General features: G+C 39.0%; 2 protein-coding genes and 1 non-coding gene across 4 annotated transcripts; 1 reads left to right on the top strand and 2 right to left on the bottom strand.

Annotated features, from left to right (window-relative positions):
• Positions 1–61,954: 61,954 nt before the first annotated feature.
• COL9A1 (collagen type IX alpha 1 chain) lies at positions 61,955–140,021 on the top strand. Of its 2 annotated transcripts, XM_010967574.3 has the most exons (34): positions 61,955–62,311; positions 77,851–77,934; positions 78,629–78,649; positions 80,078–80,152; positions 80,449–80,484; positions 80,608–80,670; positions 87,080–87,133; positions 87,398–87,433; positions 89,326–89,349; positions 89,738–89,791; positions 91,081–91,134; positions 91,774–91,806; positions 92,744–92,800; positions 94,269–94,322; positions 98,378–98,431; positions 101,715–101,768; positions 104,922–104,975; positions 106,309–106,362; positions 106,500–106,553; positions 106,683–106,736; positions 107,125–107,178; positions 108,200–108,244; positions 109,302–109,355; positions 109,455–109,508; positions 118,660–118,713; positions 119,322–119,393; positions 119,915–119,950; positions 120,640–120,684; positions 122,219–122,251; positions 125,876–126,022; positions 126,250–126,304; positions 128,118–128,306; positions 133,570–133,647; positions 139,097–140,021. In XM_010967574.3, exons 1-34 carry the CDS (start codon positions 61,970–61,972, stop codon positions 139,288–139,290), a joined length of 2,421 nt encoding a protein of 806 aa, XP_010965876.3. In that variant the 5' UTR covers positions 61,955–61,969; the 3' UTR covers positions 139,291–140,021. The 2 variants fall into 2 exon arrangements, with proteins under 2 accessions (XP_010965876.3, XP_074224851.1); XM_074368750.1 differs by lacking the exons at positions 61,955–62,311; positions 77,851–77,934; positions 78,629–78,649 and adding an exon at positions 78,371–78,582.
• A 1,086-nt stretch (positions 140,022–141,107) lies between these two features.
• On the bottom strand, positions 141,108–466,515 carry COL19A1 (collagen type XIX alpha 1 chain). Its single transcript, XM_010967573.3, has 51 exons — positions 464,822–466,515; positions 452,982–453,108; positions 439,279–439,353; positions 438,305–438,404; positions 414,228–414,351; positions 412,593–412,868; positions 408,379–408,459; positions 402,531–402,659; positions 401,218–401,280; positions 380,457–380,501; positions 378,147–378,191; positions 338,762–338,815; positions 330,089–330,142; positions 327,826–327,861; positions 301,934–301,987; positions 263,100–263,153; positions 240,218–240,271; positions 225,952–225,996; positions 222,878–222,940; positions 217,171–217,206; positions 216,210–216,245; positions 216,061–216,114; positions 215,335–215,388; positions 212,403–212,456; positions 211,621–211,710; positions 210,646–210,690; positions 210,462–210,539; positions 208,876–208,911; positions 208,717–208,770; positions 208,565–208,618; positions 207,145–207,186; positions 204,030–204,134; positions 203,898–203,951; positions 203,598–203,651; positions 198,716–198,769; positions 197,309–197,362; positions 194,954–194,998; positions 192,827–192,877; positions 192,698–192,742; positions 192,227–192,253; positions 189,046–189,099; positions 184,950–184,994; positions 181,895–181,939; positions 181,729–181,791; positions 177,187–177,222; positions 177,006–177,050; positions 176,116–176,286; positions 174,403–174,469; positions 163,131–163,259; positions 148,776–148,853; positions 141,108–148,598 (listed from the first exon to the last, which is right to left on the bottom strand). Exons 2-51 carry the CDS (start codon positions 453,070–453,072, stop codon positions 148,471–148,473), a joined length of 3,426 nt encoding a protein of 1,141 aa, XP_010965875.2. The 5' UTR covers positions 453,073–453,108; positions 464,822–466,515; the 3' UTR covers positions 141,108–148,470.
• TRNAG-ACC (transfer RNA glycine (anticodon ACC)) lies at positions 195,415–195,488 on the bottom strand. Its single transcript has one exon. It is a non-coding gene; the product is annotated as a tRNA-Gly (tRNA).
• Positions 466,516–518,381: the final 51,866 nt, after the last annotated feature.

The raw sequence follows: 518,381 nt of genomic DNA, 5'->3' as shown, positions 1-518,381 counted from the left end.
GCTTTTATTTTAAGTTTCTAAATATTCGGTAACATAACACATGCATGGGCACAGCACCCAAAGCAGCCTGATCTAAATGTCAAAATAGTGCTTGTCAATTCAAATAATGGAATGATAAACCCCAGCCATCGACTGTACCTTCATCCTCTCATGTCTTGGTTAAAGTTTTAGTTTAGTCTCTGGCTAATCACAGCTAAAACAAAACAAATGCAGGAATATTTTCTTTTCAGTGGCAAAATGACAGCCTTTGCCCTTGTAAAACTCAGAAAATTACATATCTTCCCCTCTCGGACACATATTATTTCTCCTTATTTGGTTGAGAATCATAGAAACTGTGGCTGAAAACATTGTTGAAACAAGCAAGCATGACTATTTTGAAGACAACGATGATTTTTTTCATATAATCAGCACTACACTTGTAAGTCATACGGAATTAGATTGGCTACAGATTTGGTGTTGACTGGATCCTGGCAACCTCTGATCGATTGCCTTCCAATCAAACATCACAACACCTCAGGGTGCGAGTCCTCTGCGCCAGTACACAGACAAATATTTCCATGAACCCATGGCACAGCTGGACCCTTTAATCTTAGAGATGACTCAAACATCTCTATTAGGAACATCCAGTACCTCCCTTGGGCTTTTGAAAAACCTTAAAAAAATTTTTTTTGTGAAATATAGCATACATAGAAATGCAGAAGACACAAAAAGAGGCTTTATTTTCAAAGGAGCGTCAGTGGAAATAGAACATGGCCAGCATCTCAAGCCCCCGTTTTCTTTTCCTCATGGCAATTCCTCCACCCAGTAACTTGTAGAGGGTCCGCTCTCTTGGTACTTTTGTTAATTCCTTGCTGTACCTTCTAGCTTTGCCTCCTAGTTAGGAGGAAAATGATGTATTTCCAAACGACATAGCTTAGTTTTGCCTGTTTTTGTTCAACATGACTTCTTCTATTAGACACTGGATTCCGTGAGCTCCATTTGTGTTACTATACGTGAGTGTTCTCCTAAAACTCCTAAATCTTTCTCAGATCCTCTGTCTGCCACGCTTTGCGTTTCTACAGCACTCTAGTAATGGAAGGCATCAATAATTCTCCTTCGGTATGTTTGTGATGGTAATCTCCCTGGTCCTCCCAGCATGCAGTACTATCTTTTTAAGTGATGACATTTATTGAGTATCTACCGTGTGCTAAGACTGCTGGAAATACCGTTCATAGAATATTGGTCTATTCAAGAGACTTCTGCATAGTACGTAGGTTTAGTATGCTGTTTTTACAGATAAGAAACTGAAATTCAGAAAATAAGTATGTTCAGGGCTTCCTGAGATTTCATTATCAGGAGCACAAATCTCGTTTTTATTTTTTTACAATTTCAGTCATGTTAAGTGAGTAAATGAGCAAACTCGCCACTTCCTAGCGTGTCTGTCAGCTCACCAAGCTCTCGGCACTTGGCCTGAATGTTCCGTTGCTGCCTGCATCATCTGTAACCCCTGAAGATGACAGCTTGGCTTCTGCTCTTCACATGGAGGTAACTTCCTCCTGGCCCACGGCACCTACAGACGTCACCTGCCACGTCTGTGGACATCCCTTCTTGGAAGGAGGAGGGGGTGACCACTGCTTCTGTAGGGATGCAGATGGGCAGGGCATTGGGGTGGACGAGCCCAGAGCTGAGAGTTAGGCTCCATCAGTGCTACTCGGTTGTCATTATGTACGCGTGTGACGTCAGGTAAGCCATTTAACCTCTTGGGGGCTCAATTTCATCATGTGTGAGTGAGAGGGTTGGCCAGTAATTTTCAAACTGGAGCTCAAGGCCCATCCTGAGTTCTTGCTTTAAATGAAGATTTGGGGACCTCGTGAAAACCTTCCAGTGTGGGAATCTGTCTGTTTAACAAGCTCCCCACGTGATTCTGCAGCTCACTGCGAGTGGGAGAGACAAGAAAGCTGGTGATGGCCCAAATCACCTCTGACCTGAAAATTCTAGGATGGAGTTGGAACGTTTGGTACCTTAGTATCTTTCTTCAGAGCCAAGTGCCTATCTATTGCAGAGCGTTCTGTTTGCTTCTGTTAATAAAAATAAACACCGAGCCATTAAAATTTAAGATGCTCAGGAAATACTGGCTGTCATAGCTATGAGGGGACAGCAGTCGCATGCTTGGGTATTAGCCATCAAAACAGCTTGGGACTGTTTGGTGTCCATAAACAGAATAAAAAGATGACTGCCCCAGTGGAGGAGTGTCCATATCATTAAGAACTATTAATACAGAGTAGCAGGAAAGGCAGCACTTCTGTCTAGAGCACACAGCGGCATCAACGTGACTGACAGGAAAATGCAGAGTGCCGTGCAGCCTGCTGAGGAACACTAAGGGGTTCAGACTCTCAAAACAACTTTAAAGTCAGCTTATTTAATTAGAAATATGCTAAAAATATCACCCAACAGATTGGAGACAGGCTGCTGGCTTATTTTTACTTGGTTATTGCATTTCTTACATGTTTTTCAATTTTTTCTGTGACTGTTTAGGACGAGAAAATTTCCTTGTACTATTTAATATTTTCCTGGGGTGGTTCTTGATATTCTGAGGACCTGGAGTTACCCGATTAACTGCTCTTATGTTTTGGTGTTCCCTTTTTCCTTGGGGATAACCGACCTGAAATTTTGTCAGAGATCTGCCTGTTCCCACCTCACGTGCTCTGCAGTGGTCCTCAAAGCCACACCCGAGGCCAGTGGCGAAGACTCACAAGCCAGGGATGCTCAGTCAGAAGGTGAAGCCCCTGAGGGAAGTGATAATGGGGGTCCGCAGAAGCCTGTTGTAATTTTGAAAAGCTCCCCAGGGATTTTTCTCTGGTGCTTGAATTTGCGAAGCTGGGACCAAAACCTATCACATAGCAATTGTTCACATCCTCAGCCAGAAGGCTGGAAACCTGGAATACAGGAGTTGCTACGCTACTGTAAAAACAAGACATTCCTATTTGAAGTAAGTCAGAAACTTCAATATCAAAAGTACGTAAGTACACGTTCAGGAATGAGAGTTTTCAAAAGCATATGGTTACTGATCACTCTATCCACAGAGACATTGTTACTGATTTCCTCAATCACTTCGCCGTTCTCTTCTCTCTAGCCCACACCGGTCAGGTAAAAGAGACAAAATTGTTTAGTAATTATTCTCACTTCCTCCTCCTTTTTCATAGAAGACTCGGAAACAACTTGACCTTGAAGGACAGGTGGGGTTGAGAAGTGGCAGATGGTGCACGGGTGAGCCTAATTGCTTAGACCGTAGAACAGAAAGAAGTCCATCTGGGCTGAAGCAGGCAGGGGGAGATGGTTATCGGATGGAATATATAAGGTCGACCTATCCTGGGCAAACGTCAAACGTCAGGCTGAAGAGGATATAAGAAAAAAACGAGGAAACATTGAAGGTTTTTTTGTGTGTGTATGTGCAGAGATGAATTTTTATTACTTATTTACTTTTTATTGAGATACAGTTGACATGTAACATTATATTAGTTTCCAGTGTACAGCATAATGATTGGATATATGTTTGTTGCAAAATGATGACCACAGTAAGTCTAGTTAACATCCATCACTTCACATAGTTACACATTTTTGTGTGTGTGTGATGAGAACTTTTAAGATCTACTCTCAAGTTGCAAGTTTACTAGCTTACTAGTTTATTAATGACTAACTTGCTTACCCAATCTTTTCTGATCAGTAGCTTATTCAAGTTCTCATGGCAATGAATTCTTAACTCCCAGAGTCTTAAAATCCTATTGGGACACTGATGACTTTTTGAAAGGACAGACTTTTAAAATTCACATAAATAAAACTTTAGGTTTAAAAAATACATTTAAAGGGGGGAGAGTATACCTCAAGCAGTAGAGCACGTGCTTAGCATGTATGAGGTCCTGGGTTCAACCCCCAGTACCTCCTCTAAAAATAAATAAACCTAATTACATCCCCTCGCCAAAAAAATAAAAATAAAGATATATAAATAATTTAAAAATACATTTATAATCATCTCATGAAAAGCTATCTGAGGTTTAAAAACAACCACCAAAAAAGTATTCCAGACATGATTTGAAAGCAAAATTTGATTTTATGCTCTGCTCTTTGCTATCTAAGTCTTCCATCATATACTTTTATTTTCTGAAATGCTGTTCATCTCATCATTCTTCTTGAGAACAGCTTTTATCTTAGCAGATGCTGGTTGATTATCAGCTCTTTTGATTATAGCCTTGAAGATGCCGGGCTCCTTGGTTCAGTTTTGATATGGTCCAGTTAGCTCACCTTATTCCGGAAGCTGCAGCGCCTCCTAGGGGCCTCTGCCATTGTGCATTTGCTTGGCTTGAGGACCATGGGGCACCGTCTAAAAGAATACAGGGGGAGAGGGTAGAGCTCAGTGGTAGAGTGTGTGGTCAGCATGCACGAGGTCCTGGGTTCAATCCCCAGTACCTCCATTAAAAAAATAAAAGAATACAGTATGCAAAGCTGTCGCTAATCATGGGGAATCAACTTGAAACCCATATTTACAGTAGTTCAGTGGTGTACACAGAAGCACATTGAAAAGAAAGAGTGCTTTTTAGCATTGATGTCTTCAATTATTTATTTGTGTTTTTCCCCCACAAAAACGGAAGACAAGAATTCCAAGGGAACCTTCCTTTTCTATTCCTTCTCCTAGAGGTTCTGAAGATTTTTCTAACATTTCATGTATTTTTTTCAGTGTGACCTTTTACTTACTCAGGAAAATCATCAACTCTCAGATTTTGCTTCTGAATAACTTCAGAAAGTTTGGCAAGATGTCTGTAGGGTACATGGGAGAAACATGACTTCATCTTGTGCTTCTAGATCATCCTGCAATTAGTCATGCTTTTAGAAAACTTTGAGATATTGGGCACCCAAGTAAGTAAATTTCTCGCTATTCTTTTTCCTTATCTTTTCTTTTTAAAACAATGTTTTGAAATTGTAATTAGTAGGCTGATAAATCGTTGGGGAAAGTTTTGGTTGAAGGGTAGAAATTTCAGTTCTATATTGGTTAACTTGAGACGGTTTGAAAGGGTGATTAAGAAATGACAAGATGGGTAATGATCTGATATTTCAACCACAGGTTATGCTTTTCACAGCGATTTTTAGAACAGATCACCGGTCTTTCATGTTTCCTCTTCGTCCACTGCTAACTTACTGCGGTAGACTTTCAGGGCTTCTTATCAGGACTACCACCACAGCTAATCTTGTACCAACTTTCTGACAGGGTCGTCGTTGCAGATTTTATCCAGATCAGTGAGAAAGAGCTCAGAATGGTCCATCTTTTGTTGAGAACTGGAACTCTAGTGGAATCCAGCACACTCAAACGGATGCAGCTTGTCCCTGTAGTGGTTGGGTGCAGATAGATCTCGTCCCTTCCCACTTAAATGAAGCAGCTGACCATGGGGACTTGGAAAAGTTTTGTGTCAGAATTTGGTAGCACAAATATGTTAGCTGTTAGCCACAATTTCCATAGATTCATAGCTTGGTGAACTGGGCAACGTCACACCTTTGTCTTTGGCAATCATTTTCACATTAGCACAGTTTCTTTCTTTCTTTTTTTTCAATTGAAGTACAGTCAGTTACAATGTGTCAATTTCTGGCCCACAGCACAATGTCCCAGTCATGCATATGCATACCCATAGCATGGTCTCTTAGGGTACAGGTTTTCCTTTTCAAGTCTTTCTTCGTATTTTCCTCAATTAATTAAAAGGTATGTTTAATTATATGAGGAATTCATGAATATACTGTTGTTGTGACAAACAAATCCAGCCATTGCAGCTAGAGCCCAAGTGCCCTCTGACTGCTCCTGTCCCCCGACGGCTGCTCCAGAGGTGGTCACTGCTGTCGTCACTGCCTGGTGTGTCTTCTTGCTGTCCTTTATTTACGAATTTGTATAAACATGCATGTAGGATATATATCCTTTAGAATATACTATGTGTGGGAATATACAGCTAAAAAATATATCCTGTGTGCATGCTTCTATTTTAGATCTTTTGGTGCCCAGAATATTTATTATTTGAGTTTTGCTACCCTCGGTGACTTTAATCTGTGGACCTTGTCACATGGCAGACTTCCTTTTCCTTATCAGGTTCCCACATGTTTCCAGTGATAGCCTTTCACATTTTCTTTTTTATTTTGGCCCCACGATCCAGCACAATGTGATAACGCACTTGTAACTCTCATAGACCGCACGTTATCGCCAAACGTCTTCTAATCTCAACTGGCAGATTAGGGCTGCCAGGAAAAATCCCTTTTCTTGTGGTTTTTCACTGTTAGTTGGGTGGCCATCACCGAAGTTTTACGTGGCATGGAGTATCACTTAGGGGCTTTTGGAAAAGGGAGTTGTAATTTTTAACCTTCTTCCCTTTGCTAGAGTCACAGAGGATTAGGATGTCGGTGGTCTGAAGCTATCTTGAAAGACTCAGACTGAGACAGAATTACTGTTTCACTGAAATGGAAAAGATAGGGCTGTTGCCAATAATGGCCACCCTACAGCCTGGCCTTGGAGTAGATTTGTTCTGAGTAAAAAAAGTTAAATAAAGCCTATTATTTGTAAATGGCATCATATTTTTAAAATTTAATTTAATTTTATTTATGTTTTTATTGAAGTATAGTTAGTTGACAATGTTGTGTCAGTTTCTGGGGTACAGCATAATGTTTCAGTCATACATATACATGCATGCATTCATTTTCCTACTCTTTTTAATTATAGGTTACTACAAGATATTGGGTATAGTTCCCTGTGCTAGGCAGTAGAAAATTGTTGTTTATCTATTTTATATATAGTAGTTAATATCTGCAAATCTCAAACTCCCAATTTATCCCTTCCCACCTCCTCTCCTCCCTGATAACCATAAGTTTCTAAACAAGTTTCTTTATAGCAGCAACTTTTATCAAGAGGCAAAACAAATAGATACAAATAAGAATTTAGTGAGTTTAACAATGTCATGTATTATAAAATCTGAGAATTTTATAATTTGTAAGTAAAATGTACAAAGTCAAAATGAAGGTAGAGATACAGAAATTAGTTTTTGAAAACAAAAATAACAAGCAGGTTTGTACGTGTATTCATTAATTTAATGAAAAAAATTTGAGTGTCTATTGAGGTTAGGCATAGTGCTATATTAAAATTACAAATTCAATTGAAATATATAAATGAATAAACTTTGTTTAAGCCTCAGCGAAGCATCTGGAGCAATGCCTCTTAATTTTGCTTTCAAACATACACAGATTACTTAAGATATAATATGTTGCTTGAACCAAGATAATTCAACAATTGGCAACAACAGTCTCTTCAACAAATGATGCCAAGACAACTGGATATTCACAGGCAAAAGAATGAAGTTGGACTCATACGTCACGCACACAAGAGTTCATTCAAAATAGATCATCTAACAAATGTAAGAGCTACAAGTACCAAACAGTAGAAAACATAAGAATAAATCTTTGTGACCTTGAGTTAGACAATGCCTTCTTACATATGACAAAAGCAAAAGTGACAAAAGCAAAAATGGAAGATCAAACTACGTTAAAAAACATTTTTTTTTTGTATTGCAAAGGATGCCATTGAAAAAGTGAAAAGACAACCCTCAGTATGGAAAAAAGTATTTGCAAATCATGTATCAGATAAGGGACTAATATCCCGAATATAAAAAGAATGCAGAACTCAATAATACAAAGATAAAACAATTACAAATAGGCAAAGAATTTCAATAGTGATTTTTCTAAAGAAAATATACAAATGCCTATTAGCACATGAAAAGACGCCTAACATCACTAGGCGTTAGGTGGCTGCAATGAAAGCCACTGCAAGGTGCCACTTTGCACACTCTCTGATAGCCACAAAAACCCAGCCAACAAATGAATGTGAACGAAAAATACTGCAAACCGTATCAGTAAGCAAAAGAAGGCTGAAGCCATCAAGTCGTCAGCGGCTGCCCCCACCCCCCAGTGAAGACCAGCCTGCAGCCCGGCCTCTGCAGCCCGGCCTCTGCAGCCACTCACAGTGGTGCATCCTGAGGGGACTCAGAATAAGAAGGACGGGATCCTGGCCCTAGAATAGCTAGGTGCTTGTCAAAGGAATGAATTCAATGAGCCCAAATGTTTGCTTCCTCCCATACATAGAAAAGCACTAAATCCTTTAACTTGAGATGCCTGGTTTTCTTCAGTTAACAAGAAATCTTTTGTTGTTCCGACTACCTGATCTTTGTTGTAAAGCTCCTGTATATCCTAGCTCCTCCCCTGCCTCTTCGGAGCAGTCCCTGAGAGCCATCTGAGAGGCTGTCATCCCGGACTGAGTCCTCAGACTTGTCCACTAAATAAAACATAACTCTCAACTTTTAGGTTGTGCATTTATTTCAGTTGACATAAGCAACCTTCAGAAACCAGCACTGGGAACATTTGTGTATTGCTAGTGGGCATATAAAATGGTGCAGCCACCGTGGAAAGTAGTTTGACCTCTCCTAAAAAGGTTAAACATAGAATTGTATGATCCAGGAGTTTCACTCTTAGGTATTAACCCCAAAATTTGAAACAGAGATTGAAACAGATACTTTTGTGCCAACGTTCATAGTAGTAGTATTCATAATAACCAAAAGCTGGAAACAACCCAAGTGTCTATCAACTGACGAATGGATAAAGAAAATGTGGTCTATATTATTGTCATGTAATATTGCCACTGTGGTGTATAAAATATTAATATATTTTCAGTAACAAAAAGGAATGAAGTTCTGAGACATGTTACACCATGAATGTACTTGGAAAACATTATGCTGAGTTGATGAAGCCAGTCACAAAAGACCACATATTGTCTGATTCCAGTTATCAGAAATATCTATCCAGAACAGGCAAATCCGTAGAAACACAAAGTAGATTAGTGACTGCTGCGTGGCGGGTGGTAGACAGGGACAGGCATTGACAGCTGGGGGTACAGGGTTTCTTTTAAGGTAGACAGAATGTTCTAACATTAGATTGTATAACTTTGTGACCATCCTGGAAAATATTGAATTGTGCACTTTAGTTGAATTGTATGGTATGTGAATTTTATCTCAATAAGCCGTTAAAAAGTATTGTTTGGAGTGAAAATTACCTTTGGGATTTACAAATAAGGAGATACATTGAAAGACATTTAAGCCGCTCAATATGCCAACCAGATGGTTTCGATTTAAATTCAACTGATTGATTAATCTGTAAGTGTATGTTCCTAATAGTTGCAGGTAGATATTCCAAAGAGAGTAGAGGGGAAAACCATGGGTTTTAACCGCTATGGTTCTCCCTTATTGCTCTTTCATTATAATAGTTGTCAATACTTAAACACAGATAAATTTTAGGGAAAATATTTTTCTGTCACCAGTTTTCTTCCCCTCTCCCTTGTGTGCCAAATTATAAAATTCTAGTATCCTAAATCTTCATATGGGGAAATTTAATCTGATATAAAGAAAGACTCTTTATTAATTCTTCTTTTCTTTGATGCAAAGTATAATATACATGTTTTTCTCTGTGCCTACCATTCCCGTAAGGGTTTTGTGTTTTGTTTTCTTTAAACCGATTTTAGACCAAGGCTGTCTCCCTGTCTGCCATCTAGTGGCAATGTTGGAGAAATCCTGGTTTCCTACACAGCTCTGAGCGCACAAATCTTGGTAGATGGCCAAGAAATGTTAAGAGCTATTAGCAAATTAATGGCTGATCTTTATGTTTACTCTTTAATTTCAAGTACCGAGCTACATGTATACATAAAATTTTTATGACTTTATCAATCTTTTATGTTTTGATGTTAACTGCCTGAAATACAAAACCTTGGACTTCAATGCATACTCATTTATTACCAGTTTCTAACCACTTATAATTGAGGCAGACTGGATTTTTACAAAGACATTTCTGTTTGCAGTGTAAACAGAAGATAATGGAAGAATTTGTTAGTTTTTGTCGGTAATATTACTTACAGTCAAGTTCTTAAGTTCTGATATATATACATATATGTTAAACATTGGTTGTGGTTACTGTTTTAAATTAAGCTTTAGGGAGATAGGGGTAAAGCTCAAAGATAAAGCACATGCTTAGCATGCACTAGGTCCTGGGTTCAATCCCCAGTGCCTCTGTTTGAAAAAAGTAAAAAATAAATTAAGTAATTGAGTGAATCTATTTCCCCACATGTGCATAATGATAGATCTCTATATTGTGGAATTTTTTTTTATAGGATTGATAACATTATGTTTGCCATGTTAAAAGTAAAAAATAGGTTATCTCATTCCTTGGGATATGTAAAATCCAGTGTTGGTAATATCTTCATCTTTTGGCAACATTATAATGAAGCTTTTTAAAAAGCCATTTCATAATAAGTATATTATATTACTCACAATAAATTATACTTACTTCAGAGTCATCTACTTTTATAAAATTGGCAGCTTAAGATTTGATTTAGATCAGCTAATTTTTTCAGGGACATAAAAATACTTCTTTATTAAAAGTAGAAAATATCCAAGATTAGTTTAAAAAGTAAAATAAAGTACAATTTTTGAAAATAGACTTGATGAGGTGATTTGTTTATACTGTGGACTCATTTTGGCTCACTTCTGAGTAAACGTTATAATTTTTTTGCTTTTCAAAAAAGCAAGTCAGACATGTAGGCAACACATTCAGTAATAATTTGGGTAAAGGTTTTAATAAATCCTGCTTGCAAATACTCAGCTGTAGCATTTATATTCAAGTGAACCAAAATCTCATTATTATGGATGAATTTAGAGAGGATAAGCTTGGAACCTAATCCTCAGTAGATCATCGGTTTGGAACTGACACTGGCCTGCTGTGAATATTTCCCTCTCTTTAGAAAAATAGAATAATTAGCATGTGCATGTGTTTATAAAGTATAAAGTTGTTCATTTTTAACGGGGTTGCACAGGGGAGGGGGAACACAGACCAGTGGAAACCATGGGACTAGTGCGTCCTCTTTCTGCCTAAATGCCTTTGAGTGGTTTGTCATATGCTCATGAACCAAAGCCCTATCGTCTTGGTTTGTTACGTATTTGCCTGTTCTTTGGGTGTGATTAACCATCATTTATTTCTCCAGTGTTGATGAATTTCCAGCAGAAGTTTGCTGGATATCCACATAGGAAGAAATATTTCAATTTCCTCAGAAAGATCTACATGATAAGTCTGAGTCTTACACTCTTGTCACTTGACGCCAGGGCCAGACAGACAGCTACGCTATTAACTCCTGCCCAGAAACCTGTATAAATAAGGATTGTGAAAAGAAAAAGTGATCAATGTTGGGGTGGAGAGAGAATGAAATGTTAGGTCTTGTGGTGGAAATCTTTAACTTCCACTGAGGCCGTTGTTTGAAAATTTGTAAGGGGATGATTTTCCTTAACAGTGAGTATATAAGAAAGGATGTCCTTGAGTGTCTCTGAAAATGTTCATTATCAGTAAGAAAGAAGAGGAAATTCAGGAAAGGGCTCATAAGTGTCAACATAGAAGTTAGTTAAGAATCCAGGAGAGAGAGATGTCTGTGAAGCCAAGTCAGAGTACAAAGTGGGAAGAGTTGTCAATTGTTCACAGAAACGTGCTGACATCAGAGGGGAAAGAACAAAATTTCTGGTGACCTCGGATTCTTGCCCAAAGGATGGGGCCACTAGAGTCATTACCACTTAGTGACAGAAGGGGGCAGCAGAGAGCTGCCAGGATAACCTGGTGGGATCAAAGTCAATTTAGGAGAAGAGAATGCAAGGGATAAGGTGGAAGAAGACCCAGAAAGCCCCCCACTGGTTGTTGCAGAAGAGCCAGCTGGGCTGGTTGAGTGGTGATGGCCTGCAGGGGACGTCGCCAGCACGATGGCCCAGCCCTAGAATGCTTTTCCTTAAAGGACCTTCGGAATACCCACTTAAGCATGGCTGCAAATGTGTGGCTCATGTCCTAAGAGACACCAGACTGTGTACTTTATCCAGAGCCTATAATTCACGTTAAGCAGGATACCAGCAGTGATGTGAATGATGTGGCAAGCCCCATGAAATGGATGGCAGGACCCCAGGCAGGGCCACTCCTCTCCTGCCAGCACCATTCGGTTCCCTGGCCCAGTGGCATTATCTCACTTTCAAACTCTTCTTCTAGGAAGCGGAACTTACCCCTAAGATTCTATTGGTTTCCTGAGCTAACTCCTGATTGGTCCATTTGTAATGACTCATTTGCATGGAGCTCACTCCTGAATTGTCCATTTCTATCACTCCTGATTGGTCCATTTCTACAAAGTTCGTTCCTAATTAGTCACCTTTGTTACAACTTATTTGTATATGATGTTGCAAAGTTTAGATTGGCAGCCTATAAAAGCCTGTGTAAACCTACAGACGGGGCCAGAGCTTGGAGTGTTAACTCCTCTGGGCCCACCAGCGTAATAAACCTGAGTTCTCCAAGTCTCCGAGGGCTGCTTGGTCTCTCGCCAGGATCCAGGTTGCTGCCACAACTGAGATGTAACATTGAGCTGTAACACACCTTGCTGCAACATTAACAGCGACCAAGGAGACTCTGCCTCTTTTTCTGATGAAAGTTCCTAGGCTCCCATTTGGGCCCCTCTCATTGCTCAGTACTGTCTGTAGGTGTCACACTTGACCTTGATTTCTGCAACTCCATCTCCCTGATCTCAGCTTAATTTCAGTACCATGAATTTCAGGACAATTGAAGGACTCCAGAAGTAGTGGAAACCCATAAGTTCCATTGAGGCCGTTGTTTGAAAATTTGGGAGGGGATGACTTTCCAACTCTATGCTGGCCAAGGTTTTTGTGACTCTTGTTCCTGGAGTGTGATGAGGGACACCACTGTGGGGACCAAGGTTGAGTTCAAGCTAGTGAGCCAGCGTAGGGAGGAGCAGGGTAGTGCTCTCGTGCTGGGAAGGCATGGAGAGTTTTTAAGTCTGGGAATGGCATGATGGAGAGGATGTTTAAGGAGGTGTTCAGGGTGGACTGGAAGGCTGCGAAACCTGAGGAGCTGGAGGATCTGGGTACAAGGTGATGAGGGGCTGAGACAGAATGAGAATGAAGAAAGGGGCAGATACAAGAGACACTGGAAAGGAAGAATAGAGGGGCTTGATTATCAATCATCTGGAGGAACCAACTAATAATTAGTCTGTGCTCTTGAAAGAAGGTCCTTGAAGAACTTAATGTCTCATCTATGGATGAAACAGCCGGCACAACAACCATCACTTGTTTTTAAAGTGATCCTGGCATGTGTTAAATAAATGAAAATTTCCAAATCTATTGACTCATCTGTTGGGAACAGCAAGTTTCTGTGCCCAATGGTCCATCCACTGACTTGGACATTATGGATTTAGGAACTTAGTGGAAGGGAATGGAAATAGGAGGGAGGGGTGTCAAACAACGTACCAAAATTTGTAGAACCGGCCACTTTCCCTTCCTCCCTCCATCCATCTCTCTCTTACTTTCTTCCTCTCTCTTTTATATAAGGCAGAACACACTTTTCTGTAAATTACGTTTTTCCAAACTTTTTTTTCCCGAAATGAAGTATATCTTTTTCTTACGTTTGGCATTCGATTCAAACACAGTGCTGTCCTGTAAGACCTGACCATAATGACCCTGTGCTTCCATTGGGTTCAGGCTGGTAAACTCTCTTGTACCTCTGCCATTCCCAGCCAGAAGCTAGGATCTCGCTAGTGTGCATAGATCATGGCTAAGCGCCCAGAAATGCATTAGAAGCTTATAAGCTTTAGAAGATACCAGGCTGAGATAAATTAAGGATAGGTATGAAGTGCCATCTGTGGGGATAAAGCTGAATAAATTTAAGTATGTGGGAGAAGATGAACACAAACTCAGCCATTGGAAAATTCCTTTGATTACATCTTTATCAGAAGAAGATGGTAAAAAGTGGTGCATTGTTCTACTCAGGTTTCCTGCACCTTTCTATCATTTTCCTTCCAATTTCTTTGCTTCTTCTCCCATTTTCACTTTCCTTTGGTCTTGTCTCTGAGCAAACATTCCTTCCGAGACTTATCTCTTCCTTGATGTCTTAGTCTGAGTCTTTCATTTCTCTTCGTGAAAACTGACCCATCTGTTTCCTCCTTTCTTCTTCACGTTGCCAGTTTCTCTCACTATTGGCTCCTTCTCACCTGTGTACCAACAAGCTCAAATGGGCTCACTGTCTTTTCATGTAGTCACCGTCTCTTCCTCCTTTTCTTGGTCAGATCTGGTGTAGCCTGCCCTTTTTGCCTTTCCTCTCGGTCCATCTTTGCATGAATCAGGATGTGGGACAGGTGATGCTATGATAACAAATAGGTGCTGAACTCTCTGTTGCTTAGCAACACAGAGATGGGCATCCCTCCACAACAAAGTCTGACACAGGCTGGGTGGGTGTGTCTCCCCCAGTCTCTCCCACGTCTTGCCCAGAGACCTAGTGTACATCCAGCTCCATGCTGCCAGGTTGGAGTTGGGTCCTTTGCTTTCAGCCACACAACCGAAGGAAAGAGCACATATGCAGAAGAGACACTGGATTGTAACTGCCCAGGCCAGAAAAAGACACCTCAAACCCCCTCATGTTCCACTGGTGAGAACTAGTCATGGTGACCTACCCTGGTGGACGAGGGCTGGGAAGTCTTGAAGCTCACATGGATGTTCAGTGAATCCTAACGGACTTGACCCTATTCCCAGTTCCTCAGTGCCATGTTTCTGTTCCCACTTTGACGGAGTGAGAAATGCAGGTCAAAACCTAGGTGCACACCATGCCTTCCAGGTCTCACTGGGCTGTGCTTTGGAATACCAAATAGAATATAAGATTTTAAATTTTCTAAGCATCATATGATATTACTTATATGGGTAATCTTAAAAAATGATACAAATCTTATTTACAAATAAAAAATAGACTCATGGACATAGGAAACATACTTATGGTTCCCAAAGGGGAAAGGAGAGGGGAAGGATAACTTAGGAGTTTGGGATTAGCAGATACTAACTACTGTACATAAGAGAGATAAACCACAAGTACCTACTGGATAGCACAGGGAACTATATTCAAGTTCTTGTAATAACATATAATGGAAAAGAAAGTAAAAAAATATGTACACATATGTATAACTGAATCACTTTGCTGTACACCTGAAACTAACATTGTAAATCAGTTACACTTCAATAAAAAACAAACAAAAAAAGATTTGAAATTTTCAGCTGGTCTCCACTGGACTTGGTGTTTTAATATTCAAACTGACCAGAAAGCTGTGGGACCTGCCCAAGATGTTATTAAGGGTTAGGAAAGAAAGACTTGATAAAGTATATTTGAAAGCAGTGACTGGGAAAAAATAAAACTGTGTAATGTTTATAGTTTATTGGGTTGAAAACTATCCTGTATATAGATATAAAACCTGTGTTTAGTGTAGAGAATAATATCATCAGATATAAATAAAACTATGCAATGTTTTATTGTTAAACATAAGCTACATGAATAAACCCAAAAGTAATAAAGGTATTCTTTTGTTTTTTTACATAAGCTTAAACCACAACTGTACATCAGGTTAGATAACAGAAAAGGGAACTCAGTCACATTTTAAATTAAATTCAAAAATAGGTCTTCTAAAAATAATTGAAGTTTGGTGAATGCCTTTCTGCTAAGAGTGCTGTGCAACTCTCATAATTAGATTAATGTGTTTAATTCCCCTGGAATATTTCAGTGGGTGTGAATCAGCCCCAATCATAAAGGACATCTCATTTGAACAAAGTAAATGCCCTTTAATGCCGTTGCAATGACCTTGCATGGAGTTTTCAAATTCTCATAAATTCCCACACATGTTCTCAACTTCTAGGGACTTTAGCACGGATTATGATTCAAAGATAGAGTTTGATTAATAATGCATGCCCATGGATAATTAAAAAGAGCTCTGCCTTTATAGAAAAAAATACTTGTAGTCTGAAGAAAATGTCTCAGATGATGTTCAGAGGGCTGAGACGTGCCTGCTGCGCCATCTTAATCTTCTTCCTTCCTAAGCCATCCCACTGCCACTGGTTTGTTTTTAAAGCCCTCCAGAGAAAAAGATTTTAACATCACAGAGTTCAACCATTCTTCTAGTCACAACTAAACATGTACATTACTGATTATGCTGAACATATTTCTTAAAGCCAGACCTATTACATTCTTACAACTTTTCTTTTTACATTTTTTTAATTGAAGTATAGCTGATTTACAATGTGTTAATTTCTGGGGTACAGCATAGTGATTCATTTATACATATATATATATATCTATTGCTTTTATTCATATTCTTTTTCATTATAGGCCATTAGAAGGTATTGAATATAGTTCCCTGTGCTGTACGGTAGGACCTTGTTTATGTATTTTATATATAGTAGTTAGTATCTGCAAATCCTGAACATGTAATTTATCCCTTCTCCCTCTCTTTCCTGACCCTGTAACCATAAGTTTGTTTTCTATGTCTGTGAGTCTGTTTCTCTTTTGTAAGTAAGTTCATTTGTGTGTTTTTCTCGATTCCACATGTAAGTTATATCACATGATACTTTTGTTTTTCTTTCTGGCTTACTTCACTTAGAATGACAATCTCCAGGTCTATCCAAGTTGCTGCAAATGGCATTACTTTATTCTTTTTTATCGCTGAGTAGTATTCTATTGTATAAGTATTCCACAACTTCTTTATCCAGTCATCTGTTGATGGACATTTAGGTTTCATCCACGTCTTGGCTATTGTGTACAGTGCTGCTATGAACATTGAGGTGCATGTGTCTCTTTGAATTAGAGTTCCCTCAGATATATGCCCAGGAGTGGGACTGCTGAATCATGGGGTAAAGTCTATTCTTACAACTTTTCTTATTACTTGTTTGTGTGAATTCTTTATACATGAATACTTTCAAATCCCTTTCCTTTCTGGAAGACATAGCCTTTATTTTTTATAAAACAGCTATGTAGGGATCTCAAATAATGTTGGGATTGGAAAGATATTCATCATGTGATTTTAAAATTAGAAGGATCCTATGGAGACGTCACCTAATTTTGCAGAGTCTGAAGAACTCTGCAAGTTCATTTGATTAGTGGTAGAGCTGGGGCTCAACTGATTTTCAGGCTGGTGTATGTGCTTATAAAATAATGCTCCATTGTGTGCATTTACATAGAGTGGGTGGAAAGGCTGATTCAGAGTCTAAGCAAGCAAGATTAATAGCAATAACTAAAAAGTCCTATGGACAATTTGTTTGAAGGATATAGACAATATAATATCCAAATTATTGTTTATAATTATACATTAATTTATTTTATTACTTAATAGAACCTGTTTGACCCACAAAATTGTAAGCACCATGACAGCAACAATTACATTTTAAATTATATTTTGTTAACAGGCACGTAATTGTCTTTTTTTAAAAATGGTATTTAATTTCATAACTTATAATTTCTCTTTCGGTATTTTCTCTAATATGTGAGCAGTTCTACAGATAATTTCCAAGGTCTGAATTCTGTGAATTTTATGAACGTTTCTTTTTCGTAAGGCCATCCTTTAAAGTAATTGCTGAACTTTATATGTATTTCTAAATGTCATCAGAAGAGCCTCTCTTAAATTTTTGATGTTGTTCTAAAGGATCTTTTTACTGCAATACTTGTTAATTCCATCACCTTAAAGTAGACAGCTGGATCAATGAGACCTCTTCCAAATTGAAAGTGAGTATTGATGAAACTGACAATTGATGATTTTCACTGATGGCTCATTCAACCTGCAGGTGGTCTACTTCTGGTGTTTAAGAAATAGCTGAAAGTATCACTTTTTTCCCCTTGATTTGGCTTTATTTATTTTAAATTAGAAAAGAAAGCATTGATACAGTTTCATACAAAAGTTAAATAAAACAGCAGATACAAAGCAAAAACTAAAATTCTTCCTTAATCATTGTGTATCAGTCTGCTCAGGCTGTTGTAGCAAAACTTCACAGCCTGGGTGGCTTAAACAACAGAAATTCATTTTCTCACAGTTCTGGAGGCTGTAGGTCTGAGATCAGGGTGCCAGCGCTGCCAGGTTCTAATGCAAGCTTTCTTCCCAGCTCGTAGAGGGGTGTCTTCCCGCTGTGTGGGCACCTAGTGGGCAAAGAGCCGGCTCCTTGGTACCTCTTCCTGTAAGGGCACTAATCCTATCAAAGAGGGCATCACTGCCATGACCTCATCTAAACCCCATTACCTCCAAAGGCCTTACCCCCAAATACCATCACAATGAGGGTTAGGGCCTCAACTTTTGAATTCCGGGGGGACCCAATTCAGTCCATAGCAATAATATTGGTGAACATCCGTGGAGTGCTTGCTAATTTCTATAATGCGTTTTATGTCTAATGTCTGTCCTAAGCTGTATTCGCACCCATATACACATTTTACAGACGAGGAAACTGTGGGATCCAGAGGAAACACACAGCTAATAAGTGGCAGAGCCAGGACTCGGTTGAGGAGGGTTGACTAAAAAGTCCATGCCCTTCAATGCTATAAGAGCCTCTCAGCCGTCACTCTTTCCAGACAGCCCTCCTCATAGGGAACACTGTCAGTAAGTGGAGTGAATTCTTCGAAGCCCATTTGTAGGCTGTCCTTTGATCTATAAGTTGTGTTTCTGGTCACTGAGTTCATCAGGAGTGTGGTGTGGTAGCACTTGGTGTGTAGATCATTGACGCCTACCGGGCCTGCAGATTCCAAATGAGCAGCTCTTCATCAAAGAAACCTCCCTGATTTCCTATCCTGCTTATTCCAGAGGAAGAAAATGAGGTTCAGGGGGAGGGCATAGCTCAGTGGTAGAGTTCCTGCTTAGCATGCACGAGGTCCTGGGTTCAATCCCCAGTACCTCCATTAAATAATTACATAAATAAACATAATTACTACCCCCCACCAAAACCCCCAAAATTCAGGAAAAAAGACAAAAAAGAAAAAGAAAAGAGAAAACTAGGTTCAGAGAGGCAAACTGATTTCCAAGAGTCTGCCTAGCTCTTTGGTATCAGAGCCGGGACTGGGACTCACGTCCCTGGCTCTAGCGCAGAGCTCCCCTCCGGCACGCCACTTCGATTTTCTGGGACTCAAACTCACCACTTAAGCCTCGGGGGAGAAATTCATGACAGTTCTACTGTCTCGTGATTTGACTAATTTTGGAGAAGCACATTTTAGATCTTGAATCTTTAAACTGATTCTTCTAAAAAGGAGCAGCAAAATAAGAGCAACCATTCCAGCTGTCTGCACAAGGCACAACATACATTTTCTGAGGTTCCTTCTGTGAAAGACAAGGACATTTAAGACGATTTTTTGGTTATAAGTTCCACGAAGTTATGGAGGCACTATTTCTATGCTATTAGAAAAGCAGAGAGGCTCATATTCTTCTAATAAGGTAAACCTAACTGTGGAAGTGAGTGTATATTAGTTGCCTATTGTTACTGCCATATTGTCACAAACTCAGCAGCTTCAAATAGCACAAATTTATTATTTTACAGTTACGGAGGTCAGAAGCCTGTAGGCTCAGCTGGTTCTCCTGCTAAGGGTGCCGCAGGCTGAAATCAAGGTGCTGGCCAGCCGAGGATCTCACCTAGAGCCTCCAGGGGAGGATCACTTCCGCTCATTCAGGTGGTGGGCAGAATTCAGTGCCTGGTGGCACAGCACCGAGCTCCTCATTTCCATGCTGCTTGTTGGCCAAGGGTTGTTCCCTGCTTCTGGAAGCTGCCTGCATCCCTGGCCTGTGGCCTCTCGCTTCATCTTTAAAGCAGCAATAGCAGGCCAGTGCTTCTCACACTTCTCTCTCTGACTTCTCTTTTGCCCCATCTTTCCTGCCTTCTTTTCTGCTGCATCTCTCTGACCAGCTCTTCCATTTTCCTCTCCTACTTCTAAGTGTCTTGCTTAATGGTATGTTGGGCTGGGCTGAATAATCCAGGAGAGTATGACTATTGTAATATTCATATCTGTAATCATATTGACAAAGTGATTATGTCTTCTATTTTGCCACATGAAGTCACATTGTTCTGGGAATTAGGGGAATCTTTGGGAGCTCATTGCTCTGCTCATCACAGCCTACTTTCTGGCACTCAGAGATTTATGTCCATCCCACATGAGAAAATATGTTCATTGCATACCAAGATTCCCAAAGATCTCTTCCCATCACCGCATCAACTGAAGTTCAAAATTTCATCACCTCTAAAGTCCTACATCTAATCACCAGATTCATCTAAATCAGGTCTGAGTGAAACTCTGGGCATAATCCTTTCTGGAGCACAACTCACCTCCATCCTTAAACCTGTGAAACTAAAGGCACACGTTATTTGCTCCAAATGTTCGGGGATGTGACAGGCAATGGATAATGGTTATAGACATTCTGGTTCTAAAGGGAGAAAAGAAGTCACTGGTGCCAAGTAATTTTCGAATCCAGTCATGAAAACTCCACTAAATTTCAAGGTTTGGGGAAAAAAATCCTCTGTGCTTCTTGGCTACACGTACCTTTGGGATCTTGCTTCCTTCCCCTGAATCAGGCTTCCTTTTTCATAAAAGGCAGCACATGTGTTCAACTGAGTTTTACCAGCCTGTTTCTGCAAGTAAAATTGTGTGGGTCTGACAGCCTCTTTTCGCTTGTACCCACTCTGTCTCTTTCAGTCCTAGGTGGCAGTGTTTCTGCTGTTATAACATTCGCAAGAACTTTGTGAGTCTCCCGTGTATACGATGGGGATTCACATTGTACACAGATCTTTCCTAGGTAATCTCTGCTCTGTTTCTGGCTTCTGCTGATATGGCTGAAGTCACACCTTTAGTCTTTAAGTAGCCCTTTGAGCAACTGAATAATCTGACTTTTTGAGCTTTCTAAAGTATTAGCAAAATGTTCTGTGATGCATCTGGACTTTTTCTCTCTAATGTATCTTCCTGACAAGAGGATCTCTTCAAAGCCAGCAATGGTGGGTAAGCCATCCTGAGGTTTTGAATCTCTGTTACTCCCCTTCTGTCTTATTTCTCCTTGGCCTCGTGTCTTCTGTCTCACCTCTCTGACTGAATCCGGCCAGAGAAATTTCTCTACTTTTAAGTGCTCAAGTGATTGGGATAGGCACAGATTCATAAGCCAAGATAATCACTCTATTTGGGGATCCATACCTTAATCACGTTTTCAAAGTCTCTTTTGCTATGTGATATAACATTCCCAGGTTCTGAGGATGAACATGTGGAAATCTTTGGAGGACCATTATTCTTCCACAGAATATAATCCCACCTACAAATCCATCTAGTCACAGGTAGGAACAAGACAGGAGGTGGGAACTAAGGGAAAACAGTTCCTGGGAGCCAAAGGGAATTGGAGAGCCTTCAGTATTGTGTGGACCACAGATTTCAGAGTGACTACATAGGCTGGAGGTTGGGGGTACCAAGCAACTGCCCAGCAGCCTGACAAACCTAGAAAGACTTTCTGGTTTGAACCAGGAAGTTAAACTTGGGCAGCAAGGAAGCCCAAGTAGAAAAGGATGCCTCTGTCTTGAGTCATCATGAACAGGTCTGATCAGGAGTCTGACAGACTGAGAGCAGAGAGCTAGATATGGTGGCTTCACCGACCAACACTGTACTCTGCTATTTCATGGTAACCGAAACTAATTTTCTTTTCTACGTTACCGGGGCTACAATATTAATGTCTCATATTTTCAATATTTGATCTTATTTTTAAAATTCTGGCACTAAGGTAAGAATAATTAGGGAAGTATCAGATTTTAATGAATGTGTAATTGGCATATCCTGGAAAATTAGGCAGAAAGTATCAGTTCTTAAAAATTGTGCCCAGAAATCATATAAATCAGGTGAGAACACTGGTTAGAAAATATTCAACGTGATATTGTATTAAACTGTTAAATTCTAAACCTGAATTTCAATAACTTTTTTTCAAGAAAGCAAAGCAAGGATTTATTAAGCACTGGTATGCTCTCAAGGAGGGAGAGGGCAGACTCAGGTGAGTAGCTGCTTAATAAAATGTTGAAGCTAAAAAAAAAATCTGAAAACTCCTCCTAATGGGCCTTTTGGGCTGCATAATTAGCATAATTCTTCCAGGTGTGTGATTTGTTTTAACTTAGTTCTGTGGTAAGAGTCCTAGTGTGCTTGTCTCCTCCTGAAGATATCTCATAAGTGTGAGAGTGTGGCTGGGTCATAAACCAATAACATCAAATTCCATGAAACAATTAACTTGGAGAACTCCTGTTAACAGTGATGGATCTTTACTTGGTAAGAATGCAGAGCTGTAACTGCTAGCATCACTTATGAGAGTAATGGTATGGGAGTTGTAGATTTTTTTTTTTTTCTGCAGTAGATCATTCATCTGGGCCACATGAGTCTCACCCGCTCTGACCTAACAGCTCAATAAGAAGAGCAGATATCCAAAAGTAACTCATATGAAGGTAAGCTCTGGTACTCGAACAAGAGACTTCTGAATCCTGGAAGCATGTGCAGGAATCTATTTAAGGATTCTGCTATTTCCATCTGCTCAATTTAAATTGCATTGCCAGTATGATGTCTAAAGTGTCTTGTACTAGAAAATTAATCAAGGAACCTCATTCATTTCAGTTTACTTTTCTATGGTGCTGGTACCATATTTAGCTTAGCACTTAAATCAAGGTTGTAAGGCTCTCTTAAGTATATATAGTAACTTTAATATGTTATTACTCCTTTCCCTGTCCTGACGGCTTGCTTTCTAAATGGGATTCTTTCCAAATCCCTTACATTGGGGAAAATAAAAGCAATTTCAAAGTTGAAATGAGCCAGAATCTTGTAGTTCACACAACAATGTTTCATCAGGAAACTAAATCTTAAATTAGTTTTTTCCAATTATCAAGAATTTGGCCTTTGGCCACAGTAATAACTGAAAGGTTTCTTTTCTTTTTTGTTCTTGGTGATGTGGTAATAAAGTTATGCATGTGTGTGGGTTATTGGCCATTTTTCTCATTTAGTCTTTCTTAAAGATGCAGTTCGTTTCTTTCTTTCTTTCTTTCTTTCTTTCTTTCTTTCTTTCTTTCTTTCTTTCTTTCTTTCCTTCCTTCCTTCCTTCCTTCCTTCCTTCCTTCTTTGTTTCCTTCTTTGTTTCCTTCTTTGTTTCCTTCTTTCCTTCTTTCTTTCTTTGACTGAGACAGAGCAGGACAGTTTCATTTAGAACTTGGAGAGGTGGGGAGACCCCAGTTACCATCTGTGCTATGCATGTTAACAGCATAAAGTGTTTCAGTGTCACTGTCAGAGTCGTTATGCTTGGATACTGGTGTTACTTGAAAGTTCAGATCAATAGATGCGTCATCCCCTATGAAAGGATATAGCACAGATGTGAGTTTTGCCCTCCTGACAGTCAGTTCCAGATATTAGAGTACAGTCTGGGAGAACTTGGAAAGTCAGATTCATATCATCTTCTTGTTGCCTCTGAATCTAATTCCAACCCTCACACTCTTTCTCCCCTTTGTACTCTTACTCCAATCTGTGCTTGAAAATTACACAAAATTGAATCACTTTGTCTGCTGGCGTGGATTCTGAATTACAGCTACCTGCTCATCAGGGGAGGTTGCTGGTTGGGCAGCCTTTGCTGAGTGTAACTACACTTTGCCATTGGTGATATAGAGTTGGCACTTTTGCAAACTGTGATCAGTACAGTCCAGAATATTCCAGGAAATTTGCAATTCCAACACTGAAGGCTCATTGTCTCTTAGGCTCTGGGAGCACACATCTGGGAGCAAGGAGTCTGCTACGTGTTTGCTTTTGGGCAACTGCAAGGTCAAAGTTGTTTTAAATATAAAGGAGGTTCTGAGTTTTTAACATCTCATTGAAAGAAAACCTTTTTGCTTCTTGCCCTGACCTACTTAGACTTTGCCAAGGAGCCGTTGCTGGACAGACAAGAACATTCCTTGTTCGATGTCGAGATGCCAAAAAAATGATGAGACGGGCACACCAGGTCCATTTATAAAATAAAGCTGTTTAAGCCACAACTCCCAGCATTCCTATTCGGATTTTCCAGACTTCATGAACTTCTGCAACATTTGAAGAAACATTTTTTTTAGCATGTTAAAAATTTCTCTAAATTCTTAAATTTTAGCTGTTCGATCATTTGCTATTGCATTTAAGATATAAATAGAGAGTTAACATGCGTGTGGGAGTTACTGGTTAATTGGAATATCACATTAAGAAATCTTTTGAGATGTGTAAAGTTGTAGCTATAAATATGTTGTTTTTAGAGCTAGGAACATCATTGATGGGTACTGCACATCCTGAAATAATTTAAAACAGGATTTCCTGCCGTGTTATATTTGTTCTACCTAACTTTCCTATGCTACCAGGTACTGAAAATAAGGGAAGACTAACACCATACTAGGAAAGACAAGGGGGATCACACAGACACACACACACACACATATATATGCATATATATACACATACATACACACATGCTTTTTCTTTGCTAATGAGGCTGCAGCTATGAAAAAGAAAAGTTAGCAGACTGTGTTGAGATGAGTCTCATGTGTCTTTTGAATCTTAATGAAATTATTCTCGCTTTCAAGTCTCAAATTTTGACGATGAACAAATTTGTCTTGGCTCCATATTATTGGCTCACCCAATAAAAATCATTATAACCTCGCCCTGTTTTCCTCCAGGATTTTCTACATGTTACAAAAATTTCTCTTATTAAAATATTGCTTTAAGAATAATTTAATAATAACATCTGACATGTGCTGCGTGCTTCCATGTGATGGGCACGTATTAAGCACTTCAGTGCATTATTTCATTTAATCCTCAGAACCACCTCATGCAGTTGTATTATTAACCCTATTTTGCAGATGAGATTATTCATGTATTATAAGATTAGGTAACTTGACTGTAAGGCTAGTAAACTGTGGAACTGGGATATAATAATAACAATTGCGAAGCTTTATACAGCATGTACTGTAACACACTGCATCTTCACATCAACCCAACCACGAGGGAGAGGAAAGTAACAGAGAATAAGCAGTGAAGCCAGAGTTTGAACCTTGTCAGTTTGACTCCAACTCTGAGTATTGAGTATTAACCACAGCTATTAAGATATAAAGGTGTGCTGTCCATTATGATTGCCACTAGCCATATGTCACAATTTAACTTTAAATTAACTTTTTTAAAGCTCTTTAGCTGCACTAGCTCCATTCCCGTGTCCAACAGCCGTATGTGGCCGTCGCTACCATGCAAGACAGCATGGCTTATGGGGCACTTCCATCACCGCAGAAACTTCTATTGAAGAGTGCTGCTCTGTAGAATCCACAGCAATGTTATCCTGATGAAATTTTAGTAAAATAACGTGAACTTCAGGAAGAGATTTGAGAAAAGCTTAAGTTTCATTGCCAACATATGAACTAGTCGTCATTTGCCGTGGACTAATTTAACTGATGGTCTAATTAATTTTATTTTTAATCTTCTTATCATAGATTCCATATGGGAAGAAATCCTAATATTGTCCCTAAAATCTGTAAATTTTGGATCCTTATTTTGGATCTGTGACTCCCTTCTCCTGGGCGACGTAACTCATAATAACTTTCCATCTGGGAGTTTTAAGTGGTTAAGATATTTTCAAGAAGACAAGAGGTGCAAGAGAGTATTAAAAATTCACTCTAAAAATTGGAGTTCTTCCAATAAATAAATTTACAGTTTTCTTTGCTAAGAAGAACAATGTTATTTAAATGAACCATTTTCCCCATGTTGCATTCTGTTTAGTCATTTGAAATATACCTTGTCTTTTCTGAGTGGTGTACACAGCTCTATTTTAATGCTGTTTCAAGAATAAAATAATCAAGAAGAGATGTTCTTACTTCGAATATCTTTGTATTTTTATGTATACCTAAGTTGGGTTTTTCTCTCTTCATTTTTTGACTTTAAAATGAGAAAATGCAGCTTGCTGCCTAAATACAGATATTCTGGGTATCTGTTGGATTTGTTCCAGTTTGTAACAGTGCTCCGAATGTTAATTTCAGAATTGATTGGATGTATTTCAGATGGAGACCTGTCTCTATGGCAACATATTGGATTTACAAATTGAAAGACTATTCCAAATAGCATTAACTAAAATTGCATATGCACAAGATGAGTCCCTTCCTTCCCTAGAAATCTCATTAAAAGAAAAAAGAAAAGCTAGAGCAGGCTGAACCCAATTATCCAGTCACCTATAGGTTGTCCTACCCAGCCCTAGGTGTCATCAATTTCGTAGCCAGTATGTGCTCTCTGAGGGGGGTTCCTTATCAGGGCAGTACTTGAGTGCCCACAATAATGAGGTAAGGAAGCTGTCACTGGTAGGTTCCTCGTGGGGCCGTCTTGCTGAGGCCATGAGCCAGGCACATAAGTCAGAGGCAAATCTGAGAGCCGGGTTTGGCAGTGAGTAGTTCAGGCAGCAGAGCAAACACAAGGCTGAAGAGAAGGACTGCATTCAGTATGGAGTGAACAAGGCAGAGCAAAAAAAAAAAGGGGGGGTGCATTTGAGGTTGAGGGGGTGAATTTTGTTTCTGAGGAGAATGGTACTGTGCTGAACAGCTCTGGAAGGTAGAGAGAGTGTCTATCTGGAGGAAGGTCAAGTTTGTTTCCTCTCTAGTATCATAGACATGTCTCCCTGCAGGGTAGCGTGTGATAGGCTTACTGCTCATTTAAAAGACTGAGGTTTCCTAAGCTGTCCTGCAACACGGCCCGGTCCACGTGGACTTCTTCACACCTACCTGTGGGGACTGGAGCTCAGGGAATGGACATAAATGTGGGTTCTCTGGCTACAGAGATGAATAGTAAATGGTCCTTTGTCTCTGACCCGGGAATCTCGTGTCTTCTCCCAGCACCCATGAATACATGGTAGCCCATCTTATTAGTGTGCAAGGAGGGTACAGTTTTAGACCCTTGACAGTTCTTAACAGTCAGTGTGGCTTGGAAATGCTCTTCATCTTCCTCAGCCTGAGCCCTGAAGTATAAGATACTATTGTCACCTAAGGTACCAGCAAACACGGCTTCAGTGTCCCCACACTCTCCTCACTGGAAAGGCGGTGCTGGAGTGAAAGGGCCCTTGGCCCTCTTGAGTGGGCTCCTGGCATCTCTTGCTGACCTGGTTCCCATGTCTCTAGTGTAAGGGTGGAGAGAGATAATCTGTAGTTGCACACATGTAACTGGACTTTATATTTAATAATAATGCCTAGTTTTAATCTTTTTTGTCATGTTTATACATTTATGCAGGAGCACTATATAATCATTTCGTTGTTTTGTGTAGATTGCTTAATTTTTGTCATCAGTGGCCACGACCATCTTTACACGGATACTAATACCTACTTTGAATGGGGTTTGAGTGTTTCCAGTCTTCCTTACATTTGGCTGCTGTGAGCTACCGTGTCATGCATATTCTATGACATGCCTGCATGTGACGCTGTGTTCAGGGAGCCCCTCCTGGGAGATGGTTATGACACAACTAATAGTCAGGATATGGAGAAGGTATTTATTTATTTATTTATTTATTTATTTATTTATTTATTTAAATATTGTTGATTTACAAGGTTATGTTAGTCTCTGGTGTACAGCATTGTCTTGTACATACATATATATATATATATATATATGTATATATCTTTTTCATTATAGGCTATTACAAGATATTGAATATAGTTCTCTGTGCTATACAGTAGGACCTTACTGTTTATCTATTTTATATATAGTAGTTTGTATTTCCTAATCCCAGACTCCTAATTTATCCCTCTCCCCTTTCCCCTTTGGTAACCATAAGTTTGTTTTCTATGTCTGTGAGTCTGTTCCTGTTTTGTAAATAAGTTCATTTGTGTCATGTTTTAGATCCCACAGTAAGTGATGCTGTATATTTGTCTTTCTCTGTCTGACTTACTGCACTTAGTATGATAATCTCTAGGTCCATTCATGTTGCTGCAATTGACATTATTTCATTCTTTTTATGACTGACTTCTTTACCCATTCATCTGTCAATGGACATTTAGGTTGCTTCCATAACTTGGCTATTGTAAATAGTGCTGCTATGAACACTAGGGTGAGTGTATCTTTTCAAATTAGAGTTTCTCCAGATATATGCCCAGGAGTGGGACTGCTGAATCATAGGGTAAATCTATTTTTAGTTTTTTAAGGAACCTCCATACTGTTTTCCATAATAGCTACACCAAACTGCATTCCCACCAGCAGTGTAGGATGGTTCCTTTTTCTCCACATCCTCTCCAGCATTTATTGTTTGTGGACTTTTAAATGATGGCCATTCTGACCAATGTGAAGTGATGCCTCATTTTTTTTTTCTTTTTTAAATTGAAGTTCTGTCAGCTACAATATATCTGGTGTACAGCACAATGTCCCAGTCATGCATATACATACATATATTCATTTTCAAAGGTGATACATTATTGTAGTGGGTTTATTTATTTATTTAGTGGCTTGAAACAACACAAATTTATTCTCTTACAGCTCTGAGTCAGAAGTCTGAAAACTTCATTATAGTTTTGATTTGCATTTAGAGAACATACTTATGCATCAGAAAGATTAAAGGTTGGAATTTTAATTATAGAGTCAAAACTCTCTAAGTAACAGGAAAGAAACATGATTAAATTCTAAAATTACCTCCTGTTTTGAACTCTTGAAGAGGATCAAAAAAAAAAAAAAAAAAAAAAAAAAAAAAAAAAAAAAGATGTGACTCCCAGTTTGCTGCTAGCAGATAGAAGATGCTTTTGAGAACCTTTCGACCTAGTTTTGGCTTGTTTTGCCACTGGTGAGAATTCCCGAACACTTGATCCAGGATTCTTCTGGGTCATCTCCTCCCCTACCTCACACATCACAGCTTCACACAGGGTCCAAGCTTCTGGGGAAAAAAACGATGTGTATAAAGATGTCTGCAGGAAGGAAACTGTAAAAGCCAACTTCCCTACTCAACAATTAGCTTGAGAGTTAGTTCTCTTCACATACAAGCTCCGTTATAACAGGTGAGCTTTTAAAAGAATACATGGATGAGGAGTTTAAATTTGCAATTTCATTCCCATGACAGAAATATAGGAATTCTAGTGGTCTTGGCAATTAACTTGTCTATTTGTGCTCAATCTTGTCTTTCTAGTGTATAATGATGGTGCAGAAAAGAGCAGAACATACATAAACAGGACACACGACCTATAATTTACAGTTACACACGTGTGCTGGCTTGCACTGAACTTGTGTTTGGAAACAGTGCTGAGCTTTTAACCTTTGAATTGAGTTTTTGTGCAAAAGTATTATTTAATTATTTTAGAGGTCTCTCTGTTTTCATGGCTCAATTTGTATCACTATTCAGAATGTCCATCTGTTTCTCATAAGTTTATAGAATAAAGTGAAGCTGGCGTATATAACTTTTTAACCACAGATAATGAAAAAGAATAACCCAAAAAAGGAAGTCATCTGTGTATTTATCAGCAAAATGAAAAAATCCAGTACAACGATTAAGATTTTCAAGAGCTTCAGGCATTACAGTGATAAAATTTGATTTGCTTTTCTTTCAAATTATTCTTTTCCATTTTTTTCCTCTGACAGGGCAGATGAAGCAGTTATAAAAAATTTTTAACAAAATCTGGCAACACTATTAGATTACGCTAAATCCATATAGAACCTAATTTAAAGTAAAAGGAACTAAATCTTTTCCCCTCACTCTTGGTTCTTTTATGTTTCTCATCAGCTGCTTGAAGAGTTCCCGGCCCTAGCTCTTCATGCTCACAATAGCAGTTGAAGTTGCTGGGAGAGCCTGTCTTAGTCAGTTCAAACTGCGGTAATAAGTTACCATAGATGAGGCGGCTTACAAACAACAGAAATGTATTCCTTACAGCTCTGGAGGCTGGGAAGTCCAAGATGCGGGTGCCGGGACACACGCTGTCTGCTGAGAACCTAATTCCTGGTTCACAAGCTACATCGTCTCCTTGCTGTGGCATGGTACACGAGGCAAGAGAGCTCTGTGGGCCTCTTGTGTTGGACACTGGTCCCACTCGTAAGAGCTCCATGACCACAAATTATCACCTCCCCGAAGCCCCACCACCTCATACCACCACATCGGGGATTAAAATTTCAACTTATGAATTAGTGGGGGGACAGAAAGATTCAGCCCATAGCAGAGTGGATTTAATTTACACATAAAGTTCAAAGGAAGCCACCCTTGCTACCTGCACATCTCTTAGGTTAGATGTGAGAGCATCTAACCCAGAAAGGCTAACTTACGCCCATTACCCTCTATCATAGCCAGTTGCTAAAAGCTGCCAAGTAATACTTGAGCCCATTTCTGACAGAGTGTAACGTTTCACGGGTCTCCCACTTCCATGCCAGCGGGAAGGCGCTACAGGTTTTCTTCAGCAAAAGATCTTTGTAGAAAGCGCTGAAATGTGCTGTGTTCCTCTGAAAGAAAGATATCCTACAGCTGGATGGAAATGATACACTAAAGACATTTTATCAACCTTTTCCAGATGTCCGCAGTGTCTGATAAGCCACAATATTGGAGACTCTGGAAATAACTGAGACCCTGACGACTTTAGGTCTGGTTGTTGATTCTGCCCCTGGTAAACCTGGTTGCCTGACCACATTTAAGACTGTTTTAATTTTTTTAAGTTGCTGAACAACCTTAAGATGGTGTAACCTAAGAGCACACATTAAAATCAGTTAATTAAATGTCAGCACCAAAAAGTCTGCCTCTCTGCCGTTCTGTTGAGAGTCACATGGGGACCCTGCCGTTGGCTGTCCTGCTTGTCAAGACTCAGTCTCATGAACACTGATGGAGGGATGTCAATTCCTTTTCTCTCTGTGTAGCTGCTAGAAGGAAATCTCTTCTGGTGTTTGCTTTTCTGAAGATCCACTCTAAGGAAGCAGATAATAGGACTGACACATAGGGATAAATCAGGCGTATACAGGAATGTCAGGGAAAAGGCAGCAGACGTGAATCGCTTTAGGAATATCCTTGTAATCGTGTTGTTCCAAAAATACATGCTGATTTAACTCAGATTTAAATATATGTGAGAACAAATGTACTCAGTTAAGATTTAAATGACAAATATTTTTTTTCCTTCCTTTTAGACAGTTCTCATATAATAGCTCTGGGATCCTATTTTTCTTTGTAAACATATAGGATAAAATCAAAATGCAAAAAATGTGAGTAACGAATCATATTTATATGAGACGTTATTATTCACTCTATGGAGAAATAATTAGGAACAAAATATTTCATACTTATGAATAGAAAATTCATTTTGCCCGAGGCCGTAAGTATTTTATTTGAATTCTTGGGAGGATTTTATAAAGAAGCTTATGAATTTGACTTTGGGCATTTACTAGTCCGTCAGTTATCTGCGGGTTGTCTTGTTTATGCCCTATATTTGATTGACTTCATATAGATTCTGACATTTTGTTTGTTACTTTCATCCTGTCTCCACACTTTATTGCTTAGTTTTGCTTTAGCTCTTATAAAATCTTCTCTGTGTAGTTCCTCAAATGTCTTACGTTTGATGGGCTTTAGGAGAAAAGAGGCAGGGAGTGCTGGAGATGGGAGTGCTGGAGAATTTGGGCAGAACTAGCCTGAGTCTCAGCCCTACCACTAACCACCAGTGCGGTCTTGGGCAATTCACTTAATTTACCAGAGCCTTGATTTATTTATATTATAGTATCGGGAGAAGGGAAATTATCTTCCACATTGTTGGGAGGATTCCAGATAATGCATACAAAGCATGGTGGCAGCTCTAATGCAGTGGCTGGTGGTACAATCACCCTCTTCGGCGTGTACTCTTGATTGTAATCAGGGAAGTCTGAAGGATGGTTATCAGGAAAGAGCACCTGGTTCAAACGATGGTTATCAGGAAGGAACAACTGGCCAGAAGGATGGTTATCAGGAAGGAACACCTGGTCAGAAGGATGGTTATCAGGAAGGAACACCTGGTCAGAAGGATGGTTATCAGGAAGGAACACCTGGTCAGAAGGATGGTTATCAGGAAGGAACACCTGGTCAGAAGGATGGCTCCAACAACCCAAATCCACTACATTCCAGATTGGATTCCGATTCTGGTTTTTTTTAGGGTAACCAGCCATCCCAGTTTGGTTAGGATGGTGGTTCTCAGGACACCAGACTTTCAGTGCTAAAACTGGGAAGATCCTGGGAAAATTAGGATGAGCTGGTCACTCTAGATTGTAGCTGATACATTGTTGAGGATGAACTGTGAATTCTTTGCAGAGACTGTGTGTGTGTGTGTGTGTGTGTGTGTGTGTGTGTGTGTGTGTATGATGTGAACCTGAACTTTGGAGTTTCATAAGACCAAGAGCCACTCAACCTGAGTGTCACAACAATTGTGTTTCACTGCCCTCTGTAAGTTTTGGGAAAAAAAGTTCTTGCCCCTTGAGTAAATGGTCTCAATCTAGTTGTCTAGCTTGAAACTGACCAGGAATGAAACATCACTTCAAACAAGGCAATTGTGGAGTGACCACTGCTGCAGCTGCTCATAGTTAAAACTTTGAAGCATGGTTTCTTATACTTCACACCCTCTGAATTGGGATGCACTTCTGCAGTTTTTACTAGTAATTGAAAGGTGAAATGTGTTGTTATTTTAAATATGAACAGACGGTATTTAGACCAGCTGAATTTTGTTCTATTCTATACTTGGAAACTAGGAATTGAAGCAAGGAATGGTTTTCCATATCCCAAAGCTCCTCATATATCCTGGTGTTCAAGGCCAGAGTTTTATCACCTCTTTGACAAGATGATTTTTTATTTTAAAGTGCCCTGTCTTGTCCTCATTACTTTCAGCAGAATATGCTTCTTTGTTTGCTTGGCTCAGAGTCTTATTAGAATGAAAAGATAACTCCCCCTCCTTCCCCGCCCCAACAACTTTGCATCTCGTTAGCAAGTTTAGCGATGTCGTATGCAGCTGGCATAAAGATAGCTAGGTCAGATTTCTTGGTTAGTCCCTTGAGCAGCCCCGAGGGTCCTGTTTTAGTTTAATATTGTATGTATTTATGTGTATGTTTGCAGGAAAAGAAGAGATAATTTGGTGAAGAGCTTTGACTCTAACCTCAAATATAATCTTTTTCTTAATTAAAAAGAGAGTTTGGGATTAGCAGATATACACTACCATATATAAAATAGATAAACAACCAGGTCGTACAGTGTAGCATAGGGCACTATATTCAATACCTTGTAATAGCCTGCAATGAAGAAGACTATATATATATATATATAAGTGAATCACGATACTGTACACCAGAAATTAACACAACATTGTAAATCAACTATACTTCAATAAAAAAAAAATCAAGCTCTAGAGTGTATTTCAAGATCTAATGAGGATACATAGATGTTCAACCATCCCCAAAGTTTTTAGCTTTTTGGACTGGCTCTACACCAGTGGTTCTCAACCTGGCTCTAGGTTAGAATCCCTGTGGATGGCAGTAGAGGATGGGAGGTGGTGGGAAGAGGGATTTAAGAAATACTGAAGCCCAGGCAGGCATCCGTCCCAAACAATTACATCTGAATCTCTGTGGGTAGATCTAAGCACTTGAATTTTTCAAGAGATCCCTAAGTAATTTTAATACACTGTTTCTAACAGCTATAATGTCTCTAATGGATCAAAAATTCAAAGGATAAATGTTCCAGAATGTCAGGCATTGTGTGGCAACTTTAATATAATCATATTGAGAGTAGAATCTGCATTCTACTTAAGGGGGTCTTTTCACTGTCCTCCTGGGACCCCTCTACCTGCACTTTTTTTTTTGTTATTTTGAAATTCCTTAATGCTTATTTGCTATCTTTGTGTCTTCTGTGTTTTATTTTAAATTGAAGTATAGTCAGTTTACAATGTTGCGTCAATTTCTGGTGTGCAGCATAATGTTTCAGTCATACATACATATACATATATTCCTTATTATATTCTTTTCATTATAGGTTATTACAAGATATTGAATATAGTTCCCTGTGTTATACAGTAGAAACTTATTTATTTATTTTATATATAGCAGTTAGTATCTGCAAATCTTGAACTCCCAATTTATCCCTTGCCATCCCCTTTCCCCACTATAACATAAGTTTGTTTTCTATGTCTGTGAGTCTGTCTCTGTTTTGTAAATAAGTTCATTTGTGTCTTTTTTAGATTCCACATATAAGTGATGTTATACGGTATTTCTCCTCTTTCTGGCTTACTTCACTTAGAATGACGATCTCCAGATCCAACCATGTTGCTGCAACTGGCATTATTTTATTCTTTTTTATGGCTGAGTAGTATTTCATTGTGTATACCACAATTTCTTTATCCAGTCATCTGTTGATGCACATTTAGGTCATTTCCATGTCCTGGCTATTGTAAGTAGTGCTGCTATTGCCTGCACATCTGGAAGAAGTGTGATGTGGGTCACACTCAAAATGTCTCCATTTTTTGTGAATGTGCTGAACATGGGTCCACACAGGCCAGTGCATGGAGACAAGAAGATACCTTTCTCCCTCCCCCATGACTGTCTTCTTCCCTGGACAAAGCCCTACAGGACCTGCAACAAATGTGGGAGGAAGTGCTTCTCATGCCTGGAACTGGGAGTTTAGGCTTCCTTCCTTGAGGTTTTAATGTTTAGTAGTGAGGAAACCAAGGGGAACTGTTCTCATAAGAAGAAAGAGGAACATGAACTTCAGGGATGTGTTTGCTAAGACGGAAAGAGTAAAAGGCTGGAATATCAAAATATAGGGGAAAAAGGCATTTTTGCTTTCCCCTCCCTAAATAAACAACAACAAACTTAGAAGATCAATAATTTGAAGGAAAGTTACATTAAGATCAAATGTAAAAGACTGCAATTTAATTTTTAATTCAGCTTATGAAAATAACAGCAAAACAAAAATGACAGTATGTTCACATTATTACTCAGATATCCAGGTGATACTGCAGAGGAGAGGTTGTGAATCCCCAACACAGGACAATTGAGAGCCAACAGCAGGACACACCTGCCATCTGGCTGGCCCCAGAAGAGTGTCCCTATTTTCTCAAGTCCTTAAGTAGTGGTGGTGGGAGGTAGGATAATGGAAAGGAGAAGGAAAAAGAATTAAAGCACATTCTAAAAGTGCTCAAGGACCATAACAGGGTAGTTATTGTGTGCAGAGCTAAATACGAGGCAATATTAACAAGAGTCTGGGTTTGGTTGGGTTTAACTTTGTTCCCTTTAAAAGATAAACAGACACACACACAGGTGTAGACGTAGACGGCGGGGGGAAAGGACAAACAAGGCGTCGTACCTACTCTCAGGATGCTGACTCTCTCATTGGAAAGCTTATTTTCACACAGAAGAAATAAAGAATGAAGACAATAGAAATCACTAAAGTGGTTGCTTATTTTTGTATTGTTTCATTTCTGATCACAAAGATGATACTGCCTGTGGTAGAGAAGTTAGGAGTTTAAAAAGATGGACAGGAGAATACCAATGAGCCCCAGTCCCTGAGCACTCCCTCTTTCAAGTTCTGATAGTATCTTCGCTCTTGTCTCCAGTCTCTCCCTCTCTGTTCCTTTATCTCAGCCCACAAACGTGGTCCAACGCTCCTCATCCCCACAGTGGGAGAACTGAGCCTGCCTCTCTCAGCTGCTCTGAGATTAAATGAGTTAATATCAGTAAAATGCTTAGAACAGTGCCTAGCAAGTTACAAACACCGTACACAGGCTATTTTAAAATTATTACTGAAACGAAGAAAACTGTTTGCAGATCCTGTCCTCCTGGACACCACCATCTCAGCTCTTCCTGTCCCTGGTTTCCGCCATCCTCTGCTCTCCCCACGGTGGTTAGGTTCTGCTGCTGGGATGCAAACCTGCCCTGACGCTTAACCAGTGCAGCTGGGTCTCCACGGTGACTCCACTCTCTCCCGGCATCCATCTGCCTCATTGTGCTGATCAATCCCATTCCAGTTGCCGGTCTTTGGAAACAGATGTTACGCTCCACCATCTCTCGTCAGACTTTACCCTTGGGCATCTAGGCATAAGCCTTTCAGTCTGTCTCTCTACCCAGATCTAATCCCTTTCCAGTAAGCACTTTATGGTGTTTATCACCCTCTGCTTGTACTGACACCAACATTGTGTGTCTGTCCTTCCTTCCTACAGTGTTTATTTTTGTATCTCAAGAGCCTGTTGCATGGATGTTTGCCAAATTAAGATGAAGTCTTAGGGTATTGCTTAGGGCACATACTATTTACTACTCTATAAGGTGTATGTCTTCACTTCTCTGCTACATTTTAAAGTCCTTGCGGGTTGGGAGTTTGTCTTCTACAGTTGTGATTTCTATGCAGTGTTCAAAACCATGTCCCGCATATAATAAGTGCTCCCTGAATACTTCTGAAACAGTGATTACCTTTGTGGAGTACTTTATTCTTTACGAGGCTCTCCCACATGGAGAGTTTGGGTCTCACAGTGAGCCTCCAAGAAGTTAGCCCCACTGGGCAGAAAGGGAAACCAGCTCAGCTGTGCTACAAGACCAGTAAAGGACACCACTTGTGGAACCAGGGCTCAAGTCCAAGTCTTCTGCTTTTAGATGCCTCTGACTCTACTATGCTCTCCTGCCTGTGGAACTGAATGTGGCATCATTCCGTGCAAATAGCTTATCCCACAAGCGATCAGAACGCAGAACACCTAGCAGGGGTTGGGGTGGGAGGAGCTTTGTGGAGGGGGCAGGGCTTGCTTGAGAAAGGCTCGGGGTTGCATCCCTAAAGAGCAGAGACAAGATGCAGCACATGAAGAGGAAGGTCTTTTATTAAAATTACTTTCACTCTTTCTCATTTGAGAAAACAGCAGTACTTAGGCTGTGCAGGAAGCATTTATTTTTAAAGAAAACACATGAATGGCAAGTATACAATTACAGTTGTATTTGTTGCCAGCGTAACACTGGATACAGAGCACTAGAAATGAATGTGGTGAGATGTGTAGGCAGCACAGCAAAACCCTGAGGCTTTTTATAATCTTTCAGTTTCTCTGGGAAGAAAAACCCTCTTTTAATGGCTTTTGTAGTCCAGTGAGGGTCACCTAACTTGGCGGATTTTCTTTTTCTTTTCAAATAACTGCTCACAATCACCCACCAAGGGTCTATCATTTAGCCTCTGGTTGTAACATCAAAGTGATTTATTTCTTGCCGTCTGTGTTCATAGTGTGTATTTATGGACAACTTTATTATGGTACAAATCTGCAGCCAAATGACATTTCCCAGTATTATACCAAGGGACGAATTTCTAGTGGCTACACTCCTGCAAATCTTGTAATCATGTTTTACCCATTCTTCTGGCTTTCAACAGAGTCTCGTCAGATAACAAAGCTTAAAAGAACATCTACTGTGCTGAAGGCCTTGTGGGGCTGCAATTCCTCCACATCTGCTTCCAAAACCAACCCTATGTAGCAAGTTCTGCTTGGAGAGGCCAATAATGCTAGGTCATTTTTTCTTTTATTGCTTCTTTACTATTTTGTTCTTCTTGGCTGAATGGGTTTTAGGAAATCTGCCACGAGCATGCTGATTTCCATTTGGGTTGCTCCAGGCACACTCTGCATTTCCCCTGTCTCCCTTTTGAGCTTCACTGGAGAGCTCATTTCACCGTTCAGAGCAACTTCAATTTCAAATCTTTTCCTCCGCACAGAACACATCTCCCGCTCTTGGCTGCATGCCTTCATTTGCAGCCTGAAGCCATCACTTAGCGTGTACCGTACCCAGGATTCTCTTGGACCGTTGTTTTTGAAAGTCATGTAGACATTTATTTACTGCTCAGCTTTTCCCCAAGGAAATAAAAGCACTGTAACTTCTTATCTCATTGACCTTCCCTAGTCCTGACTTTCGGCAGGCTTCATAGCCCAATACTAGTATAAATGGGGGAAAATGAATCATAATTTGAGCAAATAACTTGGATGTCCTAGTGAAGACCTTGTCCCACTTCTACCCATTCTCCTGGCATCAGGTACCTGGTGTTCCTGATGTCATGATGGAATTCTTAAACTGAGAGGCCTTTGTGGACAACAAAAAGTTTCTCTTGGAACTGAGCCACTGTACGATTGAGACGCTCACGTTTACTTGTTCCACAGCAGCAATTAGATCATTGATTTCCTTTCCAGCGACAAAACATGAATGGGACAGGCAGCCTCATATAAGGGAGTCATCAACAGCCCTTATTTATTTATTTATTTACCCAATGCGGTTTAATGACAGGAGTTTTCTCAACCCCTGGATTAATAATGATGGGCAAATAATATTTTCAAAGAGTAAAGTCATGCCTTTGACATAATTAAGCACATGACGCTATGCACCACCATGCCTCTGAGGTCTTGCTCTCATTTATTCCAACTGCCTTGTCACCCTTTCTGCCCTTCTCTGCCTGTAAAATATAATTCATTCCTCAAGGACACATTATAATGTCACTTTCTCTGTGAAATGCTCTTGAATCTTGCTGGACAGTATCAGTTACTTTTGCCTTTCTGTCTCTAGAACACTTTGTGGTTCCACTTACTTTCCTTCAGGGCTCCTTTTAGGACAAAGTGTGCTTCACAGGTTTGGGGTGTGTATGTGTGTGTCCTCCTTCCTTGAGGGTAGATAAAGTGTTATTTGCCCCTGAAAACTTCCATAGTACCCAGCTCTGTGCTTTAAATATGGTGTTGGCTGAAGTTTTTTTCTTAATTGTTTATTTTATTTATTCATTCATTTAATGGAGGCACTGGGGATTGAACCCATGACCTTGTGCATGCTAAGCATGTGCTCTCCCACGGAGCTATACCCTCCTCCCCTTGTTGGGCTGACATTTTGACTGCTGAGAAATATACAAATGATAGGTGTGATTGGTAACTAAAGAAGAGAGATGGCAAATAATTGAGGTCCCTAATCTGTGAGAGTTGAGTATCTGAGACAAATTTTTATATGCATAGAACCTCATGAATATGTAAAAAAGACCTTTACGGCTACTTTTTGTGGTTTTTAGCAACGCCCCGATGAGGTAGATCGTTGGACACAGCTCATTCAGTCAGGGCACTGAGCTGGTGACCTGTCCAAGGGGCAAGTTTTATCAGCACTGGAAGGAGTTCTTCAGCTCGGGGGTTTATGAAGAAAGAAAAATAATCATAAAGGATGAGATGTACAGTGAAATGGAAAATATTTTTAAGCACATTGTGCATGTGCATGTGTGTGTGTGTGGACTTGGAAACGACTTATAGGAAGAGCACTGGCTTTGGTATCAGATAAACTCAAGCTTAGTCTGGGCATGCCATCTGGAGTCTTCCTTAGCAAATTTTCTAACATCTTTGAGCCTCACTCAGGTTTCCTATAAAATGGTGACAATAATGGGTTGTGAGGATGGAAGAGGATAATTACATTTTTAAGGATGAAATGGTTCCTGGCACACTTGAAGGATCCCTTCCCCCAATTCCTCCTTACATTGCATTTCTAGAAAAAGCTTGGAAGCCCCAGAGAAGCCCTTGGTAAGACAGACTGGATGATACCAGCGGTCCAGATCCTGAGCCTCGGTCAGCATCCTGATCCTCCCTGTCCACCTTTCCAGTCCCATTAGTCCATCCTGGACTTACTGCTGCCTGGCATCACGGTCTGAGCTCATGCTAGAGCCCTTCTGGCTGGTGAGGGCTCTAAGGTCAGCCTTTGAGGACAAAGGCCCTTTATCACCTGCCCACATGTCAGCTGCTGTTGCTATTCCTGCCATCACTCGTGGCTCCAGGAATATTTGAAAAGCAGGAATGGCAGGAGGCAGGACTCCCCTGCGGTGGCCCTTGGTGCCTCTGGAATGTCTACCATGCCTCTGCTGCTTTGCGGTTAGCTGGCTGGTTGTGAGTTTAAGGTCCCACGTGGCTTTGGGTGAGAAAAGGAATGTCTTTCAAAAACCATGGGCTGCTGGAAGAATCTCTCCCAGGTTCTCAAATGTTTCTTTCTCTTCAGCTGTTTTCTCTTTTTAGGTCCCACCAGTTAGAACTGAAAGCTGTAATCTGGGCTTCAAGGCAAAGTTCTTACATCTGGGCCTGGCTTTCAGTTTTGTATGTGCTGTAGGATTGCATTTAAATTTTGTGAAAGAAAGTGCACAAGCTCTTTAAATGATGTGCATTTATGGAGGTTGTGAAACTATGGACAGTATGTTCACAACTTGTGCACGCAAAGGGAGCTGGAAGAAAATATTCTGATATGGTAACAGTGAGTTCTCTCACTCAGTAATTTTTTTTCCTTTTTCTTTTTCTATGCCTATATTTTCTACTTTTCTATAATGTTCACATATTATTTCTAAAATAAAGAAACCAATGATATATATTATACATTATATATATATTACATATACAGTAAGCAGCAACTTCACTGTTTTTCTCTGTATCTGTTCAAGGTTCAGTCAGTAGACTGGGGTACCTCTTTTGTCACCAAGTAACCATGAACTTAGCTTTCTTCCGTCTTCACCCGGAAAACAGGATGGTCACATCTGCCTTGTTGGATTGTTGTGAGATACAAAGAAGATTATGGTGATAAACATTCTTGAAAAACCACAGAGCATTGTGAAAAAGAAGGGTTTATTGATGCTAAAGTTAGCTTGAAGGGCTTATTAAAGGCAGTTTTGTTGGCAGAAGAATCATAAAAATGTAGCAAAAGATGTGAGTATGGAAGGGAGGCGGGGGCTCTGGATTGACTTACTTTGATATCTGTAGGTGGGTTTTCCAGTAGTTGTAGGTTGCCTAGGAGTTGTAGGTTGCCTAACCATATCTTTTTTTCTAAGGAGATCTCAATGAGTCACCACTTACCGCAGCAGAGGGGGACTGAATGGGAGAATTAAGTAGTGGAGAGGGAATTAAAATGAAAACACTTGTAGCTAAAATTTATTGAGTTCCATTTTAAGGTGTAATAGTCCTACAAGGTGGCTGCTTTCATTAGTCATACTTACACATGAGGAAACTGAGTCACAGGGAGATTGACTACCTCTTCAGGGTTTCCCGGCTAGAAGGTGGTGGTGCTGAGACTTGAGCCTAACTAGTTTGGCTCCAGAGCCCACAGTCTCAACCTTTGGGTTGGCCATGCTTAGTTCTGAGGCTCAACTTGGTGGTGGTGAAAGGGGACAGAGTGAATGGCTCCTCTCTTGGGGCAGAGTTAAATTCAGTTGTTCCTTTAGTATGTTTCTCCTCCAACAGACTTTCTGAATAGTCAGAGTCCACTGTATTTGCACATTTACTCTGACAGCAACCCTAAAATGGAATCAATTCTAATACTTCAATATATACATACGGAAACTAACCAAGAATGAAATATTTGCATAAAATCAAAGCTGTCTACTTAATGACTGGAAATCAAATTCTAGTCTGATGCCCTAGCTTAGGTTTCAAATTTCAGGATTACACTGCCACCTAGTGCAGACAAAACATGTTCCCAGAATGTGGAAGCTAATGAAAGCACATGAAATTTCATAGGATGCAACATTAAACAATGTTTACTTAAGGGTCCTTTCGTAAAAGAGAAAGAACAATTTCAGAATCAAGCCTCTTTCCATGTATATTGATAAAGGGTAACATGGAATCAGGAACACAAGTTCTATTTTTCATTGATAGATGACAATACTACAGAAGGTAAGGCTTGGGTTCCTGGACATCATTTAATTTCAAGGAAATGAGTACCATTGTTTTTTTTTTAATGAGCATGAAAGTTCTTGTAGATCTAATGGGTTCAACTGATAATTATTTTAAACATTTAGTTTGCAAATACTTATTAAACACTTACAGTCCATGTCGGCTGTAAAAAGGAGGAGTTCAAAACATTACTTTTATGAGCAGTGTTTTTTGACCAGTTGCACCAGCGGCACCCGGGAGCTTATTAGAAATGTGAATTCTCAGACCCACGTTAAATCTCCTGAATCCAAAACTCTGCAGGGGGCCGGGGCAGTGGGGGGAGCCCGTGATGTGCTTTTAAGGAGACATTCAGGTGGTTCTGACGTAGCTTTGGAAACGACTGTTAGAAAAGGAGACTGCGGTATGGAGGAAAACATGCCGATGGACCAGAGTGTGAAGTTCACGGGAAGACGCAAAAGGGGCTTCGGACATGAATCAGCTGTTACAGACTTAAGCTCCACAAGGTAGCGGAGGTAGCAACACCATGGAAGCAATTGGCGAGGTTCTCCAGGATCTCAGGTTTGATGTGGAATTTGCTGAGTTATGGGAGCTCCCCCGGGATGAGCCAAAGGAGATGGGAAATGGGACAGATGGTGTCCAGCCCAGCCCTGACCACCAGCTGGCTGGGGTCATGCCCCACCAGACTCCTGACCCCTCACAATAAATGACCTAAAGAACCAAAAAAAAAAAAAAAAAAAAACCCACTTTTTTTTGTCTGTGTTGGAAGCACATATACCATGGAGGGGAACTGATTTTTCTCTTTCTTGGGGGAGGGCAAATGCTTATATTTTAGAGGATATAAAAGTGATACGCTGAAACGCTTGAGGTGGGGACAGGTTTTATGTTAAATAACACATTCTTGTATTAATGGCCCACGGCAAGACACATTTATTGGTGAGTGATTTCAGAGAGAAATGCCTATCATCAAGAGGCTCTATTTGCTTGCTGTATATGGTTAGGCTACATTTACAGGTATGGAACCCAAATAAGCAGATTGAAAATAGAGCTTTGATTGTGGCGGAGTTTCTTTACGGTCGAAACTGAACCTAATGCAAAACCGTGGGAGTCCTACTTTTAGCAACTCTCTGATTGTTAATCAGCCTCTCAGCCAGATTTCTATGATAAATTTCAAGCTCTCACGGTGGCTAATTTGCAGCATCCTCACACAAGTGATATGTGCCTGGAGGCATCCTTGGTCTTTTATTTTTAAAGACAAGACGGACAGAAGAAAACTGAAAGCTAGATACTATTAGGAAGCTTGTTTTTAAAGTGCCTCTTCTTTGTCTTAATTATAAAGTGATTAAATATGGGTGTCATAGCATCTTTAATTAATACTATGAGTTTGTGGGACCATCACTTCAAAAGAATACTTTCTGAAAAAACAGTCACATTATGCTGTATACCAGAAGCTGACTGTACTTCAATTAAAAAATATATATATATATATATACAAAAAAAAAAAAAAAACCCCAACAAACAAAAAAACCCAGAGTCATATTAAAAGTCAGGAACTTGTCCTACCATTCTATGAGTTTTATGGGGCATCCCATCTGTTACGCCCCATACCAAGAAATAAGAGGAAGGCTATCTCTTGGCAATTCTAGTGCCTACTATATTCTTACCCAACGTTTTTTAAAACCATGGGTTGCAACACATTAGATGGTCCTGAAATCAATTTATTGAGTTGATCATCGTCACTAAAAAATGTAATAGATTGAAACAGAAAAAAGAGTGCGCCACCCTTACGTGGGTAAGCACTGTCTTCGGAAGCTTCTGTTTCAGTTGTGTGTATGCGTGCATATTTATTGAATCCATTCAATCCATCTTTCCAGAGATTCCAGAACCTTCTTTCTGAAGACACATCTACAAAAGTCGTTCCTGGCCTTGAACTCTTCACTCAGTTGTCATAACAGCCCGAGTAAAGTCCAAACTCTTTCAGAGACTCTCCAAGTCCCCTACTCATCTCCTCCCCCACGGTCCTCCTAATTGTCATTTCAGAAACTGACATCACCATCTACTCAGCTGCTCATGCTTGAAACCAGGTAGTTCTATTCCCCACCCGCTCCTTTTCTAACCCACCCTATGAGTCTTACCTCTTCATTCTCATCTAGTCTGAGTCAAAATTTACCATCTCAGAGAAGCCTTCTCTGACCCCTTGGTCTAGATCAGCCTCTAAATCTACCCTTTCCTTTCTCTAGCACACTTAGCCTTCTTTTGTATTTTTAAAATAGTAGTTCCAACTGAAATTATCTTCTCTATATCTTCTTTGTCTCTCCACCAGTATGCAAGCTCCGTGGGGTAGGGACCTGGCCTTACTCTGCCATGTTTATGTGCTGAGATCAGCTCAGGGCTCATGGTAGGAAATTCAGCAATAAATATCTACCAAGTGAAGGAGTTCCTAAACTAAACTTGTGGTTCCCAAAATGTTCTCTTCTACCGTCTTGTCATGGTATCTGTTGTTTCTTCTGCCCCAAATGCACTGTACCCATTTGTCCTCTTGGTGGGCTCCTATTCAGCCTTTAATACTGCACCACCTTGAGAGCTCCTGGTTCAAGATGTTGGTGCAGGAAGATCCTGAACTCACCTCCTCACACAGACTCAACAAGTCTACAGCTGCATATGGAATGGTTTCCTCTGAAAAAACCTTGGACAGTGGATGAACTGAGCCTCTGCAAGAAGGGCTAGAAGGGCAGCATTGAGATGGGTAGGAAAGGCAGAGACACAGTCAAACACACACACACACACACACACACACACACACACAAAACCCCACTCCAGGAGCAGTGAGCCACAATTGGGAAAACAAAAAACAGAACTTTTCCTACAGAGTGAGGGGTCTGTGTTCCACATCAGGGACCCCAATCCTTAGACCCTGCACGGGAGAGAAAAGGCCCCCAAACACTTGGATTTGAAAACCAGTGGGGATTCCGTCCAGGAAAACCATCGCAATGCAGGGAGAGAAGAACCCGCTCCTAAAAGGCTCCTGTGCAAACTCACCCAGGGCCCAGAACAAAAAGCGCCGAGACCATAAGTAAATGAGACCCAATTACTAATCTTAAAGCATCAGCCAAAGAGGCAGGGACCTGCTGAGACTCTCTCTGGGACAGAGACACTGGCAGGCACCATTCTGTGATCTGATTCTACTTATGATGCTGGTGCTGATGGGACCCAGTTTGGAACTCTCCTTCTAATGTTCCAGTGCTGGGGGTACACCCTGCTGAAAGCCCCACCCATCCCCATGCCATAGCTGCACATCACAGCCAGGCTGGGTGACAGCATCACCCACACCCACGTCCATACCATGGCAAGTCTACGTGCATATCCAGAGCACACAGGGGATGCCCCCTGTGCGCCCAGCTCCTGTGGCCAGGGGAGCTTGTGCTTCTGGGCCCCATGGGACACCTCCTATTCAAAGCCTTCATGACTGGGGGAAGTTGCTGGTTTGCCAAATACACAGAAACAAACAGAGAGTCAGGCAAAATGAGTAGACAGAGGAATAAGTTCTGAATGAAAAAACAAGACAAAACCTCAGAAAAAGATCTTAATAACATGGAGATAAGCAATCCACCTGATAAACAGTTAACAGTATTAATCATAGAGAGGCTCACTTGGCTTGAGAGAAGGCTGGATGATCACAGTGAGAACTTCAATAAAGAGAAAATATAAGAAAGTATCAAACAGAAGTTACAGAGCTGAAGAATACAATTACTGAACTGGAAAGTATGCTAGAGGGGCTCAGAAGACTGGTGAAGCAGAAGAATGAATCAGTAAGCTGGAAGACAAAGAAATGGAACTCACTAAAAGCACCAAAAAGAAAAAAGAGTTTTAAAAAGTAAAAATAACTTAAGGGGCATTTGGGACAACATTAAACAGAATAATATTCTCATTATAGTGTTTTCAAATATAAAAGAGAGAAAGGGCCAGAAAACTTATTTCAAGAAAAAATGGCCCCAAAATTCCCTAAACTTGGGGAGGAATCAGACATCCAGGTCCAGGAAGCCCAGAGGGTTCCAAGTAAGTTGAACCCAAAGAGATCCACACTGAGACACATTAGAATTCAAATGATGGAAATTAAAGAGAGAACCTTAAAAACAACAAAAGAAAAACAACTTGTTATGTACAAGGGAAACCCCATAAAACTATCAGCAGATTTTTCAGGAGAAACTCTGCAGGCCCAAAGGGAGTAGCATGACATATTCAAAGTGCCCAATGAAAAAATCCTTTAATCAAGAAATCTCTGAGGTGGAAAGGGATAAATTGGGAGTTCGAGATTTGCTGATACTCACTGATAAATACAAAATAGATAAACAAGTTTACACTGTATAGCACAGGGAGCTATATTCAATATCTTGTAGTAGCTTATGGTGAAAAAGAATATGAAAATGAATATATGTATATTCATGTATGACTGAAGCAATGTGCTGTATACTAGAAATTGGCACAACATTGTATACTGACTATACTTCAATTAAAAAAAAGAATTCTCTACTTAGCAGGTTATCATTCAGAATTAAAGGAGACATTTAGATTTTTCCAGATAAGCAAAACTAAAGAAATTCATCATCACCAACCCGGTCTTACAAGAGATATTAAAGGGACCTCTTTAAACTGAAAAGAAATGTCACTAATTAATAATGACAAAACATACCACAATAAAAGTCTCCCCAGAAGGGGTAACTATACAGCAAAGATAATGGATCAATCACTTATAAAGCAAGTATTAAGGTTAGAAGACAAAAGTAGTAAAATAAACTGAAACTACAATAATTAGTTAAGGGATGCATTAAATGAAAAGGTATGAAAGGTGACATTCAAAATATAAAAAGTGATGGAGGAAGTAAAAATGTAAAGTTACGGAATGTGTTCAAATTAAAACAGACTGTTATACACATAGGATATTATAGGTTAACCCCATGGTAACCACAAATCAAAAACATATAGTAAAAACATATAAAAATGAGAGAGGAACCTAAACATAACACTTAAGAAAGCCATCAAACCACAAGGGAAGAAAGAAAGAATAGAAAGGAGTAGAGAGGAACTACAAAAATGTCCAGAAACAAGTTAAAAAAATGGCGGTAATTACATACATATACAATAACTGCTCTAAATGTAAATGGACTAAATCCCCCAACCCAAAGTAATAAAGCGGCTGAAGGGATAAAAAAACCAAGACCTATCTATATGTTGCCTATGAAAGACTCATTTCAGAAGTAAGGACACACTCAACTGCAAGTGTAGGGTTGGAGAAAGATACTCCATGACAATGGAAAGGAAAAAAAAGGTGGCGTAGATATATTCATACAAGACAAAATAGACTTTAAAACAAAGACTATAATAAAAGACAAAGAAGGACACTACATAATAATAAAGGGATCAACCCAGCAAGAAAATATATTTATACTTATATGTGCACCCAACATAGGAGCCCCAACATACATAAAAAAATTAACTAACCTAAAAGAAGAAATTGACAGCGCTACAATAATAGTAGGGGACCTCAGCACCATACTTACATCAATGGATAGAGATCATCTAGATAGAAAATCAGTAAGGAAACTTTGGTCTTAAACAACACATTAATCAGATGAACTTGATACATATAGATAAGACATTCCATCCAAAAGCAGCAGAATATACATTCTTTTCAAGTGCACATGGATCATTCTCTAGGATAGATCACATATTAGGCCACAAAAAAGTCTCAATAAATTCAAGAAAATTGAAATGATATCAAGTATCTCTTCTGACCACTATGGTATGAAACTGTAAATTCAATTATAAGAAGCAAACAGAAAAAAAAAAATGGAGGTTAAACAACATGCTACTGAATGATGAATGGGTCATAGAAGAAATCAAAAGAGAAATATAAAAATACCTAGAGAAAAATGAAAACAGAAATGTGACATACCTAAATCTATGGGATGCAGCGTGAGTAGTTCTAAGGGAAGTTTTTTAGCAATGCAGGCCTACTTCAGGAAACAAGAAAAAAAAACCTCAGATAAACAATCTAACTTTACACTTAAATGATCTATAAAAAGAGGAACAAATGAAGGCCAAAGTTAGTAGAAGGGGAAAAAAAGATCATAGCAGAAATAAATGAAATAGAGACTAAAAAGACAGTAGAAAAGATCAATAATGCTAATAGCTGATTCTTTGAGATGGTAAAATTGGCAAACCTTTAGCTATACTAACTAATAAAAAAGAGAGGCTTCTCAAATAAAGTCAGAAATGAAAGAGAAGTTACAATTGATACCATAGAAATACAGAGAACCATAAAAGACTACTATAAACAATTATAAGCTGATAAACTGGACAACCTAGAAGAAACGGAGAAATTCCTAGGAACATACAATCTGCCAAGACTGCATCGTGGAGATAAAGGAATTGGAATGAACTGGGTACTAGTAAGGAGACTGAATCAGTAATAAAAAATCTTCCAATAAACAAAAGTCCAGGGCCAGGTGTCTTCACTGGTGAATTCTACCAAATGTTCAAAGAAGACTTTCCCTCTAAAATTCTTTCAAAAAATTGAAGAGGAGGGAATGGTTCCAAGGTCATTTTACAAGGCCAGCATTACTCTGATACCAAAATTAGACAAGGACACCGCAGAAAAGAAAATTACAGGCCAATATCCTTGATGAATACGGATGCACAAAGTGTCAACAAAATATTAGTAAATAAAATTCAACAGCACATTAAAAGGATCAGATATCATGAGATTCATTCCAGAGATTCAAGGATGGTTCAACATTTGCAAATCAATCAACATGATGCATCACATTAACAAAACAAAGGGTAAAATCATATGATCATCTCAATACATGCAAAAAAAGCATTTGTCAAAATTCCACATCCATTTGTGATTAAAACTCTCAACAAAGTGGGTATAGAGGGCATATACCTCAACATAATAAAGGCCATGTATTACAAACCCATTGCTAACATACTCAGTGATGAAAGCTGAAAGCTTCTCCAGTAAGATCAAGAACAAGACAAGGATGTCTACTCTTGTTACTTATATTCAGCATAGTATCAGAAGTCTTAGTCATGACAATTAAGCAGGAAAAAAGGCATCTAAACTGGAAAGGAAGAAGAGAAACTATCACTATTTGCAGATGACCTGATACTATATGTAGAAAATTCTAAACAATGCAGTGAAAACCTGTTAGAACTAATAAATGGATTCAGTAAAGTTGTAGGACACAAAATCAATATGCAGAAATCTGTGCTGTTTCTATACACTAATAACAAGTTATCAGAAAAAGAAATCAAGAAGGCAATCCCATTTACAGTTCTATAAAAAAAATCCAGGAATAAATTTAACTAAGGAGGTGGAAGACCTGTACACTGAGAACTATAAGACACTGTTGAAAAGAATTGAAGAAGACACAAATAAATGGAAATACATTTCATGCTCATGGGTTGGAAGAGTTAGTATTGTGAAAATATCCACACTATCCAAAGCAATCCACAGAGTCAATGCAATTCCCCATCAAGATTCCAATGCATTTTTCACAGGACTAGAACAAATAATTATAAAATCTGTATGGAGCCACAAAATATCTAAATAGCCAAACCAATCTTGAGAAAAAGAACCAAGCTGGAGTTACCATGCTCCTTGATTTTAAACATTAAAAAAAGGTATAGTAATCAAAACAGTTTAGTGTTGGCATTAAAAACAGACAGATCAGTGGAACAGAATAGAGAGCCCAGAAAGAAACCCATGTAGATATGGACAATTTAAGACAAAGGAGTCAAAAACATACAACAGAGAAAGGACAGTCTCTTTAATAAATGGCATTGAGAAAACTGGACAACTGCATGCAAAGAATGAAACTGGACCACTATCTTACACCACACACACAAATTAACTCAAAATGGATTAAAGACTTGACTGTAAGACCTGACACAATAAAATTCCTATAAGAAAACATAGGCAGTGAGTTCCTATCAGTCTTAGTGATGCTTTTGTGGATCTGACTCCAAAGGCAAAAGGAAACAAAAAGAAAAAATAAGCAAATGGAATTACATCAAACTAAAAAGCTTCTGCACAGTGAAGGAACCCATCATCAAAATGAAAAGGTAACTACTGAATGGGAGAAGATATTTGCAAATCAAATATCTGTTGAGAGGTTAATATGCAAAATATATAAATAATTTATACAACTCAACAACAAAAACCCCCCAAACAACCCAATTAAAAAATAGGCAGAGAATCTGAGTAGACATTTTCCAAAGAAGATATACAGATGGCCACAAGGCACATGAAAAAATGTTTAATATCACTAGCCATCAATATCACTAATCACTAATCAGGAAACTGCATCAGAACCACAATGAGATACCACCTCACACTTGTTAGAATGGCTATTATCAAAAAGACAATAGATAACAAGTGCTGAAGAGGCTGTGGAGAAAAGGGATTCCTCCTACACTGTTGGTGAGACTGTAAATTGGTGAAGCCACTAACTCAAAAAGATATATGTACCCTTATGTTTGTTACAGCATTATTTACAGTAGTCAAGATATGGAAAAAACCTGTGTCCATCAATGGATGAATGGATAAAGAAGATGTGTGTATACACACACACACACACACACACACACACACACACACACACACACACACACAGAGTAGAATACTACTCAGCCATAAAAAGAATGGAGTCTTGTCATGTGTGACAACATGGATGGATCTTGAGGGTATTATTCTAAGTGAAACAAGTCAGGTGGAGAAAGACAAACACTGTATGATTTTACTCATATGTGGAATCTAAAAAAAACCAAACAAATGAACAAACAAAACAAAACAAAACAAAACAAAACAAAACAAAACAAAAACCTTATAGATACAGAGAACAACTGGCGGTTACCAAAGGGGCAGGGAGTTGGTGGGGAGGTCAGGGAAATGGGTGGCGGTGTCTAATGTACAGTGACGCACGGTAACTAGACCTTTAGTGTTGATCATTTTCTAATGTAGACATATGTTGAATTATAACGCTGAATGCCTGAAATTTACATAATGTTGCATGACAATTTTACTTCACTAAAAATATTTTTTTTTACCTCTTCTATGAAAAATTTCCTGATGCTCCTGGACTGAGTTCATACTTGTTTTCAGTGATGCTGCTCCTCTTTTTTAATTTTATTTTTTAAATTAAAAAATGTTTATTGAAGTATAGCCATGCATAGATATACATATATTTATTTTCATATTCTTTTTCATTAAAGGTTATTATAAGATATTGAATATAGTTCCCTGTGTTATACAGAAGAAATTTTTGTTTATTTATTTTTACATATAATGTTTAACATAGCTGCAGCCTCTTTTCACTCACTGTTTTGCAATCTTTTTTTTTTTATTTAGTTACATACGTCTATTGCCTAATGGATCCTAAATTCTTTTTCTTTCTTTTTAATATATTTTTATTGAAGTACAGTCAGTTTACAATGTTGTGTCAATTTCTGGTGTACAGAACAATACTTTATTCACATAGGAACATACATATATTCTTTCTCATATTCTTCTTTACCATAGATTACAAGATATTGAATATGGTTCCCTGTGTTATACAGTATAAACTTATTGTTTATCTATTTTTATATATGGTAGTGTGTATCTGCAAATCTTGAACTCCCAGTTTATCCCTTCCCAACCTCTTCCCTCACTAGTAACCATAAGTTTGTTTTCTGTGTCTGTGACTCTGTTTCTGTTTTGTAAATAAGTTTGTTTGTCTTTTTTTTTTAGATTCCACATAAAAGTGATATCATGTGGTTTTTTTCTCTCTCTTTCCAGCTTACTTCAGTTAGAATGACGATCTCCAGGTCCATCCATGTTGCTGCAAATGTCATTATTTTATTCTTTTTTAAGGCTGAGTAGTATTCTATTGTATAAATATACCACAGCTTCTTTATCCAGTCATCTGTCGGAGGACATTTGGGTTGTTTCCATGTCTTGGCTATTGTATATAGTGCTGCGATGAATATTGGGGTGCATGTGTCTTTTTGAATTAAGGTTCCCTCTGGATATACACCCAAGAGTGGGATTGCTGGATCATGTGGTAAGTCTATTGTTAGTCTTTTGAGGAATCTCCATACTGTTTTCCGTAGTGGCTGCACCAAACTACATTCCCACCAACAGTGTAGAGGGTTCCCTTTTCTCCACACCCTCTCCAGAATTTATCATTTGTGGACTTCTGAATGATGGCCATTCTGACTGGTGTGGGGTGACACCTCATTGTAGTTTTGATTTGCATTTCTCTGATAAAAAGCGATATTGAGCATTTTTTCATGTGCATGTTGGCCATTCATATGTCTTCAGTGGAGAATTGCTTGTTAGGTCTTCTATTTTTCGATTGGGTTGTTTGTTTTTTTCTTATTAAGTTGTATGAGCTGTTTATATATTCTGGAGATTAAGCCCTTGTCAGTCTCATCTTTTGCAAATATTTTCTCCTATTCTGTGGGTTGTCTTTTTGTATTGCTTATGGTTTCCTTTGCTGTGCAAAAGCTTATAAGTTTAATTAGGTCCCATTTGTTTATTTTTGCTTTTATTTCTATTGCTTGGGTAGATCACCCTAGGAGAACATTACTGAGATCTATGTTTGGAATCATTTTTATATTGGAGTCCCCACTGGGCTGTGAGCTTCTTCAAGGCAAGACTATGTTTGTTCACGCTTTTGTCCCTTTGGCTCCTCGCACTTGGTAGGAGTGGTATCTACTTGGGGTATAGTGATTCAAGAAGTGTTTGTTGAATGACTGAGTAAACAAGTGAAAGAAAGTAGGTTATCAAGAAAGATGATTATTTGTGATGATTTCCCCCAATTTAAACTGTAAGTAAGTAGAATTCTGGGCTTCTAGAAGGGAAAAGGTTAGTATGTATGTATGTTGTGTAGAGCACTGCATGTTTAGGGGTGGGGATGGAGGGAGTAAAGAGGGGTGAAAACATACTGATTCTGTATAAAATACTTTTATGTATAAAGTGCGTCATTTAAAATATCAGGCTGTCTTGGTGCATCTACAGTCTGGTATGATTGACCAGATTTCATTTTTGCTTGATTTTTCAGGAACAGAACTATTAGGTACAGTGAGGGAAATAGCGTTGATTATGAAAAAGCTTGCGTGCCTATGATTTTAGTGTGCAGCCTGACCTGGATGAGCACAGCATGGGATTTGCACTTCTCCCTGTGAGACTCTAATGTCATATAAGGAAATATGATTAATAGAAAGTGGGAGTGGGCGGAGGAGAAAAAATTTCCTTAAATGTGTGTGTGTGATAAACATACTCTGTTTTCTCTGGATTTACATTCTTTCTTCATAGAGCTGTTGCTTGTTCCTCACCATTTTAAATAAAACTGCCAAGCTGGAAAGAAGCCAAACTGCATATAGACACACCCATTTTCTTCCCTCTTCTTTTACCTTTTATTAAAAGCTTCCCCCCACTTGTCTTCAGATCCTGGCTATAGAAGATTCTTTAAAATGAGACGGGGTAGGGGCAAACATGGAGGTGAAATCTCTAAAATACTTAACAAAAGGATTTTTCGAACACTTAATTCTGTAGAAAAATCTGCCTCTTCTATCCCAGAGTAATATTATTAGTGGATCTGTACTGCAAATAAAGAACCTCCAGGGAGAGGATCCCTTTGGGAAAATGGACTTTTTTTCTGCGAATCCAGGGCTGGCTTACAGTGTGTGATTTCAGGACATCGAGGAGGCCCCCAGCTGCACAATTTCTCCTCTGATGTCCTACCAGTAGAGGTTCAGTTCTTTGGGTTAATAAACCTTTTAAATACGAGAAGCCCTGGTCCACTTACAAGAAGAAGCTCGCCAGGGGCCATCTGTAATTCTGCAACTCAGCCACAATGGCTGCCCTGGAAAACTGTAACTTTGATGGATGGATGGAAAATGACAGAATCACGTGGAAAGCCCCAAACACCATGAGGAAACACATGTCCCAATGCTGGCAGTGGGGGAGACAGCACTCCAACAGGTAGGTCATGAGTAGAAAAACAGGGGTGGGTCAATGATTTGAACACTGAAGTTTGCCTCTTAGCTCATCAGGCCAAACTCCCAGTGAGCTGAGGGAGGCAGACGAGGAAAGGATGTTTTCTGGAAGAAAAACAAAGCAAAACAAAACAAAACAGAACAAAACAACCCCTAAATAGGGAGCAATACTGCTTATTTTGCAGTGAACGACAAAATTAAATTAATTTAAAGATTAAAGACATTTCAAGGAAGCAAAACTACTTCATGCTAGATAGCATGACTTATGAGGATCATTGGATTCTCTGCCCTGAAAGCCCTTAATTTTGGACCGTCCAGAGTGGGGGCGGGGAGGGGATCCCTCTCCAGGGGCTCAGGCCCTGGAGACAGGATGGGCGGGTGTGACGCGTGCTGATAAAAAATCTCTCTCTCCAGGTTTGTGCTCCTTGTAACTTACTCTCAACTTGTTTATGGAGAAAAACACGTTGCTTATTTCCAAGGATATTCTGCTCAGCTTTGGTACTGCAGGTAGAGTTTAAGAAAAAGTGAGATCTGAGGGCTTGATGTTACATTTTATCAAGATTTCCAGCCATCAGGTACAAAGAGATCCCGTGTATGGAGTGAATTAGCTGTGCCACTGAGAGGAGATTCCAAGCTACTTCATTTTCCGTGTCTTAGTGACCTCACCTCTAGACTAGGAATAACTGAAGTCTAACCTTATAGTTTTGTGAGAATTAAATGTTAGCAGGCTGCAAGAACTTTCAACGGGGGAAGCCCATGGTGAAGTGTTTGTTATAAGGACAGTGATGATGGAGAGTAATGACGGTTCTCCTGAGCCAGGCATGGGACTCTCTGCTTTGCTATCTCATTTAGTTCTCAAAACTAGTGTCTTGGGTAACTGTGTTCAACTTGCTTTGCAGTTCAGACAACCGAGTTACAGTCAGATTAATTCACCCAAGGACCTATAGCTACAGAGCTTCAGAACAAACAATGATTCAAACCTCGGTTGGCTGGGTACCAAGGCCCCCGTGAATCCCCACCTCTGCCTTCCAGTGAGCCCCTCTCACCCTCCATCCTCTAAAAGCTCCCAGTGTGTTCCTAGAGCTCAAAGCTTCCACTGTACTCCCAGAGCTGCTCGCCTGAGCTTTTCTGGTGGATTTCTCCACATCCTGATTTTTTTTTTCTTTTCAACAAACTTTCCCTTGCTAATCCCTCCTTCAGTGGAACCTTGTTTGCTTTGGAGACACACCTCTGGCTAGGCCCAGCCTTACGGGGTGACCTCTCCCCGCCCCTTCCCTCTGCTTTGGCTTAAAGTGTCACCAGGTGCCCCTGGTTCACTCCCTTTGCTTTTAGCCCTCACAGGGGCAGGAGGAACCAAGGCTGGGCCCAGAACTCAGTCCTGGGGTGGCAGTGAAGGGGTCTTAGGGGAGCCCTGACTCCCCTGCAACCCCTCCTTCTTTGGGACTGGTGGCAACAAAGGAAAACCTGTTGGGAGAATGAAGAACTTATGGTAAGAATCTGACGTGGAAAAGAGTGGTGGGGACACAGGGCTGGGGGCCCTGGGAACCAAGAGTCTGTATTTCTGCAGTGATGGCAGGAGAGGAGGTGAGGGGAGAGGGGAGAGAGAGAGAGACAGAAAAGAGCAATCATGAGAGACAGAAGAGAGAGACAAAGAGAGTGAGATAGCCCCCAAAATGGAGAGGCAGGAAGGGAAAAGAAAGCATGGACAAGTATAGAGGGGTAGAAGCAGAGAGACAGGAGAATTTGGAGAAAGTGAGACAGAGAACACAGCAATCTCATGATTGCTTTAGAGTAGGGGCTGGGCATGAGAGAATTCCTTAAATCTCTTGATCAGATTTGATAAAGGCAATGGAAAAAATATGCCATACTGAGGACTGATTGCCGCATTCATTAAGTGTGTCACCTACAAAATGTTGAAGTAGTCCCCATCTGGAGGGACTCCTGTTTGAGTCATTTTTCTTCTCTCCTCTTCAGGAAGATTCCAGTTTTCTTCTCTGTATGCAGTTTCCTGGGACCCTGGGCCTCTGCGACTGTCAAGCGTCGCCCAAGTAAGGGCCACAGTTTCTAGATTTTAAAAGATCCCTTGTTCCCAGAAAGGATCAGACAGGGTTGTGGATGAGTGAAGCATCCAGGGTCTTTCACACCCTCATTCTTCAACCCTGCCCTGGCCTTGTGTGTCCTCTGTATCCAGTTTTCTGAGGGCAGTGTTGCATATGGAAAAGTTCTGGCTGTGATCAGAGTTTTGCAGGAAACCTAACCTGTGCGCCACGGTGCCTTCGGCAGTGCCAGCCTGGTTTGGTTGGTGGTTGGTAATGTTGGCTGGCTGGATGGATAGATAGAAGCCGATAATCTGGGGTCAGAGGAGGTGTAAAATGTATGTTTGCCAAAGCTGTATAACTGGAAAATGCTTTTGGAGTCTAGGAAGTGTCTGTCATCAGGTGAGTTCCAGCAGGGCACCAGGGTTGGACAGTTACATGAAGCCTTCTGTGTTACTGAAAAAACTGCCCTTCCCTGTAATCTTTCCCATGTGTAAGGAGCACCCAGTTTCCTTCTAGGATTTCTCATCCTTCTCGTGACTGAGGGTTTAATTCTTCTCACAATTCTCTTCTTCTTGTTACTCTGCCCCATTGTTGGCTGTTGGCAATAGTCTAGTTGGAGCCCTAATATGATCTCTTAGAATGAGCTTATAAAATTAAATGCATCTTCTATATTTTATTTAAGAGTAGTGAATCCTAAGATGCCCTCAACTCCTTCCTCCACTTGACAAAGATTCTTTAAGAACTCCACTCTTCAGAAGTGCCACTGAACTGGCTCTCGATTCTCTTAGGATTTCTAAAATTTTTGGTGTTGAAAGGAATATTTTCTAGCCCAAACCACTAAAAGCTTTCCAGACAGGCTTCTGACACTGTGCCATTCAGAACACCACACAGCTCTGGTTCTAAAGGAGCAAATTCCAAACTTCCCCAATGGGAACATTTTCCCATCGCAAATGATTAAAGCAACTTTGTGCCTTACCTCCCTTTCAGGACGGGTTGAAGATAAATAAATTATAATCATAGAGTCACAGAGCTAACACCAAATATACTACTTGGAAGTAAGCTGTTTAGTGTAATATTGTGCTTCAAAGGTTGCTCAGCTCTTATCATCATTGGTATGTCCCCGCAGTCCCTGTGGGGGCTGAGGTGGGATGACATGCTATCTCTTTTGCAGGGTTCCCTGTCAATTCAAATTCAAATGGTGAAAATGAACTCTGTCCAAAAGTCAGGATTGGCCAAGATGATTTACCAGGCGAGTAGCAGTGTATCATACTGACAATGCATGCTTTCCGAAAAACTACCTGATACAGTCTTTTATTTGGGAGGGTTGTGGAAAGGAATGAAACCAATCTCATTTTAGCCTTTCCATTCTGTGTTTCCTTTCTGTAGGGTTTGACTTGATTTCTCAGTTCCAGATAGATAAAGCAGCTTCCAGAAGAGCTATCCAGAGGGTAGTGGGATCAACTTCATTACAAGTGGCTTACAAATTGGGGAACAATGTAGACTTCAGAATTCCAACCAGGTAGTGTAAAAAAATCCTTTATCTAATTACCTGCTACAAATGTCATTTAAAAAATGAAAATCTATCTGATGTGAGGGTGTCTTCTCAGGCTCCACTCCATGTTCCTTGGATCCTGATTTTATTTAAAGATGAAGGAATTTATTTACCTACCTATCTTTAGTGCCTGAGTATGTGAATGCTCTTCATGTTTTCAGTGTGTAATTTACTTTCCATTCCAGGAAAAAAAAATCACTGAGACTATTATACATTGATTCAGGACATGTTCTTATTACTTTGCTCTCTGTTTTTCTATAATTTGTCTGGCTTGACTGAAAGGACCCTCTGTGAAGAGTGCCAGAGGTTAAACATAAATTTAACTAGAAACCACCAGGTGGCTAGCAGACTCACAATGGTGCTGTTCAAGCGTCCTGGTGCTGAAATAGAACCATGCATCCAGTGCTTGGCTCCTGGGCAGGGACGAAACAAAAGCGAAACTAGAATGATGATAACAGATACAATGGTGGTGATAATACTTTTAAAAACCCTACATCTCCTTCTCTGGAACTAAGCCTTTTCTTCTTTAAATTATTTATAACTGAGATGATGTAGTGCATGTGCAATGACTGAGTCATGCCACTGTTATGAATGAGCTTCAGGGCTTTTGGTTTTATATCACCTAAATACCTTAAATGTGACGGTGATAATTATTACGGTATGTTTTAGGGCACTGTAAAAAATTGAATTAAGATTCCTTTGGTATATGGACAAGAAAATTAGGGCTTTGATAGAAATTAAGGTGTACAGGTAAATAATAATTAGAGCAGTAAAAGAATACCATAGAAACTCTAAATGTTTATAATAATAAAAATTTTGGTCAGATTAGAATATTCTGATATAGTGCCAGATTGAAGGTAGAAATTCGTGTTTTGAGCACATATTTTATAAAACAACAATAGTGCACTGTATAAGCTCTTTTTATAGATTTACTAATTTACATCAAATTGCATTCTCATTATAATTTTGTGGTGGGGACATTATTATTCATATTTTCTGGAAGAGGGAACTGAGGCTAGGAAGTTTAAGTTACTTGCATAAGGTCCCAGGGTTAGGAGGTGCTGGGAGGATTGAAATCCAGGCAGAATTATTTCAGAGGCTGTGTTTCTAACCACGATCCCACACCAACCCTGGAAACCAGTCATATTTGGGAAGACTAAAGGCATGATAACAGCCACTGACTTTTTTTTTGCTTGTATTTTCTTTCTGTGTAGAGAAATGTTATATGTATTCTTAAATAAGCTTTAGAATATTTGGCTTTTTTTTCTTTTTAATTTTTTTAAATTTAAAAAAATTTTTTATGATGTGTTATATTTAATGAAAATTGAAACAAAAATAAAAAATTTATTAAAACAAAACTAAAGAATGAAGGTTTAAGCATATCTTCCTTTCTTCTAATGGATCTCACAGGATTAGTTAAATCAGAGGTGTAAAAAGGCAATGTATTTTATTTTGAATCACACACATATGAATCCAAATTACTTAGATGCATAATTATTTTGTGTGTATATGATGTGTAACATATAATTAATATTGTATGTGGAACTGCTGCAATTTCCTATTCATTTTTTAAAAATTTAATTTTATTTTTATTATTATTATTATTATTATTATTATTTTACTGAAACATAGTCAATTATAATGTGTCAATTTCTGGTGTACGGAACAGTGTCCTAGTCATGAATGTACATACATACATTCATCATCATTTTTTTTCATTAATAAGAAATCGAACATAGTTCCCTGTGCTATACAGAAGAAACTTTTTAAAATCTATTTTTATATATAGTGACTAATATTTGTAAATCTCAAACTCCCAGATTTATCCCTTCCCATCCCCTTTCTCCAGTAACCATAATATTATGGCTTTTCTTTCTTTAATAAAATAATTAAACATGACATGAGACTCTCAGTGCTGACTTAATTTTCTCTTCTATAATTTAAGGTAAAGTCTGGACTGTCATTAACTCTAAGTTCAGTGATTGATAAACTCGAGGCCACACACGCACGCAGCCTTTCTGTTCATCTTTGTTGTTGCTCTTCTCTACATGCTTAGAGCTACCATGAAATATTTTTCACAGGCTACAACCAATGTCCCATATTGTCTGTCTCCTTGACTCCCTGCCTCCACAAAAACTAAAAGCTCTTGTTTTACTGGCAAGACTTCTTAAGATATGAAGGAAGAAGGAGGGAGGAAGTAGAAGAGAGAAGGAGAAATAAAAACTGGGGGAGGTAAGCCCAAGGGCTGAGATAGATAGAGTCCCATGGCAAGTTACTTAGACTCTTTGATTCAGTTAACTTCAGTTTAAAATTAGGAATAATAATGATGCCACTGGGTTGCCATGAAGAGTAAATATTAACAAATGGACAAGGCTTGAATGGAGCCTGGTACACAGTGGTGTTAGTGACGTGTTTACTGTACGTCGTGGAGAGGACTAGAGGAGAGACAAGATGCAGATGGGGGCCTTTGCTCCTCAGTAGATTCTTCCCTTTCAAGCTGCCTTTCAAATCTACTCATTCAAGAAAGGTAGGTACTGGAATTGCTCTCAAACAATGCATTTAGCAGGCTGTCTTGGTTTTTAAGGGAATTTCTGTGCTAGAGAATATAAGATGCAAGGGAGTAAAAAGAAACTATTAGCAGAATCTTCATGGGAGGGAGAGGACAGAGCTAATGTGACAGAGCCACAATTTATCCTCATTTATCTTTTCAATTTTTAAAAAATATTAGGTGCCACATAATTTTGATGCTTTTTATTCTACATTTTCAACTCATCCTTCAAACATGTTGTGCCTGTTTGCCTTAACAAATATAATCCTTAGCTTTTCTTTGGGTTAAGGTCATAAACAAATATTTCAAGGTCCAAAGACTTCTTATCTTTTATTCAAACCCTATGGTTCTTCTTTTAAGTTATTCTGTGCAGACTGTAACATAACGAAATAAATCATTTATACATTCAGCTTCTTTTAAATTATGTATGCTGTCAAGTTTACTTAGCGATATGCGGAGCATATTTGCAAGAACAGATTCTCAGGTGTTCAGAAAAGACAATGGGACTGACTGTTCTGTAAATTAGACTTGTGAGGGCTTTTAACTGGTCTTAGGTATATACAAATACATATATATATTTTTTACTAAGTTGAACACTGGAAGGAATTTTCTCTTCTCATCATGTTTCTCCTCTTACCTCTTACTGCGTTTGCCTAGTTTGAAAGCTTAACAGCATGGCGATCTTGATTATATTTGTATACACACACAAACATTTGCTTCCATATATATGGAGAAAGAGAGAGATGGATATTCTTGACGGAACAATGGGTCTATAAATGAATTGCTCTTCTAACAGCCCCAACCACTTCCTGTTTTTAAAAAGGTTTTAGCATTACATGGCCAAGTCAGAAGTAAATGAAGACATTTTGTCACATCCTACCTTCAGCATAATCTCTTTGCTCATTTAGCAGGGAAATTGGATGAAGCACACATTGGGAGAGGTCCTGCAGTTAACCTTACAATGTCTTGGAAAGGACTCATGAGAGGAAGTTACTGTGACTTTTAGAATCAAAACAAAGTAGACTTGTTTTTTCTAGGGAATGATGAAATTCTACAGCCTTGCTCAGCACATCTTTAAACAAATGTATAGGTGACACAGGTGTGTTTTTTTTAAAGCATAGAAAATTAATGCTTTAAGGAAGAGGAGACAAAACATTAGGATTTATCTTCCTTTTTGGAAACCCTCACACCTCAGCAATAACTATCTTGGACCCCCTCCCCAAAATTCTTTAAGTATGTGGTTAAATTCAGGTCAGTAATTAAAAAGAATACTCAAAAGAACATATCTGTAATTTAAATGGATACTTGCCAAATTTTGCCATTGAATAAAACTTTCAAAACTTATTTCCTAGCTCCCAATTAATTGAGATTGGTTAAATGAGATATATAAACTTCCATAAGGTTTTATAATTACACAGCAGGCAGTGTCTTATATTGTCATTAACAAACTTTAGCTTCTTTTCCAGAAGTTTTTTTGGAATAGGTTTATTCTGAAAAATCTAAAGTCAAAGGAAATATGACAAACAGAAGCTATAGTAAAAACAAATATCAAAATAGATATGTTAGCATAATTCTGGGAAAATAGGATAGTAAATAGCTCTTGTATGTTTCTTTTCTTCAGCTCCAAACTAAACCTTTTTAAATGTACATATTAAAACCTCCAGTGCAGTTGACAGACTTGGGGAGGGGGCAAATCCAAGCAATTATGGAAATAACAGATAATCCTAACATGTTATGTTAAAATAAAAATTTAAAAAGCCACTTTAATTAAAGGGTCTCAAAAACTAGTAGAGCTGATCTGAATTCCAAATGATCTCGTCTTTCAGTTGTGGAAGACTGTTGCCAAGAACTTTGCGAGAATGTGTCTGTTGGCGGAATACATTTTTCTTGGGTGGAATTGCTGAACAGTAGCCCTTTGGGTAGCATAAATAGTAATACTGTTGGGATTATGTGGCATTTGGGAACCCTTCTTACCCATGAGGGAGGTTTTTCTGCAATGTGTATTTTAAGATGGAGCGTTAACGTACATGAATGATTGAACTTCTGTGAAGGTTTATGAACAGTCATGAAAGAACAAATAGTACATGGTTTTCCACACTGTAGCCTTTCTGTAGATCCAGCATCTAAAATAGCATAATTAGGAAACATGGTAATACACCTGGGTACAGAAAACAAGATTTATATTTACTGTCTTAACGTTTTACTCAGGCATTTGTATCCCAGTGGGCTGCCCGAAGAATACTCCTTTCTCACTACTTTCCGGATGACCGGAAGCACGCTCAAAAAGCACTGGAGCATTTGGCAGATTCAGGATTCCTCGGGGAAGGAGCAAGTTGGTGTGAAGATTAATGGCCAGACCAAATCTGTCTCATTTTCATACAAGGGACTGGATGGCAGTCTCCAAACTGCAGCCTTTTCGAATTTGCCCTCCTTGTTCGACTCCCAGTGGCATAAGATCATGATTGGCGTGGAAAGGAGCAGTGCTACGCTCTTTGTTGACTGTAACAGAATCGAATCCTTACCGATAAAGCCAAGGGGCAAAATCGATGTCAATGGTTTTGCTGTGCTGGGAAAACTTGTGGATAATCCTCAAGTCTCTGTTCCGGTAAGTGTACAGTCATACACGATGGCAGATTAAAACAAAACCAGGCTGGTAAAAATGAGAACCTCAGACATCTTTGATCATCCTCTAAATGTCTTAATGAATAGTTACTCACTTTTAAAAAGTCATTCGATTCAAGCAGTTTTTCAAAATGCCTTTAGTACCTCCACTGAGCATACCGTGCACTGGATGGATTGGAGAATCAGAGCAAGTTGAGTAGATGATTCCTGGTATAGAGGTGCGTACAGTCTACTTGGAAGGTGCCACATGCCCAGAATCCTTCTGAGGCCACTGGAAAGAAACTCATACTGGTGTGGTACCTACTGTGTTTATATAACCTATGGGAATATTCAAAGTAAGGTTGAGATGAATGGTGGATTCAGTGAGTCAAGAATTCCATGCTTCTTGGTAGCAATGAACCTTGAAATGGAAGGATCTGAATTGGTAAAAGAAGTGGGGAAGTGTCTTCTAGATGAGAGAAAGAGCATGAAAGGAAAAAGAGGTAGAAAATAAGATCTGGAGACTGGCTGGTTTGGATGAAATGTGTATGTGAACATGTGAGTGAGCGTGTGTGTGACGGGGTGGTGCGGGGGTGAGGGCTGCTAACTGCACAGTGTGGGAGAGGAGTTAGGAAGTTGTATGGCATCTGACGAGCAAGAATGAAGGTTATGCAGACAGCACAATGTTTATTTATTTATAAGTAGGTCTTGCATGACATAGGAAAAGATTTTAGAGATCTGTTCATGACTTTGCTGTAGAGACCCATGGATATAAAGATAAGGAATTATACAACGGCACATTAATTGTGCCAACTACTACCATATAGTTCTATTATTCTGAACTGTTAAACTTTTGCTGAACTATCCCTTAAAAGGATATTTTATAATATTGTGACAGGAATTTAAAAAATATGTCTTAGAGAGCTAGTGATATTTTGGAAAAAAACTAAAGAATTTAGAGCTCAGTAAATAAACAATTTATGCCCTCCCACCCTTTTCTTTCTCTCTCTCCATTCTCTCTCGTATGGAGCTGTTAAATTCTAGTCACAAAACTCATATCCTGGAGTGCGGCAGGGGTGACGATTTCGAAAAGTTCCTGTGCAGTTGTCCAAAGAAAGAAAGGTTATCGGGCATCTCAGTAATGGAGTTGTTCAAATGACTCCTTTTCAAGGGAAGAATTGTGATTAGTGTGAAGGGTAGTGTGAAATTTCTATATTCTGTGATGGACAGGAGGCGATTTGTAATTGTCACATTACTGCTCTGGCGTGTAGACACTTGAGAAAGTATTTCTCCAACTAATGAGTTATTGCACCTCAAGTGGCTGGGTTAGAAAGCCAATGGGACCACTGTTGGGCCGTCTTGAAATTTTGTGCAGCAAGGTCTTTGCAATGGCACTGGAATGGTTTTCAGGTAACACTGGACTTCTGCCATATCTGTGTCATCTCTGGACCATGCATGAGGGGAAGTTACCTTAGGGAACCTCCTCACTGTGATGACTATCAATCAAGTATGTGTATAATTGAGTTATTAATTCATTGTTCCTGAGAAACATTTCGAGGCAGTATAATTCTGAATTCTGCATGCTAGGATGCTATTAAATTGTCTGATTGCCAGAGCGGTAAAGTCTCAATATGACTCCATTATATTATAGTCCATCCAATAATATTATGGAGGATTGTAGGTTTTCTGCCAAGTGAGTCTCACATCACAGTGGAGATCAGTTAAGACCCATTGTCTTCTATTTTATTCTGCCATGGGCAGGAAGGCAACAAGGAACCTGGCAGTTACCTTTTTGCTTTTGGTCCACCAAGGAGTTTTCCAAAGTCAACACACTGTTCATGTGGGAAGTATATGAAACAGGCATGACCAGTTTTTTCCTACACACTGAATTCTGATTCCACCACAAGGAAACATGAAAGGGAATTGAGTTTAAACGCTCATTAATGTTCCATATTTGATGATGTGGTGCTGGTCGTGGTAGTGATAATAACTATAACAGGTCAAGGTTTCAAGCTACAAAAATCCTACTTACATCCAAGGACAGTGATAATGTCAAACTCCAGCTTGTCACCAGATTGTGTTCTTCAATTTTTACCCTGTATAAGACAAAGAAGTAGAAAACTCTATGTAATAAATCCCATTTATGCTTTTTAGCACCTTAATAGCCTTAATACACCAATTTAAAGTTTTAAAAAATGCTTTTATTCCCATTAACTTATTTTATGCTTGCCACAATTTCATAAGACAGCAAGCACAGACAGGATTACCTCCGTTTTTCAGTTGAAGAAGTGACGTCATCTAGGTTTCTTGGCTCATAAAAACAGTGTCAGGCAAAAAAAAAAAAAAAAAGAAAAAATGAAAAAAAATCTAATCTACCTTCTTTTTTCTGTGCCAACTAACTTTCCTTTGAAAAAAAGAAAAATATGTGGAACCACATATCTTTTCATCTAAGGCATCTTGTGATTCTCATTTTGGAAAGTATTTGTGGTTTGCATAGATTTTCCAGAATTTACTTTGCAGGAGCAATAAAATAAATGTTTCGGCTTGTTTTTAAAGAAGGAAGATTGTACAGTATAAAACATGTCCTCAGACATTAGTCTTACTTGTTTATTCATTTAGTGAGCTTTCATTTGTGCCTAGACACTGGGCATAGGGAGTTAAACAAGTCACAGACCATGTCTTCCCCAGTTCAGGCTGGGAGGGGAAGCGCTGCAACAATGATGATATAACACGATCAGGACCAGGGGAGTGGACAGACGCACGGGAAAAGGCTCTTCACCCAGATCAGGGCAGGGAGGCATCGGGGTGGAGTTCAAGGATGTTTCCTAAGGGGCAGGGTGTCTGAGAGGAACCCGGGGTGGGGGGACAGTTACCCAGGAGAAGATAAAGTCCAGTGTTCTAGGACAACGGACCTTCATGTGGGAATTTCCATGTTTATGAATTTTTCCCTTTCTCAAGCTCTATTAGTTTTTCCAAACTGCTCCTCCTTTTTCCAGACTAAGAAGAGTCAAGTACTCATACAATTTCCTAGACAAACCCAACAGCCCGTGAGTGGTACCTAGGCCCTTGTTTGTATTTTATGGTCTATGATCTTCTCACTTTGGCTGAAGCTTGAAGTTGCTGCAGTTATGAAGTTGAGCAGTGACTACTTGTCCCTTGGAAGACTTACAGAGCGATGGAGAGTAGTATCTGTGTCTTCTGAGCAGGAGACGACATACACTGAGAGGGCAATTTTCTCTTCATTCAGAGTCAGCAAATATCCAGTATTCCTGGGGAGAAATTTTAAATGAAAATGAAATGTGCCAAGAGCAGGAAAGTAACAAGTCACAGTGTATTTTCCCATTTTTCTTCATGAAATTAGATGCATTCTAATCTTTGACACTCTACTTTAATTGAATACTTTTTTTGCAGGACTAATCCTTGCTTTGCTTCAGGAAAGCAAACATCCCTTCTAAAGGTATTAAAAGATGTTGAAAGGGAGCCCTAGGAGCCACATGATAAAAATGCAGTTGAAAATAGCGTTTGATGGAGCTCAGAGAGCTAGGAGACTCATTTATAGTGTGCTTGTTTCTGATTTGTCCTGATCTCGCCTATCTTTTGTCTCTTTCCCTTTTCTAAATTGGAAAAGGAAACCAATTTCAAGAGGTTTTCATGAGGCTTGCAGGATAGCTGCTCATGTGTCCTCCAGCTCAAACACCTTGGTGTCAGTCGTGGTTATTTAGTGGGCTCAGGGCATTTGCAATTTTCCCCAACGTACTGCCATAATACATTGTTAGTTTGATTTTAAAGCAATAAATCCCGTATTTCCCATTTGCCTTTGTGCTTGTATGTTAGGATGGTGTCATTTATTCTATGGCAAAGCTCAGTTTCCAGTCAGCATATCATAATATCATGTTATTTTATGACAGGTGCTTTATTGTTTGTTGTCAGCATGATTGCCCCGGAGAGTTATTTGGTTCGGCTCTATTAGAAAACAAAGTTAGCCTTTCTATCTTTTCAATGATCTACTCTAGGGGTTTGGGCTTGTTTGAGGGAGGATGAAAGTGTATGCGGCTTTACAAACACATGATTCAAACCCTTGATCTTTTTACCTGTGCATATTCCGAACAGACCAATCAGAACACGATTAATCAGACAGATACAGTGCTTTTGAAAGCACATTTGAAAGGAGTTGTTCTATGTGGGGAGGGGATAGCTCAGTGGCAGAGCACATGCTTCCCATGATAAGGTCCTGGGTTCAGTCCCCAGCAGTCAACAAATCAGTAAGCCTGGTTACTTCCCCCTCCTCCATTTTAAAAAAAATGTGCTGCTTTATGTTATTTTTGTTACATTCAGAGAAAATGTGAATGCAAATAGAAAGGACCAGCAAAATTGGTGATGGAGGTGCTATCTGTCCTTTTCTCTCCCCCACAGAATAACATCATACTAGCCTCCCAATGTGAAAACAATGAAAGTTTCATGAATGGCAACATGGGAAAAATAAATTATGAGGTCGTGATTAATATTATGCCTGGCATTTGAGAAATATTGTAGGAAAGTTATATTTTCAGTGACTTAAGAAATGCATAATTGCTACTGTGCAAAATATCTACAACTTAAGTTTGCTTATTAAGTTCTTTTTGACAAGTACTTTTGAAGTTTCTTTTTATTTAATTTTTTTATTTGCATTCTTTTTTATTGAAGTATAGTTGGTTTATGATGTGTCAATTTCTGGTGCACAGCATCATGTTTCAGTTATACATGTTCAGTTATACATACATATATTCCTTTTCCTATTCTTTTTCATTATAGGTCACTACAAGATATTGAATATAGTTCCCTGTGCTATACAGAAGAAATTTGTTGTTTATCTATTTTATATATAGTAGTTTGTATCTGCAAATCTCAAACTTCCAACTTAACCCTCCCTACCTGCTTTCAAACTTATGATTACCAGGTGGTAAAGGGGGTGGGAAGGGATAAATTGACAAGTACCTTTTACAAATACTCTTTCTCTTGGAAGTACTAAATAAATACAAAAGAATGATAATATTATCTGTGCACATCTATAGAAAATACTTTTTATAACACTTTGGTGCAATCTGGTCGGAATATTTTTGAACCCTGTCAGTGTTTTTGGAGATAAACTCTAGCCTGTTATATTGTAGACCGTATTAATAACATCAGCTGGATTTTCCACTAGGTGGCAATGAAACGAGAACGTGCAGAAAGAGCTGCGAATACAGGAGAAGCCAGGACTGGGAGGAAGAAGTAGAGTAAAAACTAAATGATGACAAATTTGCTTATCATGGAAAATTGACAGTATGAAAGCTTTTTATTAGCCTCAACTGTGCCCATACTGTTGCAATTTTTTTAAAAATCAGTGCTATTATTTTTTCTATGTTTCTTAAAATATATATGAGCTAAGATCGTAAAGAAATCTTTGTTACGTAGACGGGGGTGGAGCTAGAAGGCGAGAGATGAATTCAGTGGCATTTTCTTTCTCTTCATGTTGATCTCTGTCTGGTTAGTTTCTGTGGTTACAGCATGGTGTCAGTAGGCTTTCAAAGCTGGAGGCAACAAGTCTATACAGTTCAGACCTGGTCAGTTTACCCATGAAGACAGGGGGAAGGGCTCGCTCTAAGTTGTAATCAAAGAAGAAGGCACATTCTATCAATTCTTTCTTTACTGTATTTCTTTCTCTTTTCTTTTTTTAATAGAGGCACTGGGGATAGAACCTAGGATCTCATGCATGCTAAGCACATGCTCTACCACTGAGCTATACCTTCCCCCACTTCACTATATTTCTTATCCTTCTCTATGTATTTGTTCATTAAGTTCGACAACTATTTATTAAACATCTGCTAAGCTATAGACAGAGATAAAAGCTGCAGTGGAGCTTACATTCTTTCCAGGGAGAGGAGACAGACAAAAATGAGTGAATGAATAAATGAATAGTTTGCCAGGCGGTCACAAAAGCTAGGAGGAAAAAGAAGGAAATTGGAGTGCCTGGATAAAAGCCTCCTTGAGGGGGAAAAACAAAACAAAACAAAACAAAACAAAACAACACTTAGCAGAAACCTGAAGGAGCTGGGAGAATTAGCCTGTGAAGACTACCTGGGGAAGGAGGCTTCTAGGAAGAGGGAAGATGAGTTAAAAGGGACTGGTGTTCATGTTGTCTGCTGTGTTAGAGGAGAGCGTGGAGACTCGTGTGGCTGGGATGAAAAGACAAAATCAGGCCATGAGGCTGGACAGGTGACATGATAGTGAGGGTGGGGGAGCTGTGGTAGCACTTTGATTTTCCTGCCACGTGTGAGATGGAAAGCAATTAGACAATTTTGGATAGATAAGCAACACGATCTCTTTAAATATCTGTTTGGCTGCATTTTGACAATATACTGTAGGGAGAGAGTGGACAGAGCACTTAGGTATGTCTTAAGAGGAGATTTTTTTTTAAAATTGAAGTATAGTTGATTTACAACATTGCCTTAGTTTCAGGTGTACAGCGTTCAGGTTTTTTTTTTTTTTGTCAAATTATATTCCACTGTAAGTTATTACAAGATATAATGGGTATAATTCCTTGTGCAATAAGTAAATCTTTGTTGCTTATCTATTTGATGTTAGTAGTTTGTGTCTGTTAATCTCATACTCTTAATTTGTACCTCCCATCTTCCCTCTCCTCTCTGGTAGCCAAAACTTTGTTTTCTATGCTTGAGAGTCTGTTTCTGTTTTGTATATAGCTTCATTTTTGTATTATTTTTAGAGTCCACATGTGATATAATATAGTATTTGTCTTTGTCTGACTTACTTTACTTAGTATGATAATCTCTAGGTCCACCCATGAGCTGCAAATGGCAATAGTTTATTCTTTTTTATGGCCGAGTAATATTCCACCTCTTCTAAACCAGTTGTCTGTTGATGGGCACTTTGGTTGTTTCCATGTCTTTGTTGTTGTAAATAGTGCTGCAATGAATTTTGTGGTGGATGTATCTTTTGAAATAATAGTTTTCATTTCTTTCAAGATGTATACCCAGGAGTAGGATTGCTGGATCATATGATAGGTCTATTTTTAGTTTTTTAAGAAAACTTCATACTGTTTTCCATAGGGACTCTACCAATTTACATTCCCACCAACACTGTAGGAGGATTCCCTTTTCTTATGGCCTGTCCAGCATATAGACTCCAGCATTTGTAGACTTTTTGATGATAGCCATTGTGACTGGTGTGAAGTGATATCTCATTGTGATGTCTCATCACATTTCTCTAATACTTAGCAATATTGAACATCTTTTCTTGTTCCTGTTGGCCGTCTATATGCCTTCTTTGGAAAAATGTCTGTTTAGGTCTTCTACCCATTTTTTTGATTAGATTGCTTATGTTTTCAATATTGATTTGTATGAGCTGTTTGTATATTTTGGGTGTTAACCCCTTGTCAGTCACATTGTTTGCAAATATTTTCTCCCATTCCATAGGTTGTCTTTTATATTTGTTGATTTCCTTTTCTGAGCAAAGCTTTTAAGTTTGATTAAGTCCATTCGTTTATTTTTACTTTTATTTCTTTTGCCTTGGGAGACTGATCTAAGAAAATATTGCTATGATTTATGTCAAAGAATGTTTTGCCTATGTCCTCTTCTAGGAGTTTTATGGTGTCATGTCTTATATTTAGGTCTTTAAGCCATTTTGAATTTATTGTTGTGTATAGTGTGAAGGAGTGTTCTAATTTCATTGATTTACATGCTTCCCAACACCACTTGTTGAAGAGACTTTTTCTCCATTGTATATTTTTGCCTCCTTTGTTGTAGACTAATTGACCATAGGTGTGTGGGTTTATTTCTGGGCTCTCTCTTCTGTTCCATTCATCTATATGTCTATTTTTGTGCCAGTAAAATTTGTTCTGATTATCGTAGTTTTGTAGTATAGTCCGAAGTCTGGAAGGGTTATACCTTCAGCGTTGTTCTTTTTTCTCAGAATTGCTTTAGCAATTCTGGGCCCTTTGTAGTTCCATATAAATTTTAGCATTATTTGTTCTACTTCTATGAAAAATTTGTCATGGGTATATTGATACAGATTCCATTAAATCTATAGATTTCTTTGGGTAGCATGCTTACAATCAACAATGTTAATTCTCCCAATCCAAGAGCACAGACTATCTCTCCATTTCTTTGAATCATCTTCAATTTTCTTTATCAATGTTTTATAGCTTTCAGCATATAGGGCTTTCATGTCCTTGGTTAAGTTTATTTCTAGGGTTTTTTAAAATGGGAACTTTTAAAAAGCTTTCTCTTTCTAGTATTTCTTTATTTGTGTAAAGAAACAGAACATATTTCTGTATATTAATCTTGTATCCCACTACATTGCTAAATTCACTTATTAATTCTAGTAATTTGTGTGGAGACTTTAGGGTTCTCTACATAGAGTATCATGTCATCTGCAAATAGTGACAGTTTCACGTCTTCCCTTCCAACTTGGATACCTTTTATTTCTTTTTCTTATCTCATTGCTGTGGCTAGGACTTCCAATATATTAAGTAAAAGTGGTAAGAGTGGGCATTCTTGTCTTGATCCTGAATTTAGTGGGAAGGCTTTCAGCTTTTTATGGTTGAGTATCATGTTTGCTGTGGGTTTGTCATAAACGGTCTTTATTATGTTGAGATATATTCCCTCAATACCAACTTTGGTGAGAGTTTTTATCATGAATGGATGTTGAATTTTGTCAGATGCTTTTTCTGCATCCATTGAGATGATCATGTGATTCTAATCCTTTGTTTTGTTAATGTGATGTATTACATTGATTGATTTGTGTATGTTGGACCAGCTTTGTGATCCTGGAATGAATCCAACTTGATCATAGTGTATGATTTTTTTTTATGTATTGTTGGATTCAGTATGCTAATATTTTGTTAAGGATTTTTGCATGTATGTTCACCAAATACATTAGACTGTAATTTTCTTTCTTTTTTTTGGTAGTGTCTTTATCTGGTTTTGATATCAGGGTGATGGTGGCCTCACAGAATAGGAATTTGGGAGTGTTCCTTCTTCTTCAATTTTTTTGGAATAGTTTAAGAAGGATAGGTATAAATTTTTCTTTGTATGTTTGATAGAACTCCCCACTGAAGCCATCTGGTCCTGGACTTTTGTTTGCAGGGATTTTTTTTTTTAATTACAAATTCGACTTCACTTTTAGTGATCAATCTGTTCAGATTATCTGATTCTTCCTGACTCAGTCTTGGCAGACTGTACGTTTCTAAAAACTTGTCTATTTCTTCTAGGTTGTCCAATTTGTTGGCATATAACTATTCTTTGTATTATTTTAAGATTTTTTTTTTTGTATTTTTTGTGGTATCTGTTGTTATTTCTTCCTGTTCATTTCTTATTTTGTTTATTTGTGTCTTCTTTTTTCTTTTTGAGCCTAGTTAGAGGTTCATCAATTTCATTTATTAAGAGGAGATCTTGAGAGGTACTGCAATAATTCTGGCAGGGATGGTCTTGGTTAAGAAGAAAGTGGTAGTAGTGAAGGCAGTACAAAGTGGTCAGATCCTGATATATTTTGAGGGCAAAGTAAATGAAATTTTAATTGTAAGAGAAAGAAGAAGAAAGAAGAATGGATGAATTGATATTTTTGGTGTAAGTAATTGGAAGTGTAGTGTTTCCATTTGTTGAGATGGAAAGACTATGAAAAGAGCAAGTATCAGTGTGAATATCAGCTGTTGGTTTGGAATATCTAAATTTGATCAGGAGTTCGATACCTATTAGACATCTAAGTGAAGTTGCTGAGCGTGTAGTTAGATACGTCCTGGAGTTCAAGAGACAGGTCCAGCTGGGAGTAGAACTCTGAGAGCTGTCAACATATATGTGGTTTTTAAAGCCATGAACCAAGATGAAATAACTGAAAGTTGACTGTAATAGAGAAGCCCTAGAATGGAGCCCCAAACAGCCAACGTTTAGAGGTTACTGATGTGAGGAAGATTCTGCCAAAGAGACCAACAAGAGCAGGTGTAGGAGAGAGCCAGGAGATCGGGGTAATCTGAAAGTCAAGGGAAAATAGTATTCCAGGGAAGATGGAATGGTCAACTCACTCAAATGCCGATAGGGCAAATAAGATGACTATTGGGAGTTGATCATTGGATTTAGAAACCAATGGGGCTGATTTTGAGAAAAGACCCATTGGAGTATTGGGAGTGAGAGCCCGGTCAAAAAGGGTTCAAGAGAGAACAGAAGGGAGAGGATTTGGAGGCTTCTGAGTTTTGTACGATGGGGAGCAGGAAACAGGGTATGTTAGCTAAAGGAGCATATGGCATGAAGGGAGGATTTTTCTTTTTTTAAGTTGGCCAATAACCAGGACATCTCACTGTAGCTCAGAGTGTAACGCTTCTTGATGCTCTACTACAGATCCTCCCTCTGCCTCAACGGATCATCATTTATTTCCACATCCGTCTCCTTGGAAAGCCCTTCTGTATCAAGACCACATTTCCTCACCTCTATCTCAGTTGCCAAACACTATTTGATGACAATCCAATAATTATCTACTCGATAGTATTCAGATTTCTTAGCTTGACATTCAAGGGAGAAACTCTGATGCCTACTCTTTGCCACAGTGAATTTGCTCTCCCCTCTGTATGTCACGTTCCACCCTTGTGCCTTGTTATTGTCACCTCCTCTCTTCAGAACTCTATCCTTTACCCTCCCCATCTCTGCTTGTAAAAATCTTAGTGTTACATGTTTTATGATGCCCTTCTTGATGACCTTAGCCAGAAATGTATCTTTCTCATCTCAACTGCTGCCATATTTATTGTCAAAAGCATTTTCAGCTTAGGCACTGTCCTACATACTAAACATTTTTGTGTCTTCAGTAGTATCTATCTTGAAGCACACAAATGCATTATGTAAAGATATGTTGAATTAGAAATTAAGTAAATGACTTCTTGCCAGGTCTGTGCACTCCAAGTCTACTACGTTCCCTTTCACCATTCTACCTCTGCCATTGGTGTGATTCTGATGTGTTCACTCAGATTTAACCGCATTCCTGGCACTAGGCCTGGAACTACATGGCCTAAACTACCTAGAGTTGGAGAAATTTCTGGTTTTGTAGCAGCTCAAAGATTCCTGCTCAGCAAACAGGAAGCTTCACTTAGAGAAGATCCCTTATGATGGTGGAAACCAACATCTCATCATAAACTGAAAAGAAGCATGAGATCTGTGAGTTCAAGTATTTCTTTAAATCTTTGTTGCCACTGATGACAAAGATCTCAATGAAATATGTCTCCTGTTAAAGAATTTATCTGTGAAGAGCTGATTTTTAGGCATTATATATAAAACTTAATCATAATAATTCAGTCTGTAAAAAATTAAGCCTGTGCCATTCTCACTGAGTCAAGCTCCATAGTTTATCATTAGAATTCTCTTTCAGGAGGAAAATAGAGTTGTGTGCTATTAGTTTTTGTTTAGTTCTTAAGAAGGGCTTAAATACTTTATTAATATTTCTCAATAATCCAGCAAAATAAGTAGAAATCAGTAGCCCTATTAAAAGAGTAGAGTTGGGGCCAAAATTCCTTGTTTTAATGTATTGTCAGCTGGACTTTTTCTTAGGGGATGGAATTATACCTTAGGGTTCTATAGGAACGAATTAGATAATAATGAATCTGGGCACACGTAAGGTAACTTACACTCACACAACTCAGTTTTCCTTGAAACAATGGAGAAGTATCTTATGTTGCAAAAGAGGTATTTTTTAAAGGTCATTTTATGTTCTGTTTAATAGATTAAAAAAACTTTTTTACTTTTTATTTCTCTGCTTTTTTCTCAAGTGTCACATACTGTGATACCATTGCAGGGAGCAGAATATGTTTGGTTTTCCTAGCATGTTCCCTTAGTGCCAGATTATACTGGGACTTCAAAAATGTTCACTGAAGAACTAAATAGAAATATTTGCCATGTATATTTTGTCAGTGGGTATCCAAAGAGAAGAATGATTCCAGGTATGTAAATGGAAAACACAGAAATAAGCATTTTAAATGTATAATGAAAGTGACTTTATCAAGAAACTCTACCAATCTTCCTTCAAAATAATTAGCATAAATACCTTATGATATCACTTATATGTGGAATCTAAAAAAAAAGACACAAATGAACTTATTGACAAAACAGAAATAGACCCACAGATATAGAAAAAAACCTTATGGTTTTGGGGGAGGGGTGGGAAGAGATAAATTGGGAGTTCGAGATTTGCAGACACTAGCTACTACATATAAAATAGATAAACAAGTTTATGCTGTGTAGCACAAGGAACTATATCCAATGTCTTGTAGTAACCTGTAATGAAAAAGAATATGAAAAGGAAGGTATGTATGTAAATGTATGACTGAAACATTATGCTGTACACCAGAAATTGACACAATGTTGTAAACTGACTATACGTCAATAAAAAAAAAAAAACTAGCATGGAAATTGGAATACATATTGCATGCCCTCAAACAGTTTTTGTGTAGATGATTATTAGTGCATAGGTGGTGTTTACATGGAAGCACAGATGTGTTCAGAAACTTCTCATCTGAGTGGCACTCTGTCACAACCCTGCCTGCATCCACAGATGAATTCCATTCCATTCCTGCATTATTCTGTACTACAGTTGCACCTTGTATATTTAAACAGGGGTACTAATTTATTCAGAGAGAATTACATGTTTGGGAAAACAGTTTAATGAATTACTTTGCTTTTTGCAATAAGTAACTTTAATGAACTATCTAAACATAGATTTCTCAGTTAGCCATACAATTAAAGTTTCTCAAGGTGATTAGGGTATAAATTTTTTTTTTGAGGATCAAAATATCACACACATACAATGCATACCTAGTTTGTCCTCCATAATGTTTTTATATAGAAATATTTCACAAAGATTTTACAACATAGTAAATCATTATGTCATACTACAGAAAGAAGAAAAAGATTAAACCTTGAGGATCAAGAAAGTGCTCGTAGCAACGTATTGCAGTCTCCACGAAAGTGCATGACTGCTTAAGGCAAAGGACCTCTTTGGTACTGGCATGCTGCAAAATGTTTTGCAAAACAGTTTTTAAAAAATGTATGCCTAGTTTGATACCAACTCATGAAGGGCTTAATGAATACAATTGTCTGACGGGTTTCTCTTATTTTGAGAGTTAGGGAGGAGGAGACACATTTTCTTAGTCTGGTGAAACTTCTATCTGGTCATTGAGGAAAAAGAATTAGAACTTTTTTTCCTGTGTGATATTTTGTCATACACATGAGTATGTAACTGCACGTAGAAACAGCAGCCAATTTTGGCAGGAACACTAGAAATTTTGCTTCTGGATATGTTTCCATAACAAGCAAGCAAATAGGGAAGGGTTTGAATTCTTATGTAAGTTTCTTAGTCTATCTAGTTCTGAAGTTTTCTAGTACCTGATGGAAAAAGGTTTACGTGGCTTTAATATATAGATCTCTCTTCTTTTCTATTCATCTTAAATACAAATGTTCAATTACCAAATGCCCTGATTACCTGCTTAGAAAAATCATGATTCATCCTGGAGATAGGATGTATTTTTGGGGGAGGCTGACTGGGGTGGCACAGAAAGCCCTTATTTTACAGTCAGGCACATTTAGAATGCCAGCTCTGACATTTACTAGCTGTGTGACCTGTGGTGAAATCACTTGACCTCTCTGTGCCCCTTTACCCATGTGTGAGCGGCTTCAAAAGCTGTTGGAGGCAGTGACAGGTATTTAGTAGTCATTAAGGAAAAAAATCCCTCTTTCTTTTTTTTAAATCTTCCTTTGAAATTGTCCACTTCCTTTTAAAATTTCCAGTTTAGAGCAGAACCAAAAAAAGAATATCCCCCTGCCCCCAAGCCAACAAGACTATTCTGATTAAAAATAAAGTGTTTGGTAAAGTGATTTCCTTAGCTGCAAGATATCGTGCGGTTTGGAAAGCAGTTCTTTTGTAAAGGATGCCAGTAGGCTATGGTTAAATAACTCACACCAAGAATACACAGATCAGTATCGTTTTCATACAATTTGTAGATAACTTTTTTTTTTTAATGGAGGCACTAGGGATAGAACCCAGGACCTTGTGCATATTAAGCATGTGCTCTACTGCTAAGCTGTACTTCCCACCAGTAGATAAGTTTCCATTTTAAAATATGTCTTGATTGAGCTGCTCACTTCCTTTTCATCCCACTTAATTGTTTTTTTCAGAGGTCCACATTTTCTGGAGAAAAGTCATGGTAGGGTTGAGAGAAACAAGAAAAATGGAGAAAGAGGAGAACTCCAGGGCAGTTAGAATCATGTGAGAAGGGGTAACAATGCAGGAGCGTGAAAGCTTGATGTCTTAGTTTCATCCCTTTATAAAATGGAAAACCTCCTTTTGTTTAACTTTCCCTTCCTTTATGGGTAGAAGGGAAGGACTTCATCTTTCATCCTCTCCAAATCTGAACCTCAACTCTGGATGCTTCTGTACCAATGGCAAACATGTCTCTAACTTAACTTTAGATCCAGTAGATGGAGAGTCCCTTTGGCAGGAGAGAGAGTGCAGATTATCATTGGATGAAAGAAAAGAGACGTTATGTTATGTTACTTTATATTTAGATTACATTTAGATTCAGGACCTGGGTACTTAACTAGACATTTGCATAATGCCAAGAGAATCAGCTGACCAAAAAATGAGGATCTGATTAGAAATGTCTAGCAAGGAACTTCCTCAGTGAAGAGGGACCAGCGCGGCCAGTGGTGGCAAGCTCCTGTGGGGTACACCATTGTTTTTTCTTTTTTTAATCTTGTTACCTGAGGCTTTCAGATTCAGACCTGGCCATTCTTCCTTTGTTCTGTTTCTCTTCTGTTCTGTTCTTTCTACCTTAACTCCTAATAAAATGTAAGTAATGATCTAGACATTGTATAGCAATTCAATCAGTGCATAAGATTACATAACATTGAAATATTTTTTGATTATCTTGTTTTTTCTCCTGAGTCCTAAATTTCTCTCATTCCCTCCACTTCCAGACCTTCCTATTTCCACTTTAAGCTGGGACCACCCCTTGGCGAATGTCTTCTCCGGCATGTTTCCCAGAACCCGATTTTCTTTTCTCTACTTTATTCCTGGCTGCCGCCTCTTCTGCTGCCTCTAATCTTTTCCCATGTGCTGTCTTAGTGCACACACCCTCTGTGGTGTTCAGGAGGCTCGGGTTCCCATCCAAACTCTGATACTTACTGGCTTGTGCCTAGGGCAGCTCTCTGTTCTGTATCTCATTTTAATAGAATTTACCTCTTGAAGGTCATGGTGAGGACAGAAATAGAAAGTCAGTGCCAGCGGTCCTGTCCAGGACTAAGTGGAGCACTGCAGAACTAAAGACATCTACGTCCAAGGCCAGGAGAAATATGGGGCGGGCTCATTTCCACTGGAAAAATTGTATTCAAGGAACGAGAGTCCTGCTGGGTTGAGATCAAGTTGGTGACCAGACACTGAACAGTTGGGCCACACTCACAGACTCACCTCTCTATTAAATGACCCTCTTCTGTCCTCCAAAGGAACCTGAACTGACAGTCTGCTCTCTTTCTCCAGTTTGAACTTCAATGGATGCTCATCCACTGTGACCCACTGCGACCCAGGAGAGAAACTTGCCATGAGCTGCCCGCCAGGATAACAGTGAGTCCCTGGAACGCCAGCAAAGGCCATGTGCTCCAGTTTATCTCTCTCCGCCTGCCTAAACTTTCTCACTCTCTTTCTCCCAAGAGAAAGGCTTTGCCGGACCAACCAGATAGACATTAAGGAAGCACAGGCCCCACCCTCAGCCTGGCGGGTAGAAACACCTCGGGGGTTTCTGGTCCTCCCTTGGGTGGCTTATGAACCTCCCTTTCACCCTCCCAAACATCTCTCCAAGAACATTGTTGGTCTAGTGGCTCGCAGGTCCCCCGAGGAGGCGCTGAGGACAGAGAGGCTGCCCTGGGGCGGGCGGGGCGGAGGCAAAGGCGAGCCCGAGCGGGCCGTGGGGAAAGGGTTAAAGGGGACTGTTGTCATCCTATCCGGCCTCTGGCCCGCAAGCTCTCCTCCAATCCCCAGGACCCTCTCCCGGGCCATTCATAAACCGGAGGAACTGACGCCTCCCCGGCTGGGGCAGCTTTGCAACCACTACTCCCGGGGGCGCTCTTTGAGGGGATCAGTGCCTCCGCGGGCGCGTGGTGGGGCCGGGCCGGGCACTAGCCGCGGGCGGCCGGCATGGCCTGGAGCGCGCGGGGCCGCGGGGCCCTCGGGCTGCGCCTGCTGCTGTCGGGGCTCTGCTTGTGCGCGGCTCAAGTAAGTTGTGCGCCTTCTCACTGTCTCCCCATCTTTTCTCTTCCAGTCCAGTCAGATCACCGACCAGGTAAGCCGGGGAAGAGACGCACTGGCATTTTCCAAGCGCACACACGGAGAGGCTGGCGCGCAGCCGTCGGGGGGAGATTGCGGGGACGGAAAACGCCGAGCATCCCTGGGGCTGCGGGGTCCCCATGCTCCCTCCAGCCTAGAACACCTGCTGCGAGCACGGTTGGCGGCGGGGGCCCTAGATGACCCCTCCGCCCGGGAAAGGGCGCCCGGCCTCCTGCAGGCTCTTGCGGTGGAGGCCGGGGTTTATTGTTCAGCCTGGCAGTTCCTTCCCCTCCCCTCCCCCATCCTCTTCCCTTCCCCTCCCCTCTCCCATTCTCTTCCCTTCCCCTCCATCCTCTTCCCTCCCCCATCCTGACTCAGTCTACAGCAGGCCCGGCGGGAGGAGGCGGGATTCCAGAGACGCGGTTGCAGCCCCCCTTCCTGCTGCCCCGGCCTCGGATACAGCCCCAAACCTTGCGTCTCGCCCGCGGTGCCCGCCGCTTGCGTTGGAACCCGCAGCCCGGGCTCCCCTCCAAATTTCTGCAACTTCCCGAAGGCTTGGCGTCTCCCCCACCGCCCCCGAGAGGACCCGGGGGGAGCGGGGGAGCCAGCGCCGTTTTAGGTTTCACTTACAAAGACCCCATTGTAACCTGTCTGGTCGCCCGAGATTAGCAAAACAAAGTTTCCCTGATGAAATGGAAACTTAAAAATGTCCTTTTTTAAACTCTGAAGAGAGGAAAAAAAATTCCACATTCCTTAAGCAACGTGCCCATACTATTTCAGATGCCAGCATCCCCTTTGGCACCATCCAAGTCTAGCCGTTTGCAACCCATGAAAGGGATCACACCCTAGGGTCAGTCTGCGAGAGAGTGTCACAGTCACTGTCACTGTCACTGTCGCTGCAGGTAGAGCTAAAGGGGGCCAGGCGTTCCCTGGGTTCACGGCTTCTCTGCCCCATCCTCTCTTGTCTTTCCCTTAAGAGTATCCCCCTAGTTTTTGCTGAACACAGAAGGAATTACAAAGTGATGCTGTAATTGGTCTGGGGTGGAGCGCCTCCATTCTCAGCGGTTCCGTTTTGGCCAAAACTCTGACCTGCAATTAACCTGGATTAAATAGTGTTATTCAGCGACCACCATTTTCATGATTGAATCCCTTGACAAAGAGACTCTCCCTTCCTCACCCCCTCCCCCATCCCACCTTGGTTTAATGCTCGGTAGAGGTGAGGACCCCACTGTCAGCCTCATGCAGAACCTTGCGGAGACGGAGAAACCCGCGTTCCCTTGCACGTTTGAGACGCATATTTGGTTTAAAAAACCCAGCCTCCACAGGGCCGCGTCTTTTCTGGGTGGATGGGAGGGGGTGGGAGGAGGGAGGGTTGGGGAACCCGCGCCCAGTCTCACATGGTTGTCCTACGTGCTTCTCTAACCCCTGTGCGCTGTTTTGTCAGAGAGGCCCCCCGGGCGAGCAGGGTCCTCCCGGGCCGCCGGGCCCCCCTGGAGTCCCCGGCATCGATGGCATCGACGTAAGTTCCATCTCCAGCCCCCTTGGTTCCTCTGATCCTGCGCTTCCCTACCCTTCCTCCAGCAGCTGGGCTGGGTCCTTCGAGAGGGCCGGAAGCCCCCCCCCCCCCAAAGGCAGGGCTGGATGTGGGTGAGGGTTGGGAGTCCTGGCCTAGAAGCCTGGGGGTTTTCCGAGAGAGGAGGTCAACGAGTCCTGTTTGGTCCCCAACTTGCACTGTTTCGCCCTTCCCCGAGCGGGCTTCTCCCCGTGGGGTCCCCAAATCACGGACTATACTGCCTTTTCCTCCTACCCCTCCAGGGTGACCGAGGTCCGAAGGGTCCCCCAGGTCCCCCGGTAAGTTGATCAGCGCCTTGGCGCTCCGCTTCCTTCCTTTCACCTTAGTCTGCAGCCACGTGCGTCCCAAGAGTCTCAACTGTGCATCTTTTTCTCTCCCTGCCTCGCCTTCTCCCTGCCCAGGGTCCCCCTGGAGAACCGGGAAAGCCGGGAGCGCCAGGCAAGCCTGGCACGCCGGGCGCCGACGTGAGTAGACGGTGCTGGGGAGCGCGCATCGTGTGTGTGTATGTGTGTGTGTGTGTGTGTGTGTGTGTGTGTGTGTGTGTGTGTGTGTGTATCTGTGTGTGGGGTGGGGTGGGGGGAGAGAGAAAGACTGGGAGATACTGGAGGGATAGGTGCTTGTGGCGGTATATGGCCCTGGACTTGACCTTGCCTCCTGGCTGGGCACAGAGGCAGCATTTTCTGCACCGGGCTCTGAGAGGATGGAGGTCCCTCGCAGCCCCCTGGGGAGGGCAGGCAGGGCTGGCATTTCCTCCTCTCGGAAAACAGCAGTGGAAAACAGCAATGGTTACCCGGTGCCTGCCTCTTCCAGTCCACTCCCGGGTCACGCCTGTGAGCTCTCATGCCTGTTTTGGGCACAGGGGTGCCGAAGGAGGGGGAACCCGACTAGCCTCGGCCGGGGGGCTTGGGAGCAAGCTGTCTTTGCTCTTGCTCTATCCCTGGCACTCCCTAGAGAAATTTGGAAAAAGAACCCGTAGGCAGCGGAGGGGATAGAGTGCGCCTAAATCCCGAGGAAGCGGAAAAAAGAAAGATGCGCTTGAGGGGAGAAGGGTCTGAAGGGGATGGGGATGTGTGGCGGCGGGGCAAGGGCCCGGAAATGGTCAGTACACATGCGATAGGAAATTCGGAACTCGTTTCCTCTCTTTCCGCGGTGTTTCCTTGGCTGGCATCACCGACAGGAATCAGCTGACTAGCGTTGTTTGACGACTATTGGAACCAACAGCCTTTCCCCAATTACCCACCAGCTCACCCCCCTCCACCCTCGAGTGAGAAAAGCTCAGATGCAGAGCTGGATGGTAAACCCAACACTAAGGAGGATTTCTTTAGAGTAGAAAGGACTTCAGGCCGCCTGGTACATTGGTCATACTTATTGAGGTCGCTCAGTAAATACTGCCACTGGGATACAAAGTGAAGTAGAATATGACACCTGCTCTCAGAGAACGGGTGATGCTGGGCCCCTCAACTGTCCTTCAAGTCATCATTTTATGTGGTTTCCCCAAACCAAGAACTTGTCTACATCAACAAAATTACCTGAAAACCTATATTTATAAATTCCAAGAACTTTTGACTGGTGTTTAAGACAGAGCCTTCATTTTGAGGGGGAAAAAAAAAAGCTAGATTTTAGGGTTGCTAAGAGATACTTCATTAAGATTAGAACGATGAGGTGCTAGTCATTGCTTTAGGAGATAGACTTTGTTGTACATTTCAAAGCCCCTTGTTTGAACTTTCTATGTTTGCAAGGTGGCAGTGCTTGAGGCCCCCCGGGGACTAAAATTTGGGTAATACAAACAATATCAAACTAATAGTTGTCTAATACAAACTGAGATGATATAACTTGTTGGCTATCAAGCTCTTCTTTGTAACACTGTGAATTACTTAAAACTGTCAAATCAGAACAGAAAAGTCTGATAAATACAAGGCCGCTAAATAAACTAGTAGCCCAATAGAAGTTGGATTTATTTCTGCATTCTTTTGAAATTTAGACCTTGTTTTATGTGAAAAGGAAATAGATGATTCAATGACTATTATTATTATTATTAATTTTTGAGGCAGTCAAAGGATAAACCAATCACCTGAAGTCTTTTCTCACTGTTGAGTTGCCGTCATATAAGACAGAAGGCTAGATTTCTATGCATTTCAATTTAATGGTGCCTTTGTAGCAGTATCAAGAAATTCTTCTCTACCTATTACTGTAAGGTCATAAAGACAATGCCTTGTTTTACTTTGTAATTTCCACACTTAGAAATTTTGAATAAATGAATGAAACTTGTTCAGAATCTCTAGAAGTGCAATGTAAATAACATTTACAAATAGTTTTTTTTTTTCTTTGTCTATAGTTGCTGCACCATCATGCAGGACAAATCAGATTTCGAAAGTTAAAAAATATAACATAGTAAAGCTTCTTATAGCGTAGCACTTTGCCCCTGAAAGGTCCTCAGCGGGAGAAACTGATGAGGGCATTGAATCATCTGTTTCTTGGGATCACAAAGGGAAGCAAGAAGAAAAGGAAAAGAGAAAGGAAAGAGTGAAAAGGGAAGAAATGCATGCGTGTGCCAATATTTTAGACATGGCAGCAAAAAATTAACTGAACTACTTTGCATTTGTGTAGAACATTGTTTTTTCAAGTGCAGTCACAAACATTCTTTCCTTTAATCTTACAATTACCTGAAAAGCAGATTTGGCTAATGTTATTCTTCACAGATAAGGAAACAATAATTAAGAGGACAAGTAGTTTTTTCAGGGTCTCAGAGTTATTTCCTGGCTAAGATAGTGAAAGAAACCAGATTTCTTGATTGTTTAGACTCACTCTATTTCCAGAGAGTTTTGCCTCATGCAGATACCAATGAGGTTGTGAAACAGATGAATAACTGGAAAAAATAGGAAGAAATAGAATGATGGTGAATTTTTGGTATCTGAATTACTGACCAAGAAAAATGACACCAATGATTCAATGGCTAAGAAAAATATTTTAATTGATCTTTTATAATTCTTTGTAAATATTGATATGATTCATCTTCACCCAATTGTGAAATGGGGCCACAGGAGACTTAGGAGATTCTGAGCTGAAAAATTTTTTACTTCACTCTTTGGCTCCTTTGACATTTTAAACAAATCTTTTATCCTAAATTGAGAAGAGACATTGAGAATAATGAAATATTATTGGCTAGATCAGTTTGATGTTTGTTCCTGGACTTGGGACCTAAGTGAGTAAGAAAATGTCAGGAATCTTTCTTGATAGGCCAATCTGAGTGTAGTGTTGGGACCTTAAACCTCCAACCTCTTTTGTCTTCTGCTCTTTGGTTTCCAAAGCTGTATTTTTTTTTTTTTTTTTTTGGTCATGTTAACAAATGGTTAATCAGATGATGCTTGGAAGAATCTGAAAGGAACAGGGCTTCAAGGTAATTATCCTAAATTAAGTGAATATTTGACAGAAAGGGTAAAAGAGTCATGGTAGCTTTGCTTTAGAATTAGGCCTTGAGTCTCACCAGCCGAGTCACTGGAACGCTGGAAGAAAATTACTATTGAGGGCTGGTATGCTCTGCTGAGCGTCAGCGTGAAATTTCAGAACACAGTCAGCTTCAATATCATCCCATACAGCACTTTCTTTATCTTCATAAACATTCATATGCAAGCAATTCTTTCTGCCACTGGTGATATTTTCCTCTGTCACTTCTTGGATGAATAAGAATGATTGCAAGTTGGAGCTGTGTGCGTGTGCATGTAAATGTAAATACAGGTGATGGAATATGAACATATAAGATCTCTCCTTTCCTGCTGAGAATTTAAGCTGATTCTTTTCCCTTAGAGACATGTAAGGTTAGAGAAGTCAGAGCTTGCTTATGAGCTCTGCACCCAAAGGACAGCAGGACTGTTACCATCAATAATATCAATATCAATATCCTTAGAGGCACTATTCGCTGTGACATGCTCAGTGAGCTCCATAAAGCAGTACTTTTTTCATCCGTATAGCATCCATAAAAAAAACAAACAAGCATAGAAGAGGAATTAGAATTAAGTATAGGAATTATGGTTAAACCATGCTACTTTTTATAGGAAAGAGGTTAGAACAGCCTCCGAATATATACAACTATTATCCCTGATAGATGTTATTTGATTAGGATGGAGACTAATCAAGAAATTATTCTGAAGAGTCAATGTAAGTGGAAACTGTCAGGCGTCGAAGAAATGTAAAGGGGGCTCGTGATTAATACCTAGATTTTTTGCCTGTTTGTTTATTTCCAGAACCCCTTCTGAATGAGGTTTTAAGCTCCCAGAGGGCAAGAAACATACCATTTTATGTGACCTCTTGACAGCATCTAAGACATTCTGACCACAAAATAATGCTGAGAAGAACAGCTAACATTTATTCAGGGCCCTGTTGTAAACGCTTTGTGTGTAATAGACCCATTTAATCTTGAAAATTACCATATAAGGTAGATATTAATATTATACTTATTTTACAGATTAGGAACCAAGGTACTGTAGAGTTGATCAACTTGCCCTTGGTTGCCCAGGAATTAAGTGGCAGAGCTGGGATTTGAACCAAAAATAAAGATGATGTGGAGGGACAGTGTCAAATCCCTTCACCTAATAGGCACTAACCTATGTTAATTTTATTCAGTTTTCATTTATTGAGTGTGTGTTGGATGCCAGGGGCAGTGTGCCAGGATTGTCATGGACACGCAGTCTTGTCCTCTTGGAGTTTCTGCTTTCCTACATGGCTATCTCATAACAATGTTCACGGGATCCTTTGGCACCACACCGTATTTCCAGTTTATTTCAGAGAGCTTCCTAGGGATCACACACAATTTAACATGTCTTAAGGAAGACAGTCTAAATTAGAAGTGACTGGAAGCAGCATCCGGGTTACCCGGTCGTCCTGCTTCATTGTTGCGCAGCTGAGATGCTGCCATATGTGGTAGTTCCTGTCCTCCAATCTTGTCAGTTACTGCAGTCCCAGGTGGAAGATGGCTGGCTGGCCATGTGCGGGGGCATTGACCAGGATGGGTCTTGGAGGGTGTATGCGTGAAGTGGGAGTTAGAGGTCCTATTTGTCAAACACACCCTGAGGTTTATGAAATCCATGTGGTCTCCTGAAGGGATGGTTTGTGTGCTGAAATACATTCCCATAGGTGGCCAGCAACTCAGATGTTGGGGCTTGTTCCCAAATGACAGTGTTGTAGTCATACTGGGGAGATTGAAAATCAGATAGTCTGTCAAGAATTCTTCTGTGTGTGTTGAGTAACTAACTTCACTCTTTGCTAAGTTTCCAGTAATTAACATTTTCAACTCTTTTTTTTTCCTACTTCCTTTGATTCACTCTTTGGAGTTGTGAGGAAAATTAATTGATGTAGGGAAATGTAAAAATGGTGGCCAGTGATATAGTTTTCTGTACAAATTACATGAATGCACTTTATTGCTATTTATGAAGACTGTGACAGGTTAAATATGGATTTTGATCATTCATTTTTAAGTAGGGCTTTCATATTTTCAAGAAATCCCTCCCTCGAATAATATCATTTTGGTCCTTTTCAAAATCTTGATAACAGATAGGTTTTGTAAGATATTTACCTATGCATGCATATATGCATATGTACACATATATATGTATATGTCTACAGACACACACACACACACACATATTTATCTTTAGGAAGGCATAGTTTCCAGATTACGTTATAAATGACAACATCTAAAAGTACAGAAAAATTAAAAGATGAAAGTGCATTGTCACTGAATGGAAATTCGGATGCACATGTAGTGTTATCATGCTTTAATGTCTGTTTTATACTGAGGATGATGATAAAGTAAAAGCACTGTTAGGGAAAACGACCATGTTTGGAAGTTATGCTATAATAACTGCTTTAGCATTACCTGCGGTGGTTCTAAATGTGTTTTATAGTAATGGACTTGAATTCTACATACTGAGTGGCACACATGAAAATGTATACTTAATTATAGCGAGAGCCTGGAAACTTGCACGTTTTCAAGCAATTCAGCTTTAAAAGATAATATTCTTCAGTAAGTAGTTGTCATTGCTAGAAAATTTTAGGTGGCTATAAGGCAATAATGAGATTGATTAGTTTTAATTCCCACTGAAGAAACATTTTACCTCTCAAGGCATCATTAGAGAGTTATAGAGACATATAGTAATTTTATTTTAGAAGTTAAGTAAAAGAGGTACATAAATATGGACAAGGGCCAGAGCCAAGACCAGCCACTGTCCCATCAGATTTGGCTATTAGAATACTGTAATTATTGTATTGCAGAGGGGAGGGGATAGCTCAGAGGTAGAACGTGTGCTTAGCATGCACAAGGTCCTGGGTTCAATCCCCCGTACCTTTGTTTAAAAAATAGTAGATAAATAAATAAACCTAATTACCTTCCCCCTTAAAAAAAAAGTAAATAAAATAAAATAAAATAACAGTAACATATTGCATTTCAAAGCGGAGACAAAAGGTACTAAATTATTGAACCTTGTGAGAAACAATGCATTTAACAGGAAGTTAGGAATATAAAATTTATCAACAAAAAGTAACTCACAGGCAGATCTTATGTTAAACATTACTTTTGAGTAAACATATGGAGATGTATTTCATTTAAAAAAAATTTTTTTTTGGCCAGGGAGGGGATTAGGTTTGTTTGTTTATTTATTTATTCTTAGAGGAGGTGCCAAGGATTGAACCCAGGACCTCCTGCACGCTAAGCATGCGCTCTACCGCTTGAGCTATACCCTCCCCCGAGAGGTATTTCTTTATAAGTATTTGCATCATGCATAGGTAACCATCTTGTACATAATCAACAAATAAAAGGGAATTATCCACTTACTGATTTGCCTAAGGATGCTATGCTCTAACGTCATCTTGCTTTGTTAGGGGTTAACAGGACCTGACGGATCTCCTGGCTCTGTTGGACCAAGAGGACAAAAAGTAAGTTAGCCACCTGGCATTCATTGCTGGTATTAATTAAACGCTGAAGCGTAACTTTATGGTAGTGTTTCCAAATCAACGAACAGATTAGTTGTGAAGTAGCTGAAATACACTTGTTCAGCTCAAGTTGTGTTTTAGTTGAATTGAGTTACATTAAAACCATTCAGATGGAGTGTTGTAATGATGTCAATATTGATGCAGTTTTCATATCTGCATAGTCATGCTACAAAAAGCTAAGTACAATAAAGCTATTTTCATTGACAGGGAGAACCTGGAGTGCCGGGACCGCGTGGCTTTCCAGTAAGTAAATGTAAAGGGACATGATTGGTATCTCTAAACTTTAGGTAAAATTCTGCCACAGAGAATTTTTTCAATGCAGTTTTCTACATAGTACACGTCGCACAGGATTTTACGATTTATTTGGTGTAGTAAGCATTCCCACGATGAGTAGGAAAATTTTAGAGCAATTTGAATGCATGGGATATAATGCATATGTCTGTTTACAGGTGGCAGGCATTTCGAAATAGATAATCCTCTCCCCACCCCCAACTAGAAGACTTTTTTTTGCATAACAACAGCAAATCTAAGTATTCAGTGTTGAGACCTTGGCATCACACCACTGTCTTCACCACTGGTTTTATCTCTAATGAAATAGCAGTCATCACATATTATCAGCCACCTGATCTTTTTCTACATGGCACCATCCAGCAGACTTGTGTTATTTCCATCCATAGATGACTAGGCTCTCAGGCTGCTCTGCCTTTCTGTTTTGCTCTTCATTCCTCTTTGGTTTTATCCTTAATCTGTATTTTTCCTCCTTGTTTTCTATATGTGCTGTTTCTTTGCCGTATTTTGGCACCTGTCAACTTTTCCATTCTAAGCCTATTTTCAGAAGTTACTAGCTTGCTGGCTTTTCTTTCATATTTTCAACTCAGAGATCAACATCTTATAGAGATGCCATAAAAAAAAAACTTTAGTGAAATTTGTCAAACCTCTCGGCCTCTGCTAATGAAATAACTTATTGATTACTTTGGTCTTTTCAAGCATAACACTGATTTCCCAAATTGATCCGCATAATAAACGTTCAAATAGGAGGAATTTTCCAAAGAATGCCTTAAAAAAAACCCCACTTATTAAAACATACTGCTCATGAGCAATTCATACTTGTTTTGTCTGCCTAAATAATTAGAAATAATAATATCATCAGAGGGTGGACATTGATTCCATTGGGTGCTTCGTATATGGATAGTTTGGGAAAGGAAGTCAGAAAGGACAAGCTAACAAATATGGTATCAGAGACAGTTGCGAGTAAAAGCGATTCCAGCTAATGTAGGAGGGACGAGAGTGGGGAGGAATCCCAAGGCGAGGAGACTGAGCCTGGAAAGGAAAGGGAGAGAGAGGAGGGAGTTCTAGGCAGCTAGTGCTTAGTTTTATTAAGTTCAACATGCGTAGCATTAGAGCTTTTTATATACTCGTCCCTGTGCTTGGATTTGAGGCCAGGAGTGTGCGTAAGACACGGTTTCAATCCTTGCCTACACGCCATTGGGTATTGCTAAAGAGATGTAAAATGTACAGGAGAGGGAGATAGAATGACTGGGTTTAAAACAAAATTCAGCACATTAAATTAGAATCCCATCAGAGGTCATTTCAGAAGTGCCATCGTTTCATTTTCAGTTTCTACTGGCTTTGGTGTCTGGAAGTATCACCTACCTGTCAAGGGGTGTGTTTCTGACTCTTTTTTTTCTCCGCTGCTTTTCTGAGCTAAATGTTTGGGGAACTTCTAAATACCACACGATCAATTGTGAAGAGGCATTGTATTGCTTTTAAAGTAGGTTTCTGATAAAACACGACAAATGAAAAACTTCTTTAACTGTCAGGTTGTGATGTGCCTCTTTGTGAGTGATGGGGCGTTCTCCTGAGGGCAAGCATCGAAGACTTCTTTTAAAAAACAGTTTGGAAAATATATTACTGGTTAGCTTAGACATCAAAGGAATATTGAGGAGCTGAAGCAAGCTGCTGCTTCCTTTAGAAGTAAAGCCATGCTTGCTTTTCTTTATCCAGTCCTTTAGTTGGAATGAACATCATGTATTTATTTAGTGATAGACTTTATTTTTGAACTGGGTTATGTCTGTGTCTGTATTTATACTAAGTATAGGTCACATACCATAACAACTTTTATTTTAACCTTACAGGGCCGTGGTATTCCTGGACCCCCTGTAAGTATCATCTCTTTGTTTTTACATCATCTATAAAAATGGCCTATTTCTCAGATGCCAGCCTTACTCTCTAACACTCCACCCAGTGGTGTTGGCAGTGTCCTACCCAAAGGTCCTAGGTGGCCACTGTGACCGCACCCCTACTCTGCTAAACAAAATATTTTATTAACCTAAGAAATTTCTGTTAACTTAAGACATTTCTGTTAATTTAAGAGATTTCCATTTTAACTAATTAGGATTTGGTTAAATGAGTTATTGTCTCATTGGAAAGCAAAGCTAGCACAGATACATAATTCTAAGTCTGTGGTTTATCAAATTTGATATCAGTCATGACAGACTGTAGAAAATATTCATAAATCACCATGTCTCTTTAATTTGTTGACTTCAGGGTCCTCCTGGGGGAGTGGGGCTCCCTGGAGAGCTTGGCCGTGTTGGACCAATTGTGAGTACACAGTGCATTTGATAGACATTTGCTGATTTAATAAAAGGTGTTACTAGGGAAGGCAGATTGTCCTAACCCTATTTTTCCTCTGCAGATCCAAGAAATGGCAGGTGAATTTCATGTCAGTTTATGATATTGATGGGGGCCAAGGATAGTAATGTTACCACGTTTTTCTGTAGAGTGATTTTAATTCCTTTCTCCAAAGTTTTCAGCTAAATTTTTCTTCCCAGCTTTTAGAATTAGTGATCAAGTTAGGAAGTGTCACCTCCATTTTACAGACTCTTGGTTAGAAGAGTGTCTTTTGCATTAGTCTCTGCATGAAATGAAAAGTGAATGGTCTCACGTTATTTCCATGTACTTTTATGTTAGGATCACAAAATGATGATTGGACGAACAGAACTTAACTTTTGTCAATAAAGAGCTGAACTTCTTAGAAGAAATTGTTGGAATAAGTGCTTGATGTTACTATTTGATAAATATTCCAAAAAATGTTGAAGCAATGACGTTGTCTGATCATAGTGAACTCATTGAGAGTAGGAGCCACAGATTAGATACTTTTCTTGCTTCTCTATATGTGCTACTATTTGACAGATTTATTTATTGGACAAATGAATGAATATGGAATGATTGTAAAGCTGATTGTAAGATGCTTTTGACCTCTTATGGTAGGATATTAAGAAGGAAAAACCTATGCCAGGAGTAAACTCTGGGCATTAAGACTAACTGGAACCCATCTTTATCTGGATGACTTGTTTGAATTTAGCCATCTTTGATCTTCTGTCCCATTTGCAAGAGAGTGTAGTGACACCCCGAGTGATAGCTTCTGGGTGGACCACCCCAGGGATCAGGGATCATCTGGCCCTGCAGAGATTACCTTCCATTTCACAGCTTCAGGCTGGTGCCAGCCTTCCTTTGCTGCCTTAGCTGTATGACCTGAGCAGCATTGGCTGTTCTGCTTCCTCTGTAAATCAACTAGAAAGATGCGTAGTGTTTCTAGTTTGTTTTCAGAATCGATAAAGTGATCATTCTCTAGAAAGGAATTGGCTTCTTCCTCCACAAGTCTCCCTCTGCCCTTGTTTTATTACTTTGGTGAAACTGGAATGCCTTTGTTCTTCTGGTTTTGTGGAGCAAATTAGATTTATGGGTCACTCACTGATTTTGGTGGCAGGTCCATGCAGTCTGATCTCTGTAGGGTTTCTAGGAATGTCATTCTGTCATGCCTAACCAGTTTTATGCACTGTGTTTTGACATGTGAATAACCACTGTATCACAATTTTCCAATAACTTAGGGGGACCCTGGGAAGAGAGGACCACCTGGCCCCCCTGGCCCCCCGGGACCCAGCGTAAGTTATTTGCAGCTTGAATTTCTCTGCGTCTGAGAGTTGAGATCGAAGCAACCTAAGAACCAAAAATGGAAGTCTCTCTTTAAGTCAAGTCATTGTCCTAAAATTCCAAAATGGCTGCGATTTTTCCAGTCATTCAGAGCACGGTCTTTTTAGGCCAGAAAAGCAGAGACGTCACAAACACTTAAAAGGTGGTTTTCACAGGGAATGGTTTACTCATTACGTTTGAGGTGCTTGGATGCTTGCAATTTCTCAACTGCTCAAAACTTGGACGTGTAATAGAGACACTTTCAAATAAGCTCGTTTTACAAAGGATTTACACAGTGAGCAATTTAAAAACTGAGGTTAAGTAGGAGAGAATCCGTATTTTTAATTAATGATTCAGTGTTCCCCATGTTTCCTTTCTGTCTCTCGCATCATTTCCCTCCTATCCCCTGAGAGAAAGAACTTACTGTTTCTCCAAATGGAATAGGCCCAGGAGTCAAGTTTTTAGACTTAGCATATTAGATGCTGTGTGTTCCTTATATTTTATTGAGCAAAAATATCTGTTGCATTTCTGCCCAGTGAACTTTCTATTATTAGTAGGTCTGAATTCAATATTCAACTCTATTCTTAACTGTGATATTTTCTTTACTTTAGGGAGCAATTGGCTTTCACGATGGAGATCCACTGGTGAGATGTTTTCCTTTGAACAAAGTACAATTTGAAGTCAAAGACCATGAAGTCTCTTGAAAAGATGAATTCTCTCTAAAATGATCTTGCTGGAAGATGTTGCATTTCTGTGTTTTACTTTACTCAGACCCCAGGGCAGTCTGCAGGACTAGGGGGCTTGTAGACACTCAGACCAACCATTTTTCACTATAGAAAATGTTTTTTATTTCTTTATGAATTTTTTTTTTTTAATTTTTGGTTTCTTTTTTTGGGGGGGAGGTAATTAAATTTATTTACTTATTTATTTTTAGAGGAGTTGCGGGGGATTGAACCCAGGACCTTGTGCATGCTAAGCATGCCCTCTACCACTTGAGCTATACCCTCCCCCCTAGAAAATGTTTTTATTATATTTCTTTCTGCATAATCTTTTTACTTTATGACTAATACGTACTTTTCACCAGAACACCCCAATGTTAGAAGGTAGAAGTCAAATAATCTCCTCTAAGACTTGTTTTACTTGTAGACTGATACTCGAAAGATCTTGGAAATCTGCGCTAAATGCAGTTTTGGTCCATTTGTCGAGGGGATGGGGCCCTCGGGGTAGAGCCATTGGAGTGGAGGGGGAGGGGATAAGAATCAGATCCTGGCGCCATGGCCTCTCTGGAAACATCTCTTTAATAAATTAAATCTGAAATAAATATGGCAAACTATTAACATTCATTAAATCCGGATTGCAGATACATGGGGAAAGGGTTTGTTATGCTCTCTGTACTTTTCTGGAAGCTAGGAATATTTCTGAGTTTAAAAATAAGATAATTAAAAAAAGGAAAGGGACTAGTCAGAGTTATTTAATGAATATAATTGCACTGGGGTTCTGTTGCTGGAATCTCTGAAAAATGTATCATTTTGTCATAAAGTGGAGGCTCTAGTTAATTCTCTCTCTCTCTCTCCCTGGCAGTGTCCCAACTCCTGTCCACCAGGTCGCTCAGGATACCCAGGCCTGCCAGGCATGAGGGTAAGAGAATAATTTTAGTGCTGTATTCTATTTTCAAGAGTATTATCCGTAGATATAGACCCGTGTTCATCCTTTCCCTTAAACATGGGCTTTCCTGGTGCAGAGGTTCCACACTGATGGATTGGCAAGTCTGTGTTCACTTATTCTGCGGCTTGGTCTGTGGTCCTTACTCAGTCCTAGAAATTCCCGCTGGGGCCCCTGACAGGTACTCCTACTGAGACATAGATGTTTGATTATTCAGTGCTTCTGTTGTTCAGGGAAGAAATACCAAAAAGATGTATGGGGTTGGGAGACCCTGGGACACCCAATGACAGTTCAGAAGTTTGCTCCAGGGGTGAGAGAGAAGAGCCAGGGATTGTGTGCATGATGTATTTGAAACAGTTTTAGTTAGTTAAAGCAAAGATTGGAGAAACTGTGCCAAATAGATGAGAAAAGAGACTTTCCAAAAGAGTTTTTCTCTCCCTCTGGCCATCAAAATTCCTTCAAAATTTCCCATAAAAGGAAAGAAAGAAATACCAAATGCTGGGGTTTGATGGCTTTCTCTAGTCTCTGCATCTGGGGTGATGTTGAAAAAGTCCAGACCGGTGGAGTTCTGCCATGACCTGAAAGGTCTGAGATGAGTTTCCAATGATGGTTTTCCCTAAAGTTAGTTTTGGTGAGTTCCCACAGTTGCAGAAGATTTGGGCCTGGACTGGTGTCTGATTTTCTTTTATAGAGACGTGCACTCTTGGAACAAAAAAGGCTTTGAGGGTGAAAGCTCTGAGAAACTTAATTTGAGAATGTTTCCTTCACATTTGCCCCATGTTACTGCTCAAAGCACACATATGCTTAGAACAGGTGGCCCAACAGGGATCTCTGCTCACGCCACACAGCCTTCATGGACTGCGGTTTATAGCTTTCCATCTGCACTCAAATCGTGTACAAGAAGAGGCAGGAAGTGGTGCGTCTGGAGACGCCCTTCTTGTACCTTCAGGAAAGAGATGGGTGTGGGGGGAAGAGAAGGATTTCAGAGCAGTCTCCAGAAAGCAGGGGTAGGCAGCTGGGCTGGGTCAGCTGTCACCTCTGTAAAGCAAGTAACTGGTGTCGGAGAAGACGTCATGCTCTTAACCCAACAGTGAGAGGAAACTGGGAAATGAGGGATCCAGGAACCAGCAGGCAGTGGATTCATCCAGGCAGTGAATCATGACTTAGTTGCTGAAGTAGGTAACAGAACAGTGTTTTTCTAGTAACTAAAACTGATATTTATTATACAGAGTGGTCATGAAGTACACAGGGCATTATTAATATCTTGTAAGGCTGTGATGTCTTTGTGACATAACCTTTCTCTTAGCAGCACACTGACATAAATTTTAGGGGCACAAGATCACATTATGAGCCTTGTGACCACTTTCTGTGCCGAAACCAATGCATTTATTATTTATTTATTTATTTAGCTACTTACTTATTTACTTATTTTTGCATTTGTTAGGGTCATAAAGGGGCTAAAGGAGAAATTGGTGAGCCTGGAAGACAAGGTCACAAGGTAAGGAAAGTGAATATTTAGTGGGTCAATTGTGACTGGGAGGTTGTGGTCACTTTGATTATAAGGAACGAGGAGGAATAATAAAGGGAGATATTTTATCCTTCCTTTTCAAAGGATGGCTGACAAGTTCTCCATAGATGTGTCAGCCTTCTGACTGAGCATCATAGTCTAACATTGTTTAATTACAAGAAAAAGAAACACAAAAGAAAGCACCATACATGTTCATTCTTTCTTGTGTTGCTCCCCCTCACTTTACTTTTCAAATCAGTCCCCTTCAGTTCTTTTCCTTGATGTTCTGATAGTCAACTGTTATTCAAGCTAGTCGTTCTACTCTACTAAACAAAAAATTTCATGACAAGTGTAAAATTTTATGACAAGTGTTGCTAAGACTGGCAATTGGAGAAGTTGGTAATTGGTGTGTAGCTTCTTGTCTTAAGTTCTTGAAATAATTTGTTTGTTACTGACCTCATTTCAGTATAACTTAGATTTTGAGTAATCTAGAAGTTAGCAGTCAAACTTATACTATTATCTGGGTAGAAACTTAGAATCCACAGCATAACGTACATTGGGACTGGCATGTCCTGTAGAAAAACTAAGACTGAAAAAGGGGAAGGCAGAGCTCAGTGGCAGAGCACGTACTTAGCAGGCACAAGGTCCTGGGTTCTAGCCTCAGCACCTCCATTAAATACATAAATGAGCCTAATCACCACCTTCCTACCCCCACCCCAAATAACCAAGCCTGAAATTTAAAGCAAAGTGACCTATTTGCCCTTTTTTCACCTGCTAAGATGAAATTGCTTTTAAGTTAACTACGAATTTGACTTCTTGTATGGTAGACATTTTGTCCCTGTTAATTCCATAACATTTTACAAAGTCAAACTGTTCTTATTAATGAGGGTCCTTTAGACTTTGTTGACTATGTCCTTCTATACCTTTATTGGGTAGCAGAAGATTAGTCTTTTTCTTTTGAAGTTAAGACCTTAAGAGGCAATTTATTAAGACCTTCAGGCATTAATATTCTTGAACTCCTTAGGTAACTCTGTCGAACAATCTCAGATAAGGATGATAAATAAGCCAATTTCCTGTGCCTCATTACAGTGTGAACATTTATTTCAAAAGTCTTTCTTATTACTTAGGCTCTGAATAGTTAAGGCATTTTATTTATCTGGCGTATAACAGCTGGGTTTTCCATGTCAAATTGGAGAAAATGGAAAAACAATCAAGTATTTTGGAAATTTCTCTGTGTGCCCATTCTTCCACTGAATTTTAAAATTTGTAATTTTAAAAATTCAACAAGTATTTATTAAGTACTTGCTTTGTACCAGGGTTTATTCTAAGGGCTTGCAGTACAGAGGTGAAAAAATGTGTCCAATGTGGCTAAATTAAGTATGATGTATCCATGTAATAGAATATCATCTAATCACAAAAAAGGTGTGTAGGAATATTAAATTACACCAAACGATATTGATGAGGTAGTACGTATAGTGAAGCAGATACAGTAGACTTCTGTTGTTTTTGATGTCCTGCATCCTTTCCTCTTTCTTTGGGTGACCTCTTTTCTTTGGGGAACTTCTACCTGCCCATCCCATGGGATTTGGGAATGGAGCTGTCAATCAAAGTATCTCTCTGTTCTCCCCAAGAAACTATCATTTTTGAGACCTTTACAAGTTAGTTACCTGGATTCTCAAATTTGGTTCAGTGAGGAACCAGCAGTATTTTTGTGTGTATTAGGTTAATTGGCCAACATTTTCATTAAAGGCCGTTGAAAATTCCTTTAATTTATTTCACATGTTTATGTCACTTAAAACTTGCAGGGGTGCCTTTGAAAACTGGCATATGAAGATAAGATAGCTCTTTGCAGACTGAACCATGAAAGGGCTCATAGAGGCACTGAGAGCAGAAAGATGAAGAATTAAGAGACTAGGGGCCTGAAGTTTGCTTTCCATTTACAATTCTGTCTTGAATTCACTCTCCAAGTTAGTTAATGAAGAGTTTAAAATTTGTTTTTGAATAGAGGAATGAACAGTCGAACATTTCAGCAAAATGATAATAAATTGCTATTCCTAAATTTGTCATTTAATTTTGTGGTTATTGAGTTATTGTGTGCTAGTCATCTGCTGGTGTAATATTTAAATCAAATCCATTACTCCAAGATTTATCAAGACTCCATAGAAAAATACCCCAAACCTTGCTAATGAAGTCACTGTTGTTTCTGGACTTAGGCAGGGAAATCCAAGTAGCATTTAATTATATACCTGTGTTGATAATCCCACTCCATGAACTTGCTCAGTCACTGGCTTTCCCATTGCAACTGCTTTTCTGCATTGTCAATCATGCGTTCTTATGGAATGTAATTATGAGACTAAAACCACTATGTGGGAACTTTCAGGATTCACTTGAAAATCAAGAATAAATGATTTAGGTATAACCTAGTTGTTTGCATTATATGCCCAAATGTTCTATATTAATACTGCTACTATTTTTTTTGTATTTCTTTGTGTGTATGTGTGTGTGTGTGTGTGTGAAAACATCTAAATATAAACTATAGCCCATGAAGCAAGAAATGAGTGAATTGAAACATGGAAGAAACAATAGAATTGAATTTTAATCTAATATTATGTAGATAATACTAAAGAGTAAGAGTTTTCCTCATGATTAACTTCACAACATAAGTTATTCACTACGACAGAAGGTATAGAACAGTATATCTGCTGTGAAATAGATACGAACAGTGCATCTCTTATCAGAGAGAAAATAACTTTTTCTCAGAGTCCATAAAGTCATTGTTCTGTAAGAGACAGTAGTTGGATTTCTGTTTGGAATATCCTAACATTTTAAATCAGAGATTATAAAATTAATATCAAACAGTCAAAACAATAATTAGAAAACACTGTGGAAGGAGATTCCATTGGCAACAGCAACCAAGTTTTAGGAGAAACATAAGGAATATTCGACACAAAGAAAAGAACAAAACTTTATTGATGGAAGGAAAAAAGAAAAAGTTTTGACTAAATAAGAAGATAAACTGAGTTCCAAGATAGAAAGACTCAATATTGTAAAGATTTCAATTCTCTCTGTATTCATCTGTCAATTTAATAGAGTCCTAATTCAGGGCAAGTAGTTCTTTTGCGAGGATTGGCCCAATAATTCTGAAGTTCATCTGCAAAAGTAAGCATTTAGGAAAAATCTGAAAAATAAGAGTAACTATAAATGAAAAATAAAGGAATTCTTCCAACCTCAGATTAAAATGTATTATAAAGTTGCAGTCATTGAAATGCTGTGGTATTGACAACGTCATACAGCAGGCCAGTAGCACTGGTAAGGAAGTCCAGAAACAAGAATATTCATCAATTTAGTATATGTCAAAGATGAATTTTCCATCCTGTGTGGGGAGAATGTATTACTCAATAAATGATACTGGATAGAGTGGCCAGTTATCAGGAAAAATATAGATGAGAATTTATATAACTGGGGGGAGTGGACAGAGAAGGCTTTTCTGAGAGAGACATCAAAGGAATAAGCCATGGAAGAAAAGACTGGTTTAAAGACATTAAAAAAATTATACATGGGACAAAAATTATAATGCAAAAGTTAAAATGAAAATCCTAATCCAAAATATTATAGTTTATAATAATATTTTATTAAAATATATTTTATATTTTTTGGAATTAGTTTTTGATGGCAAAGGTTGCATAGTATGCTCACATTCTCCTAATAATATACCCTCTCACAACGCACACACTTAGAACATACTTCCTTTCTCTCTCTGTTCCTCTTTCTCTCCCCTCCTTTCTCTCTCTTTAGAAAAACTTTGAAAGAGTAGCATCCAAAATGTTATTGGTGTTTATAGTTGAAAGTGACTGTATATGCATCTCTGTATTTTCTGAATGTTCTACAATTAATGTGGATTACTCATATAAAATCATTTACGGAAGTGTAGCAGAATAACTCGGGGGCTGCCGGATGAATTTAACACGTGCCGAGTTAGACCGAGCCCATGCCGGTGTCCGTTTGCTGGCGTAGCACACGGTGCACTTCTCTCTGCTGTGTTTCAGGGTGAAGAAGGTGACCAGGGAGAACCAGGAGAGGCTGGAGCTCAAGGACCTCCGGTAAAGTATTTTTAAAAACATATCTAATTAGAATAGGCAGATATTCTCTTTCATGACTTTTGGAATATTTCTTGTTTAGCATTTGGATTAATTGTGGTACATCACTGTGATAGTCTCTGTTTTCCCACCATGCCAGCACGGGGAGGGCACCATTTCTTCAAAATAGGAAAGGCTCCCCATTGTATGTTCAAACACCGTTTTAACAGAAAAGTTCTACCTATAATTACGTACATTCATTTACTAGATTTCAGGGCTGGGCAGTCTGAGAGTGAATGTTGAGCACAAGAGGATGACATATGTCTTTTATGTTCCATATATCACATGCTATAATGAGAAAATTTTGTGTGCCCTGACTACGCATATCATCCCCTGGATTAATGTAGCTTCTGCCAGCGTGTAATCTTTATCATGAGAACATTCTTAATTGTTCATGATCATGTCTTTTAGGAAAAAGTTGGTCCTCTGTGCTTTGGTAGATGCCTGTAATAGTACGTCCACTGAGGTCATTTGGGGGCATATTTCAACTTAAAATGTTTGTCAAATCACAAACATCATATGATATTGCTTATATGTGGAATCTTAAAAAATGATACAAATGAACTCATTTATAAAACAGAAACAGACTCACAGACATAGAAAACAAACTATGGTTACCAAAGGGGAAGGAGGAGGATAAATTAGGAGTTTTGGGGATTAACAGATGCACACTACTATATATAAAATAGAAAAACAACAAGATTCTACTGTGTAGCACAGGGAACTATATGCAGTAACTTGTAATAACCCCTAATGGACAAGAATATGAGAAAGAATGTATATATATATGTATATACACACACACATAACTGAATCACTAGGCTGTACGCCAGGAACTAACCTGTGAATAACATTGACAGTTGTTATTGTAAACAATTACAATTGCTTACTAGCAATTGTCAGTGTTAATTACTGGTTGTAAATCAACTATAAAAATAAGTAAAAAATAAAGTAAAATAAAATGTTTGTCAAATCAGAATTTAATTTACTTATATATATGAAAATGGAATTCTTACACTTTTCTTTCTTGCCACAATGACTAGTAACAAGAATGGAAATAATAATTTCAGAAGATTCATGGAACACCGCAGCTGGCCAAGGTGTGACGTAGCAGTGGCAAATTCCTGTCCTGGTCTCAGAAACTGAAGAGTTAGGAAAGACAGACACAAAACCCAGGACCACCCTGCCTTCATCTGCTGGGCTGTTCCCACAGAGCTGCCTTTTACAAACGTTCAGGAAACCATGCAGATTAGTGTTCACACAGAACTTAAGTCAGAGAATCTGGAAAAAATGACCTCCTTCTGCTTTGTTTTTTTTTTTTTAGAACGAACACGTGGAATCTTTTATTTCATGTAACTCATTAATTGATGATACAAAAAGTAAGATGTTATGACCAATTCAGGGAGCATTTGAAAAATCAGATGCAGATAGATCATTTAACAAAGAAATATTAGGTTAAGATAATTGAGGTAAAATTTAAAAGATTCTCTTTAAGTGTCCAAAAGGACATATATTTTGGAATTATCTGTTTCAGAAAAAAAAGTTAATTATTTGCACCTCTCTCAGACAAAAATCATTAAGTTAAAACAAGTAACTTTGCTAAGTTTGAGACCTTTTTTTTTTCGACTTCTGCTTTTAAGCCACGTGAGAACTTTAAGGGCATTTGGCGGAATCAAGGGCTTTGTTTCAGGAGACAGTTTCCTGGGTGGGAGACACAGAATAGAATTAAGAGATATACAATTTTTTGATCTGATGAAAATTTGGTTAGGGACTTAAGGCTATTTTTTAAGCTGTTCCCAAAGATCCTCAGAACAGGATTTTGCAGGCAGTATTTTAAGAAGTGCTTTCATGGATGGAGGGTCTCTGCTGGGTTCTGAACAGCCTGCGTGGTCCATTGGAGGGTATTACTAACTGCTTGCTTGGCTTCATGGTGTTTGGGAGGGGATATGTTGAAATGTTTCTGTAAAATTCACAGATTTTCACTTTTTAAATATATAGCATCTGACTGGAACATTATGCTGTGCACCAGAAATTGACATGTTGTAACTGACTGTACTTCTAATAAATAAATAAATAGATGAATGAATAAATACATAGACAGCAGCTATCAATGCACAGATTTTCCAAAGCATGCTTTTTAACACACTTACATACAAGGTCTCCCAGAAAGACAGCCCCCATCATTCTCATGTCTCTGCTTTCGACCCAGATATTTCTGGAATTCCTTTTTGAATTACCTCCAGAATCAGTTAAGTGAGTCACAGAACAAGCAGCTTTGATCAGATTTGGCCACGTCTCACCTTGCGTCCTGAGCAGGACAACCCTGCGCCCATGTGTTTCACTCAGGCTAGTCCTATCTGATCTGTGGGGAGATGAGACTGACCCGGATGCAAAGTGAAGCACTGGCCATCCAGCTGCCCACTTTTCCCAGTGAGAACATAGGGAAATGACTGGCCTCGAGCTACTTTGTCTTAAGCTGGTGTGGACCGTTAGCCACCCAACTTCCCTGCCGGGGTGTCTGCCCCTGCTGCTCCCAAGGGAGCATCCCTACAGAATCCCTTCTGGAGCCCTGCTGCTGGGGGGCCAGACGGTCGAGAATGATAACATTCTGTATTGAAGGGGATCCTAGAAATAACACCTTGTACCCTCAGTTTGAGGATGACCCACTCCTGCACCTGAGAAGGGATGGGATGGGTTCCTACCACTCCTAGCCAGAATTCAGGATGCTTTTTATCATAGAAAAGGTGTGAAAAACAGCGACAGCATGTGGTTGATGGAGACCCCAGCTACATTTTTAGGTCACAGGCTTTTGTGGGCTGATGGCTTTGGATGGCATCCATTGGTGGGGAAAGATTATCCCAAGGTTTCAAATCACAATCATGTAACATGTACCCAAGTTACAAACCATGAAGGAGGCCAGAGTGGCCATGTATTCTGCATAGGGGTTAAAAGTCAAATACATTATTATAATTTTTTAATGCTAATGATATTTATGTTTTTGCCATCGGGGACTGTTCCAATTCCAGATTGATTTAAGTCCTTAGAATCTTTCAAAAGGGTTCCACCATCAGAAGAATTCTCTTTGCACTTTTCTTTTAAAAAGGGAAAGTTTGTCTACACAATGTCACTCTTTCTCAGTGTTACCTTTGATTACAACAGCATTCTTCTTCTGGATTTGCCTTTGCGATGACATCGAAGAATGTGTGCTTCAACTAAAAGAATTTCCCTTTCTGTTTCACATTTCCAGGGAGCTCAAGGCCTGAGAGGCATCACTGGGACAGCTGGGGCCAAAGGGGAAAAGGTAAGATGACGCGGGTGATGATACAACATCAAAATGCATAAATGTTTATGTTTGGGGCCATTAAGAAATATCTTCTTATCTTCAACACCATCACTTTGTATTTTACATTTGGTTCTTTGTAGATGTTTGGTTAGGTGCTTTTTTTTTTAATTTTGTTTAATTTTTAAACTTTTTTGGGGGGGTAATTAAATTTGTTTATTTTTATTTATTAATGGAGGTACCAGGGGTTGAACCCAGAACCTCGTGCATGCTAATCACACACTCTACCACTGAGCTCCACCCTCTCCCCTGTTTGGTTAGGTTCTTATCACTCTGTTATAAACGGATGATCTACATGAGTCGTACACGTGGTATTTGTCATGTATTAACATATTTTAAATTACTTTGGGTAAATAGGAGTAAGCGGGGCTGTTCTGTTTAATCTCGTTATCGTTATCAGTAGTTGAGACTGATAACACTGACACAGTACCTGGAGAGCAAGGCAGAGACTGAGGAAGATGGACAGGTCAAGGGAGGGAGGGCAGGATGCCCTCAAGGACACTGGGGCCATCTTGGTTCCCCTGCCAACCATCACTACTGAGCTCTGCCCTTAGCAGACATCCTACACTTGAGGTGCCTGGGAGACTCAAAGAGGAATAAGGCCCTCAGCAAGTGGGTTATTTATTGGGAGAAGCAAATAAGCAGAGTGTATTATTATGCAAATGAGCGAGGCATACATCTGAGGTCAAGTGGCATGAGGGACTGGAGGCTTGGGGATATAGCAGATCTTGAGAGGGGACTTGGGCGGGCTCACGAGGGAGGTGACATTGGAAGGATGCTTGGCCTCGAAGGATGAAGTGGAGAGTGGAAGACCGGGCCTGCTTGACTGAATGAGTATCAAAAGCAAAAACAACAGAAACTTGAAGGTTCATAATGAGCTCACAAGTATTTTCTTGCTCTGTGTGTGTCTGTGTGCGCGTGTGTGTGTACAAGTGTAGGGGGGTGTCCAGTGGACACTTTTTAGACAGTTTGTTTCCTAACTTTGTTAGGAAAGCTAATTTGTAGGCTCCAGAAAACATTTTTTAAAAAGGCCCCTTGCCCACGAGCCCTCTGGCCCTCGCCTCCTTCTCTGCAGAACGTCTGGGGCTAATTAGTGTTGCTCCACACAGAAGCACAGAACCTTTCATGAACCACCAAACAAGGGTCACTTGCACACTGGAGATGCTCAGCAAATGAAACTCAATCTTTTTTTTTTAAAAAGGGATACACATTTTTGTGGATTGCAGGAATTGCTTCATGAATTGCTCCGTGAAGAATTCCTTCAATTTCATTTTTTTTCCCGACCTCTTTCTTTGTCCCTCCTTGTGTGGGCCTTCCTCTTCCATTTCCCCTACAATATTTCTTTTTCTAAAATGCTGTCATTTTAAAAACATATTTTGTATTTCGATATTCATGTTATCTTCAGGAGCAGGCTGTGTGTCTCTCTTCTATGATCAAATGATAAATCCCTTGAAGTCACTGCTACCTCTTCCTTTGCTTTTTCTGGGTTTAAATTATCTCCTAAAATCTGTGACCCCCTCACACTGAAACCAATTACTGTTCTCGATAGGCTCTTTATTTCAGGTATTTTGCTATTTGATAGTTTTCAAAATTTCTCATTTCCTCTGATTTCTGTCAAATTGCTTTCCATAAAAAAAAAAAAAAGCTCTTCTCGTGAACTCAGACCAACAGAGTGGTTACCTAGTAACAGTAGTTTGGGTCTGAGCTCGTGCTGAACCGCGATATGAGAGAGAGATGGAACATCAAAGCCGTTTCTATAACGCGGAGGCTGCCTCCGTTCCCACCACGCCACGTGAGTGATGAATTCAAGGTCTTTTTCAGGCTGTCTAAACCTCTTCTTCCCTGGTGGATGGAGAATGCCTTCTGCTCTGTTCTAGTTTTTAGGGATCAAAGAATTTCAAGGCTCCGTGGGGCCTCTGCTTCTGTTGTGTTCTTTCTTTGATTCTGCCCATGTCTGAACCATCTATCAAAGGTTTTCTAATTATCAATTCTTATGGTGGATGCTGTCCAGCTGGTTTTCTTGGCCTGCCATCCATCTGATACTCTTTTAACTGTCCTCCATTTCTTTTATCATCGCCTCCTGCTTGCTCCGGTTGCCCTTCTGACTCCTCATTCACATGGTAGACAAGAAAAAGATGTAAAGAGGAGGTTGCATTTTGTCCTGTAGCGTATGTAGAGAACACTGTGGAAAAAAAAATCATTTGTTTTGAAATCACATTTTGATGCTTATAATAAAAAGAAGGAGGTGATGTGTACAGTATAGAACAAAGTCAGAGAATTTCATGCTAATCAGATTGATAAAGCCCTGCAGTTCTCAGGCCATTGGCACTTGGTGGCGTGAATCCATTGCTGAGAAAGCAGATCAGTTACTTTATACGAACTGAACCTCGTGTTTATCCAGGATGGAAGAGGACTTGCTCAAGTCCTTTGTACAGTTCGTTCTTCTGAGTCGTGGCTGGACTTCTGATTCCAGATCTTGGTGCAAGTCCGGAGTCCCAGAAATCCCTCCCACCGTCCAGCGCAGCTGCTACTAGGGTGACTCGTTGGTGTTCACCCTTAGTGAATTCCCATGGGGACCCTGAGAACCCTGGAACATGGCCGTCAGCCTTTTCCAACAGGTTTAGAGGCCAGGTTCTCTAAACAGGTGGTTCATATCAGCAGTCAAGAATGCTTGCAATGCGGGGAGGGTAACAGTGGTGGAGCACGTGCTTAGTGTGCACGGGGTCCTGGGTTTGATCCCCAGTCCCTCCATTGACAAAGAAACAAACAAATAAGTAAATAAAAGCCGAATTGCCTCCTCCAACCCCAAATAAATAAATAAATAATAAAATTGAATTAAAAAAAGAATGAATGCAGTGTTTGTTAACTTGAAACATCCAGAGCGGTACCAAAGGTTGGGTCTACGTGCTTTTGCTGGGATGAGAGAATGTAAACCAGCGTTTTCAGATCTGAGGTGTCTGATGAAGCACTCTTTGGGCTCACTGATGGACAGAGTATACACCACAGAACACAAGACCTCCTTTCCATCTGCCACTCAAGTTCTTTGGAAACACTCATGTGCCTTTTACATGCACGACTGTCTCGGTTTCATTGCTTTGTCTTGTTTATTTGCAGGGTGCTCGGGGCTTAGATGGAGACCCAGGGCCTCAAGGTCTTCCTGGTGCACCTGTAAGTGGTTTTCGTTCCAAGGATCCAACGATAGATTTTTCAATGATCAAGGATAGGTTTTTTGCTATATATATATATATGCAAAGTATATATATATGCAAGTATCTTTTACATGCAAATAAAGTGGAAAAGTGGGCAATTGTTCTTATATTTATTTAAGTTTTAAAATAAAGAGATGGGGTGCTGAGGAATATTCCTCAGACTTGATGTGGGTTTAGTTTTCCTCATAGGCAAAGTCAAATTGCTAAGTTTTTACGCTCGCTGTGTTTTCCTTTTGTTTGGTTGCTGGGGTGCTTAGAGTCACAGTGATGATCTCACTGTAGGCCGTCGGAGAGTTCTGTCCTTTTCCTTTACTGTCATTACTGTGGGCTGCCTCCCACCTCTCCTAGGAGTATATAAACAAAAAAGCCATTCGTTAGTAATCACCTGTACCACATTGAAAAGTAGACAAGGTGTAAGTAAAGTAGAATTTCCAACTCTCAAGGTCCAGTGGGGAAGACAGAACGTAACTGAACGCTGTATTATAAGAGCGTGTGCTAGAGCACGTGGGAGAGGTGATGTGCCCGAGCGGACCCGAGAGGAAGGCTGGTCTGGAAAGCCGTGCTGGGTGGGAAGGGCAGCGGGGTGCAGGCGAGCAGGAGCCCTGTTGGTACTGATGAGGGTGTGTGCTGCCAGAGGGGCTGCCACCACCCGGAGTGGAAGGCTCCTGTTGAGAAGATGAAATTGACTAGATGATGTAGAACCATATTATGGAGAATGTTTAATGCTGATCTGGGCACTTTGAAATGATCTGGTAGCAACAGGAAGCCATTTGAAGGTTTTAGAACAGATGAGCAATTGAACAAAAGCTTTATTTCAGAAAGAGACATCCTCTCATCTGTTACCATCTAAACCATGTATCAACATTAGCTGGATGATGCTGACAGAAATCATTATTACTGACTGAGGAATTAAGTAATATGGAGGAAAGGTTGCCCCGATCCAAGCCTCAGCCCACCACGGTATTCAATGAGGCTGGAGGATGTGTAGGCACGGTTACTGATGTCAAGGGTACCTGTTCTACGGACCTTAATGTTACTATCCCTGTACACCCAGCGAACACAGAAGCGTTATGCATTTACAGTGAAATCAATAGACATGTAAGTCTCAATTATCTTTATGGTAATATCCATTTTAAGACAAGACAATTTTTATAAAAAGATTTCTTGGGCTAGGCAAGATATTTCCAGGATAGAGCAGAGTTACTGGGATGAAGGAACAAAAGCAAGGTAACATGAGTGGTGTTTTATAATTTCAAAAGACTGCCCATGAACACAGTTTTGTTTTCCTACAGGGTGACCAAGGACAGCGAGGACCTCCAGGAGAAGCAGGTCCCAAGGGAGAGAGAGTGAGTTCGGATTCGTGTTCATCGCTGTGAGCTTGGAGCTCGTCAGTGTCACCTGCTGGTTACGCTGATCTCTGCCACATCCTAAGTACTGTGCTGATTGAGGGTGTCTTGTCTGCCTTCTCCCTTCTGCCCTGCAGGGGTCTCAAGGTTCTCGAGGAATTCCTGGTCCCCCTGGGCCCAAAGGAGATACGGTATGTCCTGAGCTGTAGGCATCAAGAACATTTTTCAAAGTGATTATTGACTTGTAATACAACTTTAGAAAACACTGAAGGGAAGAAGAATACGTTCCTAAGACAGTGTGTTTCTTTGTGTGTCTTTAGGGCTTGCCAGGTGTGGATGGCCGTGAGGGGATACCTGGAATGCCTGGAACAAAGGTAGCTGTGTGATTTAGTCTAAGAGTGATGGGCTGGTCTCTTCCGAGACCAGCCAAGCACAGGGTTTCCATTATTACGTTACTGAGGCATTGATTTAGCTGGGTTTTGGCTTTTTTCCTCCTTTTTACTTTTAAATTATGTCAATTCCAAATACTTATTAGAATAGAGTGTTTGCTTGGTTTCAGAAACTCAGTAAAATTATTCCACTGATGAACGTAGGCAGAAGGAAATCATGTATTTTGATTGAATTTTTGTCTGAAGCCCTCCCCCACCCTCCCGCCCTGAACTGCATGTAAGGCCAGCTGTACAGATAGTCCTTTTACTTAGAAGGTCTTTTTCTTTCCTTTTCTTAAAAGAAGGACAGCTGTTCATAACTTTTTTTTTCCAGGGTGAACCAGGGAAACCTGGACCTCCTGGTGATGCAGGATTGCAGGGGTTACCTGTAAGTATTTGATTATTCAAATGTTTATTGATTTATGTACAAATTTTGAAGATATAAATTTGGGGGAGAAACACACTAAGTAATTTAGTAAGTTCTGGAGAAGAGGTAATGCTATAATTTTATATTTTTACAGTTTTACACTTATATTTTTGTATTTTTTCTCTGAACGACTAGTTATTTCTCTGATAAGTACACTAAGCTTTAACTTTATATTTTTCATCTCTCTTCTCTGTTTAGTTCGCTCAATCTTCCATATATTTTTTTTCCCTAACCCTGAGCTGTGAGCCAGTGTCATCCACTTCCTCCTGCTTTTAACCAGTTCTGAAGTTCTTGTTGGCAGGATTGAGACGTAAGAGGGCTGAGAGTATGTTCAGGGAACAATGTGAGAGAGATGTCATTTTTTGATTATGCACTAGTTTGAATTGTTCAACTTGGTGTTTCCCTGCATTAACGTGGCTGGAAGTTCATGTGGATTCTGCCACGTGTATCCTTGGCTCTCTGCAGGTGAAGGTTTCAAGTCAAAAGAATTACCTGGTAACACTGAGGACTGCCCTCTGGTTTATGATGATATCTGACACCTTAAAAATAATCAGCTAGGGGATATTAGGACTCCGTTAGCACCATGTCTCAGTGAATCCCGGCTTGCTTCCTGCCACTGTGTTTTTCTACTTAAAGCCTGGCATTTTTGACACGTCCTTGTTTTGTCTTTTGTACATGAAATCATGCCAGTGAGAGCATCTGTTGACCTGAAAATGGTACTGGATTCTGATTTGGAGGTTCATCCTTGAAAAGTGACTTTAGAGCTAGGATTTGCTTTAAGGGTGTTCAGACATAACAAGCCAGTGACAGTAAAGTTGCCTCCTAGAACTGTTCAGAGCTGGGGTGCTAGGAACCTCTCCCTCACACGAAAGCTTGGAGGTTGTCGTGATCCCCTTGGCCCCTCAGCGCTGTGCGCTGGGCTGAACATCCAAGGATTCCCAGGTGAAGTGATTAAACCCACATTCTGTGTGCCCTCTTTTAGGGGATACCCGGAATTCCTGGTGCCAAGGGTATTGCTGGTGAAAAGGTAAAAGATGAAAACTTTGTAATTTGTATTTTTCTCTTACCAAAGATTTTAGTTTTCATTTTAAATATTCCCATCCCATCTTTTATTTTATATTTGCCTCTAAGGAAAAACCAAAAAGATCTTAAGACTTTAAAAGCGCATTTCTTTCCCAGCGGCAGAAAGAGAACTTTGACGGAGTGTTGCTGGTTAGACTTCCTTCTGGAAAGTGTTATCCTCGGCCAGTGTAAGACAGAGAAAGTCTTATTGCTCTGTACCACTTACAATGAGGACCATATTATTAAGCCATAAAAATTGTCAGGGACTATCATTAGGATGATTTAGCTCAAACTTAAAGGTATTAGGCATTTTGCTCACATAATGATCAACCTGTGCTTATAATCCAGCACTTCAAGACAATAGTTAAAAAGAAAAAAAAAGGATTAAAATATATCTTTACTTGAAATAAAATAGATGAAATGTGGATAATGTAGATATTGGTCACTGTTAGATTATAGGGCTCCAGCTGTCCAGTCGGAGTGGTCCACAGAGTCTTGAGAAGAAATGCTCCCTGATAAGTGGACCACGGGAGACTGATGGTGGAAATGGATTCCCGGACAGGTGCACTCCCTGGAGCCTGCTGGGAGGCAGCACGTCCTTTAGTTCCTCGCGTTGACATGATTCTGTACAATTTTGACAGTGTCAGTGTCGGGTAAAATGGCTCCAAGAAGTGTATTGGGGGTGGAAATGGTAAAGAAAGACATGTGTAATTAATATTGTGAAGAAAGAAAATTCCTCTCTTATTCTCTTAAAGCCCTTCATTTTTTTGACATTTGATCTTCACTTTGTAACATTTTCAATACCTTTATTAATAGACTTCTGGGAATAACAAAACGACATCTTAAATCTAAAGAACTTTGATGTATCCACCAAGAAAGAGAGTCTACATCCTTTCAAACTCTCAATGTAAAACCAGGAAATTAATGCTATTTAAGTAAGAAACACTCGGTGTGGGTAACACGGTGTATGATTATGCTCACTCACGGTCTGAGTTAATTTGAATATTGTCTTCTACCATCAGGGTAACACAGGCGCTCCAGGGAAGCCTGGTCAGTTGGGGAATTCAGGCAAATCGGTAAGATGCCATTACCTTTTCATACCTGGTAAGCTGTTGTAATCACCAAGCCAAGGATTAGGGAGTTTAACTTTTTCTCTGTCCCCTTTCTCATCACAGGGCCAACAGGGGCCGCCAGGAGAGATGGGACCCCGAGGACCCCGGGGGCTCCCTGTGAGTACTCCTTTCTGCAGACGCTCCCGAAGTGCCTTCTCAGGGCTTTGCTGCGACTTGCCCCCTTCCTTCCTTCCTTCCTTCCTCCTTCACTCCCTCCCTTCCTTCCTTCCTCCCTCCCTCCCTCCCTCCCTTCCTTCCTTTCCTTCCTTCCTCCTTTTCCATTCATTCATCCATGAATGCCTTCTGATGTTTCAGCCTGTGCTAATCCAGGTAGACAATGAGACATGAATGCTATTCAGATACACAATATACTTTTTCCTCCCTAGAAAGTGGAAACAAAAGTGAAGTATTTAAAAGAGCATGATGGCCTTTTCTGCTCTCATCCCATCTTGAAGGAAATATTTTGGTGTGATTAAAACTATTAAAATCCTTAAAACTGTATTAAAACTCAACTCTGTTGAGATATAATTCATATACTGTGTAATTTGCCCATTGAAAGTATACAGTCCATTGAATTTTCGTGTATTTGCAGACTTGTGCAACCATTGCCACTGTCGATTTTAAAACATTTTCATCACCCCTAAAAGAAACTCTGTCCACTTGCAGATTCAACATTTCCCCCCAGTCCCCTCAGCCCCAGACAACCACTCACCCACTTTCTATCTTTATAGATTTTCCTATTCTGGAAATTTCATATAAATGGAATCGTACAACAAAATGAGTGTTTTCATGACTGGCGTCTCAACATAATGTTTCATGGTTCTTCTGTGCTGTACCGTGGAGCAGTACTTGGTTCATTTTTATTGCCAAATCATATTCAGTTACATGGATAGACTGCATTTTGTTCATCCCTTCATCCAGTTGATGGCCATTTGGGTTGTTTCTGCTTTTTGGCCATTTTGAACAATGCTGTGAACATTTTTCTACAAGTTTTTGGGTAGGCTTGCTTTATTTCTCAGGTACCTTTAATTTCTAGGAGTAGAATGGCTGGGTCATGTGGTAACTGTTTTTTAATCTTTTGAGAACCTGCCTGACTTCTTTTACTGTGAGTTTGTAAATGTGTCTATTTTGCAGCAAATATAGTGGTGTGTATTTTCTCATTAGGTACAATTTAGCTCCTAGAGAGAAACTGATTTGGAAATTAAGATTATGCATTTAAATATAACTTCAAAAAAATTCTCTCTAGCCTTAAGTTTAGATTTTTATTTTCAAAGCCTGCTGGGTAACAAAAGGAACTCCAAGCGAGAACACAGAAATGTTTTAAAGTATCATTGTTAACGTTTTAAAAAGTATTTCTTCATTTGACTGTCTTTTATGAATGGATTACTGCATTCTGTTGATTCTTATTTTGTGGTTGGCTTTAATCGTTTGGTAATTATGTAAGTTTAAAACGCTAAAGCTCTAAACTGTTTTAGAAACAATGAAAATGCAAATATATATAGTTTAAAATGGTTTTCTCTCTCAGTGGGTTGCTCTTCCTAGAATAAACTTTGTTTACCAAGAACTTTGGGGTTAAAAAAAATAATTAAAATGATACATTTTATGGTATATATATTTTGTCAATAAAATTTAAAAAAAAATTTAAAAAGTATTTCTTGAGCATGTTGAATGAGGTTTTTCCTGCTTCAGAAAAGCGAAATACCACAGGTGTCTTGTGACCCAAGAGTGAGGCATTTCCGCTTCTCACAGATACCTGTCAGCTCACCTCTACCAGTCGGCTTCTAGAAGTTTCTCTGCAGCCAGAGAAACTAGCTCCTGCTCCTCATGCCTCACTTACCCTTTTCTTCTCTCTTGCTGCAGGCCTGTGGATTTCTAATTAAAATACTTTCCCTAAATTGACTGTCAAAGCAACGAGGTCACAGCGAGATGACGTGTCTAAAACAGCAGAAAGATTTCACAGGGTGGGAGGGGGTGCTGGAACTCTGAGAAAGTTGATTATTACATCTCGTGTTCACTTTTAGAGCAGAAAACTGAGTACAGTTGCTGGAGCGCCTGCTGGGTGGACCTTGCGCTGAGCACAGGTGACACGAGGAGCTCAGTGCTAGGGGATGTAGGAAGGAACGGACTAGAGGCGGGGCTGCAGCAGGAGGTGGGGCGCGGTGGGGGGTGTTTAATTCTCTCGTGTGATGGGAGGAAGTTAAACCCATGCAGGGGTTTGAGCCCGATTCAGGTTTTGATTTTTGAGTTTCTATAAGAGTCTACATTCTTCCCACTGTTGCCACCACTGAGGCTCAAAGCCTTGGCGGTCTCACATCACGCTCCTAACCTCAGGAGGACCTGTTCCTTCTGCCACCTCCCTTTATTTTAATTGCAGTGCAGTGTTGTGTTGGTTTCAGGTGCACAGCAAAGTGATTCAGTTATACATACATATATACTTTTTTAGAGTCTTTTCCATTATAGGTTATTGTAAGATATTGAATACAGTTCCGTGTGCTACATAGGAGGTCCTTGTCGTTTCTCTATTTTATATATAGTAGTGTGTATATGTTTATCCCTAACTCCTAATTTATTCCTCCCCTGCCCTTTCCCCTGTGGTAACCATTAGTTTGTTTTCTATGTCTGTGAATTTGTTTCTGGTTTGTAAATAAGTTCACTTGTATCTTTTTTTTTTTTTTTTTTAGATTCCACATATAAGTGATATCATATGATATTTGTCTTTTTTTTATTTACTTCACTTGTTATGATAATCTCCAGGTTCAGCCATGTTGCTGCAAATGACACTATTTCATTCTTTTTTATGACTGAGTAGTATTCCACCGTATACGTATATACCACATCTTCTTTATCCAGTCATCTGCCAATGGCCATTTAGATTCCTTCCTTGTCTTGGCTATTGTATACAGTGTTGCTGTGAACATTGGGGTGCACGTATCTTTTCAAATTAAAATTTCCTCCAGATATATACCCAAGAGTGGTTTTGGTAGATCATAGAGGAAGTCTATTTTCAGTTTTTTAGGAAATCTCTATACTGTTTTCCATAATGGCTTCACATTCTGCCAACAGTGTAGGAAGGTTCCCTTTTCTCCCCACCTTCCCTAGCATTTATCATTTGTAGACTTTTCAATGATGACCATTCTGACTGGTGTGAGATGATACCTCATTATAACTTTGATTTGCATTTCTCTATTAATTAGTGATGTTGAGCATCTTTTCTTGGGTCTATTAGTCATTTACCTCCTCCCTTTTCCAGCCTCAGATTTGACTCTTCCTTTCTCTGCCCACGTTCACCACCCTGGCTCCGATAGTTCACTGCTGCTTGATCATTGCCTTCCTAGCTCCCGTCTGCCCTCCTTGTCCCTGTGCCTCCCAGCAGGGCACTCTTGGCCTCTGGGCTGGGGTAGTTCTTTTTCCTCCAGAACTCTTGGAAATGGCAGGATGTCTGGCATCTGTGACCTCCGCCCTAGAAATGCAGCCATATTCCCACAGTCCTGGTGACAGACATGAACGTCTGGGGAATGGTCGTGCTCATACCTCTGTATTGGGCTTTGCCAAGTACAGCTTCCATCATCCCTTTGCTTCCTCATTTAAACATCTTCAGTGGATTTGCACTGACAATAAAGAAGACAGAACTGTCTGTTTATCCCCTGGTTTTACTTCCTGTCTCTGCCTTGCTCCGAGCTTGTGCTCAGTACTTTCTGCGCTTCTCAGCCCGCCTGTTTGCTCTTGCCACACCCTGCTCTTACATGGGTTTTGTCTCTTTCTCTGACTCAACTTCTCCAGTGCCCTCCTAGGTGTAACTAAAATGTCAATTATGCAGTGAAACCATCCCTGATTACCCCCTGTCCCCCAGATAGAAGGGATCTCTTCTTATTCTGAACCTCTAACCATTAGTCCTTTTTTGCTCTGTGGTATGGCAACTGAAGGAAGACAGGGACAGTCTGATCCACATTTATGGTCCCTGCATCTCTGTCCTTGGTCCTGCTGTAAGGTCATGCTCAATAAATACTCCTCGAAATAAACTGAATGGGAGGTCCAGTGAATCCTGCTGTGCTGCCTCTGTTCATGATAATTGACTTCTCACCTACTATAAAGTTTTCAGAGAAGTGTCATGACAGGTTATAAATATTGTAGTTCCAGAGCGGAGTTTTAATGCCAAATCTGCTCCTTTCTGAAAGATACATTTGTTCTTCCATTTTACATCATTAAATTCCTTTTCATAGGTAAGTTCACACATTTTCAACTCTTCATCACAAGTTTGATCTGTTTTTCCTGCAAATCTCAATTGGAGAAGTTGAGTAGAAGGAATGAAACCTATTTCTAAGGTGTCCTACTAAAGGGCCAAGGAAAACTGAAGCACGTCCTTGAAATTAAGTGTGACCCCCTGTCCCCACCCCACCCCACCATTATTCCAACAAATTTTGCGAACGACACAGCAAAACATATTGGCGTTTTGGGCATCTCTAGTGATTACCTGTGAGCACATATCGTTACCATTTGGGCTGTACTTCTGGTTTTCCTCCTCATGCTCCGTGGGGTTTACACCTGGGTCTAACTGACCCCTGGTTTAGAGCTGGCAGGTGGCTGGAGCCTCTGATTTGGTCCTACAGTGGAATGGCTCTGGTCCATTTTCCTCTTCCGGGCTTCTCAGAACTTGCCAGGGCTTTTGCTGTGTGGGTTGTGCGTGCTCTGCTCTTGTGATTTTGACTGAGATGAGTGCCATGCTGATCCACCCCCGGTTTTCTGAAGGTTACACACCCCTGGGGTCTGGATTATCCGAGAGTTCTCGTTTCTCTTGAAGCCCCCCATCCCAACCCCGTCACCAGCAGCTTCAACTCAGAGGCCCCACCTGGTGTGCCACTGCTGGCCTGAGCCGGCTCCCTGCCCCGCCGGGCCCTGGAGCGCGCCCCTGTCAGCGACCTGCGATGCAGCTGTGATGGTTACGGTGCGAACAGACTGCGGTCTGCCTCAGTGTGAGAGGGAATATGTAACCCTACAGCAGAGAGAAATACAAACGACACAATGCTGTAACATTGGATCGCTTTTTAAAACATCTTCGTGGCAAACTTGAAAAGCATCCTTGTAGTAGGACTAATATGATCTTCCAGTGTTAATTTGAAAATGGCTTTGTAGAAGCAACAGTCTATAGAAATCATAACTGACCTTCTGGGTTGAACATCCTTTTTGCCAGAAAGAGGCCTTCCGTGTATAATACAGACGAAGTACAACTTCTAAAGTTGGCAAGTTGCTAAGTAAGGATAATGCTTGTTCTTCAGCTGGGTAGCCTGTTTGGTAATCAGGCAAATGCAATGACAATCAGACGTCACAGTCTAGAGCCCAGTGAAATCAAACTCACTTCTCTTGGTGAAATAATCATGACAATGCAAGTATAATGAAGTTTATGCTTTCTGTGATATTTTAGAAGTTCCGTTTATTTATTTTTAATTTTATTTTTTATTGAAGTGCAGTTGATTTACCATGTTAGTTTCAGGTGTACAGCAAAGCTATTCAGGTATATATATATATGTGTGTGTGTGTGTGTGTTTGTGTATGTGTGTGTGTGTGTGTGTGTGTATGTGTGTGTGTGTGTGTGTGTGTGTATGTATATATATATATATATAGTAGTTCCATTTTAAAATGGAGACATCCACAATGAAGTATTTGTATTTACTGACATCGGTTTTACAAAGTAGCTCTCAGTATTTGTTTACAAGATGGTGCCTTGGTGGTCAGTGATCTTGACAGAAACTCAAGAATTGAGGACTAGAGACTTGTTTTTTACAAGCATGATTTGTACTTTTAAAGAGATTTGGGAGATTTGGAAGGCAAAAAATGTTTAGTTAAACATTTGATTAAAAAATACAATTTTGAGGGGGAGGGTATAGCTCAGTGGTAGATTGCATGCTTAGTATAGCATGCATGAGATCATGGGTTCGATCCCCAATATGTCTGTTAAATTTAAGTAAACAAACAAATAAATAAACCTAATTACTTCCTCCGAAAAAGAAAACAAATTTTTTTTTAAATCACATAATTTTGATTGATTTCTTTATTCCTTGAATAAAACCTTGGATAAACATAACAGCTAGCACATCTGCAGTGCTTACTATGAGCTGGACATTGCTTTAAGTGCTTCATGTGACAACTTAATCCTTGAAAAAGCCCATTTTACAGATGAAGAAGCTGAGGCCCAGAGAGGTTGAATTGTGAGCCTTGAGTTCCCTGCTGCACAGCAGAGCCAGACTTCAGACCTGGCCATGGGGCTCCAGGTCCATTCCTCCTCTCCACCCTCTGATGCCTCCACAAGTCAAGTCTCCCCTGTATGTTTTTTATTTGAAGTTAGCTTGGCAAATTCTAATGGCACAACACATCTTTCACAGACTTTAAATGTCAATATTTATGGAACTTTCACAGTAAGCATTTAACAAAAGTCTAGGTGGAGCTGGTGAAGACACACAAACAGAACATCAGTTCTAACAAATCCCTGGGTCTCACCCCAGACCTGCTGAATCAGGATCGGGGCAGAGAGATGGGGTGTGGAGGGAGAGAAGGGAGTAGAAGGGTGGAAGACACCAGCGAAATATATTTCTAAAAACTCCTCAGGGGATTTCAGTGCACAGCCAGAGTTGGGAATCACAGGCAGAGGATCTGCATCTTTTTTTTTTAAAAAGCCTTAATTGGCTTCTTAAATAGGGATGAATTTTGCAGCTGTGTCTGAACATGTTGGAGATATACATGGTTACACAGAGCATCCAAGAGAAAAACAGAGCATTTATTATGGTCTTCACATTTTTAATGGCACAATTTTGCCTTTTTTCCTGGTTCCTTCCACTTCTCTTTTAAAGATCAAAATTTTTGTCCTGGAATTTGTAAATATTAGCCACTGGGCAGGATCGCTGTCTCCACACCAGCCTCCCTTGCCCACGTCTGAGAATATTGTTTCACCACAGCTGTTGAAACATAAGGGCTTTATCATTTATTTTGCACATTTGTGGTTACAGTTTATGGTGAATTGCTCCTGGCAGGACGTATTTCATTGGATCTACGTTTTTAGAGATTACTATTTACCTCTTGATTCCTCATGCTCACCTTAGTTCCAGGTGAAATTCCAGAGCTTAGAGAAAGAATATGCATGGCTTTAGAACATACAGAAATCATAAGATGGCCATCAGAAAAATCTTGTCCTTTACTTTTCTTGTGGCTATTTGACTATTGTGAAAATAAACATTACCCTTTTTCACAGTGAGATGATTTCTATAGAAATACCCGAGTTTAGACTAGCCAAGGGTTATTGGATGGAAGTGAAATAAAAATGAAGACCCACATGCTGTCTGTGTGTGCAGTGACGGCAGAGTAAATGCCCATAATTTCATTGGTCTTTTCCCTGGTCCTGTGTGTGTGGCAGTGTTGTGGCTGAAGACGTTCAGCAGGGCAGGCTGTCTAAACTGGGTTCTGAGCCATTCATAGGTGTTACCAAGGGCCTGCCAGCGGTTGGGAAAGACTTCTGAACTGAATACTAAGCGCTCATGAAAGATAGAGAAAATGAGATTCCAGCAGAGTAAATCTATGCCTTTGACTGGGAAGAAAATTAATCTCTCCCAAAGCGAATGAAAGGTTATACAATCCTTTATTTTAATTTAGCCCTTTGGTTTGTGGAAGAGAAAAAAAACTATATTAATCATCTTTATTTTGGATACAATGGCATAACGGTTGATTTGTTTAGAAATGAATACTTGAGGTTGTGCAAAGATCTTTGCTTTCTTTTTCTGATTCGATTAATGACGTTTCCTGCCGAGGACTATTAATTGTTCTGTGGATTAAAGTCACGTTAGCACAGTGACATTTAGGATTTCAGTTGTGATGCAGTTCAGGAATTATTTGGAAATGCCAGCAGAGCAGATATATTGGAGAAACTCTGTCTTGAACTTTGAAGTGCTGGGTCAAATTAATGTGGTGGAACCCAATCTTTGCGGGTAGAGACAGATTGAAAAATTTATCACCGAGGTTGGTTTCCATGTGACTGACATCCTCCCAGCATCCATCCTCGTCAGGCATGGCTTCTGGCTTCTAAGCTGCTCACAAGGGTTAAGGACTGATGTTATCACCCAGGCTCATATATCAGGCAGAACGTGTATATAAAAGGTTTTGAAAAGCGTTCAAGAGCATCTTGTTTAAATCAGCTGTAAGTCATAAGATCGACTGCCACGAAATGACAGCTCATAGCGAGAGACTTATACCTTGGCAAACATTTCTTAATCCTTCAGAGCAGCTGAAACTTTGGAAGGCTTATGGGTCTTGACATTTCCTTCTATTTACAGACAAATGACTAGCATATGGGTCAGGTCAGGATAATCTTATCAGAAGCATTTACAAATATTAAGCATTAATATGAAATTGTTATGTCACTTGAAAGGAAAACAAACTCAAAAGACTACTTTTCGTAGTCTTTTGAAATGAAATGAGCTTTTATCAGCCTGCATTAAAGTGTATGAAGTTCTCAGGTTAAAAAATGGGAGAGTTCATGTGTCTCCTTTACTCAAAGGGCTAGGAGTTTCCAATAAAAAACGGAAACTGGCTCACAAAATGAAACAAAAGTGTTGCTTTTGGTGTATCTTCGTTATAAATTGTACTTTCCAAAATCTATTTAATCTTTTAAGACATATTTAGAACAAGAACGAGTAGAACAAGTCATTTTTTATTTCAGAAACTTTACGAATTTCTACTCTCTGTGTCTTTTTGAAGCAGTAATTTAAAGGCAAACATCTCTGTCCTGGGTCTCTTTCTTCACTCTTTTGAGGTTCAAGATCATTTGTCAGATATTGCTTTAAAATGCACTGTAGACCTGAAATTTACTCTGGGTTTTAGACATAAATGTGGAATTCAAATTTTTAATATGTCTACATATACCTCAGGAACACATAAGTCTAAATGAGAGTATAAAACATGTACACAAAGTAACCATGGTCTAAGTTAGATTGTGATTTGGATGCTGGAAATTCCTGATTGCCATTTCCTGTAGAGGTATGGGATGTGACTTCTGTCTAACGGTCACCGCGAACAGCCCTTGAACATTCACGGAAGGATGAACGCTGAGGAGGCTGTAGGCGTTTTGTATAGAGGTCTCTGCCTTCAGTCGCAGATGGGGAGAACACCTTGATGACTTTTATACTTAAGCAAAATCCTAGGTAGAATGCTATTTTACTGGTGTAGGGATTACACATGTGCATTTTGGTAGACTGTCTGGTTGACCACCGTGTTTGTGTTTTTCCAGGGCAGTCGAGGTGAAGTCGGGCCAGTCGGACCCCCAGGACCACCAGGTAAACTGGTAAGTCACATTTCTAGTCTCCAGCAGCTTACTTGCTTCCTATAAAATGCAATAAATTAAAAAAAAAATCCAGGAGAGAAGAACAAGTTACAGAGGGTGATTTAATCACTCTTACTTGATTCCTCTTCCTGAGTGAGTGCGTGAAAAGGTACGTGAGATTTCCCGTTAAGGCTAGGAGACCCTCGGAGGGTATTTCAATCTGCGTGGCTGGTAGCATTTATTTTAAAACTGGGGGAGTTGTGGAGGGCTCCGTGTGGCCTCTGGTTGTTCTTGGAATTGGAGAGGACTGTGCATGAATGCTGCCTTGTCCTCGAGCAGGCTTGTTTACACAGCGAGCGGGGCTGTCCCCGTCGCAGGGACTCAACTGAAAGAACCCACAGCTGGGAAGGCGCATAAAGCACGGAACTGAAGACCTCAGAGGTGGGGTGGAGGGAGAGGGGACGGGCTCTCTTCTCCTGAGAACGTGGCAGATGGGAGGAGCAGGGTTAAACCGAGCCCAGCACGTTTGTTTCAGACACAGGAGTCAACACACCCGAGGCCGTGTCTGGCTTGTGTGTTTTCTGTGTTGCAGTAACTGTGCTTCTGGGGACTCTGTGTTTGTCTTTCAGGGTTCTTTCGGTAGCCCTGGCCTCCCCGGCATGCCCGGCCCCCCTGGACTTCCAGGAATGAAAGGTGACAGGGTAAGCTCTCAAGCCGTCCAGAAAGTTCCTCGTTTTGGAAGGGTGATTTCTGCTGTGTTGAGAAACCAAGCTTGCTTTGGGCCCAGTGGAGAATTTCTAGACATTATCATAGAGAACTATCCAGAAAGATGTCTTAAAGTACTGAGAGTGGAGGTTAAGAAGCCAAAAATCTACTAATACAATAATTTCTTAGAAGGGAAAAAATAAAAGCCAAGTAAAGTAAAAATTTTAGCTGTAGTCACATCTCCTATTTAGTTGTAAATTTACATTCCTACTCGCCACATTTTTCATGGATGTGATCAGTGATCGCTTCAGGTGGCCAGTGACTTTTTGGACAGTCATCTGTTTCTCCAGGTCATTCCTGACACTTGCTAGGTGGTGAGAAGACGGGTTATTTCTCTTCTGACACATTATCCACACTTGTTCTTACCCATCAGCCCAAAAGGGGAGTTGGTTCACTTGAAATTAGATAGTTAAAAATCTCAAAATACTAAAGAAGTATTGTATCGTATTCCTTGCAGGGTGTTGTTGGTGAACCTGGCCCAAAGGGTGAACAGGTAGGCTCCATTGTCGAAGAGTGTGAAATGCAAGGTTTAATGTGCGGTAATGAGTTTCACCAGCAGGGGGCACTGGCCAATTTGTGGGTGTGAGTAAACCGGTGGAGGCTGGCAGATTCTCTGAACATGCTTTGTGAGTGACGCCCAGGGTTTAATCTGGTCTATAGCTTGATCTACTATTTTTACAAGCTGGACCTAATGAAGGCTTTGCCTTCAAGACTACACATTGTCTTCCTTTGAAAAGAGTGGTCCTCTCTCTCTTGTTCACTAAATTTGTTTACTCCAGGCTGATCATGCCCTCCTGAGCCATATCATAATTTATTTTTCTTTACCCAAGACCTTAGCAAATAAACTATGCAGATGAATTAGAGGTAGCCCTTCCTCTGTTTTTTTCTTTCTGCTGTCAGAGCCCTTTTTAAGCCTTCCCTAATTACAAAATTGCTAGATACAGTCAATAATCCTTAATGTTAGCAGAAACTCAGCCTCACCTCCTGCTTTTCTCTGGGCTGTTTTCTGGTTGGGACCAGCCCCTGACAGCTAGATTGGAAAGCCGCTGAGAGCACTGTGTATTTCTGCATGATCTAGGGGGCGCCGTGGGGACTTAGAAATGCTTAGCAATATCAGCTGGTTAAGATTGAGCCAAGGGACTAAGAATTGTAAACAGTGTGACATTTAATCTTACTTTTTAGGGTCCCTCTGGGGAAGAAGGCGAAGCAGGAGAAAGGGGTGAACTCGTAAGACCTTTTTTTCTGGTTATTGATGGAGACTTACTGGTTATTGATGGAGACTTCCTGATTTTGACTCTATTAGAAACATATACATTTTCTTTTTGCTGACACTGCTATCTTTGCTGGCTTCTTTAAAGGCTAAGGTGTTGCTTATATAGCTGACAAATGACCCCCTAGAATTGTAGTCAGGATCAAGTAAAGCAGAGGGAAACACCCTCAGATCAATAGAGCTAGCCTGAAGCGTTTGGAGGACAAAGTGTTCCATTTCAAGGGCAAATTTTCGGTGACTTTCCATCTAGACATTCAAGGTGATTCTTACATGACTGTAGAAAGTCTATGAACAGTGCTTATCATGGAAACAAAAGGAAATTTTTCTTATAGTTGGGAAGTTGTGGCTCACAAGTGTGACCGTGGTGGCCATTCTCTTGAGTCTAAAACTCTTCAAAGAAGAGACTTCCATCCCCAGAGGAGGCTGCAGCTGTATCTCCAGGAAGGCAGTGAGAATGAGAGCAAGTTACCGCTGCCGCCCGCACTGCTAGGTCTGTGGGCTCAGCTATCTGGTTTTGACACAATCTAACGTGACCTAGTGTGGAAACATGCTGGGTCCTTTGGGGTGGGGAGGTGACAGAGTTCTCATAAAGTCATTTCAGAGAGCTCTTAGTACAGGAGAAAACTCTGGTAATGTTGTTTGATTCAGATTTTTAGGATTTAGAGTTACTATAAATGTGACATCTGAATTAGGCTAAGCTTCCCAACTATTAAGTCAATGACAAAAGGATTATTCTAATTTTATTTTCTATTAAAACTGTTCATTTTATAAGCTAAGAGGATTTTTAAAAATTTTTTGAGGGGGAGGTAATTATGTTTATTTGTCTATTTATTTAATTAATTTTTTTAATGGAGGTACTGGGGATTGAACCCAGGACCTCGTGCATGCTAAGCATGTGCTCTACCACTGAGCTGTACCCTCCCCGCTAAGAGGATGTTTTACATCATTCTTTTTTGTAGTGCAGATGTGCTGATATGCTAAAACAAGCTAATTTATACCTAGAACCAGTGGTGGGAGATATTCAAGGTTGTTTTTTAGGCATAAAAGCATGCATATTTATTCGGATAGATTTTTGGGGACAAGTTTGAAAATATTGTTAGGGTTTCAAAAATGAAGTCACCTTGTTTAAATATCTATTGTGTTATTTATAGCAGCATGGTGGTTTAATATCGTTTGACTTAGACCTTTAATTCTCGACACCTGGCATTTTAGATCAGGATGGAGCCTTGGAGAGCGCCTGTTCAACCCTGTTATTTAACAGACAAGGTCACCCAAGGCTGGGAGGTTGCAAAGCTCACACACGGTCATAAAGTTAAGCAGCAGAGCTAGGACCAGAATCCAGATTTTGAATCTAATGTTTTTCTACGGGGCCAGGGTTCTTCTGTTTGTGGTGTTTTGTAGACTTCAGCAGCACAGTCCCTCTGAAATGTTTTTAGTGAACTGTCAGATGTGAATACAATGTTCTAATATAATTGTGTTTTATTGATTTAGGGAGATATAGGATTACCTGGCCCAAAGGGATCTGTAAGTATAATAGTCATGATATAAAAATAAAAATATCAATAAAGCTGTAGAAAATGCAATGTTCTGCTTTATGAAATCATTCTGTAAAATTCAGTTCTAAAAGGACTTACCTTTAAGGAAATTAATGTCTAAATTTATTCTTTAAGTAATGGATTAGTCCAAAGGGGGAAAAAAAAGACCTTACAACAGTGTACAACAGTGTAAATGGGACTGTATTTTGACCTAACCATGCTAAAGGAAGTTTTTTTTTTTCCTAAATAGCTCACTGAGTACGTCGTAATTTCTTCCATAATGTGTCACTTTTACAAGAACTGAACTGTGCTTAGTGAAGAGAGGGGAACTGAATTTCCTTGTCAGTGGTATCATTGCAAATATTTCAGTAATTTTCTTAATCTCCTCTGTATTTTAGTTGCCGAAGTCAGTCACAGGCACGATGCTTAAGAAAATACAGATAATTATTAGAGGTAGAAAATGATCATCTCATTCAATTGATCACTTTACAGAAACTCAGCTGATGTCTCTAGAGAGGAGATGAATTCAGAATTAGAGAATCAATCATTAGCAGACCTCAGATGATTTGCTAAAAGTTGTGCAAATTTATTAGTAAGAAATTTAGGATAATATAAGTAGGAAGGATGAAGCTGAGACTTCAGTCTTAAGTGTCACTACCACCAGGATCCATTAATTTCCAAGTCCTTACTATTTCCAGAATCCACTCCCCCCCCGCCCTCCCCAGCCAAAGCCTCTCTGTCCCTTCCCAACATGCTATCCTCACGGCAGCCAGTGTCATCTAGATAAAAAAAGGCAAAACCCACAGTCTGTCCCTCCTCTGCTTAAAACCCTTGAAGAATAACATTTCATAGAGTAAAATCAGACCCTTAGCAAAGTGTATACAAAGGCTTCAGCGAAGCGGTCCCCCTACCTCACCAGTCATCTCCGACCTCTCTGGAACTTTATCTGTTTGCAGCTCAACTAAATGCTTTTTCATGCCGTGTGCTGTTCTCCGAGCCTGGAGCACTCTTCCTCTTTCCTTAGAACAGTGCCTCCTACTTAAGCACTTAAAACCGTCCTCAGCCCAACTTTCTCCAGAAGGACCCACCCAGGCTGGGTCCCAGTGCCCTGCCCTGGGCTGATCACACAGCACTGAGACGGAAATGATCACATTGTGTCACTTCAGCTGTTTACATACTGCTTCTGAGCGCCCCGTGACAGTCTCAGGCTTCAAGTAACACCTCTGTGCCTAAGAATCTCTGACAACAATGGTTGAGGATTGAGAACAATGTAAAGAATAAACCTCGATAGAATTTGGGAATGGAAATTCTTCTTTACTGTCTAGAAATAGTCACTGATGTCCAATGGTGACAATTCAAGTTATAAGAGAAAAAAAGTGGGTGAACAGTGCAGATGTCAAATGAGTTCATTCCATTTAAATTTGGATATAATACTAGGAGTTAGCTCTTGATTTATCACCACCCTTCCTACCCCTGTCTTTTCTGACACTATCTGAGTAACACCGATGAAATTGAAGTACAGCCCCAGAATCAGGGGAAACAGCTACTAAGAGAAAGACTTCCCCTTTCCTCAGTGACTTCAGCACAGACAAACCCGGTAAGTGGGCGAGGTCTGGTCCCTGGTTTCTATTTCAGCAGCCCGCTCCTCAACTGAGAAATTCTTTCCCAAAGACCCGGGACGCTTATGATGTCCTGGCCATGTTGGCCATTGACATCTTCATCAAAACTGCCTGCCCCTTGTTCTAGCAATACTGCAGACATCGCCAGCTAGGTATCACCCTCTGATTTGGTCTCCTTTGTTTTCTCCTAGTTCTAGTTCTTCCTCTCCTCCTTCTCCTTCGCCATCATCATCGTCGTTGTCGCCTTCTCCTCCTTCTTCTCCTTTTCCTCCTTCTTCTCCTCCTCCTCCTTTTCCTCCTCCTTCCTCTCCTTCTTCTCCTCTTCCTCTGTTCTTCTCTCTTCTCCTCCTCCCCCTCCTCCTTCCTTTCCTCCTCCCTCTTCTTCTTTCTTTTTAGCAGCCTAGAGCAAAGCCATTAATTAAATCTCAATTCTGCAGGTAAAAGTTGGGATTGATTCAACTGGACTCTGCTTGGAGTTTTGAAAAGCCAAAAACAGGATATTGGATGGCTAAGCTCTTATCTGGAGGCTCTGGGGAAGAACCCACTTCTGAGCTCATTCAGGGTGTCTGCAGAATCCAGATCCTAGTGGTTGTAGGACTGAAGTCTCTGTTTTCTGAGGTCACTGGCTGTCAACTGAAAGTCCTCCTCTTCTCCTAAAGACCATTCACATTCCTTCTTACATGTGGGCCAGTTCTTAGTGCATTCTGAATTCATATGGTTTCTTCTCCAGGTTTTATTTTATTTTTTTAGAAGTTGCTATGGTTTTGCATCCTGGTCACATGACAGTTGCCCAGCCTTCATTCCATCCTCAGCTCTCTCTCCCCATTGACCCTGACTTTCAGGAAGTCTTTTAAGCCATAATTTATTCATAGAAGCAATTTTGACAGGTTGACTTGATGAATGTCAGGTTTTTTTTGTTTTTGTTTTTTTTTTTTTTGCATAAAGAGAGATTGGGAAAAAGCACACTCTGAGCTTTATTTCAATGTGTCTAGGGAAAGCATTGCTTCATCACCTTTCTTCCTTTAGTTTAAAACATTTGAATGTTGGAACGAGTTGGCTTTTTCTAGGCAAATGTTGCATATGAAAAAGAAGCAGGATTGAGTTGTTTTAGGAACATTTACGTCTTGGGCCCTAGCATTCCCTCGATGCCTCCTGCCTTTTTATCTTCTCATTCTTATTCTGTAAACAATTGTACACCAGAACTACTATACCACAAATTCCACTAGAGGTTGTTTGACAACAAGTGAATGAGTTTAGTCTCTTTTCAAAGGAATTATTGTAGATGCTTTTAGTGGTCTGCTTTCATAAGAAAAATCTAATTGGTGTATGCATTTGTGCTAAGGAAATCATTGATTTATTTTTTAACATCTTTAATATTTAGATTTTTAACTTCCTCAATACTTAAATTATGGACCCTCACTTTTTGTTCAGGTATTTTAAATGCATTAATTTTAAATACAGTATTTTAAATACACTGATTTAATTTATGCTAGTATTTTATAAGTCCCAGACACATGCGACTTCTCCAAATTCTCCAGAGACTGTGATAAAGGCTAAACGTTCTTGGAAATATATTTATTTGATGCTTTCTGTATTGGTGATCTACCACGTAATGTGTCTTGTGAACTCAGCAGCCTTTTGGTGGCCAGGAAAAGTTAACACGTTTCATTAAAAACTACCTTGCTGTTAGAAGTGGCTTAAAGTATGAAGAGTGTGGTTTAAAAATGGATTATTCCAATTAACATTTTGAAATAATACCTATACCAGAAAGACAGATCTTTAAAAAGTTTAGATGAACTGGAATTCTAAGAGATGGGAGTGTTGTTGCGTGGCCTTGTGTGTCTTTACCTGGAGGATTCGCAGCCTCTGAGCAAATACGTCTTAGGTAATGGGACGCAAGTCAACCCACAGCTTCATGTCAGTGCCTGTACTGGTATCAAGCAGACACATTCCCTGTGCGTGGCCCAGTTTTACAGTGTGCTGTTGTGTTCCAGTCAGGTAACCCTGGGGAGCCTGGCTTGAGGGGGCCTGAAGGAAGTCGGGGGCTTCCTGGAGAGGAAGGACCTCAAGGACCGCCTGGACCACGAGGCATGCAGGGAGAACAGGGTGCCACCGGCCTGCCTGGTATCCAGGGCCCTCCAGTGAGTGATGGGCAGTCCCTGGGGTTCCCTTTGGGGACTCCGTCCCACAGCACCTGTTGGGGGTAGAGGGGCGGTTGGGCAGGACCAGACCTCAGCTCCTCAGCAGCTGGGCCATTTCTCTTGTAAATCCAGACGATCTGGCTCCTTGCCAAGTCTGACACTTGATCATCTAACAATGTCCCCTTTATGGTTCTGTGTACAACTGTCTTTTTTCTTTTCCGCCCCAGGGTAGAGCACCCACAGATCAACACATTAAGCAGGTTTGCGTAAGAGTCATTCAAGGTAAATACATCAGAATGGCTTGACATTTTGTGTGTTTTAAAGGTGGGAGATTTTTTTTGTTTTGATTGAAATGTAGTTGATTTCCAATGTTGTGTTAGTTTCTGGTGTACAGCACAGTGATTCAGTTACACATATATATATATTCTTTTCCATTATAGGTCATTATAAGATAGTGAATATAGTTCCCTGTGCTGTACAGTAGGACTTTGGTGTTTATCTATTCTATATATAGTGATGTATTTGCTAATCCCAGACTCTCAATTTATCCCTCCCCAACCCTTCCCCTTTGGTAACCATAAGACTCACAGACATAAAGGTGGGAGATTTTGAATAACATTAATTTCAATTCTGTTTTATCCAATTTCTTGCCATTTGCAATAGCTTATAGCCTCAAAAGAAAAATATTGCCTTTTGGGTTAGCCTGAAATTTTTTTTTTCTGCCAGTGGGGTTGATTTATAAGAAAGTACACACACCCATCCACACACACACTTTTTTCCCCTTTGGAACACAAATTCACAGAACCTTTCTCCTGTTAACATCCTACTGCCTACTGTGCACCTGGCACTGACCTAGACTCTCTCCGTGGATTATATGAGAAATAATTGGCAAACTCCATGCCTCTAAGAAGCATAAGGACATTGCTTCTACTCAGGTACCATGTATGTAGAAAATCAATAACTAGAATTTTACCGAAGTAGTGACATATTTTTGCATTTGTTAGCCTTTTTTCTGAATTCATCTGTAACTATGGCGATGCTATTAATTATCTTGTTCTTGTTGGAATCAGTTCTATCATGAAAGAACATTCTTCTTTCGTACATTCGCGAGGTAGTAAGTTTATCTAGTGGATTCATCAGGTTTTGCAGAATGGAATTGTCACCTCTATATTTAAAAACCAATACTGTAGACATTTTATCTTGACACGATATTTCAATTTTAAATATTTCACATTGAGAAAATTACAATTTTATGTTAACTCTTACCTAAAGAAAGCCAACTTAGGACACTATTTGAACAACTTTAAAATCTAGGTTAAAATGGGTTTCCAATTTATATTGTCCTTCACACCCTAAAAGCTTTAAAAAAATATTACACTAGAATATTTCCCTGAGAGCATTTTAATGGGACTGTTTTCTTGTTCTCCATGGTTATTGTGGATGGTTCTTAGTCTCTAATGATTCCTGGAAAAGCCTACGCAGTTATTAATTTTTCAGACAGACTGTGACCATTCTTAGGGAGCGAGCTCTAATGTCTGGTATCTGTTCCAAGCATGAAAAAATTTCTGGGAAGGATTATTAATAGGAAGTCGTGAATTCTCTGGATATTTCATGTGACTTAAGTATCTTCAAGCTAAAAATGTAAGCCTGGGTCTCAAAGGGTGTCTCAGTATTAATTCTGGATGATGTCCTTGGCTTTCAGAAAGCTTCTGGACATCCACTGCCTACCCGTGTTGAGAAACTCACTTTCCTCCTGGCTTTCAGATAACCAGCAGGTTCAGGTGACACCCTCACCCCTGAGGAGCACTGCTTAGCCCAGAGCCCTGCAGTTTAAGGTCTTTTATTCCCTCCCCCCGTGTCTCAAAGCAGCAGGACCAGGTTTATCCAGGGAGGGCTGAATAGAAAAGCATCCCCAGTGAAGCCTCCTGGCAGAAAGCCTGTGGAAAAAATGACCCCACTTTATTTATTTCTCACCACTGGTTTTGAAGCTCTGGTGACACGCTGAGAAAAAAACGCACTTGAAATACCCCTCTTTTCATCTGACTCACTTCCATGTGTCTGACGATTCTGGGCTCTTTTGTTCATTATTTTCTAGAGCATTTTGCTGAGATGGCTGCTAGCCTCAAGCGTCCCGACTCGGGAGCCTCTGGGCTCCCAGGGCCACCTGGACCCCCCGGTCCCCCAGGACCCCCGGGAGAGAATGGTTTTCCCGGCCAGATGGGACATCGTGGCCTCCCAGGCATGAAGGGTCCCCCTGGGGCTCTCGGTTTGAGAGGACCTAAAGGTAAGGCATTTTGCCCACATGGAACCAGGGACGTGCACTGGCTTTTTCCCAGATGAATTCACGTGTCCTAGCAAGCGCCAGCTGTCTGCGCAGTACGATGGATTGCTCTCTTTTTAGGTGGTGATGGTCGAGACTGGAAAACTATTGTTTGATATTTTCTTGACCTTGGTGTATGACAACAGTAGACCAAACACCAGAATTAAGGTCCTCTGCCATTTGGTGTCGATCTTTTTCAGTTACACTCTGCCTTAACCATAGTTCAAAATAAACCTCATGGGATCTGGTAAAGGATCATTCAGGTTTTTCTTTTTCTTTTTCTTGAGACCCTTAAAATCATCACAGCGCTCTTCTGAGATGGCAACCAGCCCTTGAAGTTTTGTACGTGTTAGCTTAAACTAATGCAGCGTGTTAGCAGGACATCAGACAGGTCACATCAGGAGTTAACGCTGCCTCTCCTCCCCACCCCCTCCCCCTTCTTGCCTCCCTTTTCTTTTAAAGAGTGACACTGGCTGTCAGATTTGAAATTCAGCTCTGAAATTCAATCTAATTTTATTCCTTATTTAAAATATGAGAGACTGTGAGAGAGTCTGTTTCTTCTCCATTTGTTGAAAGCAAGCTAAGCCCCCGAGACCAGCTATTTTGCAGGAAAATAGGATTATGAGTGGGTTAGCTACTCCGCAGAACTTGCAGGAGGGCTGGCTGCCCCCGGTGGTGCTTGCTAGTTGAGCTGAGTAAGTCTGTCAGCTTGGGGTGGGGGTGTGCCCTGGATAATTTACGGAGAGGACTGAGAGCGAGGAGTTTATGTATCATGACGAGTGACTGACAGCTCTCCGGGGAACTTCAGAAAGACTAGGCATCAAAACCAAGAGAGGAATGTGTGTTTTTTAAACAGGGGTGCCCCAATTAGGGATAAATACTATGGTGCCAACGGTCAGAAGTCAAGCCAGCTGTCTTTTTGGATCTGTCAGTGAATTGCTGATGCTTTCAGCTCACTGCACCCTCAGCTGAAACAGTGTTGTTCATTATTTCCTATTTGGCATGCGCAGAGCTGCGTGTTAAAAAAAAAAAAATGAGCCCTAATGGGGGCCCCTGGTCAACCTGGCAGATTTCCATGTTTTCAGAGGCTGGACAGAATCAAATATGGAGAGAACTCAGAGGGCTTCTTAAAGAGAACCGGGTGTTTGAAAGAATCCCATGGCTGCTCATCTTGGTCCTGCTTTTAGTTTCGGTTCAGGAATTCCTACCGGAGGTGCTCTCCCCATGGTCGGGCCCTGTTCCCTGCGTCACCTCTTCGAGGAAAGTCCACCGCGCCGGCGGATTGCTGGCTTAGTTGTCTGTGCCGTGCCCGCGCCCACGCCTGAGCGCATGATGAGCAGTGGTTCCCAAAGAGTGGCCCCTCTGCGGCCGCATCATCAGAGACCTGTTGGGAAGGCAGGTTCTCCCACCGGCCCAGAGCCGCTGAATCAGAAACCCTGGAGCGGGGGCAGCAGGGTTGGTGCGCTGGTGGGGGGATGTCAGCCGTCTTCCCACCGAGAAGGAGCATCTTGCGGGGCGGTGGACATCACAGCCCCGTTTCCTCTGGCTAAAGCGAAGTCTCCGTATTTGGGACAGAGCTTAACTCTGACTTAGTAAGAGATCACCCCTGAAGTCCCATCTTATTCCCGGAGAAAGGAAAATGTCTGTCTGCCTGCTTCCCTGGGAGAGTCTGCCGAGGGCTGCCTACCCAGCCCGGGCTACACACTTGACTCACATGGGGACCTTGGAAAGCTACCCGCGCCTGGGTCCCATTCCCGGAGACTTTGATTTACATAGTGTGGGCACCAGGCTCTCACCGTGTTCCCCGGGTGACTTTAATGTGCAGCCATTGCTGAGAAGCACTGGAAATACAGGAGGCTGTTCTGGAAACGTCCTGGGATGCTTGGCCTCGCAGTGTGGAGTTGTGTCTGGGTTGGGCTGGGTTGGCCCTAGCAGGTGAACCTTATTTTGAAAGGAAGAAAAATCTATTTCTGTATTTGGAACCTGGAAAAGATCTCTAGCAGTAAGTTCATTCATCAGGCACAGTTTGATCGTATAAGGGACTGTTTTTTCCCGCAGTATTTGTGACATAGCCTAGAATCTGGATGCGATAGAGTTCTTTTTTTTTCTTCCTAAAGAACTTTCTCTCCCCCCCATACCTTTCTTGGCATTGGGTTCCTTTAAAACAGCGTCTTCTCTCAGTTTTACTTCTTAAAATTTGGGGTGTGTACAGAAAGGAGTAATCAGATGGACTGTATCAGTCAATACCGTCACAATTCGGAAATGTATGATTCTAGGTTAGTGGACTTAATCTTTCTTGTCCATCACATACACTAAATAAAAGTCCTATTTGGTAGAAAACACGTAGTGTTCTACTACCCAAAGGTTACAGATCAATTTTTTTTTCAGAATAAACACTCCACCATTTGAAACTTAATGTTCCTCTGATCAGAGATGTGTTTCATTGTGCCCTGTTGCTTTTTTTTTTTTTTTCACTTAATAAAGAAAGAATGGTGTAGGTCTTGGTTTGCCATGGAGACACTTTGAGCGTCTTTTTCCAGAGAAACTGCTACATAGACAAGTTTTACTAAAATAGGTTTTACTAAAGCATTTAATAGTGCAGGCTATGTCTTAATCAAATCACTGTTTTCTTTCTAAAAAATTACTCTGAAAAACACAGCAGAACATTTTTAATAGGAACTCATAGAAACAGGCTTCAAACCACACTCAAAGCTTAAGTCGTGTTGATGTGTGTTTTGGCTTTAGTCCCCATGCTTTATATGCTTTGACACAAATGTGTTGGAGCCACAGCCTTGTTGTGCGTCTGTTTCATGTGTGTTCATGTCATGTGACGCTCGAGCAGAAACACAAGAGACCCCCGGACGGCCTTGTGTTCACATTGCTTAGGATCAAGTAAGTCTTTCATGTCATAAGTACATTTTAAATGTTCAGGGATTTGGGGTAGTTTTCAGTCTCTTTGAGTGAGGCTGTGTGTATGTTTAGATTTTTTTTAGTGTGAGTCAAGTAGATATGTCACTATGCCTTGTCTCAAGGCTCTGTCAAATGTATTCTCCGTTCTGCAACTTCTTATCTCTGTATGAATGGAAAAGTGTTATATCCTTAAGGGTCAGAGCCTTGAGAATGGGCTGTCCTGTCTATTTCAGGCTCTAGGCAACATTCTTTTACAAAAGGTGCAGAACCAGCATGACTGAGCACAGGACACAGAGCACAGGGTTGGAGCTAACGGAACAGATCTCATATGGAGTCAAGTTTGTTCTTCCCTATCACACCATCCCTGTGGAAAGTTGCATTTTAATTTATCCTCTTCATATCATATCTTCAGAAAGTGAAGCACAGTCTCATGGCCAGCCTTGAGAATTGCAGCGATATGACATTTAAATTGCTGAGTTAACAAGAGAGCTTAAGCTGTTAGTTTTAAAAATACTGATTGTCCTAGCTTCCTAATGCAGTAGGGCCATATTGGTGATGGGCGTAAAAAAGAGCTAGTTTGTGTGGGCTCGAGCTGAGCTGTATATCCTTACACAATACTTATAAAACTTAAATTGTTTTGAAAAAACTATCGTAAAAAAATCTTCACACAAGGAAATTCACAGCTAAAATTGAAGTATGGTAACTATTTAAAGATTCATTTCATAATTCGAGATTTTTGACTGTTTGACAAGTGTGCAGATGGTTGTACAGATATTCTTCCTATTTTTGTTGTGTGTGTGACTTAGTTTTTTAAATTATAATGAACCTGACAATATTGGATGAGGTTGAGCTGATATGAATATTTGGAAAAAATGATTATGTATAGAATTTGTTGCAAAATGCCATTGCATCTTCTAACAATGTAGTAAAATAATAATGTAATACTATACTGGTGGGAAAACAGAATATGTCTCCTACTAGGAGCAGTAGAAGTCATTTAGGACCAGTTGACTAAGGTATTGAGACACTGTGTTAATGAGGCCAAGATTCCGGGTTTGGTCTCTGCAGGGGCCAGTTTAATGAACACAGCTTTGTTCTGTGGCTGCTGGATCCCCGAATTCAACTGTCTTGCAAAGACGCATGGTTGGTTGCAATCCAAAGCTCCTTTATTCCCTGTAAATAACGAGGCAGAAGTGAAATGTACCCCCTCATGACAGCACACTCTAAATTTCAAAAATTCATTAATTTATTTTTGGTAATACTAAATTTACATTGTTCAAGAATTTTAAAATGTATAAAAAGATATTCAGTGAAGCATGTTTTCTTTCCCAGCCCTGTCTCCCAGCTGCCTCGATTCCTTTATCCTTTCCATTAGGTAATCACTATTATTAGCTTCCTTCATATCCATACCCATGATGATCTGTGAATGTATATTTTTTCTTACAGCCTTTTAATAACAAATTGTATTGTCCTTTAGTAAGTGGTCTGGCCCTTGCTTTTTTCACTTAACAATGTCTTGGGGATCATTTCAAAGAGCTTCCTGGTTCTTCTTCACAGGTGCATACTATTCTACTCTATAAAAAATTGCCACCATGTATTTAACCCTTCAACGGATATTTAGATTGTTTTTAATCTTCTGTTAAATTTTTTTCCAGGTTGGATTTGCATATTTCTGATTAAACTTATTCCTGGTTATTTAATAATTTAGTTGCTATTACAAATGGGATCTTTTTTTCGCTACATCTTATTACTGATTGTATATGTGAAAATTATTGATTTCCATATATTAACTTTGTACCTTGCTCCTTTACTGAATTCTCTTATTGTTTGTAGAAGATTCTGAGTTGATTTTCTAGGGTGTAAGATAAACAGCCATATCACCTGAGAACAGGGGTGGCTTACACCAAATAATAAATAATTGTAAGAAGGTAGGCGTCTTTATAATGTCCTGACTGGAGTGGAGCTGCTTCTTGTGTTTCACGTCAAGCATCACACCAGCTTTGGGGTTAAGACAGATAGACTTTATCATGCTGAAGAAGTAGCTAGATTCTTATTTTATTGAATGTTGTATAAGGAATGCATGTTTAATTGTCAGATGACTTTTCAGCATCTAGGGATATAATCGTTTGACTTTTCCCCTTAGACCTCTTAAAATAATTAACTTGATTTTTGCCTTGCTACATACGAACTATGATCTAGTCTGTAGCAACATCATAACTTTTTGATTTCTGAATGTAGGCTTTGCTTTAAGTTTAAAAATATGAAACTTTATTTTTATAGATACATAGAAAAATAACATTTCTCTAATGAAATCCAGGTGACATGGGAGAGAGGGGTGATCGTGGCCCTCCAGGAAGAGGTCCCAAAGGTTTGCCTGGAGCGACAGGTCTCCCAGGTAAGTGTGAGGTGGGGGAATTGGCAGAAGTGGGTAGTCTGAATGGGATAATATTTCAAAGAATTGCTCTTTGATTACTTGAGTGTATCACATGATAATAATGGCTGGCATAGATTTCTCAAGACCAACTTCAATGAAGAGTTAGATGATCTGTAAATCATGTCTGAATTCTTTGAGCGAGAATACACATTAGGGCGTGAAATAGCACTTTAGTTTTTAGGGGATAATTAGGCTTATTTATTTATTTTTTAATTTTATTTTTAAATGGAGGTACTGGGGATTGAACCTAGGACCTCATGTATGCTAAGCACATGCTCTACCACTGAGCTATACCCTCCCCCCACCTGACGCATTACTTTCTCGAATAAATACTGAAAAACGTAGTGTCAAAGCGCAGCCACAAGGCACTTGTTATGAAATTCTGAGTAACTGGGGTTTTATCCATTTCTACCCTAGCTGATCATTTCCTCTTTGTTTAAAAAGTCAGAGTGACAGGAAAATGAAACCATGTTTTCAACTGTTTGTGTTGCCCAGGGAGTAACTGAAATGTTATTTTGAAAGCTTCTCCTTCAAACATGCAGACCCTCCAAAAGCCCATATCCAAAAATAAATAAACCTGAACATTCCTACCCCTGGCCACCAAAAGCCACACCCCAAAGCTATGCATCTGGGTCAACTGAGGTGACAAAGTAGCCTCTGTGTGAAGGGCCCAGATTCTCTGGGCCTACGTTCTCTTTACACACTGGTTACTCTGTAGCCGGAGTCTCGGCGGCCGCTTGCTTATCCACTGGGGGATGACTTCCAAGTCCAACCACAGAAGCAGCTGAAGAGTGTGAATGGCGCGCAGCCTCCCAGCAAACTCCCCAGTCGCTGTGGGGCCATGCCTCAGAAAGGTCCCTGAAGCCCTGGGGAGGCGAATCAGGGGAGGGGGTTTGTGCTGAAGGAGCAAGGAAGGTGGTACACGCTCCCACAGTGGATTTGAAAAACTTGGTCGAAGAAAATCTAGAGAAAGAAAAGATGGTTCTCTCATTCTGTCGGTGGCTTACATATTCAATCGTGGTTTTGCCGCCCCAAACATCGTTGCCTTCTAATTATCCATTTCATTGCACCTGGGGATTTTCTCATTTAAAAGATTTCTTAAAAACTACGAATACATTTGCAGAGAGCTCAAACACCGCCTTTCTAAGACTGTGATTCATGGGCCTGTCGAGACGTTTTCACAAATCGATGATTGTTTGTGATTGGAAAAGGAGGCTTTTATGATTGGAAAAGGAAAGAAAATCTGGTTGGAGTTAAATGAGGCCAAGAGAAGATTTTAATATAGAGTCTGGATTCATTGCTGGACATTTAGAAGAGAGAAGAAGAAAAGAGACTTTTCTGAGTGCTCCTCTCCTTTATCAATAGTAGGAATAGGAGGTTTTAAAGCTGATGCAATAACATCACTACGATTTACTTAATTATCTGTGGGTTATAAATCCTATAAGGAGAGCCTTAGAATTTCTCCTCCCATTTTGTTAACAAATCACTTACCAGTTCTTGGACCAGCAACGTGCACGGTTGGCAAGGTTTTCCTTTATCAAAAACATATGATCGTTTCTGGTGACTCTTAATTTCAAAAAAAATTCTATGGATGAGCCACATTTTAAGTTTAAGAATGGGGAGGTTAAGGAAGAGCCTCTCGCGTTTGCGCAGTGCCGCTGGCCGCCACAAGGGGCGCTATTTCCCACCTGCGGCAGCTCACCTGGGGTTTGCGCGGCGCCGGGAGGCGTCTTCGCTGCTGTTCGTCCGTGTGCGGGCAGACGGTAAGGTGGGACAAGCTCATCACTGGCAGCTCTCCCTGGCCCTGATCTTGTCTCCCTGATGAAAAAAATTTTGTTGCAGCCGCTCTTGAAGTTAATCCTTAAATCTGATTTATTAAAAAGTCCCGTGGGCTCCCCGTCTCAGGACTCAAGACCCCTTCCCTTCTGGGTTTCCTTTCTGCCTTTTGCCAGCCCGTGCTCCTCTCTTCCCGGTACCACTCGGAAATCTGGTCTTCCTTTTTTGGGGCTTTGGTTACTTTTTCATTCACAGGATATTTGACATCATTTAGTGAAAAATCAGAGTAACAGATTTTTTTTTTTTTTTTGGAAGGCACTGAGGATTGAACCCAGGAACTCGTGCCTACCAAGTGCGCACTCTGCCACTGAGTATACTGTCCCCTGCCCCAGATTATAGATTATTATTATTATTTTTTAATTAAGGCTAACTTTCCAAAGCATGCTACTTGCTCAGGGCTTTAGCACACAAGGCTCTCAAGGTCTGTATCTCTCCCCCCGCCCGGAGGCCCCAGCTGGGGCTTTGACTTTCCCTCAGCTCACATCCTCTTGTCTGCACGTAAACGTGCTCAGCTGTCAGTTTCCCAAATCCATCAAGTCCCTGAGCAAGAGCTTTGGGGGCCGTTTCTCCCCTAAAGCGAGTGCTCTGAAAGGGGACAGCTGGGCGCTTGGGCCCCACAGTTCAGACGCCTGGCTCACGTCTTGACGGTCACTAACTGGCTTCATGACACTGGACAAGGTCTTAGCTGCTCAGTGCCTCAGCTTCCCCACTTACAAAGGAGAGATAATATTCAACAGTCCCATCTCCCAGAGAGCATAATTCTGAGAATGAAAAGAAAAAAAAAAAACCTAGTCCATCTAAAGTGCTTAGGACAGTTTCTGGCTACCGTCCCTGCTCAATCCAGGTTCACGCGTGGTACTGCTAGTAATATAACAAACCCACTTCTGTGTGTGGAGGTGCATGGAGGGCAGAGCTGGACCCTGGTTCAGCCCTGGTGGCCTTTTCCTGGCTGTCGCTCAGCAAGAAGATGCTGCTACTCCCGACCCCTCAGACCTTCCCTCCGCGAAATCTTCAACTCCACATCATAAACGCAAAGTGCTGGGTCACAGCAAATCGTGTCGCCAGCTCACTGTCCTCAGAGAGGCTGGGCCGTTCTTAATTTCCTTGGTAGAGTTTGGAATGGGGTTAGAATGTGACTTCTGGTCTCTCCCAAACCTAACAAAGATGGGACGTTAGGACCTGGGGGAACCTTCAACAAGTCTCTGTTCAGGACCTTGTCCAGAACCTTCTATATCTCATGTAAAGGAAAGAGCCTGCAGAACAGAGTATTTTGCGACCTTCTTTGCTGTCCCTGTTGTTGGATTTGGGACTCAGCCTCCCGAGTGAGAACACCATTTGGTCCTTCTTCTTGGTGCTGACATAGCTGATGAATTTGAAAAAATGGCGCTGACACCTTTATTATCTATCCAGTGATCATAATTCCTTCATTCTCTCCAGACAGTTTTAGCTCTCTGTCTCTCCTCCTTACCTCTCAGTTGGTTCAGTGTTAAGGATTATGTGCCCTTTGGGGTTGTGATGGTCCACTGCCTAATACAGACCACAGGTCATTGTTATCACCATTACACGGACTGTCATTTTGGCCTTCGTGCTCTGCTGTGTTAAAGTCAACAGAAAGCATCAGTGAGTTTCTCGCAGACGGAGGCAGGCAGGGCAGGCAGGTGAGAAGTGCAGACTTGAGCCCGGCTGCCTGGGTGTACGCACTGCCCTTTTACGTATTTTCAGCTGCGCTCCCTCTGGTGCGCTAGCATCTTCTCTGCGCGGTGGAGAGAATAACCACGCCTACCGTCCGGCCTCATTCAGGAGGACCTGTGGACGTGTTCATACCTGTAAAGTACTTAGAATGGTGCCTGGCTTGTAGCAAACGTTCTGCAAATCTACCTCTTACTGCTATTGTCATTCCTCCTTTTATATTTGAAGAGATACAGACTTAACGCAGGTCACAGGCCCTGACAAAGGTCTTGGATGAGTGACAGAGGCGGATGTGCATGTGCCCAGGTTCATGTCGTGGACGAAAGGATGGGCAGCCTGGGCCGGTTTATGATGAGCTCGTCTTGCCGTCTGAGGCATCATGTCCCGTAACTACTCAGTGTCTTGATTTCTCTTATGCCTCTCACACAGCTGTGCAGATCACACAGAGCGGGATCCGCGGGACTTTAGACCCCTGATCCCTGCCCCCACCTTCCATCTCTCACCAGAACTCTTCGTGGCATCACTTGACCGGCTGTCCCATCAAGAGTTACTCTTTGCCCGCTGCCCCAGACTTGTCCACTGGGGACCAGTTCCTTGGCACTCTGGGGATTTTAGGAAAAAATATTTAAGGTTGGGTCTTGACTTCTTTTTGTGCATTGAAATGCACTGGGGAGAGGAGTCAGCTAAATGACAGTCATGTGTGGACCACCAGGAATGTGGTGTTTGCCGCACCAGGCCACGGGACCAGATTTCTTGTGCAAAATCTGCAGATAGGTGAGCTTTGCTTGTGAATGTTGAATGGGAAAAAAAATACCCCAATACAAAGGGCACCCATGTTTGAAGCTTAAGTCTAGCAATAGTCATTTCTCTTGTTTCCACGTCTGTCCAGTTTCCACTATTTTATTTGGTCCTGGGGATCTTAGCTAAACAAACCACTTCATACACCAGTTCCTTAAACATAACCTGCTTTGTCTAACACCACAAAAGTTAGCTCAGGACAAAGTGAGACGTGTAAGAAGTTTTCTAACTAATGCTGAAAGTTTATCCATGTTTTTTTAAGCCTGAGTGCACAATCCATGTGATTCCGCAGCAAGTGTCATTAGAGCTCTCATAAGGGGCCTGGCACGTTGAGCCTCCATCAGTGTAACGCGACTGCCCCCTAGTGTCAGCACAGAGAATGACATCGATGTTCATTTTTAAGAAATCACGAAATGTTTGGCAGTAACATTTTATAGGTCCTTGAAATTTCGGAAGACTGTATAATCGTTAGGTAGTTAGTGTAGCTGACACACCCGTGAGGCCAGCAAGGCAGAATTAGAACACTCTGGATCCGGGCTTTCTCTTTGTAAGAGTTGAAAAGTAGTTTTTAGATATTTGTTAATGGACTTCCTGAGTAACTTGAATGTGACTTGGTGTCACCCCGAAATTAGGTTCCCACAGAATAGTCTCCAAGCACCTTGGAGCCCAGGGTCAGGGCTCACCAGAAGCTGATAGGCTGTTATGGGAAGGCGAGTCTTTCCCTCTGGCCACTTTCATAGGGCAAAACCTGGGACAAATAGCTTTAAGGATCATTGTCTTCATCTTTCAACCTCATCTTTTGTCATCCTCTATCATTTACAAAAGCATTACATTTTTTTTTTTTTGGAGGGGAGGAGGTAATTAGGTTTACTTATTTATTTTTTGGAGGAGTTACCCGGGATTGAACCCAGGACCTTGTGCGTGCTAAGCATGTGCTCTATCACTTGAGCTATGCCCTGCCCGCTACAAAAGCATTTATTAAGGCCATTTGGACACGCTGCTGGACAGTGGGAGGTCAAGTGCCTCCTGCCAGTCTGCAGCCACGAGGGGTGCCCTGTTCATGTGTGCAACCTTTTGTGTGTTTCAGGTGACCCGGGTCCTGCCAGCTACGGGAGGAATGGCCGGGATGGTGAGCAAGGCCCCCCAGGGGTGGCAGGCATCCCTGGTGTGCCTGGCCCCCCAGGACCTCCTGGCCCTCCTGGTTTCTGCGAGCCAGCCTCCTGCACCATGCAGGCTGGTCAGCGGGCATTTAGCAAAGGTCCTGATCAGCGAAAGGCTTAGTGCTACACCGCTGTCGGCATAAACCATGCCTGGAGAAGAAGCTTGGGAGAGAAACACTGCCCAAAGCCAGGGCAAAGGGACAGTGCATCACCTTCAAGGTTATTCCAGAAGACCTACCTGACAATCAGATTTAGAACAATGGTGCTATTCAATAAATCCTCTTTCCTTTCCCATGGATGGGAGGCAGCAGAGCCGTCAGTGATACAAACAAAACCCCTCCCTTGAAGTAAATTACAATCCTGTCCCCAGGATCTTAAACCTTAGTGCGCTATACACATTGTGGGCCACTGCGCCAATAAACGAGAACAACGGTTTGGTTACCTCAACTGCGGTAGTTACTTTCATTTTTAGATTTAGATCTTGTTCTCAGATGTTGTTTCAGCTCTGCAGAGGATTACCAGAGTAGGTACCAAGAAACCCCACTATAGACGATAGAATTGGTGCTTAAACTCCCCATCAGTGTGCTCTCTCGGGAGTTGCAGGGAAGGCTGGACCACGTGGAGTGACTTCCTTACAGCCTTGGTGGTTTTCACAGTTGGCTTGGATTTTTTCGGACTGTATTGCATCTCCAACCTGTTGATATTTTGGGCTCTTCTATGTGAAAGCAAAGACGGAATTTTACTGTCCTGCCATTCGTAAGTTTTATTGATGAGGTTATTTATTTCTTTTAAGGTTTGAGGTAACATCTCTGGTTGTACCAAAGAAGCAATAAATACGACTTCTTAACTTTTTGCATGTTTTCTTACAGTCATGTTCAATGAAAAGAAGGCACTGAGCTGGTTTAGAGACATTAGAATTTTTTCACTTACTGGTATTTCTGTAGGCATGTTTATAATATTAATGCTTTTTCTCTATGAAGAAATTAAAAAGCCCTTACTGTTCCCGGGAGGGTGTTACCATGACAGAAGTTCTTTATATGTGTGTGCATGGTGGGGGTTGGAGGGTGGGTACTAGGGGGTGATGGGGAGGCCTTCATGGGCTTTTTTGAAATCTAACAAACATGTGGGATATGAACCCATATCCCAGAAAGATGCACAAATGCATATGCATAAATATGTTTGCATATGATGTCTGAGATTTCACGGACCCCCTAAGTCTAGCCTTGCTTGGTTTCTAGGTGAGAAACCACAGTCTTCATTTCAATGCTGTGTTAGTGCCCTCCTATTTAGAACTTCACTGCTGCGAAATGATTTATGTTCTGCCATTTTTCTTATAAAGGCAGCTCAGCTAGAGCACCGCATTCTTACCAATAAGATGGGTATTGCCTGGCCACTCAAAGCCCTTCATTACCGTTTACACAGTCACATCGGCTTGCTGTTTTATCAACATCTATGTTAACTGTCAATCGGACTTAACAGATTCGTTTTGTGTCGTGGTGCCTGTGACTGACTTGTTCCAGGCCGTAGCGCGTTGCTCAGAATAGTCAGCGTCTTCAGTGAGTTCATGGAACTCAATTCTCTCAAGTCAAGGTGGGGGGAGGGTTTTTGATATTTTTTTCTCATGTGTACTTTCTACACACTTAAAATTTTTAGTTCCATTTGTTTGGTCAAATCAATCATTACGTAATATGTATTTGGGTTTCTTTAAAACTGCTCCCAGCATCTGGGACTGTGCTTCTGGCATGGATTGTGCTTAAGGGGAATGAGTCCAGCCTGACTACACAGATCAGTGCCATTCACACTGTGTTCTTCCTTTGCATGGAAGAGATGATTCTTGAAATAGAGGTATCTCTTACAAATGCTTAACAGGGTCTTTAGAGGAGGCGGCAGACCCTTCCAGGTCCTGTGACAGATAAACAGATCCAAAGAAATGCCTCGTCATTTCACCAAGGTGTTTTTATTTTAACTGGAGTGACATAGTCAAATACGACAAAAGAGAAATTATTCGATAACCAAATACATATGTTTCTCGGCTCTGTAATATCCTATTTATAAGAGAATTAAAAAAAATAAAATTTCAAAGAAAAAGTTCCTTTGTTTTACAAACTTGAGAGACAAAAGGAAGTACAACGGCTCTTACAGACACAGCAATCCTGGAAACAACCACTTACAAATGGATTGTGCAAAACGAGCGGATTCCAGACGGTGGGAACGATCCATTATAAATCCAGTTAGCTGAAATCGTTTATAGAAGCAGTGAATTCTGGACTGAGGAACTCCAAAGACAAGCAGCCCGCAAATCCTCTCCAGGAAAGAGGGCTGGTGGATATTGGATGAGACCAAATAGCTCTCTCTAGCAAAGCAGAAATCTCCAAAACCTCTGAGCTACCTCTCAAAGCTGGAGGAAGGGCCACCTACAGAGGAGTGGGCGGGCAACCCCAGGTGGTGAGAAACACACATGTCACTTGCTCCAGGGCAGGGGAGTTCTGATTTATTTCTAATCAGTGCTTCTATGATATCGTGATATGATTTTCACCCCAAATATCTGACACGTTGGTTAGGAATTATGGAAATCACATCCCAGCGTGACTGAGCACATAAATTCTCCAGCATAGCTTGGCATAATGGACTCTGTCTAGCAGATGAGTATGAATGAGCTGTCGTATCAGTGACATGACTGATTTGATTATTTATGGACACTTTATATTTCAAGCTGACTAAATAAATACTGTTATTCTTTAACATCATACATAAAATCTGATTTATCTGCAACCTGAATTAAGCTTCATGTAAATCTCTGCTTTGGGAGATCACCTCTGATTGTATTATTATTATAATAATAATAATAATAATATGATGATGATGATGATGATGATGATGATGATGCTGCTATTAAAGCATCTCTGATGCCTGATACCTCTGAGTTTAAAAACAGACCAATATGGGGGAAGATCACTAGAAATATATAAAATCATACCAAATACCAAGAAAATTGCTTTTCAACGTTTTCTGGTAGCCCTGGCAAAAGGTATGAAAAAGGAACAATAAGGAAAAAAAATTCCCAAACTAGTCATCTTGCTGTTTACAAACAGGGGATTGACATACAGTATTGAAAATATCTTTTTAGAAGAAGAACATTTGCGTTTAATAAATATAGGCATCTCTTTTTTTTCATAGAGTAAACGAAATACTTCTCAGTTGCGTACTTGAGTCTTTTTTAGTGAGTGTGTGACCCAGGACATGCCAGTATTGATGTATATGGCTCAGTAAATTGTAAATCAAAATTGGTTAAGTGTAAGAATACATGACTATAAATACATGTGCTCAAATGCTCTTTAACTAGAGGGAGTGTAATGTACTTGTTAGACCTGGTTACCAGAAAGAGGATACTGACTGACCCTAGTTTTGATCTTGATGAACAGGCATCCAGGCTAACTTTCCCCTGCACGTGCCTTCACATCTTGCTTTTGATTCCAAGAAACTAACTCTCTTTTTAAGACTCTTCTGAATTTGTCTTTGGCCTCCAAGTTGAAGATTTCTGTGTGAAAAGACTTCAGAATATTCCCTAGAGAGCACACAGCTCATTCACTATGTCCTAAGGGGACCCGAGGATGAGAATAGTTAAGAACTACGTAAATCGTTTCCTGGTCTGAGCAGACATGGAAATCCACTGGCGTGTTTTGATGTGATTCATGGCAGTTAAGGAAATAAGCGATGTAGTTCATGTCTCATTGCCTGTTGCCTTATCGCTAATGATGGAAGAAGGGCTTATATGTACAAGTTCCTTGTGGTATTTATTGCTCAGGCCACGTGGTTTAGTGAGAAGATCACTTTGTGGGACACAAGTCACAAAGGACTGGCTGCTCTCTGACTTTTGTTTCTGCTTTTAATTCTCATGCAAAGTCAACAGAGCAAGCTTTTTATAAGGTACCAGAGAGATGGGTTATAAACTTAATTATTTTGAGCTAACCGTTGATTCACATGATAAACAAAAGTATAAATGGCCAGCATGGTATAAACATAAACTCTGCAACAGGCCAACCTGCATGTTCCTCAAACACGTGTGTGGCTCACGCGTGGTGTGCCTGGTGTGTGAGTGTGTTTGGAGCCTCCGTGTGGTTGGGACCCACCACAATGGACTGCAGTGTGGCGCTTCCAAAGAAGACAGGGTGTTAACAGCTGCACCTCAGAATTCCCTGATTTAGGGTCAAATCCTCTATTGCTGAGATGTGTGACAAGCTCATTACGCATCAAAAACATATTAGGAATCAAGGCCTCAGAGCATTAATTATATCCACGTGGGATTCTGAGTAAAACCAGTGCCACTCTTAGCATGAATATGCTGAATTCAATCTTAAATAGCTCGACGAGGTAAGACAAGAGAACAGAATGGCCCAAAAAAAAGTATCCTAAATGCTATTTTAAAAATAGTTACAAAATACGCCATAAAACAATCTGAATTTAAATGCATCTATACCCTGAAAAATATTTAACCCTAAAGTGTATTTTAAATAATGCAGCAAAATCAAACGTTGTAAGTAATTAGCATTTTTACACCCATATGCTTACCATGGTCAGACAACGCACACCCTTCTGAGAAACTTAAATCTTACTGAACTACCCCCTATATTTAGTGACTCCTACTTCATTTGTATTCACTTTTGACAAATTCAGGAGGCAAGTCGCTAACTCCTGGGGTTGTAACCCTCATCACTCACTGTTGGATCTGAACACGACAGTTTTTCCGTTCAGGTTTTCTTAGACCCGGCTCGGTTTTATGAGCCTGCCTGATCTTGCAGGTGAATTTTCGCTCTTCTGGGTCTGCTTCTCTGGTTGAGTTTCCTCTGGGTTCATCTGGTTCTCCACTCAATTTAACTAAATTGACCCATTCCTCTGGCATGATTTTGTTGACTGAAATGTCTGAATTACAGCTCCAGCTACATCACGTGATAAAACTGAAGTCATCCAGGTGTCTTGATTCCTGAGATTCCCAGCAGTTAAACAAATTTAATGGCATGGATGCTGCCCTTACCAGCCAACTAATAAGTGTGTACAGCTCAACAGGCTAAGTTGCTTTGAGCTAACAGGCATCCAAGACACAAGTTCAATTTCTGTCTGCATCTCCCTCCTAGACGGCTGTGCAATCTGTGTGAGAGAGAGGGGGATGAAAGGGGGTCCAATCGTCCACACCAGAGTATTAACAAAGAACACTGGGAAACACTGACAATAAACATTTGCATGTCTTAAGAAGGTGGACATGGACAAATGTGAAAAATAACTTAAAAACAAGAGCAATGAACAAATCTGCAAAACTATTCTGTGAATTCACAGGAAAAAACTTAAGCATAAAACTTAACCTAGAAATTCTCAGTATCAGGATATTATTACCAATGTTAAGAAAATTTAAATGGTATTTTGAAAAATAGTGTTCCTTATCTCACTTTTGTAAATATTGATACATTTCTAGAAAAATATAAATTGTACAAATCTAATCGTAAAATTTTAAGTACTTTGAACAACATGGAGATTCAGACATTGTCTAATTCTATAAATGATTTACTTCTTGTGATAAGCTAAATTCTTTTTATTTGTCAAAAGAGACTTTGCTATCCTGTTTAAAAGGTAGGAAGATTGCTCAAGTGTTTCCATGTTAGCCACTAAAATACGGGGGTAGGACAAAGTTACAAATAGTAAATCTGCAAGTTAACTAGGCATGTAAATCCACTGAAGAAATAAAATTGAAACAGCCAACAAATCAAAGATTATTATGCCGGCGTCATAAAGATACTTAAAATGAGGAAAAGTATAAATTAACAAAACAAAATAACAAAACATAAATTAACAAGAAGTTATTTATAAAAGTAAAAAAGAGTAAGTGCAGAAGCAGAGTCTGACTTAGTTGTCCACTCAGCCGTTTCAAGCCTTGTGTTTCTGCAAGTCTGTTCCGTTCTTCTGATACAAATTACTTTTAGACACCATCTTGTGGACAAAAGGAGGTATATCACAGGTTCTCAAGAGATGAGGAACACTGCAGAAAAGCTAAATCTTACTTCACTCCTAAAACATGTTCATAAAAAAATTATTTTATCATCCAATTATCAAATGACATCTTTTACAGACAACATATCTCAAGATAAATAGTGAAGCTCTATAATAAAAGTGACTAAAAATTTAAAGTTTCAACAATGTCATGAAATATAGAAATAAGCATATGGGATTGCTTTAAGATCATTAATTAAATTACTTTGATTACAAGGTGAAAAATTTCAAAGGTTAAGACTGGCTGTGTTTTTGTTATGGTTAGGAAAAACTGCTTAATGTCTTCAGTAGGAAAGAATCGTGAACAAACTCATGAATTAGTCTTCCTTTTTTCTTTAGATTCCAAAGGCCATAAATACTAGTTGAAGTCACATTTTGCTCTTTGCACAGAAAGATTTCTATCTGAAAGTGTTAACTGATCTTGGTATAAAATGTTACACTGGAATTCAAACATACTTATATAGGGCAAACACAGTTTTAATTGTTGTCATCATGGCCTGTAATTATTTTGTATTTAAACACACTTGTCTGAAGTCCAAACAAGGGATAATTCAGGAAATTTGATCATTCTTCTTCCCTGCTGGGGACATTACTGCCATCTGTGTGAAAGTAAACAAATGTTTTGGATTGGAATGGAACCGAATGATACAAGAGAATTGCCGGCCACCAAGTTAGGGGAAAATGTCACACCCTCCTTTGGGGCCTTAATTATCTACTTTCTTTTTGTTAAAAGAATTAGGCAACTGCCAGATCTCCACTTTATCTGGGGTGGTATCAGCTGGGCGAGGCTTTCCTGGTGCTCTTTGCTGCATGCCATGTGTCCAGAGGTGGGGCTGGTGAATATACAGGAGGCTGAGCAGAGATGCTCCAGGCGACACAGCTCCATTCCTCTGGTTACGCCCAAGGTAGATGGAGTCACACGTGTCAGTTGTAAGAAAAAGAGCTTGAATCACGGTGGCAGCTCTACTTTGAAACGCACCGTATAGCAGTCTATGTCCCCGCTCCTCAAATCACCAGAATAAATTCAAATTCTCGAAACTGGAATAAACCGGCCCAGCACAAGTGCAATTTAGAAAAAGAAAAGTTCCTAAATATGTAATTTGTAAGAAAGGATACATGCCTTATCCTCTGGAATTAAAATGAACAGAATTTTATAAAACAAGAAACTGAATTAAGCTTTCTTACATATGTGAAGGGATCGATTCAAAGAAAACAAAAATGCATCCATCACCATGAGCAAAGAATAGTTCATGAAAACATTAAAATGCTAAAATAAATACTTCTGGATTAGCAAAAAGGCCAAAGGATAAACAAACAATTAATATGAAAAAGTAACCTTTGAAAACATGAAATGTTTAGCTTTACGGCAAATTCAAGTAAATTAATGAGTGGCAGATGTGTTGTAAGCTTTCAGAAAATTCAACAAATTAAAGTTCAACAGATGAAAAGTTCAAGATATACACATAGCACCAGATTTTAGATCACTGTACATTTTTGGGGGGATAGATGATCATTTTACTAAGAAAATGCATATTTATATTCTGATTGTGTAAGTCTAAAACACAGCACCATTGAAGGTATTGCACAAGAAATAAAATTAAGAAGAAAATAAATTTAAAGTTAAAAACACTTGAAATAAATAAAATGACCTTGGAAAAGAGAATAAATAAACTTGGAATTGAAATATACAGCATCGTTCAACACGAAATGAAGAAAAGCTTGTATTATACGACACAGCCATGTAGAAAGTCACCGACCAGCAGTTCGTCCATCTACAATGAAAATCAGCTCAAACCAAGGGTGCATTTGAACAAATTTTCCCAATTTCAGGGCTTGCCTTTTAAACCCACGTTTCAGTTAAGAGATAAAAGCAACCATCCCGGCGGCTTTAGCCCCGTTGGCATCTGTGTTGCTCCCGGGAGAGGCGTGGCCCCGGGATGCGGCGGCAGGAGGGCTCTCAGCATCCGTGGGACCCACCACTTAGATTTCAGCAACATCCTCAGGCCCAGGGTTCTAGAAAATCAGTTGTTCTCAACAGTTTCTCAAAATAATGTCCAGCCAGGCAACATGGGTACCGTTTAGCTGTTTGGTTGGCGATCACCCATTTCTGGTCTCGGTCAGAGGATGTGGTCTGGCAGCGCCTGCTTCCCCTGCAGGGCACGAGGACCTTCTGGGCTCGGAGCAGGTTGCACATTCGGCCCCATGGCTCTCCTTCACTGCCCTGCACCTCCTGCTGCAGCTTGTGGATGCGCATCCACTGACACCACCCACTAGAACAAGGGCGTTTCTTTTCCAGTCGCTGCAAGTCCCATCCTTTGTTCCGATGGCTGGTTCTTAAATTCTGGGAGCGATTAGGTCAGAGTAATGGACACAGCGGCCCAAAGACTTGTTGGACACTTTAAGCTTCAAAAGGGCCAAAGACGGCTTGGTGCCCTCACCACAAAACACCTCTTAGGGAAGGCAGCTTTCTGTTTCCTGGGTGAGAAACTCGGTGAGGGGACCGCAGGGCTGGGCTTTGACTCTGTTCTCCCTTCTTATGCAGAATGTATTCATGCCAGTGGAATTGCTTCGAATCGACCTCCTTACACAGAATTAACAAAATCATTTCAGTAGTTGGCTATGGTAGGGTTTGGGGCTCCCTGATAAAACAGTCACTTGGGTTTTTTTCCCCAAAAATATAAGTTATGAAGTAAAGTTCTTATTGCCTATTTATTTCTCTGCATAAGTCGAGTGGATATAGGATGGTATAAGAATTCTTAAGCTATAAAAAAGTAGTCCAAAACATTCAGCAGGAGCAATGGACTATATCAAAAAAAAAAAGTTGATAAAATTTTTAGCAATGATAGTAAATTTAAATACCAAGAAAACCTTAAGATAAGTCTGAAACTTTAAAATTCAGAAATCAAAGGCCAAATACAAGTCGATGAGGCGACGAAACGTACATCACCATCCATCTCCTAAACCACAAGCTGTCATTTCCTCTTGAAGAAGACCCAAGGATCAAGATCTGCTTGCATATTTCATAGAAAACCCTGAATAAAAATCATAATGAAGGTGAAGCAAAACAGATGGAATGAATTTGGAAAAATTCTAAAAATGCTGATATCGCAATTACTATAGGAATAGGATTCCAATTTTTGCTTTTAATGTCTGGCTTACAAAAAAAAAAAAAGTCACCCCCACATCACGTGGGTTTGATAGTATTAAGAAAGCGCCAGCTGCAAGGAGAGACGAGCAGGAATCCAGTCGTCCGCAGGTGCGTTTACTTCCCACTTGTCCGCTGACGGGCATGAGAGACAGGATAGAGGCAGTCCTCGGGGTTACAACTTCCACTGGGGCCCGGGGGGCCCTGGGGCCCTGGAGCACCTGGTGAGCCAGGCAAGCCCGGAGCTAATGAAACAAAAGACCCCATCAGAATGCAGGTCAACATATGGGCCTTCCTCCCTCACTCCATCCAACACGGGTCACTCAGCATCACCCATAGCAATACATAAGGGCCACAGGGGAGAAGGCATGGCTCCTTATTTTTGGAGCCAGCTCGTGTTGTGAAGACAACATCACTATTACCTGAAGTCCCAGGAAGACCCGGACTCCCCGGAAGCCCAATTCCAGGCTCCCCTCTTTCTCCCTTCTGTCCTCGGTAGCCTAAGCAAGAGATACATAAAAAGAGAGACAGAAAAGTAAGTGTGCTCTACCCCAACACAGCCCACGCAAGAACCATGATCTTAGTCTGCAAAATTTTGGCAGGTCCTTCATTTAACATAATAGCATATTAGCTGTTTTGCATTAACCACATATTAACTAACATGTCAAACAGATTTTGTGCAATTGGCAATACAGACCTTGGAAATATACAATCACTATAAAATGTTCCAACTAGTCAAACTCTTGACAGTGAGACTTTGGGCACTGAAAATGATGCTTAAACACACCAATCAGGTGTATCTCCTTTCAAATAGCTAACGACAAGGTGTGCGAGCCCTCTTCAACGGGAGTTCTGCCTGGAGAGCAGATACAAGCTAAATATAAGTAGCTGGAAGAGTTCTGCTTAACAGGGAGGCAAGATAACGTGACAGCAAGAATCTGCAGCCTAGTACAACAATTAAAGAGAACGAAGGGAGCAAAAACTCATGATTTTAATGAGTGACACTAAAAGTCTAAATATATGCGAATCCACCCAACTCAGGAATTAGGTCTTTGTTCAGATTACTGACTACAACTGTTGTTATGGTCCTTTCCAATGCTTTATGTCCTTTCCAAGGAGAATTAAAACAGCAACCCCTTGTTTTAACATGATCCTGACAGACTAGGAGCTTCGATAATGATGGAAAGCAAGAGGAGATTGAAGGCTTCATCTAAATTCACTTCATCAACTTAAGTTGGTTTAACCAAAATGAATTAGATCTAAGATCTGTATACATTTTAAAACGAAATCATTCTTCTTCTTGAATATGCTTGTTGTCACCTGAACTAAAATAGCACTGAGTGATTTTTGCCTCTGGAGGCCCTTATCCCTGTTTTTAAAAAAGCATAAAACACCTTTTTCCTCTGTATTTTATATATTGGCATCCATGTAAGACTTGATTGAAGAAAATGTTCTTGGTTATGAGAGTTTCAGTGATGATAAATGGGGTTTTAACTCTTAACTCTTTCATACTTCAACAGCAGCTTAAAAATTGCTCCTACTCCCAAATGCACAGAGCAGGCATGTAGAGTCATGCAGACACACAGCAAGGATAATCACTGGGAGAGCATCTCAGTAGGAGCCAGCAGGCCGTGACTCAGCTGTGCCTTTCCATAAAGGTGTGTTATTATAGCACAATGTGATAGGAGGAGAAATGTTACTGTTCTCTGTGAATGTATGCAGGACAAATTATTTCCTATTATTGCTGGGAATTAGACATTTTGGGGGTTATCATTCTGTTTTGACCTGACCATATAGTATACACATTATTATTTAAATAATGTTAGCAATGTGATTACCACACCATTATTTTTTCAGCTTTGGAGGCTTGACCTGACCACAAATGTGAAAATAGTTGAAAAAAAAGTATACATTCGGGAAATATTTTGAGGTGCATATGGAAAATACACCCAGTGGAATATCTCCACCCATTTCTATCTGGAAACTGTTACAGATATTCAATATGATCCTAGATCCCAGAGAGAACAGTGGCTGAGCATGTGGGCAATATCCTAAATCGATACATACTAACATTTAAAATATTACCTGGATTTCTTTTATACAAGTGACTTTCATTTAACATACTTGAACAATAAGGAAAAAATGTCTGCACTCTGGGTCATGTGGAAGCATCCTTCCAAACCTCTATTATTTAAACATCTCTGCACTAAAATAACATTTACTACCTGAAGTATATTTAATAGTTCAACCCAGTTCACACTATTACAGAAACGTGGTTAAGTTGACCCTCAAGTCATCTCAGTGAGTGCTTGAGATCATAGGCTAAAAAATGAGGAGGAAATAAAAATAACTGAAGATATATGAATTTTGGATTAACAACACTGTGGCACAATTCCAAATGAAGGGCAATTCTGCTGAAAGTTGCATATTTAAATTCCGTTCTAGATTTTAATATCATGTAAAATATATTATTCATTCCATGTGGATTTCAGTGCATATGGTATCATAAAACAAGAAACAAAATTTGTGTATTTGTGTAATAAGGCAACATTTACACTTCTCGTATCAAATATAATAACTTATTTGTACAAATCTCTCAGCTTATTGGGTTAATAACGACCTACTATGATTAGAGAAAGATTTTCAATTCACAGAGCACACAAGAGCTTTCTACTCTTACGTTTCCTAATAAGGTCCCAAGCTCATTCCTTATGAAGGCTACCAAAAAGCCACATGGGCTCACTTTATAATTGCTTCACAACAAAACTTCAGATAGGAATGCTAATAAGGTGAATAACAGCTTTCCCATTTTCTAGAGTTAAGATTTTCATCCCTTTTAGCATAGGTCATCCTTAAAATTTGGAAAGGACTAAAAGGCTAGTCTATCTGCAAACAGACATGTATTTTCATGATGACAGTTTGGTATCAGTGTAGCTTACGTAGGAAAACGGAAATAAAACAAAGGCAGTGTCCTAATCCAGAACATTGGAAGAAATGTGGTGTTTGCTGGGGTTTTTCAGCTGCGAGGCTTTATTTCTGGTAGGGAGATTTTCCATTTCAACTACAGGGATTTACTTCTGAAGTTGCGAATCTGTGCATCTATATGCATACAGGAAAAATGAGGACAGAAAAGAGTGTTACTGGCATTTTGGGAGGGACAGTTCTTCATGGGGGGGGCCTTACTAGCTGTCTGCAAGGCTTATAAGTTGTTTGGCCTCCCTGATTCCAGACCATTAACTGACCACACTGTCCTTTATCATTTTGACACCCACATTGTGTTCCATTTCTTAAGGTCCCTGCTGCTGACAAATTTGAAAGGTCAGATCTTGATCTCTATCAGTCACGTGAACTACCCCGTGGGCCACTGGATCACAAATAAGAGAAAGGTTTCCTTCGTTATAAACCAAATAACAGCTCAACTCGGGAAGTTCAAAAGTAAGAATGATCGTTCCCAACACCGTCCCTCCGAAACTGAAGGAGGACAAGTGGCTGGCTCTGTTTTCTCCCGGTGACTCCGTATTCACTCAGTGTGCAGGGCTCTTTCTGAAATGCATGAGGCTTTCAGGTGTGGGGTCTGTGCTTGAGGGTCTTCAGAGAGGTGGAAAATCAGCTATGTTTGGAGAGAGTTTAAATCAAGTTCTTGCAGGGCACCTGATCACCCAAACCACAACTACATATAAAACAACCATCAGTTAGGATGACCTGAAGACTAGCAGAAGAGAGCTTCTACAGCCGAGGGGTCAAGATGAGGAGGAGGGACGGAGAAGCGGTCCAATCACAGCCCACAACCCTGGAATGGTGACCCACAAGCAGGACGGATATCACAACTGTGACAGCCCCCCCCACCCCCCGAGGAGTCGGGGGTCCAGGCCCCCTGTCAGGCTCTCTAGCCCAGGGAAACTGCATCAGGGAGACGAGCCCCCATAATGTCTGGCTTTGAAAACCAGCAGAGCTTATGTCCAGGAGAGCCTGCGGGCTGTACCAAGACTCCACTCTTAAGGGGCTCACACACAAATTCACTTGCTCCGAGTCCCAGCACAGAAGTAGCAGTTTGAAAAGCACCTGGGTCATATGAGAAAGAGATTCATTGACTAGTTTTAGGGAATGTGCCAGAAAGGCAGGGATCCAACAGAAGCTTCTCCAAGGATGGAAGTTCTGGCGAGTGCCATTTTTCTCTCTCATTCCACCTCCTGGGTCAGTGCTGGTGGCTCGGTGGCATTCTGTCACTCTCCATCTATGTAGCTAACACTGTGCCCCACCCCACCATCCTCCTAAGGAACCACCCTGCCCAACCTGCCTGGCCCAGCCAGCCCCTCCAAAGTAGCTCTTGCCCTAACAGTGGGCAGCCCTGGATGACACTGGTGCCCTTCCAAAGTGGCGACCACTCTGGGGAGGCTGCTCTGTGCACCAGTGTGTCTGCAATAGACATGGCTGGGTCCTGCAGCCAGCCAGCTGGGGGCCAGTTCTACCCACCAGCACCCCCACAGCAATCATGACCCAACCACAACAGAAGGGTGTTTGAGATCTACAATCTCCCAAGACTGAATCAGGAAGAAACAGACCAATCACTAGCAATGAAATTGAATCAGAAATCAAAAAACTCCCAACAAGGTCCAGGGCTTCACAGGTGAATTCTACCAAACATTTAAGAAAGCGGTAATACCTCTCCTTCTCAAACTATTCCAAAACATTGAAGAAGAAGGAACACTTCCAATCTCATTCTATGAGACATTACCCTGATACTGAAACAAGACAAGGGCACCACAGGAAGAGGAAATTACAGGCCAAGACCCCTGATGAATATAGATGCAAAAAATTCTCAACAAAATATTAACAAACTGAATATAACAAACATTAAAAGGATGATATATCATGATCAAAGCCACAAATCAATCAATGTGATGTATCACATTAACAAACTGGAGAATAAAAATCATATGGTCATTTCAATAGATGCGGAAAAAGCTTTTGACAAAATTTAACATCCATTTATAAGAAAAATGTTCCAGAAGGTGGGCATAGAGGGAACATATATCAGCATTATAAAGGCCATTATGATAAACCCACAGCTAACATACTCAACAGTGAAAAGCTAAATGCATTTCCTCTAAGATCAGTAACAAGGATGTCAACTCTCTCCACTTTTAATCAACGCAGTATTGGAAGTCCTAGCCACAGCAATCAGACAAGAAATAAAAATAAATAAAAGGAATTCAAATTGGAAAGGAAGAAGTAAAGTTGTCACTGTTTGCAGATGACTTGATGCTATATATAGAAAAGTCTAGAGATGACACCACAAAATACTAGAATATGAAAACACTAATTCAAAAAGATACATGCACTCCAATGTTCATTGCAGCATTATTTACAATAGCCAAATATGGAAGCAGACTAAATGTCCATGGATAGATGAACGGATGAAGAAGATGTGGTTAAATATATATACAATGGAATATTACTCAGCCATAAAAAGAAAGAAATCTGGCCATTTGCAACCACATGGATGGACCTAGAGTGAATTATGCTAAGTGAAATTATCAGATGGAGAAAGGCAAGTATTGTATGATTTCACTTATATGTAGAATCTGAAAAACAAAACAAATGAACAAACAAAATTGTATAGAATCAGACTCATAGTTACTAGGATAAATTAGTGGTTGCCAGAGGGGAGGAAAGTGATTGAGAGATTCAAATATCCAGTTTTAAAATAAACAACTTACAGGAATGTAATATACCACATAGGAAATATAGTCAATAATATTGTAATAACTATTTATGGTGACAGATGGTTACTAGACTTACCATTGTGATCAATTTGTAATGTATATAAATGTTGAATCAGTATGTTGTACACCTGAAACTAATATAATATTGTATGTCAACTACACTCAATAAAATTAACAAAAATTAGAACAAACAAATAAGTAAATAAAAATAAGTTCTTTCTCAAAAAACTCTCCCAAGAAGATAAGATCTCTTAGAAAAACTTGCCTTTCTTCTTTATATATGGGAACCCAGTGGGATCATGCTTCTCAGGGCTTCTTTGACCCTGATGTGGAACGTTCTTACTCACCCCCCAGCAGCACGAACATGCCAGGTCCCACAGTGAAGACCCCACATGGGAATGAAGGACACCAAGGAAAGCACTCCTCTCAGTGCACGGCAGGAAGGCAATAATCAGAGAACCACAGGATGGTTAAAATCTAAAACTGTCTGGAAATGCTTTTGAATTAAAAAGAGATGTCAACAGTGACCCCTCTTGGGAATTTAGGAAAAGTGCAAGTGGGGTGACCCAATTCAGAATCACGTTGCCTCTGTTCTCACTGCAGGAAGATCAGGGTTCTGAAAGAGGGTCCACAAGTTTTCATTATCAGAATCTTGGTAGAAGCAGGATCTCCTCTTTTCAAGTTGGACTGTGTACTTCTAATACAGGCACATCTGGTTTTATCGCAGTTTGCAGATACTGAGTTTTTTTTTTACAAATTGAAGGCCTGTAGCAACCCTGCATCAAACAAGTCTATCGGCACCATCTTTCAAAGGTTTTCATTATTATTATATTTGTTATGGTTCTATAAATGGAACAACAAAGCCTGCATGACAGCACATCTGTTGACAGCATGGTTTACTGAATCCTTTAAGCGCACTTGGGAGACTTACTGCTCAGAAAAAAAGAGATTCCTTTTAAAATATTACTGCTCATTGACAATGCACATGGTCACCCAAGAGACCTGACAGAGATGGACAAGATTTGTGTTGTTTTCATGCCTGCTAATACAACATCCTTTCTGCAGCCCATCAATTGAAGACTCATTTTGACTTTCAAGGCTTATTATTTAGGAAATACGTTTTGTAAAGCTGTAGCAGTCAGAGATAGCAATTCATCTGATGGAGCTGGGCAAAGTCAACTGAAAAGCTTCCAAAAAGGATTCACCATTCTAGATGCCAATAAGCACATTCATGATTCACGGGAAGAGGTAAAAAATATCAACATTAAAAGGAGTTTGGAAGAAGTTGGTGCCAACCCTCATGGATGACTTGGAGGGGTTTAGATCTTTAATGGAGGAAGTAATGGCAGATGTGGAAATAGCAAGAGAATTAGACTTAGAAGTGGAGCCTGAAGATGGGACTGGATCGCTGCAGTCTCATGATAAAACTTGAATGGAAGAAGAGCTGTTTCTTATGGATGAGCAAAGAAGGTGGTTTCTTGAGACAGAATGTACTCCTGGTGAAGATACTGTGGAGACTGTTGAAATGACAACAGAAGATTTAGAATGTGGTGTAAACTTAGTTGATAAAGCAGCCGCAGGGTTTGAGGGGACTGATTTCAGTTTTGAAAGACGTTCTACTGTCGGTCAAACACCACCAAAGAACACCTAAGGCTTTTGTGAAAGGAAGAGTCAATCGATGTAGCAAACTTCATCATTGTCTTCTTTTAAGAAATTGCCACAGCCACCCCAAAATTCAGCAACCACCACCCTGCTCAGTCAACAGACATCAACACGGAGGCAAGACCCTCCACCGGCAAAATGATTATGACTTGCTGAAGGCTCAGATCATGGTTAGCAGTTTTTAGCAATAAATTGAGTTTTTAAATTGAGGCGTAGTTGATTGACAATGTTGTGTTAGATTCTGGTGTACAGCACAGTGATGCAGTTACATATACATATGTACATACATTCTTTTTCATATTCTTTTTCATTATAGGTTATTACAAGCTATTGAATATAGTTCCTTGTGCTATACAGTAGGACATTGTTTACCTATTTTGTATACAATAGTTTGTATTTTCTAATCCTGAACTCCTAATTTATCCCTCTCCACCTTTTCCCTTTGGTAATCATAAATTTATTTTTTACATCTGTGAATCTATTTCTGGTTTGTAAATTAGTTCATTTGTGTCATTTTTTTAGATTCCACATATAAATGATATCATGTGATATTTATCTTTCTCTATCTGACTTACTTCAATAAAGTAATTTTTTGTAGTTTTTTTTGAACGGGGGTAGATAATTAGGTTTATTTATTTATTATTTATTTTTTATGAAGGTACTGGGGACTGAACCCAGGACCTTGTGCATGCTAAGCATACACTCTACCACTGAGCTGTACCCTCCCCCAATAAAGTAATTTTTAATTAAGGTATGGACATTGTTTTTTTAGACATAATGCTATTGCACACTTAATAGACCACAGTGTAGTGTAAACATAACTTTCATATGCACTGGGAAACAAAATCCACAAGATTAACTTTCTTTATGGTGGTGGTCTGGAACCAGCCCCACACTGTCTCCGAGGCATGTCGGTAGTCTCACAACAATGGTCTCACTGCTCCCTACATGTCTCCTGCTTCTCAGATAAGCACATGAAACTTTATGAGACCGCTTTGTTGAATGAAATAAATGCACAGATTAAAAGTTGAGAGTTATGTTTTATTTGGTGGACAATGCTGAGGACTCCCAGGATGACAGCCTCTCAGACCGCTCTGAGGGACAGCTCCGAAGAGGTAGGGGAGGAGCTAGGATATATAGGAGTTTTACAACAAAGACCAGGTAGTTGGAACACTAACAGATTACTTGTTTTTTTTTTTTTTAAGGTCTGAAGTATTTCTTATTTATTAACTTTTTAAAACTTTTTTTTTATTGAGTTATAGTCATTTTACAATGTTGTGTCAAATTCCAATGTAGAGCACAATTTTTCTGTTAAACATGAATATACATAGATTCATTGTCATATTCTCTTTTGCTGTGAGCCACCACAAGAGCCTGCATATATTTCCCTGTGCTACACAGTACAATCTTGTTTATCTGCTCTACATTTTGAAATCCCAGTCTGTCCCTTCCCACCCCCCAGGCAACCAAAAGTTTGTATTCTATGTCTATGAGTCTGTTTCTATTTTGCATTTATTTATTTATTATTATTATTTTTATTTTTAGATTCCACATATGAGCGATCTCATATGGTATTTTTCTTTCTCTTTCTGGCTTACTTCACTTAGAATGACATTCTCCAGGAACATCCATGTTGCTGCAAATGGTGTTATGTTGTCAGTTTTTATGGCTGAATAGTATTCCATTGTATAAATATACCACATCTTCTCTAACCAGTCATCTGTTGATGGACATTTAGGCTGTTTCCATGTCTTGGCTATTGTAAATAGTGCTGCTATGAACATTGGGGTGCAGGTGTCATTTTGAAGTAGGTTTCCTTCTGGATATATGCCCAGGAGCGGGATTCCTGGGTCATATGGTAAGTCTATTCCTAGTCTTTTGAGGAATCTCCATACTGTTTTCTACAGTGGCTGCACCAAACTGCATTCCCACCAGCAGTGTAGGAGGGTTCCCTTTTCTCCACAGCCTCTCCAGCATTTGTCATTTGTAGATTTTTGAATGATGGCCATTCTGACTGGTGTGAAGGGATACCTCATTGTAGTTTTGATTTGCATTTCTCTGATAATTAGTGAAATTGAGCATTTTTACATGTACCTATTGATCATTTGTATGTCTTCCTTGGAGAATTGCTTGTTTAGGTCTTCTGCCCATTTTTGGACTGGGTTGTTTGTTTTTTTCTTAAGTTGTATGAGTTGCTTATATATTCTGGAGATTAAGCCTTTGTCAGTTTCATTTGCAAAAATTTTCTCCCATTCCATAGGTTGTCTTTTTGTTTTACTTATGGTTTCCTTTGTTGTGCAGAAGCTTATAAGTTTAATTAGGTCCCATTTGTTTATTCTTGCTTTTATTTCTATTTCTTGGGTAGACTGCCCTAGGAGAACATTTTTCAGATGTATGTGAGATTATGTTTTGCCTATATTTTCTTCTAGGAGGTTTATTGTATTTTGTCTTATGTTTAAGTCTTTGATCCATTTTGAGTTTATTTTTGTGTCTGGTGTAAGGGAGTGCTCTAGCTTCATTGTTTTACATGCTGCTGTCCAGCTTTCCCAACACCATTTGCTGAAGAGATTGTCTTTATTCCATTGTATATTCTTGCCTCCTTTGTCAAAGATTAGTTGACCAAAAGTTTGTGGGTTCATTTCTGGGCTCTCTGTTCTGTTCCATTGGTCCACATGTCTGTTTTTGTACCAACACCATGCTGTCTTGATGACTGCAGCTCTGTAGTATTGTCTGAAGTCTGGGAGAGTTATTCCTCCAGCCTCTTTCTTTCTCTTCAGTAATGCTTTGGGAATTCTAGGTCTTTGATGGTTCCATATAAATTTTGTTATGACTTGTTCTAGTTCTGTGAAATATGTCCTGGGTAATTTGATAGGGATTGCATAAAATCTGTAGATTGCCTTTGGCAGTGTGACCATTTTAACAATATTGATTCTTCCAATCCAGGAGCATGGGATATCTTTCCATTTTTTTAAGTCTTCTTTAATTTCCTTCATTAATGGTTTATAGTTTTCCATGTATAAGTCTTTCACCTCCTTGGTAGATTTACTCCTAAGTATTTTATTACTTTGCATGCTATTTTAAAGGGGATTGTTTCTTTACTTTCTTTTTCTGTTGATTCATCATTAGTGTAAAGACATGCAACTGATTTTTGAATGTTAATCTTGTAACCGGCTACCTTGCTAAATTCTTCGATTAGTTCTAGCAGTTTTTGTGTGGACCTTTTAGGGTTTTCTATATATAGTATCATGTCATCTGCATATAGTGACACTTTCACCTCTTCTTTTCTAATTTGGATCCCTTTCATTTCTCTCTTTTGCTTGATTGCTGTGGCTAGGGCTTCCAAGACTATTTTGAATAGGACTGGTGATAGTGGGCATCCTTGTCTTGTCCCAGATTTTAGAGGGAAGCTTTTGAGTTTTTCACCGTTGAGTACTATGCTGGCTGTAGGTTTTAAAGGATTACTGGTTAACGAAGAAAACCAGGCATCTCAAGTTAAAGAATTTAGTGCTTTTCTATGTATGGGAGGAAGCAAACATTTGGGCTCACTGAATTCATTCCTTTGACAAGCACATAGCTATCTAGGGCCAGTATCCTGTCCTTTCTTATTCTGAGTCCCCTCAGGGTGCACCATTGTGAGAGGCTTTAGAGGCCGGGCTGCAGGCTTGTCTTCACTGTGGGGTGGCGGCAGCTGCTGATGACTTGATGGCTTCAGCGTTCTTTGTTTACCTATATGGTTTGCAGTATTTTTCCTTCACACCTTTAAATTTTTGTCCTTCCCCAAAGATAGTAAGATACTAAAGGACTCATTCTATAGTGCATATTTCAAACCAAACCACTTCATTTCAAATGAAAATGAATTTCTTTCTTGAAAAACACTGAAAAAAAAATCCCTTTTGGAAATTTCTGAATTTGTGAGTGGACAGAACACATGGCCTCACGCTCAAGGCTCACATTCCATTTCCCTTTCTTTGCGGGATTTTTCACTTCAGCCTTTCCTCAAACTCAGTCATGCTGTATCAGGAGGAGGACTAATTCTACCAACAGCCTCTGAGGTTTGCATGGTCACAAGGGTAACAGTTTTATATGAATTTTTTTTCCTTTTTGAGAAAACTTTTAGATTGAGCAGAGCAAAGCTTTGAAGTTATATGCATCACTTTATCTTCTGATCACTTCATATTCATTTATCTACCAGAGAAAAACCTTCCAGGTCCTGTCAACTGCTGGTGAGGCACCAAAAATCAAACAGTGGCCCTTTTTTTTTTTTCCTACAGTAAGATTTTCCAGAGTCCTTAGGCAGGATAATCAGTATAGCATGACTACAGGCAAATATTCCTTGAAAATGAATCCAGTCTTTCACAAGTTTTATTTTTCAGCCACATTTCTGGCATTTAACAAATACTGAAAAGGAAATATCACACAAAAGTTGAGAAGACACCTGAGTTATAATCAGGATATGTCTATTGTCAGAAACCCTCTGGTGGGACAAAAGTTTTGTCAATTTTACTAAACTGCTTTTTAAAAAGTTGGAAATCATATGTAGTGGAAATCACTACTGCAGAACAGAAAAAAGAAAAAAGAAAAAGAAATGATGATAGTTTAAGAGACCTCTGGGACAACATCAAGGTGTTAATTTATTCGCATTATAGGGGTCCCAGGAGGAGGAGAGAGAGAGAAAGGGCCTGAGAAAATATCTGAAGAGATGATAGCTAAAAACTTCCCTAACTCGGGAAAGGAAACAGTTACCCAAGTTCTGGAAACACAGAGATTCTTGTACAAGATCAACACTAAGAGTAACACACCTAGAAATATTACAATTAAAATGTCAAAAATCAAAGATAAGGAGAGAATATTAAAAGCAACAAGGGAAAAGCGACAAATAACATAGAAGGGAACTCCCATAAAACTGTCAGCTGATTTCTTAGCAGAAACTCGAGAGTCCAGAAGGGAGTGGCACAATCTATTCAAAGTGATGAAAGGGAAAAAAACCAACAACCAAGAATACTCATTCAAATTTGATGGAGAAATCAAAAGCTTTACAGACAGGCGAAGGCTAAAAGAATTTAGCACCACCAAACCTGTTTTACAACAACTGCTAAAGGAACTTCTCTAGGCAGAAAAGGCCACAACTAGAAACAAGAAAACTGCGAAATGGAAAAGCCCACCGGTAAAGGCAAACATACAGTAAACGTAGGACGGCATCCACACACAAGCTAGGAGGAAGGTCAAAAGACAGGAGTAGTGAAGTCATCTGTATCTACAACAAGCAACTAACGGATACACAAAACAATTAGATATAAAATATGATGTCAAATTCACGAAGGGAGGAGAGTCCAAATGCAGGATGTTTAAAATGCATTTGAAATTAAGAGCTCAGTCACTTAAAGCAATCATATATAATAATAATAATAATAATAATAATTATTATTATTATTATTATTATTATCTATCTAGAGTGCTATATCAAAACCTTTTGGTAACTGCAAACCAAAAGTCTATAATATACACACAAAAAAGAAAAAGGAATCCAAGCTTAATACTAAAGATAGTTACAAGATCACAAGAAGAGAACAAAAGAAGAAAAGGAAAAGGTTGGACATCATATGGGGAAGTCCTTCCAGTTCAAGAATTGCACTGATAGCCCCATCAGGAGGAGAAGGAGTCAATAAGATCTTGGCTGCACAGCAGATAAATCTAGAGGAATCTTTTGCAGAAGGGAAAGTCAGCTGAGTGGAGAACAGAGGCCTCGTTTCCAAAAGCTGCAGTAACACTCCTGATGTGGCATGCCTCTGCCCGAGAGCCTTCCAGACGGGCCTTCCCAGCACAGGAGGGAGCCTGAGACAGGTGTTTGTGTGGATGGGTGACTCCAGTTCAGAACGGTTTTCCTTGCTCTCCTGACTTTCCCCTGCTCTTGTTCTCTTAGCTCGCTGCTGTCCAAGATTCTTCTCCTGTAGAAGCATCTGTATAAGATTTTTCTCCTATTGATGTTAGTAGTGTTGGTCCTTCACATGGTTTGAGGTATCAAACATCTTCAGATGGCCTTTCAAGCTCTTCTTCCCCATCTCCTACACTCTGAATTCACAACCGACCCAACTAGCAAAAGAAAATAATTAACCACCCTCTGCCCAATGATCCACACAGAAGGCTACACCTGCTTCCCCACTTTTTCTTCCAGCTACCTGCCAAACCTCTCTATGACCTAAGGGAAAGGTAGAAAGGATGGTCAGTCAGGTCAACTGGAGTGACTGACTAAACCTGAACCCTGGTCCGTCTCGATTGTACAAAGGATCCTAACAAACCCTGTGACTGGGTCACCCTTCAGGGGGCATTCTCAGGTAAGGGAGGGCACCTTGGGGGCACTTCCTCCAGAAAACTGAGAAGTAGTCAAAGGAGAGTGAACTAGTGAAAGGAAAATAATTCTCTGCATACACAGTATTTTGAACTGTATCCCTGTGTGATATTGGCGTCAACTTTCTCTTCTCTCCTTTACACAAGTTTTTGTTTATTCCAAGGAGGAGTTTCTCTATGTAACCCACGGAAAGCAGTTTTCCTGGTCTTATCTTTCATGGTGCGCACTCACTGGATTCAACATTTCCTTGCCAGAGCTGTGACTCTTCCAAGCCAGGGTCTATTCGGCCCCTCTGCTGATTGCCAATCACATTTCTAGAAAATGGCCCTGCCAGCTTAACTGAGTCAAGCTACACCAAAGATCACATCTCTTGTCAAGCTGTCATCAGTGGAGCAAAATTTTTGGCCAATTTGAATAAAGCTTTGCTTTAAAAAAGTTTAGAAACTACACGAGAAATTTTTAAAAAATTCAAGTTACCATTCACCACTTTTACAGAAGAAGAAAAAGGATTCTAAAATTTCTCCAAGATGTATTTTGGACCCGAGTCACTAGTTACAGTAGCAGCTCTTAAGACCTTTCCCTCAGGTTCCTTAAGATGCTAAGATGACTAAGATGAGGATTCTTGTGGTCTGCTTGTATTAACAGCAAGGCATAAGCAACTCAGAGATTCCCAGATAATAATGATAAATAAGCATATATTATTGCTGTTATTGTCATGACAAATATTATTATTAAATGCATTTAGATTGGCAGATAATTATCAATTTTAAATTTGAAGGAGTAATAGTTCAAAACCTATTTCTAGAATGTCAACTATTAACAAGATCTTCTATATTAAATCAGTATATAGTTACATATATAATTTATAAAATACATACATTATATATATATTTTAAATATATATAAATTACATACAATTTATATATATATATAAATATATCTAAATTTACATATATCTAAATTTATGTCTTAACTGTGATTAGCATCTTATAAATACTGAGAGTTGAAGAGCTGGTAAACATATATCATCCTTGAAGACTTACCTTGAGGGCCAGGGTCTCCTGGTGGCCCAGGTAACCCATCCTTTCCTGGCGGACCAGGCCTCCCATGGGCCTGGGCAGCCAACATTGCTGCTGGTAGCTTGAGCTGGGACAGGAACACAGCCATCCTCTCTACATTGATGAAAGGGGAAAACAACACATCATGTTACAGAGACACTTTTTATGTCAAAAGTTTTCAAGTATTTTTTACAGGAAATTCAACCAAAGAAGTTATTTGGTTTTCAATTCAGTCATATCTAGTTTACCAACCAGTCGAGATTTTTTTTTTTGACTATTCAAATAAAACAGACTGTACAAAGTTGTTTGAATATGGATACAGACCAGTCCTTTTGAGAACTTCCAGGGCTCCAGAGATGTAGCCAATCTAAGGGACAACATCCTAGCACCTAATTAACTTCTGGTCATGACTTGTGAAGAGAATTTAGGTTCACATGAACAAATGGTTGTAATAATCAATTGAAGCCAGTTTCCAGCAATGTTGTGAATGTGTGTGTGGTGATTTAAAATAAGTTCACAAAGTCTTTAACACTCCCTTACAAATGGAATTAGGAAGAGCCTCCTTCCCCTATTCTTGAGTGTGGGCTGGACTTCCTTTTCACTTCTAACAAACAGAAGAAAGGCAGGATTGAGTGTGCCAGTATGGAGACTGAGTCATGAAAGGCTCATGGCTTCCTGGTGGTTTCTCTTTTACGTTCTTACTCTGGGGGAAGCCAGCTGCCATGTAGTGAGGACCCTCTGGCAGTCCCATGGAGAGACCCACATGGTGATGAACTGGAGCCACCTGCCAATAGCCAAGTGAGTGAAACTGGGAGTGGATCTTCTGGCCCCAGTTGAGCCCTCGGATGAGTTCAGCTCTGGCCGACATCCTGAATGAGACTTCATGACAGGCTCTGAGCCGGAACCACATCACTAAGCAACCCTTTCAGTCCCTGAGCAGCAGCAAATACATAATAACAAATGCTGCTGTTTTAAGCCACTAAAGTTTTGAGATACTGTCTTCTGCAGCAAGAAATAACTCACATAGTATGTGGCACTTTGTATCCTTGAACAAAATTGCATTATTGATAGAGAGGTTTATTTATTGAGAAGATGATCATTGGCTTCATATTCCCTATGATTTCACTGCACTGTTAAATTCTACACTGGACTAGTATTTTACTTTGTCAAAAATTAACTTATGCTTCTAAAGCAAATGTTTTGGGAACTATATTCAATACCTTATAATAGCCTACAATGAAAAAGAATATGAAAATCCATATGTGTGTATATATATATATATGTATATATATATATATATATGTATAACTGAATCACTTTGTGGTACACAAATTAAAAATTAAATACTATAAAAAATTAAATACTATAAAAATAAAATACCCTATTATAACCCTCAATATTATTCATTTTTTTTCTGGTTTGATTTTTAGTTCCAGTTAGTTCCATTATTCAGCCAAGGTTTTAGTAGGAAGGACGTCTCCTTTAGCCAAAGGAACGCATGCAGTATTGGTGTAGACTCATGGTCCCATGGAATTCCAATGGCAGAGTGAAGACAGCAAAAAAAAAAAAAAAGAACAAAACAAAACAAAAACGCTATACATTTCTGTGAACCTCAGGAAAACATTGAAACTAAGAAGATGCAAGTTACAGGAAGTTGACAAATTATCCAGAACATTTAAAACTCTTCTGTCAGTGTTGAGTGCTGTGAGCTTAAACAACTGAATATGCCCTAAATCTGCAATGCTGCCTTCTCAAGGTCACGTTACTGTCATCTGCCCTTGTTCGTCCGCCAGATTGCTTGGAGCCCAGCGCTGTTCATCTGGGTCCTATAGAAAGAGGCCAGGACGGGCATGGAGGGCTGTGCAAAGGTGCTTCCTCAGGGTGAGCCCGGTTGTTGGGCTGGGAGGGTATACTTACAGGAGACATACAAATGTCAATACTTAGAGACTTATTAAAAAGTCAACAAAAGTGTCAATACATCGTAGAAGACTGATACATTAATAACTCATAACATTTAAAGGATTTGGAAAATGAGGAACTTCATAAAATGTAAATGTGAAAATATAAAACAGAATTTTTCACTCTAAAATTCCTAAATAAGACATATTACTCACTAAATTAAACATTCTCTGTAAGCAGGGCCTTGTATTGGCCAATTAATGCTTTCTGCTTTAAGCGCTCTTGTCCAGAAATCATGGGGAGAGCCTGAGAGAGATGATGACTTCAGTAAGAACTATTATCCATATTTTTATAAGATTATCTGCTGATAAGCTTTATTTTAATAACTAGAAATTTGTTTTATAATTATTCTCAGGATTACATTTTTAAAATAATCAACTTCAGGGTTACAATTGTTATTATAGAATTCTTGGTTATTATTAATCCCACATAAGACCATTGTTCAGTTAAATTTCACCTCAAAAGCATATTCGATAATTTACCACTATGTGGAACTAATTTTGGTAAAATCATTAACACAATTTCATCCGGCATCCATGATAAATACAATCTATCATTGGATTCTGTATTTTTTAATTTTATTTTTTATTGAAGGGTAGTTGATTTACAATGTTAGTTTCAGGTGTACAGCAAAGTGATTCAGTTATACAAATACACACATACATATATATACATTTTCAGATTCTTTTCCATTATAGCTTATTAAAGAAATTGAATATGGTTCAATTTGCTTGGTTTGTTTATATTTTGTATAGCTCATTTTTAACTAATCTAATATATACATAACTAGATTTAAAATAGAAAACTGGAGGGAGGCATCTCCTTTTTGCTGTGACAGAAAAAAAGTAACGACACGTTTTTCTTTTCACATACTTTCTGTAAAAAGCAAATTCAAATGTTTTCATTTGCAAAACTAATTTTTCAAAGATACAGCTAGAGTTGATGTGAAAAAATCAGCATAGGTTTGGGGCAGATAAATCTTCCAGAAAAATGTTCTACTGATGAAATTGTGTTTATTTTGCAAATAAGGACTAAATGACAGTAACATTGTAGAGTCTGGCTGCCAGTTAGAAAATACGAAAGCCAAATCATGCAGACCCTGTAGGGTTATCTCAATCTTCTCCAGTTTTTTTTTTTTTTTTTCACTCAGTTTAGTTTATTTAGTTGAACTTCAAAGACACATTTCACTCAGATACGTATGTTTTACAAATTTTTGATAGAGAGTAAATTATTCCTGACTAAAACCTGTTTTGCAATGGGCTTTCAATAAAAATTTTGCTTAAAAATGTAGTCCCATATATTATTTAAGAAATAAAACAAAAATTCTTTTCAAATAAAATTATTAAGGGAAAAGCCCCAACAAATGTGGAGCAGTAGCTGGAATTGCCAAAAGAGCAATCACCCTATACTCACACCCTCAAATCACAAAGCAAGCAGAGCAGAAAAATTACTACACCTACAGGACCAGAATCTCTGGTGTGGGTTGATTGACAGCGATGATGGTGACCAATGAGGATCTGACGAGTCATCCCTAACAATGACATTAAGTCGCTGGCTTTCCTGCAAAACTTGCCATCTGACTATTCACCTGGGACAGGCTTGGCTGATGTTAATACATTTGTTTCCAGTAACAACAGATAAAACAAATTTGCAATTAATATATATACTTCTGCAAATCATCACATTGAATAGAAGTATATCTTTATTATATTACATTGTAAACTGGGTGTTTTATAAACAAATATGAAATCCAATGATCAGTTGAATCCAATTGAATCCAATGACAGTTTGAAACTGCATATTATTTGCTATTTTTCACTTAAAAGATAGATATATATTTCAGTACATTTTCCCTTAATTCGGGACCTATTCCTTTGAATACCTTCAACGTCTAAACATAAATATTCACAGTACTAATTTGTCCTCTCTAACACATGGGTTGAATTTATAAGTAATTTGCTTTGGGTGCTTTTAAATATTTTTAGTAAAACAGAAAATTCCTTTAAATAATGACTTCTGGCTGTAAATTATTTAGCTTTAAGATACACTCAGAAATAGTTATTTAGCATAAGGGTGATTACTTCCTCTGAATCCTACTCCATGGTCCATAATTTAAAATAGTAAGTTTCTGAGCCACTAAATAAATTGTAAAGACCTGTATTCTTAATTGCTTTTCCTCTGTTTTCAGGGATCTTTGGTCCATTAAACTGTTTTTTGGCTGTGCTTTCTAATGAGGCAGGAAATTGAAGAGTTCAGGCAGGAGCTTGCATAGACCAAACACACATATTCTGTCTGTCCAGGCAAACCCATAGCAGTCGTAACAAATGAGACCAATGGCTTGCCTTCCTTGGAGAAAGGGCTCATTAACATAATGCAGACATTAATATTAATGTGATGGGAAAGTACATGATACGGAGAAGGAAGGGGCATTCAGATGTCATCTGGCCTATGTCTACCTTCTTTTTCACAGGTAGAATGTGTAAATATTTTCAAAGAGAGAAATCTCTCTTTTTCTCCTATTGCCCATTCAAATGTTCGATCACCCATTTTCTTGGTACAGCTTCAACTTATTTTCTTTTGTTAGCCCATTGTGGAAACAGAGGGTAGTTAATGAGCATTTCTCTTGGGAAATCAGTCCTATACTTGATCGTATGGTTACCGCTTAGGCTTCAGGTTAAATAACTTTTCCTCATAGCCTTGGTAAATCTGTTTCGTAAATCACCTTTTGGTTCCACTCTTCCAGGGCTTCTCCATAATCTTTTTTTTCCCCTTTTAAAAAATTATTTTTTATTGAAGTGTAGTCAATTTACAATGTTAGTTTCAGGTGTACAGCAAAGAGACTGTTATACATATAGATACATACATAGGTTAGGCAGTCAGATAGAAATGAGCACTGGGCATGGGGAGAGGAGGAGGAAGGAGCAACCCAGAAAATAACAGTACATCTGCACTCAGGATAAGGGGCTCCAAAAACTTTCACTTTCTCTAAATGAGGGCCAGCAAAGAAGCCAGCCCCAATGCTGCTGTGGCTGTGTGGTAGAGAGGAGGAGCCGGCTTAACCTGACCCAATGCTCATTACAATGTAATTAACATTGCAGTTTGAGCCCCCTCCCACAGGTTTCTCTGTGTGCATCATGGGTAAGAACATGCGCAAAAGGGATGGGTGTGCCTGAGCACAAGGAACTGAGCTGCAAATCAATCAATCACAAAACCCTGCCTAAGCCAGGACAGAAGACAAAAGAAACAAAGGAGCTGCACCGTTTTTTCCTCTCTTGGGTTGGCCCGCCCCCAGTCCTCAGCAGTGTACCATATTTTACTACCTTTTTACTTTACTAATAAAATCTTCTGTTTATATTATGCTTTCTGTCTCTTACTAAAAATTCATTTTTTTTCGGGTGACTAAGAACCGAGGTAACTTTTGTTCCCCTCTTCCCGGTAGCAAACACACACACATATATTTTCAGTTTCTTTTCCATTATGGATCATTACAAGAAATTGAATATAGTTCCCTGTGCTATACAGCAGGTCCTTGTTGTTTATCTATTCTATATACAGTAATTTGTCTCTGTTAATCCCAAATCCTAATCCCTCTCCTTGCTTCCGCCCCCCGCCACCCAGTAACCACCGTTTATTTTCATTATTTGTGAGTCTATTTTTGGTTTCCATACAACTCTCAAATATGGAAACCAAGTTTAGATACAGTTACTTCCTAATGGGCAAAAATATCAGAAGAGTAATTTCCTTTCATATCTTAAAAATTATTTTCTAATTTCATTTTCACCATTAATTCCACAGCATCATTTGGTGGCTTCATATTCATTTTGTGGTTCATTGTGACTTAAGGGTTGTTGCTGCTATGTTTAACTCCAGCCCAATCCTTAGCCACCTTCATAAGCATGTTGCTTTGAAATGTTATCATGAGTAAAATAAAGATGGTAGATTGAACACATGTATCTGTTTTAACTCTTTCCTGAATCCCCACGAAATAACAGTAAGCTATTTTCAAGGGCATAGAACCCAATTTATCCCTTCGAGATGTACAAATACTAACTACTATATATAAAATAGATAAAAAACAAATGATAGCACAGGGAACTACATTCAATATACTGCAGTAACCTATAATGAAAAAGAATATGGAAACAAATATATGTATGTATATGTATGACTGAAACATTGTGCTGTACACCAGAAATGGACACATTGTAACTGACTATACTTCAATTAAAAAAAAAAAAACAAACAAAGGCATAAAACCCCAAGAATGGGAGCATATGAAAGGAGACACCATAAAACTTTGGAAGCTGAGAACCAGATGGTGGAGAGATGGATGACTTAGCAGGCTCAAGAAAACCAAATCTTTACATCAGAAGCTGAGAAGCCAAATCCTTAAAAGGTTCAGGAGGGAGCCACACAAGTTACACCTGGAAGTGAGGGTGACGGAGGAGAACTAGGATTAGGGAGGTTGGTTGAAGAAATGGTCTTAGAAATCTTTTTCTCTACTCTGTCAGCTGGGTGGTTGTCCCTCCCCAATCTCAGCAAAAGGTTGGGATTTTTTTTTTTTTATTATCATAAATAGGTAAACAGATCATCTCTGCACTGGAGACCCCAGACTGCATTAAGACTCAGACTTCCCGACTGAATCCCTGGGCAAGAAATAGCTGTGGCCACTCTTGGTCTGTGGTGCCAGCCCAGTCTTCCTTCTTCACTCCCCACATGCTGGAAGCCAGGCAGGAAACACAAGTGTTCCCTTTGGGGAGTCTGACTGAAATAAGAGGGAAGACTTAAAGACTGCGAAGTTGAGGGTTCCTAAGTTTAAAAAAAGAAAAGCTAGACTACCCTACAGTAAGGCTCATGGTTGACAAGTCCACTGTCCACTCCTAACTTTCCATCAGTGTTTTAGAACCCATGCTTTTGTATGAGCAGACAACCAAGGATTATTTATGGGCACTGAGGAAGCTCTATACGCTGAATGATAGACCCAAACAAAGACAGAGAAGCAGCCTGGAAGAAATAGAGATGATTTCTTGATTTCTATAATGTGGAAAATATTTTTTAAGACTATATCTCCAATTATATGTATCTATAAGATGATGTGTGTGCAAATATGTATATACAAATGCATATATAAATTAATATCTGCAGGAGATGTTGCAGTCTTGAAATAAGAGGACAGGATAAACAACAAGTTTCTACTGTATAGCACAAGGAACTATATTCACTATCTTGTATACCCATAATGAAAAAGAATATGGAAAGGGATATATGCATGTATATGTATGACTGAAATATGATGCTGGTGTACACCAGAAATTGACACAACACTGTAAACTGACTAGACTTCAGTAAAAACAAAGCATCATGCTGCATGAAATTCATCCTCGAAAGGTTACACTCCATCTGATTTCATGCAGGTGACATTCTCAAAAAGACAAAACGATGGTGACAGAGAACAGATCAGTGGCTGCCCAGGAGTGGGGATGGGGAGACGAGACTGTGAAATAGAGTCGGGGGAGTTTCCCTCAGTGATGCATAGGACTGTCCTATACCCTGATGTGGCCATTGTTGTACAAACATATGCATGTGTTAACATTCATAGAAACAGACATGAAAGGGAAAAAGTCAATTTTATAGTCTGGAAGTTTAAAAATAAAATGTAAACACAAAAAGAAAAAGTGAACAGGATAATACATATTCATACACATTCACATATTTGTGGATGAAATGATGAATGAAAAATGGAGGAAGCCTAGGGAAAGGGGCTTTCCTGGACACTGCAAATCTGGACGCAGAAACATTGTCCGGGGACACAGGTCTAACTTTCCTTTCTTTCCACAGTGGCAGGTGTGACTTTGTTGCTTTCAAGTTTGTCTTAAGAGCCAAGAGAGCCAGATGTTTGTCCACATACCTGCCTAGGTTGGTGAATTCTTCCTGCAGGGTGATGTAAATCCCCAAATACAATAGGGTGGCGTCAGAGCGAGAATTAAGCTTCTCAGATCTGGCAAGAGTCTCATTCGTATGGGCAACGTCCCTGACAGCTGCAAAGCCCTCATAAAATGAAAGGAAGCTAAGCTTGGACACATAACATCCGTCCCTTCTCTGTGTGGCCACCTTGTGTGCAAAAGGATCTGCCCTCCTGGCCAATCCAATCAGGAATTTAACCTAATTTTAAATTGAGGGTCTGTGCATTGTGATGAAACCGGAAACCTAGAGTTGGGATTGGTGGAGAGCCACCTGCTTCCACCATGGTTGGGTTTGGGATGGGGCATCAGAATGTTGAAAGAAGGCTTGATGGCCTGGGGGACAGTCCAAAATGTGAGATCTGTGGGGGTTGGAGTCACCTCAAAGGGAGCTGGGAAACTCCACGAGGAGAGCCTGAGGTTTAGGTCTTGGTCTAGGGTTTTACTACTGTCTGGATATCTGGAATGATGATGTGAGGGAGCAGGACCCCCCACCCCTGAGCCCCACTGACAGTCCCTGGCTTGCTGAACAGGGAGACACTCTGCCGAGGCTGTAGACGTGCGGGGCTGAGTGGAGCAGAGATGAGGACTGGCTGTGAAGCTCTCTCGTGAAATGGCTAAGCAAGAGAGGGGTAGAAGGATGCTGCTTAACTGTAGCATTTACTGGTAACTGTTTTAACATGTGAAAATTAATCTTTGCTTTTAAAGCTTTCTGAAAAGGCAGTCTGTGACCTTGGAGCGCTATGATTTGTGAAAATGGAGGATTTCTTTTTTCTCTTTTATAAATGGTGTTTAGAAGCCACGGAAAAGGTGACTTCGAAGTGGAAGATTAAATGGACTGAATTGAAATAATTTTGGGGCAAATTCAAGTGCTAAGGAACTAAGTTCTTGCGGGGACTGGTGGGTATAGCTCAGTGGTAGTGCGCCTGCTGGGCACACACGAGGTGCTGGGTTCAATCCCCAATACCTCTATTGAAAAAAAAAAGAACTAAATTCTTGGTTCTAGGTATAATTTTGTTGAAAAGAAGAGTTTTCTATACTTGTGGCAACAGAGATAAAAAGAGGGGGTATTACAGCTGGAGTCTCGGAGTCTGGAAGTCTCAGGGAAAAATTTCCTTTGGGGCCCCTTTAGAACCATGTCTTGAAGCCAAGACATCTGTTAGCTTCTGAAGATACTGACCACTCACAGATGGGGAGCAGCCCACCCCCCCTGCCCTCCCTCCTCAGGAGTCACCTCGGAGTGGCCTGGGCTGGGCGGCACGGAGCCTCCTCAGGCAGAGGTGGCCTGTCTCTTCCATCACAGGCCCTCAGGGTCCCCACCTTCATCCAGTGTCCACTGGACTTGGAACACAAATACCTCCCACATCTCCACACATCATATTTTTCTGAGAGTGTTTGAGTATATTTTCTGACCTTATTAACCAGCCTTTAAAAAGTTAGACTAATTAACTACTGAACTATTTACTATATGTTATCTAAATTCTTGTAAGAAATTGAAGTTCAACGTTAAATTTGTCTGAGGAGGTGGGTGTAGCTCGGTGGTAGAGTGCGTGCCCAGTACACATGAGGTCCTGGGTTCGATCTCCTGTACCTCCATTTTTTCAAAAAAAGAGCTGAAGAGTAAAGGAGAATTTTAGATTGCAATCCAGAAACATGAATTTGCTGGATTTCCCTTTTCACAGTTGTGGGCTACTAAAGACGCAGATGCTAATCCCAAACCCCAGTGTGGGGCTGGCAGATACAAAGTACTATGTATAGAACAGATAAACACCAAGGTCCTACTGTGTAGCACAGGGAACTCGGTTCAATACCTTATAATGGCCTATAATGAAAAAGAATATATATGTATAACTAAATCATGTGCTGTACACCCAAAACTAATACAACATTGTAAATCAACTAAACTTCAATTTAAAAAATGGGGAAAAAAGAGAAATGTCTGAATTTAACAAAAAATAAGGATGCAGATGCTCCCTGAGGTGTCCAGGCTCCTGTGCCTGGGGGCTGGCTTCACAGACACCCCGCCTGTGCAGTCATGGAGCCCCCAGGCTCAGAAGGGCCCAGTGCTCGGTCTGATGTTCTGTTGCGCCTGTCTTATAATTCCTAATAATTTTTGAACCAGGGCACTTCCATTTTCATTTTGCACTGAGTCCTGCAAATTAGCCAGTCCTGCCTCTGCATCTATATATTTCCGTGTTTCCCTGAGAGCTTACGATGCCTTTCTTTTTAAGACTGCTGATGCTCAAGGGATGCTTGTTGAGGGGAATGTTTGGATTGCAAACATTTAGAGCCAACTTCGTGATGCTTGATTCAAGAGTCAAAAAAAAAAAAATAGAAAGAAAAGGAGACTTAAATGTAAGGGCAACATTAAAATGACAAAGAGAAAACCGGTAGCTCAAAAAGAAAGACTGGATGACTGCATGAATACACTACCATGTCAGAGCAAGGTAAAGATACTTATTAGAGGTCAAGGTGAAGTGAAATGAACAGCATGAATTCATAACCATTGGAAAAACGTTTTTTTTCTATGTTGTCACTGAAGCAGTTAAAAGTCCCTGTGCTTCTCTATCTCCAGTGCTCATGTGAAGTAAGGTAATGGGCTCTTAAGCACTGAGATTTTGGTCTTTAATACTAATTATTGTTTAAAATAATCAGGGCTTCCTGGAGAGTAGCTAACTCCGTATTAGCAGTAGAAAGGCTTAAGATGAACTTGAGGAACTTGTAATCAAATTCCTTGCAAAATTCAACCATGTGTTTTTCGTTCAGCAAAGAAAGGATGCTTTGCCAAGGAAGCAGGAAGCATGAGTTGCTGTGGGTTTATTGTCTGAAGACAAATGATTCTCACTTTATTTGGCTCATGGTTGAAGGGCATGATCTTGATTTTAGCAAATCATTTGGCAAAATCACGTAATAGAGGAAGAAATGTAGAGTGGATTTTAAGACAAATATATTCTTTACCTGAAAAAGAATATATACATATAACTGAATCACTATGCTGTACACCTGAAACTAATACAACATTGTAAAGCAACTAAACTTCAATTTAAAAAAATGGGGAAAAAAGAGAAATGTCTGAATTTAAGAAAAAATAAAGATGCAGATGCTCCCTGAGGTCTCCAGGCTCCCGAATGAGGAGACGCAGTTACAGGGAGGCACGTTTAACTGAGTTTGAGGAAGCAGTTTTGACCAGAGCTGCTGCATCACAGCACCGGTCACCTCCTAAGATGACTGTTGTCCAACTACTTCTTGAGATGTTGCAGGAGGAATTCTATTCTCTACAGCGGGTGGGAGGGAGGAACCAGTGGAAAATTTAGAAATGTTTATTAAGCAAATCTAACCTTCAAAAATCCTCAGAACCTCTTGATTAATGTACTTCTTTATTTCTTCAAATGAAACCACATCAGCCTAAAGAAAAAGGAAAAAAAAAAAAGTCTGTTAATATAGTACCTAGCATGAGAATACAGAACAGAAATATTGGGTTGGTGTGTCTACTCAAAACCTGTTGAGATCCACTGATCAAGCAAAATACTTTTGGCAAATGGCTCTACGAGACAATAAATATCTCTTGTTTTGATCCAACGCTGGGAAGAAGCACATAATGACTTTGAAAGCTGTGGGCTGAGACCACAACCAGCGTATGACCGTGTTTCCTACTAAATGGACGGACATGATTTCATACAATTAGGAAAGACACTTTCCACTACTTCATTATCTGAAGTTACAGAATTTAAACCAGTGTTATGATGGTGTCACTCCCGACACATTTTAACTTCTGTCTAATCCCTGGACACTGGTGAAGTCAGTATCACTGACTTTACTGTGTATCTTTAAAGGAAGAAAACCTGGAAGAGGACTCCAGGTACGCTGAATTATTCTTTAAAATGTTTTATTCATGGGTAAAACGTGGTAAATTTCATCTCATAGTCAAGTTTATTTTGTAATTTACACATGGCAGGTATATTTGTATTAAGCATTTTTTTTTTTCACTTAATAGAAAATGTTATGGGATCTGGTAACGGGAAGTAGACAAATGATGTCAGTTGAATTTTTACTCCCTTGACAAGTAAATTGACATGAATTTGACAAAGGATCTAGCATTTACTATAGTAATGTTTTACTATAGTACCTGATATTTTAAAAAGGGAGCTATTATTTTTCACAATGGTTAGGATCTCAAAGTATTTTGTTCCTTTGTATTTGGTGATTACTATTTGAGAGTATATTGTGTGGCATTAAAGACAACCTGATGGGCTCTTGAAGTGATGACTTGTGTGGAACAGAATAGTTCCAAGAATGTCCTACTTTGGGGGGAGGATAGAGCTCAGTGGTAGAGTGCCATGCTTAGAATTCATGAGGTACTGGGTTCAATCCCCAGTCCCTCCATCAAAAAAAAAAAAAAAAAAAGATGCCCTATTTCAGTATTTTGTTTTCACTGTGTATGAGACAAGTGAATTAACGCATCTGATACCAGTTACTGACGCAGCACTGAGAGTTCAGTACACAGGCGTTATTCAAGGTGCGCGTAGAAGGGTGGGTAAAAATAAAGACTACTGTGAGAATGCCCAATTCGGCCCCATCTCTAGTCATAAACACATGGGCTTCCGTAACCACTCTCTGTCGACCCAGTTTCCACTTCAAAGCACCACTCAGGGCAGATGTGTTGTTCTGATATTCACCAGGATGGAGTTTGAACATGAAATAGAAACACGTGTTTTCTGTGTCTTGTAAGAAGACATTATAGAGAGTATTTAAGAGCATGGCTTTGGGGTCGGTCAGATCTGCATCAACCCCACTAAATAACAGTGACCATGGGCAGGACAACCCTCGTTTCTGCGTTTGTAAGCGTGGGATCGTCCCAGAGTCGTTGCGAGGGTCTAATGAGGGAACGTTTAGTGACACTTAGCAGAGGATGCTGGGTATAACTTGCTGCCCTTGTGGAGACCAGTTTAGGTTCATTTTATTTATTTTGAAAGGTTTACGACTGCTTTCATTGAAGAGGGACACATGGTCAATCCCAGCCAGGAGGTCCCGGAGCTCTCGGTACCACTTACCGGAGAGCCGGGCAGGCCTGGGTGGCCCGGAGGGCCTTGGTGCCCGGGGGGTCCCACGGAGCCCTTGTTTCCTGGGGGCCCCACAGGACCTATGGCCCCCTTCATGCCTTGAAGGCCTGGCTTCCCTCGTTCACCTTGTGGGCCTCTGTCTCCTGGAATTCCCTGATCACCCTGTTAAGGAAAAAAAAATAATAATAAAGAAGGATCTCTGCTGTGCAAAAGCTTGTAAGTTTAATTAGGTCCCATTTGTTTCTTTTTGCTTTTATTTCTATTGCCTGGGTAGACTGCCCCTGGAGAACACACAGCAGTACCGTTTACAATGACCCACAGATGGAAGCAAATGAAATGTCCATCAACAGACGACTGGATAAAGAAGTTGTGGTGCACATATATACTACTCAGCCACAAAAAAGAATGAACAAATGCCATGTGCAGCACCATGGATGGACCTGGAGATCACCATACTAAGTGAAATAAGTCAGAGAGAGAAAGGAAAATATCATGTGATATCACGTATATGTGGAATCTAAAAAAATGGCACAAATGAACTTATTTACAAAACAGAAACAGACTCACAGACACAGAAAACAAACTGATGGTTACTGGGGAGGGGAAGAGGGTGGGAAGGGATAAACTGGGAGTTCAAGATTTGCAGATACTAACTACTGTATATAAAACAGATAAACAACAAGTTTATACTGTAGAGCACAGGGAACTATATTCAATATCTTGTAGTAACCTATAATGAAAAAGAATATGAAAAGAAGTATATGTATGTATATGTATGACTGAAATATATATGAAATACACCAGAAATTGACACATTGTAAACCGACTGTATGTCAATAAAAAATCAAAAAATGTAACATGCACAATAGTAATATACATACCCGTTCTCCTTTGGGGCCTCTCTCTCCAGGTTTACCCATGATGCCCTGGAAAACACAGATCAGCACTAAAAATCACTGCTTACCAAGATTTCTCATCAATCTGCTTGATCAAGAATTCTGGCAGGTAATCTGGGGTGCAGTTTTGCATTAGGACACTAATGTTCAATGGTGTTTTCCATACCTGTGCACCTGGTAATCCATCTTTTCCATTTATTCCCTGTAAGACAAAACATGATCAATGTTTCAAATTCGGTGTTACCAGACATAGCTAAACACAGCACAAGGGTAAAGTTTCAAGGACTTTATCATATTCCCACTGAGATGTTGGTGAGGCAGAGCAGTGAAATGGAAAACAAAACAGACAGACTCAGCCCTGAGTTTAAATTCTGATTCTGTCACTGACAAGTTCCATTTCCTTCAGGCAATTGACTTAACCTTAATAGCGTCAGCTCCTTAACTTACAAAGTGAGGATAAAATAATGGCCTTAAAATGGAGGATTTGGTGAAATAATAGAAAATGCCCAGCTTACTATAAATAGTCAACAGGGTTATTTCCCCTGCTTATTCCATTAGGTACATTCTGAGCAACAGGGCGGCTCCCCCTGGTGCTGGGTGGCCCGTCTCTGGCATTTCCTTCTCCCTTCTAACAGTTTTTCTACCAAAGAGAGTCATTCTCAGTAAGTGGTCTCTGCTGCTTCTTGAGAAATTTCATAGCAAGGTCAGAACCTGACCCTACAATGAAATAAACCATCAGCCAGAGCACGATTGTTGTTTCGCAGTTGGCAAGCATGAAAGGACAGTGAGAAATCTGTAATCATGTTTTCTGAGAGTATTAGTGGTTTTTTAATGAGTAAACTGGAAGTTTCCAGAACTTTCTGAGGCAGTTCTGAAGGTGGGGATAAAGTCCAGCTCTGCTTGCAGATCTATAAGCCTGGGAAAGCCAGTGGCGGGGAGATGGGAGAAGGCTGGGGTCCAGTCAAATACCGAGAGCCCAACAGCAGGTGTGTTTCTGAGATAGGATCTGAAGAGGGAGCTCAAGGTGGGGACGATGGTTTCTTAGCCAGCAGGCAACTGGGAGGACCCGCTTCTCTGAGAAGCCCAGAAGACATTTACTGTGCTGGAGCGGAGTCAGCAAGGCTGGAACTGCGGACAAGTGCATGTGGTCACAGCTCCCAATGACACTGACACCTGTCGCAGCTGAGAGCCCAACCCCAGACCCCCACACTCCCGGGGACATCCTTGGAATTATCTACAGCACTCTAACTCAGATTGTGTTGCCTGAAGTGTCGGGTTCCAAGGGTCTATGACATCCATAAACACACGCAAAGAGATCAAGCTGGTTAAAGGGAGTGTGTGAAAGAAACAACTACGTCACTTGAATAAAAGAGGATAAATCCAGTGTAAAAATGTAATTCGTGTTTTTGGTAGTAGTATAAGAAAATAAATAAACCTACAATTTTTTTTTGTCCCTTGTCAATCGTCAAAGACTATCATGTGTGTTCTCTTTTCTCCATGAAGGTGTTACTAACTGGCTTTCCATGGCAGTGGGATGGGAAAGGGGCCCTGCTTTCAGAAATTTTTAGAAAAGCCTAAATGCATTTACCTTTCTCCCCCTCATCTCACTTATCTGGGAGAACCCTATGCTCCTTTCTAACCTAGCAGATGTAACCAATGTCCTGTCCACTGTCCACCTGCATCGGAGCAGCTGACTGGCTGAGGAACAGGTACCCTTGCTCACCTGTTCTCATCTACATGTATAAGAGCATCTCGCAGGCAGCCCTTCTGCATCACTGGGCCACCCTTCCACATTTCCTGATCTGACTCCTTCTTTTCAAAAGTACTCTTTCACATATTTTCCTGTCTTGTCAGACCTCCAGCATCACCACCCTGCTCCTCATGGTCAACAAATGACTTCACTTCTTTCACTGAGAAAATAACAGGAGATGACAAACTCCTCCACTAGGTCCACCCACCCGTGTGGGTTTGTACTCCGACGCCTGCCCCGCCCCTCCCTCCTGTGAAGAAGGATGCTCTGCCCTGTTCCTTGTTAGGGCCTTGTCGGTCTTCTCTCCTTACTCAACGTCCACTCTCGTATCTTCAGAACATCCCCTGTCCACTGGATCATTCCCATCAAGATGCTGGCATGCTGTGATCTCTCCCACTGATGACCTCCGCATTCCCAAAGCCAGCGGACAACTGTCAGCTCCCCTGCGACTTATCTGTATGTAGATCTCTCCTCTCTTAAAAACACACGTAGCTCCCTCGAGACCCAGGAAACCTCTTTTGCCAGATTTTCTTCACCTACACCGTCTCAGCCTGGCCGGATCCTCTCCTGACAGTTCAAGTGCACTTTTCTCTTCCCAGCTCGCGGTGACTCCATTTCGTCCGGGCGCAGGTTGAAACACCCAAATCGGTGTCTCCCGTCCTGGCCTCCCCATGGATTCCCAATGCATGTATCCGCTGCTTACTTAGCATTCCACTTGGATGCCTAGCAGTGCGTCAGGATGAACATTTTAATACAGAAAACTCTTGGTTTTTTCTCCCAAACCTCCCCATCTCACCCAACACACCGCCCTGACACAGTGGCTCTGACCCTACACCCCTGTTTTGATCTGTCTCCTCCTCCGACTCCACATCTGGGCCATCAGGAAGTCTGGTTGGCACTCCCTTCGATGCACATCCTAAATCCCCTCCTCCTCACATCTCCCCGCTCCCACTGTCAGGACGTCTCACGGGGATTAGGGCAGTGCTCCCCTCTGCTTGCTTCCAATCCACTCCCTACAGTCAGCTGTCCACACAGCAGTCAGAGGGGCCCTTTAAAATGCAGCCTAATTAGAGTTTGGGATTTGCAGATACACACTACTGTATACAAAACAGATGACAACAAAGTCCTACTGCATAGCACAGGGAATCATATTCAATATCTTGCAATAACCTGTAATGAAAAAGAATATGGAAAGGAATATATATATATATATATATTTTATATATATATATTATAATTATATATTATATATATATATAATATATATATATATATAATATATATGTATTTATTTATTTATATATACAACTGAATCACTATGTTGTGCCCCAGAAATTAACACAACATTGCAAACTGACCATACTCAAAAAAAAAAAAAAAATGCAGTTCAACCATTTCCTTCCCCGCTGCTCCAATGGGTCTCCATCATTCTTCAAATGCAACCCAAACTCTATTCCTGGCTTAGGAGTTCCTCGTGGTCTGGCCACTGCCCACCTCCCTCTCCTTATCTTCCCCGCCCTCCTTTAGCTTAGCTCACTCTGGACTTCATGGCTTCTGCTCTTCCTTGGACACCTTGGGCTCCCCTAGCCATTCCTTTTTCCTGAAACAGTGTCCCCCCAGCCCTGCCTCCCCCCATGGCTTGATCTCCCTGGTCATGCAGGTTTTGCCCAAATGGCAGGCCTTTCTGACTGTCCTGTTAAATGCCACGCTAGGGCTGCACTCTGCTTAGTTCGTCTTCCACCTGAAATTGTGTGTGTATTTATTTGTCCGCTACCTGTGTCCCAATACTAGAATGTAAATCCGATGAGTTGTAGGCACCCAGAGCAGCGCCTAGAATGGACTAGGTGCTCAAGAAATGTTTGTTGAATGAACAAGTTGCCTTTTGCATAATTCCCTGGGACCCTGATGGCAAGCATTTAGGAGTGGCTGACAGGGGTTGGGAATAGGGGGTTGGTAAAAGAGGGGAAAGGAGGAGGCAGGGGATGAAACTAACACTGATGGGCATCTTCTAGGACAGGCACCAGACATCTCACCATACGTCACGTTACTTAAGTGACTCACAAACCCTTTGAGTTATAGCTCAAACCCAGATCTTCCTGACTCGAAATGGCTTACGTTTCCTGTATTTTCATGTTGCCTTTTCTGGGAAGATGGTGGCCAGGGGCGGCACCGCCCTTGAGGTTTCACAGATAACTGAGCAGCTCCTGAACTCTGCACTGCTTCAGCACCCCCTTCTCCCAGAGGTACCCCCTTCCCACACACATCACCACAGAGAAACAAGCAAAGGGAGCAGCACCCACTATGAAGGGTACACCAGAGAGTGGGGTATGTCTTATTCCTCTTTATATGTCATCTCTCAGGGCCCAGCACATCCTTAGCAAACAGCAGGGAAGAGATGAATGAATATACATTGAATGGAACTGATTTAGTAGGAACCATTGCTGTATGTTGCATCAAGATTCCATCTCAGTAGCCAAGAGCGCTTCTAGGACAGGACGGGATGATGTATCTGGCAGCAGTGATTCATGAAAGTGTAAGAACGAGGCCCATAGATAAAGGAGGGAATCTGAGAAAATAGCTTCTACTTGAGTCCTTAGCTGAACACAGGTGTTTTATCTGTGAGTCTACATATTTCAGGACATGACAGGCCACTTTCTTTTCTAACTCCATTGAGAACATCAGACCAAGGAAATAATGAGTCCAATTTCCTGACACTTAAACGACCTCACTGTTCTCACTGTGGTTCCAGACACAGAGATGCTCACAGGGAGCTGAGACACTCGGTAGGAGCCACACCCTCCCCCCACCCCCTCCACCTCCACCAAGCCATTTGCAGAACCTGCCCTTACTTCATTGAAAACTCCGCACTCAAACCTCAGATTTTCAGAGATCGGTAAAGTGGCCAATGCTTAGAACTTTTCTTAAACTGGCAAATTTTAAGGACTGAAAAGGACTTACGGGCTTTCCTTCGGGTCCTTCGGGTCCAGGGAAACCTACGTCTCCAACAGGCCCTCTTTCCCCCTGCAGGTAGGTCCACAGACAAACATTAGCAGCCAAGAAAAGCTTTAAAATGGCAAGCAGTGCAACACAAGTACAATCGTTAAGTAAAGAAAGGACGACTCACCGGTTCCCCTGGAATTCCTGGAGGCCCTGGGGCTCCAGGTTTTCCCTGGGAAATCAAATCAAGGAGAAATATTAGGAACCAAATTACTGAACAATGCCCCGCGCTTCCCTCCCCCACCCGTGAGTTTCTTGTGCTGCAGGTGTGACCGTACACTAACATGGCATTCCTACCCGACGTGGTCTGGGGGTCCCACGCTCTGCTCTGCGGCCTCTGAGGTACAGGCCAATGTGCAGCCTCTCAATGCACATGTGGGTGTATGGCAGGGAGGGTGACACTAATTTGAAAACATTAAACTCACTTATCCTCGTGTCTGGAAATTTCCCTCGTGCCTGTTTGGTGGGTCTTCTTTACTTTAGGGGGAAGGAGGGCACGGAGGACCAAAGAGGTCTTTCCTAGACTTTGAGTTTCACAGGGAGGTTTTTAAGTTCATAGTAAGATTTAAAAAGAAAAGGCATGTTTGATTTGAAAAGCCATGTTTTGTTGAAAAGGAGAGGACAAGGTTGGTTTGTTCTAGCACACCATGGCCTGGAGGACCAGTGACAGAGGGCAGGTGGCATAGAGACCATGGAGGGGGACAAGAGAAGAAGATGGTCCAGCAGAGATGGGCAGTGGGGACCAGGCTCAAGGACAGCATCTTTGAGAAGGAGACACCTCCTGTCCTTTGAGCTTTGTGTGGTTGGGGATGTATGTGTGGGGCTGAGACCACAGAAATCCCAATAGGTTGGAAGGGGATCAAGAGGAAGGACCTTTTCCCCCACCTGCTGTTTAGAATGTTGGGAGCTGGCAGGTGGGCTCAGGCTTGGGGGGTGAAGGGAGGCAGGCACGAGGCCTGAGATGGCATCCCCGTCTCCTCAGGGATGCCTGTGTGTGCAGCAGGAGCTCCTGAAATCCCAGGGACCTGAGATGGGGGAGGGTTAAAGCTGACAAAGCCAGTGTCCCAGAGGGTCTGGGTGCAGACTCAGGGGTGCAGAGTGCTTGGGACCCCGAGATCTGAGACAAAGCGACTGTGGGGTTGTTAGCAGGCAGCAGTAATCCCAAAGGCTGGAAGTGCCAGCAGGGAACTCAGGGGACCTGGGGAGAGCACACTGCCCCGAGCCACACCCTCAACGGGCACGTGTAGCTGCCCCCCTTTGTGTCTGTGTGTTGTCCTGGGAGCTGGGGGATGGGAGGAAGGGCCCTGAAGTCCCTGGACGGGCCCGAGCAGACGAGGAAGGCCTGGTCTGTTCCAGGAAGAGCAAGACTGGGCCCCTTGGGTCTCAGCAGAGGCCTGCGATCTGCTGAATAGGTGAGCACATCTCTCCTTCAACCAGAGCATCCCCATAAAATTCTTCTTTTATTGTAGTAAAAGATACATGACACAAGACTACCATTTTAACCATTTCTAAGAGTACAATTCAGTGGCCTTAAGTACACTAACTGTTGTGTAACCATCAGTACTCCTTCCAGAATCTTTGAATTATTTCATTTTCTGAGCCACAGTAAGGTCCAGTTATAAAAAATAAAGTTGTAGTTTTAACTACCCAGTTGTATACTCGCAGTGTGCATTTTTTTTTTCACTGCTTCCCTACTTCTGTAATTGTCAGTTAATCTCCTTAATGAAGAGATATGAAAACTGCAGTTCGGGTAAATGTATTTGATCTCAGACGTCCAAACAAGTGGCAAGCTGGCCTTATTTCCATCATGCTGCCTCCTTCAAAAATATCCTTGGAATTCTTCCTGTAGATTGCCTTTTGAGCTGGTCACTTATCTTTTAAATACTTTCAACGGTGGCTAGTATTCTTTTTTTTTGAAGGTAGACTTAATTTAGGGTGACAGTTGGAAGTAATTGATAAGCACACCTGGGGGATACAGCGAGGGCATTTAGCTTCATTATACTGTGTGGAAACAAAAACAGGGTGTGACTCTAAGGGAGGCAGGTTGTAAGGGGACTCAGGGCAATTCTACAAATAGAGTTGCAAATAGGTTGGTAGGAATGGTAGTGACGGAGGGTGGGGTGGAAGGGTTTAAGTGTGAGCTGGATTTCAAGAAGAATCCTTTCTTGTGTAAAAGATTCTGCAGTGCTCCCTAAAGCAAATATTTTCATGTTACTTTTGCAGTCAAACTAATATTGAACTTGACCTAAAACAGCAAATGAAGGGGATGTTATCACCTAAACAGGATGATTTTCTGTAGAGTGTGGATGGATTTTTACTTTTTGCTATTAGATTTAGCAACTAAGTAGAAGGAAGCAGAGTGGCTACTGGCCCTTTGAGGGCTGAGGGTTTGGTGGGTGGTGGTCCCAGGCTCTGGGTGGTGTCAGTGGAGGTCAATGGCTGGTGGTCGGTGGAGATGGTGGGGCCCTTTCCTATCTTCCTCAGGTTCCTGTGATTCCAGCACCTGGTTTCCACTGACTTTCCTACCCTGGCCCACCCTGGGGGGGGGGGGGCACCTAGCACGAGAATAAAAATGGGCTCTTATTCATAAAGCATGACCACAAAATTTTAATTAGAGCATCGTGAATGAAGATTAGAGTAGTCTCCAGGGCTCAGAGAAATGATTTTAACCTTTCCTGGATCACTTCCTATTCCTCTGAAAAGACCTTGATGAGCTGAAAACATTTGACACCAGAGAGCAAAAAAAATGATGAAGAGGAAGGACGGGCTAGTTTACGAGGAAATATTAGCAGCGATAAAGCTCTGTTAATAACACCAGGCTGAGGGAAAATCAGGCAGGCTGCAGCTGAATACGAAGCACCGGCAGCACGCGCCTGAGGATGGGAACTTTGGAGGCTCGAGAAAACTTGAAATAGGACAAGAAGAGAGAAGTGAAACATGCTTCTCAGAGCTGTGCTATGTTCATGTATCGTCACAGGTGACGAGGCTCCCTGTACCCATAGGAAAGTGAGTTGGGAAGAAAAAAAGAAAGGTAGAACTTTAAAAAAGATGAAAATAAAGGAGCATTCTCAAGGTGGGAGGGGGACAGACGGTCGTTTTTAACTGGAGGCTCCAGGAGTCACCGTGTACGTCCAGCCCTGCTGATGGTACCTAGAAAACAGTACGAGATGATGTGGACTCACCGATATCCCGGCCATCCCTGGGGGACCTGCTGGGCCTCGGTCTCCCTGGAAGAGATGCACCACTTATAATGATATCTGTCAGATCTCCACCGATACAAAGTCATGCTCAAAGGACAATCTGGATTTGGTAAAGCTTTTGTTTGGAGCCTATAAGCGTGATCAATAGCAGGTGGTATGGGGCTCGAGCACAGGGGAGAAAATAACAAAATGAGTATCGCAGCCGGTGGAACCGACTGAAGCTCTCTCTCTCCTTTTTCATAAACCAAAGCAAATAACAGCCTTAATGTAAACAAGCATTCACGTCATCATTTCTGCGACTTATTTTTAAAAGATAGAACCCACACACCCCTACAGGTAAAAGTGAGTCAATATTTTTGAGTCAGTATTTTTATTCCATATATTCAAAAGCAATTCATTACCAATTCTTAAAAGAGGTAGCACACGGAATGTCTCCTAAACAGCGGTCCCTATACTTGCTTCATTGGATGGAGGGTTAGAATAAATGTATTTAGAATGAGAGAATTTGTGGTTTCTCCTCATTAGGCCAATAAGAAGATCCCTGGAACTGCTCTGACCAGGAGAGTGACTCACCTCTTTTTTTCCAAAGGCAATGTGGTATTTTAGATAAAGCTGACAAGGCGAAAAATACTTATGATTATATATGGGCTAATAAAATGGCAATTTTGGTTGAGCAGAACCTACATTAAAAAACTTCGTAAGTTCACTCAGGGACATAAAAGAAGACTTGATTAAATGGAGAGAGATGTTTTGTTCTTGGAGGGTAAGACCATGTCGTAAAGGTGTCACTGCTACCCAAACTAATTTATAAATTTAATGCGATTTTTACAAATTGCAGCTTGATCAAATGATATTAAAATTCACCCAGGATAATAAATATATTTGAAGGTAAAAGGAAAAAAATAAAAGAGGAATAATAGTTAGCAATACAGTATTTCAACATACAATAAAGTTACAATATTTGAAGAAATGGAATATTGGCCTAAAATTAAGCAGTATATCAATGCAATATAACAGAAACCTCCAACACAGGCCAACAATTATAACAGGATTTTAGTAAAGAAAGAGCTGTATTATTCAACAAATAGTGCTAATAATTGAATAATTTCTTTGAAAAGAGTTTGACTCCTCTTTACATTAAACTCTATATAAATTCCACATAGATTATATAAAAATAAAATAATATGAATTAATAAGAACTAGGAGGAAACACAAGTCAGATGATCTGATTTTGATTGAGCATGAAAATGAAAGTCATTTAGTGCATAAGAGCCAAACAAGAAATCAAAAAGGAAAATAGTTTTAGATTTGACTACATAAAAGTTGTATTTACATATGCAATAAGACTAAACACAAAAATGAAAGGCAAGGACCAACTAGGATAAAGTCCCCACCATATAGGATAGAAGTAGTATTTTTAATAAAGCAAAGCTGCCATCAAAAAGAAAAGAATAAAAAAGAACTAATAGAAAAACGGGTGAGAAACAGGTAATCCTTGCTGGTTTCGCTCTGCGCCTTTTAAATTACAGGAGTTTTGCCCTTGAAATGAATATACTGGAGCTTTTCATTCAATTTCATTCAGTATTTGCGTAACCAATAAAGATTAACCTTAAGGGGGCTCCTCTCTGATAAGATGGTCCTTCCAACAATCACGTCTCTCTCACAGCTCTTTGAACCACTCTCATCTAATGATCTGGCCTCTCGTTTCCATAGTGACAGCTGAGCTTGTCAATAACAATAAGTCCGTCCCCTCCATAACCTCCATTCATGCATTGCAACCTTGGACCACCATCTTCCATTATTCTCTGTCACTCCCTTGAATCCCATGGATCCCCCAAACTTTTGATGATACCAAGACTTCCATCCGTGGTACACATTTTTCATTGTCCTTCATTCCCTAGATGGCCCCTCCCCCTCGCTTATCTAGTTTAAATTCCATGTTATAATCACTCCCTTGTGTGTGCTGTTGGCTTACTGGCCTCATTCTTGCTTTTGGTACTCACACGTCAAAACTGGAACCTGTACTTCAATTAAAAGAAAAAGGGAGTCTTGTTAAAATTTAACTCCACTCCTGTCCTGTGCCTTTACCTGAGGGTCTGTAGCTGGGTGTGGAAGCACACATAATCTCACCGGCTGGTCTTATTTGGGTTCATGTCCATGCACCTCAAGGGGGTTCTGCTCAGCCATCACACTGCGTGGTCCCTGGACTCGCCTTCTCTCTTAGACCTTCTCCTTAAATTTCCAACCTCTCCTCCCTACTGCACTCTCAGATGATGACCTTGATCCCTCCATCTTTGAGAAAATTGAAGGAATCAGAAAAGAACTCCTAGAGACTCCAACCAGTTCATGTTTCCACATACCAGCATCTGTACCCTACGCTCTGTTTTCCCACCTGTCACCACAGATGAACTGTCCGGGCTTCTCTATGAAGCCAAACCCTGCATTTAAGCAATAGGTCCCCTTCCTTCTTAGCTATTTAAGGATATCTTTCCAGCAACTCTCCCTTCTCCCCTTTCTACTAGATCATTCCTTTAGCAGAGAACAGTCTGGTATTTCTATTTAAAATCCATTTTATCAAACCTTGTTCTACTTCCTCCAGCAGCTACTGGTCCATTTCTTTGCTTTCCTTTGCCCCCAAACTCCTTGAATTTTGTATAGACTGTATTTGCTGTCTCTGAATCTTCTTTTTCTCATTCTCTCCCAAGCCCATTCAAGTCCAGCCGTTGCTCCTACCAACAAATAGTAACAATTTCTCTGGTGATGCATGAATTCTAGATTGCTAACTCCAACAGTCAATACTCGACCACTCTACTTGACCCATCTACAATATTTGAGACGGATGATCTCTCTTTCTCCTTAATACTTGACCTTCACTTGATTTTCAGGACACTAACATTTCCTCTTCGTTCCCTGGTCACTTCACCTCCATCTTCCTTGCTCATTCCTCCTTTTCTTCCTGATCTCCTAATGTTGGAGGGCTCAGGGCTCAGTCCTTGATCCTCTCTCTCCCTCTCTTTTTTTGTTTGTTTGTTTTTTGTTTGGGGGAAGGTAATTAGGTTTATCTATTTATTTATTTAATGGAGGGACCGGAGATGGAATAGGGCTGCCCCTTACCTCCATCCCCCTCCAACGTCATCTCCTACCACAGCCCCTTCACTCACTCCCTAGGTCTCCTTGGATGTACCAGGAATACGCCTGTCTCAGGGCATTTACACCTGCTGTTTCTCCTTCTTCTTCTTTTATTTTCACTTTTTTAGTTGTATATATTTAAGGTGTGGCACTTGATGATTTGGGGTTTTTTTGAACATAATTTTTTTTATTAATTATCATTGGATACACATTAAATGTACACTTGATTATTTGATATACACAAACATTATGAAATGATCACCACAATCAGGCAAATTCACTTCCCCCTCACCTCACGCAGGGTACCATTTTGTGTGTGTGTGGTGAGGACACAGCAAATTTCAGGCACACAATATACTACAGTTACCTCTCATCACCTTGCTCTACATTAAAATCTCCAGAACCTGCTCATTCTGCCTGGAACATTCTTCCTTGTGGCTTGGGGGGGGGGGCGTTGGCTAACTGCCCTCCACCTTTTTCAAGTCTTTGCTCAGTTCTTGCTTTTTCAGAACCCCTGACTGAAAGCCACCACCCTCCCCTTTGACACTCCTGATCCCCTGAATCTGAACTACCGTTTGTTTCTTTTCACAGCACTTAGCAGCAATATTATGTAGTTATTTGTGCATTTAGTTTCTGTATTCCCTTCATGGAACGTAATTTCCATGAAGACAAAGATTTTTGTCTATTTCGTTCCCTCCTGTATCCCCAAACATAAATAATCCCTGATGCAGTTGTAGGCTCTTAATAAACATTTTCTTTTAAATTTTTGGGTTTCTTTTTGGAGGGGGGAGGTAATTAGGTTTATTTATTCATTTTTAATGGAGGTACTGGGGATTGAACCCAGGACTTCATGCATGCTAAGCGTGGGCTCTACCACTGAGCTCTACCCTTTCCCTTAATAAACAGTTTTGAATGTTTCATTACAACACATTTCTAACCTTGTACTTACCTTTATGCCTGGAAATCCTTCCAGTCCTGGCAACCCCATCGCACCAGGTTCTCCCTGTTAAATATGAACATAAGAATGCAAATGCAGTGATCAAAAGGGTTTTCAAGTGTTGACTCCAAAAGCAAAGATATTTTTTGCCTGTAACATACTCCCTGAAATATTGCTTGGTAATGTAGCAAGTAAATAGTGCACTCTATTTTCCGGCATCTGTGTTCTTGCATTTAGTATCTGAAAATAGTTTGAAAATAAAGCTATTCCCTGGAGAAGTACGAGTAGATTTTCTAATTAACTGTTTTAATTTTGATTAAGAACCTGCTCTGGATGAATCCCTCTAGTCAGTGATAATTCTAACTTCAATCAGAATTAGAAGGAAAGGCTGGACTTTCATGGAGTGTGCCAATTTCCGAGGTCCCTAAGGCTCCTAGATTACCAGAAAACAAGACTGAAGTCTTCCAGAGGGGCTGAAGATGGAGTGCTCAAAGCACATTTATCATTCCTCAGTATTCTGTGCAGCTGGACGTGAACTGTGAATGCTTCAGAGGATGGTCCCAGGAGCAGAGTCTCCAATGAATATAAAAGTTATTGCTCAAGCTGTTGGGTCACTGAGAAGAGCTAGGTAAGTATTTCCATTAAAAAAATACTTTTGCATATACTAGTGTGTGGTCCCAGGCTGACCGGAGCCTGCAGGCCATCAAGAAACACACTTAGAAAGGTCGGAGTGAAGGAAGTTGGTAGCTTCCAACAATACATGTTAGGGCTTTGAAATTAAGAAGGATAAAGAGGGTAGTTGTTTGATCCCTGCTTGTTAATGAATTAATGTTAACTGCAAATTTTTCTTTTTTTTTTTTAGGACACTGCATGCTTTCAACATAATCACAGAGGAAAGGTAGCTTCCAAAGCTCATTCTTTGTAATTGTATTTTTACACGCGTCATTCTAATTTGCTTCAGAAATATTACCAACACTCTAACTTCCATCGTGATGTACAATATTGTCCTGATCACAGGATACTTAAGGAGCCAGCAGATGACCTGATATTTTTATGCTTCAAAAATGTCTTTAAATGTCTACTAATATGTAACTTGTCCATCAGAAAAAAAAAAAAAAATGATGCTCAGTGTCTACTCTGCATAAAGCTCTGTAAAAGAGGCCCTGGGTTACTGACAAGGGAAATGAGCTCTTTGATTCTCTTTGTTTATATTCTCAGCTATCCTTAAGGCAGAGGAAGGTACTCAACCAATCGATCAATATTTGTTTGAAAGTAGCTAAAAAGAAGTATTTAATTGAAAATCACTTATACATTGAATACCAAGGGAATGAAATGGAACGCCTCAGAAGATTAACAATTCAATTAAGCTATATAAGGGTAATTTTCATCTCTAAAGTTTCACTGAGAAGATTAGAAATCGTGGTGCAGATCTGGTGTCCTGGGATTTAAAGGATACTGGAAGAGAGACTCTGCCTCCATCCAGTATCTCCAATGTGACTTTTTCGTTTTCTACTCTGTGACTGGTGACCCCACCATTCCTGGCTTCTCGCTCTGGTACAAGCTAGTATTTCTCTATTTTGGGCAACTGGTAAGAAATGAGTTGTCCGGTGGTGCTGACACGGACCCCAAAAGAATAATTTAGAGTTTCATCTAAGATAAAGCTGGAGGTTTTGATTTCACATTTCTGTTTTTGTGCTTCGCCCACTGATTCCCTTCTCTAAGAGCAAGCAGTAGATTTCCTTTAGCTTTGATTCCTTATTCCTTTGTGGCAGCTAAAAAAAAAAAAAAAAAAAAAAGAAAATTGGAAGCCTTGTGTCTTCCAATTCTCAAATCTCTCTCATTTTTGTCACCACCCACTTTCCAATCCCAGTGAATGATAACTTATCCTTTATTATAATACTTTTAAAGAAACTCTCTCACCTTAATGAACAGTTACTAATGAAAAAAATCTTGGATGGTCCAGAAAAGTCAGTGAGAAGCCCAGGTGCCCCTAAATGATTCAGAGGGAATGTTTGGTGTGTGTGACTATGAGAAGGAAGGACCAGGAGGAAATTTTTATCAATAAGATGAAGGAAGATGAAAATTAGGATGAAGGATATGGTTGGTGAACGCATGAAAAAAAGTTGCAGATAAAAAAAGCACGAGTAACAAAACAAAAGGAACTTCTCCGTGACATACTTGGGTTTCAGAAAATGCTGCTAACTGGTTGAAATCATGCTTTCAGGAGAAAACACATTGGCTTTTAATATATAATTGCCCAATAACAAAAAATAAGCACTTTAATGCATCTCCTTTGAAAATATATTTAGATGTGAAAAGGTGACTTTTTAGGGCTTTTTTTTTGCTTGTTTAAAATGTATTCATCTCGTTTTACCAAACTCTACTGTAAGGACAGGGCCTGACACTGCTTCCCAGGGCAATGGGCAGTGGTTTGAAAGTTCATTTCAGTAGCAAGTACATCTGAGTTTCAAGAATAGTTAAAGGTTCTAGGACATAGATGTGAAATATGAAGAACAGAACATACGCTTGAAAAGGACATGACGGAAAAATTGGCCAAGGGAAAAAGGGAATCTAACTGAATCGGGCAGAGTTTCTAGTGAAGTCCGGTGGTTGAGAAGGATGCCCAAGAATAGTTATCACCCTTTGGGCCTCTGGGGGACAGGGGCTGTTTCGAGCTGAGAGTTAACCTCCTGGTACAGGGCTCCTCTGTGCAGGATTATAACTGCGACCCACATCTCCTACAGAACGCTTGCCTGAGACACTCAAGCAAATAAACAGCCCTTGTCTTTTTCTTCTTGTTGTTGTTGGGGGGAGATGGCAGACATACTAAGGAATTTCTTTCCAGTCAATATTTTTCTTCCATTATCTACTAAGCATGGAATCAATCATCAAAATAGTCCTCTTAGAAGAAAGAGTCCTATTGATGAGGAGCTTTCAAAGCATCTGCCTCCAGCTCAGGGTGAGTCTGAAAATGTACTGATGGGAGACAGTCAGGGCAGTGACAACATCAGGACCAACGAATGCATCTTGAACTGAGGACCAGGTGGTGGTGTTTCCTGGGGGTCCTGCCTGCTGCCTCTGGCATGTTCACTGACCAGCGTCTCAGGAGGCAGGCAGTTCTCCTGATGCACCTCTTTCAAACGCTAATAAAGACTTACTTTCTAAAAGACACAAAACATGGGAATATACGTACCACTGGACCGGGATCGCCTTTTGGGCCCTGTAAGAAAAATATGGGAAGTCATTTAAAAAGTAATGATTGCAGCAAAATGACAGAACAGGAAGAATTTTGGTCCTATTTGCTTTCATATACATAAAAATATCTGAGAGTTTTGTTCCATTACAGTTTGGATTTGAAGTGTAAGGTGAAGAAAGATCACTTGATGGGACTCCCGTGACCGTGACTGCTTGGACATTGATTTCATTCTCAGATTTCCAATGCAGAAAGTGACCCCACCCTGCGGAAGGCTGTTTTTCTTTATTTTGACTGTGTACATTTCCTCAGTTTTATTACAATTGGTTTCACTGCTTTCCTCCTGTAGAAAATTTGGTTATATTTGTTATGTATTCTTCCGTGAACTTAGGAGATCTTTTGGTTTTGTTTTCTTTTTTTTATTGTGGCTGTTTAACTAAAGGATGCTTGGTGATAAATAATTGTACTCACAGGGGGTCCGGGGGGCCCTGGGTAACTGGGAACAGTCACACCTCCCTTCAAAAGGAAAAATAAAGGTAAGAAGAATTTATAGTCATCGGTAACTGGAAAATTATTTTACATAGTCAGAAAAATAAATACCTGGATTTTATATAAACTGCTCATTCCATTCCCTTCATTGAATGGTACACCCTTAGAAAAGAAACGAGATACAGAATTATTCTTTTAAGTGAACAGTTAGCATCTTCACCCTTTATTATACTGTATTTATTGTACTGTATTAGGAAAATAATATTTTTCCTACTCTAGTTTAGACATGGAGTTGAATACTATCAGTAAAAAAATTACAATGCTTCCATTTTTGGCTTTTCAAAAGCAAGCGTAGAGGAGAAAATGAGAAGGCACTCTAGCTACACTTGGAGCACGTACACATGTGCTTTCAGTGGAGGTGTGATGAAGGCACCAGCTTGACAGATGAGACACTAATGCATTCAAAGGAAAATATTATTTGCTCATTAAAATTCAGTTCCTGAATTGCCAATTTATACTAACGGTTTACAGCCCTGATGACCTGCAGGCTGTAACGCAGTCGTGCTGATAAAGATGTGAATAGGGAACAATTTGGCTACTGAAAGGTCATTTTTTTACCCCGCAGTCTCTTCACATTAAAGAGAAGATTAAGGGAAATGGGGGAGACCATGTTACTCACAACCCTGCCTGGATGTTTCTACAAAAACCTATTCTTTTAAAATAATAGGGAACAGCAACTTCCTGATAAAATTGACTGGGGAGTGGAAAGTCCCAGAGTAACTAACACTTAAAGAGAGACTAATTTGAGAGGCTTTAAAAATCATAGATTTTAACATTCGGGGAAAAAAAAAAATCTGTGTATGAAGATTTCAGTTAGGCTCTTTGATCCTTCTTTTTAACAATTCCCATAGAATCAATAATCTGCATTTTCCTTTTTGTGATGTCCACTTTTCAGCTGCAAAACTGGAGAGCCATCATAGCACTGGTTTTGGACAGTATTACCCAGTAGTGCTCAGGGCAGACAATTTGCATGCATCTTCCACAGGCTCATGAGGGAGGGAAAAGCACTCTGCTCATTTATTCATTTAGTATTTCACTCCTTCACTGGACAGTTACTGAATATCTGGTCTATTTAGTGCGCTTAGTCCTGGAGGGGGAAGGATACTTTTGTCTGAAATTTCCTGGGGAGGTTTCTCAGAAAAGACAACCTTTAATTTGTCTTGAAGAAGAAATAGTTTTGGAGAAGGGGGTGGGAGGGAAGAGGAAGAATTCTCAAGCCCATTGTAAACAATAGGTCCCTTTTGTGAGCTCGTGTTATATTTTGCTGTTCTGTCCACTGGGGAGGGAGTGAGTTTTAGTATTTGAGCCTCGAATGCTTTCTGTCCTGTCTCCTTGTTAAGGGGGAAGGTAAGACAAAAAAAAAAAAAAAAAAAAAAAAAAAAGAACAGGTTTAGAAAAACAGAGCGCCGACGTCTTCACGGATATGTGCAGGCTGTAACTGCGACAGACTCGTGACAAATCTTTGCTGTCTCCAGAAAGTCACAGGTGAATTCTGCCCCTTCTGGGTGAGTCTGGCTTCTTAAACTTTTGCCACATGTCAGGGTGGGAAAGAATGTTTGGTTGGACCTAAGCTGTGATGCTGTTCGACCGAGACCCCACATGAGGGCAGACTTGCTCCGGGGAGAGACATTGCTCCTCCACAGCCTCTCTGACCAAGTGCAAATCTTCTCAGTCCCAAGCAGGAAAACCTTGATGGCTCTTGTCTATTTTATTCACTAGCTGCTCTATAGAAACAGAATTTCCTTGCATCTTGGGCATCACGGATGGTAATGAACACATATAGCACAATACAATTTTTCTTCCAACTCCCACTGCCGGAAGGGATCTCTTTTTATAGCCCTTCTGTTTTCTGTGAATGAAGCTCATTGAAGTTAAATGACTTTCCCAGGGTCCCCCACGGCAGGAAGTGGAGAGTTGAGTCTGGGGGAGGGGGCACCCAGGTCTCCTGAGTCTACAACACGGAGGTCCACGGTATGCAAATCTGAGCACGGTGCCTTTGGGCAGAGCTAATGGGGGAAAAATCAGGGCTCCTCAAAGGTACACTGGCTATCATTCATATCTATACATAAAACTCAGATGACTTTTATCCTTGAGAATATCTAAATGTGGCCTGATCTCTGAGTTATAAAAGTCTTAAGTAGACACGTGAATTTAAGTTTTAAACTTGAAGCAACTCACAGGTGGTCCAGGTGGTCCGGGTCTCCCGGGGGGTCCCTCGCTGCCCTGCATGGAACATACAGCCCAAAATCAATGGTTTAGACATTTCTACCCCAGGTTTATGAACCAGATTGTGCTTTCTCAGAGAGTCACATCTGAAATCGATGTGACTTGTCATTTGGTTTCAGCCTTGCACAGTCTTATTCAGCTTGACTTTTCCCTTCACCTGGGGAACTACATTTCTAGACCACAGTAAAAGTAAATGTGTTTTCCTGCAGGCATTCAGATCCTCACTGTGTGAGCCCGCGGGTGCAGCTTATTTTCATTCATTTATTTATTTATTTCAAGATTTTAAAAACTAAGGTAAATTTCACACACCATAAAATTAACCCTTAATGTTAAAAAATTTTTTAAAAAAAATTTTGTCTTTTTTTGGGGGGTAGAGGTAATTACGTTTATTTTATTTATTTGTTTTACTTTAATGGAGGTACTGGGGATTGAACCCAGGACCTCATGCATGGTAAGCATGCGCTGTACCACTGAGCTGTATCCCTCCCCACCAGAAACTTATCTGTAGATGGAGCTGGACAGCCCAGGTGAGGGTGTCCTGGACTTCTGGTGCAGATGGGGGAATGCTCCTCATTTTGGGGTGCATGGCAGATCTCCTGCAAGCAGGGGCAGCTCAGGGATATGGTCCTCTGGGTCAACTCCTCACTTTTAGCCTCACCTCCACCACCTTCATCTTTTGGGAACCAGAGGGGCCACCCCAAGAATTTGAATAAAGTGGAAAATCACAACTTGCATGGTGTCTGCAGGAAAAGAAACTTCTTCACTTCTAAGTTAATATTAGGCATGTCCCACTGAACAGAAGTGAATGGGGTACAGCGTCAGACATTCTGTTTATATGCAAAGCAGACTGAAAACGAAACTTGTGAAAAAATGAATTCAAGATGAAACCTGAAAAATGGGATTTCCTTCAACACCAGGGGCAAACGACAAGAAACGTCTAATAATAATCATAAAAAAAAAGAATCCAGAGACAGTAGAATTCTTACCTACCATGCTCATGAATTTTGAGGGATTTTAGTCTATTTTCATAAATTTTGATGAAGGGTTTCATTTCAATCTCCCATTTTTTCAGCAACAAAAGAATTTTAAAAATCTTTTATTTGTACCTTTACAATAAAAATAAACTGTAATGTTTTTCTCGCGATGTTGTCTGCCTGAGGATGGGTGACAACGAGTATACTGCATCTTTTCCCTGACTGCTTTGATGGTGACCATCTAAGACTGCCGACATCTGTCCTTCAGAAAATTATGTCATGGTTCTCAACAACCATGAGAGGGCAACAAACAAGGAAAATATGTGCCCTTTGAAAGGACTCACCCCTCCCCTCGCCGGCAGAATCAAAAGTCACATTTTCATTCTCAACTGTGCCCCAAAGCTCATCTCAGTGTGGCATTCCCATTAACTTCAAAAGGCAAATCGCGGACTGAGTAATTTCCACAGAGAACAGAGAGACCAGGCTGTGGGGTTGGGCGGGCTCCCACGGATGCCATCAGAAAAAAATGTGCCGAGACCGTCTAGAATAAGCACACTGTTTCCTTTCAACCTGGGGGCGGGGGGGATTCCTTTCCTGTTTAACACCATTATGTCCCGTTTTGGTCACTTTGGGGTAGAAGCCACTTGAGTGGCTCGTCTGGACTCTTGGTTCTGAGACATCTCTGATCTGAGTAGTTAGTCTCTGTGACTCTTTTGTTGGCTCCATCACACCATGGGTTAGATTCAGATCCCAAATTGGGTAACCGTGTGATCTTTCTCCTGAGACTTCTCTTTTGCTGGTCCTCCCTGCTGACCGCAGCAGCCCATCTGTCTGGTCAACGGGACAGCCCAGGAAACAAGTTGTGCTATAGCTCTTTGGTGAATTTCCCCTCTGCCCTTCAAAGGACAGAACTTTCAGATTTTCTCAGTAAAAGCATCAGTTACTGGAATTTTGGTCCTGAGAGCTGGCGTGCTGTCCAGAGCCTTGGCACCTGTGGCCGAACTCCCCAATACAAACCACATTCCTGCATCTCATCAGGAGATGCTCACCCCGCCTTTCCACATAGCTGGATGCCTAGGACCCTGCCTCCAGCCTGGACTTTGGCTGTATGGCATCAATGTTCTGTGCATCCTTTCCCCTAGAAATGTATCTTCTGTATTCAGACCAGTTTTTGGACCTAGGTCCTTGCAAGCCCACTACCAGAATAGCGGTTCCCTGACGTCACACCTACTTTGAGGCTTTGTTTGAGTTTATGGGTCTCTCTGTAAATGGTCCCACCTTGCCCCTCCCCCCAGCCCCAATCTGGACCAGAGGGGAGGCTTTTCCTCTGTACCTTGTCACCCTTTGTTCCCATGGGACCAGGAAGCCCAGTTCTTCCCAATAAGCCCTGTAAAACACAAAACTAGGTTTGTTACAGAAACCACAACTAAATGGCCAAGGGTAGTGGAAGCTGGTTGCTAAAACGGATACATTTTGAAGGTCATTTGATCCTAATTAAATCAGTCCTGCAAGCTTATATTTTTTCAGGCCAATACAGCAGCTGTCTCCTGTTGATAAGCCCTTGGAAGGATAAAGTTTGTATTTGTGGTCACTTTTTTCACCTCGGCCAACCACATTTAATGACCTTAATTGGACCCTTTAATACATTTAAGAAGTTAGCCTTGCTGTTTAAATGGCAATTTCCATATCATTCTGCCTTCCTAAATGATCTATAATTTTGGTAGTGATCAACATTTTTAATACTTCACATAGAAGAATTAACAATGTGCCTATTGAGTTATGTGGTCTGCATTTTTACCAATGGAAAATATAATGTAATTTTAATTCTTCTTTGAGAATAGAGTTATCTATAACGTTCATGCTTCCTTTCGTAACTTTTTCTCTTCACTTCATTTTAGTGTAGTGGAGAGCTAGGTTTGTTCTGTCTAACTGGTGGAAGCACAAATGGTAGAATTTTAATTATGGGACATTCATGATTCAAAACAGTAAGGAACACATTTGCAAAGGAACTCTAAATAGGGAAGAGTTGGAGAAATTGAGGCTTGAGTGGAGTTGCTAGATTGAGAAAATCAAAATACAATATTTGGGATAAACATGCTAAAAAAGTATCTATTTACATGAAATTCCAAATTTAACTGGCAACCCTAGGTTTCAGCTCTGCTTCTTAAGAGATTGGGTTTAGCAGGTGGAAAAGGAAAAAAAGATTCTGTTTTGAGAAAACAGGGTAACTGAAGACACAAAAGCCATGATGCTGTGTTTGAGAGAGTGAAAAAAAAAAGTGCTGACTGAAATAGAGGGTATTTTAATTCAGAAAGAGGAATTAGTTGCCTTTTATCATCCTTGATCCATTTATTTGCTGTCTAGAGAATAAATTCTTAGTTCATGGAGCTTAAAAATGTAAGGCTGTAACCCTCTGAATATGTCTCCCCAAGGTTAATGCCCAAATATAACTAAAAAAGATAACGCGCTTTTACATCCAACTGCGATTCATAGAGACTTGCTTCAGCACAGGTTGCTTTCTGGTCTGCTAGAATTTTCATGACAAGTCTCCACAACCCTGAGCCGCCTTAAGTAATGCTAAACAAAAAAATCTGAGATGTTGGATGTTAATTTTCTAGCCAATAGCTGGATAACCTACACAGAGGAACAAACAGCAAAGAGCAACGAGGAACGTTAGTTCAGCTTGCATCCCCCCAGCAGGTATGAACTGTGAATGAAACAAGTTTCAGCAAATACTTACAGGGGGTCCAGTTGAGCCAGGGGCACCTGGGACGCCTGGAATTCCTTGAAGGCCCTAGAAGAGATAGTTCCTGCCATAAAATCGGTTACGTTGTTGGAAACAAAGCATTTTAGTTAAGCAAATATTTTGCCTATTGAAAGTGAAACACCTATGTTGGTTAATCAAGAAACACAATACTTGTCATAGGCAAATACCCATCTTCACAGTACAAGGATGTGAGCTAAAACGCCAAGATGTGGAATCTGCACAGACATAATGTCATGTGTTTGGTGATTCATACGGCATTTCTGATCTCACAGAGCCACTCCATCAGCAGCAGCATCTCTGAGAATCTGGCACTGCTAATGTATGGAAATACACATTTCAGACGAGCAGAATCCCACCAAAGAAGTACATGATTACACTAACACTTCATTCAGCTGGTGGAACAATGGAATATGTTTCATGCTACAATATTTAATTCAGCTGGCCAGTCATTATAAGAAATCTGGCTTATGGGTGAATTTAAATTTAGAACCCTTTAATGGCTTCAGCATAAAAGTGAGCAGACTCTCCCTCCCCTCCTTAGAGTTGTAGCAGGATGCTAATTGTACTGGATATATTTATATATTCGAGGAAGAACTGATAACTTGTGTAATTAATCTTCCTTTACCAAGTATGTCAGCAACAGAATATTAGTTAAATTACCTAAAACCCATATTATGAAATATTTTGCAACGATTAAAATCATCTTCCAAAAACTATTGGATAATGTAGAAGACAAGTTATAAAATGTTACATAGAGTAAGGTCCAAGTTATTAAAAAAATTATAAATGCACTTCATGAGAGATGAGACTCATAGAGGCTCATAGTGTCTTATCTGGAAACTTTAGTGTCGGATGTGTTTCCGAGTTCTGTATTTTCAGATCTGTTATAAAGGGAACACAGTACTCACACTGGATATTACATAACGCTCTCAGAGGTAACTGAGACAGCGCCCTCTAATACACACATGTTTCTATAGCGAAACATGCGATATTCTCACCAAGTAGGGTAAATAGACTAGCTCCATATGACTTCAGGTCAGATTCTGCCACCAAATAAATTTGCTGCAAATTTGGGGAAAATTTCCCGGGTTTTCAGAGGCTTTTGAGCTTTGAAATTGTGGGTATGGGGTTGTGGGCCATCCATCATCTTACTGTAACCAACAGTCCTCCTTGACAAGTACAAATAGGAATCACTTTTATCTTTTCAGGGCTTTTGTGTCTTTCCCAAATTTTCTATCGTAAAACAGATGACTTCTAGAATGAGAAAAATATACTTTTAAACACCCACTTTTTATTTCAGATAACCATATGATGTATCGAGTTCTATTCGGAAGAACAGTTCCATTTTTTCGGGATTTTGTTTTCTTTACCTAGTAAGCCTTTTATATTGCCAAACCATTCATTGTTATAATAAAATTCCTCTACCTTGGACTGTGATGAAATATGCATTTTATACACACTGTAACTTTCAGGTGATGTGACCATGGTAAAATGACCACAAACTTATTTATAAGAGCTCTAGAGGACCAAGGTTCTATTGGGTCAAGGTTCTTTGCATCAGCAGAATCAAGAACCACGCTCTGCAGGGTCTGTCCATCTAATGCCTAATGGGATCGTGTGTTCCTTCAGGGTTTTTCATGTGATGGGAGGTGAAGATGTGCTGGAAAGATTCTCCCTGAATGTGCTGAAATCCCTCATGTAGTAAGAGTGTTGGGGAGAATCTTACATATACTTGTGTTGAAGGATGTGGACATAGACTTTCTTCAAGTTGATATCATTCTCACTAGCAGTGCTCAGTTTGTGTGTGTTGTGTGTGCACGTGTGTGTGTTTCGACTGCACACATTAGCATGTTGGCTCAACACTTTGATTCCCCACCTAGTAACTTGCTTATGGGTTGATAAGTGGAAAAGAAACAAATTTCCTCTGGGAATGACATCTCTAAATGTCTGGAGATTATAAATGCTATAGCACACATTGCTTTATCTCAAAATACCCACACTTCCATAAAATTCTCTCTGTATGGACATGTATAAGATGTGCATGTTCATACGTATTCTTTTTTGGTGGGGGCTACTTTCAGTCGCAACATGGAGTCAGCCTAGAGATGCTGAGTGAGACTTTAGGTAGTCTAATTTCGAAGCTCGGGACTCATTAACCTTTGATGACCACATTAAACTTTAAAATAAACCTCAGTCCATAAATAAAAAAAAATCATTCTTGGCAGTCTTTCTCTACATAAGCTGAAATTTGGCAGTAAGGGTGGAAGTTACTGTGGGTGTAGAAAGGGCAAGAAGATAATTTTCGAAGACAAGAAGGTCATTAAAGAAGACAAATACATATTAAAGAGGAGGATAGTCCGTTTAGCCTAGAGTGCCAAACTAAAACACGAATTAAAATCTACTGCATACATATTCAAGGGTCATTAGAACTAAGTTCTTTCCCTGCTCTGATATTTTTATTTTTGCAAGTCCTAGCTCAGTTGCTACCAAGAATACTTATTTTCCCATTGCTATCATTTATGGCTGATAGCATTTTTTGAGTCTATTTATCAATTATTACTCTGAAATATTGTAGGAGGGCCTGCATTCCAAGTAAGAATTTCCTCTGACTATTAGAGGGGAGTCTGTGTTCTGTTAGCATCTTACACGTTGCTAACTTTTGTGAAACAAAATACCTGTAAAAACTGTAGAGGATGATGTCACTTTTGTAAAGAGCAACAGGCAGGCAGTTCCTCTCTTTAAATCCCCAAATGGATTAAACTGATAATCAGATCATTATTAAATAATAATTGGAAATCCTCAAAGAGAAAGGGTGTCCCTGTGTATCTTTTCCACTAAGCGTAGAACAGACATCTCAGATCCTGTGCGATTAGATATTATGCGCATGTTGAAATAGTATAGTATATTGACCAGTTGGAAATGCATATGTTCTTGGTCAAAGTTGCATTCACTTAAGCAAATCAACAGATTGAACTTTCAGGGAGAGGGGTGGGGTATAAGTCAGTGGTAGAGTACACGCTTAGCATGCACAAGATCCTGGGTTCAACCCCCAGTACCTCCGCTAAAAAAAAAAAAAAAAGTTCATGGAGATCAGAGTCCACGTAGAAGTCAAGGTAATTTCAGTATTTCCCATCTGCTCAAGAGGGAAAAGGTGCGTTGCCCTCTAGCCCCCCTTCCAAGAGGCCCAGCGGAGTTAGTATGTTACTTCAGGCTCATAAGATTCATGTGACGTGAAGAAACAATGGGAAGGAACCTCCTTTGGAGCCAGCAGCAATTCCCAGATAGCAAGTCCCTCGCCAGGTCTGCAGACACTGCCTCAAAGAACCCACAAGGGACACTCAAGGAAGAACACACTGAAACTGTGGAGGAACTAACGGGGGATTTCACTTCACCACGAGAGCTAAGGATCCTGAAGAATCAATAAAAGTTAACCTCTAATAAATTTAATTTAGAGTCACTTATAAAAAAACCTGAATCCAATTATTTCCTGATCTTTTTGTTATTACCTTCTCAACTGCCTTTAACACCTCCTTGAGTCTCGGCAGTTAAAAGCTGTTAGGCTGTGAAAACCAGACACTGTGCTTGTACTTTCTGCAGCGCAGGGAGATGCAAAAGCTCCGTGACCCTTCCTTATTTTGGAAATAAAATGCCTTCACTTTTATTTATGGATGAAAATAAATGGTATTTTTCATTACTCTTCAATTTCGAACTTAGGAGAAAAAAAAAAAAAAAACAACCCACAAGCAAATCATCATAGTTTCCTTGACGAGAATCAATATTAATTAAAAGCAATATAAATGATCATTTATAAGGGGAATCAGAACTCCAACTCAAAAAGTAGATCTACTTGGTAACATGCTTTTCTGCACTAACATCAAGGTTAATATATGCCAGATGGCGCACTTACCTTCATTAAGAATTATTAGTACCAAAACTGTTTAAACTAACAACAATTCATCATCCTAATTGGTTTTTCTAAGCGTTAATGTGAATTATGTAGGAAAGAATGCATCAGTGTGGCTGAGAGTCAGAAAATTATGCCGCCATCTCAAAGGCACATTTGACTTTGAACCTTAGTGGAAGGGTGAGCAGCTGATTTAAACCAGTCCAAGCAGACCCTTTTGATAGACTTTTTTTTTTTCCTCCAAGAGTTTGAAAGTTGAGCAGGGATACAGACAAACCAAGGTCATTGAAGCTGAGTCACGTTCCAGCAGCGAACCAGGGAAGTTCTGCTGGGTCCTGGGGCTGCCCTCACCCCTAAGCTGGTTGTTAACTGTTCTTTCAATTCTAGGAGCTACGCTGGGATTCTTTTCAGTAAATCTCCTTTTCCTCTTTCTCCTTGCTTTCATCTGGAGAGAGCTAGAATGGTTACCTGCTACAGGAAAACAGAAACATTGGTCCCTGGTAGGTTAACTTGGTGTCTTAACTTCCTTGTCTCACAGACTGGCCCACTGATAATAGACATCAACTTATTATTATTTACAATGGGTTAACATTTGAACAAATCCTACCTAAGTCTTTAAAAATTTTTTTTTATCTTTTTACTTTTTAAAAACGTGTTTAGCATTGAACATGAATTATAGAAAAATGGATGTCCCTCTGTTGAGTCACATGAAAAGAACCATAAGTACTATATATAAAATAGATAACAAGTTTCTACTGTAGAGCACTGGGAACTATATTCAACATCTTGTAATAACCTATAATGAAAAGGAATATACGTTGTGTATATGTATGACTGAAACATGATGCTGTACACCAGAAATTGACACAACACTGTAAACTGTACTTCAAGCAAAAAATTTATCAGAAAGAAACAATAGTAGGACTATATGATCGGATAAGAGCCTTTTACCTCATCACCTTTCTCCCCAGGGATCCCGGGGTAGCCGCGCTCTCCTTTGCTCCCCTAGAAAGACAACAAATTCAGCTAGTACACTCAACCATTTTGTCATTTTTTGGAAAAATGAAAACATCTCTTCTCAGGACACTCGGGGCATGTAACCCAGACAGGATCAGGGAACAAATAAATGACATCTGCAAATGGCTTTTCTACCACTTTTCCAAAATATTTTTAGAAAAAGCAGTGTATTTGAAAATGTTTCCTTTTTTTCCACCCCAAATTAAAGGCTGCACAGAGGAGAGACTTCCTTACCTTTGGTCCCTCTCTGCCTGGGATTCCTGGAGGACCCCGTGGCCCTGTATCACCCTGGAGGACAGACGAAGCACAGCTGAGAGGAGGCACCACGTGTAACCTACGGGGTCCACCCGCACTCAGCCTTCGTACCTTGTGGGCTACAGAATCGAACTTTCCAGGCTCACCAGTGCCTGCATCTTCTCCTTTGTTGCTTTTCAGCCCAGGGACACTGGCTTGGCAGTTGCCACAGAAGTTCTAATGAGGATAAAGATAAGGTCACTGAGAGATTCGTCCAAGTAATTGATCAAAGCGAGTTTTGATCAAATTTGACCTTCTGTTTGAACTTTCGTGAGAGCTGAGTAAAGGCCATTGTTATGTCACTCTACTTTCAGAAACTGTATTTATACAATTTGAAAGATAACTTGGGGGTGGGGAGGGTATAGCTCAGTGGTAGAGTGTGTGTTTAGCATGCACAAGGTCCTGGGTTCAATCCCCAATAACTTCCTTAAAATAAAACAAAATAAGTAAATAAAACTAATTACCCCCTACCCGCAAAAAAAATGGAAAAAAAAAAAAGAAAGATTACTTTTGGGGAAGTAAAAATGATTTTAAAAATTGAAAAAATAAAATAAATTTTAGTAAAATTGAAACAAATCCTGGGTCAAAACAGTTCTGTTGATGGTGGTCCCTCTTAGAGCTGGAATCTATGAAGACAGGCTGGAGGGTGCAATGTTTCCCACACTAGTTTTACCACCAGGATCATTTCACAGACCTAATGTGTTGGTAAGGGAGTTAAAAATACATATATAATTGTAGAACCACCCCTATTAAATCTGAAAAACTATGAAGGCAGAGAGATGCCTGAAGACTTAAGAGCACCAGAAAGGTTTCCATAGTTCAAAAAGTATAAAGAAGATGAATTATTGCACCTGTAGACATAGCATGGTGCATCAATATATATATAGTCACATTTTAGAATGGATTATTCAATTGATTTTTTAAATTGAATTATGGCTGATTTACAGTGTTGTGGTAGTTTCATGACTGTTTTAATAAAACATAAAAATGGTAATAATTACGAGTCAATAGAATTTTCTAGAGTCACTTCAAACTGACCTCATCTTCTTTACGTTGGGGTGACCAGAAGGGTAGATGAAGGAGAACTGGATTTCACTGAAGTTTTTGAAAAAGTATCTCAAGATTTTCTCATGGAGGTTATAAAGATGCATCAATATTTGTCTAATGCACAGTCTTATTCCAAGAGGGACTGATACACAAATTGACCCAGAGGAAGGTCTTTGAAGGTCTACATCGTTCAGGCCTGGGATTATAAGTCAGTTCCTTTCAACACTTTAATCAGACATAGTTTTTCAAAATGAAAAGCAGGATGATCAAGTTTGCTAAAGACTCAAGACAGAGAAGGAGAGTTCATGTGTTGGGTAATGATGTTAGGATTATAATTACACCATGAGGTTGGCGTAAAAGATCCAACCCCCAACCGAAATTCCCATATGCTTTGGGGAAACACACGCTTCCTCTTTTGATTGAATGCAGCTCGTTGGGACTATCAGTCCAGGTGTCCTGCCCACCTCTTGCCAATTGGCTCTCCTGGGACTCAGAACTTCCATGAGGTGATGCTGGGACAGGCAGATGGCAGAGGCATCTATTAGAGGGATGTGGCCTTGGGGAAACCACCCATCACTTGCATGTCCGAGGCCTTTGGAGCCCTGGTTCCTTTCCCTGTCAGAGCCTGTTCACAATCTTTCTGTCTGTGCTGTCCCACATTCTATCAGTGTACTCAGTATTTTTTTTTTTTTTTGATCCTGAGAGTGAAGGACCCTAACTGCTCCGTACTGAAATAGCTCCTACAGTCCCACCATTTATAACACTGCTGCCCTTGTGAAGAGCATGAGACTTACTGACTGAGGACCTGCGCTCCTGTGCTAATGTCACTGTGTTACTAGCTGTGTGACTCCATACAAGTTACTTGACCTCTCGGAATTTAGGTCTCCTGTGCACAGAGTAGGGAAACACCACGGCCTGAACTCACAGGATCCTTGTGACTATTAAATAAGTAAAGCAGCGCATTGCCTGGTGTAAAATTGTAACTCAATAAATACAAGAGCCTTCTGAAATCCCCATCAACATTCTTTTCTGACTTATGAGAAAATGTTGGCTTTGGAAGGTCTTAAAAATCCCTTTATTTTTATATTTATATTCATATTTACATTTACATGTACTACTCTCAAAATCTTAATCATCTGACATATATATATATATATATATATATATATATATATATATATATATACACTAAAGTTCTAGAGTCTTGTGAATTCAATCCATAAAATATTCTTGCCTGCCTACTTTTATGTAAGTCATTGTGTAAATTATTGGGCTCAATGTGAGGAATATAAAATAAATCACAGGTACACACATATAGCCCAAGTGTGTGTGTGTACAAATACCCACTGTCCATTCATATACAGACAGATAATTTGTATAAAGTTTGAGTGTAATTATATAAAGGGACAGATTTTCATTTGGGTTCCGTCTTAGCATACCACAAAGAAACATGCAAATACATAACTTCCAGGGGCCCTGTAATCATCCACCCCCAACCATTTTATAAATAAAAGAGAGGGGAGTAGTAGAGACAAAAAAATGGTAGCAAGATGAATTCCCTATGAGGTGGCTAACAGGTAGAGATCATTTTGATTTAACAGAGTAACAGGTGTTTGTTAGGGCAATCATCAGCTTTGGAATTTTGTAGCTCACTTTTTAAAATCCCATGACATAAAAACTCAGCCTTGCAAGCTCACTGGTTACTGAGCAGCACGGTTTTTCACCTTGGACTGGCTTGAGCGGATATACAGTGATTGGGTTTCCCGGTGGTGAGCTGGGTGGGTAAACACCATTAAGGGAAATCTATTTCTCCAGTGGAGAGAAGGGCCTCCTTAAGGGTGTTCATGACAGTGTTCCTCTCCTGCAGCTCATCCCAGAACTGCCCTCTCCTCCCCTGCTCCCTGCTCTTCCCCTCCTCCCTGCTCTTCCCCTCCACAGCCCCAAAGAGAGGCTGGTAAGGAAGAGACTGGAGGGGTTAGTAAAAATGGCACAAGGCACATAAAGATCCATGCTCCCTTTTGTATCTGAAAGATGTTCTGCTGCTAAAAAAACAGTTTGATTTCAGACTAAGCAATTTACTCAAATTCTGGTAAAGATCTGCTTTCTGATTTATCCTGGAAATTAACACATCATTTCTTACCTTGAACAAGGCCCCGATGTCTCCCAAGAGAGGAAGTGCAATCTGTGTTTAAGGAGAAAAAAAACAAATACACGTATTCATACACATGTGGGCACATGGTACAACAAATGTATAATAAAGGGAGATATTTTCTCACAAAAGACAAAGCCAGTTGGGATTTAACATCATGGGGCTTCTAAGAGGCTCACCATCAGAATGATTGGCTTCACATTATGTGTCAAATCCAGAAACAGACACATGGCACTAGCAGAATTCAAAACTATTTTTGAAAGATAGCTTTGATTTCTCTACCAGGAACACGCAAACACCCGTATTTCATTGTTTCCACTCTGAATCTCTGTTTTATATTTTCATGACATGGTAACCTTCATGCCAACCCTAGAATATTACTAGTTTTAAATCATACATAAAGATAAGTCATTTATAACTAGGAAAGCATTCCTCTGCAGAGCAAATCATCAGGCTGTTGAAAAATACGCGAAGTATAGGATGAGTCTTCCTTAAAGCTATTTCTCATTGAAATTCAAAACAGCCTCTAGGTGGCTTAGGTGATGGGCAGGACTGATACTGAGGGATATTGGGCATGTTTTGGCCCATGTCTTAAGGCATCCTTTCAGAGAGACACTATAAACCCAGGTAACACTTTATAAGATCCCAAGATGATACACACATGATTCACTCAGCGGTGAAGTGAAAGGCCAAAATATGCCTCTGCACATAGCTTATAAAGGCCCATGAGGCCCGAACAGTGTGGGAGGAAGAAGGATTTGAGAGGCTTAGAACTGAGAGGCCAGATTTGGAATTTATTATACAAAAACTCTTAATACAATGTCATGTACCATATGGCTTCTCAAATTATAACTGCCGGTTCTTAGGCTATATAAAGGGATTTCACTGTCACTCAAAGCAAAGTTTAACCTAAAATAAAACTTTGGAACACACGTTTAGTGCTTAAACCCATCTTTAGAGATCCAACTCAAGCCAGTTTTTGTAATTTAATCATCTCAGCATTTTAAAGCCACAGAATCAATAAATATGCACAATATTGTATGAAACTTACTTGCAAACTTTCACTTAGAAAAATGAAATTCATTTAGTCCTTAGCATTAGAAAGAATAGAATCTGTGGCAATGTATTTTAATTCAGTTTTCCATGGGATTGAGACATTCTTTGCCAAGGCTCAGCCTGGGGCAAAACTGTACAACTGAATTATACCCTTAGGAAATAAGTATTCATCACACACACAAAAATGCTGATGTAGCTTGAATTTTTTCCCTTCTACAAAATAACGGGGATAAACAAAACCACCAAGCAGTCACTGAACACTCTAATTAGTTTGGACAGCAAAACCTGCTTGGTAGGCTGTTTGGTTTCTGGGTGCATTAAAGACACATAAATCACGCAGAGTCTGTCAACATACCGGGTCACCTGGGGGGCCTGGTGGACCTGGCTTTCCATCTCTTCCTGGAGCTCCCTGAAAACAGAAGCATCATGTTCAAATCTGTACGTTGACACAGGTGTAGATTAAAATGGGTTGGGGGAAGAGGAAAAGTAGGTAAAAACCATCCTTACATCATTCCCTGGGGTCCCTGGAGTTCCTGGCAACCCAGGGAGACCTCGAGGACCCTGGAAATGGGGCAAGTAGTTAATTATAAGGACAGTCTTTTGGAAATCCTCCTGTCCCCCAGGTCAAGACGGATTTGTCGTGCCAAATAACATTAATGAGCTTACCTGAATGCCTGGCTTTCCAGCCGGTCCTTGGGAGCCCTGAGTGGAAGGAGGTTCAAAGATCAGAATCCTGCCTGGAATGTCCATAAATTATCCAAGTGGGATAAAGGGCTAAGTATTGTGATTTATTTAGTGGAGCAGCAGGAATTGCCACCATACACAATCTGACAACTCTCTGCAAAGTTGGCCAAGACGTCTGAGCAGCAGGTGAACACCTGACTGATGACAGTCTGGCAGTAGCGCCACGGCTGTGCTTGGATGCCTGGGACGTCCCCCTCAGCACCACGATCACCCGTGCCGCTCTCGAGTGCACCAACAGCACCCTCAACGTCTAGCTGGCTGCCCGCCGGGTAATCAGCTTCCCTTCCTTTCTGCTTTTGGCTGCAATTCGTTGCTCTGAAGAAATTGTCAGAATGGGACTTGGCAGTAAAACCACTCAGTCATTCTTTTCTATGTTAGAAAACTGGAATCTGGGGTAACTAAAACGAGGCTGGGAGATCATCAGCGCACCTAATGATGACAGGGTCCCCCCAACACGTGACCGTGGGCCACTGGATGAGGAAGTGACCGACCACTTAGGTAAGTAAAGAGCTGGGTTCTCAGCACCTGACTTCAGTACCTGCTCACTGCCTTTTCCCTTCTTACTTTTCAAAATAAATATTCATATCACTGCCACTGTCAAAGCTACTTTCTTGCTTTCTTTCTATTTACATCGTGTCCCTAAGTTATTTTTTGTTTGTTTGTTTACTTTTTGCTCCGACCTCCTTCACTCCCCTCATCATTTCCTGATTTACTTTTTTACTTTGTTTAATCTCCCATCTCCAGTGGTCTTTATGTTCTTGCCCTGGAAAATCAAACACCAGTCGCACAAAATATAAACATTCATTATGACGCCTTATTTACTTCTCATGGTAATTCCATTTCAAGGCCAATTCCCAAATTAATGTCATCAGAATAACCATTTATTTCTACTTTTCTTGTCCCAAAATCTTCTATGTTTTCTCATAGTAAATAAAAAGTTTTATCTCTTGTTGCTATTTAGTCCACAAGAATGCATATAATGGCCATTATTACCATTATTATCCTTATAGCTAAAACACATTTTAAAAACTGCCCATTATTTGTCTTAACTATCAAAAACAGATTCCACTCTCTCTTCTCTAAGATATCACATAGAGATTTTTGATATCATCTCATTTATACATCCTCCATTCACTTTAAAATTAATTTTTCATTTTACTCTATTTACAAACAGTAATATATAATCACCTAAAACTAGGCATTCTCATAATCTTACAAACATGCATTTGTACTTTTTAACATAGAGAATGGAGGAATAGAGGGTTAAATCACTTCTAATTCAAAATCAGTGTCTGTGTGATTAGCATCTGTAAGTCAACGAACAGTGGGTACCCTCTGTGCCTAGGATGTAACCACAATGCTCATTAATTCTTGCCCTTTGACTGGTGTTCATTTTGTATTTCCTCCTCCGACTATTTCACTCTTTTTTCCTTGTTGAACTTTATCACTGGATTTTATTTCACAATCGGGTCAACAGGGTTTCAAAAGCTTGATTGAGTTTCACTTACCGTCCGGCCAGGAATTCCTATCCCTGGGGGGCCTTTGTCACCTGGGGAACCGTGGACACCTGGCAGTCCTCTTTCCCCCTGTGCAATGAGATGCTTCTGTCAGTGCGAGGCTCCGGGGACGTGAATTTTCCAGTTACATTTTGTTAATTATTAATTCTTTAAAAATTATCTATGATATTTTTACCTTTGGCCCTCGTGGACCAGGTGCTCCAGGATTTCCATCTAATCCCTAGAAGAAAAAGAAGAAAAAAAAAAAATGAGGTGAATACACTTTTTTTTTTCAAAAAAGTTTAATTACGTCTCAGAAGTCATAACTCAAAAATGTTTCATTGCTTTTCATTTTTGAATAAAACTTTTTCTGTGAAAGAATAAGGAACAGGGAATACAAATTTCACTAGGTTATAGATTTTTGTACGGTCACTTAAAAATACAGGAAGTTTTCATCTTTAAAATGAAGCATCTGATGTTGAGAACTATTTATTATTATTAATATAAAGGTCAAAGGGGATGAAAAAAAAAGGCATATGAAACAGGCATATGAGTTATGGGTTAGGTTTTCCATAGGTTTTCTATGTCCTGGGATTAGCTCAGGCCACAAGGATGTTTTCTACAGATGATCACCTGTGGCCATATGGGCAGAGCCTCTGGAAGGGAAATTTCAGGCAGTTCTTCTGTTTTACGCTATTGTCCAAAGAAAGTTTATGGTTTAAACTAGCATACCTTATTAAGCATCATAGATTCTTAAAGAATCCATGTAGAAGATTCAGGGAGGCCTATGAATCTTCCAAAATTGTACGTAAAATGGTGCATGTTAGTGCATTTTCTTCAGAAGAGAGCCCTTTGCTTGCATCAAATTTCCAAAGAGATTAGCTTTCTGATCTAAAGAATAAGATGGGGGGGGGATGCATATAGCTCAGTGGTAGTGTGTGCTTAGCATGCACAAGGTCCTGGGTTCAATCCCCAATACCTCCATTAAAAATTAATAAATAAACCTAATTACCCCCCCCACAAAAAGCCATCAAAAACTAAAGAATAAGAGGAATACTTATTTTTCTGCGACCTCCACTTATTCCTATACCTGTGATCTGAAACTGGGAACACACAAATGGTAATTAATCAACTTTCTAAGGAAATATTTAGCAAAAAGGCTGGTACTTACTGGTTCCCCAGGCAGGCTTTTTCCTGAAGGACCAGCATCACCTTTTGGACCTGGAAGTCCAGGAGGGCCTATGATCCCACCTGGATCTCCCTGAGGAAACAAGGTAAGATTCTCACTTCATTACAAGGTTCACAGTGGGAGGTGTGGAGGCAGTGGGTTCTATTGTTTTAAGTTGTCGTCATAGCGATACTTCATTCTCTCATTCATGCATTCACTCATTCCACAATACATACTAAGTGTCCAATCCATGCTGGATACTATTCTAATTATTATAAGTGCACCTAGATCTTGGCTGAGCTATGTTACAGTAAGTTTATAGTATCGTGAAACATATGTGTATAAATACTTGCACAAAAGGACAAATTCAGAGTTCTTTAGATAACCTTTATATTTTCTTTAAGTTATTTCCAAGTAATGGCTCAATATTAATATACTATTTCCACGTAGACATAAAGAAATAGGTCCTGAGAGATTGAGACTCCTTTCGTCTATACCTGAGTTGTTAGCTGAGCATGAAACAGACTTTTTGAGTCCTGAGATCTTCATCTCTAAGGTAGTTTATTTTGTCACACTGTGTTTCAGTGCGGGAACTGGCCTCCCATAATGTAAAACTCCAGAGACGCCATTCATGCCAAAGTTTATTTGAATATCTATCCCTGCACTGGCAGGGATATCCTGTAGCCTTATCCTATCTTCTTACTTCCCCAATGTCCTTATGACCCTCTGTCTCTTCCTCCTACTCAGTGATATAATATATAAAGTGAGTGAAATGGGAGCTATACCTTTTCTCCTTTAGTGCCTTGTTTTCCTGGGATACCGTGTTCTCCTGGCAATCCCTAGAAAATTCAGAATTAATGAGAGAGAGCAATTAGAACATTGCTTAATGTAATAACATTTTTATCTGTGAATCTTTGTCTGTAGAACAGAATTTTAATTTAAATTCTGTTAAATTTAAATTTAAATTTAAAATTTCTAGAAACATACAACTTTCCAAGTCTGAATCAGGACAAAACAGAAAATCTGAACAGAGCAATCACTAGTAGTAAAATTAAATTTGTGATTAAAAAAATACAGCAAACACAAGTCCAGGACTGGATGAATTCACAGGGGAACTTAACCAGACATATAAAGAAGAGCTTATACTAATCGTTCTCAAACTATTCCAAAAAATTGAAGTGGAGGGAATGCTCCTAAATTCATTCTATGAGGTCGCCATTACTGTGATACAAAAACCAGACAAAGACACTACAAAAAAAAAAAAAAAATTACTGGCCAATATCTCTGATGAATCTGGATGTAAAAATCCTCAAAAAATATTAGCAAACTGAATTCAACAGTACATAAAAGGGATCATACATCATGATCAAGTGAGATTTATTCTAGCAATGTAAGGATGGTTTAATATCTGCAAATCAATCAATGTGATACATATTTACAAATGGAAAGATAAAAATCACATGATCATCTCAACAGACACAGAAAAAGCATTTGACAAAATTCAACATCCATTCATGATAAATGCTTATCTAAGAGTATAAAAGGAATCTCAACATAATAAACATCGTTTATGACAAACCCAAAGCTAACATCATACTCAATGGTGAAAAGCTGAAAGCATTTCCTTTAAGATCAGGAAGAAGACAAGGATGTCCACTCTTGCCACTTCTATTCAACATAGCATTGGAAGCTATAGCCAAAACAATCAGACAAGAAAAAGAAAAAGAGAAAAAAATCCAAATTGGAAGGGAAGAAGCAAAACTGTCACTATTTGCAGATGACATAATACTATACATAGAAAACTCTATAAAGTTTCCACCAAAAAACTGTAAGAACTAACACGTGAATTCAGTAAAGCTGCAGGATATGAGATTCATATACAGAAATTTGTTGCTTTTCCATACACTAATAACAAACTATCAGAAAGAGAAAGCAAAAAAAAAAAAAAAAAAAGAAAGAAAAACAATCCTATTTAAAATCAAATCAAAAAGAATAAAATACCTAGGAATAAATGTAACCAAGGAGGGGAAAGACCTGTACTCTAAAAACTATAAAACACTGATGAAGGAAACTGAAGAAAATATAAAGAAAGGGAAAGATAACCTATGGAATGGTAGAAAATATTTGCAAATGATATGACCAATAAGGGGTTAATATAAAAATATATAAACAGTTTGTACAACTCAATATTGAAAAAAAAAACCCAATTTCAAAAAATGAGCAGAAGACCTGAATAGACATTTTTCCAAAGAAGACAGACAGATGTCCAACAGTCACATGAAAAATGCTCAGTATGGCTAATCATCAGGGAAATGCAAATCAAAACTCCAATGAGATATCACCTCATACCTGTCAGAATGGCTACCATCAACAATTCCACAAATAACAAATGTTGGTGAGGGTGTGAAGAAAAGGGAACCCCAGTACACTATTGATGGGAATGTAAATTGGTGTAGCCACTGTGGAAAACATTATGGAGGTTCCTCAAAAAACTAAAATTAGAACTACCATATGATCCAGCAATTCCACTCCTGGGTATATATCCAAAGTGTTCCTAACAGCATTATTTATAATTACAAAGATATGGACGCAACCTAAGTGTCCACCAACAGAGTGAATAGATAAAGAAGTGGTATGTATATACAAGGGAATACTACTCAGCCATAAAAAGAATGAAATCTGCCATTTGCAACAATGTGGATGGGACCTAGAGGATATTGTGCTTTATGAAATAAGTCAGACAGAAAAAGACAAATATACTGTATGTTATCACTTATATATAGAATCTAAAAAACAAAACAAATGAATAAATATACAAATACAGAAACAGACTTACAGATCTAGAGAACAAACTAGTGTTTACGGGTGGGTAGAGGGAAGGGGAGAGAGACAAGATGGGGTAGAGGATTAAGAGTTACAAACTACTGTGTATAAAATTATGAAGCATGAAGGATACATGGTACAACACAGGGAATATAGCCATTATTTTGTAATAACTTTAAATGGTATATACTCTATAAAAATATTGAATCACTATTTTTGTACAACTGAAACTGATATAGTATTATAAATCAACTATACTTCAATACCTCAATATAAAAAGGAAAAAGTGCATTTAAAGGGTGTGAGGGTGTGTGTGTCTGTTTCTCTGTGTGTGTGTGAGAGAGGCAGAACTGTGAGCCTACTAAAGATAGGTTATAATGCAACCCGAGGACCTTTTTACAACAGCATTATATAAGTATTTTCAGCTAAAAGACTTGCCCTTTTTGGTAAATGTTGCAAGAAAACAACTGAAGCTCTGGAATTGTTTTTCTTGGATGCAGAATTGAACCACAAGCCATGTGTAATGATGTGTCATAGAAATGCTTGCTTTCTGCTGTTGTTTTCTTTGTTCCTTTGGAGGTTTACCAATCTCCTCTACTGTTGATACACCACTGACTAGTGTGTCCAAAATGATAATTTAGTTAACTTGAGTTCTAAAGATTGATTTGTTGGGATAATAATATTCAAAAGGACCTCACATGAATATATGAAGACACTAGACTTCTCAATATCCCCTGACCTTAGGTGTGATCAGTTTTAGTGATGGAGATGACCCATGACTTTGGAAAATGTAGGAAAACTCAGTCACATGAAGAGATATTGACATTCTTTAAAACATGCTTAGTCTCAGTTTAGTTTCCAAGTATCAAAGACTCATGCATCTACTATACATACAATATTTCCTGGTGGTCCTCTGGGTCCCATAGGGCCTGCAGATCCTTGCTGACCCTATAACAGAAGACGATATGGACTTTAACTTTGCTGAAAAGTGGATTGCATCTGAATATATGTAAAACATGATGTGACCTTTATCTAGAGAAAGATCAAGTTTTCCCCCATCCAGCTTCCTCTGTCTAACACCGAAATGTGCTTTGGGCTTACAAAGATAGTTTCAAGATGTTGTCATTTAAATGGGTCTGTTCTCCCCAGCAGGTGAGGCCTGGACAACTTGCTTTACCCACTGGGGAGGACACAACACATTACTCTCTTGCATGCCTCCTGGTCTTCTGTGGGACACTCCTGTGGAATCCCACATGGGCAATTCAAACATTTCTGGGCTGCATAATTTTGGCTTAGAAATAGAATCCTGAATCCTGTTCTCTTGAGGAATTCAGTGCAGATGTAGGGCACACTGTTTTCTCTTAAAGCTTTGTGAGTTACTGTCATGAATATGCTCTGAAAAAGAATGTAAAAATCTCATTGTGGTCCAAAAGGCATAATTACCATGTGTGTAATCAATGCAGCCAACGGGGAGGGAGGGCATCACCATTGAAAAATGATAAGGTCTCTGAGAACATTTGTGATGAAAACAAGTGGTCCATCAGAGCTCCTTGTTTTACATAAGAGATGGCAGTAACTTCAAGATAATTTCCTCATTTGTCTCACTTATTTCTTATATACCTTTAGTCCTGGGCTTCCTATTGTACCGGGAGGACCGGGATCTCCAGGCTCGCCCTACACACATGGGTGGGAAGCAAAGTGAAATGGTGACTTTAATTTTCACAATCTCATCAGGTTGGAGACGCGAGTGAAGGATGTCAGGAGATTACCTTTATTCCCTGTGATCCTGTTATACCAGGTTCTCCCTGTAAATGAAATAAACAATCACCTTATACGTAATGCTTAAGTTCAGATGAGAAGAGCATCTCTAATACCAGAATTCATCTACATTTCCACTGACTGACATACAATAAAGGAGGAAATTATGGAAGACACGATGAAGTCAAGGATGGTTCATTCTAAAACATGGTTTAAAATACTTATTGCTAATAAATAAACGACTTCTTATTTTTCTTTCTTCTTTCTAACAGTTTCTTCCCAATGTCACTTTTGACACATATCATCATGGTCCATTAGTAATCACTGCATTCTCTGCTGATATTGTGATGACTTGCCACCAGCTAATCTTGTATCTCAGAGAATTAAAACTTCAGAGGCAGGTTGAAAAGAAAGAGTAGAATTCAAGCTGATGTGTCATGGAGATTCTACTATCAGGTAGAACATTGAATATTTAATGAAACAAAACATATAAAATGTTAAAGTTATGCAAAAGAGGACACTATTGGCTACAGTGAGCTGGCTTTTCTTATTTTCCATGACTTACCACTGATTCTTTTGATAAAGTCATCCTGTTTGATACATCCAAATATTGTATCATTAACAGAATCTTTAGAAAAAAATCTGTATCTTATATGTTAATTTTGTATTTTAAATATCCTAAGTGTATATCTTTCATCACATTCATGCCCAATCACAAATAGTAACGGGTTAAAGAACATATCCACTGCCCAGAACAAATGTTAAAGTGTCATCACATGATAAAATGTAACAAGGCTTACAATTTCTCATTTATCCAAATAAAAGAGTCAAAATTCACCAAAGAAAAAGTAAAAATGCTCAGGGAGCTTATTTGATCAAATTTATTAGACTGTAAAGTAAACATACTAGAAATCAGAAAGAAAGAAATCAATCAAGTAGAAAACCCAAGATAGTGATAACACTTCCACTTACTCTGTCTCCCTTTTCACCTTTGGTAAAGGGTTCCCCCTGGGAAAATGGGTAGAAAACAGAATCAATTATAAACTCTTTTAGAAATAATCTCTCCAAAACTGGAGGAGGATCAATCCTGCAGGCCAAACTCAGGCCTCCATTGCAAATGTGCCTCGAACATGATCTAGAATGTCACACAGTCTGCCTGTGCAGCTTAGAAGGAGTGTATGAAAATTAATTTAAAAACTCTTTCATTTTCCCATATGAACGGTAAGTTAATCACCCTAATGTTATTTTGAGGATCCAGAGTGGTTGACAAATTGGAATGCTGTCCAAGGCCAAAGCTTCCTCTTGCACAGTTTGCAAAGAAGACAGTCTCTCACACACACACACGTTCAATCAGAGGCAGAATGAATGGGAAGATGCTGGAGTGATCAATGGAAAAGCATGCATTAAATTCTTCCAGTTACTTAAGCTGATGCTTAAACATACAGTTAGAGTTTAAATTAGTGTTTCCAAATACAAAATCATCATTTTTGAAATACTTTACTAATTTTTATTTTTACTTTAATGAAAATGACTTGAAGGGGTTAATTACTGGGTGAATAACCGTACAAGTCTGTGGAACTGATAATATTCATGTTGGGTTTGGGTATGAAGGTTCTGGGGAGACAGAAGGCATTGAAGGTATGCAATTTATTAAACAACGTTCTCCCCACTGTCACTGTGTTACCAACACCACAACGCAGACATTACAGAGAGAGGGGGAGAGAGAGAGAGAGAGAGAGGGAGACAGAGACAGAGAGAGACAGAGAAAGAGAGAGACAGAGAGAGAGAAGTTTCCCTGAATAGCTTCTGTTCTTGAAGTTACATGATGTGATGTCATTTCACTTTCACATCACTGCTATGAGGGAGAATTTGTCCCATTAAGAGGGAGGTGGAAAGAGAAATTGGGAGTTTGGGATTTGCAGGTACACACTACTATACATAAAATAGGTAAACCACAAGGTCTTACTGTAGAGCACGGGGAACTATATTCAATACTTTTTAATGACCTATAATGAAAAATAATATAAAAAGGAATATATGCTTATGTATAACTGAATCACTATGCAGTACACCAGAAGTTAACAAAATGTTGTAAATCAACTATACTTCAATAAAGAAAAAAAGAATGAGCAAAGAGACTCAGAAAGGTTCTGACCGACTCTGAGTTATTTCCCCTAAAAGAGCATTCACCCGCTGTATTTTCCCTTGTTCATCTTGTCTACAAATCTGTGAATGTGAAGATATAAATCATCTTGACTATCATAGCACCTCTGGTGTACATTGTTGATGCCCAATAAAATTTTTATTAGATTAGGGAATTTAAAGTTACACCGATGTAACAATAATAGCTGACATCCATTGAATGCTTACAACGTGTGAAGTGCTATTCTAATCTCTTTACACACATTAACACAGTTAACCTCTTGGGTCATTGGGGTAGGGACTAGCAGTATACCCATTTACAGAGGAGGAAACTGAGGCCCGGAGAAGTTAAGTCATTTCCCCAAGGTCACATAACCAGTAAGAGGTTGTTGAGGGTTTAAACGCAGGCAGCCTGACTTCAGTCCCAGGCTTTGCTTGCTCAGTCTGTTTGATTTTATTTGTAATTTAATTGATTTCTTATTTGACTGGAGTGAATTGACAGTAAGATGGAAGTCATAAATTTTTAAAAATTTTCTTTTGCATATGAAAGTCAAGGGAAATTGTGAGAACCATTATATTGTATAGTTCTACTCTCAAAGGTCCTCTTAGAGGGAGAGGGTATAGCTCAGTGGTAGAGCACGTGCATGTAGAGGTCCTGGGTTCAATCCCCAGTCCCTCCGTTAAGATAAGTAAATAAACAATAAACCTAATTACCTCCCTCTGTAGCTCTCCCCACAAACGGAACTTGACCATCAGGTCACCATCGGGAGATAAGTGGTTACTGAACAAGCCTTGGTGCTCTTCCTCGTGCCCTGTGACCTAGGGGCTCTGGGGCTCCCTGTCTTCTCCCCAAGGTTCCCCAGCTCCCCGCAGGTACCTGGGACCATGCAGCTAGTTCTGACAATGAAATGTACGCAGAAGTGACACGTGGCACTTGGAGGCTGAGGCAGTGAGGACCCCATTCGTGGTTCTCCAGTCCCACTCTCCTCCCAGTAGTGGCTGAGAAGGTGGCGTATATCAGTCGATGCAGCTATGCGGTGGTGATCAGCCCGGTGACCACTTACTGAGGGTCGCATGGAGCAGAACACCCACTCCTCCCATCCGTGCTGGGTGTGCAGCATGAGCAGGAGAAAGCCTCTCTTGGGTTGAGCCATAGAGGTTTCAGGGTGAGTATGTTACACAGCATAGCCCACTTACTGTCACTAATACGGCCAAACATGATCAAATCTCTTATTAATGGAGAATTTCTATATATTAGCTTAGCGCTTTACTTATATTCTTGCTTTCCAGTCTTAAGTGTAAAAATCAATCTGATTTTTAGCATAGGAGTTGACATTAATGAGGTATGAGCAATGGGCCACGCTGTTTTTGTAATTGCTTCGTTTCTGATTATATTCACATTGTTAGCTCAACATCACATATTATCTCAATATGTCATTACTTATTGAGAGCCTCTGTCAAGCCACATTGACTAAAATAACTGCATGTAAAAGAAAAATAAACCCAAAATGGTAACCTCATATTTTGACCTCATTCCAATGGCTACTATCTGGGGCGAGTCATTTACATTTGAGAGCCTTTTCTCCCCTTATCTGTAAAATCTGGGGGTTCAACCAGATGATCTCTAAAGTACATTCTAGCTCTGATATCTTATTATCTGGTCGTGTTCTAAATGTCCTGTAACGGGGGACAGGCTGCCATTTTATTTTTTTATTTTTATCTAGAGACACTGGGGATTGAACCCAGGACCTCATGCATGCTAAGCACACACTCTACCACTGAGCTATACCTACCCCATCCCTGGCTGTTCTTTTAAAGTACTCTTTAGGCTCAGAATTCAGATTTGGAGGAAGACTATTCTGATGGGGCCTTTCACTTATTATGCAAAGTGAAGTCCAGATCCTGTTCTGGAACTGAAAGTTTGAAATCACAAAGAGCTACAAATGCTTTGCCCATAATGTAAAATTTGTGTTTTTTATGTGCGGGTGGGGAGAAAGGCAGGCAAAGATGTATAAAGGAGGCAGGATATTAAAGGATTAAGAGGGAACTGACAAATAGGAGAGTTAAGAGGAAAAGAAGTTTGTTTCTCTGGGAAAGACAGATGGAGGTGAAGGTGGTCTCAGTGGAGTAGGTGTTGTGGCAGGACAGAGAGCCAGAGACAGTCCCTCAGGGACTGTGAAATCCTCCAGCCCTTGCTGCTCAAAGCCTGGTCCAGAGACTCACCGCAGAAGGATGACCCGGGAGCATTGAAAAATACAGCCACTCAGACTCCAGCTGGACCTGCTGATCTAAAACTTGAATTTCTAAAGCATCTCCAGGCGATCCAAGTACACACTCCCTATGAGAAGTGCTGCTCTAACCCATGGAAAGCTTCTCTCTTCTGCTCTCCACGTCCCTGCTATTCCAGGGGAATTTTAGTTACATCCTGCTGCCTGGTCATGAGAAAATTAAGAGAAGGCGAGTGTCAGTGTTCCAGCTTGGAGGGGAGACAGTGGGGACCTTGAGGGGCAGGTAAGGGGCGTGAAGAGGTGCCCGTAGGTGTGGAGTATCGGGGGTGAGCTGGCAGATGGACTGGGCAGGAGCCAGCAGGCTGGATTTGTGGGACAGATGACATTGCCCAGACACACTTGGCAATCCTCAGTTGCAGAACCCCAGTAAGGACTGTGACTGGCTTGGACTGAATCCGGACGGCAAGCATCACTCCTGGCATGGCAGAGCTTTGGAGCACTTGGGTGATGCACTGATTCTAAAGCTGCCTGAAAAATTACTGTCATGGCCAAAGATGCTTAACATTTAAAGCTGAAGCATGGAACCTTCGGCTCTGTAATATTAAATTCTTTTCATATGGTTCCCGTTTGGCATGCGGGCATCTGAGTGACCGCTTCCTCCATTATCCCTGGTCAACCAATAACCTTTGTGCACCCCGGCAAGGAAAGAGGTAAAAGTAAATTTTAAAAAAGTATTACATTTTTAAAAACAAAGTATGTCTGATAATTGTGGTTTCTTGAGGGCTACTGTGGGGTTTTCTGTGTTTTTTAATAATTTTTTTTTTAAAGCAACATGACAAAAAGTGATTTTTCTAACTAGGATTCATGTAATTGCTTTAGGTAGTCCTAGTTGAATATAAATGATACTATCTTCTTGTGCTTTTATTTTTTCCCCACCAAAAGGACTAAATTTTGAAAGGAACTGGTCTCAGTAATACTGAAAAGTGGTTTGAGAAGTCACTTTGATCTTATAAAAACTAAGAATAACTTCAGAGAGTATGCTGAGAGCAGTTGTTTGAGCAAATAGATAAACATTTCTAATTTTCTGGATAAATTAGCTCCAGTCCTTTTTTCCAGATTATTTTCCATTTATGGGTTATTATAAAATATTGAATATTATTCCTTGTGTTATATAGTAAGTCCTTGTTGCTTATCTATTTTATGCATAGTAGTTTGTATCTGTTAATCCCATACTCCTGATTCCTCTCCCTCCTTTTTTCCCCTTTGGCAGCCATAAGTTTGTTTTCCACGTCTGTGAGTCAATTTCTGTTTTGTAAATAGATTCATTTCCATCATTTTTTTAGATTCCGCATATAAGTGATATATAATATTTGTCTCTTTCTGTTGACTTACTTCACTTACTATGATAATCTCTAGGTCTGTCCATTCAGCCTCAGTCTTTTCTTCTTCCTATTTTATTTTATTTTTTTAATTTTATTTTTTACTGAAGTGTAGTTGATTTACAATGTTAGTTTCAGGTGTACAGCGAAGCGATTCAGTTATACATATATATTTTTTCAGATGCTTTTCCATTATAGAAATTGAATATAGTTCCCTTTCCTGTACAGTAGGTCCTTGTTGTTTATCTATTTTGTATACAGTAAGGTATATCTGTTAATCTCAAACTCCCAATTTATCCCTCTCCATTTTACTCAGCCACAGAAAAGAATGAAATAATGCCATTTGCAGCAACATGGATGGAACTAGAGATTATCATGCTAAGTGATGTAAGTTACACAAAGACAAATATCATATGATATCACTTATTTGTGGAATCTAAAAAAAAGATACAAATTTTATTTACAAACCAGAAAAAGACTCATGGACATAGAAAGCACACTATGGTTCCCAAAGGGAAAAGGGGGGGAAGCTCTAGTCTTTTGATATATTTATTTTATTATTCACTTTAGCTATAATGTTTAGTTATAGCAGGGCAGCTTAGTGATTTTAAATCCTGGGTTCTAGAATCAGTCTATCTAGATGGATTCATGGTTTCAATACTCATTAGCTGTGTGACCTTGGGGAAGTTACTTAACCTCTCTGTGCCTCAATTTCCTCATCTGAAGAATGAGAGTGGCAATTTCTTAAAAATGAGCGAAGTGAATTAATACATGTAAAAAAACATAGTACATGCTCGAATACCTGATCTATTTATTGCTTTCTATGGTAGGGGCAACCAAGGGTGCATGGAATTGGGGCTGATTAAGAAAAACATTTAAAATTTTGTCTTTTGGATAGTCTTCCTTTGCCCCCAAAGCTAAAATACTTACAGATTCTCCTTTTTCACCTTTAGGGCCAATGGATCCTGGAAATCCTGGTGGTCCAGTTTCACCCTTTCAAGAAAAAGCAGAAAAAAGATTTTGCATGAGGCCAGATGGGTTCCTCTGTGACTGCCAAGGCCACAGCGACTGCTTGTGCCCCTTCTCACTGTGGGATTTTTCTCTTATCCTTCAAGAGGCAATGGAAAGTTCTGAATCCAGTTAGACTCTGTATCATGATGCATTTGCCAACACTCCACAACGCCTTTAGGTCTTTTAGAAATCCACAAGATTCATTATGACATTTAAATTTATATGAAACCAAAGTTAATTATTTTTCAAGGAAAGAACATTTAGAGGAACAAAAATGATCATTTTGTTTCTGCGGCAGCAATTTTCTTTGGTCATCTTAAAGACATAGATGGTTGAACTGACACAATAATCCAGACTCATTTCATTTCTGACAGTTCTTTCTTTTTTTAGGTGGGGAGAAGTGGAGGAATGGGGAGTCACAAGAAGGAAAACAAGTCTCTCTGCTGTTCCCAGGATTTAGGCAGCACTTAAATGATTGGCTGTGGACAAAGAAGGCATTCTTGTCAATGTGGTGACAGCAGCGCCTTGGAAACATCTAAGAGATTCTGGTCAAAATCACACATTAAAAGCCAGCAGTGTTCCTTGGTGTTCCTTCTTGTATCTTAGTGTTCTTGATTCAGGATGTGGTGGCTAATCTCAGAGGGGTTGGTGTGTAGATTCTACTGCTGTCTGTGTCTGTTCTGGGGATTCGTAGGAAGGCTGGGTTCCCAACGGTAGGCTGGTTCTGTGATTCTGTTCTGCCAGCCAGTGATGTATGACATGGCAGTAAGTCGTGCATGTGTTGAAATTGGACTTCTGGTTAAATCTTTTAATCTACAGAATAAATTGAGTCCCTTCTTTGGCAAAATTATGGTGGGAGATGCAAAGATGATCAAGACTGGGTGCTAAGGATGGTCACAACTATGAAAACTGAAAAGAGATAAATGGGACCTCTTGAGAAGAAAGTTTGGAGTGGACGAACAAATCATTAGTGAAGGCTTAGTATGTGTCAGTCTTGTGCTTTGGGGAAGTTCACCTCGTCTCATTTGATTTTAAGCCCACCATCAACTCTTTGTGCGAATATGACTACACTCATCTTACAAATGAGGAAACTGAAGCTCAGAGAAGTGAAGTGTCTTTCACAAGGACACACAGCTGTAAATGGCATGATCAACTTTTGGCCGCAAAGCCAGGGCTCTTTCCACCACTCGATTATTCTCAACCCTGGTGGCCTGCTGGAATCATCTAAAGCCCTTTTAAAATAATAGCAATGTAGACCCCACCCCGGATCAATCAGAAACATGAGCTCTGCCCCACATCAGAGTCCCTTGAGATGGGGCTTGAGCACTGGCACTTTCTAAAAGCCCTCGGGTGGTGCTAATATATAGCTAGGGTTCAGAGACACCAGGTCTACCCTGGTGGAAGCGGAGATCTGTGAGAGCAGCTTGAAGGAGCTTTAAAATAGAGGTGATCTTACTCTCCTTTGTACATTTATATCAGGCAGTGCATCAAGTTCCCTGTAAACTATTCTAGCTTATTTCTTTGGCTGGGAAGAGGAAACAGTTAGGCCATTGGCTTTTTCTAATTCCACTTAAGATTCTGAAGCCATTAAAAAAAGATTTTGAGTAATCGAAAAGGTCCTTCGAGTTTGAAATACACCTGTCTAACAGAATCAAATTTCTCATCGTTGAGGTCTTAAGAATTCCTGAGTAACATATGTTTCCTAATGAACATAGCAGAACAGAAGCCAGCTGTTTTGTTTCAAGAAATGAATCATCATTTAAATACTTTAAAAGTGCCACAACTCTCTGTGCTCAGCTGTCTGAAGTGACAAGCATTGTGGCTTTTTTTCCCCCTCCTTGGTCTGCATGAGTCCAGCAGTAATTGCTTAAAATGTAGTGGGTTCGTTACGGTGGTGTAGGAATTCTGGAAGCTATCTGGTTACAGGAAATAATGCTAATGTTCTAGCAGTACAACCCGAGACACATAAATGACATTATTGCTGTGTAATCAATTCGGGGGGATGTCCTTTTAAGAATGTCAAGGTTTTGTTTATTTCACTTTTTTTTTCTTGCAGCAAATTTCATTTTCAATGGTCAGTCTATAAGAAGCCCCTACTTTCTGTTGAGACTATCTTTGAGCTTTCTTTCTTTTTTTTTTTTCCTGGTGACGGATGTATGATCTTGTGAACAGATCAGCTGCACTGATTTACGATGCACAGAAGTCATATTTTCTTGGACTCATGTCAAAATACTCTGCCCTCAATCAAAAGGGTTTTTACAGGGCGAATGAAAGAGGGTAGCACTCCCAGGCCACGTTCCCTCAGAGTATTTTCAAATCTACTCATCTCTGTCCGTGGGTTTAAGGTGCATTGTGTTTTTCTCGAGAGTGGCGCATGCGCGCTGAAGCCAAGGGCATCACAATTTCAGGATCGAACAGGAGTGAAACATCTTTCTGAGTGGGCAAGTGAGCCTGTCATCTTCACAGCTAATATAATTAAACCTGTGAATGATGACCATGATAAGGCCATGGAAGTTCATGGAAGTTCACCAACATTTTAATTTTAAGCTGTTTGGAAACAATTATTTGGTTAAACCACAACTGTTCCATTCTAAAACCCCACCCGCAAATGCTCCGGAGGCAGCTTAAGTTTGCACACTTAAGAAGACACAAAAATAGAGCCCGAGGCATTTTGTCGAAAAGGCCTTCAGATTGTATTTGCCACCTGGAAGGATTCATGCAACATCTAACTGGAAACTGAAATGTGTGATCTAGTTTCCTTGATCTGCTACAGCACCTTCCCCTTGATGTGTTCCCTTCCTTGTAGTCAGCTACTCAGGGGTCTTCACTTGGAAGCTGATTTCCGTCCTGCCTGTGGTCGGGAGGCAGGGAGGCCGGTGCCCACCGCAGGCTGGACGTGGAGACCCACGTGGCGGCGGGACCGCCCTGACGCGTGAGTGTGTGAGTTGGTGTGAAACCCCAGATGGTTTCCCTCACTTTGAAAATTTCATTACCTTCTCTCCTTTTGGGCCACCAGCTCCATGCTCACCAAGGTTTCCCTAACATAAAACAAATAAAAAAAAAGAGAGAATCCATTTTTAAAAATGCTTTCCATTCCTACTTTAAATGTACAAAGAGTCGGGTAATTGCACTGTCACAGCTTTTTTTAGAAACCCTTTCAATCACTTTTGCCCCTCTCATGTTCTGTTAAATGTTCCTGAAAAACACTAACTTTAGAGACCCTACCTTTCCTCCCAGGAGATGACTCTGGAGAAATATCACAAAATTAGCAATACTCCAAATTAATGCCTGGCAGCCTCACCTGGCCCCCAGTCACTCACAGATACGACTTTCTAGTGTTAGTAAGGACATCTCTGTTGGTCAGTATAATGGACACGCATTGATTGACCTCGTGGCTGCACCTGCCACACTCCTGACTTGTATTATATGGCCCTCTCCTTGTTGCCTCCTGTCTCTCTGACCTCTCCTCCTTGTCCATCACCTAACCGGCCAAGGTCGGGCTTCCTCAGGACTCTCTCCAGGCTCCCTCTCTGTGACTCAACATTTCCTCCCACGCACTCTTATCTCCTCTCGGGCTCAGGCGTCACCTACACAGAGACAGACACATCTGTAAACCCTGCCCACATCTTCTTTCTGGGTTTTGACCCACATATTTATTTTTCCACTTGATGTATTCACTTGTAAACTCTAGAAGAGATTTATATTCAATACATTCAAAGCTGAATTAAAAAGTACAACAAATACAAGCATATATGAGTGAGAAATATAAGAGAATTACATCACGTTGTTAACACTTGTTAGTTCAGAAGTCGGAGAATGATCAGTGACATCTTTCTAATGTAAACCTGCAGTTAAATCTGGCTTATTAAAATGAGTGGTCATTTCACTTTCCAATTAAAAAAAAAATCTGAATTCATCCTCTCCTGTCCATAGAACTCTTTCTTCTTCAGTCTGGGTGTCACTGTTAACCCAGCCCTCCTCTATTCCTCAAGTATGATGTCACCAGTCTAGTCACCTCTGTCCCCCCAAATCTCTTCTCTTCACTCTACCTGCCTTCAGTGGGAAAGCCACCATCATGTCTTACCAGGATTATTGCAATGGCTCCCCAAATGATCCCCTATAATCCACCCCCACTGTCCCCACATACCCGTTCTCTGTATAATGTCAGACAGTGATCTTTAAAAGATGTTCTGACCTCCTTCCTTCAAAGCCTTAACAAAGTCATATAAAGGTCTTCTCGCAGTCCACGATGACCTGGAATTGAATGGCCACCCATACCCAGTCCCGCTCCTAACATCTAGGAAGGACTCAATAAATACTTGTTGGATAAACAAGCCAATAATTCGAATTTATGTGTTTTTTCCTACTGAAGTTCTTTTTTAATTAAAAATACATGTGTAGTTCGAAAAAATTAAAAGCACAGAAATATTTAAACAACCAACATACACAGAAGCTCCCATTCAGATCACGGTGGCTATGGTTTAACCTTTTAAATGTACTTTTCATGGTACTCATGCAGCTCCAGTGAAAAATAAGTAGTTGATAACTGCATTTTTATTGGTCTTGTGACAGATATTCTCTCATTTTTCCTACTTACCTTTGATCCACAATGCCTAAATTGAAACTAAAAATCATAGTCTCAAGATCCTGGGCTATAAATTATTACAAGGACATATCTGAAAATGAAGTTTGACACTCCAAGACGCATACGCGAAGAATCGGCAGTTACATAATGGTAAGTTGTTTGAATGCCAGCTGCAGATAGACGTAACAATTTTAGGAATTTCCTGAAATTACTAACCATTTGGGCCTGGTGCCAATCACTGTGCACAGCCTGTCAGAGCCTCTCTCTCCCTGGTTGTGCTTACGCACACGCGGTGGTCTGGGATACAATTTGTCCGGAGGTGGTCGTTGGGTTGGGAGGCCCCATGCTCTTGGCTTGCAGAGCAGAAAAGCACTCAGAGTACATTTGGTGAGAGAGCATCTCACAGTGTAGACCTTGGTTCGGGTCCTCCTCCCCATCTGACCCCGCAGCAATCAAAAGGGCATCAGAGATGCTGTAGTTGGGATGAAGAAATGCCTCTGTAGCACCAACTCATGTTATTCCATCCATATACTCTATCGTTCTAAAATTATGATTTTTCTGGAGGCTTTCATATCCAGAGAAACAATGGGTCACTTACTGCCTAGCAGAGCACCATGTGTTTGCTTCACTCAGTTGCTAAGTCAGGAAATCCATCTAATCAAGGACCCTCAGTGGCCTCTGCAGGTGTTCTCCATTCTTGGGCTAACAATACTCAAGGCAGAGGCAAACTTGAACTTCAGTAGCATTTATTTGTTGACATGTGAGATTTTCCTCCCTTGCTTTCTCCCAGCTAATTGTACAAGACGATTACTTGGCTCTACAGAAATAATAAGAGACACACACCTCGTGTTTCTGGTGCCTGCGGTTCTGCCTTAGATGCAATTCTAATTTTACTGGGTCACTTTGTACCTTGCTGTCATGTTATTTGAATGGATTCTCACAACCTTTTGAATAACTATAATAGCTGTGCAGTTTTGAACGTGCTTGTTTAAAAGTTTCTGTGGTGAACTGGTGAGGGTTGTTGTGTGGGGGGTGCTACTCAGCCTGCGCATTTCAGGAGTTCTGGGGAGATGAAGACGGCAGAGTAGGAGGATTCTGAGCTCACCTCAACCCCACGGGCACATCAATACTACACCTGCCTGTGAAGCAATTCTCATGGAAAATCAAGTAGAGACTGACAGAAAGACTTACATAATCAAGACTGTAAGAAAGATCTACACAAAATCAGGTAGGGAAGGAAGAGAAGTGATCAGGTGTGGACCTGTGTCCATACAGAAGGGGACCAGAAGAGGAGGGGGATTGCACAGCCTCAGAGATCCTCCCTGAGGAGTGGGTGGGTTTGAACCACATTTTGGGCACCCCAGCCTTGGCTTCTCATATCAGGAGGATGATTCCCCTTAGCTGGTTTGAGGCTGGTTTGTCAGTGGCACTGACAGTGTGGCTATAAGAAACCTAGTGTCTGCTTGTAAAGAGCACACACATGCTTCCTTACTCCTGAAACAATGTGGAGAAAGCAGATGAAAACTACCCAGGACTCTGACTTGTCTCCTGAGGCCATGCCAGCATGTGCCCCAGCTCATGCTGTGCACCTGGTCCAGCTCTGCTTGTTCCACTTGCTCCATAGTGCAGTTGCACACCAGTACAAGGACTGCCACGCCCAAGGTGGGTGCACAGTTGTAGGGGGTGGAATGGGCTTACACATGGCACAGCATCTGAATGGGGGATAGTGGTTATTGCTGGCACTTAAGGAGGCAGCAGGATGGGAGCTGTCCAGAGCTCTGATGGTGCCGAGACCACTGTAGCCTATGCCCTGACCCACTGAACACCCACTGTAGCCCCTCTTGCTCCAGCACTGCTCCCATCTTGGGCAAGGGTACTGGTACTGGGAGGAGGGAGAGTACACACTTAGATGGAATGGAGCCAGCTCTGACTTGACCCCCAGGGCTTCTGCTCCAGCAACTTGGAATCTGCCCCAGTCCCCAGTGGGGCACTAATGACCACTGAGCAGAGGACAAGCCTCAGCTCACACCTCGCTCTGGCTCTAGCCTTTACATCTCCAGCTCCCTTCCTACCAAGGTGGCAGCTGCCAGCACACCCAGGAGGAAGATGTGACCTGTGCTTACTTCAGATTCAGCTCTCCCATCAAAGCCACAGCACACACAGACTGTATAGGGATGATCCCACACAAATACACCCCTTCAAGACTGGGACAGGTAACTGTTTCACCCAATTTCATACAGGTAGAGACAGTTAGCAAAATGAGAAGACAGAGGAATTTGATTCAAATGAAACAAAAGAAACCCCCTGAAGAAAAATAATGAAACAGAAATAATTTATCAGCTAAAGAGTTCAAAGCACTAGTAATAAGAATGATAGCTGAATTAGAGAAAAAAATGGATAAACACACTGAGAATTTTAATAATAAACTAGAAAATATAAAAAAAGAACCAGTCAGAACTGAAGAATACAATAACTAAAATGAGAAACACTAGAAGGATAAACAGCAGACTAGGTTTTCATTGACACATAAAAGATACAGAAGATAGAATAATGAAAATCACCCAATCAGAACAAAAAGAAAAACAAATTTTAAAAAGTTAGAGCAGTTTAAGTAACTTCAGAGACAACATCAAGTGTATGAACATTCACATTATGGGGTCCCAGAAGAAGAACAGAGAGAGGGGTTGAAAATGTATTTAATTTCATCAAATTGTATTTGATGAAACTGTGGCAGAAAACTTCCAAAATCTGAAGAAGTAAAAGATTTCCAGGTACAGGAAGCACAGAGGGTCCCAAACAGGATGTACACAAACAGACCCACGTCAAGACATATAATTAAAATGGCAAAAGTTGAAGATAAAGAGAGAATTCTAAAGGCAGCAAGAGGAAAACAAAGAGTCATATACAAGGGAACCCCCATAAGTCTGTCAACTGATTTTTCTACAGAAACTTTGTAGGCCAAAAGGGAATGGCATGAGGTATTTAAAGTGCTGAAAGGGAAAAAACCTACAACCTAGAGTAATCTACCCAGGGGTTATAATTTAGAATTCAAGGAGAGATAAAGAACTTGTCTGACAAGAAAAAACTAAAAGAGTTCATTAATATTAAACTTATCCTAGAAGAATAGGATAAAGGGTTAAAGGGTCTTCTTCAAGTAGAAAAGAAAAGGTTATGATAAGAAGTAAGAATCTATAGGAAAGGAAAAATCCAACTAGTAAAGGGAAATATAGAGCAATGGCTGTGACTCAATTACTTAAATAAGCTAGTACAAGATTAAAAGAAAAAAGTTGTAAAGTTGACTATAGTAATGAAGAGATAAATATAAAGATGTAGACTATGATATCAAAAACACAAAATGTGGGGGAGGGGAATAAAAATGTAGATTTTTTTAGCATGTGTTTGAACTTAAATGATTACCAGTTTAAACCAAGCAGAAATAGTTATAGGTCAATGTATATGAACCCCACAGTAATCAGAAATGAAAAACCTACAGTAGGTACACAAAAACTAGACAGAAAGGAACACATGCATATCACTAAAGAAAATCATCAAAATACAAGGGAAGAAACTAAAAGAAGAAAACAAAAGAGAAGAATTTCAAAAACAACCAGAACAAGTTACAAAATGACAGTAAGTACACACATGCCAATAATCACTTTAAATGTCAATGAACTGAATGATCTAATTAGAAGAAATATGGTGGCTGATCGGAAAAAAAGAAAAAACAAAAACCAAGACCCATGTATACAATGCTTACAAAAGACTCACTTCAGAGCTAAGGACAGATACAGGCTGAAAAAAAAGGGGACGGAAAAAGATATGTCATGCAAACAAAAAAATGGAGATAGCAATAAATACAAAGGAAAGCAGTCATAGCAATACTCATATCAAACAAAATCGACTTTAAAACAATGTCTATAGTGAAAAACAAAGAAGGGCATTATATAATGATAAAGAGATAATTGCAAGAAGAGGATACTGTACTTGATAACATACATGCATCAAATACAGAAGCATCTAAGTATGTAAGGCAAATATTTGCAGATATAAAGGGAGAAATTGATAATAATACAATAAACTAGAGGAATTTAACATCTCACTTACAGCAATAGATAGATCATCCAGACAAAAAAATCAATAAGTAAACAGTAGTCTTAAGTGACATGTTAAACTAGTTGTACTTAATAGATATCCACAAGACATTCCATCCAAAACCAGCAAAATACACGTTCTTTTCAAGCGTCCTTCAGGATAGATAACATAATCGACCACAAAACAAGTCTCAACAAATTTAAGGGGATAGAAATTACACCAATTATTATTTCCAACTACAATCATATGAAACTAGAAATTAATTACAGGAAGAAAACTGGAAAAACACAAACATGTGGAGACTAAATATGCTACTGTAAAACCAATGGGTCAATGCAGAAATGAGAGAGGAAATCAGAAAATTCTTCAAGATAAATGAAAATAAAAATACAACTTCCCAAATTCCATGGGATGTAGCAGAAGTTCTATCAGGAAAGTTTACAGCAGTTCAGCCCCACCTCAAGAAACAAGAAAAACCTTAAATAAACAACCTAACCTATCATCTAAAGGAATTAGAAAAAAAGGACAGTTCGAAGGAAATGATAAAGATCAGAGAGGAAATAGAGACCAAAAAACAATAGAAAAGATCAATAAATGCAAGAGTTGGTTTTTTGAAACTATAAACAAAATTGGTAATCTTCTTTGAGGCTCATCAGGAAAAAAAAAAAAAAAAAGAGAGGACCCAAGTAAATGAAATAAGAAATAAAAGAGGAGAAATAACAACCAATCCCAGAGATAGAAAAATCATAAGATAATATTACAAAGAGTTAAAGGCCAATAAACCAGACAACCTAGAAGAAATGGATAAATTTCTAGAAACACAATCTTCCAGGACTGAATCAGGAAGAAATAAATAATCTGAATAGATCAATCACTAGTAGTGAAATTGAATTTATAATAAAAACACAGCAAACAAAGGTCCAGGACCAGATGAATTCATAGGGAAATTTTACCAAACATATAAAGAAAAGCTAATATGTATCCTTCTCAAACTATTCCAGAAAACTGAAGTGGAGGGAATACTCCCAAATTAATTCTACAACACCACCATTACTCTGATGCCAAAACCAGATAAAGACACTACAAAAAAAGAAAATATCTCTGCAAAATATGGATTCAAAAATTCTCAACAAAATATTAGCAAATTAAATTCAACAATTTATAAAAGGGATGCAGGGATGGTGCAGTATCCACAAATCAATCAATACGATACACCACATTAACAAAAGGAAGGGTAAAAATCACATGAGCATCTCAATAGACATGGAAAATGCATTTGACAAAATCCAACATACATTCATGACAAGAAATCTCATCAAAGTTGGGGTAGAGGGAACATATCTCAACATAATAAACACCATTTATGACATACCCACAGCTAACATTATACTCAATAGTGAAAAGCTGAAAGTCTTTTCTCCAAAATCAGGAAGGAGACAAGGATGCCCACTCTTGCCACTTCTATTTAACATTGTATAGGAAGTCCTAGACACAGCAATCAGACAAGGGAAAAATAAAAACAAAAATAAAAGGCATCCAAATTGGAAGAAAAGCAGAACTGCCACTATTTGCAAATGACTTGATACTATATATAGAAAACCTTAAAATCTCCACCAAAAAACTATTAGAACTAATAAATGAATTCAGTACAGTTGCAGGATACAAGATTAACATATAAAAATCTGTTGCTTTTCTATATACTAACAATGAACTATGAGAAAGAGAAAGCAAGAAAAAAATCTCATTTAAAATCAAATCAAAAAGAATAAAATACCTAGGAATAAACTTAACCAAAGAGGTGAAAGGTCTATATTCTGAAGTATAAGATGATAATTAAGGAAATTGAAGAAGATACAAAAAAAAAAAAAGGAAAGATATCTCATGTATTCGTGTATTGGAAGACTTAACATTATTAAAATGTCCATGATACCCAAAGCAATCTGCAGATTTAATGAAATCTCTATCAAAATATCCATGACATTTTTCACAGAACTAGAACAGATAGTCCTAGAATTTATATGGAACCATGAAAGACTCTTAAGAGCCAAAGTCATTTTGAGAAAGAAAGAATAAAGTTGGAGTTATTACACTTTCTGACTCTAGACTATATTAAAAAGCTACAGAAACAAAAAACCATATGGTACGGCACAAAAACAGACACATAGATCAATGGAACAGGACAGAAAGCCCAGAGATAAACCCACGCACCTATGGCCAATTAATCTACGACTAGGGAGGCAAGAATATACAAAGGAGAAAAGACAATCTCTTCAATAAGTGTTGCTGGAAAAAAAGGATGGTTGCATGTAAAAAAAATGGAATTAGAGCATTTTCTCACACCATATACGAAAATAAACTAACAGTGGATTAAAGACCTAAATGTAAGACCTGAACTCATAAAACTCCTAGAAGAAAACATAGGCAGAACACTCTTTGACATAAGTCAAGGCAGTATTTTTTTGGATCTGTCTCCTAAGGCAAAGGAAACAACAGCAAAAATAAACAAAAGGACCTAACTAAATGTAAAAGCTTTGGCACAGCAAAAGAAACCATGGCCAAAATGAAAAGATAACCTATGGAATGGGAGAAAATATTTGCAAATGATTTGACTAATAAGAGATTAATATCTAAAATATCTAAACAGCTCATACAACTCAGTATCAACAAAACAAACAACCCAATTGAAGTTGGGCAGAAGACCTGAACAGATATTTTCCCAAAGAAGACATACAGATAGCCAACAGTTGCATGAAAAGATTATCAACATTGTAAGCACAAGAGAAATGGAAATTGAAATCGTAAGATATCACTTTCCAGTTGTCAGAATGGCATGGTCAAAAAGTCTACGAATAACAAATGTTGGCAAGGTTATAGAGTAAGAGAAAAGGGAACACTTGCACCCTGTTGGTGGGAATGTAAATTGGTGCAGCCATGGTGAAAAATCCTTAAAAACTAAAAAATAAAACTACTGTTGATCTAACAATTCTACTCCTTGGTATAGATCTGAAAAAACAAACAAACAAACACACTTATTCAAAAAGATACCTGCACTTCAATATTCCTAACAGCATTATTTACAATAGCCAAGATACAGACACAACCTAAGTGTCCATCAACAGAAGATTGGATAAAGAAGGTGTAGTATATATATACAGAGGAATATAACTCAGCCATAAAAATTATGAAATTCTGGCATTTGCAACAACATGGATGGACTTAGAGGATATTATGCTTAGTGAAGTAAGTTGGACAGAGAAAGACACATACTGTATGTTATCATTTATATGTGGAATCTAAAAAATAAGATGAATAAATATAACAAAACAGAAACAGACTCACAGATACAAGGAACAAAGTAGTGTTTACCAGTGGGGAGAGGGTTTGCGGGAGAGGCAAGATAGGGGTAGGGGATCAAGTACAAACTATTGTGTATAAAATAAATAAGCAACAAAGATTTATTGTACAGCACAGGGAATATAGCTAATATATTATCATAATTTCCAATGGAGTAAAATTTATAAAAATATTGAATCACTATGTTGTACACCTGAAACTAATATAATAATGTAAATCACCTGTTCTTCAATTAAAACTTTTTTAAAAATTAAAAAATAAGTCTTGGATATGAGAACACGTCCTCTGTCTCTTGTGGGCAATAGTTGATGGAACTTTGGAATCTGTAGCTAGGCAAGTGGGAAGATACAAGCTATTTCAGGCTCCCTGAAAAGGGTATTCTTTGGAAAAAAGGGAACATCCACACATGTACAGGCTGAACCATAAGAGATGGCCATTTCTGTGGGCTCCTAAGGGCCACATATCAGGAATTCCTTATGACTCAATCTAATAAACAGACCACCTCACAGGACAAAGGGTCATTAAAAATCCCCCAGCTTAGTCCTTGGGGGACTTATTCAATGCTAAGCATGAGGGAGGGACATAAAGTTAAAATAAAAACATGTTATCTATTATTCACTGTATCGTGTCCACTACCCCCATTCATATGTTGAAGTCCTAACCCGTAGGACTTCCGCATGTGACCTCTTTTAGAAATAAGTCCTTGCAGAAGTAATTCTTTAAGATGAGATCATACTGGAGTAGACTGGACCCCTAATTCCATATGACTGTGTCCTCATTAAAAGGAACTTTGGACACAGAGACATGTATGTGCACAGGGATGACACCATGTGAAGATGGGAGTCTTGCTGTCACAAGCCACGGAGCTACCAGAACCTGGGCAAGCCCTGGAACCAAACACTCTTGCACCTACAGAGACAGTGTGACCCTGCCAACACCTTCATCTTGAACGTGCAGCCTCTGCAAGTGTGAGATGGCACATTTCCAACACGTAAGCCAATGTGCTTGTGATGCTTTGTCAGAGTAGCCCTAGTGAGTCAAAATATGACATGTGGCCTCGGAGAGCTGTGCCCACATGGAGAGAAACCCTAAGGGCGTCTCTAAGCCCACCTTCTCAGTTACTCGCAGGAACACCACCGTTCACCAGCTCCGGTGGTGGCCCACAAGGGGAGGGGCGGACCCAGGGGAGTTTCAGCGTTCTCTGTAATCATGCTAAAATCCGAAAATCCATATGACTGTGCCTAAATCCATGATGTCTGCCAAACTAGTGGATCCTGGGGCACTGGCAGGGAGAGACAGGAAGCCGGGGCTTAAATTTTATTTCTAAACCTTCCAGACCCAGAAGGGCTGCCTCTAGCGTGTCCACGGAAGTCTTCAATTTCTGTGCCGTGTTTTGGGTTTAACTCACTGCTCAGGAAGACCTTGAATATTTGATTTTGGAGAAGTGTTTTCTGTCCTTTCTAGCCTGCATCTATGGAAATGAAGTTGTGATTTGATACTTGAAAGGAAAAACAGATTATGTTGCTAGCAAATTGGTTATTTGGATCAACAATTTGGAGACGTGAACACTGGAATTGGTTGCTGGGAGGCACAGCATCAATCTCCAACAGATGAGACTCATTCTCTGCAAATTGCCCCGAGTGTGCTGTTGTAAGATAACCAACTACACATTTTCAACGTGGATCTTTAAGAACGGTATCAAATGTTAAATCTGCCGGTACTTGGCCTCCACCGATAATGCCATTTTTTTTTTTTTCCTTTCCCATCTAGAGTGTTGTAGGGAGCTCTGGATCTGATGGCTTTAGCAGTTGACAGAGCCTATCAAATTTTTATTAAAATTCCCAGAGCTGGAGACAAGGCAGAGCAGTTTGCTGGACGGTGAGCAGATTTTCCTTAAAGGAAACAATATGCTCAGTGTTTTTGCTTCTTTGCAAACAACCCTGCAGGATGGGAGCAGCCGATTTGCAAATTATTTTTGTGATGGAGAGGAAAAGCTACCTTTTATTCTTTGCATCTTCAAGTGGATATGCAAAAATACATATGAACATATAATCGTCCAATCTTCCTCCTAAGCCTCTCTCTATTCCTCACTTCCCTCTTTTCTTCTCCAATTGACTTTTGGATTTGTGCTGTAAGAAAAAAGGGCTTCTTATACCTAAGCTGCTCCCTCTGATGATGTAAGTAAAACTGAAGGGGAAAAAATGAACTCTTGTATAAGGGCCAAAGGATTTGCCTTTGAGGATTTTCCTCGAACAAGGGAAAGAGCCGGTGAGCTATTTCGGGTTAAAATGGGGAGAAGAGTATGAACGGTCTGCTTCTCATCCTCCTGTGGGCAGCTGGTTCAGCAGGATCCAGGCTGCAGGACGGCTGGAGCTGCTGCAAACTGGTGCACTGAGGGCTAGGATACAAGTGCAGACATTACACACATCAACGCCAATTTAACAGGGAAGAGTATTTTAACCTTGGGATGACATGTTGTATGTTTCCATGCATGGCCCCTCACTGAATCTCCAGGAAAGTTTCACTCAGGGCTGCCTTTCTCTCTATGCTTATTTGCTACAGCCAGACCATCAAGCCCGCAGTGAACTGCAAATGGAAATGACCTCCTCATCCAAAACAGATGAGGGCGAGGTGGGGCGGGGAGGGACCCTGCCAAGTGAAAATGTGCATCTCACTCATCATGGCAAATCTGGGCCTGTCTTTTGAGATGCTGTGGGTGAGGAGCTGGAGGCGACAATCCAGGAAGGATGCTCACTGGGAAGGCGGACCCCACCTCGTCCGTCCATCCTGGTGGGATCTCAACGTAACAGCTCTATTCCTAGAAGGAAACAGTCAAGTATTTGGAAAGCCACCTTCCATTAATTCCCAGATGGGTCTAAAGCCTTCTGATGTTAAATGGTAATAATGTTTCACTTGGGGAAGAGAAGCTATAGTCTCTCCTCTCTCTCCAGTTAAGCTCCAGCTCTAAGGTGACTACATTTGAGCAGACGTGGACTAAATACCTTTGAGCCTCAGTCCCGTAATGGTTAGTAACAATAGCTGGAGTTCTCTGAGGTGAGTTAATAGCTAAATTCAAAGAACTAGTTTACTGTTAGCAGGACTTTCCATTTGCCTGCTCTGGTCAGCCCTATTTTGGGGGAAACATAACCTTAAAGTTAAAAAACAATGTACATTCTCAACTTTAGACTCTAAAATATAAATGCACTATATATCTTCATTTAAGGGAAAAGTGACTCCTCAGCAAGAAAAAATATAGATAGAAGTAGCGTTGGGAGATCTGTAAAGATATGAGCTTTAAAAGTTTTGCAAGGGACAGCAAATATTTAAGTGGTTAAGTAGCAACTTGGTAAGTTTTATACCGAAGGTGGTAGTAATATAATGTGTTCTTTAAATTTTTCTAGCTGACCGTGTGACATCAGAGCCAACTCATTCTCATTATTTTGAAGCATTTATGATAAATCCTATTTTGTACCAGTAGACGTCATTACAGAAAAGCACTGTGTTTCAATTGATTAGATTTAGATATGCTTCTACGTTTTTTCAATGTGGGCCAAGCCTTCATGTTTTGAAAAAGCTAGTAAAGGTCTATTCAGGATATGTTTAATAAAGAATCATAAAATATACCTCAGACATTCTTACTAATATAATATTCCCTGGAAAGTCTAAGTAAATGAGAAAATTTAAGATAGGATTATTCAGGAAGTGTAAGAGACTGTCCATACTTTTTTTTTTTTTTTTTTTTTGGCTTGTTTGCTTGTTTTTGCATTTCTTGGTTGAAATGTAGTTGATCTACAGTCTACAATGTTGTGTTAGTTTCCGGTGTTTGGCAAAGTGACAGTTCTATATACGTATATATACGCTTCTTTAGATTCTTTCCTATTATAGGTTCTTACAAGGTATTGAATGTAGTTCCCTGTACTATACAGTGGGGCCCCGTTGTTTATCTATTTTATATACAGTAGTGTGTATCTGCTAATCCCAAACTCCTAATTTATCCCTCCCCAACCCGCCCCCTTTGGTAACCACAGTTTCTTTTCTATGTCTGTGATTTCTGTTTTGAAATAAGTTCATTTGTATCATTTTTTAGATTCCACATATAAGTGATATCATATGATATTTGTCTTTCTCTGTCTGACTTATTTCACTTAGCATATGCCATGTAAGTCGCTCCATGTTGCTGGAAATGGCAGGACTTCGTTTCTTCTTAGTGCTGAGTAATTCCACGCTTTTGATTTTAAATTTATCGACCGCAAATGATCGAAGTCTTTATGTTAGACTTAATCTGATTAAAGAAGAATTGGGGTTTTTGAATTAGCTAGCTTGTCATTTCACAAACTCTTTTCTGAGCATTTGCTCTCTGCAAGGCCTCTGCTGGCATGGGCACAGAGAGCTTCTTTGGGATTTTAAAGCAGAGTAACAACAGTCATCAAAGGAATTTACAGAAAGGGAGACACAGGAGAGACATAAAAGGGGGGCTGTCTTCAAATTTGCCTCCTTGGGTTTGGTGCCAGTACTCACCAGCAGCTTATCAAGAATAAGCTGGGATATGATAAAAGATCCTAATCAGCGGACAGAATGCCCCACAAAAAGTGATCAGACCCCAAATATGTGCTGAACGATGAGCCAGTCAATGGTTTCACTTAGGTCTCTGAGTCTCAGTTACCAGCACCCTTTCTCTATCTGTTGTGCTTCCTTGAAGAATTGGGAGAAAACGCCACGCCACTCCCCTATGTGATATTGGATCCAAACTAACTGTAATTTAAAACTCTTGGGGAAGTTAAAGTGGCTTCTTCCTGAAAAGTGGGGGGTTTCCAGTCTTGACCTGTAGTGTGTAAATACTGGTTTGAGATTGTAGTTGGTTTGATTAAAAAAAAAAAATCCATCACCAGTAGCACTACACAGAGCTTTAAGATAGCAAATCACCTCTCTCTGCCCTCAGGGAGGCTAGAAATACTACACCATCAGTGGTGAAACATGATTTTTGTGTTAATTTTTGGCATGAAGTTTTTCAAACTTTGAAATAAACTTTAAAATAACGATAAAATCTTGATTTTATAAAAAGACGCTGAGCAAAATAGTTTTTTTTTAAAAACATTTTCATTATGGAAAGATGCTAAGTATGTATGGTTACGTTTTGAAGTCTGAACATTTGGGAATTAAGATTTTTTCCCCCAAAAAATACCATCGCATAAAATCTCTATATAAGATGTGAATGAAAGAAGCTATACCTTGAGATAATATTCGCCAAGAGTCTGTTGTAATCCTTGTATTCCAGGAGGTCCCTGTATCAGAAACAAATCAAAGATGTACGTAAACATTTACCGAAACAATGTGTGTTTAAATAACGTTGCTAAGAACCCTTGAAATTTTACAGTTAAGAGAAAGAGTCTATTTAGTCAAGTATTCTAATTAATAGAGAATTACATAGATATACACTTATCATCAGCTTCCTAAAGGCATTTCTAGGCTAAATCCTGCATGAATCCAAAGACAGTTCCTAAGTGAGAACGTCTAACATTTTACTAGGAGGTGAGCCATCGGCATATTATTTATTAAAAGGAATCATACCCATAAAACTCCTCAAGGAAGAGGCTTAAGAGCTTCAGTTTATTTTTGACACGTCTTATAGGGCTTTGATCAACGTATTATAGAAATACATGCCCACGGGTCATTAACTTAAAAAAAATAAAGGCACAATGTATTTTTTTATTGCTTTACTTTTTTGAATTAGCTGGGTGACAATGATCTGCATACGGACTTTCAGGCCAGAAAATGATATCTACTACATAACCTCAGGCTTCATACATTTAAATACGTGGAGTTTTCAGTTGACGTGGAACTATCCACGAAGTACTATGGTGAGCTTTGGGTGGATAGGAAAGAAGACATTTGTCTGTCTCTAAAACTTCCAGGAAGAGAGGAAGAGAAGAGTTTGTCAGCAGCGTTTGGCAGGAAGGAGCTCTCTGCAGGAGGCCCCTTTTGTCTGATCACTAACCTGAGACCCGGCACCCTCACACTACACCCATCTCCAGTCCTAGCACACCTTTCAAATCCTTTGATTACACAATACCTTGCCTGACCTGTTGGCTTTCTCCATACATCAAAGAAGTAGAAATGGAGAGTAAGTCATTAACAGACGACCAGATCTCTTCCCCAGCTCCTCTTTAGTCACCTCACGAACAGACTGTGTGAACAAGGTAACATCTAAAGAAAGATCATAAGAAGTCGACGAGCCTGCGTGCAGGGGGGTGGCAATGACTCTGAGCCTTATGCAATGATTAACTGAGATTTTGTCCTTATTTTCCCTTTAAAACTTTCATAGCTGAACAGAATCTTTGGAGATGGCCTTTGGGGGACACGAGTCCACCATCTCCCCAGATTGCTGGCACTCTGATGAAAAGCAGCTTTTCTTTCTATCAACACTGCCCCTCTCAAGTGTTGATTTTTGAGAGCTGAGCAGTTGATCCCAAGTTTGGTAACAAGTTTTCTAAGTTTTTCTGAGTTTTACATTTTGGGGAGAGGGATGTAAGAAAATGCAAAGATTAGCATGATTTTAAATTAAGTTGTTCAAACCAAGAGAGATTCAGCTGTCTCAGAAAAGAGACTGCATATTTCATCAAGATCTTGAAAGTTCCTAGAAAGAAAGAAAATGTTATAAAAGCAAAGTTCTCTACATTTTATCTCAGAAAATAAGACACCAAAAGATTATGACCGAGCCAGTCAAAGTCACTGTTATACAAAGATTATTATTTCAAAAAGGTGAGGAAAACTTTGAAAAGTGAAGAAACATTTGAAGGAAGCTGGCTGCTCCCACTGATATAGGTAACACCTTAGGTATATTGAAAAGATTAATGTTGGTTAACATTTATGACGGGTACTTCTCATAAACAGCTTGTGACTGAAGATCTCTTCTAACATGAAGCCTTTGCATTGTGCCATTAAATGTTGAGGACACCAAGCTGTAGTGATGGATGGCCAGAAGCAGGTTGGTGTAACTCGTGAAAAAATAATGGGGCCTCGTGAGTCACAGTGCCGACTATGATTGGAAAGACAAATGGTGCTGCTACCTGGCTGAAATCAAAACTGAGCTAACATTAGAAAAGAATTCTCATGGCATTTTATATTTTTCATGTTCTTTTTCCATCAGTCAGCGTTGTGTGCAGCATTCCAGGTCAGTTCGTGGATGTGATGAGGAAAGACATCCTTGGGTTGGCAGATGTTTCACAAGGTTTCCAGCCAAGAAGATGCAAGTTAAGAACTCACTCTATTTTTCTTTCTTCATTTTATATTTTATATTTTTTTGGGAGGGAAATTATTTATTTATTTATGTATGTATTTATTGAGGAGGTACTGGGGATTGAACCCAGGACCCTGTGCATGCTACACACATACTCTACCACTTGAGCTATGCCCTCCCCCTAAGAACTCACTCCTGAAAGTCAGGAGACAGGAGATTCTGTACACACTGATGCTCCTGCCACGACCTAATGAGGTAAGGAGGCATTTTAGACATTGTATGTAGTAGCATCAATGGGTAACTTACGGGTCGATGTACAGTAGGCATTTGGTGGATGGTGAATGTGTGTTGACAACAAGGCCAATTAGATCAAAGAATAGTGATGTGATGGGTACATTTAGCTTCAGACACATTTATCTTGGCTAAAAGTGAAAGGCTTAACAATTGGGGCTCCCAAATAGAGCAAAACAATAACGTCTCAACCAGAGCAGAAGAATCAATCAAATCATAATAGCAAACATTTATATAGTATGTATTGTGTGCCAGGCATCATACCAAGGGTTTCAAATAGATTAACTCCTTTAATCTCTACAAGGACACCATGAGGTATGTACGCTCTTTATTTGTAATTTGAAGATATGGAAAATGAGGGTTTGAAATTGCAAACTGACTGAAGACTCCCCCCTGCTCTCCTACCGTAAGTGGAGGGCTAATATTTAATGTAGGTAGCCGGGGCCGAAACTTGAGTTCTTATTTACTCTCCTCTTTTAACTTAAAATCGGACTTGGAGCCTAAAATAATTTTTGCAGTAATTTTTAAAAATCATGCAGATCATGCCCTGAAGAATACTGGGTGATCACCCTTCCACGTACTACTTACCATACCGAAATGGAATAAAAGGTCAGTAAAACTGTGTTTAGCCCTTCCTGTGAGTCAGCACTGTGCCTGGAGCCAGAGGGGAGGAAACGAGCATCTTGCCTTTAGATGTAGTCCTTTCATAGAGCTGAGAGAGGCCCCCCCTCTCTCTTTCTTGGATCTATCTTCATACAGTCTCTCCACCAGTGATAGAGAGGTTATGCCTGAATATTCCTCCCAATTGCAACTATACTCAAGTACACCTTCTCTTTGTTTGCAGAGCTCGGGAGAGTAGGTGCTTAAAGGCTATAAGAAGCGGGGGTGCTTCCAAGGGGCTCTGTAAGGCAGTTAGGAGAAAGCAGAGGAGAACGAACAGCCTGGTGGGGTTGCCTGGCACAGAACAGGTTGTGGTGTGAATGAGAATAGTAAAAACAATGGGATGATGCTAATTTTGAAAAAAAAAATGGGTAAGAATTGGGTCTGGTCTTTTGCAAATTGTTTATCTGTCTGTAGCCTACAGCTGTATTCCAGAAACAGAATATGTTCCTCACCCAGAATCCTGCTCTTGCTATAGCGAAAACCACTGGGGGCAGAGGAGACAGGACAGCTGGGAGCCACTCTTCCCTCTAAAAACAACAGCAAGGGCACAGCTCGCTGAACAGAGCCACTGGCCGATAGAAAAGTCTGACAACAGTGTTGTTCAGATACCTGCAAGATTAACAAACTTGCAGAAGTTCCTTCCACATTTTCATGTGTTCTGTTCTGGCCCTAAAATGCCACACCCACAAAGAAGTGCTCCACATGAGCTGCAGATGAGGTCAGTCTGAAGGTTGAGGTCCTAGCAGTTTATCTGCTGATGAGCATTTATGATGACATTTTCTTTCTTGTTCTTTTAGTCCCTGGGATACTGCGGGCACCACAAATTCCAAACTGAATGCAACAGAGGTTTACAGCTAACAGTCTGTGAATCTGCGGGCAACACTTTAGACAAACTCTCCCGAAGGGCGGAGAAACCCGGCAGCGACTGGAAGATGCCGCGGGTGTGCAGTGCTCCACCCCTGCCTGACTGCGGTCAGAGCAGCAGTGACTCCCTGGGTTGTCTTGAAACCGCCAGAAAGGACAACCTCAATCAACGAGGGGATAGTGACCACAGAGAAACACCCTGCATGCACAGGCAAGAGCAATCTCTGTTGACTGTCAGAAAAACAACGCAGACTTGAAAGTAGTAGGATTGGTGCCTGTCTTATAGCCACAGCCGCAAGAGACGTGCTACTATCTGTTTTATAATTTGATACACAGCACGGCTGGAGGAGACCGTCATTCATCTCCAAGTTTAGCAAGAGCTGTCAGTCCTGTAGACTATCCACCAAGTGGGAGGGGGGGAGAAGTCAAAGGCTTGTGATAAGTGACAGGTCTGTAGGCATCACCTGATGTTAGGAGATGTCCCAGGGTACCTGAGTGGTCACCTTCTCTGAGGTTGATATTTGTAAGGACTTTTCAAGCAGATCCTCAGATGACCCAGTGGAGAAGAGAGGCGAGCCTTGGCGCATACATCAGCCTTGGCTAACCCTCTCCAGAGCTCTATTAGGAAAATCAGCTGAAGGTTTAAGAAAAGGAAAAATGTCCCAATATCCTGCTCATGATTGTGACCTGCAACACAGCTGTACAGGTATCATGGCTACACAATGCCTATCTTTTATGCAGGTCTGCTTTGCTCTATTTGTATTGGTTTGGGAGACGTAGCACATCTAGTTAATGTGATAAGCACACAGTTACAGATAAAGTTATCAGCTTTAAAATGCTCATGAACTCCAGGGAGACACACCTGTTCAGAACCCACCTGTGCCCATGTGTGATCGTCTGAGACGTCTGTAAACCTGGTGTGGGGAGACGGCCTGATGTTATTTCCTGGTGTGGTGAAGTGAATTAAAGCTACATTCAGCTCGGGAACACATACTCTTAGTGGCAGTTGAAGTTATTTAAAAAAGGTTTTTTATTTGTTTGGCTGTTTTGTTTGTTTGTATTTTTAGCTAAAATCTTGCTAGAGGTGAACAACAGAGAAACATTATAATGTCTGCCACCAGCGTCATCAGATGCATAGTGTAAAAATGATGAGCTGTTTGCACGATCATCTCCTTAGATTTCAGCTTTGGCTACAGATTCCCGAAGTTTAAAAGATGGGAAAAGTTTTATGTTAAAGCTCCTTCAGTCCTGGTCTTGGCTGCACTTTTACTTTTCAGCCAGTTCAAGCAGTGCCTTGATTTCAAAGAATCCACTTTTGCCTTTTTTCCCTTCCCTGGTGTTTGCTGTGAGCTCCCTATGCAAGTCTGGCCTAGGGCCTTTGGGTTAGCTTTAACACAGCCCGATGTCCTGCATCAAGACCTGCATGGCTCCTCCGTCACTCTGCTCCCTCTCTGATCCTCCGTCCTGAACTGCCTTCCTTCCTCCCTTTTCTCTGAAAGCATCCGTTGGTTCTTCAGAACTGCTGACTGAGCCTCCACGCACCATCTGGGTACCACTCATCTCCCCACACCAGAGCTCTCCAGTCTCTCATTAGTCGCCCCTTTCAAGATTCACAAAACCATATTTTCAGGATGTACACAGCTGCTTTCTGGCCCTGTGGGGTTCTAATGAACTTCAGCAACAACCTTCAAAATATCAAAAACCTCTGTGAAGAAAGTTGTTCTCATCAATATTCTTCAAAACATGCTAAAAAGGAGCTTTGCCATAAGAGCAGACAGAACATTTGTGATTCAAAAGTCATTTGTGCTAATTGTCAAGAAAAATTTCCAGTTTGCCAATGGCTGGTAGAAAAGGCGGAAATCAGTAATGAATTTTCTCTTGGTATTAAAAATACTTTTTGGGAACTCTAACTTCATTCATAGAAATGGTGAGATGAAGCATATTTCAATATACAGTTAATGTCATTTTCTCTCTATTATCTATTTCCACCTGTAACATCACATGTAACGTGGTGAAGCACACTTACGCTGACTATGGTGGTTTATCTGTCTTTCCAGTTGGAATGAAAAGCCCTTGAAGACAAGGAGTTTCAATCTTTTTTATCTTATTGTAACATAGGAAGTGTATACAGTACCTCCTTCGCACCCCCCAATATTTACAAAATTCAGTAGAATCTCTTGCAAGAAGAATTTTGAGGGGAAAGCCAATTTCTTGCCTGTTGGTTTTAATTTCAGTTAGAAATGGTAGGAAACTGAGCAGGGGTCTTGCTCCTTCCAAACTCACAGAAGACAGGGCCAACAGATCCAGATTAATCTAGGAATCTGGCTACGTCACTGAGAACAAAGCTGCAGTGAGCTCCAGTGAAGTAGAGAAGAGCTTGTGGTTGGATTTCTGGCCAGAATTACAACATGGAAAGTTGTCTCCTCACTCTGAGAGAAAAATAAACAATACTCTTTTAAAAATGTTTAGGAAATCAATTTCTTTTTCTTTTAAACACAGATCCTTTTATTTATCTTAACTGTTTGTTCTAAATGAATGTTTTTCATTGTCTCTTGGGATTTGATTAAGTTAAACAGTTGTCATTATAAGAATAAATTATTTTTCTGAGAATGCCTCTGCTACAAAATTTTAGTGGCTGAGGCAATACCAACACTCCAAACCTCCTACCCCCCCAAATTGCTGAAGACTCTCAAACTGTGAAATATGATTTCTGAAGCCAGGGGAGGATGGATTGAGTGTTTATACTATCGTTATATTTCAACAGAGAGACCTCAAGTTCTCCTTAATGGAATTACAATGGGAAATGTGGGCCAGGAAGTACGTATTAGGTGAAATTTAAGGCTCCTAGGAAAGAGCTCTGATTTCTGAAAAGATCTCGCCCACTTTCTGGTTTATGCCTGAAACTTCATAAGGAAAGACTGGTTCATTTGATGTTGGGTTTTATCACCAGCTCAGATGCAAATGTTCTCGGGAGTTGTAATGCTAATGTTCTGCATTTACAGCTCAGGGTAACTCTATCCATGCTTTCACTTAGATTTTCTTAGATGGCAGCGTAGTGTGACTGCAAAACACATCATCTTATTGGATTTTCATAAAAACTAAGTGAGATGGCATTATTATATTTTCCATGTGATATGGAAAAACTGAGAGACTGCCCCTCAAATCACACAATAAATAAATGGTAGAACCAAGTCTAAGAGCTGTTCTGCTCTAATGTATTCTTCTTTTTTTTTAAATTTTTTTTGTAATTTTTTTGGGGGGTTAGGTAATGAGGTTTATTTATTTATTTATTATTTTAATGGAGGTGCTGGGGATAGAACCCAGGACCTTGCGCATGCTAAGCATGTGCTCTACCACTGAGCTACGCCCTCCCCCCCAACTCTAGTGTATTCTTATTGATAATGATGTGCTCTCATCACATGACCGTTATCACAGTGATCACTGAGTACTTCCTGGGAGTAAGTTGGATGGTACAAAAAAGGGGAGGAGTAAAGGGATGGAACCTGGGGAGGGGGATAGGAGAAGACAGCACAAAGGGAGGAAGGGGGACGGGAAAGGAGGGTGCAGATCCTGAAGATGGCTGCTTTGCTTAAACCACCCATGGCGCTCACGTCCTGGCACGAGGCTCTGAGAAATGGAGTTAAGTCTTAAGATGAACTTTGAGCCTAAGAGGTGGGGACTCAGTGAGATGAGCTCAGGGAAAACTCGGGTTTCAAGCCAACCAGAGGACATGCTTCATTCACGTGACCCAGCTGTGAGACTGGACGTGCCCTTGTCCCTCCGTAGGTGTTCTCAAGTGTTTTCACTCACGCTGAAAAGTGAGCCTAGTGAGTTTCTCTGGTTCATGATGAGTCGGTCAATGAACACAGGTTGTCAGCATTCTTAGATGGAGGAAGTATAAAGACCCGAGCAGAGGGAAATAGGAGGGAAGGGGGCAAAGCAAGTAGAAGAATCGATGTGAGAACGAGAATGAAAGAACTGGGGAAAGTATCAACACTTCTGCTTTAGAAACAGGAGGCCCTGGACAGAATCCTGGGAAAGAAAGTGAAAAATTATGAGCAGATGGCAGAGAATGATAAAATGGGATAATGATAATGATATTAATAAGTAACAACAATTACCCTTTGAAAGTAATAACTACAGCAGATACAAATACTGCATTCTACTCTTCCAGCAATGCAGTGAGGTGGGGATGACTCTTACACCAAAGGTTAACTCTTACCCAAGGTCGTACAACCAGTAACACACAAGAGTTCCACCCAAGTTGACCTGACCCCACAGCTTTATTGTCACTCTTTCCTTTATCTGCGTCACAGTGAGAGGGATGACAGATAGCAGAAAAAAAAAAAATCCATCATTTTAATGCTGGTTAAAACAATCAAGTAGGGAAGAGACCACACATCGACTGATGAGGGACAGAATGCATAAGGGCCAAGCCAAGAGAGCTCTGGGACACAGTGTAGACACACATTTTCAAAGATTTGGATGACAAGAAGAGGTCAAGAGGAAAGTGACCGGAATGGGAAGAGGTAAGGAGAAGAGAGAGAGGAACCACATGCAGAAACAAGAAAAGCTAAAATCATCCAGGGCTTAGATTACAGGGCGAGAAGGTGGGGGAGATTTCTGAAAGGGAAACGCGAAGAAGTTGGCAATCCGATCCAGCATCTGAAGTCACTTTTGAAGTTCGAATGATACCAATGAAGGGTAAAGTCTTAGCAATTATGAGATGGTAGAAGAAAAGCAAAAACAAACCTGGTTATAGCTGGTTGGGAAAAAGACTGGCTAACTGAGAGAGTAATATTGCGTAGGGCCGATTTTGACAGGCTGAGACTACTGTGAGCGTGAAATTGCAGTGAACAGTCATGGGACAGTAGTCACACTTAGCAAGAAAATGAAATGGCCTTCAAGTAAGACTACAGTCGGGCCATTGTGTTCATTGGGGAAGGGAGATCTGTGCATTAGCTCGCTGGGACTCTGAAGGGTTTAGGTGGTACGGCAATAGGCTAGTTTAAGCACGTGCCAAGGGCATCTTCCGGGGACATCGCCTTAAAAGATAAGAGCCTTTTTACTAGAAGCCAGCAGCCACATGCTCGTTCTTGGTGAATCTCTGGAAATTCTGAGCAGCGGTGATCCATGATCTTCTCTTGTTTCATCCAGGTTCTCCCCCCACCCCTAGGGGCGTATACCTGCACCATACTTTGAAGGATCAATAGCTCCTAAGTGTCTCCGTCTAAGACCCCGCCAGCCTTCCTGGTTCAGAAGTTCAGAAGCAGCGCGATGAACAGGTGAGGGGTGGTGGCAGAGGCAGCTTATGGCTCTTGAATAAGAATTTTTCACATCTGCCACTTTGGACGTTTTTCAAACCCATTCCTCTGTGTATTCCGGGAAGTGCTCACTTGAGCCGGGTTTGTCTCTTCTGGCCTGAACACTGAGCTGTGTAATCAAGGGAACTCAAGCAGAGGCAGTTTACGGTTGTTATGAATAAGCAAAATACTCCGTATGTGACCCGACTGTTTTCCAAAATTGCACAGTCCCTGGTTTCACTTGTCATTTTGGAACAGGAGTGGGAGGATGGGGGCTGTGACAGTGAATGCATTCAATGAGTATTATTAACCCGTTTCATAAAAGCAGCTTTTCTCCATTAGGCCATGAAGCTCATACTTTTTTTTTTTTTTAACACTTTATTTCCCAAGGGAGAAGAAAAATCACGTTTAAAGGAGCTGATTTTCCCTGATACCATGAAACAAGTCAGTCTCATTGGTATAAAGCTCACTGCAGTATTGATCGAGTGGGACATTCCTGGCTGATTGCCATGGCATGGTAGAAAAACATGATTCCTCCCCTAATGTGGCTCTTCTGCTTATCCACCCATAAAATGTCTTATACTCGTCTCTCCCTGGTATGTCCTGCAACAGCAAACATATTATTTGTCAGCTTCCTGAAATATTAGGAGCAGCAGGAGTCTCAAGAGTGGGTCTCCTCCCCCAGGAAGTAACACTGTTGACCCCCTACAAGGTAACACAAGCCACAGGGGCATGAGAACTGGAAGAGTGGAAATGTGTGAAATAAATTATTTGTATCCCCAAAGTTCACCATCAACAACAAAACATACCTGGGGAGTAGCTGTGCCTCCACCCCCTCGTCTAACCCCAGGGATCTCTCAATAACCCACCCAAATCCAGGTGGAAGTTGGTTTGCACAGCCTGCCCCTACCAATTTTTTGAGTTTCCATTTACTGCAACTGATAATATTCACTCTCTTTAAAAGTGTTAGTAGAATGACAGTGCTTCCTGTGCAGAGAAAATGTGATTTCCAAGTCAAACTCCTGGGACTTAAGATAGCCAGGCTGATGGCAGTGGTTTGCACGCTGCCAAGTTCCGAAGAGGCCAAGGGCACGTGCAAAATCTGAATGGTTGGGGGCATTCTGGATAGCTCTGGAAAAAAGCAAAATGAGGCTGTATTTTGGGGTGATGATAGCCTCCACTTTCAACATGAATATATGACATTATGGTTTCTTTCTGTACAAGATGCACTAATGATAAATCTGCAAAGGACATTTCTTGGCTCAAGTTGAGGTGGGAAGCCCCATGAAAAGACAGGCAGGACCCACAGTCACGGCTACTACTTTCCTGCCAGTGCCATCTGGTTCCCTGGCCCAGCGGCATTATCTCGCTTTTTGCTTCTGTAAAACGGCTTGCTTCTAGGAAAGCTGAACTTACCCCTAAGAATCTATTGGTTCCCTGAGCTCACTCATGATTGGTCCATTTGTAACACCTCATTTGCATACAGCTCACTCCTGATTGGTCCATTTCTAAAAAGCTCATTCCTGATTGGTCCACTTTGTTACACCTTATTTGCAAATGATGTTGCAAAGTCTAGACTGATAGCCTATAAAATCCTGTGTAAACCTACAGACGGGGTCCAGAGCTTGGAGTGTTAACACCTCTGGGTCTGATGGCATAATCAAGTTGAGTTCTCCAACCCTCTGAGTGCTGCTTGGTCTCTCGCCAGGATCCAGGTTGCTGTCACAACTGAGCTGTAATACACTTTGCTGTAACAAAGTGAACCCCATGGTTACAGAGGGTGCACTCAGGGAAATTCTAGGAAAAAAGACTTACTGACTTCATTTTTAAAACACTTAGCCCCATTCTACAGAGTATTTCAGGCAAAAGAGAAGATGCTGACACTCTAGGCCAGTGAAGAAGTAATTAGTGATGTTAACCTTGGCCTGCCCCCACAAACATGCTTTTCCTGCTTCATCAAATAAATCTCGACTATTTCAAACATGCTGAAAAGTGTAGAAAATAATATGACAAATCCCCATGAATCCACAACCCAATGTTGGCAAATCAGAGCCATTTTCCAGATTTGCTTTAGATTGTTTTACTTTATAATAAAATTACAGATGTAACTGAAGCCCCTTCAAGTCTTATTTTCTGCAGAATTTCCTTCCGTGTTTCAAGTCTTCCAAAATAGGAGCAGTCTGACTGAATGGATCAGCCAAGTGCCCTACTTTTCAAGGCCAGATGTATCTGACTGTTAAAACGGAGATAATCTTTTCTTGCTATTGCAGAGAGCCATACAGTGGCAAAATTAAAAACTGTATAAAGATACTTCTGGAAATGATGTCATCAAAAACAAATGATAAGAGTACACCAGAAACTGACACAACATTGTAAACCGACTAGACTTCAATTTAAAAAAAAACAAAAAAACCCCAAAGATTACTGAGGAAACAAGTCTCCCTTTCTGAATATTTCTCAAAGGCCATATTTATCAAAACCTTAGTGCTTACCTACCACAAAGAAATGGTACTTAATCCATGTCCAATAACAAGTTTGGTGACCATATATCCAGGATTTCAAATATTCTGGCCTGTCATTACTATAAATAATGTATGTCATTCAGAGGTCTTTTTTTTAATACTTTATTTTTATTTATTATCATACTATTTTATTATTTTTTTGGCAAGGGGAGAAGTAATTAGGTTTATTTATTTTTAATGGAGGTACTGGGGACTGAACCTGACCTCGCGTGTGCTAAGCATGTGCTCTACCACTGAGCTGTACGTTCCCCCACAAGAAGTCTCACTAGCTGGTTTCAATAATATGACTCAAAATGAAAAAAGGTAGTCAGCGTCTAGAAGAACATAAAATCTTTTTCTTCCTGAGTGTATTCATAATTAGTTAAAAAAACCCAAAAACTTAGGCAGTCAGAAAGTGGCTCATAATGTCTCGCTGCTGCTGGTCAGAGGGATAGAAAATGAGAAATAATTAGGGAATTGAACCCAAGTGCTACTTTTCACATTCCCAGTCTGATACCCCAGCTGCCTCACATGCATGTCTACGTATTGTGTGACCACACAAGGTGACGCTAGCATTTCAGTAATGTTGGCAACAGCTGTTTTGTCTGGCACCATGACCCCAGTGGGGGACAAGTGGCAATAAAAATGATTAACAGGCCATGTCTTCATTTTCTAGGTCCAATGTGTCTTCATTTTTAAATCTGAGGAAGTCACCGTATTTTCATTAAGAACTAAAATGACTCTTTCCATGGACTCAGATAAATGGTTAGGTTCACTTTCTCTGAAGATATGATCATTCATGGCCTTTAGTCATTTTGAGACCAAAAAGACTAAGGTTCTTTGCTGAAAGGAAAACAGACAAACAAAAAACCTTCGAAGCTTCTGGAAGGGATGTTAAGAATATGAACTGGATTCCCATTGAGATACGATATGCATAGAGTCTCATGCAGAGTGTTCTAACAAGGAATCAAATGTTTTAATCAGACATTTTTGTTGTCCACTTTATCCAGCAATCCAAAACGTGTTTGGGGTCCTAACTTCTTTCAGAGGTGGTCCTGGCTAGAGGTTGAAATATTGGCTTTGCACCTTGAGTGCTCAGTGCATAGTAAGTCAAGTTGGAGAGTAAGGACATAAAAGACAGGGGGTAGTGATGGATAATGGGGTACAGGTGCAGGAAGGCATTAGTCCCATTGTGCTTCAAGAGCATATACTTTCACCGTTAAAACTGCTCATCTGATCCCACCTGTAGCCCATCAGAAAGGAAGCATCAGGGTGAGCTGTAGGGAGACGGAATGACTTACATGTGATGAGAGTCTGTCTTAAGGAGAAACATGGTGTCCGCTGGATTCAGGCAGGATTGAAATGAAATGGGCTACTGCGAAAGCTCTATCAGTTCCCCCGTTTTCTCTTGGCAAAGGGTCTATTCTTTGTCTACGCAAAGATTAAAAAGGATTGACTATACTTCGGTAAAACATTTTTAAAAAGGAGTGCTAAAATGATGTTACCTTTAGAATTATCCCCAGGAATAATAATTTCATCACATCAAAATAATCTAACCACTGAGACAAAAGACAGACATGCCTAAGACCTACAAAAGGGAGATGTGACCAGCTGATTATTTTCCTTCTGTGCATCTACGCTCATAAAAGCCATGCATCTCCAAAGCCTGTTCTGGCACGATTCTTCTCCCAGCTCCTTTCTGTTTATTGACTACAGCCAGCTCTTCCCTACCTCAGGCCCTTTGCACATGCTGCCCCTTCTGGTTGGAAAGTTCTTACTCTGGTTGGCTCCTTCTCAAGGAGGTGGTCCTTGAGAAGGTCATCTAGATGCTCGGAGATGCCGCCTGGGCCAGCTTTACTAGAGCAACAACTCTTCCTTCCAGATCACTCCCACATTATAGTTCATTCTCCTGTAGCACCTCCTGCGAGGCTGAGACTTTTGTCCATCAATGGACTTGCCTCTTAACCATCACTGCTCCCTCGACATGATAGAGTGTAAGTTACTGATGGTAGAGACCTTACTTTTAATTGGTTTGTTTGTCACTACGTTTTTTTAAACCACTGGGTGTTTAATGTTTGTAATAGTGATTAACACATGGTAGATGATCAATAAGTATTTGTTGAATAAATGAACTCAATATCACTCCCAAAAAGTATGTACTCTTTTAACCGTCTACACTGCTGTGTAACCACAACCTTCAGGACTGAGCAATGACTCATGCTTTAAAGGTCAAAGAAGTTCCAAACTGAAGTCAAAATGAAAATAGAGACAGCATAGTTGTACATGTTTTAAATCATACTGTTTTAGAAAAGAAGCTTAAATACCACTGGAGTCAGCTCCCCCAAATTCATGCTGTAGCGTCCTGCCCACATGTTACAATAGGTCGCTGTTCTAGGGATCCAGGAGTTGAGGGTTCTCCCTTCAAGAGGGCATCATGTTGACATTGAAAATGACTGCTGATGAAATAATATTTAAAATTTACGATACAAGATTAGCATAAAATACAGGATACAGGATTTAAGATGCAGGATAAGCATAAAAGGCAACAAAATCGTGAAAATCACAGAGACAATGAAACCTCAACGCTGAACCTTTTCCAGTCCTCAGGCATCCTTCCCAGGGCTGTTTTTTCGGAGCTTTCCCATTGGAAACGGTAGAGGGCGCTGCTGCCCCACATTACAAATTATGTGCATTTCTGTTTTCTAATGAACTGCTGTGCAGAAATGTGACACATTTGAGCTCTGCCCGATTCTCATCCTACAATAATGAAACAATGCACAAAAACAACACCAGAGGGACAAAAATGAAAGGAAATCAAGAGCCTTGCCTGCAACAGAAACGAATAATAACACATTTTCAAATTAATGCGGTTTTTAATAAACATTTTTACGGGGATGATGAATGCGAAATAAAGTGAATGTCAAACGGCTGGGCTAAGACGTGCCGCCTTTCATGGCTCGTGGGTTAAACTCTCCTGCTGCGCCTCATTGCCAGGGGCTCTGCTCTCTCTTCTAAAGGCACCAAAACCCAGAATACTTTGAAACAAACGAAGGCATTTCAAGTCTCCAGACTTTCCAAGCCTCATTATCCTAACACAAGGCTGCTATTTTCCATTGCTTATGCTACTCAGGTAACTGCAAAGCTTTGGAGACAAAGACATTTTTATTAGAGAGCAAGCGATAGAAGCTGGGACTTACAGAACATCACAACTAATAAAACGGGACGGCTCCTCATGGACGAACAAGCCCCACCAGCTGGTCAGTCCCACAAAGTCAAGCAGAGGAGAAGGAACGTCCCGGATACTTAGACATGGGGGTTCGTGTCGCCTGATGGGAGTGACTTTCGTGTCTCCTCTCGAGAAGATTTATACACCTAGAAGACATATTCCGCCTACAGAGCGCACCATCTCCCATTTTATCAAATCACTGAAGGATATTCAAATTTTGATTAACTGGATTTTGAAGGGGAAAGAAATGTGTTGGTTCAATGACAGACTCAAGACAATCGTTACAGTGAAGCTACCATTGTTAATCAACAATACTGCAATGAAAAATAAAGACAGCTCTTCCGTTTACAATAGTCTACATGTGAAGGAAGGTTCGAAATAACAGTAATGAGGCGGGGCGTATAGCTCAGCGGGTAGAGTGTGTGCCTAGCATGCACAAGGTCCTGGGTTCAATCCCCAGTACCTCCATTAGAGATAAATAAATAAATAAATAAAAACCTAATTAACCCCCCAAAACAGCAATGAATTTAAGTTAATTTAGAGGTTTACATTTACAAGGAACTTCTTCCCCTTTGGTGGCATCTGATTCTCCCAGAAACTGCGGGAAGGACATGAGGTGGGTCCCCTCATTTGCAATTGACAGAAGAGGAAACTGATCTGCGTGGAGACCACAGGTGAACGGTCAGAGGACACGTAGTGAGGAGAAGGTGTCCTGCTGTCCTGAGACACTGCAGCGCTGGGCTTTTTATAAACCGTGGGAACATCAAGCCACATTCTGGGTGTGATGTTTAAGTAAAGCGGGTCCTAGTCACACTAAACCTGGAAGCTTGCCTTTCACACGTGGGATCTAGCAGAGTAAAGGTGGGGTTAGGGATCAGTTCCTGGGTTTCAAGTCTGACTCCCCCACCTGTGTGAACTTGGGCACGTTCCTTGATGTTTCATAGCACCCTTTACTCCATTACAAAAGGAGGACAGTTTCTACTTCTCAGGATGGTTGTGAGGACGACACAAGGCACTGGCAGGGGGACCTAATGCAGAGTTGCTCGTGCTGTAATCAGCTCGCCCGACCTGCCGCCCCCTCCCTCTGGAGGCTGTTTCTTAGTGCTACTCCCTTCCCCAGGGAGATGCTCCGTGCTCTCCTGCTTCCTTTCTGAAAACCTGCTCTCAGTCATACTCTTAGTGCGTGTGCAGGCAGCGTCAATCCAAGACACCTCTACTTGATGGTTTTTCTCTGATGCTGAATATTCACTCAAAACAGGACGACAGAAGTTATTTGGCAGGGGCGGGGGGGGGGACTTGGGAGCTTTTCCTTCTTATAGGGAAGGAAAAAGCTCTGCTTGTTAACAGGAAATTGGACCGATACTTTATTTAAAAAAAGTTCATCGTAAACGTGATTCTTAAAGCACATGTTGGAATGTCTTATGACAATGTGAAATATAAAAAATATTAATTTTCTCTCTTATCAAACAATAATCAAAAAAATTTGTAACAGCCCTCAATGAGGGTGAATCCTCTGTGAACCAGTTCAGTTGCCCCTCAATTATCAGCATCCCAATTAAGAATAACGTTGCTATAGGCAGATTACACGTGTCTAAATTTCAACTAATGCCTCGTCAGAGAGAGGAAATATTGCTGTTAAGTTTGGAGAGCTAAATTGGCATACTACATATGACTTTGACGCAACACTAATTCATAAAGACAATTTAATAATATTAGTTCAAAAGATCTACTTTTAGCAATTATTCTTTTATTAGAATATTTTGCCTAGGAAATAGGCTCCTTCAGGGGGAAAAAACTGTCCTTCCACACACACAGATACAAGTATCTGCTAAAAGGAAACTTGTGGTAAATTATTCTTTGTAAGCAATTTATCTTTTTGGTACAAATATTTCTGAAGAAAGGGAGAAAATATAAATTTGGTTTTAGAACAAAGAATTGCATGTAGGAGGACTGGTGAAAATGATTTAATTATTTCAGTTGCTTCAGGCCGTTAGACATTTCCTTCTCCTAGTTTTTAAAGTCTTCATTGACTCTCCCGTAAATAACAACACTACCTTTGATTTTTCATTTCTGGGGGGAGGTGGGGCGGAGGTAATTGGGTTTATTTATTTATTTTAATGGAGGGACTGGGGGTTGAACCCAGGACCTCGTGCGTGCTAAGCACCTGCTCTGCCACTGAGCTACACGCTCCCCAACAACACTACCATTGGTTTAAGAAACATCGCTAAAGCCCTAGAAGGAAGAACATTTTCTTAAAGAAACTGAGCAAAGTATGCTGTCACCAAAGGGACTCATGCCTCCTGATAACTCCTGTTCCTTGGTTCTTTTCAGACAGTCACCCTGATCAGAATAAACGAATAGAAAAATTTCCCCTAACTTTTTCGAAGGCTAGTCGTGCAGACACATATGCTAAAATTATATGCTGTGCTAGTCACTTATTTAAGGGACATTACATATTGTTTGATTATTATTTGATAAGAGAAAAAAATACTTTTTAAAAAATATTTCACATTGTCATAAGGCATTCCAGCGCGTGGCCAAGGACTCTCACGTGCACACCAGCAGGGTGAGTCAGATGCCATCTCCCCGTCTCGGTCAGAAGGGTCTTAGCTCCCACCTTTCCTTCTTTCTCTGGTTACCTTCCTCCCTGCTGTGAAGTAGAGCTCATCTCACATAAGGTCCGATGGGGGAAAAGACAAATAAATGAAACACAACATCTTGATCTAACAGAGACTACAAGGAAAGGGGGATGGCTCTTAAGCTATAGGTAAACTGTGATGATAAATTACAAATGACGATGTGGGACATCCTGACAGAGATAAAAAGGCTCTCTGCTGATACTTTTAAAAGAGCCAATACTATAATAGCTGCAATGAACCTGGCTCACTCCCTCAGTGATCCAACTGTTCTACCACTACAGGGACCTATCAGTGCAGTCTGGCCTTGGGACGCTCCACTCAGGTGCTTGCAGCCTCTCAAGACGTGTGGTGCTCACAGCAGGTCTGCCCGGAGGCTGCCTGGCTGCCCGCCTGCCCTGCCAGCAGCACATAGCCTGCTCTCTCCTTCCCTTCTACACGCTTTTCCCGGACAAAACTTTTTAATAAACAGCTTTATCGAGGTGTCATTGATACACAAAGAACTGCCTTATTTAATGTGCACAGTTTGATGAGTATATACACATGCAAACACCTGTGATGTCACCACCACCAAGGTAACTGACGTAGCCACCCCTCCCAGAGTGTCCTTGTGTCCCTTGCTCTGTGTGTGTGTGTGTGTGTGTGTGTGTGTGTGAAGCACATATAACATCAAATCTCATCTTGTAACAAATTCTGAAATGCACAATACTGCATTGTCAGCTGTAGGCACTGTGTCATACAGCAGATCTCCAGGCCATAATCATGTCACATAACTGAAATTTACACCCCTTGAGTAATGACTCCTCAGCACCCCCATCCCTCCGCCCCTGGAAACCACTCTTGTGTCCTCTGCTTCTGTGCCTTTGACCACGTCAGAAGCCATCCATAAGTGGAGTCACTGGGTCTCTGTCCTTCAGTGACTGGCTGATTTCACTTAGCACAACGCCCTCTGGGTTCACCCATGTTGTCCTTAACAGGTGGGAACTCCTCCATTTTGTTAAGATTCAGCCTTTATGCTTCAATTGTCAATTCCTGAAGGAAATTGCCCCACTCCTTCGGCTTAGGAAGCATTTCTAAAGCCCCAGACCGGAAGAACATTTTCTTAAAGAAATTGAGCAAAGTTTAAGGAAACGATAGACTTTTCTAAATTTACTTCCTCTGTTCACATCTTCTGTGAATTAAACTGGAATCTTTGAAGAGTCTGTGTATTGTATTCATTTTTGCAAGTCCAGCTCCTAACAGAGTGTTAGGCACATAGTAGGTCTTAAATAAATGTTTACTGATTGGTGAAACTATCAAACAGTGTGAATTAGGAGCAGGTTGATTTTTTTCCTATAAGGTCACTTTCTTAAAATGTTAGTTCATACGATCTTGAAAGGACTGATTTGGAAGAACTCTGTTCATTTCTGACCATTTGGGAAATAGCAGTCCTCTTGCTAAAATACATTATGTTGAGACAAATTAAACATGAAAGTGGCATAGAAAACAAGGGGGGAACCGGTTATATAACCTTTCTTTTCAATGCTGCCCTTAACTAATTCCTGCAAGCATGACTAAGTGCATAGGGCTTTCTGCAGTATGTTGATTTGCACATCATATAGTCTACGTATTATGTAGAACTTTTTTGTCAACAAAATTCAAAAGCTGATGAAAACCGTACCTCAAGATAAAGTTTTGATAATACTTGTATTAGAGAAAAAAATATTTAAGTCAGCTAGAGGAGTTATCTCAGAATCAAAAAGACAATTGGGAGTTCAAGATTTGCAGATACTAACTACTATAAATAAGAGATAAACAACAAGTGTCTACTGTAGAGCACAGAGAACCATATTCAATATCTTGTAGTAACCTATAATGAAAAGGAATATGACAAGAAATATATGTATGTACACGTATGACTGAAGCATGATGCTGTACACCAGGAATTGACACAACATTGCAAACTGACTACACTTCAACAAAAAGCTTAAACCCCCCCCAAAAAAGTTTCCATAAAGCACAATTCTTAGACAAAAAATGAGCTGATGATAGAGTTTAATAGTTTTTAAACAAAAGCTAACCTGTGAATAAAAGCTTTTTCTTTTTTGCATAGATTTTTCCCTTTATTTTTGCAGTCTAACAAACAAAAATAATACACCACTTTTCTTTTTTTAAATTCTTTTTTTGGGGGAAGGCATTAGGTTTATTTTTATTTATTTATTTATGTAATGGAGGCACTGGGGATTGAACCCAGGATCTCATGCATGCTAAGCCCACGCTCTACCACTGAGCTATACCATCCCCCCCCCCCACTTTTCTTTTAAATACCGTGTACTCAGGGTATAACAAGCACTGTGTATCAGACCCATAGCTGAGTTTAAATTCCAAATCCTTACCTGAAATACAGTAAATATCTCTCTCTCCCAAACACTCTGGCAACAAAGTAAAACCTATGGAATTGAATACTCTGAATTCCTTCATTTGGTCGCATGTTTCTTAATCTTCTAAATTCTTCAGTACACTCATTTGATCTATAGTTGAGAACTCATTCCAGGATTTGGTATAATCCTCTTCTCTCCTAGACTTTTGGCAAGCTCGTCATAAAGGCCTTCATCATTCAAATTCCTCCTTGAGGCAACAATTATCTCGTCTTGAAAGCAGCGTCGGACATTTAGAAAACTACGTGAAGGTCTAATCTTGCCTGTTAGCCTGTACCAGGTTTTCTTCTTTCTAGCACAAGACAATTATTGAAAATCCTACAGAGTGTTCTCTCTTTTGGCAGGAAATCTGGGATGGAAATCAACAAAGCTGATTCCTTTAAAGACTGGGTTCCAGGATGCCCAATTTATGTCTCTTGCCCCCCCACCCACTTGCTTTTTTCTAACCACTATCAGTTGATACCAGGATGTTGCTAATGGGACAATTTACTTGAATCGCTAAATGGATGAAATGAAATCAGTGACAGGACAGCGATCTTGTTCATTTTTTTTTTTAATGAGTCTTTTTTTTTTTTTTTTTGGTGCGGGGAAGTAATTAGGTTTTTATTTAACTTATTTTAACGGAAGTACTGGGGATTGAACCCAGGACCTCATGCACGCTAAGTACATGCTCTACCACTGAGCTACACCCTCCCCCTCATCATGTTCATTTTTGACACCGGACTCCACCCTTAGTGATTCCTAAGGGGTGAGATCTGGAGCCCTCTAGTGGTGGTGCAGGGGGTTCTGGTCTTTAAAAAGTCACTTAATCTCTGGTCTTCATTTTCTTTCTCTCTTTCTTCTTTCTTTCATGTTTGTTTCTTTTTTTAAATTGAAGTACAGTTAGTTTACAATGTTGTGTCAATTTCTGGTGTTTAGCATAATGTTTCAGTCACCCATATACATACATATATTCATTTTCATATTCTTTTTCATTATAGGTTGCCACAAGATACTGAATATAGTTCCCTGTGCTATATGGTAGAACCTTGTTGTTTATTTATTTTATATATAGTAGTTAGCATATGCAAATCTTGAACTCCCAATTTATCCCTCCCCCCCTCTTCCCCCTCTGGTAGCCATAAGTTTGTTTTCTATGTCTGTGAGTCTGTTTCTGTTTTGTAAATAAGTTCATTTGTCTCTCTCTCTCGCTTTTTTTTTTTTTTAAGATTCCACATGTAAGTGATATCATATGACATATGTCTTTTTATTTCTGGTTTACTTCACTTAGTATGACGATCTCCAGGTCCACCCATGTTGCAGCAGATGACATTATTTATTCTTTTTTATGTCTAAGTAGTACTCTGGTCTTCATTTTCTCATTCACAGAATATATTCATTTGTTTACTCATTCATTAAATAATGAATAATCACATGCTACATGCCAGAAACTGTGCTGGGCAATGATGATATAAAAGAGGTTCAAAAAAAAAAAAAAAATTCACAGGGCAGTGGCCAGAAAGTTAAGGAAAACAAGAGTTACAAAACAACATGCTCTCTCCATTGGAGGTAAGAGCGCATAGGATCTCGGAGGATGGTAGCTCACGTAGTGAGAACACTGGCCAAGGCCACGTGGGAGACCTGGGGTCTGAGCTGAGTTACGCGGGTGGGGGAACTGACCTGGGCCTCCGGGAGGGCATTCACAAAGCTGGGCATTTTTGAGACAGTAAAGGAAGATTACACTACGGGTTGCAAAAGAAGGAAAAACAGGCCAAGGGCAAACTCTGAAGGGACTAGAGTGGCAGGTGGAAGATGTAAGATCCATCCAAAAGGAAAAGTAGTTATTAGAATTTTCCACCAAAGAGATTCATGATCAGAGTTATAATCTAGAAATAGTTTTTCACTTGGGGAAGGCAGAGGTCATGAGACCAGCTCTGAGAAGGCCACAAAAATACAGAAACAAACTGACACGAGCATGAGGAATGAGAGAGGGAGATGGGTTCACGAGCTATTAGGAAGTGAACGGACCTGATTTAGGAAGCATTGGGATGTGGAGGATGAGGGAGAGAAAATCAACCTAGGGGCATTTTTAGAGTTTAGTTTTGGAGATGCTACTTTTGTAGCACGTTGGAGACCTCCAAATGGGGCTACTGGGCAGGTGGCGAGACGCACGACCTTGAAACTCAGGAGGAATGTCAAGGTTGAAATAAAAGATGAAGATTCTTTAAATCATGCAATATAACATAAGGGAAGGGGGAACACTGTTAATGAAGGAGACAAAAAGGATGACCCCAAAGGTAGGAGAGAAAAATCAGTGTCAGTGAACCAAGAGAGCAGAGAACTTCAAGGAAAGAACAGTCAACGACGTAAACTCCTATATGGCAGCAAAATAAAGTGAAGCCAGAAAAGAGTCAGGGCATCTTGTGACTCAGAGATGGTTGCTGGCCGAAGAGAGTGCAGAGTCAGTGGGGTAACTTGGACACAAACGAGACTCTGCCAGGTTGAAGACTTAGCAGAACCACAAGAAATGGGAGACTTTTTCTAGAAGCTTGGGGTAATGGAAGAGATCAGCTAATTGGCTACAAGATCTTTCTGGCTCTCTTTAGCAATGACATTCTATGGAATTCTACTAACAAGAGAGTTGTATTGAGAACAGTGGGCATGCCTCCCCATATGTCCAACTTCCTACCAGCCTGGATGTTAAGAAATTGAGGCAATGGAGCTCAGGTAGGTTCAGAATGGGATTCATGGGTTTGGGACTTGGCTGGGGCACCCATGTGGGCAGCACACCTGTGCCTGTCCAGGTGATGAAGTGGGCAAGGGGGCAGCCGGCCAGCAGCCTCCCTGACCTCCTGGCTTGTGGTGGTGGGAGTACAATCATTTCATACAGTGAAAAGATGGAAAATAGTATCTCCAGGGGATTAAAATAACCTGTAGGCAAACGTACAGAAATAGAGAGGGACCCTGGTGGGATGTCCTGTTTGTTTACTCACAGGTGGTCCTGGAGGTCCCGGTTTTCCTGGAGGACCTGTTTTCCCCCGTCTTCCCTAGAAACAAAAGAGAAAGAGACAATAAAAGCTGTGCTTCCATTTTATTTTCAGATGAAGCAATGTTCAGCGGCAATTTTAAAGACAGTAAAATTCAACTAAAAGTTACAAAACAATTCCGAGTCCACATGACCTTTAAAGATTGATGAAGTCTAAAAGCTTTGGGACAACTCTTAATGACCAAGATGAGAAAAATAGTGCCTGGAACAAATAACTCGTAACTGTTATTATCAGCTCTTTAAAAGTTGTCTACCTTGATACTCAAGCAAAGTAATACAAATTATCTGGAAGATGGGCCAAGGTTGGCATTTTATCTGATAATTCAGTGGCTTCACATACAACAACAGATGTAGTTGTCATCTTAAATTGGTATTTCTTAAAGAGTGGTCTGAATTCTGACTTTAGATCAGCATGAGAAGGTATTAAAAATATCTACTTCTGGGCTCCACCCTGGACTTACTGGTTTAGAACGGATCTATGACTTAGTGTTGAAAAAAACCAGTTCAGGTAATCCTTACTCTCACTAAAGTTTGAAAAGCACTTCCTTAAGCCACCTTGTGATTACCTATGTTGTGTGAAGCACATTGACTTGCTCTTTTCTTCCCTTTGGATGGCTTGGCTGTTTTGTAAGTAAACTAAAATGTTCACTCCTTGCTTATCAATCTTCATTTTTGTGAGTGAGTGTTAACTTCTCAAGTTCACAAGTAGCTAAATTCCAACTGCGAGAGTCAGAATAACATTTTTAAGTACCCGTGTATCTATTATCATTTAAAGACCATTTTCTTATTACAAATTTATTTTCTTCTTTATTTTTTTCCCCTTTCTAATAGAAGGAAGCAAGTTTTGGTACTGAAAGTACACATTTTGAATGAGAAGCATTTCTGAGCATGTTTTCTAAATATGGACACTCTATTTCATTGTTACTAGTAATTTTATTTTATTGACATATTGGTGGTACACTAATATGTATTCAGGCTTGTTGCTACTTAAAAAGTAACAGTATTAGGTTGATCTTTCAACTCTTTTGGGGGAGAATTGTAAGCAAAAACATGGAAAGGGCCATTTCATTTATGAATTTTCTTGCTCTGAAAGTGTCAGCCAAAGTTGCTTGATTTGTCTGGTTTTCATCCAGGCCTGGAGTCGGGTAGGAAGTTCAATGCCAGGTAGAGCAGCGGGGCAAGCTTTGGAAGGTTAGTAAGCAAACACAGCACTGCGATCGGGTGGGAAATGCTTCCATCACTGCTGAAGGCAAGTGGATTACACACTATCAAAGAATCCTTCTAAGAACGCAGCTGTTTGCATAAAAAAAAAAAAAAAAAACCCTAGCTAACATCTACAGGACAGATTTTTAAAAGTTTTATTAAAACCAGAAATACAACTAGTAGTATTTTCATGCGCCTTCTGTTTTAGAGATCTGAACCTTAGAGTTCCTCTGGTGGAGGGGTGTTGTCAGATTGGAATGAGTATAAAACGTAATATTCTGTATACCGAATAAAAGTTATACACAGGTGCAAATTCTTCTCGTCTTGCAGTTCTGCAAATCAATATATTGGGTCTTTTAGTAAATGTAAGTCTATTAGCCCCTGAGGATGAGTCAATGATTAAAAAGTTTGCTTAGAAAGTGGGAGTATTGTCCTGTATTAATTTGCAAGAGCACACAGGAAAAAAATCAATGGCCTCCGAGAAGGCGATCAGTTCTTTCTTTTAGGTCAAGTTGAGTTAAAACCATGGGATCAACTTTTGTGTGTGTTCTCCTGTCTTGATGGGAGACATATATATTGATCTGGGCAGGAAGTGAGGGAAATGAGGCTGACTGTTGATCAGCTTTTATCACAGAGTTAATGTTTAAAAGATAAACGACGTATCAGAAATTGTAACATCACACTGGCATGTCTTACGATGAGGAGGACAAAGCAGTCATAATTTGGTATGGTACGGGCAAACATCCTGATTCCTGCCTCTCAGTGCTGACTTACATCATCGTTCAAGCCAGCCTGGCAACTGCCAGAGTGTTGTACTGGAACAGTGTCTCTGGAACAGTGCCGGGGGAACGCTGATTTCCTTTATGCACCCTTGCTAAGAGTACACATACAGGTAAGATATTTTTGAGGATTTGTTAAATTATTGGTGCATATTGTGCATGGAGAACTTCAGCCAGCACATCCTTTCGAAAAGTTTACACGTACGTGCTTTCTAGGCTTGAACTCTCTAAAGCAGATTTGAATAATCTTTTAAGACGTGTTTTACAAAGCAAGAGTGTCACCATTTTTTTAACCATACTGTCTAATAAATTTGAGGTGTCTTTGGACTTAGGACTTTACCTCAAGTCCTAGGTCTCAGTGACCTGTAGAGAGTGCTCCGACAGGACAGGGCAGAAGGGTGAATGGATGAGAAACACATGTGGATGCTCCAAAATATAAGGGAACCATTGGGGGCCACCATTTCGATCAACCGCCTAGTTGAAGCCCACTCTCAGACAACGTCTTCCTTCTCTCCAAGGTGCCCCAGGAATTCCTTCCTTCGTCTCCCTCCGCCCATTCGAGGCTGCACTGAACAGTCTCGTGGTCTCCTGTTACCCCAGAAGATCTTTCTCGTCTCACTTAGAAGCATTAGGGAAAGGCTAAAGCCGACCTAAGCAGTTAACAGTCGATTTTTGGTAGGGAACGGGGAATTTTATTATTTAATCCAGGATAACTCGCAGAGTATTTTATTATTCATAATGATGCCAAGACAACAGGCATAACCACAACTCCCATCCTAGAACTGGAATCAGATTCCTCCATTTTTTCTGAAGTAAGTGTAACCTGTGGATCTCTGTTTCCTCACGGGCTCTGGGGAATTGCATGAGGACACTGCAGGGAGGGCTAGAGGCTGGGGCTGGGGCTGTTCATGGTGGGGCCAGGGAGTATGATGTAGGTGCAGGGATGGTTATTTTGTGTTTGTTGGAGATTTACCATACCAGGTTGCCCTGGAAACCTCAGTGCTCAGCGTGTACGTTTCCTGTTTGGAAACAGTGTAAAGGTTATTAGACAGCAGTTTAGATATTTGTCTGATGATTTAAGCCTAGTGGTGCTCTAACCTGATCATGTATGAGCATCCTCGGGAGGGCTAGCTGAAGCAGATTGCTGTCCCACTTCCAGAGTTTCTGATTCAGCAGGTCCAGGGTGGGACCTGAGAACTTGCATTTATAAAAAATTCCCAGTAATGCTGATGCTTCCAGCCTGGAGACCGCACTTTGAGTACCCCTGTTCTAAACCTCAACCTCTTACTTCATATTTAAAGTCAGGCACTCTTGTATATCCCCTAATCTTGTAAACCATGCAGCTCAGAACAAAAGAGCTGAATTGGTTTTGTGATCATACGGAACTTTAAGAATAAAAACCCTGTTGTCAACTTCAAGAGCACATGGATTGGAGTCCCAGCCTTTTCTCTTATGGAAGCTTATTGTATCAAGATGTCGCTGCTGGAAAATTGGTACTTACACTTTGCAGCAGGTTTTTTAAGAATTTAAAAAAAGAGATCATATATAAAATTCCTACTACACACCCACCCATTAGGATGGCTACTTTCAAAAAACAAAAAATAAGCATTGGCAGGGATCTGGAGAAATCGGAATGCTTTGTGCACTGTTGGTGAGGTTGTAAAATGGTGCAACTGCTATGGAAAACACCATGCAGGTTCTTAATATAATGAAAAGTAGGACTACCATGTGATCCAGAAATCCCACTTCTGGGTATATTTCCAAAAGGACTGAAAGCATGGCCTTGAAGAGATATTTGCACACTCATGTTCATAAGCAGCACTACTCAGAATAGCCAAGAGGTGGAACCAAACCAAATGTCTACTAACAGATGAGAAGAAGAAGAACAACAACAATAAAACAGATGAGTGGATAAGCAAAATGTGGTACATGCATACAGTGGAATACTACTCAGCTCTGAAAAGGAAGGGAATTCTGTTATAAGCTTGATGACATTAAGCTAATTAAAATAAACTTAGTAAAATAAGTCACTAAAAGACAAATACTGTATGATTTCACTTATATGAGTTACTTAGAGTAGTCCAATTTATAGAAACAGAAAATATATTGGTGGTTACCAGGGGTTAGAGAGCAGGAAATAGGGAGTTGTTGTTTAATGAGGAGATTTTAAGTTTTACATGATGAAAAAGTTCTGAAGATCTGTTTCACAATAATGTGAGTGTACTTAACATCACTGAACTGTATACTTGAAAATGGCTAAGATAGTAAATATTATGCTATGTGCTGTCTCCACAATTCAAAAAATACAACATTCTTACTGTAATATCTGACAAATGATGGTAATAATAAGAGCTAGTTCCTTTTCTCCCTGCCCTTCTGCCATCCTTAATGCATTTTTTAATTAAAAATTTTTTGATAACATATAAAGAAAACGCTCTAAATATGTATTGTGCATCTGTTAAATGTAACCAATTTTCAACCTTGCATATGGATTTTTTTCATCTAAAATAACAATCAAGATGCCCATTAAGAGTAGAAACAGAAAAAGTAAATTGTAGGTTATTCATACAATGGCATACTCTTTAGCAATGAAAATGGGTGGAACACAGCTATACGCAACAATATGGCTGAATCTTGTAAACATAATGTTGATCAATTTATATAAGAAGTAAAGGTCAAGGGTATAGTTCAGTGGTTAGGAGGTCCATGCTTAGCATGCCCAGGGTCCTGGGTTCTATCCCCAGTAGCTCCATTAAAAAAACCCCAAAAAACTAATTACTTCCTCTCCCCACCAAAACAGAAATAAAAACAGACATAACTAATCTAAGCCTCTAGAAGTTACAACAGGTCACTGAAGTGGGAGTGACTGAGAGCATCAGAGGGTTTATGGGGTTGGTGATGTTTCTTTGTTTCTTGAATTGTGTGCCGGTTACACAGATATGCTCAATTTGTGAAAAATCAACAAGCTGCATCTTTAGGGTACATACATTTTTCAGAATGTATGTTATACTTCAATACAAATTAAAAAAAATGAAACAAGGTTTCCACAATGGAATGATTTTATTTGAATTATTGAATGACTTCCTCCATGTGCATTTACTGTGTGTAAGACCACAGAGGGTCCACATTGTCAGGAAGGAAAAAAAAAAACCCCTCAAGTCTATTTAAATAAATGACATCTACTAATTTTCAACGGTAAAAATAACCTGATGCTTCCAGGATGACTTGCAGTACGAGAGCACATGCATCTTAAATTAGCCACTTCATTTATAAACACTTGGCTCTCCAGGAGCATTAAGAAGGGAAGAATGCAAATCATGGACCACGGGTACTTATCTGACAGATGGTTTTTGTTGATGGTGAGGAAGATGATGATGAAGACAAGTTACAGCCATAATCGGACCGAAATAAAGGATGGTATGCAGACCTCAAGCCCACGGAGGAGACGTGTGTAAGTAATCTCTCTAAATTGCCAGGTCTTGTGAACACAGCTGGCTCCTCTCCAGAATTCCCCTGTCCCCTTGTGTGTATTTATCACACTCTCAGGCGTCAGCTCAGCTTGAACAAGGTATCAAGGAAATGTCAAGGAAGACGGGGCAGGGCCTTGAGTGGCACCCACAACTGTGAAGGAGGTGTTAATTACACAGGAAAACATTACAGGCTATCTGGGAAGATGAGTTCTCTTTTTTTACATGGTGAGCGGAAATAAGATTTATGACTGATGTGAAAAGTTACCACGTTTTGAAATCAATGATATGCAGGGGGAAATGGGAATGAGATACTTCTACGAGCAATGCATAATATCCTAAGTGAATTGTATTTCCTAACATATTTAAAAATACATGTAAACTGGCAACAAGGCTAGTCATAGAGGTCTCATTATTTCAGGAGTCAGCCAAGTGGCCCTTGTAAGGACACGGGAAGAGGATGTAACTCAGCATGAACAAAGAATCTGAAATAAGTTTAACGCTAAGAAAGGATGGTCCACTGAGATGCCATTCTCCATATTGCCCTCCTCGTTGAGGCTGGGATCTGAACATTTCTAAATCATTCCACGATTTCCCCATCTTTCTGTTCCTTTCCTTTTTTTCCCCCTTGGATGGACTCTATCAGTAACTAATGTGGCTTTTCAAAACAAGTTGGAAATCTGACAATATAAACTAACTCCCCTCAGCTACAATTGAATAAATGATAATCTGAATAAATGATAACATTTCATCAAAACACTGGGCTGGGCCTGACGGTCTGGTCTGTGGTCAGTAGCAGCTACAGTCGCTGTTTAGTATTCCTCCTAAGCTACCGCACTGGTACTAATTTGGCCATGAAGACAAGTTAAGTCATGGTCTGACCTCTTAACTCCCTTCTGACTGGACCTACCAACAATCACCTTTTCCTTCTGTGCCCACATAGGAACCATAAGAAAAGTCTATGCCAAGTGGTTATTAAAAAGGTCACCATTTATCAACTGCTTGCCATGGTCCAGGCACTGAGTGCCAAGCATGAACTTACGTTATTTCATTTAATCTTTTTAAAATTATGGTGGGCGAGGGACACTGTTCCCATCTTACAGAGAAAGGTTAAAGATCTAGCTCCAAATCACTCTCCTCTTAACTGATGGAGCTAAACTTGAAACCCAAGTGGATCTGATCTTAAAACCCATAATCCTCAGGATAAAGGTTTCTTTGGTGGGGGGTATCCTGGTTATTCACAATTCAGGTTACTTTGCTGCTATAATTTTTGGCGTTCTCTTGCATTCTCACCACCAAGCCAAATTTTTTAATGTCTTGCTTGCATATCACTTTGCCCTTTGTAACTTAGATCTTCCTTGTTCTCACCTGCTCACCTGACTTCTGCTTGCCTTGGCCTCAGGATCTACCCTGACCTCTACCCTGGTGTGTGGCCAGCATGCCAGCCACAACCTTCCACTTAGACTTGTCTGGACTCCTGATCATTTTGCCAAACTACCAACTTTCAGTCCCGATTGCAGGCTCTGTTTCGAGGCCTGCGTTGCCAATCTCTGCTGAGGCATTTGGCTCATCTTGGTGTCACTGGTGGGATAGCGTAGGGTGAGGCTAAGCAACTTCCTGAACATGCTGGGACATATTTTAACATCTCTGCATTGCAGTGAGAGGGCGGATGCTGGGAGTACACTGTGAGATGTTCCTTCCTCCATATTTGGAAGTCCACAACAGGAGTGGTCACGGGCTGGAGAAGGAGGATAGGACCTTGGACACTGCCTTCCTTGTCCAAGAACTATGTCCCTGGGTTCCCCATCTCCACGTGCTCTCATAATGCCCATTGAATGGCTCAAGCATCTTTCCTCTTATTAAGGGAGCTGTTACATTTTTAGACTTAAAGTATATAAAATCAACATGTAGAGAGACAAATAGTGCACATAAAATAGTGTTTTACTGAATAGAAATGTTAAGATGAGACAATGTGATGAAGTTCCTCAACAAAATCCAGACAGGGCAGGGTCTGGGCCAGTGAAACAAAAAACCAACTCAGCCCTACCAGCCAGCCCTGGAACAAAGAAGTCACTAATGATTAATTTTGTATTTTGATATCAATGAAGGTGAAATTATAGAGGGGGCACTTCCACCATTTTTGAGTTGCATACTTTAACATATGAAATATATCCTCAAGGCATGGAATTCCAGAACTACAGTTTCAGTGAGAAGGACTGAATTGAACAGCACCAAATACATGCATAGGCATACATTTTGCAGTGATTTAATAACTGCCTGGTAGACGAGAATTTGGGGATCCATAAGATGAAAGTATAAAGGTCATGCAATTTTGAAACAGAAGAATTTTCAGCACCTAATTATCAATTCATTAATTTGAATTTAATGCATTAAATTGCAATTGGATATTTAAATGTTGACTTCAGAATCAGACACTATCAAAAAGGTAAGTAAATTTATTTGGCAGAAATGTGCTCTCTGTGTTTTACATACCATCTTAGGGGAAGATCCTAATAACTAAGACCTGGGTGGTACCTTCAAGGTAGGACAGAAGGGACGTTATTCACAACAGCTATCTGGAGAGTGTTGTTCATTCGGTCGTAGGGAAACTCAGGAGTTCCAGGGAGGGCGAGTGAGAACTAAGTTCCTTCTCAAACCTTTCAGTAACTCTCTCCAGCCTTCCTTTGGGAGGGTGGGGGGCGGGGAGTAGGGGGTCACTGGGATGGGAGGAAATGTGGCTGGAGGCACCATCTCACACTCTCAGCAACAAGATGGGGCACTAAACCCCAAAGGGTCCCCTCACACAGGGACAACTTCCCTGGACACTCGTGCACTGACACAGACGTGTGTCCTCTTTGGTCCTTTTCTTCTCTGATATTTTCACCAACCTTTCAAGGAACTGTGTTCAGAAGGCATTTCCCAGCCTGCCCACTATGTCTTGTTCTTTCATGATCGATTTAGGTATTGAGAGAACGTATTTGATGACCTTCATAAACTGAACACTTGGGGACACATCATTACATGAATACTGGGTATATATTTTTCTTGATTTGGATACTATGTTTCATTGCCTTAAACCTAACATCCATCGTCACTTGCAGTTGTGACCGGGTGAAAGGAATCCAGAGTCTGTCCTTCTCAGTCTGCCTTCCCACGTCTCTTCCTCCTGCAGATCCAGACTTCTCCCAGAATGAGGTTAAGGTGTCCTGGGAATGCTGGTATCTCAGTTGGCTCTGCCAGCCCTGGCTTGGGTCATTTGCTGGATTTTTTTTATGTTCTCTTTTGACTTTTCTGTCCCCTCTAGGGAAGTATCCTTCAGGCAGAAACCCCAACTACATCTTATTCTAAGCATCCTGCTACAAGTAGTACACACATACATACATACATATAAATACATACATAAAACCTAACCAGCTCAGCTTTCTCAACTACACAAAATTTCTATTACAATTTAAACTCATCATTTGCTCACCTGCTACCTCTTCACTGTGTTTTTTTTTTAAAGTTTTGCTCAGAAATGTTTTTTATTGAAGTTTAGTTGATTTATAATGTTATGTTAGTATCTGCTGTACAGCTTTGTGATTCAGTTATACATTTATATACATTCTTTTTCATTATAGGTTATTACAAGTTATTAAATATAGTTCCCTGTGCTCTACAGTAGGACATTGTTGTTTATAGATTTTATATATAGTAATGTGTAATCCCAAACTCCTAATTTATCCCTTTACTCCATCCCCTTTGGTACCCATAAGTTTGTTTTCTATGTCTGTGAGTCTCTTTCTGTTTGTAAATAAGTTCATTTGTACCATATTTTAGATTCCACAGTAAGTGATATTAAATGACATTTGTCTTTCTCTGACTTACTTCACTTAGTATGATAATCTGTAGATCCATCCATGTTGCTGCAAATGGCACTATTTTATTCTTTTTTATGGTTGAGTAGTATTCCATTGTATATATACACCACTTTTTTTTTATGCAATCATTTGTCAATGGACATTAAGGTTGCTTCCGTGTCTTGACTATTGTAAACTCACTGTGTTTTTGTGGACATTTTTCCCATTCTCAGCTGGCATGTACCCAGATTCATCCATTAATTCATTCAACAAACATTTAATGAGTCCCTAATATGGTCCAGATCCTTTTCTATGCTTTGGAAACACCCTGATTCCATTCTGTCCTCATAGAGCTTATACTCCAGTAGGTACAGTAACACTAATAGATAAATACAGTCCTTACTCTTTGCCCAACACCATTAAAAGCAATTTACATCCATTTGTTTATTGAATCTTCAAAATGTCTTTGAGGTGTCTCTGTTTTACAGATGAAGCAGCTGGGCGATGGAGCCACTTGCCTAAGGTCCCCTGATGAGTAAGCAGCAGAGTTGGGACTCAAATCCAGGCAACTTGGATGTATTGTCTCTGATCATTACCCCTCTGCCAGACTTACTGTGTGTATCTCATAACTATACAAGTAAAGATATAAATTCTGGAGAGCAATAAGAATCCTAAAAAGTAAAGCAGGGTAGAGGGATACAGAGTTAGATAGGGAGGTGTGCAGTTTCAGACAAATCAGGAGAGGTCTCAGCACACACCTGAACCAAGAGTCCACGGACCACACAAGGGCTGAGAAAGGACATCCAGTGGAGGGGACAGTGAGAACAAAGCCCTGAGTATGTCTTGTTCAGGAATCAGCAAGAAACTCAGGTGGTTAGAGAGGAGGTAGGCAGGCCAGATTATCTCCAGAAAAGTGTTTGTAGGCCATTTTTCTGTTTTGCAGGTGACTCCTCGACCTGCCTTGAGGATTGTGGTGAGAGCTCTGAGTTTCATGACACTATGATGGGAAGTCATGGGGAGCTGTGTCTGAAGAGGGCCATATACTGAGGTTGACCTAAGTACCTGCCCACATTGGTAACAGCTGAGAAGGTAAAACTGCTGCAGACTTACCATTGAATACAGACGCTCAACAGGACTGATCGTAGGTTATCTGACTTATTATTGTTAAAGTGTAGTTGATTTCCCATGTTAGTTTCAAGTGTACAGCAAAGTGATTCAGTTATACATATATATTTTCTTCTCAGATTCTTTTCCATTACATGCTGTTACAAGTAATTGGATACAGTTCCCTGTGCTATACAGTAGGTCCTTGTTGTTTATCTGTTTTATATATAGTAATGTGTGCCTGTTAATCCCCAACCCCTAATTTATCCCTCCCTGACCTTTACCCTTTGGTAACCATAGTTTGATTTCTGTCTGTGAGTCTGTTGTAAACAGAATTTGTATCATTTGGTTTGTAAATAGAATTTGTATCTCTTTTTTAGATTCCACATGTTAAGTGCTATCATGTGTTATTTATCTTTTCTGTCTGCGGTACAAGTAGGTTATCTGATTTGATCACCAATGGCAACAGTTCATCCCATCGTGCAGCAAATCAGGAGTGGATTATCTGTGTAGCACTTTGTGATGGTAAAGTCTATATGTCAGATTGGCTGCGCCATGGTGCCCTGATATTGGCCAAACACTTTTCGGGATGTTTCTCTGAAGGTGGTTTTTGGATGAGATGAACATTAAAATGGTGGACTTTGAGTAAAGCAGACTGCCCTCCATAATGTGGGTGGGTCTTGCCAATCAGTTGAAGGCTGGAATGGAGCAAAGATTGACCTCCCCCCAGCAAGAAAGACTTCTGCCAGCAGACAGCCTTTGGACTCGACCTGCAACCCTTCACTTAGTCTCCAGCCTGCCAGCCTAACTCTAAAGATTTTGGATTTACCAAACCTCTACAACTGTGTGAGTCAATTCCTTAAAATAACTCGATCTCTCTCTCTGTCTCTCTCTGTCTCTTTCTGTATATACATCCTGCTGGTTTTGTTTCATTTTCCTGGAGAAGCTTGACTAATACACATTTTCATTTACATGCACAAAATATTTTTCACCTCCCTTTAACATTCTATGTTACTAAATATAACATTTATTATTCTCTGATATTTACCCAGTCTGTTGTTTTTAACTGAAAAAAAAAATGATATAAGGAAGTGAGGTCTATTTCATCCTTCACTGTGAACTATGGCTTTAAAATAGAGAAAGCTGCATTGTTTAAGTAATCCTACAAGACTTATATAAGGATATTAATAATTTAATGAACTCGTACTCAAGGGGGAAAAATGTTCTTGAAAATGTCAGGATGAATTTTCAAGGGAAAGACCTAATTAGCAGTGTCTGAGGCAGATATCATCACGTTTAGAAAACAAGAACTAGTCCCCGTGGACAGAATTGTAAGTTGGATTTTAAAGCTTTAACTACTCCAGTTAATATGTATGATTAATGAGCAATATGTCAGTTGGTTGGCCTCTCTCAAGTGTTAAGACCTTTCAAGGGATAAAAAAGGATGTTTAAATTAATACATGCAGAAATATGCAAATGCAGTTTATAAAACCTTTTATGTTACCACCAACCAATAACTTAAGAGTCTTTGCTGGAGAAAAAAATGCCATAGTTTGGACATCTTTTAAAATATCAAATCAAAGCTACAAAGATGCCCTATAGTAACGGATGACCAAAGGTCCCAATGACTTTACAAATAAGAACTCTGGGACCCTAATGAAAGCAAAAAACAAAAACAAAAACAAAAACAAAGTCAAAAAACAAAAAAGAAAAAAAACAAACAAAAAAAAGCTCTCAATGTTAGATCATGGCTGAGAAACCAAAAAATGGGGGAAAAGTATAAATTGAAGTAGTTATGTCATTATCCTTTCCTTACATATCATAAAATATTTTTACCTGATGATTATTTGGAGAAAATCATATTGAAGAAATAAGAGTTAATTAAGCCCATTCAAAGGACAGAACACATGAGGTGGGGTCTATTTGATGTCAAGATCTCCAGAGGCAAAGAGAAAAATCTGATGACATGTGTATGTGATTCTAAACATAAAATTTTTTGCTAATATTTGCATGTTAATTTGGATGTTTGGGCTTCTGAAGACAGAACCTTACTGTAAATCCTTCAGAAACACCAGTCACTAAAACTACAAGAGCTAATGTTGAAAGCCATCAAACTTAGAGAGATTTGTTTGGTACTGTACTGAGAAATCAATGAAAGGAACACAAAAGAGTGGAAAAGTGAAGTAAACAGATACTCTTGTATCAATGACAAGCATTGGTGCATTTGTTGAGTGCTTAGTATATGGTGAATATTGGAGATTCAAGAGAAACTTAGACACACATCTTATCTCTGAGGGTTTGAGGGGATTTTAGTCTAATCTTAAAATATTTCTCTTCTTTCCCCTGTACCAGATTCTATCCACACAAAAAGTTAAGACTGCCTAAAGAGATCCAAGAAAAGAGAATAGTAGCTCATAACTATTTTCTAGAGTTGGAGGTTGCATTAAATTTGGCCATAAGTGGCGTTGCATGATGAGTAGTGATATTTCTCTTTTGATATACTTTAATTACACTGTGTACTTGTCCATGGTTATATTTTTTCCACACAAAGGTATATATCCAGTGGAGGTGAATATAGACTTAAACTCATACGTTTATAACAAAATAATTGATCATTGATTAACAATAAAAACAGGATGGAAAAGTCTGCATTGTATTGAGAAGTGAAAGACCCAGCCATTAGTACTTTCCCTTGTATTTATTAACCAAGGAAACCTGACCAAGTCACATCGCCTCTCAGCCTTAGCCATTTCTACATTTTTTAAAAAAAGGAATAAAGACTAATTTGCCTAGTGGAGAAAAGAGAACAGTCATACACTGTTGGTGGGAGTGTAGTTTGGTGCAACCATTGTGGAAAATGGTATGGAGATTCCTTAAAAAGCTAAAAATAGATTTACCATATGATCCAGCAACCCCACTCCTGGGCATATATCCAGAGGGAACTCTAATTCAAAAAGATACATGCACTCCAATGTTCACAGCAGCACTGTTTACAACAGCCAAGACAAGGAAACAACCTAAATGTCCATTGACAGATGACTGCATAAAGAAGTTGTGGTCTGTGTATACACTGTGGAATACTATTCAGCCATAAAAAGAATAAAATAATGCCATTTGCAGCAACATAGGTGGGCCTGGAGATCATCATTCTAAGTGAAGTAAGCCAGAAAGAGAAAGAAAAATACCATGATATCACTTCTATGTGGAATCTAAAAAAAAGACACAATGAACTCATCTACAAAAAAGAAATAGACTTACAAACATAGAAAACAAACTTATGGTTATCAAAGGGGAAGGTGGGTAGGGATAAATTAGGAGTTTGGGATTAGCAGTACACATTACTATATATAAAATAGGTAAACAACAGGCCCTACTGTACAGCACAGGACACTGTCCTGTAATAAACTATAATGGGAAAGAATCTGACAAAGAATATGTATATATGTATATACATGTATATATAACTAAATCACTTTGCTGTACACCTGAGACTAACATAACATTGTAAATGAACTACACTTCAATAAAAAAGAACAGCCCAAGGCCTTGCAACGGCCCGCAGAGCTCTGTGCCACCCGCCCCATAGGCCCCCTCTCCCCTCTCTCTTCTCACACCAGTCCAGCCACACTGGCTTCCTGAGTTCCCTGAAATTCCCACCTCAGACCTTGGTACCTGCTGCTTCACCCTGATCTCCACAGAGCCGGTTCCTCACCTCATCCAGATCTTTGCTCCCAGGTCACCTTGGCAACACGGCTTTCTCTGACCTCCTGACAGCACTCCCTAAACCCTTCCCCGGCTTTCTTCTCCTTGGTTGCCTGTATCACCACCAACCATACTAAAACTTATTTATTTTGTTACTGTCTGTCTCTATAATAGATTGTAAGCTCCATGAGGGCAGAGGTTTTTGTCTATTGCAGAGGTTGGCAAAGTTTTCCTGTAAAGGGTAAAATATACCTATTTCAGTCTGGCACAATACTTGGTTGTAGAGCAAACACAGACATATATGTCAGCAAATGAGCATGGATGTGTCCCAGCAAAACTTTATTCACAAAAACCAATGGGCCCAGATATGGCCTGAGGGCCACAGTTTGCTGAGTCCCAGTCTATTGCTCTCATTGGCTACCTTCAATGGCTGCAATAATGCCGGGCAAATAGTAGGTGCTCAGTAAATATTTGTTCTGATTTTTGGCCTGAGCTAACAATTAAAATGGAATTAAGTATAATTTTTTGTAAAGGTACTAGACAAATGAGGAGCTTGCACTAGTGAGAAAACCAGTGTGATCTCTTTCATTTCTGTACTTTTAGACAAGGTTCAACACCAAACCTGTGGGACTCATTATGCTTCAAAAATTCTTCAGGAGCTGGTGATGTTTTTATCATTATTTTTGTTAATGTTGTTAATGTAGAGAACATACAATAAAAACTTCATTAGTGCTTTGAAATTATTTTGCTGAGAAATTTTTAACAATGCAGCTATATAAAAAGAGTAACATAAAAAATGATTGTTTTCTTGCAGCACAGAATTAACAATGGGTAGTATTTTTGTAATATTTCCTTCATGTCTTTTAAAATAAATAAAATGCTACTGACTAAATAGAAGTCCCTTTTTTCTAGTCCTGTTTCCCTCACCTCTCCTGAGGTGTAACTACTCTCATGAATTTGACGTTACTTTTCTGGTCCATGCATTTGATCAAAAAACACACACGCACACAAACACACATACACACAAACATATATATTTATAGACATGAGTAAATAGGTAGTATCGAGAATTCTGAAATTTGTAAAAGTTATTTTTGTACATATCCTTTAACAAATTTTTTTTTGTAGCCAATATTATATTTTTAAGATCCATCCTTGTGGAGAATGTGTGTGTGTGTGTGTGTGTGTGTGTGTGTGTGTGTGTGTGTGTGTGTAGATGACATTTCCAAAATAAAAATATTTCCAAAGTAGCAAAACACAGTACCAAATATGCAAGGCTAATTATTATATTATAAGGCAATCTCTATTGTTTTTTCACTTTCTGTATTGGAGACTTTCACCCAAGAAAAGAGCCAATGACCCAAGGAATCTAGGAATTTAGCACCATTTTATTTTTCTCTGGTAGAAAAACTTTATCCTGTAAAATATCAATTCAAGTATTAACAAATGGTCAGTGTTGCAACAGCATAACTCACTTTCAGTATTTCAATTTATGCAGCTAAATTGGAAAACACCTACCTGGGGATAAAGGACTCCCACTTACACAAAACATTAGTGGTCTCTGGTAACAGCACAATAATGGCAAATATTTTTAAATGGAGTTTAAAATGTAAACGGAGCAAGCTGAAATTAAACCTGGGTCTACTGACCCAAAGTATCAGTTTCCTAGGGTTTTGAAACAGAGTATCTGTTTTCAAGAAGCCAGATATATGGCGACCTTAACAAAGCTTTCTGTCATATTTCCTAACATCAAGGAATGAAAGGAGAAAGAAAGAAGGATCTTTATGAAACATCTGCAGTCCATAAAACATTTCAAAAAATACCCTGTCGACCTATGTTATAAATAGTCCAGCCAGACGTGCTGCTCGACATCATGGCGTCTGCAGGATGGCAGAGAGAACCGCTCACAACTGCTCTAGAATACCATCAGAAGTATAAATATTTGTGTGTGGGGGGAATCAATTACAGTGAAAGTTTATTCATCTAGCACTTTATTAAATGGAAAAGTCCACCAAATGGCACTCCCGGCTCCCACAGAATAGTGCTAAGTGATTTGATAACCCAGAAGATGGGCCACCAGTTAGCTGACACAGTGCTTTTATGCAAATGAGAAAAAGGTACCCTTCCTCCTGGTGGCTGCAGCCCTACACTGGGCACAGAGTTGGTCAGCGAGTCACAGGCTGATTTCAGCCCCTAAGCACCTGTTGATTGGTTGCCCTTCTTCAGCGCAAACACGCTGGTGATAAATCCACAAAAATCTCCAGGATTCTAAGAGAACTACTAAATCTTTTCCATGGTCTTAGCACTAGTGGATTTTCTTGCACCCAAATACTTGGAATTTAACATTATAAGTATGATGTCATAAATAGTGGCAGCAGTTTGAAGTATCTGCTACGTGATAGGCCCTGTACTGGCTACTTTACATGCAAATTGTTCTGATCATCACCTCGGCATAGGTGTCATGAGTGTCATTTCTGTTGTCTAACTGAAGACACCGAGGCTCAGAGAGTCTGGGTAGCATTCCCTGGGTCACAGAGCTTGGACTTGCCCAGGAATCTGCATAACTCTAGAACCTGTGACCTCTGCGGGTTTTCAGTGATAAAGTGAGGCAGAGGTTAACATTTTACTAATGAAAAGTCCAAGGAACCAGGTCCCCATATGAGGCATGAATCAATCAAATGGTGAATGGCTCTCCTTCCATTGGCAGGGATTGGGCATGACCTTGGCTGCCACCACCAAGGTCATGCTACAGCAGGAGGAGCATCTCCACCCACCAGCTAGCATTCACATCCAACAAGCTATTGTTAGGGAGAGAAGGGACAGGAGAGAGGGAGGGGGGAGGGAATCAAGGCAGCCCCAGACCAAGGGGGCCGGGCAGAGAAAACAGGCTAAGAAGCTTCTGACATCAGGTGTGGTTCCTGACATCACCCATTCTCCTCAATTGGTTAAACTATTTTGTATATTCTATTGTATCTGTCTAATTCTCTTAAAACAGACAAACAAACAAACAAAAACTGTAATCTTCTAACCTGCTAACGGATCATGACACACAGTTTGAAAAACAACTACTGTGGGACCAGAGTTTGGCAAAAGATTTTGGTTAGAACCCAACTCTAAAAATGTCTTGCTCTGTGACCCCAAACAAACCACATTCACTACTTTAAGCCACAGTGTCCTTGTCTGAAAAGTAGAGAGAATAATGCTTAATGTGGAAGGATGCTGTGAGCAACCAGGATAATGCAGAATTACCACATAGTATTTTGATTGCTATAATAGTGCATATATTATTGTCATCACGATAATATAATACAATTTAGGAGATGGTCCAAAAGATTTGACAGTTTTGTGAACAAGTCAGCTTTAACCATGCCCATATGAGGCATGCTCATCTTACCCACAGAGTCAGCACAAGCCTAAGTTGGGCATTAAAGGTAGTTCTCTTCCAGATCCTCACCTGGAGTCTTTCAACTGTGCCTTCTCATTTGCCCATCTACACACCTATATCCATCACCTTGTGTAAAACGGACGCTCAGATCTTAGAAAGGTAAGTCAGACTATGGGTCACACATTACCCATTAATTTCCCATTAATTTCCCTTTATCTTTTTCCCAGGGAGAAAACCAAGCATGAGAGAGGAAAGCATTTCCTCTTAGGATGCTTTTTAAGAGACTCCATTTACAGAATCACTTTAAGCCGCACTAGTTGCCTTGATCTGCATGGAGATTCCAGGGGAACTAGTTTAGGCTGCAGGAATAGAGAAGAGCAGACAGTTAAACATGTTACTCTTCCTGACTTTATACAGAATGTGGCTCCCTATTTTCTATGTCCTGGCTGAGAACTCACTAAATATTTTAATTAATTTAGTTAATTCTTAGAGCTGACCTGGCTCAGTGCACAATGCTCTTCATTATTACAAGGTTAAACTATTTTAAAAAGCTTAATTAGTAATATTTAAATAAAAGAAATTCTTTCTGCTGACGATATAGTGTTTGTTGTTATAGTTTTAGCCTATAGTCAATGTAACTCACTAAGTCAGTGTTTCTCTAATTCCACGGTGGAGGATTGGCTTTTAAAATTTCCAATTTATTGTGGACTGGTACTTTTATAAAATATAATAAAACTGAATTGCTAGAGAAAAGAAATAAGGACACACAGAGCGTAAGTCCCAATGTTTACTATTGGATTCAATAGACTTAAAATTACACTTTCATAAATATAATCAAACTAACAATGGAGGGAAAAAGGAAAAAGTACCAAGACTGTACACATTGTTGAAAGTGTGTGCATATGCTGATAAAAAAGATTCACTGTTACACTTGGAACTTTTTGTTGTTCTGCAATTATAATAAAACACATATATATGTTTATACACACATACACATATCTCACCTCTTGCTTATCCATTCATCTGTTGAAAGACACTTAGAGTGTTTCCATATCTTGGCTAATGTGAATAATGTTGCAGTGAACATGTGAGGGCAGATATTCCTTTGAGACCATGTTTTCATGTCCTTTGGATATCCACCCAGATGTGGGATTGCTGGATCATATGGTAGTTCTATTTTTAGTTTTTTGAAGAACCTCTGTTCTGCTTTCTATAGTGCCTGCACAAATTTACATTCCCACCACCAGTGAGTCAGGCTTCCCTTTTCTCCACATCCTCTCCAGCACTTATTATTGCCCATCTTTTGATAATAGCCATTCTAACAGGTGTGAAGTGATTTCTCATTTTGGTTGTGGTTTGAATTTACATTTCCCTGGGAATTAGGGATTGGTTTCTCAAATTGCAGAAACAGTGAGTTGTTTCTCTAATTTTAAAATTCCTAATTTTGTCTCCTTGATAATCACCAAGTACCCTAGTATGCAATAATAGTTGTTTTGACCATTTTCTATATTATCTCCACTTCTAAAAATCTCAGATTTTACAGATTATTCTTTACATGTTCACAATTTTTACCATGTCATTAAGCCTATTGTCCAGTTCAGCTGACAATTTCTTTGTTAGCAAGACTTTCTTGATGAAGGCAGCAGCATGTTGGTTTACATTCTGGTGCAATTTTCTTAATCTGGGACACTGATTCAGAATGTTTCTCTACCCCTGCAGCTGTACCATCAGAACATATTCTTGTACAAAAATTGAACCCTAAACCATATTTGTTGAAAATGCCATTCTTCATTGTTTCTTTATAGCTCAGAGCTAGTTATATTTATTGGCAAAGAAGCAGAAGAAAAAAAATTCTTCATTATATTACCATCATTTATAATTGTACATTTATCAAAAGACTTGTCACTTGGGCATTACCTGTGCCCTTGTCAAGATGCAGGAAAAATATTTTGCTCATTTTGTTTATTCTTTGAGTTGGTATTAGCTTTTTTTTTTTTCCTAAAATAGATCAAGCAACGGAATCTTTGTCACATATTCACCCAATATTTCTGAGCAAATATCTTTGACTTGTCATCTTTCACTAATGCCTCCACAACTGCATGCTTATTTTCCAGTCTCAGCAATCTAAACTGCTACTTGAAAAGACACCCACAAAGCACCATTAAATACGAGGTACTGAACTTTGCTTCAATTGGCTTTGAAGTCAGTGTTCATCCTTCCAAAATTGTTTTGGTTTTGCATTTACTTATGTTTCCATGTGTACATGTTGCTTAATGTTGTGATGATTTCATTGCTTCATTAGCCAGTCCATTACTGCAAATAACATGCTATGATTTAATACTTCACCTTCAATTAACTGAACTCAATATATGAGTAATCATACTTCCAAGTAAAACCAGTATCAATTCTTTTGCTTTTCATTTATTTGGAATCACTTCCACAGCCATCTGTTATTTTGTTTCTACTGAAAACAGATGTCCAAAAAAAAAAAAAAATCCCATGAAGCTTCTTTTGCCATTAGTTAGTCAGGGTTAAAAGCTAATAACAGAAATTTTACTTCCCTAAGTTAATTAAAAATCCAAAATAATTAAAAATTACAATTTATAAAAAGAAATGATTACATTTCTCAGATTTTTGTGGACTGCAATTGACAAGCTAACCTTAAAGAGGCACGTGCTGTAGCATGGCCCTACTGCTCGTCGAGCTAGAGCCCTTATGACTCTCCAAGTTTGTTCAACAACATGCCAGTTCACCTACAGCCTGCATTACTGGACGGGTCCAAGAATCACATGCTTGTTAAATTGTTATAAAAGTTTCTAAATACAGATTTTCAGTTTCTGAGATTACGATGGCCCAGTAGCATTTTGTCCGAGCACCACACTTGCGTAGCACAGTACTGCACAGCGCCCGTGGTTTACCTCCTACCTCTTTCCTAAGGACAACCCTTTCACCTCTTCTCCTTCCTTTTACATCCTTTTAACTAGGTGGACAGTAGTCTATGCTTTAAATGAAAACAAACACAGGGCTAGTTATGAGGAAAATGCAGATCAGGTGGGGTCTATTTTCTCTAACCTTGTCTCCTTCCCTTCTTTCTGCATCACATAGTCCTCCCCGGGATGTTGTAGGCACGTGGTCCACGACAGACTCGTTTTATTGGCAGACTCGTTTTATTGGCTGACTCCTCCCCCACCTAATTAATCATCTGGCTTAGGGTTGGTTTAGCACATTTCTATGTCTCTAGAAAGTTATGATGCTGACATGTTTGTAACAGAAGCAAATTGAGGTTGATTAAGTAAAACAATTCTAAGTTATAGGATATTTTCCAAGAGTGTTCTAATTTGATGTTTCAAGGGAAGTCTTTCAAAATCTGAACATGAACAGTAATGAGATCTGAGAAAGTTTCATAGATTTGTTCAACTTTCTAATTATGTTATTGCTAGAAAATGTTTTTAATTGTTGGAAATGATGTGGCGGAAGAGGAAACCAAATACATTGTTTGCTTCTGAGAAAACCCATTATACGTAATTAGATTTAAAATTGAATAGCAAGATATAAAGAAGGAGTATGGAGGTGGAGCATGAGGGAGATACTTAGGAAAGTCGTAAGTCTTAAGAATAAAAGATTTAAAATAAAAGGTTCATCCTACTAAACGCTGTGGGAAATTCACCTATTTCATTTTTTCGTTTCAGTTTTCTTATGCTAGAAATTATCTAATAAATGCATATTAGACACACTTAAGCCACACAATTTTGATGAAATAAAAAAGAGAAGGGGTGGGGCACCATTTTCAATATGAAATTAGAAGCATAACTTCTTTTGAGTTAGTAATTTTATGCCATCCTTGTTCCGCTGTGAAAAGGTTTTCTCTCTATGGCAACAACTGTAAAGAAGTATCTCATATTCATTTCCATCAGCTTTCAATGAAAAAGATTTTAAGCCCATAGTAAGCTAGCAGTGTAGTGCACAAAAATTCATAACTATGACCACAAGGATTTATTGATAAAGAGACACAGGCAGAGAACTACTCTCATGAGAAACCTGTCCTTTGATATTTCCTAGCTTGGGAATTATACTTAATTAGCATGCTTCAGAAATTGTATATCATTTGAGGGAAAAAAAATGAATAGCAGCTTAACAGAATGTGTACAGAGATAACTAAAAAGTGAAAACTGCCAAAAGCAATAAAGATAAGAGTAACTTAATTTTGGCAATATTTTACTCTGACATTGTTTACATTATATCAATAAATCAAAGTTTTCCAAGAAGTCAGAATTGCATTCTAGCAAAATGGATTTATAAAACAAAATAAGTGAATTCAGACAAATGGCTGATAACAGAAATGCTCTGGTCATTTGCAAAGGAAAAGAAGCATGGTTAGGAGTAATACGAGGTGCCTGCATTTCATCAGCTGCTTGAAGAATTCAGGAAAACTCTGAAATTACAATAGATCTTTTCTTTGCCCAATACTCTGTTCCCCCCACCCTTTTTTTTTTTTTTTTTTTTTTTAGTTTGGCTTCCTCTGACTTCTGTATTTCTCTCTGCTTTTACTGGACTGAATTGGACTTGCTGTTCATAGGGGAAGAAAGTAGTGGCTCTGAACTTCACTAGCCTGAAAAGGATGAACAATCTGGAGACTGGTGCCTTTTATATACAGCACAAGTCTTATGAAATTATATCTACACTGAAAATCCTTTCTGCAAAAGACACATCATGCCTTGATTCCAACTTTGATGAGAAATTAAGCATCTATGCCCCTCCTCTCTTCCTATATGTCCTTATCTTATACCTTATCTTTCAACCTCCTCTGGTGCTGCTGGACTATTTATTATTATAAATAATAATCTATGTTGCTTGCAACTTCAGTTTCTCTTTATTCATTGACTTCTTTGCCTTAATTTGTGAAGATATTCAATTAAAAAAATATATTTTCCTCGACCTCTACAAATGCCACCTTAGGCAATCTCTCTTTATACTTCAGCTTGTGAAAAGAGTAGTCCATAATCCTGAGGACAAAGAATGCCACCTGCTAGTCCAATAAACAACACATGTTGCCCGCCATCAAGCCATCAACCACTGTAGCCACCCCCCACCCTCAACAGTGCACAGTGAGGGGTAAGGGGAATTCAGAATGGAGAATGACAGGAAGCATTCTGTGTTGGATGCTGGCCCTAGATAGTTAAAATGTATATCTAAGGAATAATTTCAATAAGCCCAGATTTTACATCTTCTAGTACATAGAAAAATGCTAAAATCACTAACTTGAGATGTCTGTTTTTGTGGTTAGCAGTAATCGTTTCATGTTCAACTACGTGGTTTCTTTCTTTTTTCTTTCTTTTCCATCAGATTCCTGTATATCCTGGCTCTCCCCTTACCTCTTTGGAACAGTCTCTTAGAGCTATCTGAGAGGCTGTCTCCCAGCCTATAGTCCTCAGTAGGATCCCTGAAAAAGGCGGAATGCACAACTTTTATGTTGTGCTTTCTTCTTTCAGACAACAGCCCCCTGATTTTCTCAATACCTGCTATACCCCAAGCCCCATGAAATGCACGTCCACCTCTGCACAGCACAGACACTCTTAGAGACCAGCCTCATCCAAGACCATCAGTGGCTTTTCCCTCCTCTCTGATGCCTCTGAAGCAAAGAGCTGACCATCTCCCCCCACTTCAAAACTAGCCTCTAATTCTACTTCTCTGCACTTCTAACTCTCTCATTTTTCACCTCATCTCTCATATTTACCTCCTCACCCACTCTTACATATAGGCTGACCTGAATTTCAAGGTCTACCCTCAGTTCTTTTCTTTCTACAGTTTCTCCCTTGGTCATCCTACCCACTCTGGTGGCTTCAAATGTCACCCATAAATTAATGACTTCCTAACAGGAAGTTCTGTTCTTTTTCTTATGACCTTGTCCCAGGTTTTAAGGGACTAGTACATTTCCATTTTCAAAACCTTTCAACAGCTCTCTTGTTTTATGCTTCAAACTGACTCATTTCCAAAAGGTTTTCCTCCAGTGTTTTCTACTTTGGTCTACCACCATCTCAGATTTGATACTTCAGTAATCACTTTTGATGCTTAAATTCACTGCCTTGTTTTTCTGCTTGTTCTGTCTCCTTGAGGTCTGTCCCATCTATCTGGTCATTTCACTTTGTTTTTATAAGCATGACCTGAGGTTAGCCTTTTACTACTATTGATTAGACTAAAAGAATAGTTCTATCATCTGCTTCCATATAAAACACACACACACACACACGCTGTGTCTTATCTCTGTCTCTCTCTTTTGTGGTAAGGTCACTATTATCAAAATTTTCATCACCTTTTCACTTCTGCTTGAAAGCCATTGAGGATTCTGCATTGGTGATGTGAAGGTGTTTTATTCTATCTCTGGTACAGATGCTGTTAGTGCCAGGCTGGGTGCTCAGCTGCCATGGGTTTTGGCTGCTGATAGCTTCTGCCTGCACCTTCCCAGACGTTTGCTTCAGTCCGCAGGACCTGACCTGCCTGGCGACACGTGAGAAGTTACTGCTCCTCCCCCATCCAGTGTGGTAGGCAGGTACCAGAGCACAGCCCCCAACCCCAGCATAGGATAAATTCTGTGGTGCTCCAGAGAGCCTTGTGGGATAAGGCTGAGTCTAGACTGCTGAAGCCAAGCCTTTGTCTGCATCCTTCCTCTTCCTTTTCCTGCCTCCCTCACTCTCTTGTAGGTTTCTTCTGAGAATCACATGCACAGGAATCCCATCTTAGATTCTGCTTTTAGGGACACCTGACCTAAGCCAACGTCCACGGTACCTCACACAACAGGCACTCAAGTGTTCCTTGAATAATAAATAGGCTCTGGGCAGCGGGGGAGGGTTAGCTCAGCTGTAGAGCGCATGCTTAGCAAGCAGGAGGCCTTAGGTTCAATGCCCAGTACCTCTATTAAATTTTTTTTAATTAAAAAGAACTATTTAAAAAATAGGCTCTCAGATCTCTCAGAGAGAAGATTTTGGTTCAAATGTAGTTGTTTCCCTCCATATAGGTGTCTTCACTTATTTTCATCTTTTCCCTACTTTCCCTACTTTTTAATTATCTCTTGTCATTTTATCTCAGTGCACAGATTTTGGCTGGATTGAATTTATAAGACCCTCAAATTCTTCTGAAGATAAACATGAACTACGAACTCAATCAAATAAGAGCACAATGGAAATACTTAATTTAAATCTAAACACAGTTTGAATGCATGCTATTGAAATGTTTCTGTAAAAGGTTTGGGATGTTGTGGAAATACACGGCCAATGGAGAGCTGAAGCAACAGCCTTCAGTATGGCACAAAAGCATAGATGTTTTGGTTTCCTTCAATGGTATTTAACTCTTTTCATTTCTTTTTTTAAGGTTAATTTTCTTAAGACATTATTATTAATTATTATTAAATAAAATATGTTATTGAATGTGTATAAATTATATGTGTTTATATCATCAAATTTTACATTCACTCAAGGCATTAAATATATTTTTAGATATTCTTTTTTGTTGTCCCATAAACACACTGTTACCATCTCTGACAATCAAATACAAATAACAGTCCTTGCTATGTGCATGGTGTGCACTGTTTAGTGGTTTTAGAGCCACAAATACAAAGAACACAATATGGTGGACACAGCATATGCTGTATACAGTTATGAGTTTGAGAAGTACAGTGATAACACCCACATATACACACACATACATCTATGTATGTATTTTTGCTGAAGATATTGCACGTGTCAAATGTATTGATAACAATTCATGAAAAAATCCAATGAAAAATTTACTGGTTTTTAAGGAAAAGGAGGAAAAGCAGGTTCTAAGCAATTTCTGCAGAATTCAAGAACTGAATACAATTATTCCAAGAGACTCAGAAGTGAGTACTGTATAGTGTACTTACATCCCGTAAAAGAAAAAATTTTAACTTAGAACTGTATTATATTTATTTTAGCATAGCGCTGCTCTCCCCTGAGAATTGAAATAACAACATTCTGGAAAAAAACAAAAGAACTAAAGTGCTTGAAAGTTAAACTTGCTTTGAGCATTCTGCACTATCATCTAAGGTCACTCAAAATATTATGGAATTTTTCAAAGTCAAGGCCTTGTATTATTTATTAGAAACATGATTTTCTGGCTTTCAAGTCATTAGGCCATAAAAATGTTTCATGTTCCAATGTTTTGCATTTCTAAAAATGTATAAGTTTATATTTCCCAAATTGATTAATAACTTGTGATTAATCTTGGTTTTGGCATCGCTCACATATATGTTCACCGTGTCTCAAACGGATAAATGACTTTGTACTTGACATTTCCAATGGTAAATGTACCAAGTAGCTACAGATGCAGTCAGTGTGATGTTCTGAATACAGATACTGATGCAGGGATATGAGATGTCAGCATCCTGGCAGAAAGTGCCTTCTCCTTTCCTTGCTCTTTGAATGTTTCTGTGGCTAAGCAAATAATATTTACAAGACTTTTCCAGTCACCAGAGTGCATCTGAAGTGCTCCTGGCTTAATCCCTTAATACACCTGAGGACTAAATTGTGTTGAGACAGATAAATCGAGATTAGGTTAGAATCTTGAGTGATTTGCCTGAAGTCACAAATTAATCTGATCCTACAGCTGGAAAAAGAGCAGCTCTGACCCCCATCCCAGGTCCCCACAGACCAGGCAGTGCTGGTTTCTAACTCTTGATGCAGGATGAGCAGGGTGTGGGGACAGCGCGTGCACTCCTCACAATGCATGGAGACCTCAAAAGGACCACCTGCAGCTGTCTACATTTGTCCCTCATAATGTGTGGCTTTAGTTAGAAAAATAAAGTGGCTTGGCTTAAATTCTCAATATGCAAATCTAGATTTGGGCATGGGACCACAAAACAGACAGTGGGTGCTTCCTAGTGTACAGAATAGCTAAGGAGATTAAAAGTCCTGAGGCTTTGGAGAACTGTGAAATATTTCTGAACCTGATTTCCCTTATTTGGTGTACTGGAATGACACTACAGCTTCCTTTCAGCTCTAAAATGTGACAGTTGATGTCCCTGAGATGGGCCCACCCCCCAGGCCCATTCATCTGAAGAGGCTCCCAGCCTCTCTGGGCCTCCAGCTCTGAGGGCCTCCAGTTTGAAGGAGTCCCTGTGAGATGGTGACTCTTCCAAGCAGAGATCAGCTCGTGGGTCTATTCACATAACTAAATAAGCCATTCAGAGTCAGGATCCTATTTGGGAAATATGAAACCTTCCCTCTTTACTAACCCAATGACAGAGATAGCTTGTAAATCTACGTTGCTACACTGCAAATAGGGTCATTTGACCCTTCATTTAAACGAAGAAGAACCTCAACTTGTAGTAGGAAGAACAAATCTGACTCCATATTCGATCTACTCCTTTGGCCCTAACCCTGGGCTCTGTTTCCTGGGCTTAGTCATTCTGGTTCTGATCTTTTGTAAAAGCATGTTGCCTAGAGCCTGAAATAGACAGGACAGCCCATTCTCAGGGCCCTCACCTTTAAAGGTATAAAACTTTTCCATTCCTATAGAGAGAATAAGTTACAGAACAGAAAATAACATTTGTCTTGTTGGGGGTTTACAGGGGCACCATGACCTGACCTACGTGGACAGCTGTAAGAACAAAGGATTCCGACACCAAGAAGTTTGAACAACCAACCACACCCCCTGCCCTTTTTAGTATAGAAGGAGCCTGAATTCAGACTTGGGGAAGATGGTTCTCCAGGACATTAGCTCCCTCATCTCAGTCTTCTGGCTTTCACATAAAGTCATTACTCCTTGCCCCAACACCTTGTCTCCTGATTTATTGGCAAGCAGAATGAGTTTGGACTTGGTAACAAGCTCGTTGTGGTTTAATGATCTATATAATATTATCAGACAAAACTGCTGGTTACAATCTCCTTTTCTTTTTACAGCCTTCCCAGGGTGCTTTGTGTCTTTTCCTTCAAGTGCACTGCACAGACTCGCTAATTAGAGTGACATTCACCGCAGTGGACCAACGGCACACTGCCATTAACTAGCTGTGATATTTAATGTTATCTAAGGGGTGGCCTGCTCTCACAGACAGGGTTGCATCCTTACTGGGACTCCTTTTCCCCTGATTCGGATTAGACTGAACTAACAGTTGTCTCCCCACATCTTGTTCCTTTGTTCTATCTTCCTTACCCATCAGAGTGTGGGGCAAAGTGGAAGACTTTTATCCCAGCTACACAACTAATCCCTTGGGGACATTTGTCATTGACATTAACATATGTTAGCCTCTTTTTTTCCTTCCTGTTTTACTCCATTGCTTGAGCAACTACATTTGAGGCAGTGTAGGGGGACACCAAGCTAGAGTGAGCAGAAGCACGCAGGTGGCAAGCTACTAGGAGAAAATTGTGAAGTACAAATTTTCAGAGAAAGCAGATCAACATCATTCTTTAAAATTTTTTTGAAAATTCTCTGAAATTCTGATTCTCTATTTTGAGGAACGTATAACTGGCAAGAACTCCAAAATTCTATTAAGAAATGTCACAAATATTAAATCACATTTATTATGTGAAACAGTTGATGGTAAAGCCACATGCTTAATAGTCAATCACATGCTGACTGGGACCTCATCAGTTAGAACAAGCACAGGAAGTCAATATGCAGATTACTGAGTGCTATGTTTTTGCTTCAAGAAATGTATCATATGCCAAAGAGAAGACTGCAATTCGTATTTCTGTACTGATTTCTCATTTAATCTTGGAAATAGGGAATAAAATGAGGGAAGCAAATTGATGTTGGGATCTGTGCACCTGGGAAGGGACTCAGAGGAAAAGGGAGACTACATGGTAGAGACCCTCCCCGGGGAGGGGGTGGATTGAGTCACAGGTTGGATGCCTCTGGGTTCTGACACAGGGAAGAGGAGCCCACTTGTCTGGTTGGAGGCCCCTGTTCCTAATAGGAGGGCTGTGGGAGGCCTAGACTGTGCTCAGGAGCAATGTGCACATGCTTGCTTGCACCCAAAGTGGGGAGGGGACAGTGGATTGAAAACTGCACTGGTGGCTGGCCAGTTGCCATGACTGCTTAGCATGCACACCCAACCTGAGAGTGCATGCTCTAGCCCCACTGGCTTCATGAGCTGACCCACGCTGGGGCAAGGATCAGCAATGTGACACAGAAGCAGCTCAGAGCCAGGCTGGTGTCTGAAAGGTGGAGGCAGCCATTCCCTGTGCTTAAATGGGCAGCACATCTGAAGCAGTCCTGATTTCTGACCTCAGAAGGTCCACCACAGCCCATGCCTGACCGATGCCAAGTGCTCACTCTAGCCCCTCTTGCCCCAGCACTGCTCCCCTCTGGGGTGAGGGTGCTGGTGCTGGGAGTGGGGAGAGCACACACTTGAAGAGAATGTAGCCAGCTCAGACCTGGCCCTCAGGGCTACTACTCTAGCAGTGTGGGATCTGATCACACCCCTGAAAAGACAGTGATGACCACGGAACAGAGGGGAAGCTCAGCTCACAGCTGGATCCAGCTCTAGCACCTCCATCTAGAGCCCCACCTCCAATCAAGATGATAGCTGCCAGCACATCCTGAAGAAAGCCATAATATGTGTCCACATCAAATCCAGCTCTCCTACCAAAGCCACTGGGCACACACAGACTGTACAGGGATGTTCCCACATAAGGACACCACTTCAAGACCAGGATAGGTAATTGTTCACCTAATTTCATAGAGACAGTGAAAGTTAAGCAAAGTAAGACACAGAACAATTCATCTCAATTGAAACAGTAAGAGAAAACCCCTAAAAAATAAATAATGAAACAGAAATAATTTACCAGATAAAGAATTCAAAGCATTAGTAATAAAAATGCTAACAGAATTTGAGAAAATAATAGAAAATAATAATAACACGGTGAGAATTTTAACAAGAAACTATAAAATATAAAAAATAACTAGTTGAACTGAAAAATACAATACCTAAAATGAAAAACACTCCAGAAGCAATGAACAGCAGACTTAGTGATACAGAAGAAGGCATGAGTGATCTAGAAGATAGAATAATGGAAATCACCCAATCAGAACAGCAAAAAGAAAAATAACAACAACAAAATGGTAACAGAGAGATTTATGGGACAACAGCAGCTTACCAGCATTTGCATTACAGGGGTCCCAGGAGGAGAAGACAGAAAAAGTGGTCAAAAAGATATTTAATGAAATTATGGCTGAAAAATTCCCAAACATGAAGAAGGGAACAGATATCCAGGTACAGGAAACACAGAACATCACAGACAGGATGAACCCAAACAGACTCACACCAAGACATATCATAATTAAAATTCCAAAGGCAGCAAGAGGAAAACAAAGAGTCACATACAAGGGAACCTCCATACACCTATCAAGTGATTTTTCTGCAGAAACTTTGCAGGCCAGAAAGGAGTGTCATGATATATTCAAAGTGCTGAAAGGGGGAAACCTGCAACCTAGGATACTTTACCCAGCAAGATTATCATTTAGAATTGAAGGAGAGATAAAAAACCTCAGATAAAAGAGTTCATCAATATTAAACCAACCCTAAAAGAAATGTTAAAGGGTCTTCTCTAAGTGGAAAAACAAGGCTATAACAAGAAGTAAGAATTTCTAGAAAAAGAAAAATCCTATTAGTAAAGGCAAATATTTAATAAAGGCTAAGGATCAACTACTTAAATAAGCTAGTATGAAGATTAAAAGAAAAAACCTGTTAAATATAACCACAATAATTAGTAAAAGAATAAAGTTGAAGATGTAAAATATGACATCCAAAACACAAAATATGGGGGATGGGAATAAAAAATGTAGATCTTTTAGAATGTGACCAAACTTAAAGGACTCCCTGTTTGAAACAAATAGATATAATTATAGGTCAACATATATGAACCCTATGGTAATCACAAATCAGAAACTTGCAATAGATGCTCCTTTTCAGAAAGGAATGGAAGAATACCACTAAAGAAGGTCATCAAACCATAGGGAAGAAACTAAAAGAAGAAGCAAAGAGCAGAGAAGAACTACAAAAACAACCAGAAAACAAATGTAAAACAGCAATAAGTACATACCTATCATTAATCACTTTAAATGTCAATGGACTAAATGTTCTAGTCAAAAGACATAGGGTGACTGGATTTAAAAACAAGACCCATCTATAGCTACTTTACTTCAGAGCTGGAGACACAGACAGACAGAAAGTGAGGGGATGGAAAAAGATATTTCATGTAAATGGAACCAACAAGAATGGGGATAGCAATACTCAAATCAGACAAAATAGACTTGAAAACAAAATCTATAGCAAAAGACAAAGAAGAGCATTATATAATGATAAAGGGATCGATAAAAGAAGAGGATATAACACTTGTTAACAAATATGCACCCAATACAGGAGCACCTAAATATTTAAAGTAAATATTAACAGACATAAAGGGAGAAATTGACAATAATACAATACTAACTAGTAGGGGATTTTAAAATCCCACTTACATCAATGGACAGGTCATCCAGACAGAAAATCAATAAGGCAACAGTGGTTTTCAACTGACCAATTGGATTCAATAGATATGTACAGGACATTCCATCCAAAAACAACAGAATACACATTCTTTTCAAGTGTACATGGATGTTCTCCAGGATAGATAATACACTAGGTCACAAATGTTAGCAAATTTAAGAGGATAGAAACTATATTAAGCATTTTTTTTCTAACCTCAATGGTGTGAAACTGGAAATCAATTAAAGGAAGGAAAATGGGAAAAGCACAAATACTTAGAGACTAAAGAACATGGTACTAAAAAACCAATGGGTCAAGGGAGAAATCAAATAAGAAATCAGAAACTACAAGACCAATGAAAATAAAAGCACTGTTTTCCAAAATCCCTGGGATACAGCAAAAGCAGTTATAAGAAGGAAGTTTATAGTGATAAAGGCCTACTTCAAGACACAAGAAAAAATTTCAAATAAACAAACAAATCTACCATATAAGGAATTAGAAAAAGAACAAACAAAATTAAAAGTCAGCAGACAGAAGGAAATAATAAAGATCAGAGAAGAAATAAATAAAATAGAGGCCAACAAAACAATAGAAAAGATCAGTGAAGCCAAGAGGTTGCTTTTTACAAGAAAAAAAAAATTGATAAACCTTTAGCCAGGTTCATCAAGGAGACAGACGGCCCAAATAAACAAAATAAAAAATGAAAAAGGTGAAATAATAACCATTACCCCGGAGATACAAAAAAATCATAAGAGAATACTACAGTTACATGACAACTAATTGGACAACCTAAAAGATATGAGCCAATTTCTAGAAACATACAAACTGCCAAGCCTGAATCAGGAAGAAATACACAATCTGAACAGACTGATCAATAGTAGTAAAAATAAACTTGTAATAAAAAAAAAAAAACTCCCAGCAAACAAAAATCCAGGAGTGGGGGCTTCATAGCCAAACACATGAAGAAGAGCTAATACCTATTATTTTAAACCTATTCCAAACATAGGAGGATGAAGCACTTCCAAGTTCATTCTACGAAACCACCATTACCCTGTTACCAAAACCAGTTAAATACACTATAAAGGAAGAAAATTACGAGCCAATATCATGGATTAATATAGATGCCAAGATCCTCAACAAAATATTAGCAAACCAAATTCAGCAACATATAAAAAAGATCATACACGGCAATCAAGTGGGATTTGTTTTAGCTATGCAAGGATGGTTCAACATCCACAAATCAATTGATGTGATACACCACAATAACAAAAGGAAAAATAAAAGTCACATGATAATCTCAATAGATACAAAAAAACATTTTACAAAATTCAACATCATTCATGATAAAAATGCTCCTCATTAAAGTTGGTATACAGGAAACATATCTCAACATAGTAAAGGCCATTTATGACAAACCCACAGCTAACATCATACTCAATGGTGAAAAGCTGAAAGCTTTTTTTTTCTCTAAAATCAGGAACAAGACAAGGATTTCCACCCTCACCACTTCTATTTACCATAATATAGGAAGTCCTAGCCACAGCAATCAAAAAGAAAAAGAAATAAAAGGCATCCAAATTGGAAGGAAAGAAGTATAGCAGCTACTATTTGCAGATGACATGATACTACACATACAAAACCATAAAAGTCTCTTCCAAAAATATTAGAACTAATAAATGAATTCATTAAAGCTGTAGGACACAAGATTCTGTTGCTTTTCTATACACTAATAATGAGCTATCAGAAAGAGAAAGCAAGAAAACAATCCTGTTTAAAATCACATCAAAATGAATAAAACTTCTAGGAATAAACTTAACCAAGGAAGTGAAAGACCTATACACTAAAACCTATAAAATATTAACAAAGGAAATTAAAGATAATACAAAAAAAGGAAATATATCTCATGTTCTTGAATTGGAAGAATTAATAGTGCTAAAATGTCCATGCTACTCACAATCTACAGATGTGATGTAATTCCTATCAAAACACCTCTGACAGTTTTCACGGAACCAGACTAAATAATTCTAAAATTTATATGGAACCACGAAAGACCTGAATTGCCAAAGTAACCTCGAGGGAAAAGAACAAAGCTGGAGGTGTCACACTCCCTGACTTCAGACCACACTACAATGTTGGAAGTAGGCAGTTAAGGGGGTGGCCACCTGGAAGGAATAAAAATGAAATGAAAAAGAGGCCAGACACAGGCAGAGAAGCATATCTGAGAGCAAGACAGAGGGCAACTTGCAAGGCATTTACAACATAGAATTTCTATATGGGATCAACTAGGGTCCAGCAGCAAAGAATGCAAGAGTGTGGGACCATCCTGATCCAACCAAACAAACTTCTGTTTGGGGCAATGACTAGCTCATTCACCAATAAATGTTCTTTCAGAGATCTAGAGTAACTTTAAAAAAAGGCCCTGGGAGTTTCATCTGCATCTTAAGATTGTTCAGACATGCACTTAATGTGACTATAAAGGAGAAATCTAAGATTACATTAAACTAATAATTATTTGTTTGTGTTTGGGGAGATATTATTAGGAATATTAGGAAATCCTATATGGAATCTACATCTTAGAGGGGATTTTTATAAACGCCAGTTCTTTTGAGATGTTTCGTGTGAACTTCTATGAACATGCTCAGTTGCCTGAAATATTCTACTTTTCACCAAGATGGCAGGTTCTGGGCTTCCACCCAGTTCCTGTGCTCATTTCTCCACCAGATTCCCCATTGCTGCCTCTCCTTTCTCACACTTCACCCCTTAATTCCCTCACATCTTTTCTTGTAGGTTTTGTTTCCAGTGCTTTCCCATGTGTTCAACTACAACTTCTTTCGCAGCTGGCCACAATTCCAGTCACCTCTTCTTTCATCCAGTATCTCTCCCCCTACTTTGTTCCAAATTTTCATGCTGTTGCACCCTCCATGCATCTGGAAACTCTATTCTGTTGTCTACTGAATATAGTTCTCTGTGCTATACAGTAGGTCCTTGCTGTTTATCTATTCTGTACATAGTAGTTTGTGTCTGCTAATCCCAAACTCCCAATGAGACTGCTCACTTCTTAAATTTGCTTCTCTTTCAAGTAACTTAAAAAGCAGAATAAATCACTGAGTATATTTGGAAATACTCACTTGTAAATGTGGGTAACATTAGTAATACCTGAGCTAAATACTTCCCTCTCTAAATATAGCATTTGTGAAAGAGTAGTAGTAATCATGACAACCCTTGCCTAACATCGTCTACAAAATGTTATAAGGTTCTTTAGTTTCTGGTGCTGTGTCACTCTTTACAGAAGATTAAATAAAAGCAATATAAAATTATCTGGACTATACATATTTATAAATGGAGCAAATTTACATAATACAGTGGTTGCACTTTACAATTTGAATGCATTCCTCCATAATTGTCATGAGGAATACATAAGGTTAATTTATTCTTTAATCCACTGTCTTCTGAAATGTAGGCTTCACTAGACTACAATTTCAATTTGAAACATTATTAGCTTTAAGGAGCCTCATTTGAGTATTTTTCACGTTAGCTGCTCTGACAAAGACTCTCATAATTATCTTACAAGCCAAATTAAGAAATGTGGGTGGCAAGGAGGTAGCGTTCAGATGTATTTGTCCACGACTTGACTATCACGCCACATCAATATCAATGGTAGACAAGATGGGAGCTTTGCTGTGCAGAAGCTTGTAAGTTTCATTAGGTCCCATTTGTTTATTCTTGCTTTTATTTCTTCTAGGAGAAAATTTTTGAGATGTAACATGGATGCTCCTGGAGAATGTCATTCTAAGTGAAGTAAGCCAGAAAGAGAAAGAAAAATACCATATGAGATCGCTCATATGTGGAATCTAAAAAACAAAAACAAAAACAAACAAACAAAAACAAAGCATAAATAAAGGACAGAAATAGACTCACAGACAGAGAATACAGACTTGTGGTTACCAGGGGGGTGGAGGGTGGGAAGGGATAGACTGGGATTTCAAAATTGTAGAATAGACTACACTGTATAGCACAGGGAAATATACACAAAATGTTATGATAACTCACAGAGAAAAAAATGTGACAATGAGTGTGTATATGTCCATGAATAACTGAAAAATTGTGCTGAACACTGGAATTTGACACAACATTGTAAAATGATTATAAATCAATAAAAAATGTTTAAAAAAAAAAGATAGGAGCTTTGCTGCTGTTTACATAGAGCTGTCAGGCCCTGTTCTGTTCAGGATTTATTAATGATTTGAATGAAGCCTCAGAGGGTAGGCTTATCAAAATTTAAGGTGATATAAAGTTAGGAGCTATTTCACTGGGGAAAAAAACCCCAATAGAATGGTATTAGAAACAAATCCAGAAGATGTTTAACAATGACAAGGATCAGTTCCTCCTCTGTGATTCAAAAAGGCACCTGTACAATTGCAGAGTGGGTGATGATCTGGCTTGGAAGATGTTTTAATTAAAATAAAGGAGGAGGAACATTGAATTGACCACATGTCAGTACAAGCCAAAAGTACAGTTTCATCCTATACTTAAAAATATATTAAGAGAGTAGATCTCATGTTAAATGGTCTTAATACATAATTGAAAAGAAAATGCTCTGTCACGGGAAGAATTTAGACACACTGCCTAACTTCACCCAGCTTCATAATTTCCATCTCAAACCACATACAGAGTGGGGAGGTTATAGCTCAGTGGTAGAGTACATTCCACTAAAAAAAAATGATGAAACCATCTAGGGAGTTTAAGGGTATTTCTGGAATTGAAATTAAAAACTTGTTTACTATGATCATTATAATTATTATTTTTCTACTTTACTGAGTTAAAATTGTATATGTTTAAGGTATACAACTTGATCTTATATACATTGTGAAATAGTCACCAAAATCAAGCTAATTAACACATCTATCACCTCACACATGTGGTGAAAATACTTAAGATCTACCCTTGTAGCCAGTTTCGAGTTTGCAACACAATGTTAATTATAGTCTCATTGTTTTACATTAGATCCTCAGAACTTACTCATCTTGTATAACTAAAACTTTGTACCCTTTGGCCAACATTTCCCTTACTTCTCTCTCCCCCCAGCCTCTGGTAACCACCACTCCACTCTCTGTTTCTATGAATTTTACATTTTTAGATTCCACATATAACTGAGAATATGCAGCATTTGTCTTTCTGTGTCTGGCTTACTTCATTTAGCATAATGTCTTCCAGATTCATCCATATTATCACAAATGGTAAGATTTCCTTCTTTACTAAGGGTGAATAATGTTCCATTAGTGTGTGTGTGTGTGTGTGTGTGAGTGCATGTGTGTGTAATCACATTTTCTTTATCCATTCATCTGTCAATAGATGTTTAAGTTGTTTCTATATCATGGGAGTATGCATTATCTCTTTGAAATACTAATTTCACTCCTTTAGATAAATCCCCAGAAGTGAGATTGCTGGGTCATAAGGTAGTTCTATTGCTACTTTTCTTGGAGGAACTTCCAGTCTTTCTCCATAGTGGTTGCACCAACTTGCATTCCCACCAACAGTGCACACAGGTTCCCTTTTTCCCACATCCTTGCCTTGTAATCTCTTGTCTTTCTCATAAAATGTAGCCATTTTAGCAGGTGTGAGGTTATATATCACTATGGTTTTGATTTTCATTTCCTTGAGGATTAGCTACACTGAGCATCTTTTCATATACCTGTTGACCATTTTTATGTCTTTTGAGAAATGTCTATTCAAGTCCTTTGCTCATTTTAAAATTAAATTATTGTATTTTTGTTGTTGTTGTTGTTGTTGTTATTGAGTTGCATGTTTATATATTTTGGATATTAACTAGGGAGTATAATTTACCACTCAGTTTCCAGTAAGGGGTAGTTACTAGAAGGAAAATGCTCCCTGGATGCTAAAGTCAGAAATTAATTCAGAAACATGGTCCTGGATACAAGGGACATCTTGGCCGCTACTATGAGAAAAAAGGAAAAGAAGCTTGGAAATTAACAAGATCATTTCATCTGGTCCTCTGCCCTCAATGGGTTAAATGCTTAAGGTAGCCTCAAAGCACAAAGTAATTTTCTATTTCTTTCCTGAGACTATTTGGTCAGGTGGATTAACGAACTCTTTGATAGAGTGGGGCTAGAGACATAGAGGGGAAACTACAATCATATACGTTGGTGTTGAGAGTAGAACCCAAATACGATTTTGTAAATAATTTTAAAATACCAGCACAGTTCCACTTACTAGCAATGTGTTCTATCCAAGTTGCTGAACAACCTCAGTTTCTCTGTGAGGAATAGAGTAGAACCAAACTCACAGAGCCATTGTGGGAAATAAATGAAATAACAAATATGAACCATTTAGCACATTGTAAGTAGCCCATAGATATTAGCCATTATTCACCAAATTTTTCCTTTTATTTTCTTAGCCATCAAAATGTATTAAACCCTTTTGGGTTCACTGAAAAAGACCTTGGGAATTAAAACTGGGCATAGAATTTTTTTAACTGAGCAAACTTAGACTTTTTTTATTCAGTCCATTTTTTCCCAAATCGAATGTTAATTGTAACACCAAAAAATTAAAAACAGAGCTGTCCTAGTGGAAGGAGTTAGGAAAAACAAAGTGTGACACCATTCACAGAAGCATTGATTCAGTCTTAGACTTCAATAGAAGCATGTGGTCTATGGTACAGGGCATACGTGGCACATTCAACTCTGCCCTAAATACCACCGCACACATTCTATTCCACTCCTGACACCTCCAGAAGGCCCATAGTGTTTTCTGAGAAAGACTATCAGCCTATTAGGCAGTCAGGAATCCAGATATGAGAAAGAGCTAAGAAAATTAGGATTTTACTAACCTGATACAAGATTTCTTGGTAAAATATCCCATTGATCCTCAAATATTAGAACTCTAATATATTTGAGGCAACAGCCTTATTTACCAGAGAGTAGAACTGGGAAGAATAAGTAAAAATGACTAACAAAGAGGTACAGGGTTAATATCCTGGGACAGTAAAAGAGAACACGAGATCAGAAGCCCCAATTTCCAGTCTTGGCTTGACTTTTTATTAGTTCTATGACTTTAGGCAAGTCACCAACACTCTGTGAGTCACACTATTCTCATTTATAAGGTAACAAATGTTAATACTACTACTCATGTGAGATAGCACATGTGAAATGTTTCAAGAGTTTAACATGATTTGAGATGATTAATAATGATTAGCCACAAAAATGGGGGGGAGGCCACTGCAGAAAGTGATCATGCAGAGCTGACCAACTGTCACCTCAAGGGTTCCTTCTACTGGAAGTCAGTAAGACTAATCTCACTAGAAGGTGATGGCTACACTCCCACGGTAAGTACAATTGATTCATGTCCTCCATGTTTTATCTCAAAGGTGGTAAAAGTGACTAAAAAGTCACTACCGTCAATAATTTAATTTGGCTAAAGAATGTAGCTGTTATCCACAGTCTTCACAGGATTCATCAACAAGCTAGAACTCCATAAAGATGCTCATCAAACTTAACTCTGCAAAGATCAGCTTAACTCAAAAGCTCCAAAATCCACAACCACTGTGCTCCAGATCAAATTACGGTTAATTCATTTCACCCAAATTATATCTCTACATTTGTGCTGCCAATCTGGAAAACACATAGAGTCTTTTGGACTCTAAAAAGCCCTGTCAAAATCTCAAATCTCAAATTTCAGACTTCAGATAGTTGATACTCTCCTTACACCCATCTGCTTGCTGTATTTTGGTCTTATTTTTCTAAGTGTTCAGAAATAAGTAACCCCTGAGCTAGCAACACTTGCCAGTTGCTCTGAGTTTACTTACCCTCTGACCCTCTTTTCCAGGTGGACCTTGGGGGCCTTGTATCCCCAGGGAACCCTATGAGAGAAAAAAGACAACTATTAATAGATTGTTTCAAGTACAGCTGCCTCTCAAAGAGTGCTGTGAAAATGAATGCCTACTTTAGTGATTATACGAAACTTTTAAAGTCTTTTGAGCTCTTCTGAGGTTAGACTATGTAATATATTAATGATGATGAATTATTGCTCTTTGACTGGTTTATCTTTGTAGTTAATACCAAAAGAGAGAAGAAAAAATAAAGCAATTCCAAACCAGGTGTGAGGCCCAGTGTTTATTCCCAGTGAAGACTTCCATATGATTGGAACCACATTTTATCAAACTGCCTTCAATGAATGGTAATCAAATTTATAAGCAGAAAAAAAATGCCTCTCATAAACTCTATACACGCAACAACATTTTTGGTTGGGAGTAGGTTTGCAAATTTACTCTAAGAAAACACATGGTCATGACATTGGCTTCAACATGTGTCTACTCATAACATTTCATTTTTCTTTTTTCTTTCTTTTTTTGTTGATTTAATTTTTTACTGACATATAGTCAGTTTACAGTGTTGTGTTAATATCTGGTGTACAGCACAATGTTTCAGTCATATATATACACATATATTCTTTTTCATATTCTTTTACATTGTAGGTTACTATAAGATACTGAATATGGTTCCCTGTGCTAGACAGTATAAACTTGTTTATCTATTTTATATATAGTAGTTAGTATCTGCAAATCTCGAACTCCCATTTTATCCCTTCCCATTCCCCTTCACCCTGGTAACCCTAAGTTTGTTTTCTATGTCTGTGAGTCTGTTTCTGTTTTGTAAATAAGTTCATTTGTGGTTTTTTTTAAGATTCCACATATAAGTGATATTATATGGTATTTTTCTTTCTTTCTGGTTTACTTCACTTAGAATGATGATCTCCCGGTCCACCCATGTTGCTGCAAATAGCATTATTTTATTCTTTTTTTATGTCTGAGTAGTGTTCCATTGTATATATAGACCATAACTTCTTTATCCATTCTTCTGTTGCTGGACATTTAGGTTGTTTCTATGCATATTTAATTTTTAGTATCATAGACATTATTTAACACTTTCCCATAACACTATCAAGTGGTAGGAAAAAAAATAAGTACTTTTTTTACCAATTATGCAAAAGGCCCAGGAAATCCCAGGTGCTGTTAACATGGAAGTCAAGTCTACTAATTCTCACAGATAGTTACGACTACACAGGAATTCTCACTCAGCATGAAAATCAAAATGATGATACTTCTGGGTTTATTTTTCCTTTTGTTCCTTATTTTTTTTTAAGGAGTGGTCATTTATTGAATTTATTTAATCATTTGATGGGAAAGACCTTAGGTAAAAAATTGGAGACCCTACATTTACCTATTAAAAGAATCTGTTGCTAAGCATCAGACACTGCTGGTTTTTAAAGTCTTCACCATTTGTTGTTCATCATTACTTCTCTGAAAGCTTCTTCTTAGTCTCTCCTCCTGCTTCCTCCTTCTCTAGTCAACTTTCAATGGGGGGGGGGTGGGTGTTGGCTAGATCCGTTTTCTTCCCAGTCCTCATTCCCCCACCATCATCTCATAGACTGTGGGCTTTGGATTCTCTAGGCCAATGATTCCAAGATTCGCAGCCCAGTTGATTCTTTGAGCTGTGGATCCACACATCCAACTGCCTTGCTGATACACCCACTTCATCTCCCACCGGCATTTGAATTTAGCACACCAGACACCACCTTTAGAACCCTCCCACTACTACTGGGTCCTCTTCCAGCACTCCCCAACTCAGTAAACCACACAGCATTCGGCTAGTGCTCTTGCTGGAAACCTAGAACTCATCCTCCATACTGTCTCACTTCTCCTTCACATCTAGTCACCACGTCCAGTGGACGTATCTCCAAAATAGATTTCCCTCCATTCCTTCTGCTCCATCATCCCTTCTTGTTTGTCCATCTCTGAGAACTTCCTAGTTGACACTGGACACGGACCCCTCCATCCTCCACATCACAGCCAAATTGATCTCAAGAAAACCTACCCTGACCTTCCCTGATTTTCCACGTGAAGAGGTGAATGCCTTGTTTCATCAGTCTCAGGGTGCCGTGGACTCGTCCTTTAAAGGACTTACCATAAGTCTGTTCAAATAATTACTCAGGCAATGATTCACCAGGCTCTAAGTACAACAGGTAGAATCTGAGTCTTATTCAACATCAGGTGCCTATTAGTGTCTGAGTGAAAAAAAAAATCATAATGGGAAATCAATCCACAGTAACAAAAGCATTTGGGTAAAGCCAGTATTTTTCAAAGGGTTTTATAAATATGTGTGAGTAACTTATCATATATTAAATGTTTTAAATACTTTGGAATAAAGTGAGAAATCTAGTAATACAGATTCAAACACCTCCATTCCAGGAGAAACATTCTTTTGTTACCTAACTTAAAAAACTAGGATTCATTTATATAAAGTGACCTTTTCTTTAAAGGTTATGGCTGCCTTTAAAGTAAAACATTAGATGTGCTTGTGATGACCGATAATTATTATGTATATATTCATTTTTTGTTTTTCATAGAAACTAAATTTTCACAAATATCGTAACACGTATTTTCACCATTGAATTTTATTTTGAATAGAAAAAAGCTATAGACACATTTTAATTTTTCATTCAGATTGCTTTCCTTTGATTAAAATTATCATAATTTAGTATAAATTATTGTAACTAACTTTGAAAAAGCATTAGTACAAAAAAATTCTACATGTATCATCAACCCTCAGTGTTCCCCAAATTTTTCTGAGTTTTCTCCACAGAATGCTCATAAAATGTATGTATTTATTACTTTCATTTCTTTTATCTATTTTTGGAACAATTTAATGCTCTAGGGCCATGTAGAACCTATGTTTTATTGATTTAGGAAGAAGTAGAAGCCAGGGACTGAAAAAAGTGACCATTTATGTTTGATTTTACAAAATACACCTGTCAAATGATATAAAACCAAGGAGAGTTGGCTAATTAGGTCAACTTCAGGGTGGTAAGTTCCTAACATGTATAAGAAAAATGAATTTTGAAATCCAAATGTACTAAGTATTAGCTACAGCATAATTTCAGGGAGTTGTAGTTTTAAGATTGACACAATCTTGGCTCTAGATTAAAATCTTCCCCTTTACCCTCAGGAAACTATAATCATTTCATGAATAGTCAAACTTATATATAACATTTTTGATTTTCATCCAGTGTTGAAGGTTCTTTCAGTGTTTTTAAACTTGAGTTACTAAAATACACCCCCCCCCCACCAAATATCCATCTAGGGAGTACAATAAATTCTGAGGCACATATAATCAAAATTCTATTCCCTTTACTAGTTGGAGAAATTATTTAGCAAAAGCCAACATAAGACAAAAATATTAAACTTGATTTGGAATAGATTCAATGGATTCAAAAATATTTATAAGAACCTTTTGTGTGGAAAGTCCACATGGTAACATATAGTACATTCACACACATTAAGCCCACATTAAACCCATCCAGTGCCTCCTGGATGGTCATGATTCAAAGTCTGAGACTCAGTGCAGAATTTGATGAAAAAGTGGGATTATTCTTCATCTTGAATGGATTATTCACTATTTGAATTATCCATGAGCAAGTTTTAATCCTAGCTACGCTGCATTAATATTCAGAATATTTTTGAGCTGTCTTTACTGAATATTATTAGCTGACATTTACAAGGAAAAATAATACTGATATTGTCATTAGTAAAACGCAGGTCAACCAACTGTAGAAAAATCATATTTTTTCCCAAAATAAAAAAATTTAAATTTGAGGATGGTTTATTATTTACAACTATCCAGCTCATTACTCCTCCCATTTAGTAAAGTCAAACAATGGATTTACTTAACACTTACCATGAAAGTTATAGATGTACCTAAGATCATGCTTACTTAAACTTGGGTCAAGAGCTCAGCATTTGTCTCAGAACCCTTCCCAAAATTCTTTCTCAATTTGATCTTGTAAATGCCATTATGTGTGTACTTTTCTTATCCTTTGAGTTGACTATGAGTTCTAGAGGACACAGCATCATTTTTTCCTATCATTTACCATACTTATAGAAGAGATTCAATAAATACTTATAAAATTGGATCACAAGGAAGAAAACACTGGCGTAGACTAATACTGAGAAGTGGGGGTAGGAAACAGGTTTCTGGTCTACATATAATCATATTTATTTTCAAAACTTGGACTTGGACTTAAGTACCACATTGGAGGGCTTTTAGTCTTGTCTGTATTTCTCATCTAAAGTGATCATTCCATTCTCTGACAACTAAAACTGCCTTACAGTTCTTTTAAGAATTAAACATTTACCACTTCTCACATCATCTCTATTATGGATCTTATTTAAATCTTTGATCCCTATTTGGAGTTTTACAGGTTTATACCATTTTTTCTCATTAGAGAATCTTATCTTAAATCTTTGTGCGGGTGGCATATTTGTATAATTGGTGTGGTTTTTTCTTCTTTGATTTAATTTGGTAAAGAATAATGCCTATCCATTTTTTCTATGTTTAACATCTACTCACTCTGCTATGAAAATAACTTTAAATTGGATTATTCCTAAAACTTCACAAACATAATGGTTTATTGCTTTCCTAAGAGAGAAACTTAAGAATGTATTTAAAAGACTTATGATGTATATATCTGCAAACGTCTATATAGGCATTCATTCTTTTTTTGTTTTAGCAGAATTCTAACATTAAAAATGTTAACAACAACCAAAAAGGAATTAATAAGTCTGTTACCTCTTTTAGCTAAGATAAAACTATGCAAAAAATAGTCCCAGCCAGCAAAACCATTTTAAGTCCCAGTGGATAGCTATTATAGTGTGTCACATTTCACAAAGCTCTCTCTGGATGTTCTGCTGATTATTTAAGACAGGCAAGAGCTTATCATCATGGAAGCCCATGCAAATATTTAACTGAGAAATTACTTACAATTAACTGGATCAGAGCAGAATTCTGAAGTGTTTAACAAATACAGCAGATGTTTGGTAGAGTTAATAGGGGAGATTAATTGTATTTGAACACATTTTTGTTTGTGAAATGAAGGCAAGATATATTCATAAACTTCTCAATCAAAGAAAAGAACTGAAGTAAGAAATGGAAGTTTCATTTTAAAGTATTCTTTATAATCCGTTGCCAGGAATGTTGCAGAACATATGATACCTAAAACACACTTCAACAAAAATGTTATGCAAGTAAGTGTATTTTAAGTGTTATTATTATTGCTTTAGAATATGCTTTATAGACTTGAAACATAAGATTAAGCAGAATCTGCATAAATTCTTAGAATACCACTATGCATTTTCTGGCTTTCAAATATAGGGGATAAAATTTAGATGGAAAACCAAGTTTATATGTCTTTATAGAAAATTCAATGTTTTTAATATGAGAACAATGGGAACACATTTTTAAAGTTGGAAACATTAGAACAAAACACAAAAAGCAAATAAGGAAAAATATAACAGACATGTAGTCCAGTCATGGGAAGTGATTTTCTTATTAGTTCTGAGAAGTGGCATTTAAGAAGGTTTGTGATGATAAATGAAAGGAGTGACCAGTTTTATGTTATTTCACAGAATTATCAGGGCACAAGAAAGAATTTCCATAGGGTGGGTAACTATTTGCAAAAGAATTCTATGTTATATATAAAAAGACTATTATTTTATCACAAACAGTTATCAGTAAATAAAAATAAGTAGACATTTTTGAAATAAAGAACAATAGCTTCTCTTTCATACACTAAAAAACAAACAGAAAAACCCTTAAAACCTTTCTAGTAACACTGACAAGGGAAGAAGGGTTGTTACCAGAAAGAAAACTCTGAAATATTTGTATGGACAGAAATATTTCAATAATTCTCTGTTACAGTAAACAGATTCCATAATTGGATGGACAATTTTTTAAATTTTCTATTTTTTATTGAAGTGTAGTCGATTTGTAATGTTAGTTTCATGTGTACAGCAAAGAGATTCAGTTATACATATACATACATATATATTCAGATTCTTTTCCATTATAGCTCATTACAAGAAATTGAATATAGCTCCCTGTGCGCTACAATAGGTCTTTGTTTATCTATTTTATATATAGTAGTGTGTGCCTGTTAATCCCAGACTCCTAATCTGTTCCTTCCCTCTTTCCTCCCAGGTAACCACAGGTTGTTTTCTATGTCCATGAGTCTATTTCCGGTTTGTAAATAAAATTTGTATCATCTTTTTTTTAGATTCTACCTGTAAGTGACATCACATGATATTTGTCTTTGTCTGGCTTACTTCACTTAATATGACAATCTCTATGTCCTAGATGGACAATTGTATCTTACTTTCAACAATTTAAAAATAGAGGTCATTCATAGTGCTTTCAAAACTTAACAATTTCATTCAAAATCTCTGGCAGCATTTTAGATGTGGGACATAATGAATCAGGATCATTCCTTGTGGTTGCAGGGATACTTTTTAATAATAATCTTTTTCTATGTTTTTCTGAACTCAGAAATCACATTCCTTTTTTCTTACATGTGCTCTGAAATAGCATATCTCCAGTCACTCTTTTTTTTGGGGGGGGGGGTGGATTAGGTTGGTTGGTTTGTTTGTTTATTTAATGGAGGTACTGGGGATTGAACCCAGGACCTCGTGCATGTTAAGCACGTACTCTACCACTGAGCTACATCCTGCCCCTTAAGTCACTATTGATTTAACCAATAAAACTAGAAATATTATACATTAAATAATAGAACATATAGTCTGTGAATCTGGAACACTATATGGGACATCTGGACTCCCCATAAACTTTCCTCCAACTATGACTTCTGCCCCTATTAGGAGGCATTCCACTTCAAAATTTATACATAGTCTCAGTCTCTCTCCCCTTTGCTATTATCTAGCAAAATGGATTGCATTTAGAAGGTGCTGAATGGATGAATGACTGCTAAGTTTTTCATTCTTTAGACTTCTCTTGGTATTTCTGCTGTACTGAGAATATTAATTGCGAAAGCTACAGAAATTCCAATTTAGAAACTTATATTCTTCATCCATGAATCCCACTTGATACCAGAATAATCCAAGTTATTTCAAATTCTTATGTGGTAAGACTGCAAAATAAATGCTATACTTCTATTTGGAGGAGTTTGCCTTTCGTTAGAAGAAGAAATATGAGCTTCTTTCTTCAATTTACCTCACACTGATGGGGTTTGAGGACTGACTTTTTGAGAAAACAACATGAATTGAGGAGATTAAAGTATCTATGCAAACCACTAATTAGTAAAAAACAGACCTCATCAAGTTATTTTAAAAGCTTATATCACCTAAAATAATGTAGTTTCCTATTTGGCAAATATTCTTGATTCACTTTCATTTATCTGTCATAAGTAATTTCATATTTAGGTAATTTCATATTTGTAATTATTCTTGACTATGAATAATTAACTTAATAATAACCTAACTTAATAAATGAAATAGTTTAATAAGGCTACCCTGATAAGTAAAAACCTGGTAGGCCATGGTCTGTCAAATCTATTTGTATCACCTGTCTCAATAATTTATGTGAGGAAGAATGTGATTGATTCATTTTTAATGATTAGTCTGATCATAACTACAATCTATATTTTTGGGTTGGCTTTGTCATAGGTCAGTGGCCATGTGAAGATACGGTTCCACTGCAGAAAGAGGGGTAATCTATATATAGGTTGCTTTTATACATCTTCCAATTTCTTCTGAAGAATGGACAACATGATCAAAACCTAATTCCAAACTGAGGATCATCAATAATGTTTGCATTTGGGCTAGACTGAAGGAAACAATCTAGTATATTAGGGTTAAAATAGAAATTGGTACAGAGATATTCATACACCACATGAAAGACCTAGGTATTTAATCAGATAACTGTGAAGATGGTTTGTACAATATCAGGCTAAGTAACTTGGAATTAAGTAACTTTCAGTAAAAACCAACTTTCAAGGGGAAAATGTTCCATACTGTATTCAAAACTTTTTTTAAATATTACAAATACATATTGAAGACATTTCACTTCTTAACTTCTTTCTACTGGCCTTCCCCTTTCTGTTAGAGGCATCCATTTTCCTCGGGAAGATTAAGATAGTAACAGCATGAGTGTAAAAACAATGGAAGGGTCGATTTTCAACTTCTGATATCCAAGGAAGGATTGTTGAGTTCAGACAGACAGTGGGCTGGAAGTTTGGCTCTATTAACAGAAGAGTGTTTCTAAACATCAAGTACCTCATCACCATGTATCAAGAGATATCCCCATAGATCAGAAAGTTTAACCATGAATCACTTGGCACAGAGAAGGGAGCAGGTGCAAGAGAAGTTCTACCTAACCAGAAAGGAAATGGAAAGATGTCCTTCCTTCCCTTCTATTTCCTTGAATGAAGAGTTTCAGGAGAAGAATGATGAATTAATCAGATGTGAGTATCCTTGCTTTCCCTCTTCTTAGGAAACCAGGAAGGAAAAAGAATTCATAGTTAGATTTCTCAGCAGTGATGCTGATGCTAAAAGACAATGCAGCAAAACCTTAATAATTCTGACGAAAGTAATTTTCAATCTTGAATTCTATACCAAGAGAAACTACCAATCAAATGTGAGAGTAGAATAAAAGCATTTTAGACATGTAAGCCCTTAGGAAATTTACCTCCTTTTCACATTTTCTTAATGATTTGCTTGAAGATGTGATCACACAGATGAAAAAACGAAACCAAGAAAGGAGATGACAAAAAAAAAAAAAAAAAAAAAAAGAAGCAGCACTGGAGTCAATGCAGAGTAAAGAATAAAGAGAGTCATAGAATGAGAATTTTGTAGTTGGCCTAGAAAACAACTAGCCAAGGATGGAGTGAGAGGTCTGAATGGGCCTCCCCCTGAATAAGAGACTCAGTTAGAGAATCTGAAAACTATAGAAGATAATTACAAGGAAAACAGAAAGACAACTAGAAACACCAGAAAACAAAGCAAAACAAAACAAACAACAATAACAAAACTATTCGAGAAAGGACAGTACACTACTTGGCTGTGCAAATACCAATATTTATAGTCATAAAAATGTGAGCATTTCATATTTTTAAAATAAGAATAATACTATAACTCCATTAGCCATTCACCAGGGGTTGGGCATCAAGATTGTTTCCATTCTTGGCAAGAATATACAATGGAATAGACAGTCTCTTCAGCACATGGTGTTGGGAAAACTGGACAGCAGCATGTAAAGCAATGAAGCTAGAACACTCCCTTACAGCACACACAAAAATAAACTCAAAATGGATCAAACACTTAAACACAAGACAAGATACAATAAACCTCCTAGAAAAAAATATAGGCAAAACATTATCTCACATACATCTCAAAAATGTTCTCCTAGGGCAGTCTACCCAAGCAATAGAAATAAAACCAAGAATAAAGAAGTGGGATCTAATTAAAATCGCAAGCTTCTGCACAGCAAAGGAAACCATAAATAAAACAAAACAATAACTTACAGAATGAGAGAAAATTTTTGCAAATGAAACCAACAAAGGCTTGATCTCCAGAATATATAAGCAGCTCATAAGACTTAATAAGAAAAAAAAAATAACCCAAACCAAAAATGGGCAAAAGACCTAAACAAGCAATTCTCCAAGGAAGACATACAAATGATCAATAGGCACATGAAAAAATGCTCAATATCACTCATTATCAGAGAAATGAAAATCAAAACTACAATGAGGTATCACCTCACACCAGTCAGAATGGCCATCATTCAAAAGTCCACAAATGACAAATGCTGGAAAGGCTGTGGAGAAAAGGGAACCCTCCTTCACTGCTGGTGGAAATGCAGTTTGGTGCAGCCACTGTGGAAAGCAGTATGGAGATTCCTCAAAAGACTAGGAATAGACTTACCATATGACCCAGGAATCCTGCTCCTGTGCATATATCCAGAAGGAACCCTACTTCAAAATGACACCTGCACCCCAATGTTCATAGCAGCACTATTTACGATAGCCAAGACATGGAAACAGCCTAAATGTCCATCAGCAGATGACTGGATAGAGAAGATGTGATATATTTATACAATGAAATACTATTCAGCCATAAAAACCGGCAACGTAACGCCATTTGCAGCAATATGGATGTTCCTGGATAATGTCATTCTAAGTGAAGTTAGCCAGAAAGAGAAAGAAAAATACCATATGAGATCACTCATATGTGGAATCTAAAAAAAACCAACATAAATACAAAACAGAAACAGACTCATAGACATAGAAAATAAACTTGTGGTTGCCAAGGGGGTGGAGGGTGGGAAGGGACAGACTGGGATTTCAAAATGTAGAATAAATAAACAAGATTATACTGTATAGCACAAGGAAATATATACAAGATCTTGTGGTAGCTCACAGCGAAAAAAATGTGACAATGAATACATGTATGTTCATGTATAACTGAAAAATTGTGCTCTACACTGAAATTTGACACAACGTTGTAAAATGACTATTACTCAATAAAAAAATGTTTAAAAAAAAGATTGTTTCCATTCTTTACTATTTCAAACAAAGCTGAAATAAACAGCCTTGTATGTGCATCATTTCATAAATGAGTGAGACCATCTGTAGCTACATTTTCTGGTTCAAAGCAAATGTAAAATTTTAATGGACAGTATTAAATTGGCCTCCACAGAGATTGTATCTAGGCACACTTCCCTCAGAATGTATGCGTGTGCTTCTCTACATTTTGGTCCATGTACTGTACTATCAATCTTTTAGATTTCTGCCAATCTTTTTTCTTTTTAATTGTGGTAAGCATTTTTAACAGGAGGTTGACCCTGTTAACAAAATTTTAAGTACACAGTAGACTGTATTGTTAACAGTAGGCATAAAGTTGTACAGAAGATCTTTGGAATTTCTTAGTCTTGTGTAGGAGAAACTTTATGCCCATTGAACAGAAGCTCCCTAATTTCCTTTCCCCCCATCTCCTGGCAACTACCATTCTACTTCTTGTTTCTATGTTTGACTATTTTAGATTCCTCATACAAGTGGAATCATGCAATATTTGTCCTTCTGTGACTGACTTATCTCACTTAATGACCCTCAGGTTCATTTATGGGGTTGCATAGAGCAGGGGTTCCCCGCCTTTTAAGGCTGAATACTATTCCACCATACACATACACCATATGTTTTAAATCCATCTATCCATCAGTGGACATTTAGGTGGTTTCCATATCTTGGCTATTTTGTCACAGGCATATAAAATGATCCTCAGCATTACTAATCATCAGGGAAATGGGAGTCAAAACCACAATAAAATGAAACTTCACACCTGTTAAAATGGCTACTGTTAAAAAAAAAAGAATAATAACAAGTGTTGACAAAAATGTGGAAAAAATTGGAAACTTGTGCACTGTTGGTGGGAATGTAAAATGGTGTGGCCACTATGAAAGACAGTTTAAAGGTTGCTGGAAAAATTAAAAATAGAACTACCATATGATCCAGAAATCCTACTTCTGGGCATATATACAAAAGAATGGAGAGCACTGACAATCTTGCAAGTGAAAACTTGTATCTCAGAGCCATTTTAATTTACACTTCTTTTACTATAAGTGAATTTATGTGTATTTATAATAGGTTTAAGAGCTATCTTGTTCTTTCTTCTCTACAGACTCTGCTCACGTCCTTTTTTTAAAAGCCATCCCTTTGTTGTTAGATTCAACTTGTGCTTATTGGCGGCAGAACCAAGGAGATATCCTTTACAAATTAAACACGCCTTGTTAATTTGGCAGAACATTTGAAAAAAACATGCCAGGGTGGCTGCTTAAATATGGAATTCTTAATTCATAATTCACAAAATCAGTGCTAACTCCCTATGAATTAAGAAAGCATAATTAACTTTATGCTGCACTTTGATAATTTGCACACTAATGGGTAAGGTAGTTGCACTTTCTGTTTATTGGCTTTTTATGAATGATAATTGAGAAAATGTGTGCTAGCAGTTTCTATACTGACGTAAGAGATCAATCTTTGAAAATATTAAAAATCATGAGATTTAGTTAAATACATTTGAGAGCTAACTCCAGTTTTGTGGCAATTATATTGCAGTTCAAATCAGCCTATATATAAATATTGCTTTAAACACAACCTTTTAGAAATGAGGTCAAACACCCTACATAATCATATTTATTTTATAAGCTGAATAGATTAAGGCTTTGTCAGTGTAACTCCAACCCAGTGCAAATAGCATCAATGAGATTAGTCAAGATGTGTCACACAGACCCCCCGGGTGTTGCTCTCGGGCCACTTTTCAATCTGCTGGGTTAGTAACATGACACGTCCTCCAAATAACCAGATTGCGATGCTATCCAAGCCAGGAACATACCCCTTAATTTCCAAGCTACCAACCAAACACTGGAAAGTTGCATGAAAGTAAATTATAATTAATGTTTTCTTAATATTTCAGTGAGATGGGGCATTCAGAAAGTTATTGCCAAGCTCCTGGAAAAGTAACTTGTGTGTCAAATGAACAAATCAAGATAATTTGAGAGTCAATGTACTAATATACAATGATAACAAGCAAACAAACAATAGTGAGTAAAAGGACAATGTAAACACTATAGAAAAAGACTCCCCTGTGTGCACAGAAGCAAGAAGCTGAAGCTCCAGTGTGACATTTCACCATCCTTTTAACAAACCCTTTGATGACCTCCACACACTCGCCATCATAAATTAGGGACAGGATAGAGAATTCTCACTTATTGAGCACCTGCTATTGTGTCAGGAATTCCATTAGTCACTTTAAGGTATTGTTTTTAATTGTAACAACTCTAAGAAAGGTAATTTTCCCTTTTATAGATGAGAAAACAAATTTTCTAGAGATAACAGTGCAAATAAGTGAGGGACCTGGGCTCTACACTCAAGTATGTCTCAGCCCAAAACTCAATTCTACTTCAAATATATTCTTTTTCCAAAGAATTACTTGGAGCATAAGATTTATTTGAATGTCCATCATCTTCATCCATGAATGGGGTTCCAAGTCAATTATATCATATTTAAGACTATTGACATTTTTGATATATAAAGATATTAAACTTTCCAGAATTTATTATATTGGGAAACTGAGAGTAGTTGTGAAATAGAATAGTATTCTACAAAAAAAAAAAAAAAAAAAAAAAGGAATGAAAAACCAACAGCATAGACTGGAGGGAAGTTCAGAATGGCAAAGTCCCAGAAGGCATCGGAGGATTAGAATTGGTTAGAAGCTGAAGGAGGCAGCAGTACAGTTAGCAGTGATGTAGTAAATAAAAGAGCAGTCATTTGCCAGGATTTGTTTTAAAAGGGATACAATGTACAATAGCTAGTTTTTGGAGACAATTTTCCATAAACCTTTTACATTTTTGCTTGTATTCTGAGTGAGGCACTAACAGCTCTATGTTCTGAACCATCTTTTCACCCTTCAGGTGGTGGCTTAACCAGAACTAGAGAATTCAAATTTAATTTCTGCCACCTAGATGCCCTAGTTGGCTTAATGTGATCCTAGATCAAAAACATACTGGCCACTTGATGGGGTACACTGATCACTCAGCACCCTTCTGGCAGCCCCCCTGGCTAAAGTGAGAGACAGAATGTGTCTCTGTAAGTCTTATTAAAGATGTGTATGCCCTTGTTGTTATACCTGGATTGATGCTTCAAGTCAGGGGAAAGGTCAATTCAGAAACTCAAGGAGAAAACCACCTGGTTTCCTAAGACAGACTTGGATGATTTAGGGGAATTGTTCAGTGTATTGGGTGTGGGATTCTGGGGAACATGGTTGAGATCAGTACTAGAAGTTGGCTTCATCTAATTGCTTAGAGTCTTGTTAATTATAATCTTTGTTAAATGCTCTGTGAGGCATATTGAACACTTTTGGTCCCAGCCTCTTTTGGTAAGGTTAATTCAAGTGGCTGAATGAATGGCACACTCATAGAAAAATCTGCCAGAAGCCCAGACGGTAGAGAATAGAGAGGTGGACATTCCTGGGAGACAATGGGTCTTTCCATGAGTCTTTCATGTTTCTAAATGTCTTGTTGGGGAGCTACTAATTGCCCTTCCATTCTGAACTATCTTTTTAAGGATGTTTATATAGAAAAGCAAAGGGTGCATTTACTTACTGATGAGAATATTAAAGACAATGTCTTCCTCTGGGGCAAAGGGCCCATTTCCTGGGAATCCATTATAAAGCATCTGGGTTCCCTAAGACTGAGTTTGTCAGTTGTGACACAAGCCCACTGCACGTACAGCGACTCCTCCTGAGGCTTGGCTGCAAGGACAACCCAGCAAACACGAAGTTCATGCTGCCTGCTGCAATGAGTAATAACTCCTTTGTCTCTGACCCAGGAGTCTCATGTCTTTTGCCAGGATCCAAGAAACTGTGGTAAGTTAAATTGTTACCTCCCAAGTAGGGTCAGGTTAAGTCAAACTCTTTCTCTATATTGATACATCTGACTCAACTAAACTGTTCTTTACATTTAGTTTCCACTCTTTTAAAATAATGTGACAAAACAGGGTTTAAAGGAAAAACATTATGAAAAGGATAGATATTAGATCATATGTAGCTAAACAAATTGGAATCCCTCAGGAAATGTAAAAGAGGAAATAATAGAATTTTAGAGTTGGAAATGACCTTTAAAATCCCTAAATAGTGGTGACATGCTCAAGTTAAAAAAATAATAATAAATAAAAACAGTTGCACGTTTCGGGATGGATTAAGGTTTCTAGGCCTCACATCCAATGTTTATTTCTCAAAAGATGACTTCAGTAACGGGTTAAAACATAGAGCTTCTGTTCACATCTGCGGTATATTAAACAGAAGGTGGGATTCTTCAATTAAAGAGATAATTCCAGTTGCCCACAAATAATATGATTGTCAAACTGATAAAAAAAAAAATCAGGAAAAATAAGTGGCATCAGGGCTGCCAGTGCTGAAAAATTTCACCATGGGAGAAGGTGACTCCTGCCTTAAATGAATTAGCTTTTGCTGCAAAGAGGGATTCTGTTCTCCATTATGATGTTCAAGTCAGTGATTTTATATTTTCCTATAGGTACTTGAACTATAGGATTCAGAGATATTTTATTTTGATGAAATGTTTGTCAGTGAACAATATCCGTTTCCTCTAGCTATGAAGAAGTATTTATTGGGTACCTATGACGCACCAAGGACTTTTAGTCTCTGGGCGTACAGCTGTGCAAATGCTAGACATGGTTGCTGTCCACATGGAGGTTATACTAGAGGTAAAAAAGAAAACAGTCCCGTTTACATTTAACAGTTTTCTCAAGATGAAAGAATTCTACTCATAAAGATGGTTACACAAAAGTTCCCTCTAAACATTTCTCGGCAATTACTTCATAAATGCCCCTTTCCCCTTGATACTCATTCTTATTGACATTTTTGCCACTGAAGAGTAGGAGAATAATGGTAAGGATGCCTGCGAAAAGTTAGACAGTATTTACTAGGAGTTATTCAAAAGATTTTATATATACTAATTAATTTAATCATCCCTACAACACTATGCAATAAGAAATATTATCATCCCATTTTATAGATGATGAAACTCAGGCACAAAAATGTCAGGTAACATGGTCAGGTTCAAAGCCATGCAGTCTGGATCCAGGGTTTGCATATCTCCTAAGCTACAATGAATGAACTTTTGGTTTGCTAAAACCAATGGAACGGTCAATTAAAATGTAATATAATTCCAATCCCTTTAGAGAGCAATCATTTTTAAATTCCATTTTATAAATCAATACAAAGTTTTCACTAAAAAAATATTTTAAATGCTTAGAGTAGAACTGAGTTAAACTAATTTCTGTGTAGATTCATGACTTCAGTACATACTTTTCTGCATATAATTTTTCAAAAGGCTTATCCATTTTATAATTTTCTAATCACATTTGAGATACACTTTAATGTATTTTTGTTTTAGATTGCTGAATATCTCAACTTGAAATAAAACAGCTCTTTCATAAAAGCTCCAAGTTGCCAATGTATAGCGCTTTTAGGAAATGAAGTTTTATGATTGAGTTTTAAAATGCATAATTTAGAATTTTGATGAAAATAATTTAAAGTGTCTTTTGAAACAGAAGTAAGCTACAAACAGAAAGGCAGAAGGAGCTGGTCTCAAATCACTCATCTAATGAAAAACATATAAATCACCTCCTTGTCAAATAAGCTGATGATAGGTTTTTCCAAACATAAATCTCTGAGGCTAAACATAAATCTTTCTAGGGCCTGAAGCATCAATTCTCTCATATTTCTGCACAGAGTCAATAAAAATAGCTTCATAGTATAGAAACACCCTCTATTTTAATCAACTAATTCATTTGTGTAAGTCTTTTGCCCACAAGTTTTAAAAAAGGATTGATTTTTAAAAAAATATTTCAACTGCCTTCTTTCTACTGGCCTACTGGTACCCGAAAAATCCCAGTATTGAGCTGAATCACCAGTTTCAGAAAGTCAACAATCAATTAAGCATGAATTATGCAACATTTTTAGACTGATAGTGTTAATTTAAATTCAGGCAATTCCCAGAAAGGCCATATAAATGATAGATATTGATACACAAGGAATTTAAAATAATCTTAAATTGTATTGTCTATTAATCACTAGGCTATAGTACATATTTTTATATGTACATATAAATAGAGGTACATATAAATATATATAATTCATATATACTGTAGAACGTGTATATTCTGGTAAGAACAGAAAGGAAAGAGAAATTATGTTCTATGGACATTTTCTACTTCATTCACCTAAAAAGAAATAGTTATAGTTCTTCAGGAATTTTAGTAAGAAAGTATTATTTAGTAGTTGAGTCTGTGACTTAAATGTATTTAGAGTAAGTAACTTTAAATTATAGCAAATGAGAATTCTAGCAAAAAAGTGATTTTCTCCGAAATAATGCTTTTCTATAGCGCAACATAACTCCACTTGTATAAATACTTGTTGACTATTTATATACTAATTGTAAATGACCAGTTTAAAAAAAAAGATCAGTTTTAACCAACTGGTTGCTTTTTTTTTTTTTTTTAACCAAATAGGTCCCACGAAGGCAGTGACAATGAGTGTTTATTTCTGTGTCCCCAGGACCTAGCACAATATCCAACACAGAGTTAGCCTTCAAATAAGAGGGCAGGTATAAGGTAGGTATAAGGGACCGTATCATCTATTGAACTGATTTTGCGAATTTAGAAAAAAGAATTCTTTCCAAGCTTCCCTTAAGTGAATACTACATGATCTCTTGTGCATTAGGGCCATCTGTTAACTTGCGTGTCATTTGATTTATAAATGACCAGCTGAGATTGTCTCTCCATTACTTATGGTATTTAAGGTCGTTTTCACAGCATAAATCTATGCCCCTCTCTGTGCCTAAAACTCACATGAGCTGGATTTATCTGGGCCCCAGGAGCTGCATTTGAAGCATCATTTAGTAAGCATGCCTAAAACACTTCTGCTGTTGATTGACTTAACCTTTGGCTTCTATGTAAAGATGTGGTGCCATCTGGGTGAGAATTTAATAACTCCCCAAAGGGACATGGCCAGAAACACACAGCATTATTCTGGGAACTAGAATTAGTGGGTATAGTAATGAACCAGCACTGTTCTGCCTTCCTTCACCTGTTGCTTCTGACCTGACATGTCAAGACCAGAAGGGAAAAGAGGGAGGAGGCCTTGGCCAACTGTCTCATGTCAGTAACAGTCCCTGCCTTCCTCCTGAAGCTTCGGTCAGGGATTTTAGTAAAACTCTACTTTAAAAACAGTAGTATATCAATGGCCAAGACATGGAAACAGCCTAAGTGTCATCGAAAGATGACTGGATAAAGAAGCTGTGGTATATTTATCCAACGGAATACAAATTTGCCATAAAAATGATAAAACAATGCCATTTGCAGCAACATGGGTGGCCCTGGAGGATGTCATTCTAAATGAAGTAAGCCAGAAAGAGAAAGAAAAATACCATATGTATCACTCATATGTGGAATCTTAAAAAAAAACCCAACAAACTAATGAACTTATATGTAAAACAGAAACAGACTCACAGACATAGAATACAGACTTGTGGTTGCCGGGGGGGGGGAGGGTGGGAAGGGAGAAACTGGGTGTTTGAGATTTGCAGATACTGACTGGTATATATAAAATAGATAAACAGGTTTATACTGTATAGCACAGGGAACTATATTCAATATCTTGTAGTAGCTCACGGTGAAAAAGAATATGAAAATGAATACATGTATATTCATGTATGACTGAAGAATTGTGCTGTACACCAGAAATTGACATAACATTGTAAATGGACTAGACTTCAATTAAAAAAAAAAAGTAGTATATGATTTAGTTGAGGAGAATCTGGTAATAGTAAGGATATAAAACATACACAACAACTTTTAAAAGTTATATTAAAAAGACATCCTGTATTTACACAAAATTAAGATGTTAGCAACAAATGACAAAGATTCAAGAAAATGTACTTATTATGCCTACATATTTAAATGTAAGGATTTATATCTATATTTAAATGTAAAGAAAAAGCTAACGTATCCATGTCTTGGCTATTGTAAATAGTGCTGCTGTGAACTTTGGGGTGCATTGTCTTTTCGAATTATAGTTTCCTCTGGATATATGCCCAGCAGTGGGATTGCTGGATCATATGGTAAGTGTATTTTTAGGTTTTTTAAGGAACCTCCATACTGTCCTCCAGAGTAGCTGCACCTCCTACCAACAGTGTAGGAGGGTTCTCTTTTCTCTACACCATCTCTAGCACTTATTATTTGTAAGAAATTTTAATGATGACCATTCTGATTAGTGTGAGGTGATACCTTGTAGTTCTGATTTAAGTAAGTCAGACAAAGACAAATATCATATGATGTTGCTTATAGATGGGATCTAAAAAAAATTACAAATTTTATTTACAAACCAGACATAGACTCACAGACATAGAAAACAAACTGTGGTTACCAGAGGGAAAAGGCTGGGAGAGGGAGAGCTTAGGAGTTTGGGATTAACAGATATATATTGCTATATACAACATAGATAAACAACAAGGACCTACTGTAGAGCACAGGGAACTATATTCAGTTTCTTGTAATGAGCTGTAATGGAAAAGAATCTGAAAAAATGTATGTCTGTATGCATGTATCTGTATAACTAAATTGCTTTGCTGTACACTGGAAACTAACATTGTCAATCGACTATACTTCAGTAAAAAATAAGAATTAAAAATAAACAAAAGGAAACAAAAAAACTTAAAAAAGAGAAAAAAAACTAATGTAAAATGCCACAGTTCATATAAGATGAATAAATCATAAAATATTGACCTTTAATAGAGAATTATTAGATCAAAATCTTCATGACTTCAGAATAATTCATTAGAATCTGCTTTTAACATAAATTTGCATTGTGATCTCAGATAAACTGTATTTTGATCAAATAAATTTGGATATTAGTATGATAAGTTTTCCTTATTCAGTGTTGGTTTTGACTCACGTAAATTAGTATCTTCTTTGTAAATTATAAATATTGACAGAAGAGATGTTTTAAATTCATCAGTAATTCACCTTTTTCCTCACCTTTATTGGGATATAACTGACATATAACATTGTGTAAGTTCAAAGCATGCAACTTGATGGTTTTAGACACATGTGTATAGTGAGATGATCACCACAATAAGGTGAGTTAATGCCTCCATTACCTCACGTAAGTACCTTTCTTTTGCATGTGTGATGATAATATTTAAGACCTAGTCTTTTAGCACCTTTGAAGTATATAATACAGAATCGTTAACTATGATCATATGCTGTACATTAGATCCTGAGAACTTATCCATTATAGAACTGGAGGTTTGTACCTTCCGACCAACATATCCCATCTCCCCCACCCTCCACCCCTGCCAGCCACCATTCTACTCTCTATTTCTATGAATTTGGCTTTTTTACCTCCTGCATGTAAGTGGGAACATATAGTATTTGTCTTTCTGACTTATTTCATTTAATATAAAACCCTGGAGCCTCATCCATGCTGTCACATTTCCTTCTTTTTATGGCTGAATAATTGTGTGTGTGTGTGTGTGTGTGTGTGTGTGTGTGTGTGTGTGTGTATGAATAAAGAACATGTGATTAAAGACATACATATATATATATATATCTGATTAAAGATATGTATATGTTTATATATATGTATGTATATATATCTTTGTTTCCTTTGTTATCCCAAAAGAAAAAAGAATCCAGACAAAATACAGCATTTATATTTATAGAAAATGGAGGATTGGCTGTTTTCCAAGAATTTCAAGTTAATTCTTATGCAAAAAAAATGTTCTTACCTCTAGAAGACTTGTTCTGCATAAAGGAGACATTCTTTAATAATGGAAGAGGTAGTTTTATTTTTATAACAAGACTACTCATATTACCAGACCTACAACCAATTGCTGATCTCCTGTGCAAAGCATTTTTTTTCTCTTATCTGAAACAGTGATTTATATGAACTGTTGGAATAATGGAACCTCAAACTACAGATGTGTATGTAAAATTGTGTAAATGCAATGACTTCCTTCTCCCTGAATATATGTTTAATAAATAGCATTATTCTAAAAATATGTATGTGTGTGTGTGTGTGTGTTTGTGTATCTCACATATTCTTTATCCATTCATCCTTTGATGGTTAGGTTAGGTTGTTTCCATGTCCAGGCTACTGTGAACAGTGCTGCAACATGCAAGGAAATGCAAGTATTTCTTTGAAATTCAGTTGACCCTTGAACAACACAGGCATTAGGAGAGCCGTCAAAAATCCATGTATAAATTTACCATTGGCCTTCAATATCTAGGGTCACAGAGTGGTTAAATGGAGAGTCTGCACTCTTGCTGGGTTGAAAAATCCAAGGACAGAGTTTAGGGCATATGATCTTACTGCAAAGAAAAGGGTGCAGGTGTGCAGTTTGCAAAATCCTGAAACGAGAAAGGTAGCTCCAAATTCTGTGTGTAAACTTTGCCCAGACCTCTGGCTGACCCCTAAACGTGCATGCAGTAGCCCAGGTTAGGTTAAAAGAACAAAATTGGGATTTCAATTGTTGAAACTCAGGGGAGACAGTTTGCAACATGTGTCCAACTAATTTAACTCTTTGCTTTAAAAATATATTTATATTCTTCAGGGAAAAATAATAGAATTCAGAGTTTCTATAACACATCATTCACACTGTCTAAAATGCAACAAAAAATTACCTGACATAGAAGTAAGCATTAAAATGTAACCTATTCTAGGAGGGTAGGAGGGTGTAGCTTAAGTGGTAGAGTGCATGCTTAGCATGCACGAGGTCCTAGGTTCAATCCCTAGTACCTCCATTAAAAGTAATTAAATAAATAAACCCAGTTACCTCCCCTCCCCCCCCAAGAAAACCCCTAAAAAAGCAACTCATTCTAATGAGGAAAGACAGTCAACAGAGACCAACTTGACATTACTCAGATGATGAAATTACTAGACAAAGATGTTAAAGCACCTATTAAAACTATTCTCATGGACATGAAGGAAAACATGGCTCCTAGTGAATAAAAACATAGAAAACGTCAGCACAGAAATAGACACTATTGAAAAATGGAACTTTACTAACAAAATACAGTATCTGGAATGAGAAGTTCAAAGGCGGGCTTACTAGCATAATAGAAATGACCAAATAATGAGTAAGCTTGAAAGTAATTCACTGGAAATGATCCTTTCCAAAGAGGAGAGAATTAGATGGAAAACAAATGAGCAGAGTTTTACTGGCATGTGGGAACATATTAAAAAGACTAATACATGCGTAATCAGAGTCCCAGAAGAAGAGGAAAATAACAGGATAGAAAACATATTTGATGAAATAATGGGTAAATATTTCCCAAATTAGGTGAAAAACACAAATGTACATATTCAAGAAGCTCAGGAAACCATAATCAGGACAAATTTAAAGACAAACACACCTATATGCATCGTTATCAAACTACTAAAAACAAAAAGGGGAAAAAAATTGAAAGCAGCCAGCAGTCCGAGAAAAATGACAAACTGTAAACTGGGAACAATTATTGGAAGGACTCTTGAATTCTCATCGGAAATAACAGAGGCCAGGAGACTGGGAAAAACTCCTTTAAGTGAAAAAGAAACTGACAAACCAGAATTTCGTATCCTTGATGATTGAGGTAAAAATATTCAACATGGCCAAGTAGGGTTTATCCTAGGGCAGGAAGTATGGTACTTACTCAGAAAATATATAAGGTAGCTTACATATTAAGCCATTAAAGGAGAAAGAATATATGAATATTTCAACAGATGCAGAAAAATATTATATAAAATTCAACACCTGGTCCAGATAAAACTGTTGGAAAACTAGAAACATAAGGAAAATTTCATTAACTTGATAAAAAAACAAACAAAATACAGCTACTAGATCTTGCACATTGCTTTTTTTTCTTTTTCTTTTATCTTCCTGTCTGCTGTTCTGATTGGGTATACCATTTCCAATATTCTATCATCCAGATCACATACTTGTTTTTCTACATTATTTAGTCTGCTTTTAGAGTGGTTTTTATCTCAGCCATTGAGTCGTCTAATTTTGATTGGTTCCTCTTTATACTTTCTAGTTCCTTGTTACAAAGATCTGTATTTCTATCGGTAATCTTTCTTTATTCCTTTAGCATTTTTATTGCTTCCTTTTTGAACTTGGACTCCAGTAGACTGGAGAGGTCTGTTTCACAGATTGTTCTTGTTCTTTTAATTAGGAATGTTTCCTCTGCTTTCTCATTTTACTGGACTTTCTCTGTCTTTATGAATTTAGGAGAAACAGTTACCTACTGTGGTCTTGCAGGGGTGTTTTCATGTGGGAGCATCCCTCTGTGGACTGTGTGAGTCCACTATTTTGGTGGGAGGACTAGTTTTGGCTTGGACACCAGCCATGTCTTTCCTCACAGTGTGCTGGCCGTCATCCCCTGGACAGAGGGTGTGAATGGTGTGGGGGTCACCAGAGTCTGCACTGGATGCTGGGTAGGGCCTCCTCTGCTCCGTGGCTGTCACTGTCCAGTTGTTGCAGTAGAAGCCCTGAAGGTTGGGTTTGATGAGTTTCCATTGCCTTTAAGCACATGCTCTGTCCTACGGTGGTGATGGCTGAAGCCAGTAAGGTCCGTGTGGTCACAGCAAACTCATGCACCACCCGTGCAGACAGCTACAGTTCCGTCCAGAAGCAGCCCGAGGTCACGTCCCTTTCTCCATTGTGTTTGTCCCAGACCTAGTGGGAGGCTGGCACTGGGGGGCCGGGGTGTTGTGGCTGCAAGAATCAACGTGGCTGTGCTGCCACCTGGGACCGGGGTACCTCTGTGGTAGGGCTTTCCCAGGACCTATTCCCCCAGATCCAGCTCCAAGCTGCAGTGTGAGGTGGGCAGAACTGTGTCCGCTGGAGACACATGATTCTGTGGACACGGCCCACCACCTGGCATGCCAGCCAACAAAGTTACCATTGCCGGACCACCCCTCAGCTCCACCTTGCCTCTGCAGTGGGAGCACTGACAATGGGCTCAGGTGTTGGCCCCGCCCCCAGAGGGCGTGCACTCACAGAGCCCGCCCATGCGGGAGCCCCGCCTGCTCTGAGCACACTGACAGTGGTGCTTTCGTGGTGGGACCCGCGGGCTCTGCCTGCACGAACAAATGGACTCTGAGATTAGGCCCTGACTACAGTCTAGGCCCTCTGGGCTGCTCCACACAGCTAGACAAAATCCTCTCCCAGGGTCCCTTTGCTGAAGCCCCAGATTCAGTGCCTGCCCGCTGCAAGTACTCGCAGCACACCTGGAGTGCGTCTCAGGCTGAGAACTGTAGCAGGGCGGCACAGTCTCTCTCTGCCCTGACCGCTAACAAGCCAGCACATGTGGGCAGAGTCCAGGCCCCTCCTGGATCTCTGTCTGTCCTGGCAGACCTCCCTGCCAGCGAAGAGGGTTCCCAGGGCAAGGGGCCACCTGTGTGGACTACTCCTCTCATAGTTCCCCCTCAGGGGTGCAGGTCTGGCCCCAATTCTGTTTTACTTTTTTATCTTACCCAGTTATGTGGTGATCTTTCTTGTAGTCTTGATTGTGTGAGATCTTCTGCCAGCCCTCAGTAGGTATTCTGTGAGAGTTTTTCCACACGTAGCTGTATTTTTGATGCCTTTGTGGGGGAGACGATCTCCACGTCCTCCTACTCTGCCGTTTCAGTCTCCTACTTTGGCCTCTCTCTCATGTCTTTAGATAAGTCTAAAAATTAGCTTGTACTCCCTTAGTGTCTGCCAGATGAATAGTGCAAAGAGACATCTACAGAATGCCACTTGGCAGGGAGATGTCAGCTGTCATTAAAAATCCACAAAACTATATAGATACAATTCAATGCAACTTTCTGGCTGAGGGGCCAAGTTTGCTGATCAGGTGAAATGATACAGACAGACTGTGATTTGGTCTTCAAACACAAGTTGAGAACAACTAAGGAATCAGGTAACTCTATGGAGTGAGTGAGCTTACAATGTACTTGAAGAAAAACAAGCATGTGACTTTAATAAAAAGAGCAGGCTTAACTCTGAATCATTGCCAAGTAATTAAAAAAGTCAACTCCACAAATGAGAAAAAGTTGAATAATATGCAGTTAAAAATCTCCTCTCAAGTAAACTTTTTATTTTCATCTTAAATATCAAAGCTTCAAGCACAGAATTCTACTGTAGATTGAACTTGGTTATTCCTAAGAAAGTCCTTTGTTTGCTTCCTTAGATTTTCTGTTTATGAAGAAATAGTCACCCATTAAGTGAGCATTACAAAGATTATTTGTGTAAGACATTATTACCACAGTGTTCAGAATGACATTTGCAAGTACAAAGATAAATATGAGCGTTATCAAAGCCACACAGCCTTGGCAAGTCCTCTGTTGCCCTGTTGGAAAGACCTCGTCCAGATGCTAGAAAACTTCTTTAAAGCTTAGTTTCTACAATCAGGACAGATCTCACAAAACTGATGATTTAAATTCTTAATTTATGTCATTAGGTAATACCAACATAAAATTCAAGAGATCTCAGGCTACCAACGATCTTATTTAAAAAAAAAAAAAACTTTCCTCTTTTCCATTAGGCATACTGTTACTCTCAGACCAAACCTTTAAGTTAAATGAGAAACCTTATGGCCTATGAAGAAGATCTGTAAGAGTAAACTGTATCTAAAGATAAGAGCATTATCTATTTATGATTAAATGTTTAATAAGTGATGAACAATTTAACTGACAACAATCCCATTATGTGTACATTATAAACCTTTCTCATAAATCTGTTACTGAAATATCACCAGTTTATCATTTGCAAATCTCCAAGGCAAATCACATAGGAACAAACAATAGTCTGGAACAGGTTTTGGAGGCTGTAACAATCAGTTTAAACAGGTAGCTATTTTTACCCACTGGGTGACTATAGTTTCTTCTGTTCTTTTACAGTTTTTAGAGTAAGTAGAACTATCCCTGCTTCCATTAACTTTAAATGTCATGTGAAGGATGTATAATCAAACTTTTAAAAGGCAAAAGTATGAACCATATGGAGGGTGGAGAAAACTGTTCCATTATGTATCGCTTCCAGACTTTTCTAGTAACCGTCCGCATGACCTCAGGTTGTGCCCTTCACTGTTGTGGGCAGAGCCCCATCTTGAACATCTGGAGGTTTGCCTGGATCTACTCTGAAGTAACTTTCAATTCTCAAAATATTCGCTGGCTTAAATTCTGGTTTAGTCAGGATGTGGTGTGAATAACAAACAGGATAAAGTATTTTGGTTTCGAATTTTGATTTCAAGAATACTTACAGTGAAGGCCGGTGGTCCTGGAGGGCCCATATCTCCCTAAAATGGATGAAAGAAAAGCTGCAATTACCCATGGTCCCTTTTTGCCCATGTTAGGTATACATTTTCTGAATGGAGTGAAGCAATATCTCGATAAATCTTGGAGGAAATAAAAGTAGAATTTTATCCTGATGGAAGTTGTTGCACAATGAAAAATTTATCAGGCACTTTTAACTCTCATGATATAAATATCACCTTGTGCATCCTTGTTTGTTTGTTTTTTTTTTTTTTTTTTTTTGCAGAATTTGTTTTGAAAAGCTGAAATAATCTAATTTCTATTCTTTTGTCTACTGATCCCAAATTAGAAAGACTGGCTCTTCAAATATGGTTACGTGCCAATGCAACAGCTGGGAAGTGTCACCACGACAGATTATATTTCTGACAAAGTTAGCATGAGGATCAGCAGAAATAATAAATGGGTCTTCCCACTTCACGCCTTCCAGCTGCAAGAATCCACCCCATTGCCTCTTTTAAATCTTTGCGGAACTGGCCAACAATTGTAAGAGGCTTCGCCTATGTTTATGCATTTTTAAATATTACAGTCGCTTTGCTGACCTATGTGAATACAAATTGCCAGGTGGATATATTGACAGACTATTCAAAATCTAAAAAAGTATGGTAAATCTAAAGGTTTACTATTTTCTGATTTATAAATATGTAATCTATATGCTTTGTTGTATCAGCATCCTTGTTTGTTTTGTAAGAACTCTTAGTCATTCAGATCAAGCATCACTGGGAGGAACAAGATGGGGTACAGGATTAGGAGGTGCAAACTACTGTGTATGAAATAAATAAGCTACAAGGATATACTGCAGAGCACGGGGAATAGAGCCAACATTTTATAACAACTTTAAATGGAGTCTATAAAAATTTTGAATCACTATGTTGTCCATCTGAAATCAAGATAATGTTGTAAATCAACTATACCTCAATAAAAATACAAATTATTGAAAAAAGTAAGTCTTAGAATGTTTAATTTGACAGACTATTAGAGACCCTTCACCTCATTAAATCCCCTCATTTTGTAGATAAATAAATTGGACCCTAGAGCGTTGTTGATGAATTGAATGAAGTCATCGCTTAAAAAAAAAAAAAAAAAAAAACAAGCACCCCTGCAACAATCCTTGTACAAGTGGACAGGTTGGGACCGCACCCCGTGCGGTGTGGGGCATGGGGAAGCTGTGCTCTCGTGTGGGGAGCATCTCTATGACTTCCTCTCTTCTCCTCTAACACAGTCACCTCAAAAGCTAAGACTTAGCCTTGTGGAACCACTATTTGGGGAACAATTGAATAAAAATAACCAATAGCTGCTAAGGAACATTGACATAGTTTACATCAGTCAACTGGGGACTAATGTATGGGACCAACTTTAATGTAGAGGTAAATATTGAAGGTAGACAAAGATTTCTAAATGCACTGAGGATGGAGAGGAAGATACAGTGCGAAACACCCATGCATACAATTCTCATCAAATCTCTATCATCCAATGGCCTTACTCAAAACAACTCTTGCTTTTACTATATCTTAATTCTCTTTTCAAGGTGCCTACCAATAGGCCAGTAGAAAATGATAAGAGAAAAGGGGGCCAGAAATGGAGCATTTAGACCATCTAACTGAGATACACAGTTAGCCTCTTCCCCAACAAAGGCCGCTGCTTCACCATCATGGCAGCAGCTTAGTGCTATGCACAAAGTTCCCAGCATAGGACACGGCTGCTAATTGGGTGATGGAATCCCTAATGCTGTCAAGTGAAGGAAAGAAATGAGAAATCTTATAAACACAAATGAATGTTGACTAGCAATTGTGCATTTAGTCTCTTCCAACTAACTGAGTGAACCAAAAGGCTTTTATGTTCAGATACTTTTAACATAACAGCCTTTGGTTAATTTTAACAAAATGAACTGTTGAAAATTAAACAGTGTCAGTGAAAAGTTGCTGCATAGTTTCTCAGAGTTTTCTTTTTCTTTCTTTTACAAATTGAAGTATAGTTGATTTAAAATGTTGTGTTAGGTTCTGGTATACAGCACAGTGATTCAGTTACACACACACATATATATATTATTTTTCATTATAGGTCATTACAAGATATTGAGTATAGTTCCCCGTGCTTGGCAGTAGGACCTTGTTATTTATTTTATCTATAGTAGTTAGTATCTGCAAATCCCAAACTCCTAATTTCAGGGTTTTCTTAAGAAGAGATTGGCACTTTCCTGGGTGAATACAATACCTTTTCTCCTTTTGGGCCAGGTGGACCGCGAGGACCCAAGTCACCTTTCAAACCCTGTGCAAAGAATACAACCAATGTGATTCCTAGACACAGTTCACAGAAAGCTTCCATTTGTAACAAGTCATTAGTCGCAAGATAAATCATAATATACCGAGCTCCCGAATCCCATGCTTCAGTGTGCAGTATAGAAAGAGAAAGAGACAACGGGCACCGAGATGCTCTGCAGCACCTGCTCAGCGGTGGGGACAGACACATTAAATCAGTGTGAGGCCGCAAGGCTGCATATTTGTGCAGCTTTGCTTCCTGCTAAAATTGCAATAATTCACCATCTGGGAGAACATCATTTCACTCTACATGAGCGTTTAAGTATCCACTTTGGCTTGAATTTGTAGATGTTGTAAATACCTCTGATTTAGCATTGATTTGGCCTTTATAAAGATTGCCTACCAAATTCAAGACTTAAATCAAAAATGGTTTTTGTCTCTATCAAGACATCTAATTATGGGGGGAAGGGATGAAGGATGCATTCTTTTCCTTTTACTCACAAAACTGGTGCTAGAATGCAATCTCCTGGTTTAAAGTGTGATTTAGTTCTCTAATTCCCATCTTTTTAAAAACCTGGATTGATAAAGATATGAAATGAAACCGCAAAGGGCATAGGCAGCTTATCTGATACATATAGTCATGAGTCTTCTGGAGGATTTTCCTGGAGGAGATCAGTTATACAGCTGGGTGTGTTCATGGTGTACACAGAGAGAAAGTTAAGCAGAGACATCCTTACTGTGTGGCAAATAGGAAAAAAAACTATCTTTTCTCATCCTTAATTTAACACATTGGATGAGGAAAGAACAATAATGGAAAAAAGAAATATTCTGAAGCCACATAATGTACAAGAAATCCAGGCATCTTACTGTTCCCTGCTGGGGGAACCAGCTCTTACTTCTCTGAAATTTTGTAGTGAATACACATTTAGTTACTCAGTAAAGAAACTGAGGATGAATTTCAAGGAACCAGAAAAACCCAGATATTTAAAATAATCTTGTTATTGAGAGTATGTGAAAACTGTTGTCTTAGGCTTTAAGAAAAAGTTTTAATGGATGAAAACAGCATTTAATTGGTTAAAAAAAAAACAACCTTTGTAGTTGATAAATAATTCATGGATAAAATCCATAGCTATGTTTCTTCCATCATAACCTCCGAGTATTTACAGAACAAGGACAAGGGGAAAATTAAGTCATATCTGCGATGTACTATTATCTTATTATTTGAAATATCCATTCCTTCCCAAATCAAGTAACACATACTCTATTTATACATGCCTCTGGAGTAAAACTTGGCACCCACATATTCTGAACCTTGAGCAAAGGGAAATGGCCATTTCTGTGAGCAGAGTTTATTCTTCGTTTCCTCATCCATTTACTCAGTAGACATTTATTGAATACTCTGTGCAATCACTCCAGAAGTCATCAGATCTGCACTGCCTAATATGCAGCCGTGAACCCCATGCAACTTTTGACCCTTGCAATGTGACAAGTTTGAGCAGAGATGGGCCGTGAGTGTAAAATACCAGCAGGTTTCCAACATTTAGTACAAAAAAGGATGTATAATAGCTCATTAATAATTTTTATGTCGATTATATATTGAAAAGATATTGTGGCTATGGGAGTAAATAAGATACGTTAGTGGACTCGCACCTGTTTCTTTTTACTTTTTTGAATGTGGCTACCAGAAAATGTAATATATTTACATGTGTCTCCAAATCATAGTATTAGATTTAAAAATATAATATTATATGCATGCAATATTATATAATATATGGTATAATATACTTTATTAGTATTAGTTAGCGTGATTGAGAGATAGATACAAAAAAGAACAGGAATTGACAAAAACTCTCCTTAACCAAACTTGACTCAGGCTCCTCTGAGCCCTCTTCTTGGCTAAGCTTCAACCTTCACCCCCCCCATCCTATCCTGTCTGGCCAGGTTTTAGCAAGAATCTTGTTAAGTCAGTTTAGCAGGAACCCCTCGTACCCCTGAGGTCTGCTCTTAGTAATATTGCAATCACTGACCATGTCCCTCTCTTCATGGGCTATAAGTCCCCACTCCTCATTGTATTCAGAGTTGAACTCAATCTCTCTTTCCAATCTCAATACCCACATTGCACGAGTCTTGAATAAAAAGCCTTCCTTGCCATTTCAACAAGTGGCAGAATAATTTTTTCCTGAGCACAGTCAAGATTCCTGCCCTGATGGGATTCCCGTGACAGAGGAGGGTGACTGACAGTAAACAAGTCTGCGGGCTCACTGTGATGCACAGCGATCGGTGCAGGAGCAGAGGCTGCTACTTTGGGGGTGGGGTGGGGGGAGGTGATCAGAAACGGACTCTGTGTGAAGGAGATGTTTGTTGTTTCCCAGGATCCAGCCACGCAATAACTCTGGAAAAAAGTGTTGGGGCGGGCGATGCAGGAACAGCAAATACCAAAGCCCCTGGGGTGGAAGGAGTGAACAGGTAAGGAGGTAAGGAGCAGCAGATTAAGACAGCATTTCTGGGTGGGCACACAGGGAACTGCAAGCCATGGAGGGGAGAATGGATTTTGTTCTAAGAGCCAGGGGAAGCCACTTAGGGTTTTAAGCAGAGAAATTGCATGATTTGATTGTTTCTTCCCAAAATCACTTTGAAACTCCCACATGAAAATCGATTGTAGGCAGCAAGAGTAGAAGCAGAAGAGGGGAGGTAACAGCTTTGCCTGCAGGAGAGCAAGATGCCTGGAAGAGAAGATGGGGACATGTGCCAGCAGGACTTGCCGACACACTGGAGGTGGGGCCAGGAAAAGGAGGTATCAGGGCTGATCTGCACTTGGCTTATGGAACTGGTGAGGACGCTGGGCCATTTACTGAGCTGAGAAATTTACTAAAAAGATTTTTCTCTCTTCTTGCTGGTATAGCATCATCCAGAGAAAAGACAAAATGGAAGAACGAAATGACAGAGACACACACCAAGTTTATTCAATACATATTACTGAACATCTACAAACATGCAGGATGAAACCCTGCATCCCTATGAATAGATGAGTAGGAAGACATGGTTTTTAATAATGGAAGGGAATGTGAAAGCACAACATTCAGGAAAATGGTTAACCCTGGGGTGGGCACGGCATTACATTGAGTTCTGGATACACTGGTGTTCCAGTCACTTCTGTGATTCATAATCATCATATATGTTACATGTTACCAAAATATTATTTGAGGCATAAAATAATATATTCAAAAATTTTTTTCAACATTCCTGCCTGACTAACTAACCCAAACTGCAAGTTCTGGAGAAGAAACTTACTGCAGATGTGTTGGCTAACTCTCTCTGGTGCAACCAACAGTGGGCAGGGAGGGGTGGAGTAGTCATGCCACCAGCTCTAGGCTGACGTGAATACTGAGCACTGTTATTGAAGCATAAAGCAGGTGTGAAGGGAGCAGTTCCCAGAGATGCCTAATTTTACAGGAGGGACTCAAGACTTCTGACATGTGGAGTTTGGGAGAGTCAAAGAAAGGACTGGCGTGTCATCTTGGGCCAGTGGTTTCAGCTTCCCTATCAATAGGTATCAACGCTAGTTGTCTTAAAGGGTTGTTTTGGGAATCACATGGTGTAAAAACGTTTAGTGCATGGTAGGTAATTAGTAAATGTGGTTTTTCCTTTTCAAGCCGAAGTCAAAGGGAGAATTAATTGTTCAGTAAGGGAGAATTGTGTTCAGTTGGATAGACATGGAACAACTGTGCTTTAACTCATGTAGAATAGAGTACCATTGAGAAGTACTGCCCTGGTCAAACTTCTATCTTTATTGGCCATTGAAGTGGGCCCATGAAGCGCACGTCCTCCTGTGATACAGGACTATGTTGTAGACCATGTCATCACAATAGGCTCTGAGAAGCAGATCAGTAATGTCCTTCTCAAGAGCAGTTTTCTCCTGGTGTCATCCTAGTGTTGCTGTCAATGGTTACTGAGCCCAAAGGAGAAAAGACACAGCACTCACCATAAAGTATAAAGAATCAACTTGAACATACTCTGAATTTAATATTGAATAATATGAGGGGCATTTATTATCAAGGATCTCAATAAAATTCATGTAGATAAAGATGCTCGAAAGCCCAGTAGTCGACTCAGTGTGTTAGGAAGAGACTGGAACTCTTATCTAAAGGCAAGCAAAAGCTGAAGGACAGCATGACAACCAGAATTATAAAAGCAGGTGGAGCCTGAATTAATTTCTATTGGAAGACCTACTTACTCATGGTATGCAACATCTTTAAAAATCATTTGATAAAAATTATGTTATTTGTTAAATTCTTTAGCCCATCAAAAATTGCTTTCCCCATCTTCCAGTGCCTGCATCTTGTTTCTTGGCAATGGTACCAGCTGTCCCCGGCTGACATCTCAGCTTTGTGATTCCAGTATTTTTGTATTCAGTTTACAGATTGCATTGGTGTAAGGAGATTAATGTGACTATTTTAGAAACATCAGATGCTATAATTCTGTTGAGATGTCTGAAAGACAATAACGAAGATGCACAGGAAGAGACTAAATTGAATGGTTGAAATCCACTTTTCCAAGATTACACAACCCGACAAAAGATAAATAAAAAGATCTGCCATATCTATCCATCATCTATCACTTTATCTATGAGAGGTAACTATGTTTTATTTAACCCAGTTTCTTATAATGACAAATATTTATATAGCTCTTACTTATGCAAGACACTGACTTAAATGCTTTATGTATGATAACCCCTTTAATCCTCAAAATAAAAGTCTATGAGTTAAGTGCTGTTAATATCATGATCTCATTATGTAAATGAAGAAACTGAGGCACAGAGAGAATAAGGATTGGACTAACTGGTATAACAGCTGGGCAGTGGCCGAGCCAGGATCTGAGCCCAGGTAGTCTGGATTCAAAGGGTATATTAACAAATTTATAAGCTGAACCTTAAGTCTGTTCTAAGGTGCCATTGTTGAATGTATCTATAGTAGGTCAAAATCAAAAACATTTAATTATAAAGTAGAATCTGTGTAAAGCTGAGGCTGTGTATTTTGGAGGCTAATTTGTAGCAATTCAAATTTTTGACAATTTCAATATGTTTGGTATGTATTATTTCAACTATAAGGGAAATATGAGCATGTGTTTAGTCCATTACTCTTAGTCTAATACTCCAGTACAATCCAGAGTTTACACACACACACACACACAGTTGTCAAGGGTGCATTTAGAAAGATACCAGAGCATTTTTTTCTCCCTAATGGCTAAGAGCTGCTACTGGTGATTAGTAGGTGAGCCTCAAGGATGCTATACGTTCTGTTCTTGCAAGACAGTCCCACATAGCAAAGAGCTGTCTTGACCAAAATGCCAACAGTGTCCCATTAAGAAAGCTGAACTGTGGCATACTTCCCTTAAATAAGGTTTACATTTTCCGAAGGGAACTTACCCATTTTGTGGGAAAGCTGGCAAAAAAGAAACTATTAAAAGCTACATTTCCATCAAGATGCATTTCATATGCAAGAATAAAGACTTTTATATAAAAGGCTTTTAATTCATTTCATAGGAATATTAAATTCCTCCAATTTTCTCTGACTTGGAAAGTACTGGCCCACTGAGTTTATTCGTTCTGCATTCTAACAGAACGTTCCTGAAGTTATAATCTCCGTCACAGCTTGATTTCAAATGCAAATTGAGACAGCCGTTATAATACCCTTCATTCCCTAAGAACGTGTCCTTGCACTCATTGAAAGTCAGAGTGAACTGTCATAAATGCTGGATGATTTCAGTTTGTGGAGTCAGTGTATTTTAGCACTGAAAAATAGGCAATGACAGATGTGGCATGACTTAGTGAGGAGATGAGACTCTCCAGTCAAACAAAGGTTAAAAGCCGACTTGACCACTTTCTAAAAGAAAATTTTTGCTTTCCCAAGCCTTTATTTCTCGCCTCTAAAAATAGGGATGCTATCACCCCCACACTATCTAGCCCCTAAAGTTGCAGTAAAGATCGGATTTCAAATTCCCTGTGAAAACCGTTTTGGGACAACAGCACAATATTAAAACCACCACCAGCAATGATGCAATAAACAACAGAGCAGGTGACTATTTCCCCCTGCTGATCACAGAGGGAAAAACGAGGGCTTCCATCACTTTTTCTTATTTCTCCTTAGTCATGACTCCTGAATATCTTTGGCAAAATTAGGGAAAGGAAAATAGCATCATCAACATGTTAATTAAGGGACCGAGTCAGAGAAGTTAATGTGCTTTGCCATGCTTTATGAGCTACCTAACGAGCTCCATTAGACAGTGATGGTGCTAAAGAAATATCACGCCTGTGAGGGGGCAGGGGAAGGACTCTTCCAAGATCGTCGTCCCAGAGGAAAGGTCACACTGCCCACCAGGCTGTGGGCTCTCCCAGCAAGTCGGTCTTCAGATCTGGGTCTCAGACAACAGCCGCCAGAGCCTTTGGGCAAGGTGCTCAAAATACATGTGTGTAAAACTGATTCCTTCCAAAAAGCCAAATCACCTTACTTTCAGACACCATACAAAAAAAGTCCAAATCTCTAAGTTAATATGAATATATTTCAGGTTCCAGTCCCTCAAATCTCCTTCCAGTCTTCTTCAGGCATTTGGGTAAATCCTTTCTCTATTTCAATGCTAACACGATCTAAACGAACTTCTAAAAAATCTCGATTTTGCTTCTCTAGCTCAGAGAGCCTGCATACAAGTCACTTGGTTATCTTCTGCAACACTGTATTTCACCTCTCTCAACACTCCTACATTTATCATAAGAGAACATCCTTACCATATGAATGATCTAAACCTTGAGCTATTTTTGAATTTTCACTGTGCTTAAGTGCTAAATATGCATGTACTTTACCTCTGCAGTATCACTGGGCACTCCCTTCCACCTCTGTTTTTTAAGTTTAGGGTCTAGTTACTTATATTTTAGATCATTATAATAATCTCTCAAGTTTTACATAAAAATTTAGCAAAAAATTATTGAGAACTTCCTCACTCCCAACATTTACTAAGTTCTAGAGATGCCAAGAAATGGTCTTTGCTCTCACAAGGAGTATGTTAGAAAGAACAAAAACATAGAAAAGGGCCCCAATTCTATCCATTTTACAGAACGCACTGTGAAACAAATCTTCATTTAGGCACAGCTCAGAGCACATGCCCCCTTTGTTTGGAAGAGGAAGGCAGACATCCTCACATGGAATCCGTGTCCGGGCTCCAGCTGTGCCCCCCTACGCTGCCTTCCACGTATCAGGAATTCCCACAACTTGAATGAATGCTTCACATTTCATCATGCTCTTCAAGCCTATACTCTTAATTCATCTGCATAGTCTCTTTGTGTTGAATTACAGGACATTGCAGTGACAGGGACTTTAGAATTGAGCCTAAGGCCATCCCTTTACAGACTCTGAGAAGTGTTTTTCTCAGCTAGGGATGGAACTGGGCCACAGACTGGGCTCTGGCTTTCTCTCCACTGTAGAACTCCTAGCACTACACCAGGTACCACCAGTGACAGGGTAAGGGGGCGAGTTAGATGCTCTATCTGAGTGTATGGCATGATGGTTATGGCGTTCAGCATCTTGATATATTGTAAAAAGCTGGGGGAGATGCAGAGACTCCCCTGGCTCCAAGTCACTGGGGCCACTTCCCATTCTCTGGTGTAGAAAAACCCTTTCAAAGAAGAGAGGGACGAGAGCAGTGTCACATTAAAGATGTGAGTGGGGCTTCTTGTGGAGTAAGAGAATAAAGCTGTAGGGGCCAGAGCCTCAAGCCAGCATTAATTAGTAGGGCTAGCACCTTTTCCCCACTACTGCCACCCAGGCATCCCTCTTACTTTGTCCTCAGGTCCCCAGGACTGTAATGATCAGCCTCCCTTCCCACTGTGTGCAATGATCTCCTGCAGACAAGATGGATTTTATAGCACCCCTAGGGCCCTAGGGAACCAGATCTAGCTTCCTTACTCTTCTACCCAGAAAGCAAGGAGTATGGCCCTTCAGAACCTTCCCGAAACATTTGTACACAAGTGAAAATGGGAAACTGCGGGAAAAAAATATTTCTCTTTGTGGACACTTCCCTTAGTAGAGTTAGTACATCTAGAGTTTGATGGCCTAAAGTGAGAGCGAGCTATATGTGAGAGGGAAAACCCAGATGTGGTCTCTCCTACCAATTTCATCATAAGAACCCAAGTGAAGCTTAAGGGGCAGGAATCACTGTCCTAAGGTGGAGGAGGAGGGGTGAGGATGCGAGGAGGATGTTACACGGAACAGGATCCCTGAGGCTGGGGAACAGGTGCAACGGAGGATGAGCGACACAGATACACAGGGTGCCCTTCCCTCTTCCCTTTCTTTCCATCGCTGAAGTCCTGCCTCCACAGACCCCTCAGGAGATGGAGATGGGGGTAAGACGAAAAGTGTAGTATACAAGTATGAGAGACAGAAAACTAAGGAACTACCTGTAATGAAACTAAAAATACTGGGTGTCTGCCAGGCCATGTCAAAAACTGCTTTGTTTTTGATCTTGTGTTGACTGTGGCTAGTTCTTTCAAGGATAGTCGAGCCTCAAAAGCATCAGAAAGTTAGCATATGTCAGTGGCAAAATGCAGACACAATCTTAGAAACAAGGAAGTTAAGCTTACATCTTGTCCATTAACACCGGCCAAACCTGGATCTCCCTTTTCTCCTTGTTCACCCTAGAAAGAAACAATTTATACAATGAAAAATGTTACATCTGAAAATCTCGACAAAGGAATAACAAGAGAGTCACATTACTTGCCTATTTATAACAACATGATTACTTTGCTAATCCCTTGGAAGAAACATGTATTAAAAAACAATTCTGAGTCCTAAAACCAAAGAGAAGTTGAAAGGTTCAAAGAAAAGCTGCATAAAAATGATTAAAGGGTATAAATAGAACAAGGAATAATTCTTTCCTTCTATAAGCAACAAACAACTTTCTGGAGGGCAATTTGGCAATATATATCAAGGGTCTTCAGTCTGCTCCTTTCATTTGGCCGAGTGATTTTGCTTCTAAGAATGTATCCTAAGGAAATGATCAGAGATGAAAAGTTTTAGGCTCTGAGATGTAGAGTGCAATGCTATTTATAGTAGTAAATAAAGAAACACCCTAAATGTCCACTAATAGGGGATGCATTAAAGACATTATGGCATTTAAATACAATGAAATATGCTGCAGCCATTAAAATCATGTTTATGAATTTTATTTTATACAGTAGGGAAGTTTGCATGATGTAAAAAGTAAGATACAATTACTTGACTAGTGCATTTAGTGAATAAATGTTAACCATTACCTATAGTTATTAAAGTTACAAATGTTCAAAATGGCCACTAATACTGCTATTGATGACACATCCTCCTAGTGACATATATTTTTGTTTGATTACTATCTGAAAGGTACATGCTTTCACTGGAACACCCTGTGTGTCTACAGTATAATACAAAAATTTTTTAAAATGCCTGTCTACCTAACCGTCCACCTACCTACCTGTGTATAAATCTACCTATCGGTCTTAGAAACACTCTTGGAAGAAAACAAATCAGAAAAATAAAAGTGAATGATCTATGCATTCTGTGACTGTGGATGATTTTATTTCATCATGCTCTTTGTTATTTTCCAATTTTTCAAACAATAAACATTATTATTTGCATAATTTATAAACTGCTTAAAAATAAAAGAATATATTATGTACAGAAAGAACACATTCAAGTCCCAGGTCTATCACACGTCACTCTGTGTGTGTGTAGTAGTAGTAACAGCAACACCAATAGTAGTAGGAGTAATCGTAGTAGTAATATAGTAATAATTATCTTTGCTTTAAGCCACCAGGATGATTTTTATTCCCTTCCTTGTATATTCTTCTGTTCTTCATTTCTAATGCAATAAACATGATTATTTTTATTTGCAAAAACAAAACAAAACAAAACAAAAAAGGAAGCTCCTTCTGGGCCAAGACGGTGGAGTAGGAAGACTCTGAGTGCACCAACTCTCCTGGGCACACCAAAATTACAACCCTTTACAGAGAGCCTACCAATGAGTATGACCTGAAGACCAGCAGAAAAGATCTTCTGTAACTAAAGATACAAAGAAGGAACCACAGTGAGTTGTGTAGGAGGGGTAGAGACTCAGTAGAGTTAAGACCCACACCCCCAGGTAGGCAACTCACAAATGGGAGAATAATTACAAATACAGAGATTCTCCCCAAGGAGCCCAAGGAGTGAGGGGTCTAAGGCCCACATAAGGCTACCCAGCCCAAGGGTCCTACACTGGGAAGATGGCCCCCAGAGCATCTGGCTTTGAAGGCCAGAGGGGCTTACTAGGATCCAGGGCAAAAGGAGTAATTTGAAAGGAGCCTGGGTCAGACTCATTGCTGATCTTGGAGAGCCTCCTGGAGATGTAGGAGGCAACCGGAGCTCATCTTGGGGACACAGACACTGGTAGCAGCCATTCTGGGCAGCTCGTTCTACCACATTGACTTCGGTGCTAACAAATACCATTGTGGAATCCTCCCTCTAGCTCATTAGCTCCAGGACCCAGACCTGCTCTGGCCCACCAGCCTGTAGGTGTTGGTGCTAGGACACCTCAGGCCCACAAACTAAGTGGATGGGGACAAAGCCTTACCCACCAGTAGGCTGCCTTAAGAACCCCTGAACCAACAGCTGTCCCTGGATATGGGTCTGTCCACCAGAGGGCTGAGGATCCATCTCCACACACCACTGCACAGGCACAAGATCTGGGACCCCCAGGGCCCTGCAGCCAGAGATCTGGGGCCTGTCCCTGTCTACCAGGTAGCCTGCTCAACATAATGAAGGCCACATATGATAGGCCCACAGCTCACATCACACTCACCAGTGGAAAGCTGAAAGCATTTCCTCTAAGATCAGGAACAAGCCAAGGATGTCCAATATCACAACTTTTATTCAAATAGTATTAGAAGTCCTACCACAGCAGTCAGACAGAAAAAGAAATAAAGTTGGAAGGGAAGAAGTAAAACTGTCACTGTTTGCAGATGACATGATACTATATAGAGAAAATTCTAAAGACACCACCAAAAAACTTCCACTGCTCATCAATGAATTCAATAAAATTGCAAAAAACATAATTAATATATAGAAATTTGTTGCATTTCTATACACTAAGAACAAAGAGAAAATTGAGGGAACAATCCCATTCACTATTACATCAGGAAGAACAGAACACCTAGGAATAAGTGTAACTAAGGAGGTAAAGGAGCTGCACTCAGAAAGCTGTAAGACACTAATGGAAGAAACTGAAGACTACACAGACAGAAAGATAAACAATGTCCATGGACTGGAAAAACTGCTACTATTAAAATGACCACACTACGCAAGACAATCTACAGATTCAATGTGACCCCTATCAAAATACCCATGACATTTTTCACAGAACTGGAACAAATAATCCTAAAATTGATATGAAATCAGAAAATACCCCAAATCACCAAAGCAAACTTGGAAAAAAAAAAAAAAAGAACAAAGTTAGAGGTATCACATCCCTGACTTCAGACTATACTACAACGCTACAGTAATCAAAACAGCATGGTAGTGGCACAAAAACAGAAACATAGATCAATAGAAAAGATTATAGAGCCCAGAAATAAATCCACACACCCACGGTCAACAAATCTATGACAAAGGAGGCAAGAATACACAATGGAGAAAAGACATTTCTCTTTAATAAATGGTGCTGGTAAAACTGGACAGTTACATGTAAAAGAATGAGAGCAACATTTTCTTACACCATATACAATAAATAAATTCAACATGGATTAAAGACCTACACATAAGACCAAAAACCATAAAACTCCTAGAAGAAAACATAGGCAGAACACTCTGACATAAATCATAGCATTTTTTTTTTTGGTTCTGCCCCTAAGGCAAAGGAAAGAAAAACAAAAATAAACAAATGGGAACTAATTAAGCATAAAAGCTTTTGCACAGCAAAGAAAACCATTGACAAAACAAAAAGACAACAAAATTAATGGGGAAAATACTTGCAAATAATAGCTGATAAGGGGTTAATATCCAAAATATATAAACAGTTCATATAACTCAATATCAAAAAAACCCAATTAAAAAATTGACAGAAGACCTGAATAGATATTTTTCTAAAGAAGACATATAGATGGCCAAGAGACACATGAAAACATGCTCAATATCATTAATCATCAGGGAAATGCAAATGAAAACAACAATGAAGTATCACCTCTCATCTGTGAGAAAGGCTATCATCTAAAAGACCCAAATAACAAATGTTGGCAAAGATGTGGAGAAAAAGGAGCCTTTATACACTCCTGGTGGGAATTTAAATTGGCACAGCCACTGTGGAAAACAGTACGGAGTTTTTTTAAAAAAAAAACAAACCTAAAAATAGAACTACCATATGATCCAGCAATTCACTCCTGGCTATATATCCACAGGAAATGAAAACACTCATTCGAAAAGATGAATGTACCCTAATGTTCATAGCATTATTTATGATAGCCAAGATGTGGAATCAACCCAAGGGTCCATCAACAGATTAACAGATAAAGAAGTGGAACAGATATACAATGGAATGCCTATAAAATGAAATTTTGCCATTTGCAACAACGGATGCAATGGTTGGACCTGGAGGCTATTATGCTAAGTGAAATAAATCAGTCAGAAAAAAGACAAAAACTATAGTTTATCACTTATATGTGGAATCTACAAAATAAAACGAATGAATATAACAAAACAAACATTCACAGACATAGAAAACAAACTAGTGGTTATCAGTGGGGAGAGGAATGGGAGAGAGACAATATAACAGCTAGGGATTAAGAGATACAAACTACTGTGTATAACATAAATGTTACGAAGATGTATTACAGGGCAAAAGGATTTACAGTTATTATTTTGTAATAACTTTAAACAGAATATAATCTGTAAAAATGCTGACTCACTATGCTGTATACTTGAAACTAATATAATAGTGCGAATCAACCATACTTCAATTAAAAAAGAAAAAGAAAAGTAAACCCTTGACTATAAGAGGTAATATTTTAAATATTCTACAAATAAGAATAAACATGTAAATCCCAATGAAGTGGCAACAGCACACGCCATCCCAAAATGCTGCCACTCTGGCATGCAGATTGTTTTGCACTAAAGGCATTTAAGCCCCAGAAGACTCAGGAGAAGCTGTTTACCTCTCCCTTACTGCCTAAAAGAGTTTAAATCGGGGGCTTGGCGCAGAAACAGAGCTCTTACCAGAGATAACTCTTTATCTAAAGACTTATCTGCATGGCAGGCAACCATGTGATGACCGCATTATCTGCCCTTCTCATCCTCTTGTGAGTCGCCTGCCCTCCTCCCCTTTGAAGCCTGGCCCATCCCCCTCTTAGCTCTGATAACAGATAAGCTTCAATTTTCCTGACTGATTTTGGGTGTCATGTTTTAATGGGGCTCCTGTACTAAAACTTTCTTTTTTCCCTGTTAGTCTGTCTTATGTCAATGTAGCTATTAGAGCAGCTAAAGAGCCTAGCAGGGGAGAAGGGGAAAGTCTTCCACCCCTACACAATCACCTAAGAGTGGGCCTTCCCACCATACTGGAAACACAGGAAATGAAGTAAAAACAACTTGATTACTGAAGTAGAAGCAATACATATGGTATACAGGACACACAAAGGTGCACAGAAATGCATTCAGTGAAACAGGTTCAAGTTAGAATGAAACTGAAGATGTTAAATCGAAAGTGGAGGTTAAGTTGCTGCTGCAGACCTGGGCTGTCCAGTATGGTAGCCACTGGCCACACGTGGCTATTTAATAAAATTTAAAATTCAGGTTTTCAGTTGCCCTAGCCACATTTCCAGTGCTCAACAGTGCCTTCTATATTGGACTCTCCAGGTTAGACTACTCATACAGAAAATTCCACTGGTCTGTGCTGATCAAGAGAATGGCATAGATGACAGAAAGCAAACAAGATTTGAGAGGCTCAGAGGTACCGAGAGGGAAATCTTTTTTGAGTGAGGGCATCTGAAACAACACAGTGTCTAGAGGTTGATATAAAATATATTCAGTGCAATTTAGTAGAATGAGTTGAGATTTTTGACACAAGAAGACAACTATAATTCCATGAATATAATCATTCATTTTCAGAATGCAACTTAAAATGAGTCTAGCTTTTATTCAAAATGAGCAATTCTCATAGACAGAAAAAATAAGCAACTCTAAATACTAAAGACATGTGCCTAGAAGGAATTCTGCAAGCTTGACAGTATTAAAGTTTAACAACAACAACAACAACAACAACAACAACAACAACAACAACAACAACAACAACAAGAATAGAGTTGATATTCCGAACAGGTTTATGCTGCATGGCAAAAGGACAAGAGATATGGCAGACAGCTAAGGAAGAAACATGCTGCTTCAAAGGGATCACTGGCAAAAATCTGTAATGAATTTGTAAAAGTATTATTTTTAAAATAAAAAGTAGGGGCCACTGTGATCAAATAAAGCTGATAAAAACCAAGCCCTTTACTTTATTATTATCAATGTGACCAAACCCTTCTATAACATTTACTGTGTGCTAAGCACTGCTTTAAGCATTTTACAATTCTATGACAATCTAGGATAAAGATACAATTATTACCCTCAGTTTACAGATAAAGGAACTGAAGATAGAGAGAGAGGTTAAGTAACTTGCCCAATGTCACACATCTTATAAGAGGCAGGACCCTGATTCAAGTGAGGCAGTAGGGCTCCACGTCTGTGCTCTAAAACAAGTGAGCCCTTTTGTGTTTAAAACAGACTAGGGATAACCAAAAATACAATGCAGAAATCTGGGTTTCTGTAAAGTAGGAGGCAAAGCCTCTGACAATACCCCTCTGAGTAGGAAGTAGAAACACTGGCCAGGTGATATCACTGCTAATGAGTGTGTACCTGGCAGAGGACATCCCAATCAATCAGTCGCTCTCTCTCCTGTCTCTCTCTCCAATCACGATCTCTTAATCTTGGCATTATTGACGATTCTCCCACATAGGGGCTGTCTTGTACATTATAGCATCATCTCAGCTTCTATTCCCTAGAGGCCAGCAGCCAGCCTTTCCTGTATACCCCCTACTCTGTCTTTTGTTTAAATTTTACTTTTGTATTGAAGTGTAGTTGATTTACAATGCTAGTTTTAGGTGTACAGTTATATTTATATACATACACACATATACATACATTATCAGATCTTTTCCATTATAGCTCATTAGAAGAAACTGAATATAGTTCCCTGTGCTCTACAGTAGGTCTTTGTTGTTTATCTATTTTATATATAGTACTCTGTCTTAACAAATAAAATGTCTCCAGATATGCCAAATTTCACACAGAGGGCAAAATTGTCTCCAGCTGAGAACATATGATAAATATGATACATATGATGAATGTATGTATGTATGTGTGTGTGTGTGTATATATACACACATACAGATTCATGATGTGAAATGTTATAAGAGACTGAAATAATATACTATAATAAATATCATGGGCTTTATTAGAAGTAAGTGTGCAATCCTGCATTAAAGTTACTTCTGGATGGGTTAGAGAGCCCACTTAAAAATTAAAATGTTAAAGGAGAAGAGGAAAATATAAGTGAAACAGCTCAGAGCTCACAGTGAGGAAGGTGTCTCTAAGTACAGAAACAAAAGAAGAAATTCATAAGAAAAAATAATAAATTTGACAAAATATTAATTATAAACTTGTAAGGCAAAAACATTATAAACTAAAGAGCAAATGACAAAATGGGAAAAGTATCATATGGTGGCTTAACAGTTAACATCATTAATACACAGAGGTTCTATTGTTCGTAAGTAAAAGAATAACATACCAACTAGGCATTGAGCAAAGGACACATCAGGCAACTCCCCACAAGGAATACAAAAGATGACAATTATTATTTTAACTGGTATTAATTCATCAGGTTATATACTGGGAGTAGGTGAGAATGAAAGCTTCTACATTGTAAACTCTATCATTCTTTGAAAAAAAAAAAGCAATGGGAGTTCTATAGCCAAACAGGGAAAAAAAAAGACATTCAAGCATTGCATACTTAATAAATCCCAAACAAAAGAAAGTTGACGATAGTAACCAGCTGTTCCTTTTTTGTCCATTGAGAAGAAGATAAAAAAGAAACTATATAGGATTAATAAGGTAGAATTAAAGGAAACGTCTTTGACATCAGAGGTTGTTAGAGAATAGTTGCACTTAGATTGCCTCTCAGTGTTTGGATAAGCTCAAAAGCAGAAGAGATTAAAAAACAAAACCAACAGAACATCTCTGGAGACTTCTTTGAAAAAACAATAGGTCATTCTAGTCTGGCAAAACTTAAATGCAATTCCAATCAAAATGAGGAGGATAAATGGCAATTAGATTGCATGTAAGGTTTTTCCAGTACTCATTCTCTGATGAAACTAATTCCAAAACTGTACCAAAATTTAATGTCCTTCCAAACAAAATTGCAATGCCTTGGTATTCAAAATATTATGTTCAGGTAAGGAGTGAAACTCTTTTACAGAGTTTGAATTAATCTGTTATTATCCACAATGCAGGTGGTTATTAACATGACTTGTATTTCAACAGACGGTAGCTACACTACATTAGCCTCTATTCCATGCATCTCACTATATGCCAGGCTCTGCGCCAAGCACTTTATACAGAAAGGGCTCATGTTAATTCCAGCAGGAGCCCTGCAAGTTGAATGTTCTCATCCCCTTTTACTGATGATAAATCAACAGCTCAGAAGACATATGTAACTTTCACATGGCCAAGGAATTCCTCCTATTATCCCAAGTTATTTGCTCAATGTTTTTGACCTCACAGGGACTTTCATTCACTTGGTCTAATTCTACCTTATACCACATGCCCTAGACTCAATTTTCAGCTGAAGTTGCGGTGTCTTGTTCCTAGGGACTCAGATGCTGTCAGCAATTCACCTCAAACTCAACCTTCCCCCTATCTTTGGTTTTCTATCTCTGGGATTTTAAAAAAAGTAGTTGCTCCAATACTTATAATATACAAATTTAACTTATCACAATCTATTCCAGTTAATACTGACAATTTCAGTAAACTATGGCAAATTTGCTCCAATTTTGCTCCATTTCATCCCCTTTCTGTGTACTACCATTGTCATATATATTTCGTCCATATGTTATAAACCTAACAGCACAGTGCTATAGCTTTGCCTTAAAATATGCTTTAAAAATTAATAGAAGAGAATAAAAATAGATATGTAGACAGGAATAGAAATACATGGACTCTTCTACATTGACCAATATATTTACAACTTTTAGTGCTTTTTCATTCTTTCCCCAAGTCCACAGGTATCTGATATCAATTATTTTCAACTTGAAAGACTTTGGTAACTCTTAGAGTCATCTTTGCTAGAAAATACTTCTTTTTTTTGTTATTTGGGAATATATTTTTGTCTTCATGTTTAAAAGATCGTTTCACTGGATACAGCATTCTTAGTTAACAATTTATTTTTGAATATGTCATTCTGTTGCCTTCTGGTTTCCACTGTTTTTGAAGAGACATTAGCCCTTATTTTTATTGTGGCTCATTGCATGCACGATGGATTTTTTTTCTCTTGATGCTTTGAAGATTTACCGTTTGCCTTTCAGAAGTTTGATGTGTCTAGGTGTGGCTCTCTTTGTATTTATCCTACTTGAGACTTATTGAGCTTCTTAGATCTACAGAATAGTATTTTTTATCAAACGTCGGAAGTTTTTGGCTCTTGTTTCTGTCTTGTTTATCTCTCTCTCCTCCTTCTGGGATTCTCATTACATAACTGGCTACCCTGAGATCACTCCTGTGTCTGAATAGCTTAGTCATCATCCAGTGGTTTGAACAGAAGTTGTGTTCTAGCACCTCAAGTCCATAAGGCTCCCACCCCTTTCTGATCTATCTGTGGATGGATGGACTGGAGAATGCATTCAACGTTGCTGCCCTTTCTCAAGTCTTCTTTGTTTTGTTGTTGTTGCTGTTGTTGGGCTTATTCAGATTTCCCTTGCATGTGCATAGTATCCCAATCATCCTTCTACCCTGTGTATATATTTTATGTTTACATATACAGTTGACCCTTGAACATCACAGGTTTGAACTGTGTGGTCCACTTATATACAATTTTTATTCCAGTGGTAAGTAAGTGAAATGATCTGTGGTTGGTTGCATCCATGATAGAGGAAATGCAGATACAGAGGGCTGACTATTACATTACATCAGAATTTTCAACTTCACTGAGAGTCAGCACTCCTAGCCCCCAGAGCTGTTCAAGGGTCAACTGTACACATGGGTATGTGTGTCCGGGCAAACTTTTAACAAAATAAACTTAGTATTTGGATTATCTGATTTGTGTTATTCTCTGGTCTATTGGGATGGAAGTCAATCTACTCAATATAGGAGATCAGAAGCAATTAAAACATCTCTTTGGTGAATTACTAAGGTTTAAAGGTTTCAGATAAACTTGTGATACAATTCGTTTTTCAGTAATTTAAACCATTAAAATATCTTGTTTTCTATTCACTGTTAAGAATCAGTGGGGGGAAGGTACAACTCAGCAGTAGAGTGCAGCTCAGAGGTAGAGTGTGTGCTTAGCATGCACTAGGTCCTAGGTTCAATCCCCAGCACCTCCATTAAAAAAAAAAGAAAGAAACCTAATTATCTGCACTGTTGAAAAAGGAATCAATGAGTAAAGGAATATTATTTTAAGCAAAGCCCCTTTGCCTAAATGCTATAGATTTGAAAATTTAAAAAAAAATGTATACTATTCAGTTTACCCTTGAACAACACAGAAGTTAGGGCCACCAATCCTCTGAGCAGTGGAAAATCCATGTATAAATTATAGTGGGCCCTCCCTATCTGCAGTGGCTTCCTATCTGTGGTTCCTCTATCCCAGTTTCTGCGGTCGTGGGTTCAGTCAATCACAGACGGCTAGTACTGCAGTGTTTACTGTTGAAAAAAATCCACATGTAAGTGGCCCTGACTGTTCAAGGGTCAACTGCACTATATATATATGTATATATTATATACATACACACACACACACACATATGTGAGTTAACCAAAGGAAGTTTCAAAACAGAACTTTTCCAAATAAGAAATTCTTTTCTAACTTAATCCTATCTGTGACTTACCATCTTAATATAGCTTACAATAGATACTAATTGAGTCCTTTGTTATTGCTAATGATAACGATGGTGATGAAGAAGTGACGGATTATGTGTCCGTTGGCTAAATATATACTGAGAAACAAGATAGCTCGTACAAAACTGCCAAGCCAGAGCTAAAGGTTCCGATCCTGACCTAATGAAGTGTGTCTGGTGCTAGGAACTGGAGGACTGAGTCTAATCACACGTGTCTCTTAGCTGTGTCTTTTCCATCGCTGGCCTTTGGATTTTTAACTGAGAAAAGCAAATAATTTCAAAACCTACCTCAATAGTATTGTTGAAATGCTGAGATTAAACAGTTCATATGTAAGATGCTATATTATGAATTATGTTCTCAAGGCTCTTTTAAAATCATGACTTTATAAGGCTCTAAGAATGAACAGAGATAAAGGCTGAGGCAACTGTGTGTCTGGAGACCAAAGTCTCTGCTTTTTAAAGTCTCCAAGAGGCTTTGTCTTGATAAACTTTTTTGTTATGTCAGAAATTGTTCAAGTCTTTTATCTAAATGGATTAGAGCCAAGATTTCTCACCTAATTGCATTTGTCACATAAACCTAATTATGTTATCTCTCCAAGGAGGAGAAAAAACTTAATCTAACAAAATAACTTCCATAAAATCAGCTTACATCAATTTCCTTTAGTAACTAAGATACAGATACATTGATAACTATAGCCTGTAAATTTAATTTGGGTTATATTCAATTATTTCCTTTAGTAACTACAAATGCAGGTATGTTAATAATTACAGACTATAAATTTAATTTGGTTCATATTTCATATATGAAGAGCAAATATTCTTTCAAGAAACACTCTCACTGATGTATCACAAACCATTTCCAAGATCTCTTCAACGGAAGTCCATTACTTCAAACAATTTTAAACACAAAATATTAGTATAATTAAATAATTTAGGTGGTCCTTGCAGTTCAAAATAGCAAGAACTTGTCTATGCTTTGGTTTACTAACTAAACTGTGGCATAATTCTGGTTAAACAAATACATGTTTTACATAAGCTTGAGTCATCCGTTATTAAGTTTCCCTAGCCTTGGGTACCCAGTTAACTGGCTAACTGCTATGGCGGGAAAGCCACCCAACTGATATTCATATGAAGCACAAATTCAAGACTCTCTTCTAGAAAGCGAGACCTTTGGAAAATCCATTCCTAGGCAGTGGTGGTTTATGTTTGCGAATGCAGGCTCAGAAGCTTCTTAGAGACTGACTTTGTGGCACAAGGACAAAGGAAACATTCAAAGAACCACTGACATGACTTCTCCAGATACTAACATATGACAGGAAATGAACGCATCTGTAGAAATGGCCCCAGTGTGTCATGATGACAAGATGGTGTGCCACAGCCCACCCCTCCCACTGTGCCAAAAACTGTTGGGACTACTTCAGAAATGACAAATAAGAAGACACAAGTTATTTTCATATTAACTGAAGGGAGAGAGAGAGGGAAAGAGTATGGATGGATTGGACTTTACAAAGGAGGGAGGCAACATAGCAGGGATGAATCCTGTGATATACCAAGAGGTGCATCTTTGGGCGAAGCCAGACCTAAGATGAAGGATAAAGCATGGGCAGAACAGGAGGATGGACGGGGTGTGTAATGTGCCAGCATCATGAGTTTGGTCTGCCTCCTCTCAGACACCCACGGGGCATAGGCACCCAGTGTGTCTTCCACAAATGCTTCCTGACTGAAGTACCATCCGGAAGAATTTTGAGTTAAATAATGGCACTTTCAGTTTGTCTCTAAGGGAGATTCAGAACTCACGTGGAATGAATTCTCAAAACTGCCAAATTATCAGTGTGAAAATTTTCAAATTATAGCCATGTCTGCTGTAATATTTCAGGCTTTTTCAAAATTCCCCGTCTCATTTCATTTTGCTGATGAGGAAAAAAGATGAAACTCTACGCTCATCTAGAAGAGACAGCTCGGTCCCCTTCAGCTGCTTCCCGGGTCTCCAGTGAGAATGATGGTTCCAGACGGAAACTCTCGACAGTCATCACAGGCAAATCCCCATCAGGCCAGCGACTCACTGCTCCCACGGCCGCCTCTAACCTGTTCTTGTTCTGACTAGGATGTGATTCTTCTTTGCTTGTTTTGGTATTAAATCACCTATAAACTGCTCCAGGAAGTCTCACTTAATTAGCAAGATATAAAGAGCAAAGAAGCTAATGTCAGTAAAATCACCACCTTTCTGAGCTTGTTTCCTTAGCAGTAAACTCAGCCTAATAATGCCTGCTATCTCCTGGCGTGATGTTCAGCTGCTGCCTGTGAAAAGTGCTTACAAACTACCCAGAAGTATTAGTTATTTTAGTTAAAATCAAAATGTAATAAATTAATGGAAACTTATGACACTGATACTTGTACAGCAGTTATATGAGAACATATTCCTATTCTTAGGAAATACACAGTGAAGTATTTAGGGTTAAGAGGTCATGATTTAAGTAACTTATTTTCAAATTATATGGAAAAAATTATATATAAGTATGGTTATATAATATAAATATGTACAATATGTAAATATTATGGTATATAGAATATACAGTCTCTAATCTATTACATATATGTTACATGGTAATAGATTATATATGTAATAGATTATGCATATTATGTAATATATGATATTAAATATATAATATATTATAATATAAATATATTAAATATATATTAAATATATCATATATTGCATACACTTTTATATAAAGAAGAGATACTCCAAGTGTATTTCTATATTAATATTTGTTTATATGGAGAGGTGGAAAGAGAGGGAAAGAGAATACAAATGATCTACCATATGAGATGAAAGAAAGATGGGTGTTTTCTGTACTATTTTTTTTAAACATTTTTTCATTGAGTTATAGTCATTTTACAATGTTGTGTCAAATTCCAGTGTAGAGCACAATTTTTCAGTTATACATGAACATACATATATTCATTGTCACATTTTTTTCGCTGTGGGTTACTACAAGATCCTGTATATATTTCCCCGTGCTATACAGTATAATCTTGTTTATCTATTCCACATATGCCTGTCAGTATCTACAAATTTCGAACTCCCAGTCTGTCCCTTCCCACCCGCCTCCCCCTTGGCAACCACAAGTTTGTATTCTGTCTATGAGTCTGTTTGTGTTTTGTATTTATGTTCTTTGTTTTTTTTTTTTTTTTTAGATTCCACATATGAGCGATCTCATATGGTATTTTTTGTTTACAACTTTCACTGATATTATTTCACAAAGTTTGCAGTTTAATTTTACTCTTTGAATCTTGATTGAGGAAAGCCCATCCAATTATATGCACAAGATCAGAAAATGTTTTAAATTACTTTAAATTCTCAAACCCCATAATAAGCAAGAGTATTCCCACTACATTCTTGAAAGGCTTGTATAATTTTAAGTCTACTTAACTAGGGCGGTACTAAGTAATTAAACAAACTGATTGCATGATGACTCTATGGAAGGCCTTCTGCCAAACACAGTGGGTGTGAAGCTTCAAGATTGCTATTTGGGGGAGACCAGACTCTGATAACTGGCAAAGCTCCTACAACTTGGAGGGCCACAGGCAAGTACTCTAAGAGGGTGGGGTCAGGAAGCCGTCAGGTTGGAGGTAAAAACTAAGTTAAGTCCTTACACAAATACGGTTAGGACTTACACAATACGCTGAGCATGGCATGTGTTATCCTGACAGATGAGACGGAAGCTGTCAAAGATGCCTGCTCAGTGGAACTCAGAGACTAACTGGAGAAGTTCCTACCAAGAACAGGACAATTGGAGAATCAATAAGGGTAAGTAAAAAAAATGAATAAAAGGAACAAACAAAATAAAACATAAGTGGTAACCACTGGAGGATACAGGAGAGCTAACTCATTATTTTGAAAAATGATATGTACATGAAAAGAATCGAGCATTTAGCAGGACTTTCCTGTGCGAACCATCCCGCTGGGGAATCAGAGAGCCCATGAGGGGAGTTCCTCCTTACAGAAATGTTCCAGCCCATAGAGGTAGAGGAAATGAGAACACTAAAGTATTGCCATTTTGCAACCCTAAATGAATTAATGGGTGTAGGTATGGCTGATTAATGGCTACTTCCATCACAAAAAGACAGATTCCCAGACATTGGGTCCCTTCCGACAGAACACACCACCACGTAGGAAGTGGTCTTGCCAAAAACAGCATACCTAAATCTGACCCAACTCCCCGTTGAAAGGAAACACAGAGGAGAGAGGAACATATTGAATTACACTTTGGAGATGTAATCAGATCCACACTGGAAAACTCTTTGGGACAAACAGCTCTGCTTCCTTAACAAATAATATAACGAAAACAAACAACAAAATGACAGCAAGATAAAGGGGAAATGACAGACGAGTGGACACCTAAAAGCCCAGCAGCCAACTGGAATGTGTGAGCCTTTATTTGGATTCTGACTAAAGCAAATTGTTAAGAAAGAAAGAAAGAAAGAAAGAAAGAAGAAAGAAAGAAAGAAAGAAAGAAAGAAAGAAAGAAAGAAAGAAAGAAAGAAAGAAAGAGAGAGAGAGAGAGAGAGAGAGAGAGAGAAAGAAAGAAAGAAAGAAAGAGAAAGAAAGAAAGAAAGAAAGAAAGAAAGAAAGAAAGAAAGAAAGAAAGAAAGAAAGAAAGAAAGAAAGAAAGAAAGAAAGGAAAAGTTACGATTTTTACGACACTTGGAAATCTGAACACCAAATGACTACTTAATGACATTAAGACATTATTGCTTAAAGTTTTAGGTGTGAAAATGGTATAGTGGTTATGTTTTAAAAAAAAGGGTCTTATCATTTGGAGACATGTACTGAACATTTTTAGATGAAGCGTGGGTTTTTCTCACAATAGTACAGATGAGGTCCAGCTGACACAAGATTTGGCCAGGAGTCAAAGCCAGCTGATGTATACACAGGGATTCATAATCCTCTTCTATTGACTTTTGTGTTTGCTTGAAATTGTCCTTAGTAATTTCTCTAACATGCCTGAGTACAAGTTCTTTATTTCACATAAAGATAAACAGTGTATATTTCTCAGGCCCACAAACAAAGAGATGTTATACATCTATAATTGTAATTAAACTTTTTGATACCTACAGAAGAATTTGCTTAAAGGGTAAAGCCCTAGAAATGAAGGTAAAAGTTGCTTACTCACATTTACATAAGATGTTACATGCACGAGACACTGTTCTCCGAGCTTTAACCTATTTCCCTGTGCTATACAGTAGAAACTTGTTGTTTACCTATTTTATATATATATAAATTAGTATCTGCAAATCTCAAACTCCCAGTTTATCCCTTCCCACCCCCTTTCTCCTGCAAGACAGGCACATTCAGGCTCTAGGTGACTAGAGCAAATTCTCTACGTAGAATATGACATGAAGAGAGTATATCTCTTAACAAGACCCTGAACTGTGTTTTCTAAAGACCCTAATGGGCCCACTGGCACTGTTACAATATATTAAGTTCAATTTAGGTAGGTGGAAAATCCTTAAATAGGCATTTTATGATCATATGCATTTTAAGATGTCCCTTGATATATATTATACACACCACTAGACCATAACGGCTATTAACTCACTAAAATTAATACTATGCATTTTTAAATGGCCTAAACTTTCAAAGGCTCCCAGAAGAGACTTTTTCAAGTGAAATTTTTGAAATAAGATAAATTTTTACAACTATGTGGACAAAGAAAGAAACATTCCAGGAACGTTTGAAGATGTTCAGTGATGTGGAAGGGAACTAGGGTTCCCAGGTCCACGTCCCTACCGTCCACTCTCTGTAGTCACTCTTGAGTGGTCCTGGTTTATCTGATTACACCAACTGTCCAACAGACCTAACTGCAAAGTCTCTGAGTCTCCTCCCATCCTTGTCTTCCTGTCTAACAAAGTTGAGCTCACATTGGACCATGCAGCTATGGTTGTCCCGAAGGGTGTTTCTACTCAAAGGGAAGAGTAAAGAAGTGATTATAATCACTCGTGTTTGTCACTAGTCCTTCTCCATTGATTCACTTGGAGTCTCTTCCACTGACAATTAAAACCTGGCTACAAATGGAATCAGGAAGATAAAGGTTCCAAATCCATCCCACAGGGCAAAACTCTGGTTAAATATAAACTTTAACCTTGTACTATCAAAATTTCAATAGTGAAGAATTCATTTTCAAGTATTATAATGCCCAAAGAAATAATCTCTTCCCTAAAAGGCTTGTTTGAGGTGAACTTTTTGTTCTGACCCCAACCCCCCAGATAGGGAGACTTTTTGTACTTAGCCAAATTAAATCTAAAAAAAAAATTTTTTTGTCAAATGCTACTAGCTCTTAAATGAAGGCTTTAAATTGCATACTCGGTTATTTTATTTGAATTAATGCTTTCTTTAAAGTGAAGAAAAGTATCAGTCTCTCATGAAAAGATTTTTGATTGGTCTCAGACAACTCCACTGCAACATTCAACACTCAGTGATGATAGATCAATGGCTAAAACATCCCCCAAGGAAACAAAGAGTGTCCCAAGAACTACAAGCACAATTAAATTGTCATTAAAGTGTAAAAGAAAATTTGTGATGATCTCCACACACTCCCTATGTGCTTTTTTCTGTGAACTTTTGGAGAAGATTCTACTAGAAGAAAAACTTGAGCCAACCAAAAGAACATAGAAACTGAAGGCAAAGAATTGACAATGAATGCAGATTCCATTTAGCTGTAGGACTGACATAAAAATAAAAAATTACAAGTTATGATTAAAGAACAAAATGTAAATACTACAAATACTGAAAAATGTTGAAATTATATGTCTAACAAAAATTAGAAGAAGAGAGAGAAAAAGAGAGTGGAAATATGGGTGTAATAATTCCTTTACCTTTTGTGATGAGGTATTAAAAGATTGTCTTTAAAGCCAATAAATTAATAGACATAAGCAAATCAATAATACCAAGGTAAAGACTAAGAAAAATAACATAATTCATTGAAGTCTGACAGTGGCAGGGATAAAAGTGGAAATATATTGATTCTGCCTTTCCAGGGAATGAAATCAATAGATACTGAGTGGAAAAATAGAGCATGTTGTTTATTTTATGAATATAATAACTGGAACAAAATTTTTCCAAATTTTGAGGACACATACAAAACAAAGCAATTAAACAAAACAAAATAACATAACAAAATAACCCGTATTTTAAAATCTTTCACAAAGAAGCCTCCAGATCCTATTGGCTTTTTTTGGTGAATTCTTGGAAACATTTAGGAAGAATGAACACAAATATTATACGTACTCCTTCAGAGAACAGAAAAAGAAGTCACAGTTTTCAATGCATTTTATGAACCCAGCAAAACTCTGATACCAAAACCTGACAAGGAAATTTCAAGGAAAAAAACTCTCAGCCATTTCATAAACACTGCTTTACAGATCCTTAAAAAGGTATTAGTTACATGAATCCAGTGATATACAAAAAGGGGTAATATATCATGAACAAATGAGTTGTATTCTAGGAATACAAGTCGGGCTTAACATTTAAGTCAATACATGTAATTCACCACATTAATAGGAAAGAAGGAAAATCATAATATTATCTTACCAACTACAGAAAAAGCATTCTAAAAATTAAATATCTGAAGAAGTATTCAGGAAAAAGCTCATAAAATTATATTGTTAATATCTTTATTCTGATAAAGGATCTCTACAAAAACCTAAAGCATACTTAATGATAAACTACTGAATTCTTTTCCTCCAAATTCTGAAAAAAAGACAAGGATGTCCACTCTAACCAGTTCCATTCAATATTATAGCAAACGTTCTAGCCAGTGCAATATGGCAAGAAAAAGAAATCCAAGCAGTAAGAACTGGAAAGGAAGACGTAGAACTACTTATTTACATACAATATGATAATCTACAAACTATTAGAATTAATTAGTTAATTAAGCAAGGTTGCTGGGTATAAGGGCAATAAACAAAACTCAGTGTATTTCAATATTATAGCAAAATATTGGAAGTTAAAATTCTAAAATGATTAAAAATAGCATTAAAAACATCAAATACCTAGCAATAAATCTAACAAAAATTATGTAAGAACTCTACAGTAAAACTTACATTACTGAGAGACAATTTTAAAAACCTAAAAAAAAAAAGATATAATATAGAGTTGATGACTCTCTCTTATTAAAAGGTAGATTCCTACTCCCCAAATCTGTAGATTGAAAGAAAACTAATTCAGAATCTCAGTGGGTTGTATGTGTGTGAGTGTGGGAATTGATACGTCAATTTAAAAAGTAATATGAAGATACCAAGGTCCTAGGAAAATGAAGACACTCTTAATAAGCAAAGTTGAAGGCCTCTCACTGCTAGTACTTTTAGTACAATATTTACTATAAAATGTCAATAATTTAGGCAGTGTTGTACTGCTACAATGGTAGAAAAATAGACCAATGGATCAGAATAGAGAATCCTTCCTCCCTTCCCCCACTCTTCTTTCTCCATATATTTTCATTTTTATTCTTGTCAAATTGCTTCTGCTCTGCCTGCTCCTGCCATTATCATGTCATGACCCTAGTTCAAGCTCATTTATGTATTATTGTAGCAGTTAGCTAAATGTTTCCTATCTTCAATCCATCTCTTGTACTTGCTTTTTAATATTAAAAAATCACCTCAAACATACAGAAACATTACATAAATTCTTACACTTGATCACATAAAATATATATTTTAGTCCAGATTTTTAAATTTCTTATAAAATATTTGATACATGTTCAAGAATGTATGTATCTGAAAAATTGTGCTGAACACTGGAATTTGACACAACATTGTAAAATGATTATAAGTCAATAAAAAATGTAAAAAAAACCCCGAATGTATGTATCTGTGAATTTATATAATATATAAATATGTTTATAAATATTTATGAATATGGCATTTATAAATACAAATATATATAATAAACAAATTGATAAATATAAATATATCAATTATAAAATATTTTAAATATATTTAAGTTTATAATATATAAAGTATTTTTTAATATGTACAGTCTAAGTTATAAAGTATAACAATAAATCTTACTTTTCTTCCCACACTTTTTTATTTATTTTAGCCCCTCCCTGAATGTGAGAACTTTGTTAACAACTCTATAGGTATCCTTCCAAATTTTTTTCTCCAAATTCATATAATCATTACTGGATACACACACACACAGATAAACATACAATAATCTCATCTTTTTTTTTTTTTGCTTTAAAAAATGGTTATTTTATATACACTTTCTGCATTTTTATTTTCTCTGCCAACATTACTGTCTATAAATCATTATGCAGTACAATCCTAATTTATTCTCCACAAAAGTTCTATAATACTATACAATATAGATGTGCCATGATTTGTTCAAGTGTTTTTGTGTTAAAAACTATTCACTGTTTCCACTTTCCTGCTACTACAAATTATGCTGCAGTAAACACACATGTGATAAACTTTACATAGATCAGAGTTTAAGGTTACACATTAAAAATTTTTAAAAATAGATGTTGCCAAATTGCTTTCCAAAAGAGACTGTAGTTCTGAACATACCACTAGCAATGTATGGGAATGCCTTTGTCCTTGAATCACATTTAGCAACAGGTGCCAGGGTGATGGTGTGAAGTCATAATTCATAATCGCTTTAAATTACATATCCCTGACTACTAGCGTATCTGAGCCTTTTATATATTTGTTAATATTTGGGGTTTTCTCTTTACTAAATTACCTAGTCATATATTTTGTTCATTTTAAAAATTAAATTGTTCACCTTTTCTCATCCATTTTTAAAAACTTTTAAAAGTACAAATGTTAGTTGGTTGTCTGTTAATTACATTGTCATATTACCAGAATTATCATTTTCTAATTGACTTTGATTATAGTCCTTTACAATTGAAATGCTTAATTTTTATGTCAAATACATTTGTCTTTTATTTCATAGTCTCTGGGTTTAAAATCTTGGTTAGATATACCCTTGTCCCTAGAATATTTACTGTTTTGTTTTTTGATTTTTACTGTTTAGTTTTAACTTTTACATAAATCCTTTGTCCATGTGGAATTTTTTTTTTGTATAGTGTATAAGGTATTTTTTTGTATGAATAGAGTCAGTGGTACCAGCACGTCTGTGGAATAATCCATCTATTCCTACTGAATTGAAACACAAAATCTATTAAATTAAATTCTCGTAAGTTCAGGGGTTAATTTCTAGACTCAGTTTTGTTCTACCTATCTTTATACTACACGTTACAACATTTATATTATTATGGTGACTTTTCAGAATGTTGTAATGTCTGCCAATGCAAGTTTACCATTACTTTGTTCTTAAAAAATTTTGGACTATTTTCAAGTATTTGTCCATATAAATTTTAAGTAATCTTATCCAATCTCAAAACAAACTTGATAACACATCAGTATTTTATTTGTATTGCATTAAATTTACATATTAACTTTGAATTACTGAACTTTTAATATTGTAACTTTTTAGAAATGGTATGTATATTTACTTAGATCTTATTTCATATACTTTTACTTTCTTTGTATATACCATATTCTTTTCTTATGCAAAATTTCCCCCATTCTCATTGCTTTTATCATTTATATTAATAGAATATTTCCTATTTATATTTCTAGATGTTGTGACTAAGATAAAGAAAGTTTATTATTTATTCAATATATTTCTGGTAACTAACCAATTACCCAAATCTCTTACAGTTGAAACTTTCTTCCTACCAAAGTCTCTTAGGCTTTTTAACGTATACAATCCAGGTTTCAGTAAAAAAATACAGATTTATCCCTTTTTCCCAACGCATAAAAATTATTTAATTTTCTTGTGATGCAATGGTGATGCCAAATTTACGTCACTAGGTTCTAAGTCTTAATTTTGCTTGTTTGATTTCTAATATAGTTTTGCCTTTTTTTCTTTTTCTCTTTTTATTGAAGTATAGTTGATGTACAATATTATATGTCATGGGCATACAATACAGTGATGCAAATTTTTAAAGCTTATACTCCATTTTAGTTATTTTAAAATATGGGCTATATTCCCTGTGTTGTACAATATATCCTTGTAGCTTATTTTATACATAATAGTTTGGACCTCTTAATCCCCTATAGTTCTGCCTTTTTAAAATAATGTTTGCTGTTGAATTTTAGTAAAACTATTCCGTCAGTTCCTATTCTACTTGGAGATTTGATTATGAATGATTATTGCATTATTCTATATTATCAAACGCTTCAGTGTGTATCTACACAGTCACATCAATTTTACATTTCAGGTGGTTGATATCGTTCCTTACCGTGCATCACCCTTGACTTCCCAGTACTGATATTGCTTTTGCTGAATTGTTGAATTCTACTTGCTAACGTTTTATTTTTAAAACACATATCTATATTCATAAATAAAACCTGGTTATAGTTTTCCTTTTATTTTTTACTAGGTTTGGTATTAAAGTTTATGCTGACTTCTTTGAAGCTATCTTTTCTTTGGTCTAAAATAGTTTAAATAACATCATCTAGATAAAACCCTGCTGAAAAAACTAGTCTTTGTCCCGTATTTATTGGTAGATCTTGAATCAGCTCTCCAATTTCTTCCACATAATTAGCGAAGTCATATTTTCCAGCTATTCTTGGTAATTTGTTTTTACCTTTTTGGGAGGAAATTATCCATCTTTCTAGGTTATCAAAATCCTTTCCTTAGAAAGACACATAGTAGTCTTTGAGAATTCTTTTTGTCCACTTATTATTTGTGGTCAAATTTATATTTATAAATTTCTTATTTTCATTTCACCTCATTTCTATTTTTTATTTTCTATTTCCTTAACTGAATTTTATTTATTTATTTTATTGATAATTTTATTAAACCAGATTTTGGATTTATTTATTCTTTTAACAATTATTTTTAAAAATTTTGTTGGAATGATATTCTGCCATTTGTAGCAACATGGATGGTCCTAGAGATTATTATACTTAGTGAATGAAGTCGGACAGAGAAAGGCAAATACTTTATGATATCACTTACATGTGGAATCTAAAAAAATAGTACAAACTAGTGAATATAACAAAAAAGAAGCAGATGCACAGACATAGAGAACAAACTAGGGGTGACCAGAGGAGAGAGGGGAGGGGAGAGGGGCAAGTTAGCAGTAGGGGGATAAGAGGTACAAACGACTGTGTATAAAACAGATAAGCAACACGGACCTATTGTATAGCACAGGGAATTATAGCCATTATCCTGCAATAACTTTTAATGGCATATTATCTATAAAAACACTGAACCACTATGTGGTACACCTGAAACTAATATAATATTATAAATCAAATATACATCAATAAAAATTCTCATCAATTTTAATGATTATAGTTATTAATTCCCTTCTACTGTTTTATTTCAGTTTATTTGTTGCTTTATTATTGTATAAGATAAAACTTCTTTCCTTTATTTTTACGTTTCCTCCTTTATAATAAACAGATCTTGCACTATGGATTTTCACTCACAGTAGAGCTTTTTCATGCTCCATATATTTTGAGATGAAGGATCTTATTGTCCATTGATCTCTAGGAATTCCCCTTTTTATTTACTCTTTGGTTCAAGGTTTATATTTGGGAGTGTTTTTCTTCATTTCTTGGTTTCTTTATTATTTTTTAAAATGCAGGAATGTGTCTTGCAAAATGTCTGCTCTTTGAACTTATTTTTCCCAAGGAATTATAATTTTTTCTAAATAGTCTATGAACATACAAAATAATTCTCTATTGGAGAACTGATTCTCCTCCTCTGTCTCTGTCTTTGTCTCTCATTTGATAGACAGATAGGTAGATAGATAGATATCAGCAATCAACCGAAGTGAATGAAGATGTAACAAAATCTGCAGGTGTCAGCTCAAATTAAACCTGAAATTTCTTACTTTTCTTCTCAAGAACCAAAAGAGGAAGTGACTGTGGCAAGGCCGTCTGTTGACTCACACACTGATCATGTACTATGTGTAACATACGTAGAATCCCTCAGAATTCTTGTGACAGTTTGAGGAGGGAGATTACAAGAAAAGACTTGACGTCTGTCTAGTAATGATTGGAATTCAGATCAGTAAATTTGAGTTCTTTTGTAAACATGACTATGGCTATTTAATAGCACGTAAAACCAGGAATTCACCCCTTACGCGTGATCAAATGCTAAATCTCATTTGACTAATAAAAGAACTGGCTCCCTTTCTTCCTCTTTTCTCTTCTTTCTTTAATTGAATAAAGGATAAAATAGTTTAGATTAAGCATCCTTAGGACCTAAACCAAAAGCAGAAGCCTAGTTACAGACCAAATCCATTTTCCCTCTTAAGCTAAATGTTTCAGTTTCTATGAATTGCAATAATAAAGAGAATACAGAGTTTCAGAAGTTTCTGGGAAATGCCAAGCAAAAGACTGAATTAAAGTCTTATTTATACCAGCCTGAGACTTTCAAAGGGATGCTGGTCTCTCTAATCTTTTGTCTGGAGACTTCAGATGGGTCTTCTAGTGGGAAGACTCTTCCAGAAATATTAAGGTTCCCCACCGTATTGCTTGTGTGGGGGTTAGACGGTGGTGCCCTACCAGGGGAGAGTGAGCTGAACTGGCCGCTCAGAGGGATCCTCTTGTGGTTCCTTCCAGGCAATTCTCCTGGTTGGCTATGCTTCCCAACGCTGTATTTTAGTATTTGAAAAGCTCTTTCCTGCGTTCTTCCCTTTGGAGGTCTCCGCTTTTCATTTAGTTATACAGTACACTCCATCTGGCCCCTAACCCTCTTGTATTTGCTCTGCTCTGGGCCTTTATAAATGAACTATTCCATCTGCCTCTTCTTTGTTCTGGAGAACCACCTACCTTTCAAGATTCATGAATAAGCCCTTCCCAGCTCCCTCCCCCAGGCCAGGCAGAGGGACGTGCTCCCTCCTCTTCCTTCCCTGGCATCCTCTATAAACCACCCAGCACTTCACACACACTGTCTGAAACAACGTTTTGTCCCTTCCATCTCTGTTACACTAGTGCTGAACACTCTATCTTGTACAGTGTAGATAGTAAATGACCAAGTAAATGGATGACTGAACAGACAAATGGGGTCTAAAACCTAGCATGTGTTTTGAAGGAAACTTCAGCATTGTGTTTGGTTAGAGTTGGCACCAAACTGCTTTGAAAATAAATTGAAGGCCTTTTAATTCACTGATTCTAGCTAACTACCCTTGAGACCAAGGCAGACATTAAGATAGAAGAGGACAGATTAAGGACAGATAACAGCTCACAGAAATTAGCCACAGATATGAATTTCTGAGAATCTTAGGGAAGAAGAGGCCTGGGTCCAACAATGTCTCCTCATTTAAAAAATATACCCCAGTAATGAGCAAGTTGAATATTCCCTGGCATAATTCTAAAATTAGTTGTTAAACTAACTGGTTTTAAGCTCTTGGCAAAGAATAAGATGATTATCAAGAAGGCATCTCATGTCAAAAAACAAAAATCATTCAAATGCTACAAACTTGGCTTATGTGATTCAGTACATTTAACAAAATTCTTTAGGATGTGTTAGATGAACGTGGGTTAAACAGTGTGAGGTAAGTAAATGGTTAACTATACTCATTTTATATTCATTTATGTTTAGCTGTCACAGAAAGAGTACTGCAGTGGTGTGTTCATCTTATTTAACACTTACATTAGTTACTTAAAGACTCAGAATTTATGTATACAAAATCTGTCGCTGTCACAAAGCTGAAAAAAGTGACTGTTGTAATAGATGTCAAATTAAGAGTTAAAGTTCACAGGTAGAAGCACCAAGCTAAAATCCCTAAAATAAGAGTTAACTCATATAAATATAAACACATACATTTTGATTTAAGAAAACAACTCCCTGACAGTATTACAGACCTTTTATGCTTTGAGATTCATTCCAGTTCTAAACACTTGTGATCCCAGAGGAAACCTAGCCTCACCCTCTCCTTTTACAGACGAAGTTTCTGAAGCCACCATGCAACCAGCCAACAGCTGGAGCCAGGACTGGGACGTAGCTCTGCTAGGTCTAAGTTCCTTCACTCTATCGGACCATCTGTATTTTTCACTCCTCAGACTCACTAGATGGACTTGTCCACTGGTGGGCATCACCGTAGCAGTACCTGATAAGCCAAAGCATCATAAGAGGAAGGCTGTGAGGACTGTGGGGCTGGGGGAGGAGGGCTACAGCTCTGTGAAGCACAACATGGAAACATTCAAGAGAAGGCACTCGCCATCTTCAACTCTCCAAAAGCTTGTCAGTCCTTGAAGAAGGAACAGTCTGAGAATGCATTCTTCCAAAGGGAATAAATTAGTCAAGCTGGGATAAATTGGCCAAAATATCAGAGACTAGATTCTGACTTAAAATAAAGAACTCAGAATTGTCTGTTATTAGCATTAATGAGCAGAGCCTAGACCACCTGTTAAAATCCAAATAATGGATGAAGGTCAACGGAGATGACCTCCTGAGTTCCCTCTAGAAGAAAGAACCCTTGATTCGACTTCTGTCTAGTGGGTGCTATTGTGTGACTCAGCCCTGTGATTTTCAGCAAGACGCCAACTCCATGAATCATCTATACACACAAGTAAACCTTACGTGGGAGTGAGGACTACTACAAGTGAGCCTTGGAACACAGCCAGCGGGTGAGCCATCTGTATTGCTACACTCCACCCCAGTGCTGGACAAGTGTGAGTACTTAAAATAACATTCCACAAAATGTCTTCCCAAAGCATTCACGTTTTACCATTTTGCCATTATTGTTGATCTCATGGTATGTTCATCAGCAGGACATGCAGAACATCAAGAAAGAATGCAGAAATGACAAAGCAAATATTAATCACTTTTTGTATCTTGTCTCCTTCATCCTCTACTGCTTTTAGAAAAGGTGATGGGAGTTACTTTCACAGCTTAAAGAAGATTGTGAAATGAAATAATGCCTTTTGCAGCAACATTGATGGACCTAGAGATGATCATGCTAGGTGAAGTAAGTCAGACAAAGACAAATATCATATGACATTACTTATATGTGGGGTCTTAAAAAATGACACAAGTAAATTTATGTACAAAACAGAAATATACTCATGGACATAGGAAACAAAGTATGGTTACCAAAGGAGAAAGGTGGGTGAGGGATAAATTAGGAGTTTGGGATTAGCAGATACAAACTACTATATATAAAAGAGATAAGCAACAAGGACCTATTATATAGCACAGAGAACTATATTCAATGTCCTGTAATAACCTATAATGAAAAGACTATATATATGTATAACTGAATCATGGTGCTATACACCAGAAACTAACACAACATTGTAAGTCAAGTGTACTTCAGTGAAAAAGAGATTGTGAAGATCAGCAAGAAAAATAAGAACTAAGAATAATTTCTTTAAGATAGTAAGCTAAGAAGCAATGGACGATCATAAGCCCAGACAATTACTTGTCGCACAGACTGTCCCTGTACAACATACACGAGAACAGCAGCTGCACTCACACCTCTGTTTTCTGTGCAGTGGAATCCTGCTATTTAAGTCTGCTGGGCACACTTGTTCAGCAATTACTATACAGTGAATTGCTTTTACATTGACTGGGAAAGAAGCTCACATGCCAGTGGCTTCTAAATAAAAATGATGCACCTGTCATCCAATATTTAGTGACACTGAATTAATTATTTCCCTACCATCTGGAATCACCTCCAACAAAGAGATTTGGTTAATGAAGGATATTTATTAACTGAGATTTAGTGAACGCAGTGAGCAATGATGACTATTTGATGATTATATTAAGCAGAGGCAATTGCTAGATTAATTTTTAAGACTATTTATTTCTGCAGTTTTTCAAAACCACATCTTTTCTATACATGAATGTTTCTGTCACCAAATGTGAGGGTTGCTTGTACCTCCCTCTTAATCTAAAACCCAGACTCATTCTGGAATGCTCTTGGAAGGGGGTGGGGAGGGGAATTGCAGAATAGATCTCTCTCGTTATTGAGTCCAAAAAATACTTGGCATCTGTTCATGAATTTATACGTTTATATTAAAACTTCTCTTCCCAAAACAAAACAAAACAAAACAAAAAAACACTTCTCTTCCCATCTCAGAGCTATCTGAAATAAAAATAGAAAGAAAGTAACTTGAAAAGTGAATCAGGCTTGGATGGGATAAAAGCAAAACAAGTCGGGAAGAAACCCATAGTGCTGGCAAGATTATGGAGAAGGGGTCCAGAGGAGAGTGGAGCAGGGTGAGACTACAGCATGGGCTGACCCTGAGAAACTGGGCAGGAGGGAGGGGCTCAAACACAAGAGTGGGACACCTGAGACAAAGCCAGAGCCTGGAAAGAAGAAATAGGGTACTTGGAATAAAGGTAAAAGAAAGAGCAAAATTCAGACAAATTGTAAACCACCCTTTTAGCATACTCAGCCCCTACTAATGAGGAAAACTATCCAAGGTCAAGTTGTCTTAATCATCATATAAATGATTACCATGCCTTTTCTACTTCTCTCTCATTATGTGCCCCAAATTTCCATATTTCTTTGTCCTTAAATTGCCTAAAATAATTACTGAATGAATTTCTTTACAAAACCAACCTAAGGTCACTGCTATCAATAGTTTCAAAATTCCACTGAAATGGTAACTAATAATTATGATGCAAAACTCAATAGCCAACCCTTAACACCAGCACTAAATTAAAAAGACACTGTGTAATATTTGGTATTAAAAGAACTGTATTGGGGGGAGGGTATAGTTCAGTCATAGAGAGCATGCTTAGGATGCATGAGTTCCTGGGTTCAATCTCCAGTATGTCCATTTAAAAGAAATTTTTAAAAAATTTTAAAAATTAGTATAATAACTGTATTATTTTATTTTTGAGAATAAGAAACTAAACAGTGCTTCACAAATAATGAAAAATTGAAATACGTTAATCAATTACATCTCTGCATGTTTTAGTATACTATTAAACATAATCTTGTTTTATATATTGTCTTTTTGAAAACCCAATTCCAAAAGTCATACATGTGAAACTAATTTTGATCTCTAACTCTATCTCACAAATTCAATAGCCAGAGTCTAAAAAAGTTGGGTTGATACGGAATTAAGTGAATCTGAATGACAATTACTGAACAACTTCAGAAGGTTGAAAAGAAACACTCAACCTTGTCTACACTAAGCTCCTCCAGCATCGAACTGATCAATCGAATTCTTCTATGTCCTCAGCATTATGTTGGGTGTTGGAGATAAAGACGTCAACATTAGTTCATGAAGCTACTAGTCTATTGGGGGAGACAGGAAAAAAATGTCAGTAAATTCCTAATTATAACTTGTGATAAGTGGTATAAAGGTGAAGTATAGTGTTAAAGGTATAGTGAGAAATTAAACAAAAGAAACTGATTGTGATTGGAGGAGCAAGAAAGCCTCCCCTGAGAAAAGCACTTTAAAGATGTGCTAAGTGATGGAAGTTGGCCAACCAGAGGGAGAGAGTGTTCCAAGCAGGACCGAAGAACAGTTCTGAGGCAGGAGAGAGGTTGGCGAGTTCAAGGAACTGAAACCAGACTGGTGCGACTAGCCAGAAGGAGAATGGGGGGAATGACGGGGGAAATGAGTTCAGAGAGGCAACTACAAGGATTTGGGATTGACTTTAAAAAATGGGAAGACATCCCATGCTCTTGAGTTGGAAGAATGAGTATTTTTTAAATGTACATACTACCCAAAACAATCTACAGATTGAATGAGATCCCTATCAAATTACCCATGACATTTTTCACAGAACTAGAACAAATAATCCTAAAATTTATATGGTATCATAAAAGACCCAGAATTGCCAAAGCATTACTGAAGAAAAAGAATGAAGTTGGAGGAATAACCCTTCCAGACTTCAGACAATACTACAGAGCTACCGTAATCAAAACACTGTGGTATTGGTGCAAAAACAGACATATAGACCAATGGAACAGAATAGAGAGCCCAGAGATAAGCCCACACACCTACGGTCAATTAATCTTCGACAAAGGAGGCAAGAATATACAATGGAGAAAAGACAGTCTTTTCAGCAAGTGGTGTTGGGACTGGACAGCTGCATGTAAATCAGTGAAGTTAGAACACTCCTTCAAAACTTAACTCAATATGGCTCCAAGAGTTAAACACAAGACAAGACACTATAAATATCATAGAATAAAACAGGCAAAACATTTTCCGACATAAATCTCAGCAATGTTCTCCTAGGGCAGCCTATGTAGGCAATAGAAATGAAAGCAAAAATTAACAAGTGGGACCTAATTAACTCAATGAGAAGCAACTAAATGTTTTAAGCACAAAGAGCCCATGCGTAGTTTTGTAAACATCCATCTCTATAGTTAGAGAATCGATGAGAGAGGAGCAAGGGTGAAAGCAAGAAGAGAATCATGAGTAAATAAAATCATGATAAGACATATATATTATATATAAATAATGTAATAAAATAAATTAATAAGGCTTGGTGGTATTGGGGGATATGGAGAGAAACAGACAGGCTCAAACTGCAATTTAGAAGTAAAATCAACATTGGCCAGAAATTTCAGAACATTGCTAAATAAAAATGGTGATACCTTCGTCTTGTTCTTGATTTTAACAGGAATTTCTTAAATAGTATATTATTATTGGCATCAGTCTGGTATTCCTTAGGAAATGTAAGACATTTGCAGCTCTCTGTAAAAGTGAGCTTGGTCTATACTTTTATTTTGGGTCTTATCTTAATCAGAAATACTCTCCTCTCGAGGACTCATGCTTGCTTTGGAAGTTGGTGCATTGAAGTGTCTTTTTCTATAGTACATGCCTCCTCAGCTACTGCCCTACTGCTAATGCCTCTTTCACAGTTCTTGAGAGGGTTTCCTGTGTATTTCCCTTACTTTCTCAACTGCAATTTACTCTTCAACAACCCCTCCTAATGTCTAACCTTATTATTCCACCAAAATTACCTTTGCCGAAGTCACCAGTGATCTACATGGACAATTTTACTTGCTCAACTAGGGAGGCAGTGAGTTAGAGCTATTTAAAGATGCTGGCCAAAGTATGCTGGTTCTGCATTACAGGTGCTAGCTAAAACAAATTTTTTTAAAAAACCAGAAACAAAAACAGATAAGAAGGACTTAAATTTCCAACAAGGGGAATGGCCCAATAAAATATTATATATTTATACAATGAAATATTATGCAATTATTAAAAAACAGTACTTTAAAAGACTTTAATATCCATTAAACATTACAGCCATTGATGCTTATTCTCTTTTTCATGTCTCTTTTTTTGATATTTCACTTTTTCTATGACCACTATTAAACGATGCAGTGATAGAAGGTTAAATATATTTGACATAATCTAGAGTTATTTACCAGGACTGTGAAGAATCAGGAAAAGGGCACACCATCAGTGATGACTAACGTTAAGCCTCTAGCTTGGTTATGGGATTACCATTCCACTCCCCAATTGCCTGGTACCATGGCTAATTGAAAGTTGGCGTCGTTACCTCCATACCAATTGGCATTGGCCACAGATAAATTGCTGTGTATTTTGAAATCATAGCTATGATTCTACACCATCTGTTCTCTTCATTTTTCAAGTTAGTTGTCAAATTAAACAAGTAAGCCCTTCCTAAAAGTTGCTGGAGTTTCACATGTCGCCAGGGTAAATGAAACAGTGGTCCAACATGCTGACGTTCAGTGGAATTCTACCAGGGGAACCAAGAGAGGCTTCCCGGGAAGTGAGGGGACAAATCAACAGTTGTTTTAGTGATGATGAGAAACTGATATATTTATAATAACAGCAATTAACATTTATGCATTAGTTTTGAATGCTAGGCATATTTGCCAAGAAAGCTTTAATAGAGAAATCCTAAAAATACATTTCAACTCTGACCTGCTTTTTCCAGTTGTTCTGCTCTCAGTATTACTTTAACTAAAATTAATAAACACCTGAGACTCTGTGAAAGTACTAAATCATTCTTTGGTTTAATTATTTGATACATTGCATCTCCCCACTCCCATTTCAATTAAGAATTTCATTTTTCTGTAATATTTTCCTGTTACACATAAAGCATCTCTACCATTTCAAATACAGAAATATCAAAATATTGTTTGACACAGTTTCTGAGTCCCAACATGTAGCTATAACTTTAAAAATTACACTGCAATTCAATGAGACAAGGAGAAGAAAATGAAGTTGCTAAATCTATTCACTCTTTTCACTCTGAAGTAGAGTTTGTTATACAAGAATAAGAAAAGTTTATTTCATTTGTGTTCAATGTATTATAAAAAGGGCTCAATTTTTTACCCCTTCATGTAACCACACCCCTTGTAATGTGACTTTGCAGCTTGTATCATCAAGAGGCGGCATCTAATTCCCCACCCCCGAATCTGAGCTGGAGTTTGGGATTTGCTTTGGTCAGCATAATGTGGCAGAGTGATGGCCTGTTATTTCTGAGCTGGGGTCCTCAAGAGGCCTTATATACTACTGCTTGCTCTCTTTGGATCCCTGCCTTTAACTTGAGAACAAACCAGGATAATTGCTAGAGGATGAGAGACCATCTGTAGAAGACACATTGTCCATCACAGCCCAACCTAGACCTGCCACCCTCAGCCAACATGCCAGCTGAGAAGAGACACACAAGCAAACCTAGGCAAGACCAGCAGGGAGCAAAGAGTAACCAAGCTAAGCCCAGGCTAAACTCCTAAGCTGCTGAAGCATGAGTTAAACAAATGAACACTGTGTTAAGCCACTAAGTTTGGGGGTCATTTGTTAAACACCAGTAGCTGACTACTACATCTTTTTGTCTTTTGTTTACTTATTTAGATGAAAAATTAGGAAGTAATATTAGGCAAATAAAAAATTAGACATAATTATATCAAACCTACTTTTCTCAAAATATAATTTTTTTTTCATATTTTGGCTATTGGGAATATTAACAGTACCTTTTATCGACTGAGCACCTTTTATTTACTAGGCATTTATTTTACTCCTACAGCAATCCCATAAGGTAGGAATTATCTTTATTTTATAAAAAAAGAGACTATAGTAAATAAAGCAAAGAACATGTCCAGATTCACACAGCTGGCATGGCCAAGCTGTATTATAAAGAGAGCACAGGAAGTGTGAATCCCTTTATTCTATGATAGGTCACTCTCAGCTCCACGATGAACTGTTACATCTAGGCTCTCTCTGGAGTAGTATTCCAAAAACTAGGAAAGCACATTCTCTGATGAATGACCTAGATGCTACCCCAGAAGGTTCTGAAGAATAATTTATGCATATTATATAAGCTTACTCACTTGGGCTTTTTCTCATTCTCAACAAATTTGAAATGGCAAAGATATCACAGCTACCCTTTCAAATTCTCAATTCAAGCTCTACATGCAATTACCATAACAAAAACTGAATGGAAAATTGACTCATGTAAAGTGAAAATGTCTTCCAGTATAAAAGGTCTTGTTTTATTTGAGGCCATCCTTGCTTTTTTTTAGTAGCAAATGAACTACTGATTGCCTTAATGACTATAACCTCATGATATTTAATGCTAGAAGTCAATATTTCAGTTACTTATCGGCAGGCAAAACTGTTATTTGTGGCACTAATATAAAAATAGTCAACTTCTAACTTTTGTGGCTATGAGTTAAATATAAAATTTAACTCAAAACCACATCAACCTATGAGAAAGAAATCAATAAAATGCTACTGAATAAACCATCCATCACTCATTAGCCTAACATTTATGCGTCAGGGCAATATATGCTTAGTCACAGGTGCTGATCCAGTTTGGATGCTGAAAATAAAAAGCAAAAGAATAACAGGAAATGGATTCTGTGTTGCTCCTTAATATTCACTTGACTGGAAGCCAAACCAAGGAGACAAAGCTCTGGAGTAGACAAGGAAGGACATATTCTAGCAAGCATTTTCCATTTCTCCTACCACATCTTCCAAAGCATTCACTGAAGGCAAGAAGTTACACACCAGACCTAAAATCAACCCCTAAGACTACATGTCTATTTTCTTTTAGACTAGTCTATGAAGATTTGAGTGATGGCATCTGAAAATTAAGAAATAGTGAATGACTGGATGCCTGGCTTAATTATAAATAACCCAGAGAGTTCTGGAGTCATAAAGCATACTTGTACTTAACTGTACATTACAACTGACGTTTTAATAATTTTATTCATTTGAATATCACATTTTCTACAAAACTGTATTATAGATTATATTACCTTATACTGCAGCAATATAACACAATAATATGTGGTTAAATAAATCAACTAAAGTAGAGATCAGTGAGATGTTTTTCCAGAGGATTCTGTCAGGTAGAAATACTTGTGGCAGCAATAAAACCTGAGTGATAAATATTTAAGCATAATTTTCTGATTTAAATAAATAGATCATATGGCATTTCAGGGCCTAGATCAGTCTCTGGGAACAACAAGACAATAAAATTCACAAATCACTGGAAATTTATAGCAACCAGTTTTCTAAAGTTTTAAGAGATGAATTAAAGGAGGAATCATATGCACTGGTTAGTTTTATGGTTATGATTATTATTATTAGTTTAATTCAGAGTGGAAGAAAAATCTGTGACCCAAATGATCAAAGTAGGTAATGCCCATACGTTTAAACAAGAGTAAGTCAGAACGTGCATAACCATGAACACTCGAGTATGTTAATGATTGGACGCTGTCAACATCTCCTTGAGCCATATAGTTCATGAAGAAAAGCGATTTGGTTGTTCTTTTTTCTTTTCACTAAACGTACAATATCTTGAAGAGCCCAGATCATTTTCATATCAAATGGAGAACTTTCACACTAGCTGAAACATCTTAGGTCCTTGTGAGGATTTGCTAATATGTGTGCCCATGTCATCTTAAATGTCACTCTTGAATGAACTGAAATTGACAACATTTTAGCTACAAAGTGTCAGGAAAACTGTGGCCTGGGTAACAGTTGCCACCGGATGCTTCTCTCTCACAACTGTGTGATATTTAATAATAAAGTTCAGTGGGGAACAAGTTTAATGCTGAAGAAGTCAGTTTTCAAACTTAAGTTAGTGAGGGCTTGAATGACAGCATAAAAAATAATGATAATTTTAAAAGCAAACTAAATTCCATGATCTGAGATAATTACTTAAAAATATTGAATTCAAATCCTGAAGTCCCAATTTATCCCTCCCCACACCTTTCCTCCCCGGTAACCATAAGTTTGTTTTCTATGTTTGTGAATCTGTCTCTGTTTTGTAAATAAGTTCATTTGTGTCCTAAATAGATAAACAACAAGAACCTCCTGTTGTTGGAACTGTATTCAATATCTTGTAATAACCCGTAATGAAAAAGAATATTAAAAGGAATATATATGTATAACTGAATCACTATGCTGTACACCAGAAATTAACACATTGTAAACTGACTTTGCTTTAGTATAAAAATATTGAATGCTATTATGAAGCAGATGTTTACATATGCCTTTCTATTTGCTTCTTTTCATGAATGCAATGAAGAACTATTATTTTATTATTGTTATTATTATTATTATTATTATTATTATTAATTAGTTAATGGAGGAACTGGGAGTTGAACCCAGGACCTCATGCATGTAAGCATGTGCTCTACCATTGAGCTGTATCTACCCCTCTACCACCAAGTAATATTCTTATATTCACAAAGATCTAAAGTAAAGACCTGGGCTCAGAGTTCAGGAATGAAGATCACTTTGTGGAGCCCCTGTCAAATGGCCTTTTACTCAGGTGATGTTCAGAGCCTAGTTGCTGTGTTGACCTTTGGTCATACAACCAGTTTGCTTGGCTGCATCACTGCTGGGAAGGCTGACAGTCTGAGGAGAACCATCACCAGAGTGGACTCTTCACCTTTTTTTTACTGCTGGTAGTGGCCACATAGCACCTACAATAATACTGAAGGAACCTCAGGAAAATCTCCCAAGGAAGGGAGGCTTAAGACCACACCTGTGGAAACAGAGAACCAGAATGCAGACCTCAGCTGCGGGTCTATTCTTTAACCACAACATACACCTTCTCCCTCTTGCCTCATGGGCTACACTGTTAGAGAGCCCGGTCCAGGGATCCTTGAGTGATGCTCAGCTGACTGGCCAGCCAGGAGCGGGGCTGTTGGACGGGGTCATTCCTGTATGTCTACCTGATATACCAGCACGTGGCAAACGTGAAGAGCGCTGTCCTCTGGGAGGGTCCCGCCAGCACGAGAAATTAATCTTTGACAGAAAGAACCATCCCTTCAAGTAAGTTTCCTTTCCAGACTCTCCTGGCTGAATTGTGTTGACCAGGGTGATGAGGTATGAGTTTCTGCCCTGTCATAAGTTGCCATAGACTCAGGAATATGCTTTCATATCAGATCCTCTATACTTTTTCAAGCTTCGTGGGTTCTTCTGCAGACCGGGACAGCATGTCAACACGCTGAGGAACCCGAGATAGTCGGGCTGGAGTTCAGTGGGCCTGAAAGCTAGCTTTCTAGCCATAAAGAAAAGCAGCAGATTTCTCTACTTGGTTTATAATGGATTATAGAAAGATTAACTGAAAACCATCAGATAGTGTTTTCTCATTGACAATTGATAGAATTTTTTTTCCAGTCTTTAGCCATGTGACTTTGGTACATATATCTCAGAACAATAACAACCCTCTGAATTATTTTATTTTGCAACTAGTGAATTGTGTCATTTGTAACAGTTAAACTTAAAACACAGTAAAGGCCACAATAAGGTGTTAAAGAAGAAAATTAAGCCTTATTTTCATTATTTTCATTATACTCAGCTTTCCACAAAGACTTGAAATTCAAATGAGACTTTCTTTATTCAGAAAACAAATTATGTTGTAAGCAGGCCAAGAATCTCATTCTGGTGTCACATAAAAATGAGTGCTTCACATGAAAAGATGCTCAACATCACTAGTTATTAGAGAAATGCAAGTTAAAACTACACTGAGGTATCACCTCAACACCAGCCAGAATGTCCATCACTAAAAGGTCTGCAAATGATAAATGCTGGAGAAGGCGTGGAGAACAGGGAGCCCCTTCTACACTGTGGGTGGGAATGTAAACTGGTGCAGCCACTATGAATAACAGCATGGAGATTCCTTGAAACACTAAAAATAGATTTACCATATGATCCAGCAATCCCACTCCTGGGCATATATCCAGAGAGAACTCTAATTTAAAAAGATTCATGGACTCCAATGTTCACAGCAGCACCGTTTACAATAGCCAAGACGTGGAAACAACTAAATGTCCACCGACGGATGATTGCATTAAGAAGCTATGGCACACAGTATAAACAATGCAAATTACTCAGTCATAAAAAAGAATGAAATAATAATGCTGTTTGCAGCAGCATGGATGGACCTAGAGATTATCACACTAAGTAGACCTGAGCTAGGGGTCTAAGTCACTCAGACTGAAAAAGATAAATATCATATGGTATCACTTATATGTAGAATCTTAAAAAAAAAATGACACAAATGAACCTATTTACAAAAGAGAAAGACTCACAGACAGAGAAAACAAACTTATGGTTACCAAAGGGGGAAGAGGGGTAGGATAAATTAGGAGTTTGAAGCTAGCAGATAAAAACTACTATATATAAAAGAGATAAACAACAGGGTCCTAATGTTTAGCACAGGGAACCACATTCAATATCTTGTAACACCCTATAATGAAAAAGAATATATAGACAATATATGTATAACTGAATCACTATGCAGTACATCAGAAACTAACACAATATTGTAAATCAACTATACATCAATAAAAAAAAAATCAATGAGTGCATCACATACTTTTCTTATTAAGCTAATCTAGAAACAAATTATCTAATCTAGAAACAAAAACATGATGGCAATTATTTAATCTTATGGAAAAATACATGTGGTCATGTATCATAATATGCAGCAAGTAATACTGAAAAAACTCAAACATTCGATTTATGGTAAATAATAATCAAAGTAGAACATATTTTTTAACATACGGCTTATTATCTGAATTTTATGTTTGACTATAAACCATTTGAATTTTTATTCTCATTCAATATATTATCTTTTCTATTTGATATTTTATTTATTCCTGATTTCTCAACCATATTCTCCATAAATATTTCCATCTCATGGTGAAATTGATTATTTGAGGGCAATGGTTAATAGCTATGAGGAATTAGAAGGGAAATCTTTGAAGCCAAATATATTGAGTGTTTTTCTATACCTCATAGCCTGTGAGAATCTATTTACTACTGAGCAGTACCAACTTGTGCACATAAAATATCAAAACAACCACTAAGATTTTCATGAGATGGCAACTTTAAATTACAGAGAATATATCTGTTTCCCTTGCTTATTCTCTCTTATTCCTCCAGGTAAAGTCTTACTAATAAAACAGGAATATGTGTAAATAAAGCATTTATTTACAGCCATGGCCTTGCAATGACTGTTTTTCTAAAGCAAAAATATTCAAGAGATTCCTAAGAATGGAGACTCGCTTTAAAAAAAATAGTCATCCCATGATGGACTTCAATTATATGATCATTATACAGCCATTCTTTCTTCTCCCTCACAGTTCTGTGAGGAAAAGCAACAAGCAAGTAGCTTACAACATGTGTAATTTGTCTTATAATTATAATAGATGCTCATTCTGTCTACAAATACTCATTGAAAAAGCAAATAACTGACGATTTCCCAGAAAACTTCAACACAGGGCACGCAGTCTAATTTGAGACTATCTCTTCCCTTTTCTAGCCTTCCTTCTGGCTGTCCAATTACATGACATTTGACAAAACAAAGGAATAGTACTCTTTTTGTTCTATTTGAAAAGAAAACCAGACATATGAAATGAAGGAGAATGCAAATGACTGTGTAAAGGGAAATTTTAGAAACTAAGACACTTTTTTTCTCTGTACTCACAGTACGAAGCTGTGAGTTTGTAAAACAATGATTGCACGAATGGAGGAGTTAAGTGCTCTCCTCATTTTATTTTATTTTATTTTATTGAGTTGTAGTCAGTTTACCATGTTGTGTCAATTTCCAGTGTAGAGCACAATTGTTCAGTCATATATGAACATACATATATTCATTGTCACATTCTTCTTAACCGTGAGCTACCACAAGATCTTGTATATATTTTCCTGTGCTATAGGATATAATCTTGTTTGTCTATTCTATATATACCTGACAGGTATATATAGAATAGACAAACCCTCTCCACATAGGTTTTCTTTACCTCTGAGTCTGGTGCACGGTAACCTGACTCTCTATAACCCAGTCTGCGATATTGCTCAATCCTTGTGGATTTCCTACACGTTGCCCCTACCTTTTAAACATTCTCTGTATTAAACTTTTTCACATCATTCTCTTTTGAGTGTCCCATCCCTTTTCTACTGGGCTTTGACTGGTACAGTTAGTTCAACTTACTTATTTCCTCAGGGAAAATTCCACTGATGAACTGGGTACATGTATAAACAAAGGATTAATTTAAAGACTTGGACACTTTAGTGAGTGCATCAATGATGTTATAGCACAAAAATACAATGCTTAATAAACATTAGAATCATTTCTGTATCAATGGAATGATTTCACTAGAAATGTGTCGAAATAACTACCATCCAAACAAGTTTAGAAAGATTTCTGATTTCATCACTGTGTTGTCTACCGTAAGTGAAGCAAGTGTTTTAACTTACTTCTCCATAATCATTAAATTGCTTTTATGGAAAGCACAAAAACAAGTTAAATATTCCACTTCAAAATATTTTCAAGAATACAATTTATTACTATATTATTACAGACAAATATGTAAAGAGAGATCTTTACCTTTTCACCAATTTCTCCTTTGCTGCCTTCAAAACCTTGCTCTCCCTGCAGAAGAAGATTATAATGTATGTAATGATAGGAATACTGTTTTTAACACATATAATTATTACAGTAATAATAATGGCTTCTACTATTGAAAAAAATCAATAATTGTATAAATTAAAACCATTTATCAAATGTAAGCTTTAAACCAGTATTATGTTACACAAAATATAAACACTTCCAGGGTAAAAGTTATAGCTTCACTACTTCCAATGCAATCCTATCTCCATAAGCATGAATTTCTCCATCTATAGTACCTTTCTCATAGGTGTTTCAAGAATTGAATACATCGAATACTAAGTTAGCCACTATTGTTATTATTACCATCATTATTTATTTTACCGGATCCAGTAGAAACATCCTTCTCAAGCTGACTTCTGTGGAATACCATTCCAGGGAGAGGTGTGTGATGAACAAGGTCAGAGTTCCAGCCACAGCTCTGACACCAGCAGGATACTCTCTGCCACCCAAGCCTCCTGCCTCTCCATCACAGAAAGGGGACTGGCTCTCAACCATCGTATTTATTCTGAAAGGTATGAGCCCCCTTTCTTCAACTAAAATCTCTCTGATCTGACAAGCTTATTTTCCCACTTAATTCTGCACAGATATTTATGGTACTCATGTTTCATTCATATATTCAACAAACACGCACTCATGACAATGTAGCCAGCAAGAGAGTGTTGAGGATCGGACACACCCCTCCGCCTATAAGAGGCACTCAGTAAACATTTCCTGAATGTATCAAAGCCAGAGATGAAGGCTTTCTTATCTCCAGTTTTTTCTGCAGTGCCTCAAGCAAGGTGACACTTAGTAGAATTAAAATTCATGCATTAGAAAAGGAATGCCAGCCTTTTACTCTGTGTATCATCTCTGTGTGTATATTATACATATAATCAAATACATGAATATGTACAAATACACACACATGATTAAATGATTACTTCTGCTTCATCTACCTTCAGAAAAATTACCAGGAAAGAAAGTAAGTTAGCACTGTGGCTTATTTGCCACTTATTTGCATGGTCTTTTTTTTTTTTTTCCTACCATTTTTTCTAAAGTACAGACTTCAACTTGATCTATTAATTCAAGCTGACACGAAGCTGCTAAATGCCCCCAGTCCATCAGCCACAGTGTCAGCAAAAAGCAGCCACCACAAACAGCTGCTGGAAAGTCCAAAACGGTTTCCCAGCAGATAAATCTACCCATCCCTTGGCTTGCAACTCACTCACAGATGCAGCGCATGCTGGATCCCTGGGTTTTGTCAAGAATTGCTGTGAAGAAATGCGGAAGCTTGGCATTTCATCACTGCCTGTTCAATTTTATCTTTATCAAGCGAGTAAAGGAAGACTTTTCAAAAGCTGTTCACTACATATAAGAACATAGCTTTTTTAATGGTAATTTCCAGCTACAGAGAAAAACCTCGATTCAACAGTAACTTCTGACTCCCTGAGGCTAAGATCTGTAAAACTTTTCCAGAAAGTAGAAATGACAGGCCTGGCTTTGGTGGCCATCTAATATCGCATCAACAACGCTCTCCCCTGCAGTGGGGTTATCTGGGTGGTATCGTGACAGCTGGCCCCACCTGAAAGGGCTCCCCATTCCTTCAGGAAACCAGAATAAATAAACAAATGTGTTTCCAATAATGCTGGTCACATCCAACCCTAGTCCTTCTCAGAGAAATCAGCCCTTGACAGTAAAGGGGTGAAATGAAGTTCACCTTGGTAAAGAGAAAGATTCTAGGCACCGAAAGAAGCACTTTAGCCAATTAAAGATCCTTATTAATTATGAATTTATTATCCTGAAAGAGATTATTTGGAAGAGATTAGTTGTAGCATTTTTGTACTGTTTAATACGTCATGCCATTGTAACTATTACGTTTAGCTCAATCTGGGCTATACAAAAAGGAAGATAGAGAAATAACCACAGACAGGCAAAGGCAGTGAAGCCTGTTCCAGTCTTCATTTTAGACTCGTAACACTGAAAACATTTCCAGAGCAGGCAGGAACACGCCCAGGGCTTGCAGAGAGCATCGCTGCCCGCTGCCCCGGAGAAGCATGTGGCTAAACCTCTCTGACAACGCTCTCCCCTAGAGTAGCTCCTTTGAGAAGGGACCGCTTCCATGGGTTGTCTTTGGAAAGAAAGATCAGGTGGTGGTTGATTCAAGGAATCTAGTGTCATCAAATACATTTTCTGAATCTTCACTCTACTATGTGCAACTTTCAAGACGTTAAAATTCTTAGCTAATATGAAACATTAAAAACTCTTTACCTTTTGACCAGGTAAGCCTGGAGCTCCACGTGGACCATTTTCACCCTAAAAGATGTACATGGAATACATTTTATTAGCCGTGAAAAACATGTGAATAAAGACATTTTTGTGGTTTTTAACAATTAACTCTAGGGTTGTGGGGAAAGGTAGCCTAATGCTGAATGTTAAAGTGCAAGGGCTTTGCACACATCTCACACCTCCCAACTCCAGAACCAGTACTTTTGTTTAGAAAATAAGAAAACAAAGGCTCTGAGAGATTCGGTAACATGCTCAGGGTCACCCAACTAAGGGCATCACCTAAGATTTGAATTGTGGTCTCTCTGAATGCACAGCCCGTGTCTTCCCACGTGCTACTTAGTGTCCTTGATTTCATTTTCTCTCTTTCAGACGTCTAGGTGAAATGTCAAAGCCCGACACAGGCTTTCTATGGGCCAGGCACTGCTCTCACACAAACCTATCCAGATGGTTTACGGTCAGGAGACAGAACTGAAATTCCAGTTTACACACTTCATCTCTGCACACCTAACCAGCCCCCGACACTGTCTCAAGGAAAAGAGTTAATTCTAGCTTGTAAGTGAGTGATCGCTTATCTAAAAACTATATACATATATATATACATATATATTTATATGTGTGTAATATAGAAATATATATTTTAATGTGTGCAATATATGTGTACTATATTTATATTATAAATTATAATATATAATATCATAACTATTTATAGTGTTAATAAATTTAATGTATTTATAATATATTTTGTATAAATAATATATAAATATGCATTTAATGTATTTATTATATATTTATATATAAATAATATATACACTTAATATACTTACGATATATTATCTATTTATATACTATTTTTATTTATATATCTATTTATATACTATTTATATATAAATAATATACACATTTAATATATTTACATTTACATTTAATAAATGTATAATATATATTTACAGAAAAATAGTATATAAATATACATTTAATAAATTTATAATTTATTTATATATAAATATAATTTAATATATTTATAATATATTTATGTGTTTTAGATATATAAAGCACATATATTTTCTTGCTTATTTCTGTTGATTGCCTTTAGATCAATTTTGAAGACATGCCCAGTGCCATTTTGCTTGAAACAATTCCTCAGGAGAATTTCCAGTTCTTTCCATTCATCTGGTTCCTGTGTTGGGTACAAAGGTTTTCAGCAGATGCCTATCAGTTTCCGTGGCTGGAATTCACGGGCCATCTCTTTGACAAGTCTGGTTTGCAAATGGCACATGATCTAGAATGAGATACTCCTGGGAGGATGTGCACATTCCCCATGGAGCCTTAGGAATTCAGCTGCTTAAAGGAACTGACTTTGGCTCCCAACTTTCCAGGTTTAGAAAGCTCAAAATAAACTAACAATTCTATTCACTTACTTTATCCTTAGCAAACATAAGTCTTAACTTATTTTTATTAATTAATTATTTAATTGTTAAATAATAAATTACCAAATTATTAAAATTAATGAAATAATAATTATTTGTTTAAATAATAACTTTATAAGACAACAATTTTTTAGGCATTACCTACAATGAAGTTAGATACCGCATCTTAGAATTTTTTTTAAAATGAACTACAAATATATGAAGATAAAAATGACATCTTCATATTTTAAAATAGTAATAATGTATTCTGTTTCAATCTAAAGAGATTCTTCTTATTTCATTAATTAATACTTTTTTTGGAAATTTTAGTCATTTTTTTTCCCAGAAGTGTGCTGCTCTATACATACACTCATACTTTAAAGACCAAGGCTTTTCTTTGATTAAATTATCTGTGTTCCACAGTATAACAGGCTATCACGACAGACTATTCTGAACACTAAAGGCAAAACTTTGTTGCTAAGTGTAAGTCAGTATTGAAGCATCAACAAAATACAATGTACTCATCTATGTAATGAATATACTTCTATTAGTTTAAAAATTGTTACAGTTCTAGACCCCAGGCATCACACAAATACGTTAGAAACTTCCCATTTCATTTGATAAAGTGATGGTAAAACACATTAGTTTTTTGATGCCAGGAAACATCCTAGGAAATTGAGCTGCTGTTACTCATCGCAGAAGTATGTCCACTTGTCCATAAGGAGCTGAATTATTTTCACTGGTTGGTCCAATATAATGTTTTATCTCATATTACAAGTTACACACGATCACAAGATACGGCGTGTAATCCGGTAAAGTACACGGATACAGTATACACTGCCAAAAATACTTTTTGCAAAAAAGAAAAGCAGTTTCAGTAGCTCCTTCTCCTCTCTTTTGCGTGCAGCGTGCTCCTGAGTACCAGGTGCCCTGAGGACTGGCATCTAAAAGCCCACCCAAGGGATACGTCAGGTTAGAGTTACATCCACTGTTGACTGGGTACCAAATGCTGTGATAGGAAGGATGTTTCTCTCTTTAAAGGATACAGGTTTTACAATTGTTGTAGTTAAAATGTGCTTTCCTATGGCCAGTGATAATTGGTCCTTAATTAAAAATTTGTTTTGTAAACACAATTCTAATCTCCACAATAACCCAGTGGATACCATTGGTTACTCTCATGGGAAGAGTTGGTTTCACATAACACAACAACACATGGAAGATTTTGAGATCCTCGGAAACTTTTGAAGCTTAAAGTTTGCAACTTGGATGTTCAGAAATCTATTTATTTTCTTCTCATAGATTTTCTCAAAGTTACCAGAGATGTCCTCCCTAGAAACTTACCATCTTAAATCATGTCATTTTTCTAGTCCCTGAGGGATAAATTAGCATAGTTGTTTCTGATTCTATCTCAAAAAAAAGTTATTATGGAGCATAACAACTGAAGGGGAAGATAGTCTTAAAGAGCAAACTTTTAGGGGGAGGGTAATAGCTTAGTAGTGGAGTCCTGGGTTCAATCCTCAGGACGTCCATTAAGGGGGGAACGAAAAAGAGTAAAATTTTGCATAACAGATTAACAGACTATGGTGTTTCTCTCAAGACTTTATCTAAAACCTAATTTATGTCAACAGAACGAGCGCTTCTTTACTCTGAAGCACAGTTTCAAAGTGCTGGTGCCCCATGAAGCTTGGGGTTGAACTGGATTCTATCAAAAAAATAAATGCCAGCTGAAAATTACCGGATGAGCAGACATCAGCTGTGTTTTTTTTTTTTTTTTCCTAAACTCTTATTGCTACTTCTTGTTCTCAGTCTTAAGCACAGGAAGAAATAAGAAGCTTCTCCTCTGGCCTCCAATCAATATTTTAGCCCATTACTGAAGGAAAACTACAAATGATGTTTCCCATGGCGACCGTAACTTTCCAAAACTTGTTTCTGAGGCATATACTTTCTATTACAGGTTTTTTCATCCAAGGGCCTGGGTCCATTTTCTATTACAAATTCAAGCTCCAGATGGGAAATGAATGAATATGTGCAACATAGTAAGTAGAGCAAAAGCTAACATTGCGGCTGATAGCATTGTTGCCCTGTTATTGGGGTTGCCATCGTACTTAGCATGTCTTCAGCTTCACAGAGCAATCTACAAAATCCTCTCCAGAATTCAAAGTAACCTCTTTGGGAGGCTTTTGGGAAAAAACGTAGGTGTGATTTAAGGACCAGCTGGTGGCTTTCTGAAAAAACTGTTCAAAGGATTTCATTTTACCTCCTTTTGCTTCCTGCACATTTCCCGGAAGGAAGCACAGCTAGGCACACCAGATAAATTACGAGTTTTCCTGATTTCTTTGACATCAGAATCAATGTCTTTTCTTATTCAGGACATATATGTTGTCTGAGAGATACTTAATAAGAAGAAATACACACCCCAGAGCTGTCGTTTGCAAACCTAATGCCCATGAGACCAAGAAAAGAAAGATAGAAGATACTGACTGGTATATATAAAATAGATAAACAAGTTTATACTGTATAGCACAGGGAACTATATTCAATATCTTGTAGTAGCTCACGGTGAAAAAGAATGTGAAAATGAATATGTGTATATTCATGTATGACTGAAGCATCGTGCTGTGCACCAGAAATCGACACAACATTGTAAACTGACTAGACTTCATTTAAAAAAAAAGGCAGAGTAAGCAGGTTTAAAATTAAAAAAAATCCTAATAACTAGACCTCAGCCCAGAAAATAAAAAGTTACCGGCTACGTTGTGATAATATTTTTCTTTAAAAAGTTAGGCATTCAGCCTTTGATTTAAAAGTCTGAGATCCTATTATAACACTGTTTCCATATTTTAAAATGTAATTTGATCTATCATTTCACTTATTGCAAGTTTTCCAGAAACCTAATCTGCTGGAGTTTAGTCTACACTTGGAAATATATCAAGAGTTTCCCACTAATTAATTCATATTCATTAAGAGAAAATTTACTTCGAGTGCTGAGTGAAATAGCTGGAACAAACATCTGAAGTGGAATGCCAGAATCCTAGCATGAAAACCAACAAAGGAGGCAGCCAAAAGGAAATCTGATTTTGATTCTGCGTATCGCTAAACGTGACTTCCACATTTCTGACTGGACTGCTGCTGTATGCAGGCCACATTATCTTTCGAAATTGGATTTTTATATGGTTCTTACATTGTTGCCACTCAACTAAACATTTTGGGAAATAAAACATGTATCACCTATTTTTTTTTCCAGATATCTCATCCAATCACAGTCCTTTGATTTCAGGGAGGAGTATTTATTCCTTCTATTTTCTAGGACTTTATTCCAAGAAATAAATTATTCAGTTAAACAACATATATGCTGCATAAGGTTTAAAACCTCAGACTTACTGAATTCTTTGTAGTTGTTGGAGCCTGAATGCAGTTAACACATGGGAATATATTATTGCATGAATGCTCACAATAAGACAAATTTAGAAGATTCTTCACCAAAAATGAATGAGACCCGATTATTACTTATTCATATGGGTCATTTCAAAGAAGGGGAAACCAGCCCACCAAAGGTACTAACTACATGGTCCACACATGTGTTAATCACAGTAATATAAATGTGGGGGGTCAGCAGCAGCTGCACCCAACATCTACTATCTCAGAAGTGATGCTCGTGGGTGGAGATGTGTGTGTGCACAGACATATATGCAGGGGCGCATGCGCAGTGAACAAGCAGGCAGGTACCCTTAAATACAGGGGTGGGTGTAAATCTGTACACTTTGTATTCACCACCTCCACCAAAGAATCTGTTAAAGTGCTGACTCTACTGAAAGCTTCTTAAAGTCAGGCACGTTTGCTGTTTAATGTGCAGTGCGGAGAGCAAAACAAAACATCTGGATGTGCGGATCCTGAAACAATGCTTTCTGAATCCAAATCAGCCTTCCCTAAATTTCCGCCCGTTGGTCCTTTCACACAGGACAGATAGCGTATGGGTCTTATCCAGGACAACCCTGTGTCACCATCAAGCCTATTCAGTAAACCAACCATTTTTCAAATGAGAGTTTGGAGTCCCTTAGTAGTATAGACACTGTTCCCTGGGCACACACTGACCAGACAATATGCCTCTCAAAATACGGCACCAAGAATTCAGCACATCCCTCTAGAAATGGTCTCACCCACCAGAATAGAGAGCAGGACTGTCATTCATTCACACACACACACATACACACACACTTCAGTCTGGATGTCATGCAATACTTCTATGGATACAACTTGCTTTTCTAAAGCTAAATTGCTCGTGCATACATTCAGCTTGCAGTCAACTAAAACCATCAAGTTCTCCTTTCTGAGAAGATATATTTTACAATCCTGTTTCAAATTACTTGAGTGCAAATTATCCTGAGTTATTCAAACAAAAAAACCAAATAATTTGGAGATGCTTTGGGAAGGTAAACATTTCTTTCCAGATAGAACAAAGTTCGGGAATTAATTCTTGACCCATGTCATAGACCCCATTACAAAGTCTGGGCTCCTTTGTCATTGCAATGATTTTCTTAAAGAGGATCCTGTTAAGAACAAGTAGGTGGGCTTTTCACTTAATTGTGAGACTAGCTGGAAGGGAGTCTTGAAGTAAACTTAAAGCTTCACAAAAAGTACGAGGGAAATAGCAGACATTTAATGTGACTCGTCTACTGAAATATCTGGAGTATAGTTAAGTGACATCTGGGTCAAGGATTCGAACACGTGAGAGATACTTGAAGATATAAAGAGAAGGCTAGTGTCATCAGTAAGCTCCTAATTGGGGCAGAGAGACACCAGTAATGGCAAACTACTTCCTGTCCAATCGCCCTCGTGTTGGGGCATTCACAGTTCTACTGCGTGTCAGTTACTTCCACTGGAACCGAAACGCACTGAAGTCACCGGTTACTTATCTTCGGCCCCACGGTGAATGGCTGGGAAGATAGGGAGAAAGAACATGCCTAAGCAATGTTGTAAGAAGGGTAATTTCCAAACCTAGTGGGGAGGAAAAGGCAGCAAGGTCACCTGGAGATTTACGCTCAAGAGAGCAGAGACAGCACAGTTTCTCCAAGGGACGTGGGAAGCCAGTCTCCTGGGGCTATTCTGTTTCATTCCCGGACGCACACGTGTCGGCTTCGCCAGGTATCTGGGGGAGTCCTCTGCCCTCCTATTCCCTGAAGTTCAGAAGGTCTTTGGGGACTATTCCCATCCTTCACATGATTTTCTAACAATCGTCCTCTGTGTCTCTTCTCTATTGGCCTGTGGCTAAGTCCTCTTGACTTATGAACAACTCAACACACATTTATCCAGAACCAGTCGAGTGCCGCACGCAGGGCCAGGTGCTGGGGTGGCAGGAGTGAGAAAGACACCTAGTCCTGTCCCCCAGGAGCTCACAATAGGGACCAAGACACAGACCGTGTTGGTAATGGAAATAAAGTGCAGCATGAGCAGAGTGCTGGGCTGCTGATCCTGCCCCGGGGGCCAAAGAGACTTCATGAAAAAGATGCAATTTTTCTTGAACTTTGAACTGAGTAATCAGCGAAAAGGCAGCAACGGTGGGAGGGAAGAAAGATACGATTGTCTGCGATCATCTTCTGGAATCTTCTACTCGGACTCAACTCATGACACCTAGGTTCATGCAGTACCTTCTACTGGCTATGACTGTCCCTGACTGGACTGCTAAAAGCACCTTTAGACAGAGCCATGTTAAGAAAATTCTAATATCTGAGGGGGCATGGGGTGTAGCTCAGTGGTAGAGCGCATGCTCAGCATGCATGAGGTCCTGGGTTCAATCCCCAGTACCTCCATTATAAATAAATAACTAAAAACCTAATTACCTTCCCCCAACCAAAAAATTAAATTATAATATCTGAAATTGTAGGCTTCTTTGTAGAATATCAAGTACCTTGCTAGATTTGCTATTGAGTACTATCTCAGCAATCTACACCAAGAATAAAATATGCGGCCACTAAAGTGTGCAGAGAAACAGAGACCGTGTGATCTCTTGTGTGGCAACACTGTAACATTTGTGTGCGATTCTCACAGGGCACTCAACCAGATGGGAACCTTAGCAGACTAGGTTCTTAAAATCTGGCTGTTTAGCAAATAACAGTCAAATGCCTGGGATCTAGATCCACTGCAAATGTCATCCGTCTGTCATGTTCTCTGCCAACTACTCCACTTGGGGTGCGAGTGGAAGGTATTTGGAGGGAATAAGAAACAACCGAGAAATAAAATCAACTGCAGAGCGAGCAAGTTTCCGTTTCTTTTTCTTGTCCAATTACGTATCCCCTTCTCATGTGTCCGCTTATTTTACTGCTGTACTGTATCAATATACTGCCCACAGGTAAAACACCTAAATGAGAATTACTCCAGGTAATTTTTCCACTGATAATTCAAACATCATTCTGGTAACTGTAGTAAGTGAAGCCAGAAAAGCAGGCTGCCAAAACTGCTTTCCTGGTGGTCATCTTTTTCACGAATTGAAATTGGTTATGATAAAAGTTTCACTTCTACATCCAGATTTGACTATACCTTCATTTCACTGCAGAATTTTGTGAAATACAGGAGTACACATGTGATTCTCTGTTTAAGAGGTATTTTCTCTAACATAGAGCTCATGTGTGTTTTCTAAACCTTGACAAACTGCACAGAAAGGAAATAGCCCATTTTCTAGATGAAAGCTTCATCATCCTTTTTTTTTTCTCCTCCAGCTCATGGAGTCTTTTGCTTCCTACAATAAATTGTCACATACAAATGGATATTTTAACTTTTTTAACTTGGGAAAGACTGAAATTATGCTTAATTCTGAATTTCACTGGAAAAACTGGGTGAAACTAGCTAATACATAGAGAAAGCCAGATGACAACAAAAATCCTCTAGCTTTCTCAGTAAATGCCTATAAGTTTCAGAGTCTCTGAGGCATTGATGCTACAGCTGGACCAAGGCTGTGGGAGAGTTCATTGTAATTCACAACAGCTACCAGCCTTGTCTGCGCCTTCATAAACTGTAACAGCATCTGTCTTTATTTCCTGAAGATGCAGTCTTCTCATAGGATGTTTTTTTTAAAGGGAAAATCAAGATGCAAAGATCACACAGTCATTTCACTTTTCAACAGAAAAGAAATACAAAGACAGGAAACAATGAATCCACCCAGTTCAGTCTCATCCCACTGCAAAGATGTTGGGGGGTGGGGACTTCAACAGTTTATGGTGAAAAGACCCATCACACAAAGCACCTCGTAGTGAGGACAGTTAGCCCAACTATTTTTAAGACGTGCAACTCAGCAAAATCACTCACTACATTATCAGACACACTTCTTAAGCACCTTCATGTATATGGCTTTTGAACTTCTACAAGTTTGATTTTTTTAAAATAAAGTCATGGTACTAAATTAAACACTTCTTTTTAACCAAATGAATGTACAATTTATAGATGTATCTGATCAAATATAAAATTTACACATATATACTGAAAGCATATTTGATGGAGAGCATAGAGAATTGTCTAGGTTAGATGCTGAGGTGAGGTTAATCTGAAAAGTATGGCCACGATTGGCCTGCCTGGAGGTGGGCATGCAGAGCAGATAGGATCTCCAGAGAGTCAGGTGTGGGAAATCTGAAAGCATATTTTAAGGTTAATTTTGAATTTGGAAACCAAACTAAATCAAACTGTATTGTTTTCATAATACTTATTTCAGAAGGTAAAATTAGACAAAATCCTTTCATTTGGTAAAAAAGTCTGATGATGATTTTTAAGAGGTGGACACACCTTTTGAGGGTGGGAAAGAATCTCCAAGGTTAGGTAGACTTTAAAAGGGGTCCTTAGATTTCAAGACAAGGGACACAGCCCTCCCTGGAGCAGGAAGGAAAGAAGCCCTCTGGGCAGTTCCCTCTCTAGGCTGCAAGCAAATGATTTTTTTTTTATGGTAGCTCCACTTTTATTTTATTTTATTTTATTTTATTTTTAAATTATTTTTTAAATTTATTTATATTTTTTAAACATTTTTTATAAAGTTATAATCATTTTACAATGTGACAATGAATATATATATATATATATATATATATGTTCATGTATAACTGAATGGCAAAGGAAATGTGAGCATTTCAGGGCGACCCAGATAAGGTAATATGGTTAAAGCACAAGAGCCATTCAGGTGAGTAGAGATGCAGTTTCTGACTCCACTCTTTGTTAGCAATGAAATTCTGGGGAGATTTTATTTTTATTTTTTTATTGAAGTATATTCAGTTTATGATGTGTTAATTTCTGGTGTACAGCAGAATGATTCAATTATATACATATATATATATATATATATATATCTTTTCATATTCTTTTTCATTATAGGCCATTACGAGGTATTGAATATAGTTCTATGTGCTCTACAGTAAGACCTTGTTGTTTATCTTGGGGAAGTTTTTATTCTCTCCAGATCTTAGTTTCTTCATCTGTTAAACACTGATGATAAATTGTACCTCATAGAGATATCGTGGGGAATGAATAAAATAAAATAAAGAAGTCTCTTGATAGTATATAGCACAAAATAATTATTAAATAAATGGCTGCTATTATCATTATTGTGAACATTTACAATCATATACTTTTCCATTAGGTTGAAAATTCATTAGATTCCTAATACCCAATTTGTTTTCAGAAACCAATAAAAGTACGTGACTTTTACTTTAACTTTTCCACTCAATGTATTTTGAATAAATAATATAAATTATATACATTCCCTCAAATGGGTTCTAATTTGGTTTTATAGTAAGCCAGAGTTTAGAGTACTAGGATTATCAAACTGTTTCCTCTTATAATTATATCTATTAGTTACCAAATATTTATATGTCAGGCACTGAGCTGGTACTTTCAAGAATAATTTTGTCTAATCTTTAAGACAAAACTCAAAGTAGGTACAATATAATTCCTGTTTCATAAAAAAGAAAACTTAGAAACACTAGGAGACATGCCCTAAATTACACAGAGCACAGTTTGGACCTGGGATTCAGACCCAGGAAGTCTAACTCTGGGTATTTAGCATTTGGATGACACAACAGTGATGGCGATCACAGCATTCCTACCCCACGAAAAATGAAATTAACTTTGCAAATGTTTTCCCACTAAAATAAACATTTTAGGACAAATTCTAGGTAATTCAGCAGATACAAAATAGGTTTTAACATAAATTAGACTCTGTATTCAATTTTTACTATCACATTGTTAAGATTAAGATTATTGGGCGATAATGCTTCCTATTTTTAAAAACTATCCTCACTTCTCCAAAAACATGTCTGATACATGACCTCTCTAAATGAAATCGAGAGTGAGGCAATTTTTTATTTGAAATAGTCAGGTAATAAACACAAGTATGCTTGGAGTGTGATGTTTGGAGGCAGCACAGTGGGTAGAATTTGCTCCCAAGGTCCAACTCCTCATCTCCTTTCCCCACTGCATATCACGAGGATGTGAGTTGTGAGCATGTGTGTGCTGTGTGTGTGCATGTGTGTGATGTCTGCATGCATGCACTTGTGTGATCTTCTGCATTAAGCCACTCACTTCTCTTGGAAATAGGACCATCCAATTTCCTTGTCTTGACTGACAGTGGCTTCTGTCTAACCAAGCTTACCAGAATTCACCAGTGACTAATATCTAATGACACTTGCTATAGAGAGTAGATTTTCTTATAAGAACCCAGAACAGAAAATTTACCAAATCTCTTAGGCAAAATCCTATCTGTGCTGAATAAACGCAGGGGGGACAGTTATATTTCTGCAGTGTGTTGGAGTAAGGCCATCTATGTCTCACCCTGGAATGCCTACGCAAGTCTGTACAAGGTGATGAGTATTATAATTACAAAAGGGCATAATTAAATGCTGTAGATCTTCATGCTCGGAGTTGCCATGACGCCATATTCCATGAACTGATTTTATAATATAGTGCTGTTCAGTGTCCTATTTTTCTTCTGGGCCTCAGAAGAAAAACACCACCTCAGGAAACTATACTTTGTTCAGGGCCTTGACTTAGGGAAATTTACCGCCATCCCGTAACGAAGTTGCAAAGTATAGGTTTATTCTTGAGTAATGGGATCTATATGCAAATCACTTAATTTATTGCCGTATCACACTGAATGTAAGTGTAGAGGGCAGTTAATATACAAATTTTACTCTACACTGCTCAGAATCTGCTTTGCTCCATTTAACATAAATCAGTTTTCTAGTTTAAATATTCCACCTTAAAAAAATGAAAAAAACTTCTTGGCTTTGAGAACATTGTACCTGAGATATATATTCTCCGGCATTTTGCACATGTCCTTGCTCGAAGTGACACAATTCATCTTTTTTCTTTTTTTAGATTTTTTTGGGGGGGGGGGAGGTCATTAGGTTTGTTTATTTATTTATTTATTTATTTATTTATTTATTTATTTATTTATTTATTTATTTATTTATTTATTTAATGGAAGTACTAGGGATTGAACCCAGGACCTTGTGCATACTAAGCACACGCTATACCACTGAGCTATACCCTCCCACCCAATTCATCTTTTTAAAAAATCTTCAAACCGAACTCTTAAGCACTTATAATTCTAAGGAAAGAACCCAAAGAATCACAAATGCTGAGACGCAGAATCAAAGTGAAGCTTGGTGATGTGGTATGAATACTCTGGGAGACGCATTAAGCTAGCCATGGGAGACACAGCTCTGAGGATACATAACACTTCAAGAACACCTTTCTTTGGAAACTTAAAAAAAAATCAAGTTATTTTCATCATAAAACAATTGAAATATTTTATGGCAAACATTAGCATTCATCTTTAACAACTACGATTTACAATTTTTGAAATTTAAAAAATTTAAAAAATGGATAGACTATGAAAAAGAGTATATGTATTTATATATATGACTGAAACATGATGCTGTGCACCAGAAATTGACACGACACTGTAAACTGACTAGACTTCAATAGTAAATAAATAAATAGATATAGTTTCATTGGAGTCAGATATTTAAAACTTATTAACCATGCCATTAGATAACATAGGAGCTTTCTTGTTATTCCATTGCATGTGTATTCATTAGAGTTATTTTAAATGAATGGTAACCTGTGGATTACAGCATTGAGAAAAACCCACTTGAGGAGCCATTTCTTCAGTTAGGAGGGTTGTACCCCTTTATCAGCTAAATGAAGTGACAGGTTAGAAGCAGATGGCACCACCAGTGACCTTGACCTTGAAGGGAGGATATGGTCCAAGATTTGGTGATTCTACAGATACTGTAAGGATCTCTGAGGATGCCTGAAACCAGGACCCAAGAGCTAAATGTTGCCTGACACCATGTTTAGGTCTACTGGGAGCTGCATGGATTCTCTAACTGTCTGCAAGGCTCTTTAAGAGCAATCCAAGTAAATTAGACCCAAAGAAACTGGGAAACATGAGAGAAAGTTTGCCAGGACAGTTTGCATTGGTTTTAGAACACTGTAGATATGGCTTCTCCTTTACCAAGTTAGCTTTGAAGTTCCCTGAAGACAATGTCTTCACACAGATTCTGTGGAACTCACTCTGTCATCATTTTGGCGAAATGGGCCCCAAGTGATGAGGCTTCCTGTCCCCAGAATTACTAGGTCGAAACAATACATCAATAGCTGGTATATCCCCTTATATGTGTTCAAGTTTCACTTTAAGTGGAGTGTGGGATGAATCATCACACGAAGTTCTTTCTACGAATGTGGGCTTCTAGGAACAGCAACAAAGCCTTTAACGCAGAGCAGTGTTTGTCTCTGCAACACCATGTCTTGATCTAGCTCTTTCCATCTGTTCAAAATGTCCCCTCTTTTCGAAGAAACTATTTTTTTCTGGAGAATTCCTTGGTTTTCATAATTAACTATCTAGCCTATTGCCTTTTTATTCTCATGACCCTTTAAGATGGATCCAATCAACTTCTGACTGGGTTGAGCCTGTTGATTACTTGGTCTAGTTCTTGTACTGAATCCCAACAATTTCAGCTCCTCTTTGGGAGTTGAGAGCCTCCTCTACAGCCAATCAGGAGCAGCTCATACCTGGTTTTCACAAACAGGATCCAGGAGATGGCCCTTTGGTGCAACGAAATTAACAGTATTTTATAACAATCTTAGTCAGTTCTGATTTAAAGTATACCAGGGGAATTTTATCCTGCTTTCCCATAATTAATTGCATAAACTCATACAAATTTTACTTTACATCCCACAGGAAAGAAGCTCAATAATCTATTTTATAGTCCAAGTCCTCCCGTGATTCTGTACTTAGCTTTGTAAAAAAAAAATGTTTCCATATTCAAAGTAATTTGAAACATCCCAATGATCCTAAATGTAAATTATCAGATTGTTACCATATATTTTAGGAAGAGATTGGTGAATTAAGTGCATAATGTCTCTTTAGGAGGTGGGTGATGGAGGAGTCTTCTCTAGGGAGAAGGCTTTGGAAGGAATTAGCTTTAAACATGTGTTTGATGGAATTTTAACCAGTGATGAAGAGTCTTCAGTTAAAGTCATCAGCAAGATGAAGCAAGAGGACAGCGTTCCAAATAAGCATTAGCTTGCAGCAAGGTATCACTGTCCAGCAAAGTTTGTTGGGTTTCACTGAGTCTAACATTTAAGGAGTAAAGTATCTGCATATCGGGCTGAATCACTCTTAAAGGAAAAAAAGCAGCATCAAGGAAGCAGTCAGATATCAGAGACACGAAAATATCTGTCTGATAAGTTCTGGACCTCCTACCACTTCAGCCTCAGTTGTCTTGTGACAGCTTTAGGTTAATAACCACAAGGATCATGACCTTGTAGATTATGAGGCACAAGGGACTGGATAATTAGCACAGCAAGAATAGCTACAGAAACTTATGTTAAACTTATTTTAGTGAAGAAGAGAATTTTCTTAGCATCAACATGTGCAACTTTAATAATTCAGCAATCTAAGTGAAAAATAAGACAAGATAATTGCAGTTGAATTTACAAATATAACGGTTTTGCTAAAGTCTCCTGAATAAGTATACTGAACTGCGACACAAACCTCTTGGGAGTAACTTCATTACTTGGAATCATCTTTACAACATTAGAGAAGACAATGTGGAAATCAACCGTCCTATGAAATAAGTACTACCTCTATGGCATTTTGTTGATGGATTGAGGTGTATTTCTTGTATTTTCCTTTATTGCATTTCATGTGGTACTATATATTTAAGCATTTACTTATGTCTACAGTGAGGTACATATTAAAAGATACTACACCATACATAAAATAGTGAAATGAAGAAGACTTGGGTCTCAGAATAATGGCCAGTGTTCTGGAGGAAGTGTTTTCTGCAAAGGGCCAGACAGTAAACATTTTTGAATCTCTGCCACAATTACCAAATACTGTGGTGCAGCACAAAAACAGCCTTAGCCAGTATGAAACACACCAGTGTGGTTTACAGTCCCTGTAAAACCTGATTTACCAAATTACACAGTGGGAGATTTTGGCAGCCCAGCTGTGGGGCCACAATTTGCTGAACCCCCAAAATACCAGATTTGTTCTATATATTATCCCTTCCTACCTGACACAACCTGGTAAAACAGCCCCAAAGTTTAATCAAACAGCAAATCAACATATCTTTTCCCCAGGAATTCCAGGAGCACCCAATTCACCTTTAAGGCCAACTCCACCCTAAAATACAGAAACACTCATTAGGAGTTTTTCAACGGTATATTCATTGCCAGTGTTGTCAAAACCCTACCATTGCAGAGACTGGTTGGTTTTGCTTGCACCAAAATGTGTGCCTTAAGCTCTTCATAATATTCACAAGTCATTAAGTTATTCTTTTTACAATTAATAAATTATTAAAAAGTGAATCATAAATAGCCAACAGCTAGAATGCAAACTAGACATTTTTCACACAGACATATGCAATTCAGCTTTGTCATTTCTTCCATATTTACCACAGGTAAGGAATGATTCTTTTGCTGTTCCTTCAACTAAAACCTGATGCTTTCAGTTCCAACAAATTATGAAATTTCAGACTCCCCGGTACTCATATTTTTATATGTAGTGTGTCCGACCTTCCATTACATCCCCCAGCAAAAGCCCCGAAGCCGGGTCAGTCCATTTGTCTGTTTCCCTGCTCTTCCCCATCACTGGGAAAATCTGCTCAACGAAGCTGATGGGTTTGTCCACCATAATGGCTCTTTCACAACTCAGTCTGATAAATTTATCCTTAAGGCAGCGGAAAATAATACAAACTTTTAGAATGAGTTTCTCTACGATCACTAATGCTTGGTAGAGATTAAGAAATACATTAGAGACACTAGAAATGGACACAACATTGTAAACTGAATGAACTTCAACAAAAAAAAACCAAGCAAATGGCAAAAAAAGGCCAAAAAAAAAAAAAAGAAAAGGAAAAAGAAATAACACTAGAATTGTATGAGTATATAATACCATTATTATACCGATATTATATGTTGATTTTAGATTTAAGGCATACAAGTAAATCTCAACTTCAAATTTCTACAGACTGGATGAGATTATATCAGATGGAGTAAAAGTGACACACAAACAAAAAGAACCTCTCAGTTAATCCAATATATTCAACACTGGATTAGAAAGGATGAAGAAATATTCTTTATTGCTCATATTGACATAGACAAAAAGTCAAAAGCATAATATTAAATCCTACTTCTTTGAAGGTATTACTGGGGGAAAATATTCTTTTAAAAATTATGAGTGTATTTTGATTCAATTATTTTTATTGCTGTGGTGTGTCTACAGAATAGACATCTGGGTAACATCAGATTGGAAAGGAAATAAAGGGAAATTCACTAGTAATCTCTGGGATAACACACTAGAACACTCAAAATGGAAACTTCCACATAGTGAGATTAGAGGGTGGAGGTAGGAGAAAAAAACCAATACCAAAGTTTTTGACTATAGAGTCAAGTAAGTTAACATTTCTTTTTAAATTGTTTTGATTTTCTCTGAAAGTCTATTAGCAAAGCAATGATCTCATAAAGCCTACACTTTGGGGGAACTTAACTTATATGGAAGATATTAATCCAAAAATAAACTGAAAGATTTTTTCCCAAAGAGACCGCAGATCACACTCCCTCTTAGGTTCAGGAACATTGAAATTGAGCTGCTATTTTACAAAACTCAGGGAATTTCACCTGTGAGGGGGTGAAGGTATCAGCAAAGGTCTTAAAGAACTGAGGGAGTAATGCGGTTGCTAAGTAATTAGGTTGCTAACCACACTAAATAAGAAAAAGGAATTAAAAGATTCAGAAAATTATAATAATTGAGTCTAAATCAAAGAAAAGTCTTAATTATTATTTCAAAAAAATGTCATCAAGGGTTTAGTCTTGGACAGAGGGCATGGTTAGGAGAGTTTGATTAGGTGTCCTGATATAGAATACTTATCATGGCTGCATGTTAATAAGCAGTGATTGAATTTCAAACCATGTTTCTCCATGAGAGGGGAATCATTGTATTTAGAAGGAAAAACAAAAGCAGTAAATCAGATTAATGAAGCATCACAGTATGGATGAGAAAACAGGCAAATAAAGGTAAACAGTAAGTCATGCCAAAACTTGTGGCTTTCTTCCAAATACTTCTGATTCTTCATTAACTAATTGGCAATAACAAGCTAAAACTAATCAGATCACTATGTTAAAAAAAAAAAACAATGAAAACAACAACAACAACAAAAAACCTTTGGTTTTTAAAAGAAAAAGTGTAGAACTGAAGTGAGTAATACAATAGTTCCTTATGATTTAACTTGTCCAGCTCTTTCTCTGCAAACTGGTCCCTTCACCCTGCTTGGTCAGGTCTCCTTGGGAAATTGGGGCACAGAATTTAAAGGTTTTAGAAACAGCTGAGTTGATGACTTAGACTCTCATTGAGGAGCAATGTTCATTCATTCATTCAATATATTTATAGCTCCTGTTATGCGCTGTTCTCTGTCTGGTGTTCACAGAACTCACATTCTAGTTGGGGAAGTAAATAGAAGCATAATTATAACATGTCAGGGGACAATCAAAGTGCTAAGAAAGGAGACAGAGGTGGAATGAAGGATGCTTTCTACAAAGAGATGTCAGAATAGGCCTGTCTATTTTAAAGTGATTTCTGAGAAAGAGCCTACGTGATGTGAAGGAAAGAGGCAAGTGACTGCCTAGAGGAGCATTCCACGTGTATATAACCTGGTGCCAAGACCTTAGGACAGATCTGAACCAGGGGAGAGTGGAGGAGACGATAAAGGGAGTGAGGAGTCGGGGGGGGGGAGCCCTATGCATCATGGGAAACCTTGTAGCCCGTGGTTAGAGCTTCAGTGTTATTTTGAGGGAAACAGGAGGCCATTGGTGGGTTTTGATCCACGTGGGACAGGATTTACTCATATGAGTACTCAGAACTGTTGTCTAACTCACAATGAGTGTATGGGCATAAATAAAAGTAAAATTTGCTTTTCATCAAGATGCCACAGATTACAGTAGGGATTCTCAGAACTTAACACCTTCAGAAATATTGTGATGAGTTACACATAATTTGGAAAGAGATTTGGGGTGATTGCATTCTCAAAGCTTTACTCATCTTATCTCATTGGGCCAAAAGTAAAATGCACTAAAAGATTAGTAATATGTATCTTACAGTTAATGAGAAAAGTAAATATATACTTGTCTCTGGATAGTCCCTAATCTAAGCATAACAATGTTAAGGAAACTCTTCAAAAATTAGCACACTAGATCTAAGGAAAATCTTGTCAATAACATTGGGAACAAAAGACACAGATTTGGATGAAATATTTAAATCACTGAGTGATCAATAAATTGTTACTATTTACTACAAGTAGCATATAATAACAACCCAAGATTTGTATATACTAAAACATTTAACTCATTAAAAATTCTAAAGGATTATTTCACAAAGTGAAGATGTTTGTTTTTGTTAAAGCCACATATGAAACTGAACTCAACCTAAAACGATTGTCTCCACCTCCCTTTCAACACAGGAACAATTACACTGTGGATAGGAAAGCAGAGGAAACACACATTGGTTGAGTACCTATTATAATATATTCGATTACTTTGGAAGGGATGTTCTGTATATATCTTTTAAGTTCTTCTGGTCTAACATGCTGTTTAAGGCCAATGTTTCCTTACTGATTTTCTGTCTGGATGATCTATCCATTGATGGAGTGGGATATTAAAGTTCCCTGCTACTATTGAATTACTGACTACTTCTCCCTTTAGGTGTGTTAATATTTGCTTTCTATATTTAGGCACTCTCGTGTTAGCCTCATAAATATTTATAAATGTTACATTCTCTTTTTGGATTGACCCCTTTATCATTATGTAAAATCCATCTTTGTTTCTTATTACCTCCTTTGTTTTAAAACCTATTTTGTGAGATATAAGTACAGCTACAAAAGCAAAAGTAACAAAAGCGAAAATATACAAGTGGAACTACATCAAACTAAAAAGCTTCTGCATGGCTGGGTAAACCATGAATAAAATGAAAAGCAACTTACTGAATGAAAGAAAATATTTGCAAATCAGATATCTGATAAGGGACTAAAATCCAAAATATATAAAGAATTTATACAACTCAATAGCAAAAAATCCCACACAATCCTATTTTTAAATGGACAGAAGACCTGACTAGACATTTTTCCAAAAAAGACATACCGATGGCCAACAGATGCATGAAAAGATACATCACTAATCATCAGGGAAATGCAAATCAAAACCATAGTGAGACATCGCCTCACACCTGTTAGAATTCAATTATCAAAGTAGACAACAAATAACAAGTGTTGGTGAGTATGTGGAGAAAAAGGAACCCTGGGGCACTGTGGGTGGGAATGCAAATCAGTGCAACCACTACGGAGGCTCCTCAAAAACTTAAAAATAGAACAATCCCACTTCTGGGTATTTATCTGAAGAAAACAAAAACATTAATTTGAAAAGATATACGCACCTATGTTCATGGCAGCATTATATACAATAGGCAGGATATGACGGCAACCTAAGCGTATATCGAAGGACGAAGGAAGAAAGAAATTGTATATATATATATATATGTGTGTGTATGTGTGTGTGTGTATACATATACACACATATATAATATTCAGCCATAAAAAAGAGTGAAACCTTGCCATTTGCTACAACATGCATGAGCCTTGAGGGCATTATGCTAAAGGGAAATAAGTCATTTAGAGAAAGACAAATACCATATGATCTCTCTTTTATGTGAAATCTGAAAAAAAAAAACAAAAGAAGACAAAAACACAGCAACAGCAACAAAAAACAAATCAAGCTCATCCACAGAGAAAACAGTGGTGGTTGCCAGAGGTGGGAGTCGGAGGATGGGATAAATGGGTGAAATGGGTCAAAAGGTAAAAAAGAAAGGAAAAAAATAATGCGAGGAATAAAGTTGAAGTCCTAAAAAAATATTCACACACACATACACACACAAGTTGCTAATCATTGTCATTTTCACTAGTTCTTCCCTAAATCTTCACTACTTGTTTTCATTCCTAAAGGGGGAGGCAAGGCTCTTGAACAAATATTCACTAGATAAACTGAATGGGAGCAAACCCTGTGCTTTGGCATGACTGCAGCAGCTCCAGCATGCAGCACACTTTGTGTTACCATAATGGGAACTCAATAAACAGCTGTTGATGAGTGAATGAACAACAAGAAAAAAGCGACTATTTAGGTGTCAGATCCTTACGGGTCCAGTTCACTCACAGTCTCCTCCAGGAAACTGCCCCCAGTCTCCCCAGACTGTCCCCTCGGGGCCCCTGCACCTCTCCTTGGGCACCTAAAACGTGTGGCCTTGTGAGGTCTTCTATCTCCTTCCAGATGCAAAATCCTTGAGAACGGGGAAATGTGTGCTAATCTTTCTAACTTCCACACACCAGGCCTGACAAAGAGAAGGTGCCCAACAAAGGTGAGATGTCTGAATAAAGGCTAGGGCAGAATCTTCATTGGACACAAGAAACAAGAGCGTGTCAAGTATTTGAAGAAAAGAATGCTACCAAAGAAAGCCAGAGCACTACTGAAAAACAAACTTCCGTGCTTCCCATTTTTCCAGGTACAAAGATTCAGATTTCCAAATCTCTCCACATTTTAGGCCAGTCTCACTCATGAGCAGAACCGAATGACAACACAGCTTTCCTCGTTTCAGTGATCAGCACTTAGGCGGAGCCCTTGACTGCCTTCTACAGAAACGGGCATTGGCGCAGGACATAGGAAAACGAGAGGGACACGATTTTGACGTCACTGTTGGACAAACCCTCTTTCATCCTGACAGCACTGGTCGGGGTGGTGGGGGGCAGTCTTACCTGTTCTCCTTTGTCCCCTTTCTGGCCAGGTGAGCCCGGAGCTCCCGGTAATCCTGCTTCTCCCTGAGCAGAGATGAATTTTGTGTTATCAAATATGCTGTTCCCTTGAACTAAAGGCAAATAGCTTATAAAGAAGAAGCGGACAATAGGAAGATAAAGCTTTGCTCTCCTGGGAGCCGATGCTGGTCCCTCGGCCAGGAGGCCTGTCTTCCCCAGTCTATAAGGCGCATTTCTCCCCCTCTGCCCATCACCATTCAGCATCGTCTCCTCCCTGGCACCTGCCACGGCTGGGACACGTGCTCTGCTTCAAGCCCCCCACCCCCGCACCTTGGACTTGCCTTTCCCATGGAGCTTACTGCTCGCTGGAGGGAATGTAAGTTTCCCCTAAACTTCCACTGCCCCTCCTCCCCGCTCCTCCATTCAGGAGGGAGCGTGGTTGCAGGATGCATTAAGCCTCAGAGCACGTATGGAGACACAGAACTAGGGGACCTTCTGCTCTAGGAGCTGGGCCAAGTTTTCCCTCCCTCCCGTACGGGCATAGAGGAAAGCCGGCAGGAGATCACTCAGCCTACGTTTAGCACAGGCCTCTGAGGGCCATTAATAGCGACAAAAGACAAAAGGGGATGGTACAGCTCAGTAATAGAGCAGGTGCCTAGCATGCGCAAGGTCCTGGGTTCTATCCCCAGTACCTCCATCAAAAATAAACAAAAAACTAATTACTTCCCCCACCAAATTAATAAATAAATAAATAGAAAAAAAAAAAAAAGAATGAGAAAGAACATCCACAAAAGACATTCCTGTAAGTCCACGGGCCCAGGCTTCCTGACCAGGGAGATGCAAGCCACACAAATTCTCTGAGTCCCCTGCATTCCTCATACGACGTCTAGCGGAGAGGAGAGCTGGGTGGATTTCTGGGGCACAGGACAGATACAGTGTCCACAAAACAAAGACCTACTCCTCCATACTTTTAAGGGCAGGCACTGAGTTTCCTTCAGCTGTGAATTCCCAGGACTGAAGCCTCTTGCTGGCACGTGTCAGGTCCTGATCCTTGCCTGCTGTTCAGGTGTTCCCTGGTTATTCTACCTCGCACCCAGGAGAGAAGGATGGATGGGCTCAGAACTATCCAGAAAAGCTGGATTCCTCATCCCCCTTTTTTAACCTCCCCCCCTCCCCCCCAGGAACTGAGAGGCTCAGGCACCTAGTTCAACCAGCACTAAAGGGCCAGCCGTGTTCTGCGCATCAGGCCCACACCCGCGGGTCTGGCTCATGGTGCGGAGTGGCTTTCCCGCAGGCACAGGGTGAAGCTAGCATACCTTGCTGAGGATGCACTGGCACTGGTCTGTGAGGTCCTGCTTGGCTGGCAGATATGCAGACATTCTACTGGCATGAGCGGGTACTGATGGTGATGACGCAGGACGTCCAAAGCCATCCTGCTCTGGGCACTAAAATCCAAAAAGAGGCTTTAGGAAATGGGGTCCATTCCTAACATCCTAGCCTTCCCAGCCCTGACTCCCACCTCACTCAGCACGACTGGGGTTCCCTGCAAGTCTGCCTTCTAATAACTAAAGGCTGACACCAGCATGTGAAGTTCATAATGACTTCGCTCTTTCACTGGCCCCCTACATTGTTTTTCACACTTGACAACACACTAGAAACGCATTTAAATGTGGGTTTGGGTGAGAAACTCTAAAACTATGGTGGGTGACTTGATGGCAAGTACTGTCACAGCAAACGTTTACAAGAATTGCATTGTTCCAAGAAAATAATTTATACAAATCACATCAGCATATGTATTTGGGGGAGCAAATTTAAAAGAGTGTAATTCGAACTTTTAAAGCATCATTTACTTTTGTGAACAAAAAAATACTGCGAACCATATCAGTAAACAAAGGATGCTCAAACCAGCAAGTCATCAGTGGCTGCCGCCACCCCCCCAGTGAAGACAAGCCTGCAGCCACTCACAGTGGTGCACCCTGAGGGGACTCAGAATAAGAAAGGGCAGGATCCTGGCCCTGGATAGCTAGGTGCTTGTCAAAGGAATGAACTCAATGAGCCCAAATGTTTGCTCCCTCCCATACCTAGAAAAGCGCTTAATTCTTTAACTCTCGTGATGTCTGGTTTTCTTTAGTTAACAGGTAATCTTTTTATGTTCTGACTACCTGGTCTTTGTGGTAAAGCTCCTATATATCCTAGCTCCTCCCCTACCTCTTCGGAGCAGTCCCTCGGAGCAATCTGAGAGGCTGTCATCCTGGCTAGAATCCTCCCGCCAGAGAAAACATAACTCTCAACTTTTAGGCTGCGCATTTATTTCAGTTGACAATTTACATTCTTTTCTATTGGAGTCTAGTCAGTTTACAATGCCGTGTCAAGTTCTGGTGTACAGCATACTGCTTCTGTCATACATATACATATATTCCTCTTCATATTCTTTTTCATTATAGGTCACTACAACATATTGAATATAGTTCCCTGTGCTGTACAGTAGGATCTTGTTGTTTACCTATTTCATATATAGTAGTTAGTAACTGCAAATCTCGAACTCCCAATTTATCCTTTCCCACCCCCCTCCCCCTGGTAACCATAGTTTGTTCTCTATGTCTGTGAGTATAAAACATCATTTACTTTAACAAGAGGATTGTAAAGGGATGTAAAAGTAGAAAATAAAATCTTTTCTATGCTCTAAAGTGGTATATATTTAATCAAAGTATATTTTATTCCAGTCCATTGTCCTTTAAATTCATTCAAAAGCCTCCACTGTAAGAGACCAGTGATGATTTTTATACTTATCCAGTGGGTTCAGAACCTGTGGGGCCACATGAGGTGAAATTTGGTTACAAAGCAAAGAACTCTATTTCTGTTCAAAAAAGTAAATCCAGAGAGTCTGAAGAGGATAAATGCATCCTTTGCTTTCAACATCATTTACGGTCTGTCACTCTGAATCTGCAGTTTCATGCATTTGCAATTTCCTGTCTGAATTTGCACTTTGAGGGGAAGGATTCGCACATTACTTTGTATACTTTGCATACTTTGTATGCAGGGAAAATTATGGTCAGGATACAAAATTAAAATATCGTCAGTGGTCATTTATTGTAGTGAGATCATGGTCGATAATTATTTTCTTCTTTGAAATTACCCGCATTTTCCAAATTTTATGTAGTAAACATACACAACTTTTCAAACAAAAAAATATTTTGAAAAATGGGTAGCACACTAAAGTGCAAGAAAAATATCACCTGGAAATACTGTGACTAGTTTCCTGTCTTTATCACTAGTTCTATCACATGACTCTCTGCTGATTTAATGATCAGCTATTGAGTTATCTTTAAGTTTCCAAGTCCACGAGTCTAAAATTTACATTAGAATGAAACAAGATTATCACCAAAGCAATCCATGTATCTCATATGATTTGATATGGTTTTCTAGCCAGTTCCTGCTCTGTGGGTTCTCAGTTAGATAATCAAGATCCAGTTTCAGCTTACAATTTTGCTCTGGATAACTGATTTGTTATTTTAAATTGGGGATTTAAATGACTTAAAAAGCATGTCTCATTTCCCTAATGAGACATTCAGATGGCCAACAGGGACATGAAAAGATGCTCAATATCACTAATTTTCAGAGAAATGCAAATCAAAACTATGAAGTATCACCTCACACTGGTTAGAATGGCCATCACTAAAAACTCCATGAATGATAAATGCTGGAGAGGGTGTGGAAAAAAGGGAACCCTCCTATGCTGTGGGTGGGAGTGTGATTTGGTACAACCACTGTGGAGGACAGTATGGAGATTCGTTTAAAAATTAAAAATGGATTTGCCCTATGATCCAGCAATCCTGCTCCTGGGCATACATCCAGAAGGAACCCTAATTCAAAAAGACACCTGCACCACAGTGTTCATAGAAGCACTATTTACAATAGTCAATACATGGAAACAACCTAAATGTCCATCAACAGATGACTGGAAAAAGAAGATGTGGTGTGTTCATGTATATATACATACACACACAATGGAATACTACTCAGCCATAAAAAAGAATAAAACAATGCCATTTTCAGCAACATGGATGGACCTAGAGATTATCATACTAAGAGAGGCAAGTCAGAAAGGGAAATGCAAATATCATACGATATCACTTATACATGGAATCTAAAAATATACAAATGAACTTACTTACAAAACAAAAAGAGACTACAGACATAGAAAACAAACTATGATTACCAAATGGGAAAGGGTGGGGAAGGGATAAATTAGGAGTTCGCTATTAACAGATACAAACTACTATATATAAAATAGATAAACAACAAGTTCCTACTGTCTAGCACAGGGAACTACATTCCATATCTTGTAATAACCTAAAATGGAAAAGAATATGAAAAGGAATATATGTATATGTGTATAACTGAATCACTATGCTGTACACCAGAAACTGACACAACAGTGTAAATTAACTATACTTCAATTTAAATTTTTTTTTTAAATGAAAACAGGTCTCAGGCTTCACTATAAACCTGCTCACACTTTCCAAAAAAGTGCCTAAAGGGAACATAAGACATCCAAGTAAGGCCATCTCTCCTCATAAAACCTCTGGATTTGGTTTGACACATACTCAGTTAATTAGCCCTCAAAATTTCAATCATGTTTCTCATTTGTTTTCAACAAATGTTGCTGACTTCCTCTCTCTCTTCATATTTATTCTTCACTCTCTCTGTCTGCAGTCATGAAACTTGGCTGCTTCAGAAAGAGAAAATCTAATGAATATTTATAGACTATCCTGAATTAATTTTACTTTTGAAATACGTTATAAAGTATTAATAACAAAAAGCATGTCTGATTTGATATTACAGGACAAAATTAGATCTTTAAGCAAGTACATTAAAATTTTCTGAGTTCAAACATTTTTTAAAAATACAGTGTTGTCAGAACTATGGCAGATACACTTAAGTAGCTGCTATATAATAATTTGCATTCTAAAATACGCATTTCCATTTGTGAAAGGCAGCATGTTTCGATTTCCTGTGAACCATTAACAGAACAATGAGGTTCCCCCAAATAATTATCAGCAGGAACATGGCAGTTGTTTGTTATTTTTCTATAGTTGGAGATGAATTCCCACCTCACTTTCTACTCTTTAAAACTAAATATCTTAAAAACATGATTACAATATTTTCCACAATGTGTGAGGCCATGTCACTGCTTTTAATTAGCAACGTCCTCCATCAGATTCACCACCTGTACTTCCTTAAACAATCTTCTCGTAATTCAAATTGTAAATGTCTATTGTGTGATGACACAGAGGAGTGACTATTGGTCAAGAATGTAACATTTGATACGTCCAAACATCAATGTGATACTTTTCAATCAGGGAAAATTATTATTTTAAAAGCTCTTACAGCAAAAAAAAAAAAAAGTATAATAAGTAGAGAAAAACTTCTGGAGAATTCACATCTTCGAGATTTAAATTTGTGGCTTCAGGAAGTGTAGGTACTTCACGCCTGCAGACCAGCACTCTGAATTATCTTTTTAGATATTTATAGAAAGCTATCTGGCTGCCTTTCATTGGGATGAGAGCTATAAACTGGATTGGAGATGTGCCTTATAAAACCAAGTTATATAAGCAAAACATATAATTTTGAGAGATTCAGTTATGCTTTGAGTCAGTCAGTCATATTATTAATCTGCTACCCAAAGTGAATGATAAAAGTTAAAAATATTTTTAAATACTCAACCATCGATAAAATTTTCATATAATTTTTGATGGTAAGTGTAGAACTCTGGGAAATCAAAGATACAAAGTATAACATTTTCACCTTTTAGTTTTTTCCTACATTCTTTCTGTAAGGCTTTTTGGAATTAATTCGTTTCAAATACCTTTCTGTCCCATGTATGCCCTTGAGTGGTTAAGTCAACAAACCAAGAAACAACATTTTGACTATCCTCTACCAACAAATTGCTAGGAATAAAAAAGAAGGGTACAAAAGTATAACGCCCCTCAATGAGTTTAAAAGGTAGTTGAATAAATTAAGAACATATACAACTCTAATGATACAAGGTACACACACGCCAATGCAATGAGAGACATAGAAAGTACTGAATTCATGTATGACTGAAGCATTATTCTGTACACCAGAAATTGACACTACATTGTAAACTGACTATAATTCAATAAAAATATATATGCATAAAAATGAAAGCAAAAAATAAGAAAGGAAATTATTGAATACAGTATTTTTTTTTTAATGGAAGATTGGTACAAGAAAGTAATTGTTGTAGGGTTGGGTTGAGAATATGAAAAGTAAGAGGCTAAGAAACTGAATCTATATTTTGTCATCAACAGGGAGTAACCAAGGGCTTTGAGAGGTAAGTAGAGGGCAGAGAATGTGCCTTCAATCACATGCTATCCTTGTGCCTTAGCACAATGTCTAGCAGATCAATGTTTTTGAATAAAAAATGTTTAGTGGAAGAGCATAAGTGAATCTACAAAGCAGTGATTCAGAGACTTATTCCGGTTATGCTGGAGACAGGGAAGGCAGATGACAAGACAGCGCAACAATCCAGGCATGAGGTCAAGGTGGACCACGGCAGTAACAGGAGAGGAGAAGATGCAGATAACAAATCTCTCACAAAGAAAGCTGTCCCTGGGGGGAGGGCGGAGCTCAGTGGTAGAGCGCATGCTTAGCCTGCATGAGGTCCTGGGTTCCATCCCTGGTACCTCTATTAAATAAATGAATAAAAATTAATCTAATTGTCTCCCTGGCTTCCCCACCCCCACCAAAAACAAAACAAAACAAAAAAAAACAACCTGTCTCTGATGGGTGAGAGGCTAGAAGAGGGAAATGAGTGAGTGTAATGGACAATCACTGATATAAAACCTGCCACTGGACAAGGATGATGCCACAGCCAGAATATGGTTTAGGGAGAAAGACATACATTCTCTTTTACTTACGTTGAGTCCAAAGTAAGGCCATAGCACTGTTTCAGGATGATACACTGGGAGTAAAAGTGTGACAAGAAATGATGCGAGAGCCCTGCAAGGGGGTCTCTTGCTTGGAATAGACTGCTCACCTGGCTTCAACAGAGGACAGTCAGCGCTGCCCTACATGTGGACCCCAGAGACCAGGCAAGTGCCTTCTACGGTTTCACACGCCAACAGAAAAGACACTCACCTTAGTGTCTGAGATCTCGCAACATGATTCTTGGGCGATGATGTCTGAGTTACAGTAGATTTTAAGCTGGTGAAGTTCAACCTATTAAAAAATGAGTAATGAGACATATCATTAGTTTTGGGGTTTTTTTTCGAAATTCGCATTCAGGCATTTGAGAACCACAGTAATTGAACTGGAAAGGAAATTAAAAAAAAAAAAAGCTAATACAAATAAGTTACCGGCAGGTGTTCTGAATGTTTTTATTTAATTTAGGATTCATGATTTTATGGACCTTTGAGAAACAGAACCGCAGGCACTGAGCTGGATCTGTATATAAAGGAAATCATGTAACGAAAGCAATTGCAATTCTTTGCTCCTAGTTTCAAGCATTAAGGAAAGAAGTATTTCATTAAAGAGAGAGAATGCACTGCAATAAAGTATGCCCACAAAATGAGCAATGCTTCAAAGTAAAAAATTCTGCAGAAAAAGTAAAATGAAAGGTTTGAGCACGTGATGGAAAAGGCTTACGTGCAGTCCCAGACCTCCTGGTAAAAAGGCCCTGAAGAAGATGCCTACTTCCCAAGAAGAAAAAAAAAAGTATTTAGTATTTATCTATTTTCCACGGATTCTTCCTAATACCTATGGATTTTATATCACGTTGGCATACTCTTGAGCAAGACTCATGATCTTTTTACAAAAATAACTGATTCCTCTATTTGCTCAGCAGGTTGACACTTCTTGGCATTTGGACATGAGATTCATAGTAATTCAAGGAAAATACAATCATGCCTTTAAGTGCAAGATCAAACAACCACATAAGAGAAAGTAAATGGTACAGACCATTGACAAAATTTCAATATAACAGAGGCGCTAAGTGGGCCATTTTGAATTAGTTTGTGGTTGTGAATTTCAGCGTTTAATTCATAATTAATCTAATGACGACTTGCTGTATAACATAGGTAAGTAGGGTCCCTTTCCCTCCCCCCCTCCGCCCACCTTTCTCTCCTCTCTCTCTATCTCTGTCTCTCTCTCTGTCTCTGTCTCCTAATGAAACAGAGCTAGATTACGTACTACTTTGAGGTCAACAAGTACTTTTACAGAAAGCTCCGACTGTAATCATACAACAATTAATCCTACGATACCAGAAAGCACATATCTGCAGCCAGTTCTGAATCTGGACCCCAACGCCAAAAAAGCACGAAACAAGGAACACAGCTATTGCTGTTTCTCTCCACGGAGATGAACCAAATCAGCTCAGCTCCTAGAAAGCGTTAAGAACTCCAGACACCTTTTCAGTTTGTGAGCAGTGTAAGATTTCCAGCCAATGCAAAATTCTGAGATGAAATGAGACCTAACAATTTCTTTTCTATAACTTTTTGCAAGATTATTGAAGTGAACATTTATTTATGAAGTTTAAATACACTGTCTTACATAGTCTAATGAAACACCAGGTGGTAATATACCCATTACGTAGAAAGAAGAATGAGGAGGCTCCAAATTAATTAATATTCTTCTTAACTGAAACTAATTGATCATCATCACTGTTATCTAAACAGCCAACAAACACTGAAATCCTATCATATATCATCCACTCTGCTAGGAAATTTGTATGAATTCTTTTCCTTAACTGAAGATAGATGATCAATTTTTGGGAGATTAGAACCTAATCAAGTACCCATGACATTGAAACTACAATCAGCCTAGTTTCATTATGCTTTTTTTTTTTTTTTGATTCATTAGTTACTTTAGCATCCATCAGTGACACAGTGCTTTAGAAGAATGCACTGACCCTTGTCACACAGCATTTGCTTGTTAAAAAAAAGAAATCATTTTATCAGTTTGGTCACCTATTTCTCTGTCACCAAAGCACACAGGTAGTATATGTAAAATAAAATCTGGTCATTAGAATTTTCATCAATAACAAATCAATAAATAAATGTGCTGTGTCATACTGTGAATAAATAAAACATTTTCACCTTACAGTAGATCTTATAAATCACAGAGCTTATATGGAGATAATAAAAAAAAATTAGTTCACTTCGAGTTTTAGTAGGACCAAGAATCTTTGAAAAATAAAATACACATTTTATTTGTTTGTTTAAGTTAAATGGTGACTGCCTCCTTTAAAAGCTCCATCACTGAGATGTGGCTTTAATGTTATTTTCCAGTGAATTAAGATCCCACATTAAACTGTGAAACCATGGTAACACTATAATTTTCACACTGTGTCTTTTCATCAGGGCACACCTGATAGTCTTTAGCCTCAGGTGAAGTTTCCTTGAGTGAGAAGTTAATGAGACACAGGGCACAACTCACAGCGCTCAGAGGCGGAGCTCTGAGCCAGCCCTCGCTCTGGCAATCACGTGTTCCTCTCTCAGTGCCATCTGTTCCCCAAAAGTTATGCATTTATAGCCTCATCCTAACCCTGACACTCTTTGGTTCTCCCAGTTCCCCACTTTGCTCTCCCTGGTCCTACAAAAGATCAGTTCCAGCCCCCAACCCCTGTCCTTGCACAGGGATGACCGCCACACCCCTCAACGTTGCTAGAATTCCCCTAAGTGGACTCCCTGTCTACCTGCCCTCCACCCACTGCTGGAAGTCACGTCTCTGAGGCTGAGCTTCTGGTCTCCACCTCCTCCCTTGACTTCGGAGAGACCTTTCTGAGGAGTCTGTCTAGGACCACTGTCATTACAGTTACCCCTGTGATTATAATTGGCAGCCACTTTTACCCCGAGGGGCTTAATCCTCCTCTACTGACACAGACTTAGCCTTTCAGACCTTTGAAGCAGGCGTAGCAGGGTTTTGTTGGTGGTGGTGTTTTCCACTCTCTTATGCCAGGGTTGAATGGCATGCCTGGCCCTAAATAAATAAATGAATATACAGAGAACTGACCCCCTGCTATGCATGACGGCACAGGCTCCAGACAATTATCACTAGCAAGTCTTCCGACATTCTTTCACAACTGAGGACTCTGAGACCCAGACACATTCATAGCTGACAAGCTAAATTAGCAGATCATACACAGATGAGAAAGGATTTATAATCACATCTGTCTGATCTCCAAGCAAGCTGCTCTCCATGATGCCATGATTTCTTGTCTCCCGGACTGGCTTCTGCTCTGGCCTATTTTGAAGACCGTCACTGAGCCCTAGTTATGACATTCTCATTGATTTGTTCATTGTCTTGAAGAGAAGACAATTTAAAAATAATATTTTACTGACTACATATACACATATACATCTCTCTGTCTATCTATCTATCACGTATCTTCGACGCCTTCCACAGGGGCCTTTAGAAATAATATGCTGGCCACCAAATATGCATCTGTGCAGAATTGTACTCTTGAAATGAAACTGAACTTTGTGTTAACAGCACTGGCAACACCCATGGGCGCCCTGCATTCAGATTATTTATATGGGTTTTCCCGTCACTCTACCCGTAAGAAAGTGTGAAGTCATCAAGTTTAGACAGATCCCACTTTTTAAAGATGCCAGGCCTTCTTCTCTAGGGAAATTTAATAATAAATCTATATCACCCGCAGCATCAAATACAATTTTTAAAGGAACTTTTCATCTGAAAGGGTTTCACTAGCCTGTGGTTTTCATCCAAATGACCTACTGATGCAATTAGTGGCTGCGTTTCAGTCCAACAGAACTCTGAAAACCCATTATAAGCTTATGAAAAATAGCCTGCAATTCAAACAATTGTGATTCTGAGGATAAATAGACAGCCTATTGTTCCTGAATGAAAACAGCAGATAATCTGGAACCGTTTAATTTAAAGTTCATCTTTTTCCAGGCCTTTCTATTCAAAATACACGAACTTAGGCCAAGCTTCCTTTTTGTATCCTAGCTTCAAGTTTTACTAAAATTTAATTTTAGTAGCCTTATTTTTTAAGGCATGACCTACTTCTTTTAAATTCACAGGCTGGAGAACATGGGTGACAAAAGGCAGAAAATAAGGGAAAATACAGTTGGAAACACATAGCTAGGCTTTACACATCTGATGGCAAAGTAATTTAAACAGTGTTAAGAAGGGAATGTATTACGTAGTTATTAAAAGAAAAGGGTTTTAATAAGATTTTTTTAAATGGAGGTACTGGGGATTGAACCCGGTACCTCGTGCATGCTAAGCACACGCTCTACCACTGAGCTACAACCCCATCTCCAATAAGGCATTTTCTTTTCATTTATAAATTTTACTAATTCTCTTTCACAATCAACCTCATAACTCACATCCACAGGTTTGCCATCCGCAGCTCGGGCCACAATGACAGTCCTTCCACGAAAGTCCACAGCATCCTTTATGTCAGTATGCCGGCTGGCAACTAAGTTGCAGTCCACGTAGAGTGAAATGCCCTGGGCTTGTACACCGATGCCAAGTTTATGCCACTGACGATCGAACAAAGGACGGAGTTCTCGAGTTTTAAAAACGTAGTTCAACCCGTCTCCCTCGGTAGCTTGGAACATAAATTCTATCACCTTCTTTCCACCATCCACGACTATAGAAACCTGCAAAAATGCAAATAGTCTTCAGATGCTTTAAAAGCAGTGTCAGAAACGTTTAAAGCACACAAATAAAAGTTCAAGGTGCATGTGAGTATAACTGAGGCACTTAGTAAAGTGTTTTAGATGACAGCTGTGTCTGCAAGGTTTGTTAGCATAAGAGACTAGCACACAGCTGGCTACAAAAAGAAAAATGGGATTTGGGGTTTAAATATTGGATATTTGGTGAATGAAATATGTTCCTTTCTTGAGAGAACATCTTACAGTATATATGTATGTGTGTGCGTGTGTGTGTGTATTTATATATATTTTTACATATATATATATGATTCTGTATGAGCAATTCAAGAATTAAATGTCACTAATTTTAAAAGGATAAGAAGTGATCAGTTCTCTTAGCATAGAAACTAAGATCAGACTCTTTAACTTTTGATGATTTGCATGGTGCAGAGAAAATGCATTTCATAGAGGATCTACTCTTTCTGTTCAATGCTTATTTCCATCATAAAATTGGAACTACATTGACAGATTAAAAGACCAGCAAAATGAAAAACATTTCAGTGGATATGTACAGAAATAAACACAAATGTATGGTACCCATAAGGAATTTAGAGGTTCATCTCCCCTTCCTGGAGTGCCTGTGTCCCCTCCTTTCTGCCCAAATGCCATCTTTCCCATAAGTATTCCCAGATTCCCACTCTCCTTGTGTTCAGGGACATGTGCTTCCTATTACTCCCACAGTCCCCATCCAGCTCGGAGGTGTCCTCTGCTACCACCCTTGTCACCCTGTGATTATGCTCCAGAAAGATGTTCTCCTACAAGGCATCCCCAGACCTCACGCTCCCCAAGAGCAGGAGTCACACTTTGCCAGTCTCTTATCTTTGTCACTAAATAGCAACTAGCATGTGTGTTCAATTATTTTTCATGGATGGGACCAATATTTACATTGCATCTCTTAATTCCCTAAGGATTTTTAGATGGAAAAATGAACAGCTTTAAAATAATATATAACATGAGAAATCATGGGTGATGAGAAAGTTGTTAGTGAAGTGGACATAGTGTCAATGAAGTTGTAAAGGAAGGGTGGTTTGAGTGTCTTCAGACAAAAATAGGAATCTAGTAATAAAAAAAAAAAAAAAAAAAAAAAAGACAACTAATCTTGTCTCACCCACCAGGCTCTCCTAGAATGGATCTCAGCAAGACCCACCTGCCTCTGAGGATACTCTGCATTTCCCTGTGGATGATTCCTCTAAAAGAACCTTCAGATTGTGAGATCTGCTCCCAAATTTATGCACACAGCTCTGAGAGTCACCCAGCCTCATCACACCAGAGAAAACAAACCAGCACAGCTCTCTGGTTCCCTACCTGTGGCACATTCTGCTGGTTTAAAACCTGCCACAGAAACCACCGTTCCTTTTTGGTGCTTCTTCGTACCCGAAACGTGGCTGCTATGGCAAACTCCTCAGGAAGACCTTTGGGAAATACCTTCCTGTGGGAGCAAAACAAAGAGCTATTGTGGGAAAACTGAAGGTGGCAAGGACGGAAAATCTTGGTATGAAGTTCTCTGCAGCACAGTATCTCAGTCATATTGGGACAGGAGGGAAGGGGGCGGGGCAAAACCATTACAAGAATGACACAGCCTTTGAGGATAGGAGGTAAACTGGTTAGAAACAAGTAGGCCCAAGATGGCGGGAGATTTGATTCCCAGTAGAACTTGAGACTCATTATATGCTCATTGTAATATATTAGCATGTTAATGACACACCCACAGGTGCCCTGACAGTTCCCAGGTTGACCATGATAGGCCAAAAAGTGGGTGGGTGGGGCCAATTCCTGGAAATCCCCACCCCTTCCCCAAAACAGCTGGAATAATCCTCCCACTTGTTGGCATATGCAATTACCCAGCCCCTAAAAACTAACCACCCCCTCACCCTAGGGCCGCCTCTCTTGCCTTCAGAGACAGCCCGCCCTCTATGGAGTGTGTATCTCCCCGGATAAATCTATTTTCACTTTACTATGGAATGTGCATCTCTAAATAAACCAGCTTTCACTTTATTATGGCTCTGTCTTGAATTCTCTCCTGTGTGAGATAAGAACCTACTCTTTGGTAACAATATTTTCTCAATGAAGTTGTAATTCATTGTGCATTTTTATAGGAAGCCACCTAATTGGTATGTGGAGACAGCCGCACCTACGTTACCGGATGAATTTTCATCCTTGTTCTTTCCCTTTGAAAAAAATTTCGGGCAAGGTGTTGTTAAAGCTGGAGGTGTGTAAAAGTGAGCAACAAGACCATAATACAACGTGTTGATGTTCCTTTACTGACAGGATGTTCCATCAGAATCTCAGAATTCACTGCAGTCTGGCAAACAGTAGAGGTTTATAAAGGAAATAAATAGTACTCCCTGGTTTGGTCAGTAGAGTGAAGTACATTTCAGAGAACACTGCAAACAATTAGATGCATATTTTCCAAAGAAGTTTTATCGTATCAAACCCTTACAAAATGAGTCATTAATTCTGATTTCCTAGTAGGTATCGGTTTAAGACAAAATATAACAGAGTGGTTTTTAGTTTATTTTTCATTCCTACAGAAAATAAAAGAAGCAAATTCTTTCTAGGTAACAAAGAGAAGCCGAAAGACAGTCCAAATATCCTTCTGCCTCAAACTTGTTTCGAAATACTGGTCTCACTGGATCCATGAAGAAACTCAGGGAAAAGAATTCACAATCAACATAAATCGTATTTAGACCTTCATTGGAAAACAAGGAGAAACACATCCCTCCAAGCTGATTTTTAAATTTATTTGCACAGTATGTAAAAACTCTGCAGGACAAGAATCTTGCTTTTCTTTTAAAAAATTATGAGAAGTGGTAGGTAAGAATTCTCTTACAGACTAACACAGCCAGAAGTTGTTTAAATAAATAAAACATCATATGCTGAGATGGTAAATTCTGACCGGGAATATCACACTAAGGGCTACTGAAACTGACAAGCAGCTACTGAAACTGACCGCCAAACTCTGAAGAATTCCAAAACTTTGGTTTTACACTTTGTGTTAGAGACAAAGTCACATGTGGTAGGGAAATCAAGAAAATATAGGAAAAAGCTGTGCTGACCTAAAGTTCTTATTTACTTACTTGGTTAAACACATGCACAGGTGCACACATTTATGTCTATATGTGTATGTATGTGTGTATGTATATATGTATGTATATGTACACAAGCAGACCTCAGGGTGTTGCGGGCTTGGTTCTAGATCACTGTGATAAAGTCAATATCGTGATAAAGCAAGTCACATGAATTTTTTGGTTTCCCAGCCCATGTAAAGCCGTGTTTCCACTATACTGTAGTCTGTTAAGTATGCAATAGTATTATACCTAAAATATATATATACACACACACACATACCTTAATTTTAAGAATACTTTATTGCTAAAAAAATGCTAGCCATCATCTGACAGTGTAAGGTTGTCACAAAGTCTCAACTTGTAAAAAATCCAGTATCTCTGAAGTTCAATAAAGTAAAGCACAATAAAAAGAGGTCTGCCTGTGTGTGTGCGTGTGTGTGCATGTGCGTGTATGTGTGTGTGTTCTATGTATACTCTCGTTTCACCTTTTTCTTCACTATCCTGCTTACCCTCAGTCTGGAGGCTCTCTGGCTCTCACCTCTTGGCTGGCTGAATGAGGAAACAGGAGCTACTGTGGGGCCTCATTTTCGTCATACACACACATACATGCACACATATACACATGTACACAAATACACCCATGCACACACACATAGACACCACAAATGCATACACACATACACATACACATAGACACCACAAATGCATACACACATACACACATACATATGCACACACATGCACACAGATGCACACATGCATACACATGACACACATGTGCACACACATAGGCACATACACAAATGCGTACACACATACAAAATGCATATATACATGTACATATACAGACACATTCATATACATACACACATACAGACATCCATACACATGCACATACACACATTCACAAACACATGCATCCACACACATTCACACATGCACACACATGCATTCCTGTGCACACACACCCCTCTCCAGCCTTTGCAGAGGGTGCTTCGTCACTGGCTGAGTCTCTCAGGTGCCCAGGGAGGTACAGCAGCCCCGACTCCAGCAGCACCCACCCTGCAGTTCCCAGGTTCTAACTCCCTCCTCCCTGTTGCTGGTTATCTCTCTGCTTCCTTCTAAGAATGTGTTGTGACCTCTTTCTCTGTTGCTTCATCTCCCATTCTGCAGTCATTTCTGCACGTTAGAGGGTAAAACGCTTTTAAATCTTCAATCTCTCCCTCTCCAATTCTCCTTTTTATCTTGGTTTACAAATATATGCTTATCTTCACCATCTCCCCTGCTATAAAACAGACAAAACTTCCCCAGCTTTGCCTCAGCATGATCTCCCTACCCCATCTGTCCATGAAACTTCTTAAATGAGTACTCTGGATGACAACGTTGTCACCCCCACTCAGCCCTTAACCGTCCTGCGCTCTAAAAGCTTTCCCAATCACCCACTCCACCGGCCTCATCTCAGTCCTCACTCCTCTCAGAAAGACATCCTTTCTTCATTGATATAAACCAAAAGTCGCAGCCACGTGGCCCTAGGGCCCAGCCCAGAAACTAGAATGTAAGCTTCCTGACGTTCTTCGTCTGTCCTATTCACCAGCATCTAGAACGGTGCCTGCACAACATAGGTACTCAATAAATATTATTAAATTAATCAATTAATAGGTAGAAAAAATCTAAAAACAGAAAAGAAAAATAACACATAGCCACCTCTTAGTCTAGCTTTGGTTTTCCCATCCTGGATAGAAATATACATATAAAAAACTTTCACTTTCCTCTTAAGAATCCTAGAGCAAGAACAATAGAGCAAGTGCATTAAGAACAGCATTGATATTCATCTCATTTAGAGAACACACATGCAGACTGGGGGAAATGCAGGGCCAAGCCCATCTACAGGGGCAGCTGCAAATAAGCTCCAGGCAACTCTTACCATATGGGAAGACAAGTCCAGTGTTGGCAGTTCATCCCATTTTTCAAGAGAAGCCAATTTGGGAAAATAATTCAGATTTTTTCATAAACACCATCCAGACCAACACTGTGCCAAGCCAAACACAGCAGTGACTGCTAGTTGGCAAACTTGGAGCTACACAAATGTTTGCTGAACACCCACGGAGGTTTACAAAGATGGAAACAGGAAGGTTCCTGCCATGATTGTTTCTTAAAGTCAGTTAGGAAAGGAAAAACATCTAGGGAAAATAAAAGGAAGTGATATAAATTGGAAGAGAGCAGGGAAATACAGCACCTGGCCAAAATTAGAATTCCAGATTATCAATGGAAAAACCTAGTATTAAGAATGGGCCTGCTTTTAAAATCCTATAGCAGCAGGAAGGTTTAAGTCCTTTTAAAGTTATTGAGACTCGCTTTATGACCTGACATGTGACTGATCCTGGAGTGTGTGCATTCTTTGTCATGTGTGACCACTAGAAGCTCTGCTCAGTTGCTTTAGCGGTCAGCTAATTATTGAACAGTTAAGTGCCTTTGACCTATCATCATCCCAGCTCCTGCTGAGGTGCTGTGTGTGCCTGCTGGAGATGCCTTCAATGTTCAGACAGGCAGTTTACAACTCTCCTTAGCTTCCTCTTTCTGTTTGCTCAGAGTTTCAGAGTTGGCCAGAGCTAAGAGCTTAGGGCTTTTTTGGATGTTTCCTGGGTTTCCACAAATCCCTGTGCATACACATAGGTGTCTAGATTCCCACAAATATGTTGGAGCTTTCTAATGCTTTTCTATAGACATCTCCTTTCCCAGCTTTCCTTTTAAATTTTGGATCATCTTCTCATTTACCCCAATCGTTAATTGCTGTCTCAGGCAGCTAATTGCTATTGATTATTTTCAACAAATGCCAAGGGGAAAAGGCTGTTTTCACTGAGTGATCTGAGTCAGATCACATAAAAATAAGCCTGTGAATACAGGTTTCCAAGGAACTACCAGTCAGGTAAAACAATGACAATTCTTTGGGAATAGGGCTTTTATTTTATTTTATTCTATTTTATCTCCTTCAATGGCTGCTAGGCTGCTAGTCTGCCCTTGTGATTATGGGCTGTTCATTTGCAAGCCTACCACTGTATTAGGGAGAGACGGATGTGAAGAGGACAAGTTTAAAATGCCACAAAGCTAGCTATTCTTACTAAAAGTCGATGTTTTACTTGAATAAATACTCATTAATTGTTGTAAGCCCCTAGTTAATTTCAAGAGTTTTGCCATATTGATATTGACCGTTTATCCTGTGTTCTCATTGTTCTTTGGATGGGCACATTTTTCTGGGCTTCTCATTTTTCCATTCTTGCTGACATCATCAGGAACATATTCTTGGACCTTTCAGTTCAGCCCAAGTACAAGCTTAATGCAGCCAAGGGAGTGACCTGAGTGAATATTTCATGAAGCAGAACCACAAAGGTGAATTCTGTGCATTTTTCTATTTCACAAAATCATGACAAACAATAAACTGTTGTTTTAAGCCACTGAGTTTTGCAGTGGTTTGTTACAAATAATAATAATAATAATAATAACAACAACAACAACAAAAACAATTTTCTCCTCATTTTCTACTTAGGATTATAGTTATAAATGCATCTGTCACATCATGAGACCGTAAGCTATTTGAAGGCAAGGGCAGCATTAAATCTAACTTTGTATCATCCACAAAACTGAAGTACACTGCCAACAGGGCACTCTATAACCGTTTGTTAAATGAGTGGAGTAAGTGATTTGGCAAATGAAACAGAGATGTACTTAACTTTGATATGATTTTTAATACTTCATAAAGAAAACTAAATATAATTATTTTTCAATAATATAAAATATAACTCAAAATTGTAAATATTTTATATTACATGAATGTCTCCTTCTATGATAAAAAAATAAAACAAAATAATACTATTGATAATGTTTATGATAAATATAGTCTTAAAATGTACACTGAAATAAATTTAGTTTTGTTTAAGGAAAAATTATTTTTTCTTAGCCTAGGTTTATAATGGATGAAAATCCTTATAATTACTACATTTCCCTTTCAAAGTTGATATTCTGTTTTCAAGGCAAAAAATGATTTACTTGCCAAGATTATAATTTTTGAAGAAAAAAATCTGTATTTTAAAAATAACATATTACAAAACATATCTACTCTTACAGCTTATATCACACAAGCACAAACACTTAATGTGACACAGAATAATTTCTCTGGGTCTTGCCAAAGTTTCTATTATGAAAGAGGCCATATTGGATTACTAATCTGTTACCAGAGAGATATAATGACAGCTTGCAATGTCCAAGGTATCCATGCTTGGATATTTTTGAATGGAGTGTAATTTCCTATAAGAAATTCTATCCATTGCTTATTCAGTGATACTACCATTAAGAAAAATATTGTTGACCCATGCGTGCCAAACTCATTCATACGTATACTGGGCTAGAAATTCTCAATGGAATATTTTCTATCCTCCCTCCATCATCTACACATTGAATCTAGTTCAATGCTGTAAATGAAAAATTCATCCACATCAATTAATATTAACCTACATTTGAAGAGCTCAAAATTTAGTCTATTTTGAGTGTGATTAATCCTTCATTTACCATTGTCTACTTTTCTTCACATTAATGAAAGTCACCTAAACATTGATGGACAGGTGAGAGCAGAGGCATATCTAATTAACAAAATGTTCAATTTTTAAAATCAATTTTTTAAGAAAATGACTAAGTAAAAGTTCATAGAGAGCCAAAACTAATGTTCCAAATTACCCAAAGGTGCCCAAGCAACTTATTGCTCATGGAGTCCTCTTTACGGCCCCTAAGAGTTCTGGATATAATCTGGAGTGTCTCTGAAGCCTTTTAATTTACATATTTTAGACTCTTTTGAATTTTTAATTTATTTCAATGTTGAAAAAAATCTAAAATGTAGTTTTCATTTGCTCTCTGATGTTCTCTATGGACAGCAGCCCTCTGTGCAGTTCTTAAGTAGAAGTAAATGCCATGAAACTGCAGGGCAAGTAGCAGAGGACCAGAGTGGGGACCCTGATAATGACCACCTGTCACAGAAGGCGATGTCTGCTCTGAGAACCAATACCAGTGAGACTCCGAGCCCAATACAAAATTGATTCCATGAAGATCTTTACATTACAATGCTTCCCTCTTGGTATTCAAATAAAGAGATATTTTTATTCTTCTGTGTATTTTCTCTACTTTCTCAATTTTTACCATCGGCATAAGTTGTACTAGGGGTCTTTAAAAAGAAAAACTATTTGCAGTTTAGGAAAAAAATTATCCTAATCTTTAAAATGATCTATAAATTAACTTTATACTCTTCCAGGACAGAGATGAGGGAGAATTAATACTAGTAAACGTTATTTTTGCTACAATGAGAGTTTAAAAAAAAAGTAATAAAAGTGTACAAGTCCCAGCCTATAATCTTCATAATATGTGAGTCACTGAGATTTTAAGAGAAGAGATGAAAGAAACTTCAAACAAAAATACTGTTTTTTCCAATATTTGCTCCATATGCTTCAAATGGAATATTCAATTGCAGAGTACAAATGCCTGTATTTGTGGAGTTAGATCAAAATTAGCACCTTATTAACCACTAAGGGATTTACTGCATAGGACTTTAAGAACGGATTATATTTGTCTAAAGAGTGTAATAACTAGATTATCTAGACCTTCTTTTCCACTTGACTAATTAAAAATCCTATCCTAGTCAACATTTATTTAAAATCACTAGAAAACACAAATAAAATGAGGCCTCTGTATTTTAGGAAAGATCTTGACATAGATGAAGCATTTACTCATTCTGTGTGTGTACAAATGTTACCAAATATTCAGTGGAAGTCTGTGTCCGCTGCCTTTTGTATACGTGGTATGAACTCAGATACTGACATTCTCCCTATGAAGTGCTTTCACTGACAAGCCAAAACATTTAGTACTCTGCCAGAGCTTTCTTCCTCTCTGGAAAATGCTTGTGTTTATACAACACAAGCTCTGTTACCATTAAAAACATTCCCTAGAAACCAGTCATGCATTACTAACAAATTGTCTAATAATTAATTCTCTTCTTGGGAAACACAGAACAGAGGTCTACAGGAATTATTATAAAGCTCGGAAGTTTAAATAGGGAAGGCACCAGGAGGGAGGAATTAAGTCCAGAGCAAGAAACACCCTTGAGTTAGCCAGACTGAGAGGAGAGGTCATTGCTGTGAGCCCTGGGCAGCAAAACTGTCCCTGGAAGGCAGTGGGTGTTCATGAGGAAAGTCCCCAAAATAAGGAGGTGATGCCAAAGGGGAGATGGAACCACAATAAGCCTTGACCATTTCCCTTACCTGAACTGCAGACTCACATCCCAAATCCCAACTCAGCATCTCTGCTTGGATATGAAAGGCATCTCTAATGAAATCATGGAAATTGAACTTTTGGTTTCCTGCCAAACACACCTCTTCACAAGGATTCCACACGTCATTAAAGCCATGGCCATTCACAAATACCAGAAGTCGTACCTGACTCTTGTCTCTTTCATGAACCCCAACCCCATCTAACCCATCAACAAGTCTCACTGTTTCTACCACCAAATAGACCCTGACTCTGCCCATTCTCTTCAGCTCCACCATCACTTCTGACTCTAAGCTGCCACCACCTTGCCCCAGACTCTTGTAGTATGTCCTGATCCTTCTCCCTCTCTCCCCTCCCTTGAAGTCTAGCCTCCACACAGCAGCTGGAATGAGCTATTTAAATGAAAATCAGGCCACGTCCCTCCCTTACTTATCACCTCCTTGCAGTGCCCTGTGGCTCCTAGAATTAAATGCATGTCGCTGATCATGGCTCCCAAGGCCTACGTGCTCTGACCCCTGCTCTGACCCCTGCCTTCCTCTGACACATCATCTCCTGCTGCAGTCTCCATGTGGTACCCATAGTCTAGTCACAATGACCTGAAACTTGTTCCTTGAACACATCATTCTCACTGAGGCCTTGGGTCTTTCTACCTCCTGTTTCCTTTTCAGGGATGGTTCTTTCCAGAAGTTGTCACTTAGATTCTTCTCCATACTATTCAGGTCTTGTCTAACATCCCTTCCTCTGAAAGATCTACAGAAATGTAACACTCCCCTTGTTTTATTTTCTTCATAGGCTTATAACTACTTGACTTTTTTAAAAAAGGTGGGTGTGGGAAATGGCTCAGTGGTAGAGTGCATGCTTAGTGTGCCCAAGATCCTGGGTTCAATCCCCAGTACTTCCACTAAAAAATAAATTAAAATTTTAAAAAATGTATTTAAATTCATTTTAAAAATAAATTTAAAAAATTTTAAATGTACTAATACATGACACATGAATTTCCTGTCTCCAACCACCAGAATGGGATTTCCATGAAGACAGGGGATCTGCCAGACTTGATGCCCTAAATCAAGCACCAGGACAGGTACCTGGGATAGAGGAGGCACTTATAAAAATGTGTTCCACTCAGGAAAAATCCACAATGATGCCTATGACCAGTCCTAGTAGATGCAAACACCTGTATTCAGGATAATGTCTTAAAGACACTTGTCTTAAAGTCAAACCCTTGGGAGACGATGCCACATCACATTCAGCAGGAAAACAGCAGAAGGAAAAGCCAAGCCCTATGAGATCCTAAAGCAGGGGAATCAAAAAGTTGGACAGAAAACAATTCCAGAAACAAATGCAATCTGTATTCTCACTTTCAAAAAGAAGTCTCAAATTTCTACAGGCTATTGCAAAATAGAATCACTGTTGCAAGAAGATTTCTCCAAAAGCGTCCTTTTGAATGGCAGATCCCAGTCCCTGGAGATGTTTCAGTTCTGAGAAACCACACATGATAGCTTCCGGTCTGTCCTACATGGCTAAAGCTGGAAGAGACCTCAGTCGTGATTTACATCGACCATCTCACTTGATAAATGAGATATTAAAGCCACAGAAGTTAAATGCCTGCCCCACCAACACTCTGCCAGACAGAGGTCAGGATGGGACTTGAACTCAGGACTCCTAATTCCAAGGTCAGATTTTTCCAGTAGATCAAGTTGCTTGCATCCTCTGGCTTAAGGATAAAATTTCCTTCGTCGTTACCGACCTGACTTAAAAGTAATGTTTTGGGACTCCCAGGGAGAAAAAAACTATTTTCTGAGTACTGGATGGGCCAGGGATGATGTAAATAAATATAAAATATTAATGTCAAGATATGAATAAATAATTAAAATGTTTACCATCATACTATAATATTCACAACAACAATAAATCCTATTCTGGGCTCTGAGCAAAAGATTCATTATGACATTTGCACATCCTAGGTGACCAGTAGCCCTGAAGGGTAGATTATTACAGTTCCTCCTTCTAATGATATTTTGAGCACAGATCAGGAAGTATCATAAACCACATAGTAATATCTCTAAAACACGAATCGTGTCTGTTGGATTTTGGGAAAGACATGCATGCTACAGAAGGTAATAACCAGTCAGGAATATTTTCTCTGTGTCCCTTAGAGATAATTTCTTAGAAAAATTAAGATTTTTACCAAGCATTTCTTTTAAAATGAGGCCAATTTAGGGGAGAGAGTAAAAATTATGATAACAGTGTATACACAAATAACTATGTGATGTATAGAAAAGCAAAAGACCAGTAGCCACATGAAAAAACAAATGGCTAATAGGCACACACACACACACACACACACACACACAAAGCTCAATACTGCTAATTATCAGAGAAATGCAAATCAAAAGTTCAATGAGGTATCACCTCACACCAGTCAGAATGGCCATCATTAAAAAGTTCACAAACAATAAATGCTGGAGAGGGTGTGGAGTAAAGGGAACTTTCCTACACTGTTGGTGGGAATGTAGTTTGGTTTTGCCATTATGGAAAGCAGTATGGAGATTCCTCAAAAAACTAAAAATAGACTTACCCTATGATCTAGCAATCCCACTTTTAGGCATGTATCAGGAGGGAACTCTAATTTGAAAAGATATCTGAAATTGACACAACACTGTAAACTGACTATAACTCAATAAAAAAAAGAAAATTATAAAAAATAAAAAAATTTAAAAATAAAATTATAAAAAAAAAGAAAAGAAATCTGCACCCCAATGTTCACAGCACCACTATTTCCAATAGTCAAGACATGGAAACAACCTAAGTGTCCATCAACAGATGACTGGATAAAGAAGTTGTGGTATATTTATACAGTGGAATACTACTCAGCCATAAAAAAGAACAAAATAATGCCATTTGCAGCAACATGGATGGACCTGGAGATCCTTATTCTAAGTGAAGTAAGCCAGAAAGAGAAAGAAAAATATCATATAATATCACTTAAATGTGGAATCTTAAAAAATAACACAAATGAACTTATTTACAAAACAGAAAGAGACTCACATAGAAAACAAACTTATGGTTACCAGAGGGGAAAGACAATGGGAAGGGATAAATTAGGTGTTCAAGATTTGCAGATAGTAACTACTACATATAAAATAAACAAGTTTCTACTGTAGAGCACAGGGAACTATATTCAATATCTTATAGTAACCTATAATGAAAAAGAATATGAAAAGGGATATATATATATATGTATATGTATGACTGAAACATGATGTTGTATACCAGAAATTGACACAACATTGTTATCTGACTATACTTCAATTAAAAAAAATGGAAAAAAAAAATGAAGTGGTCTGATTAAAAAGTGCCTCTGTGTTTGTCCTACTGGTGAGAAGTAACGTTGGGATTTCAATACCTTAGGAAGAACATTAACAGAATGGTTACCTAATGAAAAAGATAGCTAATTCCCAAAAATGTGAAAATAATGATCATAAATGTGACTACTTCAAATGATTATAGAAAGAAAGAGAAGCCTTAGCACTGACCCTTCATCAAGGCTGCCCTGACCCAGGGATCAGTGCCAACTTCCATTCCATGCATCCCCTGAGGTGCAGAATCGATGCCTCACACAGCAATACACAAAGTCATCTTCATGAAGGTGAGGTGTCAGGTCTCTCAGGGACACAAGGACATCACTCAACAAATAATGGGTGTTCCTGGCTGGCCAATGGATGAGAAACCAATAAGCATGGCCTTAAGAGTTGATAAACTTTGCTTTTTCACCCTCCCTTCCGAATGGGGAGCCCTGTAAGCACGGGAAAGTGGGGGAAGCCAGGTAAACCATAAAACTTCAAAATAATGCACTCCTTTCCAGTACATGCAAACATGTCTTGATAAAGTTGTTTCATGGGGAGATGGAATTAAGGAGTAGATCTCACTTCTTCCCCACTATGCCCTTGTGGGAAGTGTCAAGAAAAATAAAGGGGAGTGGATATAGCTCAGTGGTAGAGCACGTGCTTAGCATGCATGAGGTCCCGGGTTCAATTCCCCAACCTCCAAGAATAATAATTAATAATAAAAATAAAAATAATAATAATAATAATAATAATAATAATAATAATAAGTAAATACAGACAGACCATGATGAAGCTTATAAATGTTCTTCCTTCTTAGTCTATTAAGTCATTGGCAGCTTCATAGTACAAGTTCAATTTGATGTATTTGTTCAATATTCCTAAAAGAGCCTTCTTTTGTCATATGGCAAGTAACATGTCTGTTTCATGAAGAGAAAAATAAAGGACAAAACCCACCTACAGAATAAGAGAGGATTAGGAAGAAAAACCCATAACTACCCGTCCTTTTTTTTAAACTTTTTTCTTAATTGAATATAGTTAGTTTACAATGTTGTGTCAATTTCTGGTGTACAGCATAGTGCTTTGGTCATACATATACATACATGTATTCCTTTTTAGATTCTTTTTCATTATAGCTTTCTGCAAGATATTGAATGTAGTTCCCTGTGCTCTACAGTAGAAACTTGTTTTATCTGTTTTATATACAGTAATTGGTATCTGCAAGTCTTTTGTTCTTTTACCTAAGTAAATAATAAGGAGTTTTACCTAACTAAAGAATTAAGACAAGGAGTGAAATGTGAAAAAGAAAAAAGAAACAAAACAAAGGAAGAAACTTTCACAATTCCAGTGCTCATTGACTAAAGAGTAAGTGGGCATAATTATTCTAGAGAAATTTCATTTTGTAGGTGGTGTTTCAACAATCAAGTGTGATATAATGCAGAGAACAAAGTGTTTTAAAAGTTTAGTTACTCATTACAATGGTTCCAGGGGTAAGTCTTCCACCAGCTCATAGCACAAGCCTTGAAGCAAAGCCCTTTTTTTCAAAGGCTATTTTGGTAGAGCCATAGTGAGTTTTCCAGATCATATTTAGCATGACCAACATTTATTTATTTTTTTCTTTAAAAATAATATAGCTAAATGGAAAAAAAATCTATTTTTAAATATCAAGAACTGGCTTCCAAATTAATTCTTCCATTCTAAACCAGCGTGAGGCAGGGTTTATGAAGAAACTTCCGTATTTACAAGTATCACTGGGGCCTTGGACTTGCTGAATATCTTCCAGGAGGGGAAATCTGATACAAGTTACATTTCCTGAGAGTGAAGTGAGAGATGCCTGGAGTTTATAGTAAGTCATTTCTTTCCCAGCTGACATCCACCATCACCTGTCACGTTACAAGCAATTTGGCTTGTGGGCCCTGGAGGGTTTGTCTGAAATACCTTCCCCTCTGAGCTGGGGTGTGACTTTTGAGGTCCACAGCCACCGAGACTCGGAAATCTTAGCCTTTCTGTGTTTGCTGAGGGGATTCAGACAGATAGGTTGTTGATGGGGAAACAGCTTGGATGAGTCTCTAATAATCTTACGCCTGTTCCGATTAGCACTCTCTTGTTCATTGTGACATTGTAAGTGGCTTCCCTGTGAAAACGAGTTCTCCTGTTAGATGTTACATACATAACAAAAATCAAGGATGGACCGGAGAAACAACTCTTCAGAAAGGCTTTGAAGGCTGGTTTTTTGAGTGTCTCCCACCCACAATAGGTCCTCTGAACTGTCGTGTCCTTCTGAGTCTGGGGACTTGGCTTCTGCTCCAGGATCAGCCCCGGGGGTCCCAGATGGTGACCAAAAGCTGTGATTTTCCCCATGGCAGATACTCAGGGTTTTTTTTTCCCTTAAAATGTAATGTTCTTACTCCCATATCTTCCCTTCTTTGAAAACAGCTTTGTTGGGGGAGGGTATAGCTCCGTGGTAGAGCATGTGCTTAGCATGCATGACCTGGGTTCAATCCCCAGTCCCTCCATTAAAATAAATAAATAACTCAATTACCCTCAAAATAATAATGAAGTAAAAATAAATGTCCCCCTTAAAAAAAAAAAAGAAGTAATGGTGACTATATCACAAAATATTTCTTCCTACACAGCTGTCCTAAGCAAAGGGAATCTTACAGTCTTACCACGGGCAAGTTAGAAGAGAGATGGTCGATGTGAAGGTATTAGAGAGGACTGCCTAGGAGCCACATGGCCAAGCTTTTGAGCCCACAGAGGAAGGAGTGCCAAGAATTGGCTGGATTATATTGGTTAAATACACTGTGAGACTCTGCCTAAGTAGCATTGCCTGGGGGTCCATGGGACACGTAGAGAGAGGGTCACTAAACCCACGCCGCCACCCTCTGAAGCACACACACACACACCCCGCTCAGCCACAGGCCCCAGGGCAACTTCAGCCCTGGAAAGCTGAGGATAAACAGACATGAATAGAGGTTGGCTGGGTCCCAGGGAGAAGCATTTTTATGGAGGGGACTCACAGCCAAGGCAGGGGTGACACACACTGACAAGGAGATTAGGACACAGGAACAAAAGTCTGCTTGTTTTTGAATGTGAGCATGTGCGCCTCATTCATGGGTCTCCCAGAAATCGTAAGAGTAGCCTTTCAGAGGCACCTGAGGTTCCAGAGTCATTCAGGTAGAAGGTAGGACTCATAATAATTCAGGCTTTGATCTTAGGATGACAGGATTTGAACCCACACACTAATGAGTCCTGGAAATATTTAGATTATCTGAGCTGGAATGAGATCCACATCATATAAAAAATAGTTTAGAAGTGTAGTGGTGAGATATCACCTCACACCAGTCAGAATGGCCATCACTAAAAAGTTCACTGATGATAAATGTTGGAGAGAGTGTGGAGAAAAAGGAACTTTTCTATACTGTTGGTGAGAATGTCATTTGGTGCAGCCACTATGGAGGACAATATGGAGATGCCTCAAAAGACTAAAAATAGATGTACCATATGATTCAGGAATCTGACTCCTGGGCATATATCCAGAGGGAACCTTAATTCAAAAAGATATATGCATCCCAATGTTCATAGCAGCACTATTTACAATAGCCAAGACATTGAAACAACTCAAATGTCAGTTGACAGATGACTGGATAAAGAAGATGTGGTATATAGATACAACAGAATACTACTAGCCATAAAAAAGAATAGAATAATGCCATTTGCAGCAACATGGATGGACCTAGAGATTGTCATTCTAAGTGAAGTAAGTCAGAAAGAGAAAGAAAAATGCCATATGATATCACTTATATGTAGAACCTTTAAAAAAGGACACAAATGAACTTATCTACAAAACAGAAACTGACTCACAGACATAGAGAACAAATTTATGGTTACCACGGGGTAAAAGGAGTGGGAAGGGATAAACTGGGAATTCAAAATTTGCACCTCTTGGGGAGTGATGGAAATGTGAGCTATTTTGATTGTGGTGGTGGTTTCATTGGTGTATACAGCTATCAGAAGTCATCAAATTGTACATCTGAAATATGTGTAGTTTACTGTACAGGAACCATACCACAATAAAGGTGTTTAAAAAAAAAGTGTATTGGACCACAATAAAAGAAAGGAATTTGCCTGAGGGACATAGCGAGGGTTGTGTGTACGAAGCAGGATGTGTACTAAGCTTTCTAGGAGAAGTAGGGCAGAAGTGGCGGATGGGACGGGACAGAGAGAAACGGGCGCACAAGGCAGTTCACAGCAACACTTAGGTCATTGGCACTGGATGTGGGACAGTGGTCGCCAGCAGCTCGGAAAGAGAAATGTCCACAGTGTTCCAGGAGGCCTAGTCAGGTCCGAGCGGGCGGAGGGACGTGTGAGGAAGTGAAAGCGGCCAGTCGCATGATTTCTGTGAGGATCTGGGAGGAAAAGGGACTGTCAACGGAAACGTTTCCAGAACAGGGAAGGACTAAGCGTGTATCTGTAGACTAAGAGCCGGGATACTGAGGAGAGGGGCATTGAAAACAGAAGGGCACAGGGGATCGGGGTGGATGGGGGTCTTAGAGGGGGCTAACAAGGGGAAGACTAAGAGGACAAGGGAAGGGGGTAATCTTGGGAAACAGGAGGTTCGCCTCAGGAGAGAACAGCTGAAGCAAAGACGTTCTGAGGTAGAGAGCGGAAGTCGAGATGGTTCAAATAAGAGAAAAACTTAAGGACAAAACGTCTGGTCAGTTCAATCTCATATTCAACCAACCAGATGTTAATTCTACGCGGCACCCTCACACGTGCCCATGTTCTTTAAGAGTTTCCCTAGACCTGTGATGGCTTCCAAATTACACAGAGATGGTCATGGTGAGAGGAACCATTAAAGTCAATTATTTGAATTTATTTTTTTAGATAAAATTATGAAAACTTTAACCTAATCTGGCAAATGTATTTTAGGAAATCTAAGTGCTGACGACAATGAGGCAATGGACGAGGCTGCTTCCAAGAGTACGTGAGTCACACAGAATAACGTTAAGCAGCCTTTGGGCTACCATGCTGACTTTCCGATTAGCCTTGAGGGCTAAGGTGAAAGAACTGAAATGATCATAAATTAATGGTTTATTAGTTAACATAATTATTCTTCTTTGATCAACAAACGTTTCAAAGTTGATCATCAAAATCATTATCGTATCTTACTATCTGATTCTGCGTCTGAGAATGAGGTTTACACTATCCAAGGCTATTTTGTGAAACATAGAGTCCTCTCAAGACACCAAAAAAGTCCATAAAGTTGTTACAAAGTTGTTCTTAAGCAAGAGTTTAACAACACATTTTATATCACTATAGTCAATGCTCTGGTTAGTTCATAAATTTAAGGTCATGCTTAAATTTAGGTTTACCAACCATTAAAAAGCAGTACATTTGCAACCACTGAAGGTTAATAACTAATTAATCCTCCTGGCATGTTTATGGGCCAAATAAGATTAAAGGTGATGGAAGTATGTGCTTCCATGATTTCTTTCTTTTTCTCTTCTGAAAACCTGCAGTGCACACTCTGATACCAACAGATACCTACATATAACCTACCCCCAAGTAAAATCTCTGCTGTCCCTCATAAGGTTTGATTCATAGGATAAAAAACAGGTGAAGAAAGAAAAAAATGTAATATATCATCCAACAGGGGATTAATGAATGCCTGTCAAATTGGCCCAAGCACTCAGCAAAACAGGACACCTTAATTTTATTACTATGATGACATTTGCATTATTATGACTCCTAAGTAGTACATTTAACTGGTACTTCATTAATCTCAAGGTAAATGGCATAAGGACATTTTAAGATAGGATCATTTACATGTAATTAGTCATAATAAAAAAGGAGATAAACTCTAGAGATCTGCTGTAGAACACTGCAACTATACTCAGAATAACATATTGTACACTTGGATGTTTGTGAAGATGGTAGATACATTCAGTGATCTTTCCAAAATAAAGTAAAATTAATATTAATATTGTAAAATCTATAAACATATGATCAATTACTGGCAGTTTTTACTTTTCTCCCCCAAATACTGAATTACATGAAATCTGAAGGAGGAAAATCACACCTTGCTTAAAATTGATGATAATGACAAATGCTTCCAAAACTGGTAAATGGAAATACTGAACCGAAAATCGATCATATTATATTACATTTCAGAAATACTGGGGGAGGTCATTGAAAGGACGTGACCACCAGTTGACCTGTGAGCTGGACCCGGGCGATGGGAGACTCCTCACCCTCTCCCCTGACCTTGGGAAGTACGTTCTGTCCACCGTTCCCATTTTAGGAGCATTTCAAGGATGCAGGCCTGAGATAATAAAGTGACTGAGACCATCTGGATGGTACATAGAGGTTAAGGCTTCTATATAACTATGATTCTGGCAGGCAAGTGCAGAGATCTATCGGTTCTGCCCCCACCCAAGACAAGCCTTGGAAGGAAGTCCCCTTGCTCAGTAAACCAGCCACCTGCCAATCTGGGGTGGTCTGCCTCCTTCCTCGGCCCCTCCTTGACAATCTCCCTGCACAGGGGCCAATTTCAGTTTCACGTGGGGAACTCCCATGGTTGGGAACCACCAAGTAGCGACTTCAATATAAAGCAATTTATTATTGGAACATGCTAACATCCCTGAATCTTCTAGAAAAAAGATAAGATAGGTTCTTATTGAGACAGGAGGGGAGAGGGCAGGGCACAACCATTAAAAGAATGACACAGCAGTTAGCATCAAAATGGTGAAAGATTCAACTTCCAAGTAGACCTTGAGGACCAAGATGGCAGGAGATTTGACTTCCAGTAGAACTTGAGCTTCGTTATATACTCACTATAATAGATTAGCAGGACGAATGACCATTCGGAGGCTGACTATAAGAGGCCCAAAAGTGGGCGGCAGCCCAAGTCCTGGGAAATCCCTGCCCCTTCCCCAAGGAAGGTGGAATAATTCTCCCACTTGTCAACATATGAAGTTACCAAGCCCGTAACAGTAGCAACACCGCATCCTGCGGCCTCTCACTCTCTAGCCTTCTGAAATGGCCCGCACTCTGTCTATGGAGTGTGGATCTACTTTTACTTTAAACTAAACACCCACTCCCATGCCTCATGGCCTCCCTGGAGCCTGTACTCTATCTATGGAGTAGGTATTTCTCTGAATAAATTTACCTTCACTCAACTATGACTTGCTCTTGAATTCTTTCCTGCATGAAGCCAAGGACCTTCACTTGATGGGGTGCATCCCAGGGACTCACCTGGGACCTGGGACTTGGCCACCCTCTCACACCTCATTTTTTTCTGTATCGTTATGATACAGAAGTAAATATTTCCATGCATTCTTAAAATCCGTATGATGATACTCTTAAAATTCTTTTCTAAAATATAAAATTTTGCTAAATTGTATGATTTTAAGAATTTAGTAACTGAATCCATCAAACTTTTCTTTTCCTCTAAAGAATGAATGACAATGACTCACCTCACATTCTTGGTATGCCAAACTATAGTTAAGGAAATACAATGAGGGAAGAATTGTAACAGGAAGGGACAAATCTGACTCCATATTGGATCTGTTTCTTTTACTTTAACCTTTGTATTCTATTACTTTTGCTACAAGTTAATCACTAAAAGAATGTTACTTATTGCCTGAAATAGACAGGATATCCCATTTTTAAGGCTCTGACCTTTAAGGGTATAATACTTTTCCATTCACATAGAGATAAAAAGTTGCAGAACAGAAAACAGTATTTGTCCTGTTGTAGGTTTACAAGAACACTGCGACCTGACCTACATGGACAGCTGCAAGAACAAAGGATTCCAACACCAAGAAGTTTGCAACAGCCAACCACACCCCTTCCCCTTTTAGTATAAAAGGAGCCTGAATTCTAACTTGGTTGAGATGGTTCTTTGGGGCACTAGTCTACTGTCTTTTTGGTCTGCTGGTTTTCTGAGTAAAGTCACTATTCCTTTCCCCAACAACTCGACTCGATTTATTGGTCTGTCATGCACTGAGCAGTACGAGCTTGGACTTAGTAACAGAATTATGTGTAGCCATCAGTCAATCTCATATAAACAGCTGGACAACTTTTTAACTAAGTCACATTTCATTCTATGGGAAACTTCCTATCTACAAAATGATAGAACGCCCCAAATGAAAACCCAAGGGACACATAAACAGTCATTCTCTATAGTTGAATGGAATCATTAAGTAATCCTCCCCAAATGTTCAGCAATTCGAAACTTCAGTATCAGAGTCCTGAACATAATTTTGACCTCAGAATTTAACCGGTTTTGAGAACTTGGAGAGGTCCCAAAGAAGAGCAATAAAAATGAAACTTGGTTAGAAGACCGGCCCTTATGAGGAAAGGAATGAAAACATTGAAAATCAGCCTTGTGTGTGATGCTTAAGGAAGTTTAGTTTTTATGAGAGAAGCTGTCAGATTTGAGCTCTGCAGTCTAAGCTTGAATGATAGAAGGAACACGGCTCAGTTTCTTCTTGGGTCAAGGCAAGAGCAGAGTACAGGTTTTCCTTGCACTGTGTGTCTCTCCAGCAGGCTCCAGGAAGGCACGATTAGATCCACAAGCTTCCACCAGTGTAATTCCTGAGCTGACTAAAGTGCTCAGTCCATAATAAGCTCAATAAATGTTGCATGAAGCAGTGAACTCTGGACTGGACTGAATTCATTTTGGTGACTTACTGAATGCTACCTTTTATTCACCCTTAGCAGGAAAGAAAATTTGGGGAACCCCTAAAACACTTAAAAAAGTTTTTTTATTGAAGTATATAGTCAGTTACAATGTGTCAATTTCTGGTAAACAGCATAATGTCCCAGTCATGCATATATATATATATACATATATATATTCATTTTCATATTCTTTTCATTAAAAGTTATTATAAGGTATTGAATATAGTTCCCTGTGTTATACAGAAGAAAAATTTTTTATCTATTTGTAAAACACTTAATACAGTAAGCTACAACTTTTACTTGTAATTTTATAAGTTTTTAGTTTCAAAAAACTCTAATAAAATTTTTAAATGATAATGTCTAATGTTATTGAAGAGAGTGGGTAGTATGCAGAACAGATGGATAAGATGATAGTGGGACATAATCAGAAGGCTATATATCAAGATCTCTAAAAATGAACTAGTAATTCTACTTTGAAAAATCGATCTTATGGAAATAATCCTGAACACAGAGAAGAACAACTTTCCTGTATGTTGTAGTGCTCTTTATAATAATAAAAATCTGAAGGTGGTGTAAATGTCCACATAGAAAAGACATGCCCGTGGGGTGAATCATTCAACAGTAGCAAAGGCCGGGGACTGACAATGCTGCAATGTATATAGCAGCTGTCCCCATATTTAGAAATATTTCCAAGGGAACTGCTAAGGTCCAGAAAACTCGAAGATCTTCTAAGAAAACTCGTTATGTCTTCTAAACATATCATTTGGGGTTTCCTAGTTGCTAAGGATTATTATGTATTATAAAACACAAATGAGAATAGCTTTATCAGCTCTTTTTTTTTCCCCCATGTAAAGCCGTGAAACTATCTAGCCCTTTGCTTCCAGAAAGCAACCACCAATTAAATGAAAGGGACAGAGTGACAACTCCTCTTCACCGGAGATTTATTTGTTTGTAAAAACAGCTAAGGGGACTGTATCTGTCAATCATGCCACCGTTTCTAGCTACACTATCCCAGCTCATGAAATCTGAGTAAAGTTAATCTATGCTGATTATTTTTTTCACACGTAGCCTCCTTTCCCTCCATCCATGGGAACTGTTTCAGCTGCAAAAGCCACCAGCTCACAGGAATCCTTCTGAATCAGAGAGGTTACAGACCTGAAACATATATGAGCACTCCCTTCTCCCCTTTCTTGCTAATGGGTCACAGAGCTGTAGTCTGCAGACCTCAACAGGACATCAGAATCCTTCTCAACACAATGTTCTGGATAGACATTAGCTCTCAATCACAGACTCTGAGAGATAAGGCTCTTTATCATCCTTGAATTCAATAACAAATCAGGAAATTTATTTTTGTTACATTTTATATGTATTTATTCAATTACTACGACATTTTGATTTTTAAAAAACATGTTTCTATAGAAGCAACTAATGAAAGATAAAAACTATATAAAACCAAGAAAATAAAGTGCTTCATACCAGATACATGTTTTGTGTACATTTGCTCTCAAAACTTCACCATTTTGCCCTGATAATTGCTCAAACACAATTTAAGGATAATCAGAGTATGATCATCTGGGATATTGTTGTCAACATGTGTAGAAATAATTATTTCTTTCACACAACCAGAGATACGTGCAGACACAAGAAGCTGAGGAAATTTCCTCTTAAAAGATAACTAGAAACCTAAGTAGCATGTTACCTCACATCTTTTAAAGCCCCAGATACCTACCACTTGCTACCCTAAGGAATACTGAAGAATGGCCATGAATTGAAAATAAAAGCAAACATGGAAAGCCCTTCAGATGTCTCCTAAGCCTGTGCCACGTCTGGGGGACAACAGGTTCATCTGAAGGGCCCTTTCAAGAGCTGTCTTTGGGGTCCCCACATTAAGCCAGGTTCAAGGCACTAAGTGTGCCCAGTGGTTATCTGACCAACACACTCGTTAGACAACTCTGCTCCTACACCTCACCTGGAAGATGCCAGAGCAACAGAAACAAGCTCAGACCCAGAAAGAATCTCAATTTCCATATAAAACAACATCTGCCCCTTCCCAGGCTGATTCTGCAAATGTATAAATAGCTGCAACTTTACTCCGGTCTCATTGAAAAATCAAAATGGCATCGTGCGAAAAGAGCATCCTAGCACACTTGGCTCCCTGAGTGAGATGTAAGTGGAGATCAGCCAAGCTACTTGACACTCGCTGGTCGGCTTAACCAGATACTCTCCGGTTTCCTGTAGCGGAGTTCCCAGGGTTCTGCTGTGCAGAGCCGGAGAGTTCACTTAACGTTGATTGCCCAGCAATCTCATGATGATTTAGATCCAAAGGTCGGAAAATACAATTCAAGTCGTGCCTAATATTTATTATCATGCATATGCAGAGGGAATGGCAGTGTCTAAATGGGGCAGCGAGTTTTCCCATGTAGCTAGTTAAAATGAGCTGAGTTGTCTTAGATACATGCTCAGTGAATTTTAAAAGATGTGCACTCCACTAGTCAACTGGCCAGAAACAGAGGGAAGAAGGTGAGAGCGAAAATGCATTTTAATTTTTGGAAGAGAATTTATTGCCTTTCTTAAATTCATTAATTAAAATTATCTATTAGTAGTTTAGAAACATCTAAACCAATGCGTATGAAATATACATGAGATACACACTGACTTTTCTTTACTACATATGAATACCCAAACCCGAAGCTGTCCTGCCCTGAGGGTTTAACGCCTGCATGCGAAGCCACCTACAGGCTTTTAAGCCGCCCAGGAGAGCACAGATCTGTACAGTGACATCTGCTAAATACTCCACCAGACAATTGCCTGTCACACCCCCCTGATATCAAATTACCCTCTTCCTTAGCACTCTGATTTCTTACCAATTAAGGAGCAGTTTACTTTTAAGGAACCATGTCACTAAACTGAAAGTATCACAAAACAGAAGGTTAAAAGAAACTTCTCTCAAAAAAAAAATGTGAGTTAGTAACTTGGTTTATACGGAGCATCTGAGGATAGGCAACGAGATAATTAATGCTATTTCCCTTCGAGAATTCAAATGCTGTGATTCTCAACAACCACCCGGTAACTTAAATATTAGGCAACCCATTGGGAAGGGAAAATATTCATACACGTTTTCACACAAGAACATCTGTGTTGCATTTAAACCAAACAGAATTTTGATGCTTTTTTTCATTGCAGTGGATTCCCGTATTAGAATGTTCCTCTTGGACGCCGGCTGAATGTCATGACCATAAATGCTATATCCGCCTTCCTGATGACTCAAGCTTTCTGAATTACTCTTTACCCATCCTCCAATTACGTACTGTCAACCACATGGGGAATCATCATTGCCCTGTATAACTGCTGATCAGTTGTCAGTATTTAAATGGCAAGTGGTTCTTTCTTTCTAATCCCATGTTTATCAGGAAAAAAAAAGAATGATAAAGATAACAAACCAACGGCTGCAAAAAAAAACCTTCATTAAGTCCATTTTGCAATGAAATGAGTATCAAGACCAAAAAAAAAGTTTTTATTTACCATTTACACAATGTATAAAATGAATATATAATAAGGGCTAAGTTCTTTGATTTTAGTTTATCATGAAGCTTATCTACATGCATGAAACATGTAACAAAATCTGGTTTTTGTCTCTAAGTCTATGTTGTGTCTGGTGTTAAAAATTCATATTTTAAACTCTACTTTTGGTTATGTCTATTTCAACATAAATAATATGTCTTCAAAATGGATTTAATTACTGTTCCCTAAAGATTATGCCTCTGTCTGTACATGTAAATTTACACCATAGAACAAGATTAGTCTGCAAAGATGACTGAAAACCACAACTATACAAACAGCACATTTACCACTGCACTCAGGCGAGTATGACTCTATTGAGAAGACTTTTCATTTTTCAACAAATTATTTGAAATCTCTTTAGAAATTAGTTCACATAGTAGGATACTATATGGTAAAGAAAAGCTCTGTTACTTACATGGTGTCTCTAATAAGAAGCGAACTTCCCAATTTGAAGCAGGTTTTATCACCTTCACAAAACACACGTCTCAGAGAGAAGCTCTCACCTAGGTCGAAACCTGTGAAGTGTGAGAAGTGATTTAATCCAGCAGTTTTACTAAATTTAGTTATCACATAGAGATATTTTACTGATTTTTAAATAGGATTTTTTTTGCAGTCCTTATCTGTGGACCAATTGATTTGAAGCCAAATCCTGCTGCTCAGGATTAGCAAACTTTATTTCATTTTCCTCTGTTTAGGATACAGGAGGATGAAATATGTTTCCAAACATTCAAATATTAATTTTCTTTGATGCAGGAGTTATTCTAAATGAATAATCAGAGTAGTTTATTGTAGCAACTCTGATTTTCTAAGATAGAAAACTAGTTAAGCAAAAAAAAATACAGCCATTCAATTGATAGCTAAGCAGCCCTTTAAAAAAATCATGCTTTAGAAAAATGTATGTTGATGTGGGGAAACGCTTGGATTTCAAAAGCAGCATATGTATTATGATTATGTGTGCATGACGGGTTGGGGGGAGAGAAAATGGAGGATCAATGGAAAAATGAGAAAAAGAAAGGAAGGAAGGAAGGAAGGAAGAAGGAAGGGAGGAAGGAAGGAATGTTATAGCAACACGGGATTCATGTTTGGGTAGTGAGATCTTCTTTCTCATGCATTTTCCTCCATTCAAAATTTCTACAGTGTATACAACTTTTATGATTTTAAATAACTTTTGTTTTCCAAGAGGGCGAGTTGTTGGTGGTCTTAGGTTAAACAATACATAACTCTGCTCTCAGCATTTTTTGTACATCATCCATCTCCCTTGCTTTCAATTTTTTTAACATTGGTGTTATCATCTTAAATTACAGTGTCACAGAGTCACCCACAGTATATCACATGTTTGGTGATAATTTTACCTAAAAATGCTTCTTTGTAAAGGATTATAATGCTTACCTGAAACTTCCAGTTTGTCTCTGTTGTCTTCTGTAAACTGATGTCCCTCTGTTCTCAGTAGAGGACATTGCTTTTCTATTACAAGAAAAAAGTATTGAGGATTTTCACTACACTTTCCATTAGTTTTTTCAAGTAAATTTGAATCATACAATACAATCAGAAGTGAAAGATAAGATGGAAATAAATTAAACCATTTTATTAAATTTCTTTTTAATAAGGATAGAGTATTACCCACCTCATAGTGTGTTCGTGAGGATTGTATGTGATAATATATGTGAAGTTGTTCAGAACAGTCCCTGGTACACAGGGAATGCGTGTCAGTGTTACACAGTTACAATTATCATTAATCTAATGTTCTAATAGTTGCTGTATACTTGACATTAGGAAATGAGCTAGCTTTAGTATTATTAAATATTCATATTCAAGGTATAGTCTAATATTAAATGCAGTGAACTTGCAGCAACATGGATGGACATGGAGATCATCATTCTAAGTGACGTAAGACAGAAAAATGATATGATATCACTTATATGTGGAATCTAAAAAAGAAACCCAAAAAACAAATGAACTTATTTACAAAACAGAAACAGACTCACAGACATAGAAAACAAACTTATGGTTACTGGGGAGAAGAGAGTGGGAAGGGATAAACTGGGAGTTGGAGATTTGCAAATACTAACTACTATGTATAAAATAGATGAACAAGTGTCTTCTGTAGAGCACAGGGAACTATATTCACTATCTTGTAGTAACCTATAATGAAAAAGAATATGAAAAGGGATATATATATGTTTATGTATGACTGGAACATTCTGCTGTACACCAGAAACTGACATAACATTGTAAACTGACTATATTTCAATTAAATAAATAAATAAATGCAGTGACCTACTACTATTTAAACAGAACTTTGATTCAGGTTTTGGTATTAGGTGATATTAAACTTTAGAGCAGAAGGGGACTACTGTGGACAAAATGTATCCTCCAAAAAAATACATATGCTTAAGTCTTAATCCTATTGCGATGGTATTTGGAGGTGAGCCTTTGGGAGGTGATCAGGTTTGGATGAGGTCATAGAGGGTGGAGCTTTTGTAATGGAACTGATATCCTTATAAGGGGATGGAGAAACAGGAGCTCTTTCTCTCTCTCTGCCTTGTGAGGCAGCGAGGAGGAGGGCATCACCAGAACTTGGCTCTGGGCACCTGACCTCAGATGTCTGAGCCTCCAGAGCCGTGTGACATACACATCTGTTGTTTAAGCCACCAATCCTGTGGTATACTTGTTAGAGCAGTCTGAACTGATTAAGGCAGCGACACAAAGGGAAGTCATTTTAAAATAAAAATACAAAGCCAAAGTGAAGACCTCTGCCACACAGAAGTGGCCTATAATGACCAAAGAACGAGACAAAAATTACTGAGAACAAATTAACGATGTGCTAAGGCAATTAATGATATTCAAAGAAATAGAAGACAAAGTTAGCCTCCGCTCACAGTGATTATGCATTTGATACCACCACAACACACTAATATGGTAATGTTCATGCATATACTAATTTTTTTATTATCTGGGATATGTTTAAATTTAAATTGGTCTTGATTCTGGGAAGTTTATCGCCAATTCAGACAAAATTGCAGCAAAATTTTAGAATATCCCAGGGTAACTGTACAACTGGAAGATTCTTAAGCAAAATTGATGCACAATTTTGGTGTCATGCAATCACAAGCTTAATCTTCCACATCTAAAAATTATATTTTGGTTAATGATGTTGAAGGTTTTATTACAGAGAGGAGATAAACTGCTGAAAACCAAATTGCTCTCCTGCTCTGTGGAAAGTGGAAACTACCAGTTCTCCAAGTTAACTGTTCAGCTTCTCAGCATTTCATTTAACAAATGTAGCCCAGACCTCAGGGGTGGTGACAGGGCATCAGCTTACTATATTTAACTAGAAGAATAAATCAGATTATCAATCATGCTACCACTTAATCAGATCTAAAAGCTGCAATATACACAATTAAAATTACAGCACTGAATAATTTTAGACATTACTTAGCTACTTTGGAAATTCCTCTCTCAGAGATCTGAACATGATTGCAGGTCCTAAATAATAATAATAAAGCTGGAAAATTTGTAAACATTACTCTTTTTTTTTTTTGGAGAAAATTGAAATCATACCCATTTTGTAATCTGAGTTCATAATTGTTTTTATAAAAACCAAACACCTCATTGAGATCTCTGGCACTGAAAACTATAGAAAGTTTCAGACAGAAATAAAAGCCTAAGTAACTGAATGGATTAACCAAGTATTTGGACTGGAAGACTCAATATTGTTAAGACATCAATTCTTAATTTTATCTCTAGTTTTAGTGCAATACCAGTGAACATCCCAACAGGCTGTGCGTGTGTGTTTGTGACTGTGTATATGTGAGAACTGACAAACTGATCCTCAAATTGATATATAACTCCCAAACAACTAGAATAGCTAAGGCAAAACTGAAGAGGAAGAAGCTGGAGAACGCACGCGATCAGACACAGGGGATTTTTATACCCAGCTGTTGGTGCTCATATAGATAACTAGACCAATGGAAGAGATAGTTCAAACAGAGATCTGTACACAGATGGTCTCCTTATTTACCACGAAAGGGCCACTGCAACTCAATGGGAAAAGGATTGTCTCTTCAATCAACGATTTTGGGTCCACTGAATGTCCATATAGAAAAACACTGAAACTTGACCCTTAGCTCACACCACCAACAGAAATTAATGACAGATGATCTTAGATCTAAACATAAAAGGTAAAATGATAAAGGACTACAGAAAGACATGAAATCTTTACGAACTTGGAGTAGAAAGATTTCTTGATAGGGACAGAGAAAGCACTAATTATAAAAGATTGATAAATGGGACTACATTAAAATTAAAATCTGAACAATCAAAAGGCAACATTAAAAGAGTGAAAAGGCTAGTCACAGACTATTACAATACATACAGCCAATAAAACATTGTCTCCAGAGCATACAAAGAGTTCTCACAAATCAATGAGAAAAAGATTAAAAACCTTATTTCAAAAATGTGCCCCCAAAAATAATCTAATAAGCACTTCACAAAAGAAAATGTCCAAATTGCCAACCCACACATGAAAAGGTGCCCAACATCATTAGTCATCAGGGAGTTGTGCAGTAAAACCACAATGAGATAGCACTGAATGGCTAAAAATTAAAGCACTGAAAACACACAGCACGGATGAGGATGTGGAGTGAGTTGCTTGTGGGAGTGGAAGTTAGCACAACCACTTCAGAAAACTGTTTGGCAGCACTGACTAAAGCTAAATATTCATGAACTCTTTGACCTGGAAATCCAATGACCCAAGAGAAATGAGTACAAGAATGGGTGTAATGGCTCTTTTAGAAGAGACTATTCCTTGCAGCATGACTCATAATAATCTGACACCAGGAACAACCCAAATGTTCACTGACAACAGGGGATAAATGGACAAACTGTGGTATATACAACGGAAAATGGTAGCAATAAAAAAGGATGAACGACTGCTACCTGCAACAACCTGGAGGAATCTCATAGATATAATATTAAGTGGAAAAAAATATCATTCCCAAACTGCATAATTCCATTTACATGCAGCTCAAGAGATTGTATGACTCATCTATATCAAAGTACTGGTTCCCCTGACAGGGTGTCAGTTGGGAGTGGATACAAGAAAGCCTTCTGGGATTCTGGAAATTTTCTATATTTTGATCTGAGTGGCAGTTTCACAGATGTATAAATACAAATGCAAAAATTCATTGCACTGTGCACCTAAGATTTGATGACCTCAAAGAAAAATAGCATGTCTATGAGAAAAATATTTTAAGCTAAAAATGATTCTCTTGCACAACAAAACTCTGAAATTCAGATTAAATTTTTATAATGACTTTAAATGACTATATGACTGTAATCAACAAGGTTAACTTTAAATTCTTCACCACATATGTAGGGAAGGTCCAATAGGTGACCGGCAAAGCAAATGCCCAGACAGAAGGAGGAACTTCCAACTATGACACACAGATAAAGAGCAGAAAGTATGCTGGCCTGTTGCCAAGGTGGAAACAGTATATATCTTATTTAAATTCTTGTGAGAACTTAATGAATATACGATGGTGTCCAAGTAATAAACCCGTCACTGTGAAGTGAATAAAACTGAGCATTTCCAGCAATGTTTATGAAAGTATTTCTTCACCAAAGTCTTTAGTTTATGAAAACCAAGTACAGCTTTATATCTTTTGAATATGCACTATGCTGTGAAAAGCTGAAGAAAACAAATGAAAACTAAGTGTTAAATATTTGGGGGTAAGATTCAAGGCACAGCAAACTGAATGCATGAGTCTTACGGTCCGCTGCATTGAAACGGCAACACAATCGAAGTGGCTAGCAATGGTTGGATATGTGAATTTCTTTCAGTATTGACACATACATTTTAATATAAATAAAGCATACTTTTTGCATAAACATGAGTGTATCTTGAAGAACTACTGATAAGCATCCTGTCAGGTACATGGGAGCATCCCAGCAGCAGTGTCATTTCAAAGGCTCTTGGGAACCTTTCAAAAGTACTAAGATTCCAGCACAAAAGATGCACTACTTCGGGGACCTTAATCAACAGACCTCTTGAAACACAAACGCCAGTGTTTTTGACAAATTCAAGCTAAGACATTGTTCGTGATTGTCAGACCCACTTTCCTCCTGACGTGGCTTGTAGGATTTGAGTGGCTTATATGGGGTTGGAAGGATACTGACGGGGGACAAAGGGACCAGGAAGGAAGGAAGCTAGGTCAGATTTGGGGGAGATTATCTAGATTTTATCTAGCTTATTTACCAAAAATTAAAAACATTTAAAAAAATATTTTTTTCCTTCTCTCCCTGTAAAGATTAGAATCCTAAGGACCTAAGAACAAATCATTCAAGAGACGCTATGTGACTTTCACCCAGATCACACAGTGACTCAGTGGCAAAGTTGAAATAAAATCCGTTCCCTTTCTCTCCAACATCTTTTTCTCTGTGTCAAACATGCTTCTTGAAACCATGTTCTAAACAAAATAATAGAGCACCTGGGATACTGTCCTCATGCTTTAGTAGAAATAATTTTGTCTCCACTCTCAGTTTGAAACATGCACTTAAATTTAAAAAAACACTTGGTCCTTAATCTCTAAATCCTTAAGCTATGTTCTCACCTGCTGCCTGGGCCTCCTAGTATACTGTAAAGCATTCTAGTCTTGAGATTAAATTACATGTCTTTGTTTTTTTTAATTCTTTTTAGGGGGGTAGTTAGGTTTATTGATTGATTGATGTTATTTTACTTTTTAATGGGGGTACTGAGGATTGAGCCCGGGACCTCAAGCACGCTAAGCAATCACTCTACCACTGAGCTATACCCTCCCCCCTCCCATATCACATGTCTTTTGAAACGCATTTTTCCTATCATTGTTCTGTTATTTCTGAACCCACTCGTAAAATTCTTCAGTTTAATCTAGTGTTCACTGACGGACTGTTGGATTTTGTCTTTCTCTTCTCAAATAGCTAAAAAGCCCAGAGCAGTTAAAATCCATTTTTTGAACTTTTCATTGTTTCCAACTGACCAAAGACCTAAAAGATGTGTGTATTTTGCTGATGCTCATATACAAAGTGGACTCTCCATGGCTCCAGAGGCCTCTGGCCTTAGGAGAAACCAAGAGGTGAGGTCATTTCTCATGCAGCACAAAGACAAAGGGAAAAGCTAAAATGAGAGGCACCCTGGAAAATAAATGCAAACATGTTGTAGGACATCTTTACACCTGTAGAAGGTTCTCAGTGTTAAGCTATAAATACACCACTTCACTGGTTGCAAAGAAAGGAAATACAGAATTTGTCTAGGGAACATACAATTTATATTTTAACTTTGCTCACTCTATGTGTTTCCACACATCCGTACTTAAGTAAATGTGTTATCAATAACACAATATTACAGCATAAAATTAACTGTGAATTAAGGCTTGTTGAGAGGTCTTTAGGGATGATATGACACAGGAAGATATAAATTCAGAAGCCTACCCGTTCACAATCCTAGAGGTCAAGGTTTGACTGTCTCCCAAGAGGTCTTACAGGGCAGTTTTTATTGCTTTGCTGAATTTACCAGAGTCCAAGCTCTAGCCTTTGACCCTGCAGACTTAGAAATCGGATTTTAAGAACACACAAAGCACACGTCCACTTTGGAGCAGTACGTGCCCCTCATTGGCCCTCTCCACACCCACTGGACTCCAGTCTCCTGGTCTTCCTTGTTATTTCAACCATATGTCATGCATCCCCTGGCCTCAGGACCTTGGGATGTGCTGCTTCCCCAGTGATCACATGCCTCCCCTTCTCACTGCCTTCATGTCTCTGCTTAACTGTCCCCACAGGAGGGCAGCCTTCCCTGACAACGCTATGTAATAAAACCTCCCCTCCTCCCTTCCACCACAAAGGCTTGCCAAATACAGCAAGTAAAAACACAGATACCCAATGAAATGTGAATGTCAGATAAGTAACAAAACTATTTTTAGTGTAAGTATTTCTGATGCAATGCCTGGAACATAGGCATGCGAAAATGTTTTCATTATTTATCCAGCTTCAAACTTAATTGGGTGGCCGGTACTTTATCTGGCAACCTTACTTGAAAGCTCATACTCTGAGGCCAGATATGGTGGTAGCTTGGACTAAGGAGGTGACAGGGACGATGGAAAAGGGGGATGGAGTTGACATACAGGACTTGAGATACAAGAATCAATAGGATGTGATAACGGATTGAACAGAGGCAGGAGGGAGAGTTGGCTGGTTCGGCCGACTAAAAGTTTAGTTTACTGAAATGAATCCCACTGGAGGGAGAAAAGGAGATTGGACCAGGAGTAAAGTAATCCGTGATGGAAGAGAGAAGGCTTACAAATGTTAAGTTCAAGGTGCCGTCGTATGACTGAAACATGATGCTGTGCACCAGAAATCGACACATTGTAAACTGACTATACTTCGATTAAAAGAGAAAGAGAGAAAGAAATATGGGTATGGAACTCAGAAGAGAGGTTCAGGCTGTGGAGTAAATTTGCAAATGGTTGACGTGTCCATCATATTTAAAGCCACAGGGATGGATGGGTCACACAGGGAGTGAGGGGACATGGGAAGAGGGACAACGGCTATAGTCTGAGAAATTTCAATGTTTCTCTCTATTGTCCATTTTTCCTGATTTATTTTTTCCATTTCTTCATATCCTCAGGAGTACACATGATATATAATGGAATTATTATTACCTGTAAAATCACAGTCAAATCTGCCTAGTTCCATAGACATTCTATTTATCATTCTTTTTTTTTCCATTGAGACATAGTTGATGTATAATATTATGTTAGTTTCAGGTGGATAACACAGTGGTTCAATAGCTTTACAGATAATACTCCATTTAGAGTTATTATAAAATATTGGCTATATTTGCAGTGTTGTACAATATATTCTTATAGCTTATTTTATACATGATAGTTTGTACCTCTTAACCCCCATGCCTATATTGCCCCACCTTCCCTCTCCCCACTGGTAACCACTAGATTGTTCTTTACATCTGTGAGTCTGCTTCTTTTTTGTTATATTCACTAGTTTGTTGTATCTTTTTAGATCACATATAAGTGATATCTTACAGAGTTTGTCTTTCTCTGTCTGACTTATTTCACTTAGAATAATGCCCTCCAAGTTCATCCAGGATGCTGCAAATGGCATTATTTTATTCTTTTTTATGGCTGAGTAGTATTCCACTGTATAAATATACCACAACTTCTTTATCCAGTCATCTATCAATGGACATTTAGGTTGCTTCCATGTCTTTGGTATTGTTAATGATATTGTCACTAACACTGGGGTGCATGTATCTTTTCAAATTAGTGTTTTTGTTTTATTCAGATATATACCCAGGAGTGGGACTGCCAGGTCGTATGGTAGTTCTATTTTTAGAACGCCCATACTATTTTGTTTTGTTTTTGAGGAACCTCCATACTATTTTTGCCAGTGGCTGCACCAGCTTACATTCCCACCAGCAGTGTAGGAGGGTTCCCTTTTCTCCACATCCTCGCCAGCATTTGCTACTTGTGGTTTTTTGATGAGGGCCATCTGACAGGTAGCGCTCTTGTCTTCTAACATGCATAAGGGAAAATTGTTTTCTGTTCCTTTAGTGACAAAACTCATAACACAACATTTGTCTCAAGATTAGCGGTGGGGAAGATGAACAGCAGCAATTTACCATAGACAGAGAACTAGTTTGCTTTCTTTTCATAAATGGATCAAAATAAGAGCCTTTTGATGTTTTGCACTTTTTTAAGGGCTGACAGACTTCCTGTTGACAGACCCCTTTCATTTAATTACTAGTGCCCCTCAGGATCCTGTACACTTCAGACTTTGATAATAGCTCTGATTAAATATTACAGGTTGGTAGAAATACAGTGGTTAACAAAAGTAGGTAATGAACGTTGGACCAGAACGTAACAAAAGAAATCTGGAAAAGTCACAAAACAAGAGAAAAAAAATGGGAACCCAGCTAGTTAAAAGAGGTAATGAGCTGTCACAGAAACTTCACTGCTTATTTGTTTTTAATTTATTTTTTATTTTGGGGGTGTAATTAGGTTTAATTATTTATTTTTTAGTGGAGGTACTGGGAGTTGAACCGAGGACCTCATGCATGCTAAGTACACACTCTACAACTTAGCTGTACCCTCCATCCAATACTTATTTTTTTATCCAAAGCTGTCCCTCTGAAGGAGAATACCTGGTTAAGAGCTATAATCTTTATTTAATAATTGTGAAGCTTTCCCTAACTTTAAAAATTCACCAGTTACAAACTACATTTGCCAGTAGTAGGGTTCTTAGATGTTACCATATTAAAAATAAGGAATTCTTCAAAACACAAAATAAATTTCTCTATCTGACAGCATATGTTCCGCCCTGAGTTTAAGAGTACAGCATGTCTGTTGGTGGGAATGTAGTTTGGTGCAGCCATTATGGAAAACAGTGTGGAGATTCCTCAAAAAACTAAAAATACATCTACCATGTATTGAGAAAGAAAAATACCATATGATATTATCCATATGTGAAATTGAAAAAAAAAATACATCTGATGATCCAGCAATCCCACTCCTGGGCGAACTCAAAAAGATATAAGCACCCCAGTGTTCATAGCAGCACTATTTACAATAGCCAAGACATGGAAACAACCTGAATGTCCATCAACAGACAACTGAATAAAGAAGCTGTGGTATATTTATATAAAGGAATACTACTCGGCCATAAAAAAGAATAAAATAATGCCATTTTCAGCAACATGGATGGACCTGGAGATCATCATTCTAAGTGAAGTAAGCCAGAAAGAGAAAGAAAAATACCATATGATATTATTCATATGTGAAATCGAAAAAAAAAAAAGACACAAATGAACATATTTACAAAACAGAAACAGACTCACAGACATAGAAAACAAACTTGTGGTTACCAGGGGGAAAGGAGGTGAGAAGGGGTAAATTGGGAGTCTGAGATTTGTAGATCACAAACTACTATATATAAAATAGATAAAGAACAAATTTCTACTGCATAGCACAGGGAACTATATTCAATATCTTGTCATAACTGATAATGAAAAAAATACAAAAAGAGATATATGTATGTGTATGTGACTGAAACATTATACTGTACACCGGAAATTGACCCAGCATTGTAAACTGACCATACTTCCATTAAAAAAAAAAAGAACAACAACAAAAAAAGAGTGCAGTGTGTGTCAGTTAGTAAAAGCCAAATTTCAGAATAGTTTTTCCTTATACTCAGTAGAAAACTAGTTTAAAAGGGTGTATATTTATAGTTGGAGACCTCCATTGATAATTAATTCCATCAAGAAATTGAACCTGAAGTTTTACTATCATAAGTGAAAGAAATGACATTCAATCACGTCTCTCTTTACTAAGTCTGGCTGGTTTTGCTGCTCTTTCTTGCCCTGTTTTCTGTTTTTATTACTTTTGATGATAACTCAGTACTTTGGCTTTAGAAAAGTAGACAAAGAGGAACCTTTAATTATTTGACACATAAGCTTCTGTTATAGAGGAAAGTTTTAAGAAACGGAGTATAGCAAGTTTGAGATGGTCTGTGCAACGTGGATTCGTTCATACAACTCTCTTCCCATACGTCTTTTGACAACTAGTTGAAAAGGCCATATTCAAATTATTTATGTGCAGCCTGAAAATATGCAAATCTGCCTTATCTCATAATCACAATATAAAAGTAAAACTTATGACAGAATGTAAAATAAATAATCCTTAATAGCTTCCAGATTTTAATATTCAGAGTTATTGAATCGCCCCATATGACTCTGAATTCTGTCTCAACTGGGCCAACACTGCAAGTAATCGTTCAGCACACCACAGAGTTAAGCAAAGCAATTAAAAGACTCCATTTATCCTTCGTATATTTAGTTTTAACAGCAGACTGTTGACAACTTCTCAGAGTCCAGAGCTGAAACCCTAGCCTCTCCCCCAGATTTGCTATATTTTATTTTTAGCTGTAATCACTTCCCTCCGGTAAATGGTTAGTGACCACACGCGCAGGTCTGCACATGAGGAAACCAAAAAGGAAACCTTGCGCTGTGAATCAGATACACAAGACACAGAAGAGCCCCTGGCAGGCTGTGCCCAGCGTGTCCTGCTCTTCAGTAATCCCTCTGACAGTGCTGTGCTGACATTTTCAATGAAGGCAAATGCAACTTGAAGTCAAGCAATTTCCATGGTACGTTTAGCATGTGTTTCACCAGCACCTCCCACCAAATGGCCTGATGAAAATCAACTCTTCCTTTTTCTTCTTTATTAATTTCCCTCAGTGCTTCATGTTACGTGACTGATTAGCATTCAGATTAATTTTTTTAAATTTTCTTTTTCTTTTTATTATTTTTTAATTGAAGTATAGTCAGTTTACAATGTTTTGTCAATTTCTGGTGTACAGCATTGTGTTCCAGTCATGCATGTACATACATATATTCATTTTTAGATTTTTTCATTATAGGTTACTACGAGGTTATGAATATAGTTCCCTGTGCTATATAGAAGAAAATTGTTGTTTTTCTATTTTATATTCAGTAGTTAATATCTGCAAATCTCAAGCTCCCAATTTATTCCTTCCCACCCTCTTGCCCCCCGGTAACCATGTTTGTTTTCTATGTCTGTGAGGGTTCAGATTAACTTTGAATTCACACTTGGAGGAAAATCTTTCAGAAAGATTAATTGGGTAGAGTAAATTGGGCCAGAATATATGCATTTCAGTAGTCCCATATACAATATAACCTTCAAGTGTTGAGATATCAGGGAACTCTATTCAATGGCTTGCAGTAATCTACAGTGGAAAAGAATATGAAAAAAGAATATATATATGTATGAATGAATCATTGTGCTGTACGCCAGAAACTAATACAACATTGTAAATCAACTATACTTCATTTAAAAAAAAAAAAAGAATTGAATTACCAAAGCTACAAGACCAAAACATTCAGGGGAATCCCAAGAGGGGGAAGTTTCAGTTAACACCGGATGATTAAATTCTAGAGATCCGCTGTACAAAGTTGTGGACAGTACTGTGTTATACACTTAGAAATTTGTCGAGAGTAGAGTTCACATCAAATGTTTTTACCGCACACACAAAATAAAGAGTTATTAAAGGCAAAATTAATTAATCAATAAAATGGAATAAAATTAATGGAGCCTGGTAGCATATGGTGGAAGATAAACAGCTGAGAAAAAAATTTAAAAAAAAAGAAAGTTACTTGTCCCAAAGGCAAGTATTTCTCTGTTTTCCTCAAACATACTGCGTTAGGTTCACATGAAGAGCTGGTTAAAAATGTTAATTACTGAATCGCACCCCAGGTTGTCCTGCGTCAGAGAGATCTCCAGGAGTGAGACTCCAGAATCAATACCCCTGGTGAGTCTTGCTCCCACTAGAACTGGAAAACCATTTACGTAGATCCTTCAAATCATTATCTTCAGGAACACTAGCGTGTGCCTAGCAACTGCCTCATTTTCTTTTCTGACCGAAAAAGCCCTGGCCCCTCTGATTAAGTAGCAAATTGCATTACCTAGGATGTCTCTTAAAAGGGAGAGATGTAAATAAATTCAGAAGAAAAGCAACATTATCAGAATAAACTCTCTGCCCTGTGTCCTTTTTTTTTTTTTTTAATTTACGTATGGTTGATTTACGATGTTGAGTGTCATTTTCTGGTGTATAACATAATAATTCAGTTACATATATACTCTTTTCATTTTCTTTTTCATTGTAGGTTATTACAAGGTGTTGAATACAGTTTCTTGTGCTATACAGTAGGACCTTGTTGTTAATTTTATATATAGTAGTTATTATCTGCAAATCCCATACTCCTGATTTATCCCTCCTCCCCTTTTCCCCTTGGTAACCATAAGTTTGTTTTCTTATGTACTTCTATTTGCCATGAGTTACTCCTGATTTCTCTGAAGAAAGAGTTTTCCTCCTCCCAAAAGTATGACAGCCATAGGATGTCATTTATATAGTGTTAGAATATTCCTACTTTCATGTCGATTATTTTATGAAATGTACCTCGTGCCAAATTAATAAAAAAAATTGTAAAGACTTACAAAACACTCTGAGAGGCTAAGATTTGTTAAATCTTTATAAAAGATTTTTTTTATTGTGTGAGTAGGCTTCAGACTCAAAAGTCTCTGCTACGGTGTGTCTATACCTGTTTTGCAAAAATTATTAAAGAAATGTTCAAAAGAGTAATCCCAGTGAGACTCATGGACTCAAAACACATCATCACACGTGACAATGGTCAGAATACGTAGTATGTGATGCTTTGCACCGAAGAGTTGAATTTTTTCTTTGCCTAGCAAATGGCTTTTCAATTTGTCCAGTTCGTAATACAAAGTCCATCTAGACCAGTGACTTACACATACTCACTATTCAAGAAAAGTTTTCCAAATTAGCCACGTAATCATTTTTAAAAATCAGAGGTGGAAGTAATTATTTCAAACTGCCTTCAGCCCTTTGGAAGTATTTATGAGGTTGATACTTTAACAACTGCAAATAAATTTTACCTATTTAGGTCAAAAAATGCTCTAGGACTGTTGATCATTTGTTCACCTCATCTGAGACTGAGACATACAAAACTGAGACATAATTAAACTACATTTCCTTCTACAGTTCCTATTCTGTTTTTCACTTTTCCATAATTAACATTAGCTCTGTCCCTGGTTAATCCTAACTGGTGATGGGTTTTCATACTTACAATTTGAATAACTTGGATAACTTACAATGTAAAGAGGGAAAGGGAGAAATATATATATATATATACATACACACAGAGATGCACACACATCTTTCTATTTGTAAATATCACTGAGAGAAAGAAAAGGCTATTTAGACTAATACAGAACACATATGAAAAAATGAGGTAACTTTAGAAAATCTTAATGTGTGATGTGAAGGTAAATGGGAGAAACAGTAAGTTATTATCTATTTTGTGCTAGTAGATTTAATCGACGACCTCTTCAACCTTAACTAGATTTACTTTCATCACTTTTAGATATAAAGACATTTACATGAACATGTATAGATGTTATTTATAAATAACATTTGGTGAGAGAACAAGGAGGTGGCCTGGATACCTGTCTTGTCCCTGACCGTCACAGAAGCGGAAGCAGGAAGCAGCAGCAGGGCTGCCCAGAGCCAGAGTTTCCAAGAGCTGCCACGTGTCATTGTGTCTCCAAACCACGTGGACCAGGGGCCACGGATCTGCAACACAGCAGGATATTTGAATTGAACTTACTGTATACAGTTCCTTTCCAGAAAATCCAGAAAATCCTCATCACCAAAGAGAACACAGTAGATTTTACATTATATATAATGACATAATTGGATATACGATTATATATGTAATTAGACATCATATAGCCATAGGTACCTGATTATGTAAGAAGGAGCTCTGAAAATATTTTCAGATTAATTCCTAATTAATTACCAATGTCCATGCAGCCTCTTATAACTTAAATTTCTCTTCCAAATTTTTTACAGCCACACAGCTTACAATGATTTGTATATATCTTTTTTTTTTTAAATCCTGGTAAAATATACATTAACAAAGTTTACCATCTTAACCATTTTTAAGCGTACAGTTCAGTGGCATTAAGTACTTTCACATCGTATAATCATCCCCACCATCCATAACTTTTCATCTTGCATCTGGACCTATTAAACAATAACTCCCCATTTCTCACCCCCACCACCACCACCACTCCCAGCCCCTGGGAACCACCATTCCGTTTTCTGTCTCTACAAATTTGGCTACCCTAGGTAACTTGTATGTGGAATCATGCTGTATTCATCCCTTTGTGACTCTATTTCACTTAACATAATGTCCTTAAGTTTCAACCATGTTGTAGCACGTGTCAGTACTTTCTTCCTTTTTAAGGCTGAATCATATGCCACTGCATGACCAGACCACAGTTTGTTTATCCACTCCTCCACTGATGGACACTGGACGCTCCCATTTTTGGGTACCGTGAATAACGCTTCTACGCTTCTATGAACATGAATGTACAAAAATCTGTTCAAATCCCTGATTTCAGTTCTTTTGGGTACATACCCAGAAATGGAATTGCTGGATCATATGATCATTCTACTTGCAATTTTCTGAGGAACCACTGTTTTCCACAGCAGCTGCACCGTTTTACATTCCCACCAACAATGCACAATGGTTCCGATTTCTCCCATCCTCGTCAACATTATTTTCTTTTTTTTTCTGGTTTTTTTTGGGGGGAGGGGTAAATTTGAGGTTTTTTTCTTAATAGTGGCCATCTTAATGAATGTAAGATAGTATCCCACAGTGGTCTTGATGATCATTTCCCTAAGAATTAGTGATGTTAAGCATGTTTTATTTGCTATTTCTATATCTTCTTTAGATAAATATCTATTAAAATCCTGTGCTCACTTTTTAATGTGGTTGTTTGTTCCGGTTTTGTTGTGTTGTAGGAGTTCTTTACATATTTCGATATTAACCCCTTATCAGACAGAATGATTTACAAATATTTTCTTCCACGTTGTGGGTTGCTGTTTCACTCTGTTAATTGTGTCCTTTGCTGCACAGAAGTTTTTATTTTTTTATTTCTTTGTAGTCCAATTCATCTATTTTTTTCTTTTGGTGTCTATTCTTTTGGTGTCATATACAATGATTTATATTTTTGAAATATATTATTTCACAATTCTATTTTCTCTTCTGAATAGTAGTGTTATATATTTGGGCTTCACTAATATTGTTACATTTTCTATAAACTTAACTATATTATTACTGCATTGAAGAGTCCCTGCTACTGGAGTGATTACTGCACATGTGAAAAGTATTCTTTTTCTATTTAAGGAAAAAAATGGATATATGCAGTGCCTACCCCATCTGAGCCTGTCATTGGCATCATTATTAACATGAATGTGTTCCCTCCCATAATTGTTTGTCTGTCTGAATGGAGATGCCTACTTTGGAGCTGTTACAATGAACGACTTAGTAAATATCATCCCTGCAATGGAAATCTGAAACATTACTTAAATTAATTTTTATATTGAAGTAACTAACATGGAAACAAATTGCAAGTAAAAATTTGCTCTCTTAATGTATTCAGCAACTACAACATTATTAGAATAGCTATTGTAAGAGTTTATATACAAATAATATTATATCATTTTTGCCATAACTCAAAGTGTTTTCAAGTCAAATATAAAATAATGCATCATACCAATGCCTAGATGTTGTCAATGTTCCAACTCTTTGGAAAAAAACTAAAGACACCATCTTTGATATTCTGCATGTGCCAAATACTCTAAGATCAGCATTTTAAAATTAATTCAAGATTTAGATATTTCTGGATGAATAGCTAGAAGCAGTAATTGCAATATTAAAACCATATGTGGTTCTAAATATCAAACAGCTGGTTTTACGCCTTGTTTCTTTTGAACACTCTCATCGAGCTATCGTTGCAATCCTCATATGACTTTGCAAACTTTGTTTTCAAGTCAGTTGGTAGCTGTTAAAGCAACTCATTCTATTTCAAATAAGTGAACTCACAAATATTGATCTAACTTTCAGAGAGATCCTTGATTGTTTGCATTTTTAAGCAAAGTGATTTTTATTAGTTGACAAATTTCAGGGTAGTCTAGTGGTTAAAACTTCGTGTCTGGGTTCTGCCATTCACGAACAAGTTAAATAATTTCACTGAGCCTTCATTTATTCATCTGAAAGCTGGTATAAATTATTTAATACCTGGAAAGAATATGGTACAGGGCCTTGAACATAGTAAGTGTGCAGAAAGGTCCCTGCTATTATAATTGTTTGCTCCACATATTCATAAATAACAATTAGTAAAAATCTTTGATTGTATTTATCTATTCAACCTGAGATTGATATTGATATTGGAACAAAGGAGAAATGCCAAAGCATCCCAAACAGTTTCTGTTGTTTGAAGCTTTGGTCTCTGTTTTGGCAACAAAGAACCAGAGGGCTATACAGCTGTGAGCATGAGAGTTCAATCCTGCAGTCTCCCCTCTATTTCTTTGAGTCACTTAGAGGATTACAGAACTTAACTTCAACCTCATGTATTCAAAATGCTTGAAGACTAGATGTTTTAGTTAGTTGACAAAATACTCTAGTTACTAAAGAATTCCACCACTCTGCTGAAATGTCTCTGGCCAAGCTCAGCAAGAACTTGGAAGAAGAGTCAATCTTTTTCTCTCCACATTGAATTCAACTCTTGGAGGCATGTCCAGCAGCTGATCACTCCCTCCTTCTTGACACCCTCACTCTCATTGGCCTTCCTGCCCTCACACTCTCTGGTATTTCCTTCTAAAGTCCCCTTGTCAGAACGTTTTTCTACCTGATTTCTTAATATTGGTATCTATGGGCCCTCCTCTCCTATCCCATTATAATGTCTCCTTAGGTAATCCTACCAGTGCTCCTGGCTTTAAGTAGTATCTGTCAGATGATGGATCTAAAAAGTACATCCTCTCTGAACTTCAGACTTTGCATTCAGCTGCCTACTCACTACACCCTGTTAGCGGTCACACAGACATGTACATCTTAATACAAATTAAATGCTTGTTTTTCACCCACAACTTGACTCTCATGCTCTTCCCAGTCTCAATAACTAGCACCCATCAAAGTGCTCAAACTAAATACCTAAGCAACACATTGATTCTTCTGCCTTGTGCATCACCATCTCCTAAATCCAAACTATCAACAAGTCACATCAGTGTCACCCCGAACATATCTCAAACCCACCTATTGCTCTCCACTCCTCGGCCACTATCCTAGGTCAGGTTGCCCTGGTGTAGACTCTTCAACAGTTTCCTAACTGACTTCCCCACCCATCATTGGCTCCTGACCAACCCCACTCTATAGCACTAGAGAGCTTTCCTCAGAATCAGAGTTGGATCTTGTCACTTCACTGTTTCAAACCCTTTACTGGTTTCCCATTGCACTTCGTATGGAACCCAGAAGTCTTTGTATAGCCTAGGAACCCCTAATAAACTGGCCCCTGCCCACCTGGGCAGTCTCATTTGGTTCTTTTCACTGATGTCCTAGTCTTCGAAGCACCTGACTCTTCCCCACCCTTCAGGGCTTTTGTGCGTGTTGTTTCCACATCCAGCAACATGCTGCATCCTGTTCACCCTGCATCTTTCAAATTTAATGCTACTTCGTGGACGAGCCCTCCCCTGACCGGTGAGTGTCCTGGCCCCGTTATTCTCTAGCTCAGACTATTCTGTCTGCACACATAAGTTTACTGCCCTCACTCAAATCTAAGCTCCTTGAGGGCAGGGACTGTAAGTCTTGTCCATCACTGTATCCTGGGTGTCTGGCTTAGTACCTGGAAAAACAGGGATGCAATAAACATTCTTTGAATTAAAAAGTAAGAAACAGCCAATGTTTAGATCATGAGATACAGTAAATTATATTTGAATCTGTAGTGACAATAATTTAATCTTATTTTGTAATTCTTCAGGCATTCCAGAATCTTATTATATTTCAAGAGTCATTATAATGGACATCCTTCCTCTTTGTAACTTTCTAAAATGTGTTACTATTAGAGGTTCCGATCTTGATTAGAGATGTACTCCACTCAGCCAGGAACATTTGAAAAACCTATCAAGGTCTCAAAATAAAACATTGTGTATGTTATACACACACACACACACACACACACACACACCCCTTTTCCACATCTTTAACTCTGCTGTAGGAAACTGCGGGGTCAACGCCAACAAAACTATCATGGGCAGAACTTCCCTTGGGGACTTTCTGGACTCTCCCCCAGATGCTATTCACTGTCCCCAGACACCTGCTGTCCTTGACCCACTTCCAGTGTCCTCTCTCGATTTCTCAATTTTATGCTTTGTCCATCATCAAAAAATCTCCTTCTTCATCAGAACTGGCCTGTTTTCTATCCTGTGTCCTCAGATCCTGCTAGGTGACTATCAAGGCCATTTTAGAATTGAATTCAAGTCAATGTCATCACAGGTTAATGTGTTCTTCTTCCCAGGTAAGACTTCAACACAGACCTTCAATACTTTCCCAATGGAGGGACTCGTGCAGAGTCTCGGGATAATATATGTGGGTGGGGGGTTCTCAGGGCCCCCAAATCACTTTTTTCCCTCAACTTGTACAAAGATGGCCCATGATAGATTTTAAGAAGGATATGGAGAATACTGGTCTCACTTTCTGAGGCAGAATTCTGATAGATGGCATTTTATTTAATACTTATAGGAAGTTGAGAGGCAGGTGTGGCTGCCTGAACATTAGCAAGAGATCCACATTCCATACGCCTAAAGGTTAAAACTAATGGTAATGAAATCGATATGCGTTTCCTCCGTTTATCTTGGTAAATCTACTTTCACAAAGACCTAAAAGCCAAGGTCAAGTTTACAATTGAACAGAACAGATAGCAAGGGCCCTGGAAAACCTTAATCCTTCATTCCTGTGACTGGATGAGGTCCTACTATGTGCCACTAGGGACACCGGAGTTGTTGGGAATATCGCTGTGAGCCAGTCGCTGGTATCACTCTGGGTTTTTTCTTATTTACAACATGTTTTTTTTAATTTGATAAGCATCGCCATATTTTCTCATGATTGATACAATTTAAAAATAAGCTTGTGCGTTCACATAGATTTTTTTTAAATGTAGCATCTTGTGGGGAGGGTATAGTTCAGTGGTAGAGTGTGTGCTTAGCATGTATGAGGTCCTGGGTTCAACCTCAGTACCTAAGTTTAAAAATAATAAAATAAGATTAAAAATAATATAAAATGTAGCATTTGAATTACAAATGATTAGCAGAATCCATTACTTCATAGTACATCGTCATCTGTACAAACTTCATTTAATTGAGTACCTAGGCAAAAGTAGGCTGGTGTTTGATGCGAAGGTATATTAAAATCAAAATCAAAAATAAAGATTGAGAAGAAACAAACATGTCCATTATCTTTGAGAGATCAGCACTAGGAAGCAAAGGAAAACAGAAGACGTAGATCGAAGGATGGAATGGGGGCTTGCTAGATACGATGGTCAGGGCTCACTCAAAGGAAAGCAAACAAAATCTGCCTGCAGAATAATTTTACCGTCATGCCGTCTAACAGTTTATAATGCTCATTTTGCAGCTTTGAAATCTTGTATTAGGTAAAGAGTCAGAGAATTTGATCTCATATCAAAATCAAAAATAACATGGAAAAGGCAAGTGAAAGGAGAAAAAGAGGAGAAGATAGAAGGCAATATCGATTCACTTTAAGGAGGCTGTTAAATGAACAACCCAAAACTTTGACTTAAAAAAGTAGGCTTGACTTGTTAAATGGCTGAGAGAACGTATGTTTTCAGAGCACTCATTATAAAGAAATGCTGTGGGTACAATGACCTACTGTATAGCACAGGGAACTATAGTCAATTTCCTGTAATAACATAATGGAAAAGAATCTGAAAAGAAAAAATATATATGTATGTTTATGTATAACTGAATCACTCTGCTGTACACCTGGAACTAACATTGTAAATCGACTACACTTCAATCAATTTTTTAAGGTCAAAAAATAAAATTAAATTGATGCATTAAATATATTTTTAAAAAAATAAACGCTGTGTGAGTGGGTAGAGGCTTGATTTTTAAATCAAACCTTCTTGACTCCCCTCCAATATGCCCCTCCCTAACTCCACCAAGAGACTCTGGCCATCCTGCTATGAAGCGACCCATCTCGTAAGTAAAAACAACAGGTGTGACACACCTGTTTTTTTACCGATCTTTAGAATCTATCTTTAGTGAAGCTATAGTAGAGTCTATGAACTATTGGAGAAAATCAACTGGAAAGTCACTCCTATACAGTTAAAAAGCCAAGCCAACAATAGAACAAGAAACCCTCAAGACCTTAGGACTAGACATAGCCTTATTTCACAGTTTTGCCATCAACCATAGTGATGTATCTGAGGTTAGTCTGCAGAAGTCTTTTGCAGCTTGGGCGATGTTTCTGCCCTTGTTAGAGTCTACAGAAACCTCTTGATTTTTTTTCCCCTTCTCTTCTTCTTTTTTAAATTACTGTTTGACTGCACGTACACATTATATTTCACGTAAATACATATATACTTCCTGATTTTTACATTTCACTTACAGGCATCATCTTTAGGATCCCAAATCCCATCTAGGAACCCAAATCAGAAATTTCAAAATCGTCTCGAAATCATTCGTCATCCCCCACGTCAAACCTCTATCCTCTACCTTTAAAACGTTTTTTAAAACCATACCAGCTTCCTCATTCTCACAAAAGCTGCCCAAGTTCATGTCCTCACCATTTCTAACCTGGAAAAATGCGATAGACTCCAACAGCCTCCTCTCCTCCAGGCCTGTTCCGTGTAGTTCCATCTCCCTCCCGCCCAAGAACTCAATTTCCAAAGCAAAGACCTAATGGCTTTCGTGTTCTGCTTTATCAAAATCTCCTGCTGCTCCTCATGCCCACGCCTAAGGGAGGCGCTCGAGGCTGTGTTATGTGGGGCTTCAACCCATCTGACCAGGCTCCTGTCCCACAACCTCCTTCCAAACAAACTACTCCATCACACTCCTCCCAATTCCCCAGTTCCCCAACCATGCCAGGCTTCTGCACAGGCTGTTGGGATGTTCTTCTAGTTCTCTCTCCATCTGCTGGACATTGACCCTGCCTTCCACATGTTCAATGCCGTGTCCTCTATGAAGTCTGCAGACCTCATCGTGGGGTTCATTACTCACTGCCTCACCATCCCCCAGAGCTCGGCTCAGTCTGTACCGCACAGTAGTAACTCGTGCGCATTCTGTCTCCTCTGTACTGAACATCGTATCTTAATGTTTGCATTTTGTTTAAACTTGGCATTTAGTTGGTACTCATTTGATCAATTTGTAGGAGGCATATAGCCTAAGGCAATACATTTACCAAAAAACAAATGAAAGGTTGAAACCAAGTAATAAATCAAGATATGGAATTAATATTTACCACAAGATATGAATGAACTGAAGAGTTACACAGAAATATAGGGAAATATAATAAAAGACTGGTCAATGAACATAATTTCAGTTATTTAGTGAGACCAAAAAAAAAATACTATTGAACTTTACAGAAAACATCCTCACTGGTTCTTTTTTTTTTTTTTAAGATCCTTTGCATTATCTTTTTATTTTTCAATTGAAGTATAATCACTTTACAATGTAGTGTCAATTTCTGGTGTACAGCATAATGTTTCAAGATTATACATACACATACATATATTGCTTTTCACATTCTTTTTCTTTATAGGTTCCTACAAAATAATATAGTTCCCTGTGCTCTACAGAAGGACTTGTATATATCACTGGTTCTTAATGTTTATCCTTCTCTAAAAGTGATGAACTCTGAAACATTTTTCCTAGTAGTTTTCCTATCTCTGCAAAACCAGTGGCAACTTCCCAGGGGGTCGATAGCTCATGTTCCCTTGAGCTTAACCAACTCTCTCCACCGTGAAAAGACTTCTTTGTTTTATTGACTCGCTCCTCTGAACTATAGTTGTCAGTATCAACATCTTTGATACTGTTCTCAATTGCAACCGTCAGGACTGACCTCTATTTTGTCAGATTTTATTTCTCTAGCTCTATTTCCACAGATATTTCTAGATAAATGACCCAATGCCACTTCAAATTTTAAATTAATAGATATAAATATATATATATATTTTTTTTTTTCCTAATCCATTCACTTTTCCTCCTGTTTCTGTTTGAAAGACTCTACTAGCTTTCTGATCTAATAATCTTGCCATCTCAGGATTATCTTTAATTTTTCTCAAAGAGAGGGACCAGAGACGCTCTGGGCTTTACAACCTCTGCATGGATAAGACAGGCCTATTATGCCACTTTATTTTTAAAATTCCACTCTTGCATTTTCCATCTTTATATCAGTTTCCAAATATGCCACTTCTTTACCTGATGATCTCGCAAAATCACCTGCAAAATGATAACCTACAAAATCACACCCTAAAGAGTCCCTTGGTCCTCAGTGTCTCCTCTCTGATACTGACTTGGCAGGGGCATCTCCAGTTTCACCCCAGTTGGATTCTCAGTCTTACTGGCACATGACAGCTCACCCTCACCTCTAAGCCTTCACACATGCCATTCCTTCTGGCTGGAATGCCCCCTCCTGCTCTATTCTGCTAAGCCTCCTTCTTCTCTGCCTCTTTAGCATACACATCCTCCACATGGCTCGCCTCAAGTCATCCAACTCCAGAGTCCTCCATTCTATTTTTTTCCAGCATCCTCCCACCCCAGGTTATACATTAGCATCTCTCCAGCTCTGCTGGTTTGTATTAATGCTAATTTTTCATTCCACGCTTGAATTTGTATTTAGGATGCCAACTGGCCATACAACCATGGTTTCTATCTCCACATCTTCTCCTGCCTTTTAAACACCCATTCGGTGTACCCACCAGGCATCTCTGCCTGCTGGGGGGGAAGAAGTAAATAAAAGAACTAAAATTGCAGCAGGAGAGATTAAAATGAAGGCCCAGAAAGTAAATGGGAATTTTCCATTACTGGCAAATGCCATGGGCTTCCATCTGTTTTAGGTGGTTTCCTTGGACGCCGATGATTCAGGTACAGAGACAATCATCACATTTGGTTTTCTGTTCTCTTTTTGCTCTTTCTCTGACCTTTTCTTACCAGGTTCGGGCTCAGTCCCCTGGTCTACTGCCCGCCTCCTCCCTCCTTTCCCAGGAAAGCCCACTCAGACTCGGACCAGCTGGAAAGCTCAGCTGGACAACACCTCAGGAAAGGCCCTGCCTGTCACTTTCTACATTTTCTATCCCCTCGAGGGAGAGAATGAACTTTCCACCCGTGGGGGTCACTTTTTGCCCCATCTGAAAACCTAAACATTTCAGCTCCTGCTCTGCAGGCACATATCAAAGATCCTTGCTTAGAAAGGGCCCTACAGTTTTCTCCCCAAGGACCAGCAAGGAGATGCTGAAAGACCCCTGAAAGACGGGGCAGGACCCTGTGGGGCCTTCCAGGGACAGACCCCCTCCCCCATGGCCTCTGCTGTAGCGTGTCTCTCAAGTAACCAGGTAACAGTGGCTCATGCATATTTCTTGAGTTTTTCAGATGCTTAAAACCACCGCCAAATGGAAGTAATTAACAACTTGATGATTGTGACCGCTTGAACCCCAGACCATCTGGCCCTAGGGGCTGATAATGTTGACCACCCCATTACCTCCACATTAACCAGAGAATCCCGAACAAGCTGGTCACGCACCCTGCGACCCCCCATCTCTCATCTGGCTTTTAAACATGCTTTGCCAAAACCCCTTTGGGGAGTTCTGGGTTTTCTTGGGCATGACACCCCTACTCCCACCCCCCTTCTCCTTCCTCAGCCCTGCAAAAAAACCTTTCTCTGCTCTAAACACCAACATTTTGGGGTTTTTTTTTTTTTTTTTTACCGCATTGTGCATGGAGCACACAAACTTGCCTTGGGTAACAGTGTCACTCAGTTCAGCAGTTTTTTTTAAATCCCTGAAAGAATGACTCTGGTGCTTGGGGCAGAAGAAGATGCACCATTGCTGTCGCCCTTTCTTTTCTTTCTTTCTTTTTTTTTTTTTTTCTTTGTGCGTGGGTGGGAGGGGGCTGTTGGAGAGGTTTTATCTGATCCGCGCCATTATCTGCAGATACAAACTGCCCACCCGGATGGTCCTCCCACCTTGTTTTGTCCTCCAACTACTCCTCCAGCAGAAGATGGAACCAAGTAGTCTTGGAATTGGGGATGGGTTGTGGGGAGGCAGCACAGTTATTTCCTTGACCCCCATTTCCCAGCCTCAAGCAGGAGCTCAGATCACTGGCTGCTACATTTTCTGGATGGTTCCAGTAAAACTCCACGCATTTTCAGGATTCTGAGTCCTGCTCTTCTCCACCCCCAGTCCACTGTGCCCTGAAGCTGGCCGGCCACGTGTCCTGGACCCCCGCTCCTCCCCACCCTCTGCCACTCCGCGTCTCTGTGCCTCTAGGGGCTCCTGGAACCTGGCCGGTCCACCCGCTGGTCTGCCCACTGACTCGCCTGCTTGCTGCGTTCCTCGGTCGCCGATGTAGAGCAGCTCTGGCTTTGGGATGAGCCAGCGAGCCTGCGGTGGCGGCGGGCTGGGTTCCGGGCCAACAAACTTCTTCGGGACCCTCCAGCGGGCGCCCCGGCGGGCGGCCCGCCTCCTCCCCGCGCCCTCGGAGGCGGATCCCGGCAGCGGAGGCAGCGGCTGGGACGGTGGGGGCGCCTGGGCGCAGGGCCGGGGCCGAGGAGGCCGAGTCCTGGGACCCCCGCCTGCGCCCGCGCCCCGGGGAGCCGCACTCGGAGAAGCAGCCGCGGGTCGGAGCCGGTAACCCGGCGGGGAGGAGGCACGGCAGCCCCGCGCCCCCCTGTTTATGTCCCTTAACTGTCTCCTCGCTACCAGGGGAGGGGAGCGTCTCTAGACCGAGACAAAAAAAAAAAAAAATCGAGCGGCACGAATGTATATTGAGTTTATTTGTTTTGTGCCTTTAACCTCATAGATTTTTGTTTTCCTTCTGTATTGGTGTCTGTTCACAGCGGCATCAGCAGGGCTCCTGGTTCCGCCTTACAAACACGCAGTCCAGCCAAATCACCTAGAACTAAAGTATGTAGCCCGCAGCCTGCCTTCCGTGAACCCGGCCACACAAACCACAATCTGTGTAGCCTGCAAAGTGGCCAGATCGTGCCACCCGTTGGGGGCCCCGCCGTTGCGCACGCTCTCCATGGGAATGCAGAATTGCAGGTGTGCGCTGTTCAGCCACCCAGACCCAGCTCCGCGCGCAGCACTGTTTTCACGTTTTCTCGCCAAGCAGATGCACGCCGAGGACGAGAAAAGCGAGCGGGTGACCCAGGGCTGGCCTGCGTGCGGGAGGGAGGGGGGAGGCCGGGTGGCCGCGCCGCGCAGCTTACCTTGACCGCGACCGCGAGCGCGCGCCTGGCCCCCCGGAGGCGCAGTGGAGTCCGGGCAGGGCTGCCGTACCGCCGGGACTGAGCGCCCTGCGAGTGGGGAAGGGGAACGCATCCCTGCCCTTATTAGTCTCTCCCGTGTGACCCTCCCACTCGGCGGGGACGGAGGACTCCGCCAGACAGGACTCCGCCAACTCGTGCCCAGGTTTTCCTTAATTACAGCCCTGTCGCCTGGGAGCCACGAAGAATGCCTTTCAGGTTTCTGTTTTATTAGCGGTTTCACAGATAGGATGACGGATGGATGCAAGTGCCTACAGTGTCTCACTTCGGTTAGGAAGTGTCTTCAAAGTATGGCATGTGGCGTCCAGTCACAAGTAGATCATTAGTTTTTTTGTTTTTTTTTTAACACTTGAGCTAAAAGGGAAAATCATTTATGTTTCAGTTTTTACTTTTATTTCTATTTCTATAAAGTTCATCAAAGAGAGCCTGCCGGATTCTGATCATGTGCGTGGATACAGGGTGGTGGGACATGGTTTGTCTCAGAGTCCACAAAAGTATTATGTGATTTTAAATATTGTATCTTTCTGTGAATTGAAACTGCAGATCCTGGGTTTTGATCTGGGAGTCTTTGGGACTCCTTGGAACATGTGAAGGTGACACTTTTCTGCAGATCAGTGTAGGTGTATGTGCGTATGTGTAGGTAGACAGATTATATATAGTAGGTATGTATGTATATTTGTAATACATATTGTGTGTGTGTATATATATATATATATATATATATATATATATATATATGTATATATATTTGAAAGAAAAGTGAAACCATTATAGAATTCAGGCATTAAAAAACAGACAAATTGGTTTAATGCTCAGTATTGGCACAGTTGGAGATAAATAAGAATAAATTATACTATTTATCACTAACAGTTAAAATCATTAAGATAAGAGTCATCTTAAACCATAGAAATAGGGTTCACAAATGGTCTGGGCTCACAGATCAGGAAATAAAGAAAATTAGGCTGGTAAAAATCAAAATGTTAAAAAAAATTTAGAAGATAGCTGTTTCCACTTCATGGAAGTGAAACTCCTAAAGAGTCAACGAGAAGTGGTTTTTAAACCTGTCTTTCAGCGTGATCAAAATCCCTGCAGTTTCAGAGTCTTGCAACCATGGTGATGCAAACCAAGTTTCTATGTCAGGACTTAAAACCTCCTGGTGTGTTTTCTTCTCCTGTGATTTTCATCACTGGTTTTTGGTTCACTGTGGAAAGAGGCCAAGGAAGGAGGATGTCACACGAGTCACACCGCTCAGATGGCTATTCGGAAAACACGGTTCACAAACCTGCATCAGACTTGTGCCGATCTTTCTCTGATTTTTTAAATAGTATTACCCTGATCTGAATCTTTTTTTCTCTCACTAAGCAATTGTACTTTATCTTTTAATTGCTAGTGAGTTGAAGTAAAAGCATCCAGGCTTTATTTCTCTTAGAGATTATTAACTTTACATTTATATTTAATTAGTACTATTTAAAGGAAGACTTTAAAACTACTTAACAGGAAGCTGGACATTTTGCCTCTAATGTGTGTTTTAATACAATTAAATCAACTTCATCTTACATGATTTGCTTATACATTTTAATAATCTCATAATCTTTCAGAGGTTTTCGAACTAACCAAATACTTTTACATTTTTGTTTCTGTCTTGAATTGCTCCTTTTCCTACTCAGTGTTAAACTAACCAAGAGTTCAGAAGAAAGTGAGAAATGAACAAATAAAATTAAAAAGTATTCATGTCTGTGCTTATTTTGTTCCTAGATAACGCCAGCATCCTCAGATCAATAAATAAAATACTCCTGTGTTCTTCTTTCAGAAAAGTGTTCGAATCTGGGCTGGTTTCATGATCACAGACTGTCGAATCCCGAGGTCTTGGTCCTTTATCCAGTTGTTTTCATTGAATTTTACAGTGACTTCAAGTCAAAGAGCCCCTAACCAAGCAGCTTTTATTTCTCTAACCTACATACAGTTATAAATGAACCGCCTTTCCGCTTGCTTCTGAAGCTACCACTGGTATGAACATCTGAAAATAATAGGGGAATCTGACAGGACTTTGAATTCCAGCAAACAACTTGCAGGGTCTCTAATGCCCAGTTTAGCTGTACCCTTGCGTGCCTTAAAAAAATTTTTAAAATTTCAAACACAAACTCCTTTCAATATTTATGCCCCATGGGAGACACGTCGAACTAGTATTTTTATGCCATATGCAGGATAAATTCCATTTGAAATGCATTTTTAAAAAACTGTTCCATATTTTAATGCCCCACTTACATAACTTAAACAATTTAAATTAACATTGCACCACATTTTGATAATTGAACCATGATTAGAAATTTAAAGAAGGTGTTTTTTTCTAAGCCTCACTTCTCAATCGTTTGTTTTTTGTTTTAATGTTTTAAAATGTACTTTAATGGGAAAACTGTTAACATTCTCATCAAACAAATTAAATAGACAAAGGATTCTGTAAAGTCATAGACACAATTATTCTTTGGAGGAGCAGAAGTGTCATCATGCCGTTAAAAAAAAAAAGACTTGCTACTGAACTTGTTCGATAACACAAAGATCTGCGCTTACTTTTTTTGGTGGTATTTGACAGTCGTTTTTTTTCTTTTTTTTTGATTTTTAAAGATTGAAGTATAGTTGACTTACAATGTTGCATTAGCTGCTTCTGTTTTAACTGGGCTATTTCTTTTTCCCTTTCTTCATTTCAGTGTACTTTGGGACGCCCAGCCGCGTTGCTTTGCCTTTTCCTTTTTGTAATTTCTTTGACTTTTCTCCCCTATCAGAGTTTCCATTTTCCAAGAAGAAAGAATTTCAGCCTTGCCCCCAGCTAACTTCTTAGTTCCCGAACCATGAGTGCTTATTCTCTATTGAATGGATGGGATACAGTCATGCATTGACTTTCCTAAAACTCCGTGAAAATACTTCAGTGCATCCTTAGCGGAGGAACAGATGTCACTGTAGCTGTAATTACCAGCTCTGACTTGTCATCGTGAGCATGCACTTTCCATCCTGTTCCTTTCTAGCCAGTATGACATGATAGTCCTATCATACGAATAAGGGTAAAAAGAAAGCCATCGTATTAGTTCCAAATTTTTAGTAATCAGTTAAAGTAAGTGAGGGTATTTAAAAAATTTAAATGCTCTTCTTACCATTGTTTCAGAAAATAATTCTTCCCCTAGAGATAATATTCCACTGGTGGTTGCTGTGTTTGCTTCCATTCCTGGAAGACATTCTAGCTCCTGACATTAGAAATGAGAGGAAGACGTGGTCACAGAGCTGACTTTCACTCTATTTATTAGAGCTTCTTCCTAGGGATCAGTGACTCTGAAAGGAAGTATGTTAAAAGGCAGACGCGTGACTGGAGAAAATGTTTATTAATACACAGCCAGCTCTCAAAAATCATTTTTTAAAAGGAGAGAGATATATATCCCAATAGAAAAACAGAGCAAATGTGAAGAGGTGATTCATGCAGGAAATACAGATGGTCAGTAAACACATGAAAAAATATTCAACTAAATTATTAGGCAAAGAAATGTACATTTATAAAGGAGTGATTTTTTCCCCTACACATTTTGAGAGGATTAATATTTTCAACGCCAAAATAATGAGCACAGAATAGTTGCCCTTCCTAAAGGGCAAATTAGCTTTCAATGCTTTAAAATATGTATGTAAAGTCAGCTTCACAAACTCCTCTAAAACAGTGACTGTGGTTATTTCTAAGTTAGGATTATAGGAGACTGTGATTTCTTCCTATTGCGTACCTGTAATATATAAATTTTCTACAATGAATATGTATTACTGTTGTAATAAAGTATAACAAACATTAACAAGTGTGGTGTTCTACTTATCGCCAGAGGACTGAGAACTTCGCCTTTCAAGTACTCCTTTCAGTCATTACCAGTAGGAATCTTCCAGATAAAAATGAGGAGTATGCAACTTAAAACATTTAAACTGAGTCTAGCGATTGCATTTGAAAGCAAATATTAATTAAACCTATAATGAAAAAATATGAAAAGGAACATATGTATGTACATGTATGACTGAAACACCATGCTGTACACCAGAAATTGACACAACGTTGTAAACTGACTAGACTTCAATAAAAAACAATGGAAAAAATAAATTAATTAAAAAAAACCTTTTACTCATTCAACACATTATTTTGGATGCCTCTTAAGCTGAACAGTGTAGGGTATACAAAGGCAGGGTGGACATGGGCCCCACCTCCTGGAGTTTAACATTTGGTCAGAAAGAGATGATGTGGATATAGATACAGATATAGATACTATGAAATGAAAATACAATGTGCAATAAACAAAGTAGGTATAAAATACAGGGAGCATTCAAAGGAGGGGGAAACTCTATTCATATGTGGAAGCATCAGGGTCAAAAGATTTCAATGAACAAAATACAGTTGCCCTTTGAACCACATGGTGTTGGTCTATGCGGGTCCATTTATATGTGGATTTTCCCACTACCTACCTCCCATGGTACTAGATGATCCCTTGGTGGTTGAATCTGTGGCTGCAGAACCACAGATGCAGAGGGCTGACTGTAGACTCCACACTGACCCAAATTTTCCCCAGTGTGAAGGGTCAGCACCTCTAACCCCTGCATTTTTCAAGGGTCAATTATTATGCATCCATTCTTGGTCAGCTTAAATAAATATCCTTACAAATCATCAGCGCATCATAGAACTAGAAGAGGCACTGTAAATAATTACATGTGAAATGATGAATTTACTATTTCTAAAATAAATATCTGTTGAAAGAATCAGCACAGAAGCTCACTTCTCTCCTTATTCAGACAAGGTTCAGGAATTGTCTTTATGCTGAACTAAATCCTTTCTCTGGAAGATGAGGCCCTAAGCAGTGTGACCTCAATCTTCTCAACTCAGTTCCCGTCAATGCATGTGATGCCACAGCTAGATTAATGACTCACGACCACAGAATGAACAGTCCAGTGTCTCCTCGCACTTCCTCCAGTTGCTGCCGCCAATAGACACATGAGGTGGCTGTTGAAATTCTGCTTATTTCAGGTGTTTTCCATAACACGGCTCCTTCCCTGGCCTCTTTCCACCAAACAGACTCCCCCCCGCAACCCCCACACCCTGCCTCAGAGCAGCAGAGCACGATTTGCCCCTTTTGATGACACTGTCCTTCCCGTGACCTTGTCTCACGCACATTTCTGTATCTGGCCCTCTGACTCGATTATCAACTCCTTGAGGACTAGAAGTGTGTTTCTCCTTCTTTAATGACACCCACAAGACCTAGTACAAGTAATTGTTTTTTTCTTCATAGAATCTTCAAATATCTGTTGAAATGGAACCTGTGGTGATTTAAGTAACTGAGGGCATACAGGTTTCTAATGACATAGCATAGATTAAATCTCAGAGTTCGTATGGAAAATGGTAAGTCCATTTAGTATTATCTCAAAGAAATTAAATTACTGTATTGCCAAAATAATCACAGGATAACTTGTCCTCACCTGTGAAAGACCCCAGAACAGAGACTCTGAGGACAGCAACACATCAAGACAAGGCTGTGATTGGTTGAAAATGTCCTCACCCTACGTCCTCTTCACTTCTTTTCCAAACCTTAGGTAAATTTTCATTTTCGAAAATGAAAAAACAGCTCTATCTAATCTCTTGTTACTCTTAGAACATGAAAAATGGCCTCTAATTAAACTTTGTTCTAACTCCTGAATGTTTTCCTTTGTTTTGGTAGATAATATTTATTTACTTATTTTTAATTGAAATACAGTCAATTTATAATGTGTTAATTTCTGGAGAACAGCATAGTGATTCAGTTATGCATATGTATATATTCCTTTTCATTTTCTTTTTCATTATAGTTATTACAAGGTATTGAATATAGTTCCCTGTGCTATACAGTAGGACCTTGCTGTTCTGAATGTTTTAAAATAACCAATCCTGTGTACAATATCTAAAAATAATAATTCCATATTGGCACATCATAAATGATCAGTTAGCTAGAACATTATGTCAGGCTTATATCAGTAAGTTTGTGCTTCTCTTCATTATAACCTCTTTTTTAAACATTATTATAAAATATTGACTATAGTTTCCTGTGCTATACAGTAGGACCTTCTTATTCATCTATTATATATATAGTAGTGTGTATCTGCTAATTCCAAACTTCTAATTTATCCCTCCCCTAGTGTATACTTTAGCTTTTAAAAGTCCTTCAACATATTTTAGCTTTTTAAAATCCTTCAACAACCGCGTTGTCCTAAGACTAAAGCTCTGAACGAAGCCCTGACTGAGCCAGGATTTGCACCCAAGTCTGTCCCATTTCCCAACCCAGGCTCTCACCCATGCTGCTCTGCGCCTTGTCTTCTGCAAGCACCTGTTTGCAGCCCTACATCATCCACCAGACAGGCAAGGGGAACTCCAGACAAAGCTGGGGCCTCAGAGGAGCATGGCGACCACATAATCCCCTTACAAGACTGTGTGAAATAAACCTAAGGTCTCTGTTTTTAAGACCAGAATCAATTTAGAGAAAACCATGAACTAGATGGGTTGGACAGAAAGTTATTTTATTTACTCAAATGTTGTGCTGCCACATCCTTTAGTCTATGCTGACTTAGAAGAACAGAAAAGAAATTCCAAGATACTGAAATAGGCAAAATGCTAGTCAACTAAGGCAAGGTAAGATGAATTTGACTAGACTCTGTTCTGTTCACTATCAAAGGTGACAGATTTACCTGCATTTCTGATACTCAAGGACATTCTTGCTGTCAAATTATTTTACATAAACCCATTTTTATCCATCTTAAATGTAAACGTCTATGTTTATAAAACCCCTTTCAAGTAATTATGAGAAGTCATAAAACATAGCTAGCGAAGGAAATGATGATGGTTCATAAATCTATGCTTATTTTTAAGCACTTCAGGTGTTAACCAAACACTGCAGAATATCTTTTTTTTTTTTTTCTTTTCCTATACAGAGTAGTTCTTTGTTTTGAATAAGAACCTCACAATCACTTTTAGCGTTTTGATGGTCATGTTAAAACCCGCTATCTTTCATCTAAAGACCTGCTTGCACGGGCTGCCAGACAGACACTCTCCTGCTAATCCCGTCCCTGACGTGGTCGCTGCTCAGCTGGTTCTGCTGTGGTGCCCTCACTGGGTTTTGGCCCCAGCCCTGGGCATGCTGGTCCCATCAGGAGCTAGGCGTCCTCTGAAGCAGAGGAAGGACCAGTCTCATGCCAGCGGTTTCTGTTAGAATGACAGTCTTACGGTACGTGGCACAGCTGGCATTAAGGGGCATTGTTCTTGACTCCATGTATCTTTGGCTATAATAGCTGATCCCCAGACTCAGTAGCTTGAAACTGTAACCATTTATTACTGTGCAGGAGTCCGCTGACTGACGTTCGTCTGGTCTAGGCTGGGTGTGACTGGTCTCCGCTGGACTCTCCCCCGCGCCTGCCGTCCGCTAGCAGGTCAGAGAAAGGTGGGCGGGTAGTAAGTAAGAAGCTCAGTTACAGGTCCTGTCTTCTCCACGGGACCGCTTATCCGCCAACAGACGCGCCTGATCAAGAGGTCACAGGGGCTCAAGACCGAGCGGAAGCTGCACAGCCTCTTGCGCTTCGGCCCAGAACTGGCGCTCAGCCACTCCTCCCACGTTCCACTGGCCGAAGCTAGTCGCAAGGTCGGGTCAGAGTCAAAGCTCTATCCCTCGATGACAGAAGCTTTAAAGTCACATTGCCCAGAGCACGGATGTAAGAGGACGGAGCGCTGGAGCTGCAGGCAGCTTGCCACGGCTGGAAAGATGCACAGGGCGCGTCCTCACTCAGCCCCACGCGGTCCGTCCGCACCTCCCCTGGGTACCGGTTGCCTCTACAACTACCACTAACCGGCTGCCGCTGCAGCTCTGCAGGTTCTGTCCACTCGCTAATTCCAGCCCTTCTCACTCAGCGTCACGGAAACTGAAGGGATCCTTCACCCCACTCTCTTCCTGAGGTGTAGAGAACCCGGATGTCTGCACGCCTGCTGTCTCCATCTGAGAAACCCTGGACAGTAGTTTCCGCCTTCCCCGCTAGTTCAAGGGAATCCAGCAAGCTTCCCAGCTTCAGAAATCTCAAGGGAAGAAGTGAATCTTGCCATCGGTCTTCAGAAAGCCTCGCCACACTTAAGAGAGATAGATAAAGCACCTCGACAGGGTGAGAAGGGAAAATCTGGCGGCTCTTTGTCCCCCTTTCTGTCATAGCTTCCATTGCTTTGCTGGTGACAGACTGTCGCGCCAGGTGAGCCTTCCTCAAAGGAGAGGGACTGGGATGCTAAGGGACCAGAACCTTTCTCCTTTTACATCTAACCTTTGAGAACTTGGCATCTTTTTTTTTTTTTTTTAACTGTTTTCTCTCTCTATAATAATGTGTAGGTGATGTTGAGGTGGGAAGCCCCATAAAAAGACTCGCAGGACACCCAGGCAGGGCCACTACTCTCCCGCCAGCACCATCTGGTTCCCTGGCCCAGCAGCTTTATCTCACTTTTTGCCTCTGAAGTGGCTAACTTCTAGAAAAGTGGATCTCACTCCTGATTGGTCCCTTTTCCTCACTCCTGATTGGTTATTTCTCTCCTTCCTGATTGGTCCACTTCTCTCACTCCTGATTGGTCCATTTCTCTCCCTCCTGATTGGTCCATTTCTACAAAGCTTGTTCCTAATTAGTCAACTTTTGTTATACCTTATTTGCATATGATATTGCAAAGTGTAAACTGGCAGCCTATAAAGACCTGTGTGAACCTACAGACGGGCTCCAGAGCTTGGAGTGTTAACGCCTCTGGGCCTGCTGGCGTAATAAACCTGAGTTCTCCAGCTCTCTGAAAGCTGCTTGGTCTCTTGCCTGGATTCAGGTTGCTGTCACAACTGACCTGTAACACTGAGCTGTAGCACATTTTTCTGCAACAAAGTGACACAAAGTTACTCCTGGAGAGTGACAGGGACCACTTGCTATACGTGGGATAGCCCTAGAAAGCCTCTGTAAGGGGTGATACTAGTGCTGAGATCTGAACGCCAGCTCTGTAAAGATCAGAGCGCTGGCGCAGCCCAGGGAGAAGGCTCTGGGCGGGCAGAGCTGGGCCTGTTCTGCGAACATTAAAAGGCCTTCTTGTCTGGAAGGGCTGAGCCAAAGAGGGCGTGGTAAGAGATGATGGATTCCAGGGCCAAGTCCTGCAGGGCCCTTAAGGCCCCCCAGTGAGAAGTTTCTATTTGGTGCTATAAAAGTGGGAAGGGACTGGAGGGTTTGAGCAGGGCAACAGTATGAACTGATTTTTGCTTTACAAAGATCACTCTGGCTTCTGACAGTGAAAATAAAGAGACCAGCTCCGAGGCTGTTGTATCCAGGCAAATGTCAGCAGGGGCTACCATGAGGGGGGTGGTTGTAAGAGGAAAGATGTAAACAAATCAAGGCACCTTTTTAGAGGTGGTCTTGGCCAGACTTGCTGAAGGGCCGGGTGTAGGGGCTGAGGGAATCGGAGAAGCACAGGACAAGCCTATATTTCAGGAACACAAGAGACCTTAAAGATGGCCTGGACTAAAGAACCCTCATCATATAATGCACTTCCTACATATGGACATATGACTATATTGAATCTTGGTTTGCAGTAGCCGAGAACTATTAAAGTTTATTTTGGACAAAAAACAAAAACAAAAACAATCTCTTGCTACAACAAATTTCTTCTGTATAGCACACTGAACTGTATTCAATATCTTGTAGTACTATAGTGAAAAAGAATATAGGTATGTATATGGATCACTGAAACATGCTGAACACCAGAAATTCACACATGACTATACTTCAAAAAAAAAAAAAAAAAGCTGAGTTGAGACTTCCTGACAAGGGAAATAGTAATAAAACAAAATCCACAAAGAAAAAAAGTTTGCTTGTACCAATCAATCATGTTTCTATATTCATTTTACTCAATATAAATTAAATAAAAAGTTGCTTTGTTTTCAAAGGCTCATCCTTTAGGGAAAAGGAGGAGGGAGAAATTCCTGATAAATGACAGACAAGCCCTGTGTTACAGTTCGTGTTGGAGGGCGAGGAGGGGCGTAAGCCCTCCCAAGTGATCCCTTGTCACATTGTGAGGAGGAGGGGGGCCGGGGGTGGGGAGGGACAGAATCACGTAAGCGTCTCCCAGATTCAACAGACTGAAGCAGCCAGTTCTGCACAGGAAACCAGATTTTCCCCTGAAGGTACAATATTAGTAGCTGTGTTGGTCTGTGAACCAAGGCAGGAGGTGCTATAGGCCTGGATGCCCTGAATCCCATCGCTTTGGAGAAACTGAGTTAAGAAAGAAAGAAGGAGACTGTGGAGAGGGAGGGAGAGGGGGTGGGTGGAGAGAGAGCCTAGGGACAGACTGCTTGCTTCTCATGAACCCTAGTTATCATCCTGCGCACACAGACACATGCAGATATACAGAAGTGAAGGGGGAAATTAAACACTGCATTTTCTGTGTTTTATGGACTTGGTGAAATAAATCAACTGAAAAATTCTGGGTTGAGCTGGTGTTTAGGTTTCTTTGCCTAAGACTTGGCAAAATACTATTTTAATAATCCAGTGATTTAAATCTGGAACCCGTTGTTTTTAGTTCCGTGCACGCACATAATTCCCTGATAAAGTGCGGACGTTTCACAGGTGAGCGGTTGAGGCCAGACCACTGCTCAACACGGCATCCTCAGCCATCTCAGAGCTCCAGCCTTGTGTAAAGGATGGGGACCCTCCCAGTGCCATGTTACCGTCAGTGGGAAAAAATAGTAGGACTTGAGTTTTTACCATTTCCTCCTTACTTAATAATTCTTCACTGTTTTGAGGGTGTGGTTTTATCTTGGGAAAAGAGAAGGAAAGAATAACCCTGTCATGAAAAACTGGTGTTCATGTAATCTTTTTTTTAAATATTGGAGTCCCATTAGGTTCAGATGAACAAGACTGAATTTAAAGTAAAAAATATGCATATTTTTAAATCACTTTCATATGCACATGGAAACATAATTTTGAAACTATTTACAAACAGCAAGTTGTATTCTTTAAATGATCAAAAGTAAGTCAATTCTACTAATCAGCCATAAAAAAAGAATAAAATAATGCCATATGCAGCAACATGGATGGACCTGGAAATCGTCATTCTAAGTGAAGTAAGCCAGAAAAAGAAAGAAAAATACCATATGATATCACTCATATGTGGAATCTATAAAAAGAAAAAGACACTAGTGAACTCATCTACAAAACAGAAACAGACTCATAGACATAGTAAACAATCTTACAGGTTGCTCATGGGAAAAAGGGTGGGAAGGGATAAATTGGGAGTTCGAGATTTGCAGATATTAACTGCAGTTATATAAAATAAACAACAAGTTTCTTCTGTAGAGCACAGGGAACTTGTACATAATATCTATAATTTAAAAGAATATGTAAATGAATATATATGTATATGTATGACTGAAGCATTATGCTGTACACCAGACATTGACACAACATTGTAAACTGACTATGCTTCAATAATTTTTAAAAACTTCATCTTTAGGTGATAATCAGAATTAACTTCCCACAAGTGATATACATATTTTGCACAATGTAAAATAATAAAAGATCCTATTACAATATAACCTATTAAAACGGAAAACTCAATAAAATTGAATAATGAAGGGGGAAAATAATAAATCAGTTCTTAGGTCTTTCTGTGCCTTTGTCTTAAGGAATCTCCCCAAGGGTGTGGTCTGCAAAGAGAGAGATTTGGGAGACATCCTGCCTGAGACAAGGAATCTTTTCATTTTCTACGGATAGGCTGGAGTAGGATGACCAGATCATTTCTTTCCAAACAGTGGCAATTTCAAGAGTGAAAGACCCTTCTGTGACTATTATAACGGGACAATGGGTATAAATGCTTGTGAGACGGCCCTAGAATTAGAGCATACAATAAGCAGAATGCCGACAGAAGGATGGGTGTTTATATACATGTCCTTTATATTTAGAATTTATTTCTAGGACTCAGATTGGGATCTAAGTAATTCTGGGTCAGTGAAAGCCCCTGATCACTGCCCCAGCACGGTAAGCTTCCACAAGAGTGGTGCTAATTTGCTACCCTATCTCCAGAGGCTATGGCTCCTTCAGTGCCTGAGTTACTGTGCTGTAAACCTTACGGCTCTGAAATAACTCTTGGGATGCTGGCAAGAGTTAATGTGCTTCTCTAAGCGCCTTTTACCAGAGCGTGACTTGGGTTGTGTTCTAAGCAAAACTGAGTCTCCTGTTCTAACATCTGTTTGTTACATATTGAAGGTAAGCTTACAGTTCCTTAGACTTGTCCAATTTCTTCCCGGTTTTGTATTGGCACCCATATAAATGAATAAATTCGTATCACAGGTATCTTTTTATAAGTAAAATAAGAAGTGTCGATCTTATATCATGGTACCTCATGCTGTGTCAACATAATGGACTTTTACAATGAACGTGTTTGTGTGTGTGTTTCAGAGAATGCTGAAATCATTATTGGGCCTAAGGAGTCCTCATAAAGTCAGACAATATCCTATTGAAAAGAATTGGATGGTGTGATCAGGAGAGATTATCAAATGCTGCATAACACTAAGGAGAACGCATGTCCAGATTGACTCCTTATAAAAAGGGGGCGTCGGTAAGTTGCAGCTGGCTTTGGTTAATACCTTGGTAATTTACAAGGTTGGAGCATTTGGCTTTGTGTTCTGTCTGAAGATGCAAGAGAAAATAGAATCTTTCTTCATCAAATAATCAAGAGGCTTTAATGAACCAGAGTTTTATACACAGTAGGATACATATATAACATATATGTCTATAAATACACACAATATATTTTTATAAATGTATATTTCAACACAACAAGCATTTAGTGAGTTCCTTGCACTTGTTTTACTTCTTGGGAAACAACCACTTATAGGACAGATAAGATTCCATATTCCTTACGTGACTTGTGATGGGAAAGTTAACCGAGAAGGTGATAGCTCCAAATAGTTCCATCAGTTCTTCTGGTTTAACCAGTTGTTTAAGTATTCTCCTAGGTGAGATGAACACAGGGCAATTTTTTATGTGCCAATGCTGTGTTCTAGCTGGAAGACTGAATTTAATGTCTGTGAATAATTATCTCCTAATGGCTTAGAAGGATTGAAAACCTTCTGAAAATTCTTCCTTATTGTGCATTCAGCATTTATTCATTAAATCAATATTTATGGAGCACTACCATGTCCCAGGCACTGTTGACATATAAAAGTGGACAAAGTGAATTTTCTTCCCTCCTAGAACTTACACCCCAAGGGAAGAAGCGGATAGTTACTTTGGGAATTAGTGGCTAATAGATTGTATGTCAGATGGTAACACGTGCAATAAAAAGATAAAGTCAGGGTGGATGCTGAGACGAAGGCAGAGCATAGGCTACTCTTTTGTAAGAGGGGTCAGTTGGAGGGTCACTGGAAACATAATGTTTGAGCAAAAACCTGAAAGGAGAAAGGGAGTGAATTATGGAGCCACAGTGGGTGAACTGGGGATATTCAGGCAGAAGGAAAAGTTCGGGCAAAAGTCCTGAATGAGGAATGTGCTTAACGTATTCAAGAAACACCCCTTGTGCCAGAGATGCTGACAGGGAGCAGAGGACCAGGAGATGTCTGAGAGTCTGGGCAGCCTCTCGTCGCTGCATGTAGTTGACTAGGGAAGATCCGCCAGAAGTAGAAAGAGTTCATTTGAAGAGCAGCACACGTTTTACAAGAAACTGCTCAAAAAAATGTTTTTAAAAAAATAAATAAAAATTTTAAGAAGACTCAAAGACATAGTAAACAATCTCATGGTTATAGGGGGTGGAGAGGGGAAGGGATAAACTGGGATTTCGAGATTTGCAGATACTAACGACTATATATAAAATAGATAAACAACATGTTTCTACTGTACAGCACAGGGAACTATATTCAATATCTTGTAGTAACCTATAATGAAAAAGAATATGAAAACAAATATATATGTATTTATGTATGTCTGAAACATGATGCTGTACACCGGAAATTGACACAACATTGTAAATTGACTAGACTTCAATAAAAATAAATAAATAAACAGAAGAAACTGCTCCACTCTATTTTAGTCAATTTATCCTATTAAATTCTTTCGAGGCTCCTTATTTCTCATCCATGTGATAAAAAATGTGTCAGCCTCAGGCTACAGGCATAAAATGAGATTTCTGAAATAACTTCACTTTCCTGAGGGTTTTTTTTGGGGGGGAGGCAAGCAATACAGCATCCACTGACTGTAGTACCATTAAAAAATAATTTATAAAAATCAAAGCAAGAACATTTATTCAGATTCTGGAAATTTTGGTATGTTTAGTTACTAGGTAAGTGAAAGATTTTCTGGCTGGTCTTCTGTATGTGTGGCCATATATATGTCATATGTACATTTGTATTTTTGAAAATCTATTCCGAGCACATGAAGAACCCAACCCTCTTTCAAGTTGTATAAAATCTTTAAACATTCTCTACTCACTGGCAGGTGGGTTATGGATTGGTGGGGAAGGTATTAGTAAAAAGAAGAGGAAAAAATAAAACCTCCAGAAGCAAAGAATATTTCTTTTTTATGTATGTTAATTTGTATCTCCATCTATCTGTATTTATACAACTAGATTCATAGATTTTAAATTGCCTATGAAGAGACATTTTTTCTGTCCATATGCTTACAACCATAAGCAACATAGAGTAATAGTTTCGGGGCGAGATATAATTCAGGTGATAGTTTTGGGGTAAGATATATCTGAGTTCGGATTCCATCTCTGCCTCGTTCAGGTAGGGAAACTAACCTCACTCTAAATGCTTACCTCACAGAGAAACTGATAGAATGTATGTGGGGGCATTCAGAACAGTGTCTGATAGATAGTGAATGCCCAATAAAGCACAGGAATTCTCCTTTCTTAACTCCTCCCTATTCCATCAGTTCCTGTGTTCAATCACCATTTTCTATCAACCCTTCAAGAGAAAGGCTGACTTTTATCCCTTTATCTGTATGTCTAACATGATTAACTAAATCGCACATTTATTCATTCAACTAGGACTCAGTGAGCATATGCTCTGCACCAGGCACTATACTAGGAAACAAAGAGAGGCTGAAAAAGACAGAATTTCCATTAAGCTTTCAGTCTAAACAGCACTGCCTGGAATGCTAAATTTAGATAAGATATCCCCTCAGTATCTAGCACAGTGCCAAATATGAGGGTTTTCCAAAATAGCCATAGACTTAGTCTTGTAGAATTAGAAGAGAACCAAGAGATAATCCTGTGTAAACCCTTTACTTTCAAATAAAAGTATGTGGCTAAGCATAGCTCAATATTGTAAGGTGATGCTTCAAGGAGTATGAACAAAGCAGCTTCGTTCATCACAATGACAGACATCTTTACTAGGTCAATAAAAAACAGTGACATTGGAACTTTATATCTTCCAGTGCTAGAAAGGTTGTTAGAATCAGAGGTGGGACTGGTAGATATTGAAGTTAACAGACATGAACTTTAAAGTAACTATGAATAACGTGGCCAAGAAATTAAATGGAAAGATGGAGAATTTTTAACAGAAACTAAATTGTATGAAAAATAATTAGGTGGAAATTCTAGAAGTTTAAAAAAAAATCCTACAATAATTGAAGTTAATAAGTAAGTTTAACAGCAAATTAGACACAGTGGAAGAGAAGGTTGGCGAGACTGGAACAAAAGTCAGAAGACATAACCAGGTGGAGACATGGAGACCAATGAGTAGAAAACAGCCAGAAAGTCATCCGGGCAAGATGAAATAGCAACATGTGTGTAAGTAGCATCCCTGAAGGAGAGGATATAGAAAGCAGGTGGACAGTGTATTTGGAGAGACAGTGGCTAATATTTTCCCCAAGATTAATGAATGGCATAAAGCTAGAGATTCAAGAAGTGCTATAAATCCAAACGGAATAAATGCAAAGAAAACAACATCTATGAACATAATACTAAAGCTATAGAAAATCAGAAGCGTATGGAGAAAAAAAGAGAATTTCCAAGGAGCAGCACAAGATTTACAGCTCAACTGTCAGAAGAAATAATGCAAGACAGAAGCAATGAAATTAAATCTTTAAAGTATTAAAAAGAAATAACTGCCAATCTAAAACTTCACACACCCAAATTATCTTTAAATCAAAAGGAAAACAAGAGGATAGCCAGACAACAAAAGTGAGATATTTCATCACCAACACAGCCTAACAGAAAAATGCTAAAAGGAGTTTTTCAGGCAAAACTAAAATAATTTTAAATGACAGAACAAAAATTCAAGATAAAAAAGGAAATCCATGGAAAAGGTAGATTTTGACTGACAATACCAAATGTATTTTTGAGTTTAAAATATATGTATAATTAAATGTACATATATTTTTATATATTCATTTTATACATTTTTAAATTTACATATATAATTTATATATGTGTGTGTATATATATAGCACAAATGGAGAGAGAAGTAAATAAAGTGTTCCAAGTTCACTGAATTGTTTGGAAGGTAGTAAAAGAACTAAGTTTTAAGAGAACCTAATAAGTTACATATTCATGGTGTGACCTCTAGGATAAGAATATCAATGAAAGAATAGCAAAAGAGTAAAAGACTACATAATAATGGAATAATAAAGGGGAGATGGAATCTAGAAATCCTTTATTAATCTAAAGAAGGCAAGAAAAAAATAAAGAATACAAGGACTAGAAAGAAATAAGTAGAACTCTCATTTTTCATAGATAACAATTGAATGGTAGAAAACTCAAAGAATTTTAATACTGCTAGAATTAATAAATGAATTCAGCAATGTTATTGATCAGCATATAAGCATTATTTATACTACTAAAAAGTTTGCAACACCATCAGCAATCTAAAACATGCTATTTCAATAGCGAGAAAGGGTCTTTTTTTTATTTATACAAATCATTCATATGATTTATCTTTCATAACTGAAAATACAATATTTCTACTTTTTTTTGTTTTTCCTTTTTTGTTAATTTTCTGTTCGTATCCTTTTCCTTTGTAAATACGTTTTAGAGGTTTTTGTGCCCTAAGTATTATTTATTGATCAATCAATCTTCTGTAAGTAATATGTTAATCCTGTATCTGTTACATTTGCTAAAAAATTTTCTTCTTTTGCCTCTACTCCTCTTTCCATTACAAAATAATCTAGTTATTAAAAAAATCACACCCTTTACTAAATTTACTAAAAGGCAACTAATCACTCTTATGGCTAGTAAGTTTTGCTTCTTTTTCTTATTTTAAACAATGATCTGAAGGTGTTTTTGAGTGTTACTTTTCATCATGAGGGTATCATTCTTCAACTGTGTCACAAAGTAAAATTTATGAGGTTCAAGTTTACCCTTACATGGTTTTAACATCACACAGAGACCCCAAGCAAATGTCTGTGGATAAATTAACTGGCTCTTTGCTACTGGCAATAATATGAATATTATTTTCATATTATCAATTATCATTATATCATTGTCAATAATATAAGATTGCATTCAAAGCTAATTCATTTTTATGCATCAGGGTTGCAAATTTATATCATCCACAATTTGAATGTGCATGTAATGTAACTTCATTTCTCTGTTACTGATCTAATCTTTATGACCCTGCCTACTCACTCACACAGAAGTAGGACTGAGACACCGAATTTGACTCCAATATTAGTGGATTCAATTATCTGGACTGATTACTGGCATAATTCTAAAGCAGTCCTGCAGCAAGGACTCGCTCATCTTCCTCTAGTTCTGTTCAAGATGGCATTTGGGTGTGCAGGCGAGAAGTGCAAATCCCCTCCTGGCACTGGGGAAGAAGAATGACGTCTTCGGGCTGGTGTTTGCATGTGCACTGACTGGCCGACCAGGAAAGTTTGTCATTTATTGATTGTGACAGTAAAAACTTTTTAAAACCAGTACAACAGGGGCAGCTAAGAATACAGACACTGGTTCTAAACAACCATCAACTCGTACTACGCACTCTGGAGGAATCACAGCTCTGCACCTGCTGCTGGTGTCTGATGCTAACAGATCCCTGTCTGTCCCATTTCGGCTCAGCCAGGAGCCATTGGCTTCTTCCATTGTTGACGAGGTCTCCCAGTCTGGTACTGGGAATCACTGTCCTGCCTTTGACTCCCCAGTTCTCCATACAGCTTTGGACAAAGGAGCAGGTTTCCTAAGACATCATAACCTCTTCTTTCCAGAGAAGGCATCTCCCCTCTTCTGTCTTCTGTGCCTGGAACTATAACAGTGAGCTTTATATTGGGAGAGAAAACCAGCTTACCAGTAAGGGGGGAAAACAGGAATCACTTTCATCAAATGCAGTGACAAAATAAGAAAAGGGATGTTATAGAAATACTACAATAATAGAACTGATAGTATGCTTGAAAATGACGAATTAAGGTACTTCAAATCCTTGTTTCTTTCACGTTGACCTGAAACAAGAGATAATTCCTTGTAAACTTGCTTCCAAATGCTCTGTCTGTCCTTCATTATGACACCGTAAAAATCAAGATGAACCTACATTCTTATCCTAGTCATTTCAAAAGCCAATCAAGTATCATAAGAGGAAAACATAAAGAATCAGTAGAAGTCATCCAGCAGTACGTAGACTCCAGTGACCTGCATTTGAGAGTAAAGGAGACATGTGTTGTTTTTTCCTGTTTAGCATCTTTCTTCTGGTGATATCATATGGCTTTCCTCCCAGGAGCCAGCTCTTCCCTGCTGACAGTCTGGTTGGCTTGGCTGGAACTGACAGCATCTTTCTGATCCAGGAGTGTGCGTGTGACCTCCCTGTGCCCAGGGAGCACAGTCCTCTTCCCTGGCTTCAAGGGCATGTGCGTGATCCAAGTCCCCGGTGATACCTAGCGCTGGGGTTTCACTGGAACTACTGAGGAGAAAACTCTAGTTCCAGCCGTAAACCTTGAGTTTCTGGAGGCCACCTTAAGTAGATAACTTGCTTGAAGTTATAACCAACACAAAGAAAACAAGGGCTGGGAAATCGAAGGGAGATCTCTTGAGCATCTGAACTTAGTAGTCCCTGAAGCAGAACCTGACCTGTTTTCCATGATATTAGTTAAAGAATTCCCTTTTTTGTTTTAGTCAAATTGTAATATACATTTTGAATGTAAATGTATATTACAACAAAAAACTTCTGAATAACATAGACTGCAATGTTTCTACTTTATACCACACCATTACCAAGAATATATCTGCCTCTCTTATAATTTATTTAAATTCTTTCCAGAGGACTACGTTTAGATTTATGTGGAAATATTTTATATGCCATTGATCCATATAAGAGAAATAGAGTTTCTGTTTACCATCTCTCAAGAGATATCTTTGTAATTTGGAAAAGAACACTGCCTTGCAAGTTGTGCATGGATAATAATTAAAACCAAACAAACAAAGGAAAAAGCAAGCAGGAACCATTTGGCCAGAAGTTACACATTAACCTCTGCCTGCCACTTCATTTCAAATACCAAAAGGCAATAATTTTTTGCTTCATCAAATATAAATGAAAATCTAGGGATAGAAATTCCAACATCAGCAGGCATAATTAACTCCAATATTCAAAATATGATGGTAAAATGCAAATTACATTCAAAATATACGATTGTAACCTGAAAAGATGACTTGAAAGTCTTTAGTAATATGTATTTACAAAGTATTTTAAATATTATTCCAGAGCAACTTTATATAATCCCAGAAGATTATGGGCCAGTTTATGAACTTTTAATAGCAGCAACAACTTTTAACCATTACAAAAATCTCCAAAAAGATTAGGGTTTCTATACATTCTGCAGAAGTAAAGATTTTCATTTTCAATAATACAATCATAAGGACATGTGGGGCATACAGATCATAGACATAACTCCCAGCAAAATGTTAGGGTTCTGGAAGATCTCAGAAATAATATTTATATTTAAAATATACCACGATTTCTACCTTTGGGGGTCTTTGGGGGGAGGAGTAGTGTGAGATAGTCTAGTTATATCGTTACCACAATTTTTTGACAAGTTCAGTGCACTCACCATGTAACTGTACCGTGTACATTACATATTGAACCATGTACACTCTGTTTTGAAAATTAGATATGCTTGACCTTTTCAAAGTCTGCTTCATGCATAATAATTCTGAATAGTCTCATTAGGAACAAAAAGAGAAAGTTTCATAGCCTCTTGTTGCTATTTCTATTTTTGAAAGGTAACAAAAGAAATCAAAGTTTTAATAAAATGGAGACTGAGTATGCTGTCACCAAAATTTTATAGGAGAAAGCCCACAGCATTATAAAAATAAACCAAGTTTGAAGCTCAGTCTTCTATTATTTCAAGAAGTATATATATACACACACACACACACAGACTAAACACTGAGTATCTGAATTCATTAAAAAAGCAACACACTGCTTTCTCTTTCCTCCACGTAATCCAGTAGGTAATATATGATAAACAATAGCCTTGTATCTTTAATAAAAAGTGACTGTCAGAGTGGGAACTTTATTTTCGTGAATAATTGATATAAACAGCTCTTCAAGACTTACAAGTTACATTCTATTGATGTAGAAAAATTAGTCCCTACCACCTCCAATTTTAAGCTTTCTGTAAATGAAAAAAAAAATTTAGAAAACAATATATAGCATTTTTATCTTCATGGGTTGTGTGTGTATGTTGTAATCACAATTCTGAAACTTTTAATGCAAATAAACCTACCTGATTGGTTTTTAGCCAAGCCAAAATGTTAAATAAAACAAAACATTTCAAGCAAAACTTGTTTCTTTGCCCACACCTCTAGCATAAATGTAAAGTGAAAATCTTTATTTGTCTAAAATATTGACAGCATTTTTTTTTTAGTGTGTGGAAATTTTCCTGATATGACCCAAGCCTCTTTTATTTATAGGAAGATCTACGCCAACGCAAAAAGAGCAGCGTTCTGGGGATCCCTGCCCCCGCCCTCTACCAACGTGACTACCCCCTTCCCTATGCACCCTCTTGGCATTATGTTTAATCTCCTTTGTAGTGCAACCTCAACCTTTTCAGTTTGTTGTGCAAGAACCACTGCGATCAAACGATAATTTCTTTGCATTACCGATATTTTGTATTCCCAGGTCTGTGTGAATATGTGTTTAAGAAATGAATACACATGTAGAAAAGTGAACCAGAAATGAAGAGTCCGGGTTTTCACTCTTGCCTCTGTCACATACAATGTCACCAACACTGGATAACCATCCAAGCTCTCTGGGTCTCAGCTTCCTAAACGGTCAAGCGATAGAGTAGAACCAGATTGTTGTATCTGAGCTTCTCCATACAGAAAGGTCTACGGATCCCTGAGAGGGCCACACGCAGATACCCTTGGGGCAAACAATCATAAATATGTACCCTAGTCTAATGTCTCAGAGATGTATGAAGATAAAAGTCAGGAGGGAGGGTATAGCTCAGTGGTATAGCCCATGCTTAGCATGCACGAGGTCCTGGATTCAATCCCCGGTACCTCCGTTGAAAAATAGTAAAAATAACTAAACCTAACTACTTCCCCCCCACAAAAAAAATTAAAGAAAACCCCCTGAACTGAATATCCCTTTTCTATCCTGTTTAAAATCCATTCATATCCTCTATATCTTTTATTCACATCTATGTGATGCCAGTAATAAATACATTTAATATGTATAATAATTAATACATTTAATAAGAGTTCTGGGAAGGCAGACTCTTATTTAGGTTCCTATGTCTTCCTTTGCTTGCAGATAATACGGATTTAACACCTGCTTATTGAGTAAGCATGCTGATCTTTAACCTCTTTTTTTGCTTTATAATGTTTTAACCTGTTTCCATTTTCTATTTTCAATCAGTATTTCCAGTTCCAACTATATAAGGGTTCTACATGCTGAATCCATCTGTATCAGTCATATAAATTTTTAAAATTTAAATGCAGTTAAATATTGACTCGTGAGCCTTGTAAATAATCATTATCTTATTTTCCTAAATCAAATATACCAACATAGGGTGAATAATTATATTTTGGTGCCTAATTCTTGCTTTTGCAAAACTGAGCCTACACACATCTGTTACTCACAGATGAAAATATAGAAAATGATTAAAAATAAGAGTGAGGAAATCAAGAAAAAACCATCTGAGAAGAAAGTCAAGTGAGAGAATTAAGACAACATTGGCAATTTTCTTTTAAGATTGAAAAGCATAAAAAGACATATAGTAAAGATATAAAGCTACTCCAGAAAAAAATTGACTGTCTGTGGAAGAATATTTTAAAAAAAAATGTTTCTTAGGTCCAGAAATCTAGGCAAATATTTCCATTGGAAACCATTGCCTTAATCCAATTTTTTTTTCTGTGTTCCTTTTCAAAGCAATCATAGGAAATGACAATCTTTTGGATTGATTGGTAGACAATGATTTTGAAGTGCCTCTGAACACTGGTTCTTAATTAGAGTGAAAAAACATTTTAGGAGGTCCTGTTAATGGAACTACTGACTAATTGAGAAAAGAGTGAGCTAGAAGACTAAGAGAAATATGAACTTTGGGGGCATGTGGAGAAGTTTAAAGTATATGACCTCCAAGTCAGGGATGTGGAAGGATAATAATGTTTTGGACATATTTTTAAAATTGAGATTGGAGAGGAGGTAGTGCTGTGAATAGCAGTTTGAAATGTGAGTGATTCAGAGCCTGGCTGGTGGTAGGGAAATCAAGAGAGAGAGAGAGAGAGAGAGAGAAATGGCAGATTGGATGTGGCAGCCTGCTTACATTATGGAAATAGAACAAACACAGAAGAAACGGGAAAGAATCCATCCTAGCAAAAATAGGTGGCAACGTAACAGAGAGTTTTAGAGCAGTGGCACCAAAATGACCTTGTGGAAGGATGTGAGATCGGATGGGGACTCAGAGGGCCCGATTTTGAGAGTCCAGCCTCAAACCAAAATAGCTGAGTGACCGCAGGCAAGTTATTTATTATCTAGGATCATTCAGTGATGTACGATTCAGCTTGCATGGGCTCAATTCTGAGCCAGGCACAACAAGGATGGGGAGGGATGATTAAGGTGGCACAGCTGTGAGTGAGGTCCAACTTTGCCCTCAGGGAGCTTGGATCCTGGAGGGATAGACACACCTGATGAGGGCTTTCTGGTTCAGAACAGAAAGAGATGAGTGTTAATGAACACACTGTGAGTCTTGAAAAAAGAAACAATTAATTCTTCCCTGGGGGAGCAGAGGAGAAATGTTTTAAACTGGATTAAAATACAGCATAAGCAAAGGCTGAGAAGGAACAAAGGGCACAGTCATTTCAGGAACTGGTGAGCAGACTGGTGTCAGCTGCTGTGTGGGTTGTGGTGCAAGCAAGCATGGGAAGTTGGGAGAGGTTGAGCCTTACAAGAAACATCACGTTTTGATCTTTTGGCAGTTGCAATCTTTTTGCAACTTGTGTGATCTGATCTAACCATTAATCTCAAAAATATTTTCCAAAATTGGCTATTTCAACCGCTAAATGTGTGTCTCCAGCTATTTCAAAGGCCATTTAAGTAATTGTGAAGCCATTTGAGAATTGAAAGGTAATAAAGCACATGGTTTAAGGACAAGCTCTAGAGTCTGACACTTGGGCTCACATCCCACATCTGCCACTTACTGGTTGTATGAATTGGACATGTTACTGAATCCCTCCGTGCCTCAATTTCTTACCTATAAAATACATGTGCCAGGCATAGAGCAATCATTCCATAAGAGGAGGCTGTAGGAGAGGTAAGACCATGTCCATAACAATGATTATGAAGGAGAGAAGGGATAATGAAGGTCATGTGCAAGTAAAAAAAAAAAAAAACCACTGGAACTAATCAACAAATTGAGTAAGGTTACAGGATACAAAACCGAGATACAGAAATAAAGTGTGTTTTTATACACTAAAAAAAAGTCTGAAAAGAGATGTTTTTTAAAATCACATTCTCAACAGCATTGAAAATAATAAAATACTTAGGAACAAGTTTAACCAAGGATATGAAAGATTTGTACAATGAAAACTAGAAGAATTTGATGAAAAAAACTGAAGAAGATACAAACGAATGGAAAGATATTCTGTGTTTGCAGACTGGAAGGATTAACATGGTTAAAATGTTCATTTACCCAAAGTCATGTCTAGATTCCATGCAATTCCTATCAAAATTCAAATGGTATTTTTCACAGAAATAGAAAAAAATCCTAAATTTATATGGCACTACCAAAGGCTTTGAATAGCGAAAGCAATTCTGAAAAAGAAGTTGGAGGCATCACATTTCCTGATTGCAAACTATATTACAAAGCTACAGTAAGGAAAACAATAGGATACTGGCATAAAAATAGACACATCGACCAATGGAACATAATAAAATGCCCAGAAATAAACACCTACGTATATAGTCAACTAATACTTGGCAAAGCAGCCAATGATAGTCAATGGCAAAAGGATATTCTCTCCAACAAATGGTGTTGGGGAAACTGGATAACCACACACAGAAAAGTGAAATTTAACCCCTATCTTACACCACTCACAAAAATTAACTTGAAATGAATTAAAGACTTAAACATAAGACTTGATACTGTAAAACTTCTAGAAAAAATATAAAGAAGAAGCTCCTTGACACTGGCAATGCTTTTTTTGGATATGACGCCAAAAGCACAGGCAACAAAGGTAAAACTCAACAGGTTGGACTATATCAAACTGTGAAGTTACAGCAGGAGAAATAATCAACGAAGTGAAAAGGCAACTACAGAAAAGGAAGAAAATATCTGCAAATCACATATCCAGTCAGGGGTTAATATTTCAAAATATAAAAAGTACTCAAACAACTCCATATCAAAAAAAATTTAAAAATAAATGATGGAACTGAATAGGCATTTTTTCCAAGGAAAGCATCCAAGTGGCCAACAGATACATGAAAAATCCTCAACATCATCAGGGAAGTGCAAATCAAAGTCACGATGAGATATCATCATGAATTGTTTTCTATTGTTTTTAACATCTTGATTTTTATAAATCCACTTTCCCATCAAGAAAAGCAAAAAAATGAAGAATTTAAATATATATTCATCAGTTATATGTATAAAAATTTTGATCAAGAGGAAGCAAGTAAATAAACAGCCCTCTTTGGATGTATGGAAGCAGTGATTCTTGAATTGTGGTCTCCAGGTTTTGGGGACCTTCTTAGGGATGTAAATTCTCTTGCCCCATCTCAGGTTTACTGATTCGGAAGCTTTGGGGTGTGGGTCTAGCACTAGGTGGTTTAACAGGCTCTCGGGGTGATTTTGATAGACGCCAACATTTGAAAACCACTACATGAGAGCTGAGGTCTTACCCCCAATTGTAAGTAGTCTTTCTAGGTACTTGGGAAGAGGAATGACACTCCTTCGTTGCAAAAGGTGATGCAACCCAGTGTAATCGGAGTAGGCGGAACTTTCTGATTTGACAACCATTTGAGAACCTTACAGTTCCAGCGAGGAGGTACCATGCCAACCTGGTAGTTGTGTCAAGTCTGTTTACATATCACCCTCCATGGGAGACAGAGCCATTTTCCAAATGCGAATATACTCTCAAGCATGTATGTTCTTTTTAAGTTCTCAGCTAAGTTGTGTATAGTGCCAAAGAGAACTTGAGATTTGTGCTGGGGATGAGAAAGGTCTTAATGCAAAATACATCCACAAAAAAAATAAAGAAACAAATATTAAATGCCCATGGTAAGAAAAAAAAAGTCCCCAAAAGCAACCAAGTTAAAAAATCTCCCTTGCCTCTTAAACCTTAAAACACAAGTGGAATTCACGAACTAGAAGACACTGAAGCGAATAGTTTTGTGAGAGTGAAAAAAATGACAACACATTTATACAGCTAAGAATAGAACTAGCAGTTACAATACCCTAGATAAAATTACAAGGACTATAAATCTTTATCCTTTAGGGTACACTGCTGGGATTAGGAAGAAAATCTACTTATGATTTATACTTTTAATAGTTCTGAGATTTCTAAGGGTATTTTCTTCTTACTCCTGTATCTGCTTTGCCCAACTTTACGATGGCATTTAAAGGATACATTCTGCAGTGGAAATACACCAGATGAGCATGACCTATGTTCTGTGTCTCAGTAACAACTACTCCCTATAAATATATATTGTCAAGATATAGCCTCTTGTGGAAAAAATTTTGAGTCCAAAATCCTAAGTATTTCAGAGCAATTAGCAGCAGGAAATGGAAGAAAACACAGTCAGCTGTGAATATGGATTGAAGTATTTCATCAGCCTGGTGAGATTTGGTGGGCTCTGCAGAGAAACATCGCTTCCCTAAAACACAATAGCCAAGCAACATCTGTGTCGGCAGATTATACATAGACAAAGTACAGCATAGCAGTCTTCCAAGAATATGGCGAGAAAAAGGGATGCTTTCTCTCAGGTCATTTATTAAGAGCCCTTAAGCTCCATGCGTAGAGAAACCAGGGAATGAAGAAAGACAACGATCTGGATAGACTGAGCAGTAAAAGTTTAATTTTTAAAAGTTACTGCAGCCTTTATTATCTACTTTGGTTGTTCATATTGATCAGATTCACTGGGTAATCGCCCAGTTCCCCAGGCAGCTTTGAGTTATAAATGGACAGAAGCTCTTTACCTAAGGCAAAAATAACTGTGTTTTTTTCCCCATTATGGGACCAACCGAGGAATTCAGAATGGGAGTCGATCAGAATGAAACAGCCTAAAAAACTTGATGGAAAAATATTGTCAAAGTTGCAGTGACTCATGAGTGGAGATGTTTTGGGGCATCTAACATCTAACATGAAGAAACAAAGGAATCTCTTGGAGAAATTTTAAGATTCGTGGAATCTGAGTGGAAAAGACTTTTTTTTTAAATTTCACTATAAGCCACTTGAATGGCCAAATAGGCAACTTGTAAAGCCAATCTTGATGAGAAGGCGATCGTTTAAAAACAAAAAGTAGAGTAAAAAGAAGGAGCAGAGTAGATTAATGAGAATATGGAATGGAACTACGACCTACAATTATTTATATTTCCTACCCTTTACTTTCTTTTTTTTAAATTGAAGTATAGTTGATTTACAGAGTTGTGTTAGTTTCAGGTGTACAGCAAAGTGATTCAGTTATACATATATATATATATATTCTTTTCCAGATTCCTTTTCTTTATAGGCTATTACAAGATATTGAATATAGTTCCCTGTGCTCTACAGTAGAAACTTGTTGTTTACCTACTTTATATATAGTAGTTAGTATTTACAAATCTCAAACTCCTAATTTATCCTTTCCCAGACCCTGCTTCTCCCTTTGGTAATAATAACTTTGTTTTCTATGCTTGTGAGTCTTTCAGTTTTGTAAGTAAATTCATTTGTGGCATTTTTTAAAGATTCCACATATAAGTGATATCATATGATATTTGTCTTTGTCTGACTTACTTCACTTAGTATGATAATCTCCAGGTCATCCATGTTGCTGTAAATGGCATTATTTCATTCTTTTTCTTGGATAAGTAATATTCCATTATATATATTTATATATATCACATTTTTAAAAATTCATTTTTCTATCAATGGACATTTGGGTTGCTTCCATGTCTTTGCTATTGTAAATAGTGCTGCTCTGAACATTGGGGTGCATGTATCTTTCCTACCCTTAACTTTCTGATCTCTATTCCTTAGCCGCCTAAAGGAAATTCCAAATAGGAAGAAGGTGCTAAGTAAATATGAGCTACTTGGACTCAGTTTAGATTTGGCCTAATTTTGCATCCCAGTTCCATAGGACCTACTGGCTGTGTGCTCTGGGAAAAATCCCTTTACTCATCTAAGCCTTGGTTTCCTCATGAGTAATTTGGAAGTTAAACAGTAAAATAAAATCTGTGAAGATTTAATGGGATAAAATGTGTCATGGCTCTGTAGTCTATAAGGCTGAAAATTAACCAAGACGGTTGAGGAGTTTTGGTGTCAGAAATCAAATGTCCACGTATGATACTGACCAACCGAGACAGCCAGCTCCTGGACTCTGTCCCTGGAAGTCCAGTCCAGACGGGGCTGGTAATACACCAATGTCAAACTAATCCCAATCCATCAGGCGAACAAAGCTGCACCTAGCATAGAGAATGAAAATATTAAACATCTCACCTCTTACACAATGACAATAGCTTTTCACTTCCGTGTGAGTGTCATTTTCACATAGGTGATAATACTGCCGTCAAATGTTGAGAAAAACTAATGAAATACTACAAAATGTCAACCGTGAGATTAATTTTAGTGGGTCAAATTTGAGACATAGACAAGGGAAGTTGATTGGGTGGAAATTCGTCCTGATAATTAGCCGTCAGAATAAAAGGTCTCACTGAACGGAACTGAGGTCACATCGAGGCTTGCTGCTAAGCTTCTGGATTATTGGAATCAGAAAGTGAAGAGCATTTGGACAACAGTGGAGAAGCTAAAGACCTTCAGCTCTGCTACATCATCAATGAAGGATGACACTTTGACGATAAACACTTTCTATTCTTTTTTATTGATGTATAATTAATTGATTTACCAAGTTGTGTTAATTTCTGATGTACAGCATAGTGATAAAAGCAAAAGTAAACAAATGGGACCTAATTAAATTGACAAACACTTTCTTTCAGTCTCTAAATACATGGTGATCTTGACAAGTTAGAGAGAAGTGGGTGAAAGGTTGAGGAGGGGAGGAACACAGCTTAATATCTGGTGAAAAGGCTATTTTAACAGTCCCTATACAGATATGGGTTTCTTATAAACCAGGCAGAAAATGGAAATCTTATCCCCAGGTCAATGGCAGTTCTTCCACACGGTAAGTAACTGCCCTGGGATGGTGTCCAGACAAATGCATTCATGACTGGGTGTGGTGGTACCTAGTCGTTTCCACATTGGTCATGAGCTCTGACCACCTGCAGTGCCTGGGCCAATTTTTTTCTGACTTAAATTTTTTTTCTAATTTTATTTAATTTTTGTTTGTTTTGTTTTGTTTTGTTTTGTTTTGCTGGGGGGTGGTTAGATTTATTTATTTACATATTTGCTTTAATGGAGGTACTGGGGATTGAACCTAGGACCTTATGCGTGCTAAGCATGCACTCTACCACTGAGGAATACCCTTTCCTCCCCTGGTCTATTTTGGACGTAGTGGTCAATAAATAGATGTGTAATGAATACATCTTTATAATTGTTTTACCCAGTAACTTATTGAGAACACAAAGGAAGAAAACATGTCTTCTGTTTCTTTATATGCTTTACAGTGTACATGGCATAATAAACATAATTGTAGACAACAGTGAAAATTTAGCTAGAGTTTTATTTGTACTCTTGAAAAATTCCTTTATGGTCATAACACATATTGTTTTTTTAATTGAAGTATAGTCAGTTTACAGTGTTGTGTTAATTTCTGGTGAACTGCACAATGTTTCAGTCATACATATACATACATATATTCATTTTCATAGTCTCTTTCATTATGGGTCACTACAAGATATTGAATATAGTTCCCTGTGCTCTACAGTAGGACCTTGCTGTTTGTCTCTTTTATATACAGTAGTGTGTACCTGCTAATCCCAAACTCCCAATTTGTCTCTCCCCCCGCTTTCCCCTCTGGAAACCGTAAGTTGGTTTTCTATGTCTGTGTCTGTCTGTGTTTTGTTAGTAAGTTCATTTGTGGCATTTTTTTCAGATTCCACGTATAAGTGATAGCATATGGTATTTGCCTTTCTCTGTCTGACTTACTTCATAATGTATGGGAATCTCTAGGTCCATATTCTTGGCTTCTCTAACTTCTTCCCATAAATGATTTCAGTTTTCCTGCCTGTACTTCCTATTCCTGCTAGGTACGTGGCTAGCCTCGAGAGGGCGAAGACAAGAATGTTAGTTCTAGGCAAGTGTTTGACTAGCTGTGCAATGCTGAATTTTTCCCTTAAGTGTTACTCTAGGGCTTAATTTTTTTATCTAACACTCAAATGTCTAATAATTGTACAGATGTTGAGTGAGGGCTGAGGAGTTGGGCGAAGAATAACTAAGGCAATGAACAAGGGGAAAGCATGCCTCCTACTGCCTAAAAACGTACACAGAAGAAGCAAAGGAGAGAGTCAGATCTGAAACTCATCCTTAATTAAGTCATAATTAAATCCTTGCTTCCAATTAAACAGAACGTCTGGAAATTGACTTGAAGCACATTGACAATTGTAGAGCACCATCTAGTTTTGGCTACTAGAACTGCAACTGAGTCTTCTGATTCCCTGAGGCATAGGAAATAAATTGGGGGGGGGGGCAGTAGGGACAGAGAAACTTAGATTTTGGTGCCTTGAATATTTTAATTATTAAAATTCGACATTACAGTGTTTACATTATATTACATTGATTCTCTATTCCCTCAGAAAAAAAGCACACTTTGCAACAGCTCCTATTTATTGACATGTTAATGTTTCTTATGAAAAAATATAAACGATCCATAGGTAAATATGAGCTACAAAACAGATCATAATATCAGAGACTTATGTATATTTTACATGATGTCAGGGCTTCCGTTATGAACTTTTCTTTTCCCCAGAGTTTGGGGGTCAGGTGCATAAACTTACAGTGAGTGTAATCTAGTGTATAATGAACTCAAATACGTTTTAGAAACAGTCAAACTTTTAATAAAATCAATATTTTATAAAAAGAGCAAGTTTTCATGTAATTCAGTAGTTTTCATTTGAAAAGGATATTTTAATCCTGAATGAAAAATTAAGTTGTAGGTCTCTGAAAATATTTTAGAATTGAGAATGCTCTTGCTGGCTTCATTTTTTCCTTGGCTTAGAGATTATAGCATCAACTTAAATACCCTTCCAGTAGTGTTTTTTTGAGTTTATGTAACTAGTTAGAAATAAATTAAAGAAATGAAATGAAATTTTTATAAAAGAACGATTTTTTTTAAAGATTGGGAATACAGATTGATTTAGTTAATATGAATTCCATTTATAAAAAGAAACCCTTTGTGTTTGGCCACTCACCGTGATATTCTTGTTCTGTGTCTACATAAGCTTTAAAAATATTCATTAACTACAATGAGGATAATCATCTGTAATCTAACCAATATCTCTCAAAAGTCACCTAGAAAAAAATTATAAATCATCAGTGCTTCAAAATCATAATACTTTGAGTTTATATCACATTGTACTATCTTAAAAACTATTTAATAAATCACTTATTTAAAGAGTAAGGATTGTTTCTTTGGCAAAGCAGTATACCTTATGTAAGAGATCACTTTAACTCTTATCTTTTCTATTCTTCAGTTATTCTTATAATTAATGAAACGTCTTGGATATCATTTTTGTTGTTGTTGTTATTGTAGTTAGAAATGTGTCTGTTACTCTAGGAAAATATTTAACTATCCAATCCCAGATTCAGTGGATATTGGGAGAAGGGAAGTGCGAGTGTTCAAGCTATGCAGCTTTGAAGCTTTTCAGAAGCTGAAACAATCAGGTGAAACTGAAACCGATGAAATAAAATAAATCGCACCCCGGATAGTCGCTTCCACGACGATAAATTGGTTCCACATCTCCTGACCCACCCACGCATGGCTCTAAAGCAGCGTCAACCCCTTTGGTCGGTTCTTCCTAAATAATCACCTTTATTTAAGTGTCAAGCCTCCAAGATCATATCATAGTTTTAGTTTCCATGGAAATCATATTTCCAATCTTCTCCCAAATATTGCTTAGAAAAAAAATAAAAAACAAACAAACAAACACAAGAATTGCTTTGGGTTCTAACCTGAAGGGGGTATTATTCAGTCAGTTTGGGGTAAGAAATACACATAGCAGATGATCAGGAAATAAAATCAGGGGAGCAGGTAAGAAGAAAATGGTCAAATCACTGTCTTTCTAGGTAAGATAAAACTCTCTAGTTTTAGTAAAGGGAAATATGTGAAGGGATCAAGCTTGTCAAAATTAAATCAGAATGTTTTGGATGTCAGAATGAAATTCGCAGATACAGTTATGTTTTCGTTTTCCAATTATTTTTTGGTACTCCAAGCAAACATTCGAAATGTCAAGGATGAAAAGTATTTGTCAACCAATTTACAAGAATGAACATGTATCTCAATTTGCAATGAATTATCTAATACATGATTTTTGAAAATATAATTTAATTTGTAAATATTCTTTTCTCCAGAATAAAATTGCTCTTATCTTACGTTTTTCCACAATTCAGGAACTGTCTTTGAACACGTAACTGCCTAAAATTTTTAAAAATTTTTATTCATATGGATAGAAAATTCACAAATACTACCTGGACTATGTATATTATAGTACACCTGTGTAATGAGTGCTCTGAAAGTATATTTCTCAGAATCAGTGGAAATACAAAAAAAATTTTAAAAAGAGTCTTCTATATGAAATTGGGAAAAAATTCTAATCTTTACGGGACTGCAGCAGCTGCCAATAAGACGATAAAGCTGTATCATGTAATCAAATGCACAAATGCATGGACTTTGAGCAGTTACCGAGGGTTGCTTCTCTTGGGATCATGATGAGGAAGTTTACAACATCTGACCAGACAGAATCCTAATACAAGGATTATGTTTCAGGAACGTCTTCCTTTTGCTTTGTGTTTTGTAAGGTGGGTCATGTCCCTGGTGATTACCGTCTGGAGTTTTTCTCTAACCCACAATTTCTCCTGGGATAGCAACATTCTATTAGTAGAAACGTCAATCGCCAGTGTTGTCTAGAAACTAAAGGTGTCCCGTGATAAATGCGTGAACTTTACAATGATATCACCAGTCAAGTCTTTAATCATATAGAATCTTGGCATTTCGTGTTAATTTGCGGTCAGAAGTGATGAAGTCAGCAGGTGACAAGACAGTGAGAAGAGGAGGAGGTGAAATCGGGAAGGAAGAAATGAGTTAAGTGCGCAGGTGTGTGTGATGCGGAAGCCACCTGACCAGCCAGATGGGGCGACAGACTGGGTGGAGTGTGGGCGGGGCAGGCTGTGACACGCCTCTCCCATCTCTCCATGTGATATAGTTACATTATCAGCTTCCCATTGGCTCTGTTTTTCCCCTTCACCCAGAATAGAGCTGTAGTATTTGATCAAACACTTCCCCTATATGTTTATATTTTTCATGAAAATAAGTTCAATCGAACATGAAAAATAGTCCCCAAAGAGTGAGGTTAATGGAAAAAGTCAAATCTATCAAGTGAAATTTAATTCTTCCTTGTTTTGTCTGTTCCCTTTGTAACTATTGGAATGTTTAGGGGTTCCAAAATTTAGGCTTATCCAACAATGACGGAAAGATTGATCGAATTCCTGTGTCATTTCTATGATAATTTGATCTATTCCTCTGTCATTTTAGAGCTAGTCACAGACCACATTTTCTCATGTTGTCCTGCTATAAATTTATATAACAGATGGTGTTTTCCATTAATTATTGGGCAAGATCTAAATCATTCAAAATGAATATATGTGCTAATGTATACTATTAAAGAACGTAGACCAATTACCGTTTCTTTCACCTGCCACAGCCTAAGCTGAAGATAACGTGGTAGACGTTTACATTCTTGTTGCCTGGCCAACACATGAATTCCTTTTCCATGTTTGGGGAATTCCCACCATATGAGTCTGAGCCCTCCTCTCGCTATAAATCTGAAAATGTGAGATAGTCACTCTCCCAACTAAGCACACAATGAATGTGGCAATGTTGTTTCCACCAGACTGTTTCTGGGGTGTAATTTAGTCATTGTTCCTTGCCATAATGCCATGAAGACATTGGGGATGTTGCCCAGTATCTGTCTAACAGGACCATTTTCTGCTTAAATCAAGCCATGTTATTTTCGTTTGCTGAATGGTCTTGAGAATGAGGAGGCACAGTGGGAGACCATAGCCCATCCATGGGAAAGGAGGACCTGGTTGGCATGGAGAGTGGTGAAAATCTAGCTTATGTTAACTGATGGGACTTCAGGAAATCACAGCATCAAATTCTTCACCAAGTTGTTGAGATGTAATGCCCACTGAAGACAAGGCTTAGGGGAGTTAAGTGGCCGATCCCCTGGAGCAGTGTAGAGGGCTTAAAGCATTAAAGGGTTCTAGGAAGGGACAAGTATTTCTAATAGCACCATAAAGTTTTTACTTAAAGAGAGTGACAAGGTCAAAGCAGATAGCCGAGGATAACTGCGCTCCACATTTCTGGAGCAAATGTACACATTTGCTGGACTTCATATTTCCTTCAAGAAGATTCACAGTGGAATGGGCACCTAGTAAAGCACTAATATTAACTAAAGTCAGCTCGCAAGAACTTCAACCTGAATTCTCCGTTATTTCTCCCTGTATTGGAAACAGTAAAAGGGCTAACATGAAATGGTAAGTAAATCAAGCCCAGGTGGAGAAGTAAGAACACATCTAACCCTTACGTGGGTTCAAATATCGGGGTCCAGATCAGTGAGTTATGTTATTAGTTAGCCAGGGTCAGGTACAAGGCAGGTTTCAGTCTCTGAAAAATGCAGCATCGGGTAAATCAGTTGGGAACCAGGAGGGAGTAGAAACCTGAATTTGAGAAGACAGGATATGAAGACTTGGGGAAGCAAGGCACCACAAAGATTAGCCCCAGTAAAGAGGAGCCAGTGTTCAAAGTGGACTCCAGCAAGACTCCAGCAAGCGTTGACACCAGACAATTTCATTTCAAACACAGAGTTAAGTAGCAAGGGAATTTGATTAGTTGTTCAATTCAGAAGTAAGCCAAATCTCCAGCCCTTGAGATGCCCTAGGGAAGGACTTACAGGAGTTATCTGAGTCAGCGAGGCCTCAGCCACTGGCTTGGGTTCAAGCTGACGTCTCAGGAGGCACCAAATGATCTCTTTCATGATAGGATAGAATCCAACTAGAACCTGGCTTCACAAGTAATGTCTTTGGAGTTAATCAACACGTGACCTCTCCCAATGTCTATAACCAGACTCCAATAGAAGGTAAGGAGGGATTCAGCATCTGCTGTTAGAAATGGAACGTTCCTCAGCTGTATGTCTCTTAATGAGTGAGTCTGTCCATCCAGAGTCACTGATCAGGAACCAATGACCTACATAACCCTGTGACAGTCACTAGAAGGTTATGATCACTCACTCATGAAAATCTTTAGGACACTTTACCATTTATAAGCCAGTTTCTCTCTCTCTCTCTCTCTAACACACACACACGCACACACACACACAACACTATTGTATTTTGTACTTCAAGAAACTTAGCTTAGATTGTGGATGGTAGAATGTGAACAGATGATGACTCTCCCTAGAATGATTAAGTGAAAATATACAACTCTAATTTTATATTTTTAACAACGTAAGTTAAATGCTTACTGTTCCAGGAATTGTGTTGATTGCTTTACACGTTAAATTGAATTAAATATATATATATATAAAACAAGTGCCCTGTGCAGTGCTGGAAGGCACTGAGGATTAATGATTAGATGAAAAATATTAGACACACCTGCTCTCCTGAAACCCACACTTTGAGCATTACCACAGGTAACAGAGAGCACAGAGTCTCAGAACAGAACAGGAGTCATGGCAGTGCAATCCAATTCTTGACACAAATAACAAGGCTATTTTCAAAACCCCAAATCACAGAATTCCCTGCCTCAGCTGTAAAAGTTGACCTTCAGTATGTAGATTGATCATGATTTTTAAAAATCGTGTAGCATCACATTGACTGAAGAAAAACAAAGCAAGACTTGAGAAATGACCTCAGAGATAAAGCTTGGAGATTTTGTCATTCTAGAGAGCACGGGAAATTGGAGTGCTGCAGAACAGAGATGAGTAAATACAGCCTCAGTTTCCAAAAAAGAGAAATAGATAAATCACTTAACATTTTTTTTAAAGTAGATTAGAAAACAGAGGCATCAAGAGAATGAAAAGACAGCCCACTACTGGGAGAGGATATTTGTAAAGACACATCTTGTAAAGCACTGTCATTCAAAACACACAAAGAACTCTTTACAAGGGTTCTTTAATAAGAAAACAACTTGATTAAAAATAAGAATATGAACAACCTGATTAAAAAATGGCCACAATCCTCAATAGACACCTCACCAAAGGAGATATGCAGATGGAAAATAAGCCTGTAAAAATATGCTTCACATTATTTGTCATCAAGGAAATGCAAATTAAAACAACCATGGATACCACTACACACCAATTAGAACGGCTAAATTCAGAATACTGACAACACCAAATGCTGACAAGGATACGGGGCAACAGAAACTCTCATTTCTTGTTGGTTGGAATACAAAATGGTACAGCTACTTTGCATGACAATTCAGCAGTGTCTTACAAAACCAAATATACTCTTACTATACAATCCAGCAATTGTGCCCCTTGGTATTTGCCCAACAGAGTTTGAAATTTTGTCCACACAAAGACCTGCTTTATTCATACTTGTCAAAACTTGGAAGCCAACAAGATGTCCTTCAGAAGGCGAGTGGATAAACTGTGGTATGTCTAGACAGTGGAATATTATCTAGCTAAAAGAAAATGCTCGATCAAGCTATGAAAAGACATGGGAAAACCTTAAATACATACAGTGAAGTGAAAGAAGCCAATTGGCAAAGGCTGAATAATGTGTGATTTGAACTATCTGACATTTTGGAAAAGGTAAAACTATGCAGACAGTAAAAAAATTAGGAGCTGGGAGTTGGGGGAGGGATGACTAGACGGAGTGCAGAGAATGTTCAGGGCAGTGGAAATATTCTCTATGATGCCATAATAATGGGTATACGTCATTATACCTTTGTCCAGATCTATCCAATGTACAACACCAAGAGTGAACTCCAATGTACACAATGGACTTTAAGTGATAATGATGTATCAATATAGTTCCTCATTGTAAAAATGTACCACTCTGGTAGGAGATACTGATAATGGAATAGGCTATACACATAGGGACAGGGAGTATATGGGAAATCTCTATGCTTTTCCCTTAGTTTGGCTGTGAACCTAAAACTGCTCCCACAAAAAGTCTTAAAAAACTTTAAAGTCAATCTTGAAAGAAAAATAGAGGTAGACTTTCTTCTTGGGGAAAAAAAGTTCATTTGGATCATTAAGTAGAGAAATTATGAACTTTGGGAAAATTACCTATTAAATGCTAAATTAATTAATGAGTAATTTAGATAAGAAATGCCAAGATAATATCATTTCCTTTTTTTTTAAACTAGGGTTTCTAGATTGGTGGTAGATAAAATAAAAACCAAATGTACAGTGTACCTTGAACTGAATCAAAGTATTTGATTCAAATCTTTCTTTTTTAATTGAAGTAGAGTTGATTTACAATGTTGTGGTGTTTTCAGGTGTATAGCAAAGTGATTCAATTATACATATATATATTCTTTTTCAGATCCTTTTCCATTATAAGTTATTACAATATATTGAATATAACTCCCTGTGCTATACACTAAGACCTTGTTGTTTATTTATTTTATATATAGTAGTATATATTTGTTAATCCCAAACTCCTAATTTATGCCTCTCCTCAGCCTTTCCCCTTTGGTAAGCATAAGTTGGTTTTCTATGTCTGTAGTCTTTTTCTGTTATGTAAATAATTTCGCTTGTATCTTTTTTTTTAGATTTCACATATAAGTAATAACATGGATATTTGTCTTTCTCTGTCTGACTTACTTAACTTACTATGATAATTTCTAGGCCCATCCATGTTGCTACAAATGGCATTATTTCATTCTTTTCTATGGGTGAGTAGTATTCCATTGTGTGCGCATGTGTGTGTGTGTGTGTGTGTGTGTGTGTGTGTGTGTGTATTCCATTGTAAAATATGTATTACATATTCTTAATTCAATCACCTGCCAATGGACATTAGGTTGCTTCCAGCATGCCTTGGCTCTTGTAAATAGTGCTGCTATGAACATTGGGCTGCATGCGTCTTTTTGAATTAGAGTTTCCTCCAGATATATGCCCAGGAGTGGGATTTCTGGATCATATGGTAACTCTAATTTTAGTTTTTTAAGGAAAATCCATAATTTTCTCCACAGTGACTGCACCAATTCACTTTCCTATCAACAAGAGGAATTCTTCATTCTTTTCTCCAGACTCTCTCCAGCATTTATTGTTTGTAGACTTTTTGATGATGGCCATTCTGATCAGTGTGAGGTGATACCACATAGTAGTTTTGATGTGCAGATTCAAACCTTTCTTGGTAGGCCCATGGAAAAGATGATGAAATGTTAATTGAGTAATAATACAGATATTAATGTAAATTGGAGAGATGTTCCCCATTGGATATGCAGTTGAAACATTTTTTTTCTGGCTACAAAATGTCCTCAAAAATGAAAGATACTAATTTTTTAAATTTTTATGGGAATATAACTTAGGTCAGGAGGCCTCAGATGGAGTTAATGCAGTAAATTTATGCATATATATAATCATCAGATGACTGCATATTTTCCTATTTCTTCATAATTTTCACATCTTCATCGTGGTTATTTCTGTTAAGTAAGGTTTGATGGGGGAGAATCAGAGGGAACTGAGATTTTTATCTTGCCTTGGCCTGCATTTCACAGCATCCTGTGTTCTCCTTGTTAGATGTATTATAACAGGTAATGCTTTTCCCCACATCCTGAAATATCTCTTCTGAAAACAGGACCACCTGGGGACACCTGCTTTCTCTTTTTACAGGTTCTGATAAGAATGAACTTTGATGGCATGTTTTCCATTTCTGTGAGTGGTTTTTGTGACCCAGGTGCTTCCCTTGCTTTGATGTTGGGCATTTGATCTTGAGTAGTGCACCTGTATGCAGAATCCTTGGTGCATGGGGCTTTCTGAAACTTTCACCTGGATAGTTGTAGTTTATGCAGACAAATAAGAGTCACAAATGAATGGAGCCCCCAAAGTTCCCCACTTGTCTTTCTGATAAGAGCCCACTTGTTTAGCAGGGAACGTTGTGGGGAGATCGCATTGGGATGGACCTGGAGAAGATGTTGCCTGACAGTCAGGAATTCGGCTCATTGTAGGTTTAGTTCCCATGCTTGTCCTTGCTGGAAGGGAACAGTGCATCAGGAGGCCATTAAGTTCCATGAGCCTCTGTGAGACACATTTTCTGCAACCCTGGGCTCCCAGGATGGACATGGCTTTAACTGTGCAACCCTCCTCTCAGGTTTCTACTTTTCTATTTGCCCCTCAATTGTTTTTCAACTTTTTCATTTGTTACTCTTGCTTTCCAATCTCCTAAAAGATGGGCCTGGTCCAGGAACTGTCTTTTGGTCGTTTTCCTACTGACCAACCCTCCGCTTTGATGGTCTTGTCTAAACTCGACTCTCTCACCATCTCCTCTGTGAGCATGAGCCCCAACTCCCCTTTCTAGCCATGACCTCTCCTGATCTCCACACTTACAGTTTGAATTGCCCGAGTAGCTTGGCAGAACATCCAACTTAACAGTTCCAAAAATTAGTCTTTGCTCCCATCCTCTCAACTCTCAGAAAGAAAAAAAATTACATTTCCAATATTTTTTTTTAAATGTTAGAAGCGCCATCACTAATGCTGTATTCCCATTCATTAACAGTGAAATCTCAGGTCTGTTTTTTGTTTGTTTGTTTACTTCTTTGTTTTCAACCATGTTGCCTACAACAATACATTTTACTTTTAAAATGATGTGTATGTCTGCCCCTTCTTGTGCATTCTAAAGCTGCTCTGGAGCTCAGGCCCATTTTGCTTAGACTGTTACATTAGTTTCCCATCGGATCCCCTCCAAGGCATGCCCTCCACTGCTGCAACCCTGATTCTTAAAGTGCGGGGTTAATCCTATCACTTTCCTACTTGTAACCCCGCATGTCTTCTCATAGTTTACCAAATTCAATGTAAAATCTTGTCTGACATCTTGAAAGCACCCCTCCTCCTATCTTAAAGATTTTTTTCTTTTTAATACATTTTAAAAGACTATTTTCCATTTACAGTTATTATAAAATATTGGCTATATTCTCCGTGTTGTACAACATATCCTTGAGCCCATCTTACATGCAATAGTTTGAACCTCCCACTCCTTCATCCCTCTGTTGCCCCTCCCCTCCTACTGGGAGCAACTAGCTAGTTCTCTCTATCTGTGAGTCTGCATATTTTTTGTTATATTCACTAGTTTGTTTTATTTTTTAGATTCCACATATAAGTGATATCATACAGGACTTGTCTTGCTCTGTCTGACTTATTTCACTTAACATAACGCCCTCAAAGTCCATCCATGTTGCTGCAAATGGCATAATTTCATCCTTTTTTATGGCTCAGTAGTATTCCATTGTGTATATAGACCACATCTTCTTTTTCCAGTCATCTGTTGATGGACATTTAGGTTGTTTCCATGCCTTGGCTGTTGTAAATAGTGCTGCTATGAACACTGGGGTGAGTGTGTTTTTTCAAGTTAGAGTTTTCTCCAGGTATCTGCCCAGGAGTGGGACTGCTGGATCATACAGTAACTCTATTATTAGTTTTTAATGAATCTCCATACTGTTTTCCACAGTAGCTGCACCCAGTCACATTCTCATCAACAGTGTAGGAGAGTTCTCTCTTCTCCACACCCTCTCCAGCAGTAAATACATTTATTATAGGTCAACAAATGCATGTCTTTCTTTCTTGGCAAGTTTCTCAATTTCTCTAAATCACAATTTCTTTGAAGACCAAAAGAATGTTTTGAACACAATGATCCCTAAAGTAACGTTAACTCTCTAAATTGTGATTCTTATCTTTTGATGACGATCACAATCTGTCTAATGTTATTATTTGTATACTTGCATATTCACCTTTATACTGTAAGGGTCTGAAGAATAAAAGCTACATTTCTCATCTCTGCCCTGCCCTGCTTTGCAATATGCTTGCTTGCTTGCTACACAAGTGACAGTCAATGAATAACAGAATCAAAGCTTTGCATTTCAAGGAGGTGAAGAGATATTTAAACTTCTCTGCTTTTGCGTCCTGGGTTTTCTTGCCTTGACTATAATAATTTAAGCATATGCACTTGATTTCTATCAAAAATGAATCTGAATTCCTTCTAAAAATTGAATTATTTAATATGTATTAAACACTACAGTGTTAATGGCATTTATTGTTGTATTAGCATGAAAGAGTGTGACGGGTGAGAGGTGGAAATCAATATTCCATCAGAATCAGTGGCATTTTTAAGTTCCCTTCGGAAGCGTTTTGATAGTTCAGTGTGTTAATGATACTAGTGGTTCTTTAATATGCACAAGAGAGCCACTGCAATGCAATGTTAGCAAAGAAAAAGCTTTATTGGAAAGAAGTCAACACATATAAGTTAATTACACTGAGTTCTGAAGTGCAAAAATGCCAAAAGAGATCATGTTTTACATTTAAGGATTTTAAGAATTGTATCTGAAATTTAGTCTGCAGATAGGAGGCTGTTGAGGGATTTGACTATTTCCGGAAATACACAGAGATATGTAGAGATATTCTCTGATAATGAGTAAAGATTTTCCCTGGAGGAATTCAAGAAAGAATGAATTAATTAAGTTGAAGTAGGAAGAATGATGGCTGGCTATCAGGAGGAACTTGAGAGCTCTCTGAAGTCTAATTTATAACGTTTTAGAAATAATATTAGAAAAAGGCCATGTGTAGTCTCTTCGTTGAAAATGAGAAGATTGCTATCGTTTCAGTTGTGTTTACGCAAACGGGTCACAAACACGGACTACCTCCGCCACGTGGACAGACATAAAATACGGCTTATTAGAGGGAAAGGTACCGATAAAGAAGTCATTAACCCTGACTGAGGCTTGCGTCGTTTGCAGGCTGCATGCCTAACAGCCCAGATGAGATGCTTCTCTTTGGTGCCGTGCACTCTTATGGGGTAGGGGGTCAGGGAGCATCTCCATCACCACGTGACAGTGGAGGCTCCTTCCTGAGCAAGTGGCCTCCTTACAGCGGGGTAACCTGTGAACCCAGCGGCTACAGCCAGCCTTCAGCTGCCCTAACTTTCCTTGCAGAACCTGCTGTCCAATGGGCCACTGAAGGGGGAGGTGGCCACTGTGCTCCTCCTTGGCTAGTGCCCTGGCTCCTGGGGGTCATTACATCTGCACACCTCCATCAGCATCAAAGGCTCCAGGCTGTGGTGATTCCACAGTGTCCTTGAGAGCATGGATTCTGCAGCACAATCTGGGAGGGAGGCATCATTCAGATCCCACGTCAGACTGCCAGTGCCAGCCCAGGTGGAGCAGACCTGCTACACTTCTCTCTCTCAATGATTAAAACCAGAAGCTTTGGACAAAATTAAAAGAAGCCACCTGAATACTGACCAGCAAGCAAATTGGAGAAGAAAGTCAAAATGTAAAGAATGGCTGGGTTTATGGGGCTAAGTTTTCTGGTTCCTTCCTTCCTTCCCTCCCTCCTTTCTCCCTTCCTTTCTCTCTTTCTCCCTCTTTCTTTCTTTCCTCCCTTCCTTCCTTATCTCCTGGTTTTGATCCAGGCGTGGACAGGACCAAGTGGAAGCCAAACTAAGAACTCCGAGAGAAACCATCTTTTTACCCAGAGGGCCAGCAAAGTGGGTCGCTGTGAACCAGAAAATGTGGAGGAAATCTCTATTTTTTTTTCTTTTCCCCCTCCAGCTCTCCTGAGGCCAGCCCTAGTTGCAGAACTGAATTGCCATTGCCGATCCCCATTACTGAGGAATTGGTGACAATGAAATACGTCATGTTGCTGCGAAGTGACATTGCCTGTGGTGATGGCGGGTGCCTGACACCCTGAGAATTTGGACAGAGAAACTTGGAAAAGGGCAGAGAAGTAACCTGTTGTACAAAGAATGGAAGGTGGACATTCTGGTTATTTTTTCTGTCTCTGTTCTCTTGAAACTTCATACCAAGGGGGACTCCCCTTGCACAAGTCACACAGATTGCACAGCAGCATGAGGGACTAAAACTCTAAGAGAATCCAATTTTTTTTGGCCAGAGAAACCAGGGGTCTCTGGGAGCCAGAGAGCATGGGACAAATTCCAGAGAGTAGAGAGCTAACTGACGTAATTCGTAGGCTGCCTCCCAAATTGAGCATGCACAGAACCAAAGAAGAATACAAACAGCTTTGAGAACTAAATTATGAGGTGAGTCACCGTTCAAATCCCAGACCAACCTCTGAGTGGCTCAGACTTGGGGCAGACATGAGAACTCAGCCAAGACTTTGCAACTTAACTGATGTCGCATCCATGTTGTTTCCCAACCTCTGGGGCTTCATGGGTGAAATCTGAAACTGGCCCCTGTACACACAGGGCGAGGAGAGACCCAAGAAAGGAGCAGAGCAACCCAGATTGGTAGGTGTCAGGGTGACTAAGCAAGAAAACTTACTTCTAAAGCTTGTCTTGGGCAGCCACAAGATCACCCACCCACCGAATCTCTGCACCTTTTATCAGAATCACAGAAGTATATACAGAAGTCTTAATGGGGGGGTGAGTCAAGTACAACATCCTGATGGTTTCAACCAAACATTACTCTCTCAAGGCTGCATCCTTGAAACAGCTCCCAGTGTGGGAACAGTGAGGAGAACTTTCGTCCCAAGAACCTGGGAGGGGTGAAGAGCCTCTGATTATTGCCTGGGTCCAGCTCAAGGGTCAACCACTAATCACATCCTTTTGATGACCTCCTCCAACAATACAGAAGAAGAGCCAGAATTTTGATCATCCGTGCAAACCATAAACAAACAAAATCAACATTCTTCAGAGAATTTTAACAGGATCCAGAGTTTCAAACACAATGTTCAAAATGTATCTCCAGGATAAAATGCAAAATTACCTAACATACCAAAAATAGAATGCAGTTTTCCAAGGGAAAAGACAATCAACAGATGGAACCTTCAAGATGATCTTCACGCTGGAATCATCAGGCAAAACCTTACAGTAGCAATGATAACCATCTTCACTGAGACAAAGCTGAGCACATCTTGAGATGAAAAGCTAGACGTTCTCATAAGAGACATTTTTGTGACTGTTTCCTATATGTTTAGAAAGACATATTTTGTGTTCATTGGTTATCATGTTCTGCATGCATCGATTAGACTGAGTGTGTTTTTTACATTTTTTAAACCTCTGTATCCTCACTGGTTTTTTTTTTGCTTGCATTTTATAACAATTTCTTAGAGAGATTTGATGATTTTAGATAGTATTTACAGTTTCTTGTGATTCTATCAATTTTGAATTACAAATTTCAAGCTCTATTAAGTGTATGTAAATTTAATATTTGATATCTTATTTAGAGATTAAACGTTTATCATTATGAAGTCACTCTCCTTATCCTTAGTAAATATTTTATAATTAAAGTCTACCTTTTATATTAATACACAATATTATATAAGTATATATTTTACATATTAAATATGCTATATAACTATCTCTCTTTCATTTAGAATCTGCCTATTGAGGGTTTGGGGTTTTTCCTCTGTTTTTCACTTTAAATCTATCTGTATCTTTCTATATATGTCTGTTGCAAAGAGCATATAGTTAGAATTTTTAAAATTCAATGACAACAATATATTGCATAATTTTGTCCATTTTAAAGTTTTATTAATAGAAATAGAATGTGCTTTTTTGCTCAGCATTGATTTCTGAGATCTTTTCAAAGTGACGTGTGACAGTAGTTTATTTTCATCACCACATGTGTTATTTCACTGCACAATGCTATACAATTTATCTATGTGAAGGGAGAGACATTTGGGTTGTTTCCATCCTTTTTGTTATTGTTAAACATGCTGCTAAAACATTCTGGTACGTGCCTTCTTGAGAACACGTGTGGGGATTTTTCTCAGGTGTAAATCTAAAGGTTAAAACACTGGGTTGTACAATACGTGTATGTTTAACGTCACACAGTAAAGCCGTATTATTTTCCAAGATGGTTCTGTTTGCTGAGATAGCTCTAGAACAGTCTTCATTGTTTTACTTCCTTGCCAACACTTCATTTTTCAGCCTTTAAAATGTTTTGCTACTGGATGGTGTGAGCAGTTTCTCAATTGTTGGCTTAATTTGTACTTTTCTGATTACTAAAGAGTCTGGGCATCCTTTCATATGTTATTGGCCATATAGACAATGTGGGTCTCTATATGTTATGGTCAAAAATAGACAAAATTAATCTGTGGTGATAGAGGTCAGGTTAATAATCACCATAGTGATGAGGAGATGGGAGGTTGTTGGTTGGTTGAGACCAGAGAACCCTACATGTTCCACAGCATCATCTGGGTGGTGGTTTCCAGGGGTGTTTGTAAGTAAAAACTCATCAACATATAAACTTAAAATGTGTTCACTGTACTGTACATGTTATATGGCACTAAAAATGAAAAACTCAGGGAACTACACTCAACATCTTCTAGTAACCTATCATGAAAAAGAACATGAAAGCGAGTATATGTGTGTGTATGTGTGACTGAAACATGATGCTGCCACCAGAAATTGACACATTGTAAATTGACTAGACTTCAATGAAAAAAAAAGAAAAACTCTCAGATGAAAGGAGAAATGTAATATAATTATATTTCTGAAACAATAATAATAAAAATATCGTATAAAAGAATCTTTAAGGTACAATGAAAATAGCAATTTCATTTTAATAGCAATTATCATCTTACAACATAGAAAAATAAGTCATAGAGATAAAAGCAGGAATGAATGAAATGGAAAAATGATGAAACTAATAAATCCTCTGTAAAGTCCCTGTCTCCAAATATGGTCACATTCTGAGGACCTGGGAATTAGGACTTCAACACAGGAATTTCGGGAACACAATTCAACCCATAACAAGTGGGAACTGTTATTGCTGCTACCATTGTGTGTTATTAACATAAACCATGAAGTTAGTGTGGTGCTGATTTGAATAGACAGACCTATAACAGAATAGTAAGTACAGAAATAGACTCAGGTATATAAGAAAATTTAGTGTAGGATAAAAGGTGACATCCCAAATCACAAAGGAAACAATGACTTTTTTAATAATAATTGATATTTGACAACTGATAGCTGTTTGGAAAAAAAATAAAATTGGACTTATATCTCACAGCATGTGCCAGAATAAACTACAAAGGGGTCTGAGATCTAAATGTAAAAGCCAAAACACTACCAATACTAGAGAAAAACATGAGTGAGTTCTTTTATAATCAGAGTGTGGTGAAACCCTTTTGATTCTGACTTTCTGAAAGAAAGAAAAAGAAAGAAAGAAAGAAAGAAAGAAAGGAAGGAAGGAAGGAAGGAAGGAAGGAAGGAAGGAAGGAAGGAAGGAAGAAAAGAAAGGACTGGTTAGTTCAACTACCTAAAATTTGGGTCCTATCTGGCATCTGGTGGGATGGTCCCAAATACTGCTGGCACCAGGAAGCCATTCATGGTTCTGCCTACTTGTTCTTGTACTTGAGTTTGGACGGACAGGATTCCCAGAGGACAAAAACATATTTTTATCTGTTAATCTGCTTTGATATGGAGCAACTTGTAACTTCTGCAAGGCAGGTGCACAGACAAAGGGTTCCTGAAGGTTACAGTCAAGGTCAGCTTCATGGGACTGTAATCACATGGATGAGCCCACATTTGGTTTAATGTTCTATCGTCATTGTCTTGAAATTCTTAATTATATTTTAACTTGTTTGAAATTGGATGCAAAAATTTCCCTTTTTGAATTTTGTAAGTGGCATCTAATGGCAAAGTGGAGTGTATGCATCAGGAGAGGAGAGGGGTGGAAGAAATGGAAAAGCTTGATATTCTGGTACCTTTAATGGTACTTTTCCCCCCTGCATTTATAACAAGCAAAATTTTTTTGGATATGTCTCCTCAGGTAAGGGAAATAAGAGCAAAAATAAACAAATGGGACTACATCAAACTAAAAAAAATTTTGCACAGTGAAAGAAACTGTCAACAGAATGAAACAGCAGCCTAATGAATGGCAGAAGATATTTGCAAATGAGATATCCAATAAGGGGTTAATATTCACAAAGAACTCATAACTCAACATGGTCAACAGACACATGAGAAAGTGCTCAGCATCACTAATCATCAGGGAAATGCAAATCAAAACCAAAATATGATACCACTTCACACCTATCAGAATGACTACTGTCAAAAAGATAAGAAATAATAGGTGTTGGCGAGGATGTGGGGAAAAGGGAACCTATGTGCACTGTTGGTGAGATTGCTACTTGATCCAGGCACTATGATCCTATCCTCAGAAAACAGAACTTCCACATGACCAGCAATTTCACTTCTGCATATTTACCTGAAGAAAACAAAAACACTATTTTGAAAAGATAGATGCACTCCAATGTTCATAGCAGCATTATTTACAATAGACAGGATATGGAAACAACCTAAATGTCCATGAGTAGATGGATGGATAAAGAAGATGTGTTGTATACAAACAATACAATGGAATATTACTCAGCCATAAAAATGACATCTTATTTGTGACAACCTGGATGGATCTTGAGGGCATTACTCTCAGAGAAATAAGTCTGATAGAGAAAGACAAATACCATATGATCTCACTCATATGTAGAATGGAAAATAAACAAACAAGAAAATAAATAAACCAAAATGAAAACAGACTCATAAATACAGAAAACAGATGTTGGTGGCCAGAGGGGAGGGGAGTGGGCGTTGGGTGAAAGAGGTGAAGGGGATTAAGAGGTACAAGCCTCTAGTTATAAAATAATTAAGCCATGAGGATGTGATATACAGCATAGAGAATATGGTCCTTTCCATTGTAATAAATCTATATAGGGACAGGTGGTTACCAGTCTTACTGTGGTGTGGTGATCATTTCATAAAGTTTACAAATGTCAAATCACTACGTAATACACTTGAAACTAACAATATTATGACTCAATGATATTTCAATAAAAATAGTTGAGTCCATAGTGAAGGGACCATGCTGTGATGAAGCAGGAAGTGCTTTTCATTTAGATAAAAATGATTTTGTTCATAGGCTTGGACTACAGAATATTACTTTTTTTTAAGATTGGTATTCGTTTAATCTCTAAAATGTACTGTTAAATCTAATGTTAAGGTTGCTGAGTAACATTAAATCTCTCCTGTGGCAAAAAGCACACAGCACTGCAGAATATGAATGCATATATTATTAAGGCAAACCTGGATATTGGATGGGAAGCATTCACCTTTGGACATGTGTGGTGGCACACACCATTTGCGCTGGGTTCAGAGGAGGATTTATGTGATAAAACATCCAAATGAAAGGCAGTGATTGAAATGACGTGGAGTTTGGAATTTGGAGACTCCCAACGTGTCCTTTATGGCTGCTGGATGAAGCAGGGACATCAGGCAAATGCGCCTGCAAGTTATGACTCCGAACATATGGCTCAGAGAATAAAAAACGTGGCAGCTGGGGTACCTTCAGAAGAGACAAAACGGAGCAGATGAGCATGTGACAGAAGTAAGAGGTGCGGGAGGCAACGCACAGCAAGGTGCTGGCCGGCGCCCAGGACATGTGGGAATAACAAGCCAGACAGCGCACCGCCAAGCAGAAGCGGTAATATTCCCATTTATGAACGGGTTCAGAAACAAACGAGTAAACGCAGAAGAGACTGGAGGAAATAAAAGACCAAACATATTCATAGAAAGACAAAAACCGTACAAAGCAGTATTTCTTAATCAATGGCTCTACCAAATTGGGGTACCATACGGTCGTGTTTCTTTCCTTGTTCAAATGAATGACTAAATCTCCAGCGTGTCTACCAGCTAAAGTTTATTCTCACCCTTCTGAGGCACTCCCCATCCACCCCCGAGACAATCGTCCAGGAACCCCGAGGGAATACTCATCTGAGAGGGCTGGGTACCACTTGGAACCCATGGAGCCCGGTGCAGGTGCGGAGAGCAGGCCAGCGCACAAATCCATCACTTACTGCTGTCACACAGGGCTGCTTTCGGACACTGATTTGGTACAGATCCAGAGTCCAGCAAAGGTGGTCCCCTGATCAGCCCTTATTCTCCAAAGCCTAACCACCGTGGCAGGGTCAGGAGGCACTTTTCCCATATAGTCAGCATAAATCTTCACATACAGCTCGGGGACCAACTAAGGCCATATTATTTCAGGGGCCAAATCTTCCCAAGATGACTTTGCTTCCAAAGTTTCTTGCTCTTCCTTGAAGCCTGAGACCTCATGGAAACCACAGCAGAGCTTCCCAGCATCAGAGTCTCAGAGAATAGGGTGTAGAATTGATTTCCTTTCCTTTCAAAAGGCCTTGGATTCTCCTCGCCAGTAACCAGGTTTTGTATACCAGGACCTTTGGGCAGGGGCAGGACTGAACCAATGATAAAAGATTCTGTGGAGCCTTTCCCATGACCGTCACTAATGAGTCCGGTATCCCTGTTGGGTATGTGAGGGAGATGCTCAGTGATTCTTTACAGGAAGGAATCTGCTCCAGAGTGACTTTCGGTCTTGCCTTTCTGAATTTGCCTGCAGTAACAGCTACTTCTCTTATTAAAGTGTGTTCATGTGTTTATATGTGAATGTGTAATGTAGCTGCCATATTAGCCACTGTAATTTGCACAAATAAAGCAGACAATACAAAGGTGATTAAAGACTAATTCATGTGTTTGTAGGTTTTCAGAGTGGCTGCTTCATTCATTCATTTAGTAAGAATTTATGGATAACTTCCTACATGCCAACACTGAGCGCATGGATAACAAACATAGCCCCAGGCTTAGAGACACAGAGGGAGGAAAATCGATAAGTAAATAGACAATTTTAATACAACATAGTAACTATGTTACCAGAGAGTAGGTTCTTGTCTCGTGCAGGAAAGATTTCAAGAGCACGCCATAGCAAAGTGAAAGCAAGTTCATTCAGAGAGACACGGTTCCATAGACAGGATGCTTTCCCTCTCAGAAAGGAGAGCAGCCCAGGGTGCGGGGGTTGTTAGTTCTGATAAGCTGGGTAATTTCATATGCTAACAAGTAGGAGGAATATTTCAACTATTTTGGTGAAGATGGCAGGGATTTCCAGGAATTGGGCCTCCCACCTACTTTTTGGCCTTTTATGGTCATCCCGGGAACTGTCATGGCACCTGTAGGTATGTCATTTATCAGCTAATATATTACAGTGAGTGTGTAATGAGGCTCAAGGTCTATTGGAAGTCAAATCTTCTGCCATCTTGGGCTGAGTTGGTTCCAACCAGTTTATGTCCTATCCTCAATGGCTGTGGCATTCTTTTAATGGTTGTGCCCTGCTCCTTTCCCTTCTGTCTCAAGTCCACGTGCTGGCTAATGAGTACAGTGTTGTGCAAATATTAAAAGGTTGTCTTAATTAGGCATTTTTGTTGGTGCAAAGACAGAAGTTCCCTCAGAATATCTTAAGTCATGTGGAGTTTATTAAAAAGCTCCATGTGGAAATAAGAAAAAGAAAAATCTTCATCATGTGTCCTGGCCTCCTGGGAATCCAGGAAATGCTCCCGAAACCAGTCCTCACAGGAAGAACTGAAATCTTCTTTGGTAGCACTGGGTTTTACCAACTTCAGGCACATAGAAAATCATTCAGTATCCAATCAATGCCATCATCAATTCCTCCACTATGTAAGCTTTGTGATTGTCTACCTTACCTGCCACTGCTGATTAAATTTCCTCTGGTCCCTTTCCTGAGGTGTAGGTTGTATTTCTACCTTCTCCTAGTTTTTGGTAACTCACTGCTTCTGCAGTTTGATTTTCATTGTGAGGTGATGGCTTACTGCTCCTTTCTGTATGTCTCTCTCCTCCTGCTGTGTGCCACCTGACCAACTCTCCGATTTCTCTGAGTTTATATTCAGGTTCCCCCCACTATCATTGCTGGGCAGTTATCTATCCTGCCCCTCTGATTCCCTTCTGTCCAGTTTATATTGATGGCTGCCTTCCTCTTCTCCAGTATTATCAACTGGCCACAGAACCAAAATCACGTGGGACATGACAAAGCCACTAATGTGTTCTAATATTTCCTGCAACAAAGGGTACAGGTAGGTTTATCTTCAAAGGGCTTGTGGGCATGACAGGTACTCTGAGGCTAGGTTTGCATAAGACAAAGGTCAATTTTAATATTTAGAAGGATTTATGAACACTTATACAACATTCAAGTTACCAATCACAAAATTCTGTTGGAAATATAATTTTTACAAGGAATGTCAAGATACCCTTAGAAGGTAATGTCTAAATCCTTGGAGGCTCTCATTTTGTAAATTTCAGACCCTTGATTTGAAGCCACACATTTCTGTGTGAGTCCTAGTGTTATAATTTTTGGTTAATCAGGTGTTCTCATCTGCTTTCTGGTTTTACGTACATACCACATATTCATAAATATGTAAATAATTTGGGGGGGGGAACCCATAAGTTATTTAGGTATAACTATTATGATAGACAGAACTGATAGTCGTAATTTTAATAGTAAACATTTAAAAATATTTTTATAATTATCTTATTAGTAAAACAAAATAACAACTATTGATTGAGAGTTCTCTAGGTCAATTCTTTTCATTTTGTGTTTGTATTTTCATGAAATCTTACACAGTTACTTTGAGTATATATTAGATCATCTGAATCATTTGAAGCACCTAATAACTGAATACTATCTCGAAGTTTATATTTTCTGTCAAAGGTCAAGATAACACATCAAACTGAATGTGAAAGCAGTCCATTTTTTGGAATAGAAAAATGTCATGACAGAACTGGATGATCCCATGAAATATGAAAATTCAGGCTTACCAAACTCACAGTAACTTCTTTGGTTAGCTGATGCTTTATTCACATTATCAACTAATGATTTTAAGAATATTATCTGTGTACATCCCACCTTGTAAACTTCATTAGCAGAAACTACACAATGCTAAATTATTCTATCCCCAATTTGAGCAATAATTGGATTACAAAACCATTTCACATATACTTCAATAGTCCTGATATTCACACTGCTTGCAAATGAAGAAAAAAAAGTCACAATTATCAAGTGACTTCACTTTAAACTGGCACTGGAGGGTTACTCACTAGCAGAGATTTAGTTAGGCATAAAGTCAGATTACACTTAATTAGCAAACAAAGACTTGAAGTTATTAATGTCATTGTGTACTACATACTTACGGGAATAGACATTCTCAAGATTTGAGTTATTGAAATCAAAATCAAAAAATAGATTAATTATAACCAGACATGAGCCTGTATCTTCTTACTATTAAGCTCAGGACAGGATGATTTTATTTTAGCAAAGCACCATTGTGTCTCACATTAAAATAATGCTATTAACGTGGATTTTATTTTTTATAAGGTTTGCTTGAATCTTATTTTAAAGTTTGTTTTGAAAGTCATATAAGTTCTACAAACTCAAGACATTTATACATAGCTCTATATTTTTACTTATTTAAATAGCATTATGAAAATAACTCATTGACATTGGATTTCCCCCAAGATTTTTCCCTTTTAAAAGGAGATCCATCCATATATTATTCAAGTTTGACAAACACTGGCTGATCCTGTAAAGGATGGAGAATTATATTCACATTTAATTCCAAAGCAGAGATCTACTTTCCAAGAAAAGAGCAGTCAGAAGAGCAGAGAGGAGAACAAACCCAGATATTAGCAGGAGTTTTGTGAGGTGGAAGCAGAGTACATAAAAATACAACAGGAAATGGGAGAGGTGAGGGCAGGGCATTGTTAAGGAGGAAATGGTACTTAGCACAAAAAGCCGACCTGTCTGGCTGTCAGCAAAGTTTTCTGCTGGGAAAGATAGAGAGAGAGAATATTTTTCTTACCTGCAAGGTAAATCCCTAAGATTGAAATTTGTAACTCTGGAAGAGGGAGTTCTTTTCCAAAAACAGGAAAAAGTGAATACAAAATTGTGAATATAAATTTAGACTTGTCAGAAAGGAAGGAATTTTCCTCTACCCTTCTAGGTTCTTCTGGCCAGTCTAAGAATTAAATTGACATGAGACAGACGAACAGGAGAAAATCAAATCAGTTTAGTAACATGCATACATGGGAGGGACACAGGAGGACTGAATAACCTGTCTTACATACTATCTTCAGCAATAGACAAAGGAGGATTTGAGGGTAGTGGTTTAGAGCTTTGAAGTGAGGAAGGCAATTCACATGAAGATAGAAAAACAAACGCTTGGTAAACACGTGTTTTTGATGGGCCTGCAGAGACACTGGGACATGGAGTGGACTCTGATCTCTAGGCCCTGCGGAGTTTCCCCCACCACCCTAGCGCATAGTCTTTGCGGCTATCTCTGGTGATAGCTCTACCCTAAGAACAAACCCTCTATTCAAATTCTTTTAGGCAGTTAAGGGAAAGGTCATAGGTTCTTCCTGAGTATTTTGAGACTTGATTGCTTTCAGCTCAAAATATCTGCATGCTAAAGAGATACATTTTGGGGTGGCAAATTTTGCTTCCCTGCAGATTCATAGATTTTCATTTAGAATGAGAAAAAATGAGAAAGTCTTAACAGCTGACAAGTATCACACACAGTTAAGAAAATCCAAAATAATTGATTTATAGACTTAATTCAGGCTTCAAACTTTCAAAACTGT

The sequence above is a fragment of the Camelus bactrianus genome, chromosome 8 (assembly GCF_048773025.1).
Source record: "Camelus bactrianus isolate YW-2024 breed Bactrian camel chromosome 8, ASM4877302v1, whole genome shotgun sequence".
Lineage (NCBI taxonomy): Eukaryota > Metazoa > Chordata > Mammalia > Artiodactyla > Camelidae > Camelus > Camelus bactrianus.
Note: the sequence above shows the minus strand (reverse complement) of the source record. Positions and strands in the feature narration are given on the sequence as shown.

Excerpts from the sequence above, each read along its gene's own strand:
- COL9A1 (XM_010967574.3), top strand. The coding sequence starts at position 61,970 with ATGACCGGAAGCACGCTCAAAAAGCACTGGAGCATTTGGCAGATTCAG. Across the intron at positions 89,792-91,080 it reads TTGGCCGTGTTGGACCAATT|GGGGACCCTGGGAAGAGAGG; the intron begins GTGAGTACACAG and ends CCAATAACTTAG. Across the intron at positions 108,245-109,301 it reads AGGGTATTGCTGGTGAAAAG|GGTAACACAGGCGCTCCAGG; the intron begins GTAAAAGATGAA and ends TTCTACCATCAG.
- COL19A1 (XM_010967573.3), bottom strand. The coding sequence starts at position 453,072 with ATGACACGTGGCAGCTCTTGGAAACTCTGGCTCTGGGCAGCCCTGCTG. Across the intron at positions 402,660-408,378 it reads GCGAGATCTCAGACACTAAG|TGCCCAGAGCAGGATGGCTT; the intron begins GTGAGTGTCTTT and ends TTTGGATTTTAG. Across the intron at positions 210,540-210,645 it reads CTGGTCCACGAGGGCCAAAG|GGGGAAAGAGGACTGCCAGG; the intron begins GTAAAAATATCA and ends CTCATTGCACAG.